General features: G+C 48.1%; 3 protein-coding genes and 3 long non-coding RNA genes across 9 annotated transcripts; 3 read left to right on the top strand and 3 right to left on the bottom strand.

Annotated features, from left to right (window-relative positions):
- Positions 1 to 4,691: 4,691 nt before the first annotated feature.
- On the top strand, positions 4,692 to 8,403 carry LOC130684364 (uncharacterized). Its single transcript, XR_008998613.1, has 3 exons — positions 4,692 to 4,812; positions 5,206 to 5,451; positions 8,041 to 8,403. It is a non-coding gene; the product is annotated as an uncharacterized LOC130684364 (long non-coding RNA).
- Positions 8,404 to 9,164: 761 nt separating this feature from the next.
- Positions 9,165 to 164,795, top strand: LOC118918953 (uncharacterized). Its single transcript, XM_057505027.1, has 4 exons — positions 9,165 to 9,320; positions 9,924 to 10,449; positions 15,567 to 15,667; positions 163,550 to 164,795. The coding sequence occupies exons 1-4, from the start codon at positions 9,165 to 9,167 to the stop codon at positions 163,817 to 163,819; spliced, it is 1,053 nt and encodes a 350-aa protein (XP_057361010.1). The 3' UTR covers positions 163,820 to 164,795.
- Positions 164,796 to 172,419: 7,624 nt separating this feature from the next.
- On the bottom strand, positions 172,420 to 300,107 carry LOC130684403 (uncharacterized). 2 transcript variants are annotated; one of them, XR_008998650.1, is made up of 3 exons: positions 299,972 to 300,107; positions 248,332 to 248,559; positions 172,420 to 175,578 (listed from the first exon to the last, which is right to left on the bottom strand). It is a non-coding gene; the product is annotated as an uncharacterized LOC130684403 (long non-coding RNA). The 2 variants fall into 2 exon arrangements; XR_008998649.1 differs by lacking the exon at positions 299,972 to 300,107 and adding an exon at positions 277,697 to 277,892.
- Positions 300,108 to 314,075: 13,968 nt separating this feature from the next.
- LOC130684402 (uncharacterized) lies at positions 314,076 to 410,658 on the top strand. Its single transcript, XR_008998648.1, has 2 exons — positions 314,076 to 314,210; positions 406,851 to 410,658. It is a non-coding gene; the product is annotated as an uncharacterized LOC130684402 (long non-coding RNA).
- Positions 321,215 to 384,441, bottom strand: MYOM2 (myomesin 2). Of its 3 annotated transcripts, XM_036898270.2 has the most exons (36): positions 384,318 to 384,441; positions 383,231 to 383,386; positions 380,651 to 380,789; positions 380,351 to 380,511; positions 379,215 to 379,307; positions 373,172 to 373,260; positions 373,054 to 373,104; positions 370,841 to 371,005; positions 367,822 to 367,983; positions 365,809 to 365,950; positions 363,624 to 363,823; positions 362,942 to 362,995; positions 358,785 to 358,912; positions 356,977 to 357,160; positions 356,075 to 356,249; positions 354,580 to 354,701; positions 352,835 to 353,022; positions 351,066 to 351,192; positions 349,580 to 349,758; positions 349,083 to 349,197; positions 348,002 to 348,158; positions 347,815 to 347,921; positions 345,885 to 345,929; positions 345,193 to 345,329; positions 341,668 to 341,812; positions 341,491 to 341,550; positions 340,215 to 340,282; positions 338,173 to 338,286; positions 337,745 to 337,832; positions 337,167 to 337,205; positions 331,576 to 331,681; positions 325,644 to 325,807; positions 325,388 to 325,424; positions 324,056 to 324,078; positions 322,978 to 323,033; positions 321,215 to 321,928 (listed from the first exon to the last, which is right to left on the bottom strand). In XM_036898270.2, the coding sequence occupies exons 1-36, from the start codon at positions 384,422 to 384,424 to the stop codon at positions 321,611 to 321,613; spliced, it is 4,401 nt and encodes a 1,466-aa protein (XP_036754165.2). In that variant the 5' UTR covers positions 384,425 to 384,441; the 3' UTR covers positions 321,215 to 321,610. The 3 variants fall into 3 exon arrangements, with proteins under 3 accessions (XP_036754165.2, XP_036754164.2, XP_036754168.2); XM_036898273.2 differs by lacking the exon at positions 324,056 to 324,078 and having other exon boundaries at positions 321,792 to 321,928; XM_036898269.2 differs by lacking the exons at positions 324,056 to 324,078; positions 325,388 to 325,424.
- Positions 410,659 to 412,200: 1,542 nt separating the features above from the next.
- On the bottom strand, positions 412,201 to 414,425 carry KBTBD11 (kelch repeat and BTB domain containing 11). Its single transcript, XM_036898266.2, has one exon. It carries the CDS (start codon positions 414,283 to 414,285, stop codon positions 412,324 to 412,326), a length of 1,962 nt encoding a protein of 653 aa, XP_036754161.2. The 5' UTR covers positions 414,286 to 414,425; the 3' UTR covers positions 412,201 to 412,323.
- Between the last annotated feature and the right edge of the window lie 20,883 nt (positions 414,426 to 435,308).

Genomic DNA, 435,308 nt, shown 5'->3' with positions numbered 1-435,308 from the left:
AGTTGCCATGGATTGAGGACACCATTCCATGCACCCAGATAATCTAGCAAAGTAGGTGTCACTGTTTTCATTTTATAGATGAAGAAGCTGAAATGCAGAGAAGTTAGTTAATTTACCCAACGATGCACAGCTAGGCAGGGCTGATTAGTTAGAGGGCAGTCCTCCCTTGCTTCAACATTGTTCTTTTTCACCAAAAAGTCACAATATTATATCCATCAAAGTGCTCTTTTTCTGCAACTATGAAATTGTTTCGTCATTTTTTTTTTTTTTTGCTTCACTTGGTAAACAATTACCACAAGTTAATATTCCAGGAGAAATAAATACTCCATATGCTCAGTTTTAATATCCCCCAGAATTACTCATACCCAGTATGTCCTCAAGATGTGTTTAATTAAGTCGGAACCGGGAGCTCTGCAGTTACCTTTGTCTAACACACTGAGAGGCCCCTTCACTGGCCCTTCCAGCTGTGCATCTGAGAACCAAGGATTATACTTGGCCTCAAAAATCCATCCCGTCTAGGGTATTTAGCACGTGGCAGTGTGTCCTGTGCACAGTAGGTCCTCCAATGTCTGAATTTGAAGCAAGTCCGTACGGCTGTCATCCTCGCTGTGGTCGATGCTTTGTGGAAGGACTAGTGAGGCACATTCCTGCGGTGGCCTGCGAGGCCCACGAGGAGGCGATGTGGCGACCAGCTCCAAGCGGCGGCTTTTACAGCAATAAATAGGATCTGACTTGCTCTTGGCCTTGGTTGCAGTGCTTTCGTAGGATTGCAGGGCTACTCAACTCACCCAAGTGGTGAAGCAGCCAAAGCCAGCGCCATCTGCCTCTCTGGGAACCGCTGCCCGTGGAGCCTGCCACGTGCGCCCTCTTCTCAGGGCATAGTGCGTGGCCGTCCTCTGGGAATTGCCGCCCCCGATGGGGCTCCGGCAGGCCCCAGCCAGGACCAGCTCCCCTCTGGGGCCGCAGCCATCTGGTCACTCCACACGGCTGCCGCCATCCCATGGCCAGGCCAGTGGGTTGTTCTCGTAATCCTGGCAGCTGGCCCATTCCTTTCTCTAACCTCTCTCATTCTCTAGATATAGATAAATATACAGAGTGATATATAAATATGTATTTGTCATATGTTCTTTTAGTTCAAGTTGTCCAGACTTGGGTATGTCCACTTGCACGTAGGAACTCAGCAGCTGTTATCCCCCTTAACAGACTTAGAATCTCCCCAACATGCGGCCACACAACCCCTAGGGGGCATGGTGCCCAGGCTGCTCGACTCCAAAGCCAGCCCAGGCTGCCCCGAGGCTGGTCCCGAGTGAGGCCCACCAGAGGACCCAGGGCAGGTGATCACAAAGTGCTCGGCGGCTGACAAGCTTGCTGCTCTGCCTGGAGGGATCTGTAAACTCCAGTAATGAAATGTGCCCTTCAGGTTCCCAGAAACTCCACAGAGAATGGGAATTTTTTATATCATTCTGCCTCATCACCTGAGGTTATGGGAGGGGCTCTCTTTATTCTGTCCTTTAGAAATATGATACTTGACCAAATGTTTTGATGAGCATCCCAGAGCTTGGTGACATCATTGAATACTTACAGATATGGTGGAAATACTAATTACAAGCCAATCAGTGACAGCGTTGACAGCCAGCCTGGCCTTGTGGCTGATGGGCCGTGACACCCCAGTGACGGGCTCCGGCTGTGGGGCATTGGGAGGACAGGCTCTGAGAGTCCAGCCTACCTGTCTCCTCCCGCTAGCCACAGAGCCACTGGCTGCCCAACTGCTCCACAGAGTCATAGTCCAAGTAAAAAAGCAGATGCAAAAACAAATCTTTACAATCAAGTACAGTAAAAGCATTTTTCTGCATTTCAACATAGTGTATCGTAGAACCAACGGAAAAGGACACCTGAACATCTCTGGGGGCAGAACAGATGCAGAGATTCCTAAGGAAAACTTTTCAAGGTACTACGACCATTCATGAAGTGATGTTGTATTGTAACCCCGGTATCTCTCTGCCTCCCTAGCAGATGAATACAGCTTAAGTCATAGTAACGCCAACGTTCCAATTCTGTTGGCTCGGTGGCTCCCCCCTGCAACTTTTCAGCTATTTAGTCGTGAAAATTACAGACCCTCAGTATTTTCAGCATCCCTAGAGCTTGCCTTACATGTGTTTCCAAGGTCGTCCATTTCACATGTTCTGTGATGTTTCTTGACTCCTCTGGAAATCGCTGTTTTTCATCAATGGTTCATTTAAGCAAGGGAGGATGCCTTCGTTGTGATTTCCTTTGCCCTCATGACTGTAGACTGGCTGCCATGGCTCCAGCCATCACAGCCATGTTGAAGGCAGAAAGTCCCAATGTGTGAAGTAGAGAAAACCTTACACCAGCCACATTCTTTTGTATCCAGAAAGTTTTTGTATCAAAAATTTCACAAAAGCTCCCTTTCTCCCCCAAGACCTTCAGCATACTTCCATTTCCCTCTCATTGCTTAGTATCTGGCCACATGCCACCCACAGATGCAAAGAGAGCTGCAAAAATAGAGAATGGGAATTTTTGATATCATTCTGCCTCATCACCTGAGGTTACATCATGGATTCCCCAATTTCAATTTATGTTTTGATGGTAATGAAAATAAGGGAGATGAAGTTCTCTTAAACACTTTATCCCTTGAGATTAAATAAGTAATCCCATGTTTACCCCTCAAAATAGAAAGCAGGCCCTAGAACTCTTGGCCGTGTACATTGATTCTCACACACTTTTACATCAGTGCCAGGATCCCACTGTATATTTTACACCCCCTCTTGCATATATTTTTCTTTCATTAATTTGGGGCTTTGAAACAAAGGACACAGAAAAAATAAGTTTATGAATACATGTGCTTACTGATTTAGCTAAATTTCTTTACAGGCAGGGTAGCAGTAATCCAGTTTTGTCCTACCAGTAGATAGAAATATACATAAGTAAGCTTTTCTTGGGAAAAATGATTTACACTGAAGTCACCTTTTTCTTTTCTATTGTTTTGGGGAAGTGTGTGTGGTGTGTGTGTGTGTGTGTGGTGGTGTGTGTTTTAAAGATCCAAGCAGATGTTTAGGGTAAAAGGAGTGGAAGCCTTATACAGTGTGTGCCTTTATAAGCATTCGAGTGTGTTGGTACATGGCTTTTATTACTCAGAGAGCGACTGAACAGCTTCTGGAAAAATCAGCCACATGTTATACCTGTGGCCATGTGAGCTCCAGAAGCTGCCTGCATATTTGTTTTGAGTTACAAGTAGGAAAATGGTCTCCTAATCTCACTACACTATTTTACTCATAGACTCTAGTGACAAATCTGAAATAAGATAAAAATAAGACCAGAACTTCAGAGCTTTGTATCAGTTTTATTCAACTGCATACTGAAAGTTTTTCCAAAAAATTAACCAAATATATATTAGTGCTTGTAGGCATTATTCACACCCAAGCGATATTTAAATGGCAATGCCTCTAAAATTACAATTACATAAGAGAGTCATGTACTATTTGTGGAATGAACACATTTGCATTAAACCCTGAGCAAGGAGGTGAAGGGCTTATTATCCTAAATGGAAGGTGCCAGGAGCCGCGTGGTGCTGATGGAACTGCAGTGGCGCACGAAGGGCAGTCGATAGGCAGTTCACTAGAGGAGACACCTGGACTGCTTCCTAAAGGTGCCGAGGCTGCAGGAGAGCTGACGCCGTCTCACCATGTGTGTGATCCGGAATGTGGTCTGGCAGTGTGTGTCAATAATCACAAACGGCATGATTTGACCGGTTAATATAATGGATAAAAACAAAGCACAAGCCTATGTACGAGTAGACATCAGTACACATGAATATATTGATACTTGGCTAACTAGCAAAACAAATGAAATAAATGTTTGAGAGTAGAAGATACCTTCTAATTTAAAATATAATCAGAGAAAGAAGAAGTACGCAGCCTTTAAAAATTCTGACTAGATAGGCCCTGTAGTCATGTGCGTAGTTAAGAGGCATCTTGAAGTTTGGGGTTAATTTCTGCTACAGTCACAACTGGAAAACCGTTGTGTGATGCAGACATGGACCAAAGAAGGCTGGTTAAGTGGGAGGCTGGCCGCTTCTATCTGAGGGTGGCAGGCTGTGGATGTTTTTATTTCCTGTTTTAATGTTTCACAGGGTTTGCTGTAATGTTTTACAAAAGCTACGGGAAAATAAAAGGTAAAATCCATTAAAAGGAAAAGAATGAAGTGACCATCTTTTCCAATCACCAGACCTACTTTAAACAACTGAAAATTTCTTTCCTATTCAAGCCTCTCCCACCACCCTCCTTCCTCAGGCAACAGAAATAATCACAAAATAGACTTGCAATACTCTTTTTTTTTAGTTAGAGGTCCTTGGAGTTAAGATTCAGACAGACCATCGCTACGCCTGTCAGGATAATGTGGAGAAACTGGAATCTTCATAAATTGCTGGTGAGAATTTGAAATGATGCTCCCAGTTTGGAAAACAGTTTGGCAGTTTAATCAACATGCATTTACCAGTGATTCCATTCCTGAGAGAAATGTAAACATATGTCGAAACAGCATTTTTCATAACAGCCCCAAACTGGACACAATCCGGTACTGACTGGGGAAGGTAAAATAAAACACAGCGTAACTCACGCCCAGTCCGGCTCGGCCGCAGCAGGACCGCAGCCTCAGAGAGGAGGCTCCGTGGTGGGGGCTCCGTGGGCGACCCCACCCCGTGTGTCCCCATCACGTGGAATCGCTGCTTATTTCCTAATCTGTTGGCTGATCACATCTTTGAAAACTGAATTGTGGTGATGGTCACACAACCGTGTAAGTTTACTAAACCTCGTTCAATTATACTTTCAGGTTAATTTAAGTAAAGTGCAAATTATACCTTAATACTTTTTTTTTAAGATTGATTTAATAGCATGTAAATGACACCCTAATAAGGCTTTTTAAAAAAATTAGATGAACATTTCTATTTTTTTATGATCTGCCCTGGTTGACTGTCATGTATTAGAGGTGATGGCTGCCAGAAGTTAATGCATTAAAGAATGTTAATGACAGAAATCCTCTTATCACAGCGGGATAATCATATTCTGTCACAGATTTAAAAAATAGGATGGTTCGGTCCTGGGTGTCAGAGAGCATCTGAGCAGATAGGTGTGTGATTCTCAGCAGCCGTGCCAAATGGCCGCCCGGCTAAGTGTCAACTGCTTTCAGTTTTTCTATAGAAATTCCAGCCTTCCCAAGTGAAAAAGAAACAGCACTCAGAATGCCCTGCTGTGCGCAACAAGGAAAGGCCGAATTCCCAGGGGCCAGGCCACCCCGATGTAGCCTGGGGGGCTGCTTCTCAGCAGATCTTCCGACATGTGGCCAACTTGCAGTTTCTGTACGGGTGGCCATTCCAGGTTCCTCGCAGAGTACTCACTGCTGCGTCCAGGTGGGAAGGGCACGTCCACGGGACAGGTAAGAGGCTTGGAGCAGTCCCCCCAGAGTGCCCTCCTCAGGCCCTGACGTCGCGTGTGCCCTGTGCCTCCAGCAAGAATCATGCAGGCGTCATTAGACGGTACAGGCCTTCAGGGCTGAGTTCCATGAGCTTCTTTACTTTATTTGTGCTTATATTTTTCTTGTATTGAATGATCCAGATGGAGATCTACACTCTTTCATATTTTTGTGAGAACTGATGCTCCTAATGAAAGCTGGACAACCAGTGGCGTGAAGACAGGATGTGCAGACATCTCAGTGCCTCTTCCCTGCTGGAAAGGGGGAGTTACATCTCAGAGGAGAAGTGTGGGAGCAGAGGCTCATAAATGCACATTATTCACTTTGTTGTAAGATCTTCAGCCTCAGCCTTGATCCCGTCACCTCCCTTTAAATGGCCCTATTTCCAGGGGAAAAGACGAACGGATTAGGTGCATTCTGACTTCTGCGGGAGAGATTCAATCACATTGCCCTGGGCCTTGGCCCTGACACTGGGGCGCCAGACGAGGTGAAAACACTTTCCTTTGAAACGCCTGCCTTGGGCAGGTTCTTCTCTCTAAGTATTAGAATTGTTGATGGGTAATTCAATTGTTGATGGGGAATTCACCGCTCCTCAGAGATGTGTCCTCAATTTGCAGTCATTTAGCTTGTGACACTTCAGTTGCACAAAGCCTTTTTTTGCGTAATACAGGAGCTCCAGCCCACACTGAAATGTCACACTACCACCTGACATCCTCTTGAGGTCAAGCACCTGCCTCGCACCCCAGCATCACGCCCCCCAGGAGCCCGTCAGCCGACCTAACTATAAATGAAAGGTGAAACCTTCCAAGTAAAATTTCTAAAATGCAATGTTTGCTATACAACATTTCAAGAAAACAAGGCAAACAAACCCTGCAGTTTGCAGTTCGTCCCATGAAGGTAAAAAACAAAACAAAATAAAGCCTCCCACAGGTCAACAGAGGGCACCGACTTTATTTCTGAGGGACAACGTAGATCTGCCCTTTTGACTGCCTCCCTCTGCTGTGAGCGTGGTGGGCAGCGTCTGTGCAGACGCGGTATCGCCCAGGAGTGCGCGGGGCCCCCTCTGCCGGCGGCTGCGGCGGAACCAACCCCCGGGACGGGACCCCGATGGGGGCAGCTCGGGGAGGCTGTCTCGACCTTCCCCGGAGTGCGGCGACCTCCCGGGCTCGCTCACGTGCGAGAACAAACGCACGGAAGCGCTCCCAAGGCTTGTGGACTCCAGCAACAGTCAGATTTCCTTTTTTTTTTTTTTTGGAGTCAACGTAACGTTACCAGTTTTGCAAATTAGAAAACACATTAAATATTAAGTAACCAGATGGTCAGAGAAAGGTTGCCATCTCTTTTATCATTAAAACAAGCGTAGAAAAAAAACACCAGCTTACAACACAGAGGAGCTTCTGCACTTGAATGGTCTCTGCTAAAACCTACCCAGAGTCCCTGCTCCGTTTGGTTTTTCATTTTTCCATCGTCTAGAAATTCCTTACTCTAACCCAGGTCCACAAATCAGCGCCTGGGGAACCGCTGCCGAGCTGGGCTTCCCCCTCTGATGTTTCTCCATCTGCGGCTTCTCCCAAAGCTTAGAAATGCAAAACACTGCAGGATAGTATGCAACTTTTAGCTTGAAGATGTTAATTCCTCAATTCCCTTTACAACATACGCTCATTCCTGATGGATACGTGATCACTTATCACACCAAAATGCATTCTTGCTTAGAATCGGAGACGTTTATTAAGTCATGCCTACCAGAATAATGGATTCTAAATATTCAATGAAGTCTCAGATTCACTCAATATTACAAAACTATTACTATTATGATGATGTAGTCTCAGTAACCTTTCAGTTCTAAATAAGATTTAGGTCATGACATGAGCTCCCCACTTAATTAATATTCATATTTGGCCAATATTTCCTGGAAAAGAAATTAATCTTGGAGGATTTACCATAGTTTATAAAATGGCCTTACGCTTGTCCTTTGCAAGTTCAACACACACCACGTGACTAACTCATTCTGTCATTTCTCACACACACACACTTATACAGACAAATGTGATGAGGATGTAGGTGTATTTACCACTAGTCATAGGCTTTGAAAACTTGGAGATAAAATGAGGGGACAATCTGAGAAACAGAAAGGCCACATTGTTCATCACAGTGCACAAAATATTTTGAGAACTCTGTTTTCTCTAGTAGATGGTAAACTCCTCAAAGGTTAAGATGAGGAAAAAACTTCTGTTGGATCCCTAGTGGTGCCAATATTTAAGTTTTGCAAATAAAAGCATGTGTATTCACCCGCGGTAATGCACATTTGCTGATCTGGGGCTCCCGGGTCGCACCGGCAGCTCTCGGGCACTGCCCCGCAGGCGCACGCGCAGAACGGCTGCTCGCCCCCCCTTCCCCCGTCTAAACCTGCAGCCTGGGACCCAGGCCTCACGCAACACGAGGACCCCACATTCCTTGGACAGCTGTTGTTTCAGGGGTGGGTGGGTGACTCAGAGTGAATTAAAAATCTTTGCTTTAAATTTTGGTGAAAAAATACTTTCTTTTTCTTCTCAGGCATCCGAGGGCTGTCCCCAGGGGATTCTGGGAGCTACCTGGTGACCACAGTTGAAGATACTGAGCGAGGATGTCGTCGGCCCCGAGGAGCAGGCCTCGTGGGACAGAGCCGACGTCCTGCACCCAAGACCACCCCTTTCCAGAGCCACACCATCTGCAGGTTGCCAAGGTATTGCGCCCTGGTGTTTTCCACTACTTGAAACAAGGTTCCTAATTGATTCAAACAGCCAAGAATTCAAAACCTCCCTGTCTTATTTACTCGTCACACAGAGCTTTATTACCTTCATACAAGTTTGTAAAATATTTCAGGAAACATGGAAATTAAGTATGAGTCCAGAAACGTGTGGGAAATGGCTGTTTGACAATAACTGGAATGGGTGGGAGGGCCCTTGAGGCCCATCTCCCCAAGCTTTTAGTGCCCCAAGCCCGCTGGCCTTGGGGTGAAAGGATGTATGCTCCCCTCGGGAATAATACTGAACCTGCAGGGCCAGCCTCTATTGATTTCAGTCTTAGAGGGAAAATTTGAGTGAATGTTCAATAGGCACTTAAGTGTCAACTTTGCTGAAAGTGATGTTTACTGCAAAGAATGATTCCTCACCCTTTTACAGAAAACTAGAAGGCTGTGCTGAGCAGCAGATGACTTAACCTCTTTGTCCCGGATCATAAATCTCCACTAAACTCAAACAGTGGCCACAAAAGGCTTTGGTAACAGGAAACAGGGAACCTCACAGCTGCATTTTATCTCATGATGAAAGGCTTCCAAACGCACACGACGGTCATCTCGAGCAAACCGTGACAAAGAAATTCATTATCCAGGCTGCTTAGCAAATGGCCCATATCAAGTGGCCCAGTAAATCTCTTGCTAAAGAAAATGTCCTTGTTAGGGGAGCAAAACAGAAGATCCGCCCACATCATTGTTGTCTCTTAAAACTAGCACTGTGGTTGGCGTTGTTTTTGCTGTGCTTGATCATGGCCAAGGGGGCTGAAACAAGCAGACATACGTGCAAGGTGACGCTCTAACGGGTTACGTGTGTGTTGGGAGTCCCGGGGGAGCAGGGCAGTGGACCCAAGGATGAACAGTGGTCATAAAGCATTAGGGACAGCACCGTATCCAGCTAGACAGGATGTCCAAGGACCATCCCAGCCCCCCATCCTCACGCCCTCTGCATCAGAAAATCCGCCTCCCAGCCTCTCTGTCCAGTGCTCTCCTGGTTCTTATTGTCACCGGCCTGTTCCACGAACTCAGTGACTTCCGCCGAGAGCTCCTCTTAACTGCAGATGTAGACAATTTCTCTCATTCAGATCTCAGCTTGTCACTCAGACTGAAATCCTTAATGGCTCTCCATGGCCTAGCAACCTGTATTTCTCCTTAGCAACATCCCTTAAAAACTTGGAAGTTTTTGTTGTTCAAACCCTATCTTTTCACTTTTTGCTAGATTGGAAGCTCCATGAGAAAAGAGCTTGTGTGTCTTATTTACAAATTTAGCCCAAATTTGATAAGAGTATCTGACTCACTGTTGATGCTCACTCAGCACTTGGAAATAAATAAGCACCCTCCACAAGGCCCTGTGTATAATAGCCCTGCATTGTTTTCATTTTTTAATTTAAAAATTGTGGATGCTTATATGTTCAAAGCACCGTTCTGGGTTTTGAGGATATAAGTCAATAAGATAAACCTCATGTCAACAATCATGAAGTTTATATTGAATTAGGGAAAACAGATTGGTTGCACAAATTATCCAGTTACAGTAGGTGGGCATTTTCTATTATTAAAGAAGATGTCCAGTGAATACAGACAGAAGCTAATCCGAAATGCCCCATTTCGTTGTAATGTAGAGCTTTGTCGTCACTATTTGGGGAACCAGGAGCTCACGGACCTTTAGGGGGGCAAGGAATCACGTCGTCCTTGCGGGGCCCCTTCGGCCGATAGCTACACTGCCGGTCAGGCCCGCGTGCTCGGACCTTCGGGCGCTGTCCACAGCGGTGCGGGCAGAAGGGGCCGTCGCAAGCCGGAGCCCCGAGCTCCGCTACGTCGTCCTTCCCCCTTCCCGAGGGTTCTCTCCGCGCGCCCAGCTCCCGGGTCAGCGGAGCGGAGACGGGGCACTGGGGCTCCGCGCGGCCCCCGGCGGGCGGGCGTGGGCACAGGCGGCGCGCCTCTGCGGCCGGGAGGCGGGGACCCCGCAGGCCCGCGATCCGCGGCTCCGCTGCCTCGCTTCCCCTCGTCCACCGCCAGGGGCAGCGCCGCGCCTCCCCGGCCCAGCGGACGTGACGTCACACGCCGCGTCCTGCGCACGTGGAGCCCACGCTCGCGCCCCGCGTACGTCGTCCCGCGCGCCGGCGCTGGCTGGCGTCTCGGGCAGGGCGAGCGCGGGATCCTCGGGAGGGCGAGCGCCCCGCCGCCCCGGGTCGGTAAGCCGCGCGCCGCTGGGGGCTCCAGGCGGGGGCGGGCGGCGGGGCGGTGGGAGCGCGGGGGGCGGCGGGCGGGCGCGGCCCGAGCCCTTCTCCCCGGCTGGCGGCGCAGCGCTCCCGAGGCCGCGCGCTCCCGGTCCTGCGGGGTCCGCAGCAGAGGCCCGCGGAGGCGGCCGCCCTTCCCCGTGTCCGCGCACTCAGTGCGCCGCTGTAAAACTCGCCTGGAGTGCGGACAACAGGCGCGGACGGGCCTCGGCCCCCCGCCGTCTGCAGGGCCGCCCTGTGGCCGGAGGCCCGGGGTGCCGCGAGGAGCTCCTGGGTCTCTCCCGTCGCTCCAGGTCCTGCGAGCAGAGGCTGTAGTTGCCTTAGTTTAACCTGGACGAGCGTGTGGAAGCCTGGCGTAGCCGTCCGCCCCGGGAGTGGCCCCGAGGAGCAGGGCGCGCCGGTGTGTCGCGGACCAGCCCGGACGCTTAGGGGCAGGGCCCGCGGGAGAGGCGCCCGCCTGGCGTGTGTCCCGCCGCGCGGCGGGGCCCGGGGCCTGGTGCAGACAGGAGGCCGTGCCGTTGGCCCTGCTGCCGGGGGTGGTGGGTTCCTCCATCAGGGAGCCTGTCGCCGCCTTGCGCACGGACGCCTGGGCTCGCGGAAAGCAAAGCAGACCCCTCACGGTTCGTGCGAGTCGCCGCCCCCAAACTGACACGCTTGGCAGCCGAGCCCCGCTCAGCGGCAGGTCCGCCCGCGTGGGCCCCACACCTCGTGGTGCCTCTGGCCTACAAGCCTTTGAATGATGATTTTGCCAATTGGAGCCCCTGGGAAGGGAGGCAGCCTCCCAGCTGTCGGGACACCTTCTCAAAACTGCAACTTGGCCGTGGGGCTCTGCCCGGAAATGAACTCTGACCGACTTAGGCTCCAGACCCTGCAGTCGGTATTCCCGAGTTGGAGTGTGTCCCCCGCGGTCGTCCCTTGTAAATGGGGTGCTCTGGGGGGCAGCTGCTCGGTTTGCGGTTTTCCTGAAAAGCCTGGCCCCTGTCAGTGATGCGGCGGATGGCTTTCGCCCGGGGTCCTGGGTTGCCGTCGGCAGCCGCTCGGCGGCGAGAAGAGCTCGGAGGCCTCGGTGGCCGGGGCCGGGCTTCCCTTGGTGCGCGTCACTGTGCACGTGCCGACTCTGGGGCTCGCGGCCTGTCTGCCCCCCGAAGAACTCGTAGGTTCAAGACGCTATGCTCTGGGGCTGTAGACGAGGCGGACTGGCTGCTCGTGGGCCCATCTCGGTCACGCAGGTGGAGAGGGCCCCTTCTCTAGACTGCTGAACCCGTGCCTGGCCCCAGGGCGCACCCGATGCAGGCGCACGCAGGGTGGGCACCGAGGACCCGGCTCTGTTTCTCGTGCAGAGGCCGCCCGCTTTGCGCGTGGACTGCACCGGAACTTGGATTCCCAACAAGGCTGTTGCCGTGTCCCTGCCGCGGGCGCTCTGCACTTAGCAGTAGTGCTGTCCAGCCCTACGGCCTGGCGCCGGCCACGGCCTAACTGTCCTTTCTGCCCCGTGTGCTTTCTGCCCGCGGAGGTGCTCGGGTGGGCTGGCAGCCCCGCGCTCCGTGGGCAGCTCCAGCACCTGTCACCAGGTCGCCCGGCATCGCGCCCTGAAACCCCCGCAGACCTGTCTGCGTCTCTTGCTTTCTCCTGGTCTGGCCTGGTGGTCGGGAGATTTGATGCCTCGTTGTAAAGATCTTCCCAGAAGAGCTCATCACCATTTGTTACCCCCCTGGGTGACCATCTAGACACGGCAAGGTTCTGGGGACTTATTTTAAGTTGGGGGATTTCACTTGGGCCATTAATGGGACGGCACAGTCAAATCTCAGCATAACGACTTAAAAGAAAACGAAATAATCCTCAAAGTGCAGAGGCTGCAGAAGCAAAGCGGGATATCGTACTTCCTGCTCCTGCCCATGGAACTGGCACCACTGTGGTTGTTTACCGAAAAAGCCAGATACTAAGTACGCTCGCAAACGTCGCAGAGGCAGCGGGCTCTTTGTGTTACAGAATCTACTTATAAAAATATTTCAGGAATAAAGAGCAGAAAATACTCATTTCATTAAAGGAAAATGTGTAAAAGTAAAATGTGTAAATGTAAAGGAAACAAACTGCTGCTGCTCACTCGCTGTGACTTACAAACCATGGAGTCTATTTGTATACACTGACTGCAGATCGTGACATCCTTCAGGTTTGGAATAATGGTTTTCATAGATAATATTTATGGAGCATTTATGATGTGTCATGAACTATTTAAGCTGCTTACATGTATTAACCTATGATTGAGGAGCCTCAGTGTGTAAATAAATCACTTCTCTGTTCATTTTCTTGCAAAGCTATATTCTAGTTAGCTAATTAAAAATAAATGAACATTTCCAGACCTGATATGGAAATCTGACTCAGGATTCTATGTAGTGCTTTAGATAACATTGCATAGAAGTCACTGCCTTCAAAATGGTATTTTGCTCTTCAAATGGAGAATTTCCATAATTCATAAGTTGAGCTTTCTATTTTGTTGTGCACTAATTAGCTATACAATTTAATTATGCATAAAACTCTTAACTGATGATACTGAGGGTGTCCAAATGGCACTATCAATCAGTAGGAACAAATTGTGATTATTATGTGGTTTTGTTAGGTTTTACACCAAATAAAGAAGCAGATTACACGTACTGTGTGCATTTTACTCTTGAAGATAATTGGGCTCAGAATCATCAAATGAACTATAAACTAAGATTGATGCCTGTGTTAATCACTTAATCTTATTAACCTACCAATGAAACATATTTATTTTGTGTGGTCTGCCTTTAAGATTCTGTCTTCAGATGCCATCACTGTATTTTAAAAAACATTAAAAAATAGTAGACACTTCTTTTTCTTTGATCAGTATCCACGGCTAGCTCTCAAACTCAACTGGAAGGAACTGAGTTTTAGGAAATGTATGAACTCTGTAGCCATTAGGGTATCACTGCTTTCCTATTTTATTGTTTTATTTTTAATTCATCCTCGTTTTTTAGTAGAATTCTACTTGCCCTTAATTTAAAGTCAGTGTGTTTTGACGAGGGATAGCAGCCTCTTGTCCCTCTCAAGAGAGCCCACATTTCAGTTCCTTTGATTGAAATTTTTTGGATATTTACCTCCAAATTGTTAAGTATTACCCTTTAGCTGCAGTCATTGATTTTCATTTTGCAGCAGTAGTTACCGAATTTGATACGGGGGGGGCAGTTTGATCATATTCGGCCCCCCGCCCGCCCGCACGACACTTCCCGTTTCCCTTTCCTCCCTTCTTTTCCGAGGTGCTTTTGCTTAGACCGTGTGCGTGCCCTTCCCAGCCGGGCTCTCTGCGCCCCGTGACAGCCTCCCGTTTCCTGGACAGCACTGCCGCCTTTAAGACTCCCTCCACTTTCTAGTCTTCTCTGCCTCTTTTAAATAGTTCACGCTTCGGCTCTACTTGCACCACGCCGAGTTCTCTTCCCATTTGGTGTTCTGCCGGTGTCCTCCTGTGTCACAGATACTGCCCAGAGGTTTCTCACCTGCTTCAAGTGGGCAATGCCCTCCTTGGTTTCTTCTCCGTCCTCCTGAGGGCCGCCTCGTCTCATTTCCTCCCTTGGATGCCCAGCTTCCCTCGATTCACGTCTTCTTGTTTCATTCACTTTGGTGGTGTGCCCCTCCTATACCATTCCAAGTGTGAACATTCACGAGTCACGTTTCCGAGAATTTGTCAGCCCCCAGTTGTCTTCAGTATACCATTGTTCTTAGTTGACAGCTTTGTGATTGATTCTAATTGAGAAATATGTTTTTCTTTAAACTAGGAGGGTATTATTCCATTTTTTTTCTAGCTGCCAGTGATGTGTTTGAGAATCTAATGCTATTTATTGATCAGACGTTCAAACACCATCAGGAAGACATAACAGTTACGAACATATAAACACTAATCAAGAGATCCTCAAAATACAGCAAGTAAAAATGAAGGGACAAACAGACAGTTCTACAGTGATGTTCGGAAATTTCAGTTCCTTGCTTTCAGTACTGGGTAGGATGGCGAGATATGGATATGACCAGTGAAAAAGCAGAGGAACAGCACTGATTAAATGGATCCGGAAGATTGTGCCACACTGCACACAGAACAGGCACGTGTAGTTTTTCACGTGCACATGGGACGTCCACCAGGGTAGAGCACAGACCGTCTGCTGTTGGGCCACAGAAAAGTCTCAATAAGCAAAAAGATGGAACTTATCCAAGTATCTTCTCCAGCCCCAATGGAATGAACTGGAAGTTAACAGTATACAATGTCCTTCCTCCCTCCCTTGAAACAATTCTGACGGTGTGTACTTTGTGGGACAGGAGTGGAGTGGAGCCTTCCCTGCTGGTGTTTGTCACTGTTTCCATGGCATATGTTTATGCCTCCTTTTCCATTCAGTCTGTTTGTGGTTTTGGATCTAAAGCAAGTTCTTGTCAACAGCTTTAAATCCATTCTTCCATTCTCAGCTTTCAGTTGGAAAGTTTAATCATGTGTAAGATAATTTTATATGTCAGATTGGCTAGACTGGTTCTAAGTGTTCCGCCAAACCCTAGTCTGGATGCTGCTATGAAGGTATTTTGTAGCTATGCCAAGAGGGAATAATTTTTTTTGAACTTTTATTTATTTTGTATGCATATATTATTATACTTTTTAGATCTGTGGTTTCATGCCTTTCATCAGTTTTACATAATTTTCAGCTGTTATCTTCTCTGCCTCTCTGTCTGTCTCAGTTTCTTTTGGTCTTTTTAAATATATTGATTTGACTTTGTTGTATCCTAGATCTTGTAATTTGATTTCGGAATACCCTATTGGTCTTTTCTTGTTGCATTTTTTTCTCTTTAAAATGCTTTATTTTTAAAAATAAACTTTATTTATAATAGTTTTATATTTATTAAAAAATGAACTGATAGGACACAGTTTCCATATACCTTTCTATGCAGTTTCCCCACTAACACCTATGTTGGTGTGGTACAGTTAGAGTGAACAAAGCAATATTGATGAATTATTAACCAAGTAAAGTCATAGCTCACTGAGCTTTCCATAGTTTTACTTAGTGTCCTTGCTGTTCTAGGATCCCCCGTGGATATGGTGCCGCGTCTGGCTGTCGCCATGCTGCCCTACGTCGCTGTGACCGTTGCACAGTGTCGCTTCTTTCTGATGAGCTCTGGTAAGGTAAGGTTGCCCTTCTGTTGGGATTTGGTGGATATTTTCGTCATGATGCTGCTGGGATTATGTGTTTTGAGGAAAAGACCACAGAGGCATGATTTCTGATGCCGTGTTGGCCTTGGCGCCCACCCGCACCCCCACCCGGCCGAGGCGGTGCCCCCAGGTCCCTCTGGGCCAAGTCCCTCCAGCTGCCCCCACCCTGTGCTGCGCTCTGGAAGGCGCCCCCTGCATCAGCCCCACTGACACGGTGAGAGGCCAGGCTCGTCTCCCTTGAATGCAGAATGTTTGCATAAATCACTGGGAATTCTGCGGCTTCTCTCCTGTCCCATGTATGTATTCACAGTGGCATAGACTCGCTGGTATTTACTTCATGGCTGTGTGTCGCCTCATGCTACTTAATTTTGTCACTGAAATCAGTCCATTTTTGGCTAATGGCAGTTCCTTCTGTTGTTGCTTTGACAAACCTCCACTGGATGTTTTGTTTGTCTTTTTGCTTTCGTTTTCCTTTCATTTTTATTTTGGGCTCCGCCACCTTATGTTCTGTTACTGCACGTGGCTCCAGGTTGAGTCATACCGAGTCAGCCATTTCTCTGAAGAGCCTGCTTCCTTCTCTTGGAGAATGGCGTCGGAAATCACGGTGTGGGCCCTGAGTGTTTCCATCGCCGCCGGGCGGCTGTTCCTTTCGCCAGCTTGCCGACAGAGCAGCAGTTGTGTGCATGCGCATGTCCATAGCTGCCTCTCTCTGTGACTGTCCGTGTCTCCGCTGGCTGAATGCTGTCACACTGGCCTCTCCAGCCCCAGGCCGTCGCCATGCAGATCATTCTGGACTGCTCCCTGCTAATCTGTGAGTTCCCACTGCAGGCATGAGGAGTGTGGTCCCCACATCTGCCTCCCGACGACTTGGTCGTTCAGTTCCAGCGCATCTGTACAGCAGAATCAGAGTCGCTGACCTGTAGCCCCTGGGTTCACAGCTCTGGCAACCCCAGCAACCATGCGGCTCCTTGGTCCCTAGCCTCGCAGGCCTCCCTCCCCGCAGGTCCCAGGTCCACCCCACCCCACCTCCTCTGGTGAGGGTGGTTCGCATGTGAAACACAGTTTGATTCCCCTGTCTGTCTCCATTCCTTCCAGGGCCTTCCCAGCCTTCCAGGTAAATTTTTTGTAAATTACATGCATCCAGTTTCATTCTTTGATCTAGAATGTCCTATGGGTTTTGAGAAATGCAGTGTCCCATATTTACCTTTACAGAAGCATACAGAATAGGTCACTGCTTTTAAAATCCTTCAACTGTCCAATTCTCCATCCCTCCCCATGGCCCTGGGCAGCCGCCGGTCATATCATCATCTTCATGGTTTGCCATTTCTGGATACTGTGTGATGGGTTTCATGCGGTACCTGGACTCTTCAGACTGGATTCTTTCACTTCACAGGATGTATTTAAGGTTCTTGCATATCTCGGTTCGCTATCTTAGTGAGAATGTCCCACCCTGCAGCCATGCAGGACTGCAGTTTGTTTACCCTTTACCCATCGGAGGGAGTCTTGGCTGCTGGCAGTCTAGCTGAGTGTGTAGCTGTTTGTGAGCACTCCATTGGGCATGTTCCTGGGGGCACGATTGCTGCACCCAATGGTAGGACTGTGCTTGTCCTCGTAAAGCTTGCAGGATTGTCTTCCGCAGCGGCTGCTGCGCTTTGCATCCCCACGAGTAAGGAGGAGCTCCTGCTGCCCCACGGCCTTGACCGGACTGTGACACTGTCCGCTTCTGCATTGTTGCCATTCTGGTGGGCGCATGTGGTGTCACTGTGACCGAATTGCAGTTCCTTGAGTTGGCCATGTTTCCACATGCTGATTTGCCATTTATGTGTGTTTTGGTCACGTGTCCTCTCAGCCCTTCTGCCTGTTTTTAAATTGGATTGATTGTTATGAGTGAATATAAAACTTCCTTGTGCATTTTGGATAGAAGTCTTTCATCAGATCAGTAGTTTGCATATATTTTCTCCCAGTAAATGGCTTATTTTGTGTTTCCTTTATCAGTGTTTTTCATAGAGCTGAAGTTTTTAATTGTAATAAATTGTTGCTATCATTTATTTAGCACTCGCTAGATATGGTTGCGGTAGTTGTTCTGATTGTATGGTGGCGGTGCTGCTCCCAGTGGCAGTGATAGCGGTGACGGTGGTAATGACTTGCTGCGAGTGAAATCCATTATTGTACAGAGAAGAGCCCCAAATACATGTCCTGCCCCCTTCATCATTCAGTTCAAGTTGAATTCTGATTCATAAAATATGTTGCTGATGAAAATCCAGCATTAATATTAACATCACACAAAGGAACCATAGAAAACTGCATTTGGTCACTACACATTTTGGAAAGCCTAGATTAAAAGCTTTCAGAGAACAAGCCCATTTTTTTCCCTTGTGTTACAAATCTGACATTTTGGTATATTTTTGTTTTTCATTTGGTAATATTCCTTGGTTTGATTTTGAATGTATGTGCACAGAGCCACAAATATAGGTATCCAGATTTCTATATTGATTAAAAGCTCGTGCTAATATAAGAATTTAATCTTGTTAGGAATTAAGGATCTAACCACTTTTAGAACACACTGAATTTCAGTTTTAGGGTTCTGAAAAATACAGAAAAAACTTCTCTGGAATAAATCCTTAGGTCCTGAGTATTTCTAAGGGACTCAGGGATACAAAAAAAATCTTTAGAATGTATTGACTGTATTGGTAATTCAGTTTTAGTTAAGATAACAGTTCATTTCTCATGAACCCAGAAACAAAAGGAACAGTTTCCTACATCACAGCCTGGAACACTTGAAAACTCGGACTCATTTCCCATGGTTCACACACAGTCTGGGGTTCGGCTGGTGGACGTCAGTCCACCACTGATTGCCGCCGAGCATGTTGATCTGTTTCTTTCCAAACTCTGGTCTGCACCCGGGGAGAGCAGGGATGTCACCTCTGCAGTATTGACGTGTGTGAAGTGACCACCTGGGACAGCCCTGCGTCTGTCACGTCATGTCCTGAGGTGCGGTGCACCGGCTAGGTCTGTCTGAGAAGCCGTTGCCAGCTCGTGTATGCAGCCGTTTGCTCTGATGGGACGTGTGTTGCTGCGCGGTCAGCGGCCCGAGGAGGCAGCCCCCGGTCCTAGCAGCCACACCTCCCTCCCCTCATCAGAGCTCATTTTAGGGTACTGCTGCAGCTTGTAAGCGACTCTGGTGATGTTCCAACTCGATTTCTGCCAGGTTGCTAAGACCTGTGTTCTCGCTCACACGTGTGTTGGGAATAGTGAGTCCCACGCCCTGTCCCTGCTCCGGGGCCTCTGCAGCCAGTGTTTGCTTTAATCCCCAAAGCTTGAGGACTTCCTCTTTCTCAGCAGTCTCGCCACTTAACTGCGGCGGGAATCTGAGTGGTGGCCAGCTGTCACTACCTGTTTCTGCTGCTGGGTGAGTCATCCTGTGCTCTGCCGCCCTCCCCTTAGGCCCACCTGCAGGCCTCAGTGGCATCTCTCCGTTCACTTCCACGCCCGCTACCTGCTGCCTGAGATTCTTCCCCTAGCACTGTCCCGCCTCTCCCCCCAGTGTCTGTCTTGGCCCATTTCTGTATCTTGCTCCTTCCCGTCTACTGCTTTCCACGTCCATTTCCATTTCCTAAAAGAGTGGCATGAAAAAGGTTAGGAGCCATTTTTAAAATGGTAAGAGGATCACGTCTTAAGTAGTGAGTCTATAGCATCTTACTGCACTGATGGATAGTGACTGTAACGGGGTATGTGGGGAGGACTTGATAATGGGGGAATTGTAGTAACTACAATGTTGCTCATGTGAAGCCTTCATATGATTGTGTATCAATGATACTTTAATAAAAAAATATATATATAACCAAAAAAAGAGGATCCCGTCTTCCAGTATATTGATCCTTATATCACAGTGTGACATTCCTCAGTGTCTCTGGTAATTTTCTTTGCTCCAAACTCTGCTTTATCTAATACTAATATAGCTACATTTTTAAAACCTATTTACATGGTGTGCATTTTCCCATCCTTTTACTTTCAGCTTATTGGTGGCATTGGATTTGAAGTGAGTTTCTTGTAAACAGCACGTAGCTGGAGTTTTTTTAGTCTGCCTGCCAGTCTCTGCATTTAATCAGTGTATTCAAACCATTTACATGTAAACTAGTCATTAACATATCAGAATCTGTCTTTCATTGTATTGTTTTGTGTTTGTGTCCTCTGTTTCTTGTTTCTCTGTGTCTTTCCTTTCCTTTCTGCGGGTTACCTTCTGAAAATCCTTCAGGATTCCATCTAGATGTAGTTCAGAGCTCTTGAGTGTGTCTCTGTATAGTTTTTATGGTGTTGCCCTGGTTATCACTATAAGTGTGTTTCTCACCACATTCTCCTGTTGCTGATACGTTACCACTTTGATTAAAATGTGGAAGCCTCATTTCCTTTAGATGGTTCTAGCATCCCCACACTTACGTACACTTGCCTTCTGACTCAGAGGGTGTGAGACATGCTGTGTCTGGCTCACCACTCGTGATGATAGACCCATCGGGAGAAGGTAGTCTCTTGTATCAACTCACACGTCTGTCTGCGTTCCTGTTCCTCATTCTAGGATGCTTCAGGATTGCCATTTCCTTTCTGTGTGAAGAATAGGCATTGTTCTTTCTCCATGGCTGTGTTGGCTAGCAGCACGTTTTTATTTTTCCTTTGTCTGACAGTGTCTTTCTTCATTTTCGCCTCATTCTGTGAGGGTCGGTTTGCAGGACGCAGAGCGGCCGAAGCCTTCTGTGGCTGGGCCTCCGGTGGTGCCCCCTGACCCCCAGCCCCCCAGCCAGTAGCTCCCCATGGGGGGGGGCCTTCTGGCAGATCCTCACGTTCAGTACCCTGTACCCGGGGCTCATTGAACAGAAAGACCGCCTCGGAGTAAATGGTCTTTAAGATGAGACAGGGAAGATGCAGAATGCTGACGGAGGGATGTGTGTGGACTCCGGAGAATTTTGCCTATGAAACATTTGTTAGGTAGACAAATAAAATTACTACTTTAAAAAATAGAAAAGAATAGGCTGAAACAAATGCTTTTGTAATATACATGTGTTTACTGCACTTTGTTGGCACCATGTTTTAATGTTTCTCTACACTTTTGCTAAGTTCAGGAATATGAAGTCTGAGATTTAAATGACCCAGACTTCAGTAGTTATTTTCCTTTTAAATTTGATCAGCATTTTAAAAAACATCTATATACAGCTAAATATGTAAAGCTTGGCTTATTTTAAGTTCTACATTCTATGTAACCAGTCAAAAATTATAATCATCATTAAAATATATATGTATATATGTATAGTGTGTGTGTGTGTGTGTGTGTGCATATATATATATACACACACATATACATAAACATGCTGGCATTGCTGCTTCTCTATGGCATAATCATTTACGTCAGGGACTAAGAAAAAATGCCCAGGGCAGTGATGATAGTACATTATATGTCTTCGATGTTCTCATGGAAATAACCTCAAAAGGGTAAATACCAAAGAAAAAAATACTAAAAATTCATGATAGAATGCTCTAGAAAAATTAACCAATGCAAATGAAGAATTTAGGAAATGTGTAATTAGGCAAATACCTAAAATATGAACCAGTTAATAGTCGAGAACATGTTTAATTGTCCATTTCAGTTCACGACTAATTAGCTGTGGATAATTTAACAATATTTGTTATCATATGTAAAATTTCAGATTGGACGTAGGAGATACACTGTCACTCCATTTTGTCTTATTTTTTCCTTCATTTAATTCTGGAGTAAAAGAAATAATACAGCTCAATTTTCTAATACAGCTTTGACATTTTCTGATTTCAGTCATTTGTCGAGGCCTACTTGTTATGTATGCTAAATCCAGTGAAAATGGAAATCTCTCTACAGTGACTGCCATGGCCCATGGCACTCTGCCAGCTAGATATGTAGATATTTGCTGTCTTCCCTATGACTCTTTAATATTTTAAATTCCACGTTATGTAGCTCTTCTTTAGGGAAAAGTCAGTTATACGTGCAAATGACTCCACTGTCATTCTGTATCCACGAGGGAAGCAAGGAGATGAATTATACTAAGTACATTTAACTTTAATTGATTGACATCTAAGGTCTTTCTCATGTGATAGATCTCAAAAGTTTTGTAATAGAATAAAATATTATATATTAATGAGTATCACTTTATTTTGAAGAACTAGTATTGAACAAAAAAGTCATTTCTTAAAGGAAATGGAATACCGTCTCACCCAGTCGTAGTCAGATATTGATAGCAGCACAAATCTTTAAGTCTTTCAAACACGACAGGATAAACTGGTAACTGCCCTGCCCGTGTCCTTCCTCCGCTGCGTCCCCCAACTTGCATCTAATACAGGTTTTAGCTTTTTTGTGTTTCCTTGATCAACAATGAGAGTAGCTACTGAAAACTGTGGGTGTGGGTGTGGGTGTGGGTGTGGAGGTGCTGACTTTCTCCAGGCTGAGTGACACTGTGAAGGTACCTCGTGTGGCAGCGCAGTGGGTGCTGATAGGAGAGCATCATTCTTCGGTATGGCTTGTGTTGGTTTTCTGTGACAAAATGAAGCCTCTTGAATTTCTTGTTACTTAATTGATGGCCAAATTTGGAGGGGGGCATCTGCTGTGCAAACTTTCTGTGCTTTGTGCCTTCCTGCCGCCTCACCCCTGAGAACACACCCGCCCTCGCCTGCTGTCGTGCTATGGTCCCCAGCCCAAGGACCTGCCTCGTGCCTCCAGGTGGGGCCTGACCTAACCCAGGCCAAGCAGACTCTTCACTTGGCATTTTTACAGTGGACGTAGAGTAAAGACACACGGGGGCCACTACCCTCCTTGGGGTCCCAAGTTCCGAGGCTGGGAGGTCAGCCTCTTCCACCTGGAGAAGTCAGAGCCCATCAACCTAACACGGAGCAGAAAGGGAGGAGGCCATAGCGGCATAAAGACAGCCTGCTGTCACTGTGCCTGCTCAGGCCTTAGGAGGGAGCATCCTTGCACTTGGGACATTCTTTTTCTTTAGGCTCAAGCTTGTGTGAGTTGGGTTTCTGCCACTTGCATCCCATGACCCTGACATGTGTACACAGGGCAGGAACCAGGAGTTCACAGTTCCTAAAGGGGAAGGATTGTGGCCCCAGGTGCCCACTTCGTTCCTTCCTGTTCTCTGCCTCAAGTCTGCAGAGTCTGCGGAAGACAAAGGTGCTTATGTGGTTATGACTCAGGATGCGTTTCCTGTTGGTGGTGGAGGAGGGACGTGAGGACCACAGCCGCCTGTACAGACCATGAAGACTTCCTGAGGGAATGTGCCAGGCCATGGGCATGAACGCTTCTCTCCGGTGGTTATGTTCGGAGGTTAGCTGGCCCTTGGGGAGGAGCTGTGAAGCCTCTAGTGGGTGGACTCCTGTATCTGGCTAATCTGCAAATAAAAATGATAATAATGATAAAATGTCAGTGGGATGCGTGAATGCCTGTTCTACCCAACTTGATTTGGGACCAAGAATGACACTTGGGACCCTTCGGTACACTGACACTCAGAATCCCAGGCGGCCACCAGCAGGAGCCGGGCAGAGACTCACCTGGAGAGAGTGAAGAGAATCTTGCAGCAAGGCAGCAAGATGAAGCATTTGGATTGTCCTGGGAATTCAGGAAAACATTCACCCTTCAAGATGGCGAGCAGAGGCAGCCACACTCAGGCTACGCAGGAGTGCACCATAAGTGTAGATGAGATCCCAGCTGTTCTGTGTGTGGCAGACTCGATGGCGGGAGTCGACAGCCTTCTCAGAACCCAGCCCCTGGAGACCTCGGTCCTTTGGGGCGCCTCTGCAGCTCCACAGAAGGCAGTCTGGAAAACGGGCATCTTATCTAAAGCCCTTATTGGAAAAAGGGAAGTTATGTGAACAGCCAACGTTTCCAACTGCATTTCATGCCTGGTGCCTGTCAGGCAGCTCCTGCTGAGTCTCTGTTGAACTGTACAGATCATTTCGCTCCTAGTTCATCCAGTAGGGAAATGGGAAAACCCCCAGAAGGCGCTCCGCAAGCCCAGGTCAGAGCAGGACCGCCCCACACTGGGCACTCCGGAGGCACAGATCCTGGACGCCTTTTCTTGAGCAACTGCGTCCCCCTGGCGTGGGGTGGGACGGGGCACTCTTACTCCTCGGCCCCTTTCCTCGCCCGCCGTTAGCAGCTTTCTTTGCTCTCTGGGCCCGCGTTGCATCATTGCTACTGAAAGGCCTGTTCGGGGCATTGTGCGCTTTCACCAGCTCATTACAGAGAACCTCGTGGTTTTCTGCACAACCCATTCTACTGACTCATCTTCCTGCTCCGGAGCACCGTGCAGGTGAGCTGCCCCCCCCCCGCCCTGGACTCCTGAGGAGGGACGGTCCTAATCCTGGGCTCGGCCTCCCAGGCTCTGCGCAGCTCGCTGCTTGTCTGCTGCGCCCTCTGTGGGGGGCTCCCAGTGCCCTGAGAACAGCAGTGTTTTAATTATATGGGCTCCTTTCCCAGTTCCACAGGAGAAGCCTGTCACTAGGGAGGTACTTTATAGTCAGAAAAAGAGAGAGAAAATTATATATGTATTTTTATTTAATACATATATGCATATGTATCTAGTGTATGTGTATTTTAGAGGAGAAAAACAGTAACTACATATTTTTATATTTCTGTTTTGTGTCATTATTACAATGGCTATGAGGCAAAACCCAGTGTGCTTCAGACCTGTTCTGAACTGAGCCCAACCAGTGCCTGTTATTTTCTCCTCTAAACACACTTGGCAAGTGTTAGCTGGGATCCCTGCGTGATGCGCTCCTGCTGGGTGGGGTTCCGGCGTGAGGAACCATAGGGACACGCGGCTCAGGCGGCTGGGAGGCAGGGTGCTCAGGAGGCTCCCCGAGGCCAGCATGGGAGAAAGTCTTGCTTTTCTGATGTGAAGGTGGGTGCCCTCTGCACCCTGCACAGCAGGTCCCATCCCACCCTTTGCCTGACTTTGCGGGGAGAGAGTTTATACCGGAACCTTGTGGGGAAGCTTTCTTAGGACAGAATCCTGCCCCCTGCTCAGCCTCCCCTCCTCACGTCTGAAAGCTCCACATTTTCGAAATGGCAAAATTCAGACGTAAAGATTGACGGGGTGGTGGTAGCCTATGGAGATGGCTGCCTCTTCAGAGCGCTGTGAGGCGTGGTGGTCGTGTGCGGATGTCCAGGCCATCAGCAGGCGGCCTTGCGCCGCTTGCTCCATAACAGATTGCGTTCCGTGTCAGGACCGGATTTCTCAAGTGCCAGGCTCAGCCTCTTCCAGTTATGTTTCTCAGAGTGAAAATAGGGTCTACAAGCCCTCATTATCTGACCGGGTATCAGTTGTCCGAACTGCTGAGCAGCTCAGCCCCTGTGAGCCTCGGGAGCCGCCACCTCGGTCCTCGGGACCAAAGAGCTCGGACCCATTCTCTCAGGGCCCACGAGGGTCTGTCAGTCCAGCGCGTCACTGCCAGGCCGTCACCCATGAGTCTCCTAAGCTCACTTCCTTCACTTCACCTTCCAGTTGATTCCAGGTAGGAATAATATTTTAAAAAGAATAACACACGGAGTGCAGTTTCTTCACAGCTATTGAGGCGTAAGCATCATGTGCCTTTCACCGGCTCTTCCTCAGCATCCTGCAGCTTCTATGAAGGGAGGCGCTGGTCCTAATGGCAGGTCAGGAGAGCTCACCCTCTCTTCTCAGGCTCTTCCCTTTGCAGCGTCGACACAAACTCCCCTGAAAACAACCTTCCAAGCTGGGCAACAAAAATGTCCTGTGTGTTTTCCCATTACTAGGAAGTTACACTCTGGAATCAGATGTTCCCCTTAGCAGGTAATACGTGGGAGCTGTTCTTGTTTAGAGTTTGACACCGCTCAGTGCTGCTCATTTACCCCCACAATTTGCAAATAAATGGATGACTTAATGTGAATGCAAAAGAAAGTGAAGCCCAGCGGGTTTAAGGGGTGTCCCCCGGAGGGCTGTCTGAGGTGGCTGCGGGCATCCTGAACTCTGCCTGTAGGAGCCCTGAGAGCAGAACTGGGGGAGTCAGATGACTTATACTGACACTGTAGGAGGAGAAACAAAAGCATAAAAAATACATATATCTTGAAGTGTGCCTTCTTATTTCTTCCCGTCAGGAATCTGGCTTTCTCTTCCTTTGCTACAACTGTTCTCTTTCCACAAAGCCGCCAGCACTAGACAGGCTAGAAGGTAACAAGCTTCTGTGACCCAGAGCCTCGGGTTTGTTCCCTACCCCGGGCGGTTCAGAGTGGGGCTTCCTCAGCGCGCGCTGGGCGGGGGATCTAGCTTCCGGTGCAGGCCAGGAAGCCTGAAACGTGTGTGGGCCCACTGCCGCGCTTCCCCAGTGAGGCTGGTGATTTAGGCACTGGGGACGCCGGTCACATCGGTCACTTAAAAAAATGCTTCGCAAGAAAGACTGTATGTGTGCAAGTGTCCTTGTGAACAGAGCCCTGTGCTGCTGGCAGACCCAGGACGGCGTAGTTATGGACCCGTAATACACCTTGTTACATCTTCGAATTGTTTTGCATATCTGTATTCCTTTTAAAGTATTTTATAGATGATTTCATAAAATAAATAGTTCAGTCATCTTACATTATCATGTTTATAATCCCAACTATGAAAGGACATTTTGTGTGCTTGTTTGTGGAATATGTTTCAAGATGCTTCCCAATTTCATCTGTCAGAATATACACATGATGGCAGAAAGAAATTTAAAAAACAATTTTCAAAGAAGAGAAAAAAATGTAAGTTCATTAACAATATTTTTAAAATTCATAATTTAATACTAAACTCATTGCATTATATCATATAATAAATGATAAAACACAAAATGGGTGAGTGATAGGAAAATCATTAGGGTGTATTTTGGAGTTCAGAACTTAAAAATATAAAATTTTAGCAGATGATAAAAGCAGCATTTAAAATTAGACTGATACGTCTGGATGATTACATAAATAGTGCAGAGGTATTGACCAGCCACTTGGGGAGATAAGGCTGGGTGAAAATATTCCTGCTGCATTATATACTTAGGTATAAAAACAAAACAACCCCCAAAACCTATAAAAGTAAAGAAGAAAAGAGAGCTGCATGTGTTTAGGAACAGCTTTACGTCGTGAGGGCCTCACGCATTTTCTTCTTCGTCTGCCCTGTTCCCTGTCGCATCCAGTCCCATTGCTGAAAGGCCTTATGCCGCTGATGCCCTCTGAGTTTCTGTGTGTGGCCCTGTGACTCCCCTGAACTGGAGAACCAGCCGCACGCCGTCGCTCCCACTCAGGTTCTTAGTGGACCTCCATCCCAGAGGCGCCCTAGCGGCGTCCCCAGGGCTGGGCTCCTCTGCTTCCCTCTTGCTCTCGGGGCCCCCCTCGCAGGAGGTCGCCCTGGGGTAGCAGCCCACATCAGCATGGAAAGGGCAGCCTTTACACCCCTTCCTGCTCCTGCCAGCTGCCTGGGGTCAGGATGCTCGAGCTGCTGGACCAAAGCCAGGGCAGCCTGTTGAAGTAATCAGGACTCTTGTTTCTAGCAAAACATGTTCAAATTTTATCTTCTGAAACCTGCACCTACCCGCAGGCTTTTTAAGCTTAGTAAATGCTCTCTGGTCTTCCCCAGCTGCCCAGGCCAAAGCCTGCTGCGTCCCGTGTTCCCCATCTGCACCGGCCCCGCCCCGCTGGCCGCCTCCCTTCTGAGCGAGTGAGTGCAGGGGCTTCCTCCCGCCTGCCCACCACCCGCTGCTGTCCAGCCCTCTCTGGTCTCTCCCACAGAGGGCAGCTGGGCCCGTATGTTACAAACAGAGAACTCGTCCGTCACGCTGCTGTGCAGAACTCCCGAAGGATGTGTGAGGCCCGTCCTGGACTTTCAGGGCTCACGTCACCTGGCCCTGACTCTTTCCAAACTCAGCCTCTGCCAGGAGCAGCTGCCGTCCTTTATGTGCTGCAGACCCCCTGCCCACCGGCCGTTCCTCAAAACCCCAGAGTATAACTCCACCCCCGGGTGATGTATTTGCTGGGCCAGCCACCCCAAAATGCCCTCCCCCGTGGAGCCCCTTGGCTGGCTCCTCGCCCCCCCAGCCTCGGCTCACTTTGCCCATAAGGCTTCCTCGTCGCCGCGCTCGGGCTGACTCCTTTCAGCTTCCGATGAAGGGGAGCAGCGGACTCCCAGTTGGTTCCAGCCACCCAGCAGGGGCTTCTCTCCCGAGGGCTGGAGGTTTATTCCTGACTGTAGAGTCACCCTGATCAAAAAGTCCCGTTTTTGTTTTCCCTATTTCACAATTTTGAAGGCAGTTCAAGATATGAGCATAAGTGATGTTTGCTCCTGGATTTGAAGAAAGACATATGCGGTTAGGAGCAAGTGTAAATTAATGAATAATCACTGTGGAAATAATCAGATACACAAGTGAGCTGAAGCTAAAGCTGAAGAAAATGACTCTTCCGTCTACTCCGGGGCGGCTTTTGTACCTCGTGGGTGTAGATATCGTCAAGTGGAACATGTCTGGCCTCTGTTCTGATCTTTGCCCCCTAAAATTCTAAAAACAAAGCACCTCCAAAATGTCCCACGTCTTACCCTTCTGGCAGCAGGCACCTCGTGTGGCATGAGGTCGCGGCCCCTGCGATGGCAGGGGTGGCGCCCTGATCCTCGCTCGCTGGTCGTGGGTCCTCAGAATCGGCTCAGTGCTGCCGTCGCCGGGGTGGCTGGCTCAGATGCCTTGCTGCAGCTTTTCTGAATTCTTTTTAAGAAAAACCATGTTGGTAGAAATGTGGTCACATGCATGATCTCCTTCATGTCTGCTCTCCGAGAATGTCCCGTGGAGTCGCGGAGGGTCGCTCGGATACTCATGCAGGGTCAGGCGGCTTCCGAGTCTGTGGGTCCCTCTGTGGGCCCGTGCTCGGCTCCCAGGGCATCTGTCCCCTAATCCCTCCTGTCTGGTTATTTGTTTCAAGTGTTTGGGCTCTTAAGAGAAAGATAATTTATTTTCATTATTTCATTTCTTACACCTTACACAGTTCCTGGCAGACAGACATTCTTTTAATTTTTGAATGAATTAAATTACTACCTTTTGTCCTAGAAAAAACTCACCTCACCCTCCATCATATATTTATGTGCATCATGTATATTATATAATATATAAAATACATAGTATGGGGGGAGAGGCAGAGGCGGAGGGCCGGTCAGGCGCCTGCAGGGACACTGCGCGCTCCTAAAGAGCTTTTCTGCGCAGGGAGGGGCCCCGAGCTGGGGTCGCAGCAGGCGAAGGCCCCCGGGTGGGGAGGACCCCGCTGAGAGCGTGTGGGCTAGCCGGGGGTGCGGGGACGGGCAGCCCGGGGCCTCTGGGAGGACAGGGACGGAATGGTCCCACAGGAGCGGCTTCACTCCTCTCCCGTTTATTTTTCGTGATCACTGGCTGGGGATTGAATTTCTTCCTGAGTCTCCCTCTGCAAAAACAGAAAGGTCGAAATGCACATTTTGTTAGTCCTCAAGTTCCACAGTTTTAGCAGCTTTTATAGCAAGGCTGGATTTATCTTCTACATTTTTATAAGTGTTTTATTTGGAAAACTATCCAATGGATGGAATTCCTTGCCCCTCAGCAATATTTCAAGAGTGGAGCTTCCCCAAATGAAAACTAAACACTTAATAACTAGAATATTTGCTTAGTAGTTTGGGCTTGATTTCTTATATCAGGAATTAATGTTTTCCCTCATTAAGATGATAATAATTAAATAGTAATAAAAATAAAAGTAAGTCCTAAAAGTAAAAAAGTAATAAAAGTGAAAAAGGTAATAATTATTTTAAATGACCTGTATGTAATTCTTATGTGTTATTTCTTAAGTGGCCCACAACTGACTAGAAATGGCAGGAAAAAAAGGATTCTTTTTGTTCTTCCTTAGCTAATCTCTCAAATCCTAGCACAGAGCAAGGTCATGCAGGTGCTCGATAAAGGCATGCTGGGAAGTGAAAAAAGCTGAATTGAGTAAAGGTTTCAGTGACCTAGAGCGAGACCACCAGAGGAAGAGACAGAAGTGGGCTCCATACCTCCTGCAGGAATACTGCCCCGTGGAAGGGCAGGCGTGCTGCGCCGGCGGTGTTGGAGAGGGAGTGTTCCTGAGCTCGGGGCTTGGCTTTGGGTGAGCCGTGGACGGGAAGGAAGCAAGCCTTTGTTTGGATCGGACGCTGTCAGCAAGCGTGGGCAGTGCTGTGAAGGGGGAACCAGGCACACCTGGTCCTTGAGGTACAGGATGAAGCAGAGCTGGGGGTATAATGGGAGAAGCCACAGATGCTCGTGTTACCCAGGATATGTGTGTGTGTGTGTGTGTGTGTGTGTGTGTGTGTGTGTGTGTGTGTGTGTGCGTGCGCGCGCGCGTGTGTACAGCGTCCACACTGTTGTGTGTGTCCAGATGTGGTTATTGTTAAATTAGTTGAGTTGCTAGAAAGATACACTGCCTGTGGGCGGCTAAGACAGCAGAAGCCTGTCCTCCCCCGATCCCGGGGCTGAAGTCCAGCACCCGGGTGTGGGCAGGGCTGGTTCTCCTTGGCTGGCAGGTGCTGCCTTCTCCCTGTGTCCTCCCGTGGCCTCCCCTCTGCACATCGCTGCTGTCTCCCCCTTTGCTTGGAGGGACACCAGTCCTGTTGGATTAGGGCCCGCCCTCATGGCTCCGTTCGCCTTAATCACAGGGCCCCTCTCCGCATGCAGTCACGTCTGAGGACCGGGGCTCAGGCCTTCAGTGTGTGGGTCTGGGAGTAGGTGTCCCGTGGCTGTGGCCGCGCTGGGCTCTGCTCGTTGCCTTGGTCCGTCGCTTGCGGCTCAGGTCCGTGCAGGTCTGAGACTGCTCGTTGCCCAGTTCTGCAGTAGTGGTTTGAGTCGTTCCAAGAAGCCCAGCCCTTTAGGCTTCCCTCTCCAATGATCTTACAAGCACCCTGCCGACTGCACTAGGTTATATCCCCTCGACGCAGTTGTATCTAGACTCTGCGGCTGGATTCTCACCAGCGTTCCAGCACAGACTGTCCAGGATGGGGTTTGCACTGTGGACTCGGCAGGCTTTCTGTCCCTCCACTGCCCCTTCCTCAGGCTCACAGATGACTGTTCCATATATATTTCTAACTCCCTTTCACTTAAAGAGAGAGACTTGCTTTTATTTACTTTGTGATTTTAATATCTCTAACCTCAGTGCTTTGCTTATATCAAAGCTCCATGAGTGTCTAATAAACAACATAAAGGTCTTTATCACCATGTATTATGCATCATTATTGCTAATTCACAACACCTTCATAGATTTTTTTTTGCAAACATGCCTTAAAGAGTAAAATAGTCTCCTCATGTCAGATATTACAGTCAACTACTATTGTTTTCAGTATAAAGAATCTTTAAAATGGTTTTCCAAAAGCTTTTGTGTAATTTGAAAAGAGGCAGGTAAAATAAAAGGCAATTTCTCATAGAAACAATAACAAAAAGGGCTAGTGAGCTTCCTGCATTTAGGTTTAACCAAATTTAGCAAACCTCAGCATACACTAGAATCTGCCAGAGTGCTGGCGCAGAGTGAGAGCCCATGAGGAGGCAAGAGGTGGCTGGATGAACGGCACACGGTCTTGGGCTGAGGGCTGCGTTCAGGCGCCATGCAGGTCATGGGCTCACCGGGTCTGTCATCAGCTCATTCGTAGCATGACAGAGGTCACCTTCGTGATTTTTCTCTAGACGTGAGCTCCAGCATCTTGCGACCCAGGTGCAGTTGGTGTCTGTGTCTGAGCTAAAACGCCAGGAAGGTGGGGCGCCCAGGGTAATTCTGCCTGCACTTCATGCCACAGACATTGGGCTGTGGCGCTGGCTGTGGCCAGTGAGCGCTTGTTTTCAACCCTGCAAGGCGAGGTGGCAGAAGATGTTCCCCAAGGATGTCTAGAGGTTCCAAAGAAAATAAGGATCTGACAGTAAAAATAGTTTCTGTTTTTCAGTTCTCCTTTTTGGGGCATTATTGTGTCATAGAAAGAGAGAGGGAAAGCTGTGATAGTATCTCTGGTTTCTCTTCTTAAACTAAAACAAAACAGAGCCAGAGGCTGTTGTTTCCTGGAGCAGAAAATTAAAGGAGTTTATGATTCCTGAAAAGAGAGTTTGTGATTCTGGGAAGGTCAGTAACTCTCTGGTTCTAATGGGGGAGAACCCTGCCTACTCTCGAGAGGGGCTGTTGTTCTTTGTGATGAATCGATTTGCTAAATCTGTTCTTCACAATTGAGCTGAATCAGGAGTTTGGCTGTCTAGTTCCAGAATTTGTCTGTAACACCAATTATTGATCAGGAGATAAAAGCCATAAAATTCAGAATACAAGAACACTAAAGAAGAGGATTGGCAAAGTGATTTTCTCTTGGTAAGTGGTTTTCCCATGATTTAAATAGTTCATTGAATTCTTTAAATACCTGCTAAGAACCAGATGAGTGGAAGCCATGGAGCTCCAGCCAGACTTTCAGAAATGATTAGGGTGACCCCTGCTCAGCCTCTGAGAGCAGTGGGTTGCAGATTTCTATACTGGCAGGATGGTACACGTACCTACCTGCTAGCTGTAGTTTGAACAAAAAATAGCTACATGAACTTGAAGAAGATATTCATCCCTTCGGGGCTCAGCATTTTAAGTATAATGAGATTGTTGTTTAAAGCAGACGATCTCTGGTATTGCATATCTCTAGAATTCTTGAGTTAAGGAAATACACTCCCATATCAAGTGAAACAACACAAATACTAGTATTTGGGACTACGTGACACCACTTTAAAAGTTTTTAAATTAACTTTCTGCAGTATTTGAAATTTGTGATATTTTTTTTTGAGTTGTTTCTTACCCTCCTTAAGTAATTATTTATTTGTGTTGACAAATCTAAAGCATATACACATTTCCCAAGATCCAGCACCATCGGTTCAGGAATGTGTTGTTTTTCCTTCTGGTTTGGAAGGAGTATCAATTTTCCATGAGAGCTTCCAAACTGGTTCTCAAGAGGCAGAGCAAGGCAGGTTTGCACATCTCTGTGGAGCATGTTCACCAGGAACCTTCTGGAGCTCCTTCTGGGCAGGACCGCAGCTCCCCTGGGGCAGTGCCCAGGCCTGTTGCCTCCCCAGCGCTCAGCTCTGTCCCAGGGTGAGGCCGCTTCTTTTTGGTGTCAGACTGCTTTTCTTTCACTAGACCTGAGTTTCAACAAATACCTCCACTTGGCTAGTGGGCAAACAACCTTGACTTCAGCGCTAAAGAAAGATGAAATCATCATAGTCAGTGTATCACGTGATATTTAGAAAAGAGATTTGTTTTCCCTCTTGCTGACTTTGAAGTCATAGGTACCCAGACAAGCCGTGATACGTCCACCTGCCATCTAAGGTCATGTTCTCCGAGGGAGAACCTAGGTGTTGTTTTACTAGAACAAGTTAAAGAATGACTGCAGCGCCACGGGACAGGAACTGGTCTTTCAACTCGGCGGTGCCTTTTCATGTCTACTGGAAAGTGGATTAACTCAGAGTTTTCCTTTCTCTTCTCTCACTTTTCTTCCTATTTATATTTCTAAGACCCTAAGTAAGTCTTCCATCTGAAAATTCGTGAATGAACATCCTTAAAATGCATGGCAGAAGATCTGAACATCCATTGTGGCAGGTGTTCCTAGACCTCTTCAGTTTAAGGTTACTGAATTCTCAAACAAATTCAAAGACGTTTTACAATCCACAGTGTGCTTATCGTGCCAAAGACGGAACCACAGTTTTGAAGTCTCCTATTCATTAAACGGCCACATACACGGCATGAAACAGAATGGGAAATTTGACCAGAAACAGTATGAAATGATCGGAATCTTCCAGCTCAAACCAAGGATTATTTTGGAGCAGATTGCCATTGTGTATTTGTCAAGTTTGAAATTGCATTTTTTTAAAATACTGGAAGTTCTACCAATTGGATTTTGTATTATCTTGTAAACAGAGAGCAAATGGAATTACAAAAATAGTAATAATTTATTCAGTTAAATTCAACCTAATTCTGTTTTCTTCAGTATTCTAGTCTATGTTCCCTTCCCCTCCCTTATCCCGCTTACACGACTCAAGTGGTCATTGTGTTCAAGGCAAAGCACTAGAAACTGGACAAAACAAAGTGATTCTTACACCACCACTGTCAGAAAGTGAATTTTTCTTGTTTCTACATGGTTAGGGCATTCTAAACAAATTTACTGGGGCCTGGGTATAGGATAAGCTTTGAAAACACTGACTAGATGGTAAGTAATCTCCCTCCCTGAAGGTGTCTGCATGTCAATGAGGATGAGATTTGCAGCCACAGGGACATTCCCAAGGTTGTAAATTTAGAGATGCTCTTCACATACCCTCCCCCCCACCCCCATCCAAGACTGTTACTGAAGAAGTGAGAATCCAGGATCTCTCCCCTTTTCTTTCTTCCTTTTACACTAGGAAGGAAGGCCTGTCTCCCTGTACGAGGAGATGTGGCATAACTGGACTGCCCTATATAAGCTCCTGAGTCATATTTGGGATTCCTCATCTACAGAAGGACCTTGGTACATGTAGGGTAGCATCTGGCTGTCGTCGTCATGTCACCCCCGACTGGGAAATATTGGGGCAGGGAAAGCCTGTGTAGTTGCTACTCTAAGTAGGAAATAATAGTGTGCTTCTGGGCCAGAAACCACGTGTCCACTTTCAGGATAATACAAATACTGATTATTGAGCTATCAATTGATGGATGATAGTTTGATAGATGTTGACTCTCTAACTGGAAAAATAAATACTGCAGAAGGCAAATTTTAAGTGTCCAAAGAAAAGTCGTAACTAATTGTTCTGGAGAAGATTCGGGGGAGGATAAATCACAAATGGTAGAAGGCAATCTGAGCAGATTCCTTGGCATTCGAAAGTCTTGCTTGCTCGCTCAAAAGACCTACAGTAATGGAAACCTTCCAGGGAGCAGAAGTAGGGTCAGGGAAGAAAGCGTTCCGATGGGGGGAACTGTGAGGGATAAATTCTAGCCAGAATAAGCAGGCAAAGAGAGGCAACAAAGGGCCAGGTAATTTATTTAAATACCACCGGATGAGGTTCTATGGCCTTCTTGCTGGAGGCCAGAGAAGTCACGCCCGGTTAGGGAGGTGGGGCGCTTATAAGGGATTAGGAGGGGGGGAGTGAGCAAGCTATCTTAGGGGGGTGTTGAGAGGTATGATTGCCTAAAGGTGACATAATAGTCAACTAGAAACTTTTTTTCCTTCCAAGAGGGAGGAGGCTGACATCTGGGTCCCAGTTGGCACATCAGGATGGAATTCAGGGAGAGCTGTCCCCTTTCCATATATGGCACGGACTTTGGGGTCTGGTCTGTTCTCCCCCTATGGCATCTCTCTGTTCTGTTTGCATGTCATTGTTTTTCCTTTCTCCAGCCTAACAAGGGAGACTGGGGCCCTGTCGTGTACAGATAAGTTACGGCCTTGATAGTCCAAACTGGGGTGTGGCATCTGTGGAGGATGAAATTGGAAAGACAGGCACCACATTTTGGGGAGCAGATTTGAGAAGCACCCAATTTTGGATAATTGGGAGAAGTTTCAGATTTTTGGAAGAAATATGACATGATCAGAGATCTGATTTTTTTTTTCTCAAGGAATTTGAATGAACCTGGCATTCCGTATGCTTATATATGCTATTTAACTGAACATTTAAGTATCTGTTTCAAGCTACAAAAAATTATTTGATCTGTTATATCTACTCTATTCTATCATCTAATGCTTTTAGGGGAAGCTTCTTTTGAGGCAAGTTGCTAAAAAATACTGTCAAAGAATATTAACTCTTATCTCAGAATGTTTGAACCCAGCTGAATTGCAAAATTTTCAATCTCAGAAGTGTCTAATAATTAATGGTCCATTTCCTCTAACAACGTTATTTTGTCAGGGCTGCCATAACCATGCCCCACAGACTGGATGACTTAAAAAACTGAAATCCATCCTTTCAGTCCTGGAGGCTGGGAGTCCGAGGTCAGGGCGTCAGGCCGGGTTTCTCCTGAGGCCTCTCGCCCTGCCTACGGCCGCCCTCGAGTGCCCTCACCTGGCCTCTCCGAGGCTCAGCCCTGATGTCCCCCCTCCTCTCCCCCAAGGCCTCGTGCTGATGCAGTCTGTGTAAAGGCTCTGTCTCCAAATGCAGCCCAGGGAGGGCTGGGCTTCAGCATTCGGATGGGGGGGAGGGGTGCACAAATTTGTTTCTCTGTGTATTTGTGATACTTAAACCATGTTTTCTGAAATCCCTGAACCTTAACACAAACACAGTGTTGTCACTTGTTAGAGTGTTTGTAACACTGGCATAATTCATAACATTTTGCTTTTAAACCTGATTTGCATTTTGGACCATAGGAAGAAGGAAAAGAATATTACAATTCAGTAGGATGATACGAGTCTCTCTTTTTGTTTTTAAATCCTTTATTTGTTCCCCTTTATTGTGATAAATTATCTGAGACTTGTTGGAAAATAGGAGACTTTCTGTGGAATTTCATAAATTGTCATCAAGGGACATAGGAAAGAAAGTAACTTTCCAATTTTACTCTTTTTTTCTTTTGAGAGCAACAGACAGTAATAGGGCTCCAGGACGTTTTGTTTAGATTATCATAAAACAATTTATGAAAGTAATTTTCTCTTTTTCAGAACTCCCTAGGTGGTTTGCCTTTGTTTTTCAGTCTCTCTATTCATTAAATTGATTAGTTATCCAAAATTCTCTAAGTTTGCTCCCAAATTAAGAAGTCCTTTGTGTAGACCAGTGTACATTGTAAAAATTGACAAGATACCTATCCAGGGCTCGTATCAACTACATGCTGCTGGATGAACCTGAAGAGCAGCGTGCTGCTTGATCAACAGGAGGAAGAAAAATTGGACCTTGACTCAGAGTAGCCTCTCATCTAGTGGCATGTGCAAAATAATTAGGAAACCCCTTAAAGTGGCAAGAATTATTTGCACAAGGGTGTTTTCCAATAAATTATTAACAGCCTCTTGCTGGACAGAAGCCTTATGAGTTAAAAAGTGCAAATCATCAACTTGGAAATAGCAATAAATCTGTTATTTGGTGGGTCTGCAAACATATGCTTGTCTTAAGAGATGTGACTACAGAACTGGGAAATACCTAAGGCAGAATCAGGAAGGAGGTGCATTTGTTGAACTTCATCGCAGAAATACTTGTAAAGAGTGTGTCCCTCCAGCTGACTGGGAGCTTTTGACCAGGCACAGTTACTATTAAGAACTTAGTGAATCTTTTCAGCATTTATAAATCTTGTTTTGTAAGTCTCTAGGGAACTAGTTTTCTAGATTAGGTTTGGGAGAAGAAAAACCTCCAATATCCAAGAAAGAAAAGTAGCGTTTTCTCTGGGATCTGCTAAAGAGGAAGTCTTGGAAGGAGTGCCTGAAACAGGAGAGATGCTGGGATGCATCTCTGCAGAGACGGCAGGTAAGACGGCTGGCTCTGCAGAGACGGGAAATGCAGTGCTGGGGCAAAGCTGTCCTGAGCTCAGCTTCCCAGCCCTTCCGAAGTGGTGGATTTAGAGGATTTTAAATACAGGAAATGTAAATATTAATTAAATTACTAGGAGAACCACACAAGTCTGCTGTTTCTGGCCACAGTCAGCCAGTATCAGACTCAGCTTCTCAAAGGAAGTAACTGTGAAACCTGGACAAAAAATGGGCGACAGTCGCCTGTGGGCAGTGGACAAGAACGAGCAGGCAAAGGCCAAGGGGTCTGGCGAGCCCGCAGGCCCCGCCCTGGACACACGTCCCAGCGGTGAGGCTGGGAGGCAGAGCCGGGGCAGGTGCAGCCGCCTCCGCGGGCGAAGGGACAGGCCAGGGGGTGAGGTTCTAGCAGAGCTGGGTTTTAGGGGGCGGAAGTTTGGAAGTGGGGGTCAGGAGGAGGGAGTGACAGGAGTCTGCAAGGGAATTCCTCAGCCTCTGCCTGGCGCCTAGCTCCCATGCACAGAGGGAGGCCCTGGGAGACCCGCAGGCAGGGCACCCACGGGAGGGTGAAGTCCGAGAGGCCATCAGGCGCTGGCCAGATGCCGCCTGGGGTCCAGGCAGAGGGGCCGTGCGTTGGATATTCTGAGGATATAGAAGGTAAACCTGTTACCAATAGAGAGACAGCAGACATTCTCCATAGATTAGAATTCAGCAGTTCACCTAAAAATAAACCCTAATTTAAAGTTCTTAGCAAAGTTTTAAAAATATTTAAATGAATCATAATGAAACTTCTAAACACCAATACGTGTAGATGAAAGTAAATTAGTGCTGAAGGAAATTTATAACCATAAATACGTTAGAAAAAGAACCCAGCAAGTAAAATGTCTAACCTTCCATCTCAAGAATTAGAGACATAGCAGCAACAAGACCTAAATAAAGCCTGTTTATGAGGAAAGTGGGGGTAAGAGCCGATATCCGCGGACGGGAGAGCAGGGGGTGCTTTCCAGGCCAGCGACATCCGAGCACCTGCCTCGGTGCGGGCACACCTGCCGCCTGCGCAGATTTACACGACGGCCCGCGGGGGCGTGAGGAGGCGGCGCGGCGCGGAGGGGAGGGCAGTGCCCCCCGCCGGGGTCGGTGTGGCCGCCCAGTTCCCCGGTCGCGCGGGGGGACAGACCTGTGAGCACCTTTTCCCAGGCGAGAGGCCTGGCGCCCCGGTACCGAGGGTCCGGCCTGCAGCCAGACAGCTGAGAGGCAGACCCAGAACTAGTTGGGGGCCCTTCCCTCCCGAGTTCCTCTCCTAGACGTCCACGCCGGCTCTTCATCCATGTGGTCTCCGTCATACTGTGCTGTTTGGACCGATTAAAGTATTTCTCTTCTTGAATTTATGTATTACTCTGGTGCAGAAAAACTCATATAGCATTAAAATTATTTTTCTGCATCAAATTTATCCCTTGATCTGTGTTTTGAGAGAAATGTATGCCCTTATCTTTGAGTAACTTTAATTAACAGAGCACTGAGCATGTGATACTATCTATCATCTGTAGTCCATCCTTTGTCCATTCATCATCATCTATCTGTCCATCTGTGTATCATCTGTCTACCAATCTGTCAGTCACTCATCGAGGTATTGTCTGTCAACCAGTCATTTATCTATGTATCTGTATATCCTCTATCAATCATCTGTCATTTATCGTCTACCCATCTACCTATCATTATTTATCTTTCATCTATCAGTCATCTAACCATCATCTATGTCATCTATTTGTCCATCTATCTTTGTTGTGTATTGTTGAATAAAGAAGAGGAACTTGTTTCTACAGGTCATTTGTCTAAACACATGCTAAAACAGCTTTTGAAAAGGAATATAATTATTTTAGATCTCAGGTGAAAGCTTATTTATCTGAGTAATTAAAACAGTAAAACATCAGAAGTAGTTGACAATCATTGCATTTTTTATGTTTGAAGTATTTTTTATTTACCTTCTAAACTAATGAGAAAAAATAGTGTTTTACACATCAAGTGATGTTTACCAGCAAAAGGCAAATTTTACCCAGTTTGGTCAACTAGGTTTGTTTTCAGTAAATCAATAACCTTCATATCTTCCCACAAAAAAACTAAAAATGTCATTTAAAGGATGAAATGCAGCAATTCTGAATTTCCCAGTCAGCTTAACATTCTTAACTCTCCTTGGTGGGCAGGATCTGAGGACCCAGGCCACGCTGCCTGTGTGAGTGCAGACACAGAACGCCAGTCATGGTTCTGTTCATCTTCCAGGGGGTCAGACTCGAGGCTAATAGAATCATACTGAAGAATGAAGGAAAATGTCCAGACACATTTTATTAAAAAAACATGACACTTTAAAATTCAATTATATATGTTCTCAATAAAGAAGTTCGACTCAATTATAATGAGTTACCCAGAATAGTGTAAAATAAATGATTCCAGATCTCCAAATTCATTATGGCATTATTCCAAAATCTGCTCATGTTTAAAATTATATTGGAAAGCCAATTTGGTACTAACTTTTTAGAATATCTGTCAAAATTTCTGTGAAGGTCTTCCCTATTTTAAGTTTTAATAATCCACTAATAAAAAAACGTAGAAATATTATGGTTTGTTTCTTTACTTTCAGGTGCACAGAAGGGAGGTGATAGACCCACAGTTAGTGGCATACAGTCACCGTATCCGGGGCCCTTGTTTCTCCTAGTTTTCCACAGCAGTGGTCCCCCCACCCCTGTGCGTCAGGGCCATTCTTACTGCCAGCCTGCCGCAGGTCAGGGTCACGTGTATGATGGCCCGTTGCGGGGGTGTGCACAGCTCGCCCTGTGTCCAGCGACCTGCCTTGCCGGCTAACCCTTGTGTGCACTTGGATTCTGGGTAGTATGTTCTGCTCTTGACCAGCTGGATTTCTAGTCCACATTCACATTCGGCCAAGTGAGCACCTTTTTCCCAGGAAAGCATATTCTGAGCTCTAAAATGGCCTTCTGTGTATATACAGTCTGATTACTTCTGCATTTTGAATTCCTGTGCCCTTGTCTGTCTGCATCACTTAGTTAGACGGTTACTGCGCAGATGGCCTGAGTGCCTGCTTGTCACAGTTCTGTCCCCGAGTTGGCAGAGCGCGCAGCCCAGAGCAGGGTTTCACGTGACCTGATGAGCAGAGAGAGACCTTCCCCGCCACCTCCACTCCCACACTGTCCCCTGTCTGTGCTGCTCCTCCCCACCTGCGTGCCCTGCCTTGTCCAAGAGAGTCACCCTTGGGGGAGTGTGTTTGGCATGTTGCATGTGGCTCCAGGTTAAAGTAGAAGCTGGGCCCCGTCACAGATTCCTCAGTGGTCCATGTACGTGATCCGGTCAACTTCTAAAGAGCTGTAAAAATAATACACCTTCTGACAAATTGTTATAATAAAAAGTTATTTTCCCTTAAGATTTTTAGAAATTGCAGTTTGCACCAATTTTGCTTTTATTTCCAAACGCCTGATGAAAAAACATGTGAAGCATCAGCAACTATGAGGCATTAAGCCTGCATTTATATCTTGGGAAATTAATTTTGTTACAGGTTTATTATAAAAATAAATATATCTTCATAGCTGCAGCATTTGAAGCTCTTTGGGGTAATGGGGAAATGTTTTTTTTTTTAAGTATGATTTAGAAGTGGCAATTTTCTTTAAAGGATTCTTTGCTTTCCTACTGACATTTCACTGTGAACCTTAGTGTTGATTACAAATGTGTATTTTAAAATTCATGTCAAGTGAATCATTACTGTTTCCTTTCTCCTTTAAAATAATTTTCCTCAATGATATACATGCATATATGTGGGGTTTGCCACCTCCTGCAATCAGCTCTCCCCACTAGAGGCAACCACTTCCAATTCTTGGAAACTTTTCTTCTGGTCGTTCCCCTTGTATTACTAGGAAACTAGCTGCTGACCTGACAATATTCACACTGTCTTGAGTGCTGCATTTTAGGCTGTGTGCGTCTGCCTACCGCTATAATAAAGCAGTTGATCACAAAATGCATGTATTGCATTTTGTACTCCTGATGTCAGAAGGAAATCTGACTAGAATGTTCAGAAAATTAGTAGTTTGAGGACCACCTTTATTTCCTAGTATCACCTCCTGTTGTCAGTGTGCAAATAATTCTCAGTTGAAATTCCAGGCGTAGTGTAATAGCCTTGTGCTCTGGGAATCTACATCAGCTCTGCTCATCTCGGGCCTGTGTAATTGTGCTAATGATGCTCTCAGGTCAGCAGGTTTCATGACCTTGGTTCACTGTAGGTGAATGGCCCAGCTTGGGTTGGGCACGTGGGCAGGTGCTCAGCAAGTGGCTACCACCTTAACTGTCCACCTGCTTTCTGCCACGTAGGGCGCTCTTCTGCTTTTTCAGGGTCTTCGTACATATTATCGCAGCATATTAACAGGTGGGCTTAATTCTTGCTGGGGGTGTTTACATTTGACTGCAGAGTTGAAAAAAATGGTGAGGTTCCAGTGAGTGGACCAGTAATGGGAGAAAGCCCTGGGGACACACATCTGCAGGTGGAGCCCAGCACTGGGGCGCTGAGCCATTTCAGTTCTGACCCCCAGATTCTGTTCAGTGTCAGAAAATAAATGTGAAGTGCTTCTGTCTACCACATGCTTTCAATGTGATTTTGTCCTAAAGGTGAGATCCATGATGAACAGAACAGCAGTAAGCCTCAGGGCCTTTGACCTGTCCTCCTCCAGGGAAACTGCAGAAGCACAGAATTAAAAAGCTTCACTTGCTTGTGAAGTAACCCAGGACCCCATTATCGAACTATGTTATACTTTAGGGATGGGAACAGGTGTTTGGTGTCTGACTGGCTTGGGACACAGTCACCCAGTGCAAAGGGAAGCTTGGAAATAATTCCCGCCAGCCAGTACTTGTCTCAGGGAGTTCTCACTGCCAGCAGGCCCACCATTCTGTTAACTCCAATGGAACTGGGCGTCAGACTGTCCACTGGGGCCTCTCCGCATGGACGGTGGAAGCCAGCACACATATTTTGAGCAAAAATGTAAAGTGCTCACTACCTAAGTTTGAATATTGCAAATCCGAATGTGAGATGAGAAGTCAACCTAAGCTATATGACATGTAGAGTTACCCTTGTTAAAATATACATGTGGTGAAGTTTGGAATAAATGCCAAAACTTAGGATTGGGAGGTCAAGAGAAAAAAAACACAATTATATAGAGAACCGGCAGGAGCAGTAAGCAAGAGTCCCAGAAGGAAAGAGGTGGCATCCGGGGTGGAGAGCCAGATGCCAGGAAAACCAGCGGGAGATGGTGAAGCACCTCGGGACTAGCAAAGAGGGTGACTGCTCCCCCAAGGAGGTGGGGTGTAGGATGGGGAGTGTGGGCCAGTTACTGGGCCAGAGAGGCCCAGAGCCTCAGGATCGCCCGGGAGGTGTGGCCTTAGAGAGGAGCACACCTCATGGGCCCACGAGTGCCCGACTCTGGCCTGGCGTGCCCTGTGCCCGGATGTTAGCACACCCTGGAGGCCAACACTGGCACGTCCACTCTGCCCAGAAAATCCGCCCAGACAGGGTAAAGAGTGGACGGTCAGGCCAAAGGGCTGCAGGGAGAGCCCTGTGCTCTAATTATGATCATGTTCTGGTTCCCATGCTTTCATCCTAGAACTGGAGCAAAACGCTAAAGTCCAGAAGAGCCCGTTTGCCGACTTCCACAAGACAACAGTGCGGTTTAGACTCTCTTGTTCATTGGTTCTATTTACCAAGTAATTGATTCTTCCTCCTTTTCCTCTTGTTTTTCTTCCTTACGGGAGGTGGTGTCAGTGGTATGACTTCGTATGTGGTCATATATGCAGGATTCATCTGATTTATATATGTGATTTAATGTCTGCAGATGTAGGACACATAGGAACTCAGGAAATATTCATCGAATAAATGAGTGAATGAGTACAAAGAAATGTGACAGTAATATGTATGATTACAGCACAGTTAGCACGTCAGTACTGCGGGGTCATCCGGCAATCACGTCAGTCTTACATATGTGTCTGAGGCCATATGGAACCATAGGCATGTTCAGATGCCTGCGTCTCAGGCATCATTGCTGCCCTAAGGCTGCAGTAGGGACAGTGGGGGTTTGTTATGCCCTCCTCCCACCCTTCTGCCTTCCTCTAGTAAGAACATACTTACCAAGCTTCTGCTCTGCCTTTTGCCCTGTACGTCTTCCCTCAGGGATCCTTGCTAACCTGAGGATCAGGGGTTGGTGTTCACTGGCCTGCGTTTCAGTAGACTGGACAGTTCAGCCATGCACAGCCGTCCTGTTTCACTCAGTGGTCAGAGGTCAGGCAGCACTCCTCTCTGCCTCCTGGACGGTAGCTGGGTGAGGGGGCCTCAGCCCTCTCTTCCTGCTCTGTGTCCCCTCTGCAGGTGACCTGGCCTGTTCTGGCCACGTGGTCTGTACTGCCTGAGCCAGTTCTGCAGCGGGAGACTGCTAGGTGGGCCTCAAGGGCCAACATGTGACACGCGGTGACGCCATGCCCAGATATGGTGGCCACCTCAGCAGGTTCACAGGAGGGAGCAGAAATCCCCCTCGACTAGATCTGAGTGGCCTTGGCTAAGTAAGGCAGCTGCGTGCAGGGCATGGAAAGGGGGCCTTCGGTGCTGGCAAAGTGGTGTTCTCTTACCAGTTTACATATCTCAGGGGGTCTGGAGGTGAAACGAAACCCCAGAATCAAGGAGCAGTGAATGGAACGCCCTAAATCTCTAATTGTAGAAATTAAGGATTCCCCATTATTTAACAGTCATTTAAACTTTTATCAAGTCATGATTAGAGCTAGGAAATCTTTAACTTGTCTTCCAGCTCTACAATTCTGTGAGCCTATGGATTATTAAAATGGAAAATACTTCCCCAAAATGGGGTATGAAACACAAAGATTGTTAATTATTACTGTTCAGTGTTACGGTATTAGAGGTTAGTTAATTATAACATTAAATTTCAAAAGCCTAATAGCTGCCATTAAAATATTTTCGACATTATTTTGAAAGAGCAGTCTTTTGTAGAGTTTTACATTCTTGACTTTTAATCCATCAGCAACAGTTTTTCCTCAGATATTTTCATCTAATCCCTGTTAACATTTAGTCATGAATTAACACTTAATTAAAATATATAATCATGTTTTAATTCCTTACTTGCTTCCCTAAATTCCTTGCTATTTATTAATACGTAACAGAGCATAATTGCATTTTAATTAACTTTTTCATACTTAGTAATCATTTGTTATTGCCTTTGTATCTGTTCACAAACAATAGCTAATTCCCTAATCTACTAATCTATACTCCTACTCCATGATTGCTTTATCTTGTAATTTCTCACTGAACTGAGAAAATATTTACAAAGGCTTGCTTTCTTTGCTAAAAGCTTTGCAAAATTATTGCTCTATGCTTCAGGAATGCTCACCATATTAAGTTGCAAAGTCCATGATTTGCTTAAAATTTATGTAGTCTGGAAAGAATGGGAACTGCATAAAAAATTAGTGGGGCGCTAACCAAACCCCTTAAATGATTTAATCACTTTGCCACTTTCCCAGGATCATCTCATTCTAGGATATGCTGAATAAATACTGCTCTCATACGCATTATAACCTATAGATTTCCTGTTTGGGATTCTTGGTGTTTAGGGCACCTTGAGCTGCCTTTTTGGTCGTAATTAATCAATTCCAAAGTGTCCTAGACTATAAGCTTGAGCAGTTGCTTCCCTGCTTTCCATGAAGGAGGTCATAGTGCTGCAGTCAGTAATGCCCAGCTTGACTGCTAAGTACTTAGGCCCTGGGTCATCTTTAAAAAGCTTTTTGGAACACTAAGTTTTTTAAAAATTTGATAAAATGTGATTGTTTCATTTAATTTTTAAAATAACAGAATCATAACTTCCTACAAATGTAAAATGAACCCATGCTAGAGATTTTATTCAGCTCATTAATGAGTGACTCAGTGAGGTGTTAAACGTAGTTCAAGCCCTGATTTGCAGTAGGTGTATGTAGGAGTGTTGAGTAAAGGAATGTTAGGGTAAGATTCTGGTGTTAGGTGCAAAACTCGTAAATGAGAAACAGATCACTTAAACAGCCACTAACTAATCTGAAGGCAACCTGTTCACCGCTGTTGCCTTTCCGCTGTGTTTTGTGTTTTCTCTCCGGTATATGTTCAGTTTACCCAAAAGCCAGAAATTGCATTGCTCTAATACAAAAATACTTCCTTGAGGTTGACCTCTTGTTAAATAGGTCTGACGACTTCCCATATTGCAGGTGAGAAACTCCCTCAGCAGTTTCCACAATCTAGTCCCAACCTGGCTCTCTGAATGTCATCACCTCCATCACTACTGATTTAATCTCTTCTAACAAAAAACGTGCTCCTCATTGGACAAATCGCTGTTTATCCCATCACAGCACCTATGATCATGAAAGTGTATGTTCTCCACACCCGGAAGGTTTTCCTTGCTTTCTCCACCTAAAACCAGATACGATTACCATTTCTTTGAAACCTTTTCTGACATCAGGAGCTCTGCTTTTTTCTGCAAACATCCACTCACAGTCCCACACCTCTGTGCTGTTCATTCCGTTCGTGTGCCCGACACTGCCGATCACCTCCTCTGAGCATGTACGCCCCCTTTTCCCATTAGGTCCAAACTGCTCATCAGTATCACTGAAGCTTATTTCAAAATTCCGCAAAATTATGTATCATACAAATCAGGAGGGCCTTTCACGCGCCTTTACACTGCCTCAATTTATGTATTGCTTTATTACCTGAGCGTCTTCAAAAATGGAAGGGAACACCCTGTTTTATTCATACAAAGTTTATGAGGAGTATACTAAACTTCAGAGGTCAAATTTTGACATTAATCTGACTAGCTAAAATACCTCATAAAAATAAATGAGGTAAATAATAATGCAATCTAAAATGTTTGTGCAATTTGAAGATGAAAAATGGCTTGGCATAAACTGTTATTTTAGGATCCTGAATATCTTATGGCATGTTTTTAGGATTAAAGTTGTAAATAAAAGCTTTTTTATGATACTGTTGTTAGGGAAAGAATAATATATAACTTAGGGGCTAAATTTTTCATACATACTGTATCCATATTTAATTTTTGATTTGAGGAATTACTTGCTCTATCCTCTGTCAAAATCACTGGGATGGGAGCTGCGCCTTACTCATTTTTCAGACACCCTGCTCGGTCCCGTGGGTGCTACATAGGGAATTAAAAATGGGGGAATCAGCCAGAATGAGTAGAAATTTCAAAGTTAAAACAAGAAGGATTCGCAACTACATACAGTAGTTGGTGGACAGCAGTGGGCGCCTGTGTGTCTGTGTCAAGTACACCAGCCCAGGAGTCTCATCGGCTGGGCGGTGGCGGCATAGGAACCCCAAGGATTCAGGTCCACAGGCTCAGGAGGGGCTGACAGAACTCGGACAGGGAGGCACACGGTCTCAAGTGGGAGGGACTCGGAACATGAAGTAGGGCAGAGATTATCCAAGCCCAGGATGGAGGCTGCCTCTGTCAGGTGGGTGACCAGAACTGAGGAGGAACGTGACTCGCTGAAACCGGTACTTATCCATTACCGACTCCCTAGGGGCTACAGCCTCATTTAGGGGGAAGGAGTCTTTCCTGTTGTTGTCTGAGAAGTAACTGGTTTGCCTGTTTCTGATCTTTATACAAATGTATCGCACCATATATTCTCACTCACGTTATATGGTACTTTGATCAGCATGTCTCAGAATGGTTTTGTGTGCCAGTCATTTAATCTTTTTGTGGCACTCCGTTATGTGTGCATGAAGCAGAATTCTCTTACTTGCTCTGCTTTAGCTGAGCCCAGGCGTGGCGGCCCCAGTGAGGCTGCCGGCAAGCCCACGCGTGTGTCTCGTGGACGCGTGTGGTCCTCCTGTCGGCTGCGGGAGTGGAGGCCCAGGTGCCAGGCCGGTGGGCAAGCCTGCAGCCTGGCTGGGAACTAGAGGCTTGACCATCTTCCAGCACATCCGCCGCGTGTGACTCACGCTCTCCTGAACGTCCCAGCTTTGCAGTGTGTTCTCCAACACCCGCAAGTTTGCTTCGCTCCCTCGGTTTGGACTTAAGGGTCTCCAGGGGCAACACGTTCTGGCTTCAGCTCCGGGTTCTCTCGGTGATGAGTTTTGCGGAGCACCTTTTCAGGAGCAAGTTGGGCCTTTGGATATTTTGTTCCTCTTTGACGTAGCTGGTCTGGTGTTTTGACCACTTTTTGTATTTTGGAAGAAATCTTTGTCTTACTGACTTGGTGGATTTCTTTGTGCAGACTGTGAGCATTCATACTAGTACTTGGCAGAAGCCCTGCTTATGTGAGAGCAGCCTCAGAATCGGAGGCAGTCCTCTGATGGAGGCACTGAGTACCTTGGCCAGGCCACAGAAATGCTGCAGGCTCAAAATTTGTTGGAAATAATGATTGGGGTTCTGACAGAGCTGATTCCTCTTCATTTTAGTACTGATGCAGGAAACAAATGGTACAGAAGTCAGGGGTTCTGACCTAGGGACTGGGGCTAGTGCCACAACATGTCCTCCAGCCCTCACAGGCCTGCCCAGTGCTGGGAAGTCCTGGTAGCCCGGGACCGTGGGGGTACCCAGGGTCACACGCGCCCTGCAGCCCGGTGTGGAGTGGGGGGGCAGGGGCAGAGCTGTCCCTACATCACTGCAGGAGCTGCTCCTTCTGAGCTCGTTGACTTGTGCACCTTTCTGTGATGTGACTGCCTTTGGCACAGCGCCCAGCGCCCAGCTTCCAGCAGCTGAGGACAGGCCAAAGAGACCAGGCCTGGGATGACACTGATCCCAAGGACAGTGCATCAGACCTAGAGTACCTGATTTTATCCTTTATATGACAGTAAGAAAAACACTAGAAATAGGTTGTTATCCTCAATATAAGTGAGAAAAGAGTTACGTAAATCATGTTTTGTTCACATCTGCAAAAATTATATGTATCACAGCTCTGTTATATAAAGATTATATGTATATAGTATAATCAATAATTGCTAGGGTAATAATTACCATAATTGCAGGAGATATAAAACATAACTATTTCAAGGTACTTTACTACACTGAAATTTCAGGGCCAGAGTTCTTCACTCAAATTTGTTAGAGGGTCTTTGCATATGAATTATAAAATCCCATCCCCTAAGGTAACCATGGACATAAAGTATGTTCCTATTTTTGAATGAAACTTATGAAGTTCTGGGTTTCCATTAATTTGAATAAATACCTGGAACTGAAACTGGCAGTAATTAACACTGAATAGGCTAAGTTAGTAGAGTTAATATTTGCAGTTGGGCATCTGTTAAAATGTTGTCATCTAGCATACATCCTGACATTAGTAATCACAGCAAGACATAATGGATTTCTAGGATGTCAGAGTGTGTCTGGGAGACGCAACTCTGAGGTGTGGCCGTCCTGTGCTCTCTCAGAAGCGCGTGCATGCATCACAGATGAGTAAGCAAGCAGAAAACCGAGGCATCCCACCTGATGGGACTTTCATGGTGCGTGTAGGTCCCACCAGGAGAGACTGATGTGAATTCCTGTCTTTATGACGTTTCCCCCCTCGGGCTGGGGCACCCTTTCTGGAGCTGTCTTTCTAAAGCTATAGACGTTCGGTCTGTTGGCCTGGGAGGGTTTCATCAGGATGAACGTCTGGCGAGATGCTCTGCCTCGTTGAGGGCTGTGCCTCCAGAATCAGCCTTCCTGCCTCCATGTGACTCTGTCACGTCCTGGCTTTGGGACGTGCAGTGCAGATCAGCTGCTCCCAGATTCATTTTCTTCACTGTTAAATAAGATGCGTATATAACTGGTTTTGAGACCTTTGACTGTGAAAGACTTCAAAATACAAAACACATTTTCAGAAGTCTAGCATATGAAACAAACTAAAACGTAACTGCCACTCTACTTGATTTGAGACCTGGCCTTGGTATTTCTCCCTTCAGTCTGTGGTTGATTTAACCCATAAGGAGTATTTAAAAGCCCCTAAACTGGAAGGCAGTGTTCGCTCTGCTGACCTTGCCTGACACTCCAGGCCACCTGCTCCTGGGTGAAGTCTGGTGGCCCCGGGGCAGTCACCACTCCAGAAGTCCTCTCGGGGGTTCAGGTCGTGCGGACATGCAGGGTCGTCGATCCGATGTGAAGCGCCCATGGGAGCACACACAGGGTCACAGGGCGACAAACTTCCATTGAAAAAAAGCCCAACGAGGGAAGTGTCAGACGGTGTCCCGTCAGGAAGCGAAACACGCACAGGGGTTTAAGGAGAAGTTTACATAAAGTGGAGGGCAGCAAACGTTTTTTGGAAAGGACCAGGGAGTTGTCATTGTGGCCTGGAGGGCTGTGCGTGTGTCACGTACTCAGCTCTGCCCATGCAGTGCCTGTGGACAGTGGTGCACAAATGTGTGTGGCACTGTTCCAGCCAACTTTGAGACTCAAACAGAGGCAGCCCAGATTCGACTCACAGCCTTTTTGCCAGCTTAGGGAATTGCTAAGGCAGTGATGGAGGTGTGACGGTGAAGATGGGCAGGGAACCCCAGGTGGTGCTCTAGGGGGACCTCCGCACGGCCGGGCCAGGGCTGCTGCCCCCTGACTCATGACACTTCTGTCTCAGCCTATGAGACATGGACACTCAGATATTGTGCAGATGGGGAAATTTGCCTCCAATTTCCCCAGAAATAAATTACTTTTCATGTACCACGAGGATTGGCTCTATCACCATTTGTTTCTCTACTGATGGAGCTGTTTACTTCCACCCAGCAGGGTGAGTCCCTTCCTACCTCTGTGAGACCCGCACGACGACATCCAGGGTAGACACGGGGTTTAACTCTGAGGGGAACACACAGCCCAGAAAGCTCCAGAGGGCGTTGGGCACATCTCCACAGGCGTTCACATCTCTCAGGGGCGCTTGGAGCTGTGAACCTGGAAACTCCCGTTTGCCCTTCCCCCTGGAGAGGCCACCCAGGGTCCTTCCCATCCAGCCCTCAGGAGACTCCCGAAGTTGAGGGCAATGGGACCTCTTTTTCCCTGGGAGCAGAGGAAATTCATATTTCTGGGCTCCTTTCGACAGACTGATATACTGATCATGTAGGGTTTTTATTCATTGAGCTCCTGTCCTGTAGCCTTGGGGTTGTTGGTGGGAGGGGACTGGCTTTACAATGTCATTCTGGTTGCTATAAAATACAGTCTAATCTCTGACCCCGGTGTTGGGGGTTTCTGAATGTGTATCTCTCTGTATATCTACTCCTCTGTCTTATGTGTCATCTGTTGTTACTATTTATCATCTGGGGAAGTAGGGTAACCTCTCAAACTCTTCAGAGTTTCCGACCTATCAGTCCTCTGCTGTCTTTGTAAAGCACTTTTCCTGTTCAGTAGGTAAACATTCTAACTTAGATTTTGTACAAGTCCTAGAAGATTGGCAGCAATGTCCCCGTCTTGGAAACGAGGAAAGGATGGCTCAGTGCGAGGGCCGTGCCCCTGGTAGAGAAGAAATTCCCGTGCAGTCCTGATACCCACTGAGACCTCCTCGGCAAAGGGGCAAGGAGAGCCAGGCTCCTAGGAACCCGGCGCCCTCAGCCCTCAGGAACAGGCTGAGACAGACTGAATGGGGACATAGACGCAGTGTCCAGCCTGGCGCACCCTGGGGAGGCAAGGGGTCAGCACTGCCCCCTTCCTGCATTTTTGTCGTTCCCAGCCATGCTCTTGGCACCACATGGGTCTCCAGAGATGTGCTTTGCACCTGCAGCCATGGCCCGAAGAAATGACACAGGGAGACGGAGAGGCATGGGAGGGAAACGGGGAGACCGTCCTCAGGTTGGTGCCCAGAACAGACGGCATGTTTATGCTCTTCCCTTTGCACAGTGCTCATTACTTACAGGACAGGACTTTCCAGAATCATCTGAGATCACAGAGTCATTTCTGTGCTCTGTACAGGCCTCCTACCTTCTCATATTTATAGATTTGCCCACTATGACATTCGGGGTTTACATGAGCTTATCCACCACCTTAGGGTTTACATAGACATAAATGCTGTGGGACCACATGCACAAAGGCTGGGTAGGGCTTACACCTCAAAACAAAAATTACGTTTTTAAAGAAATCACTAGTTTTCACTTGGGAATTGTAAATATAAAATGAAAGTGCCATTTCATTGAAGTTTGATGTAGAAGAGATGTGTTCGTGTCACAGTGCTTAGTGACTAGAAAGTTATTCACAGTAGAGTGCTAATTATGTGGTCCAGTTCATACCAACAGGTTTTAAAAAAAGCGTTTTCACTGAACAACACAATTATATAGTGTGGATGCAGGACTTTATATTTTTCACCATTAAATGGTCTTTATTATCAAGTGGGAAAAAAGTTATTTCATAATGACCACCTGCAAGTAATGCTGAATTTGGAGATTTGTTTTATACATTTAGTATGAAATGAATACTTTGACTTAGTAAAGATTCTCAAAGCATCCAAAATCTTGAGACTACAGACTATCTACTGTTAAAAGAACATATGGGATGTGAACAGTTCCCAGGAATGTGTTGTTTTAAATTGTCTGATTTTTCTCAAACTATTCAAATTCAGTTAGACAATATCCATCATATCATAGGTAAGTTTTTACAAATGCCTAAGGTGCCTAACTGGTTTTCTTGGTTTCACTGGAGATGGCTGGTAATTGTAGGTCTGCTTTGGTTATGTAACTGTACTCCTATTATGTTAATGTGTGTGCAATTTACTTAGTAGTTTAAAACCTATCCATACTGAAGTTACTCTACAAGAAGATATGTCAAAGAAATAACCAATCTTCCCATGTTTTCTTCCGTCTGCTACTTCTATAGCTTTTCTTCTTCCTTCCTAATTACAACCCTTAAATAGAATTCGTGCCTCATATCAAATTTACCGAGTATCATAATTCTTCCAAGTGGTAAAGATACCTCAAGACAAATGCTGGGCATAGAAGCCACAGGGCATAAATATGCAAAGAAGTAGAAAGCTAACCTTTTCAAACAATAAGGCTTCTCTCTCACTTACCAACTTTACATTTCCCTGTATGGCCCCGGAAGATGACTGGTTAGCCAGAGACGGGTAAGATTCCTCAAGGGAGGAACAACCTAAGACAGGCACAGTCGCAGGGGGGCCATCAGGTGAGAAATTGGGGATCAACAGAGGTGAGGCTTAGAACCTCACCCCCCCTGTTTTGAGAGAAATCTTCTGCATCCATGGATGTTTTGTTGCCCTTGTCTAGCTTGGATTAATACTTAGCCTATAGGCACACACCTGATCATCTACATTTGCTTTCTTATAGCACTAAACTATGGTTTCTACCTTTATCTTGCATCTACCTACCACTTCAGCATTTTATTTAAAAAAAAAAAAAAATAATAATAATAATAATAAGGGAGAAATGTGGGATTCCATATAAATCAAGTATAAAAATCAAACGAATAATCATATCTGACTTGATTGTTTATAGTTTATAATGCGTGATCAAAACTGAAAGTTTCTGTGATGACTGCCCTTGCACTGTTCACCATGTAAGAACTTATTCACTATGTAAGAATTTGTTCACCATGTAAGAACTTGTTCGTTGTGCTTCAGAAGATCGGAGACTGATGAGAATTAGGCTTGGGGTGGATTAATGATTGTGCATTGAGTTCCCTGTACAGAATTTTATTGTTGTTAACAACCATCTGATCAATAAATATGAGAGATGCCCTCTCAAAAAAAAAAAAAAAAGATTCTCAAAGCAACAGGTTGACTACACCAAAAGCATTTTTAAAGGACTGCCAAATACTATGTAGTTCATTTAGTATAGCATATTTCAGTCAATTTGATATATGCAATGTTCTTTATTTGGATTGACTTATACAACTTAAAATATGTTATATTTTATAAAGCCTTATGGACAAAATATACAGTAAAATGTTAACAGATAAAAAGAAAATAATATCTTGCAAAGTAGGATAATTCTGATGAACAGACTTATTTTTGCACTCAAGTACACATGAAGAATATAAATATGGTGTTGGGTACAACAAATAGCTGGTGATCACCAGTAGAGGTTATTGTGCATCAGAACTAGTGTCTTATTTAGTCATGTAAGGGCAGTGAGCCCAAAATTCCTTAGGATATGTGTTTACCTTGCAGACAAGATAAAAATCTTTGGGGGATTGGAATGAATGAATGGATGGATGGATGGATGGATGGATGGATGGATGGATGGATGGATGGATAGATGGATGGATGGATGAAAGAACAAATGAATGAATGAATGACTTTCAGAAAATGAGTTGGTGTTGCTCTGAAGACAGGGTGCACTATGCGGGTGTTGTTCTGAGCTAATCACGCTGCTGACCTGGGCAGCATTCTAAGAGCTTCTTTGTGGCTCACACAGAAACTGTAGAACTGGTTTAAGAATTTCTAATGTTTGCTAAGGACACCTTTGTCAGACACTACTAATTAATGAAGTAGGAGAGAAAACTGAGCAATAAATTTGCTGTTAACGATGAGTTATAATATTTGTGGAAACATCATAGTGCACAGGGAGGATATGTAAAAAGTGATGTTGATTTAAACTAAGAATGGATGAATTGTAACAGACACTTCTAACATTTAAGTGCCTCAAAGAGAAGCTAAGTTTAATTGTAAAAATGTAAGTGTTCTTTGTATATCATAGTAAATTTTAATGTTCATTTTTGCTCATGTAATTAGCGAATGTTAATTTATTTTTACAAAACAGAATATTTTTATAGATTAATGTGCTTCTAGCCAGTTTGTTTTTCACATCTATTGCCATTTTCCCATCTCTAAATGAGGTATAAAAGTAAGCAAGGTGATTTTGTAGTCCTAGGCAAAAATCTATAAACTTCTGGAAAACTCATGTAAAATAAGATTAACTAGTTTGAACTGTGTAGACCTTTAATTCCTGTTATACTCAATCACAGGAGATGAGTCTTTATATACTATCTTTAAATTGTGACCATAGATAACTTCTATATAGATTCATTTTATGTATATATATATATATATAAATAACATGTTATATACATATATATATATATGTATATAACATGCCATTTTCCTAAATAAAGGGATAATAACCTTGGGCCATTTTTATAAGCTCCTAGAAAATGAATTAAGTATACAACTACTTCCAAGAATGATTTCAGCCATATAAAGAGCATAAATTATTTTTACGCTGAACCCTGAAAACAATGTGATGGTATTTATGCTCTTAATGACCCAGCTAGAGTCGCAGTTGCCGCTGCAGCTGGAAGGCGTGGGGCTTTCCCTGCAGTGCCCTAGCACCACACGGTGAGCTAGACTGTGTTCTGCAACATGGCCTGCTTAGTATGGGAAAATGTAGAGTAGCAATTTATAAAACACGGGGCTAAAAATAGTATTTTGAACCTAGAGAGTCTGTCTGTACTGAGAGCCAGTGGTTTGGTACTTTTGTCCCTGGAAACAGTTGTAGCTTATTGATTCTGTCTGTCAAAACACAGAGAAGTTGATTGTGTGTAAAGACACTATTCTTTGCAGAAATCACAAGTTTCTGAGTGGTGACTCAATAGGAATTGTAATGAAGAGTTCTGGTGATTCCTGCTGTTCACTTTCATACAGCGCATTCCACCTGTACAGATACTTTGACATGCTATTGAAATACTGTGTTACCGTGACCTCATCCGTGTGCGTGCCCTAAAAAAGGGCTTCCCAGATTCTTCAATCTGTGGTCCTGTGGATTGAAAACAGGTTAGTGGAGGAACTGACATTTGAGCTAATCCATGACAAATGGGTCATTTTCCGTCATAATGGCAAGTCAGCAGAATGAGTCTCCGTTTTAAGTGCTCTCTGGATGCCACTGTCATAAGCCAAATATGGCCAAGATGACTTTTGCTTTAATGCAATGGTGCAGTTCTGATATTCGATGTGCATCTTGGTTTGTTGAGCCAGTTTCTTTTTGAGAACCTCTGTTGATTCTTGCCAAGACTATCCCAGTATGCACGGTAGAAAACTAAGACACTGGGCTAGAAGTCAGTAAAATTCAGTACCTCCTAACCATATGAAAATCAGACCAAAGATGTGTTTATGAAGAGCTTTGTGTACGTGATGATGTGTTTCAGAAAATAGCAAGAGAGAACTCAGACTGCAGGTCAGGCCTGTAAGATGAGTTGAGTCTCTGCCTAGCCCGGGGAGACGTCCATAGCGGAGTAGACAGTATCAGAACAAAGAGAGGTGGTGTTTAATGTTTTGAGGAAAAAATCCAAATGAAAACCAAGCTACCACAAGGGCTTCTTAATCATGACAGATAAAACATGATGCCTACCAATTTCTACGTTTCAGTCAGAGCGGGTATAGTGCCTCAGAGTAATTTAGTCAATAAACTAGTACTTAAATCAATATACTGGATTACTGTCCATCTCTGATATCACAATTATTCCTTCTTTCCATCATTTCCCAGAGTGTGCCGCCCACCAGTTGCAGCTTCCATGTCCGGGTGATGTGTGCAGCGGGCCCATCACAGGCATGGAAGGAGAAAGGCACAGGCGTTGTCGTTCCTCAGACTGAGCTGCACGCCCTGTGTTGGAAAGAGAAGAGTAGCACCAGATATATAAAAACATTTGAGTGTTTAAATCATAGACTATTAAATGAAAAAGATCATGTAACTGAAAAATTATAGCCCCTTTTGAATTTTAAGAAATGTGAGTTTTAAGTTTTAGAAAAATATGTCATTTGGAATTCTCCTTTTGATTTTCCCTTTCTTCTTGCTTTTCTAGTCGCTTGAGGAGTACACGGGTAGCCATAGAGTAATAAAACACTTTTTATTACTTTTAACATAAAATGAATGAGTATTTTTCTTGAGCAGTCTCATCCTGGGAAGCCCTAGTTCACCAGGGATCCAGAGGAGATATTATTCTTTGAAACAGAGTGCACTCTGTATAGCTGTGCACCTTGGGGAGAACACGAGACATTTCACAGAACTGCATTACCTTCCATGACTTTAGACCTGATTTTAAGCTCCCCCTTGACCGTAGCTCCATATCATCATTAGACTTACTTGCAGGTAAAATATTTCTGCTTTTCATTTGAGGTTTTCTTTATAAAGAACTTGTAGTGAAGGAAACAACAATCTTATTTTCTTTAACAGTTAAATGGCATTGCCTACATATCACCAAAAACAGAGGAAAATACGAATAAAGTTACTAAAGAATAAAAGTATTCATTATTTTTGGAAATACAGTTTTCCAAAGATTTATAGTTACAGTAGTTTAGTGAAACTTACCCAACAGTTTAATCATGTTTAAAAGTGGTTACAAAAATAATGAGGAGAATGTATTCATAGTTGCCTGAAAACACTTTTCCCCTCTTCACATTTGTTTCTGTGAAACACTGGCCTTTTGAAAGAAAATTATTGTTGGGGGTTAAAGAGCATGTCATGTTGTTGGCATTTAACATGCTGAATATTTGGCATTAAAGAAAAGTTATTGAGTCTAGGTAGGTCTTCCATCATTATGGAATCATATTTCAGATCGCTCCTAACTTTAGAGAATGATCTTGCTAAGTACAGATTGTGAGTATAGAAGTTGTAGAAGTGACCCATACATAAGGTACAGGGTCTAGGAAGAATGAAGGCACACACACAGAACCCCAAACCAGAATGTTAATGGTACCATCTCTTACTTTCTAGTTCAGATAAGATATTTTAGGAATGTACACACCCAATACTTTTACATACTTATATTTCTCTTTTACGTGGCCACCTACCTCAAACCTCAGACAAAGGAAATAATTCACTCTTAATTATCAGCGATTAAACTAGAAAAGTAACCGAAAAATTCCTGGAAAAATCCCATATCTTTTGAAATTATTAAAATATGCTTTAGGACATTCCAGGTACCAAAAATACTAGTTGAATATAGAACACATCTTTAACTGATAGTGACGTGTGGAGTGTGACCTCCTTAGCGTTCTGACAGAGATGTCCTGAAGCACCTGCGGCAGACGGCCATGGCGGACACGGGCTTTGAAGCAGTACAGGCAGTGCTGCGCCCACGGCCAGCGGTCTTCTGAGAACCGTGCTGCCATTGCTGGCGAGTGCAGGGAGGCAAGAGGAACAAGCCTGCCAACAAAGCGCACAGCTTACAAAGGAAGAATAAAGCTGGCATTCTCGAGCCACATGATTACATGCATGGAAAATCTGTTAGAATGAAGACCTTCATGTGGTTGTTATCTATCCAACTTCCATATGTAATATAACAGTATGTAACATGGTAGCATGATTTTACATGATTTAAGAAGAAGTCAGCATGCCCTATATCAAGGCGCAGGGAGCCTGGGAAGGCGCACCTTGGCAAACCCATTGCTCTCCCGCGGAAAGCAAGCAGATGCTCGTGCGGAGTGGCGTGCAGGTCAGCCATCAAGAGCCTAAGTCAGCTTGCTGCCAAGTTTACCCCAACTTTAGTTAAACTAAGTCCGCATTTTGTATCTTTTTTGGGTTTCTTAATTGTAGAACACAGTTCTCTCCTGAACTTGGCAAGCCCCTCATGTTCTGTGAGCCAGCCTTTCCCTCCAGTGTCCTCGCCCTAGAGAAACTAGTACCTGTGCACACTACGTCTGTGCATATGCGCTTGTGTGCACCAGGTTACACGTGCAAGAATGTTTAGGGCAGCATTATTCGTGAACCATGCTGGAAGAAATCAAAATGTCTATCAACAAAAAGTGGATAAATTAATTGTGCTATTTTCACACCATACAACACTATTGGCAGTGAGAATGGAGGAACTCTGGTTGCTGTAACCACATATAACAGCATGGATGTGTGCCATGTTTTCTATACTTATTCTCTTGGTGTTCCCCAGTTTTGTAGTTTTCCATGTGCTCATCTGATCATGTCCAGATGTACATTTCTAGCCCATAACCTCCTCCTTAAATCCACACTGAATATTCAGCCATCTTCTTGAAGTGTCCACTTAGCAGATTATGTTGAAGTAAAATAATCACAGACACCCCATATTCAAATCCGTTGGATAAAATGTCTATTTTAAAGTAACTAAAGACCTAATAAGCTATCCTTTACTTTGGTCATTTGACAACCCTTTTGTGTGACTCTCTAGTGAAACTTTAAGAAGTTATCTATGCCTTTATGCTGAATAAAAGAAAAAAGTTATTTCCCATTAAAGTGATGTTAGGAATGACGATTTTTAATAAGATAAAAGTGTTAAAAAAGAAATGAGTGTGAAGTGACTAACTTATGACATAGTATTTCATGAAAATAACATTTCCCGGCAATGGGATTGAATTTCCAAATACTAAAAGAACACTTAGGAAGCCAGCCAGAAAGAGGCATTGACATAAAACCTATTTATGTCAAGAATGGAATTTCATTGTAATGTAAAAAGAGAAAAAATGCCTTTTCCTTACTACTGAAAGGCATTGTGTGAACTAATGAGGTCAATAGTAGTAGAGCTGGCATCTGTGAGGAATGGCAAGGCGGCCCTGCTGACTCTTAGAGTGACACGCGCAGTGGCGCAGTGATGTGTGCAGTGACACAGTGACACGTACAGTGACGTAGTGACACGTGCAGTGAGTGCTCCTTGCTACTCAAACCCCAGCTCACAGACACACCATTAGTCCAAGATAATTCACTGTCGTGAGAACACGGTCTGCCTGGTGAAGTCCCTTGAGAAAGGTTTCCCGGGTCACCCTGAATGTCTCCTGCCCTCTAATGGGAACATCATACCCATTGCCTCGTTTTCTTTCCCCGTGTTCCTAATAGATCAAAGTTTTCAATTCTTTCAGTTTGTTTCCTAAAACTTTTCTACTGTGTCCTGGAACCAGACAGATTATTAGGAAACACAAATAATATTTGAGAGTACCTTACAAAATGTTTTCATATTCAATACCAGTACGATATTCTGGTTATTTGTTATTTACCCCATTTTATCATCTTTACTACCATTTTGCTGATGAGGAAAATCAGGTTCAAAGAGATTAAGTGACTTGCCTAAAATTACATTAAAAAGCAAAGCTGATTAAGTCCAGGTCCACTTGTGTCGTGCTTTCCCAGTTTGGGTTGGATAATCTTTTTCACCAGCCTGTTCATTTAAAATACGTTTACTTTTCAAATTCTTGTAATATGACTTCTGTTCACGTACTTGTAAATTGGTGGCTAAAATAGTCATTCGCTTCAAAACATTTTCACATCCTCCTTTCCCAGCACCATTCCTGCAGAACCTCTCACACTTGGGTCTCAAATTAAATGCCCACTTCCCGCAGCCCCGTCTCGGTGAGAGGCCGCGTCTGTGAGGCCCCGGGAGCAGAGCCGGCAGAGGGGACAGGGTTCCCGGGGCCACTGCCTGCCCTCCGGCCGCCGCCCACGGTTGGAGAGACGGCCTGGGCTCCAGAAGTCCCACGTCGCGGCCCGGAAGCCCGGGACATCGCGCTGTGACCCGTGGAGTGGGGACATGTCGCCGACGTCTCTGGACTTCGAAGAGGCGTAAGTTCAGACAAGAGAATATCGTGGTTCAGGGGCCACTTGCGGCATTTGACAAACCATGACCGTGGCTCCTCCCCCGTGGGGTCTGGGTCGGCGCCGGGCCCCTCCCGCCTCCTCCCCACCCCGCCCCCGCCGACCCCCCGCCCTGGCCTGGGGGTGGAGGAACGAGAGGACGGGAGCCGCAGGCGGGCGAAGTGGGGGCACTGGCGGGCACCTGACAGAGGAAGCCTTTCGGCGGAGCCCCTCGGCCGCTGCCGTGACCGGGTGGGTGTGGGCGGGGTGGCGCCGCAGGTCACCCACATGGAGCTCACGTTTGTCGGGGGCCCCCCAGCGGGGAGGGACCCCACGCGACTGACGGGAGCGGGGAAGGCGCTTCCACTCGGGTGAGAGGACGTGCTGTCCTTCCAGCTTCTCTTTGGAAACGCATTTGTCTTGGAAACCCTTTGTTTTTGTCTGTTGTTTACCGCCATATCCAAGGGAGGTAAGCCAGAGATACGAGCCGGGTGACTTAGCTTTTCTCCAGGAGGGAGAATCTCGCGCTCGTGTGCTTGGCCACACGAAGTCACAGACGGCGTGAAGTGGGGCCGGAGGCAGAGCGCCTGGACACGGCGGGCCTCGGACCGGGTGGACACTGTTTCCCGGAGAATGCTGCTCTGCGGGCTTCCGAGGAGAGCAGAGCATCTCACTGGGGGCCGTGTGCGGACGCAGGAGTCACCTCCAAGTGGGAGAGAGGAATCCGCTGTGTTTTGTAGGTAGTACGCAGACAGTTTCTGCCCAGCATTTGACTCGGGTCATCCCGGCGCCCCCAGTGCCCGGCGCCGGGCTCTGCTGCCTGGGCGGCCCCCACTGTGCAGACCGGAGTGCACGTCAGGCCTCCAGGCGTGTTTTCTGTCCAGATGTTTGGGGCACTCAGACCTCTGCCGACCCTGCCCGTCCTCAGCCTTCAAACCCTTTTATGACTCTTTTTCAAGGTCTGTCCTTGGTCAGCTGTTATTTTAATGTCACTTTCCCAGGGACAGGGACACATAAGGTCGTTTCCATCTCCCTGATGTCTTCAGATTCTTCACGGTCTGCGGTTAACCCTTCCCATGCCCTGGCTTCACTAACAGTCTGCTTGTGCACTTTGTAACTCCCGCTGCCCAGGTCGCCGGGGCACACCCAGTACACCCTGTAAATACAGCCTGTCCAGGAGACCCTTCTCCCCAGTCCAGCCCCCGCGGCCCCTGCCGCATCCACTTCCTCACCGCCTCTGTGCCCCTTTTTCTGCAGCCCAGTTTGGTGCTAATCCTGGACAGCGCTGTCTTCTTCATGAAGTCAGCGGTGACCAGGGCGGAAAAGTGTGGTTCCAGCAAGTGTTTGGGAAATAGTTGGAGCAACCGACGTGTGACGTCAGGTGCCTCGCCCCCCAGGATGATTGACTGTGGAGCCGTGGCCGCCTTTGGGGGTGTGTCTGCGTCCCCGCGGCAGTTCTGGAGGCAGGACCTCCAGAGAGCTGTTGCCCCGCCTCCCGGGCCTGGGCCCCGAGCCTGGCGCTCCCTCCCTCCCCGCCTGCCCGCATTTCCCTCAGCAGAGACCAGGCTTTTCACACAGGCTGCAGAACGTTTGTCCTCTGCCAGGTGGGAAAACCGGGCTGGTCTGCCGTGATTCCGTCCGCCTGTGAGGGCCACTGCGCTTGGGTCTTTTCTTTCCAGAAGCAGTGCAGCTCTTCGCAGTACTTTTAAACCTTTGTTTTACAGCTTCCATTCAAATTAGGACATGTAAAATAGATCAGTTTAGAAAGACTAAATTCCAGGTTTTCATTGACACAGTAACTATAGACCTTGTTAAGATACTGAGGCAGAAATAATGTTTCATTGAGAGCAACTCTGTGTACAGTTCTTGAATGGTTAAAATCAGCACCTCACACATCCATAATTCCACTTGGTCAATCTAAGTTGTTAAATTTGAGTTTATCTGAAAGCTTCCAGGTAGTATTTTGCATAGTGGGGTAAAAAATATTTGAGACTAGTATTTTAACGTCAGTTTCACCTTATGCCATTTTTTAAACAGGTTCACATAATTTTGGGCTAGTGACCGCCTCAGTTCTGAGTTAAGTGAAGATGGTTTGTGCATAAACTAACCCATCCTTATCATTGTAGCCTACTGCTCAAAGCTGGAAGGCAAGGAGGGACTCTGAACAGAGTCACTGAATATGCTTATTTCTCCAGTACTCCCCAGAAACTGGACTTTCACCACTCTGGACTTGGCTAACAGAAGCACAGACTAACACTGATCTGTCCTGCTGCTTGACCTGAAATAGGGAAGGTTGTGTCCCCTCCATCCTGATCAAGCGATGGATGTGGGACACAGTTGCCACCATGCCCTGCCCATGTAATTATCACCTGTTTTAATTAGAGAGGGGCTTCCCTTGATCTTAGGCTGCTTTTGTGAAATGCAAAAGTAGTTTTTCTTTATAAAAGAATTTCAATACCTATTGTTAGGAACTTTTCTTGTAGTACAGAAACAATCACAAATTGCTAAACTCTCAGATCTAAACGAGATGCTAGGACATGGCATGTGGTTGGCTTGTGACACCTAGGGCCCAGATAATTGGAGATTATTTTAAAAAGCTAGCACCTCCTGAAAGCAGTTCCATTCATTATTGTGCATCCCGAAAGGGTTGTGTAGAATTTTAAGTCTATTTTCTACATGAAATATACACAGAATGATGTGGTCTGCCTTACCTCCCCAGTGTCTTTAGCAGTTACTCTCTGTTTCCATTTCTGCTGCTAGTCACCTAAGGTTTTCATATGATAAATAGAAGTAGCTGATGTGATCATGACAGAAGCTCATGCACTTAGACATCAGAGCACATGGAGACATACCACGTGGGGCCAGGCAGTCAGAGTGCTAATAAGAATATTCAAGTCAAAACCAAAGTATTCAGATACTGTGGTAACGTACTTGCCCTCAGGGCCGTGCTCCATGCTGTTCTCCATCAGCTTACGTTGCTCCTGTCCCTTCAGAACGGTGAACCACCTCTCTGTGCCTTCGGTGTCCCAGTGCTTACGGTGATGTTGAAGGCCGGCAGCCCGGCTGCTGAGGCTGTGACGGGACAAGGACTGTTACGCTCTGTGCCTCTCTCTGAGGTCAGAGTATCAGGACCACCTGGAGCCCTGGGTCTGCACCTCACCGATCTCTCTTCTCAGTGAGCTGACCATGAAGTAGGCGTGATGGCAGCCCTGTGACTCGGTGTGGGCTCTTCTCTCCTTCTTGTGCCCTCGCCGCTCATGCAGTGCCGCGCAGGTCATGACCCACGTCCGCAGGGCTCAGCAGCTTGTGTGACATCAGTCAGGTGTCAGCAGGGCCAGTCTCTCTCTCCAGCAACATGGTCACTTGTAACTGCTCCTTCTTGAGCGTGTTTGTGAGCACTGGTGTAAGTGTAACATATAATGTAGTCAGACTTGTGAAAATCATACTCAGAACAGTTTTCTCCACAGCTACTTGGAACCCAGTTTGTCAGAGTCCATGGAACTTGCTAGTTCCAGCTAAGTAATTCCGCATTTGGGCAAATAAAGCTAGGGATGGCTGAGTGGAGGGGGATTTCCTGTCCTCTCTCGATTCTCAGGTCCATTACTGAGGACGTCTCAGAGAGGGGGAGCATCGGCGGGAGCACGTCAGCCTGGCGGAGGCTCTGCAGGTCACGGGTGAGGTCGTGGTGGCCGTCCTCCCTCGGGAATCGCATCCACCCACTGAGCGTGTGAGAAAATGCTTCTGCGGCAATGGTCATATGATGTCCAGTCCTAACGGCTCGGCTGACCTGGCCCTGTTCTAACACTTTGCGATCACTTGTTCTAACTTTGCTTAGAATGCACCCAGATCACTTCACAGGTACATTATCAGCTTTCAAAAACTAGTCTTTTAAAAAATTGTTTTCATGAGCTGTCTATGTCATGGGGTAAGGTTCCACACAACACAAAGTTCAGTAAAAATAAAGCAAGATAGGGATGAGTTTTGGAAAGTTAATGGCGCTGCATGGTGGGAGGGTTTTCCCTTTTTTGCTGTTTTTTTTCTTAATTTTTATCTGTCAGAATCTTTCTATTAGCTCTCTGAATATATAACCCTTGAAACTAATGTCAGTTACATTTAGATATTTTTATTGATATATTGAGTAAATGGTTCAAAAATGTATTGTAAAGGATTGTAATCACAAGAAAAGAGTAAATGCTTCAGGGAGGAAAAGATTCCAGTGGCTTAGAGGAATCACCAGTGAGAGAGAATTCAAGCTTCCACAGGGTTACTTGTTAGTTAGACTAAGGGCCTGGCATGTCTGTTCCAAAATGTCTAAAAGCTTAATTTTGTTTAAAAGTAGAAGAAACCCCGTCTTCTAGTCTGGGTCATCAGTTGTACCTGAAGATACTCTTTGCTTCTTTGGAATGACGCCATCTTTCTCTCCATGGTCAGGAGTACGCCCTTGACTCCAGTACATTATAAAACCGATGCTTTTGTTTTTAAATCATTGGTCCGTGAGCTTTACAGTTGTTGGCTTGTTGAGGAACAAGTGGGCTTTGAATTCGTGCAGACTGAGGTTCTAGTCTCCGTACTAATTAGCGGCATATGCTCCAACCCCCCCAGTTGCTCGCATACAGGAGTTTAAGAGCAGCTCTGAATTACCATGCTTAACAGGAATTAAATTAAAAATGCAGATCATTATCACGTACCAGGAGCCCAACACTTAGTACATTACTTTGTACTCTCTCCTACTTGTACCCTAAGTTTAAAAGAATGAAATTCTAAACAAAGTTTAAATATACTTCAGAACAAATAATCAAATCACCATTAATCATTAAAAGCTCCCTTTATTTCTTACAATCTGTAGAAATACATTTAAGTGACCAAGAAACCCCTACCCAAGCTTAGCCAGATGTAGTTACTCAGCATGAATGGAAAAAGGAATTTACATTTGCTGAACAAAAGCCTCTTAAAATTTTCATACTCAAATGCATCCATGTTTACACATTATTCTACCATTTCTGGAGATTAAAAGTCAAGTCACAGAAAGTCTTCTGCAACAAAGTTCAATGGCTTTGGCATTCAGAAAACAAGCTCTCTGTACTGTATCATGCCCACAACTCAAGATTCTAGTGAAAAATACCAACACAAATATATCTGTGTTTGATTAATGAAAACATAACCTGCACTTTTAAAAAATCAGTTTTGAGTGCTGAGGCAGGTGTTTGGATTCTGTTTTGGTTTGCATGCTGTTTGGTGACAACATGGTGAAGAAATGCAGCAGGGAGAAAAAGGCATATTTACTTCAAAATATTTTATTCTTATAATTTCAAAAGTAGGACACACACGGTGATAAAAGAGCAAGCGATATAAATGGTCACATTGTGAAATGCAAGTACACCTGTTGGGGTCCCTTGTCTCTTTCCACATTTCAATGGTCACCTTCTATGCTGTTGGCTTTTCTGATGGCAACACCCGTTACCTGTAACTCCGCGTGGAGGGATTGTGCTCTCACACCCGGACCAAGTGCACCTTGATACCTCTAAAAATGGGCCCATCTGACCTTAGGTGTCTCCCACTGAGCATTAGTAGGAGGACAGGGCACCATCCTTGACATGGAATCAGGTGCTTAAAAACATGCCAGCAGGAAGTCAGTGGACCTAACAGAACGAGGGACGGTCTATAAACACGTGACTTAATGTCTTCCACAAAGTAAGGCAGTGAACACTGGTGTAGCTCAGGGATGTGCATGCCACACTAATAATGCGTCGGGCCCAGCACGCAAGCAAAACGTGTGACCCGTGTGGGATCCTGGTTCAGACCCACCAACAGTTGGAAATCATGTTTTAGAGAGACAGGAAAATTGGAGAATAACCTAGGTATTTGAGGATTCCAATGAGTTACCATTTTTATTAGTTGTGGTAAAAGGTGTGGTTATATATAAGATTGTCCATAATTTTTATAAGTACATACAGAGCTGTGTAGGAGTGACATGGTGCAGTGTATCCAATTTGTTTTAAAAACTTCAACAAATAAGAAGAGGACTGAATGAGGCAGCTACAGTAAAATCTCAGTTGGAATCTGTGTGGCTGATATGTGGACACACGCATCTATAGCGTTGTGTGTGCATTTGGAAATTCTCATAATGCTTAAAAAATATATCAGTTAATGATTCAGTGAAAGGAGGGCAGAACAGGAAGGACTGTCTTAATTGATTAAATGCCAGACTTTCCAGCTAATTTAACTCACTTACTTAAAAGTGAATGAATTATTTTGCATATTACCTATGGGTTCTGTGAAGTTTTCCTCTCCTAATTTTATTTCTCATTTAATTTTATTTCTCATTAACATTGTTAACAGCAAGCTAGGAATAAAATGCAATTAAAAATAAACTCAAAAAAAGTTAATTTTAGAATTTTACACTGGTTTCTAGTACAATATTTGGGGAACTAAAAAGCAATTAGCAATAAAATTATTATGACAAAATGGGACTCATGTCACTCATTCAACTTTTGCATCCCAATAAATGTTTGGTCATGAGAATCAGCTAAAATAAGCACTTACAAGAAATGACAGTGAAGTTTCCCTTCCTGTCATAGGTGCAGAGTCCTCCATTATCTAAGCTACTTAAAATATAAAGCTGTTTCAAACAAAAAACAGACTTTCTTGCATCTGAATGTGGAAATTTTAAGAATTTATTAAAATAAATTAATATTTTAAAATGTAATTTTACAGCTCAACCTAGTATAATGTGCACTTAAGCCATACTCAATGCAATATGCATGATTCATTTACATATTCATGGATGTAAAATACTCCCATTCAATTAGAACTGCTTTATTCTCTTAACTATTGGTACTTGCCATATTGTGAAGGATATCCATTTATTATGAAAGAAAACTCTTAGCTAATTTTAATAGGACTACAGCTTTTGCATTATTTTAAGTCCCAACCTAATATTTAAAAAGACAAAAGAGATTTTTTCCTGTGTTGGTGTTGAGAAAAGTAACAAGAGTTTTATAGATGAAATCCATTTTCCATAATCAAGAGACTAGTAGGAGTTATTTACACAAGTGAATATATTTTTAGAAATCTATTTTTCTCAATTTGCTTCTTGTTTGTAAGCCCAAATGAAGGTATTGTTTCTTTACTATTAGCTAAGTCATCTATTTTAATTTTTGCAGGTTTATATAGTCACCAGGTACTAAGTAATTAGTACCTGCTGATAATAAAGGATTTAGCATCTTTGATAGTCAACTGTAACTTCCTATAGACCATCACCTTATTTTTATATTTATATATTTTATCTTCTTGGTAGTCAGTGACTGGTAGACTGTGTGTGTCTTACATATGCACTTGATGTCAGTATTTGGTGCTTTTGGGAAAAGACTGAAAAGTCATTATTTGTGGAGGAATGTGTCCAAAGGGGTGACTGCAGTGTGGACCTCAGGCACTAACAGGTGTTGATTGTTCTCTGTTACCAAAGAATGATTCATGTAACTCAGTGTAGTTTTCATTAAGTGTGTGCTATGACGTTACTTTTTAAAAACCTGGTAGATGGTGTAATAACTACTAGTAAAAGTTACACTTACCAAAATGCCAATTATATCGCTGTGTCCTGCTAACATGGACTGTCCCACTGAATTTGGTAAGAAAATTGGTTTCATGAAAACTGTATTTTAAAATAATAGTCCCTCTCAGGTTACTATGGTGTTCTCATAGTTTATTTCACTAAAAAGCTAATTAACAAATACTGCAGATAATGTGGAAACACAGACACATTCTGACAGTTACTCTTCATGAGAAATCTCTGTATCAGTGTCAGTTCCAAATCAGAATTTCACATAGATTGGTTGGCTTGTTTTCTGTCACTACAATAATGTGACACAAATGTTATTTTCTCAGCTGGTATGAAGTGAGAGGCAATTAGCTCACTTCCTTCACCACAGAGACGCAGGGAGGGAGCCCTCGCTGTGATTTTACATGCAGGTAAAGGTGACAGGAAGGGTCAGGGGGCACTAAGCCAGGAGAAGAGCATTCACATGGCGAGATCTCAGGCTTCACAGACAGCAACCTGCCTCTTCACCGTAAGCTCTGAGTCACAGGTGTTTCTTAGTGTCAGATGGGGACTTGAAACTGACTTCTGTACACGTGAGCTGTGACCATGCCCGCATGGTGTGCTGTGTCTGACTTTGGTCTTTAAAAACACTAAGGCTTGTGGAGAAGCCGGACTTCTACAGCCAGAGACATCTCTTCTTAATGAAGCATAAATGAATTAATATCTTTAGCTATTTTGAGAATATTGATTAGAAGGCTCTTCTTTTCCAATACATTGTATTTTTGAGTATAAAACTGCAACAGTGACATCCAGTGTTTAATAAAATTAATGGCAGGTTGTCCCTGAGGACAGTTGAGGACCGATGTTTGGAATGAAGATGTTTGTGCCTATATTTATGCAGGAACATATGCATAGAAATATGCTACCTGTCCACAGTGGCTTTCCTAACGTGGCAGTATTGCCAGCGTCCCCTGGTGGGGATGGCCCGCGGGTGGCAAGAGCTCACACAGATGTACGAGCTCAGCTGGTTTTCTTACTAAACTTTGGCTGCTAGAATTTGGGTGTTGGCCTCACCGCTGGCTTCGGAGAGGAAGTGTGCCGAATTGAGTGCATTCGTCTTCCCTGACTTGCCCTGCTTCTGCTTCTCCTGATTGTCACACCTGAGGACAACTGAGTATCGGCAGAGGGGGCCTCTCCATGGGCTCCCCCGGAACCGACTGGCTGTCACTCATTTCATTCTCTGCAGCTCCCCTTTGCCGCTCAGAATCAAGGTGGGTTGTGGAGCAGTTAGAGAGCGACTGCACTGGGAGGGGCCGCTCATGCTTTCGGTACTGTTCTCGCCGGTATGTCGGTTGTTCGGATTTGGGTCCTGCACTCGCCCTGTGGAAGTTTTCCACCCGTACCTCCAGCCCCATGAGCCCCTCCCGCTCCAGGGTGCCCCGGCCTTAGTGGCACACCCTCATTGTAGACACAAGTCCTTGAGTGTCTGCTCATTGAATCTGGTTTCCGTCTGCGGTTTCAGACGGCAGCAGACAGGACTGAGTGTCGCCCTCATTCTTGGCAGAGTTTTGGCTTAAGAGGTGTCTACCAGACAAGGGGAAACAAGGCCCTTTCCTGTCCCCTGCCCGGGGGCTTGCCTGATGCGTTATAAACCTGAAGCAGCTCAGCGGCAGGATGAGTCTGCTCTCACCACCCACCCATGCCCACTGGCCTTCCTCCTCTGCGAGAACCAGGTGTGTGGGCACAGGTGGGGTCCAGAGAGTTCAGAGAACAGATATTATTAAAAAAATAACAATATATTATGAAAACTTAGAAGAAAGGGCAATGTTCCTGAAAATAATCATCAAAACTGATTCAATGAGGAATAGATAAATCTGGAATATCTCTGCCTATTAAAGAAATTGAATTCATAATCACAAAACCTTCCCACTGAAGTCCAAGCCCAATGGCTTCATTGGTAGATTCTATCTCAAAAAAAAACTACATGTAAAAAATACTATGAAGCTTAGCCAAATTCTTCAGGAAATGTAGTATTCATCAGTTAGTTTTATGAGACCAGGTACCAAATCCTGATACTAAAACTGGATAAGAATGTTACAGTAAAAGAAAATTCACAAATATACAAGCAACAATTTTAAGCAAAACCATTAGCAAATTGCATTCAGCTCTCTGTTAAAAGATAATACATTATGAGCAGATGTGTTTTAACCAAGAAATGTAAGGTTTAAAATTCAAAATTAGACATATAATTTACCATGTTAACAGACTGAAGGGAAAAAAACCACGATCATCTCAATAGTCATAGAAAAAGCTATAGGCAAGATTCAACATCCATTCATGATGAAACAACAACTACTTCCAACTAAAAAGGTTGAATAAAAAGAGAATTTTCACAAACTGCAGCTAGCGTATTTCTTAAAGGAGGAACATGGATGGTATCCCCATAATATCAAGAACAATGCAGAGTTATCTACTCTCCCCTCCCCATTTTCATTCACAATTGTACATGAAGTCCTAGCCTTAATGAGCAAGAAAAGTAAATAAAAACAAACTTGGAAAATAAGTAAAACTCTCATTATTCAGAGGAGATGTATTTGTGTATGTAGACAACTCTCCTGAATCTAGTAAAATTAAACTACAGAAACTCAAATTAACATCGATCATAGAATATAGTTAATTCATAAAAATGAATTATTTCTATATACCAGCAATATTTGGAATATACAGTTTAAAAAAACACAGCATTTACTACAGCATAAAAATGAATAACCTAGAAATTAAATACACTCTTAAGAGGGAATGAAGATGATCTAAATAAGTGAAGAGATATTTTAGTTTGGAAAAATAAGTATTTTTAAGATACCCATTCTCCCCAACTTGATCCATTCAAAGCACTCCCAATCATAATCCTTTGCCAATTTTCCTGAGAAGTTGACAATCTAAAGTGTATGTGAAAATGCAGGGAATCGGGAATGGTGCTCATGGACAACAGAGGCAAACTGTACTGCCCTAATCACAAGAGTGCGGTGTTGTGAGGACAGACACGTGGGTCAGTGGAACTGGAGACTCACAATAGAACCACAGGTACACGCGATCAGTCAGCGCTTGACCAGCGAGTCGAGGCAGTTCACTGGAAATGGTCTTTTAAACAAACGATGCCAGGCTACTAGATACATTCATGGATTAAAAAACTAAGGTTGACCCCTAACTCACTCCATACATAAAAAACCATTTGAAGTGGATCAGAGACTTAAACAGACTGGAGAACCGTAAGGCTTCTAGAAAACACAACACGGCTTTGGTTCAGGTGTACATTTTTAGGATGTACACACATGTATGCATGTACACACAGCTATGAGAATGGATAATTTTATCCTCATCAAAATTAAAAATATGTGCTCTCCACTACAAAGAAAGGAATAGACAGCCCATACAGAAAAAAAAATCACTAATGCACTTAGCTGGACCAAGACTTGTATCCAGAATATCTAAAAACTCCTAAAAGTCAATAAAAGAAAACCCTATAAACACAAAATGGGCAAGTGACTTGAGCAGAACTTTACAAGAAGCAGCACAAATGGCCAATAAGTAAATGGCAAGAAGGTGCAAATTGAAACTATGATAAAATCACATCTCATGTTTTCTAGAATGGCTAAAGTCAAAATTTTAGGCAATACCAAATGTTATTCAGGATGTGGATGGAACAAAAAATTCTCACGAATCCATCTCAGGATGGTTGATGGCTTTGAAAACTGTCACATTTCCTCTAGCGTTAAGCATTCATGTCACCTAAGACCTTGCAATCCCATTCCTAAGTATTTACAGAGAAATGAAAACGTGTCCAGAAAAAGACTTGAATACAAATGTTCCTGGAAAGCCCCATTCACAATAGCCTCAAACTGGAAAGAACCTCAGTGTTCATCACCAAGGGGGTTGATAAGCCCAATGCCATATTTCTATACAATTGAAAACTAGTTAGTCATAAAAAGGGATCAGTACTAATATATGCAATCCAGTGAATGAATTTCCAAAACATTATAAGCAAAGAAGCTGAGCACAAAAGAGATGTCCTACATGAATGTGTTTTATGAGGCATTACAGTAGGCCAAACAAACTTGTGGTGGAATCAGGTACAGTGGTTGCTTCTGCATACGGGGTGTGTTGAATGGGAAAGGGTGGGAGAAATGTTCTTGCCTTGATATATTTTGTTTTCATATTTATAAAGTTCAACCAAACAGAACATTTATGATCTGTGTGTTTTATTGCATGTCAGACCTAAATAAACCATAAATTAAAAAGAAAGAATTTAAAGGTGTCCTACATACAAGGAGTTTACATTCCCACAGTGGGCACAGGAAACCCCGTGGTCACTGAAGCCCGGCCTGGGCGCTTGAGGAGGAAGCAGCCCCTTGATCTCTGCTCCCCTCGGGCCTGCGGCTCAGATCGTTGCCGGCCTCCGTGCTCGCCCGGCTCACGCGCCCCAGGAAGTGGGACTCGGACGCCCTGCTGCTAGGCTCCCAGACTCCTGGCATAGTGATTATGTTCAAGACAGGTGAGATACATCAAGAGACGCACTGTGTACTAGAAATCTTAGGCTTCAGTTTCTAGAATCCTACATGTTCAGTTTATAATCCTCGCACTTGTGTTCATTATCTGCTTCACCTATTTCATTCTCTTTTCTTCCCATTTGTAATAAAGTTACGGTAATCTCAAAAACCTCAAAGGTTCTTTTTTGACTTTGAGATGTCTTTCATTCTGGTGGTTTTCAACCGAGAGTGGTTTTGCTGCCCTAAGGGGGGGTGTCTGTTGGCAATACCCAGGGACGTTTTTGGTTGTCACAGCGGGGGTAAAGGCTGTGCACTGCTGTCACCTAGTAGGGAGAGGTCAGGGACTCTGCAAAACGCCTTAAAGGCGCAGGGCTCCCCCTGCACAAGAAGTCCTCTGCTCTAAAATGCCAGCGTTGTTGTATTGTCCCTATGCTCCCTCAGATTGAAAGTTATTACTGGCTAGAGGTTGAATTTTTATGTTTGTTAACCTGCAGGTTGACTTTCACTATTTACTCTTTAATTCATCTGCACAGAGAGCTGAAATTACTAAGCAACTAAGACTTAAAACTCTGTCCCTTCTAGTGTGTAACCACCACTGCTCTAATACTATTTCTCAAGTAAACCTTTTTGTCTCACTAATTGATGATGGCAAATTTTCTATAGACATTAAATTATTATAGTGTAGGGTCTGTTTCAGGACTATCCTATTCTTTTTTTTTTTTTAAGTTACTTGTACCATAGTCACTTTTTTCAGTTATTTAATTTCTACTACTGAATTGGTTACTTATTTCTTTGAATAAGCGGCAAGTATGAAAGTGGGGGCTGCATTATTGAACTTTTGTCTCCTGATACATAGTTTGTAATTAGCAGATGTTAAGTTGCTTAAGAGATCTTTTCAAAAATTTTCTTAATTATTTACCTTTTCATTTTTCCAGGTAAATTTAAAAATTTAAATTAAAAAAACCCATAAATATCAAGAATTAACAGAAAGCCAAATGTATTTTAGATTTTTGGTATACCAGATTTAAAACTTGCACAGGTTTATGTGAAAATAACCAAACCTAAAATGCTTACACACATGTATCCCACATATTGTAAACATTTTCCCTCTAAGAGCTTATCCATTTGCTTAGGAAACATTTTGCTGTAATAGTTAATAATACAAGGCTACATTAACTTCTGTGTAGGTGATCCTTCATTGTTACTAGACTCCAAATAAATGCTACAATTAAATTTAATTATGAAATACATTGAAAATATTTCTCTCTGGTTTTATTGATAAAGTCGTTCAGTTGGATGACTTTTGTTTTCCTTTTGAAACTCACAAACTTGTCAAATCATTTGCAAACCTAGAATAACCTATATGGAAAAAAACTCTCGAGTGCTAATAATTAATTGGAGAAAGACTCCTCCGAGGAGAATTTGCATACATGTGAGATAAACTGTTCCCAAAACTCATTATGAAATGTGGAAATATCTTTTAGCTTTCCTACTTAATCACTAGTGCCTCCAGGATTGATATCCCCGTTGAATTGTCCCTGGACCCAAACCGGGCCTTCCTTATTACCCACCTGCTGGAACAGGTCTCATCAGCCTGCGGGTGCTGTTAGTTGTTCGGCCACCAAGCGTCACTGTTTAAATGGATTATTTGGGTTTTTTTTCCTGATTTCCTTGTTTGTCCAGATTCTTAACATACAGTATAAAATGGATCGTGAAGACCTGTGATCCCAATACATTTATGCCCCATTTGGGATCCACAATCCACAGATCTCTTACCTGCAGGTCTCTTTACTTCATACCCAGGAGTCCTGGACCAGGACCCAGTCTGACATCGCCCATTTATTAATCTAATGGTTAAGAGTTAATCTAGTGAATGTAATAATCCCAGATTAACTGTTGTCTTTGGGACAGTCATCAGTACCCCAACAGGTGGGGCAGCTTTTCTTGTAAACCATAGAAACACAAAGGATCTATTTAGCTCCCTCTCCACAAACAGGGTCAAGCCAAACTTAATTCAGGTTCGTAGGGGTCGAGCAGTGATTCCGAAGAGCTCGGTTCTTCCCCTTCAGTTAGACAGTGACCCGGTGGTCCAGGTGGGGGCTAACTTCCTTCGCCACCCGGGGCAGCCCCGCAGCTGCTCCTCTGACAAACAGGTGAACAGTCTGCCTGCCTTTCTCAGGTATGTGCATATTTAAAATACTGTGTTTTCCATCCCTTTCTTATTTCTGTGCAAATGGAACAGGGAATATGAACCTCTGTAGAATATAGCAGCTAAAAGAGATGAAGATAGCCTTTCAGGAGTGTTACTAGAAAGGAAGCAGACGCCTACCCTTGCATGTGGTCTGACCAGTGTTTGTGTATTCAGCCCCTCCGAGTGCCACTGTCTTAGAGCTAAATAACTGTCATTTTAAGTACGTTTTGCCTTTGACCTTGAAAAATAGCGTTTTCATTTTGTGAACCAATTCTAGAAAAATACTAATCCTATAAATTGCGTTTAATCATAATTAATGATAGAAGTGAATAACACCCACTTAGGTTTTTTTTTTCTTAATCAAATTGCTCTCACGAATGAACAAAGCACACATCACTCTTCTCACTTTGAGAGTTTCCAGAGTTTGTGTTGACCAGTCGGCTTTGATGAGTTTATAGTCACTTTGTAGCCTCTTCTGTTCAGGTCACAGCCTGACCTGCAAAGCGAACCAGTAACAAGCATGGAAAGGCAGTTTGATTTTGCTGCTACATTTTCAGAACTTTAATAATTTCACCATAAAATCAATATACAGGAAGTGTATTTCCAACAGAAAATACTTGAAAAGCAGCTGTCCTCTCCACCCAGTTCTCCCTAAGGGCAGTGGGCGGGGCGGGGGGGTGGCCAGGAGGGACAGACCGCGGCTCCCCTCAAGGATGCCTGTGGTGCGGAGCTGCGGAGAGCAAACCCCGGCCACGGCCAGGGGCCCGCGGGCTGCGCGGCGCACGCGGAGAGGCGGGGGCAGGCGCCCCGAGCACCCCGCTCCCCGCTCCCCGTCCTGCCGAGTGCCGCCGTTGGAATCCGTCGTGTCTGCCGCCCTTTAGCTCGTGCTTTTCCTTCCCGCACATGAGATGTGTCCGCCGCTGTTCCTCATGCCCCTGGGAACCTGCCGGCTCTTCTGGGCGAGGTGCAAAGCTGTCCCCCTGCCGTCGGAAGAGGTGCCTCTGCCGCTGCCTCACTGCTTACGGCTTTGAACCGAATCCTTGCTTCCCTGACGGTTTAGGTCAGCTGTCACCAGGGTGCTCCCAAAGGTGCAGCGCCACCCGGCCGGTGCCGCCCTGTGCCTGGAGGGTGCCACTTGCGTGTGTGCTCCTGGGCCAGGGCGTGGCTCAGGGCTCAGAAACCGTGCTCCCCACTGCCGGCCCCGTTCGTGGGGGCCTCCGTATGTGACGTCAGTAGCAGGCGCTGGGTCCAGTCTGACCGTGCCACCTGTTGAGGTCGGGGCCTGCTTCTGGGAGTCAGAACACGAGAGGATTGGTGCAGGGCACACCCAGCCCGGCTCCTGAGAATGCAGGTCTCCTCGGGGCATCGCCGTCATGCCGTTCCCGCCCTCGGCCCTCATAGGGTTTCTTCAGGCAATTTACCCTCCAAATTTTTCCTGTTTAAATTTTTTTTTTTGTATCATAAATCTACAATTACATGAGCGATGTTATGGTTACTAGACTCCCCCATCACCAAGCCCCGCCATAAACCCCGTTACAGTCACTGTCCGTCAGCATAGTAAGATGCTGCAGAATCACCACTTGTCTTCCCTGTGTTGTCAGCCCTCCACGTGCCCCCCCCATTATGTCTGCTAATCCTAATGCGCCTTTTTTTCCCCCTTCTCCCTCCCTTCCCACCCATCCTCCCCAGTCCCTTTCCCTTTGGCAACTGTTAGGCCATTCTTGGGTTCTGTGATTCTGCTGCTGTTTTGTGTTTCTTCAGTTTTTTCTTTGTTCTTATACTCCACATATGAGAGAAATCATTTGGTACTTGTCTTTCTCCGCCTGGCTTATTTCACTGAGCATAATACCCTCTAGCTCCATCCATGCTGTTGCAAATGGTAGGATTTGTTTTCTTCTTACGGCTGAATAATATTCCATTGTGTATATGTACCACCTCTTTATCCATTCATCTACTGATGGACACTTAGGTTGCTTCCATTTCTTGGCTATTGTAAATAGTGCCTTTTTAAATTTTTATGTTGGGTGAATTGAAATCCATTCTCTCAAGGACTCCTAATCAATGATGGATATAATCAACCACTTTGTCTAGTAAAGACTTAGGGTATGCTTGCTAAATGTCAGCCTCTAATCCTAGAAATGACCTAAGCTATTCAGGCAAGTGTCTCTCTCTGAAATGTCAGAGCAGAGACTCTCTCGAAAGCCATTTGTCCCCAAGCACCATTTATTTTATGTTTCTGCAGTCTCCAGAAGCCACATGTATTGAATTCATCACTTCTTCCCATTGTAAATATTTCCATATTGGATATAAACTAGCTGAATGTTGATTTTCAAAAGTCTCCAAGGAAATCAAAAGAAGGTGGGAACCAGGAAAGTGGGAACTCAAGAGGCGCATGGCCTGTGATTGGAGCTGGTGAGCCTGGGACAGAATGATGTCATCTGTTCTCAGAGAGGCAGGAGCAGGCAGATGGCGTGATCTCTCACGACACACATTAAGGCGTCTGCAGTGTAAGCACATGTAAATAAGTGTAAATGTGTCATTGAAGGATTTAAGCAAAGGTGTGGTATTATCCAGTCTGTGCTATAAAAACTTACTCTTAAAAAATGGCATTCTGGCAGTTGGTGGAAAATGGACCTCATGTATACTGGTGTGAGCTTGAGGTGGTGACCTCGCGTGGGAGAGCTGACAGGCTCCATGATGGCCATGGCCAGGGAGGAGGCAGGATGAAGCTGAGAAGGTCTTTGGAAGGAGAAGCAAGGTAGCGTGAGATCCAGGGTGGAGGGCGTTGGCCGGCAGAGCTGGGAGGGGAAGTGTGGGCACCAGCCTTGACAGAGGTGGTTCTACCTAAGACAGAAAAGCCTGGAGGAAGAACAGGTGCAAGCGGAAAGCTGTGTTAGATCTGACTCATCGCTGTTCACTGTTGTATGTGCTTATTTCTTGTTGCTCTTCTGTTTCACTTTGCGTTGTAGTATTTTAAGGCCAGCCTTGTAGGAGTTGAAGGTTCAAAGATCAAGAATAGAGTCCAATCTTCGGCATCTGGGAATGAGCCGTCTAGAGTGGACCCACAGCCTTTGCAGCTGAGAGAGGAGCAGAGACAAATGGACAGGCTGTCCTGCTCCCTGCAGAGCTGACCACAGTGGGGCAGGGCTGTTGGGTGCCTGGGAGAGTGCTGGACCCAGAGGGATGGGTGGGTGCAGGCTGTCTTCAGGCTGCAGAACAAAGGCCAGCCCCTCGGTACCTCTGGGATGTTCATGTGTAAAAGGGCAATAATAGTACTTGTAAAGCACACCTCACAGTGTTCTGAACAAAGTTAGTGTCCAGTAATTACTGACCATCACTATCGTGACATAAGCCTGTGACATGGGACCTGGAGGCGGGCATGGCATCTGGTTGCGCCCACCCTCTCCACTGCGGGAAACACCTGTCGTCCGCTCCACAGCCCCATTTCCTCCTTCTCTGACTCTGTTATGGATGCTCGTTGGTCAGTATTCTTGGCATACATCATCTCCCCTTCCCTTGCTTTCCTATTAGTGTTGTTTTCATGATCAGTTAGGACTTGTAGCTGCAAACTGTTTGTAAACTTATTGAGGTCAAATCCCATGTTACAGGGCCCCCGATCTCCTTACGGCTCCCGAGAAGTGATGTCTGACTTACAGGACCCATTCAGTGAGCCTCCTTTGACTGATAAGCACCAAACAGAACGACTCGCGCAGGATACATACGCCTCCTCTTGAGCAGTCAGTCGGTCATGTCCACGGCCTCGTAAACTTACCAGGGTTGGCGCAAGATATCCTCTCCTTTTAAACAAGAGCATACTAAAATTTTCCCGCAAAGGAATGTGTTGCGGAGATCTGATGGAGACAGTTTCAGAAGTGCCAGTAGCATACCAGTAAATATAATTTGATCACCGAGTCCAGTGACTAGAAAATCATCGCCGTTGAAAGCTAAATGTTTTGTTTTTGTTGTGATTTTAACACCTAATTCAGCTCCCATGCATGGATTTGAAATTAAATGTGTGCCTGTTTCATCCCACAGCCACCAAAACCCCTGCAGTGTGGGGGGAAATGAAAAGGGAAGTCCGGCAGTGTGTCGGAAACGGGGGTCTGCGTGCCTGCCTGGCCAGGCGCAATGGCAAGTTGGGGTCTCGAGTTGGCTGGCTGGCAGGTCTGTTAGGAGACCTTGAAAAGATCCTGCCTAGAGGAAAAGATATTAAATGATATGAGAATAACTCTTCAAGGAACCTCTTAAAGAGCAGCAGATACATTATCAACTTTTTTCAGTTTTTAGAGTAGCTGCTAGCACTAACCTGCTGACACTGAGCCTGGAAACAAATGGGGAAGAGCACCTGGGAACACTTGATATTTACATCTTCTCAGAAAATAGCCTCAGAAAAGACACCATAATAAGTGTACTGAATCGTCCTAACATTTGCACATGCTTGGTTCATGTTTCTTCCACTTTTAGGAAAACTGACTGCTGCAGCTCTTACTCCCGAGTGCACTCTTTGTATGTGTCCCTGACTTCCTGTAGGTCCTCTCTCGCTGCAGGACCTGCATTCCAAGCTGTTGACATCTTCCAGGTGGCTGCTGATCAGCTGTCCCCACGTGCCCACCGCCGAGGGTAACGTCCCTCTCCCGGGACGCGTCAGCCACACTGGCCGTCTGCCCTCCCGTGCACTAGGAGCCGTCAGCATACATTCTGTCCTCCTCGAGTAGGGTGCGCGGTGCGCTCACCACGGGCATGGTAATGGTCATGGCGCGTTAACGTGTGTTCCAAAACACAATGGATAATTAGTGACTCATGTTTGGATAAAGGAATGGATGCATTTCAGACTGATCACATACAAAAATAAGATGAATGCTACAGTGTGAAGAGCTTTTGAACTTAAGAGAGGCAGCAATTAAAGGAAAAAATTTAAAATATAGAGTTTAAATATTTAAATAATTCTTGTTTTTATTTCAACAATAGTATTTTCAGTGTCAGAAGATTCTGGAACAAAGATAACAAATCCTAAAATTCTAAAATAGATTCCTGTAGACTTCTTTCCCTCTCTTAAAAAATGTCATTACACTACATGTATCGTTTTTAAACCTTATTTTCTATTTAATCCTATCCAAAGAGCTGTTGTCACAAAGCTGTTACATTGTAACAGACGTATTTTCTCACTAAGGAGATTCATCTCTGTGCATGTAAGAGCAGGATGCAGTCAGGTTAAAGGCAGGACAGGACGGTTTATCATGAGGCAGACGGACACCCTTGGGTGGCCACCACTGCAAACTGACAGCGCTGTTTGCCGTGTCACACACACCCCAGGTGACCTTCCTAGCCTCCCACGCAGTGTGTCTGCCAAGCCCTTCTGTTTGCTAGGCATCCCATCAATCCCGAGTACATTAGAAAGGAGGTAAGGAATTTCATTATTTCCCTGCTTGCTCTGTGCCAGGCATTTTGCATGTGGTATTCAATATGGTCTTCACAGCAGTCACAACAGGGGCGAAGGTAAACGTTGGCAGATGACTTTAAGGGATGATAAACCCATGCCTCCTTTAGCCACTGCTGATGAAGCACAGACAAGCCGTTGGCCAACTCCCAGAGCACGGGTATGAGACGCAGGAGGACCCTCAGAAAGCTTGAAAAGGGTGGCATCACGCCCCAAGTGACGGAGAGCAGCAGTCCTCAAACACCTTGTGTCCAGGCCTTTCACAGATGCGAAAATCACTGAGGATCTGAAATAGCTTTTGATCATGTGGGCTAAAACTATCGCATTTTACCATATTAGGAATTAAAACTGAGAACTTTTAAAATGCAGACTCGTTTAAAAATAACCATGATAAATCCATTGTGTATTAACATAAGTAACACTTTTATGTAAATAACTACTTTCCAAAGCAAAAAAAAAGTTACTATTGTTTTACAATTTCTCAGCTTTCTTACATGCCCTCCCTAGTGGGCAGCTGCAGGGAATCTTATATCTGCTTCTACCTTCAAACTGTTGTGGTGTCACAAGTCATGTGGCCTCTAGAAAAACTCCCTGGGCACTTGTGGGAGAGGAACTGGAGCCACAGAATCAACGGGGCAAAAACATGCTTATTGTCAAGACCAGTCAAGACCTCTGAGATGGCTAGTGTGTGATAGGATATTTCCAAGTTCCCTCGTACACAGCAGTCTCAGCACACATGTCCGCACACATTTCCACACACACACAGAGTCCTGGCCTGTGGTGACCAACGGACCTGGTGAGAGCAAACAGAAAAGCCAGACAGTTCACAAGAATAAAGCATCTCTCTGAAGGCAGCGGAATCTTCTAGGGCAACCAGGTCTTGAGGGCCAGAGTAGTAAAGGAAAGAGGACTACACAAAGGTGAGTTTGTATCATAAAACCGGCTTTTCAGAACCGGCCTCTTGCAGATTCACAGCACCCTGTGGAGATGTTTCTTAGAAGTAAATGTGTCAGCAGAACTTTGGGAATTGCTGGGCTGGAGAAATAAAATTGGAGTTTGGGACTTCTAAGGCAGCCAAGACCAGCATCCAGGTGAGACAGGAGAGGCGGGGCAGTGACCATGTGCTTGGTGGTTTTGACTTTGAGCAGGTGCTGCCATACGTCATGTGTATGCTGTGCTGAGCTGGTGCAGCCAGGGCTGGGCTTTCCATATCTCACAAAGCTGTGGGGCCATGTGTCTGAGTTTATGAACCAGGAAGGATGTGGGGCTCCGTGAGCACCTCCTCTTCTCAGGAAGAGCCCCACATATAGAAGATTCAGGAAAGGAGATTAGCCCAAGAGGGAACTATAAGTGACAATTGATGACACAAAGTGATATCGGCATTATAGCTTTGTAATTTAAATAAACGCCAATAATATAATATTACCTATATCACAAACAAGCTAGTAAGAGGAAAAATAGAAAAAGATTAAAAATGAACAATAGCAAAAGTAAAAAAAGGACAGAAAAAGGAATTTAGAACAGGTGAGATCAATATTTTAAAAGTGAGATAAGTTCATAAATAGAAACCCAATATACCAGGAACTATGTTTAATATAAATGGATTAAACCATCCAATTAAAAGAAAGATTGCCAGGCTGGATTAAAATACAAAAGTCAATTTCACACTACTAACACCTGACATGCTTAAATACAAGAATATAGCAAGTTGAAAATAAAAATACAAGAAAAGATAGACCATGCAAACTCTAAGCAGAACAAACTGAGGGTGCTTTACTAACACGGGACTGCAAAGCAGGAAGTGACCCTGGAGAGCAAGAGGGACAGCTGATGACAAGAAGTTCAACCCACCAGGAAAAGCCACAATTTCAAATGTATATGTACCTTATAGCTTCAGTATAAATAAAGCAAAGTTGGAAGACCAAGAGAAAGAATACCTGCAAACATAGTGGGAAACTTTTACATAACTCTGATGAAAATTTGCTTTTTTCACCTGTTGTTCAAAGTATAGATATGATCAAAACTGTCACAAATTTTGACCTAATATATAATATGTATACATGTATATCTATACACATACGTGCACAATATGCTGAAACTGACATTTCTGCAGAGCCACACAGAATCGTTTTTGGTTTCTGTTCTGGAGTCTCATGTCTTCTGCCTGCATCCCAGAGACTCTGCGTGGTAACTTTTTAGCAGGTGAAGAGTCTCAGGCCTTTCATGGTTCTTAACAAGGACATGACTCATGTTGGCTGACAGGGTATTAGAAAACCTGACTAGACCCAGAACTTTGAAGTAAATTGAAAAAGCTCTTCCACAAAATGGAGCTCTTCCCTGCAGTATGGTTACTGGCTTCCCAACCCCAGTGCTACTGTACTTCATCTAAGGGATCAGATAAGGTGCTGTTGGAGAAATGTTTCTGAGACGTTTCTCTGCTCCTAATACATGTGGGAGATTGGATCACTGTTCCCAACTCTTCATGCTCACCCTGTGTCCGTGTGCTTCGCCTTGTGACTCTGAGGCTTCTCCTGCTGGAGTGGACTGTCCTTCCCACCCCGCTGATGTGGCACTCGGCCACGTCGCTGGCTTTGGCCATGGAAGTGGACAGAGATCCTGTATGCCAGCTTCTGGCCACAGCCCTGGGAGGCACCTAGGTTCTGCTTGCCTCTCCTGTCTTGGGACCCTCTGTTACAAAAGGCAGGGAAGCAGCTAGTGCACCACCTACACAAATCTACCCTGACCTCTGACCTGAGTCTAGTGGATAAGCCAAGCCCAGAGCCACATCTGTCTTGAGGACCCAGTGAAGAAAAGAGACACCTGTTGTTACCAGTCTCCGATACTTTCGAAGCAGCAAACACTCAGTGATACAATCCCAAGGCTTCCTGTGGCCGTCAAGGACGAAGACCCTAGGATGTGTGTTCCATGGGCTCTCTAATCTGCCCTGTCTGTCTTCCGCCTTTATCTTTTTCGATTCCCTTCGGTTAGCCTAGGCTCCCATGGGGGTTCCCGCCTGAAGTAGCTTTACATTTCCGTAGTCATGTTCCATAAAAACATGCCTATTCCAACTATATCTCCTTCTTGATGGACCTTCTTATGAAGAATAACTGCTCTAATCACAATTTCATATCTTTAAAAATAATAAAAGATTTTAATATCACAGTCTGTCTACCTTATCAGAAAGCTGTCTCAATAAATGCCTTCAATATATTGGTGACAGACTGCACTCTAATAATGCTGGAATATTTGACAGTATAGCACATAGTGTCTTACACATAGTGGCAAGCTCATGGAATTGAATTATGGAGGGAGCATCTTTCAGGAAGTATTCTGCGAAAATAAATAGGATGGAACAAAAATAGTGGGGTTTGAGAAATTAACCCTCTGTAAATGTGACTTGTTATACTTTTTCTCAGAATTCGTCACAAACAGCAGATGGAAACTGATCACAGATCAACCATCTGCTGTAATGAGCAGTCAGAGCCTGGAGCTGAGACGCGTGAACAGGGAGAGGCGGCCAGGCTTGTTTGTGCCAGTTTGTCTCAAGTGACCAGTAGTTACAAACTGGGTGTGTTGGGGTGGTCAGTATCTGTGCGTTGAGTGTCTGGGCCCAGTTAGGACTCCAGTGTCACAGCCAACTCCCCTCTCTTTTACAACATGAAAAAAAAAATAAACTGATTAGAGGACAAGTCCTTAATCTGCCCCGTGTCCTGGTAACAAGAGTCCTTTGGACGGCTCAGGGAAGGACGGTTTGCCCCGTTCACTTAGCACCAGAGCAAAACCCTCTATCTAAAAAAAATTTTTTTAAATTAAAGTATACTACTTATGTTCAAGATTTAGAGTTTTGGTGAAGCGAAGGACTAGTTTCCTGGCACTCGTTTCTAGCAGTTTCTTCTCCCAGTCTGCACTCAGTGGCTGAAGCTGGAACGGCTGCACCCCTACAACAGTGTCCATCCGACTCAAGCCGGTTCACCCCGACTCAGGGCACTAGGTGTGCAACAGGTTGCGCTCCTTCTTCCTGTGCGACTAGATCGACAGCGCGGGTGGGGTGTTCCCAGCACCAATTGCTCTCCCGCTTGTGCTGGGAAGCCGGAGAGACCAGGTCAGCGAAGTCAGCAAAGCCCCTGGGCAGAAGCGCAGGGCTGGCGGTGGGCAGGCCAGGCCCCCGGGTGCCTGCAGCTGTGTCGCGGCTGCCGCGGCTTGGAGACAACTGCAGGTCCTTCCTGCAGACCCCGCTTTCCCTTCCACTCCTGCCAGTTAAGTCTCTTACGAGCTTTCAACCAAAAAAAGTCCTATATTTTCAAACATAATGAAATGCCACCGTTTCAGAGTTGGAGCTTCTTTCTGTAGACTTAGGAAGTTGTTCAGTCGATAACAGCATTGTAGGCAGAGATGATTCTGCCAGAAACTCTTCTCTCTGGAAACATTTTTGTTCAGCGTGTTCGGAAAGACCCATGGCACTTGATTTTGCCCATGTAGGATTCAGGAATGGGAGGGCAAAATGTGGTTGTTCCGCGGCAGGGAAGCATTCAGAATTCCAAGAATGTGAAGAAAAGTACTAGAGGCCCATGGGCACAGTTAGCCACAGTGGTCCTGAGGTGTGGGTGTGGGGGGGAGGGGGCTCTGTGTTGGCTAAAAACAGAAGCAGGTAGGCATACGTGCACACTGGGGGCAAGTGGCAGCAGAGAGGCGTTAGCGGCAGCTTCCGTCTGTCCCTGTCCTTTGTCTTAGACGCTAGTTACTAGTCTGGGCAGACCAGCCTCGCTCTTCGACCTGTGCTTTCAGGAGAATCCCCTAAACCGCAAACCTTTAATAGTCTCTTGTCTTACATCTGGGAAAAAGACCCAACCCAATAGATTGTACGCTTTCCTCCTGTTTAAAATGCAGCCTTGGGATAATTTTGATAATTGCAGTAAGATTTCCCCTTGCATTTGAATGCATGTAAACACCCCTGCGTCAGCTTTATTTACTTCCAGTTCATGTGTAGCCTTCTTCAGGACCACCTACATTAACGGATTTAATTCCCATTAAATTACAGGTGTGAGAAACAAACTCCCAGTGTTTCAAGTCACAGATATTGTAGGGTGTATCTGTTAGAGCTGCTAGCATCATCTTCACTAATACATGTCAGAACATGCTAGTGTCCTTGTGAACTTCAGCCCTTTCCTGTGACACACTCTCAGTCATGGAAATAGATCGGCAGAAGCTTGGAGAGCTCACATCTGCGTTGGGCTCAGTCAGATGATGGTATTTTTTTCTGGCCATGGATCCAGGAATTTTCTTTGGCAATAATAATCACCTTTTGTTATCAGTCATTACTCAAGATACTACAAATGTTTTTATCTTCCTAAGGAAGTGCTTCATGAGGAAACTTTCATATTCCTGTGTTATGCTGTCGTTTAGGTGATACTGAAGATTATGCTAGCACTCCCAGTCATTTGTCTGTAGCTAAATTTATTTCATGCACTATAATTACTAGTAAGTGTACTGATGCTTTATTATGACCTCCACAAGATTTACTGCTCCCAGCTCACCTGCTTACATCTGTTCATGTCTCTGACACTATAAATCAACCCAAACTCCCATCTGCTAGTTCCCACCCCATGTTTACTAATAGTAAAGATTACCCATCATACTAATAACAAAACAAGTGAATGAACCATTTTGTTTCTTTTTTGGGGCAGCAGGAAGCCATTCACCATGCTTGCTAGATTCTATTTACCAAATAAATGTTTGGGGAAGGATTTAGCAGACTGGCAGATCTCTGAATTCTGCGCCAGAAGCAATTTAATCAGAACTCTTGTTCTGCATTTTTGTTTTACTAATATTGTGCTAAGACTTCAGTATAAAAACTTCTAATTGACTGACTAGGGACAAATCAGTCCGGTTCTCATTCTGTTTTGCCTTCTCTGGCAGCTGGCTGCCTCCAAAGAAAGACTGAAATCTTAGGTCCTGTTGCACTAGGCACTGGAAGGAGCTGTTAGCAAGGGGCAGTAGGGGAGAAGAATCCTTGCAAGGAGGGCGTTGGCTTGAGTAACCAGGACAGGCCCATGAAGAATAGAAGGGCTTCGTGGCAGTCACATAAGGTCCTTTGGTGTTTGCTGCCCAGACGAGACCTGCCACAGGTCCCCAGCTGTGCAGCACCAGGGGCCATGGCCAAGTGCCGACACGAGGCTGAAGAAGCAGAGTGCCTGGGACAGTGGGTCTGCGGAAAGCAGAAGGCATCTGACCTCTCACCCCCATGGCCGAGTGACAGGAGCCTACATTTTGGAAAGTCACACTCGGTCCTTGGCTGCTTAGCCAAGGGCCCTGAGCTGAATTAGAAATACCCTTCAAATACCTCCTTTTTTAAAAACCGTTTCCTCCAGTGTGCACTGATAGACGGGGGCCAAAGGTCAGAATAAAGGAACCGTGAAATCTGGCTGAAGTTTTGGAAGTGCAGGGAAGCAGTTTTGGAAGAAGCATTATTTGAAGCTGTGGATTTTCACATTACTTCCCAACCTGCAATATGCTGTTTAATAATTTTTGTATTACAAAGTAGCCCCCAACTTACGGTCACTGTATAGGTTTAAAGACCCTCTGTTACGTATTTGTAATGGAAAAGAGGAATTCCCAATGTCCCTAAATTCTAAGGTCACTGGAACTGCTATTAAAAAGGTGTGAGTGATTTAAGAGTTTAAGACCAAACCATTGTCAATTAGCAACTAAGTGGCAAAAAGTGACTTCTCATTTTAACAGTACTCTAAAATTATGTTGCTGTAATTTATTTTGAGTGATACCTAGGATATGTTATGTTATGTTAGAAATAACAGCAAAACACGTATTAATAATGCTGACTCACATGAAGAAATTTTCATTATCTCCAAATTTAATTGAACACATTCTTTTAAGAATGCTTCAAATGTGTGAGTCATGTTTAATGTGAAATCACAAGTAATCAAAATGCATTAATTATTCACATGCATGTCCCATGTGGTTACAGTTAGAAATTAGCTCCTGACCCACACATATGCAGTATGGAATATCAGCTGCCATCGTTTATTAAGATAATTGGTGATAATTATCTGAGCTCTCTAAGCATTATTTTAATAACATGCAAGAACATATTAAAATAAGAAAGGAGATAAAAAAATAAATTTTTTATTTATTATAAAAATAAAGGTGGAGAGATAGGTTAATTCAATATTGAATTAGCTCCTGTGAGTGCCCCTCCATTGTGGTCCGTAACCCCGTGGGACACCCCTACCTAGTGTCCCAAATTTAAATCCTTCTTTGAAAAGGATAATGTTCTCCTACACCTCAAATTATCCCTCCAACTTTTCATATACAGTGAAGAGCACACAATCAAAAAATAACCAGGCACATGAGGAGCCATCACAATATGGTTGGAAGTCAAAAAATAAAGATAGTCAAGAGCAACAAACTGACGAGACGTCCAAATCATGAAATGATCAGACCTCATTTTACCTATGCTTAATATGTTTAAGGACATGAAAGACAAAACTGAAACTTTCAGAAATGAACTGAAAAAAAAAAAAGTACTAAATAGGAGTTCTTGAACTGAAATGTGGGCGGACCTCATCCAAATAGCCGAAAACCTTAACAGAACAAACACTGGCCTCAAGCATAAGAAGTTCTCCCTTTGGGCTTGAATTGAAGCTCTTCCGTGGACCTCCAGACTGTCAGCCCACCCTGCAGATGTGGACTTCTATCTCCACAATCATGAGAGCCAACTCATAAAATAAATCTCTAAGTATGTGTGCACATCCTGTTGGCTGTGCCCTGCGGAGAGCCCTAAGACAGGTCGCAAAGAGAGGCCACAGGCCGCTCCCTCCGATGCGTGGGCCCAGGCCGGCTGCCGCGGTGCTGCTGAGGCACTGTTCTCTCTCTCCCGTCTCCTCCAAGCCCCGTGCAAGCTCTGGCCCTTTGGTGGTGGCATCTCCAGTGTCAGAAGCTGAAGATAACAGTGTTACACAGGTTCTATGATGTAACTGTGTAAGTTCATTATACTTGAAGACATTTTTACCTTATAAATATGTATAAGCACCTCACTCCTCCCATTAAACCACTAAACTCGGAAACATACAAAACATCTCCAAGCAAATAAAACAATCCCATAATCCCATTTCCAGGAGAATAATTGCTTTAACTCAGTTATTCAGTATAAATATTCCAGTTTCTATATTTTCCCCTGTGGACTTGTGTATACTTGTAATAACACATGTATACTGCAGTATAATATGGTATGCTGTGTCTGCCAGTAATAAGATCACCTTGAGTATAAGGTAACTGCCTACTTCCCAATGAATATACCCAGAATTACAATGGGCAGCTTAAATACATAAGCATGTAAGAATATAGCAGAAGTAGTCTAGTGTCTGCTTGCATTATTTAGTATAGTTTATTTACCCATACATAATTTAAGTCACATTATATAAAATAAACATTCATAAATACTAAATTTTTCCACTCAGGTTTCATGCAACAATTTTATTCAAAATTTTTGAATGCATTTTTGCCATTTCTGTATTCATTACCTTGACAGCTAGTTTTTGAGTCACCTAACCCGGTCTTCTAGAGTACATCATCTTCATCCCCATCTAAAATGTTTAAAATGTAACATGTTTTGAATTCATAAGATGCTGTCACTGCAAATCTTATTTAAAATCACAAGGACCCACTTAGATAACACTAGCACCCGCTTACTCTCACCCCCTGAAGGTGTGCGCTCAGTCTCATGGCTCCTGCCCTGCAGTCGCTCATCGGCGTGCCTTTCAAGGAGATCATGCGAAAGTCTTGTTGACGGCGGCATGGAATGCCGTTTAGGGTGAGCCCCTACAGCCGGGACATCGACGAGACCCGCGTCACAGGGTTGTGCCCTTCCGTGTGTGTGTGTCTGTCCTCTTACCTCCGAGGCACCTACGTTTGCACTGTTCACGGTGTGTCTTTCCCGGACAGCCCCTTGGAGTACCGATGTGACCGGCAGAACAGCACACACACGGGGCATTTTCCATGGAATCAGCAGGCAGCTCTCTGAAAGTTAATTTGGGGCAATAATACACATCTGATGTTTGGGCACAGTAGTGTTTTATTTTTAAAGCTACGTTTTATTCAGTATATTTCAAGCATCTTTATACTTTATTAAATACTTTCTGAAACAAAAAATTTTAATGAATGAGTCATATTCTCTTGTGTAGATTCAGCTATTTTCATATAACCCGTCCCTGCTTGTTTGGTCTTTGTTTCCCCTCTGATTACATCCCTGGTGGAAAAACACAAACGTGAGCCCTTATAATCATACCCTCAGAAATTCGATAGTTTCTTTCCTTTGCATATTTTCCTAGATATGCAAGTGAAATACATTTTTCTTATGGTTTTGATGTGTATTTCAAAATGCCCACCAGGATGTGTGCATTGATAACCCTCTCAGCAGCGTGTAAAAGCTCCATGCCCCTTCAAGCTCACACAAAGCTGGCATACTCTTCTGGCTGTTTCCAGACTTACAGGATAAAACCAATGTCTCATACTGTTAATCCATCTGGTTATTACGCAGTGGTGCTTTGTTCCCACGAACGTATTGGTCATTTAATAATTGTCCCTTCTGTGTTTCAGCCTTCTTGTGTCACTTGTTAATTGGGTAAATGTCATGGCACTTTAACCAGCATCTCCCCATCTGCTGCACACACGTGTGCACGTGTGTCCACTGACTCTGCTCCACCGTCGTGAATCGAGGCGGCTGTCAGTTACCTTTGTGTCTGCGTGTTCTCCGGGTAAGCCAGATGCCCCTCCAGGTCTGCTGAGGCTGGGCCACCCCTTTGTGAGTTTGCTCTAGACTGGTGGGCTGCTGGTGAGGTGACTGATGCTGCTTGGTCCAGGATGACCTCTCACATGTCTGCTGGTCGGCAGGCTGTCGGCCAACGGGCAGCTGGGCAAAAACCTTTCATAATCCAGCAGCAGGGAGGCAGGGCCCACACATTTCAGTCTTCACTTTGCCACGTTTGTTTCGGTCCCACTGGGCAATGCAAGGCGCATTGTGTAGGAGGCACTAACCTCCAGGGTGTAAATACAGGGAGGTTGGGAGCAAATTTCACAACCGTCAGTGAGAGGCCTTGTTATGGTGGTTAAAGCTATGATGTCTGGAGTAAAACTAGGCTCAAATTCTGGCTCAGAAGCTTAACGTATGTGTGATCGTGGACAAGCTGCTTAAACTCCGTGAGGCTGACTCTTCATCTCCAAAGTGTGCCTGATTGTAGCAGCTGTGGTGCCACCGGAGGATTGAGTGACACTGCACACAAAGCCCTTGGCACAGAGCTTCCGCCTAACAAGCCCAAAAATACTTTTGTGCTTTTACTGAGTCAGATTCTTAGGTTGTGGCTTTGCTCTGTTTGATGGATTGTTCCCAGTCCCTACGGAAACGTGTCCTGGTGCTCCAACCCTCTGCGTGCCAGCGTGAGCGGACGTCCCTCCATCCAAGGGTGAGTGCAGCTTAGATGTGAAACGGGTTCATTGCTCTCTGAGTCAAGGACCAAAGTACTCATCCTCTGCAGTCGCGCCTGCTTCCCCTGTGGCTCGTGGGGAGTTTGCAGTGCAGCAGCATCCATCACCCACCTCGTTAACAAGCAGGACGCATGGACCTCACCGTGCGCAGGTGATGCAGACTGCCCTCATTGTGCGGGGACACCGACACTGCTTCAGTGCCGTATCGTCCATTAATGAGTTGCAGGAGGCAGTATGTGTGCAGTCTGTTGTCATGCATCTAGCCTCTGAGGACTTCCCTTGCCAAGACACTACCTCTCACGTGGCTTTACGGACGCATTCCCCGCCAACTCTTCTCCCCCGAGGAGCCTGAGGCAGTGCTGCAGTGGCTTCATGAATGCTCCTCTTCTGTTTTTGCCTTGAATGGTGCGTTCTCTGTACAACAGTGAAGACCTCTGCAAAGTTGCAGTTTAGATCACCGGCTGATGAGTATGTATGTACCTGTTGCCCTGAGCGCCAGAGCCAGCCCTGTACGCGATGTGTGAAGCCTGCAAACCACCTTCCCCCGACCCTCAGACGGCCCCTGCTGGGCCCTGTCACCAGGGGCACAGTGGCAGACGGAGGGAGGGGAAGGCAGCTCCTGCATTCCTGTTTCTGTAGCCCCCTTCCAGGAGAAGCAGCTGGCTCCCAGAGTAGCAACTGTTCCCAGAACCCAGCTCCTTTGGAAGCTCCTGGAATCGGCGTCAGCAGAGGCGTAAGAGCCGCTGGAGGTGTACGTGCCGGGCTGAGACTTGACCGAGCCATCAGGTATCAGCATCCCAGGCCCCCCTCCGTGTACCTGAGCTCACAGCAGGGGCTTGTCCCAATCCCGCCCAGGGCCAGCTCAGTGGGAGTGCCCCCTTTGAGATGAGGTTTTCTTGATCTCAGCTTGTCCCCAGCCTTAGCGATGATAACAACTTCCTGCACTTACTATTTTGGGCCATCTTAGTGATACTCTTTTCCAGGTCTTTTCACCTTCTAAAAGCTCCGAAAAAATGGTTCCTTGTATTAATTCTCTGTGTTTAAGTTCTTGATGTATTCTCTATTTTCCTGACTGACACTGACTGACACAGCCTGAGTACCAGGCACTGTCCTGAGAAGAGCAGCAGAGATGGGAAGGTGGGCTTGGGATTGTTGTGCTATGTTCTTGGTCCTTCATGCACCTCACATTTCAAAGATTGAAGCATTTAGAGATTTAATGGGGTTACCTTCTTGATATGTTTCAGGTACAAAATATGTTGGCATACAATATGGCACTTCATGTCATCGCCTTTTTAGCAAATGAAATTAATTAATTGTGTTTTCTTCAGTAGGAAGATATCACAGTCTCGTTTCTACTTCTCCCAGGATTTGATCCTGACTCTGTTTGGCTGTGTGCACATGTTTCCTAATCTGAGTGTCAGTTAGATAGTAAAAAAAAAAAATAAATGAGATACCCTAGGAAACATAAGTGAGAAATGCCAGGAAAAGAACCTGATTTTATAGTTTACTAGGTCAACACATTCTTTAAGCCATGCACTCCGACGGCTTGGGAAGGTGCTGAGGAGAGAAGGGAGGCCCCTTTTGGGGTGGAAATGACAGGTTACACTACTCCTTGCTCCACCTTCCAAGGTGAAAATTACTTCTCCTCATAAAGACCACATCCTTCTTACTCTATTCAAACATACAGGCCATTTAAATCACATGAACACATGTGAAGTAGGATCTGTGGGTCTTAAACCATACTCCTTGTTAAAGTAATGTGAAGTTTTAGCAAATTGGAGGTGTTTGCTAACAATTTTTTCCCATTATAGATGAAACACTGTTTTATACAAGGAGAAATAATCGGTGTACAGCTAAGAACTCTGGTCTGGGAGCTGTTAGACAGGGAGCCTGTCTGAGAAGAGACAAGTCTGAGGGCATGGGACGCCTTGCCCAAGCAGATGTGATGACGTTAGAAGGTGTAAAGTATATATTATATTACAGTAAAGCTGATATGATGACTTTATTGTGTGCATTGGGAATTTCTGAGAATCCTTATAAAGAGTGCTAGCTAGACTAAGCTGAGAGCAGACAGCCTCACATGACTGTTCAGGACCAGGTCCAGACAGGTCACCGCTGAGCCCCCATCTGTGTTTGTGGTTGTACATTTGCCCTACCTGCTATACGCCGGCCTCTGCCAGTCCTTCCGAGTCCCCCACTGAAGCTCCCACCTGGAACCAAACTTCACAAACTCTCAGTGTTTCATGCTGATGTTTCAGTGTGAAATATAAAAGATAAAGTAAGCTGCATGTAACTTTTTCATTTGATTGCAAAAATAACACAAATGATGTCCTTAAAATAATGTAAAGAGTTTGATCTCTCCTTGAAATTATATTACAGTTTCACAGAAAAATAGTTCTTGGGTAGATGCTGTTTTTTTCTGTGATTGTTCTGCATTTTAACTAATTGGCCACTGGATGTCACCCCTTCACATTAACCTGTGATAACGCTTAAATTAGAAGGATGTTTAAATTTTCAGATTTCTCAACCCTCTGAAATACCACCTTCAAGAATAAAATTTCTGACATTAATTCAAATTAAGATCATTTGCTTATCACTAGGAATAATTTTTTAAAAGTGGAAATAATAATTAATATAACTGAAACCTAAAAATTAAAAACTTGGGAATTTTTAAGAGGGTTGGGGTTACTGCCATTATTTATTTCAACATAATGTATTGACTCAAAAAAAAGGTTTTAAGTTCATTTTTCTGTAGTCTAGTAAAATACATGTGTGACTGCTTTCAGAGTTGGTAGATTCTTTCTGCATCGTAAGTGCTGCAAGGACCCTCAGAGATGTTAGCAGCCCTCGTCCTTGACGCTCATAAATGGCAGTGATGCAGGACAGAGAGGGTAGATCAGTCAGCTGAGGTCACACAGCCGGTGTCAGGCAGAGGCTGGAGCCCTTGCAGGGCAGAGAACTCGACTGAGCGTCCACTCTGTCCTCCCCTCCTGCCTCGCCAGTGCATCCTGTTGTCACTAAGGCCTGGAAACAGGCAGGTGCGAGGTATTCTCTTTGCCTCCCTCAGTGGTTTCACGTGGTCATGCTCTTCGAGTGACGTGGGATTTCCGTTTACAAAGCAGAGTTCTAGAGCCCATGAGTCTCACACTCACTCATTTGGGGAGGAAGAGTGGGAATCTGTATGTGAATGCGTGTCCCGGTTCACTCCGCCGCAGTGGCCTCGAGTGACCCGTTGGAGGAACAGAACTTCAGACTCGTATGATGCCACCTCGGCCCAACCAGGCCTGTGGTTTTTTGGGTTTTTTTTAATAGTGATATAGATAGATTGATAGATAGATAGATACCGTCAATGTACAATTACAATTACTTGAACAACATTATGGTTACTAGACTCCCCCCATCACCAAGTCCCCCCAACACACCCCATTACAGTCACTGTCCATCAGCGTAGTGAGATGCTGTAGAGTCACCACTTGTCTTCTCTGCGTATGCTGCCTTGCCCGTGTCCTCCCACCTACATTATGTGTGCTAATCGTAATCCAGGCCTGTGGTTTTAGAAAAGCAGAATGCAAGTGAATGTGCCATGTGATGGTAACGGCCTTGAGTCTTCTGAAAGGTGCGCATACGAAAAGAATTTCAACATCCTACTTTAAGAATATCTGAAAAGCTACATTTTTAAGTGGGCTTTGTGAAGGTAGATTTTATACAAAGTAAAATTTGCCCTTTAAAATTTACCTTCGTGTAAAGCAAAATTCTCCTTTTAAAGTAAGACAGGTAAATGTTGGGGAGTTTTGACAAATATAAGCAACACACAGTCACCCCTAATGTTCCCTATGTTTAGAGTGAAGCCTCTGCCTTTATCCCCAGCCCGTGGCAGTGACCCATGTGAGGTCTGCCCCTGTGCTTTAGCCCAGAATTAAATTCAGTCATGCAATATACATCCCTATGCGTCTGGCTTCTGTCACTTAGGATGGCAGAGATGCGTGCATGCCGCGGCATATATATCTATAGTTCTTATCGCAGTTCTGTCTCACTGTATGAATGTATCATACTTTGTCCATTTGTCAGCTAATGGTTTGGGTTATAAAAAAAACCTACAATAAATAAAATGGCTCTAAACATAAGATGCCAGGTCTTTTCATCAGCACCTATCTTCGATTCTTTTAGGTAGATCTTGAGGAGGGGGACTGTTGGGCCTGTGGTGAGCCGTGTTTATAGAAAGCCATAGGCTTCCAAAGTGGCTGCACTATTTTGCATCTGCACTTGCAATGTGGGAGAGTTTCAGTTGCCCCCCATCCTCCCAGGGTGGGATACTGTCAAGTCCTTTTCCTTTAAAAAAGCTACTCGAGTGTGTGCAGTGGCTTCTCACTGTGTTCTGAAGTCGGGTTTCCCAAATTTCTATCACTGTTGAACATCTTCAGTGCAGCTTCCATTCGCAGAGCTCATCCACGTCCTGTGGGGTCATTTGCCTTCTGTTTTTTCGTATTCTCCTGACCTTGTTTTGAATGAAGAGTTTGCTATATATTCTGAGAACGATTTGTACATCAGCTGTGTGCTTTGCAAATACTTTTTGGTGTTTTTTTCCCCCAGTCTTGGCTTCACCTTTCACTTTCATAGTACTGTTTTTTTTTTTGAGGGGAGTTTTTAATTTTGATGAAGTTTGGTTTATCATATTTTTTTATTTCATGGTTTGTGCTTTTCTGTGTGTAGCTAATAGCTTTGCTCAATCAAGAAACACATTTCCTCCTATTTTTCTTTTAGCACTTTTATTTTTTCCAATTTCACATTTCATTAAGTGATATGTTTGATGTTAATTTTCTGTAATTTGCAAGGGAAGATAGAGATTCATCTTTTGCCCATTTCAGCATGATTTCATTAGAAAACTACCCTTTCTTCTTTGAATTTCCATAGTAACTTTGTCAAAAATCAATTGCTCATGTATATGTGGTATACTTACAGACTCTGTATTGTACTGTCAATTTTAATGCTGATTTCATACTGTTATAATTACTGTAGTTTTAGAACGTGCGTCATAACGAAGTAGTTTGTGTTCTCCAAATTCGTTCTTATTGCTGCAGATAGTTTTGTCATTGTAGTTTATTTGCTTTTCAGTATAAATATTAATATCGGCCTCTCAATTTCTAACAAAAATTGTGCTTGGAAATAAGATTATCACTATAGGTAGAATTGATGTGTAGCAATATTTAATCTTTCGATCTATGAACACAATATATTTCCCCACTTATTTAGGCTCTATTTAAGTTCTTTGAGCAACTTTTTTGTAGTTTTCATCATAAATCTTGAAGAGTATCTTATTAAATGTGAAGTATTTATTTTTTATGTCAATACATACTATTTTCTAATTTTAATTACCAAATTTCACTGCGATTATATAAAAGTACAATTATTTTTCTATATTGACTTCAAGCCTCAAAACTCACTTATCAGTTCTAGTAGCTTTTATAATAAATAGGTGCCTCTAGATTTTCTACATACATGATTATGTCATTTGTGAATAAACTCAGCTTATTTTTCTTTGTAATCTATATGCCTTTTCTTTTCTATTCTTACATTATTTCACTGGGTGGAATCTGCAGTGGTGGAGTGTTTGATAGAAGTGGTAAACGTCAGTGCACTTCCTGATCACAAGGAGAGCATGAACTCTTTCAAAGGAGTAAGCACAATATTAATGTCATTACGGTCGACGCACCTTATCAAGTTCAGGGAGAAAGGAAGTCACTTCTTCCTAGTTTGCAAAGAATTTTGATCAAGACTGGATATTGGATTTTGGCAAGTGCTGATCTGCACCTATTTAGAGAATAATAGTATTTTTTAATTCTTTAGTTTGTTGATAATGATAAATTAGGTCAATTGATTTTTTAATGCTAAACCAACCTGGTATTTCTGGGATAAGTGCCACTTAGTCATGATAAATTATTGTTACACATGTTGTTGGATTCAGTTTATTGTAATACGGAGTTTTTGTTTCTGTACTTACAAGATATATTGGTATCAGTTTTCTTATAATACCTTTGACTTCGGCTGGTATCAGGACAACACAGGTCACGTAGAGCAAGCAGGTAAGCATGCCCTTGTCTTCAGTTTTCTAGAAGAATTTATGTAGAACTGGTAATATTTCCTCTTTAAACCTTTGGATTATTTCACCCAAGATCCTTAGGCCCTGAGGGGCACTTTGTCATTTTTGAGGGAATATTTTTTTAAGTACAAATGCAATTTCTTTAGGAGCTATAGCACTATTCAAGTTACCTGTTACTTCTTACATAAACTTTGAAAGTTTGTATCTTTTGTGATATTTATGTATTTGACCATTTATTTAAGTTGAACTTACTAGCACCATTTCCCTCAGCGATTGCACTGCTTTGCATATTGCTTTTACATTCCCATAAATTTTTCTCTGCTGTAGATCACCTGCAATACTGTATTCATGTTACTCTGCTACTTGAAAATGTTCAAATGCCATAATGTTTAATGAATAATATATATACTCTTCAAACAAAAATCTAAGACACTCCTGCCTGTGACATACTCTTCCTGAGTAGTACTATACAGCTTTCCCACACGGGTGCAGGCTTCACTGAAAGTGAATTATGGAGTCTTTTATCAAACACGACTCTCACTTTTCTTAATGCTCATGCTTTGAACATTCTCAGACTTTTTACTTCTTATTTTGGGTCATGATTTGCATGTTGTACATTCTTCATCTGCCCTAAGGGACTGAGATTTTAAATACATAGACTATATCTTACATACTTATATGTCTCAGAGTGTGTGATCTGAAATATCTTATACATGGTTAATGCTTAATAGATGTTTATTCAGTTAGATTGAATTCAGTATTATCTAATCTTATTTGGGTAGTTACTGCTATGTATTTATAATGAAGTGGGATACATACAAATTTCAATTGGTTTAATAGTTCACCTAGTCTTAGCGTTCTCCTTAATGGATATTTTAAAAACATTAATAGTGTTGCAGATACGAATTTCAAATGTTATAAATTCACATAGGTAACAATGTAATTCTGTTTCTCTAAAAGTTAAATTAGATTAGTTGAAAATCCTTTGTTGTATCAACGGAAGAAAGAAATAAGTGTTGCCAGTTCAAGGAATTCCATCATTTTCTGTTTAAAGCTCAGCCTCGGGGTAGGTCCTCCCTCAGCCGCTCCCCGTGGGGACTGACGAGGGGCTTGCCCGGAGTCCTGTCCCCGACGTGGCCGCCTGGCGTGGGCCCTCTGAGCCCGTGGACACGGGACGCGGGCCCCCGCCCCACCCCACTCACGGTTGAACCCACGGTGCCGGCAGGACTCTGAGTCGCCGGACGTGTGCCCGCCGGTCCCATCACCCAGGTGAGAGGACGCGGGGCCCCTCAGCTGACCCCCCGCCTCTGCGCAGTACCTGGAACCCTGGTCCAGCCGCTTTTCGTGCAGCAACAGGCGGGTCTGACCACGGCTTTTCTCCTGCTCTGACAGCCACCGTGACAAGTGCCACGGACAGGACGGGGTGACCTAAATGACAGAAACTTATCAGCTACTGCCCTGGAAGCTGGAAAGCCCCGGATCCAGGTGTCTGCCTGGTAGGGCCTGGCAGGAAGGGCCTTGCACGCCCCTCCAGGCTTGCAAACAGCCACCTGTCCTTTCCCTGTGCCTCATCACATCGCCTCCCCCCTCTGTGTCCAAGTTGCCCCTTTTGGGGGAAACAAGGACCCCAGTTATATCAGACGGGGTACCCTAATGACCTCATTTAAACCTGATTACCTCTATAAAGATGCCATCTTCAAATAAGATCATACACTGAGGTACTGGGGGTTAGGGCTCCAGCATGTGAGTTTAGGGACATAGTTCATCCCGTACGACACGACACTTTAATCTGCGGCCTGTCGCCTCCTGGGCTAAGCTTTAGGAGGCCAGGCAAAGGCCCCTGTGCTTTCAGTTCCCTAAATCTACAAGGGATTTCTGCGGTCTACCGCCCGGAACTGTATACAGGTCCTTCTGCAAGTCCTGAGGGGAGAGTGTCCAGGAAAGGAGAAAACTGTGGCGGCAGGAGAGCTCAGTTGGATTATTTCAATTATTTTTGTTATGAGAACTTCATTATTCTTTAAAACATAAATATTAACATGATGCATAAACATAGAAAATTTCAAAGAAAATATATTCTAAAGGAAAATATTCTATAAGTATATTCTAAAGGAAAAATGGGTCCCGTTCTCTCAGGACTGAGTAACTGGAGAGAAGCAGCAGCAGTGAAGTGAGGCGCCCATGGACCAAGCCTGAGGTCGGTCCTCAGACGCAGGCCCTCCAGACGCTGGGAAGATGCAGGTGGAGGTCTTCCTGCGGGAGGCCGTCAGAGCACTCACGTTGCAGGGAAGTAAACTTGGAAAGAAAGGACATTAAGGAACGTTTTAGTGAGCAAGTACCCTTGACAGCACCTGGCAACCCGCCCCGCTGATACCGTGGAGGTCGGGTCAGCACACGGCCAGGCGAGCCCTCTGTGGGGCCAGGAGCCCTCGGCCACTGGTGAACACGGCTGCTGTGTGTGAGCGGCAGGTCCCTGCGCTCCACGCTGCCCAGCCTTCGGGCCCAAGAGGAAACCCTCAGAGCAACAGTCGTTGCTGCCTCCAGAGGGACTCCAGCAGAATATACTGGAGCACCGGTTCCCAGAAGGTACAGGCGGGACCCAGACAGCTCCTGCCCCAAAGGATCAGGACACGGGTGTTCTGCCACGGGCCTGTGACCGGGGGCACACCAACTTCAGGATACATGTATATAAAAAAAAATGTGTTTAATATATTCATAATTCTATTTGAGAATTCCTTCTCTCTTTTCTGGCCCTTGCTTTCCTTTTTCTTCTTATGTCTCTTTTGTTTAATTAGCATTACTTTTGTCAAACGCATGCTATTTAAGAACTTAATTCACCCTCTCATGAAATGTTTGGAAATAATGTTTTTCACTGTTGATACATTCCTCCACTTTGACTATTATCTCAGAGTTTCTCAAAGGCATGGATATTTAATAAACAGTGTTTAGCATATTTGGAATTCTGAGAGGTAAAACTAGAACTTCTTTAGGGGACAATAGATGAACAGGGACACCATTGCCAAAGATTCCTGAGGGTGGGAAGGGAGCTCTGTCCATCTGTCCATCGCCATCCATACTTAGCATGTTCGTCCACAGAGAACCCCCAAGCAAGATTGAATCTGACTGCTCACAAAGCTTAAAAAAATATCAGAGTCACAGCTTACAGGACATTTTTGCTACACTGATTGCTGAGAGGCAAACTCTACCTTGAACATTCATGCCTGGTTTGTAACACCTGCCTCAGTGACGAGCGGCTGGGTAATAAGCTGCCAAAACTTGGTTGAATTAGAAAACAGTGAATCACTGGACTCTACCAATTATATGCTTAAAGGGTTTTAAGAAAACCAAAGCAGCACGCAACTGCTGTCGTGATATAAATTAACAAGCTTACTATGGATAAGTACAGAAGAATTACAGATGTATTTTTACTTGTTAACCAGTAATATCTAAAATAATTGTGAATTCTGCAGGTCAGAAATCATGTCATTCTTTGAGCTGAGATGTTAATTCATAACTTACTGAGATATAAATAAAGATGGAAATTTAATAGAGATGTGAGTTCAACTGTTAAATAACATGGGACACAATTACCAAAAAGTGTTTTTGTTATAAAAAGTAGTGCTTTAGTCAAGGAGTAAAAGAAAAATCAGCATATCAGTGGTCATCCGTATTAATCACCACAATTGTACCTCATTGTGTTAGCACACAAGACTAAATACAAGGCCACTGCTAAAAATACTCAGCCTTCTCAGTTTAGCCAAAATAGTACAAAAATTGTATAACTTGACCTTTTCAACAAAGCTCTTACGAGCTTTTGCTTATAGATACAGGATAGAGAGTTGCTTTAAAGGAGCTTATACTTGAACTTCAAAGTATATTAAATACATTCTGCTTTTACTTCTGAAAGCTATAGCCTTTGTTACTCACATACCCTCTTTTTCAATTACTTCCCTTCTCTACTCTCATCTCCCCAAAGAAAACATTCCATAGAATGTTTTTGAACATTCTGAAATGGTAACACGGGCAGCAGTGAAAACAGTCCTGGAAGACAAGTTACAGATGCCAACATCCACTCTGCTGTCAGCCAAGTAAATGCCGTCCACATCTCCATTTCTGTTTGAGCATTTTCACCCATATAGTAAAGCAGATAGATGGATTAAAGAGATTTTGTTGTTCTTTGCAACTCAAAAGTTGTGATTGTTTTCAATCTTTCAAAACCTGAAATGTAGCTGCGAAACTGCACTTCACCAAAAACCTGACTTCTGTTGGTACTGATTGAGAAAGAGTCAGCTATGGAATCGCAAGTGTCAGAGGCTGTCCCTTTTCCACTGATAACCGCTTCTCGAAGCCTGCGCATAGGACGTACCCACAGCTGGAGACCACGTTTTGTGGTCGTGTGGTGAGTGGGTGTGGCCATGTGGCAAAGTTCTGGTCAGTGGAATGGGACCAGAAAGGATGTGGCCACTGTTTCTGGGTCAGGCCCTGGAAGGAACGTGTTTGCTCGCCGCCTCCTTTTCCACTGGCTGGCAGTTGCTGAGAATTTTCAGAGCAGCTGCCTTGAACCCGGAGAAGGAAATGTATGGCTTGAACAGCCTTCATTTGAACCTTACATTTAAAGAAAAAAAAAATTTTTTCCAAAGGAACTAAGTATTGGATTTTATTTATTTTTGCCTTAGTTAAGCTGCTATGCTAACCTGGAAAACGTGAGGGTCTTTAGATGCATGCTGGGGATATGCCAGAGTCTGTGAGAGCTGTGCTGCGAATTCCCGACTTCCCGTGAGCCTTTGATCTGTAACACCGAGAACAAAGGCCAGCAGACAGGGCTCCAGCCGGGGCCGAAATCCCAGCCAGTCCATCTGGGCACGTCACTAAACAGAGACCCAGGTTTGTCATTTGTAACTTGGAAACTCTAAAACATCCATTGTCCAATTTCCAGTGCTATGATAAGAATGAAATAAGCTTATCTTCGGTGAAGTTAATTGGGAAATGTCACTTTAGAGCCCAGGACTGGGCAGGGGCCCGAAGGTCTGCGTTCCTAGCCCGCCCTTCTCACCCTTGTCTCTTTTTTTCCTGTTCCTCAGACTAGAGACTCTCAGGTGACCTGTCTTCATGTTTACTAACATTTTTTTCTTCTACCTGCCCGACTTTGCTCTTGAGCCCTTCCAGTGAAGTTTTCATCTCAAATATTGTACTTTTAACTCTGGAATTTCTGTTTGTGTCTTTTTTCATAAAATTTCTATCACTGTATTGGTATCTTTTAGATGAGATGATTTACTATAGTTTTTGAAGTATATTTAAAATAGTTGACAAAGTCTTGCTCTGTGAATCTAAGGTCTGGGCTTCTTTAAGGGCCGTTTCTTACAACATTATTTTTATTTCTGTATGTAACCACTTTCTTTACATGTCTCATAATTTTTGGTTGAAAATTGCACATTTTAAATAATATAATGTGGCAACTGAATAACTTAGATTCACCTCCTCCCCAGGGTTTGTTATTCTTGCTGTGAGTGCGGTGAATTTCTAAACTAATTCTGTAGAGTCTGTACTCTTCGTCATGTGCATTTCCACAGCGCTCGGCATGCACATGGCGTGCGCGTGGCCTTCTGGATGCCCAGGTGTGTGTCCGAGCCTTCTGAAGCCCCCGTGTGCGCCTCGCTCCCCAGCTTTCCCTTTGGGGTTTATGGTCAGCTTTTTTCATTTTGGCTCCCAGGTGTCACCTTGGTGTCAGGCAGCCGCCCTGTTACACATCATCACTGCTAATTGTTTTGAGGAAAGCGCTGTCCACACTGGGCGAACTCTGAGTCAGGGTAAACAATCGACAAGTCTTGAAAATGGATTTTCCAGGGGGTCGTCAGGCAGGTCAGAAAGCAGCCATGAGCTGAGAAGGGGACTTTGCAGGAGCACCAGCCCTGTGCTTACTCCTCCAGAGGCCGAATGGTCCCTGGTTTTCAGAAAGCTTATTTTTGAAACCATAATTTCAGAAAGCTTGTTTTTAAGAATACATGGAGCTGGAAAGGGAGGATGGCAGTAAAATAAATTAAAATGCTGCAAAGTTTCGTTTTTACAAAGATTCAGCTGCTCTTGAGTAAACACTTCCTGCATTAATATAAGCGTTCAGTAAGTTTTCAAATATCTGAAAATGGTCTTGTCAAGTTTTACCAGTGTTCTCAAGTCTTTCATGGAAGAGAACACATTCCTAGGTCCTTTGCTCCGCCGTTCCCAGTTGTTGGGGGAGTCCCTTCAGAGAGGCAGGGAAGTCAGAGGACTCGGTGAGGACGGGCTTCATCAAAGGGAGAGTGTCCGGAAGGCCAGAGCAGAGTGACCAAGGAAGCTCATTGAACTGCTGCCCAGTACGGGGCTCGTCCCCTGCTGACTCCGTGAGCCAGGGTCACTGGCGTCCGGCCTCCGTTTGGATCTGCGCAGTGTGGGAACGGAGTCCCCACCACCCCAGGATCTGGGGGAGCCGCAGAGCACTGGGTGGAGCGAGACGATGGTCTGTGAACTTCCTGTAGGTGAAGCAGGGAGACTTTCAGGCAGGCTCCTCAAGAGCAGGACGGTGAACTGCAGTTCCCGGCCACCCAGACGATGGTGATTTGCTCGCCTAGATCCGAGCTCCCCGCGGGCCCTCCCTACATGTCTGAGGACAGAGGGAGGGAAGGTTTGAGCTGAAATCCAGAGGATCAGAATGACAAAGCAAAGTAACAAAGACACTTACCACTGGAAAGACACAGAGACAAAACTAACTTGAGCAGTGAGAGGTTTTTTTTAAGGCAAAAAAGGAGCACACTCAGAGAAAGGGGAGTGTGGGCTGCCCCCGAGAAGAGGCACCCCTAAAAGACTGGGAAAAAGTGAAAGATGCACTTCCAAAGTGCAGGCGACCTCAGAGAGAGGTACACACTGAAAGGTTGGGCGTTCCCCCTTTTAAGGATTTTTCAGGAATGTGCCGAAGGGCTGGGGGTGCAGACTTGTTAAGTGGTTTCTGAATATTTAAAATTAACTTAACACAAGAAATGTACTGCTCCGATTTCTCCCTGAGATTGGGAGCATATCAGACAAGACTGCCTGCCAGCCTCCAAGGTGGGCTGAGCTATTATTGTCTGTTTGCTGAAGAGTAAGTTAAGAATTTTACTTCTTAAGTTCCTGGATTTTAAAATGCAATCTTATCTTTAAGATGGAATCCTTCCTGCCTTTTACTATGTTGTTTACGGCTGGGCCTGCCTGCTTAACACAATAAAGACACGGATGGGCATGCTGACTGTACCCTCCTTTATGAATATTCAACCGTTCCAGGCCAAGTTACTCCTGGCTTTTTCAGTTTTTCAACTGATTAACTCTGTGAGTCTTTTCTGGCTTTCTAGTTTTAACTGGTTAACTCTTTGAGCCCCTTGTAAGGGGCTCTACTGGCCTTAATTCCCTTTCCACCCTGCTCATAGCTGTTTTCCTGCCTAACACAATGATGTCACTTAAGAAGTAAGATTTGTCCATCTGTGTTCACAAATTTGCTGTTGAAACCAGCAGTTTCAGGCAGAAAATAAATCATTTCGTATATGTACCTAAATTTGAACACAAACATGAGGAAATGGGAGAATAAGAGACACATTTTTCCTGGTAATAATAGTTAGCTACCTCCCTTGGTGAGACTGACTGTGATCCCTGGAGCTGTCTACAGGTCAGCAGTGTTATCATCCAGGTTACATTTCTGAGACTTACTTGAAACATCTCTGAACTGATAGTCATAACGGGCATTTAAATATTTCAAGATTGCATTCTACTCAAGTGTTCACTTTGAACTTCTACCAGGGAATCCATAAATAAATGTAGCAAACATATGCTAGTTGAATAATTGTATTTTAAAGCTAGAATGATTTCAATTGTACCGTCTTCTATTTAACTTGAACATCTTAGTTTTCCCAAGAACTCGCTGGTCATGTTGTTAAATATACCTTTCTGAAGGTGTTTACTTAATAAAAAAGAAAACTCTTCGTTTACTTCCAATTTCACAGTCACATTACTGCTCCAGGTTAGTTCACAACATTGGCAATATTTGGACAGTAGAAGCATCACTTTAAGGTACTTGAACCTTATCCTACACTCCTGAATTTTGTAGCTCCCCTATTACATCAACCTTATTTCCTAAATTCCTCAGCATATGCATTCTAAAATAATTTTCTTATGATGTGCTGACATAGTTTGAGATCTTATATTTTGTTCGGTTTAAGTAGTTCATGTCCCTGGAACCACATTTAGCTGTGTTGCACTCATTGTGCTTCTTATCAGCCAGCTGCAGACTTGGTCCCACTGTTCCTGCTGAAAATTGCGTTCTCCGGTTGAGAAGTACTCTGTCTCCTTTGGAAATGTAGACCGCACCTGTGAGGTTTTAGTGTGCACCTTTTTTTTACTCCTTAATATTTTAGTTGTTACAGTCCCCAGCTGGTTGTCAGGAACTTTTAATTATAACCTAAAATTTTATCTTTTGTTTCTTTATACTACTCCATGGAAGACTGGCAATTTAACATAATTCTTTACTATTGTTGTTTTATAATTTGTTTTGCATATATAAAATAATTTGACTGTTTTATGCCTTAGGATATTTCTATGGGATTTTTAAGACTTGTTAAGCCTTGTAGAACTCTCCACGCTTGCAGACTATGTGAAATGTAGTGCCAATCACATGTGAAATTGGGTCACAGCATTTTTAATGCAGACAGTAATTTATTATGCCCTATTCTCTTCTTCTCTCCCCTTGTATACGCATTGTTTGAATGAGGTTTTAAACTCCGTTCTGTCCCATCGTTGAGAGAAAGGAATGGAGGGAAAAAGTAGACCTGTTTCTGTAGGACATTCAGTCAGACACTCCCGCAGCAAAGGCTGTGTTTCTCTGTCATGTCTACGGCTGAACTTCTTAAAAACTGCCCGCATTCGGGGTCTTCATGCATCCGTTTCCCACAGTTAGGAGGAAACTGCAAGCTAGACCGCCACCCCCTCAGAGACTGCTCTCGCCGAGACCCAGTGGTCTCCCTTAATCCTCCCTCCTCCCTTAGAGCCGCTGCGTCCCTTGGCATCTAGGGTGGTACCCTACTTCCCGGCTGCACGCAGCCCCCCAGCAGCTCCTGCTCGGCAGCGCTGTTCCCTCCGCGGCCCCAGCATTTCCATGAAAAAGCCCCCTACCTAGATGCCGCCTTTTGCTATTTATAGGAAGGTGGAAGCAAGACTGAGGTGCTAGCCCCACCCGTCCGCAGCCAGCGGCCCGCCCCACTTAGACACCCTAGGCTTGCGGGTCCCACTCAGACTGCTTGCAGCCGGGTGTCATTTTCTCCCCAAACCCGATTGGTCTTCCCCTCCCAGGTCAGCGTTTTCAGTAACCACCCAGTAATCCATGTTCATATCTTGGATGACTTCTGTTTCTGCTTTCTCCTTCAGCATGCCTGTTTTACTAGCTCCAAAAGCTCCCCGGTTTATCCACCTCTCGTGCCCACCTGTCTCCTAGCTCACGTCCCCCTCCTTTTCTGACAGGAGCCCGGGCTGGGCCCTGTGGCCTCTGGCCCGGTTCTGTGGTCTCCATCCCAGCCCTGCGGCCTCCCTCCCGCCCTCTGTCCTGGCCCTGTGGCCTCTGCCCCGCCCTCTGGCCTCTGTCCCGGCCCTGCGGCCTCCCTCCCGCCCGCTGTCCTGCCCCCACTGCCCCTCCAAGGCCCTGAGGGGAGCGAGGCTGTCCACCTGAGAGCCGCTCTCCTGTGGCTACGGCCTTGGGGTCTCAGGGACCCTGTGGTTTCCAAAGCCGGATGTTTTGGGGGCTCCTCTCAAGAGCAGGTCTTAAAGTTGGGGTGCCAAAGGTGGGGTGCCAGCCCTGGAACCCAGGGAGGGGCTGGTCAGTGTGGGGCTCCAGCCTGCCTGGGGCACCCTCAGACGGATGCCTCCGGGGGCAGCCCCGGGCCAGGGGTGGGGTCTGGGTCCCGGTGCAGACCGCAACAGCCTGGCCTCGTGCTGGAAGCACCCCCGCCTGGCCTGCGGCCCGATGTTCCTTTAGTCTTGAGATACCAAGTTAGTTTGGAACTTAATAATTCTGTGTGGGATTTTCCTAAACAGCGTTTTCCTCTCATTTTCATCTTTGTGTAACCAAACTCAATTATTTGGTTCTTTATTTTAAGGACAATAATACTAGTCTTCTATGAAGCCATCTCTGACCTTTCCTGTACATGCTCTAATTCATTTGTCTCTCTGGTAGCCACTGTGATCGCCCCAAATGTCCCCTATTTATTAATAACTCAATCATCAAAAATGTTTATTATGCTTAGTTTTTCTAATTTACTTAGGATTCTATAATGGAACAGTTTTGATTTTATTTTCTTAGCTTTGTGTTCTCACATTTCAGTATATTTTCTCATCTTTGTAATTCCTGTCCCATTAAATGAAGTTATTTTAAGCTGTTCTCTAGAATAAATCAGAAAGGTTTAATTTTATTTTTTATAGGTTGTGTTATTGGCTAGACTGGATTTTTCTAATTTTTGCTATTTTGCTAGGAGCCTTCATTATGTTTTAATTTTGTCATTTTTTCATATTTGCCATACCATTTAAAAACAAACAAGCATTCATACAGTGGATTGTTATTCAGGGCTAAACAAGAAATGAGCTCTCAAGCCACAGAAAGACATGGGGCCCGGGGGGCGTGGCAGGGGGGTGCTTAAATCACATTGCTAAGTTAGTGAAGCCAGTCTGGAAAGGCTACATACTGCCTGATTCAAACTAGCACATTCTACAAAAAGGTAAAATAAAAATATAAATGGCTGTCAGCAGCTGGGGTGGGGAGGGTTGAGTAGATCGAGCGCAGCGGATTTTGAGGACAGTGAAGCTGCTCTGTGTGACACCACGGTGGGTACACGTCACCACACATTTGTCCAAACCCATAGAATGTGCGACACCAGGAGTGAGCCTAAGGTAAACGGCAGATACTGCTTGAAACCCCTGTGTCAGTGTCACAGCTGGGAAGCCCAGTATCACGCCTGCTGCTGGCCCCTCTCTTCTGCCTGGGGACTCCTTGTTTTCCTGACCTGCCCCAGAGCCTGGCTCAGGTGTCCTGGCCACAGCAAAGGAAGTCAAGCTGCGATTCAGGTCTGGTAAGACCCTGAAGGAAACCAGTGGGAAGTTCTGGTAGTGTCATGGCCTCCAGGATTTCTGATAGTTGCAACAGAGTCACGGCTTTCTATTTCCACACTGATCGGTAGCAGGCACGGGCTGCTCAGGCAAAGGGCAGGATCTGGGGAAGGTGGCCCCCCAGCAGAGGCAGTGTGCGGGGGCTGAGAGCCAGAGCTGCCCGTGCTCCCGGGTCGGGCACCACGCCTCACGGGCAAGGAGCCCAGAGGGAGCGTCACAGGTCGCTCCCCCTCCTGACCTCTGAGTAGGGATTTAAGGATGCAGGGATGTGGAGCTTCCAGAACACACGGAAGATGGAGATGGGCATTTCAGAATCATTCTCAAACACTGGCGATGAGTCAGGTACAGCAGAAAGGTCACGTGTTTCTATTAATGCATAAGTGTACCTCGAGTTTGAGACCTAGAAACTAAGCCACAGAGTGTGTGCATTGGTAATAAGGCACAGACTCGGCCACCTGACCAGGCGCCTTCCATGAAATGCATCAGGGGCAGCTAGACATCAGTGCAGTTAAGGCCCCTTGGGGTCCAGTGTCCATTCTTCTGGTTTCATCTCCCCACTGCTCTTGTGGTGTGTTCTGCCAGGGATCCTGTACTCTTTTCATAGCAATGCATGAAGATTTATGTAAGTAAATAAAAAAATGTGGTTGCTTGTACTTCCCCACTGAGTCAGGCTGGTTTCCAGTATTTCACTGCTCCTTGAGCAGTGCCCAATATTTCTTGCCAGTATTTCTCATCCAGTCATTAATGCTCTTGGTGCAAACATGCCTGCAGGCATTGCTGAAACCCCTGCAATTAAATCTCCGTGTGTGAATTCATTCGCTTCCACCTGCTTTGTTTTGACATGTGTATTTCCCTTTGGGAGCCATATTCAAGGAAAACTAGAAAATCCTAGGTTTAAAAAATTGCCTTCACTCCCTCTCCTCAATGCTGCTGCCTGCTTTTCACTCAATATACAAAGATAAATTCATAATGTTCCTGATGATTGTCAGTGAAAGAAAGCATTGAGGCATACAGCTAAGATACACACAGTTTCTTTTTCTGTTTGTAAAGTGACTAATCGTACCACTGGACGGACTGGTCCGTCTTCATTTGTTTCAGTGAAATACCCGGAAGTGCCAAAATGGCAGGTGTCGTTTCCAAGGAAAGCTTAGATTTCACAGTATGTGAAAGAATATTTTAGTCCCTTAAGGATTCATATACTTCACTGCCTAAATTTTGAGCAAAAGAAATTTTATTTGGGATGTTCTTATGGAAACTGTTTCTCCTAAATACTGCTGAATTGTAACTTTTTTTCATAAAGTAGATTTGTTCCTGGATCTATCAGGGAAAAAAATAAAGCAGAAATTCTTGCTCTAAAGTAAAGGATGGCCCTAGTGTGGAATCTGCCGTTAACTCGGGCACAGTGGGAAGACAGCCAGCTTGAGATGAGTTCTGAGGTTTTGTATTAAAAATAATGAATTCTTTTCCCCAAAAAAGAAGTAAATAAAGATTTTACAGGCTTTACAAACTTAATTTGGGTTTTGAAATGTAGTTAGAAAGCATCTTCTTGAAATACGGGGTTCTACACTCCTACCTCCAATGTTTTCCAGTAGGAATATATTTTACAGTTTTTGTTCTGTTATTTATTGGGGAACATATCTGCTAGCTTCTGGGAAGAATGTTATACAAATATTTATATCTCCAGAACTGCATGCTCTTTACCAGGGAGAAACTACTTAGAGGACTTAATGCAGGTAAACTGCATATCTGAGGAATTCTTTTTCCCACCATTGGGAAATTCAGAGAACAAAGATTTCCATGTTTTTATAGCCAGAACAGACCTTGTCTCACATGAACACTATAATCTTAACTATTTCAACATTTCATTATAATTTAAAGCATTTATTACAGTATTTTGAGGTATATGTGTGTTTTTAAGTTGTCAACCTAGTTAAATGCATCTTATGACAGTTTAAGCTCTTAAGATAGCATATATTTATCAAATGCATTCTATGTGATGTACGCTATCTACCTACAAGATAGGGCACAATAAAAATCAGGTCACTTAAAAAGTTAAAGACAGAGAGAGGCTTTTTCTTGCTCTAATATTTTTGTTTTCCCAATGATGAAACCAAGGTTTGGATATTGCAAATTTTCAAAATTCACGGATTAAAACCACTTCTTGAAGGATGGGGGGAATTTGCATCAAGTCGTTGGCATCAGGGAGACGGGGATACCCAACCATCTATTTCAGGGCACATGACACATCGGTCTGTGTCAGCATGAAGTCCCAGATGCCCCGCTGTTACACTGGGCATATGAGGAACAGGTAACAAGTGGAGTCCTGGCTAAGGTCTGCCTACATCAGGCCCCCTTGGTCCGCACACCACCAAATGTTATTTCTCCAGTTCTTGAGTGAATGGATAGAATAGGCATGCTTGAATCTGTCAGCGTTCCCATACTGGGCCCTTGACCTGGTAGCCTAGAAGCCACCATGTGCGGGAGGTCACGAGGAGGCTCCCGAAGCCACCCCCTCCCCACGTGGCCAAGACTGCAAATGAAGAGCGATGCCTTGTCCCTTGGGACTGTGTAGATTGCTTCTGCTCTTAAAGAAAGGGCACAGAGGTGGTGGTGCCCACCACATCACCGCTTAGATCACTAGTCAGTGCCCAACAAAGCACATGGGTCTTGGAGGACAGAATTCTATCCACTGAACTAGGTGTTAGTGCCCATGCCTGACACTGTCTTTGCTGAAGCAGGTCGACACGTTGTGCGGCCCGACCAGAAGAGGCAACAGGGCACGTTCATACCCACATGGACAGAACAGCAGTGCACATTGAGAGCTCTGCCCCACCCCAGGTTAAATATTCAACCCTCTGCCTTACTGTCATGCAGAGAGACTCGATGGGGTTCTGCAGTTCTGCTGGACATCACATTAATCCCCTGAATCGATGGTATCATGCTAGTAGATAATATACACATGCGGAAGGCTGTGGTAAGACAGATGGGTCCCACATGGCAGGAGGTATGTCCTATGTACGTTCAGGACTTGCCACATTGCATATAAATATTAGCAAAATATTTAGGTGTCCAGTAGTCGGGGGGAATGCTGGATCACATTGTTAAAATTAGGGAAGAAATTGTTGCCTTGATCCTCTTACCACAAGGAAGATTGAGCGATGTGTGTGAGGGTTAGTTCTGTGTGCTAACTTGGGTGGGCTGTGCTGGCCAGTTGTTCCATCCCAGTGTTCTAGGGGTTGGTGTGAGGTGTATTTTATGTGATTAACATTTATAGTCAGTAAACTTCAAGTACAGCAGATCACCTTTCCATAATGTGGGTGGGCCTCTCCAATCAGTTGAAGGTCTGAAGAGTAAGATCGGAAAGCACATGCCAGCATTTTATGTAGTAACTTCTAGGTCGGAGGCTGATTCCTGGCACTTCAAACTCTGATTTATGAAAACAGTGTTCTTGTTTTTGTTTTTGTTCTTTCTAAAAACAGTACTAACATAAGGTATGAAGATTCTAGTAGAACAAGGGAAAACCATTTAATATGCTTTGTTTTCCACACTTTGGCTTATTTCAACCCATTCTTGCTGCAACTGAGGTCATGCAAGATTGTTTAACAAAGTGGATTCTTAGTATCAATATTGGCAGCTATGCTATATTACTCCTCACTGTTGTCAGGTGCTTCCTCATGTAAAAGCTTCACAGTGCATTCACTGGAGGCTGAAGCAGTTGTGCAGAGGCCAGGTAATTTATTTATTTTTATTTATTTTATTTTGGTATCATTAATCTACAATTACATGCAGAATATTATGTTCACTAGGCTCCCGCCTTCACCAAGTCCCCCCCACGTACCCCTTCACAGTCACCCCAGGTAATTTTTAATGCAATATAAGTATATGCTAAATCACTCAGTGGAAAATTCATTATAAAATTGTGTGTCCAAATTTATTCAGTAACAAATTTTCCACTTTTCAACTATGATAAATGGCAAAAAGTTAAAAAGCAGATGCTTTCCAATGTATAGGTTTATATGCACAAAGAAATCTAGATGTCTGAGATCACTTTGAGCCCCTTTCTGAAGGGATGTCTTAAAAAGGCTTTTTTCTCATTACAGCTAGGATTTGTCTTGCTGAGTTAAGAGGTGCCATTACAAATGATCAGATGTGCATGTCCCTAGTCCCTTAGCACATTAATAAACTTAGCCATTTAAATGGCAGTTTACCAAAGGAGAGCATTTATAACAGCTTTTTAGTTGTGCATTTTTTCAAATACTGTATCTCACTTATAACACCCCATACCCAAGACCTTCTGTTAAAATTGTAAGTATAATAATAACTCCATTAATGATAAGCTTCATCTCCTAAGGGCTCTCAGGATAAGTAAAATAATGGTAGGAATGGGGAAAGCATACAGGCCTGATGAAATCTCCTTTAGAACCCCTGTTCTATAGTCTTGCAACATTTTGACAAAAAGTAATTACTTCCTTTGTTTTGCCCAAAGGCTGAATTTCTAACAGAAAAAAAAAAAGCTACAGAATTCATGTTGAGTTAAATGAGTAGATGGATGGGAAAGTATTACTGCCGAACATTCATATAGACTCAAGCCGAGATTAATAGCTTACTTATATGCTAACATGAAGAATAAAAAGGACCGTTTTCTTTCCTTCTAAATTGCTGCCTTAGATTATAACAAACATGCCCAAACATTATGTTGTTTTAAAAATTATGAGTAAATCAGTTTGACTCTAAATGATTAAAGACCTGAAATGAAAAAAGAGACGTTGTATTTACTGATAAGCAGATTTTTAATGCAGCAAATGTTATTCTCTCAGAATCGTGTGCCATGTTCGTGCTTTCTAGGCCAGGGGTTCATGGAAAAATGCTCACTTCCTAATGCAAACAGGGGTCTGTTGAGGGGTCCGGCACACGTGGGTTTTGACTGCCTGGAGCCCCGCTGAGATGAAGCAAGAAGCGCGGACGTGTGGGGCTTAGGTGGGCGTGCGTGGGCGGACCCCGGTCACAGACTAGGGGTCAGGGGGCCGCACCCACATGCCTCGGAGCTGTGTTTCCACCCCGATGGGACGAGCCCCACACCTGGCCGTCTGGTCCACCCACAGGCCAGCATGTTGGGTCCAGGAGGCTGGGCTCAGAGAAGTTCCCGTAGAAGCTGAGTGGAGACGCAGAAGAGCCCCCGAGGCCCGTCCCTGGGACATTCTACCGTCTAGGAAGGACGGAATGCGTCGGGTCTGTGAGAACCCTCAGCGAAGGAACAGCCAGCGCAGGAGGAGAAAGCTAGGCGTGAGGACATTCCCGAAAGCAAGCGCAGAGGGCGGATGGGCAGGGGCGGCCTGGGGGCGGCCGGGCCCCCGATCGGGCCGACCACGTGCCGTGCGCGGTCGCCACGCCCAGAGGCCGGGCTCGGCGTCAGCCCCGATGTTGCTGCTGTGCTGGGGATGAAAGTGTGGCCGGGAGAAAACGGGGCGAGAGGAGTGCGGGCCGATAGCGCCTGAGGACTTCTGCAGAATTATTTTTGGATACAGACCAGCCGCGGAAAGGCACGGTTCTGGTGGAGAGGAAAACTAGAGCTATGAGAAAAGTGAGCCATTTCTGGAACAGTCTGGCGCAGATGGAGCAGCCCGGGATCGTGAAAAAGATGAGGAGAGAGCTGTGAGGCCGCGATGCGGAGGAAGGACCCCACGGGTGGGGGGCGGGAGAGGTGGCGGCGAGGATGAGACTGTTTCATCCCCCGAGCAGCTCGGCAGCGGGGTCAGGCTGAGAGTGAAGGGGAGGAAACAGGTGATTATGTTATCATGAAAGATATGAATTCATCTGAGGATCAGGGTGAACTGACTCGACGTAAGTGATGAGGTTGCCGGGCAGCGCCAGGAGCCCCGGGAGGCGTGCGTTCCTCTGCACGTGTCAGCATACTGAGCACTAAACAAAAGTAAAACAATCTTGAAAGCAGCCAGAGAAAAACACCTTTTTCCTGTAAGTGAAAAAAATTTATAGTGACAATAGATTTCTCACCATGATCTAAATAATCCATGGGTCAAAGAGGAAGTCTCAATAAATTTAAGAATGAATTGAACTAAATGAAAATAAAAAGTGCATTTTAAAACTTGTATAATTCAGAGAAAGCAGTCCTGAGAGGAAAATGTATGGGATTAAGTGTATCATTAAATGCATACATTAGAAAAGAGGAAAAGTTTCCAATGAATTGTATCATTTCAATAACCTAGAAGGGCAAAATAAACTCAAAGCAGCCATAAATGGGAAATAATAAAGATAATAATAGAAATCAGTGAAACTGATAACACAAAACAATAGAGAAAAATCATATAGTTGGTTCTCTGAGAAGACCAATGGAACAAACCACTAGTAAGACACAACAGGATAAAAAGAAGCATTTTACTGCTATAAGGAAAATTCAAAAGGACAATAATTCAGTATATTCTGTGATCACCTCTAAAACAAAAAAAATGCCAACTTAGATGAAATTGGCCACTTCTTTGAAAACCACAAATGCTCTAAAATCATCCAATATGATACAGATAATATAAGCAAGCCCTAGAAATCTTTAAAAAATTAGTTTGCAATTTAAAAACTTCAATAAAGGATATCTTCAGGCCCAGATGGTTTCATTGGGAAATGCTACCAAACATTAAAAAAAAAATCAACACTAGTTCTACACAATCTTTTATATAATAGAAGAGGTGGAAACATTTCCAGTGCATCCATGAAACTCAAATTACCCTGATATCAAAACCAAAGTACAAAAAAATTGAACTAGTATTCCTCATGAACACACATGCAAAAATATTTTAAATATTAATTGAAATTCAATACTGAAATTTTGTCACAGGCATTTTGAATCCATCATATAGCCAAAATTATAGAAATAGAGGACTGATAGAGTGGCTAGCAGGGGTGAAGGAGTCTGGGTAGAGGAAGGAAAGCAGGTGCTGAAATGGTCTGTTTCTTGACTGTGTCAACATTAATAGCCAGTTGTAATATTGTACATAGATTTGCATGAGGTTACCATGGGGAACCAGGTAAAGAACACACACAGTCTCTATGTACTATTTCTTAACAACCATATGTGATTCTTAAATTACCTCAAAATGAAAAAGCTTAACAATGACAACAAAAAGGACTGTCAGCTTGTCCTCTGGGAGAATTTAAACTCCCAGTAAAAAGTCATGAGTGTATTTATTCATACTGTCATGAACAGTGGGTATTGCCAACATGCCTTATTTTTTGTCAGCCATCGATATCCACTATTATATATTTCTCTTTCTCCTTGATTTGCTTTTTGTGTTGACTATTATTTTTAAAAATTCCTACTAATGTTGAACATTGTTAAAAATACCAGTTTGACTTTTAAATTTAATATAATAGATTTTTAAATTATATTTTTCATTATTCACTAATAATCATCCCATTTCATAAGTTTATTTAGAGGAATAAGTGAGGAAAGGTTTGCGAAATACTTAAGATTGTGTCTAACGCTCACAAAGACTTCAGTACGTATTGCTGTTGATCAAAATGTGATGAGCAAAAGCAAGGTGTCTTCCCTTACTTAAAAATATTTTCTTCTCATGTCCTTTCTGAAAAAAATACTGAACTGTTTGTTCAGCCTCATTCAATGCCAGAGGGATTGGTGTCCCCAACACCTTCCAAACACCAGTGTTTGTCCTTGGGTTTCGTGGTTCCTGACCCTGAACGTGCCCTTTCCCCGAGGACACCTGGCTGTCCCCTCACTGAACGGACCTGATGTGAATTTCTGTGGCTGGCTGCCTGCCTGCTCCCTGCCTGCCTGTTGATGGCCAGTTCCTTCTCAGTGGCACTGCCCCTGACTGCCTGGTGACTCCCTGGTCCTTGCCGTTCGACTCCCTCCGTTGCTCCTTCAGCACCCTCCTGCTCGCCCCTGGGGGCCCCCCGCCCTGCCCTCAGCTGCTGCTCGGCCCCGTCGGCATCCTGACCCAGCTGCTCACCCTCTTTCTGGTGGGTGTGCACCCCCTCGCTAGTCTCGCCCCTTCATGTAGGCCTGCTGATGGTCAGTGGGCTGTTGCTTCCCATCATCATCGCGCCTTTTCCCTAAGCTCGTCTGCACGGCCGAGGAGCCTCCAGCTGTTCCTCCACGTAGGCGACCAGACTCCATTTTGAATTCTGTCGTTCTATGTATGCTCTGAAGGCTAACTGTGATCTGTTTCTATATTTTGAATAATCTGTATGAAAATAAATGTTAAAATATTTAAGTCATTTCAAAGGAGCTTTCTGAATTTATGAGTTTCTCTATAAATACTTGTTAATTCTTACCTTCTTTCCTTTGCCTAATTAACATCCCAGCATACTCACTTCTCTACCTGCAGAATTACGTTTCTGACTGAGATTATCTATGGTTAAAAAGTTTTCCTTTTCTTCTCCCTATTCACTGAACTACAAATTTGGTGACTGCTCACACATTTTTATATATTTCTCTTCCAACTGCCTTATAGTTTCCCTTTTTCTTTTTTCCCTTTTTAGAAAAATTTTGGACAATTCTTCAGTTTAATACTAGTTAACCATTTAAAGTCCTGTTTCATCTCATCTTTACAGATCCTGAAGCCCTGCAAGTCACTAAGTTGGTGACTTTCCCCATCACCCTTTCCTATTCTCCACTGTCTTATCTCCTTAAATTTGATTGCAATATTACTTAAATTACTGTTTTAAATCACTTCATATGTCCCAATTTTCTACTAATGGCAGTTTCAGAATTTAGTACACAATCATAATTAATGTGATTCTAAGGCCATGGTTTGAATTAAATTTATAAAATTAAATGTACAGTACTCTGGAAAATGAGTTATTGTTACTAATGTATGGACATTTTTGCATTTGGAGTCTAGTCGTTAACACCAAGTACAGTCTGTATTAGGTTGACAATAATGTCCATTACATATAATTTTGAGAAGCAAGTGAGAACCTGCATGTAACTTCAAGCTTAAAAACTTCATGCTTAGGAATAAACCTAACCAAGGAGGTGAAAGACCTATACCCTGAAAACTACAAGACACTCATGAGAGAAATTAAAGAAGATACCAATAATTGGAAATCGATCCCATGCTCATGGCTAGGAAGAATTAATACTGTCAAAATGGCCATCCTGCCTAAAGCAACCTACACATTGAATGCAGTCTCTATCAAAATACCAAGAGCATTCTTCAACAAACTGGAACAAATAGTTCAAAAATTCATATGGAACTACCAAAGACCCCAAATAGCCAAAGCAATCCTGAGAAATAAGAACAAAGCTAGGGTCGTTATGCTCCCCGACTTCAAGCTCTACTACAAAGTGATGGTAATCAAAACAACTTGGTACTAGCACAAGAACAAACTTATAGATCATTGGAACAGAATAGAGAGCCCAGATATAAACCCACACATATATGGCCAATTAATATATGATAAAGGAGCCATGGACATACAATGGGGAAATGACAGCCTCTTCAACAACGGGTGTTGGCAAAACTGGACAGCTACATGTAAGAGAATGAAACTGGATTATTGTCGAAGCCCGTACACAAAAGTAAACTCGAAATGGATCAAAGACCTGAATGTAAGTTGTGAAACCATAAAATTCTTGGAAGAAAACATAGGCAATAATCTCTTGAATATAAACATGAACAACGTTTTCCTGAACACATCTCCTCAGGCAAGGGAAACAAAAGCTAAAATGAGCAATGGGACTATATCAAACTAAAAACCTTCTGTATGGCAAAGGACACCATCAGCAGAACAAGAAGGCATCCTACAGTATGGGAGAACATATTTGTAAACAACATACCCAACAAGGGGTTAACATCCAAAATATATAAAGAGCTCACACACCTCAACACCCAAAAAAACAAATAACCTGATTAAAAAATGGGCAGAGAGTCTGAATAGACACTTCTCCAAAGAAGAAATTCAGATGGCCAACAGACACATGAAAAGATGCTCCACATCACTCGTCAATAGGGAAATGTAAATTAAAACCACAATGAGATATCACCTCACACCAGTAAGGATGGCCAGCATCGAAAAAACTAAGAACAACAAATGCTGGTGAGGATGCGGAGAAAGGGGAACCCTCCTACACTGCTGGTGGGATTGTAAATTAGTTCAACCATTGTGGAAAGCAATATGGAGGTTCCTCAAATAACTAAAAATAGAAATACCATTTGACCTAGGAATTCCACTCCTAGGAATTTGCCCAAAGAAAAAAAATCCCTGATTCGAAAAGGCATATGCATCCCTTTATTTATCGCAGCACTATTTACAATAGCCAAGACATGGAAGCAACCTAAGTGTCCATCAATAGATGAATGAATGAATAAAGAAGATGTGGTACATATGCACAGTGGAATATTTTTCAGCTGTAAGAAGAAAACAAATCCTACCATTTGCAACATCATGGATGGAGCTAGAGGGTGTTGTGCTCAGCGACATAAGCCAGGTAGAGAAAGACAAGTACCAAATGTTTTCATTCATTTGTGGAGCGTAACAATGAAGCAAAAGTGAAGGAACAAAACAGCAGCAGACTCACAGACTCCAAGAAGGGACTAGCAGTTACTGAAGGTGGGAAGGGTTGGGGACAGTGGGTGGGGAGGGAGGGAGAAGGGGATTAAGAAGCATTATGATTAGCACACATAATGTAGGGGGTCACGGGGAAGGCGGTGCAGCACAGAGCAGACAAGTAGTGACTGTATAGCCTCTTACTGTGCTGATGGACAGTGACTGCAGTGGGGTCGGGGGGGGGGGGACTTGAAAGTGGGGTGAATGTTGAAGCCCCTTGTTATTTATGTGAAACCATCATAAGACTCTAGATCAATGATACTTTAATAAAAAATGAAGTGCTTCTGAGACAAACACCAAGAAAAATTAATTTGTCTCACAGAAATGGTTTCTTCTCATCACCATGTGTGTTTGTTACATAAAACCAAGAAGAATATGCTATATCGTTCTCATTTTCTTTGCCATACCACGTTTCAGTTTTATAGGAGTACGTGTGGCAAAAGTATATGGAGAATATATTTAATATGAAAGTATTCTTAAAGCCTGGCTTTTGAATACTGGCTTTTGAAAACGAGCTGATCCGTTGCTCTGCTCCCGTTAGCCGGGGAGAGCGGGGAGAGGGGCGGCCTCAGCATGGGAGGGACACGGTGAAGTCGGTGGTTCCCGTCTGCCGGCCTCTCCTGGCCACTTCTGGTGAATTACCTCATTTAACCCATGAAGCAGGTGGTCTTCTCCCTGCTGGGTCCACCCGTGGACACCGTCGTGTTCCACTTCAGGTTCTCAGTGCGCAGTACGGCAGTTGAGTCAAAGGATCTCACAAAAAATCATTCATTTAGGTGAATTATTCAAAGAAAAAGTCATCTGGAAGTTTTTAGGAATCTGAAGAAATTTCTAAATTTTGCGCATGTTACATATGAATTTTGATGAGCTAATGTATTTAAATAACACAAATACTTGTGGGTTTTTTTGTCAACCTAATACATGTCTGATACTAAGGACTCAATTAGTAGTAAATAGATTTATCATTTAACACAAATATGACTTTTGTTTTCCCCCCCGTTTCTCACCACTCCGGGGAACATGGTGTAACTGCATTTAACAGTTTTACCTGAATCTTCCATATTTGTTAAGGAAAAAAAAAAATTACCACACTATTGTTTACAGATTTACCTTTTTTTATTCAGCTTTTCACCGTGCCCTTTGCTTTCCTCATCCCCTAGCGCAATCATATGTTCCCTGTAGTGAAGCCAAACCCGTGGCCCTTTTCACTGTGGAGTCTGGTGATCCCAGCTTCCCTTTGGTGTTGGTTTTCCTGTGTTCACAGCGACTTGTTTATTCACCTGTTTCTCGCGGACATTTCCAGCCGTTCTCTGGGTACCCACGAGTCCGTCTAGCACGCGTCCCATTCTGTCGTCGTACTTTGCACCTTTCTCCCGCATTCTCCATCCTCCTGCCACAGTAGTGGATGTCACTCCACAGGCCTGTGCGTGGCCATCACCACCGGCATAATCCCATTTTCCTGGGCCCATTCCCTTCCTCTGTCTTGGATTATATATTTGTTTTGAAAGAGCCCATCCTCCAGGGGTTTGCAGATGCCCATTACAGTCCAGAAGTCTTTCTGGAAAATCCTGTTCATTTCTATGTTTAAGGATCTGGACAAATCACCATAAATGGCTCTGGGAGAAGTGAAGGGCCGTCACCTCGGGACAGGTACGGGAGCGCTTCAGCCACCTTCTCCAGTGCCAGTTCCAAGCATCACTGGGAGGGGCTGACACTGTAGAGGTCAGCCTCCACGAGGCCCAAGCCACCACGCCACGCAGCGAGCGCTCACCCTCCCTTGGTTAGTACTTGACCACGCTTGCCTGCGTCATTCTGTCATCGTAAATTCAGTAGCAGCTGTGGTCAGGAAAGATGATTCTGTTGCTCCGTGAGGTTGGGAATTTACTGTGTATCTCTATGTCATTTAACCCAACAGGACTACCAGTGATTAATGTTAAGTAATCTAACCCCTATTAATAGTCATGAGGAGTATTGGACATGTTAATGAAAAAGGGGAGTCAAAGTGGAAAGCCCTGCTCACTACTGCAGACCGAGTGTAGCTGCTCTACGGAGACATAAACTCCAGAAGCGTGTCATCAGCCCAGGGCTCAGGAGTGGGAAGTGTGTTTCAGTGACCTGCCAAACTCTGGGAGGAAGAAGAGAAACTTTTAGGGGAAAATAACTTAATTGACTCCAGAGGGAATGGACTGAGAAAGGCCTACAGCTAGGCAGACCTGCCGGGGTCCAGCAGAATGTGTTTGAAGAAAACTGGCTTGCTGTGCAGTTCTGCATAATGCCTGCTGCATGTGGCAGCCGTTTGGTTTAAAGTATTCCAGGACTGAAGTGGACGGGCCTCTCTCAGCTCAGTCCCACGGGGAAGCACGCAGACCAAGTGTCGGAGCCGGGCGTGCTTCTGAAGTACTGAGCAAAAGACTGCCTTTGGCCCTGGGCAAGCACTCAGATGATGCCAAGGGGTGAAGCAGGCCTCAAAGATGGTCATGTTTTGTACTGCAGCTTGAAATATTTATACCATTCAACATCTGTGCTGTTATTTATTGTGTTCTCAAGATGCTGACTGCTACTCACATGGTTGTTCGAAAAGCAATGACATGAAAACTATTACCCAAGTATCTTTCTCCAAGTGCCAAGGAAGGGCAGTTTTATTGTCTGCAGGGCAAGTACGTGCAGGGAGCTGCACCCAGGGGAGAAAAGGGCCCCCAGAGGAAGCCGTGCATGTTCAGAGACCCACTGTCACAATTCAGAATTTAGTGGAAAGGCAGAGTGGATGCGGATCAAGCCTAGAAGGCAGATTCATGGGTGAGCAGACCAGAGAAGATGAGGCTGGTGCCAGATCAGGTGGCTGAGACGTGGTGAGATTACAGCCAGGGCTGAGCGCTGGAGCAGGACTGTGGGAGGACCCCTGGCTGCACTGGGCAGCTCTGTGCATGTGCGTCTCGGGCAGGCACAGGGCAAGGTGCATGTCAGCAACATAATGGCTGTGGGAACCGTGAGAACAACCTCCAGCTGGTTCCAGGGGCAGCTGCCCCAGGACAGGAGGAGCTGCTGTGCAGCTGAAACTCACATAGGGGCCGTGCTGGATGGGGCACGTCAGGTGCTCTGGGGACTGACATCAGTGCAGGTCCTCGGGCGGTTAGAGGTCACAGAGCTAGTTGGTAATTGCCTGTCAGAGGGGGCGACTGAAGCAGTCCAGCAGAGAGCCGCTTCTTAGACTGACTGAAGAGCCGACCCATCTGCTGGCAGTCAGTCTGCGGGGCGTGCATGTGCACCTTGCATGAGGCCACACATGTGACATGCCCTCTCAGCTAGAAGGGCGCATAGGCAGCACTTCCAGGGAAATTGCTGGTAATGTGAGTCACCCAGCAGCAGAGCTCCGTGGTATACATTCACTGTGAGGCACATGTGAAGTTTTAATTTCTTCTAGAAGTTACATTAAATAAAAGCACAAAGAAACAGGTAGAATTAAAATTAATAATATAAATTGTATTTAACCTGTTGCGTCAACATGTCATTTGCATATGCAGTCAATATGCAAGTTAGTAGTGCAGTATTTTACTTCTTTAATACTGAGAGGCTGTGTGTAGCTAGCGGCCACTGTTTTGGGAATGAACCTTCAGACTTAGGGCTCTTAAGTTTCCCTGCGTCTGGATGTGTGTCTCATGATCATGTGACTGAATCCTGCTGCTGGGGTATTGTCACTTGCCCACTGGCAAGAAGACGTGTGAGTGCGGTCTGAGATCTGCCTTGACATGGGCAGCACTGTGCACCACTCTGTCCAGATTCCCTGTGTATAAGAATATCTGTCGTTTGAATTAGGGTCCTCCTCATGACCTCATTTTAAACTTAATTACCTCTGTAAAGACCTTGTTCCCAAAAAGGCTACATTCTGAAGTGCTGGGAGTGTGGATTCCAACATATCTTCTCTGGGAGTGCATAGATGAACTGAAGAGAGAAATGATTCTTACTTCTGAACACAAGGATATAAATCTTAATTTATACATTACTTGCCTTAGGCAATTCTTCAAGCTAAAAATAAATTTCTTATATGAGCCTTCTAATTAATGTCTTTCTACTCTTGATGTGTTAAATGGACAGAAACCAGAAATTCCAGTTCTTGAAATACACAAGAACTACCAAGTGTTTCTCATCATCCCAGTTCTCTGTCCCTACACTCATTTAATATGAAACATACAGCCAACACATTGTCTTTGTTGATGTACCAGCAGTTTTGATGTGGGGCATGGGATCATCATGCCAAGTTCCTGAAGTTAAATACGGCAGCTTAGGCAAAGATGTATAATTGAGAAAAGGCCCAGTAATGCATTTTATATATGTAACAATCATATTAAAAGCAATTACAATTTCTGTTCTCTTAAACACTGCTCTTCAGCCTCAGAGCCTCCTGAAACTCGTTCGTAGGCTTTGCCACAAGGACCGTATTCCAGACCCTGTCACCGTAAGCTGGTGGTTGAAGCGACTTGTTCAGCCAGCATCTGCTCCCTTCTCCTTGCCTGCATTTAATTCTCTCTCCAGTGTGATCATCCAGTTCTGTCAAGCTCTGTGCTTCACAAAACGACATTTATACCTTCAAGGTATTAAGGCTTATTTTATGTGTCCTGATTTAAACTGACTTGCCCAAAAATCCCAGAGGCCGATGTTCCCGAGAGAATGACTCCCTCCAGGGGATGCGGGCCAAGGCAGCCAGAGCAGCTCCCCTCTTCGAAAGGACAGACGCGGGGCCGGTGTCCGCTGCTCAGCAACGCCCTCCTAGAGGCCACAGGACAAACCTTTACAAGGACAGTTTCCGTGATTCTGCAATTCTAGAGCCACAAGGGAGAATCTGTTCTAGTAACTGATGCAAATCCAAGAAGTAAGGCATGTTTGTAGGTGCAGTGGATTTGGCAGTTGTGTGCCTTATGCATTGATCAAGTCTGTAGTTTTCAAATTCCCACATTTAGTCAATTCCGTTATAACTGCTGTTACAGACTACCCCAACCCCCACCCCCCATCATGACACTGTCTCCCAGGACATTAAACCGCTATCAGCAGGTGAGGTGTGAGTGAAGAGGTGCACGCACATACAGGTTACCCAGTGGGTGGGGAGGCACCGGCGCTCACACGGGCTGAGGTCCGCGCGGCCCCTGGTTCTGCGCCTGTGCCCTGTGCCCCGCCCTGCACCGCGGTTGCCAAGAGGAGGCAGAGCCGAGCACTGGCCCCCAGTGAGCCTTGTCTCACAAGGAGTGAAAAGAAATGCATCAAAACCGTAGACGATCCTGTGACCACATGCGGCTGCCCGAGCATCGGCCTTGGTGCCCTGGCTGTAAAGCTTCGGGTTAATTATGTATGTGTGTATATTTTTTTCTGTAAAAGAAGTTCTTTACGTAAAGTTTGTATTCAGACCTTAAGAATGGCTTCAGCATAAAACTTTAGTTCGCTAATAAATTATGTCCATAAATGGTATTTTCCAAGTGAAGACATCACTAAATCTGCCTGAGTCCTCAAGCACAATGGATTTCACCTTTTCGGTCCTTTGCAGTCTGACACACAGTTGATCAGGCATTAGGGTTCGACTGCATGGAACTCACTCGGTGGTTCCCAGCGCAGACGGTTCCCCGGCTCTTTTCCTTGAAGGCGCTGATTCAGCGGTGACAGGCGTGGCCCGCCCTTCCAGTCCGTCCCCAAGCAGTGGTCCCAGCGTGCCTGGGCGCCATCCCAGGGCCAGAACCTCCCCAAGGCGGTAGGATCATCCAATGCGATCCCTAAGGGACAGGCTCGCGGCAGCAGCTGAGTTCTGTCCTGGTCCCGCAGGGAGGGCGGAAGAAGGCGCCCCCTGCAGCCAGGACCGCAGTCAGAGCTGCCCTGGGCGAGGGTGGGCGGGGATCGAGGCGCGAGCCACGGGCAGCCTGTGTGTGGCTGGGTCCCTGCGTTTGAAGTGACTTTAAGTTAACGGCGATCTCCATTCTGTCCTCTCACTGCTCCTGGCCCGTTGTTTCCTTACCTCAGACGTGATTAGATCCTGGGGCAGAGGACGGCGCGCCCCACCTCTGTCCCCGTCCTCTGCAGAGCCCGGGGCGGCCCTCCCAAGTGCCCCCGCGCCCGGGCCCTCCTTCCCGCTGCCCTGCCCTAGTGGCCGCCCACCGAGGATCATCTGGGCGCAGGGCCTTCTGATTTGGAGTATTTAGCAGGATCTTTTTTGCTCTGTTAAGGATCCAACATGCTCTCTGAAACAGGCTTTTTAGGCAGAAAACCCTCATTGGAAATGTGGTTTTCCAAGGTTGGCCTGTTTTCTCATGCCATCTTTCTTACAGTAAAACAGCCTGTGTCCCTTGCTGGGCAGTGGAATAAAACTGCCACTTCTCCGATTTAAACTTTGTATTGTGAAACCACACAGCACATTCAACTTTCAGGAGGACAAACACAAACTAAAATTAAGAGGCTTAATTCTCCCTGTTGAAAATAAGGGAAAGATTCCCATCCTCTCCCTTTTGCCAGAGCATTTGCTGCAGAAAACTCGTAAGGACTTTGTCCCCCCTTTGAAGCACACATACATCCTTTTGATAGGCCTTTTCTCAGCCTGGTGACCCAGTGGTGTCTTTCTCGAGGACCTGGGAACCAGCTCTTTGAAATACAATCAGGAAGGAGGCAGCACCCCCATCTCTCAGTTTCTCTGGGAGGCTTGGAGGCAGAACTGGGCGCACCTTGTTTCAAACTGTGGAACTACTTCCTGTTATAAAAATGTGGGAGGTTTGTGTTTTCCTCTGGATAAAGCCAGTTAGTTAACACAGGTGGTCACCCCAATTACCAGGGGATTTTTAAGATGAACTAGTTAGCGTTTTTCTTGGGAACGTGTGTATGATTGGTGTGTCTGCCTGGCTGTGCGAGGAGTGAGGCTTCCTCGGCCTTCATAGCTTCCTAGCAGACCGCTGGTGATGTGTGTCACATCCTGGCTTAGTGCTTATCTGATAATAACTGTTTCCTTTCTCTTTTTCCTTTGTGGAGAGTAGTTCTGGGTTGGGAGGAGATTTTGTTTTTTATTATATTTCCCCAAATTCCTCGTGGAATAGATGACATACAGAAACAGCTACTGTATGTAAATAGTGACTATATCCGTGCATGCTCAGATATTCCTTGAAACAGTGAAAATCTTATTTCTGGTTGTTAACATCATGTTTTATCTACTGCAATGGAAAAGACTAAAATTTTATGGCAAATACTATTTCTTAAATTTCCACTGGCTACATCATCTGTTCTGTATGCTCCAAAAGGAATTCTGTGGTAATTTATTGACAGACAAAAACGTGGAGCAAATGTATTATGTATTGGAAACTAGCAGAGCCATTCGCGCTCACCATGCGGGTCTCTCTCAGGACACCCACCATCGGATTCTCGGGCGGCCAGAAGCCCACCCTGATGAATTACATGCATGCATCGTGCCCCATCTGTGCATTTAACATAGATTTAGAAAAAACTCAATTTTACATCTTAAAAACTTGGCTGCTTATTCTCTTTGTGTGAAATGCTTTGGAAAAGGAGAAATAACTTCCAAAGTGATGGAGTTAATTTACCCATTTGTTCATGTATTTTTAAATACATGTAAAGGCTCCTAGGTGATGAGGGGAAAAAAGAGGAAATGGCTCCATCCTCAGGGCAGCCCCGTCTCCTGGGGCAGCAGGCGCCTCTGACGAGTCCATCAAACCGACGTGATAAGTGAGGAATACAAGAAGAAACCCAGTGGGGTGGGTGTGAAATGAGTGTGCAGAATTTAGGTGGAATAATTCTGAAGTGATCCTTACACTGGGGAGTGGTTTTATATGAATGAAATAAATGCACTACATTTAAACTCTGATATTTTTAGAATACGAATAGAAATGTAAAATATGTTAATATGAGAGCTCTGCAGAGTGCTCCTTCTCTGAGTGTCACCTGTGGTCCTGCCATCAGCATCTCTGCAGAGGATCACCGTCGTTGTGGGGGTGCCCCTGGTGTGCCGAGGGGGCCTTGGATGCAGAGCCGCTCTGCTTCTGATTGAGGGGAAGGAGATACTCTAGACCTGTTCAGTCCTCTGCCCTGTGTCCTGAAATTTGCATCTCTTTACCTCCGTGTCTCTCTGATGCCCTGTCTGCCGTGCATCCGTCCTCCCCCCCAACACCCCCAGACCCGCGCGCAGCTCCCACCCGTGCGGGAAATGCTGCAGTCGCATGCTGTGCATTACACCCCCGGACTGACTGCTTTTGTACCTGGAAGCTGTCCCTTGTGACAACCCTTCTCCCCTGCGACCAACCCCCCCTTCCAGCCCCTGGAGACCACCAATCCCTCCTCTGTCTCTCTGAGCTCAAGGAGACTCCCAGTAGAAGAACATGTTTTGTTTTGTTTTTGTTTCTTAGATTGCATGTGTAAGGGAGGTCATGCAGTATTTGTCTTTCTCTATCTGCCTTACGTCACGTAGCATAAATCACCCTCAGGGTCTACCCACGTTACTGCAAATGGCAGGATTTCCTTGTCTTTGTGGCTGAGTAACTGTGGTATACATACCACATCTTTTTCCACCTGTCGTTGTTGGGCACTTGGACTGTTTCCGTGTCTTGGCTGTTGTGAGCAATGCCGCATGGACGTGGGGTGCAGCGGTCTTCTGGAGGCAGTGTTTTCCTTGAGGGTGTCCTGTCCTGCCCCGAAGGTGGGCGGGAATCCGGACACACTGGTTCAGGCTGACCGGCAGCAGGAGCCTCAGGCAGCAGGAAGGCAGACGGACACAGCCCGGGGCGGGGTGCCACAGGCATGAAGGGCCTGAGCCTTGAAGGCCTTCAGAAAAAATCCACGACCAGATTCAACTGTGGGTCATTAGACTGAGAGCAGTTATCAGCCTGACACCTGAGAATGTGATCGTTTCAGTAAAGAAATATACGCTCCTTCAAGCATTCTAGAATGCCTCAGACATGCAGGAAGTGTCTGTGTGGCGGGCCCTCGCACTTGCTCAGCGCCTGGTGAAGAGAAGTATGCTTTGGGGGTCATATTTAACTGGGGCCTGAGTCACACCACAATAACAAGGAAAAGTGGATCTTCTTAGTTTCATGCTGAGAATGATGATTTTCTTGCCCTATCCAACTAGATTAGACATACCCTGCCGCCACCTTGTCAACCACAAAGCTCGTGTGTATCAGAGGACAGATCTGCCAGGGTGTTTTTCTTGGTATAAAAATGAATATTCTCATGCTTGCCTATCGTCTGCCTCTCTGACAAATATGTAGGAGCCACGAGGTGACGACCCTTGTCCGCTTCATTTACTTGAACAGTGGTTGGTATGTAATAAATATGCAGTAAGAATTTATTTCAGATATTTGAGTGAATGAAGGCTTTCACCTGGAAAGTGAGTGGAATGTTTGAATCTTGACAGTGAGCTCCCCCTGGGGCACCAAGGGAAGGAAGATGTATCGGATCTTTTCTTCCCCTGGTACATCAAATCGTCTCTGTGCAGGTAGAACAGGCACCTTCTCGAGGTGCCCTGCTGTCAGTGGTGTCAAGGAGGTGCCTCGAGTCGTCTTCAGTTACAGCGTAGTGGGAAGCCCCTTTTATGCCAGGGACTGAAATAGATGAGGGAGGGGATGTCAAGGAAGCGCCAAGCAGTGTCTCCAGGATGGACGGCCGGAGAATACGGCTGAGTGGTGCCCACAGGGTGGGGAGAGTGGGCCAGCCCACGGGCAGAGGGGCTGATGCGGCGTTCCGTGCCCAGAACGAGAACCAGCTGACTCGCCTGGGAGTGTAGGGGGTCCGAGACGAGAGTGTTTTAAGATGAGGTCAGATTTTTTAAATGTATTTGTGTTGTTTCAGCCTTTTAAATCCAGGCCGTACAGCTGATTTCATCTCAGGCCTCAGGGGTGTTTGAACAGGGCGGTGTCCCCACCACTTTTACATGGCTTTCTTAGAAGATCACTGGCTCCTCATGTGGAGAGAGGGTTCTAGAGAGAATGTGGTGGGTGTAGAAGGAGGATTCAGGTGGCTGTCACATTGATTCAAGGACTATAAGGATTCGGAGCGCTGGGGAGCTCAAGAAAGCAGACACGTGGGTGCATTTTGTAGACCCAGTGGACAGCATCAGTGGATTGGACATGAGGAAGCAGACAAATCAAAGGTAACTTTAAAATTTTTGACTTAAGCAACTGAGTTGCTAATAGTGATATTTATCCATCCGGGAAAGGATGGAAATGGGGGAGGATTTAGGCTGGGTGGGAGTTAAGGCTTAGTCCTGAGCTCAAGGAGACTCCCATTAGAACAGGAGGAGATGTCACATCCCAGCTTCCGGGGGCCACGGACACGCGGGTGGTGGTCCAGCTCACACAGCGGTGCAGATCAGCTGCAGGCAGCGTGGGGGGAGAAGCAGAGGGCCCCCGGGGGTTCCCGGGAGATTGGAGCTTCCCGGCCGGCAGGCGCGCTCAGGGGCACGGGAAGGAGCAGGGAGCACCCATACAAGAAAAGCACTCAGCAGAGGGTGGTGCCCGGCTCCCTGCGTCGGTGAGAAGCGAAGCCAGGTTCGGGTGGGCTGAGGAGGGAATTGGCCCAGGGAGAGCGAGCGGACCAGGGTCAGCTCTTCACTGCGTTTAGGCTTGGAGAACTGAGCGTGTGGCTGGGTGGGTGGCTGGTGGCCGTGTCCCAGCACTTAGGGCTCCACCAGGCCACCGACTCGGGGAAGTGCTCGCCCAGACGCTCCTCGGACCCGCCCGGAAGTAACGTGCGGTCCGGGCACCTGTGACCAGTCGCCTCAGTGCCCGAAGCAGCCATCCGCTGACGCCCTCCTGGAAACCCGTTGCCCGTCCCTGAGAAGGCTGACCCCCCTTATTTGGCCATTCATCCACCTTACCGCACTCAGCCTTCTCCGACAGCCGGGCTTTCTGAGGCCCATTCAGCGTGACATTGGCAGAGACGTGGGATACAGAACCTGCCCAAGCTAGCGAGTCCTCCCTTGAGACCTCTGCTGTCAAACTCTTGGTTTCAAGCGCGAATCACCATCAGCAGCTGTCACCTGTTCTACTTCCGCCCGACTGATTCAGAGGGCGTGAAGTCCCTGAACGGGACCATCCTTCAAATAGCTGGGAACTGCTGTCTTACCTTCTGGAGTTAACTTCTCTTCAGTTTTGCATATCATGTCTTACAAATACACATTCTTGCAAGTCAGCCCGTTCTCTGCTCTTCGGTCCAGTGCTGTCTGCTGGTCCCTCAGAGGTGTGATGTGTGTTTTGCTGCTCAGTTACCCTGAAAACAGAAATGCCAGGTTATAAAGTAGATCATTTTATGATTTTACTAGATACTTAAAACCAAAATGATTTCTGAAATGCCATTATCTATTCATACCTCCATTAAGGTCATAGAAAAGTGACCATCTCTCAGCAACTTCCCAGTAGGGATACAATATACCATCTTTCCATATTTAAAAGAAATTAACAGCCCAGTGGGGTTGCCAAGATGGGGCCAACCAGCGCACATATAAAGACAGGGACTTCCTCCATCATTCCTACACAGAAATGAAGCCCTAGAAATGCAGGAAATAGCAGCTTTTTAAAAATATTTGTAATCAGTTAGATATATTGATCCTAGAAAAATTTAACATTTCTTTCAGGGTTTGGAAAGCCAGTCTAATAATTTTTAGCTCTATAACTCATGTATAGCAGATTTCTTTTAAACCTGAATTTTTTTTTTTTTGCTTCAAAGTGTCTTACGTGATGAAAATACCGATACCAGCCAGGGTGGTTTCCCTGCCAATAGGGTTTGCACCCAGCAGTGGCCCCCTCAGGTGTAGCCCGGCCCATAACAGGCACGCAGGCATGAGCTGGTGGGCTCTGGGCCCTGGGACTGAGAAGGTGCAGAGTGGACTCTGTGGACAGGCAGTCCGGTCAGGTCAGGGCCATACGTTTGTACATAATGCAAAAGAGTCAGCTTATGAAAGATATAATTGTTCTCTGTGTCAAACATCCATTTTGAAAATAATGGAAAACATTAGAGGCTTGCACAGAAGCATGAGAGCCGACTTGTCCTGTGACACGAGGAACTGTGACCAGCAGCTGAAACTACTTCAGGTTTTAGGCTTGAGGAAATACTTGGCTTGGCACGGAAGTGAGAACTGTTCTAGATGACACTACTTAACTTTGACTTGTCTTTGGAATAATTTGCTGTAAGTGTGCAGTGCTCTGCAAACTCCAGACAACTGTGTCAGGGAACCAGTGACCCGTATGTACACATGGCTGACTAGTGGCTATGTACACTCCACTTTGGGGGGTGCTCGAAATACAGGAGAAGAGTTTTGGCAGGGCAAATGAGTTTCTTCTGGCAATAAATAGTGGCAGAATTCTCATAATGTTTGTTTAAAATATAGTTAATGCAAGGGGAACTTAGAAGGAACATTAGAAAAATATTTATGCTCCATTTCTCTTAAATCTACCAACAATTATGGAATGTAATTTTCGCAGGCCACATATTATATGTATATGTTTTGGAAACAAAGGTTTATTCTATGGCCTGTGGAATCCTATTAACGAATCGTATGTCCAGCCTTGGCAGGACCATTATAATGAGTTGCTAAAAAGTATGAATGGGCAGTTAATGGAAAAAGCACATGGCCTGATTAACATAATGCTGTTCCACCTTACTGAAATGCACAGAATGGGTAGCTTAACAGCACAATGTCACCTCTGGGCTGTTAATTTCTTTTAACTATGGAAAGATGGTATATCCCTGCTGAGAAGTTGTGGAAATATGGTCACTTTTCTATGATCATACTGGAGATACGAATAGATAATGGCATTTCAGAAAGCATTTTGGCATAAAGTGTCTAGTAAAATAGTAAAATGATCTACTTTATAATCTGGCATTTCTGTTTTCAGCGATTTATCCTGAGGAGATACTTCCTCAAGTGCAAAAAAAAAGCCTATGCAAAGAAGGCAGTTCTGTTTGAGTGACATGTTAGGAATAAGTGAAATAATAGAATAAATTACACATAGGTTTACAAGGAACTGCTGTCCCCTGCTTAAAAAGGTTGATGGACACTGGTTCTTAACATGGAATAGTGGAAGCAGAGTGGCCAGGAGAAAACAACACTTGCTGCAGATATTTTAGAATATAAATATATATAAATATATACTCTCGATAAGTTTACTTTTTATAAAAATATAATAGAAATTTGTAAATCTGGAAGGAAAAATTAAAGAAATTTCAGAATACAATAGCAATTCTTGGATGCTGTAACAATTTGGGAGGCTTTCACTTTTATAGAATTCATGTTCATCAGATACATTCACCAGGTATAAGGTGGATATAATCTTTGTATCCACAATGTTTGGATTTTTTAATGCTTGAATTTAGATGTTTTGCACACTCTAATAAGAAAAAACATAAGAACATTAGAAACTAATAGGAATTAATGGAAGAGTGACGTAGCGCTTTCTGATTCCTGTTTCCCTGTGGGCAGGGCGCACCCCCACCCCCCAGGGCCAGCTCATGTTTCCCGTGGTCTCTCGTCTGCCGCCTCCCGTCCAGGACCCTGGCATCTGTCACACACTGCTCCCAGGCCTCCCTTGGCATCCCATGTGTCAGATTCTGTTGGAGGCTCCAAGTCTCGGAGACAGTTGGGGGGAGGAGAAATACAGCAAGAAGCTACTGTTTCTCATTTCACAATTCACTAAGCCGTGAGAAGCAGAGCTTCGGCTTTTACTTCTGTATTTTGCAAAGCTTTGTGGATAACCGTTCTCAGTTTACCTGTTGGGAAGTAGCCCTGCAGCTGGGGTCTGCCCGGCCGCCCCAGACGGTCCACTGCTGAGGCTGCACACGCCTGGCCTCTGGCCTCCATTAGTTCTGGAGTCGGGGTGCACGTGTTAATGATGCGACCTCCCAAGTCTATCTCTGTCCCTGTGGATTTTTTTTCTGCAAATTTTCTGACATGTTACTGGGCCATCTAGATTTTGTTTTGCAAAGGGAAATGTGTCTTAAGCTATCAAACACTCCCAACCAGTAGGTTTAAGTCATGCTAATTATGTTTTCTGATTACAGCAGAACTAAATAAAGTCTATATCCAGTTATCTGTTTACCCCAAATTTTGAAATTAGACAATAAACTCCTCTACAGTACTTGACTCAAAGGAAATCAAAAGATAAATTAGAATGCATTTTGAATTGGACAGAAACTAACATACCCAAGGTTGTAGGATGCATCTAAAGCGGGGCTCAGAAGGAAATGTATAGCTTAACAAAATTTTTTTTAATCATGAAAGATGGCCTCACATTAATGAATTAATGAGCTAAGCTTCCTCTAGTAGAAACTAGGAAAAGAATAGCACATTAGTCAAAACCTAGCAGAAGAAGTTAAGTAATAAAGATAATATCACAAATCAATGAAAATAAAAACAAGGTCACTAGAGGAAATCAATGACACTGAAATCTGATTTTTTGAAAAGATCAATAAAAATGATAAATTTCTAATCTGAATGATAAAGAATAAAAAAGAAGGCACAAAGTGCCAATAAAAAGATAAAAGATACCATATTGCTAATGATTTCTAAAAATGCTGATAAGATATAAAAATGTTATGCCAATAAATTAGTTAAAATAAATAAAATGGAAAAATAATCTTGAAAAATTACCCAAATCGATCAAGAAAAAGGACAGATGATCTGAATAACTGTTTATTGAAGACATAGATTTTGTAGTTAAAAAGCTTCCCCAAAACTACATCAGGCACAGAGTTAGTGAATTCTACCTCACATTTGAGAACAGAGTAATGATACCAATCCTACACAAATTCTTCCAAAAAGTAGAAGGGAATACTTCTAAACTCAGCTAAGGGCCTTTGCCTAATCTGTATTGAAATGTGGAAAGAGACATTTCAAAGAAAATTACGACCAATAATCTTCGTAAACATAGATAGGGATTTGAAACATGGGTCAAGAAATAGTGGTAAAAATAATAGCTCTCCCGAGTCCATAGGTCCGAGGTTACATGAGAAGTGAGTTTTGTTCCCCTCCAGTAACGCCATAACCGCAGCATAAACATAGAAACAGATCACAGGTGCTACGTGTAGTCGTGGGTTAGGCGTAGCAGCCAGCATGAAAGAGGTGCATGTGTGCGCACACGTGCGTGTCTGTGAAGCTGGCCTCCAGCGTGGGAGGGGATGGGAAGGCAGGGCCGGGCCGGAGTCCCGAGGGGCGGGCTCAGGGCCGTGTCAGCGAGCCCTGGAGAGCCTGCCTAGTGGAGTTCTCCGACAAAGTGAGGTAATGCAGTAGGTGAGTGAAGTTTTATGTCGATTCTAAAAAGGAATTATCTCCTTGGGGCTTGGCATTAACCTTTCAAGTAAAAATACACTGTTATTGTTGGCAGCGCTGTCCCATTCTCTCTCTCTTTTTCACATGGCTTTGGGACCTCATTTTTTTGATAGCTGGGAATATGAATTTAAACCGTTTTTCTTACTCTCTTTCTGCTTTCCTGCTTTTTTTGGGGGGAACGTGCTGTGTGTTCATGGCTTAGACTTTCAAGCTATCATTCTTCTTGTAAAATTTGCACTATGACACTAATGCTAGGTATCAAATCCAGCATCTCTAAATTTCCATGGTTCAAACTGGCAGTCTTTTAACACAGGAGCCATAAATGCTTTATTGCTCTGCTGAATTAAAAAATATCCTTAAGGCTTGGCCAGGCCTTTGACATCCTGCCATCAATTTATAGCGATGGCCAAAACAAAGGGGGAAAATTCCCCTGCAGTGTGGCACTTAAAAGTCTTTTCCTTGCTCTGCTCTGTTTTGCTGGGTAATAAAAGTGTTTTCTGGAATGCAATAAAGAATGTAAATAAAATGTTATAATTTTTTTATACTTAAGAAATATACCATCCATAGTGTGTCAAAGTAATTACCTTGTATTCCTACTTTCTGGAGAGTTTTTATCATGAAAGCATGTTGACTTTTATCAAATGCTTTTTCTGCATTTATTGAGGAGATCATATGAGTCTCACCTTCCATCACATTTGGTTGATGCAGCACATGTACATCACATTGATGTATTTCATGCATGCAAACATCCTTGCAACCCAGGGATAAAATCCACTTTTAATGTTCTGTTGAACTTGGTTTCTAGTGTTTTTCTGAGGACTTTCGTATCTGTGTGCATTAGGGATATTGGCCTGTAATTTTTTGTGATTGTTGTTTCTTTGTCCGGCTTTGGTATCAGGGTAATGCTGGCCTCACAGAAGGAGTTTGGGAGTGTCTCTCCTCCATCGGTGTTTGGGATGGCTGGAGAAGTAACCATCTTGTTTAAATATGTGGCAAATACATGTATATAAATCTATATATACAGAAATATATAAATCTGTTTACTGATTTCTGGGAAACTTTGGATATGGTAGTAAGATTTCCAAGACCCCTTGATAAATAGCTGATATAAGCTCAGTCTTGTGGCATCATCCAGACTTGGTCATATTAATTAACAATTGAAAGTGGAAATGTGTGGTGGTAAAAACAAAGCTTTCTGGAAACATACTATGGGAATGGCATCTGCAATTACATGAAAACAGCTGAGGCCCCAGGGGGACGCTGAGCCCTGCTGACCATGGGTGACGGGTCTGGACCAGGGCAGGTAAAGGCCCGGAGCCAGCTGTGGCGTCCCAGCAAAGGGACTTGCCAAACGGGTCAGTGCTGGGAGGCCCAGGCATCACGCGCCCTTCCTGCTAAGCTAGGTGCCAAAGGAGATGGTTAATTTGAGCTCTCATAGCAGCAGAGGAGCCTAAGGGTGGAATTGTCCGTAGGATGCTGAAGACACGAACCCATCCCTGCATGTCAGCTGTATGAACAGAATCCAGAGGAAAATGCCATGTAGCCGCAGAGAAATGAAGTGGGAAACACAGTAAGCAATCGCACATCCACTGAGGTTCTGCTTGGAAGCTGAAAGTTGGGATAAATATATATGATAATCAAACTGACCACACTTTGCATAGTTCTTTCAAAATTGCTGGGCTGCCAAAATAAAGTGACACAAACTGGGTGGCTTAAAGCCACAGAAATTAAGTTTCTCGGTTCTGGAGGCCCCAAGTCCAAAACGAAAGCGCTGGCGGCTGGTTCCCCCCGAGGCTCTGCAGGAGGAGCTGTGCCGCCCCGCCCCGTTCCCAGGCCTTGCCCACCGTCCTTGGCGCCCCCGGGCATGTGGCGGCGTCACTCGGTCCGCGCCTGTCCGCCCCGCCCCGTGGGCGGTCCCTGCGTGAGTCTGGGCCTCGTAAGGACCCCGGTGGTTGGGTTGAAGGCCCGCTGTCCCCAGACTGGCCTCCCGGTAACTGGATCTTACCGCAAAGACCCTGTTCCCGAACAAGACCACATTCCCAGGCCCCGGAGTTGGGGCTCAGCCTGCCCTTCTGGGGACACGGCTCAGTGCCTGGTCCCGGCAGTCTCCGGCTGAAACGCTCGACTGCGTCTCCTTCCTTTTTGACAACAGCTGCAGGGAAAGCGAGGGGCAGGGTGGGCGATGCCTTTGCATCTTTAATGGATTATAGTTCTCTGTAACAAGTAACCAGAACAATTCATATTAGGGATTAATATGTATATTTTTCCTTAGAGGGAACAAATGGCTGTTTTGACCATTATGTAGATGCTTTAATTTTTCATGTTGATAACAGAAATTCAAACCGATAATTCCTTTATGAATTTCATAGTTTAACAATGTTAAATACACAAGCACACGCAAATACATAACACATAGGTATGTGTACACATCTGTTATGTAGTGTGCATTATTAAAAATACATAGAATACTGTATATTGTTTTTATTACCACTGCAGTATTTATTTCATTTACAATTCCATGCATTGTCTCTCAGAAAAATTGTTCCATGTAACTCTCTAGTTACTCTATTGTTGCATTTTGCAAGGACATACAGTATATTATACACTGCTTCTCACCCTTTGAAGGAAGCATATTCTCTTATAGGATTGGTTCTAAAAATTCCAAGATGGAAAAGCAACAGAATGATAGTGGACTATAAATAATGACAAAATTTTAAAGCTGTGATCCATAAAATACTTAAAAAGAATTGAGCTATAACAGATTAAATGGCTTGCCTGAAGTAAAAAGAAAAAAGTATTTCTCATTTGGACTTTTGTCTAAAGCACTATATTTAGGTTAAACTTTTGCACCAAAGCTATATACACTGGCTATTCTTTTGAACTTCCTGGGAAATGGAAATAAAGAGTATATGTTGTCTTGTTTGAATTCACAGTGATAATCAGTTTATACCTTTACTTTTAATCAGAATTTTTTAAAGCCAGTGTTCTGTTATTTAGTAAAGCTGTACTTTAAAATTTCTGATACATTGATGACATTTTTTTTTGCCTAAATAATGAAAAGCATTCTTTGTCTTCTGTTACTATTGTAAAATAAAAATCTAATACTAATCGCAATAACAAGTCATCAACAATTGTAAGGACAACTTATTTAGTGCTGATTATGTGCCAAGAGCTTAGCATAAGTTGTCTCGGTCAGTCTCGCGAGAAGCCTTCGAGAGCAGGAGCGACTCCTTGCCAGGGGATGTTCGGGGAAGCGCGATGCTTAGAAATGGCGCAGCGATGGCAGAGGAGAAGGGGCCTCACGGACGCCTGGGCAGGAAGGCGCAGTGGCGCCCTGGTGCCCTGAGCTGCAGAAGTACCCGGACAGCGCCAGAGGGCTTCCCGAAAACTGCCCAGGGGTGTGGGGAGCGGACGCCCGTCCCGGTGGCCTTGTCGGGGGACCAGCGGTGGTTTCATTGGCCAACGTCAGCGTAGGGGAGCGGCGAGTCTGTGACGGTGAAAACCATGTGGGAAGAACTTCAAGGACTTGAAGCCTATTGACAGTTCCCTGATGACAGACGGTGGTGCGCCCCCCTTAGGCCGTCTGCTGTCTGTGCGTTGTCTTCGGTGAGCTGGCGGGGGCCCAGAGCGGAGCAGCCTGGAGGCAGCACGGCGATGCTGGAACGACCTTCGGGAAAGGGCGGCGGCACCCGTGTGTGTGCGTCCTTCTTGGTGTCGTGACAGCGCGAACAGCGAGCACCTCTTGCGAGGAAGGAAGAAGCTCCTTGGGGCAACGGATGGAGGATCCGTCAAGCGTGAAAGAATCCTGAGTTTTACTTTTCCTATGAGCCCCACAGTCTGAGGTCCTTATATTTTCACTACATTTAGTATTTTTAAGGACTTTGAAAACTCTGTGGTGGAGCTTCACTTACTTCCCAGGGAGTAAATAAAGATAGTGAGACTTTGTGGATCGAAACGCTGTCGCATTCAGATGAGGACCGCAGAGGGGTGGGCAGCAAGGCGGGCAGGCGTGCCGCCTGTTCTCCACTGCGTGTGACAGGGAGGACTTTACAAGGACAGCAGGCTAGTCCAGGGGGCCCCCTTCCGCTGCTCTTCTTGGGAAAGACAACAGAGACTCCCCCACCCCTGCTCTGCCTGCTCTGCCAGGCGCCCACTCCCTGACCGCCCTCCCCCTCGCCTGCTCGCTTGCTGTGCGTGTAGAAATGTTGCAGATGTGGAGGCAGAAAGATATATATCGCTCCCCTTGCCTTTGTTCGGGGCTCAGACCTTGGGAGTTACTCCCCTCTGAGCCCGCCGGTGTCAAAATAAAACAACCCTCCAAGACCTCCGAGTGCCGCTTGGTTCTCCCATCAGCGATCCAGTCCAGGCTTTTCAGGTTTTTTCCATAACATGTGAATGAGTCTTTAACCCCAAGACTTTATTTTAAAGAGAGGCTCCTTTCAAACACTCCAGTTGAACCGACTTTGTGACCCTAAAAAGCAGGCTTTGTTTATGCTGCGCGTGGAATATTACACACTGTTTAGGGCTTCCCGGCGGCCAGACCGACGTCAGGCTGCTGGAGAACCCCCGGACAAGCAACGTCTGGGAGGTGCGGGCTGCAGGGAGCCCACGCTGGCGAGGGGGACGTCGTTGCGTAGGCTTCAGTTCTAACTTGCGGTGCCCCCCAGAAGTCTTAATCCTCTACCTGGGATGGAAGGTGCCTGAAACCCATGGAAACCCACCTAAAAACAGCACCAGGACCAAAAGCTACAGGAGCTTGCCCCGCTAAGTTATTAATGCCCCCGCAGGGCTCAAGAAGTCTGAGACCACACTAACTGGGGGTTGCCAGCCTGGAAGCAAGTCTGCCCTCCCTTGTGGCACCCACAGCTCGCTCTCTGCAGCTGCCCCTGGGCCGACTCCCTGTGCCCTCCAGTGGCACCATCTCTAATTTTTCTCTCCCCTGTTCTTGCACTGCTGCAGACCAAAATGGATGCTAGTTCCCGAGAGCTGAGGAAAAGGTGCACATACACATTGTCTGGTCATAGGTGGATTTATTGCTAAGGTCCTTTCCCAGTAGCCACAGCTAACAGTCATGTCCAGGTGCAAATCTCCCCCTGTATGTGAATATTCTACGAACGACAGCCCAGAATTCCAGCTGAGAATGTGGCGGTGTACCGTGGGGCTCAGCCTTCTGCTCCTTGGAGAGGCTGGAAGATGGAGAGTGAGCCAAAGGTATGTATAGCTATTTTTGGAAGAAAGTGAAACAAAAGTTTGGAATGGATTAAGTTCTCTTTTCTTAAAATCAACCAGCATTTGGAGTGCGAGATGGAGTGTCACTCTGTGGGGCCATCCTGTGCTCATTAAAAAACAATGCGCGTTCATCAAGGTGTGCTTATACAATATGGATTAGGCAAATGAGGTGCATTTGGAAGAGCAGCCGGCAGGCTGAGAAATTCTGCTACTAGATGAATAGGAATTATATTTTTATCTCATTTTGAAGTATTTAATATTTGAAAGAAAAACTTCCAAGCCCTAAATATGTCTCTTTACTATTTGATTAGAATCAGCAACCAGTAGGATTAGAAGCACACTGTTAAAGGAAGCTGCTATATTTTGTTAGATTTTTCTTAAAATGATTATATTGGAAGTGTGCTTTTGTAGATGTACAATTACAATAAAAAACCCATTTGATCCAGTTATGTTTATTTGGGAGGTACTGTTCAGGTTTTTATCTAGTACACAGGGAAACATTCACAAATTATGGGCCACTGAGTTTGGAAAAGTGCAAACACATCCTCACAGGAGCACGTGGGGGAAACATGGGTCAGCACAGCCTTCATGCAAAAGATAATATTTGAACTGGACCTTGCAGATGGACACGTGATCAAGTAGGTTTTGGGTACAGGTGGGAGTCACTCAGGTAGTTGTACTGGGCACGGTCAGTGGCGGGTGTGTGCACTCATTGGCTAAGTTAAGCCAGAATTAAGTGCATTGCACCTGGTGAGGTGTGTCCTTGCTGAACACGGCCTGTAGGGGGAGAGGGAGGAAGTGCTGAAAATGAGAATTGTCAGAGCAGAGTTCTAGGGAGGGCGGGTAATGGGTTCACAACAGGAGGTGAAGCTGTGATGAATGGTGTTAGGAAAGTCGAGTTGCGAGGAGTGTGCCACAGTGCAGTTATGTCCTGAGATCCGTCCGGGGGCCTCTGAGCTCCTGTAGGTCTTAGTGATGGCGTCGGGATGAGACAGCAGGAATGGAGGGGGACTAGGCCTGGTCACCCGAGCTTGGCCCTCCTGCTGCTGCATCTGGGGGGGCGGGGGAAGTGGGAGGGAGGTACGGTGGGGGTGGGGTCAGGCTGCACCTACAGAAACCCCGCCACCCAGAGGGAGGGCATACTGCAGCAGACAGTCCGTGTTTTGTTTATTGTTTTGGGGCCATCTTGCCAGATTTTATAGTTAAAAACACAAATTTTGTAGGTACTGAGCAGGACCAATATATAATTTGAATAAAACTCGCAAACCATCCTATTTACTGTACTACATATTTATTGAAAACAATGGATTACAGGCAGCTAACTTTTAGAAGAAGAAGGGGCGTCTTAGACCTGTTTTTCCTACCCCAATGGGAAGAAAGGTCAGGATACGCTGAAAATGACTCATCTGCTTCGGCCCCTGCTGTGCAGACATGAGGGAGTCGCTGTGACCCAGTCAGTCCAAGAATAGCTTGATTTAGTCTATTTTCACAAATCAGCATGATAAACATCTTTCTTTTATAGCTCAGTTAGGATTTTATGTTATAGTTTCCATTTTTTTTTTTTAACCTTTCTCTGTGTGGCTTCTGTTTTATTTTGTTCCTTGTATTTCTTAAAATGTGAGACAATCATTCATTTAGAATTACATTTACAAGTTTAAGTAATATATTGAATTTTCTTTTATGACATATACCGTCTGTCCATAATGAGTGCTGACAAGATGGGCATCGACCTGGTCTCCCTCCTCTGCTCCTTCTCTTCCTTCTCTCCTCTTCCCAGGAATCCTTCAGTTTATTATACTCTTTTTATTGATATTCAGTCCATATACCTAACGTCGTACCTGGACTACCTGAATTTTCAGCTTATGTCATTTTTGACACATGACGGTAATTTCCGTGCCACATGTCAGTCATATTTATCTGTTTCCAAACTGTAAAACCTCTGCATTTACGTGAGCCGTGTCTTCCCTGCTCCTGCTGTCCATGGACCCGGTGCCCCTCACCAGGCCTCCGGCAGACGTTTAGCCATTCGTATTCAGGTTGTTTCACCTTTTATTCGTTGTTTTGTTTTATTCTGTTTTTCCAAGTAGTCATGAGCTATGATGTGCACCCCAGCATGTTCAGAAAGCTTTGGTACTTCATACGTAAGGGCCAGCTAGCTGGATGGAAGGTTCTAGGGTTGTGCTTTATTTAGTGACTTTCTAGATTTACTTAATGATTTTGAATGAAAGATGTTCCTTTAACTTAAGAAATCTCAGAACTTACCGGCTGTGTCACTGTGTCGTTTGAGTAATGATGATTGTTCCAGATATAAGAAATTTCTTTCTGACATATTAAATGATGTAGGCTTATGTTTTCAAATCTAAAAACTACCAGTAATGTTTAAAGTCATGGATAAATCTGAAAAAATAATTGTTTTTAGTGAAAAAAGCCAGACAGAAACAAGTATGTATTGTATCTGTTTACATGAAGTTCAAGAATGGCCAAAACAAATTTGTGATACTAGAAGTCAGAAAAATGGGTAACTCTGACGAGGAAAGCTGTAAGGGGCAGTAGTTAGTGTGCTAGAATGTTCTGGGTCTTAATGTGGGGAGCGGGTCCCTCGGTTAAGGCGTGTCCCAAGTCCTTGAACAGTACACTTACTATCTGGGCTCTCACCGTTTGTGATTATACCTCGAGTCAGTAAGAGAACAATAACTTCTCAATTCTTTTATGAGCCCAGGTTACCAAGATACGCAAATCTGAAAAAGATAAGCATAAATGTGTAAAGATGAAATATAGACCAGTATCCCCCCTAAACATAAATGCAGTTATTTTCAACAAAGTATTAGCAAATCAAATCCAGCAGCACATAAAAAGGATACTGCATCGTTGCCAGGCGCAGTCGGTACCGGGCGTGAAAGATTCATTCGGTCGTCACCGGTCCAGCGGCGTCATCTGCCGCGCTGAGAGTAAAGAGGAAAACCAGTGGTCATCTCAGTAAGGCAAAAGCGCGTAGTTGCGCCCCCGACGTCCGGCGACCACTCGGTACGCAGGGCAGGGCCGGGGCGCCCCCTGCTGGAGGAGGGGTCTTCCCCCAGCTGTCCACGCGGGAGGTGATCGCACCGAGTTCACGTTCAGCTCGTGTAACTAGGACGCCGAAGCTCAAGTCTTGGTTTCGGTTTCCGCGGAGCCACACGGTGGGGGTGAGACCGCTGCGGACCCGCGGCGGGCGAGCCGAGGCCCTTTGCTGAGCAGAGCGTCGCGGATCTGTGCGCCGTGTCCCTTGGGGCCACACGTGGGGTGGGAGGGGTCTGAGGGGAAGTGCCTTCAGTGGGCGCCTGCTCCTCGGAACGTGCCCTTTATCACGGCGCATCAGGGCCCCGGGGAGGCAGGGCCGGACGCCTCCCTGCTGGTCCAGGCGTCAGGGCCCCTGGAGAGGACGCGGTCCACGGCAGGAACTGTCCCCGCGTGCGTGCTGCCTGCCCTCCCCCCGCCGGGCTTGCGGTCCGCCGGTGGGCAGGGAGGGCGCGAAGGAGGCAGCAGAGGGGCTCCTGTGCCACGTGTCTGCACCCAGCGGCTGTGGGAGTGAGCCCTGGAAGGGGCAGGGGCCGCGGGGGGACTGCGGCCTTGCACGGGGCGGTGGTGCGCAGACGTCTGTGACTGACCAAGAGCCTTACTTGCAAGTGCAATGCCCTTGGGTGTCGGCGGAGCATCACAAAATGCAGAAAGGCCCTCGGGGTGGCAGCTGGGGACCTGGCCTCACCGCAGGCAGTGTTCACACTCGGCACCAGGAAGATCGTGGCATCTGCAACCTCCAGTTTCCTTTGAATGATGGGTCATGTGACTCCAAATAGGATTTAAAACATAGTCCTCTGCGGCTCCCGGGTCTCAAGACATCTCAGGTGTGAAGAGGCGAAGTGTGACTTTACAGTAGATTTAGATAAATGAGGAATGTATGTTTAATCTCCAGGGCAACCACTAAATAAAACACACAGTTTCAAAGACAGTAGTTGGGCAGAATAGAATAATTAATCCAAAAGGAGGAAAGACGAAAATGTAGAACAGGAGATAAAATAGAAAACAGTAAACTGGAAGATTTAAAGCCAGATATACCAGTAATTACAATCAATGTGATCCATATTGAAATACTCTAATAATTAGAAGTCATATACTGTAAGAATGGACTGAAAATAATGATTATTTAGGGTAACATAAACACAGCATATTAGCCTTGGGTTCAATCTTTGAAGGACTGCTTTAGAGTAGCACCTGGTTGTAAATTATCTGGTACCAGGTTTATTTTTGACAGGGTTCAGAAGAAGCTACCCCAAAATGTGGCAGCTCAGCATATTGGCTATTTTAAGATGGAGGAATCTGAGGAAGGGCACGCACCCCAAAGACCTCCTGACCTTCCCTGGAAGCAGGTCGTAGCGCCTGGGGGCAGCGGGCACCTAAGGGCGGTCCTTGCCGAGTCCCCCGGCCTCTGTGCTCGGCCCGCCTCATCCTCGCACCCCTCCCACGACCCCACTCCCCACCGGACCGCGGCCTGGCTCCCCTGAGGGCCCTCGCCCCGAAGGAAGCCTGGCCCTCCTGTGGGATGTGCGCCCAAGGACCCTGTGTGCTTCTCTGTCTTCATCTGTCGCTGATGACAAGGGTCCCAACTGAGAACTCAGAAGGGCAGAGGACAAGACGATTTTCCTCTCAAATTTTCAGAACAAGAATTAGGTTTCACCACAATTACTGGTCTTTACAAAGATTATTGAATGAAATTATGAAGAGGTAGAACTCATTATCACCACAGCTCACCAAAGGAAAGCACGAGGTCTGGGACGGAGCGCCCTGCCAGCACTGGTCCCTGGGTCCGCTGTCCGCTCTCACCGCCTGTGCCGCATGCGCGCGCCGTGCAGAGCACATACGTCCTCCTGGTGTCTGCATCTTGGCATGGTAGACATCTGCTGTTTTCCTTTTATTTCCTTTGTCTAAAAACCCCCTCATGTGCAGAACTGAAAAACATCAACGGAGGAATTAGATCTGTATTTGAATCATAGTCACTAAATGGGGGTGTGGTGGGGCGGCCGTGGTTGCCAATCCACTTGTCGACAAGCTAAAACGTGCCCCACACTGTAAGGTGCAGTTTTTATGCTTTATTATAATCAATCTTCACAACTCAGTAAAAAAGGCATTATGCCTATTTTCCAGATTAAGAAACTGGTATTTTCAGGGTTTATATCATTTGCTCTACTCTGAATAGCTAATGACTGTTGATGTTGGATTTGAATTCAGAGCTGACCTAAAAGCCCATGTTCTTTTCCTCACAAGAGAATTTTTCAAAGTGTGTTTCAGAACATCAGTGTGAAAGGCATTCCGCAGAACGGAGTGTGAGTGAGGCCAGACGTCAGACGGTATAAGAAAAACCATTTTCTACCTGGACCTTCGTGGTCCACAGAGCACGTGAGCACGTCCTGGAGGCTCGGGTCACCGCACGGAGCACAGGTGTCCTCCACCGGGGCCTTGTTCTCATGTGAAGCAACCACACTGCCGTCAAGCCAGACTCATTTTCACAGAACTCACCGGGAAATGCTGTAAAAATTCATTAATATCAAATCAGGTCGGACAAATTCCTCCTGTTCTTAAAGAATGAAGGCCGTGGTGGGCGAGCTCAATGCAGTGAGCAGGTGGGCGTAAAACAGGAGCCAAGCTAAGTCAGGCCGTGGAGCAGCCGCGAGAACGAGACACTGCTGCGCCGATAAGCCCGAGCCGCCCGCCCGCTGCGGCTTGTGCTGCTGCAGGAGCTCAGCCCCCGCCTCTCTTTGCCGTCGGACAGACTTAGAATTGTTGATGATCAGGCCAGTTGATGTTTTTTATCCACGTTAGGGAGCATTCAGTAGTTTCTGGGTTTTTTGGCCAAGCTGATCTTGATTTTAAATGCTTGAACATTTGCATGTAGGTAAAAATCGATGCTCTGAAAAGCTAGTGGTGATGACTGAACACAACTGGTTTATTTAAATTAATGTATTGCAGTTGTGAATATAACATTTCTCTAGGCATCAAAGAGCGTCCAAAGCCACGTGTCCTCAAGTGATGCGACTCTGCTGATTGTGTCTGTTCACTTGGGAGTTTTAGCCTGTTACCTGATTACCTCATGTTACCTGGGGTTGGAGATAAAATTCAAAGATCTCCTTGTCAGGCTATGACAAGAAAAAGAAAACGAATTCCCCAAATCCCACCCAAGGCGGTGGGATCTCAGCATTACCCGCTTGTAGACTCTGGGTGACTTCTCCTGGCCTCTCCCTTGTCTGTGTGACCGTTTAATGGCTACAGTTAGACGTGTTCTACAGCTGGGGACGTCCTTCCCCAGGCCTGTGCCGGGAAGAGCTATTTTGTGTGAAAAGTCACCAGCAAAGACTGGGAAACTGAAGTTCCTCCCTGACTCTGTCTGAGAACACGCTGACGTCTCTGAACTAGTCGTCTGTCTCCTCGGGCCTTCGTTGTCTTGGTGAGGAAGGAATCAGGTCAGAGGGACTGAGATGTCCTCTAAAAGTCTTAACTGCACATGGGATAAGCTCTTTATTCATTCTTCTTTTATGGGAAAAAATGGTATTTTTAAATCAATAATAAATAACTAATAAATTATAGTTGGTGCTTCTGTTTACATCCCAGACCCTAAAGCAGAATAACCGTCTTACACTGTAGAGGGATCCTAAGGCATGTTTTCAGACGTATTCATCCAAGTTATCAAGTCAATTATATTTTTCTAGTCAATGATATTATTCCATAATATAATGTTCATTAAATAAGCTTCTTTCATCTTCCCAGTCTCAGAAATCTGAAACCCATTTCTAGCATGAAGTCAGTCTCTTGAAAAGGAGCAAATAATTTTTGCTTCTGTATTTTTAATGCGTTTGAAGATGATATTTACTGTAAGAGATACTGACACATTCTAACTTAATAGAGCTTTGCTTCATAAAGAATAAATGTTTATTTCTGATAAGGATGGTTTTTGAAATGTCAACATCCAAACAAAATTTTGCAAACAGCTTTGACTTATTAAGGTTGGGAACATATTAATTCTCAGTTCCTGTTAGGGGCACAGTGTTAATCTCACTAAGAGTTAAACTCAGAGTCACAGTTCTATTGTTGTTTGCTTTTTAACTTAGTTAAAAAGGCACGTTTGATCTTTGTTTTGGTTTTTGGTACACTCAATTTCTCACGAGAATGAAAAGCTCCAGAAATTCAATATTTTTATGATATAGAAACTTTAGTTCAGAGTTGTCATGCTTCCTCCTGTTTTTCACTTTCTATCTCAAACTCGCTAAGCCTAAGTATGTATTTTTTAGGCCATGGATTGCATGGAAAAGAAACTTTATATTTACTACAAATCTTTGACACTTTACTTTATTTAGTCTTTTACTTTATGGGTATTTTTGAATACTTAATATATGCAGGACGCTTGTAGGTATTTTGAGGTCCAAGGTACTGCTGTGGGTAAACAGGGGCACGAGTCAGCAATGCTGCACGCCCAGCCTGAGTGCCGGCCTGCTGGCGCAGGGAGAACGTCACCGGTCACAGCAGTGCGTGGACCTCAGGAGAGGCCGTGTGCTCAGCCTGTTTCTGGAAAAACAAGCAGCTTGTTAAGATAAAAATGGGGCCATGCACGCACAATAGAAGAGATGCATAAATGTCAAAAAGCAAACAATAGACAAGATGGAAAAAAGTGGAAAAATTGTCAGAATATGTAGTGTAGCTTTTCCCAGGACTTGTGTTTGCAGCCAAAGGGAATAGGAAATTGGCTTGAAAGACAGAAATTAGACTGGTCTGTGAGGATCTAGGTAAAAGCTCTACATAGTTTCAGTTTAAGAAATTGAAAACTACTAAATTGTTGAAAAATTATATGAAAGGACCAAACAGTAGCAGTGTGACTTCAGTGATAATTTCTTTAATATGTTTTTTAAAAAAGAATGAAACATGAAAGCACATCTCATTTTAGAAAATAAATTCCAAGTTGAGTTCCTAAATATTTCTTTATCAGCAACCATGTTGTGTTCTCTCTTTTATTTAAAAAAAAAAAAAAAAGTAGCAAAATAGATCCCTTTTAAAACATTGGAGTTTTTTTCTGAATCTGTGAATCTAGAAGAAGCATTTAAAGTTTATCGTACATCATTTTATCAGAAGGGCCCCGTGTGCAAGCCCTTTAGGGCCCATCTGCCACCCTCTCCCACCTCCGCCCCGTTCTCCGCCCCCACCTGCCAGTAATGTGGCCTCCATTCCTGTAATTCCACCCATTCAATAATTTGATATAAATGGACTCATAGAATATGCAGTTTGTAAGGATTGGCTTTTTTCACTCAGGACGATTCTTAGAAATTCATCCTCGTCGTGTATCCATGAAAACTTACCTGAACACAAATGTTACAGAGGCTTGTCTGTAACAGCCCCAGTGTGGAAACAAGCCGGATGGCTTTCAGTGGGCACAAGGTCAGACACACCGCGCACGGGGTGCCCAGGGGCACCACTCAGCAGCAGGAAGGAATTGCCTGTTGACACATTCTTTTACTTTCAACTTACTTTGTCTTTATATGGAAATGTGTTTTAGCTAATAGAAAGTTGGGTCTTCATTTTTGCGATCTAATAATCGGTGTTTGAATTGGAAAGCACACACCTTTTGTGTTTGATGTCGTCACTGTGGCGGTCAGGTTACATTTATCTTGTTATATTCATTACATTTGTCCCATGTGTTCTTTGGTTCTCTTTCCTTTTTTGTCTGCATTCTACTAGATTTCCTAAGTATTTTCTACAATTACGTTGGATGTCTTTTGGCTTATTAGCTGTAGTGCCCTGCCGAGTGTTGCACTGGCTTCTTTAGAGTCGACTGGCTCGCTGTGGTCTGTTCGCAGATGTCACACCGCCGTGCACGTCAGCCGAGGACCTTACACGCCCCTCTCCCCGCTGCTCATCTTCTCTCTTTTTCCTACACTCTGTGTCCTGTACTTCTCACTCCCGAGCTGGTCCCCGTGTGCGAATGTCTCCACCGGCTTCCCTTCCGTCCCCGCGGAGGCGTTCTTCTGACATTTCCAACACTGGGCCTGCTGCCGACGGGACCGTGCACTCTGTGTGTCTGAAAACGTCTCGTGTCACCTTGCCTTACAGAGACCGTCCTGCCGAGGTTCGGGTTCGGGGCTGAAAGGCCCGTCAGGACTTCGATGCCGCCGTGTGCACTGACTGCACCGCTTCGTGTCCGTACGGAAATCGGCCCCAGTCCTTGTTTTTGTTGCTCTGTATGGAGTGTGTCTTTTTTTCTCTTCAACTGCTTCTAAGAGTTTCTCTTTATTATTAATTTTGAACATTTAATTAAGATACATCTTCATATTTTTTAAATGTTTTTTTGGCTTACTGCTTGTAGAGCTTCTTGGACTTATAGTTTCCGTATTTCACGTAGTTTGAAAAATTATCAGTAATCACTTCTTCAAATATTGTCCAGTCCCCAGACGGAATAAGGGACGTGGTGCGCGCCAGGCTGTGGGGTGCTGTGGTGCACCTCCCTGGTTTTCCAGTCCTTCATTTAGTCACCATTGTTACTTCTCTGTGATTTTGTTTTGGGTGATTTCTATTGTTGTACACTAACGTTTTCTTCTGCTCCGTCTTCGTGGTCATTAATCTCATTCAGTGTAGTTTTTATCTGTAGGAATTCAGGTGCTTTTTTTTTACATAAACCTTGTCTCTCTCTATTTTTTTAACATGTGGTAAAGTCATAACTGTTCTAGTATAGTTTTCTGCTATTAATAAAATATATGTCATTTCGGGGTCCATTCTGATGGAGCGATTTTGATCCTCATTATGGGTATTGCTTTCATGCTCTTTTCCATGTGTGGACAGATTTGCTTGGATGATAGACTTTATAACTTTTACATTTTGGGGTTCTAGATATCACTTAGCATTTATCTCATCTAGTATATACTTCATAACTGCCAGTACATTTTTTAAACTAAGTATTTACACATGAGCCTTTGTTTTTGTTTCCTTTTCATTTATGCTTTATTACATTCTGTTGTACCTGTTGCATGTTTGTAAATGATGAATTGAAATCTTTGTTCCGCGATCTAATACTTTGCTGCTGACAGGATCCTCACCCTGTGTGTTGCTGGGAAATTCCTGGGCTCTACGATTCAACATGTGTTTAAGTTCCTGAGTTGAGCCTCTCAGTGGCCTCTGACAGACCCTCCCGCTGCTCTGGGAGGTGACCCGTGTGGGGGGAACGGTAAGCTTCTGTGCTTAGGAAGGTGCGTGCAGAGAACCGGGCCCCAGAAAATCACTGTGGACGGGGATTCAGACGAGCTGTGTGGGAAGCACGGTTAGGATGAGACGCGACATGGACTTCAGCGAGCCGGCTGGGGGGTTGGAAGGACAGGTTCCAAGGAGAAGCCCCCTCAGTCAGGGGGTTTCCTTTTCTTGGCTCATTGCTCACACCGGGCGTCCAAGCTGCTCTGCTTTGCTCCGCGTCTTCTGCGCCGAGGCCCTGGGCCGTTGCTGTGGATACAGAGCTGGCTGGAGGGAAGCCAGCGTGCGGCTCTCACCACTTGTTACCTGTGAGTCCTTCCCCATAGCCGTGCCAGGCCTGGCCACCTTCTTCCCTGCACCAGAGTCGCCCTCCAGCAAGGCATCGGTTCAGAACCTACCCTTAACCCAGGGGATCTGCCATTCATTTCCTCTGAGATTGTGGGTGGAAAGCCAGTGGTCACGGTGGTCATTCATGAACTTACTAATCAACCGTATCTCTTAACTCTGCCCTCAAAATCGCTGCTAAAACAAATCACCCCAAATTCGGTGTCCGGAAACAGCGATCATCTATTTCATGGACCTCCTTGTCGGCTGAGGGTCAGCTTCTGTGTCGAGGTTTCTGCTCATCTCAGCGGGTCACTCGGGATCTGCGGCCAGCGAGGGGATGAGTGATGCCGCTGGGTCTGCTCGGGTGCCTCTGCTCCACGCTTCTCTGCTCGTTCTTGTGGCCAGCGTGCCAGCCCGTGAGGCGGCAGAGGTGCCAGGGGGCAGTTCCAGGAGGACACAAGCCTCTCAGCAGCTGGTCGCCCAAGGTGAGTCACGTGGTGGAGCCCACAGGTGGGACGTGTGTGCCCCCCACCCACAGTGAGAGGGCACTGACGTGTTACAGGGCGAGTGGCGCATACGCTGGAGAGACCGGAGCAGTGAGTCGAGGTCCTGCGTCCATCAGCCACTCCCCAGAGTTCATGGAGTGGAATTCAGTATTCGCGACAAATGTCAGTTTTGTGGGAATTCTGTTTGCTCCGTAGCTTCCAAGGAAGTTCATTTTTGTTTTGTTTTCTCTGATTAACTTCATTTTCTTTTCTCCTGTCACCAGTAATTAAATTTAGAGTGTTAGTCCTTTGTGACCAGTCCAGTAATGATTGCAGAATCAAGAGGTCAGAGCTAGAGCGATCTCAAAGATGCTGTGCTTTTCTCTGCTAATGATCTAAGTGGATCTTTTTCTTTATGGAGTTCCACTATGAAATTGATTTTTTGGAAAATCCTAGCATATCTCTAGAACACTAGTTGATTTAACTTCTGCACAGGTTTGTTCCCCGTGATAGCAGGTGAAGTTTTCTCACTGCATTAACAGTCTGTATTGTTGGGCCACTCTGGAAAATGGAAAGAGCTAAAAAGTAAATGTCAGAATAGGACTCAGTCTGTGCTGTGCCTACAAAGCTTGCCAAAAGTCCAAATTCTACCTTAAATGCATCTATTTAACCAGAAGAAAATTGAAATCTACCATATCCCCAGGAAGGGCCTTCAGTTCCTTCAAAGCCCGTCTCTCCCCGGGGTCCGTCATCAGTCAGTCTCCGCACAAGGCAAGAGGTCTTGCTTTTCCCCATCGGATGGACGCGGAGTTTCCAGGCCGGTCCAGGCGCTGATGGCTGTGCGCCCCCCGCCCCCACCGCAGCGTGTCATAAAGAGGAGCGTGTGTGCTGGCAAACGTGCGCCTGGTCGGTCGTCGTCGTTTGCTTTCCATCCCCCACGGACGCAAGGAGGACCTAGGATGGGTGAACTATCAGCAGACATTTTTCTGAAGAGCCTCTAAGGGCAGCTCGCCGTCTGACCTGCCGGAGCTGGCCGGGGTCGTCCCTGAGGAACACCGAGGCTGTCTTCCGTGCCTCAGCTAGAGACGCCTGCTGGCCGCACCCTCGGTGGCCCGGGCGCGCTGACTCCCGCGCGGCCTCCCGCTCGCCCCTGCGGCAGCCGACGCCGCTCATCGGGGGGCAGGATAAAGCGTGGGGTGGGGGCCCGCTGCCCCGCGCCCGAGGCAGGACAAGGCGGCGCGCCCAGCACCCGGGTGGGAAACGGCCCAGGGCCGGCGTGTTCCCCGAGCGGTGTGTGGTTGTGCCGCCCGAGCAGGTGAGGCTGTGCACCTCGTGCTTCCCCTGTGCCTGGGCGAGGAAGGGGCTGCGCCGGCACCGTCGTGAAGGCCTCCGCAGCCGGCGGCCGGGACCTGCGCTGGGCCTGTTGCTGGGAATCGCCGCGGGCCTCCCCTGTGTGCCGGCCCTCCTCACACACCGTGGCGCCCGGGTCCCAACAGCGGGTGTCCCAGGCAGCACAGACGCCGTGTGGCCGTGCTCACTGCCTTTGGGGGTCACACAGGCATGTCTGTCACGTTACGTTCCTCAAGGCTCTTAGAAAGGACCCCAGGTTCAGAGAGAAGGCGAGCAGATGCCCCCTCTTGATGGGAGAGAGGCCAAAGAATTTGCATGGGCGCTTAACGTGTACTTTTGGTCCTGAGATGTGGAGTAGGGTTGGGGCGCAGGGGGGTCCGCGAGACTGGACCAGCTGCCCTCCGTCTAGACCGACGATGCGTGGTTGTCACTTACACTTTCTGACATCGATTCTGGCGTGTGTGCACCGCGGGGAGACCGAGCCGAGGGGCTCTCTCGGGTTCATGCTGCTCTTACGCCCGCTTGCCCGGCGTCGTCATCGGCGCCTGCCGCCCGCGTCTCCCCCGGACATGGGGCTCCGCCGCCCGCCGCCTGGGGCGCTGCCAGCCTCGCCCTCTGCCCGCCGGCTCCAGGGCAGATCGGCCCGTGTGCTGTGATCGGAAAGCTGCTTTCGCTGCAGATGCCGAAATAAAAAATGGGAAACACCAATGATAAGGAAGAAAAGGCGGGAGAGTCAGGGCCGCCCTGCGTGGCGTCCGCAGTGGGGCGCCCGGAAGCCCGCGTCGCCCCGACAGGGACCCCCCGCCCTCCGGGGACAGGCCCGCGGCCCCCGCGCGCCCGTGAGAGGCCGTGGCGTCCGCCGCGCTTGAAAGGCGCCCAGTCTGCGGGTGGGAGACCCCCAGGCAGGGTCGCCCGCGTGCCCGGTGCTCGTGCAGCCGCTGCGGGTCCCGCCCGCTGAGCCCGGCCGCCGGCGCGGGGAGCGGGACCGCGTCCTTGGATTCCTCCGACAGCCCAAGGGACATTCCTCCCCGCTGGTTGCCGGGTTACGGGCTTGCTTTCTCGGCTAGAATTAAGGGTAATTGCTTAAGGAAAGCGGATGGAAACCCTGTGATGGCGCAGATTCCAAGACCTCTTTCCGCAGGGGAGGCGGTGCGGACTGTTCCCCGGGGGAGGTTCGCTGCCGTTCAAGGCCCGGGGAAGGTCGCACTTCTCAAACTTTCCACGTCAGGAAAGACCGTTCAGATTGTTTTAGTCAAAGGAACGCAAGCAGAAGCCACGTGTGCCGTCGCCCGCAGGAGCGCCAGCCCCCCGACCCCTTGTTTCTTGGGGCCGATCTGAGAGGCACACAGATTGGTAGAGACCAGCCTGCGAGTGCAGCAGTCGGGGACACCGAGCCAGCCTGTGTGGGTGACAGCACGCTCGCCGGTCACCCCGCTGTGACCCGGGCCTTGCTTGTTACCCCATTGGTAACCTGTGCAGTCTGTTCGGAGTCAAGACGTCACGAATTACCTGCGTTTGTTGTGTTAATCTCATTTGTACTTTGATTTCTTTATTTTCTAAGGAAATAACAAACATTGACATTTAGACTGACAACCTTTGCAAGCTACTAAAAATGTTTAGTAAGCAATAAAGCACAGTCAATTTCCATCTCAGCAGTCAGTTATTTAATTGATGCAGTTTAACATTTCAAAGCATTTTCACCGCTTTTATTTTTGGCTTACATATAAACACACAGCCCCACTAATTTTCCATTGTAGCTCTGACCTTGTCAAATCACAGTGTTTTATGAAAATACGATAGTAAAAATAAATAGAGATGAGAATTGCCTGGCCAACGTGAAGAGAATGAAGCTGTTGATTTTGAACATTGGAAAGTTCTAATCTCTCTAAATAGTTTTTCTGATTTTCCTCAGTGTTTTTAAGCAGCATTATTAATGTGTCATTTACATACCATAAAACACGCTCACTGTAGGTCTTCCCGCTCACAGACTTTGGAAACGTGTAACCCCTGCAGCCGTAAGCCGGGTCAGGACCCTCGCCACCCCACCCCACCACAGGGCCCTTGTGCAGCCAGTCCGGGTTCCATGCGAAGCCCCAGACGTACACCCATCTGCCCTATCATTTTGCGTTCCGAGAAGTATCTCCAAATAGAACCGTATGAGATGTAGTCTGTCACTCACTTCATCTGTGTCACAGGAGCCTGGGATGGTCCCCATTCCGCTCCTTCCTGAGCCAGTACCCCATTGCTGTCACTGTCTGTTAACTCATCCATCCCCCGATACATGACCTTCTGTTACAGGATTAGCAGGAGAGCTGAGAGTGGATGTCTTGGCCTGGTGTTCAGTCACATGGGAAAGTGTTCAATCTGTCAATAATAGGTGTGATTTTTCCTATTTAGTAGAAGGTGGACCCGCCGTGTGGACATGCTCACCTCACCCCGGGTAGGATGGCTATTATTGAAAACACAAAACATGTTGCTGGCAAGGTTGTGGAGACACTGCTACCACTGTCCACTGCTAGCAGGATGAAAAGAATTCCCCAAAGACAGAGCTGCCCTACGATGCAGCGGTCCCACTCCGGGCATGTAGCCAGAATCAGAACCGAAGCGATCTCTGCACCCCATGTTCTTATGCACCCAGCATTATACATAGTAGCCCAACTATGGGAGCAGCCAGGCTTCATGGACAGAGGAATGGATAAGGAAAATGTGGCATTTATACAATGAAAAGTCATTAAAAAAGTAAGGAACCCCTGCCACCCGTAACAGCACGGGTGAACTTGGAGGGACTCTCGCCAAGGGGACTAACAGTCACTGAAGGACACGTATGCAGTTCCGCTCAGGCGTGGGGTCCGGAACATCCTAACCCACAGAAGCAGAGATCTCGACCGTGGCTTCCACGGACAGAGGGTGAGGGGACAGACCTGTCACTCAGGTGTCAGGAATGCTACGTGAGTCATCCCTAGATAACTGGGGGCCTCTTGAGGAGAAGACGGCATTGTGCCCTTTAAATGTGCTGAGGTAGGTATGAGTATTCTGAATAAGTGTAGGGGGGACACAGGAGTTCCGGGAGGTGTCGAGTGTGTCTGTTGCCTTGACCGCGGTGATGGACTCGTGGGTGTAACGCACAAGCCCACTCATCAGATTGCGGACATTAGATACATGGCAGCTTTTTGTATGTCAACCAGCTTTACTGATGAAGCTGTTAGGAAAGAATGCTGTTGGGAACAATGACTGTTTTAATTGTGTTTCCTGATTATTTTAGGATAAAGGAATACAGTTAGTTTTTGATACTAATCCTGTATCCTTAACCTCACTAAACTCATTCATAAGTTGTTTATAATTTTCTGGACTCCTATGACTTCCTGTACATAGAACGTGCCCTCTGTGGGGTAGAGAGCTTCACCTCTTCCTTTACGAGATCCGTGCTGCAGTGGCCAGAGCTCCCGTCACACGTCAAAGTGGGCGTCTTGGCCTGGCGTTCAGTCTCGGTGGAAAAGTGTGTGCCTGGTCAGTAGTAAGCATGGATTTTCCTACAGGAAAGGTAGGCCTGTGGTGTGGGGGCCTCTTGTCCAGCCCATGGGCTTCTGCCGCTCTGTCCGTCCGTGTGGTGGGGCTCACCCAGTAGGAAGGCCGGTGGCACCTTCTTGAAGAACTGGGCAGGCATCGGGAGTTGTGTCTCCTCATTTCTGCTTATATCACATTTGAATTCCTCTTTGTTTGCCTATTAAGTAAATCACATCAATTTAAACCACATCCCCCAGAAAAGTGTTGCTTCTAATGTCAGCATCAGGCTTTATGTTCCAGCCTTGTTCACGTGTTGTACCAAAGGGCAACCCTCTGACTCACGCTCCGAAGTGTTCCTTCATTAGAACCGTTACCGACCCCTAAACAAGGTCACTGCCCTCACTGAGTGTTCATGGCATGTCACCTTTCAAATCTGCGTTAGTTTAGTAGTGCTTAGGGGGCTAATCTTTTCAAACAACTTTATTATAAAGAGTATCTGTTTTAATTGTCTATTCTAGAACAAAAGGGCTCTTCTGTTTTCTGGTAGGACGCTTTGAAGACACTGGCTCTGGGAGGCCCCATCAGAACACACAGGTCATGTCGTGTTGCTGTGGGCGGGCCTGGGCCTGCAGCACCCGACCGTTGAAGGGCCCGCTCTGTGCCGTCCAGGGGGTCACCGTGCTGCAGGTGACTGCTTTGTCTCGGTGCACGTGGACTCATTTCCACTTGCCCCAGGTTCCTTCTCCTGGCTTTCTGCCCTATCCTTTCTCTTTTCCAATTCTATTAATTGACAGACAGCATGGTATACGTTGTGGTGTTCAGCATAATGATCTGATGCATCAAACCAAAAACCTCCCCCAGCAAAGGACCATTAACAAGATGAAAAGGCAGCCTATGGGATGGGAGAGAGTTGTCACCATGCACACATCTGATAAGGGGTTACTATTCTAAATATGTCAGGAGATAATAAAACTCAAAAGCAGAAAACACAAATAATACAATTAAAAAGTAGGCAAAGGACTTAGACACTTTTTAAGAGATATTCAAATGACCAACAGGTATTGAAAAACTGCACATCGCTAATCATCAGGGAAATGCAAATCAAAACCACACTGAGATACTACCTCAAAGCAGTCAGGATGGCCACTCTCCAAAAGTCGAGAAATAACAAATGCTGCTGATGGCACGGAGAGAAGGGGACCCTTGTACTCTGTTCGTGGGAGTGTGAGTTGGTGCAGCCATTGTGGAGAGCAGTACGGAAGGTTCTCAAAAATTAAAAATAGAAATACCCTATCGTCCAGCAATTCTACTTCTGGGTATTGATTGAATGAAATGAAATCACTATTCCCCAAGAGGTCTCTGCATCCCCATGCTCAATGCAGCAATAGTCACAATAGCCAAGGCCTAGATGACCTGTGTCCATCAGCAAATGAATGGATAAGCAACACCTGCCCCACTCAGTGCCCCCCAGCAGCCATGGGGGTCTCCTCCTCCCAACAGTGCGTGCAGAGCTCTGCTGTGCTGCCAAGACCAAAATACGCTGCCTTAAATCTTCATTCCTTATCTACACTGATTTCATGAGCAATTTAAATGTGATCTTTTTCTCTGTATATGTCTTATTTATAACTGATACGCAGAGTTTAAAAGCTAAAGCATATTATTTTGAATGCATTCTAGATGCCTAGTGAATTTACATGAGTATTCAATGAAGTCTTCTGATTATATGAAAGAGATAGTAGAAATGCATCACCCTTTATTGTAATGATCTAAGAAAATACTCCAAAATAGTAAATTGGCAGTAAGAAAGAATTTCAATATCATATCCATCACCTTGGCATAGTTCTGAAAATGAATGTTCAATCTTCAGGTGTGAAAGGAATATGGAGATGAGCTGTGGAAATGGAAACAGCTGTGTTGCATGTTGTCTGTACTTGGAAGGCATTTTGATGAATGCAGCAGTATTTGTGGGGGGGAAACTCATTCAGCAAATACAGAGTAACCAACAAGAAAAACTTCTATTTCCATATGCTGAAAGGGGATAGACTTATTCATGTGGAAATCCATGTTGGATAGAATATGCACTGAGAGGAGAGGACTACCTAACTCACTGCAGTGATGGACAGCTTCCTCTGGGTAATGTTCTTGGGAAACATTCTGCATGCATAAAGAGATGCATCATGCCTGTGATGTATTCTGACCTATAGAAGGAATAGAGAAAGTAGGAAAGAGGGATTAAAAGAGTGAGAGATCAAGTAGAGGAGATAACACTGCATTTCAGTTTGTACCCCTTTTGTGCACACTCTGAAATATACCGCTTCTTGCATTGGCCCTAAATAGCCTACTGAATGAATGGAGGTGGTAGCTAATCTCTTGAGTGGAGACTCCTGGGATGGTCCTAGGGGTGGAGGCTTCTAACATAGTCCTACGGAACGGTGCCAAACCTGGTGGAAGGCGAAATACAAATCAGGCAAACACTCCACACAAAGTGAGAACCTGTAATATTGACTATGAGAGGGGGAACATGAGAGGCAGGTGGAGGTATAACACTGCAGGGTATAAAATTGAGTTACTTCTTCAAACTTTTCTCAGATTCCCTCACCTTCTGCCAGCCTGTCTTTATCCATTGCTTCTCCCAGTTCTCTTACACCAAAATTTCCCAAATAGCAAAGAAAAATTTATAGGAAGTAAAATTCCCAGGAAGGGTACCCACATTTGGTTTGCTAAAAGTAATCCACCCTGACATGTTAGGAAAACATGTGGGAAGATGCCTCTTGGGGGTTGAGCTGCCACAGAAGTAAATGTGCTACTGAACCACAGAGACCCAGGTATCCCTGGACCGTGGCCCTCCACAGCTGGCAGAGTGCCGCCCGCCATCACTGAAGCTGGGGGCTCCTCATGAAGAGCACAAAGCCCACATCGAGCAGGTTAGTTACAGGATTAATATTGGCTATTGCGCAGTAGGTGCCCACCACGCGCTCCCCTTTATCCTGCGTACTGAAGGAGGGCATACATGAGAATGGCAGTCAGGGAGCAGCTGTAAATAGATGTGCCCAGCTCCAGGAAGTACATCACACCTCACAATTGGCTGGCATTTTTTAGGGAGAAAATCTTTGGATGAATAGGAAAGGAATATACTTACAATGACAGGAGATCTTAAAGCATCCAGTGAAGGGGAAGATTCCCCTGATGGAAAAACTCCACAGAGACCTCATGCAGTGTTTGTGGGGGGGGTGACTCTGGTGACACACTGAGCCAAATGAACTCAAAAGCCCATCTCACTGTCCATCCTGCAGTCACTTTCATTCATGTGGTAAAATATATGAATACAAACATGGCGAGTGTATGTATGTGGATTCATGTGAATGTGTGTATGAATGTGTTGTTATAGGTAAAATAATAGACACAGGTCTGTTTGAGTTTGGAAAACGTGTGCGGAGTGTTGGTGTGGTGGATCAGCATGGAAGAACAAAGATATGGAAGCAAAACTGTCTAAATATTACTCTATTCATGATGTACCTAGAATAAATCATTTAACATCGTCTGGTTCTTCTGTCAAGTGGGGAAAATAGCACCAGTCCTACTATTCTTACAAAGAAGATAGCAATGTATAATTAAAAACCTGTCTCACATCCATTATCTCTTTTAATAATAGCAGCTGTGACAATCTTGATAAGATAAAGGTGGAAATTGGTTTTTAAAGTTTAAAGCAATATAAAATATTCATTATACTTAGAAAAAAAGTATTTGGTTTTAATATTTGAGTCATGATTAATGTGTGTAATATCTTCCTAAAATAGGAAGGGCAGGTGAAAACAAAACACTATGACGCCCGGTAACCAGTGAAGATTTGCTGCCTATTGCTGAACTAACTTACTGTCTGTGTTCCAGCTCAGCATCAGCCCTAGTCACCAAGCGAGAGTCTGACGTCCTGACTAGCAGGGTGCGTGTGCGTGTGCACCTGTGCGTGTGTTTAGTTTGCTCACACTGGTTTCATACTCTAATAACCCACTGAAATCACCTGCTGTTCAGAACAAACCTGCCTTCTCGTTTGGCAAGACGCTGCTCTAAATGTCCGGCCCATTGATATGATGACATACCTTCTGCCTTGCAATGTGGCTTCTGACTTGGTGACCTAGCGTCCTCTCATTTCAGGAGACAATTTCTTCTCCCTCAGATGTGGAGACAGCATAACTCTTACTGAAATTCCTTTCCTGAGAAAACCACATGATACTTGAACTTCTATAAAAACTATAAATCTGGTCTACTTTCATTTTAGTATGTATTTTGTGATTATTAATATTCTTTCATCTTTATCAACTATTCATAACATATTGATGTAAAGCCACTTTCATCCTAGCGAGGAGGGTTCCAGCTCTGCCGAGTGTTTGAATGATGGGGTTTGAATCCGTCGTTGCCACCACAGGGGAAACAGGAAAAAAATCTGAGGAAAATAGACAATGATGTGAACGTGGGACAGAGGAAAACCACAAAGCTAGCGATAACCCATCTCACATTTCCGAGTAACAATTGTCCATTCAGAGAATTTTAAAATGAGTTAAACTAAAACTCTTACACTACTTAAGAAAGAGAAAAGTGTAATGAATCGCAGGTGGATTTTCATAATGGTGGGTGAGTGGGAAAACCTGCCACCAGAAGGCATGATCATTATTAAGCTTGATAGTAATCACATCTATTTTCTCTGATAAAGGCTGGGTACTGACCTGTCAATGTTCCTAAGTTTTTGCCACATTTTTAATGCTGATAGAAAATACTTCAATTGGAATACTTAGCTCTTTTCATAAGTGAATATTGCCCTTGTGGGACTTTTAAAGGAACTGTTATGACACTTGTTAGAGACAGCAAGGAGACCCTTACCTCATGGCGGCTGCAGTAGGGAAGGCGGGGCTCAGCTGGGAGCCCCAGGCTGGTGGGGTGCTGCCCCAGAGCAGGTGGGCCAAGAGGGGACATTGGGGTGGGGGCTTGTGGCCAAACCGACCTCCCAAGACTCCTGCTGAGGGCAGGCCAGCGGGGAGAGATGGGCGCTGGGGTGGGGGGGATCTGACCAGAAGTGGGGGAGCACAGTGCCGCCCGGTTGGCTCCGTCCCCCCCACGGAAGCTGGGAGGCAGGACGTGTCCCCTTGGTGTTCGCTTCCCCAGGAGATGGCTCCCGGCGTTGCCGAGCCACAGAGCTGACAAGATCCCAGCTCCTGTTCAAAGGGATCTGTATATATAAAGAGAAGAGAAATAATTACATTTTTTAAAATAAACACTATGAGAAAAGGAATTGAGGGAAATCTCTTCCCTTATTTCCAACCTGGAGATTTAAGGCTCCTGTCTTTGTTTTGTGCCTGTGCTCACATAGGTCTGAACAACCTGTGCAAACACTGCCACCGTGAGGAGGCCCAGTGGTGCAAGACGCTGCCAAGGGGCCCGTGCTTAGGACGCCAAGTGGGATGTCAGGATCAAGCAGGGCCCACGCAGGTGAGCCCCCCCGGACATCCGTGCTCTCTGCAGGTGCGCAAGTCCTGGGCACCGAGGGGGAGCCATAGCAACAGCAAATCTCAAACACACGCGCCACTAGGTCACTGCAGGTCCCACGCCACAGGCCTCCCAACGGCAAGCAGGGGCCGTCTCTGACACGAGGACTGTTGACCTGCATCACTATTACCCTGTAAACACAAAACAACTATGAGGCATATGAAAAGGCTAGAAATGCAACCCGTTTCCATGCAAAAAAGAAATCAGAAGCAGCCCAAATATGACACACATTTAGCAACTATCTGACATGGAATTCTTGAAAACAGCCAGAGAGAAAGGAAATACTAAAATCAGAACAAAAAACAGGTAAGAGTTCCTGCAGATTTCACATCAGAAACCCTGTACAGCCAGAAGATAACTACACTGCATGTTTGATATACTGTAAGGATAAAAACTATCAGCCCCAAACTTTATGCCCTGAAAAGTCTTTCAAAGTAACTGAGAAATCAAAATAGTCATCCTGCCTGAAACAGTCTACAAATTCAGTGCAATCCATACCAAAATACCAACATCATTCTTCAAGGAACTAGAGCAAACAGTTCTAAAATTCATAAGGAACCACAAAAGACCCAGAATAGCCAAAGCAATCCTGAGAAGGAAGAATAAAGCAGGGGGATCTCACTCCCCAACTTCAAGCTCTACTACAAAGCCACAGTAATCAGGACAATTTGGTACTGGCACAAGAACAGAGCCACAGACCAGTGGAACAGGTTAGAGAGACTAGATATAAACCAAAGCATATATGGCTAATTAATATATGATAAAGGAGCCATGGACATACAGTGGGGAAATTACAGCCTCTTCAACAATGGGTATTGGCAAAACTGGACAGCTACATGTAAGACAATGAAACTGGATTATTGCCTAACTCCATACACAAAAGTAAACTCGAAATGGATCAAAGATCTGCATGTAAGTCATGAAAACATAAAACCCTTAGAAGAAAACATAGGCAAAAATCTCTTGAATATAAACATGAGCAACTTTTTCCTGAACACATCTTGAGCAAGGGAAACAAAATAAAAAATGAACAAGTGGGACTACATCAAACTGAAAAGCTTCTGCACAGCAAAGGACACCCTCAGCAGAACAAAAAGGCATCCCACAGTATGGGAGAATATATTTGTAAATGGCATATCTGATAAGGGGTTAACATCCAAAATATATAAAGAACTCACATGCCTCAGCACCCAAAAAACAAATAACCTGATTAAGAAATGGGCAGAGGACCTGAACAGACACTTCTCCAGAGAAGACATACAGATGACCAACAGGCACATGAAAAGATGCTCCACGTCACTAATCATCAGGGAAATGCAAATTAAAACCACAGTGAGGTACTACGTCACACCAGTTAGGATGGCCAACATCCAAAAGAAAAGAAAGAACAAATGCTGGTGAGGATGTGGAGAAAGGGGAACCCTCCTACACTGCTGGTGGGTTTACAAATTGGTGCAACGACTATGGAAAGCAATTTGGAGGTTTCTCAATAAATTAAAAGTAGAAATACCATTTGACCCAGTTATTTTACTCTTAGGAATTTATCCAAAGAAAACAAGATTGAAAATACACACTAAAGATTGAAAAAGACATATGCACCCGTATGTTTATCACAGCACTATTTACAATAGCCAAGATATGAAAGCAACCAAAGTGTCCATCAGTAGATGAATGGATAAAGAAGAGGTGGTACATATACACAATGGAATACTATTAAGCCATAAGAAAACAAATCCTACCATTTGCAACAACATGGATGGAGCTAGAGGGTATTATGCTCAGTGAAATAAGGCAGGCGGAGAAAGACAAGTACCAAATGATTTCCCTTATTTGTGGAGTATAACAACAAAGCAAAACAGAAGGAACATATCAGTAGACCCATAGACACTGAGAAGGGACTTGTGGTTACCAGAAGGGAGGGTGGATGCAGGAGGGAGAAGGGGATAAAGAGGCACAATAATTCACAATCACAATATAGGCAGGTCGCAGGGATGGTAGTACAGCACAGAGAATGCAGTTAATGACTCCATAACATCTGCCTCCGATGATGGACAGTGACTGCAATGGAGGGGTGAGGACCGGATAATATGGGTGAAGGTTGAACCACAGTGTTGTGTATTTGAAACCAACATAAGATTGTATATCAATGATACTTTAATAAAAAGAAAATAAAATTACTGAGAAATAAAGTCTTAGAGAAGAAAAAGAAAAAAAAGGACAATTAATTTACAGATTGACTCTATAAGAAATGTTGAAGGAAGCTCTTTAGGCTGAAATAATGTATCATCCTGAAGCTGGGATCTGTATAAGGAAATTAAGAATGCTAGAAATGGAATGAATACAAGTAAAAATAAATTTATTCTCTTAGTTTGAAATGCTCTAAAAGGTAACTCGGTCAAGCTAAAAATAGTAACAATGGCTTGTGTGTTTATATGGCATACTTAAAAGTAGAGTACAAGGAAATAGTCCAAAAAGTATGAGGAATTGGGAATAAATTGTTTTAACGTGCTGGCAATAAAGGGTAGACTCTGCTGAATTCAGGATGTATATCGTAACCCCAAGAAGACCTACTGAAAAAGAAAATACATAAAAGCGGTGTAATACATCAGTCAAGGAGATAAAATGGAGTCTAAACAAACGCTTAATTGAAAGAAGAAAAGGTGGAAAAGGAGGAAAAAAGTAAAGAGGACACAGAACGATAACAACCAGCAAAGAACAGCTCGAGAGACATGAACTTTCCAGAGTAAAGGAGCCCGAAGTGCATGGGAGGCCGGACCCTGAGCCAGGAGCGGTTGGGGTGAAGGCTGGGCGGAGATAGCAAGTCACTGTGGAGAAAATGGTATGAAATGCACATGAATAGGTAACTGGTTGTATCAAAAGTAAGCCTCCCTATTACGTTGGTGGCTCTTTGGTTATGGAAAATAACACCCTTGTTCTTGGGAAATACACATTAAAGAATTCCAGGGATAAAGGACATGATTCCGAACTTTTCAAGTGGTTCAGAGAATGTGTGCATGTGTGTGCACATGTGTTTGGGTGCACATGTGTGCATGCATGTGCGGGAGTGTGTTCATGTGAAAAGAGGGAGAGGGAAGGATGAGAGAAAGACAACAGCAAATATCTGAATCCAAATCTGGCTAAGGATGTAGGATTTTCTTTTACTATTATTGAAACTTTTTGATGTATTTAAAATTATATCAGAGTAAAAACTTACAAATATGTGTTTTAAATGAAGATGAAATAAGAGAAGGGAGATCTAAACCCAGGCTTCTATAAACCTAAGTCCCTGTTATCTCCCAATTTCTAATCACCCTAATGGTTAGTTTTTCCCCAGACTAGAGTAAATCATCTGTAAAGGTTCAGCTCCATGGCTGTGAGGATCAAGGGAGAGAGCAGATTCCTGTGGGTTATCTTGTGGATCAATGAGTGGCTTAAGGCAGACATAAAAATTACTGAAAACCAGATATTCTATATGATACATTAAAACAGTCACTCCCAAGTGAGAAATAATATTCTTTGAGTTTATTAGATATTCTTTTTAGAGTAATTTTTCTGACTTTCCTTTGGCATGAATTGGAATGGATATATTAATTGAACCTACTTTTGCCAGAAGCACTGAGCAAGTCTCCAGAGTGCTGACCTGCCCCTGCCCACAGCCTCTCTCCTGCCTCTTTGCTGTCTGAATTTCTTCCTGTTTATGACATAAACTAAGACGATGCCCATTAAACCATTTAATTCCATGAAATCAGAGCACTTGTTCAGACATGGCATGTGGTCTGAAGAGAAAGACGCCCCCGTTTCTTGCGTGGAGTCTCTTTCTCAGGGCGAGGAAGGCTGTGCAAGCCGGGATATTCAGAATGTAAAACAAAATCTTCCCTTGTCCCTTTTGTTCAGTCAAGGCACTGGGCCTCGGACGTTTCCACACCATCTGGAATTCCTGCTCCTGTAAAAGGGCCACCCAGGAGCCTCTGCCACATGCGTCTGGTGGGCTTGAGGCCTTTCTGCACGTGCCGCCGAGACGGTAAGTCTGCGATTCGTGCCTGTGAGCTCAGGCGCCTCGGGCACCAAGGGTCCAGGCCTGGAGCTCATGCCCAGACCAGCAGGGACAGAAGCGCACCTGGCCTCTGGCCGACCCGGGGCCAGGAGCACCTCCATCTCCTGTGAAGGGCAAGTTCTGGCTGCTCGCCGGCTTTCTCCGCCCTCCTTTCTCGGCCAGGTTTGCTGTCCACCTGCTGAGACTTTTCAAAATGTTACGGAGAAAAAGTATGCCTCACATGGCAAAAAAGTGGAAACTTCAGTGTTCAAATATGTAAGCCTGTTACATGAAAAATCTCTAGGTGACCCAGGCAGTTAATGTAACTTTTTGACTTTGTTAATCAGAAGGAAAGAATCATTACTTGGAAGGAACAAACTTACAAGAGAAATTAAAAATCAGACGATCAAAACCAGCACGCTGGCCCCTTCCTCCTGCACACTGAGAACTGAAATTAATTTCCTGGGAAACTACATTTCCTCTGGCATTTTTTCTAGCTCACATGCTTCATTACAGCCATAAAATATGCAAAAAGTGGGAAAAGGGTGTGAAATCAATTGTGAGTCAATACTCAGTAGCTCTCCTAGGATACCTGCTCTCCTGTTCCTTAAACAGACCCATTTCAGGCAAGGTTAATGGTTTCCACTGGGGGTTTTTGCCTAAATTTCTAGGTATAGAGATTTTTATCAAGAACTGGGAATTTAATTCTGCAAAGGATTAAAGAAAAAGCAGACAAGATTTGTAGATTACCTTCTCAAATAAAAGGACAGCAAGTCCCTTTAGGAAAACTAAAAAGTACTTCAAATTTTTATCTTCTATAAGATGAGCATTCAGGGCACCTTTCCAATGTTTTGATTAATCAGTATAGTGCTTTGAAGTGACCACCACCAAGCCTTTATCTTTACATATTTCCGGGAGCGTACAGGACATGCAGGCACCCCGGGACGGCCTGCCGTCTGGGCAGCGGCCACAGAGAGGGTGTCATTCATGGCCAGGATGCCGGCCTTTCCCCCTCTTGCCATTAGCTGCCCGGGGCATTCTTGTCCCGTCCCCGACTGACCTCCCTCCATAGCCCCCCAGTCAGCTGGTAGGAGCTTAGGGGCCTGTGAAGGCCCCCCCTTCCTATGAAAGCATCTCCCCAGCGTCCCCTTTGAGGTCCCTGTGGCCCGCCCTTCACGGTGATCGGTGAGTTACTGCCGCAGGAAGCACAGCGGCCGAGTGCGTGAGCCGGGCCGCAGCATCCAGTCCTGGTGTAGCGGGAGGGAGTAGGGGATGCAAACACGATGTAAGACCCGGCTTGCGTGGTTTGGAGCAATAAGGAAAGCTTGAGCAAGAAATGGCAGCCAGAGCGGAAAAAGCACAAAGCTGAGCTTCACCTTGTTGCGGTTTGACCTGCAGCGTGCTGGGCCCGAGGGGGCGGGGCACCGGCGTGGCGCAGGGACCAGCCCGTCCGCCTGCTGCTCCATCGGCCGTGCCCCGTGTCGGCACTTTGCAGCCCCTCCTGGGGCATCGGATTATTTAAAAACAAAAGCTGTGCATAAACCCCACGCAGTTTCTCTGTCCCACTTTCCCACTTTGCATATTTATTCTCAAAGACACAGAGACAACAGAATGGACTTACTTTGTTTTTTATTCACTTCTCTGTTTACTTTTTATGAAGTGCTCCTTGCTCCCTCTGGGTACCAAGCCTGAACAGAAGGTAGAGTTGACAGCTGTCAGATGGGGAGGTTGAGGGAGAAAATGTTTTGATTGGCAGGATTTAGGGAAATGAGTTGACCGGACAAATTAAATTTAAGATGCCTCTGAGATGCGAAAGTGGAGACAACCCCGTGTGTATGTTTAATGTGGAAAGGTGGGCGTCAGCGGGTCAGGCGTACAGGGAGCCGGGCGCTGACCTAAGAAACCCTGCAAGGCCCCGGGAGGAGCTGCCGCGGAGCAGAGACGCCGTGTGCGCTCAGGGCGGCCCCACGGCCTCTGAGGATGGAGCCGCCCGGGCTGCCGGGGAAGGGCCCTCCTGCCACGTGAGAACAGGGCGGCTTCGCCTGCGGCAAGGGTTGGGAGAGGGCAAGTTTGAAAGGAGCGCGTCCTGTCAGGGTTTCGCCTTGTTCCTGTCCATTTGGAGAATTGAGTACACATGTGGGGAGGCCGTCGGCGGTGAGTCTGGGTTTCGAAGAGGTGGAGACGGGTGTGCAAAGGGACGGCGGCTGGGCCCCCACGGTCCAGGCCTGACCCCGGCCGCCGCAGCGACGGCCAGCTCCCCTACTCCCCTGTCCCCGCGCACACGGGGGCCCTCTCAGAGGAAGCCAGCAGGCGACACCCCGCTCCTGGGAGCCCGCGCTGCACCCCCGGCCACACTGGGCCCAAGCAGGCCCCAGCCTTCCCTGTGCGTCTGGCCCCCTACCTCCAGGCCTCCCGTCTGTACGGAGCGGCGGAGACGCTGCCACATGCTGATCCAGGCGGCCTCAGAGTCCTGGCAGGTCCCACCCAGACTCGTCCAGGGCCACCTTGTGCTGCTCTTCCCGAGGCTGTGCTGCCTGCGGTCTGTCCCCCGGCACTCACTGGTGCTGGACCGGGGGTGGCGTCCTGGACTCCAGGCGGAGCCGAGGGCGAAGGGAGAGAAGAGGGGTGAGGTCTGCGCCGGCTGCCTCTGGGCCGCGGTGAGGCTCGGGCCAGTGCAGAAGCCAGCAGGGCCGAGGGAGCGCGGGGCAGCGCCACTGCAGTGAGAGCCAGGTGAGCGGGGTCCGGGCCGCCCCGTCGTGGAGTCTGTGTGACCGCAGGTCCCGCTGCAGGCGGACACTGTCGCTGGGGACCCGCACATGGGGCCTGCCTGGCCACAGCGGCCCTGGCCGGTGGGGCGGGGCAGTTCTCTGGAGGGAGGTCAGGCGAAGCGCTCGGATGCCCCGGGCTGGCCACACTAGGTGAGTTGCCCTGACTGACGTCTGGGAGCTCGACACGGGCATCGTGGACGTCTTTTCCGAGTTTCCTGTGCAGTGGAGCCGCGAGCGGGCGTGAGGGAGGCCTGGTGTTCCTCTGCGGAAGGGCCTTTATCGGGGGTTTTATGTTGCGTGAATGCCGCCGCGGAGGACGACCAGGGCTCAGGGCCAGGAAGCAGTGCGGGGCCGGGTGCGCAGGTGGGCGTGCGAGCAGGCGCGGGTGCAATCCGGGAGGGTGGGCCTGGCACCTGCATTGCCTTCTGCGATCCCTGGTGGCAGAGGTTTGTCCACATTTTCAGTTTCCTCCCAGATTTCATTCCCTCTGTTTCTTTCATTCCGCATGTGATCGGGTCACCGTCGCGGGGGAGGCCTGCCAGGGAAACCGTTTGGCTTCCGTGTGTTCTTTTCCCCTGCAGGGCAGCCACACAGTCCACATGTATGTAGATGAGTCCTGTCACATGTCAGAGCAACACCTGCCTTCTCTGAAGCTCTGCAAGGTGGCCACATGGGGGCTGGAAGGGAAACTTTGTGGCTGGAACACATACTATAAAAATTGCCATTGCACCTGAATCCAGTGTAAAAAAAAACGAGGGATATTGAAGAAAGTCCCTAGTAACTATAACAAGAACAGATGGATTTTTTCCCACTATTTATAGATCATGCATGTTAGAGTTGAGTATACATATTACATTTCCATTTTTATATATCCAAATCCAAATTAATAACACTTCCCAATTAAAATTTTCTCCTCCCCTGCTTCCATCAGCAGAAAATGAAACTATAGTTTAAAAAATCAGAATTAAATGAGCCTTTAAATCATAAAAAGAAAAAGAATGTACTAAGTTTTCCTCTGAAAACTGTCATCTGTAAGAATTCCCCTATTTGTACATCAACATACATGCATTTCCCTCCCGCCATATACAGGGAGGAGGTACATAAATGAATCCCTGCCTCCCGAGCCCCCTCTCCTGCCAGGCTGTAATTGCCCGTCCCGAGGAAGGGGCACGCACGGGTCAAGAGTCCAGGTGCCAGGGGACAACTTGGCAGCAAGCGGGGCACTTTGGATGTTTCGGTGACGGGGTCCCGGGCAGCCAGCTGGGGGGTCTCGGATTAAACCCCAGCCCCTGTTCCTGTAGGTCTGTTTCCTCAACTGCAAAACTAGATGAAGAGCCACTCTGAACTCAAACTCCTGACCTGGGTTCCGTGGAACAGCACATGGGCATCTCAGCACCACGCACGGGACACAGGGAGTGCTCGGTGGATACTGACTTGTGGCCTTACACTACTCACGTTTTGTAGAAACCTCCCAGTTTCTCCAGGTCAATTTTTTTAAATTAATACCTTACTTTTTAAATTATTAGATACCTTAATTTTTTAATAATACCTTAATTCCGGATCATACACTTCAAAGTTAACATGGTAAACATCGTACATTGCTTATCTCTTCCCAAGTTGAGGTGACGTCACGAGCAGAATCTGAAGCTGAGAACACGCGAGGTACCTACATGTAACCTTTCCAGTTGGGTACATAAGGAAGAAGGAAGAGTTCAAGGGAAGAGGTGATTAATACTCTTCAGCTTTCAACAGACAGCTGCCACATCATATGCCCTGCAGATACTACGGTGAATAAAACATAGTCACCACTCAGGGAGCTGAAGTATCTAGGGCAAAACCATGCTGAAGACCTTCATCAGGGATACCAGTTCCTGATCCGCACACACACATAAACAGATGCTTGATTTCATTCCTCTTGGCCCAAAAATCTTTTTTCTGCAGGAGGAAAAACTGATACTGATCTCTAGATCGCTTCTCAAAGTTGGCCTTAAAGTTAATCGTGACCCCAGCCAAACCTCTTCATGTCTCACAAACCAGCTGTGAGTGCCCCGACAGGCAGAGCGTCTGGGTGTCCTCCATGCAGCTCAGCCACGTCCAGGCGAGCACCACGTGCCCCTTCTCCACGCCAGTTGCTGTGGGTTGACAGGGCAGTGAAGTATTTCTCTCTCGAGACTGGAGTGTGTGTGCGCGCACATGGGCGTGAATGCAGGATGGGAGCAGCGTGCCAGACCCAGAGATGGGAGGTGACGCCCAGGCTCCACTGTGACCTTGAAGAAGGGAGGTGACACGTGAAATGCTCTTGGGGAGCCTGGCAGTGAGGGGGGGCTGCCTAACATGTCCCGTCATTCTGTAACTGCAGTTAGTATTATTACAACAGAACTTGGGGCCTGGCATACAGTCAATTTTCGGTAAGATGAAACCAGGCAACATGGACATCAGGTCTTGCCCTGGTTCCACAGGCCCTGAGTGTCTGTGAGCTCAGTCTCCGAGGAATTTTCCCATTGGCTTATGTTGAAGGTCACTGAGCATCCCCAATGTCCCTCCATTCGGTTCTTTTTTTCTTACATCTGAAACATTCCTTCTCCCCACTTGTCTGCAGCGACCCGCTGAAGCGTCTTGAGGATGGCTGCTCTGAGCCTCAGATGATGGCAGTGCTGTCACTGCTAGCATGCACCATGTCGTTCATCCCCTTTGGGGTCTTTCGGTTTCTCGTATGATGTGGCTTTCAGTTGAAACCAGGACACATTCGTGCTGTGGTAGGACACCTGCGTCTTAAGACCTCCCTGGCAGGTGGGCCCTGGAAGCCTCAGAGCTGTGCCCACAAGCCCTTCAGTGACATGGCAGGGGCGTGTGCAGCCTCGTTTGGTCCTCGGTGGCCTTTCTGGACGGTGGTTTCCTGTGGTGTTGGCTGAAGTACAGAGGTGTGGCCTACATGTCACACTAGGCTCACCTTCCCATTTCTCAGGCCAGAGAGGGCAGTTCTGTTCACTGCCATTGGTATTTCCAGGTTGATGGCTTCCTCTGCCCAGGCAGGAGTCAGTACGGCAGAAGATAACTGGGGACCTTGGCAGCATGCGGTTCCATGGGTCCTAAGGCTCCTGGCCAGTGTGACTCTTCTTCTCAGTGCCTTTCAGGGTCTTCTGATGTCCGCCTCCCATCTCACGTCCATGGTGTCCTTAGGGGAGGAGTAGGAGAATGTGCTCCTGCCCAGCTCTCCTTGAAGCAGACTCCTGGAGAGAGTTAAACAGTTTGAATGACTAAGTTAAACGCAAGGCAACGCCACCCATCTTTGTATCATTTTCTGAGTTTTAAATTGCTGAGCAGATGCACATAGCTCAACCCAGAATTAACTAGTGTGTGCCTAGGGAATGCCAACTAATATAAATATTAGCTTTGATAAAAGGTAATTAAACTGATTCATTTCAAAGTGATGATTTAGAGATTATCAACTCTTGGGATTAGGTGAATAATCAGAATTAGAGCTGGAGCATTTTCTCCCTAACATTCACAATGTCATTTGTTAAGACTGACTTTATTGGATGTGGTTCAAGATGGGAAAGTTAGTAAAGAGCCAATAAGTAGATGTGACCTAGGAAGTAAGGAGGCCCTGGGGACAGGCTGGCTCTGGGATGGCAGAGCAGGACCGCGTGAACCTGGTAGGGGGAGTGTCCCCAGGCACCAGCGGAGTCAGCTCCCGTCTCACCTGCCCCCCTCCAAGCCAGCAGCCGTGTCTGGGTTGCACACTGTGTTGACAGACACCGAGTCTCTGAGGACTCAGTGAGGAGACACAAAGTTCTCCTCAGCTAACTGGTCTTCCATGGAGGCAAGAAAGAGCTGTAGTGAAGTACAGCCTGTCATCTTCTGTTTCAGAGTAAAAAGAGCAGAGGAAGGAGAATGAACACAATGCTCACTGAAAAACGAAAAGAACCTGCCCAAATTCAAGTTATCCACACTGAAAACTCATTTGCATGTGAGGTAAGATTTTACTTGCCTTTATTGCAGTATGCTTTGGGGTTTTTTTCCCTGTAAATTACATGAAAGAAGGACTTATAATTTGGGGCCATGTATAAAAATAATAATTGGATCCTGTACTTTAATGACACCACTGCATATGATCCTGTGTCTGCAGATGTGTGTGATCTCTGTCCACCTTCCAAGGCCTTCATCCAACACAGCCTAAGGTTGTCCTGACTTGACAGATGCATTCCTGTGAAGTGAGTCCATAGGCTCTGACTTAAAAGTGTCTGCCATGGGCCAGGGTTCTGAACTGAGCCCTTTTCAACAGCAAAAGGCAGAGATGTAAAAGGAGGAGAGGGAGGCAGGTGGAGGACGAGCAACGGGGGGGAAGAGCTTCCCAAGCCAGCGAGGTGACAGGGTGGGGCTGTGGTTTGATTCTGAACTGCAGAGCAGCGAACGCTGCAGAGACGCCAGACAGGTCACTTGGAACAGGCTCTCACTCCATGAAAACTGAGCTTGCTTTAATGTAATATTCCTTAAAGAAAACAATTGTGCAGTATTTACATATACAGACAATATCAAAATTATCACTAAAACATGTGACTGTTTTGAGCACAGGGAACATCATTTCTAAGCTTTATGATAAATTTAAGAGGGTATTACCTTGATGTCTATAGCATATGTATTATTTATCTAAAGGTGTTATTTTACTGACATTTTAAGGTCAGATCCATACAGTGGCAAACTACTAAACTGCAAATTAACTGGCAGGAAAATGCTTAATTAGTGTTTAAAATCTAGTAAATGAAAGGTTAAATATTTAATTAGCAGGGAGCAACCTAAGTAAGTATATGTGCAGTGACTGACATGCCTGTGTTAGGATCTCCAACCGCTGTGTCTGCTTGTAAGTCATAGCAGATCATTTCCTTAGGAGACACCGAACCGTTACTGGATGCAGTGCAGCTCTGCTCTGTCGATTCCTTCCAGACACAGACTTGTTTCATGAGAGAAAGAAAATACACATATTCAACTTAATTTTTGAATTATGGCTCTTTTAAACTGACAAACACTATCCCTGAGCTGAATGAACAAAACCCTGGTGGTCACTGTATCCAGCCTCGTGATGCACCAGCACAACCCGCTTAGGGAGCCACTGTGAGTTACAAAACATTCACAGCCAAAGGAAGAACGCAGCACAAGGCTCCAGAAGGTTGTCTCCCTGTCAGTCATTTTGCCCCCAGTGAGCCTGATGTCAGGTGGCACAGACTCCTGTCTGAATCTGAAGTTCCCTGATAGACATGCCAAGCTCTAGGGGAACGGGGGCCCTGTAGGTGTGATGATGTACGTGAGAGCACCTTAAGTCAAGGACAGAACGCTGTGTACTGCTGTACACATACCTGCAGAAGACCACACAGGTGTGAATTACACGTGCCTTACCTGACCGTGTGTGGCCTGCTTGTTATGTCCATCAGTAGTTTCCTCAAGCTGCTTCTGCAGGTGAACACATGGCTGCCCCTGCCCTCTGCTGGACCTCAGGGGTCAATAGAGCTCGTCCACCAGCAGCTGGAGTCGCAGCATCCCCTTATGTTCCCCCAGCACATCTCCAGGGCCACTTGTGCAGACTTCCTGAGCACCTGTCCCTCCCCTCCCTGTGGGCTGGGATGGGGGCAGGGCTTCTGTCCTGTTTGAGCGTGGCATTGCCCTGCATCCTTCTCTGTGTGGTCTTGTCTTCCTCCCCAGGTGCCCACAAGAGCTCCTTCCTCCCTGTGGCTGTCCAGGCCCAGTGCCGTGTGCCTGACCAGCCCATGAACCCTGCAGCCCCGCCCCACCCTGAGAGACTCCTGCGCTGATCACAAAGGCAGCAGCCAAGGCAAACTGTCAGCACAGGGGGAAAGGCACCCCCTCCCCCTGCACCCACTGAACTCCAAAAGCTGCTGGTCCTGCAGAATAGAACCAGATGCCAGACAGTAAAGAATCCTGAGCTTCTGGCTCTTTAAGGAAATCGTTGAAGACTTCCACAATCTGGGGAAGGAAATACACACTCAGGTCATAGAGGCCCACAGAGCCCTAACAAAAGGAACCCCAAGAAGAGAACACCGAGACATATGATAATTAAAATGTCAAAGATCAAGGATAAGGAGAGAGTGCTGAAAGGAGCCAGACAAAAAAGATTACTTATAAAAGAAATCCCCTCAGGCTACCAGCAGAAACGCCACAGGCCCCTGCACGATGTAGCCAAGGCACCAAACACAAGGCCCGCCGACCAAGAATCCTCCACCCAGTGTGAGTACCGTTTACATTTGGAGCAGGTATCAGCTTCCAGATAAACACGAGGCGAAGGAATTCACTGTCACTAAGCCAGCCTTACAGGAGATATTAAAGAAACTGCTGTTGGTGCAAATGCCCCTAAGTCTAAGCAGCTTTCACCATTGAAAAGAAACCCATAGTAAAGATAGTAAACCAACTAAGTAGCAAGCAAGTATGAAATTCAAACAAAACAAAAAACAAGTAAAATCAACTATACACAAAAGTCAGCCAAGAGATACACAAAAAGTGTAGATTATGACATCTAATACAAAAAATGTGGAGAAAGAGGAAGGATGGGGGAAAATGTACCTTCAGATTGTGTTTGAATAATCAGCAATTTAAGATACATCATTATTATATATAGCAAAGCTGTCCTCAAACCTTTGAAGCCTACAATAAATACACCCACTAAAAAATATATCAGTAAAAGGAAAAATCCCATTACAACACTAAAGAGCACCATCAGTAACAAGCAAAGAGTGTAAGAGAGGAATAAAGGAACAGACTGACAAACTGCCAGAAAACAAGTAATAAAATGGCAATAAGTACATGTCTATCGATAATCACCCTAAATGGACCAATCAGGAGACACAGAGTTACAGAATGGATAGAAAGACAAGGCAAGGCCCATCTGTATGCTGCCTACAGGAGATGACGCATTTCAGACCCAAAGACATACACAGACTAAAAATGAAGGGATGGAAAAAGATAAGCTGTGCAAATAATAGAAAAAAGCAGGAGTTTTGTACTTGTATCAGACAAAATAGATTTCAGAACAAAAAGACAGTAACGAGACAAAGGAGGACATTACATAATGATAAACAGGTCAGTTGAACAAGAGGATATAACCATGATAAAAAATATATACACCCAACATAGGAGCACCTAAATATGTTAAACAAATAGTGCAGAACTAAAGGGGGAAATAATAGATCGTGACACATTCATTTTAGGAGACTTTAACACACCACTCACATCAATAGATCAACGAGACAGAAAATAAACAGAGGCACTGAAGAACACATTAGATAAGACGGACCTAACGTGTCTACAAAACATGCCACAAAAAAGCAGCAGGAGGCACATGTTTTCTCAAGTGTACGTAGAACATTCTCCAGAACAGATCACGTACTAGGACTCAAAAAGATCAAAATGGTATCAAGCAGCTTCTTGGGCCACCATGGTATGAAACTAGAAAGAAGTTATACAAAGAAAACAAAAAGCCTACCAACACATGGAAGCTGAACACTATTCCCCAGCTGGGACTGCCCAAGAGCCTGCAGCGTGGTAACGAGCCGCCTGCAAAGCCGCAGTAGCTCAGGGCGTGTCCTCAGCTCCGGGAATACAGTGCCACCTCCACTGCTCCTGGAGAGCCCAGTCCTTGGGCAAGGTGCTGAGAGCAGATGGGGTCCCGGAGCAACTCCTGAAGCAGCTCACTCCAGGGGGCAGTCTCCCCTGGGTTGCCCTCCTTCCCACGAGTGGCCAGAAACACCGCTCAGCAATCGGGCCTCAGTCCCTTTCAGCTGCTGTACATCCGGCCTTCCCAGACCAAGGACTTCCTCCTCGACACGGAGACAGCTGCCCGAGTAAGGCGAGTCACCTCCCTGGCCCGATTCCTACAAACCCTTCAGGAACTGGCCGGGGCGCCTCTCTTCCAGCCAGACTTAGTTAACGCAGTGCCCTCTACCAGTCTTTCTCTCGCCCTGGTCAGGGAAGGACCACATAAAATAACCCTCCACTCCCACTGCAGCAAAAGTAACAGGACATGAGTCTTACCCCTGACTGAAGCCCTGGGTGTCTGAAAAAACGAGCCCCCCTCTGAGTGAGGAGGACTCCTCCCTGCCCCATTATTCCTGTGAGCCCATAGGGGACCTGAAGTCTCTTCATAGGTGACAGCCACCTCCAGCCACAGTGTCTCCACAGCCGTAGGCACCAGAGTTGCAGAGTTGCAAAAATAACCACATCATCTGCTCTGTTCTTCCAAAGATTCTCTCAAGAGCTTACAGACACTTAAGACCTCTCAATGCTTCAGAACCAGACTGACCACCTGGTGGGAGTCATCCCCCAAACAGGCATGGTCTGGACCTCCTCACAGCAGAGAGAGGAGGTCTTTGCCATTTTCTCCAAGAATGTTGTTTCTACATCAATCAATCTGGCATCAATGAGATAAAAAACGACAAGATCAGGCAGACAAACTATGCTGTGAGACCGAAGGCTCTTGGGAGCCCTCGTCCAATCTAATGAAGTGGATCCTGTGAGTTGTACCATTTTTAGGACCCCTCATTATAATTATCCTTCTCATAATCTTTGGCCCCTGTATCCTAAATCTACTAACAAGATTTGTTTCTTCCTGCCTCGAAAGCATCAAGCTACAAATGGTGATGCAAATGGAACCCAGTGTGACAGTCTGTCACGGCCCATGGGATAGGCCCCTCAGACAGTGAACCCGGCCATCACCCTTGTTCCTAAGGGTAGTTAGGGTTACCTCTTCCGAGGGGCACCGAGGCAGGTGATGGTGGGGCTTCAGCAGACAGCCTTCAAGGCCCTGGTGAGTTTCAGGGCCCTGTAAGTTTCAAAAGGCTTCCAAGCCTACTCAGCCATTCAAAGCTATACTTAGACTTAGACCTCAGCTCTGACTGGTATTCCCCATGCAAGTGAAGCAGCAAACCTTCAGCTGGCAGGAGTGAGCTGTGACGGCATCATTCCCAGTTCAGTTGTCTCTTAGGTCCATGGGGTGGAACTTCCTCCCTTGAAGAAGCTGCAGAACCCCTTCTTCTTTTCACTCCTTATTAAAAGCTTTGCTGGCTGCTCTGTACTCGTCTGCTGGCTCCATTCCTCAGTGCCTCCAAGACACAATCCTGAGAAAAACAGCATCTCGGTCAGTAATACTCTGACGGTGGCCCTGACTTTACCCCTGACTGTTAGCCCCTAACCCTGAACCACAATGACAGATCAATCTCAAGAAAGAACAGCTGGTGGCATCACGCTCCCTGATTCCAAACTACACTACAAAGCTCTAGTCATCCGAACATTGCGGCACACAGACGACTGGGTCAGGAGTGCGTGCCCCTAGGTAAACCCATGCGGAGATGGCCAGTGGGTCCACCAGCAAGGAGCCCAGGGCAGCAGGAGCAAAGGCTAGTCTGTCTCCTCAGGAATGGTGCTGGGGAACCTGAGAGCCACTCAGGGAAGAGCCACAGACAGCACCTCACACCACAACACAAACTAAGTGAAACTCACCATTTTCCATATCCAGCCAGAGCCCTTTGGACTAATTTCTGCAAATCTTATTTTAAAATAACAGCATCTACGGGGTTCTTCATTTTGTATGTTTTCCCGAGGAAACTATTTCCCTCTTGGAAAATATAACAACTTCCCATTAAGAAGAAAAAAAATTTTTTAATATAAGCAGCAGTGGTCAATGTGATTCACTCACCCTCAAAATCTGAATGTTAGGCTGCTAACAAAACTGGAGAGAGGTACTAATTTGCAAAGCAAAAAGAAAACGTACCATTGGACAGAGAGAACAGTGCGGTGCTCTGGGGGGTCTGAGCAAGAGGGTGTGACCTCAAAGGCCCTGTGCTCACAGATGGCAGGGAGGGGGCACCCAGCCCCACAGAGCCTTAAACATGGCTCAACACAGGCCACCCCTGCCAGCCCCTGATCTCAGTGCCCTTCACCAGTCAGGTGCCCTTCCCGTGGAGAGGCCCCAGGACACACAGAAGCCAGCAAAGCACCACCTCCCCACAGCACTGCCCAGATGTGCCCATCAGGCTGTGTCAAGAACACTGTGAACATCCTGGTGGGGAGCCAGCTAAGGCCATGGGTGGAATGTCTCTTGGGCATTAAGGGCAGGCTGATGGTGCGGGCAGGCCCCTGCTGCCACACTGTGCCGCCTACCGTGGACACATCACACCACAGCCGAGAAGCCCGAGGGGCTTGGAGTTGAAATATTTTTTCTATACATATGTATTTATATGCACTTAGATATTCATATTTTCTCTATACCTTTGAGATTGTACAGTATGTAGAAATGCCCACTTATTTTACACACATGCATGGTGAAGGTTAAAAAGGATGAGATCACAGAAAGGCTGATTCTTTCAATTATTTTATAAAAGCCAAAAGCATTGTGAGTGCAATAATGTTTTGAGAAAATATGTGCTTTTCTAATTTATCTTTACTCTTTTGGGAAGTAATTTCTAACTGGATCACAGGCAATTCCAAAGACATTCCAATTTAAAATGCTGGAAAACTTTCCAGATTCATTCCTTGTTCAAAATAATCTTAGAATATTATGTTGAAAATATAAACAAAGAATAAAAATGTGAGCTCTAAAACCTCTGAATGTCACTCCAAGATAACATATACAAACATATGTCAACTAAATAGCATAAAATGGAACAAAAACATGAGCAACTTGGAAAATAAAACCTTGACACTGCTACTGTTCAAGGAGTGTCAAGGTCAAAACATCCATCTTGTTCACAGGATGTAGAAACATCCAAATATTTTACAAGCAACTAAAGTGTATTCCAACTATGAAACTGGAAAATGATTTACATGTGTCAAAAAACAGGGTACTTTTTGGTATTTTAGGGCCACTTGCCACAGTTGTTTCATTATGCGATGAGAGAAGTGAATCCCCCCCCAATAGACTTAACTTTAGGTTTCCCGGTTTGGCTGAATGATCATCATGTCCCCAGCACTGCACACGCGTCGCCCACATGCTGCCCTTCATCTCCAGGGTCACCCACCCCAGGACGCCCTAGAAGGTGCTGTCACCATCAGCTCTGGCCTGGGACATAGCCTTTCAGACGCCACTAGAGTCGCATTGCTCCTGACAGGCTGGCTGCGTCCCCTGCTCCGCCATCAGCTGTGGAGCCAGGCGGCCCCTTCTCTACCTCACTTGACAGCACCACAGCACCCGCGTGGGGCCGGTGGTGGGCGTTGTTGCACTGCTGCCCAGGGGTGACACACACTCCCTGTGGTATTTGTCTTTTTGTGTTTTTTGTTTCACTGCAGCTCAGTCATTTCTTCTGAAATGAAATCATTACATCTGCCTTTTACTCCTGTAATTCATTAAAAAAATTTCCTAGTATCCTTTTTCCCTCATATGAACTCTTCAAATGTATACTCCCACACAGAAGTAATCCATTTCCACCTAAAAGATGCTTTACACTCATGTGTCTCAAAAGACGTTTTGCAATATGCCTATATTATAAGATACCCATTACATCTAGTTCACATTAACAAGCAAAGTTCAATTATTTGAAACCCACATTAGCAGTTTCCTCAGAATTATGAATCGTCTTATCTAATGAGTATCTTATTATGAGACTTTGATCATAATTTATTTTAGGTCAAGAAAGTAAAAAAGCTAATCGGTATTGCCTGGCTGCTACACCCATGCATGGTCCGGTTTGTACTCTCCAGAGAGGAAGCCCCTGAAGAGCTGTCAGCCTCACTTCGCAGTTGTGCAGAGGAAGGCCCAGGCTCGAGATGGGACCCGGCGTGGCTGGGCTTCCTGATGTTAATAGCTAGGAATTCATTGGTCTTTACACTTCACCGCCTTCTGTATCACATCCTATTTATGATACATAAAAATTCACTCAGGAAAGAAACGGTCAGAAGTTGGGTTTCAATCCTATCTCTGTTCATCAGCATTTTAAAGATATTTCATAATGCACTTTAGTTCAACCATTTATTCATGGGGATATTTACAAATGTTATAGAAAGTATGAAGCTGGGGGGTAATGATTTGATAGGCTAGAAATATGGGTTCTGATATGACATATGAGCTACATATGGCAGCTTTATGAGAGAGTCTTTAATAGCAATAGCCTCTGTGTGATTTCAAAATACCGCTAACAACCCAACGACCCAAGACGAGGGACACCGAGGCAGGCGCAGAACATGGGCCAATGCCAAGTGTGCACGTGAGGACTCACTGTGACAAGCACAGGTCAGTGGTGTCCAGATGCCAGCTGAGGCCGACTGAAACAGGTGGTGATTTTCACTTGAGCAAAACGAGAGATGCAGAAATGACAGCACATCTGAAGGAAAATAATTGGAAGGAAGTCGAGTAGAAAACATGCCGTGCGCACCCTGAGGCAGGTGCTCCAACCCTGCGTCCAGTTTCACGAGTCTGGACACATGTAACATGAAATGTGTTATTTGGAAACACCTACCTAATTATATCTGAAAGATGATGAATTTAACACACACAAGCCCACTCTCTGAGACGTGCAATAGGCTGTCTTGCTAGTGTGTCAGTGTTGCGTGTGCCTTGATTCGGCTCTTGATCTGCTGACCTCCACCATGCCACTGAGAGAGCGGGTGATGTTTGGGCCCCCCTCCACCCTCCTCCTCTCCACCTCAGTCCTCACCACTCTGGGCCTCTTTCCCCTGTAGGCATGGAACCCTTTCCATATTCCCACCCTCAGGCTACTCTTGGGCTCCTCGCTTCACTAGACTTAAAGTTTCATGAACATGTGAAACACGTGGTCTGTCTCCTGTGTGACTGGAGAAAGGAGGTTAACCAGCTCCCAGCACAGGCCTCTCATTTCCCACCCAGGGCAGCAACTTCCCCACGAGCAGAGAAAAACATATGCCCGCAGTTAGGCTGGAACTGGCGCTGCACAGGGGCCCCTGGACACTGTGGGGCTGGGCAACCTCAGCTTTTAGCACTAGAAAGACCAGGAGCTGACCCAGAAGAGATTGAACCAAGAGAACTGGATGTTCACATGTGGTATAAAGGACAGTGAAGAAATACTCAAAGATAATGGACTTATTCCACATCTGGAGAGGTCCATGGAGAGAAGTCGTGCAGAACACCCTTAGGAGTTCGTGCTTGGGGTGGAGCTGTGGACATCTGTGCTGCATCCATGTGATTCTCTGCCTAGTGTAACACACCCTTCCTGGCTGGAGAAGCTGCCCACCTGCTGGGGCTTCCCAGTCCTCAGAGATGGGTCCCCAGCCTGTGACATGCCATCCCACCCATCCAGAACCACACCGACTAAAGTGGCTGAGACGCCCTCCAATGGTGGCCTGCCGGCTGGAGGCTGAGAACACTGGGTGGTTTGATTCTGCCACGTGGGAAGGCCTGAGAACCAGGGCAGCCGATGGTGTGGACCCCAGTCCACAGGCAGGAGATGATGAGATGGGGTGCCCCAGCCCTAACAGTGAGGCAGGAAAAGGGGGATAATTCCTCCTTCCTGTCTGCTATTCTGTTCAGGCCATCAAGGGACTGGGTGACACCCACCCACGCTGGGGAAGGCATCTGCTTTATGGAGTCCACTGAATCAAATGCTCACCTCACCCAGAAGCACCCTCAAACAAACCCATCCACACTGTAATTCGGGCACCAGGGACCCATGCTCCGTCGGCGACAGCCAAGCTCGCTTGAGCAGGCCCTCCCATGAGAACAGGTGGAGCATACCGGCACACACACATGTACACGTGTACCCATGTACACAGTTTCTTTTCTGGATCAGAAAAAGTAACAATTAGATTCTATTATATTAAGTTAATACACAGTAGACATGACCTGAAATTTTCTACTCTTAACAGAGCACAGGAGGAAAAATTAATACTCATTACACTAAATTTTAACAATTTCTGAGAAGAACTCATTAAAACAAGAACTTTAGCTCATTTTGCAAAACTGTCTGAGAAGCAGATGCATTAGACATGGACAGCAGAGCTCCACCCCCATCTCTCAATGGTCAGTGTGACCTTTCGGTTCCCAGAGTGGTTCCCTCAGAATCCCCGCTGCCACCAGGACCAACGCAGCCGGCTCAGTCCATCACAGGACCCTCAGGTGACCCTCCTGGGGCAGCCTCTGTGCCAACGTGTCCAAATGCAGGGGGCCAGCAGGTGGGAGCGGGGGATCACACCGGGGCCACCTGCACTGTAAGCCCCGATCCCCACCCCTACAGGTGCAGCGAGGTGGAGACACAAGCCTCCGAACAGAGCCAATGAACCTGATGCCCTCAGTCTCTTCTGAGCTGGTGTGCTTTAGAGGTCAGATATTCGAAGGCCAGAGAAGGACAGCCATTTTGTTCCCAGTAAAGAACAAGGCTCACTATATTAAGGTTAAAGAAAAACCTGATTAATAGTGTTTTAAGTCACTGTAGTCACTTCCAAGCTATATGAACATCAAACCCTGGGACTAACCACTCCACGCAGCCCCCAAGGGGCACACAGGAGGCCCTCGAGTGGCCCATCCAGCGCAGACCCCCTGCCCGCCTGCCTGAGGCCCGCCAGGAGCTCTCCCTGATGGTCCAGCCGAGTCTGTGCCCCCGAACGGGAGCGCGGGTGTGGAGGAGGCGCTGGGAGTAGGAAGTGTGACCTGCACCGTGGAGGTCTGTGGGCAGCCCCGCACGTCCCAGAACCTTCCAGCAGTGTGCTGGAACCAGCCAGGGGTACACGCAGGCACACGGCCTCGCTAAGTCACTGCCATTTCCTCTACTGCACGCTCCACAGACACCAGGGCTCTCCTCGCGGACCCCTGGGCGCCGATTCTCGGGCCTCCTCGGGTTTGCTTTGGAACGACTCTCCGGGGTTGGACAGTAAGTATCTCCTGCGTGGGGATCAACATGAGCAGAGCCACTTCCCACCAGCGATCCACGCGGAAGCAGCAGGAGAGAGAGAAACAAGCCACCCACCGTTGAGAACAAGATTCCCCCACTGCAGCCACCGCCGAGCGGGGCCCGCTCCTCCGCCCACACAGACGAGGGCTCAGAGCCGTGGCCTTATTCCGATTCCTTCCCGCACGTGACACAGAAAAGCCCGTGAAAGGTGGTGAGAGATGTTTACTGAAGATGATCCTTTCTGGCCACTCACTAAATTCCGTCACCCTGGTTTCCCCACCCATGAACCAGATAAGGGCTGTCCTCCATGTCCCAGCAGCTCCACGGAGCCATCAGAGAAGGCGGATCTGCTGTACTGACCCACCCCAGGCGCGGGAGGCTTCTCCCGGGCAGAGCAAACCCAGCCTCCGCAAGCTATTCGCAGACTCATTTCCTGCAGCAGCTGGGATATAAAATGGAAATTTTAATAGGAGTGACCGCCTGTGAGCAAGTGAAACCATCAGGATGCTGCCCCGGACGCGCTCGTTACTCCCACTCATAAGCTGGGCGTCTGCACCAGACTCCCTCCGGCTCCGCGCCGGCCGGCCCTGCAGCCCACACGCACCCACCCCACCGGGTCGGCCTGCCCCTGCCCCCCACTCCCTCTGAGCTCTGCCAGGCCAAGCATGACTTACTATCCCTCTTAAATCCTCACACCAGCAGGAGGTGAATCCCAAGCAGAAACTCCATAAATGATTACTGAACAGAAATACACTAAAATTTTAAGTCATGGGCTCAAAAAACAAGCGATTTGATGTGTCATGTTAAATCTTTCAAATATTTGATGCTTTGTTAACAGTGTACAGTGAAAACACTGATTATAAATCTAACTGACCACTCCTAAGCAACCAAGCTACATGAAAAATGAGCTTTCTGCTTTCAAAATTTTATGTGCCCATGATTTAACCAAATTCCATTTTCAATGCCTGTTTCTTAACCATAATAATTTAAATGTTGCCCTGCTCATAATTTAAAGTTATCCTATCCTTATTAGGCACAAATATTTCAAAATTGGTCTCATGAAAATAATAATTCTTAATAAATTACAACTGAGTCTAAATTGTCAGACACCATTACAAGAGACAGTTCTTTAATACTTGGTTACGTTTGACAGCAGCAAATCCTGGAACCTCACCATAAAACACGGGCATAGATTATAACCTGCTTTCAAATACACCACTATTCTCCAGTTTCATTAAAATATTAGTCTATTTTCTCTGTTGTGAAGATTTTTCAGTCTGGTTAGAAGAATTTTCTTTACTGACAATGACACTGGCCGTGAATTGTGCATGTTTACGACGATGCCCCCTCCCCACGGATGCTGGGGTGATGATGATGTCCGTTGAGCAGCAGAGCAGGCAACAGTTCAGGCACAACATCATAAAACACAATTCCTCATCATGTTTTGGGGGTGAAAGCATGCCCTAAAAAGTTTACGTATCAAGAATAAAATCACTTTTATTTTACCTTGACTGAGCTCACCTGAGTACCCCCAGGAACTGGGGTGGTTTAGTGGTGTTTTGGCATAAAAATTATCTCCTAGTGGCACCAAATAGAGCAAATAGAAAACGTCATCCAATATGAACACAAATGCCTTTTTAAAAGTCCTTAAGTCAGCGGAATTCTACAGACAAGGAATCCGTGCCCACTTTGTGCCAAGGCCCTGTCTCCGTTGCTGGCCGCCCCCCACAACATGCCTTATCCCGAGCCAGGGAGGAGGACATACACCGAGCTCGGATTCCTTACAAAAAAGTTTGCAGCATTATCTGGAAAGGTCAAGGGTCCTTTTCTTGGCACTGCCACAGTAATTATAGCTTTTTTTTCAAGCTTTCACCGAGTGACATTTTAAAAAATTACTTCAGATGGCACTGGGAAAGCGCCTTTGCTGCTTATGACCTGACAGCTACAATCGATTTGTTTGTTTCCCTACTCATAGCGCAGAGCTATTTCTGGGGCTGAGGCGATCCCCAGATGCATATGCAGAAGACAGGAACTCTGTTGCAGCTGGGCTGGTCTTCTCTTTTAAAATTAGGTCTGATAGCTTAATCTTGAGTAAGAAAATCAAAACCCACTTTAAAAAAATGAAGATATAAAAACAATGACTTAAATGCTTCTCATGGAATAAAAATGACTAATGGAAAATTAGCAGACCTGTCTTTTAACATATTACTTTAAATGCTAATTTCAGAATGAATTGGCTTCATGTCTCCTTAATTAAGTAAGATAATGTAAGTAAAGCATTTAGAAAGCTTCTGGCATGAAGTAGGACCTCATAAGACTGTATATTACACATATATTTGTCTAAATATCATGAATTTTACATTTACCTACATTTATGGGAAGAATTAAGTAGCACTTTTATGCAGTATAAAAATTAATTTACTTATGAAATATAATAAAACAGTATTATTTCAAATAAAATTTCTGAATTTAAAGTCCTAAATATGATTATTTGTATAATAAATGTGTTTTCCTTGGTCACAGTAATTCAGTAAAGCTCCATAATGGAAATAAGGTGCACCTTGACTAGGTCCCTTCGACTGTTGGCTTTAGAAGAACGCCTGTGTAAAGCAACACAGCTGAGTCTGTCCTCTGCAAAGCTTGTCTCAGGCAGAGCCCGTCTATGGGGCACAGGGTTACAGGGACCCTTGCCATCACTGGCATGCTTCCTGCACCTGCTCAGGTAGATGGAGGTCTTGGGAAACCTCCGCTAAATGGGCCTTGGAGGACTAGGCAGCAACATGAAATTCTCCTAAGAGAACATTAGCTAACAAATAGCAGCTGCTAAGTGGTATGTAAACTATAACTGTAATCATCACAAACTCTCTAAAGCTACAAGGAAAAGGCTGACGAGAAATAGGCAGAGAGCCCCCAGTTACTGGATCAGGGGTTGGAAAGCCCAGTGAAGGGCCGGAGTCCTCGCCACACCCTCCTCCCGAGAAGCCCGTGCAGTCAAGCGCGGACCTGGCAGCTCTGAGCCTCCACTCAGGTGCATCCTAAGCTGGTTAGGGAATGAGCATCTGCCCGTAAAGTTCACTTCCTAGCGGCAGGGTCCTTAAAATATGAGAGTAAACTAGACTTACTAGAGCAGAGTCCTGAGAATGTTGCTCCTTTGAAAGAGTGTGTCTGATATGTGGCAATGAATATTTCCATTTCCATAACAAAAATATATTTCCTAAATTGGCTAATCGCGGTCACTAAATAATCTGAAACTACGATTAAATGGTTAACATAGCTGGCCCATGAGCACAAACGAGACATGGACGGAGATGGGGGACATGTGGGCTCCAAGGTCATGTAAGAGAGACTCAAGGTGACACACCCAACACCCCGGCCCCACAAGTGAGGGTGCTGAGGGCACACACTGCAACTGATTTCCCTGAACGACCTAGCTTAGTCATGGCAGTACGAGAGCTGGCTGGATCTTGGGATTTACAGTTCAGCGCTCTTTTTCGTAAGCCAAACTCTTCTTTAAACCATCCATCAGTAGTTGAAAACAAAAGGATCAATGAATTCAGGCTGGGAATGCAAGTTCCAGCCTACGTGGTCTGTCTCTCTCTGACCACTCTCCAAGCGCATCCTTATTCTGAGCCACTTCAGAGACAGTGCCAGATACAAGCGCTTTCTTTCTGACAAGGCTAGGTGGACAGGCATTTGCCCTGCATGTCAGACTTCACTGTACTAGAAACACGCTTCCTCTTTGCCCTGCTTCTGGCCGCCAAGCTGAAGAGGAGGGAATACTCCCAAACTCATTCTACGAGGCATCACTATAATACCAAAACGAGGCAAAGACACCACAGAAAAAGAAAATTACAGACCAATATACCTGATGAACATAGATGCAAAAATACTCAACAAAATAGTAGCAAACAAAATTCAAAAATACATCAAAAAGATCATCCATCATGATCAAGTGGGATTTATTCCAGGGATGCAAGAATGGTACAATATTAGAAAATCCATCATCATCATCTATGAAGCCAACAATATATCAATTACCCAAATCCCCCTTTTTTTTTTACTAGAGAACTCCAGCAATTTCATTCAACATTTCACAATGATTTGACATAGATATCTTCAAGAAATCAGGTTCCTTCTAACTAAGGAGATAATGCCAGCTTTCATATAAGACACATTCCTCATGAGCAAACTAACCTAAAACGTCACTCAGCTCGTGAGTCTGTTTTCCAAGGTAATCACAGGACCCTTTTGTACCTGTCTGTCCGCGGCCACTCTTCTTTTTCCAATTGACAATGTATTTCCCATACGATTTAATATTAAGCATTGTTTAAGCTGGCAGGAATATTTAAAAAGAAATTTGATGGATTATCTTGCCTTCTCTGGTAAGGCAATTCGGTCATCTTAATTCAGTCCAAGAAAAATGAGAAAAAATTCCCCATCTTAGAATTGCTTTACTTACTTTTATGTTTCTCTTTTGTATGGAGCCCAGATAAAAGCTGTTCCTTCTTCAATGCCATCTTGCAAACTTACATGGTAGTAAACACTCAGCAAAAATGCACTGATTTGATTTTGTTTTCTATGTTCCCAGGAGACCCAAGTCTTCAGGGCGCCTGCAGCACCAGCCAGAGGCCCGTCTCTGGCCCTGAGGCCTGGGTTTGGAGGTCGGGGTGATGAGCCCCCATGACAGCAAGAGGGCCCTTGGCCACCAGCTGAGGTCAGCCAGGGATGTGCCACGGGAACATGAGGGGCCGGGGCCTGGAGGGCCTGCAGCCTGTTGGGCACCAGCTAGCCAGCGAGCCGCGGGGCCAGGCAGGAGGCAAGTGGAGCAGATGATGACTTTCTGAGATGTATTCCCCTCGCATATAAAATGGCGCCTACTTAATTGTCAAGGGTGAAATTTGAACACAGTTCTGCCAATTCTGATTCAAACACCTTTTCCACTACAGCTCACTACTGAACACTTTGTTGATGATATTATATATGTGTGTGACATACATATTTACAGATTACACATAAAAAAGAAATGCACATGTATATTTGTGTGTATGTGTGTATATACAGACACACAAGAAATATAAAAAAAAAGCCTGGAATAGGGTTTGCATGGGGAGTACTACCCATGAAAAATCAGTCCATATTGCTTAATAAACTCATTTTCACCTTATCCTTAATAAATCTGTTATAATCTTAAAGGGTATCAGAATGTTAGCTAAGGGGAAAATAGAGATAAATGAACATCTTTCCCTCTTTCAAAATCTCTAATGCACATTGTAACTGATTAGTAATTATAAATATTCATGTTTTCTGAGATATGAAATAGCTGAATACAGTAAGTAATGAGTGAAAACAAGTATTAGGGTCCCTGAGTGCATGTGTTAAGAAATTTTGGAATTTTTAGCTACTGTTGTTAATTGAAAAAATGAACCTGAATCAACCATGCATACATTTATGTTACATGGGAAAACCAAAAGTCCTGACCACTCATCAGTCGATGCCTCCAAGTATAATTACAATTCAGCAAAAAAAGACACAGTGTAATTTAAGCCATTTTCTAAATATATTGATCCACTTTGTTTTTAAAAGCCAAAAAACCATGACCTCCTCAGCATATATATGAGGAGTGAAATAGAAAACATCTAGTGAACTTACCTCGCAAGCACCCCAAAAATAATACAGAGAGAAATTTAAATAAAGTACTTAGGGCGTGGAGGAACCCAAGAAAGTCACATTTATTAATAAAGATGAAGAACAAGGGTCGTTTGACAAGAAAAAGTCGTAAAACAAAATGGAACAAAACAATTAGCTGTAAATAAGCAGCCAGGAGAAGAGAGGATCAGAGTCTATGAAATGAGAAAAGCCTGCAAACTAAAGAGTCTCTGACCTCCTCCTACCAAAAATAACAAAGTCAAGTTCAGGATTTTGAAAGGTACATTTTAGGACAGAAAAAATGATCACCTCACATAAACAATGCTTCAGTTGTAATTCTTGTATTAATTCATAGGTGTATAATTATTTCTTGTTTTCACAAAAATTTGGTTCAAATTTTAAATTTTAGTTTAGTGGAACTGTGGTGTTTAGAAGTCTTCAAAATATGAATATATTAATAATGCCACATTACACAGCCTTTCCATCAAAAAACTAATGACACAGAGATGTATTAAAATTTTGCTTAATAATAGTCATGCTATAAATCGGCAGGTTCCCAATGGTGGGCCCAGATTTGGGGCGTCCATGTACTTATTTCACCCAGCAGCAATTACTGGATGACTGTGAGGTGCCACAAACCAGCATAATACTGTGTGGAAAGGCTGGTCGTGTGCGGCTGTGAAAACAATGGGACGAAGCCCGGCAGGTGGAGTGACAGGGGACACAGAGCACTTCAGCGGAGGCAGTGAGCCTGAGCGTAGCGGGGCCCAGAGCCGCAGACCCGGGAAACGGGCGGCAAAGGTGAGCACGCCAGTTTACACCGAGGTGTCAGACAGGCGAAGGGGTCCCCCCACGGAGGACAGAGGCACACCCCAATTTCTGCTGGAGCCTGTGTGACTTGGGTTTTGTATGTCTCTGCTTTTAAAACATAGTGTGACAGAAGAGATTTTGTTAGTCCATAAGCATGTATGTATTTATGTGTGGTAGGATCACATACACGTACATGTAATTTTAATTTCAGACACATGAATTCTAATCTATACGAACAAGTACCAATCTCAGTGACTGACTGAAAGCACACACCCTTTTATACTATTTCATCAAGCCTCTTCCAAAATTCACTGATGATATAATCAACCATGTATAATAAAAAAAATAAAATCAATATAACTACCTAATGTAACAGGAAAAAAAAGAAAAAAGGACAATTTACCATGGACCTGATACATGTTTCCCTCGTAACACAGTAAACAATGAGATGGTCACGTGTGTGTAGCTACATGTGGGGTACTCATGAACGCGACAGAAACGCACCCTGACAGGAGTATGTTCACTGACAGAATACTACAGCACTGTTGAAATTGAGGCATCATTTCCAAAAAATAGATTAGCAGCATGTGCTAAAGTTTTCACTGAGACAATGTGTAATATTTTCTCAGGGTACATGGCTATTTATTGTTTTAGCCATTTAAAATTTATTTATTGTACATGGAAAAAAACAGAGTGGAGTTCTGGGCTCAGGTGGCTGTGCGGCTTCCTGTGTCCCCACCTACGGAGGGAGTCAGGAGCTCGGGGACGCGGCTTGGCTGTGTGGTGGTCGTGAGACTTCCTATCAGGCAGCACACCCCGGAGAGGGCAGGCAGTGACTCTACAGCACCTCACTACGCTGGAAGACAGCGACCGCAGGCAGGGGCGGACTTGGTGATATGGGCAAATGTGGAACCCACAATGTTGTTCATGTAAAACCTTCATAAGATTGTACATCAATACCTTAAAAAATAAAAGGTGGCTTCCTATCTACGGAGGGAGTCAGGAGCTCGGGCACACGGCCTGTGTTTGCAGGTTCATCTCCTGTTCTGGGCAGGCGTGCTTCCTCCACCTTCCAAAGGCGGGAATGCGACTCCACCGTAACACCCCGCAGGGTGCAGGCGAGCCTCCCTTAAGAACCACTGCTTTGGGGAGGTCACATCCCTTTTAGTCACTATCTCCGCAAGGGTAGGTGTCTGCACACTGGTAACCCTGGAGGTCCGACAGCATGGAAGGGACTCTTTCTCACGCCCACGCTCTCACCCAACCTGGAAACCCTAACAGAGAGCCCATCCTCTTGCTGTTATGCCTCAATCTGTCACACGCATCCCAGGAAGTCTGTCCTGGCCCGCTGGGGTCCCATGCGCTGTGGGGGTCTGCGCTTCACATCCCTGTCTAGGCTTCAAGCTCTGCGTCTGCTCTGCTCGTCATCTTAGTCTTGGCTCTTCAGGTGAACTGTTAGCACCTGAGGACAAGGACAGAGTTGTGTGTCGCCCACCGTGAGTATGCGACATGAGAGAGGTTCCGGTGTTTGTCTCCACTGACAGCACTGTCTCACCACTCACACCAGACCTGGGGTCACACTTGCCACCATCATACAGAGCACGTGCCTCGCCAGTGCCCATGCCCAGCGGATTTGAAAAGAGGAAGTAAATGGCATTGATGAAGAGGTAGGAAAGCCATAGAAGCCTTCATTTTCAGATCAGAAATAATGTAGCTAAGAAGCAGCAATGGACTCAAGAAGCAATTAGATTCAAGGGCTTCAGGATGATTCATACACTTAATTACAGGCTTATAGGAACTCATTAAGAAGTTACATAAATTGTCTTTATCCATTACTCTGGATTATTTACACACATACAAACACATTTATGGAAGAAAATGAACGTATTCTATCACATTTTCAAATACAATCAAATGGTTGGTTGGAAGCTTGCTGATATGTAAATTATACTTTTATTTCTCAGTTAATTCTAGGAAATCAATCATTTGTTTTCCATTTATGCATTACCTTTTTACCAGAAATGTATTATGATTCATAGTATGGTTCTCAAAGGATGGAAATTTCACTCACTGAAGGTGGTTGCTATAGATAAAATGTTTGTGTCCCCTCAAACTTCATTTGCTAAATCCTAACGCCCAAGGTGATGGCATGGGGCAGAGCCCTCGTGAAGGACCAGCACCCCCATAAGAGAGACAGACAGCTCCCTGCTCCTTCCATGTGGGAGGGCGCCACAAGAAGACGCCACCTGTGAACCAAGCAGCAGGCCCTCTCCAGACACGGAACCTGCCGGCACCCTGAGCGTGGACGTTCAGGTTCAGAGCTATTGGTAGCGAGTCTCTTACCAGGAGGTCTGCGGTGTTGGGCCACAGCAGCCCAAGCAGACCGAGACAGCGGTCAGCCATCACACTTGACGCCTGAGTGACACCCACATCTGGCACTCTCAGCTCCCAGAAAGTCGCCCTTCCTTCTCACTTGGCAAACCGCCCCATGGGTGTGGGTCACCGTCGCCCAAGCTCTGCGGCAGGACGAGCACCCGCAGCCAGCAGCACGACACTGCACGCTTAGAAGCTGGTAGGAAGGTGGATCTCATGCTGGCACTCTCACACACCGACCCAGAGGGACACGACCGCCTCTGGGGAGCAAGGGCTACATCTGTTTTACCCTGACTGAGGAGACAGCACCATAGGGTATGCCTGTGTCCAAACTCATCAGAAAGTGTACATTAACTGTGTGCAATACTTATATACTGAATATGTATCAGTAAAGCTGAGAGAAAAAAGAGAAAAACCAAATGAAAACCACAATTGGATCTCTTCTTCCTTTTCACACTTTGAATTATAGATCTCTTTTCCATTTAGAAACTAACACAAAGAAGAGCATCGTTCAAGCGACACTTGTACATTCTGCACAACATCTCCAAGTTCCTGCTGACGTTAAGTCACTCACGGACATGTGCACAGAGCTCTTTCCGTTCTGTAGGAAGCGCTCACCCACAAAATCGGCTAATTATTATATTCATTAATTTTCCTCCAGAAGCCAATTAACATCCTTGTGTTAATGGGAAATCACATTAACATAAGCTTAATTTCTGCATATACGCGGGAGTCCCTCCGTGTCAGACTGAACACAGCTCTAAAAAGTTCTGGGCCGCAAAGCTATGGCACTGACTCACTTTCACTCTGGGCTTTGCATAAATGGATGTTTGCAAATTCCTGAGCTACAGGAATGCTCTGTGATGCTGAACTTCCTATCCAAATACATTTTCTATTTAATGCAGTCACATGAACCAGCATCAGATCCAAGGATCAAACCACTGAAGAAACTTAATATTGGTTTGAAATGGAGAAGAAAGCATCAACGCAGATCCTGAAAAATGCAGACACAGAAGGGGAAAGGAGGAGGATCAGCAGGAAAAAGGATCAGAGCATGAACGCCGCATGCACACGTGGCGCACATGTGCATGTGCACAAACCACAAAAGCGGTGTTTACATTTTCCCCTTAGTAAACACATATACACCTCCATGTAATTTTAATCTCTACTGAAAATACATGAACATGGGAAGCAATGCATAATACAGCAAGAAAATGAAAATTCAGTTACTTTTTACACATTAAGGAGAATTTATTTTTCCCTTCAGAAGCTAAGACACACTGTCATGGAAGACAAGGGACGAGCTTATCCCACAGCACTGAAGCCCCCACATGGAAAGCTAGGTGGAAGGTTTGCTGTCACTTAAATAATTGAGTAATTCGTAGTAAATTCAAGCCTCATAGTAAAATCAAGCTTGAGTTAATAAAAGTAACCTCCTTTTCATTTTCATGGGTCTCCTACCATTACTAGGGTTTATAGGCATGTGAGGATCATAACCCAGTAAGGATCCACCAAGTGCCTGGGCTTTCTGTTTATGGTGTGAAAGCAGCGGGGTTTACCCACCAGTGAAGCCATGTTGACTTTATCTGGACAATTCCATGGCCTGGCTCAGCTGTTAGTCACTAGTGTCACTTACGGGAAAAATAATGTAATGAAGTGTGTTGGTATCTCGAGCACGGCCATTCCTGTCAGGAGAGAAAGGAGGGAAACAGGAGCCAGACATGGTTTTGGATTCTGTTTCCAGAGGACGCATGTAGCTATGGTGACAGGTAGCAGTCCTGTGAGAGCCTGAGGGAGGCTGGTGCCAGGGGCGGGGCCATGTCTGCACAGCAGAGCCCGGGCCAGGCTCCTGCCCTGGGACTGGAGGGCCACGGCTCCATCTCCCCATGCAGAACCCCAGACACCTGACGAGCCTCCCAGGGCCTCTGGCAGAAGCTCCTCACTCGCCCAGGGGGCCAGCGCCGATCTGCCAGCTCTGACTCCTCCACCTTCAGCAGGGCAGTGCCAGGAACAGAGCCTGCCTCCTGCTGGGAGCAGAAGCTCTGCCGGCAGTCCTGCTACTGAAGATGTGAACACAAAATACGCAGACCCTGCTGCCGGCTGGCTGCTGTGCGGGCCCTGGGGTGGTAGGTAATCACAGTGCCAGCCACCAGAGTTAGAGGGGTTGCCCCACCCCCTCCACAGAATGGAGTGTCCTCGTGGTGGCTACAGGAAGGGCCGTTTCATGCTACTGCCTTAATGCTGACTTCAAATACACGGGGAAGGCAAAATTCTACATATATGCTAATGTTTCCAAGTGTGACCCTTTTTAACCATGGACAATTGAAAAACTGACCATGTTCTAAAAGGTGGCTTTTAACTCACACACTAGGATACAGATATAGGTGTAGTTTTATATTTTAGCAATGGAACATGTCCTGGTACATCACATTTTAAAATACATGCCCACAACCAAAAGCTATGTGCCGCGGGCAGAAGGAGGCCCGACAGCACAGTGGTGCACGCAGCCCCCTTCCCGAGGGAGCACAGTGCTCCACCTGGAGGCAAGCTCAGCCCGGTTGTGGGTCATGTTCCAGAGAAACCCTGAACCCACCACGACCAACCTTTGCAAGGATGTGCAGGAAGAACGGTCAAATGCAAAAAGGCCTTATACACAGACCCCTCGGAACCGCTCAGCCATTACTCTTCCTACGGATCGCCCACCTGTGAAGGCACCTCGTGCCATCAGCGCATCGGCTCCAGGCAAGCACTCGGGAGTCCCACGGGACAGCACTCTGTCACTGCACAGATGCAGCACCCACAGTGACATGTAAAAGCAAATGACAGCAGTAGGGCCAACTGCATTGCAAAAGGAGCATGTGCCCCCCAGACGCAGCCAGGGACCACCTTGCTTCCTTGATTCCTTCACACCTGAGGCTGTCGAGACCCGCCCGTCCCCAGGCTGCCCTGTGCTCGGACACAGGAAGGGGAGGGCGTGGGCCTCCTGTTGCCAGTGAGCCCCGTGAGTCACAGGACAGGGTGCGAAGGGCGCACCTGGAGGCTTTGGGGTTCTGTCCCTATCGTGTGTGGGATCCATGAGGATGACATTTCACAAGGAAATAAAGCATCAAGGTTGCCTTGGTGAGCAGAAATGTGGACTTCCGGGAAGTGAGGCGTGATGCTGTCTACACGGGACAGGCTGATTCACTCACCTATGAGGTTCTCTGCTCCTGAACTCCCAGAATGTCATCCAAAGGACGGCAGGCATATTTAAGGGCCGAAGTCGTGCAGGTTCCCAAGAGAAGGGCATGAGAGAAGCCTCTGAAGCAACAACCACAGAGAATTCCCCAAGATTGAAGTCACACTCCAAACTGCAGACCCAGGAAGCCAAGTCAACATTGACAGGATAAAACCCCAGATCTACACGGACACACAGCATACAAACGACAGAAAACCAAAGACGGAGAGAACCTGCCACAAAATCAGAGGGAAAAGTATCTTTTCTACAGAGGAAAAAGGATAAACTTATTTTGGACTTCTCTTTAGAAACCATGCAAGCGAGGAGAGTACAGCAAAATATTTACAGTGGTGAAGGAAAAATCATCAACTAAGAAACTTTTACCTAGCACAATTATCCCTTACATGAGATAGAAATGAAAAGTTTCGCCCCAAAACGGGGAATTTGTCGACAGAAGACCTGCCTTGCAAGAAATGTTAAAAGAAATTCTCCAGAAATAAAGAAATGATACAGGTCAGAAACTCAGATCTATATAAAGAAGAGGGTGGGATGCTAATAGTAAGGGAAGCTGGGGAGGCAGTAAATGGGTTTATGGGAATTCTCTACTTTCTGCCTAATTTTTCTGTAAATCTAAAATTACTAAAAAAAAGTCTATTAAGTTTAAAAAATATGTAACCCTTTTATCTCTCTGGAAGATTTTTTTTCTCACATAAGATATTCTTGGTATATTTTATAAACTTGAAAGCTGTTCCATAAATAAACTTCTATGACTGAATTTCTTTTTAAGTAGAAATAAAGGTTTTCTGATGTACTCTTTTGTGAAACCACTGGATCTTAAATATATAAAGTTCAATTGATCTATAAGTGTACATTTATGAAACTGGGTAGAAAAATCACCCTTAGAAACAGTAAATGGAGTCTGAGGGTTAATGTAAAAGCCTCAAGTTATCACTCACCCACATGTCACACAAACAACATATGCACTCTGAGAAGCAGATGTAAAGGGTCTATTATGTCACATTCATGCATCTTAAATATATTACAAAAGATAGTTATAATTGAGAATTCAAAAAACACATTATCACCGAACTTAGAAATCAAATATCACATATTAAATGACAAAGCGATCTGTATAAATACTAAGCCCACAAAGAACAGCAGTGCCACACTGTTTTCCTTGACGGTGACACACACACTGTGCTAACAGCCACACACGGACAAGGACAGCGGATGCTCGAGAGTTCCCATTTCCATTCACACCTGAATCTTACAGGAGTCACACCATATAAATGCAAGGTGGAAGGCATGTTGGAATTCTGCGTACGAAGGATTCCTGATTGGGGGTCAGACTTGGCATTCACTCACTAACCCCTTAGAAATATATCATGAGTGTCCTGGGGGAAAACCTCCTTTTGCTCTAAAAATGCTGAAACCTGCTGTTTCTGGAAATATGGCAAGCTTGACCCCTGGCCCACCCCTCCTGACACAATCACCTACAAGCCTCAGATGAGACCCAACCCACGTTTCCTCAACTGCACAGGGTTGCTGGCAAGAGAGGAAGAGATTCTTGACACTCTGAGAGGGTGAGGCTATGACAAAGTTAAATAGACCACTGACACTGCCCTTCTTCTCAGGGGACAACTTGGGGGTGAGTTTTCACTGCCTCACCAGGCGTGACCCCCCAAGCCACTCAGTGTGGGAGTCTAACCAGAGATCTGGTACTGGGAATCAAAACACTGTTCCCACAGTCTAATACAGACCAGAAATCATCCCATTCACCCCAACACTGGAACCCCACTGCAAGGGAAATGCAATGTCTGAGACCAGGGTTGGGGGGGCATTGCCGTGGAGCATGTACGTGGACAGTCAGTCCACTTGCCAGCTTGCAACCTGACTTCAAGTCGAGAATTCAGAGTGAGCCCAAACCACGGAGGCCCAGCCGCTGACGGAAGCAAAGCTTTACCTCTGCCAACTTCCCTGGGGAGCCTCGCCTTCTGCACGGGAGAAAGTAAGTTCCAGTGCTGCAAGCCGCCCGTCCATGGGCTCCGGCACAGCAGCAGGAGCTGCCAGACACTGTGTTTAAGAGAGGAAATGCTGTAGCAGGTTCCGGTGGCCCCGAGAGAGTCTGTGTCAGCAGGTCATAAATACACTAAGGGGAGGTGCTGGTACCTTGGGTAAGACGTGTACGGTGTGGGATGGAGGCAGGGAGCATCAGCCGTTGACCACAAGTACCAGATCTCATTCCAGGGCTTCTCCAGGACGCACACAAAGGGGACCCACGCTGAGGATATGGGGGCATGGGAAAGCTACGAGTTTCTAATACTTCCTCTCACAGTTTGAGTCTTGTTTACAACTGAGGTCTTTCCCAAACTATATATATGAACTGATTTCCATTCTAGCTTTGGTATAGTCATATTTTTTTGTTCTATTTATTGCTCAGTGGAAACTGCCACTAAACCATTTTTTTTTCATGTGAAAAAAAACAATAATTACATGTTAAATGAGGTCTTTTAAATATCTGCTGCTTGGAAGAAGCTACTGACAATACGATGGTATTTCAGAAAATTACATCCCCATTTTTCTTCTAAAATAGTATCGAGTGTTTCTAAGTATTTTGGAAGCAGATCTGATTTTTGCGTATGATGCACAGGATACACTTTAAAAGGCAACCCCATTGTGATAGCCTACCACATCCATTCTAAGAATATATACAGTTATATTCTATAATTTTTATCACTCCAACCAAAAAGGTATTTGCAACTGAACCAGAGCATTAAGTGACATATTAAGCAGGACCTGTCACTGATGCGCCAGAGCTCAACAGCCACGCCTGTGCTGTCAGAGCGAGTCAGGACACAGGAGCCACAACATCGAAGTCATTTTGAAAGACTTAGTAATAAAGCAAAGCCTTAGGAAAAAGGAAGAGAACCAAGAGAACCGTCTGACTCTGGGGAACAACTATTTAACACAGGCACGGACCACGGAATCCAAGAAGCAAAGACTGGGCACCAGCTGGGTTTGGGCGCGCCCGGCGCTGGGCAAGCAGGGAACAAGACCCACAGGCCAAATCACATCTCTTGAAGACTTCAGTTGATCCTTCACTCCTACAACAACTGGCTTTAAAATTCAGTTTTGAATGCAGATGCCCAAGGAAACATTGAATGGAGTAAGTTTATTAAGATTCCATTTCAGTGTCTTCCTCTCATAAGTAATCGTGAGTTACTACCACCTCCTCCCTAGAAATTATCTGTCCCGTCAGTTTGATGGGAATGACACCAGTCTCCCTGGTGTTGGCATCGTAAAGATGAGACGCCAGGCACGTCCCAAGCCTCTGGCAGGCGCTCCGGGACAGGGCTGCACAGAGTGCCGGCTGGCTCAGCGTTCACGTGGCCGTTCGGCTCTGCCAGGGGGACCACACACTGGCTGGTCTCTCCCAACAGGGAATTAGTGACATGCTTTGTCCTAAAATCGTCCACAAATCTCTGTGTAGGCTTCTTTCCTAGTACTGTCGCTGTTATTTACTAAGTGTCTGAGCGGAGCTGAGCTTGAGAATATGTGAGGTCCTAGTAACCAGGTCACCACGCTAACATCTAACAAAACTCAGCGCATGTAGTGAAAGAAGAGTGACGGCTGATGCAAATAGACTCTGCTCTTGAAATAAATGAGCTTTAGTTAAAAAAAACTGAATAGGTTTCTTGGCAAACATTGACTTAGAAAATGTAGTAATACAAAGAGAACTTGGATCAGATTGGATTTTTCTGCTTTATATGGAAATTTGTGTTCCTTTATGAATATGTCAATGCAGACTTAAAATATTAAATTTTACTTCATAAAATAAGAAAATGGGGAAAGACCACAGGTCATTTAGCTTAGTCCTTTACTCCGGTTAAGAAATGAATCACATAAAACACCTTTTTCAGAAAAAAATAAGTCTAATTCATTCTGATTACCCTGTCACAAAACCAGACCAGCCAGCTACTAAAATATCATTTTTAAGACCCACTTTTACCCTCAGGCGTCCCTGGGAAGGGGCAGGGAAGGAAGACAGAGGGCCACCCGGGAGCAGGGGGCGGGTGGGGACAGGAGCCTGGGCCCTCCACCAGCCAGCGGGGGACACACAGGCGGCGAGCTCATGGATCTTCACACGTCCCCCGCGGCCACACGGGTTTCCCACTGGCTTGCTGGGACTCTCTCCTACTGTTTCCTCCACACTCACCGCGCTCTGAAAGACCACATTCGTGCCGTGCGTCTGGGTGTTAGTCGTCCCCTACTACTGTGCTTCAGTCCGTTGCTGTGACTGGTAAGATGTACAGTCTCATTATTTTGTTGTTGAAAGCATCAATGACAGATACTGTGTGGAACAGGAGATTCTGTAGTTCCTCATTAGTGTTTTCACCATTTTTTTGAGCTACAGAATCACAGTGATCATCAAGCTGATACGTGAGAAAACGGAGGGTCCAGACATTGCACCTTTTCAAGATCAGAGAACAGACATGGGAGTGGCACCCAAAGCTCCAGACCTGCACCCCACAGCTCTGTCCACTGTCCCATTGACTCTGCAGCTGTTTGCTGGACCCACATAACGTGGCATTATATGCCAGTAAAGGTCACCTTGTTCCTAACCTAGCTGACAAGTTCTTTTAGATCACTTGTCAAAATGTAAATATTTATTGCAAGTCATATAATCTGAACCCAACACCTGCATTGAATTCCATGTGCTTTCTAAAATGTTTAGAGGATTTCTGTGTCATTTTCAAAATATCAGTAAATGACCATGGAAGACAGTGTGTGCATACGTGCATTTAGAAAATCTCCCTTTTACAGAATAATTCCCTTTGGTGCCTGGCACATAGCAAGAAACTAAATAAATGTTTGTTAAATGAAAACATAGATCAAGGAATGAAAGGACCCTTAGCCACGGAACTTTCAATATATGAATCAGCTTTACCCATGAGAACCACCCCAGAGTGGGAGATGCATGGCTTTTCAGTTTAGGGTTTAAGTTCTGCCTATACGGCCTTCGGCAAATAACTAAAGCTCTTTGAAATTCAGATCCCTTATTCATAAGATTCGGTAAACCTATGCATTTTGCAAGTCTGAAATTAAGATTAGTGATAGCTGGCCACGTACCCTGCTGTCCTTGTTTATAAACTTCTAACATCTACCCTAAGTTTTAAAAAAACTCATTTTGAAGTATTGTTAACAAAGGAAGTAACGCAAAGTATTAAAAATGAAAAAGAGACGCGGGTTTAGAGTTGGGTGACTGGAGATCATGGCATTCACAGGAATGTACAGACACAAAGTGTTCCTCCAGGACTGAGGCCTGGGCCATGGATGGACCCCAGAACAGCCAAAGGAAAGAATATAGTTATTATTCTCCATACATAGAGAATAACTAAAAATAACTATATATTTTTTAAATCTTAGAGGGTGTTAGGGGCTGAACTGTGTCCCTTGTAAAAGTTTGTATGTTGAAGTCCTAACTCCCAGGATCTCAGAATGTGACTGTATTTGGACAGTCATGTTTAATGAGGTAACTAAGTTAAAATGGGGTCATTAGGGAGGGCCCCAATGCGATCTAACTGGTGTCCCTATAAAAGAGATCAGGACACAGACACGCACAGAGGGACAACCATGTGAGGTCAGAGGGAGAAGACGGCATCTACACACCTAGAAGAGGCTTGGAGGAACCAGTCAGCCCACACCTGGACCCCTGACTTCCAGCCTCCAGCCCCAGGAAGCATACATCTCTGTGGTTTCAGCCCTTGGCTCGTGTCAGCTGAAGCCGGCCAGCACAGAGGGCCTAGGATTACCTTGTATTCCACAGCCCTGAGGGGTCACTTCCTAAACAAGACCCTAGCTGCCATCCAGTCTCCTCCTTGACACTCGGATGTTAGCAGAGTCTGCTTCCACTATTTCATGTGAACCTTGCATAAATACACAACAAACAGTGTCTGATTTTCCCAACCCTCCCCTACTTGCAGGATACACTGGCCTGTGACTAAGGGACACGGCGTACACTGAATGCCATCAGCACATGCTCCCTTGACGGGTTCGGTTCTAAAGCAGACACTGTGCCCATGTCAAGTTTATGAAAACCATCCATCACTACATCTCCCGGCACACGCACTCCATAAAATGCCTATGGCAAAAGCCACTGATGTAACCACGACCCCGCGTAGCACTGTGCACACAGCAGACAGACTGGCTGGACACTGAAAGCTGAACCCCAAAGGAGAAGGCAGCCAGAGCACACACCGCAGGAGCTTTTTTGGGGATACCTGGGGCCAGACACCGAGAGTGGGGAAGGAGCACTAATCCCAGCATCCTGTCCACGGTGCGAGACGGCAGCGGCTCCAAACGAGTCCCTCTCTCTCCCCGGTGCTCGAGGGTACCTGTCGTCCTTCGCTCTGTGAGCTGTGCACCACCCCCGGGACAGAGGGAGGCTGGGAGAGGAGGCAGCGACCACACCCACCTCCCGCTGCACACACAGCCTTTGATTGTCCCCCTCCCCCGGCTCTCCAATGTGCCATCCTTTCCACACTTTTTCTTTCAACTTTCAACTCTTGTCACTTCTTTCCTTATCTTCAGCCATGCTCATCAACACTAATTTAAAGCAAACCCACATTCCAGCAATATATGTTTCATAGGCAAATAAACCCTGGGGGAAAATATTTTTAAAAACCTCTAATTACTTAATAAAAAGGTGGAATAACTTCAAACCCCTGCTGGAGACCCTGAGATGATGTCCATGGAACTAGTCTGGGAAGCCCTGCTCCAGAAGGCTAAGAACGTCCTGATAGACAACTACTTTTTCAACAAGTAAATGACCCGAAAGCCTACAGCAGAGATAGTCACACCCCCACGCACGTGGGAATAGCAAATCTCGGAGATGAAAATTTAACTTTGTGGGGAAGCAGAATTCCCCAGCTGCCTTCTCATGGCGTGCTTATGGGGACCGCCCGGGAAGGGCAGGGGGCAGTGCACATGGGCGTCCCAGCCTGACCCCCAGGCCTGACCACCCTTTGGGCTCCCAGAGGGGGCGCTCCGCAGGCCTGGGCAGGTGCCAGGACTGTACCTCACCGCTCTCCCAGCCCCTCCTCCCGGCCTTCCAGCGAGGATCTCGGCTGACCACCAGGGAGGGGCAAACACTCAGGGGCCTGGGGGTTGTCCACGCTACCCTCGTTCCAGGGCCTTAGCTTATGAGGGCCTGGAAGGGAGGGCTGGGACCCACGCCCACCTCCCTGGGACTTAGCACCACGGCCCATCCCACCATGTCTGCAGCCCTGCGTGTGCAGATGGGACAGGTACTACCAGCAACTGGCAGAATGCCACGCCAGCTGGTGACCTGTGAGGGCCACATGGTCCCTGTGAAACTCAGAACCAGAGCAGCAGACGCAGGCGGGGCTGCGGCGGCCGGCCCACCAGGGGGGCTCAGCAGCAGGGACTGCCACTCCTGCTGGATGACAGCACACAGCTGCCCCTGAAGGAGACCCGTGCATCCTGGAGGGATTCGGGGGATTCCACGATCCCTGACCGCAGCTGCTGCTGTATTTCCAGTCTCCTCTTTGCCAAAGCGATTCAGCATATCACGTGCCACATGCTGCCAAGCCACCGACGAGCAAGCACATTCTTCTACCCAGTGAGCAGACAGAAGTGACACACGCCACCTTTTCTTGCTTAGCCAGGACAGCCATGTGGCTGCTCCTCTAGGGCATGGGATTTTTCAGCATGAATTTTAGGGCCTTCAAAATCTGAGCTACTGTAAGCCTAGACTGAATATAACCAGACTAATTATATCATGGTCTCTAAAGGCTTGTAACATGTCTTGTTATCTCATCACAACTGACAGCAACTTTTCAAATAAAGGTCAAAGCATAACAAGTGCCTAGAATTTATAGCAACGCCTACAACATGGAGTGTTTCTGTAAGGCCGGTGGTCTAATTACCTTAAAATTTCTGCTCGGATAGATGCAAATAGTGATAGCTTCTCTCTAGTTTCTGTCTAGCATACAAATTATGTGAGGAGTGTTTTCCATTAGTTTCAAAAAAGAGGAAAAATGTTGGATTTTCAACAGGGAAGGTTTCTAATTATGTTTTTGATCAGTAACATCATCATGCCTGAGATGAAAATATTATATCCAAACTGCTTATAATTTACTTAACAGCCTCTGAAAATGCTATATTGGTAACATTTTTGGAGCTAGATATATAGAATCATTTTTTTCTCCCTAAAACAATGCATTATTGTTAAGGGCTTAATATTTTTTTTGCAGAGTAATCAATTTCTGACCCTAAAACCTTTGTACCCTGAAGCCCCAAGGCTTGCAGAGGCTGCAAACCTGCCAAGTGGCTGTGGGAAGTGGCTTTCCCGACCATGGGAAGTCTGTCTGCTGTGCACAGGAATGACAGATTCTCCATGGGTAATGATCTCAGCAGGTTTCAGTCACTTTTTTGTTGACAATCATTTCTCAAAGGGAAAGGAAATAGATTACTTTGGAGTAAGATCTGTCTTCTAAGAGAAGTACTGATTAACCCAGCAACCATAGCTGCTGTGTGTAAATCAAAAGCTCTCTAAAAACTAGAGACTCGGAGATTACATTCACCCAGTATTCATTACACTGAATGGACTCTCCACTTCATGGACCATAATCGATAATAAACCATATTACTTATTTATAAACTCAGTCTGATATTTCAGACTCCATGTATGTTTTATGGAAGCACCTGAGAAATGGCCTGTTTGTAGATTATGAAAAGACTACTTTAATGGGTACAGTTCCATGTGAATACAGAATATTTGCCCAATTAAATTAAGATTTTTAAAAATCCTAGTAATAATATCCTAATATAGCCAAATCTGCTTTGAGGATAATACTGTTGGTTTGTTTGGCCAATGATTATTAAAACACCTACAACTGGCCAGACACTATATATTGGCTATCCAAAAAGTTAATAAGTCACGGTTCCTTAACTGTGGACTAATTAGGGAAGGAAGTAAATGATGACAACTGTATTACAGGAGGTTTTTGGAAAAACATAGAAAAGAGGCCGTAGGAACAGCCAGAGACTCAGAGATGACGAAGAAGCAGAGCAGGAGCCAAAGGGCAGGTATGACGTGGGTCTGTGGCTCTGAAGCAGGAGAACCTCAGTGTAAGAACAGGAAGTTACCCACACAATCGTACCTGCCTCTTCCCCACCTCTTCTCCTACACCCCCCACTGAAAACTATTAACTTCAGTTTTTTGCAACATTTATTTTTCCTGTGTGATTAATGGTATACTCCTTGAATTAAGCTCCACGGTTTACTCATCTGTGGTCCTCAGTAATTAAGCACCGCATATTTTTTTCTCAAAATCCAAGTACTCCTGTATCAAGGAGCCTCCAAATACCAATTCAGAGACCCAACTCTGCCCATTGTGTGGTTTTCTCTTTTTTGACATGTGGTTCCTGACATAATAATAATGTGGTCTGCTTTAACACCTGCCAATCAAGAGAAAAGAGCACGGATGGTTGGTCCATCGGAGGTTGCTAATGACCAGGCTTGACTTTGGCATGAGTCCGTTCCCCTGCATCGCGAGGCTATGGCGTCACCCAGGGCACAGGGATGAGCAGCCAGTCCAGGACGTAGCCCTGCATTTAGAGTGTGGAACACGACCCTACTGTGAACATCAGCCTCTCTTCCCTCATCTGGGTCCCTTTCCACGTGTTGTTTCATTTGTTTTGCTAATATTTTCATTCAGGTTTTCTTAAGGTTGTAGATTGGCCAGGAATTTTGTTCAGATTTCCCAATAATGTATATTATACAAAGGGACTATAGAAGTCAAAACAAATTTGAAAAAGAAGAATAAAATGGGAGAGGACTCGGCTCTCTGAGTCCCAGTCTCACTACCTGGCTACAATGGCCCACGGTGGTGCTGGCGAAGGAAGGGGGCGCACAGATCCGTGGGAGGGGCGCCTTATAGGCATGCAGGGCTGACTCCACCGCGGCGGCAGCTACCGAGTGGAGGGAAGATGCATTCTCAGTGAATGCTGCCAGAGCAGCAGGACTCCGAGTCTCACACCTTCAGTAAAAATTAACTCAGCATGGATCACAGGTTTAAATGCAAAATTCGACACTGTAAAACTTTTAGAAAAAGAAAGAGATCTTCAGGATTTAAGATTAGGCAAATCAGTTTTTAGACTTGACACCAAAAGCCCAGTCCATAAAAGGGAAAAATGCTTCGCTGAACTTCATCAAATTTCTCTACGAAATAGCCTGTTGCAAGGATGAAACAGGTGACAGAGTGGGAGGCACTGTCTGCAGGCTGCAGGCCGACCAGGAACCAGCACACAGAGGACAGCAGCTCGGATTCCAACCACAGGAAAACCAACACTATGGACACAGATGCTCCCAGACACAGTCATCATTTTCTACAATGTGTAAAATCAATGTGTAAAAACAAGCTTTTTCATTAGAAATAAAAGCCCTGGCACTTAGAGATGTACACAGTCGGCCTTAACCTTATAGTAAGACTGTTTTAAGGAATCTACTTTAGATCTGTGCTTTTATTCTGTGTACCACATGCCACAATAAAATACTGAATAAAAATCTGCTTCATTGTTTCTACTCTGGAAAATCCACTAAAACCTACCCCACCTGCCACACAGGGACCCTCAGATGGCACCACTGGACAGGTCCACCCTCGCACTCCTGAGCACCCAGGACAGCAGTCTGTGTCAAGTGGGGGCGTGGGCAAGACCCGTGCAGGGATGAGGAGGCACAAACTTCAAATCACAGAACAGTTGTCGCAGGGACGCAGTCTGGCCGGAGAGTGTGCCCGTGCATGGATATCTGGTAGGGTGGCAGGGCAGCCACAGTGGCTGTGGTGAGCACTGGGTCAATGTGGTGTATTCCTGAAGCCTATACAATACTGTATATCCATTATATCCCAATAAAAAACAAGAAGTGGATTCAGGCACTGGAGGAAAAAAAAAAGTCTTCTGATTAGATCGAAGATTATTTTGTGGAAAGCACATGAAACAGCATATCCTAGTAACTCATAATATTCTTGTGCAACATTTTAGCCTGAGGGACATGTGAAAATAAATTTCTTAAGGATAACATTTCAAGACAAAACAGTGCAATCATATCACATTTCATACAAAAATGTGGAAAATAATGGTTAACCCTTCCTAAGGGGAAAGCCCATGCACGATGACAAAAGGATGCTCGGTCAGGCTTCTGTTAGGACTCCTGCTCCGACACGATGGAATCGGGGGCCGGAGAGCAGCCTCGGTGAGTCCCTGTCCACACTAGGTCTAAAAGCCACATCCATCACTTCCAGAAGAAATCGGCACTGTGTTGCCATTTGCCCAGAGGGGACAGCTTGTGTGCAGTCCACAGGGCTCGGATTACATCACTGCTGGCCTTCTTTTATATTCAGAAAGCACATGAGCTGTGTGGACAGCTCACACTTCAGGCTATCTGTACGGTCCGAAGTAGGATGAAGTCACGGCAGCCCCCCTACCAGCCATTCTCTGGTCCACATGGTGCGGCCACCCACCCAGCAGCGGAGGGCCCGGGGTGAGCCCAGACACCACAGGGCCTTTTGCTCCTCAGTGGGGGATGCACGCCCACAGCCACCCACCCACTCACCCCCGACCTGCAGGACCAGCCCTCAGACATGTGCTTACCACAGACACCTCGCCTGCCGAGGATTCTGTCCTCACCCTGAGCCTCCTCCAATCAAAGCCTTCTGCAGATCGACATTGCTGTCACATTCATTAAATAAAAGACACACACCGAGGCACACTATATTTAACGCAATGTGACCCGTGCTTTCGGGGCAGACACTCCCAGAAGCATTAGATAAACTCAGTAAATTATTGTTGAAATAGTTGCATCAAAGATACACTGTCGATCCCATCATGAGAACTGATATAAAGATAATAAAGAATAGCATATGCAAACAATTTACACTTCTGTCCAACGTTTCCTCACAATCCTGAATGGGGTTCTTTCCTAAGTGCCTTCAACCTTATGTTCTCATAAAATCAATATTGAAATACTTACATTTAAATTTCTAATAGAAATGTAGGTACTTTGAGTGCCTATATTAGTACTTTGAGCACTAGTAATAATGTAATTTCCCTAAAGAAAATATCATGTATTTTCCTATACATACACACACAACCATAAAACATTTCTGATAAACTTGTGCAAATATCCATGTCTTGAGTGCATACATGAGCATGATGTATCCTATACTCTCACAGAGACAAAGACCATGGAATTTAATGGTACAAAACTCATTCTGGAGGCATAAGGTCTGGAGCTGAATCACAGTTCCACTGTTTACTAGTGATATAACCTTTCTGAGTATCATTTGCCATCTGAAAAAAAAGTGGGCACAGAATTTACTGTCTATCTAACAATACTGTGAAAAGAATTTTAAAGATAACATAGGCAAGTGTTTTTGGTAAATTATTCACCTGGCATCACATTATATTGTCACTATATTTATTGGTAAATGAAACTCCTTTTCAAACTTTATCCAATTGTTCACTTATACTTAATTCTAACTTAACTGCAGTGATTTTATGCTCCAGTCACATAAATGATTCAATCTTTCTTTGACTTTGAATAATCTTATGAGTCATTTAGCCAAACATTTGTAAGGCTGGTTACTAGCTCTCAAGTAACTTCTGGCTCCTGTTCCTTTTGTGCACTCACTATTTATAGACAATATGAAACATTACAGGCCAATTCAGCACTTATTAAATAAACCAGTGCCTCATTGTTAACCCTGAATGAGCACGGTGCAACCTTCTCTATAGAAATGCTAGAAACATCTAGACCCATTGTTCTCATTACTGGCTCATTAGTAGGCTTGGGGAAACAGTTGTCTTAAAGAGTCTTATTACTGGACTGATTGTACATTAACATTAGGAGTGCACTGCGGATTTTACCAGCCATGACAAGATAAAGGAATGGAAAGAATATTTTTAAGGACTTGTAGTATTTAAAATTGGATTTTAGAAAAAGTACCTGTGGAAAGTCATGTTTCTACTTTTCCCTTAGGAAGTGTCCTTACCCATGTGACCTCATAATTGCATATTTCAACAAAAAGACTATTTTGCTTAGGGCTGCACAGCTAAAATGTCTGGGAAAGTGCAGGATCAGTTGCCCACAGAACTGTCAACTAGGGTCCGCATGCAGAATCCGTGCCGCTAGTGTTGAAATCTGGGAGAAGAACACAGCTTGAGTTTTAGGGGAAGGAAATCCCTGATTTTATAAGCTAATCTTTGCAATCAAATTCAAGTTCAGCACATGAATGCATTTGCACATGAATACACTCAGCATGCAGTTACGTTTCCTGATCCTCTACCTGTTGATGTAAGACGACCTCCATTTTGGTGTTGGGTATTCAGTCAGCAACCACTTGACGTTGCTACTGGGACATCACAGGGCCATATCAAATACATGACCCAAACTTGATTAGTTTGCCTTTACGTCTGTCCAAAATTCCTCTCTGGTTTTCCCCCTTTTCAGTTTTGTGTCTCCATGTGCTCCAACATGCAGAAGAAACGGGGGACTAATCAGTGCATGTGCTCCTCAGGCACGCCTGATTCACCATCAGACACACACCGCTCGGTCCCTTCGCCCCCCACCCTGGCATCTCCCATCCAGGCCATTGCAATCTCCTGCTGGGCCTCGTGAGAGCCTCTCCTCACTTTATGCCTCACCTCTGAGACTTCTCCTGGGGAGCCCCCTTCCCTAATGGCCTGATCATTTAAAGAAAGTAATCCTTGTAGCATGATGTGCTTCCTGCCCTTAATTTCGGTTCACTGACTCTCCAGTAAACATGGGACAACTCTAAGCCCCTGACCCAGTTCCAGCCCTCCCACTGACTCTGGAACTGACCCCCCTAAACCCAGTAACAGCCCAGACCCAGGTCGACCACTGCCTCTATCCAGAATCCCATGTACTCGGCATGCTGACCCTCCCAGCACCACCAGCACCGCCTCACCCTGCTTGTGTTCCTCCAGCATGAAGATGTTTATTTTACCCTATTCTAGTATGATGTCAACAACACCCCAAACCCCACTTCCTTAGGGGGTACGTCGTCTGCTTATCCTCGGGGCACTGCGGCTGTCATGCTCGCTGCCCAGTGCATGAGCCTCTGGCCCCAGGCCCCTGGCGCAGCCCCCGCTCCCGAGGATATTAATTACGGTCGTGGTGTGCTCACTGCGCCCTGAGAACCCCGGCTGTGCTTCCCTGTTCACTTCTCTCTCCCTCTCTCTCTCAGGGTCACAACTGTGTGCTTGCCCTCTGTGCGGTGGAGGTGGGTCACTCACTGACAATGTCATCCAAAGCTCTGTGGGCTTCAGGCTGCTGGACTCACTTGTCAGGTAAGCTGGGTCTTGTTAGGGGCTCTCTGTGTCAACACAGTAGGGCAATCTCTCTCTCGCCCACTTTTTCCCGGCAGCATCCTTCTGGCCTGTCCTGGGCGCCTGGGCTCACCATGGAAGGGCTGGCAGAAGCCTTGCAGGTGCCATCCTACTGCGCGTGCAGCCCCTACCAGCAGCCGCCCAGCTCCCTCCCTCCACCATGACTGGCCTCAGGCTTGTTCTGCCTTCGGAAGACTAACCCGCCGCCTCTCCCATGTCCCACTGATGGGGCAGGTGTTTGGAAGAGGTGCCTCATGGCCTGAGACGGGGGGCAGCTGGGCTCCCATCTCCCTGCCAGCTCCTTCCTGCAGGCTCGGGGCCACCTGGTAACCCCCAAGGCAGGACTGGGAGTCATGGCTCAGCTCGATCAGCTCACATACCTCCATCCTTTTCTAATCTTTTGGAAACAGATTCCTTTTTTTTTCTCTGCTGTAATGTTTTCTCCAAGTCAGGCAAGAATTGATGTACAGCCTGGAGTCTGAAACCTCCCGGGCAGCAGGCCTGAAGCTCAGGCGAGTTTTCCAGTTTGTGATCTGGAGGCAGAATTCCCTCTTCAGGAAACCTCTTGTCTTTGCTCTCAATGCCTTCAACTGATTGGACGAGGCCCGCCACGGCTTAAATGTCAGTCACCTTCTTGAAAAAAAACCTTCACAGCAATATGTAGACTGGCATTTGGCCAAACCACCAGGCTGACAGGACCCACAGGATTCGCCACCACACCTCGGAGGAGCCGCGTCTGCTCCCGGCCGAGGTGGTTCTCGGGCTCCCGCAAGGCACACGTCTGTCCTCCTCACGACCGCACGGGCCCTCTGATCACAGGAGACTGCAGCTTCTTCCAGTCTCACACTTGATAAGTGAAACACACTCCAGATCACTGTGTGGCAAGTTAGAGTTCTTATTTTAATTTGGCTCATGGGTCTACCTTAGAGTAGATGAACTTACTATTAAATTATCATTCCCCTAGGACACACAAAGAAAGAAAAATAGAAAAATAAACCAGAGATTAACAAGAGAACAGGATGGCTTCTGGTTTCAGGAGAACATTTCTGGCTTTAAGTCCCTACAGACAACCAACCTCCTAGAAGGGTTTTGAAACTCACATTCTGCATGGTCAGTTCACATGATCTGCTCCTAGCTCAGATCCCTAAGCACAGAAAATAGCTTGCTTTCTTTTCTTGCCAAACTCCCAAGTATGCATAGAGAAATCCTCTAACAACTTCAAAGATCCTGGAACAAGACGGAAAGGATAGGCAATGAGATGGTGAGCCCTTTCAGAAGTCCATATCCGTGACGTTGATTGGCACCATGCGCATAGAGGAAAGAATTATGTCCTTAGTACGAAGCAATGTATTTTATGGCTCCTTTTCCAATGTAAAGGAATTAGATTTTGACTCGGCTATCAGTAAAATACACAAAAAAATGCTCCTTACTTAAGCATGTTCAGGAACGAATAGGATTTAGTTCCTTTGAAATCTATATTTGATTTTTTTTAATTTATGTATCTTCGTTTGCACATTTTAATGGACTGTTTTTTCAGTTATATTTTTATAGGTTTGTTGCTTCATGGTGGGAAAAGGATTACAGCTGTCAGCCCCGAAAGTGAAAGTGTCCATTTGTATTCCTTTTGAAGAGAATCGTATGGAGTTGATATTTTCAGTTTATTCTATTAAAATACATTTTTATTTACCATCTAAGATTTCAAATTACATTAATAGTTGGTATTATTTAACAGTTCATATTATTTATGATATCTTGGGAAATCTGGAGTACAATTCAGTGCCACTTAAGGCATGCCTTTCATTCATTTATTGTTAATGGCTTCTTCCTTAAAAAGGTATTTTTAAAGTGATGTTTAATTTTTCATTTGGAAAATACTAAAAGGAAATAAAAAAGCAGAAATTTTGAAGTTATAACCATCTTTGTCTTCAGTTTATCTCAACAATGTTCTGTTATGAAAAGATTAACAAATCATTTTTACAAAGGTACTAACTAGAAAGACTTCAAACAAGGTATGTCAACAAAAAAGATAGCCATTCATAATATTTTTATTTCATGATGAAAAGGTTGTTTTAAATTTCACAAAATTTTTCACCCAAGGTCACACAGCCAGGAAGGGATGGTTCAGGTTCCTGCCCTGAAGTTGGCCCCCGAGGGTGCACGCTGAACACAACACAACTCTGCTCCACCTGCTGTGTCTGTAGTTTCATAAATGAACAGCATAGTATCACTTCTACAGAAAGTGATTTTTTAATAGACGTCCTGCCAAACCAGCTTAGTAGTAGCTATACTTTTCTGGAAACAAGTCCAAACCTAATTTTGATAATTCGACAAACTCGGTGTTTTCTCCTCTTATTGCTCATTCTGCATTCTTTAACTTGTCCTAGTTGCTCCCTAGAGATTGCCACATGCATTCTTTGCTCACCAAGTCCTCCATGACACAAAGAAGCCGGAAACTCAGCACATCTTCCTCCACTTACCCTCCCCCTGCACTTCCTTAGCCCTGCACTGTTATTCTACATATGCTCTAATAGCATAAGGAATTATTATTGTTTTCACAGCTGGTATTCATTTAAAATAAACCAACAAGTTTATTTTTCAATTGTCCATTATTTTCTGAATGTTTATGTTCCCATCTAGGACCATGTTCTTTCTTTTCTTTATTGAATATATTTGAGATATAATATTGTGTAAATTTAGGGCATATACATGTTACTGCAACACGTTATGCACTGTAATGATGGCCCTCATGGCTCTATTTGCCACATCCCGTCACAGAGGGGCAGGACTGTGGTCCGGACCCACCACGCCATGCCTGGGCTCACCAGGGCTGGTCTACTACTCACTGGAGATCTGTCCCTCTAGGCGCTGTCTGCCCACTCTCCTTGTGCCGGAGGGGTGCTCCTCAGTGATCCTCAAATGCAGTTCTGCCAATGAATGTGTTTTACCTCCCTGTTTTCTTTACTGCCTGAAAGCCTTTTATTTTGCCCTTCTTGGGAGATCTCACTGGGTGTTTGGAAGCCCAAGCCAGAAGTTGCTTTCCTGTTACAGAAACCACCTCTGCAGCAGGGTGCACTGTTCCCCATGGCCCACAAGGTCAACGACAATACGTCACAGTGAAAGCTACGTGAGATGGCTTCTGTAAACATGCGATTCCATTTCCTGTCTGTCCTGTCTGTGGAGATGTCACGTCCCTTAGAAAGAACATGGATAAACTGTCAAGTGGGATTTAATTCTGGTATTGTCCTTCCTCTCTGCCCCAATAATGCTTTTGGCTCACAAGTGTATTTTGTACAAAATTAATAAAAGTAGCCCAACTTTCTTTTGGTTAATCTGATCACCACACTTTTTACTCTGTTTCTGTTTCTAACATGCACTCTGCTTCTGTCTCATAGCTGATTAACTTTAAAAATTTTTCCAAGATAAAATGTAAGTATAAAATTAAGAACATCAAATTCCCCACTCATTAACAATAGAAGAATCTAAGAAAACCTTAACTTGTCTATCTCCATACTTATATGCTTTGCTGTCAAAATGTATCATTTTATCACTTTTTCTAAACAATCCATAAATTAATCAGTGTTATTAGTATTATGTTTTTCAAAGGCTGGATTTCCATAGATGATGGCCACTCCCCTTGCTATTTTCCTTGAATCTCCCTTCTGGAATCACTTTTCTTCTGTTTGGTGAAGTAGATCCTCCAGAAATTCCTTCCAGACATCCCAAGGCCAGAGTCCGGACAGGCCACTGCTCCTGGCATCCACCGTCACAATGTTCACCCCTCGCCTCCGGCTCCCACTCAGACCCGCCTCACTCCAGCTCCTATTTTTTTAAGAGTGGGATCCTTTGATAGCTCTCCTAGTTCTCATACAATTATTAGTGTCTCAGCATGTCGTGTCCAGGATTTAATTGTCCTGCCGTGGGAGCATCCCCCAGAGTTCTGACAGCACTGACAGAGGAATACAAGTCAGATTTGTGGCTCTTGGCCAAGTACTTCTTTATCATATTCCTGCTTTGTTATGCTTCTTTTTTATGCATCTGTTGCCTCCTTGAAGAGGTAAGGCCCTTGAAGTCGGGCACGGCACACTCTGCCTCTGGCAGCCCCGCCTTTACCCGTGAATGGTAAGTGGCTGCTCGTGCACGGCCGCCTGTGGCAAAGCTTCAGGCCGGGCGGTTGGCATGCCCTGCCTCCTCACACCGACTTGAAAGACGAGAAACTGGAGAAAACATGGCAACTCTTTCAAATGGCTGAACTCCCATGACTGATGACCCTCTGGCTTGTCAGGTGAGGTGAACGCAGGGGGTGGAAACAGTAGTGAGCTTTACTCACAGAGCTTCCCCTCAGGTTTGCTGAATGGATTCAGGGCAAACTAGCATCTAAATTCAGTCTTTTGTACCACTGAACTCTTGTAACCTCACTCAAATCAGCCTGGCCCCAGTGCCCACTCTGCCTCTGCAGCCGGGGCACGTCAAGGGGAGAGGAGCGTGGGCAGAAGACAGTGTTGTCTACCCGTGGTTGTGGGGGGAGGTCTCCTCCCACGGGGGGCTTGCACAGATCCCAGAGCGCACCTGGGGAGATCGTGTGCACACGCGGACCACACGGTCGGTTCTGCACACTCACCTGCTGCACATGGGGCCCCTGTAGCCCTTAGCTCCATTTATCCTCAGCCCCAGTAGGAAGCTCTGTGGGGAAGACCGTATTCCAAGGCGGAGGACCCAGCCTTCAGGAGGCAGTAAACGGCCTTGCCCAAGCTCCACATACAGGAAATACAATACCAGCAGGCCAGAGACACAGATTTCATCCCTACTTCCTGTGTGACTCTGAATAAGCTATTGTCACCCCCACCCCGCACCTAAGCAAGCAAGAATAAATCTCAACCCGAGAGATCCCAGAGGAGATCATTCCTAGGTCTAACGTTCTGCTGACCACAGCCCTTACTTCTAAAGATCAAAAGGCCCTGGGCACCCTTAAGAATGTGTCTGTACTTCCCCAATATGTGCAGCAGACACAAGAGAGAATTTTCATTAATTCACTTACACTCTAACCCACTCACACACACACACAGTTATTCTTAGGAGAGCAAAAGTTATCCAGCAGTCCAACACAGTGAACTAGTCATCGTGTCACGGGACAACCATCAGAACTGGAAGGAAAATCAGAACCCGCCTAGTTTAAAGGGTTTACTACCCACACTCTCTGGCTCGTAACACCCAGCTCTGATGTCTTCTTCCAAGTACAGTGTTTGCAGGGATGTGATGTGGCACTTGGTAATACATTTTCAGAACAAGGTAATGAAAATGTGACCATCACTAATTATACCTCTAAGTTCCCACTCCACTTTTTACTTAACTGTTACACAGAAAATTTAAGTTATATTTTAACTTAATTGGTTATAATTAAGTAGACATTGGTTACGCTGGTCTACATATCTATCGCTAGAAAATGGAATGCTAACTTCTTAGGGACAGAATCACGTTTCTCAGAGACTGGTACTCATGGGTCTTACAGATCTGTATAGGAATTGTGTATTTCTGTCGTGGCTCAGAGCAGGCACTCAAGTATCGGCAGGCTCTGTATTTGTAATGAGTTTGCACAAACTCATGCAAGAGAAATCAGATTGATTTGTTTGGTTCTGGAGGCACAAAAATATATAAATATCACTTAGAAAATTGAGTTTTTTCATTTTATGTACTTTGGAATGATATACTCATTGCAGTGTGCACTAGGATGAATGAAAATCATACCAGCATCTAAATTCAAGCATCAAACCAGTCCTTCTTTCTGCAGAGCCCAAGTTCAGCACATAAGTCAAGCATCATAATATTATCAAGAGAAGTGAGGTGGGCCTCCCCGGGGGTGTTGCTGAATTAGCTAACTGCTGACTGAAGGGTTTGGCAGCGAAGTTCTACATTACTGGCAATCACTGAGACCATCATAGGCCAGGGCAGCCCTCATGCTCTGTGAACAAAGGGCCAGATGGGGAATCTGCTCTATGACGTAGCGAACAAAACCGGTGTGAAAGGATGGAATGATACAGCATCGGCAGTAGCTGAACACTGGTCAGGAAGTTGCTTCTGTTTAGTGTTGCGGCTAATGGCATCAGAGCAGCCAAAGAATTAGCACCTCTGTGGCCCAGAGATGCCTCCTCGTCCTGAAACTGTGACTTCGTGCAGAGCACACTGCTCTCAGCATCGCACAGGATCAGCGTGGGCTACCAGAAGCTCGGACAATACAGGCACTCTGGAAAGATGAGTGTGACAAGATGACAAGGAAAAAGACCCTGCATTCAGAAATGCCATTCCCAATGTGTTTTTTTTCCTGGCCCAAATTTTAAAAAAGAGAAAGAGACACACAGATTGTCACTGTGAGTGAATCCGGGTCATCCTCTGTTACCTGCCACAGAGGGAGGTTTTCTCGTCTGCAGGTGCTCTGAGGCCTGATGTCTGAAGGGGATGCAGATGGGGACCAACATGGGGAGTCCAAGCACAACCTAAAACCGCCTGGGACCCCGCCGGACCCGAGTGGCAGGACTGGTGGTCAGAGCTGTGGCTGGAGCCGCAGGCAGATCTCCCTGTGGCCTGGTGTCAACAGGCTGAGCCCCACCCTGCCAAGCGGAGCTGCAGGCCGGAAGGACGCAGCCGGACGACACTCAGCTTCCTCTGCTCCCAGTGTTCCACCATCCAGCAGTTTTCAGGAGCCTCCAAGAAGATAGTAAAACAGATCAATCCGAATACATCTCCTCCACCTTGTGGTCAGTTAAGGAGCCACAAGATGGGCAAAGGGCAGCAGACACGAGAACTCCAAGGAGAAGGCTTGTGGGGACGTGAGTCATGAGACTGACGAGCTGATTCTTGAGCTGTGACAGGCAAGCCTCCTCCCAGCCACACTGCCTCCTGCTGCCCCCCGGCTGTCCCACCCTCACGGAGAGAGAGGCAGAGCACACTGCAATTCTGCAAGTGACATTCTACCATTTCTTGTCAGACAATCGCCGTGCAATAACCAATTCCACGACGGTGCTTTTCAAACTGACCTGTGCGGGTGAAAACACACACAGACTGCGGTTCTGCCTGCCTGGAGCGGGGTCAGGTTCCAAGTTCTGTGCCGCTTCATGGCCACAGGAGCCAGAACAGAAGTGCCACGTGCTCCCAGCCCATCTGGGTTCCCTGCACTGTGCACACGTGTTCGTGTGGCGGGCACATGGGGGAGCAGACCCCTAGCAATGCGAGGGGCTATCAGAGCTGCAGGCATTTCCATTTGTACAGGCGGAGTCCTGGCTCAGCCCCAGACGCAGAGCGGTTCGTGAGCAGACGGACTATTCCTACCTGGGCACAGTTCACAGGAGACACCCTCGAGCCTTACCAGGGGCGGTGATTCGTTCTGCCCCGACAGAACAGTCAAAGCACATCTCCCAGTGACTGGATGAAGACAGGGCTTTTGGTGCGATCACTTCTAGTGTACCACCACATGCATACAGCCTCAGGGCATGTTCACCAGGATTTGGGGAACCCCACCACATATCCAACACAGCCTGAAAGGACAGGAACACTAGGTGGCCACGGGTGGTTCTCCAGCCCTCACCATTCTGTGGCATCCTGGTCCTGAGAGATAGGGCGCTCACCTGCTCGCACCGTGCACAGCACGTGGGTGTAGCAGGCACACGTGATCATGCTAAGTATTCTTATCTACTGCAGACTACAACTGCATTCCTTTACGTTTCACACAGACCTCAGCACTGTATAACCACTTTAGTTAAGAATACATTTCAGTCACTTGAAGCTTTTATAAGTAGTATTTATAACGATCTGAAAGCCAAGTTCCTACCCCTAATTTGACTGTGTTTGTGAGTTTATAACTTAAGCAAAATAACGTTTTTTCTATGCCTAAAATCATAGCTAATGGATGACATTCACCATGCTGTCACCAGTCATCCAAAGCATGACCAGCTGAAGCAGGTCCTTTGTTAGCTTTTTTAATTTTTCTAGGTTTGCGGTGTAAGTGACAAAAAGGTATGCACCTAGGCCGCACATCATGATGGTCTGTTTCTGCAAACCGTGCAGCAGGAGGTGACTTCAAGCACACGTTCGCTATGACCCATTGCCATCATCAAGGTCACCTCACAGGGCTGCTTCCTGCAGGTGTGGAGAATGTCATGCTGTGTGTGAGTCCCTGTCATGCGCTCCCGGTCTGACCCCACTCCACCACGCTCTCTCTCACGGCCCGGCACAGAGCTCCTTAAGGGACACTCAGCCCCGGCTGAGGGGCCTATCCACAGCCTGGCACGTGATAGGGTGCCTCTCTGCAAATGACTGTTGGCGCTGCTCTGGGCCATCCCACCTCGGCTGGCCAACAGGAATTCCCTGCGACGTGCCCTGGCCAGCAGACCAGACTCTCAGCAGGGCCACTAGGCAACCAGCCGGTGCACACACTCCAAACCAAAGCCGTGCTTTCCACACACCTCTGCGAAGGCTCTGAAGATGGCGATCATCATTCTTCCAAAGCAGAGTCTGACTGTCTCACACTTTTGGGGCAACACATCCCATTGTTTCTATGATTCCTGGCCTTTGGATAGTGAGCCTAAGAATTAAGACTGATATCTACTTCTGTGGCACCCTAGCCTGTACAACTGAAATACCTTAAATGACAGGGCTTCAAAGACTAATGAAATAAGGCAGAATTACAAAGAAAAATTTAATTCGTTATGGAAAGAAGGCTTTGTTCTGTCCATCAACAGCCTCACAGTGCCACCTAGTGGAAACAAAACATATGTACATTCTTAAAAATTAAGATGGAGATTACTTTTTCTCCATTTTTATGCTTTAAAGCAAATTATGACGCAAATGTTTCAAATTATTCTAATTTGAATTGATTAGAGAATGTATGTGGAAGTCATCCACATATTCTTTCAAATCACCAAGAAAATAAAGATCAGAAAAATTTTTCTTGCTGTTTTATAAAACAAATATACAACTTAACCTCTTTCTTCAGATCTTAAAAAGACTAGAAATGTGACTTCTGGTATTTTAAAAGCTACTTTAGGGGACATCACAACTTAATTTAGCATTCAGTGGCATAGTCACACACGGTTTTAGGTAACTTCTAAAGAACTGTATTTGCACAGACGTTGCCACAGCTTTGGAATGAGTCTGGGGAAGCCTCTCCTTGGGTTGCCATGCAGGTGACCATCGTCAGGTGGGCGCTGTGGGCCGTCAGCAGACAGATTCTTAGGAAGCCTGACACAATGCCTCTACATTGCTAATCCGTTCTGAACTTCCACGTGGCCCATGTGACTGTGAATAAAATATTTTGGGTCGTTTTATTTGTGATTTCACGCCATTTCCTTGCCACTTCAGCAGAAAGTTACTGATTGTCTTTGATATTCAAGTAATTGTTAATGTAACTGTTCAAATGTCTCTCTTATTCTTCTGTCCCTCTTCTGGGACAAGGATTGTGTCACCTCTTTTTATATGCCTGGACGTTCTGCAGGTACAAGATGCTCTATAATCACCATGAGATGCTCTCTTCACCGAGGCACGTCATGGGGCATCTTGGGTCCATAAGCAAGGAACCTTCAGGGGGTGCTTACTCCCGACGTTGCTGAATCTTAGGATGCAGTCTCTGTTAGACTGCTGCTGCTCTCACTAAAGTGTCTACGCATTTACTCTTTCTATTGCTATATTTAAAAACCTCATATCCTACTCTAGTATCTAAACTCATTTATTCATTAGCTCAATCAACAAATTCACTTATCATCACAATGCAGAGATAAAATAACATGCATCCAAGGAGTTCAAAACAGAATGGTAGAAACACTGAAATTGCAAAAGAAAAGAAGTGTGATTATGTTAATTGTGTAATTATGAAAACTTTCTTTGACAGCAAACATAAAGGTTTCCTAGACTGTGATAACATGCCCAGCTGGTAGGAAGATAGTAGTAAATTGGGGCACTTTGTTATGACTTCTGGAGCAGGTTGAAATAATTAGTTAAGTTGGTCAAATCATGTCAGATGTAAGGATGAGATACTCACTGCCAATGAGCTTGTTGCCACGACTTTCAACAAGATGGTTTAAGTATACCTTTAGCCCTCTTTCGGTGTTATTCCTTTCCATTTCATGAAAAATGACATTCCTTGGCTAAAGGATGTACGTAAAATAAGGTGCAAGACCATAAAGACAATACACAAAACTTATTTGTGTAACATCACAATGAACATCACTGGATAGAATGTTTCTGAAAAACATACTGTCCGTGTGTTGAAAATGTGTGTGTGAATCTCAGTTAAACACACCCTTCTGAGAAGCAAAGACCACTGTAATAATCTTGAAGACACTGAGGAATTTGGGAAACCAAATAAAAATATAAGCAAAAGCACATGAAGAGTTCCATGTCTGGAAAAAATGTACAATGTGCTTCTAGATGGTTTCTGCTAAAAGAACAAAGATTTAAAATATACTCTGCTTTCAACATCTCAAGTACATGAGGGCCACCACACTGAATAAACTGACCACAAAGAGATCCTAAGGAGTATTTCACACAAAGAAAATTTAAATCACAAAATTGAAAATGAGAGCCTCAAGAGAGAAGCGAACTTCTGGGGTAGGCTGGGTGGTTAGGGAGACGTTTCCCTTTGACCTAAGACCCTGGGCTTCAGAGCCTTTGAAGATGACTGGGTCAGGTGAACCCTTGCTGCATTGATGCAGTTATTTTGCAAAGAGCTGGAGACATGGCCTCTAAACTCACTCTCCACAGGCGCAGGGTCTCCGTGGACGACCACGCTTGCAGGAGCCATGTCCAAAATTTGCTTAAAACCAGCAGGCCCGATTTTCCAAGTGATGGTGTGGAGAAGGTAGTAACGGGCGCCTCTGTGCTCCTGCTGGGAACACCTACAGAAGGTGGTCTCTGAAGACAGCCAGACCACCCAGCCACATGAAGGACCAATTCTGTATGCTACAGGTTTATGGAAAAATCTCTGGAAATAAATGTTTGGTTTTTCAGAAATAATTTTAACAAAAATATCCCAATTCTATAATTTATTGCCACAAATATTTTGTGATCACTTAGTATGTCAATGCTTTTGACATCAAATCGTTCATTCTGAGTTTTGTTTAAAATAAAATACATGGAAGCAGACAGAAGGAATGTGTTGTATCTGCTGATACTTGCAAGCCGACTTCTCCATTTGTCAAACCACACAAGAAATGTCTTGCTATTGAGTTTTTACCTTTCCTCTCAATACTAATTGATCTTTTTTGTCAGATTCCTCACAAACTCTAACTCAGTTCCACTTTAATATCCTGAGCCCCATGAGCCATCCCACTGCTCTTAGAGCAAAGTGTGTTCTTTTCCATAGTTACAACTTCATTATTTACTTCTGTTTTGAAAATAGCATTAACAATTGGATCTTTAAAAATAATCAGCATTGAACTTCTAATTCAATTATGGTGGGTACTTCATGTTAAATGGGCAAATGTTTCAGATTCCCCAGAATTAGTGTTGGGCTTCAAAGCAGAGTTCAGAGATCAATCAGTAAAAAAACCTCCTGAGAACTGCCGCAGCCTCGGAAAGGGCAACGCTGTAGCCACACCAGGACTCAAGTGCAGAGCGCCGTCACGTCTATGCTCACGTCAGCGAAGCCAGAGGCCCAAAGGCTCAAAGAAATGCCAGGGTCCCCCGTGTCCCACTGCAGTAATCACTGAGAAGACAACCCCATTAGGGCGATGCCCCTTGTGAAATTACCCAGAGACGGTAAATTAAAGCAGAAGAGGCCTTGAAAACTATGGTGACTCTCAGACAAGCAGCTGGGGTGTTGCCGAAGGCCTGAGCGAGCCAGGGAATTCCACTGGCCTTGACAGGACTGGTCCTCTCGGCCCCTCTGGTGGAAATACTCCTTGTGACCTGGTCACAGATGAATGTGCCAGGCGGACCTGGAAGTCTGCCAGTCAGGGTTTGTTTGTTTACTGTGGTAAAACATACAGAACACAAAACGTGCCACCGTCACCATTTTTAGGAGTCCAGAGTTCGGTGGCATTAAGCACATCCACACTGACATGCAGCCATCCCCGCCACCCATCCATGTGACTTTTGGTCCTGCAAAACCCACGCTCTGCCCCCATGACACACAACGCTCCCCACCCTCTGCCAGCCCTTGGAGTCCCCATTCTGTTTCCTGCCTCTATGAATATGACAGTCTTGGGACCTCATGAAAGCAGAACCATAAAGAATCTGTCCTTCTGTGATGGGCTTCTCTCACTCAGCATCGTGTCCTCACAGTGCATCCCCGCTACAGCCTGACTCTGAACGCCCTTCCTTTTCAGGCGTGAATAACATTCCAGCACATGCACACACTCGGTTTTGCCTGTCAGCTCACTCCTCTGTGGATGGACACTTCGATTGCTTTCACATTTTTCGCTACTGTCAACAGTGCTGCCGTGAATAAGCTGGGTTTATAAGCCAGCTGGGGTCTGTTCCATGCCTGCGTGCCCAGTGATCACTGCACAGACACAGGAACATGAAAGCATGAGCATACACGGATGTGCAAGGACATTTCTAATCAAACCCCCATGTCCTTGGGGTTCCACAAGGGGAAGAGGACAGGACACCCAGAAGACAGGCACAGAGCAGCTGCGGGAGCAGCTGGCCTCATTCGGGGCCTGCATGAGCAGCACTAATGTCACGCCAGCAGGGTGTGAGGGTGAAGCCTCCTATCGCCTTGAGGATAAGCCCGCTGCAGTGAGGGTACAGGATGACCTGTGCCTCTCACCTCAGAAAATTAACGATCTGATGAGACAAAGTAGGTGTGTAAGTCACGCTTGCTGTGGTAGTGGGCTGTGAGCTCCTGGGCGCCCACCGGCCCCAGTAAGAACGACTTCCTGGAGAAAGTGCTGTTCTGAGGCTCAACTTGGAGGATGAGCAGGAGCTGATGGAGGAAAAGACAGGCAGACTCATTTCACACAGAAGAGGAATGCTCATGGCTCCGACCACAAAGTAGAGCGCAGTAAATTTAAGAAACTGCAAGGTAAGTATGGCCAGTGCAGAAGCGCAGAGTGGAGAAGGAGGGCACTGAGAGAGAAAGCAGGGGGAGGCCGCTGGAGGGAGTTCAAGCCATTGGGGCGATGCCCCAGCCTGGGGGCGGGGGGGGGGGGCGCTCAAGGGTTTTAAGCACAGAATGTTATAATGATTTAAGATTTAGAAATGTCATTCTGTCTCCAGTGAAGAGAATCGCTTAAAGTTTGCAGAACTGTGGGCAGGGCAGAGCAGAGACCAGGGATGGGATGGAGGCCAGCGATAAGAGGCTGGCCTGGCAGTGGGGGGAAAGCAGGCATGTGGGTCGTCCTCAGGGATCTCAGTACCACAGTCGGGTTCATAAAGAGGGTGAAGAGGGGGGCTGCAAGGGCTCTGGATGGAGGAAGCGGGCCTTCAGGAGCAAGTGATGATGTCGTTCGTTAGAGAGAGAACACCAGGCGGTCGGCCAGAGGTGATGACATTTCCAGAATGCGCTCAGGCAGGCAAAAAGTGCTGGGAGAGGGTGGATGAGATTAAATAGCCGCTAATCTACTGGACAATGATCAGTTATCTCCCAAGAAAACAGGGCATCAGCGTTAAAGAGAAAAGATTCCCTAGTTCCGCAGAGCGGCCCTCACAGCCACACCCCACCTCCAGGAGCCGCTGTCCCAACAGGACCTGAGCACCTTCTCGGCTCCCAGCACAGAGGTGAGATGCATTTGGCCATGTCTTCCAAAGTGACATGACTTCTGAAATTACAGGTTTTAAAGTCATTCTTTCTAAAAATGTTATAGTGAAAAATCAAATCTTTTTTCCCTTTAGTAGTTTATGTTCAATGTCATTTTCAGTTACTCTAAGTTTTGCTGTAAAAAGTATTCTCATTAAATTAAGGGACATCTCCTTTGTCTCCCTCCAGTTTAATTAAGCAAACCACAGAGGTACAGGGCTTTTTTTCTCCAGAGAGGTTTTGGGGTTTGAGGACACCGATCATGAAATATGCATGCAAATGCAAAATCCCATGCTGAAAATTTTAACTAAATTGGATACAAAGTAATCGAGAAAAAAAACAAAACAGAACATTGCAAAAACCACAGAGGTTTCCAGGTGGGCTTCTGGGGCCCATAAATCAGTTCTAAAAATGCACTCTCTGCTACAGCTTGGCACTCAGGGTCAAAAATTCTAAGCAACCTCTTTACCAAATGTGAACAAATGCAGCCCAGTTTTAAGTTAGATAAGGGAAGAAAAAGAACTTACCACTTTGATATGCTTTTTGGTTCAGTTATAATTCAAAACCAGCTCAACAATTAAAACTCACTCTTTTCCTAGCATAGCTTGTAGCTCAGTCTTCAAATCTTCAGTTTTTTTGTACGAAAGACACAAAAACGGTCATCTCTTACTGTAAATACTTACACTACTTTGTGTCCATATGAGTGATGTCTGCCTGCTTTAAAACTAAACCCTACAGCAAACCACTTTTCATGAAGTCTGACGCTGGCTAGCTCTGCTGGTCTGAACGGAGAAGGGTTTTCACCGCCTGACGTGTGCGGTTTGTCAGGGCACTGTCGCCAAGGACCTCCTGGGGCACCTCTGCTGCAGGTGCCCTCAACCTCCAGAAACATGATGCCTACACGTGGCAGGTTCCACACCCAGCCAACTGAATCCAAATTCTGTGTGAGCAGCTGAAGAGCCACATGTTTCAAAAGCATCCATTTCTATCGTGCAGTGAGATTTGCAAACCACAGTCAAGCAAGTAATTTTTTAAATCACGATTGGAGACAGAGCCAATACTTCACTGAGAAGCATAAAGCAAATGAATAAATGAAGCTGCAATAATGCAGAGGGCCTTATGCTGACTAAGTTTAATCCTTCAGACGTCTTAGCTCAATTCTTCCTGCTGGACAAGCCTGCCCAGAGCCCATCTGTGCCTGTGGCCCTCTGCTCCATAACCACACTGCCCGTCTCCCTCCTCCACCGCACAGGCTGCAGACACACACGTGCCCGAACACCCCTGACGGCGCCCTCTCACCAGCACCACTCCTCCTGCCGCGCGGGGGCCTGTCCGCACTTCCTCAGCTGCTCCTGGGCAGGTTTCTGCCCCCAGAAAGCCACATCAAGTCCTCCCGCCTCCGCCAAGGCCTTGTGAACCCTCCCTGTGAGCCGGGTCCTCCTCCGAGTTCTGAGTGTGTTCCCACAGGTACAGCCAAGCCAGCTGCTGGCCTTATGTGACTCTTCTGTCCTGGGGGAGAGAGACAGACAGACAGACAGACAGACAGACAGACAGAGGCAGACAGGCAGAGACACAGAAGGCGGAAGGGAGAGAGGCAGAGGGAGAGACAGATGAAGCAAAGCAGAGGTGACTCTGGCTGAAGGCCACTGAGGGGCACCCTCCAAGCCCTGGGCGTGGGCACAGGAGCCCCTCTGCCCTGAAGGGATCCAGAACATGTCACCTCAAAATGTGCATCTTTGACATAAAATTTGAGCTGAAGGCCTTTTAAAAAGCAGCAGGTACAAGATGGGTGCTCTGACCCTCTCCTCTTTCTCGCATGAGGGAGAGATCAGCCCCTCAAAGATATACTCCCATTCCAGAAGGGAAGGGATGTTCTCACCATCCAGGATGGGAGCCAGGCCGTGAAGCTGCACAGAGGAACTGCCAGGCCTCCCCAGCCTTGCGCTCCGCCCGACACACAGCGTACGGTGCTGCCGCTCTCTGGGCCTTCACTTCCTGAGAAGGGCTGCCTGTCACAGGGAACCTGGGCCACACACTCAGTGTGCTCTCCCTGCTGGCTGCCCTGTGTCGACTGGATCCTCAGACCAGCAGGGGCCCTATGACACGACGGGGACGTTTTGCCTCCCCTGCAGGGGGAGCGAAGCCACCGCCTCTCCTTGACCCCAGGCTCTCAGAGGGACTTGAGCATCCTGGGCCACAGACTGCAAAGAACAGACAGAAGCAGCCTGGTGAGCCTAGACCCTGAGCTCACAGCCGTGTGCACTTGTTTTCTCTTGTGCTCTGTTCTGCATGAAACCCCCTCCGGGCTTGCTCAGGACCCCACAGGAGGAAGGCGGCACGTTCTCTCCTGTTAGGCAACATATTCAACTTTGATATGTTGTTTGTATAATTAATTAAAATCATCAAAGTTGCTATTTATAAATTTAAAAAAAAGAAAGATGCTGAAAGAACAAAAAAAAAAATACCAAGAGGTGTTTACTGCAGCGGCAGGGACAGACTCCCAGAGGAAGTGCTGGGGGGAAGACCTGAGTGAGGAGCAGGGCACTGTGGGGAACTGTGTTCTAGGCCAAGGGAACAGCACAGGCAAAAAACACAGAGGACAAATGCTCAGCACGGGCCTCAATTAGGACACGTGTGTGTGCTAAGAAAGGCTCAGGGCTCAAGCGAACTTGGTGTCAGCCCTGAAAGCAGAGAGGGTGGGCCAGCTGAGCAAGTGCTGCTGCGAGGGCCCCCGTGAAGTCAGCAGGGCCGAGTCCTACCCTGTCTCCTAAGGGAGCTCTCTACCAGAGCCGGGCCTTCAGGGTAGCGCAGGGGCAAACAGAGCTGGCCTTGCATTCCCAAAGTTCCAGCCAATGGAAATCCCCCCTCCATCCCGGGAGCTCCCACAGAAGTCTCGGGGGCGCTCCGGTGCAGGCGGCCGACTATCCCTCTGAGTCCTTCAGGGTGTTCACTGTCTCGGGCCTGGGTCACAGTCTGGATTTGCCAAGCCAGGGACAGAGCCCTGTCCAGCCAGATGGAGCAGGGGTGGGCCCCCAAGTCATAACAGAGCAAATGCTTGGAGAAAGGATTCTAGATGTTTCTGCAAGGTCTGGCGTGCTGTGGCGCGAGCCAGTGGTCCCCAGGCCTGCAGTCTGCAGGAGACGGGAGGCCGTGGTGGTGGCCGGCGTGCATCCTAGAGCTCTCCATGGCCAGTGGAACGTCCAGGTTTACTTTCTTCTCACTCCGCTGCAGTGATCAGAGGCAAAGGTCAGGGACGAAAACGTACCAGTGACATTCATGCCGTCATGGCTCCGGTTACTAGGTAGATACTTCCTAAGTTACAGATTCATAAGCTACTTTTCTTGACATAAATTAAGCAACTAATTTGCCCAATCTGTGTGGGAACTACATGTCTCCCCAGTTCTCCCCAGGTGCTGCACTCCAGGCAGAAAGGAAGGCGTGAGAACAAAGCAGTTGAGCGTTAATAGTGGGGTAGCGGAATCTTCTTCCACAGGCCCCGAAAGGCACTCTCGCAGCCAACAGGCTGACTCTTAAGTAATCTAATCTTTTCAAACCACCAAGCAGGCTTTTACAATATCATCGATTGTGTTAATACATTTCCACTGTCCTAATAAATCCACCAGATATACAATCTTAACTGAAGATAATTAAGTATACCTAGTTTTCCTAGACACGTTTGTTTTGCTTTACAAACCTCTGCAGTCTATTTCATATACCCTAAGAAAATATTTGAGCCATCCCCCAGTGGGTGCCAACAAAGGAAATCGCTCATGCTGTTCTTACTAAAGAACAGCAGAAATACCAGATTTTATATATACATGTATGTGTGCGATTACATAAATAAGTATTTTATATTACATTTAAAGTATGCATACATGTTTTCTTTTTTTCTTTCAGGGGACTCAGAATTACTTTATCAAAATTTTGTATATTCTTGGGAAATAGAATTTTAGTCAAGTATATGGGTATAGATAAATCTAGTGATACATAAAAATCTACAGAGCATATAAAGAATTAAATAATTTCCTCTAGTTACTTTGAAAATATATCTAGATTCACATTTTTTTAAAGAAATGAGTTTATGTCCCCACATAGGTTAGGATTTCTTCTTTTGAATAAAGAGATGATTATGTATTTTAGCAACTATTACAAATTTGTGGAGTTTTGAGTTACAAAGTTTAAGTTGTGAGTTCCTTAAGGATAATCTTATATCTTAAGCAATTCTATCAATGTACCTGCTAATTATCTTATATATTAATATGTAATATACATCTTATATATATGGGATCTTATAAGATACATGTCATATCTTAAGCAACTCTATTAATATATATGATACATAAGATCTTACGTAAGATATAGCACGTGATATCTTACATTTTAAGCAACGCAATTAATAGCAACATATACAATGTGTATATCTGAAATCCATACTGGCTGTCCTGGTGCACGTCTCTGCTGGAGATTTTATCAATCCGTAGCCCTGGAGCCAACAGCTACAAAGCTTCTACTCTGCACCAGAGGCACTGTCTATGCCCGACCCCACTTGCCCACCCATCACAGTGCTGTGGATGCTGTGCAGGGATGGGCATCCCGCACCGCGGCGCGACCACCCGGTGCAGCCAACCAGCAGCAGGCACACGTGTCCTGCCTCCACCTCTCAAAGGTGCTGCCGTCAGGGCTTTGGCTTCACCTCTTCTGTGACAGTTGGGCACACATACACATGTCCCAAGTGTGACAGCTCTTCTGAGGAGGGGTCAGTGGCACACCGGCATCGCATCGCTGTCACACTGCCCTCCAGAACTGTGCCATCACTTGAGAGGAACCGTTCATTCTCCTGGCTGCTCCCCTTTGGACACTGGAGCCCAAACTCTTAGTGTTTGTGAACAAGCGACACTCTCAGGTGGCCAAGAGTGTAGTGCACAGACCTGGGTTCGAGGGCAGTGTGACCTTGCCTGCATTTTTCAACTTCTTTACTCAGCCTGTGGGCGCTAAAGCTATCTCCCACTAGAGAGGTGCCATGGATAAACGAGGCAATGCACGAAGGGCTGCTAATAGAGTAGCAGGCTATTTATAAGCATGACAAGGTGACTGCACTGTGCATTGTCACTGCATTGTCCACCTGCTGGCCAATAGCAAATGCCCTTGAGGTCCACATGAATATGTAGGCTCATCTAAATACTCTTGCTAGATTGAAATAGTTGATAAATTTTCACATTCAGTGATTTTCCTGTTGGCATGGGAGTTGGGGGTATCCACAAAATTCTAAATTCAAACAACTATTTCATAATTTACAATGAGAATTTTAACTATCTATATTAGAAGGTTTCTGACTCACTGGAGAAACTTCAGGGAAGAAAAATACAACAAAATGAACAATTACAAAGGGCAGCTAACTAACATCAAGGATAACGACTGTCTTTATGGAAGTTAAATGCCTATTTCTAAGTAATGCACATTCACAGTGCCTACTTAGGCCCAGAGAACACAGGCATGGCCACTTGCTGCAAGCGCCCACGTGCAGCCGCACTTCCCATGAGATGACCAAGGGACTTGGCACATTTCTTCCTGGCTGCAGTGACGCCAGACACTGGGCCTTTTATGGCTCTGGAACCACTTTCATTGAAATGACAAGTTCAATTACCTTGTGATTTTAATTAGTGCAAAACTAACCTATTTTTTTAACAAGAAGAAATCAATTTCACAACAAAATTGGTCAGGTACATTTGAAAACACAGCACAATGAGGTAACTGTAGAAAATATTGCCTTGCATGGTGCCAAGCCCATGAGGGGCTTACTGAACATTGTCTGAGCAGATGCTGATCAGAGGAGCTTTGTAACGCACAGAAAGAATATAGAGGTAGTGTTGCGATCTGACTCTGATGGATATCCATTATCTCTCTGCTTTCCTAGAAACTCAGCACTGAGCTGAGGAACTTGTGGTACAAATGATAGTAAGAGATCCTAGAGACCGAGCTTGATAGGTTGTGTTAGTTTTTGTTGAATATGGCAAGAGAGACCTGGATTTCTTCCATGAACTCATATTTAGAACCCCATGAGACTCCTGAGAACCCTGACAAAGGAGCCCTTGGCAGAGACAGCTCCAGAGAAGAGAATCCTGTGCACATCGCATCCTCCAGACCCTGTAGGCACACATCGTCCACATTACCAAAGAAGCAACAGGACAGGGTGCCACCCTTTTGTCAGGGTCTGGTCTATGCAATGAGGTGGTCTTTAGGCTGCAATTAGTAACACATGAAATGCAATCAAGCTCACTGTCAATTGTATAGCAATGTATTACCAAGCAAAAGTCACTCACATACACAACTATGAAGTACTTTTTCTATGAAAGTCAATCTGTGTGGTGATTACCCACTCTGAATCTGAGGCCACGTCCAGGAAGCCATTAGTAGCAGGTCTTTGTTGAGCTGCTGAGATGGAATTCCCCTTTAAGGATAAGCAAGTGTGATAAATGTCCCCAATTCCTACCCAGGCTATCAAACCAGGCACAGGAAAAGAGCAGACAAAGGCTGGCCTCTGCCCAGCAGGATGTTCTCAACTCTTCATGCTCAGTGCGAGGCTGTGAACTATCCCAGACACATAGCTGAGTTCAAGGGCATCTTATCCTCCCTGCAGTATTTTACAAAAGCACGAGGACACTTCTAAATAATTGGTTCTTTTCCAAAGGGTATTAAGGCCAGAGAATGCGAGGTCTCAAGAAAGCTCAGCCCGGTGGGGGCTGGCAGGCTGTGCCATTCTGCAAGCGTCTCAGAGGCTGGAGTGGTTTCCACATTAAGTGGAAAGAAAGTTCCAAGTACTAAGGGCTCTCTTGTCTGCTGTAATCAGGGCAGGCTGAAGCACTTCATTATCAGACACTCACACCTTCACTGTTTCATTTGGGAATTAGCCCAAAGGGAATCGGGCTTCTCAGAATCTCTTTTGGGAATTTCTTGACGAAGTTGTCTTAATAGGTGACAATGGATTGGAAACCACCATAAATTTCTTTTAAACATCCTGAACAAACGTGGCTTTGGGGAGGTCCTCCTGAAACTTCGGTGGCGGCCTATGTCCTTGATCCTGAAAGCCGGCATGGGGGCCTGTGGCCACAGAACCTCCGAGGCAGACAGGCAAAGAGGGTGTCCTTGGGACGCGCCTGGCTCGTTTCCCAGGGACAGAGGAGTTGCACCAACTATCAGATAAAGAAATGCAGGCGAAAACATGGAGATGAGGGAGAGAAGAGGCGACTGGAGACCGAATGGGAGCATTTTTTGTCCCAGAGGATTCGGTTTAGTCAAAATACATTTAAGACAGAGGTTCCCTGAGCATGTCTCTATGTGAAGCACTTTCCTGTATCTTACCGCACTGAGCCCCGCCTCCCAGCCTTCTGAGGGTGAAGTCAGTGTGACCCTTTCACAGGGACCCGAGAAAGGTCAAGTCCAAGGTCCCGGAGCCTGTGAGTGACAGGTCTATGGGTTCATTCCTGGTGTTTTACCTCAAACCTTAGGACACAATGATTTCAGCAGAATGTTTCTAGGTGGCAATTTGGCCATTTTCAGCCACAAGCGCAACTCAGCCAGCCCTTTCATGCACTTCCAACAGAGAATTACCCCAGAGACCCCAGAGAAATGCTCGTGGTCATGGCAAAATCTAAATGAGCACATTCATCATAGCACTATTTTCAATAGCAAAAAGCTAGTTAAAACATTTAAGTAGCAAAACTGTGAAAAAGGCACAAGCATAATTAATGTGGAGCACTATGAATATACTCAGAGCAGGGAGGGAGCACATAGCAGCCTGCGCAGAGGCCATGCGGTCTTGGAGCTGTCTGTCCAGCAGGACTCTCGCTGTGGGAGCAGATCAGCTCTGCCAAGAGCAGCCATGACTGGAATCCTTTTGGACAGACCAGAATCTCACCACCTGAGTGTTGTGTGTTGGTCTCCTACCAATGCAGTGAACACGTCACAAAGGTCTTTAAGTCACGTTCTAAGTGGCACCACGCAGTCTGGATGGCTGCAATGGTTTTCCATGACAAAGAGTTCCATCAGTTAACCCAAGCTAAGGGGAAGGGCGCTACCACTGGCAAACTGCAAGCCCAGGTCTCCCGGCTGCCCACTGTGACCAGGGAGTCACCTGAGGGCTCCCCCAGCCGCAGCAGGCAAGGCCGCTCCAACAACCCCGGCAAAGAGACCTGCCCCAAGCAGTTCCGCCGCAGCGCCATCATGATGTGCTTCCTAAGTCCCCGGTCCCCAAGGCCAGCCTTGTGTCTGATGCTGCGCCCGCTCCGGTACTCAGGCCACCTGATAAGGGGTGAGGCCAGTACGCTGCGCATCTCCTCATTCTGAACAAACTGTGGCTGCAGCTCGTTTTTGTCTCTCCTCCCTCCCAGAAGCCCAGGGCAGGAGTTCTCATTAGGGCTGCACCCGCTGGGTGGCCACACCACTGGCACATCGTAGACTTCTGTGAGCGCCTCGATCACAGAGTAGGCCTGCTTCTCCCAGCAGACCCGAGTAACCATTCTTAAAACCCAACCGAACAAGTGACCTTGCAAATTCATGCCTGAGGTGGGGACAGCACACGCCTGCCTGGAGGCGCTTGGGCAGGATGGGAATGAAAATCGAGTTGGGGTTGAGAGGATGGTTAACATCTATAGGAGCAGACTCCAGAGTTTCACTTTGGGAAAAAAGACACCTGATTTCTTATTCTGAGTGAGGGCAGTCGGGATGAAAATGACGATGTAAGTCCAGAGCAAAAGTGAGCATAACGAAGGGCTTAACTTTTGTAGATGTCCTCATCGTGTTTCACAAACTCTCCAAAGCTGGACAGGAGACCTCCAGTGAAGTCTCCTGGACACAAAGGGCATCCACAGAGACCCCCAGAGGTAGGTGGGAGATGGGAGGCGGCGAGCCGCGGCAGCCCTGGGGAGGGTGCAGAGGGCCCTCGCCCCTCTGGGCCTCGGCCTCCGCCCGGCCTGGCCTCAGCTGTGCTGGAGGAGCCCGGCCACAGGAAGGTGCCCAGTTCAGTCAGGGCCTCGTTCCTGCAGAGGCTCCATCCCACCGCTCCATGGCACAGCTCGTTGCACCTCCTTAGCCCGCAGCTTCTCCCCCATCTATGAAATGGGTGTAAGGAGCCTTCGCTGTTCCCCTCGTAAAGTTTTTGCTTTAGGCTTTTTTTTTTTTGCTTTTGGTTTGGTTTTGTTTTTATCAAATGAGGCAATGTGGGAGAGAAGTCTTTACATTTTCTAAAAATTTAAACCAATCTAAAGTATGAATGTAAGTAAGACATTTCTGAATTGTATTCTTAAAGTCTCAGTTGTAAAGGGAGAGCAAGAGTGAAAAGGCCCCTGCGACTTTCTTCTCCATGCGGGCTCCTTCAGGGTGCGCTCTAAAGCACGGTGCTCAAGTGTGTCTTCAGGGGCTTCTGGGCTCACAGCTCGGGCTAGACGGGAATCCATCAGAACTCATTGAAAGAGTGCATTTTTTTTTTTTAGTAAAATAAAGACCTAGAGTATTTAATGCTTATGAGAAAGGAGGAACGTGGTACCTCTGAGTTTTGCCTCAGAGCAAAGCTGATGTACTAAATATCGGGAAAGACATGGGGCTGGCAGGTCATCATCTGAAAGAAAATCCTGGTGCTCTGCCGTTGTGCATCGGAAAGTTAAGAGCAAGCTCAACGAGAGGACCAGGCCAGCAGCATCATCCTTGTGCCAGGAAAGGGCAACTCCAAGCCCTGCTGTTTCAGCAACGTGCCATTTAAGGGCTGTGATGGGCAGCGCTACACCAGCCTGATGGAGCTGAGGACACCTGGAAAGCTGGGGAAACAGCACGTCTAGGTGTGTCTGAGAAGGTGTCTCTGGAAGAGGGGAACATCTGAATCAGAGGACTGAGCACATAAGCCCTCCCTGGTGTGGGGAGGGCAACACCCAGCCCTCAAGGGCCTGCACAGGACTAAGGGCCCAGGAAGGGAGGACCCCGCCCCCTCCAAGGACAAGAGGTGGAGGAGGGGAGGACCCCTCTCTTCCTGTGTCAGTACGTCCCTCTTCTCCTGCCCCTGGACATTGAGCTCCTGGCTCTCGGACCTTCAAACAGAACTATGCCACCAGCTCTCCTCGGTCCAAACCTGCCAGTTCCTGTAAGTAATCTCTTTCTATGTACCTATTTTCTATCTGTATCTATATACCATATTGGTTCTGTTTCTCGGGAGAACTCTACAAGGACCTCTGGAGAAAGACTACTGTCTGAAGATACTTTGTTGACACCTGTAAAATCAAGACTTCAAGAACATATGGCATGTGAACAGTCCCCAGGAATGGGTTGTTTTAATTTGTCTGATTTCTCTCAGACTGTTCAAGTTCATTTGGACAATATCCACCATATCATAGATAAGTTTTCACAAATGCCTAAGGTGCCTAACTGGTTTTCTTGGTTTCACTGCAGAGGGCTGGTAATTACAGATATGCTTTGGTTATGTAACTATACTCCTATTATGTTAATGTGTGTGTGCAATTTAAGTAGTAGCTTAAAACCTATACATGCTGAAGTTACTCTACAAGAAGATATATCAAAGAAATAATCAATCTTCCCATGTTTTCTTCCGCCTGCTACTTCTATAGCTTTTCTTCTTCCTCCCTAATTACAACCCTTAAATAGAATTTGTGCCTCATATCAAATTTACCGAGTATCATAATTCTTCCAAGTGGTAAAGATACCTCAAGACAAATGCTGGGCATAGAAGCCACAGGGCATAAATATGCAAAGAAGTAAAAAGCTAACTTTTTCAAATAAGGCTTCTCTCTCACTTACCAACTTCACATTTCCCTGTATGGCCCCGGAAGATGACTGGTTAGCCAGAGACGGGTAAGATTCCTCAAGGGAGGAACAACCTAAGACAGGCACAGTCGCAGGGGGGCCATCAGGTGAGAAATTGGGGATCAACAGAGGTGAGGCTTAGAACCTCACCCCCCCGTTCTGAGAGAAATCTTCTGCATACGTGGATGTTTTATTGCCCTGGTCTAGCTTGGATTAACACATAGTCTACAGGCACACACCTGATCATCTACATGTGCTCTCATACAACACTAAACTATGTTTTCTACCTTTATTTTGTATCTACCTACCACTTCAGCATTTTATTAAAAATAATAATAATAAAGAGAGAAATGTGGTATCCACATATAAATCAAGTATAAAAACCAAATCAGTATTCATATTTGAACTGACTGTTTATAGTTCATAATGCATGAGCAAAACCGAAAGTTTCTGTGATGACTGCCCTTGTACTGTTCACCATGTAACTTATTCATTATGTAAGAATTTGTTCTCCATGTAAGAACTTGTTTGTTATGCCTCAGAAGATTGGAGACTGACAAAAGTTAGGCTTGGGATGGAATAATGATTGTGCATTGAGCATTGACTCCCCTATACAGAATTTTATTGTCGTTAACAACCATTTGATCAATAAATATGAGAGATGCCCTCACAAAAAAAAAAAAAAAAAAAGGACAGACTTCCAATGGTAAAATAAATTAGTAACCGGGATGTAATGTATAGCATAAGGAATATAGTCAAGATATTGTAACAGCCTGGTAGGGTGATAGCTGGAACCTAGAATTATGTATATAAATGTTCTACCACTGTGTTGTACACTTGAAACTCATGTAATGTAATACTGTGTGTCAACTACCCTTCAATAAAAAATAATTATTAAAAAAAAAAAAAAAAAATCAAGACTTCAGGATGGTGCCCATGCATTACAAAACGCTGCCGTTTCAGCACCCTGGACAGCACACAACCTCGCCAGTGGAAAATTGGGCGTTAATGAGTGACTTAGGGTTCAGTAAAGGCAGCTTCTGTGAATGAATTTTAGGAATACCTTAACCAGTTTATCACATACATTTGTACACAGCTGATGCCTGAAAAACATGGGTCTGAACTGTGCAGGGTCTGTGACAATTCAAAAACATATTTTCTTTTCTCTAGCTTACTTTATTATAAGAATACACTAGATAATACAGATATATAATATATGTGCTACTCAACAGTTTATTGGTAAGGCTTTTGGTCAACAGTAGGCTCTCAGCAGTTAAGATTTTGGGGAGTGAAACATTACACCTGAATTTTCAATTGCATAGGAGATTGGCACCCCAAGACCCTCATTTTTCAAGGGTCAGCTGCATTCACATATACATGTAAAGAGCTATGTAGATTAAAATCTATATTTAAGTAGGCCATAAGAACTCTTTAAAATGTACAAATTATAACTTCTAAAGATAAGGAAGCACTGGGTCATAATTTTATTAGCAGCATTTTTTTTCTTAGTAATGCATAAACTAGTGATATATCTCATTATCAATGGCATTTAGATAATGAAATGAAGTATGGCTTCTGGGGTTGAATCATTCCTACATTGAGAAAGTGTTACATTTAGGATAATCTTCATTAATTGTAGCCTAAATTGCCTCTGTAGAATTTTAAGAAGGTCTCAGACTGTGTTTTCATCTCAATTAAAAGAAATTGTATCTATCTTCAGTTTTCAAAGAATTGCTAGTCAAAATTACATTTGCATTTAGACAGATTCAGGGGGGCATATTTTAAATGCCTTAAGGACAGTATGCTTTTTTACTATATTTTACAAATAGATAATATAGGGCTAAGAAGACAGTCTATACTCAATTAGTGTTTGTGATTGACCAAACCAGAAACTCATTACATATTTTTAATTAATTCTGTAAATATTAAATAATAAATTTGACAAACTTGGTAGAGATAAAGAAACCAAATTTTCTTTTTGTCTACTTTTCTACAAGTTCTGTTTGCAAATGTAACTTCGCATTTTCTCTAAGTGGAGGGGTGATTTTCATCCTGAGCCCTACCGCAGGTGTCCCGTGGGACGGGTTAACTGTTCCATCATAAAGGGGACATCACAAGCACTGTGCAGAAGTGGCTGGGGCCAGGTATACTCTGTCCAACCTTTTCATGAATCCAAAGTTACCCAAGTCAAATAACCATAGGGCCAAATCCAAAAGATGAATCAAGCAAACGGCAAGAGCATGCAACAAGGGTGATCCAGCGGCCTAGGTCACAACCGGCCATTTCTGGCCTGGCCCTCAGCCTGCCCCGGAGCCCAGGCCATCAGGACCAACAGGCTGTGTGAGCCCCACCTCTTGCCACCTGCCCCCATGCAGGTCAGGGAGCGATCAGACACATCCCCCTAGGAAAAAGCGGGAAAGCTTAGCCCTCTTAGGCTGAGTTGCAATGGCCCTGGGAGCTTCACCGCAGGGGCATCTCCCACAGGCCGGCCTGGGCAAGTCAAATATCTCCTACCGGCTGGCTTGGATAAGTCAAGCATGAATTGGGGGCAAAAGCTGTAACATTTCAAGAATAAATTAATGCTTGTTTGCTGGGTTTATTGAGTCTCTGACAAAATAAACCCTAAACAAATCCCACTTCAGACAAAGTGGACACAACTCTTTTGTGGATTGAACTCTTACACTTCTAATGTCAGTTTTTTCAAACACCATGGATGCCAACCTTTGGGGAAGATAAATATGGATAGTTTGTCTTCTACTTCACTCTGATAAAGTCCTAGTCATATCAGGGTGATTTATGGAGATAAGTTTTAAATGCTCTTTGGGGTATTAGGCCCATTGACTCAGAATTTCTGGTAAGACAAGAATCAGCTTCTAAATATATATATAAGAATGATCATATCCAGGAATTAAATGAATCCACTGATAAATAATAACTTATTGATATCCACCTACTAAAACAGAGTCATTCAGGAACCCTTCTTGTTGACGCAGATAGACAGAAATAGAGGCAGAAATTTTTTAAAGTTCATATTAGCCAAAATATTGTGCTTTGTGAAAAAGGGGAAAAACCTGCTTTTAAACTTAACATTTTATGATTTACAATTAAAAGCTTGCCAAAATTCTCTCTCCTATTTCTTTAAATATCTGATTCATGCTTTAAGATTATAAATAAAATATCTAAGATTCTTCTTCTTCAGATTATTTTGCATGTGGCATAATCCATGGGAACAACTATTTAATTAGTGCTTCACATAAAATTTCAATAACTTAATCCAGCTCTGAACAAAACTGCCTAAATGAAAATATCTCCCTGGTATCATGACTCTGTCCCCTGTCCTTTAATAGGCAATGCTGGCTGCCTGAGACCCTCAACCCACCGACCTCCGACCCCACACAATGGCATGGTGTCTTTGCACCGTGCCTTCCCACACATGCCGACTTGTGACCACTTGTCAGAAGCTGCTCTCCTGTGTTCCCCCGTCCCCACCTGCACTCCGGTAGTTACCAGTTGGCTGACCCAGACCAGTGGCTTCACTTGTACTAACACATGCGTGTATTTCTCCTCCCATGTTGTGTGTATATATTTACATGAGCCTCCAAGACGTGTAGTGTATGTTTACATGCACCTTTAGAAAACACACATCTCACATGACCTCCACATTTTCACAAATCTTCACATCAAACTACGTAGGGCTTAGCCTACCCTAAACTCATTAGGAATGAATTAGAATTTTTCAATCATTCAAAATTCCAATTCTAATTCTCTCTAGTATCAGGCTTTTCTGATTTCTAAGGTCACACGTTTCCTGAACATGCTGCACATCCACACACGCAGATGGCAAATGTTTTCTGCCTCTGAAACAGACCTGCCAGAAATGCTGACCATCCCGACCCACCATGAGCTTGTGCGATGGAACACTACATGACAATCTATACCATGTGTCAAAAATGGGCTCCTGTAACTTGGTGGGAATGCAAAATGGTGCAACCATTATATAAAAGATATTCCTTAAAAAACTAAAAACAGTACTAATGCCGTAAGATCCAGTGAGCTCATTTCTGAGTATTCACTTAGAAGTCAAGCAGGATCATGAAGCAAAGTTGGTACAACCACGTTCACAGCAGCAACACTCACAACAGCCAGGCATGGAAGCTACTCAGATGTCCACTGACAGATGAATAGATAAAGAACAAGTGGAATATACATGTGACAAAATATTATGCATCCTTAGAGAGGGAAGTCCTGTCACATGGTGATCCCCCAGGAAATCACACTCAATGAAGTGAGCCAGAAACAACAGGGCAATCCTGTGTGATTCCACCTGCACAAGGTCCCTGGGGCAGGCAAATCCATAAAGATGGAAAGTAGGCTGCTGAGTACCAGGGGCTGGGCGAGAAGAAAGGAGAGCTTGTCCTTTGCGGGTGTGGAGTTTCAGTGCTTTGAGAAGAGAAAGTTCTGGAGGTCAGTTGCACAGTGTACATACTCAACATCACTGACCTCTATACTAAATATGGCCAAAATGGCAACATTGTTGCATGTTTTCCACCACAATAAAAGAAGTGTGCTACTGTCATCTTACCTATGAATGCCAGCACTGAACCTTAGAGACAAATGTAGGTGGCTGTGGCCAGTCTCTGATTTATTAAAGAGCTGGAAGTCTGAAATAGCTGAAGGCTTACTAGAGGCTCTATTTAAAAGTAAGCCCATAAAGTGTCATTCTTTATGGGACCTTTTTTTTATTCCCCTTAAACATGGCCTTGAAATTTGGTGTGTGTGCGAATATATGAATATTGAATGAAAGATGCATTGCAGGCATATTTTATGAAGATTCCCTACAGCCTAACTATAAGTACCACCAGGAAAAAAAGATTACTTTTATTCTGCTTGACACAAAATCATGCGACAGAGCTCTCAGTTAAAACTGATGTTAAGAAGCTTGACAATTTCAGTCCAACGTCTCCTCCTGCTTTCACAACTTACAAAGATATTGCTTTGCAAGGCACAGTACAGGTGAATCTTCCAAATGATCAACTGAGCAACCCGTAATTTAAAATTATGAATGTAGAATCATACTGTCATAGCCACTGGGCTTGGCAAAAGAGAGACTCAACACATGAACACTCATGAGCACAAAATATTTACAGAAATGCAAGAGATCAGAGCACCCCTCGAGTCCTGATTGGCTCCAAATTGCTCAGAACTGCTTTGGCAATACTGATGGGTCATCCACACATGTATGTGTATAAGCATGTGGGTACCCAGAAGCAGGGAGGAGTGGTCCCTGCCACCACCCAGCTCACAGAGGGCTGGTGCACACAGGCACTCAGCTGGCAATAACACTGAGAGGAGAACCCTGTAAAGACCATGCAGTGGGAGAAGCTGGTGTGCTAGCAGCAGAGAGCTGCCCTACTCACCTTTGCTCTCTTCCCACTAGACCCATAGGCACGTGTCTTCCCAAATGCACCCTAAACGTCCGGGCGTCTCTCTGTGGGCTTCGTGTCCAGGCTTGCTGCCCCCACACCCACGCCTGGCCCCTCCAGTGACTCCTAACTTCCTACTGGGTGCCACCACATTCCCATGGAGGGAAAGGTGCTGCGTGTTAAAGGCACTGGAACTTGCAAGCCTTGGTGTTAGCTACCCATGTACTGCATTGCTGGGGTGCAAAGAGCCATGTGGTGGGCAACCCAGAGCCCATTCCTCACAGCCATTCAAGCCAAAATTACAACCTTGCTTTTGTTCCAAGGGAACATGGGAGGCCAGTCCTCAGCTCGCTTCGCAGTTCTCTCTCCCGCTTGAGTGGATGGACGCCATCCCTGCCAGCAAGCAGGCTTTCTCGGCAGATGAACCCATCTGTAAATAACAGAGGTGGTGCCTGCCTTCCTCACTCCAAATTCAATCACTGAGTCAAGGAAACACACAGCTCTACCTGCAGAGAATCTGGCAAAGTGCATTCCCTGAACAGTCGTTGATCATCACTTTTTAAATTAACCCCAGCAGTTGTGAGCGGGCCTGTGACCCCAGAGCCCCAGAGCACTTGTGGTCCCAGTTGGAATGAGCTGTCACCTCGCTCCTGTCTGGGAACACCGCAAACAGCTCACCCTGTTGATAAATGTCCTTGTGTCAAAAATAACTGCCAAGTGCAGAAGGAGCGCCTGGGAGGCAACAAGGCCCATGTTCCCATTGTCAAGACCCCCACGGCCCTCAGTCCCGGCAGGCCAGGGAGAGTCTTCATGTGCGGAGACGATCCAGGCGTGACAAGGAAGCAGGGGCCCTAAGGCTTCCTCCCGGGGACACCCTCAACCTGGCTCTCAGGGACAGAGAAGGGCAGCTCCCTCCACCCGCTGCGATTTCTGAAGGCATGCGTCACGTGGCCAAGGGTTCACAGGCAGTAGAGTCATTTGCTTTCCCAAGTAAACAACTGGCTTGCTTAGGTGCAGTAGTTGATCAGCCTTTCCAGCAGGCACAGCCCACGCCCTTCCCTCAAGGGCATTACTCCGCTGCTGGCAGCTCCCAGCTCAATGGGCAGCAGGGAGTTGCCAAACGCCTACAGGTTTTCACAGGCCACGCCCCACGGAGCTACTCAGCTGTGCAAGGAATTCAGCTCTTCCTGCTGAACCATATTTCTTCACATCTTTCACACAGTTCTACTCCATTCAGGGTTGAAAGAGCAAATTAGGAAATTCCATGTCTCTCCAGTTGCATCCCTGAGTAAAGGCATGTATGTTCTCACAAGCATTCATTGTTCCTTCCTGAGCCATCACACCAGCCATACTCCACGACACGTGTGTATCCTGCCCACGGCCCCCTGGCCAGCAGCCCCTCCAGGCCATGGGTGCTGGTCACCCTTCCTTCCTCCAGCACACTCCCTGAGGAAGCAGCTCTGTCATGTGCACACCAGGGTCTGGAGCACATGAGACACTTGTGTGGGGTGTATGTGTGCTTGTACATGCATGTGAGCCTGTGTGTGGTGCATGCAGAAGCCTGTGTGTGTGTACGTTAGCCTGTGTGTGCACGTGCACGTGTACTGAATAGTTGGCTGCCTTCCCATCTGTTCTACCTGGCCCCGGCCCACCTGTCCAAGGCCACCCAGTGACTGTTGTGTGTCACCCTTGAGGCCTGGCCGTGCAATGTGCACCTGCCATCCCAGCAATCTTGCGTAGTACATGGGTCACGGTGACACAGCAGCCGTTACAGAGTCCCTGTACATCAGCTGCCTCCAGGAGCTGCAGACCCACCAGCTCACACAAGCTCGCTCACCCAGAGAGGAAGCGCCATCTCTGCCTTCCTTTACTTACAAGCAGCTCAGCTCACACATCCAGGATCTCGCGGCAGAACTGGACCCTTCGGGGAACAGCCTGGCAGTCTCTCAATAGAGGGCAGGGTCGTCATGGTCACACTGTGCCACTCACGGATGAAGCAGGGCTGGAAGCCCACCTCTGCCTCTTCCTGGTGCCTCAGTTTCCCCATCGGCACAGTGGAGCTAATGTGTTCACCCTCACAGGGCCACCTGAGTTGTATGAGGAGTGGGATCCGAAACCTGTGCAGGGAAGTCATCACTGCACCACGCCTGGCTAAGCCCCTCAAGTTATCAGCAGTCAGTTCCCCAGATGCATGCATGATTCCCTTGAGAGTTAAAATATCAGCAGCATTAAAGAACAAATAAGTCCCTTTATTCATCCAAAAGAATGGAATCAGTGTATCAAAGAGAGACCTGCACCCCCATGCTCCCTGCAGCATTATCCACACAGCCACTGCATGGAACCAGCCTCAGGTCCACCACAGATGAACGGATGAAGAAGGTGTGTATATATGCAATGCATGTCACTCAGCAGAGAAAGGAGGGAAGTCTCACTATCTGTGGCTACATGGATGGGCCTGGACAGCACTGCGCTCAGTGAAGTAAGTCAGAGAAGGACAGATGTCCTGGGATGCCACATCTGTGTAGAATGGGAAGAAATCAGATTCACAAAAGTGGGGGGGGGAGTAGGGGGGGTAGACTGGTGGAAACGGGATGGGAAATGCGGAGACAGTGGTCAAAGGCACAAACTCCCAGTTAGGCAGAATGAATGAGTGTGTGGCCCCCACTGTGCAGCCTAGTGACTAGTCACACTGCACCGTATGCATACAACCTGCTGAGAGAGTGGGCTCTAAGTGTGTGCAGTGGTGGATAAGCTGACTAGCCTGACTGAGGCTCATTCACAGGCACACTCACACGGAAGCAGTGCACTATGCACTTTAAATACGGGCAGTTTACTGTCAAGTGCACCTCAACAAAGCTGGAATAAATCCAAAATTTTTAAAAATTAAGAACAATATGGCTAAAAAATTTTTGAAAGCTTTATAAACCTCTGTGTATTAAAACATGGCAATAAAATGGATTATTTATAGAAATGTTAATAAACTGCTCTTTTCTTTAAAAAAGTAAGAGGTCCCTTTATCAGCTGACAAGAATTTCTATAGCTGAAATGGCTTAAAAGAGACAGAATATTCTAAGTGAGAGACGCATCCTGCTTGGGGACATCTCCCCAGAACTCCTGGACCCTGACTAAGGAGACACAAAGCTTATGCCACAGGATCAGCCAACGTGGTTGGACCCCAGAAGACGGTCAGAAAGGTGGTGCCCAAGGGCCTATTTCTATGCCAGGTGAACTACAACTCTTTGCAGAGGTGGAGGGGAAGAGGTTCAAGCCTTCGAATCACAGGCCTGGGAAAAGCAGATCAGCTGCCTGGTCTGACCTACAGGTGTTTTTTCCAAGAAAGCCGAAAACCACACTGCATGAGTGTTTGGGGAGAGCGTGTCACACACTTTTCTGTGTAGATGAAGTGGGGTGGACAGCACCTCTGATCTCTCCCAAAACACACTCAGGACTCAGCAGCCCACAGGCTCCTGCTGCCAATCAGTCCCGCACCTCCCGCTGCAGGCCTCCCGGGGCCAGCCAGCCACCCCGAGCTTATCACCTCCCTTCCTCCAGCTCAGTGCCCTTGGTGGCTGCAGCCACTGTTTTCAGCTTGACATCTGAGAAACACAACATCTCAAAAATCTATGTGATGAGTCTGACACAGGATCAACCACAAAGTACAAAACCGAGCACCTGAGTGATTCACTCAGTCCAGAAGGAAAACGGGGCTGAGAACTGACAGCACACTGGGCAGCGGGGAGTCCCACTCTGCCTCCTCCGGATGCAGCAGCAGCTTTCTGATGGGTTCCCAGGCAGCAGACGATGGGCAGGATGCTCTCAGAGCCACCCTTCCCACCGGAGAGGCTGACAGAGGGGCAGCGGAGCTCCTGGGCTGTCGGGGAGAACAGCCTGCCACCAGCAGCTTCTCCTCCACGTGCTTGCTTGAGGGACGGGCTAGGGCCATGCTGGGAGAGGACATGGACGTGGGCGAGGCCCCCTGTTCCAGGAGGCTCCAGCCTATGAGCTGAATGTTGATGTCTTCCCCCAAGAGTCCGGCTTCTTGTTCAACATTTTCTGGGCTAAGTAAGCTTATGATTGCAATTTGGACAATCAACTTAGTAAACAGTATGTGAATATAGTTTATAACACTGTCTCACTGTTCCTGAATTTCATGTTATTCATCTATTTATCTACTTATTTTTGTAAGAGACCAAACCTTACAAATTCAATCCAGAAACACCTGCCAAACTCCATCTAGGAGACACATGCTCCTGCGCAGACCAGCTCCGTAACTAACTGTGCACCCTCAGCCCGAGCTACTTTGTTCACAGAGGACAGGGTGAACCACCTTAATTTGTCCCAAAACCTAACAAAGTCCATTCATTCAGACACCTGGCTGGGAGTGTGCAGCAGAGAAAGGTGGTATATTGTTCATCCACGGCCTTTCAGATGAAAATGCTTTAAAAATCATTTCACAAAGCAAGTTGATGCTTTCAGAGTATTTCTTTGTAAAGTAATTTTAACCCTGTTAGAATCACTACACATGCACTGTTATTTCCATTTTTTTTAAACAGAGAGGCAGTTGCGCACACAGCAATGAGCCCTAACACCCACGATCAAGTGGAGACTCTGAAGCTTCTAATACGCCTGGTCTCTCTGTCCCCTCAGGCAACATACTCAGCCAGCCAGGTGAACACGGTTAGTCTAGAGAAATGTGGCAAGTGCAAATTTCTTGCAAGTGGGATGGGTGACCCCTCAGTGACCCTACATCTGCAGTAGGTCAGGGGCAACGACAAGAGGCAGGAGCCTGCTCCTGGTTGCAAGGCTGCTGGACAGAAGGCCCTGTTTCCAGGAATACACCAAGTATCAGCTTCTGTGTTGTTCTGAGGACACTCAGGTACTAAGCCACTAAAATACGCCTCGTTGGTGCGGGGACTGCTGTAAGCTGATTACCCTGAGAAACAGAGACAGGAGAAGCTCCCAGGCAAGAGTAGAAGGTGCTCTTTTGTAGGGAAATCTATGGTTAAAAAGGCAAATCCATCATAGGTGTGTGCACTGATCCAGGAAGGTAAGACAACTCCAAATCCTGGAGAACTTAGTGAGGAGGCCCGATGTAAATCTGCACAGCAAACCCTGCGCTCACCAGGTTCTGGCTGGTCACCCCACACCCACCTCACCACACACCTTTCTTTCTCGCCTTTAGCTAATATGGCATTTAAGCTGGCAGCTTAGGCTAACTCAGGGTGATTCTCATTTTCCCTGGTATCTCCCATGTACACGTAAGGTATATGTGTTAATAAATTTGTTTTTCTCTTGTAAATCCATCTTTTATTACAGGGGGTTTCAGCCAAGAACTCAGAAGGGTGGAGGGAAAATGATTTCCCCCCGACACACAGGTCTGTTTCCCAAAAAACCCTTACCCTAGAATTAAGAGAAAATGGATGTTTTTAGAATGATTCCACAGGCACTAATGCACTCCCATTTAGGAAAAGCAAATGGATAAGAGATAAATACAAACGGTTCTCTCTACCAATGAGCCAAAACCAAGCCCAATATAATTACTCCATCACAGCGTCTTTCACAGTCAGACAAGTGTACGTTCATAAGGACGCAGTGGGAACACGCAGTACCAGACACATAAACCCCACTCCGGCACGTCCAATCAGACTGAAGCAGGAAATGGGTCCCTGCCAGGGCAGGACGCAGAGGACGACTGTGTGGCTGGACACGTGAGCCTGAGTTCGATGTTTGTTATTCTTAGTTAATCTGGATGGAGATGATCCAGTCTTTTTAAGTCACCATGTTAGTGGAACGGCGACCATCCAAACCCTCAATGGGAAAAGGACTGCTCTCTGGTAATGAGAATCTTGCAGTGGACTTGAATATGCACTGTATTAAATGGTCCAGGAATCTGAATTCCACATGACCAGCTCTGCATTCATTTGTTCAGTCACCTTCCAATTCTGTGTCATCTGGAAATACTAGGTAAAAGCTAATGCATAAAAACACCTTGAAATGATACCATTCATAACTTATCAAGAACAATAAATCCGCAGTGGATTGGATATCATGTGTCTCAGGTTCCACACCAGCATCTTCACTAAAAGCTGCTAGAGGAAGTCTTTGAAGTCACTGGGGCCCCTGCTCCTCCCAGAGCCTTGCAGAGACAGGCACCATCAACTCCACTCTGCATCTCTGCGTCTCCTGTTGAACAAGCACTAGATGCAGGCGGCTCTTCTTGCGTATTTCTTACAAAAAGGCCACGGTACCCCATGGAATGGGGCTTCGGAAGCGTGACTTAATGGAATACTGGCACGTATCTCAACATGACACAGCAAGGCAGCTGGTGAGACAGCTGATGGAAACGCAGCTGAACCCCTGCCAGCAGGGCCAGCTTCACAGGTATGAGACCTACAGCCTGGCACTTTAAAAAATACCTGCATCATAAACGCTACATAAATGGGCATTCACCATTATTAGTAGCATTATTTTAGAAATTCAGGAAGAAACACATAATCAACTTGGCAGCTACTGGTGAGGTGCATGGAAGGCCCTTCCCTGCGGTAACTCTGGGGTTTTGCACAGCACCCATAAAAAGCTCTTTATTTGCAGACTGGCAACAGCATTCAGACTTCCAGAGAAGGCTGCACCCCACAGGCAGTGCTGAGCACAACTGAGCTGGAGCTGAGCAGGCTTTCTGCTGACCTTGATCCACAGCGAGACGCACTCTTCCTATGGTACCACAGCACAGGGCCCCGGGAAACAGCATCCATCTGCATGCAGCCTGCCACATGGCAGCATCAAGAACAGCACTGCCCACTCATCAGCACGCCATGCACCAGTGCACTGCCTCTTGCAGCTTGAAAACCATGCTCCAGACAACTGCTTAGGTGGAATGCACAGGGAGAATTCTGCAAGAGCCTAGGGACCCCCAGCTTCATTCCTGGGGTCCTGCCATCCTCGGCAGTGACCAGCTGAGGACGTTTTCTCTCTGTGGAATTAGTGGTGTGTCCAGGAAAAGGACCAAGAGGGTCCCTGTGGCTCACACATCTCAGGAGGAAGGCAGCTGCTGCCCCAATACCGGGGCCTCAGCGTTGGCACGACTCACCAGCCTTTGGGGTTTGCTCCCTCAGGGGGCCTGGGGGACTGCATGTGTTCACCTTGGCCCTGCGATTGGCTATGCCAGTGACCTGTCAACGGAGCCCCACAAGTCAATCCTCAAGAATGGCCTTCCCAGATCCCACCAGGCTGCAGGTGCCACGCACCATGTGTCACGTAGGGGAGGCCCCAATACCAGGGTCCCTGAGTTGGCAGGTGGGGCAGAGTCCCGCCAACCTCTGCATGAGTGGGAGATCACGGGACCTGTGTGCGAGTATACGCTGCCATGCACAACCCAGTCTCTCTGGACAGGTACACACCACTGCCCCGAGAGAAAAGCACATCTGTTGGTGTGAAAATGGGGGCACTGTGGGCAGGAGGCTCCATCCTGCTCCAAAGGGTGGATCTTGACCAGGTAATCCCATAACTTAGGCAGAAAGAGTCTACTAACTTTATTAAAACTTACCCATAGTAGGGTTTTTCAGTGAGCCAAGCAACTTAGAGTACATTTACTGAAGCAATGATGGAAAAATAATTTTGAGTAATAAAACAGTCACCATTCCATTTTATCTGCTGATAACTCTGGCAACCTTACATCTTCAGGAAATACTGAGTTGACAGCCTTCTATCTGTTGCCTCACAAAAGTGAAAGAACTGTGGGTTAAGAGTTTAACCTTTCTGACTGAGGAGTTAATAGCAACAGAATAAAACCATGCTTTTCCCCGAGGCTCTAAAGTTGGTAACACATAATACTGTTTATAAAACGATAGACTCCTTTGAGATGAGCATGGAAATCTCTCTGAAGAATCTATTTGCACACACCTTAAAACCCTTAATTTCGCTTAAATCTCATCAAAGAAAGAGGTTTTTTTTTTATCAAAGACCCAACTAAATAAATTAAGAGGAGAAAATTTTTATTACTTATTATGCAGGAAGCAAAAATGTACTACATGCCTCTCCTTCCCAAATACCGATCTTTCAGATTAAATAAACCCATTTGAGAGTGGGCACAGTCAGTGTCTCACTCAGCCTCCCTGGACAGAGCTGCATGTGTCAAAAATAATATGCATGATTCAAGCATAATGCTCAAGGACACCCTTAGATCCTGCAGACAAAGCCCCCCACACCCGATCAGCACCGCTACGAAATGCAGAGCGCGAGTACCACCTGGTGGCTGGATCAGCGGTGGCCGTGGCTGTGTACGGGGTGCAGGGGGTGGGTGGATGGCTGCCTCCCCTGTCTCAGATTTTTCTCTTTCACAGGTCCTAAGGCCCAAGGCACAGCCAAGACAGTGCCCTAGGCCACCCACGCATGCAGGGCACAAGCTCTGGAGCCCTGGCCCGGCTGAATGGTTTCCAGTCACACTCTGTAAAATCATGTTCCTGATTCTTATGCTACAACTTATTATTTTAATACCCTTAATTCAAATGGCAAGAAACTATTTGCATTGCAGTAATTTCCCTTTGTTTACAGAAAATGGAATGCCTCATTAGAGAGCTTAGCATTGCTAAAAGACATCCCATATCCATGAATCCTCCTCCAGTTACTTTCATGAGTTATTTTTTAGTCCCCACAGCGTACCTCAGATAATGCAAACCCCAGGCCAGCAGGACTAATTATCAAATTCTACAGAAATACTTCAATATACTGTCTGATAATGTGAAGAATGGTGTTTTGTGTTATTTTTAAAACAAAGTAGAAAAATACCAATCTAATGTTGTTTTGTAAATTTTGTGTTAGAAAGTATGCATGATAATTGTATTTTTTGGCCTTTTATTACAGTGGCAGAGCCTCAAGAAATAAAATTTACTCTTCCACTTTACCGTATTTGTTGCAAACAAAAATACCTTGTTCCCCAGAATCACCAATATGAGCGTGGAGCAGCAGCGCCACCGCCTGGTGGGTGTGGGCCGCACAGAGCAGGGCCCGGCTCAGTGACCTACAGGAGAGCGGCTTTCCCACGCTGCAGGCCATCTCCAGCCTTGTCTGGGAACCTGACCAGAGATACGAGCCTTCTTAGAGGCCTGCTGACCCTGGCGACCGGGGCTGGGCCGCTAGCGACTCATGGAGTGCCAGACACCTCCTTCTCTTAGCCAGTCTCCACAAGACAGGTACCCCTCTGCACCCTGGCTTCTGCTCGCTGCTCAGACCTCTGCATGCAAACTCTGAAAACCTCTCTGCAGAATTCATATCCTTGCTTCTGCAGTTTAGCCCCCCTTGCCCCCCAGAGGTCTATCCCACCTAGCTGTTTTCAGGTAATATAGGGACACAGTGCATCCACTCAGTTGCATCCTGTGCTTCAACAAATGCAGGTGTGTGCACATGTGCTCTCGTGTTTGTGCACACAGATGTACCTGTGTGCACACAAGCCTGAGTTAGAAAGCACATGTACTACATATAACATGACTAGTGGCCTGACTGTACAGATAGTGGCAATACTATCCTGGGCGCTGTATACATGATTTTCTCTGTTTCTTCCCTCCAAGATCAGAGGATGACTGAAATGCAGAACAGAACCCATGCTCCCCCACAGTCGCCTAACCCTCTGACAACTGGCCCTCCTTTTGCTCTTGCGCAGAATGGAAACAACTATCCCAGCTCCATTCTCTCAGTGGCTGTGAGGGTTGACAGACACTGGGCACTGAAGCAGTCTGCATTGTGGAAGAAACCATAGCATAAGCCATTCTTAGAATCATCAGATGCAGATCCTTTGCAGACGCCTCTCCCTCCCTTCCTGCTGATGAACTGAGCTCATGTTTTCCACTGGGCAGGATACAACTTCTCTTCTGTCACTTGAACCTACAAAGCCAGCTCCTTACTGTGTCTCTATTGACTGCAAGATGCCCTCACCATTTCTTCTTCCTTTTCACAACCCAAATCTATGGGGTGCCTCCTCTGTGCCATCTGCCCTTTACTGATAAATGCTGAGTGCCAAGCGCTACATGGAGCAGCCTGAGCTGAGTAAGAGAACCCAAACCAGAATCGCTGAAATACGCATAACTGATAAGGTAATGAAAGGGTGCCTCCACTCACCATTTGTAAGACTTGGATAATCTGTAACAAGTTGACTGTTCACACTTACAGACTGATCAGCAAAAACACTTCCTTACTTTAACTCAAGCAAGAACTTGTTAGAAAAATACAATTTTAGTTATACAAAATTATTTTTAAAAGTAAAAATACAGTAACATTGAATTGTAATGACTTTAGGAAGTTTTCTGGTTAATTCTCCACTTACCTTTTTTATAAGCTTATTTTTCTCACTAATGATCAGAAATTAACATTTCATTTTATGCTGATATTTCACTTCTTGACATTAGTTTGAATAAGATGAGACCTTTCTCTTTACATATTCACATTCATTTCAGACATTAATACATAAACCCTGGTGCATCAATGTGTTCCCTGACTCAGAAAAATCATGAATTTTTTTTCAAATACTGTAACAGCTGTTTACTGCCATGTAACAAATCACTCCAAAATGTAGTGACATAAAACACAACTCACGTATCAGGAAGTCTGTGGGTCAGCCAGTCTGCTGGGTTCTGCTGATCTCAGCTGCGGTCGTTTATGTGTCGGCAGTCAGCTGGCAGGTCACCCTGGGACTGCGTGTTCAGGACGACCTCATGTGCCGGGCAGGTGGCTTATGCTCAGCAGGGGCAAGGGGATGACCTGCCAGGACTCATCCTCCAGCGAAGTGAACTACCTCGGCCTTGGTTACACGGCCACCGCAGCCTGAGAGAGAGATGACACAAAAGCCTTAAGGCCTCGACTTAGAGCACAGGCCCCCTCTACCTCACTCCATAGGCCTACGCAGGGCACAGGCCAGCCTTGCCTCAAGGACTGCAAAATCAGACTCCAGCCCTTGACAGCAAAACTGCAGGCTTAGGGTAAAAACATGGGGTATTTTGCAGCTGGAACCTGTCCACATGCTGATCAACACTACCCGCATTTCTCCCCTTGCCAAGTCCACTCGCATCTCCGCTCACTCACAGAGCTCTTCCTGTTAAAACCTCTGACTCCAAGTCCAGGAAGTGATGACATACGTCAGGCCCAGAAGGGCTCCTCCTGTTTTAGAGAATTTTGGATCAGAAAGAGAGGTGTCTGCTTCCACAGGAAAGTGTAGAAGGGTATTCACTGGGCCCTCATGACAGGCAAGTACTTCTGACATAATAAAAATCTCTAAGCAATAAAAAAATTATAGAAGGGACTTCATTAATAACTTCTGTTCATCAAAAGGCCCGTTTAGGAAAAAATAAGGTGGGGAGAGGGCGGAAGATGGCGGCGTGAGTAGAGCAGCGGAAATCTCCTCCCAAAACCACGTATATCTATGAAAATATAACAAAGACAACCCTTCCTAGAATAAAGACCAGAGGACACAGGACAATATCCAGACCACATCCGCACCTGAGAGAACCCAGCGCCTCGCGAAGGGGGTAAGATACAAGCCCCGGCCCCGCGGGAGCCGAGCGCCCCTCCCCCCAGCTCCCGGCGGGAGAAGAGCAGGCAGAGCGGGAGGGAGACGGAGCCCAGGACTGCCGAGCACCCAGCCCCCGCCATCCGGGCCAGAGCGCAGACACAGTGCGTGCCCAGGGGGCCCTGGATGCTAGGGAAACAGGGCAGCAAGAACAGTGAGCGGACACCGGAGGCCTGGCGCCGGAGGACATGAGAAAAGCAAGTGACCAATTTTTTTTTTTTTTGCTGTTTTGTTTTGGCGAGCGCTTTGTGGAAGTCTTAAAGGTATAGGGACCCCAATACTAGGGAAACAGGGCAGCAACACCGGTGAGCAGATGCCTGAGGATGGCGCCGGAGAATAAAGAAAAACGAGCAGCCACTTTTTTTTTTTTGATTAAAAAAATTTTTTTTTAATTAAAAATTTTTTTTTCTTTTTTTTTTTGGTGGGCGTTGTTTTGTTTTGGCGGGTGCTTTTTGGAAGTCTTAAAGGGGCAGGGCGGGTCACTTAATCCAGAGGTAGGGAATCCGGGATCTCTGGGCACCCTAACCCCTGGGCTGCAGGGAGCAGGGAGGCCCCTTACGGAGATAAATAGCCTCCCAGCAGCTCCTGCTCCAACGCGACTCCACCATTTTGGAGCAGCTGCCCGAGCCAGGCCACGCCCACAGCAACAGCGGAAATTAACTCCATAGCAGCCGGGCAGGAAGCAGAAGCCCTGTCTGCGCGCAGCTGCGCAGCACAAGCCACTAGAGGTCGCTGTTCTCCCAGGAGAGGAGGGCCACAAACCAACAAGAAGGGAAGTTCTTCCAGCCATCACTCGTCCCAGCTCTGCAGACTATTCCTATCACCATGAAAAGGCAAAGCTACAGGCTGACAAAGATCACAGAGACAACACCAGAGAAGGAGACAGACCTAACCAGTCTTCCTGACAAAGAATTCAAAATAAGAATCATAAACATGCTGACAGAGATGCAGAGAAATACGCAAGAGAAATGGGATGAAGTCCGGAGGGAGATCACAGATGCCAGAAAGGAGATCGCAGAAATGAAACAAACTCTGGAAGGGTTTATAAGCAGAATGGATAGGATGCAAGAGGCCATTGATGGAATAGAAACCAGAGAACAGGAATGCATAGAAGCTGACATAGAGAGAGATAAAAGGATCTCCAGGAATGAAACAATGTTAAGAGAACTGTGTGACCAATCCAAAAGGAACAATATCCGTATTATAGGGGTTCCAGAAGAAGAAGAGAGAGGAAAAGGGATGGAAAGTATCTTGGAAGAAATAATTGCTGAAAACTTCCCCAAACTGGGAGAGGAAATAATCGAACAGACACGGAAATACACAGAACCCCCAACAGAAAGGATCCAAGGAGGACAACACCAAGACACAGAATAATTAAAATGGCAAAGATCAAGGACAAGGAAAGAGTTTTAAAGGCAGCTAGAGAGAAAAAGGTCACCTATAAAGGAAAACCCATCAGGCTAACATCAGACTTCTTGACAGAAACCCTACAGGCCAGAAGAGAATGGCATGATATACTTAATACAATGAAACAGAAGGGCCTTGAAACAAGGATACTGTATCCAGCACGACTATCATTCAAATATGATGGTGGGATTAAACAATTCCCAGACAAACAAAAGCTGAGGGAATTTGCTTCCCACAAACCACCTCTACAGAACATCTTACAGGGACTGCTCTAGATGGGAGCACTCCTAGAAAGAGCACAGCACAAAACACCCAACATATGAAGAATCGAGGAGGAGGAATAAGAAGGGAGAGAAGAAAAGAATTTCCAGGCAGTGTATATAACAGCTCAATAAGCGAGCTAAGTTAGGCAGTAAGATACTAAAGAGGCTAACCTTGAACCTTTGGTAACCACGAATTTAAAGCCTGCAATGGCAATAAGTACATATCTTTCAATAGTCACCCTAAATGTTAATGGGCTGAATGCGCCAATCAAAAGACACAGAGTAACAGGATGGATAAAAAAGCAAGAACCATCTATATGCTGCTTACAAGAAACTCACCTCAAACCCAAAGACATGTACAGACTAAAAGTCAAGGGATGGAAAAACATATTTCAGGCAAACAATAAGCGAGAAGAAAGTAGGGGTTGAAGTACTAATACCAGACAAAATAGACTTCAAAACAAAGAAAGTAACAAGAGATAAAGAAGGACACTACATAATGATAAAGGGCTCAGTCCAACAAGAGGATATAACCATTCTAAATATATATGCACCCAACACAGGAGCACCAGCATATGTGAAACAAATACTAACAGAACTAAAGGGGGATATAGACTGCAATGCATTCATTCTAGGAGACTTCAACATACCACTCACCACAAAGGATAGATCCACCGGGCAGAAAATAAGTAAGGACATGGAAGGACTGAACAACACAGTAGAGCAGACGGACCTAATAGATACCTATAGAACTCTACATCCAAAAGCAACAGGATATACATTCTTCTCAAGTGCACATGGAACATTCTCCAGAATAGACCACATACTAGGCCACAAAAAGAGCCTCAGAAAATTCCAAAAGATTGAAATCCTACCAACCAACTTTTCAGACCACAAAGGCATAAAACTAGAAATAAACTGTACAAAGAAAGCAAAGAGGCTCACAAACACATGGAGGGTTAACAACATGCTCCCAAATAATCAATGGATCAATGACCAAATCAAAATGGAGATCCAGCAATATATGGAAACAAATGACAACAACAACACTTAAGCCCCAATTTCTGTGGGACACAGCAAAAGCAGTCTTAAGAGGAAAGTATATAGCAATCCAAGCATATTTAAAAAAGGAAGAACAATCCCAAATGAATGGTCTAATGTCACAATTATCGAAATTGGAAAAAGAAGAACAAATGAGGCCTAAGGTCAGCAGAAGGAGGGACATAATAAAGATCAGAGAAGAAATAAATAAAATTGAGAAGAATAAAACAATAGCAAAAATCAATGAAACCAAGAGCTGGTTCTTCAAGAAAATAAACAAAATACATAAGCCTCTAGCCAGACTTATTAAGAAGAAAAGAGAGTCAACACAAATCAACAGTATCAGAAACGAGAAAGGAAAAATCATGACAGACCCCACAGAAATACAAAGAATTATTAGAGAATACTATGAAAACCTATATGCTAACAAGCTGGGAAACCTAGGAGAAATGGACAACTTCCTAGAAAAATACAACCTTCCAAGATTGACCCAGAAAGAAACAGAAAATCTAAACAGACCAATTACCAGCAACGAAATTGAAGCGGTAATCAAAAAACTACCAAAGAACAAAACCCCCAGGCCAGATGGATTTACCTCGGAATTTTATCAGACATACAGGGAAGACATAATACCCATTCTCCTTAAAGTTTTCCAAAAAATAGAGGACAGGATACTCCCAAGCTCATTCTATGAAGCTACAATCACCCTAATACCAAAACCAGGCAAAGACCCCACAAAAAAGAAAACTACAGACCAATATCCCTGATGAACGTAGATGCAATAATACTCAACAAAATATTAGCAAACAGAATTCAAAAATACATCAAAAGGATCATACACCATGACCAAGTGGGATTCATCCCAGGGATGCAAGGATGGTACAACATTCGAAAGTCCATCAACATCATCCACCACATCAACAAAAAGAAAGACAAAAACCACATGATCATCTCCATAGATGCTGAAAAAGCATTTGACAGAGTTCAACATCCATTCATGATAAAAACTCTCAGCAAAATGGGAATAGAGGGCAAGTACCTCAACATAATAAAGGCCATCTATGATAAACCCACAGCCAACATTATATTGAACAGCGAGAAGCTGAAAGCATTTCCTCTGAGATCGGGAACTAGACAGGGATGCCCACTCTCTCCACTGTTATTTAACATAGTACTGGAGGTCCTAGCCACGGCAATCAAACAAAACAAAGAAATACAAGGAATCCAGATTGGTAAAGAAGAAGTTAAACTGTCACTATTTGCAGATGACATGATACTGTACATAAAAAACCCTAAAGACTCCACCCCAAAACTACTAGAACTGATATCGGAATACAGCAAAGTTGCAGGATACAAAATCAACACACAGAAATCTGTGGCTTTCCTATACACTAACAATGAACCAACAGAAAGAGAAATCAGGAAAACAACTCCATTCACAATTGCATCAAAAAAAATAAAATACCTAGGAATAAACCTAACCAAAGAAGTGAAAGACTTATACTCTGAAAACTACAAGTCACTCTTAAGAGAAATTAAAGGGGACACTAACAGATGGAAACCCATCCCATGCTCATGGCTAGGAAGAATTAATATCGTCAAAATGGCCATCCTGCCCAAAGCAATATACAGATTTGATGCAATCCCTATGAAACTACCAGCAACATTCTTCAATGAACTGGAACAAATAATTCAAAAATTCATATGGAAACACCAAAGACCCCGAATAGCCAAAGCAATCCTGAGAAAGAAGAATAAAGTAGGGGGGATCTCACTCCCCAACTTCAAGCTCTACTACAAAGCCATAGTAATCAAGACAATTTGGTACTGGCACAAAAGCAGAGCCACAGACCAATGGAACAGACTAGAGAATCCAGACATTAACCCAGACATATATGGTCAATTAATATTTGATAAAGGAGCCATGGACATACAATGGCGAAATGACAGTCTCTTCAACAGATGGTGCTGGCAAAACTGGACAGCTACACATAGGAGAATGAAACTGGACCATTGTCTAACCCCATATACAAAAGTAAACTCAAAATGGATCAAAGACCTGAATGTAAGCCATGAAACCATTAAACTCTTGGAAGAAAACATAGGCACAAACCTCTTAGACATAAACATGAGTGACCTCTTCTTGAACATATCTCTCCAGGCAAGGAAAACAACAGCAAAAATGAGTAAGTGGGACTATATTAAGCTGAAAAGCTTCTGTACAGCAAAAGACACCATCAACAGAACAAAAAAGAAACCTACAGTATGGGAGAATATATTTGAAAATGACACATCCGATAAAGGCTTGACGTCCAGAATATATAAAGAGCTCACACGCCTCAACAAACAAAAAACAAATAATCCAATTAAAAAATGGGCAGAGGAACTGAACAGACAGTTCTCAAAAAAAGAAATACAGATGGCGAACAGACACATGAAAAGATGCTCCGCATCGCTAATTATCAGAGAAATGCAAATTAAAACTACAATGAGGTATCACCTCACACCAGTAAGGATGGCTGCCATCCAAAAGACAAACAACAACAAATGTTGGCGAGGCTGTGGAGAATGGGGAACCCTCCTACACTGCTGGTGGGAATGTAAGTTAGTTCAACCATTGTGGAAAGCAGTATGGAGGTACATCAAAATGCTCAAAACAGACTTACCATTTGACCCAGGGATTGCACTCCTAGGAATTTACCCTAAGAATGCAGCAATCAAGTATGAGAAAGATCAGTGCACCCCTATGTTTATCACAGCACTATTTACAATAGCCAAGAATTGGAAGCAACCTAAATGTCCATTGATAGATAAATGGATAAAGAAGATGTGGTACATATACACAATGGAATACTACTCAGCCATAAGAAAAGGGCAAATCCAACCATTTGCAGCAACATGGATGGAGCTGGAGGGTATTATGCTCAGTAAAACAAGCCAAGAGGAGAAAGAGAAATACCAAATGATTTCACTTATCTGTGGAATATAAGAACAAAGGAAAAACTGAAGGAACAAAACAGCAGCAGAATCACAGAACTCAAGAATGGACTAACAGGTACCAAAGGGAAAGGGACTGGGGAGGATGGGTGGGTAGGGAGGGATAAGGAGGGGGAGAAGTAGGGGGGTATTAAGATTAGCATGCATGGGGGGTAGGAGAAAAGGGAGGGCTGTACAACACAGAGAAGGCAAGTAGTGATTCTACAACATTTTGCTATGCTGATGGACAGTGACTGTAAAGGGGTTTATAGGGGGGACCTCGTATAGGGGAGAGCCTAGTAAACATAATATTCGTCATGTAAGTGTAGATTAGTGATACCAAAAAAAAAAAGGGGGGGGGCAGTTCCCGTGTGGTAACCTCCAATGAATTCTACACAAGGGTATAAAGGGCATATAAAAGTATAGGCAAAGGGTCTGTTTGTGTTTATACAGAGGATCAAAGCCTAATTGGGCTACCCCAAAAATGAACTAAGATACAATATGAAAAAGAACTTCCAACATCAGCACTCTCTGGAAGACTCATGCCAGAAGATGATCATCAAAAAACCCCAACAAAGATCCACGCACTGCTACAGCTGTAGATGCACTCATCCCACCAGTTCCTGGACTTGCCATGGGAATGAAGGAGATATCTAAGCTGGCCTGTGCATACAGTAAAACAACAAATTTGACTGGATCTATACTGTTGGAACTCAACCAGGAATTAGGAGAAGTGCAAATTGTAGCGCTCCAAAATCTTACAACTACAGACTATTTACTGTTGAAAGAACATAAGGGATGTGAACATTCCCCAGGAATGGGTTGTTTTAATTTGTCTGGTTTCTCTCAGACTGTTCAAGTTCAGTTGGACAATATCCACCATATCATAGATAAGTTTTCACAAATGCCTAAGGTGCCTAACTGGTTTTCTTGGTTTCACTGGAGATGGCTGGTAATTACAGGTATGCTTTGGTTATGTAACTATACTCCTATTATGTTAATGTGTGTGTGCAATTTAAGTAGTAGCTTAAAACCTATACATGCTGAAGTTACTCTACAAGAAGATATGTCAAAGAAATAATCAATCTTCCCATGTTTTCTGCCGCCTGCTACTTCTATAGCTTTTCTTCTTCCTTCCTAATTACAACCCTTAAATAGAATTCGTGCCTCATATCAAATTTACCGAGTATCATAATTCTTCCAAGTGGTAAAGATACCTCAAGACAAATGCTGGGCATAGAAGCCACAGGGCATAAATATGCAAAGAAATAAAAAGCTAACCATTTCAAACAATAAGGCTTCTCTCTCACTTACCAACTTTACATTTCCCTGTATGGCCCCGGAAGATGACTGGTTAGACAGAGACGGGTAAGATTCCTCAAGGGAGGAACAACCTAAGACAGGCACAGTCACAGGGGGGTCATCAGGTGAGAAATTGGGGATCAACAGAGGTGAGGCTTAGAACCTCACCCCCCCTGTTTTGAGAGAAATCTTCTGCATCCGTGGATGTTTTGTTGCCCTTGTCTAGCTTGGATTAATACTTAGCCTATAGGCACACACCTGATCATCTACATTTGCTCTCTTACAGCACTAAACTATGTTTTCTACCTTTATCTCGTATCTACCTACCACTTCAGCATTTTATTAAAAATAATAGTAATAGAGAAATGTGGTATCCACATATAAATCAAGTTTAAAAATCAAAGGAATATTCATATTTGAACTGACTGTTTATAGTTCATAATGCATGAACAAAACCGAAAGCTTCTGTGATGACTGCCCTTGCACTGTTCACCATGTAACTTATTCACTATGTAAGAATTTGTACTCCATGTAAGAATTTGTTCGTTATGCATCAGAAGATTGGAGACTGACGAAAATTAGGCTTGGGGTGGATTAATGATTGTGCATTGAGTATTGACCCCCCTATACAGAAATTTATTGTTGTTAACAACTATTTGATCAATAAATATGAGAGATGCCCTCACAAAAAAATATATATATATATATACATATATATAAACACACTTCCAATTGTAAAATAAATAAGTAACCGGGATGTAATGTATAGCATAAGGAATATAGTCAAAATATTGTAACAACGTGGTATGGTGATAGCTGGTACCTAGAATTATCATGTATATAAATGTTGAATCACTGTGTTGTACACCTGAAACTAATGTAATGTAATACTGTGTGTCAACTACCCTTCAATAAAAAAAAAAAAATCAAATGAGTATTCATATTTGAACTGTTTATAGTTCATAATGCATGAGCAAAACCAAAAGTTTCTGTGATGACTGCCCTTGTACTGTTCACTATGTAACTTATTCACTATGTAAGAATTTGTTCTCCATGTAAGAACTTGTTTGTTATGCCTCAGAAGATTGGAGACTGACGAAAATTAGGCTTGGAGTGGATTAATGATTGTGCATTGAGCATTGACTCCCCTATACAGAATTTTATTGTTGTTAACAACCATTTGATCAATAAATATGAGATGCCCTCACAAAAAAAAAAATACACACTTCCAATTGTAAAATAAATAAGTAACTGGGATGTAATGTATAGCATAAGGAATATAGTCAAGATATTCTAACAGCTTGGTATGGTGATAGCTGGTACCTAGAATTGTCATGTATATAAATGTTGAATCACTATGTTGTACACCTGAAACTAATGTAATGTAATACTGTGTGTCAACTACCCTTCAATAAAAAATAATTATCTACAAAAAAAATAAATAAATAAATAAGGTGGCAAGCCACAGACTGGAAAAATGCCAACACATGCTACTGCACAAAGCCACATCTCCGAGACATAAAAGGCTCCCACCAATCGGTGGAAGCCGAGTCTTCTTGATGGACAGAATATTTTAACAGAAGCTTCAAAAATGGAAACGTGAACAGAAAATAAGCACATGAAAGAGAATCAACCTCATTGTCATTGGGAAATGCAAATCCCAGGCACATGGATATCACGTCCTAGGACAACTAAACCCAGAGACGGTGTTCCTCTGCCAGAGGAAGTGTGAATGGCACAGACACGTTGTTAAAGCATCTGATGGGCTCTCATGAAATCAAAAACTCACCTTCCCAGTGAGTGGCAATTCCACTCCACAAAGAAAAACTTGTGTCTATACAGAGACTTGGAAAATAATGTTTATAAGAGCCAAGCTTGGGAAAAATGTCCATTGACATTTATAAATAAATTGCCCTGTTTCATATTTAAAAAAATAAGAAAACCAGGCACATAGCAAAGTCTAGTGCATATATACACACAGCAGAATATGCTCATCAAAAAAGAACAAAAACTATTAATATAAATTAACAACAGAGAGAAATCTCAGAAAGAAGATGAAAAGAGTAAATGATGTGTGAATCCATTACACAAAGGACAGGGAAATCTAATCTTTGGTGATGCAAATCAAAACAATGATTAATTAGGGGTGAGGGAGACAGAGTGGAAGGTGACAGGATAGATCTTTCTGGAACGAGGATAACTATTTTATTGTGGACACTCCAGAATGGACACTGTCCAAACTCATCCAATTTACACTTAATTCCTCTGCATTTCATTCTGCATGAAGTGTATCCCAGTTAAAAATATAAGTCTCTGCAAGCTTTTTGTAGGAATTGAGAATATGATTACAAAATTCGGAAATGAAAAGGATTTAGAATACTAACAACGTTGAAAAGAAAAAATTGAAGTTTTGTCTCTTTTCAAGGCTTGATACAAAACTACGGAAATCAAAACAGTGTGGTATTGATAAAAGGACAAACAGATCACAAACCCATAGATTCATGGTTAACTGACTTCTGTTAAGGTAAAAAGGCAATGTGAAGTGGAACGCAGCCCTACAAGTACACCGTAACATTTCTAGAAGAAAACAAAGGGGAATATCTCCATAACCTTGGCACAGACAGATTTCACATATGGGACAAAAAGAAACAATAAAGCATTTAGAAAAAAAGGGAAAAAATGATAGAGTGGATTTCATCAAAATTAAATATTTCTGCCTTTCATAAAAACACTCTTCATAAAATGAAGAAGTGAGCCAAGGAATAGAGAAAATATTTACATGTATCAGCCAAAGACACTTATCCTGAATAGATTTAAAAAATGCATATCAATCCAATAAAAAATTAGCTGAAGACCTAAATGGATGGCTCACAAAGAATATACAGATGGCAAACAAGTGTGTGAACAAGGCAGGCAGCATCAGTAGCCAAGAGGTGATGCAAGTTAGCAGCTCGATCATATCACTGCAAACCGTGGAACGGCTAAAATTAGCAGGACTGTTAGTACCAGACATTGCCAAACATTGCCAGTAACTGTCAAGCAGTGGAAACTCAATACACTGCTAGTGGGAATCTAAAATTACACACCTGTTTTGGAAAACACTTTTAAATTCCCTATAAAATTAAATGTATGTCCAGCCCCCTTGACCCAATAATTCTACTCCTATTTACCCAAAAGAAATGTAAATAAATATTTACAAAATGATTTGTTCAAAAAACTTTGTAAGAACTTTTTGCAAAATAGCTCAGATTTTGAAACATCTCATAGGAAATAACTCAAATGCAGCAAAGTGGAAAAGCAAATAATGGTATGCCTATAAAGGAAACTGTTCCTTAGCAATGGAAAGGAATGAACATCTGATTCTTGCAGGAACCCGGCTAAATCTCAAAAATATTACGGTAAGTGCAAGCATCCAGACACAGAATAGTATCCACTTCTTTGAAGTTTGAGGACAAGCAAAACTAACTGACAACAGAGACTCAACAAGAGCGGTTGCCTCAAAGGCAAGGAGAGTAATTATGGACAGGATATCAGAGAAAATTCTGGACTATCAAAAATGTTATGTCTCTGGATTAGGGAGGTGATTTAAAATGCATAATATCTGTCAAAATGTATCAAGCTGCACATTTCTAACCTACACATTTTATTGTATAAAAATTATGCCTTAATTTTTTTTGAAAAGGTGGTAGTGGCTGTCTTTATTTCATTGGAATCCACTGGACAAAGACCACACCTACAAACATTTTCTTAAATGCCTTTAATTCTAGATTTTTCAGTTACTCCACACACTTCAGGTGGCTCTAGGATAGCACCTTATGATCTCCAGAAGCTCTTTGTCTGAGGGCTCCCCTGGCACTGGCTGACTCACTGTGAGTTCCTAAACCACAGTCTTGCAGCCACATGCTGGATTTGATTCCCCCACCTACTTTCTCTTACAACCCAGCAAGTCTGCTGCCTCTGTCCCCACCTCACTTGCGCTTGCCAGTGAAGCCCTTCTCTCTAGCTGTAGCTTGTCATATGCCTCTAAAAGTACTCACCGAAATGACATCTGTTTGGAGCTGGCCTTTGCCAGATAAAGTTCCCAGGTCCACATCTGCCCTCCCAGAACAGCAGGTAACACTCCCATGTTTGGGGCTGCGCACACAACTACGCTTCCCCAGGCCCCTATAGTGGCTTTTCTAATGTTTGCCGACAGCTTGCTTACCGCCTTTTCTGCTGCCTCCTATTGCTCTGTCACAAAGCCTATCAATACCACAGTCCTCAGGCTTGGTTATGATGGTAACCTGCTTCAGCATGCCCATTTCTCTACCAGATGTGTACTGCAGCTATGCTAACCACTGAGAGTACTTACTTCCATGCTGACTAACAGCTAAACAAGGACAGGAGATATGACTGCTTTTCACCTGCCTGCAGCCCCACGACCTACCAAGATATGCAACATATGGCGATACCAATAAATATTCTATGAATGTTGTATCAGTGAACGATTTATGGTCAGAAACATTGAAATAAGCCTTGAGTAACATTTGTAGAATCAGCAGGTTCTACACTGTAATTCAGATTGGCAAATGTTTTGCGAAATTAAAGTCAAAAACAAATTCTTGTTCTGAAAGTCCAATTTTTTCCTCCAATATGCTAAACTATTAGCATGTATTGTGACCAAAACAGGTGGACTTGTGATCAAGTGTTTCCTACTGATTTTTCTAACCTTAAAAAAAGGAACACACATCATTTACATGTTACCTCTGCCAGTCCTGTCTTAAAAAATAAAACTTCAAATAAATATTTGAGGAGCAAAAATAAACTCTCTGAAAATACAGTTATCCAGGAAAGTACTCAGAGAATTATGCACGTGTTTACGTGTGTAGGGGGAGATGAAGGCAGGAGATGTGACTTAGGAATCTGTCCTCTATACTAGGAAACACTAATCAATGATTCAACCAACCAAATAGATCCTACTTTATGTAAGTTTATCTCAGCAAATGTTAAGCAAACTCCAACTTTAAGTTGGCACTAAAATTTTTGAATGTATTTTTTTAATAAAACACATCCTACATTTAATCAGGCTCACAAACGTTCTACACCAGCCGGTATTAGAGAGAAAGGGGTCAGAGCAGGCACGGCGAGGCTGTGGGTTGTGCTGCCGCCCAGGGAGCAGGTGAGAGTGTGGCTGGAACGACACGATCAGAGATAAGCCATTTCCAAATTCATGATTCTCTCTTCATAGCTTGATTTTGAAGGATAATTATTTAGTAACTAAAATCATGGCATTCTTTAAGCTAGAAGTTATTACACTAGAAAATTATAAAAAACATTACTGAGACTCTTTATGCAGAAATATAAGAATTTCTAACTTTCTGCAAGTCTGTCATTGACATTTATAAACAACTGTAAAAATTGCTAACAATCTGTTTTTGTTTAAAAATACAGAACAGACAGTAGAAATATACACAAAGCACATTTCAAGAGTCTGCTCTGTTAAACAACCCAGCATACAGTCCAGCTGTCAGTGTAGACACAGACACAGTCACCCCTCCTGATGATGCAGTCTACACTTTAAATTCATGGTCTCCTAAACATCCATCAGAAATAGAATGAAATACACCTGAAGACATATGTTTTTGTTATTAAGTTATGACATGACAACACATTATAAAATCAGATTATTTTCATTTAAAATAATTTGAGAAATTCTCTGTCTCACAAATACTCTATCCTGTTTTAACAACTATACTGAGGCAAATGTTTTTATCCCCTTTTAATGAATAAATACACGTTTAAAAATCTGTTAGAACAGTGCACCATATTTAAACTCTACATTTGCATATGCCTGTGCAGGGGCTGCAATGTTAATCAGAATGGTGAGTCACTATCAAGTGCCACAATGTTTGCCTGGAGTAAAATTTATTTTCATAAGAAATATAACATCTCTATTCAAATGGGCCATCTGTTTCAAACTTCTCACAAGATTAAAAGTTGGACATGGTACCCTGTCATTTCCTCTCTGCCCTTCATATTCCATCTCAGGCTAGACAGGAATACATGAAAAGTATTGACTTCATAGTCACAAATGAAGTACACAGTTGCACTGATAATCAGAATTAAACTCAGGAAAATGGCACAGAAATACTTTTTTAAATGAATCTTGATCCTTCTGGATCTGACCCTTGGTGTAGCTGGTGATACCACCAATAAACCATATGTGAGAAATCTAAGAGAAGCATTAATCTTATCATATTGCAAAGGACTCCTGGGCCCCCAGACTTATTTATAAGTCACTGAGACTAAGTCTGGGGGTCCAGGTATGCTTTGCAATATGATAAGACTAATGCTTCTCTTGGATCAAGACTGATGATAAAACTTGGTGATAAACACTTGGCTTCAGCTATCTTGGTCAAGGAAGGTACTCTTATTCCTGGACTAAAAGTACAGGATAAATACAGGTAAGGAGAAGCAAAGGTGGGGAGGACCCCATATCTCTGATGAGGAGGACTCCCGAAGGACCAGAGCTCATGCACTGTACCAAAGGACACTTCCAGAAATCATAAAGACACCAAACAGCAGTGGGATAGTGGTGCAACGGCCACTCAGTCTCACCAATATGTAGGGCATTTCAATCCCCTCTGACTACAACAGGGGCACCGTGCTGTCCGCAGGGCAGATGCGCATCAGTGCAGGGACCCTGAGGTCTCAAGTGGATTATGCAGACAGGCGTGGGGAACAGGGAGGCATCACAGGGCAGCAGAGCACAGGATGCCCGAGACTTCCTGAGCAGTTCTTGCAACCCTGTGAGCCCTACCAAATGTCTCCTGATTCCACCCTGGGGAAACCCGTGCAGGAGGCAGCACTGCGCCCACTATGCCTCCTCCCACGCCATCAAGCTCCCACCCGGGGCCAGAGCCCATGCCTCACCCCTTCTGCCCAGGTGCCCCTGCATGTCCCATCCCAGAGGAAATGCCCCCCAAAATGTCCTATTGGGAAGTACTAAACAGTTGGCTTCCAGAAGTCCAGGACTTCTAAAGAAAATCATGACAGCATAGAAGACATGGGTACTGCTGGGAAGGCTTCCCACCTTTAAGGAACAGCAGTGACTTCTCTGCTCAATGGAGACCCACATCGTATGATCATCTGCCTCTCTAGTTCATACCCTGTATTAAGTCACACATGACTGCAGACAACACCTGGCTCAGAGAGGCCTTCTCATCACCACGGCACACTTCAGTATTGACTCTTTAAGGACTGATCTCAAGTATTCTGTGAATGTGTTCAAGATCTGTTTTTGTTGTTGTTGCCCTTTGGTTTGAGGTAAACAGAGAACACACTGAGGGTACAATACAGTTCAGCAGGTAACAGGCTTTCAATGCTGGTTCTGCCACTGACTAGTTATTTTTCTTGGGCAAAATACTTAATCTGTTTATGGCTTAATTTCCCACTCAGAAAACTAGGGTGCTATTAGCACTACTTCATACAAGAAGTCCTTGTTCACATAAAAAAAATCGGCTAATACAGTGAAATGTCTGACACAGACACGTACTAATTTAATGTCACACGTGATCTGGCAGAGGATCAAGAGGACATCTTCATACTAAGGGCAAAAGGTGAAAAAGATTTTCTCCTTATCACTGTTTTGTGAGTCCACTTAGATTCTCCCAGGGCCTTCCTACTGTCTGTATGCACCTTTACAAGTTTTAAACAGGTTTGTAGAACATAGTAAAAACAAAATGGGATTATGATAAAATTCATTACAAATACATTATAAAACTGCATCAAATTGGTTTTTATTTAAAAATTTATAGAAACATGAAAAATGACTCCCAGACAGGGAGTAAATTCTGTCCCAATAAAATAAGATTTGAACAACAAATTATAAAACTTCCTATTGGGAAGATGGCAAATGGTTCCTAACATGCACGCATGTGCACGCACACACACACACACACACACACACACACACACACACACACACACGTATGCCTATGCACACTGCACACAGCCCTATAAAAGCTAACGTTTGTAAACACCTGCTCATGTAACCTTAGATGCAACAATAAAAAGATGGCAATTCCCTAGAATTAGAGAAATATAGTCTGACACTGACTTATCATTTTCTCTCTTAAACCACCTAATAATGAATGCAACCTCCTTCATTTCTGAACTTTGGTATTTCCATAGTTTGGACATAAAGGTAAAGAGATTATTTTCAGGAGTGCTTTGTATCCTTATTAATAGCCAGTTCAGAAGACTGAACCCATCTTTGATCTGCCAGAATCTTTTGATATTTTGTGTCTGGTGAACCTCATTAAGCCTCTAAACAACCTAAATTTAAAGTGAAAAGATGAATTCATAAAGTAGTTCCTATTATTTAAAATTGGGTGCTGTGATCATCTTGTGCCATTTCATTCAGTGATGCCGAGACCATTCCTGAAGAATGCATCCCACTTCTCAGCAGACTTACTGCTCAAAACACAGTGTGTGCGCACACACATATGTATTTACACACGCACACAAACACACACAAGTACTGTCACACCACTGAGACCATGGGGCATGAGACCATGTCTCCCACCCCCCTGCCTTGCATTCATTTTAGTGGCAGATACAATGAGCTTCCACATTGTCACCTGGAAAATTCTGTCAGCTATTCTTACCTGCTCTACTCATATCAAAGCTGAGATGGTCCGGTATGACATCTTTGAGATAACTTCTTATTTAAAAATTTGAGATTTTAAAAAAATGTATAGAATATATTGTATTTTAACACATCTCACTTTGCGTATTCATTATTATAAGCCTGTGACACATGAACTCTATTTCAAAGATAAGGATTCTAACAGGTTAGGTGACAGAATTAAGATTCGATAATGAGTAAGAGCCACTGGAGTTATTTCCTGATTGTAAAGCCTCTTCTGCAAATCTGGTGTTAAATGAGCTTTCTGGCTCAAGCACAACCATTATGATTTAGTTACACTGCCTTTTCACATGTTTGTAGACAGATACGGGAATAAATAATTTTCTTATTTAGAATACGGTCACACAAACATTAGCACAAATGCATTAGTATAATGAGTTAATTATACAAAGGACTATTGCAAAGCCTATTTATTATATTTATGATACAGTATATGTTAAGCTGCCTTCAATTTTAATATCTTATCACACATGACATTTTTAATGGATGATAAAGGGATGTGATTGGGTTTGTCCTCACACTGCAGTTTTTAAGCCATTCCCAATGTCTGAGCCTTGACATCTGTAATCTGCTCATACACGTCATATTCTCATGGGCCACTGTGGGGACCAGGTAGTTAATGCTCACCCCTTTCTGTACAGTCTACCTCCAGATTACATTCTGTCTTGGGGACTGGCTCCATTCAACCATTCTTTTAAAATCATGCTAATCAAACATCTCTTAGGTGCTGGGCACTTTACCAGGTGCTGCAGCCATACAAATCTAACTGCCAGTTCAAACAGAAACAATCACTCGCCCCCTGGGCCTGCGGTCTAAAAAGACACAAATGTATTTATCACAATGTCTGTAACAGAGATGTCACAAGCCCCCACCCGATCGACGGTCACACTCTAAGGGCACTGTAAGAAGTGGGCACAAACAGACAAGAAATGAGCATCAAGGGGGTTGCAGGTCAGGGACTGATAGGAGGAGAAAAGGTGTTTATGCAGAAGCAGCCATAATGTAATTATATGAGCACAAATCCCTACTGGCTCCAGGAAGGTGCGTCACGGAGAGCAGCTCAGGCCATGAATCACAGGGCAGCGTGGGCTGCAGGAGACAAGGCATAAAGGCTGACTTTGACTGGGTTCCCGCATGAGATGGGCAGTGCAGCTGCACACGGAAGGCTGGTGCACGGAACAGGCCAGCGAGGCCTCTCCCGCTTGTGTAAATGGCAACCACGCTTGAGAAGTTGACACTCCACAGGAGTGTCACAGGCACCGCCTAGAGATTTAAAAAACTGTCTCCAGAACTATTTTTCCTCCTCTCTGCGATATTTATTCTTGAAATACTGAGACTCCAGGTTTAAATGGTGTTAGCTAACTAATAAGTTTAGAATCAGAAAACATTACCCCCTCTTCAGGTATGAGTGGACCTCCATGTAAGGAACACTGTGGTCCCTTTGTCCCAGATGTGGCAACCACCATTCTCCTCCCTGCTTCCAGGGGTCTATTTTGTACACTGCATATGTCGGGAAGCATGCAACAGCTGTCCTATGGCTGGTTTCCTTGAGCATCATGCCTTCAAGGTCATCCATATTGCATATTCTGTGTCAGAATTTCCCTCCTTCTTTAAGGCTCAGAACATCCCAATGTATGTACAGACCACATTTTGTTTATCCATCCATCCACTGAGGCACCTTGTGCTGCTTCCGCCTCTTGGCTACTGGGGATAATGCTGCTGTGAAACATGAGTGTACAAATCTGTCTTCAAGATGCTGATCTCCATGCTTTTGGATGATGACCCAGAAGCAGGACTGCTAGATTATATGGCAATTCTACTTTTAATTTTTTAAGGAAACCCCATATTGTTTTCTACAGTGGTCACACCATATTACATTCATGCCTAATGCACAAGGGTTTTAATTTCTCCATATTCTTGCCAACAGTTATCTTTTTATTTTGATAGTGACCATTCTAACAGGTTTGGGGGCGCCTCATTGTGGTTTTGATTTGCATTTCCCTGGCGATTATTGATGCTGAGTATCTTGCATATACCTGTCAACTCCATGTAGGCCTTCCTTGGCAGAAGTGTTTTAAGTCTGTTGCTCGTTTCTGAACAGGTTATTATTTCGCTACTGAGTGCCTTTGGGAGATGCTTTCGGTGTCCAAGGTGAAGGTGCAGATAAGTATCCACGCTTCCCTTCCAGGCCTGCTGGTGGAAGTTTCCTAGCTCTGTGGGTGGACATTTCCATCCAACAGTCATAGACTCCAGTTCCAGCCCTCAGGGTTCCATCTGGTATCAAACCCCAGTTTGGACCTCAAAGCCATCAGCCCCTACTAACTGTCCCAACTGCCAATTCTCTCTTCACACCCAGCACTCCGGAATTTCCTTTCCTATGTCTTGGGTTGAGATCAGTATTTTTAAATTCTTATTGCATCCAGCATCCATGTGCCTGTAGCAGGAAGTAGCCATTCTGCATACACTCACCTCAGATCACTTCACATATATGTGAGTAACTGTTCACCTTGACAAAATCAGACTCGATGGGCAGAATGTATGCTTCACTCCACATTTTTACAACACAGCCTGACAAAGCACACTGAGAAAACACCAGCTGGCCTCCTAGGTGCTTAGTGTAGGGCCTACATAACAAACCAGCTCAGGCTGGTAGGTCCTCAATCAGAGTCTAAACTGGATCACATATCTAAAACCGCAGGAAGATACGGTGAGGGGTAACTGTAATTGAGGTTTTTAAGAGAGCATAACTTGCTTACACGTTACCATTTCAGAAGAGCACCGAAGATGAATTTTAAGTCATAATCAGATATTCCTCATCAGGAATCCTGGAAGCCCTTGAGCCTATAATGACTTCTGATAATTTACATACGTGTTATTTTCCATTTTTCCTGCAACCTGAAGGCTACTCTTATTACAACCCTGCTTGGCAAGGACTGCCATTTTGCTCAGTGACTGTCAACGCCAGGCGAGGGCAGCCTGAGTGTCCGTTTGCTTGCTCCCCACTTAGTTGCCAGTCGTATGATGCGACTTCTGCCCCAACAGCCCCTGAGCTCTTACCACCCAGGCTGCCTTTCATGGTGATGCTTGATTGCTCATTTGGGATGAACAGATCCGAAATGCTGCAAATGTCCAGCTGAGCACACATTTGCATGACCAGGGAGAAAGGAGCCGGCTTTGGCTCTGCCCGTCTCACAAATGTAGCCAGGCTACAGGGCACCGCCTCACTCCTGAAGCCCCGCCCCACGCCGTCAGGGGCCGTGCTGGGCCTGCCGGCCTCACTCTGCACGCACTCCGCCGTCTGGCCTCACCCTGCTCTGTTCGGCTCCCTAGAGCCATGTCAGGCTGTGATGACACCTCTCCCGCAGCCGGGCTCTCCACAGTAAGCCACCATAAGGGGACATTCCCCCAAGTTTTCTTGTGGAAATGTCCCTGCACACCGAAATGTTACAATGCAACACGTATACACCATCCCCTAGGCTCAACAATTTAACATCTACTGTATTTGTTATACACGACCACTCACGGACACACACTCACACAGTACAGGTACGTGTGTGTGTATGCGTGAGTACATATGTACACTGAATACACACACAGTACATACGCATGTGTGTGCATATGTATATATGTACACACACATGCACACACACACACACCAAGTTTTGTTGTCACAGAACCTCTGAAAATAAGCTCTGCCACCATGATTGACCACCAACTATTCCAGCACATGGCTCCTAAGAGTAAGGATGCTTCCTACATGACCGCTTCTGGATCCAGTCAGGCCCTACCTGACAGCAGTTTTCGTTAACACAGAGTGCTGGATGGATTCTGAGAGGCCCGGTGTGAACACGGGGGCATGCAGGTGCATGGAAGTAGGCGCAGCTACCCCCAGACTTGGGGACAACGAGAGGAGCCTGGGTTCATGGCTGTGACTGTGGGCAAGGAGGCTGGCAGAGCTGGGTCCAGCCTGTGAGGTGGTGGCGCTGGGCTACTTGGGGCTGGGGTCCTTACACACAGGACGGGTTCTGATGTGTCAAAGCTTCAGAGTGGAACCAGCCTCCTCGCAGAGGAAGGACCGCCACTGTGCAGCGCTGACAAGGACAGACGGCCTCCTCCTTTTCCCTCCTGGTCTCCCCGTAGCCTTGCACGCAGGGTGGGTGACAAGCCTCCACAAGGGGCCAGTGCTCAGTTCCACACAGGCATAAACAAGGAAGCAACTGAGACGCAGCTGTGACGCCCTCCATATCCTCCCTCGCCTGAGCGAGGTCACAGGGACAGCATCCCTCCACCTAGCAGGACACAGCCTTGTACAAAGTACAAAGCAGCTTTTACCCTCCACAAAGGACAGACACCAGGTCCCATCAGGCTGCAAAGGTGGCTGTGGTGCCCGTCCACAGTCCAGGTAAGTGGCCAGGCAGGATGCATCTGTATGGCTGCAGTGACCGTCCACGGCCCAGGTAAGTGACCAGTGAGGACCCATCTGCATATCTTTAGCTACAGAATAACTGGTAAAGTCAGCCAGCATCAATAACCATTTACAAAACAGCAAAGAGAAGGTATAGAGAGAGGACAGCAGGCTCTGCACACGTGTAAACACATACAGACATGACAAGAGAGGAAGCAGGAACAGATGTGCGTTCCTTCATTTGGGTGTGTGTATATATACATACGCTTACATTGTGCTATGCAGGACACAGGTATATAGGTTTACATTTATTTTTGAGTATGTAAAAAAATCTACATCTCACAATTCAAAACTATATAAAAAGTTATAAGCAGAGAGTCCTGTTCCCATTCTTGCCAACTTGAATTTCTTGTTTTATTTAACAGACCTAAACAGGAATTACATGTATGTATATAGACAGATGCATACATACACTAACATATATATAGTCTGTAAGTTGTTTTTTCACTTCATAATTAAACCTAAAATCATATAAATCCATGTAAATGTTCTTCATTAGTTTTTATAAATCCACAGTGCTCTAATTTTAGGAAATATCATTCTTTATTCAAACAGTACCTTGCTGATGTAAATCTAGATTTGAGTCATTTAGAAAACCCATTTTTTATTACAAATAAATCCTCCAGTGTAGGATGTGTACTTATTCTTTTCATATAGTTGGACTTCATTTTCAGACTGGATTCCTAGAGGTGAAATTCTTGGGCCCAACAGTAAATACACATGTCAATATTTTTGATATTGCATTTTACACTCCCACCAGCAATGTACCAGAGACTGTAGCTAACAGTTTAATAGGCTGTTTCACTGCTCGCTAACATGGACTTTCAAATGCCCGCTGGTGAAGAGAAATAAACTGTCCCTGATTTCATTCACAGGTTAACAGGATAACCAATTCCAATTTCCCCTATTTATTCTGACAATGGCACCCACTCTCAATTCAATTTGCATAGAGCTCTTGGTTGCTAGCAACAGAAATTGAATCTAGCTGTATTAAGAAAGATAATTCTTGTTTGCAAACTGAACACCCAGCAGGGTCCACAGGAAATGCGGCAAGATCCACTGGACAGTCATGCTGCACCACGGTCAGTGTGAGACCCCACCACTGGGTCTCCTGCACAGCAATTTGAGTCTCCCAAGCTTTAGACTAGCCTCGTGACAGCGAATTACTCTAAAACTTCCATTTCCTGAGGGACGCCAACCAAAAGGCTGAGCAAAGCTCAAATACTTGTAGGCTCATGGCAAAGTGCAAGACAGGGAGAAAATGATCTCTTAGGCTTGTTCAGTAGGTGTGAGGCACCCTCAAGTTCAAACTAAATTAGATTACAAGGCAAGAAAAAAGTCCTTAAAACACATGACACTGAGAAGAACAAAGGTGACTTCAGACATTGCAGCAATCAAAATGGCATGGTTTGGGAAAGGAACACACACAGGTTGATGGAGCAGAATAGAGAGCCCCAAGGTAGACACACAGCCAGCTGATCTTTGACACAGGAACAAAGGCAATTCAATGGAAAAAAGACAGTCTCTGCAGTGAGCAGTGCCGGACATACTGGATGGTGACTCGCAAAAAAATGAACTGAAAAGCACAGACCTGACTCTACCCAGAAATTAACTCAGAGTGCATCACAGACCTCATCCAGAGAAAGGGCTGGCCCCCTGCCCAGCTCCAGGGAGGTCACCCCAGAGCCCCTGGAAGGCCCTGCCTCATACAAGTGGCTGCTTTCCTGAGGGCCCAAGGCCCTACCAGATGTTCCGTACTGAACAGAGGTGTAGGTGGGGCCTGAGGCGGAGGGAGTGGAGGCTGAGGTCAGCCATGTGGGCAGTGAGACATGTCTTCAGGGCCACCCCAGTCAAGCTCTGGACACTAGGCTCAGGTGAGCATCCCTGGTCGGCAATGCCCACAGTCACACACAGTTGCCTGGAAGGGGCGGGTGCCATCCACATGGCTCCGAGGAGGGGACGGCTGGGCGCACTGTGGCTGGGCTCCCCTTTCCCATGGCTCGCACCCGCACCGCAGCCCTGAGTGTGCCGGCCTCATGACCCAGTACACATCTAGTATACTCCTGAGCCTGACGGTGGTCTTGGGGACCCCTGAACTGGCAGACAGAAAGGTGAATGCAACACAATAAACTTCCAGAAGAAAACAGGAGAAAACCTAGGGTGCCTCGGGATTGGTGACGAGCGTCAAATACAACAGCAAAAGCACATGAAAGGAAATGGGTCAGCCGGGTTTATCAGGATTAAAGACTGCTGCTCTGCAAGAATCTCTGTGAAGAACAGGGCGAGCATGGGCTGCGAGGAAACATTCATGAAACACAGATGGATGAGGGATTTGTATCCAAAAAGCACACAAACTCCTCCTAAAATTTAACTATAAGAAAATACACAACCTAGTTAAAAAATGGACAGAATACCTTAACAGACACCTCACCAAAGATAGATGACCACTAAGAACACGAAGACGCTCGGCATATCATTAAGGAAATGCAAACTATAACAAAAGAGACACCACTACGTGCCTATTAGAACGGCCAACATCTGTAACAGGGCAACACCAACGGCTGACAAGGGAGTGGAAAACAACAGCTCTTGCTCACTGCTGGTGGGTACAGAACGAGGGGTGGACTTCAGGTAATAGTGACGCACTGGGTCCGTGGCTATGGCAAATGTACTGCATTAATTAAGATACTAATAATGGGGAACTAAGTTGGGGAATATGAGAAGTCTCAATACTTGGGAAAATTTTCTACAAATCTACAATTAGTCCAAAATATGTTTACTTAAAAATGAATTGGCAACAATCCTAGAACTCCTGTGTATTTGTGAGAGGGAAAGAGCAGCAGGCCAGACGGTAGGGATGTGTCACCCCTGCCTGCTGTGGTGGGAAGTCCCCGCTGCATCCATCACAGGACTCACCAATTGCCTTATCATTGGTTCCCTAACTGCTTCTCCACAGTCCGAGACCACACGGCTCAGCCATGAGCTGTAGCCCGCACATCCTTGGAGAGCCTTATGTGAGTCCATCTCTCCTTCCATAAGAGGCTGGCAAACATGCACAAAGGAATGGCTGGCAGGTGACACCAAAGGGCAGCAGGCAACGCACTTGGGGAATGAGAGAAGATGCTGGTGCCTCTGGAATCTTCTCCAGCATGGCCCAGATGACCCTCCTCAGGCCTGGTGTCCTGCTGGGCTGCTGAGGTTACTGCCTCGGTTGGTAACAACCAGCTCATGTTTTTCTAGAATAAAACTCAAGGCCTAGATTGCACAGGCAGGACACTTTCTACTGTTATGAACTAGAAATTTCTTTTTGGGGGTAAAAAGGAACTAAAGAACCTCATTCTCATCAAGATACGATTTGATACAATCTTTCCATTGCTGTTAGGTCTTTGTGACAGCTTATGACAAGAAGTCCCAGCATACAAGCTGCCAGTAGCCCACTCTCCAAAGCTCTCTGGGGTCAGATGTGTTCAGCCATCCCTGTGCATGAGGCGACATCTATGGAGGCAGGTGCCTCTGTAGCGATCACTGCCCAAGCCCAGCCAAGCTGGTATGCAGGTGACCAGGAGCCTTGCCTTGCGTACTGTCGCCCTGAGACTGGGTGCCCACATTCCCAGCCTGGCACCTTAAGCGCATCATCTTTAAGCCCTGCAACAGAACAGCCCTGTCCAGAAGGTAAGAAGAGTAACAGCGGTAGGGCCTTCCTCACAGAGACTCCTGCTCTGGAGTCAAACAAAACGACTTAGGCCAGTACACCTGGAACCTGGAATGGGTGACTGCAACTCGGAATTACCATTTCACTGAGTTGAAATTTTTGACAAGTCTTGTGATTAACTACTTGGGGAAAAAAGTCCCTGTAAATCTTCATTTTTACCTAGATTTTTTAAAAATGCTTTAAAACAAAAATGTACACCCAAGTTAAGGTGACATGAGAAATCTGTATGCAGATATCCACTCTGTGGATCTTAACACAACCACTCTCACGCAGGTCCCGACAGAAACTGGGTCACGGATAAGCACGAGCCTTGCTCAGGGAGGCATGTGCCTGCCTCGCACAGGACTGCGGCGGGGCCTGGGGACCTGGGAGAGTCGCTCCCTTGAAGGCTTCCCTGGTTTCCTGAAGTCAGCAACTTCTCAGTCATGTGGCCTTTGAGAGCTAGTGGTTGGCCTCTGGCATAATCAAGGAAGAACAAGAGACAGAGCATGGAAAAGTGTATTATAAATTGGGAAGTGGTTATGAAATTTAAAGAGAAAAGATGTGAGGTCTTAAATATATTGGGTACCCACTCTATACCAGGAATCTCAAGAGTCATCAAACTCACAAACGATGATGTTCAGATAATATGCCACAAAACTGATCAAAATAAACACTTCACATGAAGAGACTTTTTATGAAAACCCTTAAATCTATGTTCATTCTGTCGTCCATACATAAGAGATGAAAATTCAAAGAAGAGTCTCTTGACTTTTTCCATGATTAGATGATAATGATAGAAAAAGTTCCTCTGGCCTCTGTACTTTTCTGACAATTTAATATTTTACTATTTATTTTAGAGACAAGCTTTTTTAAACTGCAGCCTACCTAATGGGCATGCCTAGATGTAAAGGTTTTATTTTTCTTATTGCTTCAGAAGACAACTGGTTTGCATTTTCACATGATGAATGAGGCTGAGTATATGTCTGTATTTTTAAGTCTCACTTTTTTTGTTAATTGTTCCTATCTTAAACTAGCTTTTTTATATGATTTATAAGTATTTTCCCCCATTTGTTATTGTCCATGAAGAACTGTTGTTATATATTTTTGTTAGCATCATTATTTAGATGTTTATCAGGCTTTACTTTATAGCTTCAAAATTCTGATAGAAAAACTTTCCCACTCCAATATCATAAATGACATTCCTTTGGTTTTTCCTGGCACTTTTGTTTTTGCTGTGTTTTCTACTGGCAATTCTAGTCCCAATGTGAGGGCAGGCTTCGGCTCCTTTCCCACGGCTGCCGAAGTCCTCCTACACGCCTCTGCTTCCCGTCCCACAGAGAAGCAAAGGCTGGGCCTCGGCCTGGTGTGCAAGCAGCAAACGGCAGAAGGGCCTTAGACAGCAGCACTGCCTATGTCACTGTGCAAAGGTCATGGTGCCTCCTCACAACTATTACAGGACTGTTTCACCAAATTCTCTCTCACGGACACACAGATACTATACAGCCATAGAGAAGCACACTGGAAATCCTTTACGGAAATGTGGAAAAATATTTAAAATAAGTTGTTAGTAAGTCTTTGAAGTACAGTGCAGAATAGTGTGCTTATTATGGTACAAATTTTTATCATTTCCTTTAGAGACAAGCTTTTAAAAACTATAGATTATTATTTTTAAAAGGGGGATTTTTGTAAAAAATATACATATTACATTTAGATAGACAGATGATAGTCTGAAATCAGCCTGGGTTCAAATTCCAAGTTTGTCCCTGACTAGCTGTGTGACCTTAAGTGTGGCACATAAATTCTGTGTTCAATTTGCTTCTGTGTAGAATAAACTTTCACAAGCCCAAGATTCCTTATTCACAGTTCTGAAATTCAGGAAGTTCTAAAAGCCAAACATGACTTTTTTGACTAGATGGTGACAAACCTGGCCTTTATGACACGAAGCAGTTTACATCTTTCTTTACTCTAGTGACTGATCATTGTCAACTCATTTTGCTGCAAAAATATTCATGTACTGAACCATGAGCACTACCTGCGGTCGCTGGCGTACTATCTGGCCAATTCTCCCCTAGGGTTTGCGTAAGGAAAGATGGGACTCTGGGCATCAGCGCAGGCTGAGCACGGCTTAACAGAACGTCCTGTGTGGGACGAGCATGCAGGACACGGCAGACTCACAGAGCCGGGCTCAGTATAAACTCCGATATCCAGCTGATGCCAGGATCCCCACTGGAGAGGTGGGGTGATGTTCCTACATGGCACAGAGGCTGCATGGTGGAGCCGGAGCCAAGCACAGACAGAGGAGCACAAACAGCATGTCTGAATACACACTGTGTCCTTTCCCCATCTGAATTTTAATAACTATAAAATAGTGGAACCAATAAATTATTAACTTTGAATTACTGCACAGCATTGGCCTTCTGTTCTTGACAGCAGCTAAGCTGGTTGAAAGAAAAACCTAGTGGATATAATCAATCAGTGTGGTGTTAATAGGGTTACACACTTAATTAAATGATTTTCTACTCATGTTGACTTCCTGACTACTGTGAATAATTTTGTTTCAGAATGAACAGAGGGGATAGTATGCATAGATGTGGCAGAATTAGGATTAGAGCAATTTACCAATTCATTATTTAAACCCTCTGAAATTTGTAGTCCAAATAATGATCAACACAAAGACAATACCCCAAATTGTGCTCACTGATACTATAATAATCATAAAGGAAAACAGTGGTGCGTGTGTGTCTGGTTGTTTAATTTGGAAGCATGAGTACTGGGTCAAGAAACAATGCCTGTGGATATCAAATTTATGAGACAGTTCAGCAGAGGAGCTAGAATGCACTAAGGGGACACCTGACGTCCCTGAGGAATTTAATCTGGCTGCGTATCTCTGAATTTAATTTAAAAGAGGGGCTGGTTCTGTCTTTCCATCAATTTTGCTTTCCTTGTCTTCAACACGCGAACTTTCTTCCTGCTGCTGCTGTTGGCTGTATCCCCAAGAATCCTCATGCCATGGGGTTGAGTGTGACATGTCATCCTGCTTCAATCTGACCGTCCGGGAGAAATAAGGGCTGCTTTCCCAGTGCTGTATCTAGCTTTGCTCTTCCCGTGTCGCTTTTGCCCATTTATTCATGTAATTTAAAGCTTACTTCCTGCCGCTCCAATTGCCATGGAGCAGGGAGGAACTTCATGCAGAAGGAGAGCAGACCATCCACACGGATAGGTTACATAATTTTCTATCTACATTCCATTCATAAGGCCCTACATTCAATTCATCGTGAGGAAACTGCACAAGATCTAGAAAAAAGGCATGCATTTTCATTTAAGTGAAAATTACTTCAGAAAACTTAAGGTGAGGCAAAGATGCTTAAGTGTACATTCAGCTAATTCAAAATCTACTATGCTCGATCAGAAGTTGTCTCCTGAGCGCCTGCGCGGCTGGAAACATACTCCTCCCCTTCATCCCCACAGGCGTGCACACAACACATGCATCAAACACATATATGGACACATGCACCATATGCACATAAGTACACATACACACACAGGCACGCACACCACTCAGAAGCACGGAGCAATTCCTACCCCCACTGTCCTGAGAACGTGCGAGCATGGTCTTAGGAACTGGAGTCGGGAAACAGACCGAATGCCTAGCTGCAAAAGACATGAAAATATCACCACAGTCGCCAAGGACGGCAAAACATCCCCATGAAGTGTCACCTTGGGATAACTTTTATAAATGTGTATTAAACAGTTTACAATTAAAATGTATCTGAGAAAAAAAATGTATCTGAGGTAATTAACTGGTCTGGTAATTTCACCAACTTTGCTTCTGTGTCGAAATTATGATTTAATTATGGTAGCCTGATGAACCTATCAGGCTCTTCTCGAGGTAAGCTCCCATCCGTCCCGGGGAGGGAGCGAGGCGAGGCGGAAGCCCAAGGGGACGCCTCCGCGGCTCTGCTTCCCCGGCTTTGACGACGGAAGGCTGTCAGGGGTGCAAAACACGCCCAGAAGACGGTACGAACCGGCGGGGCACGTCTCTGAACCAAACCGTCGGGCGCCGGGAACGCCCGAGGTGCCTGGGGGTCCCGGGGCCACGGGAGTTGGAGGAAGGAGCGGCGCGCGCGCCCGCCCAGGCTCCCCACCGCGACCTGGGGCTGGGGATGCAGGGGGACGCCTGCCGCCGGGACGGCGTGCGGAGGGACGCCGGCTCGGGGCCGGGGAGCAGCCCCCGGGGGAGGCTCTGGCGAGGGAGTTGGCGCCGCGCCCCTCGGACACCGCCCCCTCGGGCCCGGGGCCCTCGTCCTGTCCCCGACGGTCCTGGGGACGAGGCGCGCGCGTCCGGGCGCTGGTCCCCGGCCCGCGCCGCCCGCAGGCGCCCCACAGCCGCACCTGGGCCCCGCCCCCGGCTGCCTGAGGCCCGGCGGCCCGCCCGGCGCAGGCCCCTCATCCCGGAGCGGCGCGGGGCAGCCGCGGCCAAGCGGGGCCCCGGAACCTCGCTCCCCCCGGACGCCCGCCCGCGAGCCCCAACCCCGGGCCCCTCAGGGCGCGAACTCACAGAACCCTCGCCACGCCGCGAGACGAAGGCCGCGTGGAGACAGGACGCGGAGATGACGCGGGAAGACGCAGCGCCGTGACGTCACGCCACGCTGCCTCAGGACCTGGCGTCTGGGCTTCCCGCGCGGTTATGGACCCGGAAGGCGAAGCCTCGGCCGCGCGGTTCCTGCGCTCGTGGACTCAGCTGCCTTCAGACTCGCGAGATCTCCCGAAACGCCCCGACCGCCACGGGACAGCCAGGCACGGGGCCTCCTCCAGACCAGGCCAGGCCGTCAAGCGGGCCCTGGTCCCTCGGGAGGATGTTAAAGGAGTCGGGGTGAGCCGCCTCCCCATGGCGGAGGCTCCTCAGGGATCTTGCGGCGTTTTTCGGGACAAAAACCTAGGGATTTGGTCATAACTGCATTGGCGGTAGGTGTTGTGTCTAGTTTGTGGCTGTTTTAGAAAACTAGCCAAACTCCTCTTGGGCCCCACCAGAGTGGACACAGGCCTCTCTGCAAGGCAGGTCTGCATATTCCCGAAGGAATTTGGATGTGAGTTTATATTGTGGAGTAATTTTTTATTAAAAATAAAACCTGTCTCTATCATGCCCTCAACATATTAAAGACATTGCCTGCTTTATCAACCAAAGGATTCAGTCATCATCAATTAATATGAAACCTAGAAAACAGGTTTTAGAAGACCAATAAGGAAAGGGAAATTAAAGAAAATGCATAAAAATAACAAACACTCAAAAATAAAAAATAATATACTCAGCTCAAATATAACAGGTCAGTTTCCTTATATAATTGCCGGAGTAACTCCTTTTTTAATAAACACAGAAACTATGCCTTAGATATCATGTAGCCAATTGTTATAACTGAGTCATTCTTAAATAGCCAAATAATGCAGTTCTTCTCTTTCAACTGCTCCCTATGCAGAAGATTTTTTTCAGACTGCACAGTGGAACAATAACACTTGCTGCTAAAAGTCAAGGAATAAATGATGTGTAGACAGATAACATTTAACAGACAGGCAATGCTCACCCAACTGAAAGGTAGAAGCCTCATTAAAATGTAATGAGAGCCTCAGTGATTGTCGTTATCCTCTCCTTCCCATCAGAAATTGGTACTAAACTGCACATTTACAATATTTTAAGGGACCCAATATGTAGGGCTTTCCTACTAAAAATTACAGTAGAAATGCTAAATGATGTAAGAGTCAAGAACCTAAATTTTTAGAGATAGTGTGGCCTAAAAAATCAAATCATTTTTCTAATTTATAATCCTGCTCAAACTGGAATCAGGAGCTCACAGTGTGGAACACTTGAAACAGAATTAGTGGACTTTGTCTGATGATTTTTAATATGTAAAAAGGATCATTTGGAAACTCAATTAACAGAAATATAAGATGGCAGAAGCAATGATTAAACTTCCCATTCAAGAGAACAAACTATTTCCAAATACTTTCATTTTAAAGTTCTGGTTTGCATAAAAGCAATTAATATGTGTATTATAAACAAATCCTTATAATATGTGTATTATAAACAAATGTGTAACCTTATACACATTTAACCCACTTCAACTTTATGTGTGTAGCAAAATCTATAAAATTTCAGCTTTGTACTCCTCCATATCCTGACTAGTACTCCTACTGAGGCAAACAAGAGGGCTAGTCCTAACATCAGTTCAGGGCGGCCGGCTGGGCACCAGGCACTCTGTCAGGCACCCTATTACAGCTTATGGGGTCTTTCATTCAATAAATTGTCATCCTGACTGTTCTAAGTACTGGTGATAAAACAGTGACCTGAACAGATGCTCCCCTGGGGCTAAAGCACCAGCAGGTCAGAAGGAAGATACGCACCCAAGTAAATATATAAAAGACGCAGAATAGTAAGTGTGTGAGGCGGGTATACCTTTACAAGCAAGGTAGAGGTAGCATGTCCAGTTTGTAAAGGAGGGACCAAGGATTCAAGTAACTTATTCCAGGATAGAGTTAACGATCCACAGATGTAGGATTGAATCCCCGGCCTGTCAACTACAGAGCTCAAACTCTGAATCACTGCACTATATTGCTTACCCAGGGCTTCTGCAAGGTAAAAAATACTTATCTGGGTTTCCTCCCCACTCATCAGGATTGCCTACTAATCAACTCATTCTAAGACATGTATCGAGCACCTACCTACCTTGGGTCAGACACTGCAAATTCAGACAGAAATGGATCCATATGGGAGTGGCCTTTTAAGGACTCATATCCAGTAGACTTCAGAGTGTAAAAAAAAAAAAGAAAACAAATTTTCCTACTGCATGGTTATCTCCCTGAGAGGATATAAACCCAGACAAGAATGATGGTCCTGAAGCAATGCCCGGTACTGCTCTGCTTTTTACCAAAATTGTCTCATTCAATCACCACAATTATTTAAGCACCGCATCAGCACACTGGAGCAGTTTTTTTTACAAGAATAAATAAAAGAAACATTGGCCAATTATAACAGCACACTATAGGCACAGAACAAGCTCTGAATCATAACTTGACCCTTGAGTAAGGACATGACCCAGAAATACCACCTCCTCTCTTCATTTTGGCCAGATGCGTCTGGCCGTCCCATGTACACAGTCAGCACTTAAAAATATGCATATATTCACTTTTGACATTTCAGTCACGTCCTCTTCCCATGGGAGCCCCCAAGAAAATATAGAGTTGTTTTCAAGTCTGTCTAAAGATTTTTATCAACTCTCCTTTGTCCTTTCAGCCTGATTGTCTGCTAATAAGTATCTTTAAAAAAAGAAGAGGAGAAAATAGTTTACAAACACACTTTAAATTCCCCATCATGCCTGTGAGTTTTAATTAATCCCTCGTCCTCCCAGGCCTCTGCAGCTCAGCTTCATCTCATAAGATATGCCTGCTCGGTGCCACATTCTTAAAGCAGAGAACATCCTTCTTATTTTAATCTCCCTTCCTCCCAGTTCTTCACTTGCGCTGTTCGGATAAATAACTTCAACTTGGAGAGGATGATCAACATGGATCAAAACAACAAAGGAAGCAAATTACTTCCCACCTACATTGCCACATAATAGAACTAATAATCTCCAAAGACAGCCACCTGATTTACAGGTGCAAAGAAATGCCTGCCTCAGGAGGTGTTTACTTCCTGAATGTGCATTGGGAACACTGAGCATAAAAGAAATTAACTAGGTGTCTAGTTTTTCAATAATGTCATTGAAAATGCAGCCTGCTCCAGGCAGGAGGGGTGGCAGAGTTGAGGGTGACCTGGGAGTGACAGGTGAGATCTCAGAATCACACAGGCTTGGGTGGAGTCTGGACTGGGCAGTGTAGCAAGCAGACGCCACAGACAGCCAAGCAACCCGCCAACCAGCCCAGACCATGGTCAGTTCTTAAGGAGATCCATTAGATGACGTGCCCACTTTTCTGTAACCTGGTTCTGGGCAATAATGTTTGGATATTAAAATACCTTCTGTCCTTTTCCCCAAGTGTCCTTACATCACCTTCCTTCTTGTCTTCAGAACAGCCGACACAAGCTTCGCAGCCCAGAGCCGACACGACAGTCTTGCACAGGGAGATCTCTGGGCCAGCCGGGCCTAGATCAGCGCGCCCTCCACCCCTGCCGACCAGACCCCTGCCAGCACCCCCTGCCAGCCTCCTCCCGCCCGCGGCTGCAGCCTCCACCTCTTCCAGCTCCGCCCAGGAAGCTGCCTTATTTTGTCTCTTCCTCCCTTCAGACCACGGCCACTTCTAATACCTCAATTAATTCTGCTCCCTAAAAAAAGAAAAAGCATTACGTGAATAAGCTGTAAATAAATGCCAACTAAGAGATATTTTTAATGAAAAATGACATTGTAATTACTTGAGATACTCTGGCTCTGCCCCTGAAGAAAGTGTCATTTCAGAAGTCTCTGTGCACTGCCTTTCCTGATGGAATGGGAAATCTGTGGCACACGCCTTTCTGAGGAGGGGGCACATGGTTCCAGGCTCTGCTGCACTCCTGCCAGTCAGAACCCGAGGGCCTCACAGACCCTCCGAAGACAACGGCGCGGGAGTCTCAGACTCACCGGTGGGTCCTGCGTCCCCTGCAGCTTTTTCATGGCTGTCCTGAGCGCAGCCAGGGGGGTGCTCCGCTCCAGGACAGCAGGGCTCCTACCACCACTCGGGCCAAGGGACCTGAAAGAGTGCTCACCTTTAGAGGAATCACTAACCCTCGTGGACAAGGCAGGGTGGCCCTTTAAGAAGTTACTGAGCAGCGAAAAAGGAAGCTCCCTTCACCCATACTCAGTGATGGCAGCAGGAGCTCACTTGGGATGAACTTGTACACAGTGACCACCAGAAGGACCAATCCCGCAGCTCCACGAGGTGGGCGATGAGACCGTCTCTCCTTCTTGACGTTTCTGCCTGTCGATCTTGGAAAGCTGTCATCTGTGGTCTGTGGTCTGTGGTCTGGACCAGTTTCAGGGCTGGCCATAAGCCTGGCTGTCATGTGCTTAGAACGTTGTCTGTCACCATGGTAACACAGCACCAAGGACAGGGCTCAACACACAGATGTTTCTTGTTGCCCAGTCATGGAGACTGGAGGTCTGGGGTCAGGCATGGGCAGGCTGTTACTCCTGAGGCCTCTGTCCTCGGCACATATACAGTGTCCTTGCCCTGTCTCCCCCGTGGCCGTCCTCCTGTGTGAGTGAGTCCCTGGTGTCTCTGCCTCTTCCTGTGAGGACACCAGTCCTGTTGGACTGGGCTCATCCTGATGACCTCATTTACCTTAATGACCCCCTCACAGTCTTTCTCAAAATGTAGTCACATTGGGGGGTCACACACATGTGAATTTTGGGGGCCACAATCCAGTCCATAACAGGAGAGGGATGGAAAGAGGATGTATGCATTGCAAAGATACCACACGCTAATACCATACGAAGTCATCAGTGTGTATGTTGATACATGTATATAATTTGAAAAGTCTGTGTATTTGACTATATAATTCTATGAGTTAATGAAATCTTTTGCTTCTTAAAAACCAATTGCTTCTTAGATTGGAAATTATGTATCCAGTAAAAGGGATAATAGATCTTGTTACATAAGACTAATTAGTTAGAAAGTGAGATGCTGGGTTTCGTCTGAATTCTGTATTTCAAAAGAAACTGATATACCAAAAAAATTTGCAAAACACAGCTAAGCTGGGTAAAGTTCTGGAAACAGTGTCCACAGGCCCCAGTGAAATGCCAGGAGGCCACCGGCCTGCAGAAAATGTGATGGAGATGGCAGGGATGTGAAAAGGGCTCCCATGTGAAAAGTGGACTCCCTGTCAAAGAATTTCTTGACAAAATTGGAAAGTCCATTCTATTCGAATTCTGCTCTAAATTTTAGGAGTTTCACAACAGTAAATGCACAAGCTGAGGTCTGACATCTGGCTGGGAGGTTGTGGGCACCACCGGTCATTTTCAGAGAGAATCAATGAACCTGATGTGCATTTCAGCACCAAGGACCCTGAGCTTATGGCCACATCCAAGCACTGCCATGTCTGCAGGCCTTGGTTTGCACACCCATAACACGACCGTCCCTGGTCTACCTAAGGACCAACGTGTCTGCTGCACACAGACACACTCTGGAACACAGACGCTGCTCTGCGACAGAAGGCACTGTTCCTGTGACTCATGTCAGGTGGGACAGAGAGAGGGTGAGGGAGAGAGGATGGGAGCGACAGCAAGGAACAGCGGGCGTGGCCAGAGCTCAGCACACAGTCCCTGAGGCACAGGTTAAGACCCGAGGGCCTGCGCCAGACCCTTCCCACTGTCAGCTTGGTATCTATTTCTCAAAATTGTTTCATTTTAGCTTCTAGGAGGCAGGGCAGATGTGGTATTGTACAGTCAGAATGTACCGAGGCTCGGCTGACAGCTGCCTCTCATGTACAGACCTCCTAGAGCTCTGGCTTTGACTGCATGGCCCGAGCATGGATGAGTTCTTTTTCAATAATGGGAACCTGTTACAAAAGCAGAAGCCTGTTATGTATAACAGGAGGTGGCATGGTATGTATGCATAAATATACTGTCTGCTACGGTAACACATGCCCCTCCATAACTTATTTAATAGGATCGTATTATAGAATAGGACATAATAGGAACCTGTGATTTTCTGTCTTCACTGGGTTGTAAGGAGTTGTGGTACTGCCTCATCATAATAATGAAACATTTACATACCACACAGAGTAAAGCTATTTTCGTATAATTTGAAAGTAAAGGAGATGTCATGATAAAGCCATTTGGTGCAGTTCTCAATTATTAAACTGCATTTCAAATATGGAAATGTCAGAGCTGGATAATTTGTCCCCATATACTCCTACCTGGTGAAGCTCCACTTTGAGAACCACCTGTAAGAACTCCGGAGGACTGCGAGGCAGCGAAGACCAGACGAGGCCAGCCTCTGCCCCAGCGCTGCTTCCTTGAGGCCCCAAGTCCAGAAGGAGGGCCAGGGACACCTGCGCACTCAGGGGTTAAGGAGAGGGGCCTCAGGCACAGAGATCCTCCAAATTTTATAACGGGTAGGAAGCCCACCTGATCTTTACTCCTCGGGGGAGGCATAACCTTCCATAAGGCAGATGGTGAGCAGCTCTGGCCCTTGCTCCAGGGGCGCCTCCGAGGCTGTTTGCCATATAAGCATCTTTCAAAAGATAGTTTAGAATAAAAGCTATCAATGCTCTCAATGCCTTGCCTGCAAGAAATGCATAAAAGCATGAGAACCATGAAGAATTGTCTCCCAGAAGTCACAAAAAAACACAACCCAGTTTCAATACCCGAGCATAAAAATACTCATTTATTGTTTCCTATGAGCCAGGAAAAGTGAGGAACACTTTTAAAAATTAAGTCACTTGCTCATTGTAACATCATGAGGTAGTAACTATTATGATCGCCTAGTTCCCAGTGACAAAAACAAGGCTCAAAAGCCATAAAATACCCTGTCCAGGGTGAGCCAGCAGGGCCAAGCCGAGATCTGAACATAACATACACAGATTAAACTCCAAAGCCCATATGCTAGTGTCTCCAAACAAAAATAACACTTAAGCAAAAACCATGCTTTCTGTACAGCAGAAAGTCATTAAGAACCTATTTGTGTAAACATTCATTCCCACCATAGTTTGGGAGTGAATCAACTGGAAAAGCCAGAACGATACAAGCCAACTTTATTAAATGTGCTATTTTCAGAGAAAACAACAGACATAGATAAGGAAATGATTTTCTGGAGACAAATAACAGTGACTCTTCATCTGTAAACCTCCAGACACATATTTTGGTTGTAATTTACAACAAGTACTATTAAAGAAATCAGTTAAAGTCTATCCCCTTATCTTAAAAACAGTCTTTGAAATTCGGTGTGACGAATTTCAGGGAGCCAAATGGACCCCAGCTTCGACAGCTATCCTCGTGTGGAGCAATCATCCACTCACCCAATCAAGACATTGGTATTTACAGATCACCTACCATACAGCAGGCACTGTTCCAGAAACTGCCAGTAATTGTCCAGTTAATTAAATAGACTAACTTCTTGCCCTCCTAGAGTGTGTATCTGAGTGCAGGATAGGGGAATAAAAGAAACATAATAGACTTTATAATATGCCACAAGATGCTGTGGGTTATAAACACTGAGCAGAGTCACCCAGGAAGGCCCCACTGGGACGGTCACCGGGGGCTGAGTCTGGGCTGAGCCAAGTGGCTCTCTGGGAAAGGGCGGCCCTGAGGCAGGGCTGGCGGACTCGGGGGCAGGCCGAGGGCTGCGGGGATGAAAGGGCAGCAGCCAGAGGTGGACAGGTGAGCTCGGAAGGCCTACAGCCAGAACTTGTTCCCCAGCCAGAATGGACATGTAAAGGCTGTGAGGCCACGCAAGGGCTGGAGACATAAATCGGCCTTGTTGGGGATGAAGCACGTGTGTATCCAGGGATTTTTATGCATGACCAAGCATTAACTTCAAGACAAAGCCTCTCATTTCTAGAGCTCCTGTTCAAGCATTTTGTTTTACTCCTAAATATACCTTCAAGGCATTAGGGCAGGAATTTGCTGGGCGATGGGAAACCAGCATATTGCCTGTTTCAGGGAGACGGGAGACTTGATTTGTGGAGATTTTACAATGACGTTCTCCTAGCAGGCCCTGCAGGCACATGGTCAGATTTGATTAGCTCAAATCCCTATCAGCAGCATGAAAAGAAGATACAATTAATCTATTTAAAGAAGAAGACACTGTCTTCCACGTAGAGGAGGAGTGACTTCCCCTTGAGGGAACACAGGCACTGGTGCCCTGGAGATGGGGAAGCCCTGGAAATGGGGCCCTTCTTGCACCTAATGGACTGGTGGGCACCGCCCCTGGCTCAGCGGTTCTGCCCTGTGTGCACTCAGTGGCCACCTCACATGATCTGTCTGCGACTTGAAACAGAAGGTGTTGCCAGCAGGTCAGCCCGGGAGGGAAAGGGCATGGGTTCTGTGGGGGGGGGGGGGGGGAACAGGACGCCCACTGCCACACACCCACATCCGCCCTCACGTCCAGGGCCCTTTATTATGAATCTGTGAATCTTTATTTTCAAATTCAAAAAGTGCCTAATCAGAATCCATAAGGACAAGGGAAGCAGAGAGAAGTGCAGGATGACAGAGAAGGGCGCTGTGCAGAGGGAACGAGCCGACAAGCCGACGACAGTGGATTCATTTACCCCAATAAAGAGGGAAGTGAGCTGAACAACAGGGAAAAAATAAAGCAGCTTTGCACAGAAGCAAGAGTGTTAGAAAATGAACTGGAAGATGGGCAAGTCTATGCATGAATATTCAAGTACGCGTTATGGCCACATGGGAGCTTTGTGGGAGGTAATGTCCGAAGGAAGGCATTCACATCAGTGTGACAGATCGCCTTACGCCGGCAAAGTCTCGGCAAATCCCTAGACATTGAAACAGGGTGTTTGGAAGGAGCCCGGGGGTCTGAACTGATGAATCGGAGGATGCCGAGAATCAGAGCAAAGCCCAGCATTTGGGGGAGTGCGCAGTGCGCCCCGGGAGCTCACAAGGGACGTGGGCCCAGGAGCTGCGGGGGTCTGGGTGGGACCAAGATGCCGGCAGCTTATACGGCACGTCCTCTCGGAGCAGCCACAAATCCCCGCCACCAGCTCGGCCTCACTGTCCCCAGTGATCAGCCCTGGGCAGCACACCAGGCCCCCCGATTCACCAGTGGCAGCCAGAAGCTCACCCTCTGCCCAGACCCTGAGCCCACTCCCCGGGCCTGGTCAACAAGCCTTTCGTGTCCAGGGAAAGCAGAGTGCGGAGAGGCTGCACCCCGCCAGTGCAGGGACGCAACGTGCAAGCAAGTGCAATGCCTCCTTTTGGAAAACAGCTGAGGGCGCCCCTTTGTGCAAATTATAACACTGAACTAATTTGTTTCTCTGCCTAAGTATTTGCCCTATCATTACGTCCTTATCATACTCATGTCCTTATCATGGGAAATGCACAGGGAGAGTTCCCTCCCAGAAGATTCAAGGCTAGAGAAGGAGCCGGAGCGTCAGCTGCCTCTGACTCCTGGTGGGGGACACGGGTCCCTGGGGAGGGCATGGCATCCACCTGTGGAAATGCCACGCAAACGCTCCCACTGTGCCCACTCAGCCGGCCCACCACACGGGCCAGCACGCGGCTCCTTCGTCCCTAACCGCCCCCTCCTCCGCCAGAGCCCAGCTCTCCCTTCTCCAGGGCCCCACCCAGCCTCGCCGCCTGGCCTCGCGGACAGCACAGGGGTCCCAGAGATTCTGACTTTCCTGACCTCCTGCACTCTGTATTCTTTGCTTTTTTAAAATTCTTTATCCACTTTTTCTTGCATATATTCCCCCACTGTGCACAGCAAGGTACACTGAAGAATCAGAAAATCAACACGAAAGTAAGTTTTGAGTTTGTGGAATAAACACCTTAATATAAATCACACTCTCTAATATATCTTCCAGGATCACATTACAGAAGTTGGTTATTTCTCTGTTCCTGTCTGAGCTAGGTTTTCACTTTACCAAGCTAATACTGTGATGCATTTTAAAGTCAGATGTGACTGTCTCACTAACAGTAACAAACATCACAAAAAAGCCCTTTCCCACTTAAAAAGATCCTTGGAAGCACACGTCCTCACCTCTCTGACCTGTAATAAGGCATAAAAACATCCATCCTCCTCACCCACCTGAGACTGTCTCCTTATCTTGGAGCCTGATGGGCCGCCCCAGCCTGCCTGCTCCCCTCACCTGCACTGGAATCTTCTCGGCCACCCATGTTTCTTTCTTTTTTAAAAAAATTTGTTAAAAATAACCTTTTTAAAGCAGTTAAGGCTCACACAAAAACTGAGAGGAAGGTACAAACAATTCCCTTATACACCCTTATATAGATGCCCCCCAACACTCTGTCCCCCGTTATCCATGTCTCCCCAGATGGGACGTTTGTCACAGTGATGGGCCTGCCCGGACACGTCCCCATCGCCCAGAGCCCCCCCGCCCACATCAGGGCTACTTGGTGCTGCACATCCTGGGGGTTCGGACAGATGTGTGATGATGTGTGCCCCCATCAGGGTCACACAGAGCAGGCTCACCACCCCGAAACCCTCTGGGCCCCACCTGTGCCCCTGCTGACCCCTGACTTGCTGTCCCCATAGTTGGGCCTTTTCCAGGATGTCACAGAGCTGGCGTCACACAGCATGTGGCCTCTTCGCCCTGGCTGCTGTCACTCAGTGATGTGCATTTAAGGCTCCTCCACGTCCTTCATGGCCTGACAGCTCATTCTTTTCAGCCCTGATACTGTTCCATTGAGCCCATTCACCCACTGAAGGGCATCTGCATTTGATTCCAAATTTTGGCAGTTATGAATACCAAGGTTATATCCATGTACAGGCTTTGTGTGGAAATGTTTCTAGCTCCCCTGGGTAAATGCCGAGGAGCGTGATTGCGGGACGGTAGGTACGAGCGTGCCGAGTCCTGTGGGAACTGCCTCACTGTCCTCCAAAGAGGCTGTGCCGTCCGCGTCCCCAGCAGCAGGAGGGACAGTCCCTGCTGCCCTTGGCCTCGCTGGCCCTGGGTGCTGTCCGGGCCTGGATGTGGGCCGTCCTAATAGGTGTGCGATGGCATCTGTACTTCTTTATAAGGAACTTCCTAAGAAAGCCCCCTCCTCACGGTCTCTTCCTTTCAATCCTCTTGACTGACTCATTAGGGGGCTTACCTATAGGCCTGATTCTCTTCCACCTGGAAAATGCACTTAAAGTCATCCTTAAACTCTGGTTTCACCCTCATGTTTCCTGTTTTTCTTATGACATTTGAATGTGAAGGAAAAAGGTAACAGTGGATAAGAGCCTTTGTGGAAGTGGGCACACAGTGTTCACACCAAGCCACACCAAAGGGCAAGGATGAAAATACAAAAATTTTAAAACAAAATCTATTTTGGGTTCAAATTTTAAAAGGAAGAAGAGTATACACAAATGTGTGTGGAAGCACAGGCATAAGAAATTATTAGAGGGGAGAGACACTAAAAGTCCAATGTCTGATGAAACAGGGAGTCAGTTGATGGAGACACTGGTGCTGAGACGTGACCAGCTTTGGACAATGTGTTTGCCATGTATTTTCTGGTAAGAATAGTTATGAGCAGGTTCTCTCTTTATCCCAAACCACCCCCAATCCCAGCCCTTTCGGTACAAAACTTCCTAATAGGTTTAAATCCATCTCGCGCATGTGCTGGAGGACGGCAATTACGCAAAGATGGACGCTCCGGCCGAGGATGGTCCGTACACCTTGCCTGTCTTCTTCCTTCAGTTCGTGACTCGGCTGCCCACAGACCAGGTCCCAGAGGGTGGAGAAGGGCTGGGATCTGAGCGGGCCGCCTGCGCTGCTGGTCAGTGGAGCTTGTCAAATGCTTGCTGGGTGGACACGTTGAAGTCTATGGGGAAAAGGCTTCTGAGGCACATGGATTTCATTTTCTCACATCATCCCTGCTGCCGCCAGCATGGATAACTGAGGGTGGCTGCGTTTGTTCCAACGTAATCAGATAATCTACAGGGAAATAAGAATTTGATTCCTGTGTGTCTCTCTATTTACACACTTAAGAAAGAATATCCTCAGAAGCATTACGTTGCTTAATTCTGAGCATACTGGAGGGGGGTGTGCAGCACCAACGAAGGGGTTAGTTGGTTCGTCCTGGGGAAAGGCGCAGTTACCCAGAATTGAAAGCAGGCGGCTTTCCAGGCCTCAGGGAGACCCCAGGAGAAAGCAGAGTATCTGCCATCTAACTAAAGGCACATTAAAAGCATAAATATGAGATGCCTGTACAACCTAATCAATAACACGTAGTATGTTAAGGACCCAATTCTCCCACGTCCCAGGAACCATGTGGAGACGTACAGCACAGTGTGTCAGAGAGCGTGCACCTGAGACGGTCTCTGTGAGTTCAGACCGTGCCTGAGGAAGCACCCTGAACCGCTCAGGGCAGGACCATCGCCCAGACTTCGAGCCGTGAAAGCCGCACTCCCGTCTCACGGCCGGTGGTAGCCAGTGTGGGGACTTTGAAGATGCTGCCCCCCAGGGGTCGGGCCACCTCTGAGGCATCAGGGAGACTCCTGACATCCCCGTATGGCCAGTAACACACCTGACCTCCAGAGGAGAAAACCCGTTTCCTTCCAGGAGCCCTAGACCAGAATAAAATGACTGAACGTCCTTCCCATGGGGCCCTCCCCAGGTCCGTCCCTGTGTGTGCACGAGCGTGGCATCTGGCTGGGCCGCCAGGAACACAGACCGCGTACTTGGCCATCCTGGAATCGGCGATTGGTGATGGGTATTTCCCACCAACAGAAAAAGGAGAAACAGACAAAATGGCAAGACTCACACAGCTCCTATTACAGCCCCTCAGAGCCCCACCACCCCAGATAGTCTATGGGTTCATGAATTAACAACATGTGAGACGGGCACATACACACACACACACACACACACACACACACACACACACATATATGCAGAAATCATCTCTATTCAAATGCTTTACTACTTAAGATAATAAAAGTAGTTCTAAAACAGACCAATAGTGGCGATGCTATCTGGGGGGACAGGAAAGGCTGCTGAGGTGATGCCTTCTCCTAGGCATCCTGGGCCTACTGCCCCTGGCCCCCGTCCAGGCTCAGCCCCCTGCCCTGCTAACCAGAACCTCTAACCAAGGCACCGCCGTCCAAGGGGCTGCCCACCCGCTCACGCTCAGCAGACCCGGCTTTGTGCGCAGACCCCACAGCAGCCCTCTGGACCCCTGCTCCCAGCCTACAGGCAGAGGGGCTGCCCCAGGCGGGGATGAGGAAGCCTGGATTTGAGGACCCAGGTCCAACCCCGCCACATAAACAAGCTACCTCTGCTCGTCACCCACAGACAGTGACGACAGACCCTGTCTTGCGCATGGTTGTGTAAGATTCTAAACAGGGGAAAAAAGAGGCAGAAAAAACACAAATCGCACAGTTAGCATTCATATTGTTAAACCAACTCATCCAGAAGCGTCTCCCCACATCCTTTCATTCTAACCGTGCATCATGACGTGCTTCTCTCCATGCGTCACGACGCGCTTCTCTCCATCAGGCCACAGAGACTTCGGGACCAGGCGCGTCGATCTGTGTCTCCCCAGCTCAGCCCAGCCCATGGGGGGCATCGGATCCATGGGCTGAATGAATGCAGGAGGCTCTCTGATGTGTGTGCACTTTGTCCACAGAACAAACTGTGCCTGAGCCTCGACTTGCCACTGTGTTCAGAAGGCTCCTGGGACAGCGACTCAGCCTGACTGGGGACGTGAGCCCAAATCCGGCAGAAACAGTTGTCTGGTCCCGAGTTCCTGCCCCTCCCGAAGGGGTAACAGACCGACCATTTCACAGGAAGAGGGCTGACACACGTCCAGCCAGTCTGTGCCCCAGGCTCACCACCCTCCTGGGGCTGTGCCCCACGGGATGAAGGGAGAACACCCTGGAAACTGAGTTAATGGCATCCTGTTCTCCGGGTTTAAGGGGTGTGCTGGTCTGTGTTTGCACTCTGAGCATTCTCCGCCTTCCTCTCTGCAGTATTGTAAGAAAAATGCTGTTTGGTCCTCCTCCCCAGCTCCCCACAAGCCCCCACACCCCAGGAACCCGGGCGCTGTGCTCAGGGGCATCCATGTCATTCCTGACGAGCCCGTCTATCAGCCGAGGCTGCGCTGGGGGCAGGGGGTACTCCTGCTGGGCCCTGCAGAGCCTCCGATGGGCTGCTGGCCGGGGGACCAGCCATGGGGCCCAGGGGGTCAGCCCCACCCTGACCTCTGAGAGGGGCAGAGGCTGGACAGCAAGTCCATCACCAAACAGCCAGTGATTTAATCATCATGCGTCCATGACACCCCCACCAAACCCCAATGGAAAGGCATGGAAGCCCCCAGTGAGGGCTCTGAGGGCTTCCGGTGGGCGAGCACAGAGGTGCTGTCACTCCATCGGGCTGCTCCCGGGCTGTGTCCTTTATAACGCACTTGTAAACCTCAGTAAGGGGCTGCCTTGGTTCTGGGATCCAGTCTAGCAAATCAGCAAATTCCAGGAGGAGTTCATGGGGGCTCCCAGGCAGAAATGTGGGAGTCCTGGGCCGGCAATGGGCCCCTGAGTTGTGGGACTGAGCCCCTGACCTGGGAGTTTGTGCTGACCCCAGGCAATTAGTCAGAACTGGGCGAGGCTGCAGGACCCCTAGCCAGTGCCCCCAAGAGTAGAGAAACACCCACACATCTGGTAATGAGTAAACACATTTTCTCTTTCACCCCACTTCTCTGCAGATGGTGTTAGGACAGGACTCATGCAGGCGCACGTGGGTGAGGAACAGGCCCCTTGCCCCACCTCACCTATCCCAGGTGCGTGGTGGGGAAGGAGGGATGACAGAGTCCGCACAATTCATGAGGTGGTGGCAGATGGCCACACCCTCCCTCTGCTGGGCCCACCTGTCCGTGCGCCGTGTAGGACTGAGTCCACAGCAAGACAGGACAGGGCCCGTGGGCTGCCCCGGGACCTCGGCCCTTCCCCACAGCGGGAGCCCATCCAGATGCTCAGAGCCCCCCTGGACAAGGGTGAGGACAGTCAGGGCAAAGGAAGGCGGAGCTGTTCCCACAAGGGCGAGATCGTCATCCACTTGTGCAAACCCATAGAGCGAGGTGGCACGTCAGTGCAGGCTCACCTGCTGTAGCCAGCGTCCTGCCTGGTGGGGACACTGACCGGGGTGGGCTCGGGCATGGGCGGGGTCTACAGGAATCTCTGTATTCCTGCTTAGCATCACCACAGACCTAAAACTGCTCTAAAAAACAAAGTCTTTTTTAAAAAGAGTTTTAAATTGCACACGCAGAATTCCACCCCACCACCTGCTGAGGCACCCCAGCTTTTATTTTAATCAGTGTGACAGACCACAGACGTGGCCACTTCAGCCACACAGCCCCTCGAGGCAGGCGGGAGCCGCCATCATCTCCTAGGAACCTGTGCATTGGTTTACGCCACTCTTTGCTTTCAAAGCAGAGCACAGGGGAGTGGAGATGAAGGGGCTTGCCCGACATCTGACATGATGACGGGGGAGAGGTGGCAGGCGCTGCCTGGGGAACAGCACCATTCTGAGGATGATTCTCTCTGTAGGGTTTTTTTTTAATCCTATGAATAGGCTCCAATGAGAAATGCATCGTTTTTAACTTCTGACTTCTTTAAACCTCATTTGAAAGGACTAACAGAAAAAGATCAAATCCTTTCAAGTTGTGTCTGTCTGATTTTGCTGTGCCTTAATTACAACTTGCAAGGGTGTCAGAACTGAAAAATGCAGATCAATGCTTTCTGTGCCTTAACTTTTTTTTATCTCTGAGTGTTTTAATTTCCATAATTAATCAGTTTACTCATTAATCTCACATTAAATAATGCCTTCTTATTGATTTGTTCAGAAAACTTTGAAAATGAAGCCTGAGCCACATGTGCAATGCCCACATCAGTAAAGTTCTCAAACAGTGCCTCATAGTCGTACATTTTTATCCATAAGGCACTCTGGGGATATTTCAATTTCCTTAACAGATTGGTTTATTGATTAATCTCAAAGTAAATAAATGCTTCCTAATTGATTTGTAACAAGTTCAGAAGAACCAACGAGCAAGAGTGACCTGGAATCAACCAAGTACTAAGATCGTGCTTAGTATTCATAGAAACATCGCACGGAGTCACAGAGCCTCTGAGCTCGGAGCCTTCGCATCCACTTCACCTACCCCAGAGTTTAGTAAGAGCCCTGGCCACGCGGGTTCTTGCCTGGGTGAGCTCGCTCAGTCCTCCTGACAACGCTGACGGGAAGGGCACGGCGAACAGGCACCCCAGTCCTGCCACCCACGGCTTCGGGGACTCGGGGCCTTCTTCCCACACGGCGCAGAAAGTGACACCTTCCTCACAAGGCTGCGTGGAGGATGACATGAAATGCAGCTGCCCCGCCAGGGTCTAAACGTGTAGGAACAGCACAAACAGAATGAGCAGAAAACCAATGAGATGCACACATGCCTGAGTACGCAGGATTGCCTAGGTACATACATGACACACGACACTACTTTGCTGGTAACACCACCAATATACAGAGTGAGCACAGGTCTGTACAAAAAGACAAAGGTTACAAAGTCATATGTAAAAGATATGCCAAAGGACATTCACTTCTGCATTTTTAGGATAAAAACACCAAGAATTTTCCTAATGCCCAAGAGGAGAGAGATCATTAAGAATTATGCGTATTTTATCCAAAGGAAGAAATGATATTATGCCATTCAAATTGGTACCCCTGAGGATCACCGATGACTTATACAAACTATCACAACACGGAACAGCAAGAGAATAGAAAAGAAAGGACAGTGTCTCTGGTTCTGGCCTGGATACACGCATCTCCACACAGGAAAGACTTCAAGTATGTCAACTCTTCTTATTTTCTTTCAAAATGTTAATAAACTAAACATCTGTTTTTTCTAAAAGATGGTTTAGGAGGACCAAGGATAATGGTGAACATGCAGAAATCCAGGTAATCATTTTTATGTTCACCAAAACAGACTAATCTTGGCTTCACACAAAACAAGGGAATATGCCACATGATGAATCATAACAAGGAATACTGGGCCCATAAAATTATGTTTCCTTTTTCATCTCCTGCACATTAAAAACATTAAAGGCTTTTCTCTCTTAGGGAATCAGCATAACGGTTTAAAATAAGCTCTGCGACGGGCTGTGTGCTGAGGAAAAGAGCGGCGAGGAGCCCACAGGCCTGCGGCGGGCCCAGTGAGGCGGCTCTGGGAGGGACGGAGGTCCAAGGGCCGCCGGCTGCAGGGAGGGCGCACGGTGCCTGACTGTGCCGACTTCCACTGTACCAGGCAGACAAATTCCAAACACACAGAGGTTTTACCTGAAGTTCTGGAAGGGGAGAGACTCACTTGCACAGCATCTCACAAGGGAGCTCAGCGATTGATGGTGGCGGGGGTCAGCTCCACCCTACCTGATTCCTGAGATGACAGGACCATGTAAGGTCAAAGGCTCAACCACCACTTTATACAATGCTAGTAAAATCAACTGGGCATCTGTATTATTTAAAAATTACTATTTAAATTGGGAAAAGCTACCCCTAATTGCAACATCATAATACTTGTAACATATTTCTCTGGGAGATCTCTTTTGCACTGTTAAGTATGCTCACTTCTAGCTGAATTTTAAAGAGATTCTAATGTTATTCTCTGATGCTTTCATTAAAAATGTTTAAACAACTTGCTGCTTCTCTGGAATCTGGAGTCTCAATCATAAGGAACTAGATAGAGATCCTCACAGATTCAGGACATGAAAGATAAAATCTGCCATCTTTAAAAAAATGATGTGATCTCATTATCAAGTCAGTGTCTGGCCGCAGGGAGTCACGGCGGCCCCTTCTCCTCTGCACTCTGGCCCTGCAGGCTCAGCGGGGCCCCGAGGTGCGGGCCCGGTGCTTGGCACCTCTCAACTGAGTCCGACAGACGGCGATGTAGGATCACGTAGCCGGGTGGGTCGCTTGTCTGCCTGGCCAAGAGGCCCGTCCGCTCTGGAAGCCGCCCCCCCCCAATTAGTCCTCAGTTGGACCTTAACCAGATTTAGAACCTTTTCAAATCTATCAGTGTGGGGATGGATATTTTCACCATGTGATTTTTTTCTTACTTAATACTGAGGTTACTTACTGGCTAAGCAAAAGAGTTATTATTGATGAAAGGCTCTTGTAGTGCATCAGCTTGAGTCTGTCAGCTCAATCAATAATTTATGCCCCAGGGCCAAATAAAAAGAGAAATTTTTGAGTTTTTATAGACTATCAAACTCCAAACTGTCAGCCACTCCTGATATAAATCTATTTTAATTTCAGTTTCTTCTGAGTCACTTAGCTTCCAAACTGCTGTACTTAAAGTAAAAAGGGGGCTGTAAATAGTGCATATTGATGAAATACAGTGTAAACAGCCCCAAAACTTGGGGGATTACAGTCACTCTCACTGGTATGGTAGATGCTCCCTCTACATTCTCAGCAGATGACCTCCTTCCCCACTGCCTGGGGTGCATTTCTATTTCCTACAGTAAACTGTGTGTTAAGTAATCACGATGCTTCCATGTGAAAACAGGTGTTTGTTGTATTTGGTCAGTTAGAGAGCAATACGAGCTAGAAGCTGTAGGTTTGGTTCTGGGCAACAAGGCCCGTTTCCTCTGTTCCTGTGCAGAGATGGAGCTCACCCGTCCCGGCCAATCCCAGGATCGACACCCCTCCCGTCAGGGGAGGCCCCAGCAGCCCCAGCTCATCCTCTCCTCATGGGCGGCAACCTGACAGGCACGTCCTGGGCTCTCCCATTCCCGGTGGCTGTGTTCAAAGTCCACGCAAACGCCGCACTCGTGAATTCTGAGTTGCAGCTCCCGGGGGGCTACAGGGTTAGGTTTTGGGGAACATCTGGTCACATTTTCAATGACTGACCAAAACATACGTTGTTTGTCATGCTCTTGTTTAAAGCCACCTTATTTAATATATGCTGTTGACGTGTCAAACTGGGCTCACAAGCAACAGCACTCGGAGGAGGCCCAGACGAAGGAAACTCATCTGACACAGACATTCTCCCTACGGTCTGCTTGCCCTGGGAACACTCAGCACTAGGCTTGGGGCCATTTTTAACAGCGGAATCACCAGCAGAAAGCACAAAAATGCACAGAGTGTGGCACTAGGTAGACGGGGAAAAGGACAGGTATTTACAAGGTGAGATGTGTGGGAAAAGCAGAGCACAGCCTCACACCTGCAGCCAAGGAGACACACTCACTCCTGCCGCCCTGGGCAGGTCGCTGAATGCCCGAGATGCACCGTGAGTACCAGTCTGGGGTTACAAATAAGTGTTAGCAAGTAGGCTGACATGGAAAAGAGGAAACTGCAAACAGTGAGCACCCACTGTACATAATAAGGAAGTCGAGACACGCTCTCAAAGACGCCACATGAGCCAAGATGAACCGTTGGCAAAGCCACGCTTCTCGATGGTCCTCCCGAATCAAAACCTATGTCTGACTCTAAACCATATGGTGCATTTCATCATCATAAACAAAACATAGAATCAAACAGGCATTTTCTTTGAGTCAAATGCGTTGGGCCTCCTTCTAAATGGATCTGCGGCCTTTACACAAAAGAGAATTCAAAGTAGACAGTTTAGATCCCCAACAGCGCAGAGCCTGTGTGAGAGACGCAGAGGACGTGGCGACCACGAGGAGCCCAGCCACAGACTGCCACGCGCACCACAGCCGGTCCCCGCTGGCGCCTGGAGGGTGTTTCAGAAGGGAATTAGGCGGTGGTGATCTTCAAGCATCGAAGAGCTGTATGCTTACGGTAGCGGTGGAGATATGGGCTAAATGTCCACACACTAGGCAAGTTGGCCATCATCACCCCTGGCACATGAACAGGTTGGCACGGTTCCCTCCTGCACTGGCACACCTGTGGCTGGGGATCCCAGCAGGTGCAAAAATATGTTTCCCCACAAGGGTTCAGATACCATCAGGAACTTCCAAAATGCCTGGGAGAGACCCATGCCCTCCAAGCCCCGGGTGAGGCCGATGAAGCGGCCGTGACATCCAGGGACAGGTAGGCTGCTCCTTGGAGGAATAAACCTTTCCACTGTGTGCCCCCCCAGAGGAAGAGACCTCAGTAGGTATGAAGAAGTCTGGTTCTCCTCAGGGTCGTCTTGGCTACCTGGGGAGGCCGGGCTGCGCTGAGTAAGGCACGGAGGGAGCAGACCCTCAGGGGAGCCCACTGGGAGGCTCAGGAAAGGCAGCCCAGGCGACGGGGATGCCGCCAATCGCTGCCAAGGTGATGCGGAGCTGCTCGCTCTGAGCCCTGCGACACTCCATCGCCGCCTGGGACACCTTCATCCTCTGCCTGGGTCACCTAAGCAAACCCACTCAGACGTTCTACCTGAAGATTCCCTACCTCCACCCGTCGCAGGGATGGAAACAGCTCTTCCCAGGCATGCAATGTAAATACGACCGCCAGTTCTTCTTTACTGTTTGGCACAGTACAGTAATGAATCTAGGACAGAGCGATGATCTTAAATAATAAACGTGTACCTATACACAACTCAAATATAAAAAGCTGTCAGCACATCCTGAAAGATATTTTCAATATAATTTTATACCCTCACAAGCAAGGAAGACATTGTGGCAAATGTCTTCAGAGGAAGCATTACGTCATCCCAGGAGGACAGTTGGTTTGGTCCCTATGGATTCTGAATCTAAGAATGAATGATTGCATGTTGTGGTAGAACAAAAAGATCTCACCGTAAAAATCTAACCTCACATGACTGAAAAAATTGAGTTAAGAATGTGAGCAATGAACTTAGGAATCCTCTGGCCCATTCATGTCTCACAGCAGCAGTTAAGGGGCCATGTGACTCCCAAGATTATCCAGGTAGACGGGCGAGGATACGCCCCCCTTTCTCCTCAAACTTCATGCTGCATTCACTCCTTCTCCTTAAAATAACCACCCAAAGCTACAACTGTCATTTAAGACCACTTTTAAAAATGAAAGTACAGCGTTGTACAGAAGAGTGACATTAATTAGCTCTCACTGTACCATTTATACCTGCGTGGTATTTTATATATATATTTTATATCGCAATGCACGTTCATGTATTTTCTTGTTTGACTTCCACACAAATCCAGTGAGATTTGTAAGCTACACGTGATTATTCCCATTGTGCGGCAGACACAAGTCCCAAGAATGCCGTGGTAAGATCAGACCCGTACAAGGAGTCAGGGACGAAGACCTGAGCAGGCGCCTGGACTCCGGCCCCACCATCTCCCGACTAGGCAGAGCTGGCTGAGGAATTCCCAGGTAGGTATTTTAAAAAGCCACCATTACAAGGATCATTAGGCACCAAGTGCCCACTCATGAGAGACACATATTCAGATTATGTGGATGCTGATTGTTCTAAGGTGATCTGGTTACTGTTTTCACTAGGAGGCAGCGGGCAACATGAAATAATAAATTCTCAAGGATCCTTTCCATTTTGACGAGCAGGTTGTTCCCAGAAGGCCTAAGGGACGGAGCCAGAGAGAAAGGACAGACATTCAACTCCGTCCCCAGAACCAGCTGTGCCCCAGGCCTGCCGAGGCCAGGGTGGGGACGGGAACCTGCACAGGGAACCTGCACAGGGGAGGGGCAGGCAGGCAGGAGTCCCAGCTGGGCAGTGGTGCCTAAGCTCCGGGCCTCCCAGCAACAGCGCTGGTGGCAGCTGGGACTGAGAGAACGTCCATCTCAGCATCTGGGCTTCTGGACCCTCAGTCCAGCTTCGCCCAAGAGCTGCTGGCCGTGGCATCATGCTTTCATCCCCGGGGGACCGAGGGCATCAGGCCACCTCTGGCCTTTCCCAGCAAGACCCCCTCACAGAAACAAGGCACGGCACCGAAGGCAGGGACAGGAAGGCCCCGTTTCTGTGACTCGCTAAGCCTGAGGGCCACACCCAGACCTGTCATACTCAGCTAGAACCAGTGTCCCCTCTCCACAAGCCCTGGCCCAGTGCAGCAGCCACCGGCCCACAGGGCCTGCAGCCTGCCTCCTCTCCGGCCCCCCACACCTCCCCACACCCCTCATCCTGGCCCACAGCTGTTGTCTGCCTCTCCTTTGAGGCCGAAGGTGTTTTCATATCATCAGAGTCAGGACACTAGGTTTTGAGCAGACGAGGCGCTGGAAGCCTGATGCGGTCTCCTGGCTTTGACGCCGTCGCCACCCTCTTGACTGACATGTACCTACCTGGGAGTTTGTGCTGGAGTATGTGTGCACCGGGCTCGAGGCCCGGGCTCTGTGACTCCCACGTGGCCCTGACGTTGCCATGCTCAGCCCCAGGGGTGCCCTGGGAAGCACCCCGCCAGCTGCCTCTGGCCCTGCCCATCCTCCTGAACCATGGGCTGTGATAACGCAGCCCCCATTCGATGAGGCAGCCGCACATCCCTGTGGAAACAAACACAGGCTGTGGCCATATTTCTAGGCCACGGGGGAACTGCATGGCCTGACGCCAAACTTGCTATTCACGTTGATGTGTATTAATTTAATGCTGGGATATATAATGATAGACAAAATTTGTGACTCCAGAGAGGCTCAGATCAAAATAACCTAATCTGTCAAATGTGGGCCCGGGGAGACCCCCAAATAATTGCCTATCTCAGTGAAGTTTTAAAAAATCTGCATAGCAAACTTCAGCCCACTGTCTCCCCGCCACATGTTTCTCAGCATGAAGCAGACTTTAATCTTCCTTCACAGCCAGAAGCGATCCAAGCCAGTAGCTCATTAGAATGTCCACGTTCTAAGCCTACTGAGGTCATTGTCTTCAGCCAGTTTTGCATTCAGCTCCAGCCCCGTCAGGAAAAGGGTCTGTGTCAGGTGGGCCACCGATATTTGCAACAAGGGAAAACCTCAGATCAAGCTACGTGAACCGATGCCTTAGTTGGAAAGATGCCCATGGATTTAAAACAGCACATGTATTAACTAGATGCCTCCTACTCAGAAAGCCCGAGAGGCGGGCTAGCGAACCCAGCCCACGGCTGAAGGGCCACGTCCTTTCTCGAGGCATTCTCTCCCTCCCTGTAAAAACCAGAAGGGTAGAGCTCCAAGGTGTTTCCAGTTCTCGGGCCCCGATTCTGTAACTAGCCCCTGGCAGACCCCGAATCCTGGTCCAGATCCAATCCACGGAGCAGGGCGCCCCTGCGGCAGAGAGGGTCCTCGGCATACACGGAGTGTGGGCTGTGGGCACTCATACAAAAGCACCTTCGTTTCACAAACACAAAGTTCTTCTTAAGGAATCACCCCACAGCCCTCCTCCCATGCCACACACTTCCCCCGAACTCTGCACGGCACCACAGGGTCCTGCTGTGCAAGGCCGCCCCACCAGGCACCATGTCAGTCGTGGATTTGGGGATTTTGAACAAGAGCACCTGGCCACCGGTGTGACACAGAGAGTGGAGATTGGTGCTCTCAGGGGACAGACGCCTGGCCAGACCAGGTGCAGGTCAGGATGCAGAAAGCCAGCCATCCACACCTGCGGCTGACCTCACCTGGAGCCAGCCCACAGTGACAGCCCGTTCGCACGCACTGCGCGAGGGGCAAGTGGAAACAGATCATTTCCTGAGGTGTTGCTAGGCTTCAAAGCAGGCTTTGCAAGTCCTTTCGCCGTCACAGGGCACAGAACCTGTCAGCTTGGAGTTATTTCAATGGCTCAAAGGGCCATTTGAAAGGATACGCTAAATGTGCTGACTTTTCCTCACCATGTCAGGAATTCCTTCCGCTAACCAGAACTGTATCAGAGACCCAGATCCTAGGGTCTCTGTGGTTAGGGTTAGGGTTAAATTAGCTGAATAGCCATCTTTATCACTCAACATTGTTTCAGTTTAAACGTAGGAAGAAATTCATCTGTTCATAGTAACATTACTGACCTAATTAATATATGAGAAGAGTGGTTTCAGAAGATGCTGAGGTCCAGGGAATAAAGGCTTAACATGAGTATTCAGTACAGGGTCTGGCCAGCCCTCCTCACCGTGGATGCCTAAGACTGTTATTACGGGAGCGACGGTCAGGCTGGTGAAACGCCCCTGCACACTCCCCGTCCAGCTTCCCTGGGAAAGGGGACCGTACCACGGCCCCGTTCTGCTGGCTAAGGCAGCCTGACTGCCAAAGCAACGCCACGTCTCCGTGAGGCAGGGAGACCCAGCACTGGACTGCAGCCCCCAGCCCGGGTCGGCGGGCAGGAGCATTCCGTGACATTCTGTGACAACGCCCACCTCTGAGTAGACATGATTACCTGGGAATTGGGGTCACACCTGCTGAAACTGCCAGTCGGTGTTCAGCCTGCGAGAACTGTCATTACAGCAGTGAGATGACATGAAAGCTGGAAACACGATTTATGTTCCGGCTGGATGCATGAGCAGAGCGAGGGAGACCCCTCCTCCTGCCTCAGGGCAGAAAACGTGACGCTCATGCCGGAGCAAAGCCGTGCCTCCTTTGAGAGCTTTGTTTTTGAGAACGAGTGTTACAGGCTGATGCTGTCTCTTCTCTAGCTCATGGCACAGGCATCGTGGGGGGGGGTGGCAACCCTCCCCTCTCTCTCTGCAGCGCCTTCTGGAAACTTCCCTGATGAATTTAAAACCCCAGAGAGGCTCAACATAAACAGATCACCTCCGCACTTTGTGCAGTCACTTCACTGCGCATCATCACCCCGGGAGCTCAGGAGGCCTCCATCCCTACCACGCTCCAAAGCCCCATCGCAGCCCGGCCACAGGTCCACGTGAGCAGATCATTCCGACTGCGGCTCAGACCTGCTGCCCACTATGCAGCCACATGCAAGGTGCCACTGGTGGCCGGGTTCTGCCCCCCCGACCCCGCCATCCCGCCCAGGATCCACTGCTCCCCCTGCCCACAGGATGCTCTGTCTGGGGACTGCGGGTCCCACCGTGAGCTCTGACCTGCAGGGTGCACCACCGCCTGCTACAGGAGGCCCGCACAGACTGGGTCATCAGCACCCACGCCCTATCCTTACCCCACGAAACCCCGTTCTATTAAGCACCTACTGTGTGCAAAGAATAACTATACCAAGCCCTTTGTGCTATAAAAATAAGCAGGCTCTCCACTGAGAAGCAAGAGATTGAAAGAGGAAGGGAGACTGGCAGCTGTGGGGTCAGGTATGTGTGGTCGGCCCTAAAACCCGAAGACTATTCAGATAACCAGGGGAGAGCAGAGAGGCCAGGACGGCTCAGAAGGCCGTAGAACAGACCACCCTGAGGGGAGACCAGGAAGGCTGTCTCTCCCCCGTGCTCAGGAGAAAGGGCATCTGGGGCCAGGTGCAGGCGCTGCTGGCCGTGTCCGTGACGGACGGGCCCAGGCACGGGGCAGGGGACGCTCCCTTCCTCCCGGGGCCACGCGCTGCTTCGGCTCTCGGAGGTCCTGAGGGGGCCCAGGCACTGGTGGGGCATCAGGAGACTCGAGGGCCGTGTGCATGCGAACTCCTCATGATCTTGACACATTTTCCGTAAATCTAAAGCTATTCTAAAAAGTGAAACTTTACTCTTGGGAAAAACCACTAACAAAAACAGAAAGACCCAAGTACAGACGAACTCCAGTATTGTGAGAAATCACTTTTGATGGGAAATCTAATTGATAGTTAAAAATATGATGTTATGTGGTTATCATTTTGTAATTATGTATGAATTTATTTATCTACCTTAGATGTTCTAACTGTAGACATGTCATCAGGTAGCCGCAAGAAGATCTCTTTCTAAGTTTATAAAACGGTGGAGCACATGTCCCCTTCTGCCCCCGAAAGAGCCCGAGGTCCAGCCCGTGTGCAGCTCTGGCCAGTGTGGCGAACACAGCAGGCGGGCACCTGGGATCACGGCGAGTGGAATAACAATAACAGCCCGAACGTCTGGTCACCTGGAGATAGGAGGCACGGGCACAGTGCTGAAGGCCTCCTGGAGATTTCTGAACATTTATCATGAACATCCACACTCACCCTTTCCTTCTATAATTATGAGCTGGATTTCCAAGGTCTTTGAATGCGACCAAGCCCAGAGGCAAAATTGCGAGAAACAGAAAACCCAAAGAGAGACTGAGATATGAAAGTGAAAGCCATAAATGAGGTACATTGAATTCAGTCAACAAAACCACTTTTAAGTATTGAGAAAGTCGTATTTCTGAAGCATTAATAGGCAACTCCATCATCACATACAAATGAATTCCTCTCCTTATATGTGCAGGTGCAGATGGGTATAGGCAGAGTCTGTCACAGACCACTCTCAGTAAATTTTAAAATGGTATTTTTACAAAGAGCCATTTTATGGAGGTGTGATGAAATATAAAAAGCCCTGCATAGTTAGCGTATACGGTTGACCTTGGGGATGAGTATGGACCGGAACGCTGTCACCACCATCGAGATCACAAACACACCCACTGCCTCCCGAAGTTTCGTCCTGCCCTCTTTGTTTCTGTTAAATCACATTATCGTGTCATTTTATTCTACAGACCAAACAAATAAGGGTAGATTCCCTTCAGCATTACATCCCAGAAGAACAACAAGCTTCCAGCTAGAGTCAGGTACCTGAACGTGTCTCCCCACGTGAATACGGTGAATCCATCATGCCCTGAAAAGCACATCACCAATTTCTGCAAAAAACCAGACAAGTGGGGAGGTGGGAAGCCATGCTCCTTAACGTCTCACTTCTGTATTTTAATTCCATTCAGAAAGTCCATCATTCTCATGTAAAGATAACTGCCCTTTTCCCTCAGAGCCTGGCAAGGCCCCGTGGCAGATGGAAGGGCCAGGGCAGCAGAGAAGGGGCGCCCGCTGGGGGCCTCCCCTCCCGGGAGGTGGGCAGAGCGTCACCACAGCGCTGACGGCCGCTCCTGAGGCTGCAGGTGAAGGCCCACCGTGAAAAGCAGGGTGCTCTCGGGGGAAAGCCCACGACTTCAGGGACAGCAATCTCCCCAAGGCAGAGGTTGTGCCCCCTGAAAGGGGGGGGAGATGGCATTTTGGGCAACATGTCGATACACTCCACGCCTAGAATGTGCCGGAAACCACAGCCCCACAGCTTCGCTTCAGAAACAGCATCAGCAGCGACTATACCGGCAGATAGGGTGAGACATTAACTGCTTAGAGGCACAGCCCCAGCACTCGAGGACTGGGGTGTGGGACACCAGGACCCAGTCTCTGTGCCTGACCCCAATCCCCAGGAGCATTGCCTCCCTCACGGAGGAGCAGGCGGAGCCATCTGGACGCCCCCCTCCCCTGGAACCAAGGCTTCGTGTGAAGAAGAGGGGCAGTGGGCACAATGGGGCCAAGGTGTGTGGGGACCCCTGAGATCACATCTGAGAGATGACATCCCCCAGGCATGACGTGGCCAGAGCTACTGCAGCAGAAGGGAGCTTCCGAGAGCCTGGCCTTCATCTTCCCTCTGCCCCCGACACAGAGAGATGGCCTTTCCTTTCTGAATCTGAGCAGTTGGGAACGTGCAGTCACCTTAAGTCCCATCCCAAAGAACCTCACGATCTAACTGGGAGAACAGTGCGCATCTTAAGCGCATTCCTGCAGCATGTGGCACAAAAGTTAACACATAGTAGGGACTCAATCCGATTTTGTTTAATTGAATTCAGGAAAAAATATTTTCCTCCATCAACCTAGCTTCTCAGCACTACTACTTCAATATCTCATTGCAAAAATAGCCTATAAATATGAAGAGAAATGGGGCCATGGAGAATGTGAAAAAAATCTTGAGAGGTAATTCATGTTTTTTTCTGTAAATAACAGATGTGAGACTGTTCAAATATGGCTGAAATTATGGCACTGGGATCGTGGGTGTGATTTGTGTGGCAATAATCTGTCCCGCCTTTGAATCATGTAGCATGATTTCTCCTGCAGATTGTCCTCAGCTCAGGCTCAAAAAAATGAGCATAAATCTCAAAGGAGAAGCTACACGTAAGCAAACTCAGTGTGCTTGAGGAGAAATAGATGCATAATCATGAAAGAAATGGATGAGTAAAAGAGGACGGACAGATGAACACATGGATAAAAGATGCAGGGTGCACTGAGCTGATCTGGGCATCAATGCAGTGGTAACTGCACAGAGGAGGCCCTTTAAACAGCATTGTGCTTTTAACTTAATAATTCTCCTCTTCTCTCCTTTGTTTGCACTCTGGAAAACTGTTATGCTAAATAATTCCTGCAGGATGGATCAGGATGATGAGTCATAACTAATCCTTATGACATCAAACCTGAGACAGAAACAGATCACTTTTTCAAATGCAAGCAGGCTCATGGGTTTTGTTCCTTTGTTTATTTTTAATAAAACCCACTCATATACATACATTCTATAGCAAGTCTGTTTTCCTTTTAGCAGTATAACAGATAATCTTATCACTCTATCCCCAAGTTCCTTGCACACCCACATATGCACAAGCACAATTTTACGTGGGTGGATTCCTATCACACGCTGTTTTCTTGGTGCACTTCCTCTGCTTGCCTGCTCTGCCCCCACCCCTGCATCCCAGGCATTCACCGTTAGAGCCCATCGTGTTCACACCAGCCCCTCCAGTAAGATCAGTTAACAGTCTGGCATGTGCCATGTTCATCCGAAAGCTTCTCCGTCCTCCTCAAGTATGTCCACTCCTATCCCCCTATGTGCGTGCATATACCTTTGTGTAACATGTATGAAGTGTTATTGGAAAATGTTTTCTTGCAAAAATGGGATTATTCTGTCCCTACCTGTCTTCATCTTAGTCAGTCCACACCACTCTATAATCACCCACTACGTTAACTGGCAGAGATCACGGGCACGTGTTAAGGCTGCGTGTTGTCACAAGATGTATGCCCGCCCGATGTACCCCATGCCTGTGAAACTGCTCCTGTGAACATCCTGCTTCATGTGGCCTCTCCCAAAGCCTGTGTGTCTGTGGGATACAGCCTCAGATGTGGGTTGCTAGGTAACAGGGCATAGGTAGAGTTAATTAGGATAGAATATGGTAACTTAGTCTAAAAAACAGGTTGAGACAATTTACATTTCTGCAACAATGTATGTATGAGCCCTTTTCCCTGTATTTCTGGCAGTAATAAGTATGTTGCTGTTCAAAATTTTTGCCAGTTTGACGGGTATTAAATGACTGATCGTGTTTAATCAGAGTTTTCCTGCCTCCTTGTGGTCTTGGACATCAGTGCTCGTGTTTGATGGGCATTTGCGTGTCTCCTCTGTGACCTGCTAATTCATACCTTTTGTTTTTCTGTTTTGTGATTGTCATTTTCTTTGAATTTGTAAGAACTCCTTGAACGTAACATACATTCACCCTTTGCTTATCATCTTTGTGCAAATATCTTTGCATAGCTGCATTTTTTTTTTTTACTTTACGTACCAGATTATTGCCACACTTGCACATTACTTTCCATACCTCTGAGGCTCTGCTATCATCTAAAACAGTGTCTCGAAACTCTGGATACTAATGTAGTTTGGGAATCTTTTTCCAATTTTAGGAGCACAAATTTGACTATAATCCTCAATTCACGAAAGATTCTGAGCTTTGCTTTACGAGCGATCCTCTTACCCTTATTTCCTTAGGTATTTAGTTAACAGTGTTTCCATCCCTTTACCAAGCCAGTGTCCCCAGAGGCAGCTCGCCTTTGACAAGAAGCTATGTCTTGGCCCTGCCCTGCCCTCCTTACCTGAAGCAACCACCATTCTGAAACCTGGTTTCCTCACCTGAATTCCCTTTTTAAACTCTCAGTTGCTTCTTTTCCTGGTTGAACTATGGCCCACCAAAATTCACGTGCTGAAGCCCTAAGGCCATGTGACTGTACGTGGAGCTGGGCCTCTAGGATGGTGGTAACCGTCGAAGGAGGTCCTCCAGGTGGGGCCCTAATCCCCCAGGGCCGTCCTTACGGGAGCTGAGAGAGCCCCCCAGGAGCAGGAGTGCACACGTGCGGTCCTGGGGGAAGAGGGCTGACGGCAGGCCCGGGAGAGCGGCCCGGGGGACAGCGGCTCTCGGAAGAGGCACCGTATTGGACTACCTGTCCTTCAAAGCTACCAGTGCCAGAACATCTAACTCCAGGGATTTGACCCAAGCAACCACAGGTCACTTTTCCTAGCTCTAAACTGATATATGGTCTGTTCAAGATTTCTTCAATTTTGATATTCTGTTCTACAGAGGAATCATTTTCTTTAGGTTTTTAAATGTGTTCCGACAGAGCCACGCATACTGTCCGTGTTTTCCGTTTCATACTTTACCCGATGTTATTTCTTCTCATTACTAATCTTACATACATTTTTGTTCATTATCTTTCCTTAATAAGCCCTAAAAAAGCTTTTCTAATTCCATAATGTGCAATGACAGGAAATTACCATTTCTACTGTTTTCTTAATTTCATTAAGTTGAGCTTTTTCATTAGTGAGTCCCTCTTCCTAATTTTTCTATTACTTTCTTATTTTTTTTTGATGTACAGAGATTAATATTAATTCTACCAATGCAGGCTTTTTCTTTACCACTGGTGCTATTTTAGGGGTGCATTTTCCTCTGAGTACAGTTTTTGCTTATCCACACCGGAATTGTTATGAAGTACACTTCACAAATAGTATGAAATTTCAGTTTTGGTTTTTCTATGACCCAGGCGTTCTATGATAAGGCGTCTAGCACCACACGCCTTAATGTACGATTCACAAAGCCTTGGTACACGATCATCTCAAGTGAGCCTCCAGGCAGCTCTGAGAGCTCCTATCAATCACCCACGGCTGCTGCTGCAAAGGTGGGAGGCTGCTTCTCCCGGGAGCTCTTCTGGTGAAGAGCAGAATCGGGATTTGACACCCAAGTACACTCGCCGTGGCCAGCCCCTCAGTGGCACCAGGAAATATTCTCCTAAGACGGCAAGTCAGAGAACCCCTCACTGAACGTGTGTGCAACACTGCGGCGTCAACACTGTGGGGTATGCGAACCCCCAGGTATTTTATGACAGGAGAACAGATGTTCTTGCTAGGATGGCTACTTTCAAGAGAACAGAAGATCACAAGCGCTGGCAAGGACACGGAGAAAAGGGAGCCGCATGCACTGCTGGTGGGAGTTTAACTGGTGCAGCTGCTACGGAAACAGCACGCAGGTTCCTCAAGAAACCACAGGTAGGGATACCATACGGTCCAGCAGCCTCACTTCTGGGTATACACCCCAAGGGAGTGAAATCAGGATCTCAAGAGGTGTTTGTGCCCCTAATCCCAGTATTACTCTCAACAGCCAACCTCAGGAGCAGCCCAGATGCCCAGCAGAGGGGGAAGGCATGGAGAAAAGGTGCCATGTACACACCGTGGAATAGCTGCAGCTTTAAAGAAGAGGGAAACCCTACCATCCACACCCCTTGGGAACTGGATGAGCCTGGGGGACACGATGCTGGGGGAGGTCAGCCAGGCACAGGACGGACCCTGCAAGCCGCCCCTACCCAGCCCAAAGTGGTTGGAGCTGCTGGAAGGGGGCCGCCAAGGACTGGGGGCAGGGCAGAAGATGGGGTGCTCAGTGGGCACAGAGCTTCAGTGCTTTGAGATGCATGAGTTCTAGATAAAAACCTGTGGCACAACAATGCGAACACACGTAACACTGCTGAACTGCACCTTAACATGGTGAAGACGGTGAATACCATGCCATGATGTTCCACCACAGTGAGAATGAAATGTGCTACTGAGATCCAAGACACAGCCTCCACTATGAATGAAAGGAGGTTTCATGTTAGAGCTATTTTATAAACACACTTACGTACATGATAAAGCTAAGACAATTACACATATTAAAGAAATGTCCTGAACCAACAAATGTGGCTGTGCTGATTCCCTGGTGTCTCCACTCAAATCAGAAAGCTGTCAGAGTTAGAAAAACCGGGCCACGAAAATCCACGGCAGCTTCTCAACACACATTAGCATCAGCAGCCATTACAATGTGCCAGGCCTCATGCCAAGCATCTCTGTGCTATCTTAATTTGGCACTAATTAAATTAAGTGGGGTTTTATGTGTGTTTCAATTGGTTTTATTTTTTAATTCCCCTCAGTGAAGACTTCATGTTGGCAAAAATCACACACAAAAAACCCATATTGTTTGAAAGGCATATGGGGTCTTTGTTTAGGTTAAGCCCAGAATAACAGCCAGCAATGTGTGCCCCAGGGAGGCAGAGAGCCGCTGATTCTAAGGCGAGCAAACGCACCCTCTGGGAAAATCGCTTGTCTTTAAGAAGTTACTTAGCATAGCTCAACACTAGGGTGATGTTTAGTGAGTGGCGTCTCAGGGCAACAGGTGACACCTGAGGTGAACTGGGCTGCCCCCCCACCTGCTGACAGTCGTGGAAATGGGACAGTCAGGCAGCAGGGAAAACGCGCAAAGCCAGGTGGGTCAGGAGGGTGCCCCAGGCCCCCTGCAGGATGTCGCCCGGGTGTCCTGCTGAGGGCGTGTGCCCAGGCCCTGGGCACACTGCACGCACACGCCCCACCATCTCACACTCCTCCTTTGCCCTCCACGTGCTTCCTGGACATCTGACCTCAGCATCCCCGGGCCCCAGTCACTATGCCAGCGAGAGGGGTGACCTCAGCCATAAGCTCACCGTGCTCTGCAGGAGGATGGCCTGGGCCAAGTGCGACAGGTGGAGAGTCGCCCAGGGCTGGCGCAGGGAGTCCCCAGGGGCCCAAAGAAGAAAATGGGCTTTCAGACCAGAGCCCTGAGGGCACCCTGTCACTCCAGGAAAGGCCCCCAGCCCCGAGAAGGGGCACGTGTGAAGGTGAAGAACCCGCTCACTGCCGCTGGCCTCACCCGAGAATGGGGGCCAAGACACGGGGAGCCCAGGTTGGTGGGGCCCCCGAAGCCCTGGTCCGCGGGGCCCCAGTACCTGTTTGCCCCAGGCCACGTCCTGCTCCTGGGGCCTGGTGACACCCCAGCTCTCTGCCCCCACACCATCCCCACTGCACATCTGGAAGAGTAAGAGGCTGTACTATATGACCTACGGTTCTCCAGGAATCTGGGGTGCTCTGTCCTGCTTGGATACTGCTCAGAGGTCACCCCACTGTCATGAAAAGCATGAGGCCTGACCAATGAGACGCCCGTCCTTCGAGAGAATCCAGGCATCCCACCCTTGCTGCATGACTCTCTGGCGGCAATGAAGGGCCACACTACAAACCCTCGGGTGCGGTGCGGCCCTCCGGGAACGCCATGGGGGTGACGCCTTTCTGCTTGCGGTGACCTCGGAGCAGAGCCATGTTCTGCCCGAAGCTGCTCTTCCACAACGCTTCCTACCTTTCACGATCTTTTTAAAAATACCACGATGTCGAACGCATCTACCAGTGTACACATAACTCAAGGTTTAATTGGAGTGAGACTAATTATTCCCACTTGGTGAAGACAATGTACTGCTGCCCTTTCTCAGAACCAAAGATTTATACATCATTTTAATGGTGTTTTAATCATTTTGTTCTGATTTTAATTCAGCGTATTAATCTGCAGAGACATACTGGCAGCATTAAAGTCTCCACAAACTTAGAGGGAAACATAAAACAGGCACTTCAGTTATTCATCCGGTCGGGCAAGGGGCTGGGAAGCCGAGCTGGGTGTGGGGGCAGCTCCTATGGAAAAGCCCACAGCTGCGACCGCCATCAGCAAACCAGCAGCTGGGTGGGGACACTGACCCCAAAGGAGGGGGCCGGTGAGCCTCCTGCTCCTCGTTCCCGGTGTGCCCTAGCGCCCACGGGGCAGCTGTGCAGGTGTGTGGGGTGTGTGTGGATTTTGCAGAAATGTGATCTGAGTGCTGAGAAATGACACACAAGCAAAGCTAATCATGGCCAAGGAGGCACCGGGGCCAGATGATCACTCCTCAGGGCGCCTGCGGCCACGGTCAGCTCCCAGGCAGACCAGCCACCTGGGGCAGATGCTGGATCATGCCCAGGAGGGAGCCCAGTGGGCAGATACAGAGTGAAGCATCTGAGCCTCCCCCTGGGGGTGCTTACCCAGACGTGAGGGTGCCCCCCACCCCAAGTACCTGAGGAGGTCCCAGGGACGGCCCCCAGGGAAGGAGGTGGAGGCACAGGGAACCCACAGAGGCGCCCGGCCCACCGCACCACGAGGGTGCCACCAGGGGCCGGGGCAGGGGGCCAGCGTCAGGGAAGAGCTGCCCCATGGGATGGGCGCCTGACAGGTACGGTCGGCTCCCCCTGCCTTCTAGCAAACAGATCCCAAATCCACGTGGGAACACAAGTCACCTCACCTTTCCTGTGTCGGAGTTTGATGAACAATACTTCCTATTCATGCTCTGACAGGGTCAGCAGGGCCACCACGTGCCACAAGGGACAATACTTCTTATGGAAACGCCCCTTTGGATGGAGGGAGGTAATTCCAATTCAAGACCAAAGTGAGTAAATAAACACTATTGGAGGGAAACTCTTATCAGCAAAATAAACGCAGGACGATTCCTGACTGAGACAAGCAGGGTTAGACCCAGAGAAGCCCACCTGTTTGCAGGCCGGCCCGACATACTGAGTGCGGGAGGGCCAACAGGAGCCAGCTTTGGTGGCAGCTCTGTCCCTCTTATAGATTCAAAAGCATTTCCTGGATGTTCTGGGTACAGATGATATAAAATCTATGAACTACCTTCTGCTTATGCTGTTTTATATGGCGTTCTATTATATTCCATTCCATATCTTAAAACACACCCTTAATTATGGAAGAAACACTTTATTTTAGTTTTCTTTTTTCTAAGATCACTTCCTTTACCTGTCAACCCTATATCTTATTTTCCATATGAAAGCTGCATGAGGTCAGAAAACTATATATATGCCACCTCTCTAAAAGCTTGAAAACTTAAAATATTTCTTTAGTTCACCCCAAAAGAAGGAAATGAGTGAAGCTAAAAGCATGCCGAGGACACAGCCTGTGCCAACACCTTTTTCCACCTCTCAGGCATCCCACACCCAGCCCTGCCGACCAGCTTCTCACCGACCACAACCACATCTGACGCAGATGCTGGTCAGCCCCCCAGCCGCCTGCACCACACGCCTCTGCCTCCGCCTCTTGGTAAGAGGTCTAAGGGCTTGAACTTCCTGCTAGAAATGCAGCATAGAGACATAGAGAGGAATACAGATCATATATGAGATACTCAGCACTGATGCACATCAGGTTTCCGTCACAGAATGCCAGCTCTCCATGCCGGAAGCTGTCTGAGCTGAAGGAAGAGAAGTCCCATTCAGGGATGGTGTTCATCAACACAGAAGTAAAATATTAAGCAAAAAACTAGTAAGTGAAATCACCTAGTTAAACAGCATGAGGTTTGGTGAGATAAGAATAAGCTCTGAAGAAAAACACTGGTGTTAAAGAAAGCTCATGGCAGGCCTTTCTACAAGAAATCACATTTGTAGGCTAACGATGATCTAAAATTAATTGGACGGCCACAAACATGCAGCCCATGCTAGGGTATCCTTAGGTACAGCAAAGAAACTCACTGATTAGCCATGGGTTAATTCAAAACACAGTCGTAGTAAGCATCGTTCTTACATAAAGCTCCCTACAGCTTCCCATTATATAAACATGGCAGGTGAGAGTAAGGTAGAAAAATTCCCCCTACAAACACCTAGAAATGCTGTTACTACACTTTTTATATATATGTTTAAGGGACTGTGAGGTCCCTGGAGGCCGGAGCAGAGAAGCTGGCAGAGCAGGGCAGTAAAGGTCGGCTGGGCAGGCTCCCCAGGCCTGCAAAGGTGGCTGAGATGCGCTGACAGTAAACAAGGGGTCTTAGGGCCCAAAGGGACAGGGTCAAAGCTGTAGGGCAATACCACCCGCCCAACAGAGTGGCCAGAATCCAGGCCTGGACACCACTGAGGGCCGGCGAGGCTGAGGGCAGCAGGGACTGTCCCTCCTGCTGCTGGGGACACAGATGGCACAGCCCCTTTGGAGGACAGTGTGGTGGCTTCCACAGGACTCAACATGCTCGTACCCACCATCCCACAATCATGCTCCTCGGTATTTACCCAGAGCAGCTGGAAACACGTCCACACAAAACCTGCACATGGGTTTGATAATTTTCTTCACAGTTGTCCATGCTTGGAAGCAGCCCACATGCCCCTCAGTGAGTGATGGATAAATAAGCTATGGTCCATCCACACAAGGAATATTATTCAATGCTGAAAAGAAATGAGCTGTTAGGCCATGAGGAGACATGGAGGAATCTTAAATGCCAATCACCAAGCGAAAGAAGCCAGTGTGAAGAGGCCACACGCTGTGTGACGCCAGTTCTGTGATATCCTGTAAGAGGCCCAACTATGGGAGACAGTAAGTCAGGGGTTGGCAGGGGCCCAGGTGGGGCCCAGAGGGTGTCGGGGCAGCGAGCCTGCTCTGTGTGACACTGATGGGGGACACACGTCATTACACATCTGTCCGAACCCACAGGATGTGCACCATCGAGTGACCCTGATGTAGGCGGTGGGCTCTGGGCGACAGGGACGTGTCCGGGCAGGTTTGTCACTGTGAACATCCCGTCTGGGGGGATGTGGATAACGGGGGAGGCTGAGCATGTGGACAATGGGGCACATGGGGAATCTTTATACCTTCCTCTCAATTTTGCTGTAAAATTGTAATATCAATTTTGCCTAAAACTGCTCTAAAAAAATTAAGTCTTTTTTTAAAAATTATAATCTTGAGGTTTATGGAAGATGGGAGACAGCCCCTCCTCTCCCCTGATGCTAAACTCCTTTTACAGATCAGGAAACTGAGGCACAGGACAATAAATGAGACACGCCCCAGGCTGGGCAGCCGGCTTCTGACGGAGCCAGAACTGAAGCCTGATTCTGGCTTCTTCCCACTGCGCTCTGCGTTCGTCACATTTTTATAGCACAATATTCAAAGAAACAGAAGAAATGATGTTTGTGCACCTGGAGCAGTAGGCAGACGTTTTTAATAAGGCAGAAGCAGGTACGATCCCGCGGGAGAGGAGGCGGGCAGGAGAGGGAGACGGAAGGGCAAACGGGACATGGCCACGAGGCCGAGCTGACTTGTTTAGTCTCATTTTTCATACACCCCTTTAATGTATGTGCCCCCCTGTGTAAAAAATAGCATCATGAATCCACAGGTAAAGTGATGTTTAAGTGGAATTTAATCCTCGTTTAAGCCAGTGAAAAATGAGACCATTCCACCTGCTCTTCCATTCCATCCATCATCTCACGGTACCGCCCAGGGGCAATTAAAATAAAAATACAGCGACTACAAAGTTAACCACGTTTGCTAATCAGAAAACCAAGGGAGCTGGGATCCGGGATGCCTGCGCCACTCTGCTCCCAGATACGTTTATATTTAAGATATTTAAGGAGAAGTCTTTTAAAAATCGAGAAGCAGAACCACTGAGAAAACACCCAAGGGCAAACAGCACACCTGGGTGAACACCGGTCCCTGAGGATGCGCAGCCGCTCCGAGCCGGTCCCAGCCCCGCACAGGGCCCTCGGCATCCAGGGGTTACAGGGAAGAGCCCCAGAACTTGCCTTGAAGATGAGGGAGGCTTGCCGCGTCTGCTGTGCCTCTCTGAAATGGGATACGGGAAATTCAAACCCCAATGTTACCGTATAGATAGATCACATATTTTTATGACTTCCCTGATGTAACAAGAGCCTTAATATCTCACAAGGTGTTCACTGCTTCCACTGGGTATCATGTGAAGATTAAGAGGCTGTATTACTGCCTTCAAAATGACCTGCTATTTCCTGGCAGCAGTAATTGCCGGGCCTGTCCTTCTCGCTGGGTATGCAGAACGCCCTGAACGATCCTCATTCACTAAGAGGAGCTTGCACGGCAGGACGGGTCTGGTTTGGATGCAGCAGCGGCTCAGTCCCTGTTCTCTGAGCGCCACCTAGAGGTTTCCCAGGGCGCTGACAAGCCAGGAAGCCCGCAGGCGGACTGTTCTGCACTCCCCACCTTAGTGCCAAGAATTCTTAAACGGCTGAGACCCAAGGCCCCCAGGGGCCTGCTGACCACGTCCCTCCAGGCGGGATCCGGGAGCTGGGCTCGGCAGCAGTGCTCGGGAACGGGTGGAGCCTGGGTCTGGGGCTCACGGACACACAGCCACCCTCTCGGGCCCACGGTCAGAGCCCCTAGGCGGGCCAGCAGTCTGTGCTCCCACTGCGGAGAAGCCACGGGGACAGGGAGCACTGGTGGCTTTGGCTGAAGAGATGGCAGGTCAGGCACTGAACACGGTGTCTGCGCTGCGGCAGGTGATATAACCCTGGGGTGGCTGCCTGCTCCACACCAGAGTCACAGCTGCTCCCGGCAGTGTGGTCGGACACGCGGTGGAGATGCGGTGAGACCAGTCTTACTCTTCAACTACTGCCCCTGGTGCATCTACGGTGCGACTTCCCACTGCCAGGGCGACGAAGCACGAGTCTGAAAGGAGCAAGCTACCATCCCATCCCACCTTCCCAACAGCCTTATTTTTGAAAGGGAATGTTTAGCGTGACTGTAAGGCCAGGAAGAGGCTGCCCTTCGGTAGCTCTGAGCCTCCACACAGGTGACGGCGAAGGAAGCGGACAGAGGCTCTGAGTCCACATAAAATAAGTAGGAAAGAACGGTCAGAAATGGTACGTGAAATCACAGAAAAGATGGTTGGGAAGCAACCTCGTGGATGAGGCCGAGGAGGAGGCTGCAGAGGAAAAGCATCTGGGTCAAACCCGACCCGGCACTGGCACTAGGGTGGGGGCCACGAGCACACAGACACCGGCTGGGACCCAGCAGCTCACCTGCACCCTCCCCCCCAGGTCACGTGTGGGGCCCTGCGGGTGGGCCCTTCGGCCCCAGATGAGGAGGCACCCAGATGCGCGTGACCATCCCCGGTCCCCTTTCAACTGCACAGCAAGCAGCCGGGCCCTTGGCAGCCCTGCCCATGTGCGGGGCTGGGGCAGGAGGCAGGGACAAGGCATATCATGGGGGGGGGGACAGAGGAACAGCGGGAGGAGGGGGCGGCAGAAGAGGAGGGACCCTTATTTCTGGAGGAATAAACCAGCTCCCCTGGGCCACACAGGCACTTTGTGCTCTGAGTCTCCCACAGACACGGCAGCCGGCGCCTGCTGTCCAGTGGGGACACTGCAGAGGGACGGCGCCCAGGTTCCTGAGAACGACACGCCAGGTTCTACAACAGGCAGGAGGCCAGGAGAAGGTGCACACACATCTCGGGGTCGGCCAGAGGCTAGAGCCGGGAGGAGGCCCATCCAAAGCCCGATGGAGCTGAGGCCAACACTGACTCCTGGGCAGTCTAGAAATTCCCCGACAGCTTGAAGACACTCCGAGCGGGCGGGACCCCTGCAGCCAGGAGCAGCCGGTGCTGGAACAGAATGTGGCTGGTTTTGGAACCTTCCCCTGGACGCCGCCTGATGGTCCGCTCAGGACCCGCACCCCCATCTCAAAGCTGAGCTGAGGCAGGCCCTGAACAGCCCCTGCAGTCCCGCTCCCCCCGGGAACAGGCAGGGAAGCCGCCCTGGCCAATGGGTCACAGGCGACCCCATCTCCCTGAGGACCAAGAACACAGCAACAGCCACCCAGCCCCCAGAGGGCGAGACTTGGGGGAGAGCAGTGACCGTCACATCGCATACACACCCCCTAAACCTGCTGGAAACCCACGCCTCCCAGGCCCCGGCCCGAACCCCAGACCTTCCACGAAGGAGGAAGCAAGCATGAGCCCTCAGGGTGCAGGGCTCTCTGCCAACAGGCGCACAAACCAACCTCCAACAAGTTAAAAAACAATTTCAATCGATTCTTCAAAAAATCCTTTTATACCAAACATACACCTGCTGATGAAACACCCCCAGTGCCTGGTCATAAATATGCCTCTGCCTGTGTGCTAAATGCCATCATTGTGCGTGGGCTCTTTATGAATCTAATTTCTAAATCTATTTATGGTTTTTAATTTTTCAAGTCATTAGTGTTCACATGAGAAAAAACATACAGGTTTTACTGAAGCAACACACTTACCACCCGACGAGGTGGACGTATCAGGTTTAGGCTCTGCAGCAACCCATTTACCCTCCCACACACCAGTGAGAGCCCAGAATGGGCCCCGTCCCCAAACACAGGTGCCGCTGGGAGGCAGCACGAGGGGCATCATACTGATAGGTAACTGACGAGGCCTTGTGCCACCCGAGTTCTTTCACAGAGTGGGTGGGTTCCCGTTTACCGCCGGGCATCACCGCTCAGGATCCATCGGCCATAAGGTAAGGTGCCAACTACAGGATCTGCGGTGCCTCCCACTCTGGGCGGCGTGCCCACAGGACGTCTTGCTTTCACCAGCCCAGCGTGGCAAAAAAAGACAGAGCCCCAACTCTGGCCAGGCTGGAGTGCACATTGTGGAAAATCCACACAGTGGAAAATCTACTTTTCCTTAGAAATAGGATATAGGCCATCTTTTCACTTTTAGATGAGCAATCCTTGTATTTCCCACACACGCTGAATGTGTTCCCCCGGCTGGCTGAGGTATTCCTGACACATGACACTGAGTAAGGCTGCAAGGTGTTGACGTAATGCAGCCATACGGCTGCCCGGTTGCCACCGCGCCACACCCCCGGTCACCACTCACTAGTGGTGAGAACACTTAGGATCTACTCTCTTAGCAACGTGCAAGACTACTGTCCAATACCATGAGCTACAGTCACCGTTACACCCCTAGAACTCACTCATCTTCTAACGGAGTTTACGCCCTTCGACCAACATCTCCCCAGTTCCCCACACCCCCAGCCCCTGGGAACCCCTTTCTCCTCTGTGTGTGGCTTTTCCGATTCCACGTATGAGTGAGAGCATGCAGCGTTTGTCCTTCTGTGCCTGGCTTATTTCACTTACTGTAATACACACTCCAGGGTCATCTATGCTGTCACACTGGCAGGATTTCCTTCTTTATGGCTGAGTGATATTCCATGTCTCCTGATGCGCAGCACAGCCCCCTCATCCATTCATCCACCAACAGACACTCACGTTGTTTCCATGTCTTGGCTATTGTAAATAATGCTGCAGTGAACATGTGACGCGGGTATCTCTTCAAAAGGGTGACATCTTCTCCTTTAGATAAACACCCAGAAGCACTCTTTAAGAGATAAGCAGCTAGTAGGAATGTTTAATTGCAAAAACAAGCACTTAGTTCTTCTCATCCTGCCTTCCAGGGAGTAACCGGAAATCTAAGGGCACTGCCTGTATCATGAGAGGGTGAGGGTGTGTGATGAAATAATATCAGATGACCCCAGCACCCAGACCCTGGTGTCTAGGTCCCCTTCTGCGATGAAAGGAGCTGGGGTTCCTCAGAGAAACGGCGGCACTGGGGCCAAGCAGGGGAATGCAAGGCGAGCCGGGGGCCTGGGAGTGCCCACAGGTGAGGCTGTGCTCAAACCAGATGCCACAGAGCCCAAGAGGCCCAGTGGCTGAAGCTGGAGTGACCTGGGCAACAGATCAGGGCAGAACTGGATTACGGCCCAGAGTAGAATCAGACCACACATTCACGCTGATTACATCAGTGACTGAATAAAGAAGAAGTTCGGGGAAGGGTCACACCTCTTCCAGAGGAATCCCGGGGATCAACCCCACACCCTCCCTGCAGAGCGAGCGGACCACGGGGCCGGGATCCAGGGATCTCACCCCGAAGGGGAGAACCCACCCGGGAGAACCCACCCACCCTTCACCAGAGGCAGAGGGGAACGCTGCCAGGGACACGAGGCTGCTGGGAGCCCCTGACAGGACGGGACTAGAGGCCTCCCATAGGGTCTTCCTGAAGCCTGCCACCCCAGGCTCCCCCCAGAGAGCAGCAGACAAACCCTGACTGGACTGGGGAACATTCTACAGGAGACCCAGCCCATCGCCCCTAAACCATCAAGCCTTGAAGAGCAAGGGACACAGAGCTGTCACATTCCAGACACCAGGGAGAAGGGACAGCAAAGACAACCTGGGGTGCGGAGAAGTGCCAAGGGGAAGCCGGGGACATCCTAGGCCATCTGGAGCTCACCGTGAACACACTGTCGTACTCTGGACAAATATGCCATCGAAACGTAAAACGCAAACAACGGGGGGATGGCCTGAGCAGCACACGGGAAATCCGCACGGTCCTGCTACGCTCCAGTGCACGTAAGACCGCTGAAAATAAATGGCTTAGTGAGAAAGTACTGTAAGTCAAAGCTATGGGGACTGTAAGTCAGGGGTCGGCAGGGGCCCAGGGGGGAACCAGAGGGTGTCGGGGCACTGAGCCTGCTCTGTGTGACACTGATAGGGGACACACGTCAGCACACATCTGTCCGAGCCCCCAGGATGTGCAACACCGAGTGACCCTGATGCAGGCGGTGGCTCTGGGCGACCGAGACGTGTCCGGGCAGGCCCGTCACTGTGACAGACGTCCCGTCTGGGGGGATGTGAATAATGGGGGAGCTGGTGGCTGTGTGGAGGCAAGGGGTGTACGGCAACTCTCTGTAATTCCCCTCAATTTTGCTATGAACCTAAAATTGCTGTAAAAACAGAGTCTACTAAGAAAAATTATGTGCCTTTAAGAAATTCTCAACCATTTAATTCTTTCCCATAAACTGCAATTGCTAAACAAAAACAACTATTTAAACTAAATAGCTGAGTTCTGTTTAACGAAATGAAGGTCAAATACAGAAAAATCTGCCTGTGCCTATGCCTGCCAAGCAAGACTTTGGAAATACTGCCCCACTCTGCAATAACAACAAACTTGGCTGAAGCTCACCTGTGTGACAGAGGAGGCAAAAATCATTTTACAATTCTTGCTGATACTCACTACACCTGCTACAGACCCTGCTCAGCTGGCTGGTGTTATTAGGGACATATTTAAATTTCAGGATTCCTTTTACTGCCTTGGGAGAATATAACAGTCTCATAGAGCTTGGCTTGGCCTCGATGACACAGAGAGAGAAAATATTCCGAACTATCAAAGCTTTTCCTGGTATGAAGCAATAGGTTTTCTATAAACTAAAATACTGAGATAGGACTTTTGTGCTAGAGGAATTTCAGGCTCTTTTCCAAAAAAGGAAAAAAAAGTTCAAAGAAAGGATGTGTGCATCCTACACATTTTGTTTAACTTCATCAAGAGACCTTCTGCAGTCGGCCAGAACCTCCTTTCTGCTCCGTGGCTGTGACTGTGAGCCTTTCAGATGAGCGTCGTCTTTCTTTTGAAATCCCTTACTCGTTAATCAGCACATGAGAAAAGAACAGAGCCATCTACCCATTTTGTTCTTCCCTACAGAGACTTCTAGATCCGCAATGTGATAACCAGTTGGTGTTTACAAGCCTGCAGGAGATGCCCACTTAGGACTTAGGACTGCGTAGGCGCCGCTCCTGGCCAGGCCCTGGAGCCCTGAAGGGACGCTTCGCATGAGCGAGTGTAAAGCCGCCTGGCTCTACAGATGGCAGGCACACTGCTGGCATGCCACCACAATCAAACAGGCCAAGGGAGTACGCGGCATCGGCACGATTTGGCACGGAGGCCATGACAAGTTGCTTTTAAAGTTTTATTCATGTCAAGCAAGAGAAAAGAGGGTAACTGGGCAACACATGCTTTTAAGGCTCCACAACCAGGATTCCTGAGCTGCAGGATCTAAACAACCAGCAGGTGGCTGTGCATGGAACCACCTGGCACCACCGCCAACAAAACTGTGAGCTGTCACCTCCCAACCCAGCCTGTCGAGTATCTGCACACACACATTATTTTGGCCTTGTGGAAAACAGCAGCTTTTCCCCTTAAAGGGAAATAAAAAAATAAGAGCCAAATGCAAAATTAAAAGTGTAACGTAGGATCGCTCTGGCCACGCTCAACACCATGCCGTCACTCATCGGGGTGGGCACACCGCACTCCTGTGGCCAGGCGTCTCTCCAGGTCCGGGCGGCCACTCCTCAATTGGCCGGAGCAGAGGCGGAGGCTGGTAAGAGCTTCGGCTTGGCCTGCTGGGGCAGCACCGCATCAGGAATCTTCTCCCCGTGTTTGTACACGCTGACGGTGACGTCGATCTTCTCACCTCCGTATTTGTTCTTGACGCTGATGCTGTACTTGCCCGAATCCTCTGAGGTCACGCCCTTGATGGTCATGCTGACGTATTTGGCCTGCTCCACCTTGACAGAGAAGTGTTCGCTGATCTCGATGTCCTTGTCATTCTTGAACCACACCACTTCAGGGTCGGGGTTTCCAGACACCGTGCATGTCAGATTCAAGGTCTTCAGGAGGGCAGGGCGGGCAGAGAAGGGAGAGTTAGAATCAGAAGTCATACTGCCTCTCTGAACAGGGTCAACTCGCCGACATGCTCAGCTGTATTTACATCCTTCACGTCATTCAGTCAGCATGCTCTTTATATATGGAAGCACCATGCCAGACACAAGGGACCCAAAAAGAGCAGGGTGCAAAGAAGCTTGCGGTTTCACGGGGCAGCTCACAGGAAAAATAAATGGAAATTTTTCTGTTTATTCCCAGTTTTAATCTGTGGCCTAAGTTGATTAAAGAATCTGAAGGTAATTAATCTCTACATTTTGCAATATTTGTATTTAGCCGGTTTCTCAATCTCCTTTATATTCCGATACAGATCCATCTTACCAATGTCCCTGGCATATCCAGAGAATATACCATTTTATAACAAGGAAATGGGACCCAGCAAATGTGTTGTTGATGCTTAGTTATTAAAACAGCCTATGATGGTGCTTTCAGCCTACGCTGAGGTAAGGCTACTGCTAATTCCTCAACACATGCGTGTTACGGGATCCACGATCACTCAGTCCGGGGACCCTCTGGGCTTTCTTCTGCTGCTAAAGAAAAGGCCTGTGAATATTTGCATTTGGTCTAATCAAATTATCTCAAGCGTCTATGTCCCTGTGACACCGAGCTGGGATCACTGGAGCACCAAGAAAACGCCAGTGAGACATAAGAAACCCCGACAGGCCACAGATTAAAGCCCCAGAAATGGCGCTGCCACACAGTCCAAAATGGCCTTGAAGCTGCAGCAGAGCCTTTTGTTTTTTTATTGACACGTGAAGAGGCCGGTTTCCACCTTTGCACAGGCAGGCGGGCCACGTGGTGTAGCTGTGGCCACCTGCCCCTCGTCCAGGTGCCCTTGGATGGCGCGGGACCAGGGGCATCAGAGCCACAGTCGGGGCGGCGGGAGCGGAGGGCCCAGTCTCTGCAGGCCGAGCGGCACACAGCCCACCCCGCCCCCTGCGCCTGCCCCCGGGTGGGGGCGCGCCCGCTGTCCTCGCGGCCGGCCGCCCGCTCTTACCTTGCCCTCCATTATGGTCACCACATCAGGCAGGCCGCCCATGAACTTGCCCCGATCTGTAACAGGAAGGCGGCCCCGGTGAGAGAGCTGTCAGCAGGGTTTCCCCTGCAGCGCAGGCCCCAGACTGAGCCCCATGTCAGCACAGCATGAGCACAGAAAGCGGCCCCGGTACACGCAGAGCGCAGGCCAGACCACCCGCGGGCCATGGGGGAGCAAGACCGTCAGACGCAGGGAGGCTGGGTTGCAATCAGGGCTTTGAGGATGAGGAGTCCTTCAGCAGGGGGACCAAACACACATGCCTGCGATTCAGCCCCAAAGAGAAGGGCTCCCGTCTGTCTGGAGAGCAGGATTTGTCAAGGGGGTGTGCAGCACAGGAATTCCCGTTTTCTGTAGATGGTGATGCTTCGATATCCTAAAACCCTTCAATATCCTAAAACACCTCCTTGGGTGGCCAGTTCTCAGACAGCAAAGGGCGCAGCAGGCGTCCGGCCTGTGATGTGCCCAGAGCCCGCCCGGAGCCACACCTGCACTCTCTGCCTGCGCCCGCAGGCTGTTGTCTGCCTGATCACCCAGGGTCAGGAGCCGCAGGGCCACCCTGGGGCCCCGAAGCCCAGTGACACAGTTCCAACTAGGCAGCCCCAGCCGACCCAGCCCTCTGTGCCTTCCCCAGGAAACCCCCATGAGGGTCGAGGCCTAAAATCCTCCTAGCTCCCGTCACCTGCCCCAACACACTGGCACCCCTGCCCAGCACACTCCTATCTCTGGGACCTGTGAGAACAATGACCAGTTTCTCCCTGTCCCTCTGCCCGGCCTCCTCTGTGGCTGCACTGACAGACCATCTCCTAAGGGAACCCGGAATCGCCCAGCAGGGGAGGGGAGGGGTCACGAGGTGCCGAAGTGAAACGGAGGCTGACGGGTTAGCAGGGTTAGGGGTCCAGGTGTTCAGAGTTATGGAGGGTTTCTGATCGGCGTGAGGTTTGCTGCTTATATTTAATACACAAAATTAGTACCCCGGGCACGGGCCCTTTGCACACCCCTAATAAGAAGCCGTGCTTGCTATGATCTGACATGTACTCACTCATCTCTGCAAAAGCAGCTGCCCTGAGAGGGAAAGGGGGTGGCAGGGAAAGAACAGAGTCGTGAGAAGTTCTGTGAACCCAAACACCACACACCGCAGAGCTTCACTACGGACAAAAGCGAAAGGCGGACGGAAATACATCCGCTGTCCTCGGAAGAGCACGTCCAGGTCACGAGAAACCCTGTGACTTTTCCCGGTGTCTCTGCTGCCCGTTTTGGAAGGGGATGCCCTGTCTTCCAGCTGCTAAAACCTCCAGGAAGCTTAGCATTCAAACTCACAGGTTGGAGGGGTTTCTTTCTCACCAAAACCACCAGATTGCACTGGTGATTTTTAGATATTTTTTAAAATGTTGGTTTCCGATCTTAGTCATTCATTCATCTACTCAGCAAATATTTACTGAACCACCTAGAACGGACCAATGCAGTTCTCGGTTTGGGGTACTCAGAAACTCAGACACACATTTGAAAATCCCAAGGCATTCTATAAAAAGTTGCGGTGAACAATGGAATATTATTCAGGGCTGAAAAGAAATGAGCTGACAGGCCAGGAAGGATGTGGAGGAGCTTTAAATGCACATCACTGAGTGAAAGCAGCCAGGGTGAAGAGGCCACATGCTGTGTGATATGAACTCTGTGACATCCTGGAAAAGGCCCAAATGTGGGGACAGTAAGTCAGGGGTCGGCAGGGGCACAGGGGGCACCCAGAGGGTGTCGGGGCAGTCAGGTTGCTCTGTGTGATGCTGATGGGGGACACACGTCATCACACATCTGTCAGAACCCCCAGAATGTGCACCACCGAGGGACCCTGATGTAGGCAGTGGGCTCTGGGTGACAGGGACGTGTCTGGGCAGGCCCACCACTGTGACAATGCCCATCTGGGGGGACGTGGATAATGGGGGAGGCTGCTTATGGGGTGGTGACAGGGCACATAGGGAATCTCTGTACCCGCCTCTCAGTTTTGCTATGAATGTAAAACTGCTCTAAAAATAACATCTTAGAAAAAAGCTAAATATATAACATTAAACAAATGGTTCCATATGATGTAGTGCCATAACAACAAATATTTCAGAGATTCATCATTTTGATCATCGAAAACAACCCAGGGTTATAATGAGTCTAGAAAGTCAACTATACATACTTTCACAGCTGACAAAAATGCTTGCCTTCTACACGCTGAAATGCTTACACTGACATTTTTATCTCGGCTCCTAGGATCACCACACGTCTGGGGTTCCCTAGGCACCCACAGACATCCCCCCTCAGCCAAAATGACTCCCAGCCCCCTGTGCCCCTGGAAGACGGGGTGACAAATGAGAAAACATGTGAGTCTTACTTGAATTGCTGGAATTCTGCAAGAGCTTCATCAAAGGCTGTGAGGAAACATTGGGCACGTGAGTAACAGCTCCAGTGTATTTAGCTTTTATTCAGTCATCAGATGCTCTACTGGTAAACATGCATAATGAAAACTGACAGACCGCCCAGTGAATATTTTCCAAATGAAAATCGTGAAATCAGACTATTTGCCTTCCAGCATTCTAAATGCATCACAAAATCCCAAATTAGGAGATGCTGAACAACAGAGATCTTACCTTGCCCAGACAGGTCAAGTGAGCGCTGGTGTTTATCTTTGCCATCGAAGATCTCAAACGTGTATTTCCCTTTGTCCTTCTCTGTGGGTTCGCAGATCTGCAGCCAGGCCGTCTGTTCGCTCCCTCCGGTCCTCATGTGCTCACTGGAGGCAATCTTAGCATCTCTTTAAAAAACAAAAAGGTGACAGCAACAGATTCCAGTTAGAATCTCATAGTATGAACAAGATACCTATGGGGCAATACACACATTTCAGTGTCTAACTTGTTAGCATTAATGCCCCAAAAGATTTTTCCAGGTGTTGTAAATTTATTGACAACATCAGTAGCTCAGGTCTGAAGAACTTCTAAAATTAAATCTGATGCTTCACTTGCAAAGATACATTGTTATTATATATATGCTTATTGGCCACAACATACTAGACTTTAAAATTCTTTATATGGTACAGCGTATTTTTCCTCAAAAGTTTTTTTAATCGCCGTCTGATCCGGCAATTGTACATATGGATACACGGCCAACAGGATGGAAAGCAGAGACTCAGACAGACCCCCGCACACCCGAGCTCAGAAGCAGGATGACACCAGCCAGGAGGCGGGGCGGCCCAGGCGTCCACAGGGCTGAGTGGGTGCAGGCCACATGGCGTCACATTCCATGGAATGTCATTCGGCCCTAAAATGGGAGGAGATCCGACCCAGGGGACACCAGTGGTGGACCCTGAGGACATGGTGCTAAAGTAGAATAAGCCAGTTACAAAAACAAATACTGTATGATTCCACCTGGGGCACCAAGAGTGGTCGGAGTCGCTGAGACAGGGGCAAACGGCAGCGGCCAGGGGCCGGGGCTGGAGCGTTCGTGCCAAGTGGGGTCAGTGATCATTACCAGCTGAAAAAGTTCTGGGTGGGGGTGGGGGTGGCTGCACAATGGTGGGGATGCTCTTCATGCCACCGACCTGTGCACTTAAAAATGGTTAAAATGGCAAATTTTATGTATTGTATATTTTACCACAACTTATGAAATATGAAATTAAAGTAAAGCATTCACTTCCTGCTTCTACTGCAACATGAGCTCTACACCACAAGCACGACAGGGAACACGGGCCTGCTCAGAGCATTCGCAGGTAAGTGAGCAGCTTCCTAAGGCTCTTCTGATTGGAGGGGGCTGCGAAAGCTTCGTGGAACTGCCGCGTGGGCAAACTGGGCAGCGAGAAGCCGGAACGTGGTGGATCTGCGTCTCTCGTGCACCAGCTCAGAGGGGTGAGTCTCAGTAGAGTGGGCTGAGCTGGCCTCCGACAGAAAACTGCCCACATGGCTTTATACTGCCTGACCTTGCCAGTAACCACGTGTCCCTGGGTTACACTGGGAAAAGGGAGTCCCCTACCCTCCTCACCAGAATAGCCTTTTACTCTCATTCCTTCATTCACCAGAACGCTGTCAAGCCCATCGTGAAGGCACATTCCCATGGGCTGTGAGGGCTCCACGTGGCTGGCACGTGTGGGCTCAGCACCAGCTGCCCCATGTGCTGAGAGGACTCTGCTAGCGTTAAGGCAGCGGGCGGGCCAGTCTGGCACTCAGGTCTCCCCATTCCCATACACAGAGAAAACTCAATTTACATAGTGATCCTCAGCTCTGCAGAGAAAAGCACTCTTCCAAAGAAAATGTGCTGTGCAGTGGACTAGGCAGAAATGCGAAACCCCGAAATGCTAACAGTGAGGAACCCAAAGTGCAAACACCCAAACAGGCATCCCCACAATGAAGAACTTGTAGCTCGGCTGGGGGCGCTGCCTTGTCCCCCATGCACATGGACAAGGGGTACGCGGATAGACTGACTGGCAGGCGGGGACTGCTGAGGCTGGAGAAAGAGATCCCGAGCCTGCTGTGCTCATGCTGAGGTCTCCGAGAGGTGGTGCCACGTACTGTGGTCCCTCTGGTGGCATCATGCTACCCGCCCCAGGGGCGCTGGACACGCGGTGTCCGTCATCTCCAGTATCTGGAAACTCACAGAGCGAAATTATGTGTCCAACCCACTGTGCTCTAGGCAGACGTTTGAGCCTCTGCTGTGTGTGTGCATGTGGCAGAGACGAGACGGACATGGAGCCGAGATGCCCTGGGGGGCACACGGAGGGCCTGAAACCCGAAGCCGTCAGGCCGGGGAGAAAAGCCGAGTGTTTCCGCATCGCAGCCGCATGCACAGCTCTCCCAGCACACAAGGCTCACCCAGCCCCACATCACCGCACACGCGCTCCAGGAGGCGGGACAATTCCAGCCTTTGAGGAGTCTATGTTCTACTGAAGTGAGTCCCATTCTGACACTGGGTCTCACAAAATCAGTGATTTGCTTGCAGGAAACAACGATGATATGGTTTTCTTTTATTTTGGACACACATGACAGGGGAAGAAGCGAGCATACCCTCCAGCATTCCCAGGAGAGCCGTAAGCAGTGCCAGGTCCCCTGGCCTTGAGGCAACTGCACACCACCGGCCCCTCAGCAAAGACGGACACCCTGCAGGACACCCTACAACCCGGCCTGCCGCGACCCGCTGTGGCCCACAGAGCCATTCGTCACTCAAGGTTGACTTGGAGCAGCACCCCGCTGCCATGACAGTATCTTTGCGGGAGACCACTCAGCCTCCACCCCTGCCTCGGATGAGGGGCCCCACAGAGCACCTGCAGGTGCACTCCTCGGGCCCACATGCTCAAGGCCAAGCCGCTCCATGCCCAGCCCCAGGCTGAGCCCCTGCAGGCTCCCGGGGCCAGCAATGGATGCCCCGGATCAGCTGCTGGAGGTCCTGCCCAACCCCAAGCTCCAGCCCAGAAAGAAGTCACTTGCTTAGGATTGGGAACATGCTAATCCCAGACTCAAGCTGGCCAGCACAGAGTGGTGACCCAGCTCCCCCAGGGCCCTGCGCTTCTCCTGGACCGGATACTATTCTGTTCCCAGACACAGGAAGCCATATGCACTCGGACAGCCAGAAGCAGAGGCTTGAGTGCCAACCCACCCTTGCCCCATGCTGGCTCAGACCTCCCCGGTTCCCAGCCACCCACCAGGGACCGAGTCCCGTCTCCAGGCCCCCTGCCCTGAGTCACCAGCCTTCCCCTGCTGCACCCCTCCAGGGTCCCCACAGAATTAGTCAGCTTATAAGACCAAACAGACATAGCAATCAAACACAGCTGTTCGGTGCTCTGAGTATCTCTCCACGGCATTGCTTGTTACTCCTGCCCTGCAGACACAATGATGCAGGGTTATCTGTTTACTACGGTTTGGGGACTGGAATGCGCCAATCCCGCAAAACCTATTCCTTGGTTTTATTTAATCAGCAAAAGTGACCGAATCCCTTCACCAAGCAGAATGTGAAGTGCCCTATGTTAGTGTATGAGAAGGCGGGCATGCACCTGCTTGCTCACGCAGAGGGAGCGGAAGAGACGAAGGCTGGCACTGCGGGTGGGAAAGGGGCAAACTCCAGGAGGCGGGACCAGGCGGCAGGCGCCACTGCGGCTCCTCTACCCCAGCCACGCTGTTGACAAACCCCAAAATACAGAACCACAACCTGGCAGAAGCGAGGGGAACCCAGAACAGAATACCCTCGAGTCACTTAACTGGTGTGAGAGAACTGCACACCACCTGGAGAGGCTAAGGAGGTGAAGAAATAACTCAAGTAACTTGGGGAAAGAAAGTTTCGCCCAAAAACTGTGAAGACAAAGCCAAAACGAATTGTACAAAACACCAAGAGTGCTGTCCAGAACACCAGGGGCCGGTGTGTGCCTCTGCTCTGCGTGGGGATTTGAGCTAGTGGTTCTGGAACTCCTGGGCACGAACACTAGGACTGACAAGCACAAGCGCGTCATGGGCCAGGGCCAGGTTCCTCTGCGGGGAGGGGCACAGACGACCCCATGTGCTGCTGGATAGAAGCCTCACCCTGGCCAGACAGTGACGCACAGGAGGGGGCGCTGCGTGTGCAGGCGCGACTTGGGGTGCGTGACCCAGGCCCAGCCCCGCGTGCTCAGAGGCCGTGAGAGCCAACAGCCCACAGCGACAGCTCAGCCGGGGCCCCGGGCCCGGCATCTCCCGCCAGCCCCCAACACGAGGGACAGGTTCCTGGAGAAGGCAGCGACTCCAGGCCACTGCCAGAGTACAGGGGTCAGAACACCCTGCAGACGCAGGAAGCAAGAAACTGCTCCCAGAAGGCCAGGGCTGCTGGACGGACCCCCGAGAGCCAAGCTGGGCCAACGTGGGCAAAATGACTGTGACAATACAGGTTAGAGCCCAAGGAATAAAGTAAGTATCCATGAGCCCACAGTGACGTGACTAAACCACCAGACAAATAAACACATGAGGGTGGAGGCACCACCTCCTCAACAGAGGGGCTCCGGAACACGGGGGACGCCGTGAGACCCAGGACACGGGGGGTGCCACGGGACACGGGGGGCGCCGCAATTTGCAGGAGGGCTGGGGAAACATGACACCGTCAGTGCCAACATGGCACGCTTCTACTCACACGCATGAGCAGGTGGGGGGTGTGGGTGGGCGTGTGTTCATGCGGGTGGGCAGGGGTGTGTTTAATCTGCACCCCAGTGCCCGGCATAGAGCAGGCCACTCACTGGAGACAAAGCGAAGGAAGGAGCAGCCTCTCCCAGGATGGGACACGGATCAGACACAGCTCATGCAAGACAGGGTCCCGTATGTGACAAAGCAGCATAGAGAAGGAAGTGATTAACTCTCCTCTCCCAGGGAGGTTTGGTTCAGCTGGAAGCACAGTTTCACTCATTTGTCTTAAAAAATAAACCTTTATAAACAATTATATCACAAAAGCACACCAGCGTGTCTGTCTTTAAAGCTCTGGTTCCTAGAATCCCAACCCCAACCCTGACCCCAACCCCTCTCCTCACACACCCCTTCACGGGGCCTCTGCAATGACCCCGAATCCCACACTCCCCAAAACACAGAAGTGCAAGATGCCACACGCAGACACCCTGAGACCCCACCTGCCTCCCGCTGTGTGGCTCTGACGGGACACCCAGGACAGAAGCAGAGCAAGTAACAACCCCAAGGACACTCCTCTCAGCGCCTGGATTCACTCATGAACAGATTCGCCTGAACAAACTTAATGCTTTTAAAAGTGTAACAGCTGCAACCACAGAGTTTGTGTTTTTAGCTGCAAGGGAAACACCGGGTCTGAAGGCATGCCATGCACACGCGGGGTACAGCTTACGAAGAGCGTGAGGACTGCTTATGAAGAGCGTGAGGACTGATGTCCTCCCGTGAGAGCAGAGGGGACAGAGGCGTGGGCCCTGCGCCCCGCCTGAAGCCCCGCGCCACCCTCACACCCAAGGAGATGGAAACCACAGGGGACCTGTTTTCCCCGAGATGCGCAGCTTCGACCAGCTGCTTAGACACAAGTTCAGTGTGTGCTTGACAGAGTGAGACACGAGCACCCAGGGCACATGGATGCGGCGTGCTATGACTGCCACGGAAATCCCAGCGCTTCCACAGTGGACGTCACCCACCCGGAGACACAGCGGAGCAGTGAGCACGAGACGCAGACACCCGCTGTTCCTGTGGGGCTTGAGCCCATTCTTTCTTCTTCATTTTAACTCTTGGGCTTTGATCCCTCACTTTTTAATCAAGTTAGCAGGAACCAGCAGACTAGAAATGTGCAGGGTGGCCTCTGAGTATTATTTTTCTGCCAGCCTGTCTGCTGGTGCCAGACACAATGTACAATCGCAAAGAGAGCCCCCTTTGGCAAACCCAGACCTGGGAGAATTTGTCTCAGGCACCTTCAGGGGTGACTTTCCTTTCTCCTTCTAGAAGGAACTCCCCGTGGCCATGACGGCCTGGCCCAAGCCCGAGGCACCATTGTTTCTCCAAACCACAAACTGTCAAGAGGACAGGTGCGGCGCTCGCATGCAGCATGGCCCCAGTTCGCTGCACTTACACTTACTTGTGATACCAGTTCGCTTTCATTTCCTCATTAAAATATTTCATGAAGCACTGAAGTCTTATGCCCTCTGGGGTGCACAGTATCTTTAGTGGAGACGCAGATGCTCCTGCAGAAGATAAAACATACTCAGATCCAGGAAAAGCAGTATGTGCTGCGTTAGATGCAAAGGCGCTGTTACTGGGATCAGCTACGCCCAGCTGCAAACGTGTTCTCACGGTCCTGCATTCTCAGGTTGGTCAGCCAGAGTCTCAGCATCTCTCCCCAGCCATATGCATTCATTCCACGAGCCCCGGCCATGCCAGCTCTACTGGGGAATCTCTCTGCTAAATTCTGTAAGGGGCGCACCATTTTAAAAGAAGAATCAACATCTACCCCTTGGCAGCTTAGTGTTAAGAAGAAGAGGAAGAAAAATTATGCAAATAACACTGTAACACAGTAAATGCTGCCTTAATGGATCTGGAACTTGAGTATTATAGAAAATAAGCAAAGGAGAGCTGACAAGTTAGCAGGAATGGGCCAGGTATGAGGCAGGGAGATGTAGGGTGAGGCTTCATCCTGAGATGAGCAAAGACTGAACGAGAAGGAATGAGGCGGAAGGCGGAGGCCATCGGGAGAACCTAGGACACGGGGACCTCTGTAGCGCATCTGGAACGGCAGGGCAGACTAATGGGGTCGGGGAGGTACTCTGGGGAGGCCAGAGGTGGAGACGGGGACCAGGAAGCAGCCTGTTATGCCAGAGCTCTGGAACTTACGCGGGGGCTGCTATCGGTACGTGACTTCAGAGAATCAAGAGAAACTCATGATACTAGAAGACACTATTATATACTCAACAAAATAAAAGAATATGGTTATCCTTACGACATGCTGATGACGGTGCTATGGAGAAGAGGCCCAAGTACTCGCCCACTTTGATGAGCAAACAGAAATCTGACCCTGTGACTCCTAAAATGCTCATAGTATTTTCCACAGTCACGGTGCCTCTGGGATCCACAGGAAATATTCCAGGACATTGGAAAAACACCCTCTTTACCCAAAGACATGCACTAGCTATTTATCATAATGAAACACATTTGGTATCCCTACAGGGAAGAGTTTAAGCCACAGCATAGCAACTCCATGAAATACTGTGTAATTATTAGAAATGGCTGATATAAAATCTATATAAAACAAAATCATCACAAAATACGTGTGGAGAGGGAAATAAACAGATTGTGTTTATGACTCTATGTAAAGAAAAAGAGACCTAAATAAAATGGTCACCTCTGTGGTGGTCCTTATTTTTCATTTACTCTCAAATGTGTGTAGAGAACAAACATCTAACAAGAAAACAGATCAAAGCCCTTTTACTGACAGTTATCATGAGAATTAATGATCCTGTCCAGGCGCCTCTTACACTGGCACTGTGCCCCCGTTGCTGTGTGCACGCGGAGGCCTCTGCTCCCTCCTAAACCGACCAGATGGAAGGATGGTGATGTCAGATGGCCCATGGGTGAGGCTCCAGGAGGCAAAGAGAAGCACGAGAGAGGCCCGGAGCGGTGCAGAGGGCCAGGCAGAGTGGGAGCCAGACGGGAGCACCCTGGGGCACGGGGCTGCCACAGGGGCATGTGCACACCCCTGGGGGTGTAGACACCCACCCCCTCCGCCTCTCCCCAACCCAGAGACCAGAGGTGCAGCCCTGGGAGGCAGCCAGTGGCCCCCGCCACTCCTGCTCGCCTCCATGACACCCTCTCCGTCCGCCAGGAAACCCGGATGGGCCCTGGCAGAGGTGACCACACAGCCTGCCTGCTCCAGACGTGTGGCCCGCAGCTCTGACAGCCTCTCTCACTGCCTGGGCTTCAACAGGGCTGCGCTCAGGAACGGCAGAAGCTGCGAAGTCACTGAGGTGACCGAGATGGCAAGCAGGAGCGAAGCTGGAAGAGGCATGCTGGCCAAGCCACGGGGGCCTGGGAGGACAGGGGTCCAGGAGCAGCAGGAAGGCGCCGGGCAGCTGCTGGGAGGAACCCCTGTGGGCTGGTGTGAAGGAGGGCGGCTGTGGAGGCGGACCAGGTCAGGAGCAGACGGAAGAGGGTCCAGGGCTCCGAAGGGCATCCAGCCAGTGGTCTCCAGCACATAGCCCAGGAGTGGGATTCTAGTCCACGCACCATTTACACAGATTCACCAAGAAGCGCTTTATAGGATCGAGCACCTGGGGTGCCATTCCATCCAGGAGGAAGTTATGTTCGTGAACGCCAAGGAGGAGATGCGAGATGTCTGAGTGGCCCTGGGGACAGGGTGGTTGCGGGAAGGCCTTCAGTCCCAGAAGCTGGCAGCATCTCACTTACGGGCTGTCACATGCAATGATGAGCTGACAGAAATGGTCAATGACGTGAGGTGTCCCCGTAAGGAGCATTTTCTTGGTACAATGTCATTAACAGCTGGTAATGATGTGAAAGTGAACAGGTGCGTATTTTTTTAACAAATACACATTCCTTATTGTTCAAAACGATAAGGCAAAGTTAAGGTTGGACTCCAGGAAGCCAAGGGCTCGCTCAGCATCAGCCCAAGTAGCCCAGGCACCCGAGGCCAGAATGCCCAGCTCGCGGGGCGTGGCAGAAGATGGATGGATTTCCAGGAGGCTTTCCAGAGAAAGAGCGATGCTCGAAAATTTCTCAGCTCGAACATGAGGACCGGCCTGGCAGTTCCCCTGACACTGAAAATCGAGCCCTGCCTAGGGAATTAAGACACACCCTGCAGAGCCACAGGGGCCTCATTCCAGCTGGCAAATCGATGGATATTTACCTTTACCAACCACAGGGAGGAAAGGACCCCAGGATACACGTTCCAAGTAACCAGATCACGGGAGGCTGATTTCCAAGAACGACACCAAGAAGGGCAAACAGCAACAAGGAGGTTGTTACCCTATTTTCTAATTTTACATCAGCTGCATCATTATCAGGCCTTTGTTTTGATGTTCTAAGAAGCATTTATATTTATTACACACAATCTAACCAGATTTGTGCAATTCACCTCTGCCACTGGTATTTCTGTCTCATCAATTGATTTTTTAAGTTATCTGATGAGACATTTCAGCATTCTATAAATATTAAAAATAAGACATACACAAGGTTGGTTCCCTTTAGATAGTTTATAAAAGTGAATGATCTTAAAGAATCATGAGGGTGATGTCTTAGAAATATGTATCCTTAATGCATAGATCCTCCAAAGTGTGTTAGAAGGAACTGGGGGCTCCCCATCCAGGAACCCGGGGACAGGCTCTCGCATCCGCTCCGCCGGCCCTCAGCTGAGTGGCCATCAGCCGAGTGACACAGCCCCTCAGTGACCGAGCTCCCAATGAAATGCTCTGGTCTCTTCTGGGATTCTGTGAAAATAAACAGCTCCCTCGGTGCCTTTTGTGAGAAACAGTGTTTCAGGAGACGCCAAACCTTAACTCGGGAGCCTGATGCTTTGATTCTGCGTTCTCCACCTCAAAGACGAGCATGGAAAAGTGCAGGGGTGTTGAAGGCACCCCCACCCGTGTGTGGACACGTGTAAGAACAAGGGTATGCGTGCATTGCATCACCACACAGACACCTGCACCCTGGGCTTGCATTTGTATAATGGGTTTACTTGCAGCCAAGGAGTCACAGGCTTTAACTCTGGATGAGTACCTGGGTGTCGTCTTGTGCAGACTCCCCATCAGCAGGAGGGGAGGCTGAGGGACCCCAACCACGCCCACATCTGGATTCACGCACAGATTCGCTTTATGCCTAAGCACACCCTCTAGTTGTCGGAATGTGAAGAACATACTGCTTTGTTCTGGGGCTGCTAGCTGAGCAGCCGGGAAAGCAGGCTGTGCTCCGTGCCTCCCTGGGAGCTGGGGGTTCTCCAGGCGGGGTCGTGAGTCCAGAGGGTGGAAGCCCACAAGGCTGACAGGGTCGAAGTGTTATCCAAGGCCTCTACATGGCCCCGACATCCAAACAAAATTTGGGGGCCCAGAACAGCAATCGATCGCTTCCAAAGATGCAAAACCCAAAAGGCCATTTGGCTTAGAAGTTACCAGAATGCTATCTCCCACCCCCACCAAACTACGAAGGGAAATTTGGTTTAAAAGCCAAAAATATGAAAAGGGATGTGCTCCTGGGCTCCCGAGTCACAGGAGTCCTGCTGACAGCTACCCCTGCACGTCCTCTCAGAGGCCATGTCACACACCCGGGGTCGCACCTGCACCTGCTCCCTGCAGCTCTGCACAGCAGCCTCGCCCTCCCTTACAGCAGTCCTGAGCTCCTTGCGGGCCGCGGGTGACCCATCTGAACCTACAGGTCAGCACGGCCCCAGACCATACTCTGGGCATCACAGGAAACAGTGAAGTTATGTGTGTTACAGTCAGACCGAAACGGGAATCCCTTTAGTCCTATAAAGCCGCTGATCAGCGATGACAGGAGCCCGCCTAAAACCAAAACGGAGCCGACTGCAGTGCTGACGGCATGAGGACACTGCCGGGTAGACTCTGTTCACTATAATGAAGAGGCTAGAAGGTGGCGGCCCTTCCCCAGCACACCCCAGGGAGGGAGGGAACCGGCAAGCCTCTGTGAGGAGGACAGCAGCACGTCCCCTGAAAAGGGACTCGAGGCGGCAAACGGGCAGGTGAGGGTGTGTGTGTCACTTTCCTGCAGACATTCACATTTCCCGGGTGCCATCAGGGCATTCCCGGGGTGTCCCTTTAGTGTGTGGTGTATTTTAATACAACGGGATTCCATGGAGCCGAAGAGTGAAGCTGCCTTTCAAACAGCCTGATGTGTGCTCACAAACTGGCTCCCACATGCACCAAGTAGGACTCGGTCCATTAAGAATCACCAAGAGTGAGAAGATTCACTTAAAATGTGGTCATGTATCTGACCAAACAAATGCAAGAAGGAGTAAGACCCACCTTGCAGAGCCGTCTTGAGAAAGCAATGGAAAAGGAATACAAGATTTTCAAGAGAATGCCCAAAAAAAACAGGTGAGACGGCAGTTAAGCTTGGGATGGAGAGGCCCATTCACTCCTAGTTAGCGCCCTGGTTAGCTGGCAGAATGCCTGGGGTTAAAGCCAGCGCACTGCCAGGCCTTGGTTACTGGTCTGAAGGTAGGAACGAGGTCATCTCTAGGCGGCCACGGCAATAACACTCCTTAGCATAAAGCACTACACGAAGAGAAGCTATTGCTATGAATCAATAATCAATGTCTCCATTCTCATGGTTTCTACCATGGGAAATGGAGGGCAAGAGTTCATGTGCAAAGCTAAAGAAGTGGTTTAATACAGATGACACAAAGCCAGAGGTTTATCGTCACCATTGCTATTCGACCTTTGTAAGAGAGATGCTGACAGCAAAATGACAGCAGGAACATCACCCAGATGTGCCTAAGGCAGAGAGTGGACGATCAGGAAGGCCAAGCTGGCGGGCGGCGGGTGTTTTCACGGGCTCGCTGACTGGTCACCGAAGCGGTCAGGTAACTGCCCTGCCACCTAACACAGGTCCTCTGCAGCTGCCCCTCTGCCGTGGGGCCCGCCCGCCTCAGGGAATAGTGATTTTAGCACCCAAAGTAACTTAAGAAATTAGAAGGCATTTACTCACCACAGACTCTACTCATTGCCAGGACCATGTCATCATATACTGTAAGAGAGAAGGGAAATGTACCACTACGACATATAATTTTATCAAAACGCAGCATTTTCATGTTTAATCAAATTGATACAGGAAATCGTGATGTTCATTTGAAAAATGGAACATTAAAACGGCAGTATTTATCCATAAAGGGCTTATGTGTGTAATAAATCCTTCTAACCTAGGCACTTCTTAAACAAGGAACAAGAACACTTTACTCCACATAAATCCAACTACACATTTAATTGAATCACTTCATCACTGTTTCAATCATTTTAACTACATCAGCAATGGGATAGAACTTGGCTCATGGTGAGAAGCTAAAACGACATTTCACACAAACCCAACGTAATATACATTCTTCTAAAACATGGAACCAGCTGTGAATGCAACCGTAGTGCCAGTCCACCTTCCCATTCGGTATCACCGTGTAGCGTGGGCTCCGGCACCTGCGTCTGAGGGGACAGGTGAACGTGCCTCCGTAACACACCTCATCCCACGGGCCCCGTGGATTTCTTTTCCATAGAACAAAGCAGGTGTTATTTTACCTTTGCCAGCAACCTCCAGGACAGACACATCATGGCCTCGGTCGTCTTTCAGCGTAGCCTTATATTCGCCGCAGTCCTTCTTGGACAACTACAAGGGAAGCACACAACCATCGGCATAAAACCAGAGCCATGCTCAGGGCATTACCGGGGTGTCATAGATCGCAGGCAATGCTCATAGATCGTTCTTTGCAAGCTGTGGAAATTCAGGGTGCGATTGGGAGATGATGCAGGACAGGAAAGTCCGTTCAGATTCTAAAATCACAATTACCCACACAGCTGTGCTCTGGGCCTCTCTACCCACATAGCCGTCCTCTGGGCCTCTGTCCTCGGTGCTGCCGCCACTCCAGCCTCTCTGCTCTGCTCTCCTGCAGCCTTGCAGCAGGAGTTACCTGACAGACCCGGCTTTGCTTCGCTACCACGTGCGGTACCTTCGGTATGAGCAGCTCGCAGATCCCCCTCTCCAGGTCAGGCATCTTCTCAGTTTCATACAGAACATCATCCTTGAGCCATTTGAAAACTGTTTCCTTCTTGGTGTTTGCAACCTACGAGACAGAAACCTTAGGCTGAGTATGTGAATCACTCAGGCTCCTAAGAAAAAAGTCCATTCAGATTCTAAAATCACAACTTTTAAAAAAAATATCAGTTTTTATTATAGACAGTATGAGACAGAGGCTCATGGAAAAGCTGTCAGTGGTAATCAAGGCAAATGCATTTCTCAATCCCAGCTTCTAAAATCAATAGGCCTTCCCAGTTGCCCACAAAGGGCAAATGGTCCCTCATTGTTCTAGCCCATGAAATTAGACAGCATAAGGATCTAATTCATATTGTGTGTATGAAGTGCCAGTAATAAAGACAAGTTGTAAGTGATGGGTTTTAAGTTTATAAATAATTTAAAATATTCTTAGAGGTCTACAGAAGTGTTTAGTGGCTGCCTTTCTGGCAGTTTGATGTTTCAAATGGTATTATTACATAAATTAAGGTAAAAACTATGTAGACCCAAGGTTCATGGAATCATAGGATTGACAGGGATACAAGCATGCAAATTAAATTGCAAAATACTCAAACCTCAAGTGATATATATTTAGTTTCTCCAATAACTGTGTTGAAAGATTTATGAATCACCTTGGTTGGGAACTTAAAATACTATCAAATATTTATAGAACTGTATATATTGCTAAGATGTTATCAGAGCATGTGGGAAAGCAGAATTCCTTCTTTTTCCCACCGCCGTTTTAAGTCTGTACTTAATACCGTATGGTCAGAAAAAGGAGGAAGCCCCCTATAAAAAGCCACGCGGCATGTCTGGTGTCCATATTGCTGATTATCTGAAACAACTGATGTGAAGATACGTTCCTTTTTGCCCATGACAATCATTTGAGAAGATTCTGATACAGGTGCATGTTGTGAAGTGACCACAGTCAGGTGAGCCATCACCTCCGCCCCCTCATGGGAGCACCTGGCATGTGTGTATGTGTGTATGTGTGTGTGTGTGGCAGGAACACAATTCTGCTCTCTCGGCATCTTCTGGCACACAGGGCAGCTGTGACCACAGTCACCACGCTGCATAAGCCTCCCTGGACTTGCATCTCCCGGAAGCTTGTGCCTTGACTGGTACCTCCCCGGGCCCTGCTGTCTGTCCAGGAAGCTGGGCTGCCACTCACGGCCCCGAGACACCGGGGCTGCTCCCGCCTCCAGGCGGTGAGTGTGTGCAGCTGCCGTGAGCACAGGTGCACACCTGTTGGGGCCCCACTTTCAGTCCCTGTGTTGACTCTGCTAACTTCCTAGCTGCTGCCCTGCTGTCTTCCAGCAACCAGCCTCGTAATTTGCACCCTAAAAACCCAGTCACTGCCACCCACAGGGACGCCACCGCTCAGCCTCCCTGCTGGTGCCTGTAGCTCTCCCAGTGCATCCTCCCAACCTCCAGGCCCCACGCCATCTGCATCGGCTCCAGCACAGCTCGGGACTCATCCCTGGTTGAAATTATGTTTACTTTTCTCCCCCTCACTAGCCCACGGGTAGCCTGGGGAAACCAGCCTCTTCCCTGGGGCCCATCGCTAAGCTAACCTGTGTTCCCCAAATACAGATATTCCTGTCTAGTAGTAACTAACACTTTATTTTATTACTGAATTATTAAAATAAAATCTAAGAAGCATCTTATTCCCCAGGCATACCTTATACTTCTCAGAAATCCTATGAAGAGCAAGGAAATTACCAGATAAACAAATCACAGGACACTTGCTCATAACCTCCCTAGGAAGCTCTCATGTAAACCTCTTTAACCCCTGCCCGAGTCGCCCCGTGCGCCCCCACGCTGCCATCTTTTCATGAAGAACGACGACAAACACGGAAGTCCTGAACTGCACACGAGACCCCCACAGCACACTGCCTATCTGCCATCACCGCGTGGCTGACCCGCCTCCCCGGCGGGCCTGACGGGCATGGGCGCAGGCCTCCTGCTCTGACCTCTCACCTTACACACGAGCCGCACGTCACACTCCTCTGTGACGTCCCAGCGCAGGTACTCTGCAAAATGAGGGCCTCGGGGGGAAGACAGGGGAGGAAAGTTTAATAAGGAAAAAGGCAGCAGAAACACACACACTTACACACATGTATATGTCTGTCTGTCTGTCTGTGTATAGTTATATAAGTGGATGCATTTTTTAGTGGGAGAAAAAAGCAGCGGCTTGGTATGAAGCCCAGATAATCTGTTTTCAGGGCTCTGAACTCCGCAGAGACCTGTATGTCCGAGTGGGAACATGCTGCTGGCCTCTCCCTGCTGACACCTGATACCCGTTGCTCTTTAGGAAAAAGAATACAGAAACCATACTTGTTCCCCACACACGTGTCTAACTGAATACCCAAAGGCAGAGTGCACAAAACCTTTAAAATGGGAGAATAGAGGTAAGACCAGAAAAGACAGCCTGACCTAGCAGTTTTGTAAATGCATATTTTATGTATTCACATCAGAAGTCAAAGATGGATTTCTATATTTTTCCATAAACGTCATTTCATTTAAAAATGAATGGAGAAGTAAATCATGTACTAATTACACATTAGCCCACCAATAGGAAAACACAGAGCAGATTTAGAAAGTATTTATTGATTTCTTTCACATAAATACATTCTATGAAGTTGGTTAAAAAAATTCGTAATGTAGAAATGAGCAAAAAAAAGTTTTTGACTACCAAAAATAAAGAATATGTTGATTTTATATTTTATAACCCATATTCTCATTTTTTCCAAGGGACACAGAAATCCCATGTAAAAAGTATTCTTTAAATAAACCTTTGGGTTATGTTTCAGATTCTAAAATTTATCCATTTGTGTTTGTATCTAGTTAATACGCATTTTTTAAAACAATATATTTTAAGTATATATCATCTGTACTTGAATACTTAAAACATTTGATAGTTTAAAAGTTCCCACAATTTTAGGTAAAGCAACAAGTTCCTGGCATTCGGAGTCGCTTCTATGACCCTCCCTACATTTCAAAGCCCAAGGATGCCCTCAACTCACCCACCCCCATTCTCTTCTCTTTTTGTGTGTCAGAATTGCTGGACTCCATCAAAGCTGTAAAGGGCAAAGAACAGAAAAGTGCCCACATTGCTACAGATAAGTGGTCCAACTTCCTGATAACTTGGAATAGGCATTTAGAGTCATCCGGCCTTGTGCGGGAACCACTGTAAACAGACACCCAAATCCTAAATGTGTTCTGCTCCGCTGGTGGGGACTAAGTCAGTACCTACCTTGCTTTCTGAGAAACTCTTTTCTTTGAAATTCAGCCTTATCCAGGATAGCCTTGAACGCTAAATTCAATATTTAAGGAGAAAAAAAGAAATGAAATATGTTTGCTTCTGACTAGCCACAAGGGTTTTCCTTGAATTTTGTTTTGTGAGCACGTGATGGCATTCGCGATCGCATACCATCGCCGATGAGCACCAGGGAAGACTGGTTTTTGGCTTTTCCGTCATTAATCTGCACCGTGTACGTGCCTTCGTTTTCAATAGTGAAACGATCCATCACCATCTCAATAAGGCCCGTTGATCTGTCGCATTTAATTCTGTGTTTCTGGGAGCAAGAAGGGGGAGAGAATTTCACAGTGAAACTCCATCTTCCAGTTTTATCTCTGACACTTGATAGTTGGATCAACCATTATATCCTAAGGGACTGTGACATGCGCAAAAAACACAGAATGGAATTTATCCACTAAGCCTCCCAGTGAAACTGAACACGGCCGTTCATTCGGGGACGGAGCCCTTGTTCTGCATAGGAGCGACGTACAGCAGAGGCTGAGCACGAACTGCAGGCCCAGAGGACAAGCGTCTGATGCAAGATAGCTTGTCACAGGAGGAAGGGCCATGCGCCCTACGAACCCTGGTGGAGCTGGCACAACCACGCGCTCTCCAGCCCCCAAGACGCAGGGCCAGGGCCAACAGCTGCCACAGGTCAGCGAGGGGGCACTTCAGGCCTCGCAGTCACAGCCCCTCTGCTCCCTCTCATTCCCAAGCCCTCACCTGCCCCGCACCCCATGGGCACTTAGGAGCAAGGGAAGCAGATCAGACGCCAATCAATCTGAGCTCAGCAGCAATAATGCAGAATTCCCATGAGGACTCCGTCAACCCTTTAAAAACCACACTCCTATAAACCTCACCTTCAAATACGAGAAAGAATTTCTAGCTGTAGTAAAAACAGAAGGCCTGCAGGTGCAGCCAGAAAAGCAGCGTGCAGCCTAGCCCGTCATGGCCACATTAGACACACTCTTCCCTCTGGAAGGCTGCTTATGTTTTCGTATTTCCAGCGCCAGCATCGCAAGGGAGTTTAGCAAAATACAAATTCGATCAGTCTCTAGGTTCACTCCCCTCAGCCTGGGGCATCGTTTCTAAGTTCTTCGGCCTGACAGTGAAGGCCTCTATCTCATGGCTGCTTCTGCCACGATTCCAAGACCACCAGAACTGCCCCCTGGCCTCCCACCCGCCCATGCCTGGGGCAGGCTGCCCTCCTGCCCATCCAGATTCTTCCTGCCTCACGCTCATCTCTGCTGCTCTTAAGACCCCTGCTCTGCACTCCGGCCTTGTGAATCTCTGCTTCCACCTAATTCAGACATGCTGGCTGCACGGCTCTCACACCCCTCGTCTGAGCTCTTTTCTGTACGGCTAACTGAAGTTTGTTCCTTCACCTCCATGACCACCCCCAGGGAAAAGGTCACGTCTCACTCTCCGTCGGCTGTTGGTTAGCTGCGGAGACAACCGAAATGACTGGCAGAGTTTATGCCGCCAGGCACTGGAAAAGAAGGTGGCTGTCCACATTCCCGGGGTCAACCGCCATGCTGGGGGCTCTGCTTAGTCTGATGCGGCCTTAAGGTTTTAAGTGAATGAAGCCCACCCCCACCCTCTACCCCACAAAGCCTTGACTTTTCCTCCTTCACAATGAGAAATTCCAGCATTACTTCAAATATGTAAAGCACACACTACATACTTGTATAAGATCATTCAGATTTTTTCCTAAGTGGGAAATGGAAACAGGACATTGGCATATATAAAATGATAGAAATGAATGAGAAAGCATGACCTCAGGTCACTTTTTGAGAGCGAGGTAATTTTAAGAAATAGGCTTGATGACAAGCATGGACGCTGTCTCCGCCCCCGGAGACCCGAGTACTAGGTCTTGGAGGGCGAGGAGCAGGGGCCAGCGCACAGCAGCTGCCCCGGACGGCCCCTCGCCACGCTCCTGGAGTCCCTCTGCACGCTGAGTGTTTCCTTTTGAGCAGAGCAGGGACAGCAAATTCAAGATGACCAGACAGGTGCACGGTCCTCACTCACATGCGCATCCGCTCACGCCCAGCATCTGCGGTAGGAAGCCGCAGGAACCCGCTCTAATTGGGTCTGAGAGGCAGGAAGGCAGCTCTCCCCAACCAGGTTCCCAGCCATGCAGCAGCCTTTTCAGTTTCTCGGCCCCTGCACCACAGGATCTGGGCAGGCTTCGGAAATTAATTAGGCTCATTCCCATTGCCATTATGCAGCCAGATGAAGTTCAATGATTTTATGAGGGTCATAAATACAGGCTTTTATGTGACTTTCACAAAACAGTATCCATCCTTGGGTGGAAGTCATCTGGAGACTGCTAATTAAAGAAGTGAGATAGCACAGCCACATTCCACTAGAGGAGCCACAGGGCAATGACATCTGGTTTTAAAGCAGGCTCCAGACAGCAGGTAGGAAGCGTTAATCAAAAGATGTTCTGCAAATGAAGTGAAATTACACTAAATTCTGTTTCATTTTGTAGCATGATCTCTGCTCAGAGAAAACTTCTCCATTTACCCTGCTCACACGGGGCACGCCCACCACCAGTGACCACAGTGTTGGCTTTTTCACAGCCAGGAAGAAAACACATGCTTTCTACGTATTCACCGACTCTCCCACTTCTAGGATTCTTAGAGTATGTCATTATTCTCATGGTAAAGACTGACTGAATGAGAAAAGTGTGATCTTTGTCCACGCGCACTTTCTGCCCAGTCGATGTTCATCTAAGCAGCTCAGTTTTGCTAAGTACCCAACAGACGCAAAGGCTGGGCTCAGGATGAGAAGTCCAGCTCACAGGAATACCAAGTGGGCTGCCTGCAGGGCGTGAGCAATTCCCCAGTTAGTGCGATAGTACGGGGCTAATGCAGGAGGCATCCAGGACCACGGAGGATAGTGGACTATACCAGGGGCACTGCACATCGGGTACCGAGGGAAGGACAGCAGAGAGGGTACAGACAGCAGGATCTGTGAGACCCCCTGAACTCTCCACTGAACAATAACGGCCCTACCCAGTGCCCCATGCTCTGCCTGCATCCCCAGGTGTGCTACAATCGGACAAGAGGAAATACATGAAGATGCAAGCAGTGTCCCACAAAGAGCACCTGTGGTGACTGTCATATCCCCACAATGAAAAACAGGAGAGCAGGGTGTGTGTGTGGCACTCTGCATTTCTGACTGCTCTCCTGCTCTTTGCCCATGAGTGCTACACCAAGAGAGCACCTGAATGGTCAGAGAAGGTGCAGAAACGCTGTCCCAGGAGACACCTTCCGTGGGGAGCTCCTGTGGACAGCAGAGCAAAATCACACGCCTTTAGGACTACTGCCGAAGGTAAACAAACTGATCCATCAGGATCCTCCCCCCCTCCATGAAACCTGAACCTTTTCATAAAACCAAACTGAGCATCTCTGAAACACAGTGCGTCGTTTTTTAATTCCAACAGGTTGGGACTTAAAGGACTCCTGGTCTCTTATCTCACCCAGACCACAGCTCTGAACACTGCAAGGATCAGCCAGCTCTTGTTCATCTTTTCAACCCCTGACACCCGATTCCTACAGCTCAGAAAGGATGAAAACAAATGCAAGACACCGACTCCGCGTAGCTGACCCGCCTGATCCCCCAAAACCAGCGGCCACTCACGCGCACACTCACCTCGCCATCCGAGACTTCCCGGTCATTAATGATAAACCGGTAGCTGGCGCCTGCTGACAATGGCTCAGCCTGGAGCCAGAAGCGCACCTGGCCCTTATCAAAGATCTCATAAGCTAATTCTGATTTCAGAGGAACCGCTATAGGAAGAAAGAAATCAAAAGTCAATAATGCACAAGTCTCTGTAAGAAAGAAAGCACTGATGCAGGAAAACATCAAGCCTACTTATTAAATGTTTTGAGAAAGTGAAACCCCAGAGTATTAAATCGGACCATGAAAACCAAACACGGAAAATAAAGCCCTCGTCAGCCTGTGGCTGCATGTAAAGCCGCACATCGAGGGAGCCCTGGGTGGGTGCCCGGCCAGCCCAGCTCCTGGACGCATCCAGGGGCTGCTGGTGTGGATATTCCTTCTGCAGCCAGTTTTGCGATTCCAGGCTGCAGTTTCCATCTGATGGACATCTCACATGGATTAGGAACAGCTATGTTAGGCCCCAAACTCAAAACACCCTCTGTGCAAAGAAAACTCCCTGTTACAATATAAGCTGATGTTTGTTTTGAACAAACAGGTGACAGTCCAGCAGGCTGGGAGCATGAAATGAGGCCATTCTCCCCCAGGGCCCTTGGGGAGCCCCACACATTACAAACACAGCCCTAGCCGGGCAATCGGGGTTTCAGGGTTCCAGGGTTACTTACTGGGATTTTTTATTTCGTTGCTCAGCGCCATCAAGCGTTCAAGCTCTACAATGACAAAAAACATATTCACTGATTTTGACCTCTACGTTCAGAAGTTTGTAAACAGCTGTAAAGCCAAACAAGAGCAGAGACCTGACATCCCCAAGATCTAACGTGAGGATGTGAAGGAAAGCACCTATGGGACGGACAGCCTCTGCACGCGGTCGTCACAGAGCGGTGCTCCCCGGACCTGAGACCCTCACCACCTAAACCTCCCTCTCACTCAGCGGTCGGGGCGGGGTTGGGGCGGGCAGGTCAGCTCCCAGGATGCAGCCGAGGGAGGCTTCAGAGGCCCTGTGCCGGTCCTCTCACTCCACGTGAGCTCCGCCCAGAGCTGGTCTGGCCGAGACTGTGCCTGGGGGCTGTGATCTTCCTCCCCCTGCCCGGGGCTGCTCCAAGGGTTTTACCAGCAGCCAAAACCAAAAGCAAAAGACAGAGGAATGACACATCCTGACCAGCCTTAACAGCAAGCTGAGAAGGTTCTAAGGCCCTTCTTCAGTTCTTCCCTCCTTCCTTCTCAGAATCAGAACCTACAAGTGAGACTGAGCTCAGGAAGGTACGTATAAAGTCACACTCCTGGCCGGAGGTGAACAGGTCGGATGATGGGCTGGGCGCTCACGGCAGGAATTTCCGTAAATCAGGGTAGCTGACCCTGCGGCGCCGTGCCAAGGTTTTATCTAAGATACATTTAAAGTCTGTATACAATATAAAATATGCTTGAAATTTCATCCTTTGCAACTATTTAAAATTAAGGTCAAGTGTCACCTGAAAAGTTAAAGTTAAAAATGGTGCCGAGGAGTACACGGCTTTCGGAACTTGTGAGGAGAAGACTGCAGCCCCCAGGTGAGGGTCAGGAAGGGCAGCCTGAAGTGCCCGTGAGTGGCCTTGGAAGCACCCCTGCCTGCCGCCAGCTTGCACACCGAGGACCCCGGAGAGCAGGCCAGCTGGACCCAACACTGTCTGCTGCTGCATGGGGCCCCCCGAGCTGCCCCAGCCTCTGAGCCTGGCCTCCGATGCCAGAAGTTCCTAAAGCCGCCCGTCCCCCTGGCACATGCCTCCTCCCGGCTGGGCCTCTCCAACCGGTTGCCCGGAACCACATGCCGCTTCGTGACCAAAGGGGCGCACTCACCAGGCTTACAGCAGCCAGGACCCTGCATCTCAACAGCATGCTCACACCCAGTGGCCCCCAAACCCCAATAAAGCAGCCCAGTGCCACGCGGCTCACTGCACACCATGGTGGATCCACTTTAAACTTAAGGCTGCCCCTGACGGGTCAGGGGATGAGGGTCGGACACAAGGAAACGTGCTCCCAGGCAGCTGAGGAACTCGCCTCTCAAGACCTGCTCCCCACCCAGTGAACGCAGGCCGGGGACCCCAACGCAGAGGAACCACCGCTGTCGCCCAGTCTGAAACACAGTCCTCCCTCCCTCCCGCCTGCTGCTTTCCACTTGTAAGAGAGCAAGAGGTCTGACTTCGGCAATTAAATATTATTTCACATACATAGAAAAAATACATGTTTTCTTGCACCATCACAGTCATTAATTGTGGGAGACAAGAGAGGGACCTTCCCTCTGGGTGTCCCTCTAGGCTTAGGGAGCATTTGCCGACACGCTGCTTCCTGCCTGACAAACGGAAATGGACGTAAAACCCGTCAGAAGCACATGTGCAGGTTGCATAAGCAACATTCCCAGACCTGTGACTTCTTGGGTGGATAAAGCACTAATCCTAGAGCTCAGTTTCTTGAGTCATCTCTTTTTACACCAGGACCCCCCACCCGGGCCTCCACGAGCACACGCCCTTTCTCTAAGCAGCTAGGTCTTCTCTCCGTTAGTGTCGATCCGTCAAAGTGTCCAAAGCCAGGAAAGGCAGGCCTGGGCCATGCAGACGTCACCTTCTGCATCCAGGACGAAGCTGGAGGACACACCGTCCGTGTCGCTCACGGACACAGAGTAGGTGCCCACATCCTCCTTCCCCGGATTCTTGAGGACCAGCTTCGAACTACAAGGGGAGGGGGAGCACGTCACCAGCCGGCATTTGGGGGAGCCTCTGGGCCCAGCACCGGCCTCACACTGACTTACTGGTTCCCCGCAGTTTCCACGCAGAACCTCCCGTCATCGGCAATGTCCTCGTAGGATTTGCACCAGGTGAAGTGAGAGGCATCCGTCATTTCCTGGCACTCGAAGCCCAGGTAGATGTTACCCTGTTCGTCCACCCCAGCGCTGACCTCCTTCGTGCCTGTGCAGAAAGGACACACATGAGCATCCCGGGAACACGCATGCTCTGGATTCTCTTTCTGGGGCGGGGGCGGTGGGGGCAGGTGGCCCAGGCGGAGAGCCTGTTTTACATCGAATCATCATTTTTACCCGATGTTGGTCTGGGATGTGGAGGAGGATCGGGACAGCCCCCCAGGGGCACACAGACCCTTGGGGACTTTAAGTCACCACATTCCAAATGCTCCTTTCCTGCTCCCAGTGCAGAGGCCCATGGGCCGCAGAGAACCCCCACCCCACGATGGAACCCAGCTGCCCCCAGGGACCACCTAAGCACACCGTCCATCTATGCCCCAGATCCTTTTCCCCGCGTTTCCCTTTGGGGACAGAAGCTGGGGGCTTATTTGTTTATTACTTTTGACAAGTGGACACCTGCCCAACGCAGTCCAGCCAGCATCCACCCCAGAGGATCGGGGTGGGAGGAGACCAGCAGCCTCGCTGGAAAGCCAGGTGTCAGGACAGGCCACTCCCCAGAGCCCAGGGGACAGGCGGTGTGAGGCTTGGCCCCAGCCCTAGGTTTGGAGGAAGACACTCCTCCATGCACGCTAGGGCCTCACCTCCTGCCCCCAGGACATGCCAGTGTCCTCACCACAATGGGGGCTTCATTACTCACAACCAGGAAAGCCACCAACGGCTTCACCACTTCCTGAGCAGAGCTCAGCAGCGCCATGGAGGCCACCATCACCCCCGGCTGCTGCCTCGCTGCCCCAGGGATCGTGCCCACCCGTGCCGGGAACTAGCGACGCCCGCCTGCCCTGCGAAGCCGGCTGCTTTCAAAGCAGGACAGGATGTCCGTCCTCCCATCCACACACCACCCGGGCGTGCACGCCCTCCAAATCCCGGTCGCTCTGAGTCCTGTGCTGTCTGACCATAAGCAGCCCCCTCTTACCTGGCCTGGCCTCCATGAGCACCGGCTGAGACGTGTCCGAGGGCTTCCCCACCCCGCTTGCATTTACAGCGCGGACCCTGAAGACATAGGTGCCACCCTGGTGCAGGTCACAGACCTTGACGAGACGGAGGAAATGTCACAGGGGAATAATAAATGGAAATGGCTGTATTAGCCATTGCGTGAATTAGGTAGCTGGACTGTGAGGCTTGAAGTGGAGAGACATCGCAGTAAGCATCGTGGGGAAAGCACGCAGCCTGTGAACGCACACTGAAACATGCAGAGAAACCCAGACATGCCTAGACATCCCCACAGCCAGCATGGCAGCTTCCTGTAAGAGGAGGGTCTGCAGAGGTGGGGGCCTGCTCAGATGCCCCCTTCACAGCCACAGCCGTGGTGCCCACATGCCTGGGCAGGTCCACAGGGGGCTTCAGGCTGGTCTGCCAGGGGACCAGAGCCATGTCCACCCACAGAAAACAGAAATGAAGGAAAGTGGTCACCTTTAAATAACGGTTTGCAGTTGGTGCCTCATTTATGGTGATCCATTCCCCAGAATCTTCTTCCCTATAGTCCACAAAATACCCAGACACGGGGCTGCTGCCGGAATACATGGGGGCTTTCCACAGAATGACCAGCGACGTGTTCCTGACCTCACAGAACGTCAGGTCATAGGCAGGACCTGAGAAGTCAAATGTGATGTGTGCACCTGCCCCCCTGCACCTGAGGGCGCACAGCCTCCCAGGGAGGGGCCCACCCCGTGGACACTGGATGGCTCCGCATTGCCTGTGGGCCGCCTCCCTGCTGGAGCACGTGGGGGCAGTGCCATGTGGTGCTGGGTGGCCTCAGCAGGAGGCACTGGGGACAGCTCAGTGACTGGACCAATCTGGAGCCCACGGCCTGCAGGAGCACCTCCCAGAGAGAAAAGGTGGGCAGGAAATAACACTTGTGTCACCCACCCACACGCAGGGAGCCTGGCGGTCACGCAGCGCTCACTCAGAGCCTGACCGCCCCACTGACCGGCGCACCTGGTGCGCGGCCTCACCCCCTCCGCTCTGCCTGCAGACCCGCGGCCGTTCCTCAGGCCCACGGAGCTCTAAGCACCCAAGGGCAGGTGCGGGCCCATCTCAGCTGAACTCCCTGCATCCCTCCAGGCGGCACCACTGCCTGGTGAACCCCAGGAAGGTCTGGGACCTGTAACTGCTTCTGCTCCCTTTGGCTCTTCTACGGGGCAACAAATAATTTCATTAAATAGAAAGGAGAGGCCACAAAAGGTGGAAAATAGTCTGCGTTTCCGAGCTCTGCAGCTTCAACTTCAGGTTTGCTGTTTGGGGTTGTTGTATGTTTTGTTTCGTTTCCTGGATGCATTCATGTTCCCAATGGATTCAGTATGAGGGAAGGCTGAGGTCTTGAGAATTTGTGAAAACAGTTTTAAAATGTGGAAACCAAAATAGATGCAGATGTGTGACAATCCCACATTTTAGAACTAGGGGCCCCAAGATCACCAAGCCACCTGGGGGAAGAGCTGAACCTAACATGCAAATGGAGCCCCAACGGCCCGCTGTCTCGGCTGGGGGCCTGCATCTGTCTCCTGCATGCCAGGGCCCATCCTCCATCCACCCTGTGGGGGACGTCAGCCTGCGCCATGTGCCCCCCCAGGTCTGGCTGCCCCATCAGCTGTGGGAAGTGCACCCACACTGTGCAGCCCGGGAGGCATCCCTGCTATGTGCTCCCCTCCTGCCTGACACTTGGCACGAGCTTCCCTACACCTGTTACCTGCTCACCTGCAGGCACACTGCCCAGGTGGCAGGGAGTCGCCACTCCAACTGCAACCATGCACGGTGCCTGGCACTGTGATATATGCCAAGTAACCAAACGCCTAGCTGTGCAGGCCAGCGGTGGCTGGGTGCAGACCTCGGGCAGTGCCACGGGAAGCCACAGCTCAGGCCACCCCTTGCGCCGGTGCGTGGGAGGACAGAGGCATCTTACCAGGCTCGGCCATGGTCCAGGCCTCACACTTGAAGAGCTGGCTGGGGTCCGAGGGCTGCCCGATTCCCGCCACGTTGGCGGCAGCAATTCTGAATTCGTATGATGAGCCTTCCGTCAAGCCGTCCACCTATTTAGAATTTATTCACATTAATCCACAAAACAAAGGCTGCGTTCCAATCCACCAGGGGAGGAGTGCTTGCAGCCGCCCTGGGGATGGCACAGGGGCCTGACCTTGTCGGGGAGGCGCCCATACGCCCTCCAAGCTGCAGCTACCACCTGAAACCTGGCGCATCTGCCTTGGCCATTGCCGCAGGGATGACGTGATGACCCCCCTTTAGGCAGACAGGGAAACTGAGGCTGAGAGATGAAAGCCGCAAGGAGGAGGCAGAGAGGAGACGAGGGCCCGCTGGCCAGGCCTGCCCCTCCCCTGCAAACGCCACACCATGGATGTCAGGGGCCAGGCCAGCCGTCGCCTGGCTATGTGATGCCAGGCAGCCTGTCCCCCAGGTGTGGCAGCTGCACGGGGGCCCACACACCTGGTTTGCACCACACGTGCGACGGGGAGGCCTCTCACCTGACCTGCTAGTGGCCTGGCAGCAGGGTTGAGGCATTAACGCGTATCCAGGGAATGTGCTGAAAATGCAGGTGCGCTTGGAGTTGAGCGGCTTAATTCCCTGCGCAACGCAGTGCATGCACCTTCTCAGGGAAGGAGCTGGCGTCCAGAACTAAGAGGGCGTCCACTCGGGAGCCGTGAAACGCCTTGGGACTTGGGGACGATGTGAACGAGCAGGGAAGTGTCACAGCACACGCGAATGCTGGCCACACAGACTGCGGCGTGCGAGCAAAGAGCTCATGGATGCACCATCACACAGCCTACACCACACAGCAGGGTCTGCTACCCAGACAAGACCTCGGCGACTCCCTCCAAAAGCCCCCGTTTTACCACCTGTGTGGCTCATGCAAAGTAGACGTGTCCTGCCGCAGCGGCCCAGGGGCTACAGAACCCTGTCCTCGGTGGCCCCTATCATGAACACCTTGGGGCAGGTCTCATCCTTGCGCTCCAGGAGGCACGAAGGCCCGGAGAAGCCGGGAGAGCCAGGCTGCTGAGGGTTTTCACACATGGACTCGACTCCACCACAACTTCTTCACTCCAGTCCGTGTTCTGTCTACTCTCCCCGGGCATGATGGGTATTTCTGCAGGTGACTTGGTGACTTACTCGGAGGCCAAATGTGCAAGCCTTCCTCCGGAAAACAGGCAGACAGGCCTTCTTTTGGGCTCTGCTCCGGCTCCACGCTCCACTCCAAGCGTGAGAACACCTGTCCCCGGGGGCTCACAGCTTCACAAAAAGGGGGCTGGGTGCTGGTCACCATGGGGGCAGTGGCTGTCAGACCCCTGCATCCTCGGCTCTCTGCTGCCTCTTTGCCTCTCCAGAAAAACTGCTCCCTAGGATCCAGTTCTGGGGATCCATGATCCCAGGATGCTCCCTAAATCTAGTTCTGGGGATCCTTGATCCTGGATGCTCCCTAGGATCCAGTTCTGGGGATCCATGATCCCAGGATGCTCCCTAGGATCCAGTTCTGGAGATCCATGATCCCAGGATGCTCCCTAAGATCTAGTTCTGTGGATCCTTGATCCTGGATGCTGTGAAATTTTCTAAATGCACTTGTTTTTGTGTCAGGCTATCTAACACACTTCAACCCTAAAGCACTGAATGAGGGGCTCTGCCCCAAATGTGAAACCACCCAGCCAGATGGCCGCTCAGACCCACCGTCAGGACCCGCTCTTTGAAGGGTGAAGAACTGACTTCATGCCAGGTTTCGTGCTGAGCCTCACGCTTGTCTACATAATAGCCAAGGATGGCCGACCCGCCGCTGTACTTGGGCACCTTCCAGCCAAGCGTCATGGAGTGGCCATCACAGTTCAGAAGCGTGATCCCATAAGGGTGGGATGGGACGGCTGCAAGCAGACACAGTGGGTGGTTAGCAGGACCTTAGCTCGGGGCTCTGAGCCTGCACCCAGCCGGCGGCAGTACCATGCAGAGGCACGGCGAGGGGCTCAGCCTGAGTCCCCATCCCCGCTCCCCTTTCCCATCACCTCTCACTGTCTTGTGTGGTCTTAGCTTTCCTTTTAAAGAGTTAAGTGGAAAAAAAGCCTCTCTCATTTCTATTTACTGCTACCTCTAATACACCTTCCAATAAGTAACACACACATACATCTCCCAGTATTTCAATAACACAAGCAGGATGAATTACCTAAATCTGGCTGGGACATTGAAGTAACAGATTCTCCTGCCTCATCTAAGGACAACCTTCAGGAGCAAGGGTCCCACCCAACCGCACCACCACGGCCAGGGATGTGAGCGGCACTCAGGCCCACGTCTCTGCCTCCTGTGTGGCCACAGAACCTTCAGACTGCCAGTGAGCATGAATTCCTACATGCCTCTGAGACCATATTTGGAAATGCACCACCCCTTCCAAACACTGAGAAGAACGCCTCTGCTTTTCAGTGACCTACACCCAGCCATCCTCTGTCATCTGAGATCCAGGGAGCTGAGGATGAACTCCTCTTATTGAAGAATAAAAATGCGAATGACTGCTGTCCATTTAGTAGGAATGGTTTGAACAGGCAGATGGTGCCTGACACTCTTTCCTGGCAAAAATCTCATAGATTAGAATAATGATCTTAAAACCAAAGAATTCATTTTTTGCTATATTACCCACAGAAGTATTATCAGATTTGACATTCCCTGGAAATTCCAGTAACATGATTCTATTGTTAGGAAGAGAAATCTTAATTCCTGAAATATTTTAAAATCTAGTTGAAGATAAAAATAATTAAAGAGCGAAACCTTTCTCTCAAAACTAAAAAGATAATACTATGCTTCAAGATGTGTAATATGTGACATCCATGTTTCAAACTGACCCTGAAGACGTGTAAGCCTCGTGGTAACACAGCAATGACGACATAGCACAGAGCTGTAGAGACCAAACTTTCCAGGGCCCATCACTGAAATTTAGGACCGAATTATTAAGTCTGATCAAAATAATAATTTTTCAAGATCATTTATGGACAAAGCCACAGAGTTACATAGAATTTGACATTTGAAATTCTCTGGAATGACCTATTAAAGTTCCTTGAACTGAGAACAGCTAAAAAGGCCATTGATGTTTTTCTGTTCTAGCATATATTTTGAAAAGAGAAATTCAGACCCTATAGCACAGAGTTTAGTGTGGGTACATGCACCTGGAAACTAACATGAACTCTAATGCTATTTTCTATTTCCAATTTGCATCTCATTAGCATAGTGTCATTCCTCTCTCACACTGGCATTTGCAAGACGAGAAGCCAACCAATGAGAGGTCTCCCCAGAATTACATGTTCTCTGTCTAACAATTTACATCCACTTTTTTCCTCCAGTAATATTCCAAATGGCATCATTAATGTTTATTCATGCAGAAATTAAAAGGTACTGGAGAACCGGAAATTGGAGCAGAATGGCCCTGAATCACTTACTGAGGGCGGCCTGGACTTTTATGACGTCAGACTCCTGCGAATTTTCACTCGTCCCCACGGGGTTAACGGCTTTAACTCGGAAGACGTACTGCTCGCCGGTCGTTAGGCCGTGCACGACAAACCTGAGAAATAAAGAACCGGGGCCTGACCACGAGGCTCGGTCCTCTTTTTCTCCGACAGCAGAAGTGAAAATCATTTGGAACAGACCAAAAGGTTTTTCTCTAGGACCAAAAGGAAGTCCACCCTTCTGAGTGCCTTCTATGTGCCTAACACACATCCATTTCATCTTCAACCCCAGCTATTAATTCACATCAATAAGTTCAAAAGGAGGCATTGACGTCCACTTGTACCAGGAGCTGTGCAGACACAGGTCTGGGTTCTCGGGATGCGAGACCCGCACAAGTCCCTGACTCGGTACCAAAGTCGCTTGCTCTACCTTCATTCCCATGCTTCTGGGTGTTGTCTGTTGTAAGACAGTATTCAATGGCTTACCTAAAACGACCCCATGTGGGGAAAGTTAGTGAGAAACAGTTGCCCTACAGGGCTACAGGGTAAGACTTTGCAGGGACCCCAGGCAGACTCGGGGCCCTCAGTCAGGCCACTGCACCTCCATTGGCCGTTTTCACGCCTGTAAAACGGGATGGCAGTGGCTACCTGTGCAGTTAAAAGCATTAAACAGGAAAACTGTGAAGAGCACAGCATGGTTGCCTTCCCCGTAGAAGTGCTCAGTAATTGTTCATTTGCTCAGTAAATTACTCTTTACCTTATAGGGTCCACATTTATTAACCATTTGCAAGATTCCTGCACTAGAATATTTTAAGTTTTGGGTCTGAGGGATCTCGCTGCATTTGCTGGCCAAGGACTGTGAGTCACATCCAACCATCAGGCCCAATCACATCCCTTCTTCTCCAGCCATGGCTTTTCCCAACTTGTTTTTTAAAAAATAAAGATGGCTCAGTTATACTGGACAGCCGCCTCTCTTTTCCTGCCAAGAAGTGTGTCCCGGAGAAAGCCGAATAAACTCAGACAACCCTGCACACTCAGCAAGAAGCAGGAATGAATTGATGCGGAAGGAAAGGTGTGCACATTTCAGGGCAGAGGCCGACGTCTCCCCTGCCCGAGATGCCAGGCCCCCAGGCTCTATCTCACTGCGTGGCTAGAGAAGGCGGCTGTCAGTCAAGTAAACAAAGCAATTTTAAAGTTCGCAAATCAATATGGGAAAATAAAACACTTCTCACACTGTAGCTGCAATTTTAACTTTCCTACTCAGATTCGTCCTACATGCTGATGATGTCAGCAGAGCCACGGTCTCAGCCAAGAGTGGCTTTAGACCCCGTACCCCCCAGCGTGGGAGGGTGCCGCAGGCTTTGGTGTAGGAGACCTCCCGGCCGTGTTTCCGCCATGGCAAGTGCCCCTCTGTGTGCTGGGGGGTCCCTATCTGGCTCTGCCTCTGGCACTTCGTTCTCTGGCAGTGCTTCCAGGACCAGGGTGGCACCTGTTGTAACCGATGGGCTTGTGGTTACACGGCTCCCAGACGTTGGACCCCGCCACAGAGCAGTCCACGTAGTAGCCCAGCAGGTCCTCCTCGTGCTTCGGCGGGTCCCACTGCACCACCACCGACGTCTTGGTGTTCCTCGACGCGAGCACCCGGCCAGGGGCCGACGGCTTGACTGTGCAGAGACACAGTGAGAACCGTGGATGGCGTCAGAGCCTGGCTCGCCGCAGCCTGAAGCCCTCGGCCACAGGGAACGGCAACGGGGGTCGGGACTTTAGGCAAAATTTGGGCAAAGAGGAACAGGGAAAGGACAGGCGGGCTAAGAACCGGAGGGGCCTGGGGGCCAAGTCTGCTTTGTCGTCCCACAGAAAGGAATTACAATCATGAAACTTCCCTCACCTCCACCAAACTTTAAGCCATCGTCCAGGACACACCTGTGTGGGCTAGCTGGGTAGCAACTGCCTTAGGAATGTAAAACTACTGATTGTAAGAAATAAGACATTTTGGGGACTCAAAATCCAATCCCAGATGTTGGCGCCCAGGGCAATTCAGAGTCTCTATCACTCATGTTAGACATTTTCAGAGAGGGAACTTCAAGCCATATGGGCAAGAAACTCCAGTGCATTTAGGGTTGGGATTTTTTTTTAAAGTGACCATTGCCTAAAATTATTTCTAACCCATTTATCAGCTTCAGGAAAAAGGGTGGAACTTTGGAGAAATGTTGACAACTGGCCAAAACATGGTGGGGAGAGCTTCGTCTCCTGTAAAGTGGAATTTTAAGGCAACTTGAATTTCAGCTCACATGCAACGTGAATGTCTTTCTCGGCGCAATAGAATGGCTATCTGATGACACCTGACTGGAGGCCTGTCCTAAGTTTTGGCCACTTGCTGTGATGACTCACCAATTGTATCCTGCGCCTGAATGGGGGGCGTGATTTCAGACGGGTCACTTATGCCATGCTTATTTGCTGACAAAACTCGGAATACATATGGCTTCCCCTCCGCAAGGTCGAAGACGGCATACCGAGGGGACCTTACGGCCGTCTGGGCGTTGACCCGCTGCCAGGTCCCGCTCCCCACTATGGACTATGGAGAGAAGCAGAAACACCCCGCATTAGCTCACCCTATTACACCTTCAGGAGGCCCACCACGCACTGCACGTACTGGGCCATCTATAAATTGTTTCTGAATTTTATTAAAATGGAAGCAAGCCAATTTGGAGAATTCAGTAAGGTATTACCCAAATTTGGAAATGCTTACCAATAAAAGTCTTTATACAAAAGCAAATACATCATAGAATACTTAAGGGAATCAATACATAAGTTGTAGTTTCAGTAAGCAGAATGAACTATAAATAATTAAAGATAACTAAGGAGTATATTCATAAAATTCCAACATAACCCAAGTGTTCACTTGTCAGTTTAAAACTTTGTTTTGCAGCTATTGTAACAGTAATAAGGTGATAGCAATCTAAATAACTCAGCAAGAGGGGAGATACATTATGATGCATCTGTACATTTAAACATGTAGCCATTGAAGTTACTGTATAGAGCTTTAATCAGACTAGAGGAATTATGTCATTTTGTTAAATGTAGCATGGGATGCAAGTTGTATCTAGGATGTATCAAGCATCTAAAAACCTATAAAGAAAAAGACTATAAATATACGTGCCATGTGTTAATGATGACTATTTCATATGAAGGCTTTACTGGCGATTTCCATTTTATTCTATATAGTGTCTCTGCATTGTCTGCATTTTCTATATTGCATGTTTCACTTTTACCATTGATAATTACTTTTAAAACATTAGTTCATGTTTGATTTTTCCCTATACTGATAAAACCCCTTTTGGAAGGGAAGAGGAGAGAGCAGAGCTTGGGTGCAGAGTGGCCCTGCTAATAATGAGGACTGGGAAAACCCGCCAATGACTGGGGCTTCTAGAAATTAGGCTTGCGTGTAAAGAAGTGTTCTCTCACTTGGGCAAAAGTGAAGTCACTTTCTCGGCGCTACACAGGCATCTGAGGTAAGAGGCCCGTGAGCCCACCGTGGCCCACCCGGGGAGCCGGGCGGAGAGCAAAGGGCCTGCGCATCCCGCACAGGAGGAAGGCGCTGGGGAGAGAGGAGGGAGGGAGGAAGACCTGCCAGGGTCTTCCTGCCAATCTTCTAGGAGCCTGAGGAGAGCCGGGAGCCCACTGGGGCAGGAGCCCCTGGGGTCTGCGGGGCTGGAAGGAGGCGTGCAGGCCCGGTGCTCTGGGGGGCCATGCACACACCCCACGAGACTGCAGGAGGCACTGGACGCCAGCACCCGGCCTCCAGATCTAAGCAGTCTTCAAACCAGTGATTCTAATGTGGCTCCGTCTCGTGCGACGTCCTGTACAAGAGCGCCACCAAGCGGCCGTGCAGCGTGGACACGGGCACAGAGCAGAGGCAAACAGTCCTTCCGGGGCCAGCAGGGCACGAGGCCTCCACAGGGACGGGACCAGCTCGCTCACACGAAGGCGGCAGCGCCAGCCTGGGGCTCGATCCCCCGACGCCCACCTCCCTGCTCGCCTGTATCCGCAGCCCAGCCTGGCCGTCAGCTTCCCAGTGTGTGACAGTGTGAGGTCCGTGATGACTGACCGGATAGCTGCTCATCTCCAGAGCACAGAAAATTCCACAAGGCGGAATCCTACAGAGATTTGCTGTTTCGGGAAACGAGCGCACAGAGTACCTTCTCGATGAAATACGAGAGCGGCTCCTTGCCACGGGGAGCGGGTGGGTCCCAGCTGAGGACAACGTGTGTTCTGCTGATCTCCGAGGCGTGTACGTTGGTGGGAGGTGCTGGAATCTGAACCTCGCCTGCAGGAGGATAAACCCAGTGAGGCTGGATGGACCCCGGCCCATGTCCGTTACCGGCGTTGAGAGCTGCAAGCCCGTGTTGACCTTCACTGCACCTCTATCTTCAGGAAGTATGCTAACCGTGAGGACCCTTTTTCAGAGCCAAACTGCAGCGCATCAGCAAAGACCTTCCAGCTATTTCTGTTTCTGATATAAGCCAGTTTATTTAAAAATCTGACCCCAAAGTCTTCTGGAGTTTCAGCTTAAAGAGGGGAAGGATCTACCCAGGAGAAACAGGGCATGTAAGCCGAAGTGGGGCTGTCCTGGGAATCTCTGCAGAGCAGGCGTCAGCAGGCCACCTGCTGTGGGGAACCACTGTGGGTGCAGCCACACTTTGTCTGACGGCCTCTCTGGTTATTTTCCTCAAACGCCTGCCCTCAAAGCACTCAAACTATACGCCGACCTGAAAAGCCCACTGTTTTTCCCTCCCCGGGCAGACCTGTGCCCACCGGGAGCTCTGGACTCTATACCGACGTATTTGAATTAAATCCCAGAGAGGCATCAATGAGCCTTTTGGAGATCACTGTGATACAGCGCGTGAGGTCAGAGATGCGCTCTGCACACCTCCCGACACACGTCCTTCTAGCGTGACATCAGGTCAGGCACTGTGTCTGGGCATGAGAGCTTTTCAGAGGGGTGGAACTTCTCCAGACCCACGTCCTTGTAATTGCGATACAAAATATGAGCTTCCAGGTAGATTAGCACATAATTAAAATGGTTAAAAATGGGCCCAGGACATCTCTGACCCTTCTCAAGATCCAACTGCTCCCTCAGGCCTCTGTGGCCAGCAAGAAATTGAACAGCCACGTGGAAATGGCACAAACAAGACTGGGTTTCATTTCATGGGAGTCCAGTTACAGAGCTCATCACATTTTCCAGGCCACACGGGCACAGATGCGGGGCCGCAGCCTCACCCAGGAGCATGCTGGCGGGTGGGTCAGGTTTCAAGCAAGGAGTCAGGGTGTCTCCAGGCAGGTGGCAGGTGCCAGAGAGGCCAGGTGGAGCACCAGGGCTGCAGAACACCCAGCTGGGGCCCCACCTACGTGATCTGAAGAACGGCACCAAGAGCCGACACGGGGACCCACTTGGAGATTACGCCCTACCTCCAAGGCTGCTCGTGGCCACGGAGGTGCTGGGGGGACCGGGAGGCATGCCACGACGAGATAAGAAGGAAAGCAGTGAGGCAGCAGGAAACGCAGAGAACATGGCACGCCAAGGCAAAACCACCTTCTTCGCTGGCACGTCTGCGTCTCCGTGTTTAGACCTGGCCCGTAGCTTGTGGGCCCAGAGAAAACAGAATGAGAAGCATTTTACTGATGCCTCTGTCAGCAGGGACTCCCCGACAGGGGTGAGATGCTACGGCTGCCCTGACTTCAGGCTGCATCCAGGGGGCCCTGCAGCAGGACAGGCGTAGAGGTCTGACCGCGGACCAAGAGGAGAGGACTCAGAACAGCCCCGGGGCCGAGGCGAGGGCCACCAAGTGTCCTGACCTCCGTCACTGCTGCCCGCGGCTGAGCACATGCTGAGGGCAGGCGAGCAAGGAAAGCAGAGCAGCCTGAGCGGAGCCACCAAATGCCCTCAGGGGGCCCAAGCCTGCAGGCCCAGAGCCGCGGCCACAGGCTGTCCCGGGCCTCAGTCCCCATGGTGGCAGGCCTCCCAGGGCCTGTTCCAAGGAGTCTCAGGATCCTGGGTGAAAATGGAAATGCGCAGTGGACGTGGAGCTCAGATTAGGGCTCAGGCAAACGTGTGCTGCCCCAGACCACTCGCTCTGAGGGGCTGACCAGGGCCCAGCCGAGGGTCTCCCTGCACAGCCCGCCTGCCGCTGTCAATGCAGGGAAATCACTGCCTCCACGGCCTCCCAGAAGATTCCCTATGTCAACCAAGCACGTCGTTTGCTTGGCATCTGCAGGCTCCCCAGGATGACAGGGCCCAGAAGCACTACTCGCAACGGCCAGCGAGGAGCACCGCCTCCAGGGCACAGGACCACGCCAACATCGGCTGCCAGGTACCCCACCCGCCACACGGCACCCAGCGCGTGGGTGCATAACTCAACTAAAACGGCCTCCTCATATTCTGCAAGATGCTATCTGGCCTTTCCAAGAACAGAGCATCCACTCAATGGAGCAACTCAAGAAAGACTAGAAAAGCTGGGTGATACCAGGGAAGGGCACTGATGGGATTAAAATGTTTGCAGGAAGACACCAACGAAGATCAAAGGGATTAGAAAAACAGGAGAAAAACCTAAAACAGCAGAGGAACAATTTTTTGAGCCAAAAATAGTAATGTTTCTTTTTCTTAAAACAAATGGCATTTTCTTTGCTCACCGAAACAACGCTAAAAGAACAGGATCAGCTTAGCTGAAGAAAAGAGAGACAGATAGAAAAGAGAACTGTCTAATAGGCCTTTTTTTTTTGCTATCATTAATGTACAATTACATGAAGAACATTATGGTTACTAGACTCCCCCTATTATCAAGTCCACCCCACACTATCCATTGCAGTCACCCTCCATCAGCGTAGTAAGATGCTATAGAGTCACTACTTGTCTTCTCTGTGCTTTACTTTAATACGCCTTTTTTTCTAACCCATAAATGATCTGCTTGAAAACATCTTGGTACCTCTTCCTCTCACAAGACTTTTTAAATTAGAAGACGTATTCGTTGTTTAAAATGAGTCAAGTACACAGATGAACTTTCAAACCCGCCTGTTTACAGGAATTTTATGTTGTACGGGTTTGTTGGAGACCGTGGACTTCCCGCTCACGGCGCCCAAGCCTCACCCCAGAGGCCCGAGGCCCACACGGCTGAACCCCGGGGCCACGTCAATGCCCCAAAGCACACCGTGTCCCGTCCGCCATCCTCCCCCTGTGTTCGTGACGAGATGCAGGAACAGAGCCTCAGGACGGCTCCCCGAGTGTGGACGCAGCACGGCCACTTTCCTGGACACAGCAAATAAAATGAGGCCCAGGACCAGTGCACCCGGAAACCGCCTTCTCAGAAGAGGGGAACCAAAGAGGAAAACATCTTTTCTTCAAACGTCTATGTTTTAATCAGTTACTTGGAAAGTCATAATAAGTCAACCTTTCCCAAATTTTGTTCTCTTGTTACATATTTACTGGCCATCTTACCCAGTTTCTGGGTTTTTCTGGAAACAGAGGTTTAACTATGACTTAAACGTTACTGCGGGATTAACCAGAAATCTTAAAAGATGTTCCTCTGGGGAGCATGTGTTCTTTTTGAGATGCTACAGAAAAATCTTCGTGGGGCAGAAGATACACTCTTTGGACACCATTTGGGGGACGACATGAAAATCAACCATGAACTGAGCCTGCAGCTCTCGAGACAGAACGTGCGGGCCTCTGGCAACACTAGGCACTCAGGGCACAGCTGCCCTCAGCCCTCAAAGGCAGTCTCCTTAGGCTGGGGCTCCACGTTAATCCTTTTTGTTTTTAAGTTTTCAATCATTGTCCTCTATGAACTCTAAGTCCAGTTAAAAATCTTTGGATTTCTGATTAATATTGCTAGATTCTCCTTCTTAGTAAATTAGTCTTCTCAGCTATCTCTAGGAAGAATATTCATAAAATAAAATGTAAATAAGGGAAATGCAAACTTTCAAGCCAGGGACATTATTTGGTAGGAAAGACTCAATCCATTTCACTTAAAATGTGAGAAGTAAAATTCTCACTTAAGAAAAAAATCATAAAATACCCTCCCACGAACGGAGCTTGAGAGAAGGTCCCCAGCCCCAGCCAGTAACACAGACCCAGAAGCCGTCCGGCCCCGTCTCCAGCCTCCGTGAGTCCCCAAGCAAAGGCATCAGTGTGCCCCAGGGAAGGCGGGGAGGGGTCTGCCGCGCACCCAGCCCCTGCTCCCCCCGCAGCCGCCTTACTCTCTCCAGCCCGCAGGCTGGCCCGGCTCTCTTACCATGTCCCTCACCTCTGCTCACAGCCCCAGTCCTGGGGCACAGCAGCTGAGAGCAGAGAGCCCCTTACCTTCCTGCTCGTCCCGAGAGAGCACGATGTCTTTATCTCCCTCCAGATGGGCAGCTGCAGAGGGAAACATGGACGGCATCTTACATCCAAGGGCTTCCTAAGGACAGACTGGCTTCCCTGCCAGGTCCCTGTCACCAGTGCGTTAGGGGACGACGTGCTCAGTGCGCTGACATCCGCAGAGTGGATGTTTGGGGAGTCCTCTTAACATGCAGTGCCTCTCAGCTCTTTGTGTTGGATTCAAAAGACCACACGGGTCAGGAAAATTATTGCTTCTCTTAAAACCATAATTATGGGCTCAAACCCACTAACAATCTGTATCATGTGAAGTTAAACTTTGAAATAGAGGAGCTTGGTTTCAATGCGTCCTCTGTGTCATTATACGTTGCAATGGCACCATCAACGGACTAAGGAGAGTCTAGTTCTGAACCAGTATCGCTGGATTTCAGTGAAGAGCATTAGGAAGGTGAAGAACATTCCTGTCAAAGCACGAATGTCAGCCTGGCCGTGCCCTCTCCTCACATGACCTCGAGGGGAACACGGGAGACCCTGAAATTGCCACACCAGGCTGGGCCTTAGAGCTGTTCCCAACACTCGAAGACAGTAGCGGGTACGAGAGAGAGCAAACCACACACCCAGCCCCAAGTTCCCATCACAGCTGGAACCTGGCATGTTCACGACTTACCTTGTAACCTTTCAAGGTCAATGGGGTCAAGGGCAGCCACAGCTTCAGACACTCGAGAGGGCCTGCTGATGCCTGCGTTATTGACCGCCCTCACCCGGAACGTGTAAGACCTCCCTTCGTGGAGTCCGGTCACGGGGTACTGGCAGATCTTCACAGGGGCGTCATTGCACTGAACCCAACTGTTGGTTCCCACCTCACAGCTTCAAGGGGAGGGTAGAGAATACAAGTGCATCAGTCTAATAAGTACATACAGGTATATGTTTAATTATACATATATCCTGTTACGATATACATAATTATACATACACCATTAACAGGAAAATATCTCATACTGGTAAAAACCAATGCTCTTAAAATCATTTATAGAAGTATTATAAATTAACTTTAAAAGACAGCTATTCAGGAAATGTTCTGTACATACACACATTGCCCTAAGCCTTTATAATTTATAGCTTGAACATCAGTTCCTGCCTTCAACCATATTTTTAGGCAAAAATCTCCTCCAGAAATCACTTCGGAGCCATTCTCGATGGTTCTGTTTCCCATCTACACCACAGCCGCCCCCGAGCTCCTCAGCACACCCAATGCCGAGGCTCAGGAAATGCAATGGCCCCTCACTCTGTGCCCGCACGTCCTCCTGTGCCGGACTGTGCGATGCTGGCTGGCTGCCTACACCAGTAATGGTGACATTCTTGTGAGCACGCTTCTCATGTGGGATTTGAAAGTCTTGTAAAAATATTATTGAATCCCAACCAGAAACCTGAAAATGTAGAAAAGGTTAACCTCCATTTTTCATAGGTTGAGAAATTTTAGTACCCACGATTCATGTCAAATTCTCAGGAGAAAATAGCAAGTTCAGAAAATTCATCCTTAGGAGCCGTTCCATGTCAGGTCAGGGTTGCAGATTTACTGAGAAAGAGTCGACTCTCTTTCCTCCTAACCTTTTGGGACTTTGAACGGAAGTCCTCTGACCGTGTACCGACCTGCCTCACCAGAGTACATCATGTCCTCACTGAGGGTCTGGCAGGAAAACTCAGCCGGCCAGCCCCTGGCAAGTCTCAGGACAGGAGGAGGGCAGGAAAGGCACACAGCCCAGCCCCCCATGCCCACCCAGAAGGCTCTGCCACCGTCATCTTGCCTGATGATGGAGCAGGGAAAAGGGGCTTCCAGCTGAGAAGGTGCATGAAACCGATTTTGACAAATGGTCGAAAAAAATTACCATATGTCACAGGAGAACAGACAATAGCTTTTGTTTTGCTTTGTTTTTCTGTTTTTTTAACTCAAGGTAAACCCTGAAAAATGCACTCTGCATATCAAAACATTACCCTGTGAATATTCTACCTAAACAAGTAGCTTTTGGGGGCTGGAGAGGAGAATTCCGTCAACAGGACACCCACACCCTGAGCTGCCTGGCTGCTCTCTGAAATGACCATCTCGTCTCGTGTCACTGTGTTCCGTGCACATGAAACCCCAAGCTGCTCCCCAGACCCGCCCCCTTGGGACCCTGTGGCCCCAACCCTACCGTCCTACTTCTATACTCATTTTCTCCGACTACAGTATCTCTCAGTGATCGAAATGTGCCTTTGAGGCATAAACTGCTTATCCAAGAAACTGTCCGGCTCTGCTGGGTTTCTTTCCAGGCGCCACACTAAGGAGAGGGACATGGGGGTTCACATGCCCAGGGGCTCGTGATGATGTGCGTTATGTCATTAACTTAAACATAAATTCCAGTAATTTCTACTTTGCATATCAGTATCCTTCGCTCGGAAATAAGAAGAAACCCTTGTTTAATAGGGAATAGGACTGACTGGGCACGGACGAGCCGCATGCTTAGCCAGAGCTGACCATGCCCAGTCTCGCTCCGAGAGGGGCAGGGGGAGCCCTCCCGCAGAACTGCAACAGCAGGGCCACAGGCGCCGGGAAAGCAGGCTGGGGCTCAATGCCGGGCATGGGGCGGGCAAGCAGAGCTCCGATTACAGCACGAGGCGATCGACCGTGGTTACACCGGGCCTGCCTAGTTGGCACTATTTTTTAGTAACCCACTCAGGAACATTAAGCAACCAAATAGCAAGGTACCTGGACCCCATGAGGAACGGGGCCACAAGCCTGAGTTCAGAGCAGGGCCCAGCTGCTGGCCACAGGAATATGCACGCTTCCATCCCTGGAAAACACGGCAGGCACTCACCGGTCGATGAAATAGCCGATGACGGGGCTCTCGGTGGTGGTGTTGGGCGGCTTCCACGTCACGATGATGTAATCACGATTCGCATCGTGGCACCTCAGGTCCATGGGCGCACCAGGAGCCCCCGTGACCAGCGGGTCCGCGTCTGTCGGGAGGAGAGGATGCGTGGTCGGGGGCAGCCGGAGGGGCCCTGGGAAGCCCACTGGCAGGGGCTCCGGTCTCAGAGTTCCCACTGCTCGGTGTGACCTACGGCTCAGTCCTCAGGTCCACGCACCCAGCCACGCCGGGACGATGACGGAACAGGGATGAGAGGTGGAAACGCAGTTAGGAGCCCACGCTCACAGCTTCTTGTAACACACTCCAGGCTACGCGTTTCCACAACCAGACCCAACCTAGTTCACCTGACATTCGCCGTCTCTCGGTGGCTTCTTCGCACGTAATTGTTGCCAGATCGATGAAACGGTAATAATAACGTGGCCTTTTTAACACTTGAGAAATATTACTTTAGACACTTCTATTTTCTAAAATGCTTAGATTGGAGGATTTAAACATTTTTTTCCTGCAGGTGGTGAACAAGTGCCTGGGTCCACACTTCACTCTACGATCACAGTGCAGCTAGGGCTTGTTTTCAGATTTTAACACAGGGGCACTGAAGGCCAACAGCCTATTTAGAAAGTTAATATGCTGAGCATTTCATTTCCTTACCTACAATGTCTATTCACTCAGCAGTGTGGCTGCCACACACCCATCCACAGGAGCATCATGGTTCCTTGCTCACGTCTCCTCAGCATATTAAAAGCCAACGATTTCTTGACACTGAGTCAAATATATCCCCTCACACTAAAAATCCTCAGAAAGTAATCAGAACTGTTAAACTCCCCCCATGTGCACTGTTTTTTTCTGCTGTCAGTGCTGAATAAGCACAGCAATTACAGCCATGTTGTATTTATTGCATTTTTACAGGGTGAAACATCTTGCCGGAAGGCAGACACAGTGAACAGGAGGTACGCTTTAATGCCCACCTAATAAAACTGGTAAAACTCTGCAGAAGTGTCTAAAAGCTCAGCCTTGCCAGTTTATGGCATCTTATGGGGTAGGGAGGGTGAGTGTGTTTGTTCGTGGTTTTCCTCTGTAAGCTGAAATGTTCCCTGGTGGTATAGGCCTTCTTCTGTGCTGTGGCCTAACAGATCCAGGGGGAAAAGCTAATACGCTGATAAGAGTGTTCTGGGCACCCATAACCTGGAGCTGGAGGTGGGAATGAAGGTGCAGAAACGGTGAGCGGGCAGCAGGTAAGGCTGGGCAGGTCAGAATGTAGGGCAGAGCAGCCAGATGGGCGTCAGGACCAGGACGGCTGCCCCTGGTCAGCTGGCATCAGTGTATGGATTCCACAGAGGTTCACAGGGGTCTGGCCAGGGTTAGCTGGGCTGGGTGTGAAGAAGAACTGAGGACCCAGCTCTGCAAGGGCCCCCGGGGCCCTGAGCCTCCACCCCAGGAACCCACCCTAGGTGAGCCCCCAAGACCCTGAGCCTCCACCCCAGGAACCCATCCTAGGCGAGCCCCCCAGGGCCCTGAGCTTGCACCCCAGGAACGCACCCTAGGTGAGTCCCCCCAGGCCCTGAGCCTCCAACATCTGCCCTTGAAACAAAACTGTTATGAAAATTTTAGATCATACACACACAGTGTGTGTATACACGCATATACTTATATGTACACACACACATATAGATGTATGTACGTTATACATATGAATACATAACTTACCCACTTACCCTCTGACCCCTCGGGAATTAATAATGCAGGCATGTCCCTCTCGGTTTTATAAAGAGTGATACTGATCTGCTCCCACCGTATGTGCTTACGTCACAGGCCTGCTGTAGGATGTGACCTCATGTGCGCCCAGGACACACCACCTCACCGCCAGGATGTTTCCGAGGAGTGGGGTCACTTCTGCCCAGCCCAGGCCCCCGCTCCCTGAGCCCCACCTCTGGGCTGACACTTCCTCCCAGAGCCGCGTACCCCTGACGAACAGGAAGGCGCTGTGCTCGCTGACACCCCCTCGGGACAGGATCCTCAGTGTGTAGAGGCCCTCGTCGTCCTTGTTCAGGTGGCTGAAGGACAGGCAGGCCTGGCCCTCTCCGAAGAACATCTCGGTCCACTTAGACTCTTTAACCAGCACACCTGCAAGAGCGTTCAAATGCAAGGGGGCTTCAGAAACATCGAAGAGATGAAGGAGAATGTAAGAGGACCGATGGCGGTCACATGGGGACACAGGGATCGAGGCCTCGCCTCACAGAAATCTGGGAGCCTCACACACAGAGCACACACACCGGTGAAGGACGGAGAGTGAAAAAGAATTTGCAGGAGGACAACGTGTCTGGATTGTGCGCAGACGTGTCCTGAGGTGCACAGCTCTGCCTTCAGCCTCCAGCTGAGGGTCCCTGCCCTGGCTGGCTCTGCGCCACCCCCTGCCGCCCACAGACCTCCTCAATGGCAAATGCTCTTGTGTGTGGGAGGCTGCACGGTGCACGTCCTCCGTCAGCATTACTCAGAAACAAACAAGAAAAGTACCAACAGACCACAGGTCAAGGGGCAGTGATACGTGGCCACAAAATGCAGGTGATCAATAAGCAAAGGGAAAAACACAACCGGAAGTCTAGGAAACTCAAATAAAAGTGGGGAAATTATTTCCCATGTCCTCACTCAGCAAGCGTGAGAAGGGGCGGCCTCACACCTGGAAGGCAGGAGCCGCACAGCCAGCGGTGTCAGGGTGACACTGCCACAGGACGTAGGTTTGGCATTTGGTAAGTGAAAAAAATTGATTTCAAATTGAATACATCTTTTCTGCTTAAAAAAATACCTACGATTCGGAGATAAAGCCTATGACAAAGTAGTAACTATAAATATTTTGTTGGGAGAGATTATAATTCAGGAGATTCTTTGCAATCAACATACACTGTACATATGTTGTAAGAAAAAGGAGCCGTTTTTTATTTTTATTTTTAAAAATCTGGCGCGTATCCAACTTGACCGTGTAGCTCAGGAGAGCCCAGCATGGCACACACAGTATGACTTCTGTTCCATGGCGTAGAAGGGCCAAGTTCCCCTTGGGCAGCACCATGAATAGAAATGGCAAAAGGGTCATAAAAATAGATGTTCTAAGGTGTTTTATCCATTTTCCCCTCCTTCCCAGGGGGAGCAGCACAAAACCGCATACACAGTAAGTACAGTAAAAATACAATACAAGCAATGTATGCAAAGTGCAACTTAAAATGCAACATTCGGCCAAGGACTGGAGAGGTGGGGCCATGAGGTGAACATGCGGATGGTAGGCTCCCTGGTCTGCAAGCCGGGAATTGGCTCTCACCAGGCACAGAATCAGCCGGGCCTGACCTGGGACCCCCGCCTCCAGACCCTGACAGGTTGGCTGCGGTTCACGTCCCAGAGATGGAGGTATTTTTGTTACGGCAGCTGAACAGACTTTAAGACGCCAGGTACTCAGAGATGACCAACGGGCACAGCTCCAGAGAACCTGTGTCCCTGGCAGAGCCCTTCACACACTGAAGGACAAACCCTACCCACAACTAAACATGCAGCAAATACAGACGCACAGACACTTGTGATCATCAGCTACCTGGCAGGCCCTCCGGCCAGCGTCCTGCTCTCTGAGCAGGTGTCCAGCTGGAGCCCATCCCCAATGGGCCCTAAGTCACTGTGATTCACCAAACCGGTGTAAACCGCACCCCACAGGAGTCTCATTTCATGGTGAGTAGCCGGCAGCTCGTCTCTGAGGTGGAGAGTTCTAATCTATCTTTGGGGGCCCCCAGTTCCCCATTTCCTGTTTGCTCAGTGCACCTCCCGGGTGTGAGCGAGGTGGTCACTCTGTTGACTGACATCACCTGGGGGGCTCACAGCTCGTAAATTTGAAAGAGTAAAAAACCGTCTCCTTGCATTTCAACATCTAAACCTAAGCCACCGAGAACCCTCTGCGGCTTTCCTTGGAATAATAAAGCCTGCCGAGATCGATGGCGGCTGTTCACGCAGAGCACGCTGTGCGGCTAATTTCCGACCGCCCCAAGGTCTAAGGCCAGGAGGCTGCAGACAGGCTCTGAAGCTGCAGATCCTGGTCCACCGCTGGTGGGGATGGGTGTACGCAGGCACCTCCGGGTCATCAGAAGCGGCTCTAGAGTTGACCCCCCAGCCCCTCCCCTGGAAAGCCTCCCCCGTCCCTTCCGAGTACTGTCCCTCCCTCCAAACCCACTCCAGTGGCTCGACTTCGCACTTTGCCCGGTCAGGTCCATGTATTTGGTGAATCCGCACACCCTGATCTGGGACATTTCTTACACTTTGAAAGACATCACTTCACGATTTTATGTATTCTCTCCAACTAGACCATCAATAGCTGTGGGCGGGTGGGGTCTGTCTCTGCAACGTCTGCAGCGTGTAGCTCCTGACTGAGTGCAGGCAGGACACTGAATCCACAGAGAACAAGGTGCAGACACCTCCTTCCCCAGGGCAGACACAGCCCCTGAACAGGCCGTGCCAGCAGGCGGTCTGGGCCAGGTGGCTGGAGCCCCACCCCTGCTCTGCCACTTCCCCGGGGACGCGTCCCCTTCTGTAACAGAGTTATCAGCACCACCTATCTCAGAGTCTGTGTGAAAATTAAGTGAATTATCATACTCAGAACAGAGGCCAACCGCACAATGGGCTACAGCAAACGTCAGTCATTGTTTTAGCCGACAGAAAACACAGACACCTCACTTGTTCTTTAGACTCACATACAGACCCTCTTCATGCAGTTATGAGATCTCTGACGACTCCTCTAAATTCAGGCACTCCGTTAACCCCCCTGTCCCCAGTGAAGGTCAAGGTCACCGGCAGCCCCCAGGGTCCAGGCAATGTCCAGCCTGCTTGGCCACCAGCTGCTATCCAGTAGGGGAGAAGGACGCTAAGTCAACGTCCCAGCATCACGTCTACCCTAACGAGGCCAGGTCAGCAGGCAGACATGTGCGGGGAGACCTGGCTGGGCCACACTCACCATCGTGGTACCACTCGGCACGTGGCTGCACCCTCTTCAGGTCCGGCGTTACCAGGAGTGTGCACTTGAGGGTGACGGTTTCACCTTCTCTTCTGAAGGTGACCCCAAACTTCTCCAAAAACTGGACATCAAAGTGCATGTATGGGATCACGGACGGTAAGGGCACTGCACAGAGCAGAAGGGACACGTTATAGCGGGAGGCGCGGGCAAGCACCAACAAGGAGCACAGACCACGTATCACAGGACCCTGCAGAGCACGAGAGACATGCCACCTTCACAAGAGCCCCAGGGTGCTCAGAATGTACCCCAACTCACATGTCGAAGTTCATACCTGACCCCAGTGGAAGGTGTCAGAACGGGGCCCCTGGGGAGGTACAGAGCCAGAGGAGCTGGTGAGGGGGCCCCCAGGGAGGACCAGTGCCCCAGTGAGATGACATGGAGAACGAGAATGCAGCCCTGAGTCCTGCCCTGTCATCTGAGCCCTGGATGACACACGGACGGGCGGGGAGGCGGCCTGGACCCTGAGCCACGTTTATAGGAAAGGGTGCGAACCACCATCAGCCCCAAGGTGGGTGGCACCAACTCTGAGTCACACAGCCTCCTCGTCTTCAAAACGAACTGGGGTGCATCCCCCCAGAATGCCGCGTAGGTGGCAGGCTAACTGAATGAACTTGACCCAGAGGTGTCACCTCTTCACTCTCAAAAGTATAATGTCTGGGGCAGGGGAGTACATTTCAGAAGAATATCTACAGTGAATTCTTAAAACAAAAAGACCCCCAATGATTTGCAAATACAATCATGCAGGAAAACTTTTTAAATAGCCGCAAACTTCCCAACAATGGTTTGTTAGAAAGAAGGTCTAAAACAGGCAGGGGAAGGAATGGGGTATGGATTCTGTCATCTGTGACCCTTGTAGTTCCTAAAGGTAACTGAGTTTTTCCTTGTGCCAGTTTGACTTCAATTTAAAAAAGTAACTGAAGCTAAAGTGGCACTTGTTAAATACTGGTGATGGGTACACGGCCTCTGTTACATTGTGATCTACAGCTCTTGATACACTGTGAATACTTCAAAGTTTTTCCTTAGAAGGATCAAATGTTAGTAAACAGAAGAAACCACGGACGGTGGAGACCCTGCCCTGCAGCTCCCAGTGGAACAAGCCTCGCCCCTGGAAGCCGGAGGCACCGTCACATGTGCCCCCACACCTGTCCAGGCCTTGACCATGTCCCGCTTGCCTGTGATGGTCCTGGATGCCCCCAAAGTGTGGGACATGAGCCCATCCACCAACACTCACACATCAGGGACCACAGGTGACCACACACGTATCCCGTGGCCGCACACAGGCTGACCACAGCCATTGTTCTGACAGTTCCTCACTCAGCGACACTAGATCTGTGACCTCAAGTTGTGATGAACCCAGAGCCGCCCGGGGAATGCAGCAGCAACTCCTTAGGGAGGTCAGACAAGTCCTAAATCTCATTCCCAAACCATGAAAATGCCACAGTGCAGGTCCCTGGAAGACAGAGTGCGGCTGCCTCCTCCACCCTCACCGGCCTCAGGTCGACACGGCCCCTCGGGCCTCTCGCTGGGAGCCAGCCCTGGGACTCAGGTTCATTACGGGGCACGGAAGGGTACCCTGGACATGCGGCCTGGAAGGGGCGCCTACAGTCTGTCAGCACCGGCAGGAGCTGACAGCACGCACATTTCCGGAATGCGCAGGAGGGACACGTCAGCCACGGGCAAGCGAGAGGGCAGGACACACAGTCACACGGGCCAAGGGGTGTGTGAGACATGTCAGGAGAACTGGAAGCCACCAACAGCAGGCCAGCAGCCAGTCCAAGTGAAGGCGGCCACTCGCCCTTATCTGGGTCTGAGGCTGCTGTTCATCAAACATGAGCACAACTTCAGGGGAAAAAAATACAGTAGAAGTAGTCTGTGCTCTAGTGAAGCATTTGGGTTCATTCCCTACTACCCCCCAATTCAGAAATGTCAAGTCTCTCAAGTTAACAGTGTCTCCAGCGTCTAAAAATCCCACTCAGCCACAGACTTGATGGGAACAGACGGCCAGTGCGCTAATGCCGGCCAGGAAAGCATGGAGGAGTCTTTCGAAATATTACTTAAAAAAAAAAAGGTTTGACCATTACAAAATATTTTTTTTTAATTATATGTATGTCACTATACATTGTTGTGCACAAAACAGAAAGTATTTGACTTACGTCCGACTGGGAGTCCCACGGAACGGAAGGGCTCCTGGTCTCCCCGGAACCCTGCAAGGCAGAAGTGTGAGCGGGGCAGAGAGACAGAGGCGGGAAGGGCCCCCGGGGAGGCACTCACTTCTCACCACCACCGCAGCGTTGGTCGACACCTGTCCGAGCCCGTTCGTGGCCACCGCTGAATAGGTCGCCGTGTCATCAAAGTTTGCCCTTGGGGAGAAATGGCAAGACGGTGTCCTAAACGTGCCATGGGCTGTTCCACGGAAGTTGTGACCCAAACCTGAAAACAAACACTCCTCGAAAGCAACACACGTGACCCAGATCCTTTGTCATGAATGATTTGTTCAAGAGCAGTGCCAGCTCCATCCCTGGACAAGGGATTAATCACAGACACAACAAGGTCGGATCCAGCACTATGGCTCGGCTCTGGCTTCAAGGGGGAAAAGAACGTGCTGGTACCTCTAAAAACCCTTCATTTCATTCTCAAGAGTCTATGTTCTCCTCTGGTTGCATTTTTCTGCCTCGAAGGTTCTGTGGCCTTACCTCAGCAATGGGCGGCCCCAGTGGCCAGTTTCCAGGACAACTGACTCCCCCTCAATGCTCCGCAGGGATCCCCCTGTGGATGGGAAATCTGCCCAAACCCCAAGGCAATGCAAGCTCCCAGAGACACCCACTCGAGGGTGTGCTGAAGGCGGCCGAGGCCCCATCCTGGGGCAGTTACAGGGGGTGCAAGCTCACCAGAAAGAGCAAGGACCAGGGAGCCCCAGGCCCCAGTTCCCCAAGCACACAGACCTTCTCCCCCACCATCCATCTTGCCAAAGCTCGAAGACTGTTTTCTTGGCTAGGTGGTGTCTTCCCCACCAGCTGCTGCGGAAAACTCTCCTGGGACAGAGTTGTAAGGAGGAAGAGATGCTATTTGTTAAGCTTATTCAAAATGCCAGGCACTCTGCCACTTTACAATGGCCACACGGCTCTAAAACCTGCACTTTCTGCAGGCCTCTGCCTCTCCCAAAGTGGGCATCAGGAGTGTTATGTTAATCCATGAAGGAAAACCACACAAAAAACCCACTTGCATGAAAATAAAAGAAGTTGACTCACACCTCTCTTTTAAAACGCAGTAAGGAACCACCTCCCCAGAGCCAGGCCCGTTCTTGGGAGGGCATGGGTAATCTGATTTTCTTCTCTATTCCACTTGGAGATGAAAATATTTTCTTTGACCAAAAAATGCAGTGCTGCCGTAAGTAAGGGGAAATGTGTCAGAGGCCCATGCTAGGAAGTCCGTCCATTACTCCCTGGAGTGACAGTCTGCTCTGGCTGCTGCCCAAGGCCACAGGCAGTGCCAGGTTCACGAAGATGGTCCCACGGAGGGTCTCATGTTCAGGCTCACCTTGGAGGCATACGAGCCAAACCCTCCACAAAGCTACAGTCCTAGCCAGAGCTTGGCAGCAGCTTCTTTGCTGTGCAAGTTCCACACACACCACAGGTGCTGAGGATCCCGGGGCAGAGCACAAAAAACTTAAGACCCCGTGGCGGAGACACCCTGGCATCGCCAAGCATCAACATTCCGTGCTGATCTACCTGAATAATGCCTCGTACACACATCCACCCCAAGCACAGGCAGTGTGGCTCCTCTCTGGGGCGCTGGGGCAGGATTTTCTGATATACTTAGGCACTGCCTGAATTCGTTTTTACCTTGAACCTGTGTTATTTCCTCTGAACAATGCCACCACGGTATTTTCATAAAAGCATTCTGCACAGGACAGCGTCCTTTCCGGATCAACCCACACCTTTCTCCGCAAGGCTGCGGCCCCACCAGCAGTGCACCACAGGTGACAGCCTAAGAGCCATGTATGCTGAGGGGCAGCCGGGGTGTCAGCGGGGCAGTGCAAGGATCAAAGCACTCTGAAGATGCTGCTTCATCACGTCTCCCGACCGGAGCACGGCCTGGAGACGGGGACTCGGAGGAGCAGGCGGAGCAAAGAGGCAGACACAGGCAGGCGCATGAGGCCAGGCAAGCGGGCCGGCCATACAGGCAGCGGCCCTCCCATTCCTGAGCAAGCAGCAGCGACACGCACGTGCGGTGGGTCCCCACAGGAGAGTGCAGGCACCCTGGCAAGTCCAGTTGGCTCCCACGCATCTTTTTATTACCTTCTTGAACAGAGGCCTGTCAAAAACCATCCTGGATGTTACGCAGTATCAGCGGTTTTCAAACTGAATCTGCCAAATGTGCTGCCAATTTATTCTTCAACGTGCATTTTGGCTGTTTTTAAAACTGCAGCGGAAAGCGGGCACAAAGCGTGCGTGCAATGGTCGATGTGGAACCTGGCCACGCGCTCCGAGCAGGGGGTAACCTCTGTACCCTCACCAGAGCCACACTTACTTTCTCCGCTAATCGAATGACACTGTGAGACTGCAAAGGAAACTTAATGCTGCATGTGGAGCCACTACCTTTGTGAATCAGGGATTTTTCCAGTGTGGTGCCATCAGAATAAAATGCGGGGACAAACAGTTCTGAGAGGGTTGGGAGGCTGCAGTCAGGACCGAGTTCCGAGTCAGGCCTGTGCCCGCATCACGTGTACGTGCGTAGTCTCCTCTGCTAACTTTATAACAAATAAACAATAGACACTTTCAACTTCCCAAATCCACACATTGTGCACCTACACTTTCCTCCAGTGACTCTCATGACTAAATGAAACCATGTATTTGAAAACACTTTGTAATTTTATAGCACATATTCGCCCTGTGTGTTATGAACGAACATATATCAGCGGAATTCCCGGACCATAGTCCGAAGACGGCTGCCTTCCTCCCACTGACGCAGCTCTCTGTGCCGCTTCCATGTCCCAGCAGGGCAGCACGCACGTCCCGGCACTGTGAGGACCACCATTAATTGCGCCTCACCATCCCTGGGCTGGGCACAGCCGGAAGGGACATGAGAAGGGAACGCGGCTTGGGACCGAATGGCTGGAGACCACTGCATGCACGGCGAGCAGCGGGAGGGTCCCGCCTGAGGCCCACCCGGGGAACCGCTCCTCCTGTGGGATTTCAAGCTGCCTCTCCATCCGTTCCCTGCACAAAAGTCCCGGCGAGAACCACCTGACACGTTAGCACCAGCGGGCTTGTCGAGAAACCAATGAGCACTTAGGGCTCAGCGGGAGGGCCGGGCCGGCCGTGATCCCTGCACTTGGAGCCTTCTGCAAGGATGCGCAGAATGTGTGTGTGATGCTCACACACGCGTGTCCAGACAGAGGATCCGGTGCTCATCTGGTTGCGAAGCCACCCCCAAATAGGTGGAACCCCTGACTCACGGCGCCAGCCCCCAAGGTTGGAGTGTGAGATGCCCGAACGCTGGACGTGAGGAAAGGGGGGCGCTGCCAGTTCAGTTTAGGGCTATCCCGGCTTTCTGCGTTTCTCTTCTGTAAAGGTTTTCTATGTGTAAAATATGTGGGAACATACACAGCAGACAGACCCCCACTCGTGCCTGTGGGGAGAGCGGAGCACTAGCGAGCGGGCAGCAGCGGGGTGGGCAGGCAGGGCTGGAGGAGACACGCCTGGCTTAGTCCCGTCCACGGGCAGCCGCCGCATGCCAGGGGGACTCTGCTTCCCGAGGCCGCGCTGAGACACAGCATTTAGCCGGCCCTCTGTCTAATTCCAGCCTTTCCTTCATGTGTGGAAAACTGCAAGCAAGCGATCAGGGGCAGAGCATTTTATTTTCTGTTTGGACAGGTTCCCAGAATAGACAGAATTGCCCCTGGTCTCAAGTTTTCACGAACTTCCATGGCACCCTGGCACCCTGATGTCACTATATGAGGTGTCCCTCAAACCACACCATGGCAGAAATGCACGAACCCCATCTATGTGGAGGAGGGGCAGGCGTGTTCAGGGGCACACCGAGTTCTCCTGGGGCACGAGGTCCCACGTCCCCAACTACAGGTGGTGTTGAAGCTGGACTTAAAGTTTGACTCCACTTAGAATTTGAATATCAAAGTCTAAAAATAAAGCGCAAGAAGAGGTCGGGGCTAAAATTGTTCGGAAGCACTGGGCACTGGTGGCCCTACAAACAAAATACAAGATAGATTGCTCTAAACACTTCTACACAAACATGAGAACATTAAAATTCTTTGAAGAAATAGAACTCACATTAGAAGTCCCAAGAGAAAATCTTGTGAGTGTATAAAATCGTGTCAATTACAGGTTAGATTCAAACAGTAACAAAGGGTCATAAGCTTCCTTTTTGGCACTTCAAGAATTTGGAGACAGTGGCCAAAGAATATTCATAGGAGTAAATGTCACCCTGTAACAGAAGGAAACGCTCGTTCCCGAGCCAGTGCGGGGCGGGGCCGGCACATTCCTCATCCCTGAACTGGACTTGGGTCACATGGCGGTACCTCAGCAGTTTGACATGAGCAGCTGGGATGGGCTGTGACTTGTGGCCATCTGCACTGCTCTTTTTCTGAAGAATATTCACTTTGCATCTATGGAAAATGTCCTAATACGGACCAAAATGTTGAGAGAAAAGTCTCTTGAATTTCCTCTTCCCAAATGCCTTGAATATTTGCACATTTACACCAGAAACAAGCTTGTCCAAGGAGACCTGGGTCCGCGACCCGGGTCGTGTGCTCATGGTACCCCAGGCCTTTGCTACTTATTAGTGCCTGCGGTCCAGAGCCTATGTTTTCCCCAACCCCATGTGACCACGACTTTTCTATAACTTGAGAAAGGGAGACGGCTTTTCTTTTTCAGACAATTATTAAAGTACAGCCTGGAAACAAGGGAGTTGCTGACTAAAACTGTCCTAACCAGTCCCCGGGCACCCCGATCAGGAAACACGCCCCTGAAAATAAATGTTTTCTCCAAAATGAAGGAAAATGTCCTCCTCCTCCTGGAAACTATGGCTTACGGTCTATTAACATTTCCACAAACTTGGGAAACAAAGGAGAGAAAATTACTCTTGCAAACTGCAATAAGGGGCCAGGAGACTCCGCACTCCACACGCACTGGGCAGGCCCCTCCGGCCTCCCTCACCCTGCCTGACATATGGGCCCAGGACTTGGGGACTGTGCATGCCACCTCGTTCCCACCGACACTGAGTCGATCCATCAGCCAGTCCTACTGGTCTCCCTCCAGACTCGGCAGGACCCACGCCCCTCTCCGCACCCTACTGCTCCCACCCGCGTCCAAGCCCGGCACATTCCTGGGTTTCAGCAAAGCTCCCAGCAGCTGTCCCACCTCCGCCCCTAATCAGAGTCACGCCTTGAAATGCCTCTCCTCTGAAGGCCCCTCTGCCCGAGTAAAAGTCAACGTCCTTGAGACACCTACAGGGTCTGACACGACCCAAACAGGCTTCAGACCCTCAGCCCAGAGCCTCCCACCCCCCTCTGGGGCCTCCATGACAGCCAACCCCTCGGTTCCCCGCTCTTCATCCATCTCCTACGAGCCTAAATCATCAGACATCTCAGCAGAGGCCCACCTGGCCCCCCAGTGGCACAGCACAGCACCCCAGCCCTGCACAGGCACCCCCCCAGGCCCCGCACATCCTGCCTCCCGGTTACTCTATAATTCACGTGCTGTTCGCGAGAAAAGGTGCCATGATCTTTCTGTAAAAAATAAAATCCATGTACATAGAGAAAAAGAACAGCAAATTTCAGGTTTGTAAAAAAAAAAAAAAAAGGAATTACCTATGTTTACATGTGTGTGTTCTGCAGGACCAAGGGAGGCTCCACAGACTGACACACAGATGCCAGATGTTGGGACTAACCAGGTCTCCTCTTACTAGCCTGCATTCTGCCTTTTTCTCAACTCATGAGAAAAAACAAAGGCTACATTTCTGTGAAGAGGCTGCCTGCTGGGGCTGCTAGTCAAGCCTGGCAAGGGGTGCGGCCCCTACACAGGCATGGACCCGATTCTCACAGCTGGATGACCTCCCCCTTCCTTAGCCCATTTACCCCCATTCCCGGCCGGGAGCCTGGACAGAGCTTCTGCACCTGCACCCCTCTGCCCCACACCAAAAATAATGAAGGGCAGCTTCTATCGCCAATTAAGTCACCTCAGAAATACCATAAAGCCACACACAGCGCACACAGGGACCTGACCTGTCTAAGCTGGACTTCTGCATCTGGGACGTGACTATGCACGGAGGCCCCGCCGTGCCCCCAGGGCCTCACCTGTTGATCTCCAGAGTGTGCACGCCGTACTTGCTCTCGATTCTGTACCTGCCTGGCTCGGCTGCTTGGCAGATCAAACTGCCATCTTTATACCTGCACGAGGGAAACACTCGTTTTAGGGCAAAGAAGGACAGGTTCTGCATTTTGTCCCAGCTTTCTCTGCCCTCCCTGAGCTCCTGCAAGGGCCTCCTCCTGGCATCATGGGCTGGTGGGCGGCTGGGGAGAAGCTACAGGAAGGCCCAGGGCCCACACCTGCAGTGCAGGAGAGAAGCTCCCGCAGAAGTTAGACCACCCGGGCAACCCCCACCTGTGACAGTGTGTGCCCAAAGCCGGAACCTTTGTTAGGGGTTCAGGACATTTCATTCCATGAGGGAAAACACATTACCAGTGGTAGTCGGGTCTCCGACCATCCCATCTGGGCCACCATGTAGCTGGGGTGGTCAGGGCACGTCCTGCAGGGTCTGGCCACATGGGAGCCTGCCCAGAGGAATCGTCCGATCCCCACCCCAGGTCCCTCCTGCAGTGCACAGCGGGCGGGCCTCGGCCTCCCAGGTCAGCCTCGTGAACAGCCTCAGCACAGCGCCACTGTTTCCTGACATGCTGCTGAGAGTCCCAGTCCAGGTCACAAGGAAAATGCTTACACCTTTTGTAGAAGCCACAAACCTAGGAGACTTTATGACAACTTCCAGCAAATGGGAAAACAAATGAACCTACATATGCAACAGATGTTGAAACAGGTCTGTGGGGCTCAGTGACTTGATCCTGTGACACCACAAGGTTCAATTACCCACAGCACCAAGCCTAGTGCCTCGGTGCTCAGAGCTCCACGTGTAAGTCTTCACATAACTAAAAACAGAGCCGCTCACATAAACATGGGGTCACTTCAGGGAACTCTTAAGAAAAACCCTCTGGACAGTCAGCTGAGTTAATTTCACTGAAATAAAAATGCCGGCATTGCATTTACGGTGGACAGTCTAAGAGTTTTTATAAGTATATTCCCAAGCTCAGTGGCCTATGGAACAGGCCGCGTGCATGTGGGTCTGTCTTCCTGTGTGCATGGGGGCCAGCTGTTGCCAGGTCCCAGAAGAATGTTCAGTACGGCCCCCCCCCCGGTCCCGGGGACAGACCCCACTCACCACTGCACCACAGGCGTGGGGAAGCCCTGCACTGTGAAGCAGAGCTTCACAGACATTTTCTCCCAGACGGTGTGGGACCTCAGGCGCACCAGGATCTCGGGGGCTCTGCTCATGCGCTCCTCCTTGAACGAGTACCTCTCCCAGGCCAGCCTGTCCGCCACCTGTCCCGGGAGAAAGGACGGGTCAGCGCAGGACACAGAGGGCACGCTTCACGGGCAAGCAAGGCTCCCTCCCTCGGGCCACGTCGTGCTGACCCACATGCCCCGTGCTGCCTGTCACGGAGACAGGAGGCCCTCCTACCATGTGCTGGACAGCGTGCTTGTCCAGCTGGCCCTGGGCGTGGGAGCGCGCCAGGTGCACGTCCTCCTCCAGCTGCGCCAGCTCACGGAGGAAACGCTGCCGCTTGGCTTCCCCGTACGAAGCCACCACGGACTGGTACCTGCAGTGGGGAGAGTGGCACCATTCTCGAGGTAGGCACGCTGGAGGGCTGAGGACGGGATGTGCTCCTGGGAGCTCCTCACGGGCGAGGCAACAAGAACGGAGAAATGCCATTTCCGCTTATTTTTATCTTTCTTTCAAGACTACCTATGGGCGAGTGAGGTAACGCCTCACATGAAGCAGTGTAAAGAGCGCAGGTGTGTGGCTTTCGAATAAAATACAGGCAGGCTCCGGCTTGGCTTCCCCGGGGGGTGGCGGTGACACCTGCCCGGGCCTGGCCCAGTGCTGCTCAGAGGAGCCACACACTGTCTTCACTTCTGCCCGGGAAACACCAGAAGTGCCCCTCATGTGCGGGCGCAGGAACAAGCAGGGCCAGAGATCAGACAGCCTGAGAGGCCCTAGAAACTGCGACGGGTCACCCAGTACACAGGGCGAGCCCCACGCAGCAGAGCCCTGGGAGGACCCTGCAGGGGCGAGCAAACTGCAGCCTTTCCGGGACACAGGCCCCGTTCGCACGTGAGTCCCGCTGCCCCCAGGGCCCCGAGACGCAGTGGCTGGGAGCCTCTGGGCGAAGGCCTGTTTGAAGCTGGCTCCAGTATTAAAAAGCGTGGGGAAGCCAAGCCCTGTGTGTGAGCCTTCTGCACAGCAGCACGGAAACAAGCCTCTTTTGGGGGGGGGTGTGGGGCCGCTTCTGAGTGTATTTAAGACCGAGTTGGAGCCTCTGAATTAGCAGATATAGATAAGAAAGAAGTCCGTGTTCCAGGGAAATGACAAGGCTCAAACCGCAATGCAGTTTCCTCCCCCGGAGAGACAGTGGGGGAGGCCCTGCCCCACTGCCCAGAGGCCATCCTTTTGGGCCTTTCACAGGCCCCTCCTGCCGGGGTGCCCTCTCACCTGGGTGCCCTCTCACCTGGGTGCCCTGTCCACCCAGCCCTCCCCAAGGCCCCCAGGCCAGGACACCTGCTGGCCCGTTCACCCACTGACTGCCTGATGCATCCGGGTGAGCCCTCCACCCCATCTGCTTCTGTCCTTCCTTCAAGCCCATCCCAAAAGCCACCTCTCCCTGCTGCCATTCCTGATCCCCACTTCTGTCTGAACCCCAAACTCTCTGCAGGCCTCTCACAGCCTGGATTGTGATAATCTGCTCATGTTTCAGGCTGCTTGAGGCCCCACGGCCTGTGGGAACAAAGGTTCCCTGAGAGACAGGGTTGGCTGCGTCTCTCTAGGTTCCTCAGATTACTGTACACGGCAAGCGCCTACTAAATGTCCAGGGAGAGGTGAGCTGGTGAGTAGGGGGACCAGGAAGCGCAAGCACTGCTGGGAAGGGACAGAGGCCTGCAGGAAAACAACCCGACCAACAGCCACAGGCAGCATCCCAAGGTGCAGGCCCGGGCCGGTCCCCAGGCCCCCAAACCCAGGTCCCTTCCCAGGACCCCACAACACCCGTGATGGGGCAGTACTTCACACAGCAGGTATCTAAGGCCTGGTGGTAGGCATTTGGGGCGTTTCAGTTTGATGCAGAATTCCAGAAAATTCTGCAGCCTCCTCCTACAGAAACATGGAGAGAGGTACTCCCGAGGCGGGTGCTGGCTGGCCTTCCTCCGCACCCGCCCAAGGGCGCTCACACCTGAAGAGGAATGAATGAGCGCCTCCCAGGGACCAGATGGCACCAAAGTCATTTTGGCTGAAGCCACGTGAATTAGGTTAACACACTCCCTGGCCGTTCAAATCAATACAAGGTGACTCTCCCCTCTCTCACCCCTGGGGAGTTTGAGGAACAGGAAGTTTATGCGACATGTTTGAGGTCAGGCTAAGATAGAGTTGATAAAAACAAATCAAAATAAAATGAGAAAGCCCAGCTTTCTCAATTCCCAGCCCAAAACCTTAAACATGGGTGGAACCCTTTGTTAAATAATCCAATACATAAAAATCCAGATTTTTATAGCATATTCATTGTAAAGTGATTATTTTACGCGAGAAGTCTTCGTTTTACAATACCATCCATTTACCGGACAAAACTCCCGTAAGGCGTTTCCAACGCAAGTTTTTGAAAGTAGTGGCTCATCTTTTTGACTGTTTTTAACTAAACAGATTCCTGAGCTATAGTGCCACTTTCGGAATGAATCATGTTTACCCAGATCGCCTTATTCCTTAGGTTGGAAGTGTTTTAGAGCAAAAGAGAAAATTTTCCAGGAACCGCAGGAGCAGACGCGCCGGACACAGGTGCGAAGGAGGCGTCCACGGAGGATGCTCGTGCGGCCCCTGCAGCCCGGGGTCCCGGCCTAGGCGGCTGGGGGTCACGTGGGGCCGGCGCTGCTCCGCAGGGCGGGGGCAGGACTGGGGGCAGACGCCCGGGCCGGCGGCCGCGGGGAATCAGCCCCCAGCGCGCGCGCGCCGCGCCCCCGCCCCAGCCGCGTCCCCGCCACCCCGGCGCCCGCCTACCTTCGTTGGCGCTCTTGCTCCTCCTCCTCCTGCAACGCCGCGCCCACCCTCTTGGCGCAGAGCCTGCAGACGGTGCCCCCGACGGCCGGGCCGGACGCCGCGCGGGACGACTGCCCGACGGAAGCGCTCCTGGAAGACGCCTGCGTAGACGCGCGCCTGGGGCGGGGACCGGGCGGGGGAAGAGGGCACGCGGTTGCCGGGACAACCACGCTCCCTCCGCCCCCCCCCCCCTCCGTCCACCCTTGAACACGCGGCGCACACAAACCAGCCGCGCGTGCACGTGCGGTCCTGTGGGGAGACGCCCTCGGGGGCGGTGGGGCTGCCCCGGCCCTGGGCCGACACCCCCATCGCACGTACGGGAACGGGCCTGACCGCCCCACAGCTGCTGGTAGGCCCCGTGGCTGTGTGGCTGTGTTTGTTACAGGAATGGCAACGAAATACAAGGACCCTGCGCTGGGGACAGGTGCGAGCCCCGGGGCCACCCAGGCCACGCCAGCACTCCCCTCCTCCCTGGTGGGCCCAGCACTGCTCCCCAGGCCGCTGAACCTCCCAAGGGCGCCGCGGAGACGGCTGACACCACGCACTGGGCACGATGAAACCATTCCTGCCGCATTTATTACTACTGCTGACAACGGCTTCCGCCTGGTCTTCACCTTGCCTCCCAATAACCTCCCTCCCACTGACACCCTGCCCACTGGCTTCCTCCTGATTGCCCGCCCTTCCCTTCTGGCCCTTTTGAGGCAAATTCTGGAAGATGTATGAAGAGTGCAGCTAATGAGCATTACACAAAAGTCCCTATCTACATGACCTACGCCAGGGGCTCAGAGCCAGTCCACCAGGACCCACTGGGACCTACCAGGATCCACCGGGACCCAGTGGGACCCACCAGGATGCCAGGCAGCTCTCGCATGCAGTTTGCCCCACAGCCGGGACAGCAGCCACCTCTCTCCTGTGGCGCTGGACACGGGCATCGGGGGCATTGCCATCCCTGACCCGCTCCAGGTCATCTCCAGGTTCCAGGGGACTCAATAAAGCTTCCTGCTTTTACACATCAGACACCCATAATCCAAGCTCTGTGTCCACTTACCTTTTCGCTGCATATTCGTCCAGAAGGTACCGGGTGTGAATGTTGCGGTAGGACTGGTCAAAGTGTTTGTGCTGCTTTTGGTAGTAGGGCACAGCGACAAGAGACATGTCTGTACACACCTGTGAAGGGACAGCAACCAGGCGCTGAGTCCAAGCAAAGCGGTCTCGTGCCTGCAGTGATGACCTGAACACCGTACATTGTTCTCAAGGGGAAAATCAACCCCAATTAATAAAATGCCTGGGAGCAGGGCAGGTAGAGCAAAGGAAAGGTCAAAGGTGAAAACGATGTTGGGCTTGGAGTCAGGACGCCTACTAAGCTGACGTCATTTCTTCTTTGCTTTCATAAAAATGAGAAGACTGGGCCATATGTTCATTCAATGAGCTCAACATGTATTTACAGAAAACCTCACAGGGCGGTGGAGGCACAGTGAGGTGTGAGGACAGAAGCAATCACAGCAGACTAGGGAGGCCGGCAGACCCTGGAAGTCCAAGGATGGGCAGAGGCACAGCTCTGGGGGCACACATAATGGGCACGCATGGAGGGGCACATGGGACAGGGGCACACGGGACAGGGGCCCACGGGACGGACCCACAGAACAGGCCACATGGGCACAAAGGATGGGGCATGCGCACATAGGGGCACACAGAATGGGGCATGCAGAATGCAGCACACACAGGATGGGCACACAGAACAGCCCCACATACAGAGAGGCACACAAAAGGGGACACATGGGACAGGCCACACACATGGAGGGGCACATGTAAGGGCACATGAACGGACGGGTGGGATGGGCAGGGTGCAGAGATGAACCCAGCATGAAGCCTGGCAATGTGGGGAAGCAGGCATATTTCGGTTGAATTCTCCCAAAACAAGGGAGTGTGGAGATGGTCCTACGGCCTGCCATCTGGAGTGTGATGCACGGCAGGCACTGGACATGGCCATTTGCTGCATAATTGCCCCAAAATAAATAAAATGCCAGCTTACTGGGCTACTCGAGTCCTTTCTAAGAATGGTAGACAGTATTCCTAAGTCTCTGATTATTAACATCCCAAATGAAGGTGCAAAAGAACTCCAAATCTGAACTCCATTTCTGTTGTTTGTGTTTACATTAGAATAATCTGCCCCAATTTAAAGAAAGAACTCATAGGCAAGGCCTGGCACCAGGAGACAGCGGGATGGAGACCAGGGCGGAAGATGCCCAGGCCCTGCTCGGAGACGAGACAGCTGCCGCCCTCACTGCCCACCACTGTTCAGATCCTCGGGTAGATGTCAGAAGACCTACCAAATACATAATCTGCCCAAACATACTCTTCATGATCGATTCTCCTCACACTGTAATTTCCTAGAATCTCAGAATTAAAGAGTTTGGGGAGATCCTTAGGGATAGTCCAAATCTCTATTCTACAGAGGAGGGTGGGGGTCGCAGTGGCCAGAGAGGAGAATGATTCCCCCCAAAACAGAAAGGGCTGGCCCACCAAAGGTCATCAGACTTCCATTTCTAGGCCTTTTATACATAGTTACACTAACTTATCCCAGTATTTCCTCTTAAAAATCCACTAGTCAAGTGGCCACTGCAGGTCCACTAGGGTCTGGCTTGTGTTCTGCAGCATGGCCGTTTATAAACTGATTATAAACACAAAATGAGATGGAACACGGTGAAAACATAGCTCCTCCACCCCACCGAGCCTTTGAAGGAGAGATTACATGTATGTATATAATACACAAGGAGGCCCAGCACACAGATTCTGGCATCTGATAGACCTGGGGTCGAGTTACGACTCCAGCACCTTGATGAGGCTAACTTTTTGTCTCCCTGACTCTGGAATTCTGCATGAATCTGCACAATGATTGGCACTGCTTGGGATGGAGCAGCGACAGCCCAAACTGGCAGTGGCCCCGTCACACTATTGGGCATTGTTGTCAGGCTGAATCCCATCTGCAGGAAAAGGGCTCTGGAAAAAATGCATCCATCACTTGAACACTGGAAATATCCCGCCCTGCACCTCCGTGGTCAACAGTATTTCCAATGAGTTAATCAAGGGCAGGGTAAAGACAAGCTCCCTGCCCAGAATCGCGTGCATTCCACTTGCTGGCTCTGGGGTCCGCCCGTGCACTGGGAGGCTCCCTGAAGTCAGACCGCACTGGGGTGCACAGTCCACCTCTCAGCCAGTGTCCTCTCAAGACGTCCCTGATGCACCTGCACTCACACAGGAAGACTCTGTACAGCACAAACCCAGAGCGTGTCCCGCAGGTGCTCCTGTGCCAGGTGGCCACGGCCCAAGTGGGCACACAGTCGTGTCTAAGTGGAGTCACCTTCAGATCCGCTCATATCTCTTGGCCAAGGGAAGAGTCCCAAAATGGCCTAGTGATAAGAGGATGAGCTATTGCGAGATGCTTAAACTGGCAGCTGGCCCCCCAGAGGGGACAGGCCGCACCTGACGGGAGCGCTGGTTCTGAACGGGCACGGCTGGGAGGGCGCATGCCACGCAGAGCCTGGTGACCTGGCCCTCCAAAGGGCCTCTCGCGGGCCTGGCACCCGGTGTATGAGCGCCTGCTGTGGCGGTTCTGGGGTTCCCTGCCCTGACTCCTGAGCTTTCTGTAGCTACTCCCCCCAAGATACCCTCAGACTTCAGCAGGAATCCAGGAACCCATCACCGGCTGCTTTTGTACCCACACGTGTCCTCTGTCCCGGGGTGCAACACTGAGCTGACAGCACTCAGAATGAGGTGGTTCCAAGCAAATGCTATTGGCCAGGCTCTACCTGATTCTCACTCCAGACATCCGCAGCCCCTGATGCGTACCAGCCTGGCCTGAATGGGGGACCACTGCCCAGAAGGAAGGGGCCTCTCAGGGCCTCTGCTCTGGCGATGGCAGCAAGCACCCACCCTCCTGCAGCCGACCCCCGCACTTCCGCCTCTCTGCTGCCCAGGGCAGATGGGCACCAGGGTCGCCCCCAGCCCACACCACTCGCTGCTGCCCAGGGCAGATGGGCACCAGGGTCGCCCCCAGCCCACACCACTCTGTGGCCATGTGAGCTGTGCACGGTTCTGGCCCTTCCCTCCCCACTGGCCTGGGATGTCAGAACTTCCCATCCCAGGAGCCCCCAGCCCGGGACATCCTGGAAGCATGTTCCCTGCAGGATCAGCACCTACTCTCAGCAAGGCAACTACGAGAAGCCGTGGCGAGAAGGCAGCTGAGGCCACCACGCTACATGGGACACCAGGCTGAGGGGCATCACAGGGCCAGGCAGCCTGGCTTCCCACCCCACTCCACAGAGTCATCCTCCCTTCCAGGAAGCCACCTCTGCTGCGTGACCCATGTCCTGCCTGCTCCCTGCTCTGGGGAAACTGCTGTTCCTCCACACGGTTTTGATGCGAGCGCGCTGGTGGAAGGGGCGAGGGGATGTTGGACTCGGGCAGCGAGCTTGAGCAGCCTGTCCACTACCCAGGGCCTCAATTTGCCTCACTGAAAAATGAGGGGTGGGTGGCAACTCACATTCCCTCAAGCGCGTGACTCTGTGACTGTGTGAAGTATCGGAGGCTGTAGCAATGATGGGACGACACAGAGCAGGGGACACTCTATGCACACATTTGGGTTTTCTCAACAAATTAGGGCTGAATTTACATACAGCGTGACAGGTCTGATCTCAACTGTCCTGCTCACATCTCGACCTTACCTCCTCAGAAACTGGGTTCAGGTGGCAAAATAGGGCACCCAGTTTGTCCGGGCAGAGCAGGCACTGCGCCCTGGGCTCGGCCTCTGCACGCAGCCTGCTCCCGTCCCCCCCCCACCTCCCGCGGTGTGCCCCTGACACGCTAGGGAATTGTGACGCCGAAGTGAAACTTGAGCCTGTTCCCGAGCACAGGAGACTGTGCGGCTGGGACACGCTCAGTCCTAATTGTTTCCTTAGAAGAATGTTTGGAAACTACCCTTTGTGTCACCAAGAAGGGTTTTCATTTGTGGGAACATTTGAACTACAGCACATTTGCCTCCATTTAATGAAAGAAATTGTCCCTGTGCAGCTAAAACTGTCAAAGCAATGGACATGCCGAATTAAAGCTTTTCCAGAGGGACGAAAAGGATTAGCGGGCACATCACGTTGGCCTGTGCCCCCGAGGAACTAAGCCCTCGCCCCCAAGACAGACGTCACCCAAGCTCATTCACACCGGGAACTGGTTTCCCCAGAGCTGTGCACAAACCCCTCGGCACCAAAAGTAAAGTTAATGATCACAGAGTAATTCGTAAAATCATCAGTGATCCAGCCTATAAGGTGCCATGTCTCATTTCCGGCAGCCTGATTTCTCAGGCGTTCCTCCTAATAACCCTTCACAGCCACGACGTGACCAGCAGGAGTTTCTCTGGCTGGCCTGCTGCCCTCGCAGCCCCAGAGCTCTCTGCCCCCAGGGAGCCCTATTTGCTCGCCCCTGAGCTCCAGCAGGATCAAATTAGGCTGTGGAGCCAGATAACGCGCAGCCTCCTGGACAGGACAGCTCCCAGCAGGCCTGGCCATTGCCATGGCTTTTCCAAATTGAGAGAACTGAAAAGAAATCAACAGTGATAAGAAGAGGCCATGTTATAAAATTGTAGCCGCTGATTCTTGCTTTTGTGAAGAATCAGGATGCAGGTGAGGGTGTCTGATTCGATATGAGTTTCCTGCAAATGCAGGCCAGACTCAGTCCAGGAGAAGCGCCTTTAAGTTACCACATTCCCCTTGCTCTCCAGTGCCTGTTCGGCTACTCCTCTGGGAGCCGGCTGGGGATGGTAAGGGTCCCCCAGGCGCTCTGTGCCTTTGGGACGCAGGGACCCAGCCGCTCTGCCCAGCTTGGCAGGCACGGCCTCCAGGGCGAGAGCACAGAAAGCTCAGGCTCCTGGTGCAACTGACTGCAGGATCACAGTGCGTCTCGAGACACAAGGGCGAAAACCGCTGCGAGAGGACCGTCCTTTCGAGGTGAAACCTTGCAAATGCCGACAAGAAGCCCTGTGTCCTTTTGCACCCCTTGGATGCAATAGCCCACGGCTGGGCTCCGTGACCCTCACGACTTTATTTTCCTTTGGAAAATACCCAGTTTTATTTTCCACCTTTTCAAATCTCCATGCTCCTCTCAGACCCCTCCATTTATGAGACTTTTGTGAAAACTGCAGACATCAGTCAACAGCCTTGGGGATCTGACAGGACACATCACCAAACTCAGGGCTGAGATGCAAGTGGTCTGGAGGAATTTAGGGCTTGATGACAGCAAAGCTCATGACAGTATTAAAATCCAGTCCAAGAAGTCCAGACCTCAGATCTAATATTTGCTGTTTCTTTCTGCATTAAATGAGGACTAGGGGTTAACATCTCTTTCCCCTGAAATACGTCCACTTAGGAAATCTGAGCACAACCAGATTTTCCCCAAGTTATGTTTCCTTCCTCCAAAGCCTCCAATTGTAAAAGGAAAGAAGGGAAACTTACCAGAGAAAAGGGAAATGGCAAAGAGGAGAACACCGTTCCGCGCCCGCTCACCAGCGTCCAGCTCCGGCTGAGGACAGCAAGACTAATTTCTCCCTCCAAACGCCTGTCCTCCCTCCCATTTATGGCCCGAGGAGCTGCTATATATAGACGGGTGGCACTGCCTCGCCCAGACTGACAGCCTGCGCCATGAATCAACAGCCTGATCGCAGGAGGGAGAAAGGTCTTCTTCGAGTTAGAAAAAAATCAGAATTGAAAAGTGGAAAGTGTCCATCCTGAGTCACAAAATGCCCAGGGATGGGAGCGTGACGATCCAGGCACTGACCCAACGGAAGAGGGCAGGGCACTGGCACTCCATCCTGCTGGCTCCCCTCAGACTCCTCTTGACTGTTTGACACACCCTCACACTTGCATCTTCAGTACTTCTGGGCCACGGGTTCCCTGGCCCGTGAACGGACATTCCAGGGAGTCCTCGGTGACTTCCTGACTTCAGTAAGCGATTCACCATCTGTGAGCCAGGCCACCCAGCTTCGGAGCACTGTCAGCCGCGCACGAAGGGAAGGCGGCCCCTGTGGTTTAGTGTGTGTTTTGTTTTGTTCTTTGACTTCAGAAACTACTCGAGCTTTCACTTGATTTCTTCTGGGGCTAATTTAGCAGCAACTGCCTACCTAAAAGGGGTGCCATGCCTAGTCAGCAAGTTACATCTTATTAATAGTTCTCACCACAGTCATACATGGCATCTAAATAAGTGGATAATTGCAGGGTGTCCACCTTTTCGCACCACGTGTGTCCGAATATAAATGACATGAGAGGCGCGGCCATGGGCTGTGACCTGGAGAGCTTCCCCACCAGGGGCCGTGGGACCGTCCTGCCCTCGGAATCCCGCTGGGGGGCACTCTTGGGGGCTCTGTTTTCCCCACCTGTAACACGTGTGTAATGTAGGTCTTTGCAAAAAATTAGAGAAAATAAGATATGGAAAGTGTCTGGGAGCCTTGAAATCTCCACGTCCCACATCTGGTTTATCAGGAACGTGGTGACGGCCCAGGAAGACAGGCTCTGAGCATGTGAATCAGAAACCACAAAGGCAGGAGAAGCCATTCACGGTGCTCGTCCAAGGACCCCGGACACAGTGACCCAGGGACAGCGCACTCCAGCTCCGTGCCTCACCTCCCTTTAGCATCTCATTTCATAAATGTCTGTTGCGAGGACAGTAAATAAGCACAGGCACGACCTGTTATTTCTGTTTATCTGCATCCCTTCCTCAAGGAGCCGACCTGCCCTCTCCCAGCCCGTCCAGGTACTCTGCTGCCTGCCCACGAGTGCACAGAGGCAACGATGACGGTGCCCCGTCTCCTAGCAAACGGCATCTCCACCGTCCGAGCCTGGTCCTGGCCTCCGTGAGCAGCGTCCTGGGGACCCGGAGGCCTGCCAGCCCCTCACTCTCGTTTCAGTTTCCAAGTTGCTCTGGTGCCTCCTGTGTCACAGAACGCTCGCTGTGTGGAGGGACCCCAACTGTCTCCGCCAGGCTGCTGGGAGAGAGCAGGTCCCTGATGGGAAGGGAGGCGGCCCAGGGTAAGGCCACCCCCTAGCTCTGTGTAGGGCCCTGCTCTCTCCCAACCCAGCCATTCACCAGCCCCCCTACGATCATGCCGACAGTACTGTGAACAGGAGGTGAGCCTGCGTGCTCTGGACTCAAGGCAAGAGACTCGGGTGCTGTGATCAGACACACAGCCTGGCCACTCTCCACCGGACCCCCTTCCTTCATTGCTGAAGCTACTTGGAGTTGGGTGTCTATCATGTGCAACCAGGAGTCCTCACTGATGCAAAGAGAAGGACCAGGGATTTCATTCCCAGATCCACAGCTGGGATTTGCAACATGAAGGGAAAAAATATCAACACCAATGAGGAATGTTGGGTGACATGGACAAGGAGAAAGAAAGCTAAGCACTGCATCAGAAACGTCTTTAACTGTGGAACCCTCTGGGTGTGGACAGTCTGTGGGGCAGAGCAAAGCCCTAAGGACGTCGTGAAGTTACAGCGCAGGACGGCCTGAATCGATGTCCAATGCAGGACACTCTACTTGCATATTTGGCAACAGCGAAATTATCCTTAAAACAAGCTGCTAACTTCCATTTAGTCTGCCCCAGAAAACTACAAAGTAAGTGGTCTGAGGTGTCTTAGAAAATTGCTATCCAGCTGGCCAGATATTCACAACCATCTTACGTAAGAAAGAATGAAGACTCACTGAAGAGAAGCTTCGAGGTTTTGGGGAGAGCAGGGAGACAGAGAGTGCGTCACGGTGGGGACAGCGCTGCAGGGGAGGTTCAGGCCTTTGGCCGGGCTGAGGTAGGAAGGAAAATAGAGACCCTGCTCAGAAGCAGAGGGGGCAGCAGAGCCCGAGCAGGTCACGGGGCGGCAGATAAACATCGGCGTCTGCAGCAGACAGTGCCTCCAGGGTGCGGGCGGCCGGGACCCAGGAGAGACGGGCAGCCCGGAGACCTGAGCCCTTTCTCAGCACGGGGCTCCTCTCTAAGCGAGCAGAAAGCAGGGGTGCTACTGAGGGGGTCTTGGGGTGCAGGGCCACAGGAACAGCCTCCTCCCTAAAGGAACCACCCACCTGGCACAGGGCCTCCCAGCCCCTCACCCCACTCGGCACACATGCAGGTCCTATGGTTGGGGGGCCCCACTGGCCACCTGTCCCGGGAGGCCAAATCCCTCCTGAGCACAGATGTCACACAGCACGTCTGTGGTCCGGGCTACGGGTTCAGCCATCCAAGCAAACGTGCTAATAAGCAGGATAGCTCACCTCCAGTGAGTGTTGTTCAGATTGTCACAAACACAGCAGCTTTGAACAGCCAGCATTCGGTCCCTCTGCATTTCGGGGACCTGCAGTCGGAAATCAGGGTGCCAACCACACTGTGCTCCCTCGGGGCTCCCAGTGGGTCCTGCCACTCAGTGACCGTGGACGCACCACTGCATGGCTGGCTGCCATCCACCGGCTCTGCTGCGTCCTCCTCCGTCTGCCATCGGGGCGCCCCCGGGACTCGGGGCGATCTCAGCACAATCCTCCGGTGCTTGCGTCTGCAAAGACCCCTTTCCAAACAAGGCCACATCCTGAGGCTCTGGGGGCTGTGGCTGCGGGGTTGACCCTCCCAACCCACAGGGAAGACTGACAGTATAAAAAGATGTCAGATTTCCAAGCTGTTGGGAGTTATCATATGCATTTTAAAATATCTGTGATTATTATGTTCAAGGAAAAAGATTCCAAGATGGAGAATTTCATGAGAACTGGAAATTTTTTTAATAACATAAATGTTTTTGTAATTTATTCCTTCTTCTTTTTAAGAAACACACTTTGTTGTTTAAATCTGTTTTATTTTCACAACAAAACTGAGTGGAAAGTACAGAGTTCTCATACACTCCCTGTCCCCACACATGCACAGCTATTATCCACGTCCCCCCAGATGGACATTTGTCACAGTGACGGGCCTGCCCAGACACATCCCCGTCACCCAGAGCCCACCACCTACATAAGGGCTACTCGGTGGTGCACATTCTGTGGCTTCAGACAGATGTGTGATGATGTGTGTCCCCCATCAGTGTCTCACAGAGCAGGCTCACTGCCCCAAAAGCCCCTGGGCCCCACCAGTGCCCCTGCCGACCCCTGACTTACTGTCCCCATAGTTGGGCCTTTTCCAGGATGTCACAGAGCTGGAGTCACACAGCGTGTGGCCTCTTCACACTGGCTGCTGTCATTCAGTGATGTGCATTTAAGGCTCCCCTGCGTCCTTCATGGCCTGACAGCTCATTTCTTTGTAGTGCTGACTAATATTCCCTTGTATGGATGGACCACAGCTCATTTATCCATCACCTCCTGAGGGGCATGTGGGCTGCTTCAAGTCCCAGCAGTTACGAATAAGGCTACTGTAAACATCGCGTGCAGGTTTTGTGTGGATGTGTTTCCAGCTCTTCTGGGTAAATACCCAGGAGCGTGACTGCAGAACGGTAGGTACGAGCGTGTTTAGTTCTGTGGAAGCCACCTCACTGTCCTCCACAGTGGCTGTGCCATCCACGTCCCCAGCAGCAGGAGGGACAGTCCCTGTTGCCCACAGCCTCACCAGCCCTGGGTGGAGTTGAGCATCTTTTCATAGGCTTATTTCCCATCTATGGACTGTTTCTGGTGAAGTATCTGTTCAAGTCTTTTGCTCATTTTTTAACCAGGTTTTCATTTTCTTACTGTTGAATTTTAAGAGTTGTCTGTTTTGGATAGCAGTCCCTTCTCAGGTGCATCGCCAACAAACGTTTCTCCCAGACTGTGACTTGTCTGCTCCTTCTCTTGACATTGTTCTCATGGAGCAGAGGTTTTTAATTTTCATGAAGTCCAGATGATGAACTTTTTTCACGGATCACGTCTTTCAGAGCTGTGTCTAAAACGTCATCACCATACTCAAAGTCATCTAGATTCTTCCTTAGAGTTTTTTTAAAAGAACAAAACGAAAATTCCACAACTGAAAAATACAACTAATGAAATGAGAAACTTATTAAAAAGCTGTGACCCCCTTCCCTTCTCTCCTCCCCACAGGGCCCTTCTGTGCTGTGGGGCCCATTCTCTTGTGTGGGACGACCCCCAGAGTTCACACAGGGTCTGGAATACTTCGTGTGCCCCAACGGCCAGGAAGGAAACCCTCATAGTTCACGGGACATCTGTCAACGATTCACAAGGGCAGTGACTCAGAGTGGGTCAAGGTCAGGCCTAGGGTCAGGCTGCTCTCACATCTCCGTGAGCTCAAGAAGGTGGAGTGGACCGAACGCTCTAAATAAAGACACAGAACACAAAGAGACCCGAGTCAAACTTTAGACACGAAACTTCAGTCTGAGATTTATTTTTGTAATACACCAATGAGATTCACAGCATATTATTTCAGAAGAAAAGATCAGTGACTTTATGGAAGATATAACCAGAGAAATATACAAAATAAAATACTAAGAGAAAAGAAAGATGGCAAAAAATGGGAAGCACATCAGAGCTGTAAGACGACGTGAAACAGACCAACATTCAGGTGATTGGCGGCCCCAAAGGAGGGGGTGGGCAGGAGAAAGCATCTGAAGAAACAATTGCCAAATTTTTTCTAAACGTGTTGAAACTATAAGCCAACAGACTTAACTTCAACAAATGTGAATAAAACTATACCAAGTCACATCATAACCAAATTGCTTAAAGCCAGGATTCAGAGGAACGCTTAAAGAAAGAAGAGAAAAAAGACAAGATAGAGGAACGAAGGTAAGAATGACAGCAGACTCCTCACCAGAAACAATGCAAACCAGGAGACAGTATCCACACAGAAAACTATACCCAAAATGAAAGAAAAATCTTTCAAACCGAAGGCCCACAGCCAGGGTGGTGAGAGTGCAGTCCCGCAGGGAGCTAGCTGAGCAGGCACCTCCCACACACACCCCCGGCAGCCCCACCTGGCTGCGCCCCCTTTACATCTGCCAGCGTGGAGTCAGAGAAGGCCTGTCACACAGACGCGGCAAATGAGACTCAGCCTCTTGATGTCATGGCCACCATGCCCAGGTGCCGATCTACGTCACGAACTTGTCTCCTGCCCCACCGAGACCCCTGCAGTCACAGTCCCGCTCAGCTCTCGTGATCGGAGCCTGTGCCTGCTCCCCTGCGCCTTCTCCTCAGGGCTTGCCTTCCTGTCCTGAGGGTCCCAATCCTGCAAAGGCCTCAGCCCCCAACCCACGCACTCCACTGCCGCCTCCCAGCCTCCCCACAGGGTCCTTGCCCACTGTCATCCCACATTCTTCAAATTTCCTAAACTTAGAACCAAACACATAAACTCCTTTCCCTGCCCCATGTTCCACTCTAGCCCCTGCACCTGCCTCCCCGCCAGACCTTGGAAAGTCATGCGTAAGTCACATTTTTCCATTTATCCACTTTCCATTCACCCTCTGGCCCAGCCAACCTGCCTTCCACTCGGATCACATCGCTCACCAAAATAGCTCTACATCACCAATGACCTCCGTGTCATGGCATCCAAAGGACACGTCCTGCTCTCCGGTTACTCGACCTCCCACCGTCTCCTGACCCAGCTGACCTCCCATCCTCTGAGATGCACCCCTCAGCCCCAATGCTCTGTTCCCCCTCTTTAGTCCCTGGCCCATCCTCGGCCCTCGGCCGGCTCATTCCCCCAGGCCCTGGTGCTCCTCGCCGGCTCCACGCAGAGCCCTCCGCCCTCCTCCTTCCACGGGCCCCACGCTGCGGAGGCCCCGGCCAAGCAGACGGCTCCAGAAGGGGGCCGGGCTCTCGCACAGAGCTGCTCCCACCTCCTCTCTGGGGCCGGACGCTCAACTCGACGTGTCGGAGACCAGACCCGGCCTCTCTCCACCTGGTCTCTGCCCAGCGCTCCCCCCACCAGGGCACAGCCAGAAACGGCGGACGCCTGCCTCAGACCCCACACAGTTCCCAAAATCCCTCCTCCTGAATCCCCGCATCTGCCTGCTTCTGCCCCACTCCACACCCTCACTCCAGCCCCAGCCAGGGCAGGGACGGCGTGTCTCCTGCAGCAGCAGCCCCTCCCCACAAACTAGCTCCTCTGCGACGCATCCTCCGAACCGAGCCCCAGCGAGCTCCTGGGGCGCAGGTCTGAGCGCAGCCCGCAGCCCCGAACACCGCTGCGTCCTCAAAGACCCACGGGCTGCATGCTGAAGTCCTGCCCTCTGCGCTCTGGCAGAAGCCCTGGTGGGCGCGCCCCCCGCACCGGGGTCTCTCATCTCATTCCGTGAGCCCCCTTTCCAGACACCTCTTCTGACCCCAGTTGAAGCCCGTCCCATGTGTGTTCCCCAGAGCCACATTCTCTCCTCTGGAGCCCTTGTGCCAACCTGTAGCCTCGTGTTCACACAGCGACTGTCCGGCTGGCCTGCTGCCAGCCGGACTGTGAGCCCTAGGCGTTTCACTGACCTTGAAGTCCAGGGACACAGCTCAAACCCTAGCATACTCTCCACAAATATTTACTTACTAATGAATAAACCAAATAAATTAGCTAATGTGCCCCTCCTTTCATATTAGCGAGAAATGGGGTGGCAATAAAACTGGTATTCTTTGCAAACATCAAAGCAGCTAGATTGCTTCGTGTTCGGGCATTCGTTACTCAATGTCTCTGTGATGGAGCCCGAAGTTTTTCCATATTTTGTACATCAGAACATATCCTAGGAAACCTGGCAGCGGAGCTCAGCTATGGACCTGGCGGGTATCACACATACATGCTGCATGGCGTGGGCCCCACGGTATTCAGCAACACAACGGGGTCCTGGCAGCCACACACAGGGACATGGGCATGGGGGGCCCAGCTGGCACAGGAGTCAGAAGTCTCCATTGTAATCGGCAAGGTTCGTCCAGACCGGGGAGAGGATACAAATTTTCATGGTAGATAGGAAACCAAAAGGGGATACAAAGACCCATGTACGTTGGTGAAAGGCTGCAAATGGGTCATTTACAGTTTCTGTAGGTGCCCACAGATCTCTGCATCCCGATAAAGGCGAAGGTGAGAATGAAATGCAAGGTCCATGCCTATGCTGTGAAGCCATGAGAACTGCCATCCAACAGGGCTGCCCCGTACAGTCGCTTGCCTTCCTCAGAACCCAGGGACCAAGGACCAGAGGTGTGTCCAGAGATGGCGCTGGCCGAACCTGCACCTTCACTTTGGTGGCGTAGTGCCTGAATACCAAAGAACTCAATAAATACCTTTCTTTCTGAATGCAGAAGCATGGCTTTCATCCCCTAGATGCTATTTACAGCCTTCTATTTACAGATATGGCCTTCAATTAATGGGAAGTCTATCTCTACAATGTCATTAAATAATCACAAGCCAGGGCAGCTACAATCGGCCAAAGGGCCCCGAGCTGGTTGTCAAGGGCACTGGCTGCAGGCCTGGCTTGCGAGCTTGTTAATCTGCTGTTGAAGCTGCCAGGCAGAGTCTCTCCACCCGCCCCGGCCTTGGCGTCCCCATTTGTAAAGTGAGAGTTGGAGTGGACGATCCCTGTTTAAGCCCCAGTGCACTATGATTTCAATCCCAAACGCCCATGCCCCGGGAAGGGAGCGCCACTGCACAGACGGGGTGCCAGCTGCCCGGCTCAGGACAGGATCCAGGGAACAGGGGCCAGAGCGCAGCCCGTGCCAGGAGGATTACATTCTGAAAGCCCCTTGTGCCTTAACTATTGACTAACAGTGCAACCCGGCTGTGCGCTTGTAAGAACAGATGGTTGTAATAAAATAAAAATGGACGGAGGGCGTGTGAGTGCATTCAGCTGGCAGCGGTGGCCTGTCCTGTGCACAGCAGGAGACACCGTGCACTGGACCCAGAGACGGTGGGGGTGGGGGGCACGGGGACCCAATGGATGGAGGCCGACAGCAGGACCCTCAGAACTGCACAGAGCACTGGCTGCCATCCACCCAGCCCCTCACGTCACCCCACAAATGCAGAAATGGAAGCCCAGAGAGGTAAAGAAGAGAAAAACTGGCCAGGGTCACCCAGCTATGCAGTGAGTTTGAACTAAAACTTGAGTCTTGATTTCTAGGCTGCAGTGATTTAGCCTCAGGGAGGGCTGGGGCCCACGGGGGGTAGGAAGGCAGGTGGAGGCCAAGGGGAAGGGCATGACCCCGGTCAGCACATGCCTCCAGCCAAGCGCCCCCTGCGGGGCCAAGCTGGGGTGATCATGGGGGAGTTTACACATAGAGCAGGTCTGGTGAGACGGGGGCCTGGCGGGATGCATCTGAAAGGGCCCAATAGACAGTCTTTTTAAGAGCAGGGAAGTCAGCAATGCTCACTAGAATCGAGCGTAGCTGGATTCACATCCCTGGTCACAGTCTGTCTTCGGCTCCTCACTCCCAAGAGCAGGGGAGCAGCAGGCACTGGGGGACAGGGACAGGCTTTGGGGCCTCTGAACAGGCCCGGAAATGGCACCCAGAGGCAGTTCTGGGATTACGGGACACCAGGAGCGTCCCTGTGTCTGTCCTCCTCAGCTTCCTGGAAGCTGGAGTCACTGCTGGTCCTCGACAGCCTTGCGGCTGTGCCATCAGCAGGGGCCCCGAATCCTCCTGCCATAACAAGGACCTCGGCCTTCTCAGCCACCATGAAGTCACGCGCCAAGGGAGTTTTCTTCTCAGGGTTCAGCTAAGGTGAACACAGCACTCCCCTGCCAGCCTCCCACAGCTAAGCTCTGAACCCCTTCGGCTTAGAACAGGCCAGCCCCGTGCTCTTCTGACTGGCTCAGAGCAGCGGAACCTGCTACCCCGGGGACTTTCTCCCCCGAGGATGCCGTGGCGACTGGCATCAGCACCCAGCCAGCCATTCTGGGCCAGGGCATCGCTCCAAGTCACCTATTAGTTGTGGGCAAACTGACTGCAAAAATCAGGTAATAATCCCAGGTCAATGGGCATATGTTCAGTATAGGACTGGCATTCAAGGCTTGCACGCTGGACACTATCACTCACGAGCTCTGACATCGGCCAGGCCCAGATGCAGTTTCCTAATAAGTTACAGGGCGTGAAAACGAAGTGGTTGGACAAAGGGGTCCCTGAGCTCTACCCCACCGGCCGATGTCAGGGATTCTGTCATAACTGGGGGACCAAACACCTTACCTACCAAGCAGAAACCACGCGAAGAGTGGAATTCGAAACACAGCAACAAACCTTCACAGGCTGGCGATCGGCGCCGCCCTCTGCACGGACCTGTTACCCGGGCGTGATTTCCTAACATCAGGTGCTGGACATTTGGAAAATGACAGTTCACTGAGCTAGGCGGTCTTCTAAATCCCATCCTCCAGCAGCAAAACCTCTCTTTGCTAAAAGAGCCACTGGCCTCAGTACCCTGAGAATGATGTCAAGCCTGAGACTCCCCGAGAGACGGCAGAGATGGCCAAGTGCCTCCTCAGCATCCTTGAGGCTCCGCCCTCTGGCCCAGTGAGCACTCAGCTCACGTCCACTAGTGGGAGCACCGAGTCGCCCGAGCCGCCCTTGTCCGAAGGGGAAAACCTAAAATTCCTTTAAGAGGAAATTCAAAAGCGTTTTATAGGAGAGAGGAAAAACATAAACAGATTTCCATGATCTGTGTACCAATAATCTTTAGCAATTTTGAAAAAAATATTCCTGACTAGGCTCCAACTGGTCATAGTAATAATAATGGTATCTAACGGAAAACATATCCAAGTTGAGTGATGACAGGATGTGACAACTCGTACACTGGTAAGTTCTAGAAATTGTCAAGCTGTGTGTGTGTGTGTGTGTGTGTGTGTGTGTGTGTGTGTGTGTGTGCACGTATGCACAGTGTGAGGGTTAATTTTATGTGACCTCGGCTATTCCATGCCACCCACACGCTTGGCTGAACACCAGCTAGAAGTTGCTGTGAAACATTCTTTGGTGGGATCAACACTTAAATCAGCAGGCGGTGTAGGTAGATGGCCCTCATGAGGTGGGTGGGCCACTGAGGCAGAGAAAGACTGACCTCCTAGCAGACCAGCCCAGACTCAGCCCAGCCTGCAGATCGTGGTCCTGCCGAGAGCCGATTCCTTACAGTAAACCTCTCTAGGCCTGCCTTGTCTGCCTGGTTTTATGTTTCATACCCCTTTTGTTCTGTTTCTCTGGAGAACCCTGACCTTCACACACACCTGACAAGGAATTTCACAACGAATACCAGCCTGAAACAGAAGGGAATGGTGAAATCCTGCAGGATGAATATGGACATAAACTATATTTTCCTTGACGGGCTTTGCTAAGCACAAAACACCTTTCACTGGCCAGCCTCACTCAGGACGGCAGAAGTGAAAATCCAAGGCTGAGCACAGGTAAGGAATCCAGAAGGCAGCCTCCCCAGGGGCACTGGAGAGGGGCTCCCTCAGGATGGGCACAGGGCGAGGGGCACGACGGCCTGCACTGCCCAGGCCCATCAAGAGAACTGGAAGCCCTCAGCCAGTTTCAGAGGAGGCCCAGCCTTACAAACCCCGCCCGCCTCCCCAATGCCTGGAAAAGGGACCTCATGGGCAGGGAGGAATCAGTCCCGCCAATAACTTCTCAAATACAGTAACTAGGTCATCGTCCAAGATCAGACTGCATATGTGAAGTCCGCCCAATGCACGAGAAACGACAGATGCAGCAGACAGCAAAGCAGATCCATGGAGACGTCTGTTCTTGCCGACATCAGGCAAGTGGTGGAACAGAGATGCTCACGACGAGCCGCCAGGGAAACGCTGATCAAAACCACAGTGCGATACCTGGTCACACCACTGTGTGGCGGTCCTCAGATCAGCGGCTAATAACAGGTACTGGAGTGGCCCCCAGCCCCTCGCACACTGCTGGGAGACCTCAGACGCTGTGCCCACTCTGGAGAACGACCGGTCTGGCAGCTCGTTAACATTAAACATAGAATCGTCTCAGGATCCGTGAATTCCCCTCCTGGGTAAACACTCAGGAGAAATGGAAGCAGGTGTCCACACAAATTCATATTCTCAAACATTCGTAGAAGTGCTATTCATCTGAAAAGTGGAAATAATTAAATGTCCAACTGATCAGTGGACAAAACAAGATGTAGTGTATACGGTCATGAAGAGCACGGTAGGACTCTGCATACGAGATGCCCAGAATCGGCAAATCCATAGAGGATGGGACCAACCTGGCCTGGAACCTGTTTCTGCAAACAGCCCTTAAGCCAAAATGGCTTTGACATTTTTAAAGGATTGTAAAAATGACATCAAATAAAAACAAAGAATATGTGATGAAGACCAGTAGACGAAGCAAACCTAGACTGACAAAGCAGATACCCGACAAAGCAAATTCTGGCCCTTTACAGGAAAAGTCTGCTGACCACTGGTCTAGATGATCTGAATTATAAGTGGGGTTTTCTCCTCTTTTCTGTTGTAGATGCAAGTTTTTCTTTAATTAAAAGAGCAGCTTATTTTCCTCGGGCAAAGAAAATGTGTAATGATGGAAATATGTGGTGGGAGTTGACTTACAAATTAAAACCCAAGGAGCAATGCTCGTCTGTCATGTGAAAAGTGACGGGACGGGACACTCCTTGCTTACAAAGCCGCCTCGGCTCTGGGAAGCTCCCGGCCCGTCAGCTCAGCAGCCCCCTAATGCCAGGCTGCTTTGCAAGCCCTCTAAGGCTTTCCTGAACTCCTGCTTGTACACACACACACACACACACACACACATACATACTTTGTGAACAAATGCAGGAGCATCACTTTTCAAGTGACAGGTGAGCACGAGCTCCGGGAGTTTGCAGCCCCTACCACCCCTCCCATCATCACCCGTCCCCACTGCCTGAGGAGAACCATACATACCAGGCCCGACAGGGAGAAGAGCACCTGCTTGTCAGGCAACCCTGGCGCAAAGACGGTGCTTTGGTATAAATCCAACAGGCTCCCTTCCTCAGAGCTGGCTGAACCGAGAGCCGTCTTCCTCGCAGACTGCTGGCTTCTTATACTCTGAGTACTGGAGATAATTTTCCTCGTCTGTCCGTAACTCTGGGATGATACTTGGGATTTTCCAAAAGGCTGTAAGCCCCCACTGATCAGAGGACCTCCTCCTGGTCCCTGGTTACAGTGGCTTAGGATACACTGCAGCCAGCACGTGTGAAAGGTGTGATGTGTGCTGTTATTAACACAGCATGTGTCCCTGCGGGGCTTGGTTCTTCCCACGGCACACATAACCTCTGGAAGTAAGAGCTCCATTCTTTAGTTAGCAAGCATTGGTTGCATGATGCTAACTAAGTAATATCAAATGTACATAAAAGTGTTTTCAAAATGCCTCGTGTTCCCTGATTTATAACAGCTACAATGTCGTTTGAAATACTTCGGAGTCCCCTGATTCAAGGTCCTGAGTATTTTCTCCACATGTGGCCCAAAAGCGCGATATTTAGGCTCCCCAGCAGACGGCGGTATTGGCCGTCGCGCTGGATTCACCGGCCTCGCATGCACGTCCCTGGGCCTGGTGGGAGCTGGGAGAACAGCAGGAGTCGTTTCAGAGGGAGGCCCGTTTCTGAGCACGCATTCCGTCTGACCCCTAGAATCCAGGTCCCGATGCACGGAGTGGAACTGGGCTCGGGGCAGGCAAGCCAGGGCCAAATCAGGGGAAAACAGCATGTAAGTCCTCTGTCAGCCACTTAAAATCAGGTGCCAGGGACGTGCAGATTTACAGGGAGGCTTCACATGGGGTGCAAAAGGAAGAAGACGTGAAGTGCTTCCTAAACCGGAATGGCGGCCCCGCGTGAAGCCCAGGTGTGGAGGGCTCACCACCACGCAGGCTCGCTGGGTCACCGGGCCACCTTGGGGGCGCTCGGATGGCTGAGAGCATTTGCCCCAGTGAGGGTGCCTGTCACATGTCACTGTGACTGGGCCACAGAGTCTCTGACACCCACTCAAGCCTCACTTTGGGAGAACGGGTGGGGGGCTGTGGAGCTGGGGGTGGAGGTGTCTGGAGCCTCCCTCGGGCTGGTCTCTGCTGGGGGCCTGGAGCAGGAGGCAGACTGGCCTCTCAGCCTTCCCTGCAAACCTCTCTGGAAATGTGCCAGGGTCCGGCCGGGGGCTGTGTCTCAGTGGGACCCTGGCACACACCTCTGTCCTCGCTAACTAGAAAAACTGCCTCTGAGGTGCCCTGCACAGCAGGAGCAGGAGACGGGAAGGCAGGGTGTGCGAAGGGCAGAAGCCTTCGCCGCGGCAGATGTCCAGACTGCGTGGACAACCTCACATGTCCCTTCGCCCTCGCTCCAGACACAGCTGGTGGTCACAGTGCCAGCCGCTCCTCCCAGGGATGCTGGGTCCAGGGCACAGTGAGCCCAAAGGGTGTCCCCATAAGGGGGACGTCTGCGCCTTCCTCCACCCCCCTTGCAACTGATTACAGAGACACATGACTCACAGCCTGACTTTGCTGTGACAAGAATCCTCTGACCAATATCAAAGAAACCCCTTCAGTTGCTAATGAAACTCATGAGGAAGGACAAGGGAACGTCCCTGCATCTGCCCCGGGGGCCTCTGTAAGCAGCAGGGGCCACCGAGCTGTCCCTGTTCTCCCTGGACACCCTCGGGCTGGAGGCCGGAGCCGGGCACTGCGAGGAGACTTGGAGGGGCCGGCGACAGAAGGCCTTTGTCTGCAGCGGCCTGGTTCCCACGCTCACTCTCACACACACACACAAAGGAGGACAATAGTCCCTTATCCGCTCTGCTTTTCTTTTCTCAGTATTTACAGAGGGCAGCTGAACACAAGAAGATGGAGGGAAAAGCTTCTTGTGCACAGAACACTGCCTGGGAATTCAGTGATGTCATTTATAAAAATCCTTCCAAGAAAAAGGAAGGGGGAGACAGAGCAGCAGACGTGCCCACAGAAACCCAGTGGGACGGCCAAGGCGAGTGTCTGCACACCCCCGAAGGGCCGCTGCTCTGGGCCAGTGCTATGCCAGCTGCCTGCAAATGCCGGCACACACTCTTCTCCGCTCCCATCCCGCACTAACGGCATGTCTGGGACATCGCTTGAGGCCTCTTGGGGACGGGCAGCCCTCCCTCCTGCACCGCGAGGGGATGGCTGAGTAAACAATGACGCCACCTTACGGTTCGTTTCACAGGCAGGAAAGAAAGCTGATTTTAGGGCAGCAGATGTGGCCACGTCATCCCTAAATCCAACTAAGTCACCACTTGAATCACAAAATCACGTAACCTTTTTAAGAGTGAACACTTTCCGAGCAGCGATCGCTGTCGGGAAGCTCTTCAGCTGGAAACAGAGCCTGACTCTCGGCCTCATGATTCTCGTAAAAGTGCTCTTTTATAGAAGGAAAAGAGCGTTTTCAACTTAACAAACTTTACATCAAGTTACTCACATATTATTCCAGAGGGGCCTGTTGTCTAAAATCCAAGAGAAGATGTGGCAGTCTGTTTGGGCATATGCCATATATATAAATGACGACGTGATGTTGAAATTGTGGAGAAGGACATGATGCATATTTTTTGATATATTAAAATTTTTCTTAGATTATATACTGTAAGCCCAAGTATACCATTACTGCTCAAATGTTACGGTCTCCAAATTATGCCATAGATGCCAAAGATGAGGTTTTTAGACTGCACTGAAAAGGACACCATCAAATTTGCAGGAAAACTAGATTCAGGTTTTAATCTCCCTGGTCTTAGGGTATCTCCCACTCCATGTGCCTGAGAGCTGCAGAAACCTCTGTGCAAACCCAGCCCAGGACGATGCTCGAGCTACTGGGGCAGCAGGCAGCCCCCGAGGGCTCTCCTGGGGGAGCCCCAGACCCCATCCAAACTGCCCGGGGAAGCTCTCCGCTGCCTGGAAACCACCGGTCCAGCCAACACCTGATGGAAACCCCTGGCCTTTCTCAGGACCTTCTGAAGGACCGACAACCGTGAAGCTCCCTCGGGTGCCTCCTGCCGTCAAGGGCCCAAGAGCCCTTCCTTTCAAAGGGAATTGTCAGGAAGGGAAGGGCCTATCTCCCTGTCCGTGGGGATGTGGGGTCCTAACTCAGATCACTGCCAGCTGGGGACAAGCCCACCTCTGCCCGTCTACACCGATGGATCCTTTGTGATTTCCCACCTAGGCATCCATCCCTACTCCCTGACTCTCCCTTTGAGTCACCAGGCACCTTGGCACAAATGGGGGTGGAGCTCTGCCCTCTCCCTGCTGCTGGGGCTCACTATGAAATCTGTTGTCCCCCTTCCCCTGACGTCGGGCTGGCTGTTTGCTCTGACAGCTCAGGCCAGGGGACTTGGGCGCTCACACCCACGCCTTCAATGTGGTGGGAGGGATGGCAGCAGTGGTCGGTGTGTCTGAGTGCTTTTTATGCATGTGGCACCTGCTGTGCGGAGCTGGCGTGAAACGTGAGCAGCTGCTGCACGTCTGGGAGCCGGGGGTCTCAGGCAGAGGCTTACCTGCACAGTGGGCCATGCCCCCTCTGCAACACAATGCTTTTTGTGCATCGTTAGGAATAACTGAAATATGAGAAAACATCACAAGTTACACACAAGCAACAGAGAGGAAGAGCAGCGAGGCACCACAGGGCGGTCTGCACACTTCCCAGCGGACAGCACAAGCCTGACTGTGAAGTTCCCAGCCACAGGTAGGGGGACACACAGGGACACACCGGGTGTCAAATCCAACCAGCTGGATGGAGGAACACAGGCACTCTGGGTGCAGGAAGCCGGCACGGTCCGAGGAGCTGCGTCGGCAGAGGCATGTATCACAGAAGCGACAGGAGTTCAGGCTGTCGTCCTGCCCCCAGAGAAGCCACCGCCAATGACCAGTGTCCCCTACAGTGGCTTGTCCCTGTGGCAAACACATCAAACACTGCATCCATTTGAACACCCACCGTTCAGAACTAAATTGCCAGAACACCCCACAAACTCCCACACACAGCACAACACAGGCGGATCTCAAGGACAGTCTGCTGAGCCACAGAAGGGACACCCGAAAGCCAATTCAGTGGGTCAGACCACCCAAGGCGACATGGCCAGTCGGGGATTGCCAGGGCCCGGAGGGGGGCCTCAGGGCAAAGGAACTGGAGCGAAGTCTGGGGGTAAAATGTCGTTCTGTGTTTTGACTGTGGTGAGATTCCATGGACTCCTGTACCCATCTATGGGTGTATTTTGTCAGAAATCACTGAGCCATATACTGAAAATGAGCATGTTTTATTGTGAGTTTATCTTAATAAAGTTAATCTTATAATAATACATAAATGGAAAACCTATGTCCATTCACAAAGAGAAATGAGCTGTCAGGCCATGAAGTGGAGGAACCTTAAATGCACATCACTGAGTGACAGCAGGCAGTGTGAAGAGGCTACACGCTGTGTGACGCCAGCTCTGACATCCTGGCAAAGGCCCAACTATGGGGACAGTAAGTCAGGGGTCGGCAGGGGCACAAGTGGGGCCCAGAGGGTTTCAGGGCAGTGAGACTGCTCTGTGTGACACTGACAGGGGACACACGTCATCACACATCTGTCCGAACCCCCAGGGTGTGCACCACCAAGTGGCTGTGATGTAGGTGGTGGGCTCTGGGCGGCGGGGACGTGTCCGGGCAGGCCCGTCACTGTGACAAACGCCCCATCCAGTGGGGACCTTGACACTGGGGGAGGCCATGCGTGTATTGGGGGAGGGAGTAAGGATTACTCAGTTACCTGCTATCTCCTTGGCCAGAAGCGCCCCCACACCAGACATATGGGGACAGTTCACTGCTGCCCTCAGTTTGAGGTCCTGGTTTCTGAGCCCATGTGACTGGGTGTGGATCCCCTTACTGTGGGCTGCAATATCAACCCTACCCAACTGCCTTCTTTCTCCTACAGGGGACTTGTGACAAACACAGTCTCTTTGGGACAGTCCAAGTTAAGTGAGCACAGGTGACGGTGGCAGGACACGGGGTTAGCCAGTGGGCATGTCAGCGGCAAGAGCCGGCTGGCCTTCCACCACCTGTCGTCCCAGGTGCCCTCCCAGGAGCAGGCCATCCAGGGGTCTTCACTGTGCGGCCACGTAAACTACCTGTGGTTGTTGTTAAAATGCAAATTCCTGGCTCCACCTCAGTCACAGTGAATGGGAATCTCTCGAGCTGGCACCCAGGAATTCATAGTTACGTTTTAAGAAGTTTCCAAGTGCTTCTCCTGGACTCCAAGGCAGGCGCCTGACCTCACAAACACTCTGAAGGGTGTTACAAGCCTTATTTTACAAGTAAGGAAGCGTGACAGCAGATGAAGCCAAGCACTTTCTCCCGGGCTATCCGGGCAGCCGGAGACAGGGCTGCAGTCCACAGGGGCCGCCCCACGGAGGGGCTTCCTCCCGCTGTGTCACCCCCCCTCAGCAGCACAGCTCTGCAGAGTGGAAGTCACCGAGGACGATGATCAGGAGCGACTCCCACCATCCCAAACACTCTGACGACGGGAGACACCATTGCTTCTTTGGGAAACGGCTGTGGGTTCAACTGCTTCGTCTCTGTCGCTGGAATGTTTGGGGGTGTCTTCTAAGACCCCTAAGTCCTGTAGGGCAGTGGTCAGGCATCCACCCGCTAGTGGACAGGTCATTCTAGTGTTCGCACCATGGGGGGCGGCAGGGTCTCCAGCCACCAGCAAAATGAGGAAGGTGCTTACAGGGCTCCGGTTATGTTCCCTAAGGAGCCGGGCACAGTGAACTCTTCTTTGCAAAAACAGACGTCATTCCATTTGTTTTAAGGGGTTACAGCCTTCTGTTCTCACTGGGTGAGAATATTAGGCTTTGGTGAATTTTCCCCACATCCTAAGATTCATCACCTCAACCTGAAAGTCCCTGTGTCTGTGGCATCACATCTCATTTTAAAGATGCTGAAGGCCAAGGAAAGCATTCTGACATATTGTCAAAATCCACAACTCAGCAGGCTAAGAAGCTGAGGCTGGGGGAAGGTTCAGATTTAATTCTGTTTTTGCAGAAGGTAGTGCTGTGAAGGAACTGCAGACAACAGGCTCAAGGCCATGGGCTTCCATCTCCACCCTTGCTTAAGAATATTCTTTGAGCAACATTCCTGCCCCAGCCCAAGAAATAATAAAGAGTTTTAAGAAGAAAATAAATACAATTTTAAGAACCCTTACAAATTAACAGTAATGCCTGGGCTCAAGCTCCTGTTGAGTGCAAACTATAAAAAGAAATGTCTGGGTATACAAATTTTTTCTCCAACTTCCTATTCATAGGAGATGGAGCATGAAGACTCCGAAGGTGTACCAGTCTCAGAAACTATGAGGTGCCCCCACCTGCTGGCCAAGGGGACAGGTAAGGGAGGGCGGAGGTGATGAAGTATACCTTCCAAGTATTGAAAGACCCCCCCCTCCTTAGAACTCATGTCAGGAAAGACCCCCAGGAGTCATCAGACTCCTCATTAACAGGTGGGGAGACTCAACCCTGGGCTGGCAGGTAGGGCTAGAATCTGCCAGCCCCAGGGGAGCACCTCTCTCTGGAGAGCACACCACATCTGGAGCTCTGCTGTGCAGACAGAAAAAGGTGAGGAACCACCACACAGATTTCAGGAGCACTGGCATTTTCCAATGATTTATTTCATCCCAGCATAAATGGACATATATACAAGCTTGTACAGTATCTGTGCCCAGAAGTAAAAAACCAAAGCATTAATAAATATACATGAACTGCACATACAACATCAGTGGACCTGACCTGTGCCTTGAACAGGTAGATGTGTCTGTAATAGATGCAACATTGCAATACTGTTTAGAGCTCTTTAAAAAGCTCTGGAGGAGCAGTAATCTCACAATAGAACATATCCAGCCTTTATTCCAACTCATTTCCAACCGATTCACCAAGCGCGTAGGAAGGAAGCACCTCCCATTGCCAGCTCTGGTGCCCTCCAAGTGTCAAGGTGTAGAGGACACAGCGGTGACACAAATCCAGACGCAGCTTGAACATTCACACATTTCCACTTTCAGCTCTTACTATCTTCTCACAAATAAAATTGCAGAGGAAATGGGAATATATAAGAACACCGATTTTTTTAACACCAAAATAAAACATTTTATAAGGTAGAAAAGCATCTAAAATAAGACAAAACACAAAATAGTACTTTTGTTTTCATTCACCCCAAGGAAGTGTTACAATAGATTATGTCCTGAAACTATTTTCACATTAAGAAAAGGCAAAAAAAACTCAGAAATGTTCCGTTTCAAAATCATTTACAGGAAGTTACCCAAGAGACCAGCAGATTAAATAGCTGCTGCCAGAAATTACTAAAGCAACACCAGAATTTAACAGAAGCACATGATTTGTCTTAAGTATCTATAACAAAACTGATACATCTAAGAGTTTTAACTAAGCAGCAAACGCATCTGCACAGCATTCACTCTCCTAGAGGAGAAGAGGAGGGAGCCACCACAGACTCAGAAACCAAACCACCAAGCTCGGAATCCAGCCCCACGAAGCTGCCAAGAGCCAGGGCTAGTGCTGAAGCCCTTCCCCAGACTGAAAACAGAAAGAGGAGCAAGATGTCTTAAGCCCATTTCTTTGGGTTCCAAATGACCCCTGATGGACAATAGCAAAGGCATTGCTTGCCAACTAAGTAGAAGGCGAACATACACATTTTCCCCTGAAAATACCATGGGGAAACCTCTGTGTGCGTGGGTGCCTTAACTGAGTGAGAATTATGGATGGATCTAAGAAATCCATTAGCGTCATTTGACTCTCACTAAGGAGATCAGGAATATTTCTGCAACAACTTTTTCTAAACTGTGTTGGACAGAGCTTTAGAATACCATGCTGAATATGCCAAGATACTTCCTTGGGACATGAGCCCTCCCCAGGCAAGTCCCAGCCCCACCACCCAACCCCCAGTCCTACAAATCAACCACCTCGAAGGCTGTGGCTTTTCTGTGTCATTGGTGCAAAACCTTGGGTCTCCACACCCAAGAACCAAAGGTTTTTGGCCTCCAAAAGCACAAGGACCTCCCATCATGGCAGGTCCTCTGGGATGTGTTTTCATGCGGCTTTACATGGACTGTGGTCCTTAATATTCTATATCCTCTCACCCTCAGGTGTCCAGTGTACTGCATCATGACAGCCCCCTGGGACTCTAAGGCCAGTACCCAGAGGAAGTGGTGTTATGTCTAGGACAGGCATTCCTTTATTAAGTTACATGATAAAGTAATACACAAAATCTCCAGTTGGGTATCTCCTGTGGCTGCTCACATCCCCTTCTGGGAACAACTTTATTCTGGCAGCCCACCTTCAGCATTTGGTTTTAATCAGTAAACATCAAAGGAATGATTTCTCAAGTAAAATCACAGTGATAATGTTTTATGAACTTGATATTTAAGGAATGAAAATATTAGGCCGGTTCCATTTCATATAAAAAGTTTAATTGTAAGTTAAGAAACTTCTAGAGAAAATGTACTACAGTATGAGATTACATTTCTTTACAGAACACTATCTGTTTCTTTTTCTACCTTTTCTCCATTCTGCTCCTACAAAAGGCTGATGAAGTCAGGCAAGACAAAGTCTGTTTAGATTCCTTCCTAAGATAATTAACTAGGTTTCCAAAATGCCCTCTCCATGAGCAAACATACGAGTCACAAGAATATATAATCATAAATTCCATTCCTCTGGCACATGCATAAGATCTGAGCTGATCATTTCTAAACATACTTAACTGGTAGCTTTCATAACCACAGACTCTTCACAGAGCACAGCCTATTTCCCAATACCCCACTGATTGCTACAGAGTGAACTCCCCTCACTGGGTCAACATGCAAGTAACAGCACGGTAGGCATTTCACCTGCCTGCCTGCCAGTCAACTCTCAGTGTGTACTTGTCCTGTTACAATAAAAAATAAAAAATGGGAGTGGATTCAGAATACAAGTCAGTTTGCCTCTGCTGGTGAGCCTTTATTTTATCCTTAAGTTCTTAATAAGTAGGAAGCCCTATACATATTTGGAAAGTACAATGTTATAACAAATGAGGAATAATCAATTGACTTGTTTTTAATCTTTGCGCCCGGTCAGTACTGAGTTTCTTGTTGATTCTACTGGGGAGTTTTGGAATTTAAAATTAGAAAAATGTAGTTTACTTGCTAAGCTAGATTGTAAACATACGTTATTTGCCCCCACGAATATGCTCATTGTCCCTCTGCCATATTTTCTTAAAATGATGCTTGTAAAAGTTAGTCTCCTTCATCAGAATTACATTATACATATTGAAAAGCATACGCAGTGATTTCAAGATGAGCCTGCATATCTGTCTTTAGAAGTGTAAGAAACGACTTTAACCCTGTCTTGGGTTGGGGGACAGGAATAATGCCCTCTTTGAGCTCATTATAAAACAGGGAAGTGGCCGAGCACAAACAGCGGCTCCCAAAGGGCCCTTTTGAAACAGACAACCTTCCCTGTCAGCTGCTTTTTCCTAAGCCATGGTCATGCCCTTGTCACCACTCAGTCACCAAAGAATTAAAACCCGAAGAGTAAATCATTGCTGTATCGCTGGCCATATCACTAAGCATCCAGCCCACAGCTCGGTGGGGCAGTGCCAGGGCGCCGCCCTTGAGGGCTGTGTGCGCCCTGTGGCCCCGACAGCTGGACGGGCCCGCACTGCTCGTGGGCGTTCACCCCGAGGCTCCTTCACGCGGCAGTGAAACGGACCAGCCTTGAACACACGTTGGCATGAGCTTTTACGTTAAATTAGGAAAGTCTCAAGAACTTTGCTCATCTGCAATCATTTCACACCTGAAGCCAAAGAGCGCGGCCTTCTCCCAGGGGTCCCCCCGACGCGGCACGCAGACCCGGCCTGGCGCCGCGCCTCTCCGCCCGGGGCCGCACCCACAGCGCCCCCCGGCCCTCCGAGGCACGGCCCTCTCCCGCAGGTGTCCCGCGCCCTAGGCGAGGATGGCACTGCACACACCCTACACCTTACGCCAAAACCCGGAAAGCAAAGCGAAGCGGAAAGGAACGCAGAACGGGGCGCGGGCCTGAAAGCAGCGTCGCAAGAAGTCCCAGGCCGCCAGGGCGCGGCCCGCCCCGCCCCGCCCCGGGGCCCCCGCCCTACGCGGCGCCCTCCTCGCCTCGCTCCGGCCTCTCCGGTAGGTTGAGCACGAACGGGAAGAGCAGGCCTCTGGCGTCCCAGGGGGCGCGCAGCGCCTGGGGCTCGAAGCTGCCGCCGGGGTCCGCGTCGCCGCCGCGCTCGGCGTCTGGGGGCGGCACGAAGCGCCACGTGCCCGCGCGGCTGACGCAGTAGATGGCGCCGTCCAGTGCGGCGCAGCGGAAGGGCGGCAGTGCCGCCGGCGCGCCCCCACCCGGGGGTGGCAGGGGCGCGGCGCAGCGGCCCCAGCGCTTGGCCAGGCAGTGGTAGCGCAGCACGCTGACCCCGCCGGCCGGCGCGTCGCCGCGCGCCGCGCACAGGTCGAAGCGGTAGATGAAGCCGTCCAAGGCCACCATGTCGGCCGAGCGCTCGCGGCTGCTGCTGCACGGGCACTCCTGCCACTCGTCGCGCCGCGGGTCGTACTTGAGCAGGCGGTAGAAGAGCGAGCCCCCGGACACGTAGATCTCGCCGTTGCAGGTGGTGGCCTCGTGCGCCACGGCGAAGGCGCCCCGGGGCAGCGGCGCCACGTCGGCCCAGCGGTCGGCGCGCGGGTCGTAGCGCTCCACGCTGAGCAGGCACTCGCCACCCACGGCGTACAGGTGGCCGTCCAGGGCCAGCAGCTGCAGCTGCGAGCGCGCCTGGCGCAGCGGCCGCACGGAGCTCCAGCGGCCGGTGGCCGGGTTGTAGCAGAAGACCTGGTCCGAGGGGCGTGCCCGGCCGTCGGGCCCCGCGGGCGCCACGCCGCCTGCCACGAAGAGGTAGTTGTAGAGCACGCACAGGCCGCAGCCCCGCGCCGGCGCGCCCTCGGGCAGCCGCGTCAGCTCGCGCCACTCGCCGGCCGCCGCGTGCAGGCAGTAGACGGCCGCGTCCCCGCGCGCCTCCGCGTCCCCCGACGGGCTCTGCGGGCGGCTGCCCGCGCGCTCCCCGGCCGGCCCGAGCGCGGCGGCCAACAGGCGCGCCCGGCCGGCGCGCAGGCGGCGGCGAAGCAGCAGGTCGCGCTCGGCACCCGTCAGGCGCCCGAAGACCGCAGGCTCCCGCAGCACCTCCAGGTAGTGGTCGCTCATGAAGCGGTAGGCGGCGTCGCGCAGCTCGGCCAGCCGCTGCCGCTTGGCCGCGCTCAGCACCTCGTAGCAGTTGGCCAGGCTCAGCTGCGGCCCTACGGCGTCGGTGGCGCGCTGCGCGGCGCACGGCAGCTGCAGGCGGCGCGCGCCGGCCACCACCTCGGCCACGTTGTCGGGGCGCACACCCGCCATGCGCCCGCTGTACGCGTAGGCCAGCAGCAGCCGCAGGGCCGCCCAGCCCACGCCCTGCACCCGCAGCACGTCCCGCGATACTCGCGCGCGGAAGTAGTCGCTGCGCGCCGCCAGCACCGCCTTGTGCGCCCGCAGCCGGCGGCCCGACACCTCGATGACCAGATCGGGCTCCCCGTGCGCGGGCCCGACGCCAGGGGGCACAGGCGCGGTGTCCTCGGGCTCTTCCGGGGACACGGGATCCTCAGGGGACAGAAGCTCCTCGGCGGACACGGGCTCTTCCGGGGACAGATCATCGGAGGACGCGGGCTCCTGAGGGTCCCCGGGCTCCTGGGAGGACACGGCGCCCGCGCTGCTGGCCCCCCACTGCCTCTGCACCACCCGTGGGCCGCTGCGGCGCGAGGGCGGGGAGGCCGCTGCGCCCTCCGCGGCGGAGACGCGAGACTGCGGCGGCGACTCGTCCCCGGAGCTGAAGCACAGCGACGCGCTGAGACTGCAGGGTGTCTGCGCCGGGGACGCGGCGCCCGCCCCCCCGGCCGCATCCGGCGGCTGCAGGCTGCCCTCTCCCGGAGCCTCGGCGCCGGCCGCTCCGCGCGCAAAGACGCCTTCGGGCTGGGCCCCGCGGCCGCGGCCGGCCCCCGGGAAGGGGACGCAGGGGGGCACCGGGCTCTCCATGGAGCGTTTCCCCGCTCAGCAGCCCACCATGACTTCGCGCGGCTCCGGCTGCCCAAGGTCGCCCTTCCTCCAGAGCGCTGCTTCCCGGGCTTTTGGTGGCAGAGATCAGATTTCACCAACGTCTCCGCTGTTTCTTTGCTCCCCGCCGCTCCCGTGTCCCGGGAAGGGGTGTGTGTCCACGGCAGACGTAGACCTTCTGACCCGTGGAGCCGTGCGCCCGGGGGTTGGTGGGGGCCCTCCCTGCCGGCGCGCAGCTGCTGGGACCAGGGTACAGGGCGGCCCTGCAGCCACAGCGCCAGGCTCTGGGCCCCTTCCCTGCACAGCCTGGTCACATCACTGCCGCCCAGGCCCCCAGACTCGGGGCGTGTGGCATCAAAACCTCAGCACCCAGATCTAACTCCGTTTCTGTGGACAGCCTCCCCAGGGGCCTTTTTCCTGGACTCCCATCTGTGGTTCCAGTTTATGAACGGTCAGCCGGGGGGTGTCTGTCTTGCATCCTGGCATCCGCAGCTCTGTGTCCACACTGTTCACCTGAGGCCAGTGGGCAATTCACTTGCCATGTGGGCGTCAGGAAAACACAGGACTTCCTCTGCTGGCAGTGTTTCCATAGCATCGTCCCACATACTCTTGTTCCTGTTGAAAGGAGACAGAAAGAGGATGTTTGCATATGCATTTTTCAGGAGGGTTTTGTGTCGATGGGGCCTTCCACACTTCCCTCCACGACCTTCAGGTTACACAATCAGGTTTGGTGGGAAAGGGGGTTACGTCCTTTCTGCTGGACAGTTTTTGAATAGGATGTGCAAGACAATTTAGGGATTTTAAGTGCCCATTTGCTGTTCCTCCCCTGATTTTCAGGCCTAGAAAGGAAAACCAGATACAGGCAACCGGTCTTCAATTCATGGGGTTGAATTGTACAAAACTGCTTGTTTCATGGGTCAAAAGCAATCATATAGCAGCAATTTCCTATTTTCAACCTAATGAGACATGTATGTAAAATTAAGAGCTTTTTGTGACAAAGCATGGCTGGCCTGTGTAACCTTGTTAAACATTTTATTAAGGTGTGACAGCCCCTACAGTCCCTTCCAGGAGATGATTTCAAATTCAGTTACAACAGGTACAGGAGGAAGGTGCTGGGGACGCCCCTGGAGTTGGCCTCAGATGCTCCAGCTCTGAAGTCCACTGGCACTGCTTGTTCTGGGATAACATCTCTGAAGGACCTGGCAGAAGCGATTCTCCCAACAGCTCAGTGCAACAAAAGGAAGGCCAGAGCAAAAAAAAAGAAAAAAGAAAAAGGAAATACTTAGAAGGCAGGTGTGAACATCTACAGACAAATGATAAATAATAAAATATCTTTCCTGATAGTAAGGTCTTCATTGAGACTCCATAGCCTGACAGGGTATTGATGATCTCAGAGGAAACATAAAGGGACAGAAAGGTTGTGTCCTAACTTTGTATAGAGGAGGATTTGGGCAAGTTAAATACAGCCCAGGCTTAGCGTTTTGCATATGGGATGCGTTTGCCTCTTAAATTTGAGGTGGGGTTATTTACCCCTTCCCTGCACTGTCTTCTGATTTCCTACTTATCCTACTCAAAACTGTTACTGATCCCTGTAAACACTCAGGCTGAGCACGTGTACCTGCTCTCCTGCTCTTCCTGTTACTATTACTAAAAAAGTGGTGCCATTATTCTCAGAAAGGCATCTTAGAGTTGGAGTTCCAAGACATTCAGTGATCTCTCTCCCCTCCTCCTCTTTTCCAGGTATCCTCAATCATAACTCACTCCCGGCAAGGCACTGTCCCAGGACACATGTGCCAGGACATGCGGAGTGAGTGGAAACCCTGCTGCGCCATGGGGTCCCGAGCACGCAGCACGACGTGCCTGCGTGTTTACTCAGCTGTGCCCGGCCGGGGGAGGCCCCCTCTGCCTCCCATCCGGCTCCTGAGTGGTGATCCGTCCAGTGAAATGGAAAAGTGCTCTGGCCCCCAGAAACAGGAATGTGATGACAAACTGGAAACCTGAAAAGGCTGTCCCAACCGGGGTCGCTGGCCTCGTCCCAGGGACGCCAGCTGCTTTCTCAGTAGCTGACTCATTCAAGGGAAAGTTCAACGAAAACCAAGGCACATGTACAGATCTTACTCAAATACACAAGGACTCAGAGAACAGGCTTGGTGGCGGGGTGGGAGGCCAGAGGCAGGCAGTGGGAGGGAGAAATGGGTGAAGGCGGCCAGAAGGGGGGAAAAATCATATCCATACAAATACACACATGAACCTGATGTTTGAAATAAAGTCAGAGAACAGGCTCTTATTGGGCTCATTCTCTACAGTGCAGAAGGCAGACACCAAGAAGCTAATAGAGTAGTTTTTCCCCCTTTTTTTGGCCTAGAAAAGGGTCCCAGAAACTCCTGGCTCTTTCTCTGCTGGACCTCACTGGAACGTGCAGAGGTGGAGCCCTGAGGGTCCTCAGTGCGTCATCACAGCACCAAGGAAAGACATGGGGCAGGACACAGCCTAAGAAAGCTCCCGTTTGAACGGTGTGCTGGAAAAGCCCCGCTGAATCCATGGGGAGCCTGGAAGAATCAGGCTGGTGAGCGTGTATTTTGTTGTGCTTACAGAGGAGCCCTAGAGCCAGTACCATCTAAAGGGCCTGTGATCCGGCCACCGAGGTGGTCCATGGCTGGGAGAGGCAGGCCTGGGTCTCACTGCAGCTGCTAGAAGAGCGAGACTCAATCCCCTCCAAAGTGGCACCTCTAGAGTTCTCAGTAACCATGTCACACAGTTATTCCCCAACCCAGGCACAGGGGAAGTTAGGAAACTGCATCCTTTTGAGGACGATTCCAGCAGAGGCATGGTTTTACAGGACGTAGTGGGCAGGGCCCCGGGCTCACTGGGGTCCCTGACAGGACTAAAGGGGTGGCCAGAGCCCAGATCGCAGCTGGGGGCAGGGACACTTACCAACCGCTCCCCACAGGCCGGCTCCATCCCCACCCACAGCCAGGACGGCAGGGACGCAGGGGTGTCGGGGTCCAGATGGCCATCTGGTGACACGAACGGACGCTGATTCCCAGTGCTCAGAGGCCAGCCCACCCAGCAACCCCTCTGTGAGGAAGCCGCCGGGCAAAATCGGATCAGATTCCACAGAGAAAAGAGGAAATGCGCGGCAGGGCCATTTCCTTTTTCAAATAGTGTTAAAGAAAGTCAACTGTAACACTGCATCTTTTCCTTTCCCCAGAATGAACCAGCACTATGATTCGCCTTGAAACAGATGGAGAAGTCGGCATTCTGCACCCCCCGGCCTGAGACATCGACTCTGCCAAGACTCGCGTGTTTGGGATTGGAAGTTGGGTTTGCACAGGGCTTGTTCCTGTTTTGTGGTCTGCTCTAAAATCAGAGGCCCACTCAGGAGGCTCCTCGGGGGTCCTGTGCCCGTGCCCGGCCGGGTCACCAGGCAGCAGCTGAAGCGCCCCCGCCACTGAGGCATGGGGAGGGTTCCTCTCCAGAGCGTCGTTTGCCTGAGCACCTCGTGGGGACTCTTACAACAGGCGATGAACGGAATTTTTATATTAGCGGCCAGGGTGCGTCAGGGTGGACGTACGTGGTGCACCGATTCCCTTCCTGACTGTAGTTGGAAATACATTAGTAGGAACACATTTTATTTCAGCATGATTTGTGTAGCATTTCCCCCTGTAGGGTATCAGTTTCTTGACTTGATAAACATCTAAACGATTTTTTAAATTTTTCTATTAATTCCTTCACTGTTAATATGAATTTAGAAAATAAGATTGTGTAGGAATGCCTAATGTGGGCTTTAATTATGTATTTAATGTGGATATTCATTTAAAATGAAATACGCTTCATTATAATAACACAGGTTACTAAAAAGAATCTCCCTTACAAATAAGTATAGTCAGCTTAATTTTTTGAAATGTGTGTTAACAGAGTTGGAAGCATATCTGAACTTCTGTGCTGTGCACCGCCTCTCACCGACCCCGTCAGTGTCTCCCAGGCGCTGTCCATCTTGGCTTTGCACATTCATCCCCAGCCCAGTCGGTCGGAGGCCCTGGGAACCGCGCCTGGGCCGTGCCACCATGTGCCTTCCCAACACCAGACAGCTGCTGTTCACACGGCACACAGCCAACACACCACGAGGTTAATTAACAAAGAAAATCATAAGTATCAGAAAAATCAGAGTCTCAGAAGCATGTGGGGGACCTCAGGATTTCTGTTTGATTATGAAATGGGTTGATTTGCCTCAGCCATTCATGCCAGTATTTTTTCAAGATTATTACTTCTTTGGGCCCCAGTACAAATGAGCTGGCAGTTATGGGCACACGTGGCTGCTGGTGGGCAAAGGGGCCACGGGGAAGCAGCCCAGGCCACACGCTGGTGACTGCAGGCATCCCACAAGCTGGTCTGCACTCTAACCCCAGCACCATTTTCTCAGTCCTCTTCACAGCACCGAACACGGTGTTAGGACCATCGAAATGGCATGCGCAGAAGCACATGGTCCAAAGCTGCCCGCATGGAAGCATTGTTCACAAAAGCTTTTCATTTCAATGTGTCCCATGAGCTCTGCCTGGCTACACAGAGCAAGTGTGGCATGGGGGCTGGAAGGCCTGAGAAGTGGTGTGGCCTCGGTGTCTGTCTGCAAAAGGTCTGCAGCTGCTTCCAGCAGGGAGATGCCACATGACCAACGTGACCTGAAATGTAGGCGGCATATTCAGCGTGGTTTAGAAATGGACAACGTACACGGCATGCTTTGTTGAATGATTAAATCAACAAGTGGATGCCCTCCTTCAATAGACCAAGTGCATTAATTAGAGTCTATGTCACCAGACCACAAGCCATACTTTTTAACTTACTTTTTACAGAGGGCATCCCTAAGAGACTAGACGGGCTGTAACGTGACCTGAGCGGCACTAGTGATAACGACAGTATGACAGCAAGTGTCTGTTCTCCTGCATGATGCTTCATGTGACCATATGGAACCACTCTGTGAGGTCCTGGTTGTCACCAGCCCCTTGTATAGAAAAAATGAGAAGTGAGGAGATTTCATCAACAACATAGTTAATCAGCCAGGTGGTATGTGGCGGACAGAGATGGGACCAGCAGCCCAGCTCCGTGCCAAGCTGGGAAGTACCAGCCCCGGAGCTGTCCCTTACCAGTCCTGACCACAAAGAGTTGATTTCCGCTGCTCCCACGTGTTGGGTCGATCACAGCCTCCAAGGTACCCCGATGTCTAGTCTGTTGCCCAGTGCATCCTCTCAATAGGATCCTGTAACTGGACGCTCCCCCAGTTCTGGGACAACAGGTGGAGGTGGGGAGGAAGCACGCCTGCTCAGCACACCCTTGTGGGAATTATTTAGGGGAACAGCGGTGGGTTGAATCTCTGCAGGACTTAATTGGGAAGAAGTAAAGTATTGAGAATTTCCCACAGAAAAGCTTTATTAATAAATAGCTGGTCTTAAAGTCCAATCTCAGGCTGTAAAGATGCCACCACGCCACCTGTTCCTGTCACCTCCACGCTCTGTCACTAACCTGTCGGAAATGCCTCTCCATCCTCCACCAGAGCACCGGGGACGGCCTGGTGCCCCCGGTGAACAGATGCACAGCTTGTGCGACTGCACCTCAGAGCCGCTGCTGATGCCATCATGCTGCCCTGACCCACCCCATCCCATCGGGGCCAGAATCCCTGCCCACTCCCGCGGTCCAGCACTCCAGCTCCAGGGGCCCCTCTCTGACGGGTGTGCCTTCCGCATGTCCACACTGCTCAGTTCGCACAGAATGACCCATGTTAGGACCACATGATGTCATGTTCTAGGCCTGTGTATCTTCCTTCCTGCGTGAACATGGAATTCACAACAGGAAGATCCCCCCAGCCGTTCCATCCTGAGCACAGTGAAGGTCGGACTGGTGAAATGATTGAGTGAGTGAATGACGTTAACCAGGGAAACTAGAAAAAACACCTCAGCAAACGTCCAGATGAAAACATAGAAGAGCAAGTTCTTAAACTATACCCCAGGTGACGTGCACTAGGGTATCATTAGTGAAATATGATCTCTCTCACCCAAAAGTTCTTTAAAGAGGGACTAGCGGTCACCTCTGGATGTTGAACTAGAGACAGGTTTTATTATCTTCAATGTAACTATGCCAAGTTTCTCGATTTTCTAAAATAAATATATACTGCCTTTATAATCATGAAAAGGTATGGATTTTGAATCATAGGGCTGCTCCAGCACAGCACAGCCAAACACCTGGATCTCCTGGCCTGGCCGTGCTACGGTGACACACAGCCTCTGGGGTGACGCGGAGAAAGGGCCTCACCAGCTGGTGCTGCCAAACGTTAGGAGCCTCTCCTTTGGTAGAAAACAGAGCCCACACGCGGAACAAGAGCTGAGGCAGTGGGCACGGCGCCCCAGACAACTGCACTCCCGAGGGGTGGGAGCTGATGAACCCTGTTTCCAGCAAAAGCTGACGAGACTGGGATTCATGCCCCTGGAAACTGCAGTGATCCTGACTAGGAACACGAAGCTGCTCACGAGGTCCTCCCCGGGCCCATGTGAGGACAGGTGGAGGTCACTGCCATCACGGTTCAGTGAGGGGGAAAATGCTCACTGCCTGGAAGCGTCCAGCCCCCAGTCTCGACAGACCAAACAAAACGAGCGGCAGACCCGCACCGAAGTGGTGTCCCCTCTTCCTGCCTCTGGAGCACCTAGCACGTGGCTCAGAAGGCAGGCCTGAGTCCCTTGGCACACAGAGCCAGCGCCCCTCGCCGTTCTTGGGGGGACTCCTGCAGCCAGAATGCAAGGAGCCGCTGGAGCCGGGGATTCTGGCCCGAGGACGATTCCTCACACTTTGAGGATGTGTGGTGGCAATGAGGAGGGTCTTTGCACCTTAGCCCCCCAGTTACAAGCTGTTTGGAGGACACTGAGCCGCAGTGTAGAGATGTGCGTAATTCCAGGGGGACAGCCAGGTCACGGACACTTACTGTTCTGCTTCCTTCCTCGGATCATGGATTTCCTTTTAACTCAAGAGTTCTGAGACGCCGGCAGTGTTAGAGCTTCGTGACCCACAAGACGGTCCCTTGTTGGTGATGTGACAGTGCTCCTGAGCCACCATGCTTGATGGAGAGAGGGCCCCTCGGAGCCACTGTGAGGTGGGCAGGGGCAAGCTGGGCACTGAGACTCTGCCCAGCAGACCAGACTGCGAGGACGTGGGCTCCCTGCAGTCAGACTTCAAGAACTGAAAGAAAAGCGGATGAGAACAAACCCGGGCATTCATTCAAAAGAGCATCTCCCAGTTAAATGGGTGCCTTGTGGAAGTGCCCTGGGGTACAAACCTAGGATATTCTGAAATATTCGCCTGTCCCTGCAGCTCAAGATTCAAGAATCATTGACTTGGCCAAACATACAGTGTGAGCACAGAGTTCATACGGAGAATCGCTGAGACTCTGGGAAGAGGCACATGGATTGTAGAACTCTCCTGAAATGTCTAGGAGTAAGATCCAATTCTGAGCAGCATGTAAAATAAATCTGTTTCGTGCCTCCTCTGACATCAAAGCTGAGTGTCATAGCAGTGATGGAAAGCTGGAGTCAGAAATGAGGTCCCCCGTGCTGAGTAAGTCCCACCATTTTTCACAATTGCTCACCGATCCCTCCATGTTGATAAGTAACAGTATCTCTCATTTGCTCGCTTACTGAGCGGGAACTAGAAAGCCGCGAGGCCAGGCTGGGCCCACCCCATGGGGCTCAGGGTCTCCGGGGGTGGGGGGAGAGCAGGCATTAGGGTGATGTACGGACCCTAATGGAATTACAAGCCACAGGGAGCGCCCCGGGGGAAACAGGAATCTGAGCTGATGATGGCGGACCCGGCTCCCGCTCTGGGACCAGGTAGGACTCCCCTGGGGACAGGAAGTGCCTGTGGGAACCTGGGAGGAAGCGTAAGTCGGCCAGGTGACAGGCAGGAGTAAGGGACAGCAGGGGGGTCCTTGCGAGGAATCTAGCTGGATCTGTTCTGGAAACCCAGAGGGGCTGCACCCTGGAGCCCCAGGAGGCCAGCAGGACGGGGGCCACACCTGGGGTCCTGTCCTCCTAATCCCTCTGTGGCTGGAAGGAAGGGCCAGGGCGGAAATGGGATCAGCTTGAGTTTTATAAAAACCACTGTGTGCCCTTCTGTACAAAACAGAATCGATTATACTACTTGTAGACTGAGTGTCACTGGAAGAATTACCACATGTATAAATGAATGGACCAGATCTACATGTGTCAACGTGGACACATTTCAAAAAGGCAATTTTGAATCTGTGAAGTCCTACAGTCTGCAGAAAAGATACACTGTAAACCACTTACATACATTTCACATATGAAAAGCATCCTATGCCTTGTTTACGGAAGTGCAAGAAGGGCAGGCGTGAACCCGGCACAGAGGAGGCTTCTGAAGGGAGGGAGGGACCCTGGTCCACCAGCTCCGCGCCTCGGATTCTTAGATTTAAAGTGTAAACAAAGTGATTATTACCTGTATTGAATCCTATGGGGAGACATGAGTATTTCTTTTTGTTACATTGCTGATAGTATTTTAAATATCTTACAATTTACAATTTAAAACGTTACTCTGCCTACTTAAATGGCTACTAGTACTTGTCAGATAAATAGTTAATCTGGCTCATTACCGAAAACTAATGGAAGCCATACAATCTTAAACACAAACACGTAATCACTAGCTGATAATTCCTAGGTTACTTTACTCTTAGTGCTGTGTAGCTGAGGAGCTTAGGACGCTGAAAGTTCCAGTCAAATTGAAATGGGGGATGATTAAACAGAAACTCACATCTGTCGTTTTTAAAGTTCTAAGCTCTTGGTTTTACAAGAGAGCCTCTTCCGGGATCACACAACATCACAGATTTGAGTAGACGTCAGCCCCGTCTTTCCTATTGATCTCCCGCGTCGATTTACCGCTGCCGGTATAAACTGCACCCCGTAGAAGCCCTTCCCTCCAGCTTCCGTTCTGCTGTGGTTTGGCTGAGACGTTATGAACAGAGTCCCATCTTCCCCCTCGCACACTGCACCTGTGTCGTCAAAACAGCAGCACAGCCCTCAAAAATGGGCTCTTATTCAACTCCTGCCTCCTCTCCAGGCTTAGCAGTGGCTGAGCCGTGACAATCCCTGGTCTGGTTCGCATGAGTCGCAGCTGTGTCCAGACAGAAGGCGCCTGGCAGAGAGGAGAAGCTGGCAGAGATCGCAGAGAAGGCAGTGGAATTTACCCAAGCCCAGCTCAGGACGGGCTGTTCTCGAAAACCAGTGAGGTGGTTGAATGGCAAGGGGCAGACGACATGCTGACTGGCCTGTTAGAGTTCTTGATATTTAGCCTGTTTTTGAAGCAGAACTCAAGACAGATGGTCTGACAATTGAGGCCCCATGTGTGACACACCATTTCATGCCAGGGTGGCACTGAAACAGACAGGCCTGAGTGTGGAGGCGGAAACTAAACGCGTACACGTCTACCTTGACGCGGACTCTGAGCAGCTTTGTGTCATCCGCAGTCTCTATACTCTCTTACCATCTAAATATGGTTTACAGAGGAAGGTCACCAACATCTTGACTTTTACCACATTGTTTCCTAAAATGTGGTGAGCGCAGGTGACAGGACGATAAAGCCTCAGGACGGCGACTCTGGAGCACAACACACTCCTGCCTGGGCACGAGCCTGGGAGTCACCCCGTCAGCCTCTGGGAGGCTGCGAAGCGGCGGACCGCATCTCCCCGCAGGCCGTCTGCTGCCGGGACGCCACCCGGAGGTGGGACTGCTGTGAGCGCACAGGCAGCTTCGGGGCCGTCCAACCAGGAGCAAGGGGCCTCTGCAGGGCCAGCCCCCACCTGCGCAGAACCACAGCCCAGCCCCTTCTGTCATCCGAGGGGCTACTGGGAGCACCTGCTCGCCTGGGTGCCCCACCAGGGGGGCAAGGCCGCACCACGATGTGCATGCCACAAACGCTCAGCCTTCGCGTGGCCCTGCAGCCTACGCTTAGCAGTTGGCCCCTCTCTTTGGGGGTCTCTGGTGAGTGGCCCAGCCCTGGGCAACCGGAGCCCCTTATAAAAGGGCTTTGGGCATTTACAGAAGTGTCCACAGACACCAGGCCATTCCTGGATGCCTCTCAGAGCAGGAGAACGCAGCACACTATCAAACCGCCAGCCCAGCCGAATTCAAAGGCATGTAACCTCTAACAGCGGAGACAGGGCCGTGAACACGCCTGCTGGCCGGGAGCCGCACACTCAGACAACATGCTGATTGGATGATCTGACCACCGTGCCCAAATCCAGTACCACCTGGCAGGTACAACAAGGTCTCAACCACTCAGACAAAAACTCCACTTCTGGAGAACCAGAGATGCCCCAGGGATGTAGGTACAATGGTACTGTCAGAGCATTCTTATCTGCAAAATGTTGGAATGAGCAGCAAGGAATCTGATCAGTAAGTTACATTATATTCTTGGGCAGCAGTTGAAAACCCCATTCTCTCTGTTCCTAAAAATCTGTGAATATAAAGGTCAGGTCACAAAACAGCATGTGCCAATCAAGAAAAAGAATGTGCAGGTGTATGTGTGTACATGTGCACACGTGCATGCACATGGGAAAACACTGCACAAAAGGCAATGAGGAAACAAAATGCTTTAAAGGCCTAATGATCATAGATCATGAGAGGCTTCTCTTTTCAGTTCTCAGCATCTTCAAATTGTCAACAATCAACATGTTGTCCTTTCAGAATCAAGTGAACTCGTGTATGTACACCCACACCTGTGTATATATGTGTACATACTCATGCACATGATGTGTGCTTACATGTGTGTCTGTGTGTAACATACGATTCAGGTTTTAGTCAGGCCCCAGAGAAGAGGCCTGCCCGGTGGGAGACTGGGGAAGCCAAGGCAGGCCCTCAACCCCAGGCCTTTGGACCTAGAGCCCCAGAATGAAGCATCAATTTGAAAAATCAAACTCTCCTAATCCTGAGCCTGAGTTAGGGTGTAAGTTTGAAGGAAAAAGCCTAACACTGAAAACCTGCTGTATCAGAAACCCCCGTGGTCGACACTGGCCAGTCCCAGACTCCTTCATGAACTCGGAGTGTCACAGGGAGAGACCCGCACACGCCCACCTCCAGAAGTGTTGAGACCAGAAGATGTTGAGACCTGGACCGGGGACTCGACCTGCTGCAGGTCACGTGGCTAGTTATTAGGTGCTAAATTTGAGTCGAGATCCTGGTGGCTCTTTGTACTACACTGTGCTGTCCACGAAGAGATGGCCTAGGACCCAGAGGTATCTGAGTATTCCCAGAAAGCCCAGGAGGCTGGGAGGCCACGACACACCGGCAGACGCAGTGTCACGGTCAGCTGAGCAGGTGCCGACGTGGCACTGAAACCCCTCCAACGCTCACCTGCTGGTACCATGCCTCCGAACCCCCTCCCGGTGCCCCTGAATGCCCCCTCTGGTTGTTAGTGACAAGTGTCCATCAGCTCACACAGACTGTGTGACAAGGCCCCAAGGCCACCACAGACCCACAGCCTGGGCCACGTCGGGCAGTGTGAGAAGGCTGGATTGCCGTCTCCCCAAGAAGCCTCAGAGCAGCCTGCAATGCTGAGCGAGAGGCCGTCGGTGCCTCTGCTTCATTTAAGAAGCTCCATGTTGGATTTTCACATCATTTGCTTCAGGACATAGACTAGGCCAATCTCTGCTGTGTCTCCTCAAAACATCAAACCCTTAGACAAGGGTTTACACTAATACAATACACAGCAAGATCGTTTGTGGTAAGAGTCGCAGTGCTGTGTGACATAAAGACAATTGTTCTTTGTTTTGTATCTTGACTTCTCTATCAAAATGATTAAAACATGGCTACAAATAGCTCACCTTATTTCATTCTCTACCCAGAGCGATACGCACCAGCTCTCGGAGGAGCAGCGGTGTGCACAGCTGGGTGACTTCGGCGAAGTGAAGGATTAACAAACAGCAAAGCCGTGATTTACCCGATGAGCAAAGCCACTGTCTCATCCCGTCGCATGTTCACCGATCTCCCTGGGCCACGATTCTCCCCTGGGGTTCTGTCCTCCCGGCTGGCGCAGCAGGGAAGATGAGCCCTCCCCATACCCCGACATCTGTCCCCACTTAGGGTGCAGCAGCACTGGGCCTCCTGGCAGACACACCCTTAGAGCTGGGCTGCCCATGCTGTCGACAGCAGGAGGCATTTCCCTTCACTGATGTATTCACCCACCCAACCAACTTACAGGAAGAGCCTACCAATGCCAGGCACACTTGTAGGCCAAGGAGACTTGGTGTGTAGGACACGGTGGGTGGCAGTCCCAACTCCCATTCAGTGTGGTCGCCTGCATCGGTAGCAAGTTCTCCTAACACATCAGCCACCCAGTCCCACGAGGGCCACCAGGGCCCATGCCAGCCACGGAGACACCATGCGCATGAGTCAGGTGGAGGGCAGGTGGACAGACCTCAGCCGCTACCAGTGGTGAGTGACAACCCCAGACGTGCAATGTGCCAAGAGGCGATGGTGGGGGGACAGGGAGGCATCCCCTGCGAGTCACAGAAAGCTCCCCAAAGGGAGTGAGGTGTGTGTGGGACGATGGGAGCGGCAGGGAGGAGGGCAGGGCAGCAGGAGGGCCAAGGCGCCCACGCTGGGAGGTGCATGCAGCGGTGCCTGGCGACAGATAGCAGGAGCAGAGGGGCCCAGACCCCCGCATGCTCTCCTCCCGAGGCGGGGCTGACCCCCGAGCCGCGGAGCACGTGGTCCTCCTGAGCTCGGGCAGCCATGGCTACGGGAAAGCAAGGCTGTGCTGAAAGCGGCATCGCTTCCCCTTGGCTTCCCTCCTCCAGGCACCTCAGGTTCCCTGTGACAGCAGCTGGAGAGGCCACGGAGACCAGGAGCAGTGATGCCCTCGGCTGCCAGCACAGGTTTCAGGGGTGCGGCCCAGGCTGCAGATTTATGACCAAAATAACCTTTGTTGCATTAGGGACAGTACATCTTGGAATGATGGTATCCACCTGCGGCCCACAGAGGGGCTCCGGCCGGGCAGGGGACCTGCAGGAGTCAGCGAGCTGCCGTCAGGAGGCGCAGTGGACAGCAAGGTTCCCGGACCCCGAGGGGGGTGGCAGAGCTCAGTCAGCTGCCGTAATTTCACTGGAACAGCAAATGCACTCGATGAATGGGATCTGGTGGTGACCTCCAGGCAGCGTCTGGCTCAGCTTGCCAGTGACTTGATAAAATGAGAAGAGGGAAGATGTGAAGAAGACACGGTTCAGTTGTCAAGTGAGATTTGGAGCATATGTAAGGACCCTGCCTTGCTGGGTTCAAAAAGAAAGCCAGTATATCAACTATACTTCAATTAAAAAGTTTTAAAAGAACACAAAACAATAGGGGACTAAACTATAGCATATCAAAGGAAAAAACTTTGAAAAATAAAACAAAACTGGTTCTTTCCTAGCCTCTTCAAGACTGTTAAATAGAGAAAGGGCTTCAGAGCAAAGATCTGAAACATCAGATCATTTCCAGATCTCATAAAAATACCTAAGGGGTGCGCAGAGAACCGCTAGACAACGGGCCCACCAAGGACTTTAGGGGTGCACCCCGCAGATGCACTCAATGAACAATAGTGCTTTTCGGTATTTTAAGGACATTTTTCACAGCAGTGTGCAGGAAGTCTTGGCAGAGGAGGGAGTTAGGTCAATGAAATTTGTGGGTGTAGCTCTTGTCTGATGGCATAAATCCCAGCAGATCCACAGAAAACCCACACAGCTTTTAAGATAATTATACAGGAAGAAACATGGCCAGCTGGGACTACGCTGACAGGTTTAAAAAAAAAGGAAAACAGGAAACAGGCTGAGAAAACCACTGAGTTGCGAGCACCAGGCCTTCCTTATGGAAAAGGAAAGATGACTCAGAGCGCAGAGCCAGGAACCCCAAAGGCCAAGCCAAGGTGATGAAGAACCGTTCCCAGGGATTAGAAGGGGGCCGTGCTGCACTGCCGGGGTGCCGCGGGCCAGAAGACTCCTCAGCGGGGACGACAGTGATGCGCAGAGCAGGACGGAGGCAAGAGATGCCGGCACACGGGCAAGGGAGCAGATTTGGGGTTTGGACAGCGAAAGGTACTCAGTGTTCTTAGCATTGCTAATAAAATAGTAATAACAGCATCTAACGCTGGCACAGTGGTTATCAGCTTATGAAACACTTTGTCTACATCATTCATGCAGCAATTCCCATTATGATTCAGTAGATCACAGTTCTATAAAAGTAATCCGTGTCCTACTCCATCAAACCCTAACAAAAGTCCCATCAGTTTACATAAAGGTAATATCACTGTTAATTTAGTAATGAAGTTGTATTAAGTTACAAATTATGACACTCTGCTCTCAATGCTCCTCCCAGGCATCCTTCAGTTTTCCCATGCCCCCTATTCCTGGCCACAGGACCTTTGCACATCACTCCCCCTGGGACTTCCCCACCCTGTCCTCCTCTGCCACTCCTGAGCCTTTGAGTCTCAAGATTTGTTACATGAATTCATCATTTTTGCCCTTCCTTCAGAGCATGTGCCTTGGTTTGTTATTAGACATGAACTAACATGCCTGTGCATTTAGTGCCTTTTACCTCATTAGAGCCTAGGCCGCACAGGGTAGGGGACTGAGACTACTTCACTCGCCATCCTATTCCCAGCGCCTGGAACTATGCCCGACCCTCGGTAGGCATTCACTAAGTATTTCTGAAAAAAGGAAATTAATTTTTAATTCACCAAACACAAGATGTGCAATGGCTTCAACTTCCAAGGCACTGCTTACATTGTTTCAATATCCCCCCTAGCAGGAACTGGGCTGCTGAGGAAAAGTAAACTCCTGGAAGTTCTTATTTTATTCCAAAAATGAAGACTCATTGTTATGTATATACTTTACAAATATATGTTAGGTACCAACACTATAATTTTAGCATAATTACTATAATTGCAAGAGAAAAAACAAAATCAAGGCCACAATGGAGACAATTACCCTTTGAACTCTAGAGAAGAGCAGACATCACCATGAGTCCCAGGGCAAGAGGGGCAAATTGGCACGGCTGGTTTCTGCTCTGCAGACCCACGGCCTCCCCAACCACCTCTGAAGCCCCCTCCAGCAGGGGACCTCTCAGCCACAGAGCCCTGGATGTAGGGAGACTGAGGGTATTACAGCTGCCTAAGTAATTCCAGAGCCCTGCAAAGCTGTTATTACTGACCGATTTATGCTGCTGGTATTTAGGAAACAACCGAAATACGATTCCAGATGGAGGCATTCGGCGCTTGAAGAGCCCTGTGCTTCAGCATAGGAAGAACAAAGACACCACAGAAATGTATTTTAAGCTAAAAAATAGACTTTCTGCTTTTCCCTGGCCAGCATTGCTTCCTATATTGGAACGAATGGCAATGAAATCAGAAGCCATGGTGGGGACTGTCTGCAGAGATGGTTAGAGATGAAGAGATGGCCTCCCTGCCTGCCCACATTTGGTGACGGGCCAAGTGCTCTGAGGGTACAGTGGGTACAGTAGGGTCATCCCTGTGTGGATGCCCAACACTGGGAAGGCAGGATGAAGGTAGGCCGTGCTGGACGTCACAACCTGTAACTCATTTTTTTCTGTCCTTCCAAGATTGCCTTAAATACGGCAAGCAAAGCCTTGTAACTGCTTTAACTCTATATATTCTAATTACATTTGCAGCAATGCCTGTGCAGTTGACCCCAAACTCAAAAGACTATGTCATTAAATTTTTGCCTAGTTGTCCCCAGAAGGGGGAGGTATGATACCCGTCACCACACACGTGCAGCCCCTGGCTGTCACTGGTGCATATCTGACGGCAGTTGTTGGAGGGTCAGGCAGGACTGTTCTGGATAAAGGGCCCAAGGGCAACGCTGACGTCCGACAGGGGCTTCCAATTAGCGTCTGAGTGATGGCTGTTTAGTAAGCACGGAGGCCTGTGAACAGATGGGAACAGACTGAACGTGCCCTCTTGGGGCTTGGGCGGGCGCACAGGGGGTACATCTGAGGGAAACGTGCCTTCAGATTTGAGTGGAAATGAGGCTTCTGATCACATAATTCTGTTGTTTTTCTTTTCCTGCTACAACACATGTGGGGGCAGGCAGATGGATTATATGGTTTTGCAAACCTAAGGATGGTGGAATTTTTTAAAAACCTTTCCTTATTTAATGTGTGGGCAACAGTCACACCTTCGCGGAGGGACCCTGGGCACGAGGAGAGGGTGGGTTTAGACTGCGCTCCAGACGGCTTCAGGCCAACGGTGAGTCGCCGCGCGCGGCCCATCGTGATGCCAGGCACGTTCAGACGCGGCAACAGGCTGCCAGGGAGCTGAGGCTCCGGGGGAGAGAGGGCCCGGTGGTGCCAGCTCAGGCCCACCCCGATCGAGGGCAACCCGGGCAGCAGGGCCCCTGGGGGACTCTAGGGTCCGTGGGTGGAGGAGGAAGGCGGGGCGCCCGTGGACACGGAGCCCGGTTTTGCCCGACCTCTAGCAGGATCCCCCCAGGCCCCACCCTGGGTCCCAAGTCCGGGAGGACCTCCAGCCCTCTGGGGGCCCTGCGCTGTCCATTTGCGAGGCAGCCGGGGCAGCTCCGAGCCGCGCAGGGCAGGCACAGGCCCCGCCTGCCCCTTGGAAGGAGGGGCCCGCGGCCCCAAACGCGGCCGGGACGCCCAGGCGCCTCCCCAGGGCACACTCGCCCGGGCGGCGACGAGGGGACAGGGGTCGGCGGGCGGTTGGTGGCCGCGGCGCCCAGGGCTGCCGGGGCGGTCGTTTCGGAGGGGCCCCCGGGGCGCAGCACAGCAGCCCGCCGCCCCCTCGCAGGCCCCGGGAGTCCCCGAAGGTCCGCCCCGGCCCCCACGTGGGCGTCCGGTACAGGACGGGGCCCCAGCCCGCCGCCCGCAGGCTCCCCCCCGGCCCCCGCCCCGCGCCGGGGCTCGGCCCTACCTCGCCGCTCCGCGCCTCGCCTCCGCCCGGCGCCCGCCCGAGCCCGGGCCGCGCAGCCCGCCGGGGTGCCTCCAGCGCGCGTGCCTCTTCCCGCGCACCTGTGGGAGCGCGCGGGGCTGGGGGCGCCCTCCGCGCACCTGTGCGAGCCCGCGAGGCCCCGGCTGCTCCCGCGCGCCTGGAGCCCCCGCCCCGGGAAGCGCCCCGGGCCCGCACTCACCGCGTCCTGGCGGCCCCGCCGCCGCGAGGAGCGCGCCCCGGAGCGAGGAACCTGCGGCCGGAGCGCGCGGCCGGGTCCCCGGGGCAGCCAGGCCCCAGCGGCCCGCGAAGGGGTGCCCAGCGCGGCGCCTCGGAGCCCAGCCTGCTCGGGCCCGGATCCCCGCCGGTGGGGGCGCAGGCGCGGCGCGGGCACGCACGGCGGCCGCGGGAGGGGCGCCCGGGAGGGAGCGAATCCCCGGCCGCGCCCTCCGCACCGGGAAAGGGCCCCGCGGGGGACACAGCCGTGGCGCACAGCCTGTGGCCGGGCTCCCGGTGGACCAGAACGAGACCCGTTCAGAGCGCCAACTGGCCGGAGCCCTGACACCTGCGGGTCCTGGACCGGGGCCGGCGCGCAGGGAGGCCCCGGCTAGGACCCTCCCCCGGCCGCAGCCGCCCGGGCCCCCGCGCCTGCTCCCTGCCGTCAGGTCTAGGGGACGCGCCCCGTCGTTAAGTGCTAGAGGTTTTTGTGCAAAACAATGGTGGTTAGATTCCACAGGCACTGGGATCCCGAGCCGTTCCTTTTTTTCTGTTTCAAGTTTTGCTTTCACAGTCTTTGCCAGTAAATATGCTGTGAACCTTTCTGATTTCGGGACTCAAGCTAATACCCTGGGAACACGCTTAGGAAAACCTCGTTCGTTGCCAGGTAGGATACCTTACATCAGGATTGGAGGCAGATACTATGGGATATAATTTCCAAAAAAGAATCTGCCAACTCCAGCAGAAACTTGGGAGCTGAAATAATTCCCATTATGCTCCACTTTTATTGTGTTCAGTTGACTCCAGAAATATTCCTAGTCTGCTGGGATCTTTTGTTTAGCTTCACACAGAGGCTGCTCTTACCTGGTTCACCCCACACCACCCCGAAAGATGCCCGGACTGCAGCTCACACTCACCTCTCTGCAGTGCTTTCAGCCCCCCATTCCTTTCAAGAGAAGCTTTAGGCTGACCCAGGCTTCACAGCCTCATGGGGCCCCTGCCCACCCTGTGGATAAGCCTCCCGTGGCCAGCTTTCGCAAATTGGAACTGTTGACCTGGAAGCCCTGGCCTGTCTTCTCTACTGTTCTGCAAGCTTCCAGAGATTGAGGTCGTATTTCATACCAAACTTTTCTTCCCACTGGATTTTACAATGCTTGGCATACACCAGGTTCTCAGTGTTTAGTGAATGAATGAAAAAAATGAATTAACTTAGGGGTTAAAAGGAATAAGGGGCCTTACGATTAGCACACATAACGTAGGGGGGGCACGGGGAAGGCAGTATAGCACAGAGAAGAAAAGTAGTGACTCTATAGCATCTTACTACGCTGATGGACAGTGACTGTAATGGGGTATGTGGCGGGGACTTGATAATGGGGGGGAATCTAGTAACCACAATGTTGCTCATGTGATTGTATGTTAATGATAACAAAATGTTAAAAATGAATTAACTTAAAATATTCAAACCATACACCATCTAATAGATGATGAGAATGAGGAACCCCATCTCTTTCCAGCCTTTAGATGTTTTATCTTAAAAAATGTACTATGGCCCCAATATGATCAGTGGATAATGCAGAGGAACATTCCACATGTTTGGTGAGTTTATTTGAACTAACAGAACCTCTAGAGTTCCTGAAATGGAGCCTGGGTTACAATAATGTTAAGGAGGACCTACCTTTAATATTAAATAACATCCATTTCAATAATAATAATACTTTACTATTTAAGTGCTGCACCACTCAGAACCACCTAAATCACACATGGGGGACTTGAAGAGGTGCACCAGTACATCACCGTGTAACTCACCCAAAAGATATAAATGAAACTCACAGACTGTCCAGGGTGTGCTGGTTTACGACCTCCTGAAGGCTGAGTCCAGTGACCTGGTTCCGAGCTAGCGGGAGCTCTGAACTCCACTTGGAATCTGCATGGAGCGGTGGGGGTGCCCAGCTTTGCAGCTTGGATGGGATTTCCAACACCAGCTTCACCCTTTGCAAGTCTGGTAATTTTGGACAAGGCCCTCACGCTCTCTGGGCCGCATGGTCCTCTCCTGTGAAATGGGGATGTGACTGTCCCTCCCTCATGGATTGGTGAGGGGATGTGCACAGAGGGCAGGGCTGCTCACACCTGCCACTTGCAATGTGAGCACTGCGCCTCTGGGGGACTTGGGGTCTGAGGATATTTGTACCTCCCCAGTTCTGTGTGCCCCAGGAGTATTGTCATTGTGCACAGCCAGTACTTAGACAAGAACAGGTCAGTCACTTGTTATGAGCCCTGCTAGGGTGCTGGCTGCGTTCCTGTGTGTGCTAATACCAGGTGACGGATCACTTCCCCGAAGCTTTTTCTGGCCCATCAGAGTTCATGCACTCCCCACCTTCCAAAAAAAAGCAGTTAAATTTCAGGAGCTGTCAGGAACTGTTCCAATCGCTACAAAGTACTTTGAGCCTCTTGGTATGCAAAATTAATTAGGATACCTGTGTGTAGGTGTGGAAACAATATTCCATTTCATTTAAGAATTCTAGCCACATTGTAGACAGGAGGGCATCTCCCCCAGAGCACCCTCTCAAATGCACCGGCCCCAACCTGAGCACCTCAGCTCTGAGAACTCCGGGGCATTTGCATTCCTCTGTAAACTGCTGCTTAGAATGGAGAAGCTGTGAAGCTCCTTTCCTCGTGTCTGTGTTTTCCCAAGTATCATATGAGCCAGAGCCTAAGAACGTTATGCCCAGAAAGGAGTATGTCCCTGCTACTCTGAACGGCCATTGACTAGGGCCTCTCAGTCATGCACACATATGGCCGTGGCCCCGACTCCCCTTTGCCCCTGCTGGGGCCAGCGCTGTGTGGTGCAGGGCTCAGGAAGTGCTTCTCAGACTGGACGTCTGTCTCCTCTGGTTCTCCATACTGGTGCCCGTGAGTGTGGGTGCTGTGTGTATTTTCCTCCAAGAGAATACAAGCTACCAGGAGGCAATAAATTCTTTCCAGGTGAGTAAATATTGCAATCACTAAATGATCATTAAGTTTGTTAGTGTCGATTCTAGTAAAACCTTCTTTCTGGAAAAGGAATAAAAATTCATTTTTAAGTATTTTCAAGGTATGAGTTCATAATGTTGGGGCAGGTTATCAGCAATTAAATATGATTTCACATAAATCTGTCATGTATCTCTGTTAAGTGTGTGTAGACTTTTGTAAAAGATAAAGACAGATACACACCTAACGGTGACTCTGGGATATGGGGACTGTCCCCACTTTACAGCTGAGGATACCTAACTCTCAGACTTTAAAGTCACTTTCCTTTGGCCTGACGTGGAGCTGGAATCCTAACCACACAGCCCTTGTTCGTGTTCACAGCAAAAGTCTTTCCAAAGGAATGGATGACTCCGTGCTTCAGTGTGAGAGCAAGAGGCTCAGGAGCAAAAAGCCCCTATTTCATGCAACTGGAGTCAGTTGTTGAAAGTGAAATTGGAGTCCTCATACCTCTGACAGCTTCATCTCACTGACTTCCGCCCCACCCTGAAACTGTTTTATGGTATGACTTAAAGACCTAAGTTCTGAGCTTAAGCCGCCCAGTGCGCCGTGCATCTCTTGATGGTTTGTGCCCCCCTAAATCAGGGAGGGCGTCGCTGTGGGACGAGTCCTGTCCTGAAACATCACTGCTCAAGACCCTTGCTGCAGACGGTGGGCCCAGGCAAGCTTCCGGACAGGAACCTCATGGCCTCGCCGGGGGCTCCAGGGCGCAGCAGCAGGGGCAGTGGCTGCTGCTGCTGCTGCAGGGGGGCCCCGGAGCCAGGCTCGCCTTGTCAACAAAGTCT

The sequence above is a fragment of the Manis pentadactyla genome, chromosome 7 (assembly GCF_030020395.1).
Source record: "Manis pentadactyla isolate mManPen7 chromosome 7, mManPen7.hap1, whole genome shotgun sequence".
NCBI lineage: Eukaryota > Metazoa > Chordata > Mammalia > Pholidota > Manidae > Manis > Manis pentadactyla.
Note: the sequence above shows the minus strand (reverse complement) of the source record. Positions and strands in the feature narration are given on the sequence as shown.

Coding starts and splice junctions, on each gene's coding strand:
- LOC118918953 (XM_057505027.1), top strand. CDS start 9,165: ATGTCCAAGGACCATCCCAGCCCCCCATCCTCACGCCCTCTGCATCAG. Junction 10,450..15,566: donor CGCCCCGCCGCCCCGGGTCG/GTAAGCCGCGCG, acceptor TTGCTGTTCTAG/GATCCCCCGTGGATATGGTG. Junction 15,668..163,549: donor TTCTGATGAGCTCTGGTAAG/GTAAGGTTGCCC, acceptor CCTTTTGTTCAG/TCAAGGCACTGGGCCTCGGA.
- MYOM2 (XM_036898270.2), bottom strand. CDS start 384,424: ATGTCTCTTGTCGCTGTGCCCTACTACCAAAAGCAGCACAAACACTTT. Junction 380,790..383,230: donor GAGCAAGAGCGCCAACGAAG/GTAGGCGGGCGC, acceptor TCCCCACTGCAG/GTACCAGTCCGTGGTGGCTT. Junction 324,079..325,387: donor GCAGAATTCCAGCAATTCAA/GTAAGACTCACA, acceptor TTTCCCTCTCAG/GGCAGCTGCTTTTGCAGAGA.
- KBTBD11 (XM_036898266.2), bottom strand. CDS start 414,285: ATGGAGAGCCCGGTGCCCCCCTGCGTCCCCTTCCCGGGGGCCGGCCGC.